The sequence below is a fragment of the Oryzias latipes genome, chromosome 6 (assembly GCF_053564925.1).
Source record: "Oryzias latipes strain Hd-rR chromosome 6, Olatipes_Hd-rR_3.1".
Classification (NCBI taxonomy): domain Eukaryota; kingdom Metazoa; phylum Chordata; class Actinopteri; order Beloniformes; family Adrianichthyidae; genus Oryzias; species Oryzias latipes.
The window spans coordinates 17,049,447-17,542,318 of record NC_136242.1 but is presented as its reverse complement, the minus strand read 5'-3'; the positions used below and the strand labels follow the sequence as shown (position 1 = coordinate 17,542,318).

Sequence of the window (492,872 nt, the reverse complement as noted above, 5' to 3'; positions counted from 1 at the left end):
AGTCACAATGATTCATGCACATGGACTAGGCATGTCCAAAGTGCGGCCAGAGGGTCAAATGCAGCCTGGATTCAAATTTCGACTGGCTGACAGGTTTCTGCTATCATATCATAATACGTGGACCTTTCTTGTGTTCAAATACAAAATGCCTTTAGATGTAATTCTGTTCTATGTGAAAAAATGAAAAATATCCCATTGGAAAAAAATATTTATTTAAATAGGTGATTTGCATTTAATGTTATTATAAGGGTTCAAAGATCATAAGCCGAATGGTTGGCCCTAACAAATTTTCACTTCCCCAAATGTGACCCTCTTTTATAAAAGTTTGGACACCCTGACAAAAACATTCACACACGCTCCAATGCCATCCAAGGTGCATTAACATTTTGCATCAATTGCCATTGAAGTTCAAAATCAATTTTCTATTTTTTGAACTAATAACTGTGGTTTTTCAACTTAAAACGAATCAGAATTTATTTAGAAAGCATTTTTCCACTGAAGTTAAACAACATAGTTTACAGAATTAAAATATATAAAAAAAACATTGAAGTTATAGTCAAAATTCCTAAAGGCTAGAAGCACTCAAAATCAGTAAGATATCAATTAATTTTAAACTGTTTCGTTTGAACTAGTACCTGAGTTGTAACATGGCCAAATTATGAGTTGTCTACTGATTTGACTATTTAAAATAACGTCCATTTTTCAGACCCTCTTTATTCTTTTCAGGGTCACATTGTTGCTGGAGCCTATCCCAGCCACTGATGGGCAAAGACAGGTTATACCCAGTTTACAATACCCAGACTGTAGAGGGAGACCAATTGAGAGAGAAAGACCAAGCTTTTTACCAAGAATTTGCAGACCATAATTAAAGAATCCAGGTTGCGCCTTACAGCGAGAAGGCCCTGGTTCCAATCCCAGCTGGGTACTTTCTGTGCTGAGTTTTTATGTTTACCCTGTGCATGCATGGGTTTTCTTCAGCCACTACACCTTCCCCACACAGTCCAAAAGCATGCTTTAGGTAGGTAATTTGGTTACTGTGAACTGCTCATACATGTGCAGGTGAGTGTGTGGCCATAAGACAGACTGGTATATTATTCAGGAAAGAAAAGTCAGGGTGCCCAACACTAGCTATGATGGAGGGATAATCAAAAATCCTACCTCCATGTGCTCAGTAAAAGTCAATGTAGAGGTTAGAATTGTGCAGGGTTTAAGGGAAACCAATGATAATCGGACTAAAACATGCTTCTGAATTGCATGACACTGCACCAGAATACTCTTTGTTTCTCATAAAAGCACGATACACAGCAACCAAGGAGGGAAATGCACCACGTTCAAATCCTAGAGATTTGGGGTCATGGTCTACAGAAGCAGTGGTGAATCGTGTTTCACAAACCCTTTGGATGTAAAGAGCTGGAAATTGGAATAGAATTAAAATAATCAAACAACTTTCTTATCTTTTTTTTTGGGACTTCAAAATAACGAATGTGTTTCCCAGACGCACATTTTTTTATGCAAAGAAAGAAACAATCCATCCAGGCATGAGAAAATTCTTTATCTTGACCAAAACATGCTCTGGTTCATATCATGATAACACACACTGGAACTCAAAATGAGCACCTAAAACATTTAAAAGCAAATAACTCTGGTTCTGCTTCCTAAAGATTTCAGTTTTGATAAGCTCCAGGATGTACACTTGTTTGAACTGCTATATTTTTCAAAAGTATAATTATTGCCCACAGCTTCTTTTTGCTGCTGACTATCACAGTTTGTATTAACATGTCTGTGGAATGTGGACAGTGTTGAGTCTTCAGTTTGAAAAATAAATGATGCTGCACGACAGATTAAAACCCTCGAGCTTTTAGACAGTTCGCTAAAAGAAATATTTATCGAAACACGGATTAATGTGTTATACAGTTTGACGTCGGGAGGAAGCAACAAACGCAAACATTCAAATTTCTGAACACCCAATTTGAGAACTGGTTGATCTTTTGCTGAAAGACCATATTAAACAGCAATAATCATTAACCATGGACATGTTTCATGTGAATGTCTGAGTGCTCCTAAATGTTGCTTAGGACGGTTTATTCTCATTTTTCCTTTATTAAAGTCTAAAAGCAATGCAAGATTACAGATGATCATTTTAAGATGTTAACAAACTACAAATGTTAAAAAATCTGTTTAAAAGGTCTTTATTTTTTTATCTATTTTAAATCTGCCTTTACAAACGCCTCGTATTGCTAACCAGGGGTTGACATAGCCCAGAAATTTGCACTGGCCCACAGGGCCAGTAGTTTTTGAAACTTACTGGCCCTGCCTGAAAGTTACTGGCCCGACACCGCGCATAGCGGGACCCGCCGCTCCGCAGGTGCTTGCAACTTTAGGGGGGTCCGGGGGCATGCCCCCCCGGAAACTTTTAATATGGTGCAATTTGGTGCATTCTGGTGACATCACTTATTTCTACACTTTTCAATGACTGAAAATAGACCATATCAAACTTAAATCTGCTCTAGTCTGTTTCAGATGTTTTGAAGAGAGCACTGCAGTGTAGTAGGAAACACTAGTTCAGAAGTTTTCATGCTGCTTCTAACGGCAAATATCGCAATAAATCATAAACCTTAAATGTGTTAAAACAATCTAATGGCAGCTTGAACCATTTAACGAATCAAATAAATCCCTTAATGCATTTGACCAATCGGATGGACGCCTTCACATTGTTGACCAATCAGATGGAGCCCTGTTATGTTAGATGTTTGTAACCTATGTCAACGTGGGTCATTTGGAGTATAATTTTTAAACTGGGAATGGTTATTTGGTTATTTTGCTGTTTGTTTATATACCCCAAATTATATCGTTATCGCAATTTTAATCTCTGATATCGCATATCGCGAGTTTTCCTCATATTGTGCAGGTCTCACTGAGATCATTCAGCTAACTAGAAATACTTACTGCTTACAGTGTTGTAAAGAAAAACAAAATTAAGTAGTTTAACATTCTACTGCATTTGAGTCTGAGATTCAGGTATTTGGAGTTGCCTTTAATTCTTTGACATTCAGCTTAAAGCTTAGTGGATACAGTTTCATCTTCAATGCATTCATTAAATATCTTGCTGTCCATACTACTAATTCCACCCGTCACTCCATCTAACATATTCCTATCTATTCCTGCCATGTCTTCCACATCTCTGACATGCTTCAGTCTCTCTTCAGTGACGGTGTTGGATTTATAATCAAATGTAATAATAACCCACTGGCTTGTGCCTTCGTTGTTGCTGTTTAACATTGTTTTGTATTGAATTGTTACGTTCAATAAAGTTTGGAAAAAAAAAGTAGTGAGCGCGTGCCGCGTGGTGCTCGGCAGTGAAAGCCTCGCGCGCGCAGGCGGGAGAGAAGGAGAAGTGATCAAAGGTTTCCCATAGAAACCCTTGAAGTCTGAACACAGGACTAGCAGAAAAACTAAATTATGAAGACGAGGTAAATCTACACGTTTTCGCAAAATTTACTTTATTGAAAAAGGTGAAGAATGTATAAACCGTTAGATATTTTAGTGGCCCGAGCGGACAAGTGAAAAGTAAAGTCTTGTGGTCCGCACTGCTCGAAAAACAGGACCGGGCCAGCGGACAAATGGCTATGTCGAGCCCTGCTAACCTTTTGGACTTCTTGAAAATGAGCATTTGTGTGGTAAATTTGTTTTGATACCCAAAGTAACTGGAACTGTAAAAGGAATTTATAACTTTAGATGGATGTTAAAAACTGGATTATGGCAACTGTTTAAAAGAAAAAAGAAAGGTAAGTCAAATATAAACAATTTGTTTTAACAATGATTCAAGTCATATCCTACTTTGTGGTTGACAACACGATTCACAGTACTTATTGGTTCACTTTGAACGATCCCATTCACTGACCTAAAATGGGTCCAGGACATCTTTAGCCAAAACTTCAACCAGTGTGACTCAGAGATAAATACCTGGTGCTGAATAGTGCAGGTGAAGTTTTCCCGATTCCTTGTATTTCTTGCAAGATAATAAAGTGTAAATTAAATATGTGTGCAAACAAAAAAGTAAACAAGAATTATTGTCAAGTTCATTTACATTTTTGTTTCATAAAGTTGCTTTTCAATCTGATTAACAACTTGCCTCAGACAGATTGATGTGGTTAGATTGTATGTATATAAATCGATTCATCGAATACCCGGTAGTCAATTAATCGTTACACCCTTAAGGGCCGTACACACCGGGACGAAAATCGGCGCACGTTATTCGCCAGCGTTTTTCAACACGTTTTTTGTGTTCGTACCCAGGCGATTTTCGCTGACGATGAGCCGAGTGAACATGCAATTTCATTCCCTGACATTAGATGGCGCTTAATGTAAAACAGAAATACTCCTGAACACAAGGTGGCGCTGCGCAACTTTACGCTTCTTAAAGTCGCTTTTCACTCAGAAGAAGAGAGCAAGTATTTACGCGCTTGTCAGAATCAAACAAAGAAAACATGAATATTTCCAGCACCAGTAGCTCCAGCTCCAGTTCCAGTGATGAAGAAATGATTGTTCTGTAGACTGATGAAAGACGCCGGAAAAGACACAGATTTTGGGTACATCCCACATTTACAAGAAGAGAAGAACATGGGGAGTTTTATCTGCTGGTACAAGAGCTGAAAATGTATCATGAGCGTTTTCGGGGATAATTTAGAATGTCCGTCATTATTTCTCCACGGCAGTGTAGATGCTACTTGGCGTCTATCTTCTTCGCTGGTAATTGTGTTCAGAAAGGCAGTTTTGTGTTTGAGCGCCCCCAAGTTGTGTTTTACTGTAACTTCAGATGCTCCAGACACGTGTGCAAAAGTGCGTTCTCATTGGTCGTATAGTTTTTGATGCGGCGCGTCAAACCAAAAAAAAGAACCAGAGGCATTTTTAAAAAAATTACGCTTTTACACGTGGCGTTTTTCGCGTCAGTGTGCACACTCACATTGGTGCCCTTTGTTTAGTCACGAGGCGTTAAACATCGGCGAATATCGCGCGCGAAATTCGTCCCGGTGTGTACTGGCCTTTAGTGTGTACTACATGTTTCAGTGCAACTATTCTATTTTTATTATCAAAGTAACCCTTGTGCTATCTTAGATGACCCCACCCTTACATTGATGTGTTCTTCCTACCATGACAAAGGTGGATAAAGGTGGAAAGATTTCATGTAATCCATGGACACCAGTGAAGATAACAAATCATTGAAGAAAAAAGGTTCAGAGCACTGTCTAGTGGGTCTAGATGACCCAACTCCCAATATTAAAGTGCCTAGGATAGCACAAGGGTTAAGAGAGTATCTTAATCTTTTGATTCATTCATTTTCTACCATTTTGTCCCTTTTTGGGGTCATGGGGCTGCCGGAGCCTATCCCAGCCACTTGTGGGCGAAGGCAGGGGACACCCTGAGCATGTCGCAAGGCCACAATCACACACACATTCACTCTCACACTCACACCTAGGGACAATTTAGAGTTTCCAATTGACCTATGAAGCATGTTTTTGGACAGTGGGAAGCTGGAGACCCCGGAGAAAACCCATGCATTGATGTGCTGTTGCAGGTCCCCCAGCTGGAACTTGAACCGGGGGGCCTCTTGCTATGAGGCAAGAGCACTAACCACTGTGCCACCATGCAGCCCTTTTGATTATTTTCTTATTAATTTATGAATTGATGTAATTGATTTTAGACACGTTTTTATTTTTATTTTGTATTTTTCCTTTGTTTTTATTGCTGAAAATGGCTAGAAATCAATCAAAAGTTTTATTTCCACCTAATAATTGCACGTCTTCTTCTTTAAATGAATATCAAGAATGACCTGTGTTATAGGATCAATGTTTGACCTTCAGTTACAAAAAAAAAGCTTACTGGACATCTACCGGAAAGCTTGTTGGTCCTTTCCATTCCACTCCGACGTCATGTACAGCCAAGATAGCACCAACTGTTAAAATGAAAAAACAAAAACAGACTTAAAATCATTACAGTGCATATCAATTGGTGATGTCACCAGACTCAATGTCCACACCTTTATCCACTCTTTCTGTTAAATGCAATACTTTTAACAATAAAAAAAAGAAAAATTCCATTCTGTTTTCTCATAAACCTCATGTTGACGAAGGGATCTTGAAATGCTGCTGCTGCAGGTTTGCTCTGCCCTTCCTTCCTTGAATTCTGATTCAACTAATACCAGGAGCTTGCTGTAATTGTGGCTATAGGTCTTAACGTCTACAGCTTCTATTTAATGATTTCTTCATTTTACTTCCTTAAATCATTAGACCTATTTTTTGTGTTTATTTGTGTGTTCTTTAACACCTGAATAATCTGGCAGACTTTTTTTTTCATTTTTATACACTAAAGTCACATTTCTTTGGTGTAGTGTTTTTTTACAACTCCCTATTTGGAGCAATTGCATTTGCTCGTCTCAAACCAGCATTACTGCAAACTTTGAGCAGAAATAGTTTCCCACCTAGAATAAAAACCCAGCTTGTAGTTGTTCTTTGATCATAACATATGAACCAGTCCCTGCAGCCTCCACTGACTTGAGCCCCTTGAGACCTAAAACTTTCCAGATTTACACCTCTTTGGATTAAAGCTGCAGATAAAGCGACTTCCTCTTTCCTTCAGAAAATATACCTCCATACGATGCTCGGTGACTCTGAATGTGTATGAGTGTATGTGGTAGTGTGTGTTTCTGTGTGGCCCTCTGATGGATGGACAAACTGTCTGTGGTGTTGCCCGCCTTTACCCAGCTGTCGTAAGCGAAGTGGTTATATTAGATTGAATGAATAAGGCAAAGTCTTTTTTTGAGTTGTGATTACTGTATGTGGATCTTATTTAGGTGAGCTTTCACATCTGCTCCAATAAAATGGACTACTCCAGGAGACAAACTCTGTTCTGGACCAAACATCCTTGGTGATAATGCTCCCGGTTTCTCATCAAATCAGTTTTACATAGTACATAGTCATCTTTTTGTTGCCACTTCATGGTTTGTTGACATATGTATGTTCCCTTTCGTCTTTAGTCAGTCTGTCTTGATGGTTTCCAGCCTTGACTGTAATTTTTGTTTTGTTTCTTGAGTTTATTTAAATAGACCATTTTCTTTTGTCGGTTTTCCTCAAGAAATCCTATTTTGGGAGCTTTCACCATAACCACAACGGTAACATAAATGTAAATAAACAAGCTTTACTTTCCTAAAAAGCAAAAGAGCTGTGTAAGCTCTTTGTGGAGGATTGCCTAAGAGAGGGAGCTGCAAGGAAAAAAAACTCCTCATTCATACATTAGACATCAACAGATGACTATACCAACTACTGCAATCACTTATTTCTGAGTTTGTTGAGCAATTGTTTTTTTCACTTCCTAAAACAGATAAATCAAATAATTTTGACAATAAGAATATGTTATTGTTGTTTATGGTATTTTATCCAAATTTTTTATGTCACTCACATATAGTATTTTCATTGTTTCAGTTGTTTTGTGTACCAACAGACAAAAATAGCAATGGGTTAAAAGTTTATAATGATTGAATAGTACCATTATAATGTAACATTTTTATAAAGTTATTAGACCATCAAAATGTTATTCCATCCCATTCATAACATTACGGTTTTGCAAACTTTTTTTTTTCCTGCAGTAACCAATAATAAGTCTGTAAAATCTGTAGTTTCTGCAAAGCAATGATAGATCCATGTGAGGCAACTCTGAACTGTCTGAGGATGAGTGATTTACATGTCACACAAGTAAAGAGATTTTAAGAGTTTGGGGGCGGCTTTGCCTTATTTTGACACGCCTCTTTCTCAAGACTTTTAGCGGGACACCAGCTTTTCATGGGACTAATTGGAGTGTGCAAGCCGTCACAGCTGAAGTGCTCCCGTGGGGCAACTTTTTCTTTATTTTTTTCTGCCACTTCTCCCCTCCTCCAACACTCAGGCCTTTATTATCGTTCGCCATAATAAGTAAACAACCTGTTGGAGGAAATTAGGGTCCAATGAGTGATGGAGCGACACATCCAACCCCTGTATCTCCACTGTCAGTGTTGTCCCCTCTCCCTTTTCATCATACTCAACCTATCCCTTTGAGGTTTTTTTTTTTTTTCTCTATTGTGACCCCACTGTCTGTAGTGACTTGTTTGGCACGCAGCCTTTTCAAAGACACTGGAAATGATGGTGGTGCTGGGTGGATGCATGGATGCAGGGGGGCTTGAAAAGATGATTGAAGCAGACAAAAAAGCCTCTGCACAACCTTGAGGTGGAAATTAATAATGATAAAAATAATTACGACCCCTCTCCACTCACCCATCTCTCCCTGACCTAGTTTTCATAATGGAGAATGATAGCCCCGAGTTGCACACTATGAGTGTGTGTTTTTAAAATGTGTATTGGTATTATGGGGCTGGAAAATGACCATGTGATGGAGGTATGTAGAGTAGAATAAATGTGTTTTTTTAAAGAAGAAACAGAGAGAGAGAGGTCACAGAGTACAGAGACAGTTCCACCCATCATTGATCTTCAATTGCAGGTAATACTTTTTCATAACTTCTTTAACTAAGGTTTCCATTGGCCAGTCATAGAGTTCAAAGAGAGATAGAGAGAATATTTGTTTTATGGATAAAAAACTTAGTGACAAAATCAAAATGATCATTACAGTAGCACCATTCTGGCCTTCATATTGTGTGAGCAACATATTGCCTAATGTTGGTTGTGCTCAGTGCACTAACTCAGCTCCAATGCCTAACATCCCACAAATGCACCATCCTTTAAAAACATTGCCACCAACAATAATTATATATTTAACAAAAACAATCCTTCTTTTTCTGCTAAGTGTAAATAAACAGGTTAAACTTTGCAAATATTATTGTAGTCTGTTTGTGTTAGAGGGGGAGTGGCCAACCTCTGATTGCAGGGATCGTGCTTCTGTCTGCTCGTGTGTGTTGAAGTGTCCTTGGACCTGACCTGACACCGAACCCCACAGGGGCCTAGTCAGCACCCCACCTCTGTACCCAAATTTAATCAAAGCCAAGAAGAAACTGATATTTGATTTTGAAAGTGCTTTTATCCTTGCAAGAAGGTAGAACACATTATACAAGTATTTGACATTAACCATTTTTGCTGTTTTTCTGGACAAAAGACTCTATATGGTCAGTGCTTCCCATACTTTTTTGTACCTCATTAATCTTATGTGTTTTACTGCTTCTTCACTAATGTATTCAAGAGCCCTTACAGGTTCTACTCAGATCATCATTTGATCTATTTAAAAGCATTTCCAGTGGTCTTTAATTATGATTTTAGGCTTAACCAAATAACCTGTGTCGTTTTTTAGGACATAGTTTCTGCTGAGCAGCCGTAGATCAGAAATTCACCTCCGAGTTGTGGGCGAGACCATTGGTGCAGAGCAATCCCTTCCTGTCTTCATCTACTTCATCTGAGCAGTCACCTGAGTTCAAATGACAGAAATTAAATAATAAAGCTTGCTTTTTCATCTTTCGTATTTCTGTTTTTATTTTTTGTCTGCTTAAAACTGTTAAATACACACCAAGTTGGTAAGTTATTAAATGCGCAGTTGAGTTGTCTCGGGCTTTCATGTGTGCAGAATTCGATGTACTTCATACCCGTGTACCTCTGGGTACTCATACTCCTGTTGGAAATCTTTGTTTTGCATCATCAATCCCTTAAGATGTAGGACTGCTATGAGCTCAGAAGATTGTGTCTTTTGGTAAGGCTGTTTTTAAAAATTGTGACCCACTATAAGAAAATGTATCCAGATTTTTCCAATGCCCCAGACGGAGTCGCATTTTCGGTCATATAAAAGTTCTTTTTTTTTTCTTTTAAACCCAAGTTTGTCTCTGAATCTGTTTTATTAAAATCCAAACAATTTTATAACATTTTACCAGCTCAAACAGTATCTACATGGAAGCAACATTTAGAGAAGAAAGCTGTCAGAGCTTCTAACTTAAGCCCTTTAAGAAATCTCGTGTGAGAGTTCCTGCTTTGAGTCTAATTAAAGGTGCTTAATTAAGTCAACACAAAGCTGTAGCTTTACCTCATAATGGGTGAGCAGAGAAATTAAAAGGAGCGATAACCTCAGACCCTGCTCCTCAGTCTCAGCAGGCCGATCCACCTGCCTGACCTCAAAAAGTTACTGGAGAGAGCACAAAGTTCATAAAAGTTTCTACGTTCTGTTTCTCAGTCTGTCTGCTTGTTTCCTTTATTGCTGATGTAATAGTTATGCTTTGATGTCTTAAATTAGAAATTGCATTCTTATGGCTGGAACTGATGTGCAGTTATGTATCTGAACTTAGTCTAACAAAATATGTGGAATTTGTCAGTCTGAAGCTACACATCAGGCATGAGATACATGTATAAGAACATGCTAAACGAGCTTTCTTGAAAACAGTTTTAGCACATGGTGTTCACACTGGACTGTCAATACCCGATACTATTGCATGTACGCACAGTTGGAAGAGGCCTGGTGCAAACTATCAAAGCAATGCAAATCTCATGGACCTTGCTTTTTCTTTCACAGCTCTATTCCGATATATAAAGACTTTGTAACATATACTGTAATTCCAGACGCGCTCAAACTTCAATTATTACTGTCTATTCCATGATCAATTTTCAAAAGGTTGGGACTTTTGTCTTTTGAAAAGGTCTCTACCCATACGTCACTACCAAACCCAAGTACCTGGTTGGTCAAAGTTTATTTGGTTTAATTTTTGACGAGCATTTCATGGCCGGGCGTTTTTTACGTAGAACCCATAAACAGTCTTAACATCTTCCGTAGTGACATTTAAACCTCAGAGTTTTACACACGGAAGCTCGAAATGCACGTTTACCTAGACTTTTCTTTGAAAGTGATCACTTGAATGCGCATTTCCCAACTCAGTATGAACGTAGCATATTGACACAACACAACTTATGTTAATTTTGGTCATGGTGTTTTACCTTGTTACTAAACAATAATAGCAACATATCAATGGGAGCAAAAAAATAAATTTCAAAATGTATTTCTTTTTTATCTGGAAAAAGCAACAAATGTGTAATGACAACTATTTTTGCTAACCCCTAGCAGTACAACAACAACAACAAATTGATTCCCAATATGGTTCAACACTTTTTGTCCTTTGTTAGGCCTTTAGTACCTTTGGTTAAAAAGTGTCTCTATTTTAGAGCACCCTCTCACTTTTAGGGTTATACTGACGGCTCCAAAAGTGACTTATATAAACCCAACTGCCCACCATAAAGCCACAAAGTAACTGAAGCTTCTCTTTTATCTTGCAGAATGTTTGCCTTCTATCCAGCCTTTTTTGGCATCCGAAGTGTTGTCTGTGTAAACATGCAGACTGGAGTTGGAAGCAGCGACTGCCCTGCTAGGTGAATTATCCCACTCTTGCCAAATATGAATCTATTAGAGAGAAACAAGAAATGAATACATCTGCTACACTTTGATTTGTTGTGTTTATACAAACATGGCTTTGGCGTTTTGCTTCATGTTTGAGAATGTGGTGGTGGATGTGTGTTTGTCCCATCTTGGGTTTAGGCAGTGGTCCACGCATGACTTGAGTGTGCTCCTGTTGTGGGTCAGTCAAGCTTTTTGGAGTGGTTTTGAGTGAGTGTGCAGTTTAATTTGGCTTGGGAGTGTTTATGTCTATAATAAGCACTCAACAAAAAACCAACAGCTAAAGAAGAACAACAGAGACTGATGTTAAAGACCCACTCCAATGGAAATCATATAAACATATAAAGAAAGTGAGCCCAAAATTGCATTTCTGAGTATATCTTTATTTAAATTGTGGTGGAGTATGAGCAGACCAAAAGCTAGTTTGAAAAGGCCTGTAACTGTTACGTAGAAGCTATAGTTGGCGAGCCATAAGCTCTAAGCTCCGCTCCATTCTGATGCATCCACTTGTAGACAAATAGATCCATGTACAACTCGTTTTCCTCGTCAGAGCTGGCATCTGGCTCAAAATGGTACATCTGGATGGTTCCAATATTTTTGTTGCCCCAGAAATGTTAGGTTGGGGGTGTGAGCAGCTGTAAGCTGTCAGGTGTAAACAGATAGATGATGGGTAATGAGGACAGGCTAACTCCGAGCCACAGTACGACCCACAACTCAAAGAAAAATTACGATTGAGCTCCTGCCACTCTGCAAAAAATGCCTTAGAAATTGACACAGGTTTTTAAAATTTAGCCTAAAAACAGCACAAACATAACTAAAAGACACCTTGGAAATGATTTTGATAATAGATCAAAAGAATATGGGAGTGGGACTTCAACAATTTTTTAAAACATTTTTTTTCTTTACGATGTTTTCTTGATTGCCTTGTTTCTCTTCAAATACCCCTTGGAAACGTCGTTGTGTCCTTGTGTTCTCCAAAAAAACCTTTTTTTAATATCATCTTGGTCTCCGGAGGGAAAATTGTTTGAAGGTTCAGTTGGGTGGGGGCCAAAGTAAATCATTTACAAACAAAGAGTGAAGACAAAATGTGGATGAAGAGGACAAGATAGAGATGAATGACAAGAATACTTCTCCGGGCCCCCAGAGAAAGCAGAAATTTAGCTGGTGTCTGCACCGAAGGGGCAGATTAATGTGGAGCCGAGTGCTGGCACATGCTGCTCTGAAGGGGGCAGAAAAAAGTTGGAGGGTCTTGTGGAAAATAATATTCCAATGGAAAGCCCGTGAAAAAGGCAAGTGAGAAGTAGAGAAAAAAGCAACAAATCCAAGGATTTTTGAGGATGAGAGGAGGGACGGATACGTACAGGGTTGAGAAAGGAGGGGAGGGCGACCAAACAGAAGAGCAGCACGTTGAGCAATAGATAGCTTAGGAGCTTAGGAGTGAGGGAGGAAGGAGGTGTGATAGTGGGTGGGAGAGGAGGAGACTGTCTGGTGGATGGGCAGAAAGACAAAGGAAAGAAAGAAGAGTAAAAGGGATCTGTTAGAGGGCTGGTTAGGGATGTAGAAACCAACAGATGCCCAGAGATAAGACGGCCGAGGTCTCAGGAGAGGGGTACATGAGTGCAACGTGGAGTAACACAATGTTTTAGTGAGAGGTAAAGGGAAGATAAGAGAAGGGACTGTGAGATTAAGGCGGAAAGGGAGAGTGATAGACTGGCAGGGAAAGGGAGGAGAAAGAAGTGGACTGGAAAGAGGAGGGAGGCCGTATAGTAGAGCTCATACAGCGCGTGGATCTGCTGTCAGAGCGTAAGAGGGAGGGAGGAGAAAAGGAAACAGAGGGAGGGGGGTGAGGTATTTAAACGCCAGAGCAGGACAGCACAGGCGAAGCTCTAAACTCCCCGAGAGTGGAGGTAGGACAGGCGGAGGGAACAGAAGAACAGTTTTCATGACGGCAAAGCCCACACACCCGCACACATAGACACTCACACACACACCCACTTTTTTGGACTTGGACTCATCTGTGGACTCACATTCTGCCCTCTGGAGCACCCACCCATCACCCTCTTCCACCTCCACCTCCCTCAGTGCCCCGCTTGTTGAGGGTTGATGGCCATGGCGTGGGCCTCTCTCGGGGGTCTTTTTGGCTGTGCCCTGTTGTCCCTAGTCCTCGGAAGCGGCAGTGTGGATTTCGGGGCACCCCCTGCAAGCTTTTATCCCCGTTTCAACCCATTCTTCTTCCTGTGCACCCATCATGGGGAGCTGGAGGGAGCTGGGGTAGCAGAGGGGGGAGGAGAGGTGTTGCTCACCCTCCAAATCACAGGCAACCCCACCGACTACACCCCTGGACAGGAGTACCAAGGTGAGCATGCCTCCTGTGGTCTCCACTTTTTTTAATTATATTACTGCAGCATGAAAAAAATGGGATGTATTGTCCATGAAAACTGGTAACACCAATACTAAGGACATTTTTTGATAAATATTCTGACTCTTTCATCACACTCTTAACATTTATTTTTTAATTTTAAGGTCCATGTTATAAATTCATGTAAGAAATGAAGAAAATACAACCAAAGATATATTTTAAAAAACATTTCTTGGTTAATAAAAAGATAAAGTTAATCAACAGAAATAGTTGGCGCTCATACAGGTGTTTGAAATGACATGTGAGTTGTTGTTTTGTGGTACTGGAAACCAGCATTGGTGTAACTGTAATAGCAGTGATGCTTAGTGGGACTTGGTTGTTGTTGCTGCTCCGTGTGTAGGTGGCTTCTCTACAGGACTAATGGCACAAACCTTCTAACTGAATGAGAGTGTGAAAGCTCAGCTTACAAATGGAGAATTGAAAGAGAAGCTTTTGCTTGTAGAGTTAAAAAAGATAGTTTTTCCTTAAAGCTACGACAAGGCAGAGATCATTCCTGATCTTGCAGACCCGCTGCTCATACCCTTAGTCTGGTAGAGAATGGATTCATTCATACCGCTATCATTTGCACTCATAAATTCCTTGAACATTGGGAAAGGGTCACCCAAACAGGTTAAAACAGTCTGTCAAAGCTCAAAATTTAATAACATTTTTTTAGTTTTAATATCCTTTTACTTTTGGATTATTTGTAACTAATCAAATAGAATTATTTTAGGATGAACTTGTTACCTTTTTTGATTTTGTTAATGTTGTAATACCTAATTTGATCTCCCAAACAGTGGATTTATTTCACTAATAACCGCATTCCACTATTAGAAGAAATAAACCCCCAACTTGCAAAATGACACATGTGCCAGAGTTTGTGTTTTTGTATACAGCAAGAAGAGGATAAAATAAGGTCAGGAAAAACAGAAGTGGAAAGAAGAGATGTGTGGAATAGGCAGTATTATTATCTTTATGAAAAATAACAGCCCAGATCGACCCTCCAGTCAAGCACCCTTTAACTGAGGAGAGCGGGTGGGGAGAGATTTGAGTAACTAGCGAGTGGATGGGAGGTTTACATAATTAGCATTAGAAATGTGGTGGACTGGAATTGTGTGTGTGTGTGTGTGGGGGGGGGGGGGTTAAATAGGGCCGCGGCTGGGATCGAATGGTGTTGGGGGAGATTTAAATGAGGATGAGGGGATTTAGCAGATACGATAGCGGCAGTGGGGCTTGCACTGGAAAATGACAGGGTATTAGGCTGCCCACTTTTTCTCTCTTTCATGTTTTGTCACATAACAGCAAGTCAGTATCACATTCTTAAAATTTTGAATGAGAGACCACTGACGCCAATAAAAAACAAGCAAGTTAGCTGGTAAAATGCTGAAGTGTGTTTTTTAATCTTTTTTTCAGGGTATATATCTGGGTAATTTCTTTCTGCTATTATAACGCTTCTTTAAGTCCCGTTCTACTCATCTTATGATCTATTTTAAAAGCGTTCTGAGTCATTTTTTTGATTGTGCCATTTTTAAGGCAAAATCAAAAAACCTGTGTTGTTCTCAAAGACTTAGTTTCTGCAGAGCGGCAGCAGTTCATCAGAAATTTACCTCTGAGTTGTGGGTGGGACTGTTGGTGTGGAGTGAGCCTTGCTTCATTTACCATCATCGCTATGTCTAAACTCTCTGCCGCTAACTTACCTCACACTCGCAACCTAACATTAGCTGTGCAACAAAACTGGGGAGCAATATCTGAGCTTTCCAGCCGTACAGTGTAGAGTCAGATGCCAGCTCGGACGAGAAAAACATAGATGTACATGGATCTTTTGTGGATGCATCGGAATAGAGTGGAGCAGAGAGCTTGTGGCCAACTCACTGGAGTACTTACGTCACTGCTAAAGGCTTTTTTTCCACCTGCATTTTTTTGTTTATTCCTGGTTCCCCATGATTTGTATAAAGAAATACTCAGAAACACAATTTTAATCTTAATTTTCTTCATAAATGTCCTCCATCATGAGAAAAATGCTACAAAAACACCAAAATATACTATTTTCATTGAAATGTGTCCATAAGTTAGTTGTTGGACACATGTTGGACATTCAGGGGTGTTTTGATAATACTCTCTCAGCTCTGATTAACGTAGAAAGACAAGATAATGTCCACGGTGAATATTTTACCTGTGATGTGATGGAATCAGCCCCCTAGTTGTATTTAGCATTTTATTATGACTCTTTTCAATGTCACAAGCTTTAATACTACATTATTTTTCAGTTTTATATTCTAATAGGGTGATATAATCACTAAAAAAGCTGCGTGCACAAATGGGGGTGGAAAACATCTGAGAGTTTGTTTGTGTGGTTGCTCTAGAGAACTAAAGTCAGCCAGTGTAGGGAAAATGTTTATTGAAGGAAAGAGGAAAAAGAGAGAGATGATCCTGTAAAAAGAAATCGCAGGTTGGGGTCTCGGAGAACCACCTCTGTCTTTAGTTAAGTGCATGAGGAAGGTTTGAAGTCTGTATGGTAATTGAGTTTTTGACCTGACCTCACAGCCTCATGCTTTTCTGTTGCTTTTTAGTGATAAGACCGTGTGTGGGCAGACCACTCTGTGTGTGTGTGTGTGTGTGTTGTAGACACGATTGCCGTGTTGGTCTATCAGAATGAAATGACCAGGAGAGCCTGTGTAACTCACAGGGAAATATTTGAGAGGGTGGGCGTTCAGAGGGTTCACCGTGGACAAAATGGAAACAGAAAAGCTGCGGAGACATTCCGAGCTGCTGGGAAACGGAAGGATGAGACATGAAAGGATTTGTGGGAGAATTTTCTGCCTGCATTCAATCTAAGGTCAAACTGTGCACCTAAGAAATAAATAAAAAATAAATGAAAAATAAAAAACAAGATTTGCTCAACCACCTATCCAGCTGCCCACCCATATTCTCAGATGAAAAGACAAAAAAGACAATAAACTATTTCAAAAACCCTTTATTTTTGTTATAAAGAAATAAACTCTTCATATAGAAAATGTAAATATTAAAGACCACCGTGGGAATAAGAGATGTTTTCTATAACTGAAAAGCAGGCCTCACTATTTAAACTGAACAAATCTTACTTCACTTTTCATTTTTGCTGTTGCTTGATTATGAAGTATGAACAATCTATTGCTTTTTCATGAACATTTTTTCCATATATCCATAAATCTCTTGAATGAAAGACAGAAAACTCGGCAATTATAGTTACAAAAATGCAAAAATCCACTAATACACACATTAAAACTGTAATCCAAATGAACCGTGTGCTTAATTGTGGCAGCAAAGGTCAGGTAAGGTTGATATTTGTTAGATATCATTTAATGCAATAATAAAAGAAGTACTACATTTGTATCTTGTGTTTGACAGATGTTAACTAACTGCTTGAGCAGCTTAAACACAAATAGAAAGATCAATATTTATGTATTTTCCATAGTAAGACAGACACTGTTTAACTCAGCTCTGTAGTAGTTATCTCTAAAGTTCAGATTTTGGAGATATTTTAAAGGTAACAAAGCATTTTCCCCATTGTGAGATCAAACAAAATCTATCAATCACAAGTTTTGCAACTCAGTGCTGACTTCTAAATTATTCAGTTGCAACATCTATACAAAGAGTATTAGTGACAGCATTTTTAATGATCATCAAAGGTTTAAGAGTGTAACTATGACTAGGGCACACAAGAATATGTGAAATTAGTCTTATGAATTTACTAGAGATGCATCTAATCATTTTCCCAAGGATTTGGTTCAAACCTCAATTTTTGGGTCATGGTTTTGTTCTCGTTTGATATATGATTTGTGAATCACAAAAGAAATAACCACGAAAAGAAACCTTCAAATTCAAAATAATCTTTTTTTTTTATTTCCTAATAAGCCATTAATGAAGAAAAACCTTTCAGTTGGTTCATGATAAGCTTGGTGTAGTGTAATAAAACAATAAGTTAAAACTCTTAGCACAAGGCGTTTGTCACCTCATTCAATGTAAACACACTGGTAGAGTAGAGATACACCATTTCACTTTCCCCCACGATTTGGTTCATGGTGTAACATATGGTTTGGTTTTAAACTAAGAATTGTAGCATCTCTAGTATTTACCTAAAATACAAAGAAAAACTATTTATTTATCTATTTATCTAATTATTTTTTTTTTCCGATTTAGCTAAAAACCTTGAATGTGGGTGTTTACATTTACACCTTGTGTTGCATATTTGCGCGTTTGGTAGGATTTTGAGTTCATTTCCATCTAAAAGTTTGTTGAAATCAATGCAACACAATGGGGGAAGTTTTTCCACCACCCTCTGATTACCCACATGTTAGCCATGTGCCCCATATGGTTAGCATGTGCTTAATATCAAACACAAGTTTATCTGGCAACACCATGCAACATCTAAACAACAAGCAGAAATGATGCTGGAAAAAAAAGTAATGAAGCAAAACTAGAGAGGCACTTCAAGGACTAGTTAAAGTCCAACCCTAATCTGTCAACTGTTAATACAGCAGCAACTGCTCTGCAGCCTTTTGTCATGATGCACATGATGGAAGAGGCCAAAGAAACAATCAACATTTCAAGGAGATTTGGACATTGCCACTAAATGGCATTTTTAATGGGAACTTGGAGATAAATTCACTCTCACAAAACACCATCTGCTCATCCCATGATAACCTATCAGATTAGACATGTGAATTATTTCGGCAGTTCTGCTGCCAGCCAACAGAAACAACTCAATGTGCCCTGCAAAGTGAGAAGCCATTATCTATCTGTAAGGTTGATTACTTGTCATGGTTGGGGATTTTTTGTCTCCTCTCTGTGCCGTTGACTGATGTCTGTAGTAGAGCAAACCAGTCACAGGTTTAAGTGAAGGTCACAGACTCATGGCCTAGTAGGACTGTAGCTGTGCAGCAAAACACTACGGTAACAGGCTGGACAGTCTGGAATTGAGTCTCTAAAAATTGAATAACAAACACCTTAAATTTGTTGTGACTACAGAAACATGTGTTTTCCTCTTCACCATTTAACCTCTGACAAGACTGTTGAGTCTCTGCATCCTGGCCTTTGACCACCCCATGTCAGACCTGCATTTTTGGGAGCTCTGTAACCAAGGAGATTAGATTTGGCTGGTGCAACTTTTTCTTTTTGTTCTGCTTATTTCTCCTTTCATCTAAAATGTGCAATTTTTACATTCTCTGCCTAAAGAGCCAAGAGAAGTCAAGTTTATTTTGTTATTGTACGAGAAAGACTGTTGGATAATAATTTAATATCTGAACACCTTTGACAAATGAAACTTTTCCTTGGTCTGAATCTATTCATTCATTACCATCTTCTCAACCTCTCACTGCTTTGTTGAATGGGTCACTTTGTAGAGCAGAGAGAAGTGTGTCAAGCATTTTGGTCTTTGTGTGGGCTCGCTGGGTGTTTGGGTGTCTTCTCATTGTGTTTGCTGAATGATGAACCATTTAAAGACTATTGTGTTCTCAGTTATATCCCAGTTTCCTTTCTGTCAAGGAGCAGATGGGCGAGAAATGAGAATGGAAATTCATTGAGAATCATCTCTTTGTCACACATGCACGCCTGGATGTGCGCACTCCTCTCAGCTATTAGTGGGTGATCCATCATGACATAAAGACAGGTCAGATGTTCCGCTGGCTAAACACAAATGTCCTGATCAGTGGGTGACTATAATTATTTGTGGCAGTGTTGAAGCAAAGTGTGACATGGTAACACGAGGACAAGGGTTGTACTTTCTTTCAAACATGCACTAAATGCCTCTGTTCTTCTTTGAGGTGCTACAAAACACTGAACAACTTTGTGACGCAAAACCAACCACGCAGTTCTGTAAGAAAATGGCAGCAGATCATTAGGAAAAAAAAGTCTTACAGTTGAGATGCCACCCGTCACCTGAATACTGTATTTTCAGGAAACAAATTGGCGGTTTCAGAGTTAGTCAAATTTCTTCAGGAAACTGGTACATTGTTCGCCTCTGCCTAGTTGGACCTGGGATGAAGCCAGCGTGGTGCCAGGTGTGCTTCAATGAATAGAAGATGAAGACAGTTCGCATATCGCTGCCAGGCAGAGGTGTGTGCTGGTGCCAGTCTTATCCGGGGAAATTACAATAGACAATTTTCACACTTTAAAATTTCACTTCTTCAACTTCTTTCCAGCAGGGGAAAAGAAGGAAACTAAGTGGCATATGAGTTGTGTTTTCTGTATCTTTTCAGAGTAGGCAGATGAGTTGCTGTGGCCCTTGCTAATTGCACAAGCAACTGAAAGGGCAGTTCTTTTATTTTCTTGCTTGGAGTCATTCCCTTCGGTCACATTTAGGTTTCATGACCTAAATTCAACACTAAAAATATTGCATGTCCTCTAAAAACTAAGGAGACACAGAAGGTAGATTTTTTTTCCACATTTGATCCATTAAATATAGCAAATACCAGAAGGATTGGCACTAATTGTTTTTAAAACTTGGATATAACTACTGCTTTTTTAAAGCATAATATTGAATCAAATTGTAAATGGATAACATGAAAATATATTTCTTAAGTGACAAACCAATCTCATGTTTTAGATGTTTTAAAGTTACCGGATTAAATAGGCTAAAAGGTTATTCTATTTAATGATGGCGTTTGGTGTTCATTACCAGTTCTGATGTCACAGATAACACATTTGATATTAGACTACCCAAAAACAACAGTGTTAGCAGTTGTTTGTTGTTGAAAGAATATAAAAAAGAAATTTGACTTGACCGAGATTTACCATTAATCAAATGACTGTGCTGCTTAAGACATGAAAACAAACAGGGTTTGGTTCATGCAACATGTTTAGATAAGGAAAAAGAAAAAATGAACAAACTTACTGAACTAAATAATCAACTTAAGGCTAGACATTTACTCAAAAAGCAGAAGGAACAAACCTTTCTGCACCTTATTATATATTTTTTACCAATATATTAAAATTATTATTAATAACAATGTCCACAATTTAATTTTGTCAACATATTATTTTATCACTTATTACTTTGTTTCCTCTGTGCTTGTTGTTTGTCGCACATCAGTGTCTTTATTTCTGTCTTTATTTCTCCTTGGCAGGTTGATGTTAAAATAAATAAAATAAAGCTTGAATCTTATGAAATTGTTGTTAGAAGAACATGGAGTAGACGGTGACAAAGTTCTTTGATAAAAGGGAAGAAGGCTGTCAGGGATTGGTGATGGACTCATTTCTATATTTTCTCATTTCAACATAACTTCTAATTAATATATTAGTCATTGACTGTCCAATTGTAAGTCCAGTTCAGAATCAAAGTAAACTTAAAGAAAAATGTTTAAAAAGGCTTGTAAGGCTTTCTGACCAAAAGAAAAAAGCTTAAAGACTTAAAGGACTAATTAGCAGAAGGAGAAACATATGTAGATGCTTGACCATTTAAACCTGGTGTGCTCATGGCACAGAAGGAGGACAAGGAACAAATATAAAACATAACTCGAATTCAACTAAATATTAAGCTTCAAGCACAAAACTGACAAAAATTAGACTATAGGCTCATATTGTGACATTTTTCCTCAAAAAATACACCTATGCAATGTAGACAGACTTACCCACACCCTAAAGGCCTTTGTTGAGATGAATACAATTAACATTTTCTAAATGAAGTTGAGAACAAAACTTTGGATCCACTTCAAAAAATCAAAACCAGCGATTTGTGCTGTCCTTCACAAGAATCCAGAAGAAAACAGAAATGGAGGGTTTCAAAATATTTACGACTAATCAAAAATGAATCGATGGATTAAACGATTGAACGTTTAAAGCTTAAACTTGAAAGTGATGGATATTCTAGCTCTCTTGGGGCCCTTTTTTTAAACTGACTACTGATTAACATTTCTGTTTGCTAATGGCCTTGTCCTTTTTGATAATAGCACTCCTGTTGGAGGACAGCATACCTCCTCCTCTTTTTTCCCCCCTGTGTTACAGATCCTCCTCCTGGCAGCTTCATTGAGAGAGCAGTAATCCCTGCTTGGGGGGCAGTGTGCCGTCTGTGCTGATAGCATTCAGAGGGACTTGTAGCTTCCCAGTGGACCCACTACAGAGGAGGCTCTGTGGTGCCGCTGGCTGGGTGCTGGGCACACAGCTCATGGCAGAGGCGGATTAGCAGCCGGCCTACCCCCCTCCAAGCAGCAGCATTCCTCAAACAACCAGCTCCTTTCTGCCCAGAAAGACGTAGCAGGTTGGCCAAGGCAGATTACACACGGGCTTAAACTCAAGATCACGCATATTTTTCCCGGGAACATTTTTAATTGCTCTGGTACCATGTGTCACACCTGAGACCTTGGGGTCATGTGTCTTCAGTGAGCTCTGAGTCAGGATTACGACCTCCACGAAGACTTTTTGTTTTATGTTCAACTTGTGTTGGTTAACAGCAGCATTTCAACTATTTAACTTAAAACAAACTAACTGCACTGTCTTTTGATCCATAAATTGAAAATAAATGGAAACTGAAGTATGCCTGTCAGAAGCACAGTTACACTCCCATTTTGCAAATGCTTAACTTGAAGTAGAGCTTACTAATTGGAGCTTCAAAAATGTAAATTTAGGAAATGAGAACAAGAGGCTGAACAAGGGGAGGCAGTGGCTCAGGCAGTTGAGCAGATCGGCCAATGATCAAAGGATTGACGGTTCCATCCCCGCTCCCCCCAGTCAACCATCGTTGTGTCCTTGGGCAAGGCACTACACCCTCACTGCCTCCAGTGTGGCTCCACTGGTGTGTGAATGTCCCGATGATGGTCAGAGGGGCTGTAGGTGCGTACTGGCAGCCACGCCTCTGACAGTTAACTCCAGGGAAGCCGTGGCTACATCAAGCTTACCATCACCAAGTATGAATGAGGAGTGAATAAATAACGGACACATTATAAGCGCTTTGAGCGTCTGGAAAAGGGCAGATAAAACCAATCTATTATAACACTTTCAGCAGACAATTTCTTTAAAACAATTTGACTGAAATGGGCTGTTCATCGTCTGATCAAAAGTCTAGTACCACAGCACAAAAAACAACCCTGTTACATCGTCAAAACAGAAACGAAAGGGTCCAAACATAACACTGAGCAATGAGTAGCTCTCCCATCCTTGTTGACCACCTCAAACGGTTTCACAAAGAGCATCTAATGTCTGGAACTGATGTTCATTTTTGTAAACTTGCATGAAAACATCCCCAAATGTTCTCAATTGCAGAATGATCCAAAAGAGTGAGGTTATTCTCCTGAAAAAAAGTCCTTTGTCAGGGTGGAGTTGTGAACTACAGCATTATCCTTTTGAAAAACCCAGTCATCACCACAAAGATGAGGACCCTCAGTCATTAGGGATGCCTCTTGCAATATCTCCTCATAGCCAGCTGCAGTTTGACGCCTTCACACAACCTGAGGCTCCTTTGTTTCATTAAAGGAAAAAGCAGCCCAGACCATGATAGCTACTCCACCACTGTGAGGCGTAGAAAACATTTCAGGTGGGATCTCTTTTCATGCCAGTAATGCTGGAAGCCATCGGGACCACCATGGTTACGTTTTTCACATCAGAGAAGAAACATTACTTACACTTTTGAATGTCCCATTTTTGGTGTTTTCTTGCAAAGTCTAATGTTGTGGCGTTGATGGAGACGTGGCCTTTGAAGATGCTCTTTGTTTTTCCATCCCTTCTCTTGCAGATGCCATCTGATCATTACTGGGCAACAGTTAGCCCCAATGATGGTCTTAATTTAGGTCAAGGACCGCCCTGTGTATTGGCAGAATGCCCTTTGGATCCCTCAGAGCCGGCAACAATTTTTGGGGTCTGCCACTTGATCTTTTTTTCTTCTGTAATCCTCGGGGTCTTTTAAAAAATTCAAAACTACTGTTTTACTGCATCCAACCTCAACTGCAATAGCACGTTGTGAGAGGCCTTGCTCATGCAGCTCCACAATCCTGCTACGATCAAAGAACTTGAGCTTTTTTGCCATTGCCTTCAAAGAGACCTATTAACAATTAGTTCTTTGAAAATACCATCAGATACAAGTTTGAGCACAATTTCTGGCTTTTAAAGGTTGCGGTCTTTAACTTTTGATCAGTTCTTTGCATTTAAATGTTTTTATTCAATAAATTGGCAGCAAATATTTCTCTTCTTGCTGCTGTTTCATCTTTTTGCATTTTGAAGCTCTATTTAGCTCTATTTTTTAAGGTCCAGCTCAGGAAAATGAAAGTTCTTGCATTTTCTTAACTAGTCTTAAGATTTTGATCAGAAGCATATTCCCATTTCTTTCTAAATGTGCATGAAGAAACCCGTTAACATTCACCACTTGTCTGTAGAGAACTGCACTCATTTGAATTTCTTTGTACTTTTTTTTTAATCTGTTGAGTGTCCAAAATAAAATTGAAAGATAAATGCATGTTGCAATTAACAAATTGGAAAACTGTATACCACAATCAGATAAAAAAAACCTTTTTTTTTTTTTTTTTATTAGATATTTTCTGTGTAGGCTTTAGGGTCATGGGGAATGGAGGATATGACAGACAGATTTTTCTGTGGCATCCTTAGAAGCAAAATTCTGAGGAAAACCTAAGGATAAGTGACAAAGGATGGTGTGAGGAAGCATTATTTACAACAATCAACACATTTTAGTTGAGCTGAACTCCCGTGAAGTATGTAGACCGGGCGTCAAGGGAGCTTTCATTGATTCTTTTGCCAATATGGACCAGCTAGGCTTTCATTATGACACCCAGCTTGTTAATTAGAAATCAATCTTTCTCCCTCTGTATATTCAGTGCTTTTCCCTTCCTCTTTGTCCCATCTGTACTTCAAACATTCATAGCCATAGACACTTTCGACTTTGATTGATTCCAGTTCTAGTTTTCTTAGTTGGCCATAATCTGGACTTCTCATGCCAAAAAAGAGGGGAAACACAGAGAAAAGAAGTAAGGCATTTCCTCTCCAAGTCCCAGGACATCTTTGTATTCTGAAATATCAACTGGCTGAAATGTAGCTGGAGAGCAGTTATCGGGCAGCGTTTCAACTATGTGCGTTGTGCAGCTATTTTTTGTGCACTGGCAGAACACCTGCTTGGTTAGAATAGAAGTTTTATTGATTCCACAATGGGAAAATTGGTTACATATGTGATGCTTGCAGAGTGTGGCTTACAATGAGTGACAGATGTCTCAGTCTGAACATGGAAAACAGTTTTCTTGCTCATTCAGCAACCTCAACATTGCCATTTTCTGAGCAATTTTTGTCAATATCTACATCAGAAATCTTTTTTCTTATTTGTCATGTTAATATAATGAAAAATAATAATAATGTAATGGCATGCAATTACTTTGAAAGCAGGGCAAAGAAGGGATGATGGGTATATAGAGAGGCTGTTAAGTAGGGGCACAGAGGCAGTGTAAGATGAGCCAATATTTAAATTGACAGCTCAATTATTTATAAAGGCACTATCAGGGAGTGTGGAATCATTGCTCTGACTGCTGTAAGCTGGAACGCCGAAGGCCTCTTGAGCTTACATGGTTGAGTGCGCCACTGCGCCACTGTGCATATGTATATAGTGCTTTCTGCTTTCTAGTTTTACAAGGATAGGCTATGTGATTTTCCATGGTAAACTTGGCAATGTTTTACGCCGGATGCCCTTCCTGACGCAACCCTCTCAAAGCAACCGGGCTTGGGACCGGCACAGAAGTAGAGAGGGGAATGGTACTGAGATAAGTAATGTAAAAAGAAACCTGTAATTTGATGTGTCAACTCACATAGACGGTGAGGACTAGGGCAGGTGTACCTTGTAGTTTCTTATTCTCTTTCATCCAGAGAATTAGTAAGTCCAGTTCAAACAGTTTAAAAAAGAAAAAGAAAAAAACAGGACAGAAAATTGGACAAATATAACACCAAACAGTTGGATGGCTTTGAAAAACATACTTTTTTGCTGAAAAGAATACAAACATGTTCAATTTTTAGGCTTTTTCATCTCAGTTGGAAGTAATTCAGTAGAAGCTGTGTGTGTGTCACTTTAATAAAACATGACCAAGTGGCCTCTAGACACTCACATTTATTAAGTTTGGTCTATTTCTCTCCTCGAAAGTGGGCTAAGGTTTCTTTTGTTTTCTGAGCAACAACCAGTCTAAAATAATAAAAAAGAAAAAACAGAAAATTGACTTTTGCCAGACTTCTTGTTATTAAAATTGCAGATACAATTCTTTTGTGTAATTGGTATACATTTTAAACAGATATATACTGTAGATAAACAAATTGTCTTGCTAAAATGCTGAAATGAGAGCCAAATATTAAAGAGGCTTTACATATGATTAAAAACTGCACCAGGATCTGTCAATCCTGCTGAGTGTTTGTTTGTTTGCCCTAATTCATATGGTGACCACTAAGGCCTTCCTTTGACATTATCCATCTCATCAGAGAATTTTGGGTTGGAGTTTGCTTGTTATTTGCTTGTGTTTTGCGGAAAAAGTGAATTTAGGAGAATGATTGAATGAGAAGAGAATTGAGGTTTCTCACTAAGACTTAACATCCTGGACCCTGAACTGTGAGTCAAGTTCAGTGTTTTGGGTCAACTCTCCATTTACTGGAAGGAATGGGAATGATTGTTGTTGGTTTGTGTCTTTTTCATCCACAATTATTATTGTATTAGTGCTTAAATCAACTCAGTTTTAATGTTGTCATTTATACCCATTAACCCTTGTGCTATCCTAGGCACTTTAACGTTGGGAGTTGGGTCATCTAGACCCACTAGACAGTGCGCTGAACCTTTTTTCTTCAATGATTTGTGATCTTCACTGGTGTCCATGGATTACATGAAATCTTTCCACCTTTATCCACCTTTGTCATGGTAGGAAGAACACGTCAAAGTAAGGGTGGGGTCATCTAAGATAGCTCAAGGGTTAAGACAGTATGTAAACACACCAAGAAAAAAAGTACACACTTGCTTTAGTGCTTTTACCTGGGCGGCGCAGGTTCAAACCCCAGTTTTGGAGAACTTCCTTAGAGTCCAAGGCTCCTTCCTGTCTATGTCATGCCTTACACAAAGATTCTGGAATGGTTGAAAATGTTCAACATCAACATCATACAGAGCCTCCATCAGAAATTCAATCGCCATGTGACAAACAACCCTAAAGCCATACTCCAAACCATCTGCACAAGTCAACATCAAGAGTGGTATCTACCAGTCTCAGCTGCTGTTCTACTGTACATAGACCTGAACCCCCTCAGCCAAGATCATCACAACTGGGTATAGAAATTGACAATGGAATGGAGCAACTGTCTGTGGACGGATGGCTTCAAACTGCTAGCTGGGAGAAATGGTGTCTTACTGAACACTTCAAGCAACAGAAACCCAAGGAGGAAGAAAGAATGGAAGGACCACTGTATGGCACATGCAGCAAATTAAAGCTGCGGCTGAAAAACAGCACAGAGGCATTGATCACGGCAGCACAGCATGTGAGGGATTTAAGTATGAGATCAAAAGAGGCCTGGATCTACCACACCTGGCAGAAATCCTGGTGCACATGCAATACAAAAATGTACCCTTGGGACAATCCAGCACACACTAACAGTGTGACAGACACTAGCAGGCAGGGGACACATTGAGCGCCACACTCAAGTGACCGACAAAGTGACAATCTCTGGATACTAACTTATGAACACAAATTCTACCTACCGGTAATCATAAGAAAATAGGCTTTTATTACATTTATTAATTCTAATTTCATTTTCTTCTTTGCATGTTCTTTTCATGCATGTTCTTTTCAACCAGAACATAATTTTCTTTGTCTCTGTATTTCGGCTGCTTAAACTGTGACTGGGCAAAACATATTTTTCTTCTGACACTTGCTTTAATGTTTGACCATAATTTTGATATTTAACCCTTAAAGATGTGGTGGAAATATGCAAATTTTATGCGGTCTAGTGTTCTTTGCCACCTGTCACCACCGGAGGGGACCCCAAATGTGAGTGTGTGCCTGTTTTTCTGTATGTAGCAATGTTACCTCTCCAGGGTATACCACACACATTTCTTTCCTTTAAATTTTCCTAGTTAGATTTTGTTATTAATCATTTGAAGCAATGTGACTGCTAATAATTTTCAATCTACAATTCACCCACAAAACACAAAATGATGGGCGTTTATAGCTGTACACACAGTTGTTAAATCCCGTACCCTGCAGGCCCACATTTGCGACAAAGAAGCAGAGAAGTTCTCTCTGTTGTAGTTAAACAATTTTCAACGATTACACACCTCTCATCCTGTGGGTAGAAGGATGAGGTGTCTCCAACAGTAGACAAGTTTTCCCCCGAAGGACATTCAATTGTTTATCACTTTGTTCTGCCTCAATTTTAGTTAAATAAACTTGCAGAAAGCAAAACAGATGGCAGTGCCAGCAGGCCAGGAAGGTGCCAGAAGGTTATGCAATGGAATGATGCTTTCAGGACCTGACTTGAACACCACATGACATGTATGTGGTGAAGCACACTTCCCACACACTCTGAAACCATGAAGTAACACAGAAAAAGAACTTAAGTCATTCTAATAAACAATATGGTCGTTGGCATGATACGATTTCCTTTTTCTTTCTCAACTGTAGAAAAGCTAGTCATCATGGAATTATCATCAGGTCTGTGTAAACCATTTCAGGAAGCTCAGAATCAAATGTCACCCCAACACTGGCTTTGCCACGGTAACAGATGGATTTATAGCTTCCCCATGGTCTGGCCTCCATTTCCTGGTCCTCTCTGGGGCACGAGTGTGTCTGCCAGTGGGATATGGGTCAGATGGTCACTTATCTATGTCCAGTTTGTTGCCAGGAAATTCTCCATCCGTTTGGACACAAATAAAGGGAACCCTCCTGAGGATTTCATTGATAATGTACACAATCTCTGTGGACATGTTGCGCACAGATGACTCTGTCCTTTCTGTAAACATTGCTGCACCAAATGTAATCTAAACTGCAAATTGTTCATTGAGAAATACACATTTTAGACTTCCATATGATTTGGAAAGTTTCTACCAATTAAGATAAGATGGTCAAGATTACATCAGGAGCTTGTGGTATAACTGACCATGTCCAACAAAGCAAGGGTCCAATAGGACCTTCAAACTGAAAATAAATATTTCGTAAATTGTCTGAAGATCTTTTACCAGAGGGACGATTACAGTACATACATCCAAAATACAGAAAACAAACCAGCTTTAATTTGTTCCTGTGGTGCAGAATGGTAGACCTGTGACTGGTGGGTTGCAGGTTCAGCCCCTGCCCTGCTTGTAAATGTGTCAAATAGTCCTTGTGCAAGACACTGAACCCCTCATTGCTCCTGGTGGTTATAGGTTGGCGTCTTACAGGGCAGCAGAGCCACCATATCTATGTGACTATGTGCATGGATGAATACTTAATATGTCACAGTCAGGCAAGCAGGTGAGAACCCAGATGCAGGGAAAACCCAAAAAGAAAGATGTAGCAAGAATTAAAAGGTTTACTAACAAAATTCCACAGAGTACATCACATGAACACAGGATGAGCCAACACTGAAGGTTGAAGAGGAGTCCCTTATAAGGCTGATTAACAAAGTGCAGGCAGCTGTAAGTGTTCCACAGGCTCCACCGGTGAATAGGTGCAGTCAAAGCAAGCCTGCGCAGAAACCCCCCCCAAAAAAAGAGAAAATTCAACAACCAAACAACATTCAAATAAGCAGAACATGACATAAGACTGTAAAGTGCTCTGGGCCATAACCCTTTAAGACTGGATATGTCATCAGCCACACCTAAACAACACGCTCTTTGACATACCGTAACTTTAAGAAGAAAAAGAGAAGATTTTCATATCTACTCTTTGAAAATATGACTTAATATTGACTCCCTTTACCTAAGTAAAGTTAAAGTAAGGTGCTAAGCCGCTTTTTCTCCACGACAGAATCAGCTGATTTATGTCAATTGTATAACAATTTCACTACTGTAAAGTGCTGAATATCACACAAAGGGTGCTTTTCACCGCTTCAGAATCCGTTGGAATTATGTTAATTGCGTAAAGTTAAATTGTGAAGACTTAAGGTAGTCGAAAGCTCCAGTGTTAAAGTGTTGATCAGAAACAATACAAAAAGCCTAAAGGTTAAATTAGCATACGCCATTTTGGTTATGGCAGGTAAAAGGTTTGCTTTCTTTTCTGTTTGTTTTGCTCATCTAATGACATAAAGAATATTTTTTACTTGTTTTAAATGTGAAACTACTGCCTCATGGTTTCCCATATTCTTCCCTCATGTTTAGATCTACTTGTATACAAAGAATAAAACTTGATTTATCAGGTTTTTTCAGGCTGTATTATCTTACTTGAACACTTATCAAGGACATAAATCAGGTTTTTAGTTAGAGCTTAAATGTTTTCTGTCTGGTTCTGGCTTTATCCCATAGTTTGCTCTTTCTTTTTTACTCAGAATGAGGTCACACTTAAGCCACACACAACCAAGCACTATGCTTAGAGAAAGGCACAGTTTTACAAAACAAACTACATATATCTCATCAACATTTTCAGCATGAATATTTGTTCTTTCAATTTATTTTATTAATGATTTGACCAAAAACACATGTTCTAATTCAAGGCAGCATTTCCATCCTTCCTTTTCAAAAGTCAGAAAGAAGCAGATCGCTGTCAAATGCTATATACACACTAAGCACCTTGAATGTCCTTTCAGCTGTTTTCACAACTGTCACTACCCAATATTAGCGTATATAGTCACAGTCAGAGAAGGTTTGGTGCGAAATGTCCAAGTGGTACAAATCTCGCAAATCTAGCTCCAAGCTTTTCTTTCACAGCTCGATTCCGATATATTATGATGATATAATTCCGGCCGGGCACAAAGCACAATGATTAATTTTCAAATGGTTGGTACTTCTTTAAATTAAAAAAGAATGCTACCTACAAGTCATTACTATGGTAAATCCAAGTCCCTGATTGGTCAAAGTTTGACTTGGTTTAATTTACTACTCGATGGACATGCATTTTGTACATAGCGACGCATGATCAAGAGAGTATTTTACATGGAAGCCCGAAATACGCATTTACGCAGGTTTACACAGACTTTTCAGTAGAAGTTGTCACTTGAAATATCGTTGCCGAGGCCCGTAGGAACGTAGCAAAAATGCACTTCCCCTCCTACAGAGGAAACCTCTTTGAAAAGGATTTATTGGAACATTCGAGTATATTAAAAGACTTTTCATTGATTGTTATAACATTTCAAAATAGTTAATAATTCTGTTCTTGATTACTATACGTCTCAGACATTTAGGAAGAAAGCAAAATATGAATTCGCAAATATAAGATGAAGGTCTTATGAGACACTGAACGTCGATTTTCTGCTCATTAATAAACCTCAATGGTTCATTGGTAAATGTTTCTTTTTTACAATTCTGCCGTTCATTGATAGAAAAGATTTGTTTTGCATTCCACTAGGACCCCCCCACACACACACACAGACTATGTGTTTTGCTATGCATGAGTGAGCCCTGGGAAACTTCCCTGCAAAGCCAGTATTGTGTTTGCGAATGTGTATTTTGTTGGGTTGTGTGGTGTTCTGATACTTTGTGCTTTAACATTACTCATGGCGGTTCCAGAAAAGTGTAGAAAGCCTCAGGTCCATCAATAGTTGAGTAGTAGCGCAGCTGTGTGTGTCTATAATGAGGCGTACTACACCGCTTCATCAATTTTACATGCTGGCTTTGAGCCAAGGGACGTGCCCTGTGGAGTGTTAAGAGGACGGAGCGTTAGTACGTGGGTATGAGCGCTGTGCATACAGTGTAATGAGGGTTTTGCAAGACCTGAGTCCCTACCAGGTGACACTAAAACACACAATTTGCTGCTGAGTATTTCAGGTTTAAAGCCCTGCTGGTTTTACTTTGACTAAAAGTGCACGAATGCCAGGCTGACTTCCTCATGGAAAGTCATCAGTCCCTGCTCCTTTCAGGAGCAGTCTTCCCATGTTTTGATGCATACAAACCAAAAAAGAAAGAGTTTAAAAAAAGAAACACTCAGAGACCCAGATCGCACCAATTTTCTTTAAATGAGTCTGTTTGCAATAAATTTCATTCCCGATCCCGCCCCATCGCCCTCAGCTGAGTGCGCAGCACAGAGAAATGAAGTATGGAGAGGAATGTTAAAGGCTACCATCAAAGGCCGTACTCTGGAGGTGTGTATGTGAGTGTAAAGTACCCCCACAGGTGATACGATCTGATTCCACCTCATCTGATTGGCTCATCTGTCCAACGCATTCCACAGGCAGGTGGGGGGAGGGGTGTTTGAGGGAGTCCTGCCTAAATAATTTAGACCTTGGATTTGTATTGATCAGGTGGTGCACCTTTCCGTGGGCCACTCCACCGCCCTTATCTCTCTGCATTGCTTTTCACCCCGTTCTTGATTTTTATTGTAACCTTGTGGTCCCTTGTTTCATCTGCCCCTCCCACCTCACATTCCCACTCTTCTCTCCCTAGCCTGCACAATAAACTGGTCTCTTGAAGGTGCAGAAGAAGCAAAAAGAAGGAAGTCATAGAAAATCACGGCTTTATCAAAGACATTTTATAATGGAAGCAGAAAAACAGTTTTTTTGTGTGTGCATTGTTGTTATACATGGGTAGCAGCGCAGGTCAATGGAAATACACTAATTTGTACGTCTTCTCTAACAAAGACTACATCATGGTGCAGCCACAGATCAATACAGCATGGTACAATGAAATGCCTCAGCACAACGTGGAATTGATTAGTTGAGTAAAATGCATTTGGAAGAAGATATGGCTTAAATGAGGAGCACATGCAAGTGTTGCGCGAATATGGCAATTACATGATTCCTTTTCCCTAATTGTGTGGATGTTGGAGCTGGATGGGTTGCATGAAATGCAGCAATGTCTCTGTTGCCAAGCAAAATATCCCCTTCTCGCAAACAGCTTCTTCATCTTTATTCTTACTTTGGTTTTGAGAAATCGCATTTATTTGGAAGAGTGTTGGTGATTTAAAAAAGAGAACATTTTGACTTTTTTATGGGTGTAGTAAAATAAGAAGAAAGGAGGAATTGTCTGGATACTAAACAGTGTTGTGGAATGAATTATTGAGGTTTTTTTTATGGCAGGAATCCAGGGAGTGAGGAGGAGAAGGCAGGGTTTAAGAACACACATGCAGACAAACGCAGAGAAAGCTGGAAGAATTGTGTAAGGTTTTGTTAATGGAGTCACCCAGACAGGCACACAGACAGACAGGCAGGCAGGCAGACAGACAGACAGAGCCACACAGGAGTCTGCTCTGCCCAGATTCTCACCACGAAACACAACAAGCCACAAAGAAACAACGCCCTGAGACTGACTGATTGTGCTGCTGTTCTTACTATAAACACATTAAAACTGCAACGGTCTCCTCCATTCCCCCTTTAGATTTCCGCCGTGGACATGGGGATTCCAAGGTCAGGAAATAACCTTGCTTTCACTGCTGCAAAGCATTTGATTCCCCAGTTCAGAACTGTTTGGGAATGTGTTCACCTGTAAGATCCAGGTTGCTCTGATCAGTCTAGCTGGAGACAGCCCAGTGGCTAAGCCTGGTTTCTCTGTGGGCCTGTCACTCAGGGCTGTTTTTTTACTGGGTAAATCAATAGTTAACTTGCTGCTGGATACATTCAGCAGATGTGTTTGGCTTGATAATAGACCTCAGGCAGTTTGCAAATCTCTTGCTGTCTGTAGTGACCTGTGATGAACACTGACTCAATGAGGCTATCAGGAACACAGCAAATTAGCTTATCAGTCTTATCTACTACAATTGTCAATAAGTGAAGGTCTTGTTTAGTGTAATTTACTCAGATTGGTACAAAGAAAAAATTCTAGATGATAACCATTCATTTCTGAACATGTTTTTCAGAACCACTCAGTCCTATATTTAGGTTTCCTTCATTGTGTATCTGCATTGTGTGCTTCTCTAAACTACGTTCACACCGTCCTTGGCATCGCGCATTCAAGCGGCCACGTCCAATAAAAAAAGTCCATGTAACATTTTGGGATCCGTGTTCAAAACTTGTAGTTACGTACGTTTCTTATAGAGTTATCAGGCTCTAAGTACAAACGTGCGGCCCTTGAGTGAACATTGCAAGTTAAATCATTATCTTTTAAATTAATATCTTGTGAAAAAATGCGGATTTGAACATTTCTGTTTTTTCTTTTTCTCAGTGACCATTTCCACTAGCGTTTCCTTTGATGGGCTTCTGGTGACTGGCCTTTACACCTCTACACCGGTTCAGTCAGCTCCTATTCCTGCTCCAGCTGCCTTTGGCTTTGGTAAGTCATTCTTTTGGGGTTTTTAATTCAGTACTTGTGTGTGATTTTCTGCACTGAGGAAACTTTATACTTCTCAGACTGCATATGGGGATCACAGGGTTTCAAAATGAAGGAGACAGATTAGGATCGATGTGCAGAATGAATTTAAAACCAGTCGTTTTTCCAAAATGCTGTGACAGATGAGAAGTGAGGATGATATTGTCATGGGATTTAGTAAATGGGTTTTCATTGATGTTTAAAAGAACAATAAATCTTATGAGAGAGGACTGTTGAAATTGTGAAAATTCCATTAATGTTTTTATGGACATGTTCTGCAAAACACATTTAAGATTATTCTGGCTTTATTGTTTAATTTATGGTTTAAAAAACAAATTCCTTTAAGGTTCTTTATCTGTTTTACTATTTACTATTTAAGAGATGCTATGTTCAGTCATATTTCGTCTAATTTGTACAACATAGAGACATCTTTGTTTTCTTAAATGCTAAAAGATTTCAAGCGTTTTTAAAAAAAAAAAAAAATTATAATGAGAGTGACATGAAGTGCACAAAGATGGAGCCCTGAGCTGAGCACATGGGTGGAGCTCTTAGGGCCCAGTAGCCCAAAGCTGCTGCCTGGTATGTTTGGTTATACTGACTAACTCTACTGTTCTTGAGACCCTGACTTCACCCAGGCTTGGTCAGCTCTTCTGTCTTGGCACTTCTGTTTACTAGGAAGGCATCCAACCATGGCTTACATCACCTTATCTCTTATTCCTAAGAAATTTTTAAAGAGCCTGTCTCCTTACCCCGATAGGTTGCAGCTCCAACAGTGACTTTCTGCACAAAGCTTGTGAAGCCTTATGTAACATGAGTGTAACCCACCAAGAAATAGTGACATTGTGCAGGACTCTTAAAGTCAATCTCTCACTAAGTCTTCAAACTTTTGCTCTTTGTGGCATCCCTGAAGCAACAAGTTCCCCCTATTTCTGCACAGTTCTGCAGCCTGGTCGGTTTGCAGACAACATCTGGAGACTGCAGCCTTGGGAAGACAGAAAGAAAGAAAGAAAATGGATTTCATACATGAGCTCATGGAAATTGTAATGCTTTGAAGATACAAAAGTGAAACATTAATGAAATGAGATGTTGCTTTGTGTACATAGATCATGTCAAATATTAAGGGAGCTTTGAAGCAAAGAGGGTCACGCAACTCCGCTGGGGAGTTTGACAAACATGATCTTTCTGTGAATCACTTAGGATGGGGTGTTGTTTTAATTCTTCTTAAGGAGGCCTGTTGGTCGACATGGTTACCAGATGCAAGCAGCATGCAGACACACAGAATGAGAAAAGGAAAATGAGTGACTCCCTTTTTAGGACAAATGCAGAGTTCTTCTTCAAATGTAGAGTTTCTGATGTTGTTGCTTTCTGGGGAGAACATGTGGTTTGCAGACGCGCCATAGGAGCCAATGAGAAATCTGGTTAGAGAAGAATAAAACTGAACTTGACTTCCAATGCAGATTCTGGAAGAGGGTCAGAGGTATATACATGAAAATACGTTAAAAGGTGTTCCACGGAAGAAAAACCAAACTTATAGTCCTTCTTGTTGTAGCCAATGATACCAAACTGTTGCTCCAGTGTTTACCAAAAAGCTGCAGTTACAGTTTTTCTCAGTCGCTTTAGTACAATTCTCAGATCAGAATTGAAGTTTGCAAATACGTGTGTGCATTTCTCAAAGCAATTTGTACAAACAGCAAAACACTATGGATTTCTTGCAAAAGCCTGTAACTTGCTCAAAATCTTTAGTTCATCTCTGAAAACTAAGTCTTTATGTCATTGAACATGTCAGTGCCATCAGAATGTCACGTCCTTCTGTCATTGTCTACGAACAAGACAGTCAAATGACTTAGTCATGTTGTCAATATAACTGTGTACTTTAGAGGGAGGTTCTGATGTAAACTATGGCTAAAGTTTGGATGACAATTATTGTAAAATGTAAGTTACACCTTTTTTGTTTGATTGCAAGAGACTGGACAAGATTCACATTTACACTTTTATTGTTCATATTGTAATTTGTTGACAGACCATGTCATACCAACATAGAAAAAAACCACTGCAAACAGTAACACAAAGGGGAAAAAAGATAGGACAATATTCTGCACAACAGTGCAGGCAGTGCAGTAGGAATTGGTGTGGTCTTCCTACACCTCTTGTCTTTCCTGTATGTTAGGCCACAAATTCTCATCCACATCACAGCGAATATCCTCTCTTGCAATGCAGCGAAATATGTTTGTCACATTATGACAACTTGGTCAACAATTTTGCCGTTAATGACTTATACGATGAACTAATGACTAGGTGTTTTGAGGAGTAAGACTATTGCACAGTGAACTATATAATACATTTTGATCAACATGACATAAACAATTGATAATGTAGCAAAGAGCAGAGAATTGTACATAATCATTTGCATGGATGTACCAAAGCAATTGCAACTTGTTCAAAGAAGTGAGAAACTGCTTATATGATGTGCACAAGTGACATCATGATGTGAAGATTGAACAAATAGTTTTGGGAATTTCATTCTGATCTGAGAATTGTACTAAAGCGACTGAGAAAAACTGTAAAGTTGTTAACCAGCTATAACGGATAGTTATTATAAAGTGTTACCAAAGTTTTTAATGATTTATTTGTCCCATTCCTTTCTAGCTTTGTATTGCATACCACTGATGTCACAACTTAATTAGAAGAAAAAATGCGATCACAATTCTGTGCAAACTTTCTAAACAGATCAAAGGATTTCCACAGTTTTGATTCACAAAAAAGGAAAAAACAGGAAACAGGGGAGGAGGAGAGATGTCAGATAATTACGTGTAGTATCTGACACAATATGCATAATGGCATACAGTCTGTGATATTTTCTGATTCATGTTTTTATGTATTGTTGCAGAGATTGTACAAAATTGCAATGCTTTGCAGTCTGTCTATAGATTTGATTAAACTTTTTTTTAGTTGCAAAAGCTGCTCTTCCTCTTCTTGAAGGAGTATTGAAGTTATTTTTTATTGTTAACTCAAAAACCTGTTGAATTGTCATAATATTTGCCACATACATTTTGAGCGGAAATTAATATTAAAGAAGGGAGGTGATATTCTCACTATACAGAATATCTCTATGAGATAATCTGTGTAAAACATTATGTTAACATTTATTTCCTGCCAGTGATAATGTTTCTAGTTAGCTACCTGCAATGTTCTCAGTATATAAAAAATCAATTCTAATGTTGAAGCATAAAACAATATAGATTTTCTTTTCTTTTTTGGAGAAAAGCTCTTGTGGTTGATATGTAAGGTCCTGCATCACATTTATTTGGGATTTTAACACCAAATGCATTCAGATTACTCTCCAGTACAACTAAAATACAAATATTAATATGTCACAAAAACCCACATCTGATGAAAAATATTTAAGGTGGTGAGGAAAATGTCTTGTTTTGGTTCCTGGGCTGAGCTGAGCCGTGGTCACACCTGCTCAAGGCTCATTCAGAATCAGAATCAGAATCCTTTTATTGTCATACGAACAGCTTTTACACTGACATACGATATTGTTCCAGTGCAACCCGAACAAGATCAGAACATACAGTTCAAGTTTTACCGAGGCAGCAGCAGCAAGTGCGCACCTTTTTCTTAGGATGGGTAAAGATGGTTACAATAGGTGGGTAGGGTGATAGACAAAAGCGGGGGGGGGGGGGGGGGGGGGGCTGATACAGGAGGAGCGAGAGGAAAAGCGTCCGTCCTCGACAAGAGCAGGAAGAATTCCTTTACAGACAAGATCCTAGCTGCAGCTGAGCGGTTAACCGCAGACCTTTATGAGTGTATCATTGTTCTGCTGTGGCTGGTGCAGACAAACTGGAGCTCAGAGCAATGTTTTGGACTCATGCCACCTTAAGAGAGGCAGAACACGAGTGTAAACTGAGTGTGGTTGTAAGAAATGTGCCTATTGGGGGCTTCAAGACATTTGGATAACGCATTTTGCAGAAATATTTGTTTTGTGGAGGTAGCAGTTTGCACAGAAGACGTGAGGTTATGATTTAGACGTCATGTAATCACAAAACAATTAATGAATGAAAAATGGTGTTTAAATGTTCACTTATGCAATATAAATGTTTGCAGGTAAAAAAAAAACTTGTGGAATATATTTTAAAAGCTAACTTTAAGTGTGTTAAAGGACTGTTTGCATGGAGCAACTTGCCCGTCTTCCCATCACCCAAGTATGAAACTTCAAAAACATATTGTAAGTTCTACCTCTTGGCTTCACAGAAGAAAATGGAACTCAATTTAAAGTAGGATGTCATTGATCTGGAGGTGAAAAAACTTACCATATAATAACGATTGGTTTGATATCACAAACAAAAGGTTTTTGTCATGTTTCCATTTGTAATTCCAGGACAAAGCCTCAGTGGGAAGAAACGTCACATTTGCTCTGATTTGTTTTGCTCTTCTAATGGCAAATCCCCCCCCCCCCCCCATCACACAATTGAATAAAAAAACACAAAGGCAGAAAAAGAGCTCATCCTAAATGTCTCCTATACTAACTGATAATTACATAGATGAACCAGCATTTAAAGGCGGGGGGGAGCTTTCAGTACAGACAGGAATGGAAGTTGATGAGCAAAACAGCCAACACGGAGCTGACAAAGTGCACAAGATTAAATGAATAAGTGCAAGAGCTGAGTGAGTGGCGAAAATTGCAGAAGGTGTGCGTGAAAAATGGCAGAAAGGGACCAATGAAAAGGAAGACAGCATGTGAATGATATAGAGAGGGGGAAGGAGAGGAAGAAGATGAGAGGATGGCGTTCCATCACTCGCTTTGACGGAGTGGCTGATTACTGTTGCCGTGCCGCTGCTGAGAAAGTGGTCATTGATGGATCGCTCATTTGTAGAACGATGTTTATTTTGTCATTAATTTGCATATCTGTATGAGTTTGTGGGGTGGTTGGCTCCTGCTTGTAAGGATCAGGATCAGGCCCCATCTCAGTATGATGAATTTGGCTGTCTGACAAAGCGGACAGCTTCGTGACAGGGACATCCAGCCGACACTCCTCTCCCCTGACGAATGGTCTCATGCTAACACCCTCGCCGATTAGAGATGAAATCCTGCTGCACCTTGACCTGTGGAGGAGGGGCGGGATTGGGTTTGCAGCCAGAAGTGTAATCATTCCATGCAGACATATTTAAATTTGGCAACATTAGTTTGGAAAAGATGACGTTACCGCCACTCTAAATCATTCTTTTTTCTTGAATTAAGCCTTCAGTTTTACAGTGTTCTTTTTAGCTTTTTTAAATAGGTTTTTTCAGGAAACCTGTGATGGAAAGTCCCAGTCTGATCACATTTTGAACTATTTTAAAGAAGTGTTCCCATTGGTCTTTTAAAAATAAGTATACTGTTTTTGACCAAAATGAAAAAAAAAACTGTGCTCTTTTCTAAGACAGAGTTTCTGCACAGCAGTGGTAGTTCAATAGAAATCTGCTTCTGAGCAACCCCGACCCCCCTTTCCATCACTCGAACTGAGTTCTCTGTTTACCGGTACATGCTCTCTCACTAGCTTACAGCCTTTTTAACCCCAACCTAACATTAGGGGTGCAATAAAAATGATTAGCAATATCGGAGCTATCAGCTGTTTACTTTTGAGTCAGATTCCAGCTCAAATGAGGAAAACAAGGACGTACAAGGGTTTAGTCGTCCACAAGTGGATGCATCAGGATGAAGCGAAGCAGGGAGCTTCTGTCTTGTCCATCGTGTTTTCTGCGTAACAAATATACGCTTTTTCCAACAGCATTTTTGCACCTGCTCCTAATTCACACCAATTGGAATAAAGAAATACTCTTTTTTTAATACAAGTCGTCCATCATCAGAAACAAGAACATGTTAGAACACTAAAAATCTAAATGGGTCTTTAAGAGATTCCCTTGCTTTTTCCATCCACTTTCTCTTATCACTGTTGAGCAGAGTTGCTGTAAATCAATGTCTGACAAGAAAGTTCTAGAAAACGTTCTGTCTTGTGTTTTCTTTTTGTTCTACATTTTAAACAAGCTTATGTTACCATTATTAATATTGACTTGAAATACTCTATTGAGAAAAATTGTGAGTGTTGTAGCTGTGTTTTCTTAGCATGACCAATGATGAGCCTGCATCCTGATAAGAGAGGGACAAAAACATTTTTGCCCACCAAATTTAAATGAGAAAACAGTTCATTTTAGAATTTAGACATTAATTCTAACCTCCTTTACTGTATTTCTAAAAGTGCATGCCTTTCTACACTAAAAAGCACTGCAAAAAAGATTAAATTAAAAACTGAATGATTCATGTCTAAGTGTAAGGAAACACACGATATTTCTAACACTTATTTAAGCTGATGGAGGCTATTTAGCTTAATCGGTCCTTTTATGTTTAATGAGAGCAATGCAATGCAACCCATGGTATAAAATTGTTCTGGGGAAAAAGCCATGCATTAGAAGCCAAAAATAAAAAGAATCGTCATTAAAAAAATGTAAAGAAGGATTTTTCCTTTAAATTATGTGCAACTCTGAAAAGGGATCCACATATGAAGTAACCCATCCATCTCTAGGCTGAAGGTTAGCTGTCTTCACCCTACACCCACCAAGCTAGATTGTCTGTCAGCCAAAATGTCAGACTATGAGAGATGGCAGCTCATCATGTCAGTATTTACAGAGACACTCTCTCAGGGTTGTTTCCCACAAAGCCTTGTTTTGAAATTTCCATGTGCCTCCTCATTCAGTCCCGGGAGATCGCAAGTGTGCTCCTACACACCCCCTCCCAATCAGTGGGATGAAGAGACAAACGGAGGAAATAGTGAGTGGGGAAAGATATAGAGGATGAAGAGAAACGATATAGGGAAAGGGTGGAGCACGGAGCAAAGAAGGGGTGAGAAAAGGGGCTCCCATGGGGAGAGAAGCTGTCAGTCCCTAAGAGACATCAAACGCGATGCAACCCTGTGATCAGCCTGCACCCTGGCTCTCTGCTGACAGCTCCCTGACTGCGCTGCTTAGACTCCTTCACGCACGCACACAAATACACACATATTCTGATGCTTGCAACTGTAAGAGCTCTAAAATTCTTATCCATTCACATTCAAATTCCACCGACATACTCCCACTTATGCTGACTCTCATGCAGAGGATGTAAAGCAAACCATCTATGACACCCACCCCAGTAATAACCTTGAATGTGACAAAGTTCCACTGTTGCAACTCTTCCAAGGACACTCCGCATTCCCAAACGGTTGCTGTACTTCAGTACGGCCCAAACAGAGCTGGGCCTTGCAGCTATGGAGACGCTGATAATGATGATGATGACTAATCTAAGCCATTACTCCCTCTACACGAGGAGTTGGGGCACCAAAGGCAGATCCCTCCAGATGATGAATTCATTAGCACAGAAGATGGAATGAGTTGTCAAGGGCAGGGTTATGTATGGGAGGTGATTTGTGTTCTCTGCGGCACGGTGTCAGCTCCGTCTCAACACCGGGCGGGTCGGCTGGTTGTAAATTTCCCTGCCTTCCTGGCACAGGACTTCCCCAGCCCGCTCGCCCAGACTGAGCCACCGTTCTGTCCCTCCGGTTGCTTAGCACCCCCTCCCCTTTCTGCAAGTCCTGGAGGCTGCTAACAGGTGGCTAAACATTTGTGCTCTCTCTGAGTCCAGAGGGATGCTCGGGTAATTATGCATCACAAGTCAAAAGTAGCCTCTTTACATGCAAAAAACAGAAAGTAAGCCAATTTGACAGAGAAGAACTCTATTTAAAGTAGCAATTTAAAGGGAGACATTTCTCAAAAGTATTGATCTTTTATTTTTTGAGGTGTTTTTGTGCATGAAAGTAAATTTGATTCCTAACATTTGCTGGTTTTTCTGATGAGTTCTTGGAAAGCAGTCTTTTCCTTGTGCTACAGTGGTTACTTACATTCATCCATGCTCGTGATATTCAGCCCAAATCGACTATTTACATGCCTATGTGTACATTCATATGCACGAGCTGACCTTTTTTTTTCCTCATGTATTTTATTTTTCTGCATGGTAAAGCAGTTCAGGGTAAAGGAAAGTGTTAAAACAGGTGAAGGCAGCAGCAGCACCCACTGATAGAGGTTTCAAAGTGGTGTGTGAGCTCTTGGGCAGTTTTTATTTTTATTTTTTATGCTGCAGGAGAAAGCAGCAGGCGTAGGTTGGTGCTCCCATGTGTGGTCTCTGTTGAACAGAGCAATGTTATTTTCTGCCATGCAGAGCGGGTGGTTATTATGCTACACAGAACGTGAGTGAAATAAAAACGGATGAAAGACAATGACTCAAATGGAGTTCGCTTGTTTTTTTTTTGAAGCACACTAGTGGGTTTGCATCATTTTGACATAGCTGTAAGTTTCCTTTGAAATATATCTTTCTTTTTTTGTGATGGGAAAAACTCTTTAAGATTTGTACCTCAACATGCACCTTGCAAGTCAGTGGTGTGTGGTTTTGGCGTGCTCTCTATAGTAGTGTGATTTTACGAGTCTTTTCCACAAAGTGCTTGCCAGCCTCTCAGCACTCTTAGGTCTATTCATTTTTAAAGTTTCCCCACAGAAACAGTGAAAGAGCTCCTTATGACTGTGAGCTGAAAAAGCTTAGTGTTTTCGCCTCTTCTTTTTCCTGGCGGACCCAGACTGGACCACTCTCTAAAAGCCTTAGTGCTGATCGAAAAGACCCTAACTTGTGACCAATTTCTTTTTCTGACAAATGCAGGTTTTGTAGGAACAACTCACCCGGAACCTCTGTGACCTACATTTTGGCAGTGAAAATAGTTACTGACCTTCTCAATATTTGCCCTCCTTATGAGAGCCAGTCTGTTGCTGTGATTTGTTCACTGCCTCCCAGCATCCCTTTGTCAGCTGAGACTTAGCTCTAGCCTCCCTCATAAACACATCTAGATGCACACACACACTTTCAGCATACACGCCCTTCAAGGCGTTGTGCCACGGTTTTCCACGTTTTTCCACTGGCTCCTCACCTGTCGCCCCAGGACTCAATCTTTCTAAGTCAACATGTGTGTCAGGAGAGGGCCTGTGAGAGCATGGCCTCACCCGTTTGTTTGTTTGTACATTGACTGGTAGGGGAAAGGGACATGGGTGGAAGAAATTAGCACAAGTCAAATCAGATTAATTAATCTCCGACTCAAACCATTAGACGAGAAGTCATGTTGAATTAAAAATCAAATTAGCCCCGGCGCCTGCCACTGAAGCTGTGGTGTGCGACTGCCAAGCTACAGTTACACACACCCGTAAGAGGCAGCTGGTCATGGGCTTTGCTCATGGTACATGGATGAAGAGTTGGGAGGAAGCTGTTGCGTTGGGACCAATAGATAGTAAAGAGGAGTTTGGTGACTTTGCCACCCTCTGTGAGAAACTGGGGGCACGAAGCTTGTTGTCATTTCTCTGTTCTCTACAGGCGTCAAACCAACACAGCTCTGTCTCTATACCATTAAAACTGTTGCTCAATGTGTCACCTTGACGTTTGATTAAAAAAAAGAAAAACTCAGGTCAGGACCAAACACAAGGAAAATCCTAGTCAATAATTTGATTTTGTTATAAATCAGAAACGTTTCTTGATAAATCTTAGTGTAAGCAATTGCAGTCAAACTCCAGCTCCCATTATTATTTGTTGTAAAGACATTCCCATTGGCAGTTTTTAGCTAAAATCAAAATACTTTTCTAGGACATAGTTTCTGCAGAGCAGCAGTAGTTGATCAGAAATTCACCTCTAAGTGGGTGGGACTATTGTTGAGGAGTAGCCTGCACACATTTCCAATTATCCCTATGTTTACACTTTTTCTTGTTAGCTTACAGCCCCTCACAATTCCAACCTAACATTACGAGTACAACAAAATTGGTCAGCAACATTTTTTCGTCAGCTCTTCACAATGATTTGAAAAAAGACTTTTGAACCAGGTTCTTGAACCAGGGCCTTCTCGCTGTAAGGTGAAAGCACTAATCACTGCATCACTGTGCAGCCCATGACAAAGTATAGTTATTACCAAAAAAAAGAAAAAAACAGCAAAAATAGCTCTAAGTAGAGCAAAGAGTCTCAGTGGCATTATTGACCTCAAGTGAGAAGAATGCATTAGGTAGAGCAATGACAGCTTTGAGGTTGAGATGGAGGAAGACTACATTTGGAGAAACTAAGGGCTGACATTGTATTGAAGGAAATAACTGAGAGATGCAGGGAACAGAAGGCCAAGACATTTTTAAGTTTGATCAAACCCCAACAGTTGGGATGGATGGATTGGTAATGGACACGTCTGATCTAAGTAGATTTTCATGTCCCTAACAATAAACAAAAGACAATCAAGCCTTCCAAAAGCCTTTGTCACAACTGCCCTTGTGGGCAGTCTGAGGGTGTAAACTGATCAAACCTGTATGTGGCACGCAGGTGGCCCACACAAAATATCAAGGTTGTAGACCACTCTGTGAGCCCGAAGAGCTATAGTGTTCATGCACATTTTCCCTACAGGCATGTTGTGAGTGACAGGTCATAGAGAACACTTATACAACATGTAAGGATAAAGTAAGGGTGAAAGAGGTGAGACTCAGGCGTGTTGTATGGATTTTTCATTTTTTTAATCAGTCAAAGTCCCACAGTCTTCACATGGAGCTCATTAGCGATGTTCACATACGGTAAGTGTGCACTCCTTGTGTGCAGCCTGGCTTTTCCAAATTAGAAAATTAAAAAGAGTGTGGGCATCCTACAGGCATCCTACTGGCACTTATGTGTCCAATGCACACCCCATACATCCCGCATTTGCGCCTGGTTAGTAAGGGTTTAGCCCTCGCACCTTACTAAAAACTTGATTGTGGTCGCTTCAACAGGGTCAACCATACGTCACTTTATCTTTACAAATTCTTGTTTAGACATCTTGATTTTAAACAGTCAATTTTTGTTGCATTTTTTTTCAAATGTAATCAATCAAATAACTTTTAGAGAACCTTTCATACAAAGTTATGGAAACGTATCGCATTTGTTTTATTTTTAAACACAAAAGAAATAAAAGGAAGATCACAGTTTGTTCTTTATTAAATCCAAAGTGCTTCCATACAAAGTAACTTAACGTACAATTTATCATTATTTAAATTTGTTTCAACTCACTGAGGCTTATGTTACTCAGTGTGAGACGCTGAGCTCTGAGAAGCTGCAACAATATTTTATTGTGAAAGGGTCTGAACCTTGACTGACTGACCAACATTTAGGAAAATAAATTTATCAGTAGACCAATTTTTTTGTTGACATTGAAAGTAGCCCAAATTGTCAATGCTTCACCAACAACATTGCCTTTTTTATACAGAGTTCAGTCTAGTAATACACTTATTGATGAATCCACATGGTGTAAAGTTGTTTTTTTGGTTATTTGTGTATTGATATGTGCATGAGATGGTATATGCATGTTTGTGGCTTCAGCTTTAACCCTGTTGTGTTGGATAACAAGTTGCATTAATATCTAAATAAAACCTCAACACAAGCTTCCGTTCATCTTTCATATCTCAGTCAGGGATCAACACATCTCAATTCAATTATACTTTAATAATCCCACAAGGGGAAATTTAAGGAATCTAATTTAAGATATTGTGTAAACTACAAAATCTGTTGGTTTGCACATGAGCTTTCTGTATGGAGTGACTCATACTCACGTTCAGTATTTGCGTCGACATCTACGTGCACACCGCTCATGACCAAAATCGTTCACCAAAACTCTTCATAAGATTTTCCCACAGACTATATAATGCTCCTTCCCAATTGAAGCTTTAGCCCCCCATATTTAACCCACAGCTTTATCCTGGCATCACTTTGCCAGACCCCTGCCCCCACTGCAATGCTGCCAACCCGTCCCCATGGAGATGTGATTGGCAGGTGCTGAGGTGGATCTCCTGATTGGCCAATGGCAGATCAGAGTGTAGTTGTCATGTGATCTGAAACCCCGCTGTTGTCGGCTGACCAACTGAGGATGGCGCTGAAAATGGGGTGAATACAACATAGCTGAGGCGCTTTGAGCTGCACAAAGCGCATGGGGTCCTTGCTGTGGCTGTCACCACTGTTGTGATGTATCATTTATGTCACCATTGTGTAGCCCTCTATTGAAACATGATGGCAGGGGCATTACTCTAGCTTTTGACAGATTCCCATACATTTGCTGCCTTTTAATAACACATGTTAATGGTCCAGTAGGTTTATGACAGGTATTAAGAATCGCCAGATGAAATATGACCGAATAATGGGCTTGTGTTGCAAATTATATAGGGTAGAGCACACTGGACTTCTCCATCTGAGCCAATAGAAGAAGGATGGCTTTTTGCAAGAGAATATTATGTAAAAGATCTAAAAATCATCATTCTTCATGAGCTTGAACAGATTCTAGAACTATTGATGCTCCTTTGCAAAAACTATCAAGTAATGTTTGCTGAATTAACTTTTAGTTTAGATAAGGCAACAAAAACACAGTTTTTTTCAAAGCTGGTTCCAGTTTATTTTAATCATCCTCTTAACTAAATGTTGATATGATGAAATTATTCCCAACGTGCAGGTTAGAAACTAAAGCTTATAGAACAGTTTTCCTTCTATACACTACCGTGGTCACCCCACAGTAAGGACGGGGGTTTAATTTGGACTTTCCAGGTTCTTCTGACAAACCAAAACTTATCCCTATTATTTTTATGTCATATCATTAATTTTGATTTCTGGTTGGTTTATTGAATTTTACTTTGAATTCTAAAATGAAATCTTCTTTTTCGGCTTCTCTCGTGAGGTCGCCATAGCGAATCAGCTTCTAGGTCGGATTTGCATAGACGATTTTACATCACGCGCCTTTCTTGACTCAACCCTCCGTATTTACCTGGGACCGGCACAATAAGACCTGGCTTGGGCTCCCTCATGGCCACATCAAACTGTAAAAAAACAAAACAAAACAAAAAAAAAACTTAATTAAAAAAAAGTTTAATGTAACGTTTTACATTTTAATGTTTTGATCTGTTTTCCCTTTTTAATTGTTGTTGTGATCTTTTTAAATGTCTTTGCGTCGACTGATTTGTAAGTCTTATTTGCCCTTCAGAGCCACCGTAGTTCCCCGCCTCCTGCCTGATAGCAGGTGGTATATGCTCCCACACCTCCCCATGACTGGCCTGTGCATGATGAAGTCCATTCAGAAAATGGTTCAATTCTTGTAAAGCCAGATGCAGCTGAAGGACAGTTGTGAAATCGATGCAAAATGCTTTGGTTTTTTCCTACTGACCAGATGCTAAACAGTGACTTTGGGTTTTGGTAAATGTGCACATCAGTTCCAGTGCTGCATATTGAATCCCTGCTCCACTGTAATAAAGTTTAACTATTAGCTGTAGTGCCAGCTAGAGCAGCTCCTGCCGTCCCTGTAGTGTGAGGTTGCTGGCAGGCTGTGCCATCGAGTACCCATCTGCTGCTTTGGGAGAAATTCTCACTTCATTTATTTGACTTGTTTTGAGCTTGGCTGAGAAAAACTCATTAGCTTTGGTAAGTAAGATATAGAGGGATGTTGAAAATGAAAGGAAATCTCACCTCTTTGCACACAGTTTATCTATGAAACCACACACTTTTTTTCCCCAAGAACAAGCCATGGTTCCCCATAAGAACATTTTTGTACCCCACCAATAATAGTATAAACCTAAATGCAAATCTGTCCAACACTTTTGTGTTTGTTCGTTATTCTGCTTTCATAAGGTAAGACAAAATGAACAAAAAAACTCTTATTTTAGGTGTATGGAGCTCTTTAAATGTGTTTCTTAAATAGCCAGCAGTTATTCATGCCGGGGTGATGCTCCTTCAGCCAACACCTGGTCCTTTAAACCATAACACACCTATTTCCTGTCTTATTTCTGTATTATTTGTGTGTGGGCGTATGGATTTGTGTGTGTGTGGTTCATATTTATGAAACAAGCCTTGTCCAGTCATACCGTGGGAGTTAGCAGGTCATCTTTCCATGTCATTAATCACTGCTGACAGCTCATAAGTGCCCAATCTGCATGAGAAAGATCTGCATGTGTTTGCATGGGTGCACATGCATGTGTTTGCATGTGTTGATGTAACGGAAGCCAGATCTCCTGTAGTTGTTTATTGAATTAGAATTGGCTTCTGTTGATTTTTTAAAAAAAAATATGCAGCAAGTGTGCAACTTTCAACACCTGTCATCACCTAATCAGTTAAATTGTGTTGACTGGACCTAATGTAGGTACAAAGTGTCTCATTAAAAATAAGAATAGAAAACTACAAAATATGCTATTATTTTCCACAAAGACATAATTTGGTGTCACTTGAGTAAAAAGAAGAATCGGTTGGTTTGACCCAAGTGCTAAAGGACGTATAGAAAGGGCATCCTCTGTATTTTAATTTCACACTGCTGCAATAGCCTATCTTTCCATTTCTCTGCTCCCTGGATACAACCAGGAATCTTTTTGCTTTGTCCGAGTTCACTATAGCTTGTTGCTTCAGTGGAACATTTGGGATTTGGATCCCATTGAATAAAACTAGTTTTTTTCTCTCCTTTTCTCCCACAACACTCAGACTTGAAAGGAATAAGGGATCGTTATTTGCATTTTTTATGCCTGAGTGTATTTTTCAAGTGGGAATAGAAATTCTATGAACAGTGTCAAGTCCCAGAGCTGCTATGTCCTGAAGTGCATCAGACTGCCTTTTCATCTTCACCCCAGCCCAACTGCTCTCTGCTTCCCCTCAGCCATACCTTCAGCTTGCCTCCAACTTTGGCTGCTATTTTTATTCTTTATTTAAAGCTGATTTACATATTTTTCTTTTGAGATTCATGTTTGAAAAACACATTTTTTTGTGTAAGTTTTCACAATTCCAATATTTGCCCATGAGTTATACAACAAGAGTCGTTCATCCAGAAAATGTAAGAACACTAACACTTGTTGCAGTTGCTCCAAAGCCTTCTTCATTGTAAAGAACGAATGAACAAATATAGAGCAAAACTTTTAAGAAACAAACCAGACGGAGCCAACATTTTTGTAATTTCTCTTTACTCTTCCTTTCAAGCAAATCATGTCCATTTGAAATAGTTTCTTTTTCATATTTTTGTGTCTTTCTAATACTATGTATTATAGCAGGGTGTGTTCTATGCACTTGCAGGTATTATTAAAACTGTGGCATGACAAAAGAGAAGATTTTTTTCTCAGATTCTTTTGTTGTTTTTCAAAAAATTTGATCTCTTTGTTCCAAAAACTTAAAAAATATGTAACATGTGGGAATGTTTTGCTTTACCATTTTGTCTTGGCAGATGGCGTGTACTTACTTATACTTACATAGCACATTTCTACCTAAAGAATAAAGTCAAAGACCATAAAGAAATAAAGTCAAGATGGTTCAAATAATTCAGACTTATCAGCCTAGATGGAATAAAACAAGTGGAAGGCTGCATATTTAATTTCCTTTCACACTTATAAAAAGTATATACATTTTTTGATAGATTTTCTTCTATTGTTGTTTATCTGGTGTTTCTGTAGAATTACATGAGTTTTATTTTGAACTTTAACTGCAAAGTTTGTAACTTAAGCACTAATGACAGGCAACTCATTAGTTTGTCAGAGGATTACAAGTATTTCAAATCTGATGTTTGACCTGTTACCATGATAAAAAAATATTTTTGCAATTTTTGGCTGCAATTCTATTTATGATTTTTTTTTTTCTTTTTAGACAATTCACTCCAAATGCGCACTTCAAACAATCATCAAGTCTCTGCCACCATGACTGTTTATAGTAGCACCCCATAAGAGAGATTGTAGGCAAGGGGACTGGGGAACAGCCACTCTATTAGAGGGCGATTACACTGTGCTGTGTTATTACACACTAAGACCTCGTTAGCATAGTTAAAGGCTGCCTTTCTTGACACCTCATAAATCTGAGACATGAGGACCCCACATTGCACATGCATAAAAAGCTGTAAAGCTTTGGTGATTATTCACTTTGAACCCAGGACAAACAAATCCATGTTTTTAAAGCATAAACAAAAAAGAAGAAAAAAGAGAAATATAGGAACTGTAAAGGTGAAGTTTTCCTGTATTTCTAACGTACCTTTGAAACAAAACATCAGCATACAAATGCATCCAGGCACAAAGCAGAACCCAGTGTAGAGGCACTGTGCATGCATTTTTATAGTTGCAATCTGAGAGTTACAAATAATTCAAATTTGAAAAATTGAGCAAAATTCTTCTTCTGGAAAAAGAGTCTTGTGGCTTTCACTTTAGCACGATCCCTCTATGTTAATTTGCATATTGATTTTGGGGGATCTTAAAGCTTCGGTGTTATTAATCACTGCTGATTGTAATATCAATGACAGAATATTTTATTAGGCAACAGTAGAGCAGGAATTGTGTTTGCAGGTTTTAGTGCAAACCCAAGCAAGAACAACACATTTTCATAAAAACACTGGTTTTGCTTTCATCTACAACATGCCGACATACTTTTGCCTTATACTCCTGTACGATATGCACAGCTTGGACTCCTCTTTGCTGATACCACAAAGTCATTTTGATGCAAAAAAAATTACAAAAATATTTTTAATGTCTGCAGAAGGATTGATGAGTCTGGTGGAGTCCTGCCCTTGCCCTCTGAGCTATAAAGAAAAGATTGTGTCATGAAGTCATTCCAGAGATGCAATCATAGCCGAGTAAAGATGCACATTAATAAAAGCTCCATATAAGAGTCGGCTCGAGGAAGGGGAGGACAGGCAAAGAAGATTAAAAGAAAAACAGTATGAAAATGACCAAATAGCAGAAGATTAAAAAGAGATCTAAGAACATATTTAAACAAATAAGTCGTGAAAAAAGTGCACAAAAGTCCAAAATACAAGTGGATGTAAAGGAGAGAAATATATTTTAATTCAGAATATTTGCAGTTTTTCTGTTCCATGCAGCAAATCATTATATGATTAATTTATTTAAATAATCTGAGTTTAGCTGTCAATAGTTGGTCCTTCACCTTTTGCCTCTGTCCTCCAGGTATGATGCCGGATCGCCAGTTTGCTGGAACCCAGTTTGTTTGCAGCGTGGTGGCTTCTCACGTGAGCCACCAGCCCTCCACCAGCTTCAGCTTTGTCTGGATCGCCCCCCCACCTGGAACTGGCTGTGTCAATTTCTTGTAAGTTATGTTGCTTGCGTGTAAAACTTGTAAAGACGTGTCAATGCCAAAGACAGATCAAGACAGAGAGTCTCCAGATGTCTGGCTTGGAAAGCCCAGCTGGGACCTTCACAGCTGACATTTGAGCCCCCCACACACAGATGTCATGCTCTTATCTGGTCATGTTGTTCATCACGGGCGGCATGCTCCCTCTTTGAGCCACACGTGGGTGTTAGAGGTTCATCTGGGGGGGGGGGGCTGAACTAGGGACAGTTAGTTTGGATTTTTACAACATAAGTGGCCTCATCAACATTGTAAAGATAGGATTTCTGTTTTTGCTTTTTGTGGGAGGAAGAGAAATGAAAGAACACCTGATATAAAAATATTGGCTACTGCTGTAAAGACTAATAAAGTTATTGTAAGCAAATATAGCTGTTTTAATTCTGTATAGTTAGAGAGTAAAACAAGCATGGCCACCATCATGGCAGGTGTGAATGTGTGAGCTGAGCCTGCTGAGGATTACCAGACATATCTCTATCCTCGTATTTAACTCATCGCCCTTCAAACGGAAAATGTGCGAGCTGTTGGTCAGATCCACCAATCCCTCGAGGACATGTGTGACACACAGCGACACACACAAGACACCTTTCTTTGCACCTAATGCAGGATAATTCTTTTCCCTTTAAATATGCTTTAAGAGGCTATGACTGTTTTTTTTATTCAGCATGTATGATGACATTTACATCTTAGACCAACTCCATGTTGTTACCTCATCTGTTAATTTATTGCCAGCTGTCAGTCAAACTAAACTATGCCACCAAAACAAGAGCATTGTTTGTTTGTTTTTTGACTTTCTTAACACTTTACCCATTTACGCAATTAACATTCATTCATTCATTCATTCATTCATTCATTCATTCATTCAATCATTCATTCATTCATTCATTCATTCATTCATCCATCTTCTTCTTCCGTTTATTCCCTTTCGGGGTCACTGGGCTGCCGAAGCCTATCCCGGCCACTTGTGGGCGAAGGCAGGTGACACCCTGGACAGGTCGCCAGTCTGTCGTAGGGTAGAGTGTCCACAATCACACACCCACGTACTCTCACATTCACACCTAGGGACAATTTAGAGTAATCAATCAACCTATAAAGCATGTTTTTGGATGGTGGGAGGAAGCCAGAGTCCCCGGAGAAAACCGATGCATGCATTTTACAACATTTTACATAAAAGCTGTGTCACTTACTTGTGGCGTTTACATCAAAGCACGGCAATAGAATAGCAATTGTTTAGTAATAAGAAAGTAAAATGGTAATACTGGGGAATTAACAAATTATTACTTTTCTTACTACACAATAAACTGGATTTTACCCTAATAACAGCAACATACAAATATACAAAACATACTTTATTTACTTTTTTACTAGTATTTAGCATTGTATTATTCTGGTATTTACATAATTAAACTAAATTATTATTAATATACTTACTACACAATTCCTATCTTTTTACTGGATTTTAATGTTAAGTGCTACCAAACTAGTTTGAAAGATTTTGAGGATGGAATGCATAAATTACATTTTCTATTTCTTGTTAATTTTGTTGAGTTTTCCTCTTGTAAAAAGTTGCTGGAAGTTTTATGCCATTGTTTCCCACAAACCAGAACTAAACGGAACATTTTGGCAGCATTCACAGAAATCCCATAATGAATTCCTGGAGAGACACAAAAGCCCATCCGATAGACTTTTATAGACTGACTGACAGAAAAAAGATTCAGTGGGGGGACTTTGCTGAAACTGAGACAATATCCACTGAGGCAAACGGATTTACTGGCTTTTTTGGCTGCCAGCAAACACATTTACTGTTGTGTGTGCGTGTGTTTTTTACACGTATTGTGTTGTGCGTCTGTGCTTGCATGTGCTGTGTTGTCTTGCGAGTGTAAAGCACAGGGCCGACGTGTGCCAATGCCAATGACAGTGCGGCTGGCGGGGGGCCACAGTGGTATTACAATGAGGGCCCCTGCGGCTGACCTTATCAAAGTCAGCCAGTCTTCCTCCAGCTGGCTTAAGACTCCTCTTCACACACAAACACACAGACATCTATACAAACATCCTAACTGGTGGCTGTTACAGCTCCCATCTCTATCATCCTCTTCAAGGGTCAGCGAAGGAATTCAACAGGCCTTGACCTCTGTGAGGTTAGGATTTGATTGAAGATCTTGGACTTCCACTACTTTTCAAATCTCCTTTTTTTAAATAATAAAATTAATTGATTCTAGTTTAAAATCAGCACTTTAAATTAATAAATAAAATGCAAAATGATCTAATTTACATTTGTTTGGCTTGTAAAACATGTTCTTTGTTGATTGATACAAGGACTCTTTTTTTAAGAGAGTGTGTTTAAATTAAAGCCACAGACATTTTCTGTCCTTCAGAAAACTGGAGCTGCGTTAATACAGGCCCAGAACGAAGTTTTATTGCCAGGGTTGTAGGAGTGTCCCTGGTAACACATCACCAGCAAAAGTGTGATGAAGTGATGTGACGTGTCATCCAGAAAAACTCATTCCCCGGTGAGCTGTAAATTGCCACCCAAAGAGATGGGAAGGCCTTGGAGAAAGGGAGTAGATGAGGTACTGGCGGAGTGGGGAGAGCACATGGACATGGTCAGAAGTTGTGACACTTTAACACCACACTGAATCAAGATCTGATCTTGCTGCAAAGGGCTGACATTTGTCATGATGTGTCTCTGCCAAGCCAGGTCGCCAGCTTTTAAACAGCCCAATATCAGAAAGTTGTAAAAAGCTCTTTTTACTTTTTGTAAAGAAAATTAAAGTACTACATTACATGAGTTTGTAAAGTGAAGTCATCTTTTTTGGATGGTTTCATTTTCTTGTAAAATGTAGATGTTATAGGAGAATCAAAATATAAATTAATGACATGCAAAATACAGATGCTTAATAATATTGGCACAAAATTTGTGCAAGACAGTTTTGGCATCTTAAGTGATGATAAACATGTTTGAGGTGCTCCATCAAGTTGCAAACTTTAAATTTTCCTCTCCTTTACTCATTTCACACACCACTGGAAGCCTAATGTTAGGATTGATGTCGCTTACAGTTCTTGGCAAATAGAATTACAGAAGAGATCTTCCACAGTTATCAGAGTGAACAGACATTTAGTGAACAGGAGTACTATAAGAAAGTCAGAAAACACATATTGGCTGTTAAAAACAAAACCCAGTTTGGTGAAATAGAAATTATCCAAGGGTAAGAATGTTCTGGGTAGAAACCTCAATATAAAACAGTTGTGAAGTAAAGCAAAGTTGGAGTCATAAGTCATATTATAATTGGTTTATTTTGAACTAAACTGCCATGTTTTGTGTTGATTTAGATTTTGGTAAACCCCAAAACATGAATTTTGGACTTTGTTTTTTATTTTATTTTTTATTTTAGTATTTTTAGTAGGTGGTGAAACATTTAAATATTACTTATTGGTTTTTGACACAATGTGTAAAATCCGATGTGGCAAATCAGATTGACAAAATCAAATGTTTTGCATCCTCTAATCTGCTTCACTTTTGGATGCAATATTGATGGATTTTGTGTCTGTTTTCTTCTCCAGAAACATGGATATAATGTGGAATTTTTTAAATAAAAATCTAGATTGTTTTTACATCTGTTTATGCATATCTTATCCAATGCAACATATTCTCACGGCGTGACAGTATAGGTCTATGTGGTGTTTGTACTCAATGAGCCTTTTTTTTAGACCTCAGTCACAACTGCTCACCTGTGGATAAGAGCTGTTTTTGGAGTTTTTTCCAAATTGTTGCAAATAGATAAAAAAAATTCAGAATTCAGAGCAACAGCACTGGCAAAATGATGGACAGCTTGTTGTGTTAATCACAGGTCAGAGTATTGACTTGAAGCTGAGAGTTGACCTATCTTACCCAGCTTCTGATTTCTCCTGGCATTGGTCTGCTCCATTGATTTTTGTTAGTATTCAAGTTCATGAATAAAGTATGTTTAAACATAAAATCGTTGGCTAATGAGCTACCATGTTTACTAAAGCATCACACTGGCTTATGGGCTTATGGTTCAAAGTCATCATGTATTGGCATTTTCACAGAAAACCAGGACAGGGATTCATGTATAAAGATGACTACACAGAGAAGCCAATTTCCAGTTAGACATTTACAAAAGACAATATTATTTTTTACAAATACATTTCTAGGCTTGATATTGTATAACAATTTTTTAATGTCTGTCCTGGCAGGATCCCTCCTTCATGTGGACATCCGTTAGGTTTCTTCTTTTTTCCCCTGGAACCTGTTTTTTCTTTTAGGAGTTTTTCCTAGGAGGGTCTAAGGGCAGGGATGCCCAGTTTAGTTTAGTCTGTTTAGTTTTGTTTAGCAATCAGCTATCGTATTTTATAGCTGATTTTATGTTTTGTTCAATTAGTGAAGCCCGTTGAGACAACTGTGTTGTAATAATGGGCTGTATAAATAAAACTGAATTGAATTAATTGAAAAAAAAATGTGTTTGAAATTATTGACAGCTTTCACACTAAGCTGTCAAGCTGTGAATCCTTTTTGGTATCCATCAAGTTAAGTGCATACATGATTCACCATAATAAATTAGCATTAGGTTGTTCAGGTCAGGAACATGAGCTGACTGTGTGTTGGAAGACATGAATAAAGCTCTTCATCCGTTCTTGTACATGTCAGCTTAATGGGAGCCCACAATTAACAGCTCAAGTGTTTAAAATCACAACTCATTTAAAGCCCCTTTCTGGTAGACCTGGCATCAGCGCCTCGAAAGAACAGAGCTTGGCTCAGCCTCTGGTATTTTGTTTTACATAGTCTTATGGCCTGTCTCTGAGTCCTAAAGCCTTAAACAGTCTAACAGTCTAACTTTTGCATGGTTAGAGTATTTTCTCCCAACCCTGGTCCTCAGGGAACACTGTACTGCAGTTTTTCAATTCTACCCTGCTCAAACACACCTGCTTTTGATAGATGCCAGTATCAAGCTTCTGAGAAGCTTGATGATAACTGTAGTAGGTATGCTCAATCAGGGCAACATGGAAAACATGCAGAATAGTGTATCCTGGGGTTAGGAAAAAGCAGCTGCGCTTTGATGGACAAAAGAAATCTGAAAGAACGCCTGATTGGAAGAAAAATGCGTCATGTAAACACGCCGTTCGGAATACTCTGCCCCGATCAGACTTGTCCGGATCAAAATTTCTTTCCGATCGAGATAGCTGGGTTATGCCGATTGTTGATCCGATCTTGTTGCATGTAAACTGTTCATTCCGATTGTGTGTCACTACTGCTCTGTTTTGCGTCACGCATAGACGGTGTTTCGCTCCAGAGAAAGCTTTGAATCGGCTGCTCCGTGCGAGTGAACCGTGTCTTTTGGCAGAGCAGCCGGAGTTATAGATTTGTGTTTGTGGACAGGGGGGTGGTGCTTTGTTACGTGTTTGTTACGATTGCTATGTTAGGCTTCCATCCCGTCGCTCTTAGAAACTGTTCAAACAATCACGTGGATTTGTGTTTCCAGTCGTGTCCCGACAAAATAAAGGCTGATGTTATTCCCAGATAGCGGCATTTCCCTCATGGATTTTGTGTTCATCAAACAAGGCTAATGTTGTTAGCGCGTGTTAGCCTTCTCCTAACCCTGGCTTCTTCCAGCTCCGTTCTTTCACAAGAAAAAGCACTGACCACATGGATTACAAACGATTTATTCCGATCGAAAGTGTGACCATGTGAACGTTTGTTACAATCGGAAAAAAAATTCTGGGCCCATTTACACGGTTGAACTCTTATCCGACCATTAATCCGATCAAGATATTTTGCCCATGTAACCGCGGCTACTGACTCAGAGCAAAGAACCACTGCTGATAGTTAATGCACCAGGCTGGGAGCGGAGTGACCTGATCATGGAAAGAGACTAAATTTACAGAGTGATGGAATGACTAAACTTCACATTTTCAAAACTGCAATTGCCAAACGATTGGGAAATCAACAGGTTTGGTCTGAAAGGAACAGTGCCATTGCTTTTGGGCAGTACCAACCAAAAAAGCCCAACAGTCAGTTTAGGACGTGATTACAGGCAGCTACAGCTGGACTGTTGACGAATTAAAGAAAAAAGGAGTTCCATGATCCACCGATGGCCTTGAAGTGCGGCAGACAGAGTTGAACCTACCAAAATCCACGTGTGGAATATTGATTACCTGTCACACTATGTATTCAGTTTTGTATTAGATGACAAAACAGGCATTACACCAATTCAACCGTGTAAATGTGCAAACACTCAGGGTTTTTTTTATAAGCTCTGGAGCTGAATCCACTGAGCACTTACTCTAAAACCAACACCAAGCCAGACTTTTGTTTTTTAAATTCTCTCATCCCATCATACTTAGTTTGATCTAGTTTTTGTACATAGATGCTAGCCAGAGGATTCCTTTTAAGGTTTATTTCAGTTTTTGTTTGAAAACCTTTACAGACCAACCCAATTTCTTGTTGCTGTTCACCATAAGGCGATCTCTCCTATTGATATTGCCTTATTTCCCCAGGGATGAACCATGACCCCTGTAATCATGCATTGAACTCTGTGTCCACATGAGGACTCATAGATGCACTTATGTTAGCGTGGTGCACATCAGGGCTGTGATCAATACTGTCAAACAGGGTCCACATTACAAACATCACACATTCTCATTTTCAGAAGGTCACTGTCCCACCTGCTGGAGCATGGTCAACAGTTTAAGATGAAACAATACAATGATGGGTGGCTGAAAATACATAGAATCTGGTCAGTGTCTGAGCATTTGAAAGCAGTGGCTTTTGTTAGACTCTCCACATTTTTCTTAATTTAAGCAGACGTGAACAGATGGGATGATCCTTTTTGTTGTACACTCTGATTGAACACAGCAATTTCTTCTCTCAATTTTTAGAATTTCTCTGATGTAGCCTTCCCTGTTATTATGCAACATAAAATTGGATTATTTTTATTTTCAATTTTTTAAATCACTGAAGTTATAGTTTTTTTTTAACTGGATAATTGATATCAAATGAATCTTTACATAGAAAATTTGTATTGATGAATCCATGAATTGAAGGAATATTTTTCATGTTTTTCATGCAAAAACATTTCCTCTGATTGTATAGCAAGAACTGATCATTTTGAAAGATTGAGATCAGCTTTATTGATTGAGATTGAGATCAATTTTATTAATGAAAGTTCCATATTTAGTTTGAAAGTTGTCTACAAACTGAATTTTAAAACCAAACCAATTGATCTGAGTTGTGAATTTAAGAATAAAAGTCAAGTTGATTAACTTGACTTTCATTTTTAAAGGTCAAATACCTTTAACAAATCAATGTCTTGACTTAAATTAACAATTTTTATCTACACCAATTTTTGTCTGGTTGTCCTCATATGTTTAATCCTAAACAGCTACTGTTTTTCTAATGATCACCCACTAACAGTAAACAAGGTCAATTGCTCTTCTCTTTAAAGCATATTCTGAGTAATAGCTGCACTTCCACTGGCTGTATTTGGGGCTATAACTCTCAATGACCCTGTGTTAACAAGCAGGTAATTTGCCAAACAACTCCCAAATCCCTCGTCTGAGGAGCTTCATTAAATTTGCATGTTCTTCAAGAGCCTTTTTCAATTAATGAATTCAGAAACGGATGGAGTGATGCAAATCTGTGAAGCAAGTTTTACTTTTGCCACAAAGAATGAAGAGAAGCTATTTTATGTTTAAACATAATTGAAAAGAGCTTTGGAATATTTCATTTCTCTGGCTTTGCCACCTGTCTGCCTCTCCGTTGTCCATGGATGCTGTGCCATAACCACAGCTGGTCCTCAGTATGGAAGATAAATCAACCAATTAGGGCACATTATTTTAAGGGCTAGGTCCAAATGTGCAGAACTGGGACTGGGACCTGCGAAAATACACCTACCTTTTTTATTACTGCCAAACGTTCAACGAGCTGGAGGAGAAAACAGGTTTTTGGATTTGGGGATAAAGGTATGGTAGTTTGTCAAGCAGGGAGCGAACAAAACCCATTTTGTGTGCTTTCAACCCAATTGTTGTTTAGCAGAAGTCTGTTGGTGGGAGACGATTCAATCTGTTAAAAAAAAAAAAATCAGTTTTTAACATCATTGTTCCTTTTGTGTTAACCAGCTCCTAGCTTATTGTCTGTATTTAATATTTAATATGTGTGTGTATGTGGTTAGCAGGCAGATGTCAAATCATCTCCTGCTACTTATGGCCAACAGCAACATGTAATGTAACATGCAGGACACGCATGGCAATTACCCACTCCCAGCCCTTTTGGGAGCTTTTTGAGTGACAGCCTGTCCATTTACATACATGTCAAAGCTCATTTGGGACTTCAAGAGTGCTTGTGTCTCTGCATTAATGCACCAGCCTTGTTTACTTGATGTCGTTTGAAAATCAAGGCCATCCAAGCCCCCAATCTGTATTTCCTCTGCCCAAATCCCAACCAATTTTTCTTTGATTTATGTATTTATTTTTGTTGTCTCGCTCCCTCTTTTTTTGTTTTTTTTTTTAATTAATGGCAGTAGAGAAGATGACATTTATTTTCGTGAGATGAATGACTCCATGTTTGAATCAGAGGAAAGAGGGAGTAGAACTCGGCAACGCCTTAAGGCTCTCATTTGCCCTAACTAGCATTCTCATCAGAGGAATTCAAATGAACCTTTAAATGCTTGACACATGTTCTTATGTTTATGCGTTTCATGTGTGTTTGAATGGCAATGAGAGATACAAGGGAGCTCCACTGAAGAACAGTGTTGCACTGGGCTGCTCAGGACCAGTGACTGTATGTAAAAACTGGACTGAGTGACCCCTCATGTTCCAAATAAGTGAGGTTCCGAGAAGCCAAAATCCCATAGACTTCTATGGAGAAAGACACTGCTGTTACTCAGTAATTCTTTTTGTCAGAATAACCATTCTTGCTCTGAACCTTTTTTTTATTGTTTATGCTAATCCTATGCTTTTTCATTGAATTTTTTTCTTTATTGCAAATATTCAAGATATAAACAGGCCAGTCAGAGGCCTCAATAAAGATATGTGGTCTCACGTCAAACGTTCGAAACATTTATTTGACAGATTCTCCCACTTTCAAGTCGTAAGGTTGTGGACTTCCTCTCACTCCTGATTGGCATGAGTAGTTGCCATAGAAACACAGATTCAGACCAACTCGGACATAATTTGGGTTAAAAATGGCAACATCTGTATCGTAACAAAAAGATGCACTGAAGTGACTTCATTTGATTGGAAGTGAGACATTTTCTATGGTTGATGTCACACTCACTCCGTCCAATTCTCATTTACAGTCAATACTCCAGACTTGCTATTTCTGCTGCTTTTTCCTTTAGTTTGGTGTGTGTTTTTGTTGGATGAGTACCCTGGTTTGTGAGTAAAACAACATGGGCTTACATTGGATACCATGAAGCACAACACTGATTAAGTTGGTCACAATTTATTGTTTACCCACCCAAAACTCACATGTGCAGAGCTAAGACTACACAAGGTGGGTGTATAATGGGAAATGCAATTTTTCAACCAAAAAAAAATCTACATGTGTTAATCTTACATCTCATTATAAATGGTCAGACTTCCCAATCAGATAATTTGACATTTGGTTTGCAGGTATTACAACTCAGTGTTTTATCAACATAGCTTGTGGCTTGCAGGCTTATGACCTGGAGCATGGTTTCAGGGCAGCTATGTTACCTCTTAGATATGAGAGCACCTCAAGATTGAAACTTACCAAGTAGTGAGAATAAATACCAAATGTATCTCTCTGTGTTTGTATAATATGTCTAAACAGGCCTCTCATGGTGTTAGAAGAGTATACTATGTGTGTTCCCTAAGCCCTCTGTCCCCTTAGATTCTATGTCTGTTAAATGAATTTAAGCAGTTTAGTAAATATTTCAGGACCTTGTTCCTACATCCCTACACACTGCTCGTTACGCTCCATTTTTTATTCATAAATACCAAACTCAAATTCTGACATATAAGTGTAATTAAGTTTGTTTTCTCCCCACTCCTGCACAGAAACAAGACGTGGTAATTAATTAAGAAACGGTCTGTTCATTATTCATGAGTTGAGATGAACTTGTAAATGCCTCCACACTTGGTAAAAAACAATTGCAAATTTTGCATCACTGAAAGTGTTTTGGGGCTGCAAAGCTAAACTTACACAAGTCTTAGGGAGCAAAGAAAAGTGATTCAAAAGTTGGAGAGCTTTGGAGCCTGACAGATGCAAGAAAACTCTCCATTGTCAGCAATTAAAATTGTAGAGCACACATATACAACTAATTTGACAGCCTCTATAGATTTTGAGACACACCTAAGGCCAAAAGGACAACTTAAGGGCCTCCAACTCACATCTACTTCGTATCAGATCTCGGTTTGCTCTTTTGTGTATTACAATGCACATTGACAACCAACAGCTGGCAATGCACAATCACACCTCGGAGTGTTGCTCCATTAAACTTTTTGAAAGTTTGAAGAACAAATGAAGTTTTGCAGCACTGAATTTAAGAATTCAAAAGTTCATTAGTCAAAAAAAGCCAAAAAAATAAAAGAAAACAAACAGTAAATAGGGAGAGATAGGAACTTCTCTATTTCAAAACAAGAGCTATTAAGGCAAAGGTCGTTACAATAAAAGAATATTAGGGGGAGTGTGTTAAAAAGGTCAAACACGGTTACCAACATAAAGCAAGAAGCAAAAAATGCTGAAGGCAAACATATTTTTCAAAGAAAACAAGAACAAAAAACAAGATCCATTTGAACCTTGCCAAACATATCACTGTCATCAGGTTCTTATGGACACATTACAAAAGATCAGTTATCTTTTTGATTGTTGAAGTGTAATATAGTCCACAGAGGGCAGCACTTTTTTTTGGGGGGGGGGTGGGGGGGGGGGGGGGGCATTGAGCATTGACTTAGGTGCTCTCATGTCTAAGAGGTAACATAGCTGCCCTGAAACCATGCTCCAGGTCATTTATTCTTTAAATTGACCGTCAGTGTTTTTTTGCTGTTGTGATTCATGTGATGCTACTGTTTTTTATTCCTGAATAACAAAAAAAAATGTTTTTAGGCTCTAAAAATGTTGATGTTTTTTTTGAATTCCATATAAATAACAATACTGAACTGATTACAAGTATTTATTCATTCAAAAAGGTAAATAATTTGAGAGCTTTTATACTTAGATCACAAAGTTGCTTTTTTTATGAACTTTAAAATATTTTGGTGTGTTGGAAATGTTACTAGTGTGACTAATCAAGAAAATATAATGTTAAAATGACATAAAGTTACTGCCATATTTTAATATTTTGCTTTTGTCTGTTATTTTCATTGCTTCCCTCAGAGCCACAGCAACTCACAGAGGACAGATCATTTTTAAGGATGCGCTAGCACAGCAGCTCTGTGAGCAAGGAGGTGGGTAATACACTCATGCTCTTCTTCCCTGTCTGTGACCTGACACGTGCATAACGAGTGCATGCTGTGAATTCATGTTTTTTTTTCCATATAGATCCATACCTGCACATTAACGCAAATATAAACACGTGCATGCGCAACGAAACCCTCTATTACCCACTGTCCCTGTCTGTCACAAAGCAGTCAACGTGCTGCTCACTCACCACTGTGCTGCTACAGCACTCCCTTAGCTTTCTTTCTGCCTAATGATGCAGCTAGAGTTCGACATATTTGGATGTCCTATATTGCCAGCTTAATTTCAGCTTATGCTAAACTCAGCTTTCTAGCCTCCCGTTCCCTCTCCCTCTCTGTCAGAGATTTACAATTTTTGGCCAACAGTTCTTACATCCACTTTCAGCGACAGCCTTAAGTAGCTATTGACAGACAGTGCAGTCGCACTCTGCTTGCTGAGGGTGTATAATTGCTTGTTTACAGGAGAGAGGCTTCCTTCCAAATCAGCAGCTCTTCCTTGTAGATCACAATTTGACTCTAATGCCAAAAGTACAGAAGTCGTCTAAATGCTGCTGCAGAAATCTTCTGGGAGCAAAATTGCAGAGTTCTTAGAAATGTTTTATGCAATAAGTAAATTAAATGTTGGTCTCCCCCAGTTGTGAGTGTCTGACGCCTGCATGAGTAGATAATTGGAGACTCTCCTCGGTGACAGATGCCAAGAAAGAGCTCAAACTCATGCCTTCCTGACGCTTGGAGCTGAGGAGAAGAGAAGAGTTGAGGCACAGAGCCCTGTCTGTCCTAAAAACAGTGACAAGAAGACATCATCTCTTCTCTCCTTTGTCTCCTTGCCCAAGCGCTCATCCTATCACCACCTCTGACACACTGGTTCAGTCTGCCCCTGCGGGTCAGGAAACATCTGCAGCCAACTACAATCACTCAGCTAAACCCCTAACGATAATCACCGTCAAACAGCTATCCACAGAGAACACGTGGAACATTTAAAGTCTCCCTCCAATCATCTTTTGATCTATTGTAAAAGTGTTCACAGTGGTCTTTTAATTCTGATTTTGACATTTTTAGCTAAAAAAAAAAAGTGTTGTTTTCTAAGACATAGATTCTGCAGATCGGCAGTTGTTCATTAGAAATTCGCCTCTGAGTTTATACTTCGTTGGTGCGGAGCAACCCTGCCCTCCTCCCTGTCATCTATAACTCAAAGATCTCTGCTTATACCCGTAAATCCTAACTCAACATTACCGGTGCAACAAAAAATGACAAGCAATTTTGGAGCTATCCAGCCGTACAGTCTTGAGCAAGATGCAAACTCGGACAAGGAAAGCAATGGCGTGCATGGATCTAATTGTCCGCAAATGGATGTATGGAGCGGAGCAGGGAGCTTGGCCTGCTCATTTAATTTTCTACTACTATGACTTTTTTGAAACTGCATTTTTTTGTCTGCTCCTAATTCACAACAATTTGAATAAAGAAATACTAAAAAAGGCAACATGCCCTCCATCATTAGGAAAAACACCACAGGAGCATGTTAAAAACACCAAAAGACTATTTTCAACACAGTGGGTCTTTAAGAAATACACTCATTTTTAGAAAAGAAAAACCCTACTAATTGTGTATATTTGTATCTGAGTAAAGTGGGATTTGGGAGGTGGTTGTGATATATTTTATTTGAATGGAGCAGGTAGGACAAGAATACTTACAGGAGCAATTAATGGCTGTTTCCTCTTCTTGGTGAAGGAGAATGGAAGGACAAATGTGACAGAGGAGATAGTGATGATGAGCAGCTTTTAACTCATACATTAATTGAATTATTAAACTCAAATCATAGTTTTTAAATCTTCATTGACATTCACCATTAGCAAAAAGAAGTGAAGGAAATGGGAGTAGGATGGTTCTGCTGGCCTTAATGACAAAGTTGATATAATGTAACCATCTTGGCTGTGTCGATCATGAAAGGTTTTTGAAATATCAGTTAGAAACATTGACTGTAGGTGGGAACTGGACCAAGTTCATCATTGCACTCCAATGTGTGGAACATTAAGACATAGACATACTGTATTTCTAAACTGTGTGGTAGAATGCTCTAATAATGCTCCATTTGTATTATTTAATGCCATATGTAAAGCTTAAACATGTTAGAATAAAAAAAAAAAGTTGCATGGAGGTCATTATGAATACATAAAGTAAAGGCAAAATACAAAAACAATGAGGTACATTTTAAAAAGCACATCACTGAAGATAATTTACATTTATACACTGGTTTATATTTCAAGGTCCGGTTACCAGTTAGTGAGGCACTGACCTGCTGACCCTTCCTTCTCCCTTTAAGCCAGTAATTTACCGTTTGGAACGTCATCCGCTCATGAGAAAGAAGTGGTTTAGGCTACTTTCAGCAAAGGTTTTTCTAATCTAGGTATTAGCATTCAAAGTGAACTAGTAGATATGGAAGCCATTTCAACTTTAGAAGTTTATATGCTTAAGACTCAAGCTTTGAAGAGCTGAGGAAAAGAAAGCTATCTAAAGCTGAGTTATGATCCATGCAGGAGATGAAGGAAAGGTCAAAAGAGGAATGAAGGATTGAGACAGAGAAGCTGAGGGTGATCAGCCCGAATGAAGACTTAAAGAACAAATGAATAGATTAACTAAAAAAATTGGAAAATGAAACAATTGCATGACTTAAGTTACGCAAAGATAAAGATCAACCCAGATTATTTTTAAAAATTCATGCAAGATTTGAGGGGAAAAATCCTGAAATGCAACACTTTCCTTTTCGGCAACATAAACTCCCTTAAAGGGCCTCAAATACACAAGCGGGGCTGTGAATGAAATGGTCTCAGATGCATTCCTCCCCCCATTTCCTCACAGCTCCTTTCTGCTGTGCCAGCACACTTTCAGCCCAATCCCTTCCATTTTCCTCCACTTTTAAAATCCTCTCCAGTTTATCATAATCCGCACCCCAACAAACTGTACTTCAAGTCAACGTTTTGTTTTTGCACAGCCTTAAAGGCAAAAATGACAAAGAGCCTTAAACTTGTACTATGATAGGACAAAAATACAAATGATCTCAATGTGTTTTTAAATAACTGAATCCTGCTGGTATTGAGAGGACATAAAAAAAACCATAAGCCAAGATGAGGAGAGCACAGACGATGATTGAAGACATTGGCAGGTCAGGAAAGGGTGCTAAAGGCTAAAGTCGTTGGGAGTGTTGAATGGCGCTGTAGACAGTCTATCAGCTCTATCTCCTGACAGCCGGGCCAGCGCTCCCTTCTTCCAGCCCCAGCATCACAGGTCCTCTCATTTCCAGCAGGAGAATAAATCAGACATTTATGGGCCTGGCCAAGTGTAGTGTACCCCAGATGGATTATTAAAGGGGCATATAACTCAGAGGCCATCGCTCCCTGAGGGATGCCTGCTCACAGCACGGTGGAGAAGGGATGGGTGGCCCACCCGCTCCCACCTCCTCACCACCCACCCAGTCTGCCAGCCAGCCTGCTTGGCTGGCCAAAAGCCATACCTCTTTACTCATGAGTAAGAAATCTTGACTTGTCCCTGTGTCTTCCCAACTTGAGTTCTTACCATTTGCAGCAGTCTTTTTCATTCCTTTAAATCTCTGTATCCAGGAATCTTTTTCACTTTTAAAGACCCACTCATGACATCTTAGTGCTTTTAACATGTTCCTGTGGCATTTGCTGATGAGGGAGGACATGTATAAAGAAATCTATCCTTAAAATTGCATTTATGAGTATTTCTAGATTCAAATTGTGGTGAATCAGGAGCAGACAAAACCATTTGAAAAAGAAGCGTATTTGTGATGTAAAACTGACGCTGGGCTTCCTGCTCTGCTCCATTCAGATGCATCCACTTAGATGATTAGATCCATGAATCTCTTCATATTCCCCGTCTGAGCTGGCATCTGGTTCAAAACTCTACAGCTTAATAGCTCCAATATCACTCTCCTGTTTTGTTGCACCGGTAATGTTGGGTTAGGGGTGTGAGGGGTTGTAAGCCAGTGGGAGAGTGTGTAAACAGAGAGCTCTCAGCAACGGGGAGCGGAAGGTCTGGCGGAGTTGCTTTGCGCCAACAGTCCCACCCACAATTCAGAGGCAAATTTCTAATGAACTACTGCAGAAACTATTTCCTGGAAAACAACAGTATATTTTGGCTGAAAATGATGTAATCGTAATCAAATACCTCTAGGAATGCTTTTACGAACAGAAGATGACTTGAGTGGTTCTCAAAGGCTTACTAGCTTGCTGAGATGTTGATAAAAGTTTGATTCTGCTTGAAGTTTGACTTTTTTTTCAAAAAGCTTCTCATAGAAATAGCATGGAAATTGAAAAATACCAACAAGTCTTGATGTCTTTCTGGCTTTCACTTACCCGTGTTTATTGTAATAATACCCATTAACGTTAGTACAAAGGCGTTGTATTTTGCCAGGAGGGGGGAAGTGCTTCCAGCCTGACATCGGAGAGCCATCTCTTTTAAGTCAGCGTAGATGAAAAACAACAGCGTCCTGCGCCCTGCAGAGGCAGTAATTGCAACCACCAGTTAGACAAGAGCAACTTGACTTCAAATGCAGTTCTCTTCATTGAGGATGTGAGTCAGACGGAGGGAAAAGTGGCAGACAAGTGGAGAACAAGGGGTATTCAAAAAGAGGGTGCGGTGAAAAGAGGACAGTGAAGAGATTAGAGCTGGAAGAGGGGAAGAAGATTTCAAATGACTTGTGCCCTGTTCTCTTTTGTGCCCAAATGTCTGAGTTTGCGCTCATCTGCTCGTCAAATCCCAGTCCTGCTCTCTTTCATCCATCTGATTTGAGGCCCGGTGTAGTTTACCCAAGCCTTTTCACATATTTGTTTATTTTACAACACACAAGTGCGAAGGCAAAGCTGCACATGAGTGCATTTCCACACACACAGTCATGCGTGTGTGTTTAAGCCCTGGCCAGGAAGATACAGGCATTAGTAGAGATGAGCTGCTAATAGACGAGGCAGTAATTGAAGTCTGTAAGTAAGTGAGAGGGGATTAATCCAAGTGAAACTAGCGCCTCTGTCTGCTCTTGATGCACAGAGGGTGAGGCTGGGGGAGGCGAAGAAGACCAAAGCAGAGACTGTGATCAAGCGTTGAGAAAGACGACTGTAAATGAGGCCTTTTTGGAAAAAGATTACTTTTAAAAGAAAGGAACAATAAAACTAGGCCTTTTTCCAGTCTACTGGCAATTTTTAAAACCAGAGAATACCGCGTAGAGAAGATTTAGCAGCAAACTAAGAATTCATGACTGTGCTGGAATTTGTGAGGGTGGATAATCCTGAAACTGGCTTTCATTTGAATATGTTAGATTAGCATTCTGAGTGAGAGACAGAGCTCTGTGTTGATGTTTTTTTATAATTTTATTTATTAAAAACTAAGTGATAATGTTAATTATGAGCATGAGAGATGGAGAGCTGCTCAAATATATTCTGAATCAGCAAGCATCAGAGGATAAGAGGGAGGGCAAAGGTTGATGATGATGGAGAAAGAAGGCTCTTTGCTTGGCTTTTAATGGGCTCCACCATCAAGCCAGGGCTGATCTTCATGGGCCATGACAACAGTGGCTGCCATCAAAACCTTTATAGTCAACATGGAAGTAGTTTGGGGGGAAACTGAAGCCTCACTCAAAGTATCTGATGGAGAAAAAACCTTTTTAAATAATCCACCCTTTCTTTATGAAGGATCTTTTGTTTACAAGGAGCTTTAGGTTTAGCTTTTAGGTCTCCCAAATATTTAAAAGGTGGTCTAAAATAAGCCAGAGTTAAACTTTTGACATCTCATCCTGGATTAAAATCACTGTGACAGATTATCCCTCTCCAGAGTTTGAACTACAGCTAAAATATAAAACTTTGCGAATGGAAAAAGATGATCACAGAAGCACGAAAGGCCACAGAGGTTACCAAAATTTGGGTTTTTACTGGAAAAAAATGTACAAACTGCAATAACTTCTAATAAACTTTTATATTGTGTTTATTTATTTATTTTTGTTAATTATTAGTTTCATAGACTAGATAATTCTGTTCCTTTTTTCATTCTCCTCCTCACTTTCACTGCCTGCTGCCACATTTTAGTTAAACCAAGGCTCCGGAGCCACATGCAGCCCTTTTAAAACTCCATTGTGGTTCTTTGGTTTTAAATGCCAACAATTTAGAAAAGAAATTGGTTTGTAGTTTTGGTTATTTTGTTTTAGTTAATTTAGATTTGTCATTTTGGTTAGATTGTTAACTTATTTGAAATAAAGAATTATGGAAAAATAGTTAAATTATTTTAGAGTTGTTCATTGTTGTTTCTTTTTATAATTTTTGGATTATGTTCATCATCTTGTTTATTTGGTTGCAACTGTTGTCCTGGTTATAATCAATAGCAAACTGAGAAACAGGATGAATTTTTACCAAAGAAGCATAGAAACAAACCATAGCAGCATTTGACTTGACTTTCTTACATTTAAGTTTAAAAAGAGTTTTATTTGAAAGGAACTTGCATGTGCCGATGTCAAACTTAAAGGAAGTTCCAATGATTAAATAAAGAAGAATAAATAATTCAATTACTATAATATTGAAAAGCTACATTTTGTAAATGTCTTAAAAGCCACAAAATAGCTTGTGGCTTTTCATCAGTAAGAAACTGATCCAAAAGGCCTCATTGCGTTAAAGCTTGCAAACCCCTGAGTTCAACACTTAAATGTTGACTCTATTCCTTATAGTACACTGAACATTAGAGTTAAGCACATTTCTTTTTTACATTATTACAATATTAATTTTTGCAGTGTTTCACCTGCCTCTGTTTTGCTCTGTTTTGTTTTTTTTCCCTCTTGGGAAAGACTGATGATTGAAAGTGTTTGCAAGACGGCTGCTATACAGATTATAGCATGCAGAGGCCTCTTGGGAGCATGGTTTTTGAGTGCCATAGAACATTAATTATAGACGTCTGACCTTTCATTACTGAGAAGATGGAACATTAGTAGACTACAACCGCGTCCAGTCAGGACATGGAGAAAATTTGTTTCACTTGGATATGACAGAATTGGTCCCTTTTGTAGACTTTTAAACAATAAAGCTCTCTCTGTAAAACTCTTCTAGAGTGAATGGTATTGCTAAATATGTCACCACGCAGCTCTTTTAACGTGAACTTTTCTAGCTTTTTATTGATTGCAGTCTATCTCAGGATGGACAGAAAGTTTTACTTGTTAAAGTAAAGTGTTTGTTTTTTCTAATTTTCTTTTTCCTTTTCAGCTCCAACAGAGTCACCACTGAGACCCAATCTTGGTACGTCTGCCCGATTTTTATGTGTTTCATATGCGGGATGACCCAATGACATCAATCATACATTATATTTTTCTGTCATGTTATGTTTGCAGTGGAACTCCATGGTAAACATGTTGTGCTTCGAGATGACTTTGACTCCAACCTCCAAGCAGAGTTGGACCCCAGCATTTGGTAGGTGCTCCTCTTGTAGTCACCACAGTTACATCTTCGCAGGAGTTCCTTTGTTCTGGTTGAAACTGGACTTCATTCCTCTCTGCTCTCCTGGCAGGTCTGAGTGCAGCAACTGTGAAGTCGGAGAGCAGTGTGGCGTGCTGATGCACGGCAGAGCGCTCACTTTCTGTGAGCCCTTTGGAGAGAGACGATTGGTAAATACCACCCTCAACCAAACACCACCCACTTTATGACCTAAAAAACCATAAACAAATATCCTGTAAGCACCATTTAATATAAATTTTAGTCATTTATGTGTTATAGACACATTTTATATTTACATGTAAGGCAACGGCTTTGTTAACACTAAGCCAACAATAAAAATATTAAATATGTTCTGAATATTGAATCAGTACTTAATTTGAAAATAGACAGAAGTTAGAACTAACAACTTTTTTAAAAATCTCAAATATGTTGTTGACATGGGTGGCTTAAAAGACCAGTTCAGGAAGCAAGGCGAACTAGTGAAACAGATTAGGTGGCTTGAAAACCAGGTTGACCAGCAAAGCAGTTTAAATGGGAGGCTGGACAAACAAGAGCCCTTGCAGAGTCTGTCAAGCAGCTGGTTTGACAGATGATCTCAGTCAACCAGGTTGCCAGCATGGCAGCCAATGACAGAACCCCGTGGCCATCAGCAGAACGGATGATGACTCAGATTGGCGGAGGAGCACTAGTCTCTGCCCTCCAATGCTCAGACCTTAGCCGTCAAGGCTGAAGATGAGGTAGAAACTTTTACCGTTGTGGTCTAGTGTGACTTTGGCCCTGCTGACACTTGTACAATGTGTCTTCTACTACTTTAAGCGTTGGAAGAAGTCACAGCCCAGGTACTGAAAATAGAAGGACCGGTGCTGGTGGCTGACTCCTCCCCTTCTTGAGCTTCTGTCATGGAAGTCTTTGCATTTACGCACACTTCCATGAAGTCAGTCAACTCCAGGACACCTTCTTTAACTTCCATTTACTGCAACCAAAGATGGAAGTCACTTTACTGTCTAAATATTAAATGGGATTTAACAAAAAGTAACAATAAATCACGTTGACAAAAGAAACTGAAGACAAGAGGAGATTTAAATATTAAAAATAATGAAAAAAATAGCTGTTGTATTGAAGTTCATTTTTAAAAAGACAGCATACATTGCATCCTTCCTACTGTCAACTATATTTACATAATGTTTAAAATCATCTATATATCTACTTTATTTCATAGAATTTCTGTTTGTTACTAGTGAGACATTTTTGACTGAGCAGTTAGTAGCTCTCTAGCGAGATTTAACAGAAAAGGTCAAGCCAGTGCTCAGCTAATCTGCTTCCCATGTAATCCGCCTCCATCTTCTGTAAATGTTTATTTGAAATTCATAATCTTATTTTATTTTAATGTGATACTGCCTTTACATTTTTATATTTCTTTAAATACAATGCGCTGTGGAAAACACCTCCTTTGTGATGCTGGTGCCTCTTCTGGCCTTCATGTTTTTATCCTTTCAGACAGAAGAATTACAAGCACATTGCCACTCTGTCTTTCATTTGTCTGGCAGTTATCTAATTTGCTTGAATGCTGAAATAGTTTGACCTTCATAAATCTGCGGTCTTTATCCATCATTTTCTGATGCAGCAGCAGAGCAAAGATGATCATGAAAGGCATGAATCATGTTAAATCTAAAGTGACAACTTCAATGAGCGTGCACATCTAAAAAATGTCATCGTGACAACAGCGAGGTACAGTGGTTTCATGCACAGTCATGCTCCCACTTTCACAGTTACTTGCCCTCTTTCTAACCCATCCAACTATTTATGATTCAGTTTACGTCTTTGGTCTAGCTTTTATTCTTCTTTCATACAGCCAAGTGTTTGATGTTGTTCCCTGCCAGCTTTTCAAATGCAACAAAAGAAACAGAGTAAAGACAAAAACAGGCATTTTAATGAAACAAAGGAGCATTATTGTCTTTTAAACTGTTGATTGTAAGTTGAAGTCATGTTATAGTATTTGTCCAGAGCCTCTTTAATCATTTATTTTTTCATTTGACTGTCAAAGAATCTGACTCAGAACAAGTACAGTAATATTTTCTAATGGTGTAACAATTATTCAACTTAATTGATGAATTGGTTTATATTCTCATGATCCAACCAGATTGATCTGTCTGAGGGAATTTGTTAATCAGATCAACCTATACCAGTATAAAATTGTTTAAAAATAATTAAATAAACTGAATATATTAATATTAGAAAATACCATTTGGACTAAGGTATGGTGGATTTATTTAACTATTGCGTAAAAATGATCAAATGTCATCACAGCGGACAACACACAAGTTCTAGCAAAATATGATCAGTCCATCATTACACAACCCAGTCTAATGTGTTTGGAAATACTTTGAATTTTGCAAAAAAAAAAACGTGACTATACAGTGTGGTAGAAAGTTCTAATAATGTTCCCTTTGGATTATTTTGATGTGGAAAAACAACAGTGGGCTGAACTTTATGGATCTAAAACATTAATGGATTTGCTATTAATTATTGTTTATTTGTTTTTTCTTTACATATTTAATTTACACTTGATTATCTTGCAAGAAATGAAAGAAATCTGGAAAACTTCACCTGCGCTGTTCAAAAAGATGTCCTGTATTGATTTTAGGCAGTGACGTGCGGTGAGGTTGATGGCTGGTGAGGCACTGACTCCTCTGGAGTCAGATTTACAATGAAAGAACTAAATATTTCACCATTCATCCAACGGCAGCTAACAGCTGATAAAATACACACCAGATCATATTTATCCTACAGAAAATATTTCTTTTATAGATGGATAGAACACTGTTCTCGTGTATAAATGATACTGTGAACAAATTGAAGTATACAGATGTGTTCAGCACACATTTGACCCTCAGTAACTATTTCTGGTATTTTTCCAACTTTAAATTCTGGTGCTTTAATCATTTCTCAAATGTTATCTCTGAAAATGATCATAAAAATAAAATAAATGATTTTACTTACATTTTTATCCACTTACTCCCATGTTATTTTTTAAAAACAAACATTGAAAAACATGTTTGGCCTTTCTTTTTGAGTCCGTGCGCCAATCCTTCTCCACAAAAAGCTCTATGATCTGTTGGAAAAGTCTTCCTTATTTTCCTTTATTTAATGAGTTTTTCCCTCTCAATGGAGAAAGACGTCCTTAGTCTGTTTCTACGGCACCAGTGTAGCTACAAAGCAGCTGTGAGCTCACGTCTGCTCCCTGCTGGTGAGGCTTGCCTCACCTAAAGCCTTTTCTACTGGCCTATAGCAAGGCTTTCACCGCACGTCTCTGACAACATTGAGTCCTGCCGTCAGACATGAGGCACAGCGCTTCAGAGCCTCACCCTGAGATTCATCTCCGTCTGTGATCGTGCAACACTCAAATTCTGCGATTTTGACCTCAGAAACTGTGGAAAACATGTTGAGTTGACTGAAAATTTATATTTAACTAAGATCAGTGGAAAATAATATTTACTTAATTTACCTTTTTCTATTTGATTACGATTCAGACAGGTGAGGCTCTGCCTCACTTGCCTCACCTGACCGCACGTCAGTGAAAATTTTTAGGTCAGATTAGTGGATTGTTCAAAATGAACCGATATCCTGTATGAATCGTATTGTCAACCACAAATGATGATTTGAATCAAATTGTTGTTAAAAAGAATCATTACACCCTTGATACTTTCAAATTAAAAGACTGACTTTCTTCAGTTTACTAAATTTACTGTTAGTCTAACAAGACTGGATGTTTCATATACAAAACGAAATTTTTAAATTTGTGTTTTATGAAGGAGGATCATGCCGAGACCTTCACCTGACTTATCTTTTCAATGAAATAAAAACGTTTTGGTTTTTTAATATGTTTAAAAATGTACTGTTCCTTGGAAGTCTTGTTTCAGACTGTGAGAATTGCAGAAAACGTCCTGTGTCTTGTGATTCTTCCTCAGACCACTGTAGCACTCAATACCAGCACAGCCTCAGTCCTGCAGTTCGCTCTGGGTAAGTTTGAAATCTCTACAGGCATTTCAAAAGAAAAGACATAACAAGCAGCTGACTAACACCTTACTACACCTTTTGAATACAATGACCATCACACTGACTATAATTAGTACACACATCTCCCTATTTAATGTCATCCGACACTATATTTTCAACTTTTTTCATATGATATTTTTACCCTGTACTACTGTAATAATAAAAGCATTTTTCCAAAAGAAAAAAAACAACAAATGGCCACAGTAGAGTTATTTATATGCATGTTTTAAGTTCTTATGGGACAGCAGGGAAAAAGTAAGAGTTTATATAATGCAAAAGGTAGCCCACCCCCCACTCTATTGTCTTTTCGTCTTCCTGTTTGAAGATCCTTACCACGAGTATTGCAGGGGCTTTATGTAGAGCCGTTAAGTTTAGTAATGCACCGTAATGTCATCAGGTTAATGCACACTATATTCGGTGGGGGTGGACCCTCCTCCACCATTAGCAGCCTTTGACCCCACCTGGTCCCACAGCACTGAAAGAACAGCACATCGTAACACAGGTGATTGCACACAAACTAAAGAATGCAGCTGCAGAATCCAGCCACGGCCAGCGACAGCGACTTCTGCTGCTGTCCCTCATCGTCAGCCATCCGTCCAACAAATTCTGCAAAAAGTCTGGATGTTGAGGCCTGTCGCCTCTGCAGCATGATACTGACAGCTGCCATGTTCCTGCTGTCTCCCTGTCATGTTGCTTTACACTTTAACAGATAAAGGAAATAAGGATGTCTCTGACTCAGTGGGCCTAGAAGTTCCTCGAATGTGAAGTGCTTTTCTTCAGCGCCAACTATTGCTTTATTCCAGATCTCCCAGCATCCACAGGAAAACCTCAACCTGTCCTGATGTGATGATTGCTTGACAAAAATACATTATTTTAAAACTCCAATGGCTACACGTTACCTCTCTTATTAGAATAAACATCACTATTTGGTGAGATCAGTGTCTGTATGTTGTTTTTGCTCTTAGGTTCATTTGGACCAGCTTTGTTTCTGTATTGTTTGGTCTATATCTATTTAGTGAATGGAACTGTACCTGCTGTAACACAGCAGTTATTTCCAACATTACCTTAACGTCCCACTCTAATCATCTTTTGATCTACTGTAAAAAAAAACTTACATGGATCTATTAGTCTGCATCAAGCAGTAAACTTGTGGCATGTTCAGCATATTTTCTACAATACAAATACAATCTACTTTAAACAGCACTTTTCTTCTGCCCCTGATTCTCAACGATTTGAATAAAGAAATACTCAGAAATAGTAATAATAATAATAATAGTGATAATACTAATGACAATTATTGATTGGTTTTATCTACACTTTCCAGGCCGCAAAAAGCGCTCTTGTGTCCATTATTCATTCACTCCTCATTCGTACTTGGTGAATGAGGTACTGATGTAGCTACTAACTTACTTGATGTAGTTACTTACTTTCTTTTTTACACTTAGTTTAACTGTGTTGCTCTGACCTGAACTGCTCTCCACTGGGAATGTGACTTTTCTTCATTTATTTTCAAAAAGCAACTCTTACTGAGCAACCTGCTGGACCTGACGTAAACCCTTGTGCCATACTAGGCACTTGGACGTTGGGTCATCTAGACCGCCTAGATGAACCTTTTTTCTTCAATGATTTGTGAACCTCACTGGTGTCCATGGATTACATGAAATCTTTCCACCTTTATCCACCTTTGTCATGGTAATGTGACATAATATTAAAAAAAAATTCAGCTGTATATGATCATCTGAGTGATATTCACGATATCATTATGACACCGATGGCAATAAATTTTCCACTTGGATGCAGGTGGCAGAGTGGGAGTCATGTTGGAAGAAGATACCATGTTGTGTCTGGCTTCTTCTCTGAATGTGTTCAAAAATATTTCTCCATTCTGATAGAAGTTTGAACTATTTTTTAAAGATCGTTCTGCAGTTAATGATTACTTTATCTAATTCTTTTTGTGTCTTCATTCTTCAGGCTCGGGCTCCTGCCGGTTTAGTTACTCAGACCCCAGCATCACAGTGTCATACAGTCTGATCAGTACCACCAACACCTCAGATGACTGGATCACACTGGGGCAGATCAGGTCTTTCTTTTTTCCTCTCCTTTCCTTCTCTTTGCTTCATTCTTCTATCCATCTGGAACATCCACCCTGCATTTTGCCTTAGTCTCACCTGCCCTTCTTAAGATCATCCATCTTCTGTTAAGGTCTTTGTGATCAACATTTTTTTTTTAACTTTTACTATAAATCCTATTTTTACCTGCAGAAAAGACAATATTTTTCTAGTTTGGTTCTAAACATTTATATCTTTGGATTCTTTGTAGTTTTCACATTTAACAAAATCCATGTCTCCTTTCTTCCAGAGCTCCTACCAACAGCAGCACTGTTGTTCACCTGCTTGCCCTCCCCGAGTCCTCTAAAGCGGATGCCGTGCGCCTCCGATGGTCCCAGGAAGCCCCCCATGGACCTGAAGGCTACGAGTCATGCTGGGGGCTGGACAACGTGCTGCTGGTCAATGCTGCTCACAGAGTCCCCTTGTTGGAGGACAACCTTGATCCTCTAGACACTGGGAACTGGCTCTTTTTCCCAGGAGCTACTGTGAAGGTACATCCTGTATTTATTTAGCATGTGCTTATCGTGTGTGGTTTTCAAAGCTACAAATATTGGACTTCCTAGCTTTTGTCATTCATAATAATTAATTTAAAACGTATATGAAAAAGAAGTAAAAATGCTCCAAAACATTTATTAGATTAGACAAAATACTTGACCTGCCTAAAAATAAAAACGGTATGAAAATATGGCATGTTAGTAAAAAATATGTTTTGTTTTGATTAAGAAGAGGTCATTGATGAGGGAAATATACTTCAACCTTAATGCTTATCCTCACATACCAAAACAAAAATCAGCATGTGTTGTTTTCCTTTCAAGAGGAGAAGGATGTGGGGTTTAAATAATAGTGTCAAATATGTTGTGACCAATCGAAAAACGGAAAAGGAACATTCGAATTTTCTCCACCAGCACGCCTGCCAGTCAGAAGGCAATGCTCTGTACTTCCATGGTGGTGAAGGTGCCGGTCACAGCTTTGCCTCTACCAGAGACATCGATCTTCACCGAGAAGAGGGAAGAAGCTACTGGGAGGAGGATTTCGAGAGCCCCCCTTCAAAGTAAGTGATGGGTAATTCTTTTCCTACAGAATTTCACATAAATTTGAGAACTACGACTTTTAACATTTGTGAAATTATAGAAAATATTTGAAAGGGAAAACTGTCAAAAACCTGGCAGTACTTTCGGGATATTAAAATGCAGGAAAAAAACATAAATTTCTGACATAATTTAAAAGGTTTGCAGTATAGTGAGAGCACCTTTATCTAAATTTTAAATCCTGGCACTTGCATGCTCTCCTTGTGATTAGGTGGGTGTTCTCCAGGCACTCTGGCTTCCTCATATAATCCACACAAAAAAAACGCTTCAAGATGGTCTCTCAGAAGTCAATGTGTGGCCTTGTGTGGACTGGCGACACGCCCAGTGTACCCCACCTTTATCCTAGAGTAGCTGGGATAGGCTCCAGCAACCCCATGATGGCACAGGATAGACAATAGGTGGATGAATGGTTAGAAGGAAACGTTTTTTGTGAAACACATTCTAAAAAGGTGTTTTTTTCAGAGCACATTTTCCTTTAGGTTTTATTAGTGGTCATACACAAAAATTCAAACACACTAGTGCCCCTAACATCATGTAGCAAAAAAAAAAAACATTGGCTGATGCATAAGTCAGGTATTAGTTGTGATGGAGGTGATTGCCATACCTCTGACTGCTTCAGAGATGGAGGTCCATCTGTTTAGACAACACACAAACACACACAATTACACACAGGCCAGTAAAAAGCAAAGACGTTGTATGTACTTCATGATAAGGAAAGATGATGAAAGAAAGGTGTTAAAACGAAACAGGTTTCAGGTTTGTCAATGTGCTTTTGGATTAGATTAAAATACTCTGAACAGCATGGATTTCAGCAAAACCACAAGCCGTCACACCTCCCTGTTGCACGCCAACATGTTGCTCTGCAGGCTAGCTCGCACCCATCAGGCTTCACGGACCGACACTTGGATGAATTTCAGTGGCAATGGTGCACTTCAGTAAGTGTCATTTAACTCAACACTGGCTGTGACACAGAAAACAGGAAGCAACAGGGGGAAGGGGAAAGAAAGACATACCGAAAGTTGGTTCTCAGGAGAGGGCTGACACCCTGGGCTAACTTCTGTCACGACTAATGAGAATCCTGTGTCTGCTGTGCAGAAATATATGTCTGCACGTGTGTGCGTCTTGTGTTTTCTGTCCAGGTGATTCATGCCACAATCCTGGCATATTGTTTGCTCATCAGCAAGGGATGATCAGAAATCCTGCGAAAGAAAATTATTATCTTACATCTTGGATGATAACATTTCTTACATTAAGATAAAACATTGAAGAAAAAAAAAGATTTTTAAAAATTTGCCCTTAGAAACAACCTAAAATAAGCCTATTTTTATTTAAAAATGCAGCATTTTTCTGTTGGACCCGCTTTACTTCAATTTTGATTTTTTGATTGATTTTCTGTTGTTGGGTTTAAATTACTTTTTTTCTTCCTTACGCTATTCCTTATAGGCTGGTTCCTTTTGAAAGGGGGAGTTTTATGGATGAAACCCAAATGGAGACATGTCTTTTTTTTAAATCAAATTTAATGTTTTTGTTTTTTTAACAGTCATGTGTAAGTGTGGAATATTTCTGTGAGTTGGAATTAGAAGTCATTTTCAACACATTTTAAAATTTTACATTGATCCCTTCTGTCATCGACAAGCAATTGTTAGATTTTGTCTGATAGTTGATCAGTCCCCATTTTAAATCATTGAAGCGCAAATGAGAAACTAGTAACAAGCAATATCTAATGTATTTTCCGTAAGACCTAAAAATAAAGATGAGGGAAGGGTTTGGTTGATTTTTTTTTATTCAGAAAAATGTGTAATTTCTGGTCACTTTTATTTTCTTGTTTTGTTTTTCCTTTCACAGTTGGGACGTAGAAGGAGCCGTCTATGGCATCAAGTGTGGAGAGATTGAATCAGGTGCATCATTAGTGTTTGAAAAGGAGGGACGGAGGAAAGTGTGCACTCCCTACATCGACACCACAACCTACGGAAACCTGCGCTTCCACTTCACCATGGGTATATGCCGTATATTTTTCTACTTATTGACTTAAAACATTTCTGCCAGAATGTCTGCATATCTTGTACGTTTGTGCAGGCGGAGGTGACTGCGATCCAGGAGAGTCACATGAGAATGATGTGATACTGTTTGGGAGGTCGGAGGGCAGGAGGGAGCGTGTGGTGCTCGACACTCTTCCATACTCCTCTTACAGGGTGAGATGATGTACAGCCCACTTTAGACCAGTAAGAGGAAACCACTCAATTATTAATTCCTTGCGTGGAAATGTGCTAAATCAAGACACAAAGCAAACATGTCAGTTATAGTTTCATTAGTTTTTTTGTTCTAATTAACAAATTAGGCAGATTAGTTGTACTGAATTTATAAAAGTATGACAGTTAGATCTTTGTTTGGTCTGTCTCTCAGGTCCCCGCAGTGGTATCAGTGGCCCTGCCATCAGAACTCCAAACACCTGCCACTCAGTTCTGTCTGGAGCAGCGCTCGCATGGTGGTGCTAACCGTCATGTGTGGGCTGTAGACTTCATGCAGCTGCTCCCTCTGCTGCCTGGCACCCTCACACATGTGGCCCAGTTCTCCATCAATCTTGGCTGTGGCTCCTACCAGCCAGCCAACAGGTATAAGCCATACCTATTTTTAGCTTTTATTTCTGGCTCTTTTCATCTTGGAGCTGCAATTATTTTGTTGAAGTGAATTCATTGTTTGAAACTAAAACAATAGAAAGGAACCTGTGTTCACATTTTTCAAAGTTTAACCTGATGAAATGCGATGGAATTCATGGCGTCTTTTCTTCCACCAGCGTAAGCCTGGAGTTCTCCACCAACCTTGGCCGCTCTTGGTCCCTGCTCCACACTGAGTGCCTGCCAGAGCTCTGCACCGGGCCACATCTGCCCCACAGCACCATCTACTCCTCTGACAACTACAGCGGGTACGACCAGTGAGCACAATTCTGCCTTTTTGTTTCTCTTTACAAACCCGCTTTACTCTTGCATATCATTCTCTAATATGTCACTTTAGTTGGACCAGAATCTCCATTCCTTTACCGAACGCTGCCCTGACAGAGACCACCCGCTTTCGCTGGAAGCAGTCTGGCACTAGAACTGGAAACATTTGGTCCATAGACAATGGTATTCACTTTGAGGTTGAAATAGAGGAATTAAGTGAAATAAAAAAAACACTCTTTAGAATTTGTCCTGAGTTTTTTTTTTCTGTCGCTAGTGTATGTTGGGCCAGCTTGTCTTCGTTTCTGTTCTGGGAGAGGACATTGTTCCCGCACAGGCTGCAAGTGAGAATTTATTATTATTAAATCAAATAAATCCAAAATGACATTTCCGTGCAAGGCAGTGTCCTAAAGCACTGATCATTAGTCAAAATATATCAAATTGAAATATCTTTATTATGTATTAATGGATTTTCATTATCTTTGTCTTTAACTCGTCCTTTTTCCTCCTCTCTATCAAACAGATGTGATCCAGGTTTTAGTGGCCCTGCTTGCGAGCTTGCGTCCCAAACATTTCCAGCGTTCCTGTCAGAGGGTTTCTCCAGCCCACGCCTCTCCTCCTACCACAGCTTCTCCTCACTTCGAGGGGCTGAGGTCAGTTTTGGCTGTGGGGTGCTTGCAAGTGGCAAAGCCTTGGTGTTCAACCGGGACAGCAGGAGGCATCTGATCACTGCCCCGCTAGACAGTTCCCAAGCCAGGTTAGTGCGGATTCCAAAAGCAAACCTCTCAGACGTAAGTTTTGTTTATGTATACGCTAACAAAGACTGCATGCAAAAGTTAGAATGCACTCAAGTGTATTTTCAGATTTAATGTCCATTTGGTGACCTGAATGTGACTTTATTTTGATTTGGACTGGGGTCATAACAAAAACTTCACCTAAACCGTGGTAGAGTGTCCGCCGGGAGATTGGTCGGGAGTTCAAATCCAGGCCCAGTCGTACAAAAGACTAAAAATGGGCCCAGTCCCTCCCTGCTTGACACTAAATGGCTCCCAAACGCGGCTGCGCCTGCAGCTAGCCGCTCTGCATCCCCCAGCGGATGGGTCAAATGCGGAGAACACATTTCTCACACCTAGTTGTGTGATAGTCAATGGGATTTCAGCAACAGTGCAATTTGTGGCATCTGGCTGTGTGTGTAATCTCACCAGGTTGCTAAACTTGTTGCTGATCTCCAGCCTTCCTGATACGGCTACTGCCGATAAAAGCTCAAACATGGACAGAGAGCTGTGGCAGGCCAACCCCTAGATGATTGAAAGCATATTCTGTAATACACAAATGTGATTTGACTGCAGGGTGTTGGTAAACATGAGAAGATGAAGATTCTTGCTTGGTCCAGAGTATTTATGTCTTTTTTAAACTCCTAATTGTGTCTTTGTTCCTTTAATCATCATTTCAATTCATCTTTTGTCTTCTTCCCACCTCTTTGATTTTCACCAAAGCCATTTTTTTGGACTCGTATCCCCTTTCTGCTCCATATTTTGAACATGCTTCTGATCAACTTACATTTCCGTCTTCTCATTTATCAACATGCCCTTTCCGTTTGACTGTGTCACTGGCACTCCATCTGTCTCTTCATTTTTTTCACCCTTTATCCACCAGTTCTAATCTCTCAATTGAACTAACTGTTTTTCCTACTTTATTGCTCCGCAGGTACCTGCAGTTCACCCTCCGTCTGGGCAGTCGTAGCATCCTGAGCTCATGTCCTGCTCCTGACAAGCCAGGAGAGGGTGTTCTGCTGCATTACTCCTCAGACAATGGCATCACCTGGACCCTGCTGCAGCACTACGCATACCAAGGTTTCCATGAGCCGAGGTACGGTCATGAGCATTGAGTCTGTTTGTGCCAAACTTTTGATCCCACCGATGATTGTATAGTTGGAGACAGAGTGGCCCTGGCTCCACTTGTAAGGACTTCTTATTAAATGAATAAGTTTAATTTTATTAATACATGTTGTAAATGCAGCCAAGAAACAGGAGCAAATTTAGCCACATTCTGCAAACTTTGTCTTACAGAATGTATTAAAAGTTTTATTTAAAGGCATGATTATTTGATATAGAATCCATTGTTATACTGTTTTTTACTGTATACTAATCACTTTTCCAGTGTTGCTTGGGTGTGCATGTTTTACTCCACAAACAGCATTATGTGATGCTGTTAAAAAGCATTTACAAGCAACTTCTGGAAGCACAGGTTATGACAAATTTAGTTAGCTTGTTTAGCTGTTTTTACATCTGCGCTATACAAGAGACCGGCGGCCTGACTTTACTTTGAACAACGGAAGCACAAGAGAGCAGAGCTGGGAAAATAAAATCTTGATTTTCCCAAAAATAAATCTTCTCGTCCTCTTTCGGCTTCTCCCATCAGGGGTCGCCACAGCGAACAAGTCGCATGGTAAACTTGGCAATGTTTTACGCCGGATGCCCTTCCTGACGCAACCTTCTCAAACCGGGCTTGGAACCGGCTGAGGTAGAGAAGGGAACAGGGAGCAGCCCGGAGTCGAACCCTGGTTTCACGGACGGAAGGCGCCGCAAACCAGCACGAGCTAAACCGGCTCCTTCTAAAACAACAAAATTGAATTCATCGATAAAATCGATTTATCCCCCACCCCTAATCCAAGCTATTTTGTTTTTTTATCACATTGCAAGTTTTATTTTTGAAAAGATGTTTGCCAGTTCTCAGGAGCTGTTTTTATCCTTTATTTGATAACCTAGCTGGTTTAGAAAATGTAATTTTCTGGGTTTTCACTTATACATTCTAAAGGCTCAAGTTTATTGTTTTTCTATTGGACAGGATCGTGTCGGTTGAACTCCCAGCAGGAGCCCGTAAGTTTGGTGTGCAGTTCCGCTGGTGGCAGCCTTACCACTCCGGACGTGGCCATGACGTGTGGGCCTTAGATGAAATCAGCATGACCTCTGTGCTCTTCAACACCATTAGTCTTGACTTTAGCAATGTCCTGGACGTCACCCAGAGTCTTGGCTTCTATCTTGGCCACGTTCAGCCCTACTGCCAACATGACTGGACTCTCAGGTACAACAAAAGCCAACCAGTTTATCTTCAAAAAATCCTCCTCCACAGAGGTATTTTGAAGGTGGTTGATTTTAAATGTGATGTCACTTCCTCCTTCCATGGTTTTCACCAGTTTCTCTGGCGAGCCCAGCCCTGGCTTTAGTATCCGCTATGTGGAGACTCAGTCAATGCAAATTGGAGCATCCTACAGCCTGCAGTTCTCACTGGTCATGGGCTGCGGACGTGAGCCCTCCCCTCACATTGACACCCAAGTCCGTCTGGAGTTTTCCACGAATCACGGCCTCACCTGGCACCTGGTCAAAGAGGTGAGACATTACCTCACGTTGTGCATTCAGCAGCTGGTTTACACCTTCAGTCAAGACTGGGATTGATTTTCATCCTGAACTTACAAATAAACAATCCTTGTCATGAAGTTTCTTTATCAATTTTATGTAAATTGAATGCATAAATCTGGTGTTTTTTATGATAAATGTTCACATTTAGCTGCACTGACTTCACCATCAGCAAATATGGGACTGTGTTTGTATCAGCAGATAAGCTACCCGTGATTTAAGAACGACTTTTTAAAATGTAATTGTCTCATGCATACTCAAATTGAGCCAAAGTATCAGTCAAATTTTTTTTTTAGATTTGAACCTAGATAAATAGTTATGAATCCTCCATCAGTGAGTGTTCCCTGAACCTGCCATTTGCATACAAATTCAGCAAGTGCTGATTGTAACTCACTGAATACTCTGTATTGTTAATCCTAGTTTATCTTTTAAAATGTTAAAGATCCTCTCAAACTATGTTTTTGCAAAAAGAAAAAAAGACATTCAGAACTAAACTCTGAAAAACAAATACATTTTACATATAAAGAGAGTATCTTTTTTCACTGACTGTATGTGTTTTTTTTTTATGTTTTTATTATTTATTTATTTTGTACCCAGGCCTGTCTTCCTGGCATGCCTAGCTGCTTTGAGTTTACAGCTCCCAGCGTCTACCACCCATCAGAGTTCAAAGACTGGAGACGCATCACTCTCTCTTTGCCTCAGAAGACATGGTAAGGAGCACATGCAAACAATAACAGCACACAAATGCAATTTGGGATGGACTGTTTCCTGGCCTCAGCTGCTTTTTCAGTTAACAAGCAAAACAAAAATGCTTGAACAGCAGCCAAACCTCTGACTTAAAAAGCATCTACCAGACCCACTCACCATCCTGAAAACAGACGTGCACTCTCCTCCATTAAACATGAACATCAGGACACGCTTTGCTCAAAGCAGTGTAAAAAAGTTACAGTATCTAGTTTTCCCCACTGAGCACCTCCCAATCCATTCTACTCCACCAGCTTCAAAATGGTCTGATTTTCAACCCACCCTGATATCAAAAACACTCCTGGGACAGCCTCACCTCTTTCCAATATGGCCCTCATGAGCCAAGTAGGTTCAGGTTTGGGTGGTTGTTTATTCAGTGATAGTAATATTACCAGAAACTGCATAAGATATTTTTGGTTTTCTAGAAGTAAAGCACTTGTTGCATTCCAGCAATAATATCACAAGGGGATAAAACTTTTCTTGGAACTAAGTGTTTCATTAATCTAAAACAGACTTCTCAACAAACAGGATGACCACCTGAAAGCTGGCAAAAATGTGCTCAGGGACCATTTATATGGTCATTTTACCAACCTTTTAGGACAGTGTTCAAAGTATTATCTGAAATTATTTAGGCTATTATATTTAATAATGTCTATATGTCTATTTGTCTATTTAGCAGATTATAAAACCTTTTTGAAAAATAATAGTGGCAGCAAACAAAGAAACCTTAACCAAGTGATGGCTTTGCAGAGTTCCTTCCACTGTTAGTCTGTTGACAGCTCCAATCAACAACAAGCACTGGATGGAGCAACCAACCTCTAACTTAAAGCTGCAAAAGTGGCAAGGGGATTGCAATCTGTAAAAAATTAAACATATGTTTTGTGCAGATGTTTCAGCTTAATATTATGGAATTGCATTTGCCAAAAACTTTTTTTCCATGCTGTTCTGATTGATTCATCAGTTTTTTATGATGTAAAAATGATATAGAATAAAAAGGGGAGGGGGAGTTTTAAAAATGGTCTAATCTCCTGCACAGTTGTAAGGTCAGAGGGCAGACATAGTTAATGGTAATAAAACTGTCGTCTGTGTGGTGGTTTGGGCTGATGTGGCTCCAGGGGAGCAGATCAGCAGACCTCTGTGGTATATAATCCCTGATGATCCTCACTATCCCAGTGAGGATCATCATTGTTTCCACAGTGCACAGCAGGCATATACACACACACACACACACACACACACACACAAGCACATTAAACCTTTAAAATACAGTGTGATGACATTGACCTTTCACTGTTATCATTTTCCACAACTGCACTTACATGCAATGAAGATAATCTTTATCTTCTAGAAAATTAAATCCTCAATAATCTGTTGCTGTAAGCAAAGCAACAGAGAGCTAAACCATGGGAGTGTGGCTTAGAAATTAGTCACATTGTCAAACTTTATCCTTTAAATTTTCACTGAGGGATGTTATTAAATTCTAGATTGTATAATTTGGAGATATTTCTTTAATATCTGTCGCCTTCTTCCTTCTTCTTTTTTTTTTTTTTTTTGCTTAGGTCTAGTGCAACCCGGTTTCGCTGGATCCAGAACTACTATGGGGAACAAGACGAATGGGCTTTGGATGACATCTACATTGGACAGCAGTGTCCTAACATGTGCCATGGACATGGCTGGTGTGACCATGGACACTGCAGGTCAGCACTGACAGAACTGAGGTTTTTCCATTGAAAAATACATGTATGATCTGTTACAAAACAGGAGGGGAAATAAAAAAACAAAACAAACTGAGCTCTCTTTTTCAGGTGTGATGATGGTTTCTCTGGAACAGACTGCCAGCCTTCCTCCCCGCTCTCTTCTAGCATTCTCTCTGACTTTGAGTCCCAGGATGCTTTGTTGGCGACATGGCAGGAGGTGATTGGTGGAGAGGTGGTTTCTCCTGACATGGGCTGTGGGGTGATCTCATCTGGGTCATCACTGTACTTCAGCAAGGTAAGAAATGAGAAAAGTTGTTTTTCTTTAAAAACATTCACAGATGTTTTAAATGTGTTTTTTTTAATTAAGTCCATCATGTGATTATTTATTTTTAGCAGTTATTATGACAAATAATTAATAATCTAATTAATCTTTGTTTAATCTAACCTAATAATTGCTGTAAAAAGCCTCATTTTGATGTATTTTATTTAAATGAGTAACATTGTGGGACAAAAAAAGATCAAAATATTACTAAAAAGGTGCCTTAATGAAGTTTTTCATTATACCAAACTTCCTTCACTTTTACACCACAAAGGGGATTTTTTTTCAATCTTTAAGAAAAATTAAAGCAAAACATGTGCTTTAATGTAACACATCAAAACACATAACACTTTTCTGAGCAATCCAAAATATATTGACCACAAACTTGTTATTAATAACAAGTTATTAATACCATGTTGACATACATTATTCCACAGTTTGTTACAAAATCTAGAAAATACATGAGTGATTTTATTGTTTCCTTTAGCCTGTTTGGTGAATTTGATCATGGGATGCAGCTGAGGAGAAGGGAGGATGAGATGAGACATGAGGCGGGGAAAACGGATAAATTGAACTACTTAGACTTTAGACTTTTTCTTTGTTGTGACTGGACAAAACCAAGCGGGAAGAGGTGAACTTACCCCCTGAAACGAGGCTTTGTTCAACATATCATGATGTTTAGAATATACCACATTCCTCCGCTGTTGCAGAGTGAGGTTGGCGTGGGCTCTGTAGCCGTTAGCACAGCAAAAGTACCAAATAGTCCACTATTTGGGGAAAAAAATTTAAAAACAAAAATAACAAGATTAAAGTGGACTTTACAGAAGTAACCTTCCAACCTGATCAGACCTCCTCTTCGTCCTTTAATTTATGGTAACGGACACCTCATCACTAATGATCCCTTACATGATAGATAATAGTTATAGATAAAAAATTAGGTGAACGTGATTTAAAAAAAAAAATGTACATTTGTCTGTAATTAATCAATCATGATTAACACAATCATTTGACACCCCTAGTTCCCCTATTTTCATACAATATGTGGTTTCATTGCCACTCCACTGAAAGTGCCACGGCTCTTCAGAGTTTATCATTTGTATTGGATTGAGAAAATGTTTGGCTTGTGAGCAGCTGCACATCTGTTGTCACATTTTGCTGCATCTCTGAAATTAGCAGTCACAGCTGCAAAAACATTTGTCCCAATTATTTTCTCATCTTTCCAGCTTTTCTCACATACATTTGGAAACATTTCCTCCTGAAAAAATATTTAAAAATAAAAGCAATCAGTGTTTTTTGGTATCACAGAATTTATTGTTCTTTCAGGAGCTCTCCCATACCTTCCGATGTAATGCACAGCTTTGTCTTGATTGTTCCTTTTTTGTGTGTAAATAACAGGCTGGGCTGCGGCAGCTCGTAAGCTGGGATCTGGACACTGAATGGGCGGAGTTTGTGCAGTTTTACCTGCGAGTGGGTGGAGACTGGGCAGAGTGCAATCAGGCGGACAGCAGGGAGGAGGGAGTTTTGCTGCAATACAGTAACGATGGAGGCATTAGCTGGGGCCTCATTGCTGAGATGTACTTCACAGACTTTACCAAGCCTCGGTAAGAAGGCTGCTAAGCCACAGGGCAGAAAACATGAATGCTTAATGTCTTTTATATACAGAAAATCCCACATTTTTTTGCACTGTTTATTGTTGCATTAAAATCATTATTACTTTTTGCAGTTTTGTCCATTATGAGCTTCCGTTGGCCTCCAAAACCCCTTCCACAAGGTTTCGTTGGTGGCAGCCTCTTCACTCTGGGGAGGGCTATGACCAGTGGGCGATTGATGATGTCATTATTTTATCAGAGAGGGAGAAACACATCATCCCTATGGCCAACCCAACTTTGCCACAGGTTAAGAATCCCAACATTTTTCATAAATCTTTCTATTATATTATACTAACTGCAGCTTTAGGATTTTGTTGTCACTACTATAGGAGAATCTCCAATTAAAACAAACTATAAACATACAAATAAAAAATGAAGTCAAAAACCCAAATTCTGTTGCTTTTCTCTGAATAGAATTTTTACGAGAAGCCAGCATTCGACTATCCCCTGAACCAGATGAGCGTCTGGCTGATGCTGGGAAATGAAGGTATGGAGAGGGAAAGCAACGACAGCTTCTGTTCACCGACTCCCTCTGCGATGGTGTTCGGCCGCTCTGATGGAGACCGGGTGGCTGTGACCAGAGACCTAGCCCTCCGCCCTGGCTACACGCTTCAGTTTAAGGTGGACGAATACAGAGCACCAGTAAACATTTGTTGACGTGTATAATTCTACTCAAACAAAAATCTTTTTTTTTTCCTTTCCCTTAGCTGAACATTGGCTGTGAGTCAGAGTTTAGAAGCTCTGCACCGGTCTTGTTGCAGTACTCGCATGATGCCGGTCGTACCTGGGCTCTGGTCAGAGAGGGCTGTTACCCAGGAACCCCTGGGTCAGGGGTGTGTGAAGGCAGCAGCCGTGAACTCAGAGAATCCACTGTGTATTACACAGGCGACTATGAGCAGTGGACCAGAGTAACCGTTGTCATCCCACGTAATGTTGCAGCCAGGTATCTATGGTAACATGCATGCAACCAAATCTGGAAGGATTTCCTTATTTTACAATTGAATCTGACATTTTTTAGGTGACTACTTTATTGCACTGGTAAAATCGTAACCTTTTTAATTTATTTTTGCTCTCATTTTTCTAGTAAAACAAGGTTCCGCTGGTTCCAAGAAAGCAGTGTCTACCGAGATGCCCCACCTTTTGCCCTGGATGGGGTCTACATCTCTGAGCCTTGTCCAAACCACTGTGGAGGACACGGTGACTGCATCTCTGGAGTCTGCTTCTGTGATATGGGATACACAGGTACTGTACAGTGAAGCAAGGAAAACCGACAAAATAACCAATGTGCCACTGCATATTAATAAGATCTTATTACTTATTTCATAGTGGAGCAGGATAGTTGTGTCCCAACCGTTGCAAGCCCAACTGAACTGACTGAGGGCTTTGAAGGAAAGTTGAGTCCTCTCTGGCAGAGCATAAGTGGCGGACAGGTTGGAGGCGGCTGCGGTATCATCGGTGAAGGCAAGGCTCTGTACTTCAGCAGTTCTGGGCGGAGGGAAGCGCGCACCGTGCCTCTGGACACTACAAACACACGGTGAGGAGATAATCTAAGTTTATTCCTGTGTATTTTCAGAGCTGTGTTAAAGTTGAGGAATTTTGGAATTCAGTTTTTGCTGCTCTCTGCACACAGGTTGGTTCAATTCTACATTCGGATTGGCAGCAAGAGTTTGGGACCCACTTGCACCAGGCCACGCTCCCGTAATGAAGGTAGTTTTCAAAGGGAACACCTTTTTCAGTATATCATTCCATTGTTGGATGATCCAAATTCATCATCTGTTTTCTTTAGGTGTCGTTGTCCAGTTTTCTACCAACAATGGAGTCCAGTGGCAGGTCCTTAGAGAACTGGACTTCAGTTCTTTGTTGGAACCTCAGGTAGTGACCATTGAGCTGCCCCCTCCGGCAAAAACCCCATATACAGTCTTTAGGTGGTGGCAACCACAGCAAGGTTTGTCAGCTACTCCTCAAAAAATTATGCAAACAATGTTTTTAAAGGCTGTAAAACTCACCACCAGGGTGTTTTCTTCTTTTTTCTTCCTTGCAGGGAAACATTCAGCCCAGTGGGCTCTGGACGATGTTCTGGTTGGTATGAACGACAGCTCCAGAACAGGTTTTCATGACAAGTTCGATGGCACAACCCCTCTGAGGCACAACTGGTACCGGATTCAGGGTGGGGAGGTTACCGTGGACTGTTTGTCTCTTGACACAGCTCTGACCTTCAACTCAGAAGCCATTGACAGTGAGTTACACTAACCTACTCAAAGACACATTGAATGGAGGAACACAAGGTTCGTGTCAAATACTGCATAAATAAAAAGGATGGAAGTGGGGGTAATCCTGCTCTGCTTGGAGTTTTAACACAGCGAAGGGGCAAGACTTCACTAAAAAACATCCAGATTCTAGCCCTCCCACACAGACTATGATATTTGCACTTCACACGCTAACAAAGACAAAGCATAGAATTAAAAGGCAGCAGCATTTGGTTGTATAATTCCCAGTTCAAATGCAAGCCATACGTTTGTCTTGTCCTGTGCAGAGGAAACTGTCTAAAAGCACTTTTTTAAGATGTATGCCGACTGAAAAAAGCCACTCACAAATGCAAAATCCTCATGAGTGGCTGCATAGGTGCATCCCACCACTAGAGTACAAACAACAGATTGAAATCGAATCAGCCATTGAATGTGGTTCCATGGATCATGCATTATTAATGAGAGCCATTCTGATTGAACATCTTGTCTGATGTTTATGTGTGCATCAAGCTGAGAGCAGATTAACTTTGTGCAAATAGTGGATCACACAGGGGCCATTCATTAAACAGCAACAGCAGTTTGGCAGCACATGTGTAAAGTCAGAGCTTGCACGTATGTAGTTGTTTCTGGGCATTTCAGCAGTACAGAAAGGTTTTAGTTTGCTTTATAGTATGTGGAGAGGATGTTAAGTGGGTATGGTAGATGTATGTGGTTCAAAGTTTTTGTATACATGCAAAAAAAACAAAGATCCTGATGTTATCTTCTATTTTTACAGAGAAGCCCAGATATGCAGAGAGCTGGGACTTTGAGGTGACTGGCTCATCGTTTCTGCAGTTTGAGTTGAGCATGGGCTGCAGCAAGTCCACTTCATTCTCCCATGGCGTGCGACTGGAATACTCCACTGACTGCGGACGGCACTGGTCTCTCATCACCCCGGAGTGCGTGCCGCCAGCCATCGGCTGCGCCGGTTATACTCAGAGCTCCATCTACACATCCACCCAATACAAACGCTGGAAGAGGATCACCGTCTACCTCCCCAGTGCAGCCAAGTATGTTATCATAAACATATAGAAAAATAAAAATAGTATTATTCTGATTCCAATTCTTTTAACAGCTTTCTTTTCAACCTTACAGTTCCCCTAGAACACGGTTCCGGTGGATTCAGACCCACTTCACCCCCGGAGCAGAAGGTTGGGCTCTAGATAACGTGTTGCTTGCCCCTGGTTGCCCCTGGATGTGTTCTGGTCATGGTTTGTGTGACAATGGACGCTGTGTGTACGTGTAACAATTTTTTCTGCATAAACAATAAATCCAGCTTAGATCATTTTTGTGTTTTGTGCTAATAAGTCTTAACCTTTTGATGTTTCAACCTCAGCTGTGATAAGGGTTATGGAGGTGCGCATTGTGTGCCTCTGGCTCCACTTCCCTCTCTGCTAAGAGAGGACTTCAACGAGAACTTGCAGCAAGAGACCTGGCCGGAAGTGTACGGGGCGGAAAGAGGAACTCTGAGTGGAGAGCCTCTCAAGTCTGGAACTGCCCTCATCTTCAAAGGGGTAAGAGTCTTATACAAATGCAGGAACCATTTGAAAGACGAATTATTGGTTAGCTGACATTTGTCTCTTTTCTGTCTTTATGAAGGATGGTCTAAGAATGATAGTGTCCTGTGATCTGGACTGCACAAACACACTCTACATTCAGTTCTCCTTTAAATTCATCACCAAAGGTACTTGAATGTCAGTTGATGATTGTGGCAAAAACTTTGTGCGCGTTTATCTTCAAGTGTAGAAGATCATCTTGTGGGCTTTTCCAGGTGTTCCGGAGCGCTCCCACTCAGTGCTGCTGCAGTACTCGGTGAACGGAGGAATCAGCTGGCTGCTTCTGGATGAGTTTTACTTCCCATCCTCTACAGACTCCCTGTTTCTACACCTGCCACTGCCAACCAGCGCTCAGACCAACGCAACCCGCTTCAGACTCTGGCAGCCCTATAACAGCGGTGATTTCACACATTATTTTTTATTCTTAATTTCCCCCAAACTTTGTTTATACTTTTATTTATTTTTTTACATACTGTTGTCCCACATGATATATTCTGTAGGTAAAAAGGAAGAGGTGTGGGTGATAGATGATCTCATCATTGATGGCAGCTCCACACACAATCCGCCTGTGCTGATCGACAGCTTTGAAGAAGGTCCCAATGAGTCCAACTGGCTGTTCTATCCTGGTGGAAATACTGGGCTTTACTGTCCATACCAGAAATCTGGCTTGTAAGAACATCTTCTCCATTGTCACCAGTGCTGAGTTTGTGTCATGTGGGAATGCTGAGTGAAGAAACCTAAAAAACCTGTCTTATCTTAGACTTTTCATTTTTCATGTGTGTGAATAATGCAGGGAGGAGGATGAGTCAGCCATGGTGTTCGTTTCCAGCGAGCTTGGAGAGCACTCCATTACCACCAGGGACGTTGATGTAAACGAGAACACCATTATCCAGTTTGAGGTACAGCGATTCCAAACCAAATGTAAAAAAATAAAACATAAATAAATCAAAAAATAAAAGTGTTTCAGCACAAGTTCTTTTTTTTCCTGTTTCGTCTACATAGATTAATGTGGGCTGCACAACTGAAAGCTCCTCTGCTCACCCAGTGCGCCTTGAATTTTCTCGGGACTTCGGGGCCACGTGGCACCTTTTGGTACCTATGTGTGCCGGTGGACCTCAGCCTTCCTCGCTTTGCTCCACAGAACTTCACCCTGCTAGCATTTATTTCCCTGGTACTACTCAGGGCTGGAGGAGGGAGGTCATTCACTTTGGCAAGCTTCGCCTCTGTGGGTAAGCACCACATGTGTCCTACACAAGAACTGGACAAAATAAAACAGTTTTTGAAATCACAATGCCATAACTGTTTCTAATGACTTTATCTTTGGCTCTCAGTTCAATTAGGTTCCGCTGGTATCAAGGTTTTTTCTCAGCTGGTTCTAATCCCCCAACCTGGGCAATAGACAACGTGTACATCGGGCCTCAGTGTCATGACATGTGCAATGGTCACGGGGCTTGTGTGGGGGGCTCTCACTGTGTGTGTGACCCTGGCTACTCGGGGCCTGACTGCTCTGCTCCTGAAACCCCTAACCCTGATTTCCTTAAAGACGACTTTGAAGGTAAAATTAACAGGTTTTGGTTGTTGAACTATTCAGACGGAGTATATAAATGATCTTAGACAACCTTTTATTTGATCCAATTACAATCCAAATCTTGCTTTTTAAGGCGGGGCAGTGGACACGGAGCATTTCAGACTCCTCAGTGGAGGCAAGCCATCCAGGAAATGTGGCATCATGTCAAGTGGGAACCACCTGTTCTTCAGTGAAGACGGCTTACGCATGTTAGTCACCAATGACTTGGACCTGTCCAATGCCAGGTAAGCCTGCATCAAGCAACACAAGACATCTATTTTTGATGTTCTTTTTCATGTATTTGTTGATTTTTATGTACTCTAAACACAAATAAATATTTTGTGCATCAAACACCTTTGGGCCCATCGTTCAAATATCATGGTTGTACACTGCAGGTTTGTCCAGTTTTTCCTGCGTTTGGGCTGCGGCAAAGCACCTCCGGACCCTCGTTCTCAGCCTGTTCTGCTGCAGTTCTCCGTGGACGGAGGCCTGACTTGGGGACTCTTGCAAGAGTTTCTTTTCAGTAACAGCAGTAATCAGGCTCGTCTGGTTGCCCTGGAGATCCCGCTTCGCGCCCGTACCTCATCAACTCGACTTCGCTGGTGGCAGCCTTCAGAGAACGGACACTTTTTCAGCCCTTGGGTCATAGATCAGGTACTTTAAAGGACAGAAACTCCATGAACCAGTCAACCATGACTGAATAAAAGCTGCACTTAATGTATTTTTGTGTGTGTAAATTATTTTCTTTTTTATTCCCACTGACAAATCCCATGGGATTCTGGTTCTGCTATTAGTGGATTCAAACAGTCCCCCTTTTCTCCACAGGTGGTGGTGGGTGGCAGTGCCAGTGGCTGGGGGCCACTAGAGGATGATTTCTCCTCAATTGATGGACGTTCTTGGCTCCTCCACCCTGGTGGCACCCGAATGCCAGTTTGTGGTTCTGATGGACCTGCTTTCGCGTTCATTGAGAAGTCCAACACACGCTATGCTGTTACCACTGACATCAGCTTGAGTCCAGACTCTTTTATCCAGTTTGACTTCTCTGCATCTTGTTCTGTCACAAACTCCTGCTACTGTAAGCATTCTGCCATCTTTTATGGTTTTTTTTTTCTCACATCAGAAAATCTGCCAAAAAACATGCAGAACAAAGGTGGTGTGAGATTTTTGAAGAAGTTTCTTGCTGTGTTTCTGCAGCGGTTGAGTTGGAGTACTCCCTGGATCTTGGCCTGAGCTGGCAGCCTCTGGTCAGAGAATGTTTGCCTACTAGTCCTGACTGCTCCTCTTACACTCTGCAGCGGCTGCTGCTTTCTGACACCTACAACAAATGGGGCCGTGTTACGCTGCCCATTTTCCCACATGCAAGGTCACTAGGATCAATCAAAAGACTTATCAATCATGTCAGGATGTCAGTCATTTCTGAAACTTTACTTTCAAACTGGTGTCATGTTTTCAGATCTCCTGCCACAAGGTTCAGATGGTTCCAGCAGGCTCCCTTTGACAAGCAGCAGACCTGGGCTCTGGATAATCTCTACATCGGGGACGGCTGCCCGGATATGTGCTCGGGACACGGACGGTGCCAGCAGAGTTCCTGCTTGTAAGGAACAACCTCGACACACCTGCTAACGATTTTATGGAAGAAGTCTTGGTTGTCAATTTAAAGTAACAATAAATTAGAAAAACCAATGTCTGGTGTCTTGTTACAAACACTGTTTTTAGTGTTGGAAACTTTTTAATTGAGTTTTCTTTGAGCCAGCTTTATTTTTGATTTGAACCTGTTTATTGTGTCCGAATCTGCTGTTCTTCCACAGGTGTGACCCTGAGTGGAGTGGAGAGTACTGTGATGAGCCAGTGGGTCCTCTGCCCTCACAGTTAAAGGACAGCTTCAGTCGAGCTCCCTCCCTCAGTCACTGGCAGACGCTCACTGGTGGTAAACTCAGCACTGTGTGTGGAGCTGTGGCCTCTGGAGCTGCCCTGCATTTCAGTGGTGTATGTATTTTTGCTTTATATTTTATTGCTTTTATAATTTTTTTCTTTTTCAACACTGACATAATTTTCAGGTGGTTTTATTTGCACCATTCCCAATAATGTAACTTATTTTTTACAGAATATTTACAGAATAAAAGGGTCCTTAAATTTACTGTAAGTTTAGATTTAATTTAAGACTCAGACGAAAACTTTTGGTGTTTTTGTAAGTGTTGTTTTGGCCTTTTTCTCAGGATGGAGGACATGAATAAATAAAATTAAACTTAAAATTGGATTTCTGAGTGTTTCTTTATTCAAATCATCAAATCAGGAGCAGACGATAAATGCAGTTTGATAAAGGTTGCAAGTGTGACATACAAGTTACTACGACGAGTCTCAAGCTCCTTGCTCCACTTTTGAAGGAGATCAAAAGATGATTGGAGTGGGACTTTTAGGCTTTGGAACAATGTTTTATGCAGATTTCATTGAAGTGCTTTGCCTCAGAAAGATGGTATCATGATATGTTTACATTTCTTTTTAAGCTTTTACGTCAACCTTTTTTGTGCAGGGCTGCAGCCGTCAGCTGGTGACAGTGGATTTAAACCTGACCAGCGCAGAGTTCATCCAGTTCTACTTCATGTACGGCTGCATGATCCCACCCAGCAACCGCAACCAGGGCGTCCTCCTGGAGTACAGTTTAAATGGTGGAATCAACTGGCATCTACTGACAGAGATCTTCTATGATTTGTACACCAAACCTGGGTGAGTTTCTTTGTCCTGTGTGCAGCAGGTTTTACCAGGTGAAGTAGGACATTTAAGAACCTTTGCTTTTTGTCTCCTCAGGTTTGTGAATGTGTTGCTGCCCCCTGCTGCCCGACAGGAAGGAGTGCGTGTCCGCTGGTGGCAGCCGCAGCACGACGGTGCAGACCACAGTGACTGGGCCATAGATAATGTCCTCATCGCAGGCTCAGAGCCTCGAGCTCAGATCTCTGACACATTCGGAGGAGTGGCTTTGCCAAATCATGAAAGAGCCCCCGCAGATGAGACTTCAGGAAAGATAGGTCAACCCAGTGAGCTGGAGGAAACCCCTTTAGGTGTTGTGTTATGAGAGTTAGTTTTCCAAGTCGAGTAGTTTCATCTGATGGGGTGTTATAGTTTTGTTTCTCTTGTTTCCAGTGAGTGATAACTGGTTGTTCTCGGAGGACTGCTCAGTGCAGCGGTTCTGCAACTCTCCTGATGGGGTGATGGTTTGTGGAAATGATGACGGGAGAGAGGTGTACGCTGTCACTCATGATATTATTCCGGGCAAGGGCTGGGCCATGCAGTTCAAGGTAAAATGTGGATATGATATAATCAGCTGTATTATCAGGAAGAAAAAAAAAGTATGTAAAGTCATGTGGAAAAAAACACATTGAGCACCAGTTCAAGAACCTCAGATGACCTGCAACTACTGACAAAAATTCTGAATTACTCAGGAAGAAATTTCAGAAATGAAATTTTAGAAACGTGACCTTCAAAAGCCTCTGGTTAATCATTAATATTAATTCAATACAGTTGCCGCCCAATACAAATAAAATTAAATTTGTGTTTTTGGTGTTTTTAACATGTTCTTGTGGCATTTTTCTAACGATGGAGGACAAGAAATTTAAGCTTAAAACTGCGTTCCTGAGTATTTCTTTATTCAAATCGTTAGGAGTCAGGAGCAGTGAAAAAAATGCAGTTTGAAAAAGAGCACATTTGTGACGTTGAAAGTCCCTGCTTTGCTCCATTCTGATGCGTCCGTTTGTTGACAAAAAGATCCATGTATGTATTTGTTTTCCTAGCTCCAACATTGTTTGCCATTTTGTTGCACCGGTAATGTTGGGTTGAGGGTGTGAGGGGCTGTGAGAGCTTTAACAGATAGCTCAGTTATGGGTGACAGGAAGGGGGGTGGGGGTACTCCATGCCAAAAGTTCCACTCACAACTCAGAAGTGAATAACAAATGAACTCCTGCAGAAACTTTCATGGAAAATGACACAAGTTTTTGATTTGGCTAAAAGGGGCATAATCATAAAGAAAGGATCTCTAGGAACAGCTTTAAAATAGATCAAAAGATGACCGGAGAGTGACTTTAATGACTAAATCTTAGTCTGATGTGTGAGTACTAATAAATCCAAAACCATAACACCTCCACTGACATGTTTGACAACTGTGGTGAGACTGCTGACATGCAGTAGGATTTTCAACAGGCCTGATGCTGTACTTAAAGACAAAATATCTCCACTTTGTAAGGATTTCTCCATGGAAAACAGAACCTTAGAGTATTTTGTTTTGTTGATTTGAGCTTAAATTAAAGTTTATCTCCCAAACAAGCCACTTGCTCTTTTCTATTATTGAATGTCCAGTCTTTAGCTTTAACTCTTTAACATGCCTTCTGAAATCTGTGGAGTCTGAGACACAAAACTTGAATAATTTCCAGTAAATCTATTCAAAATCTAGCATGTCTGTATCTATAATCAATATATCAAAATGCACTTATTGAAATGGATAACTTTTATTGGAATACATTTGCTGCTTTTGGCTGATCCCTTCACACCTGCTTTGTCTAGATTGCTGTGGGTTGCAGTGTTCCGGAGCGTCATGCAGATCGGCAGGTTCACGCTCAGTATTCAGTGGATTTTGGAGTTACCTGGAAGTACCTTGTTCCCCAGTGCCTCCCTGCTGACCCCCGCTGTGGTGGTCAGGTGTCCCAGCCGTCTGTCTTCTTCCCTGCTGAGGGCTGGAAGAGGGCTATCTATCCTCTACCCGACAGCCTGGCTGACAAGTGAGTCATCCTAGAAACGTTTGAAACAGGGTCTTGACTCGTGTAAAAAAGAAACTGCTTTTTCCTAATCCAATTTGATTGTTGTTTGTCGCTTAGGGCTGTGCGCTTCCGCTTTTACCAGCAGCAATCTGATATCCAGTGGGGAGTGGAGAACTTTTACATTGGGCCAGCCTGTGCCAGCCATTGTGGGGGGCATGGAGACTGTTTGGATCAGCACTGCCTCTGTGACCCTGGCTTCACTGGACCTAACTGCTATGCCAGCACTGCTCTTAAGGTGGCTTTCTATAAATATATCCTTTCTGCTAAATATTAGCAGACAGAACATTAAAAGTTGTTTTTTCAGGCTTCTCTGAAGGAGCGTTTTGACTGGGAGGGGCCGGCCGGCGCTCAGTGGGAGGTGCTTGAGGGCGGTAAGCCCTGCACAGACTGCGGTGTGCTTGTGGAAGGTACAGCCTTGTATTTTGGAGGAGCCGGTGCAAGACAAGCCGTCACTGCTGACCTGGACCTGCGAGGCGCCAAGTCAGTACTGATCTGCTTTTACCAGCTACAGGGAGGATTTCTGTTTATAATCATTTTTGGGGGGGGTTTCATTGATAGATTTGTGGAATACTGGGCAAGGATTGGAAGTGAAGACAACATGACCATGTGCCATCGTCCAACCTGCCGCAGGGAGGGGGTGCTTCTAGACTACTCTGTTGACGGAGGTGAAGCAAAAAGCATGCTCATACATTTTCGAGTATCTAAATTTTCCCTTCATGCGCTTCATGTCACTGCTCAGGCGTGTCCTGGACTCTCCTGCATGAGATGGACTATCTGAAGTATGTGTCAGTGAGGAGAGACTACATAGTTCTGCCAGAGGGAGCTCTGACTAACGCCACTCGCCTGCGCTGGTGGCAGCCCTTTACCATTTCCTCTGGGCTGGCCACCCCAAGCCTTGAAAGAGCCCAGTGGGCCATAGACAACATCTTGGTGGGGGGGTCAGACATCAACCCATCTGCACTGTTCGACACATTTGACGATGGTAGGCTGGTATATGTTTTTTTTTTTACTCAAGTTAATAGAAATTCTGGTTGCTAACTGTGAAATTTGTTCTCACCAGAGGGGGTTTCACATGAAGAGAGCTGGAGTTTCTACCCAAATGCAGTACGAACGGCCGGCTTCTGCGGGAACCCCTCATTCCACCTGTACTGGCCAAACAAAAACAAAGACAGGACACATAACATCCTTGCCACCCGAGAGCTTATAGTGCAACCTGGATATATTTTACAGTTCAAGGTGGAGAAATGGTTTGCTGCTGCAGCAGATTCTGTCTTTTACAGGCAAATTCAGAGCCTTGCATCTTTTTCTGCTGTAGATCGTCGTTGGCTGTGAAGCAGACACGTGCGAAGACCATCATTCTGTCCTGCTGCAGTACAGGAAGGATGCTAGGTGAGGAAAACAAGGAACTACCCAAAGCTGCAATGTTTTAACCCAATTGAACTATTGTTGGTATGATATTCTTCACACATAACACACATTTACCTCTCCCCTCAGGTCTGATTCGTGGCAGCTGGTGCAGTCAGAATGCCTCCCATCTTCAATAAACAATGTGGGCTGCTCTCCCTTCCAGTTCCACGAATCCACAATCTTTAGTCCAATTAACAGCTCAACATGGACCAGGGTCACTGTCCAGCTTCCAGACCACGTCTCCTCAGGGTAAGGACTCCCCACATCGAACCTAAGTGAACTCAAGCAAGTTGGTCGGGCAATGGTTGTCACCTATTTTCACGTTGTTGACTTTACCCAGAGCCACTCAGTTCCGCTGGATTCAAAAGGAGGGGACAGGAGAGAGGCTGAGCTGGGGAGTGGACCACGTTTACATCGGCGAGGCCTGTCCAGGACTGTGCAGCGGCCACGGCTATTGCACCACTGGACTAGTTTGCATATGCGATGAAGGCTATCATGGTGGGCCACAAACTAACCAACGGGCCCAATTCTGGTCCTGTTGAGCTACCACTCTGCATGTAATCTGTTGTGCATGCTGAACACCGGTTCACAACCATGCTAACCAAGCTAATCAGCAGGAAAATCTCTGTTGAACATGAGCAGAGTGATAAATCTTTGGGACAAGAATGAGGCTGTCCTGCTATAACCCAGTCATCTATATTTTAAGTTTGAGTGTTTTGATTATTATGTACAGAAGTTTATTGTATTCAATTAAAAAATGTAAAATGAAAAAATGGGTGTTTTTCGTTCAGATTTTCTGTATTTTCAGTTCTAATATTTTTTCTTTTCTTTTTCTTTTTCAAACTAATTTTTTGTGCTAATTTCTTTAAGAACTGTTTTGTTCCCCCTACTTTATCCACAATCTTTACAGAGCAACACTTTGAGGAAGTATTGAATATTTTCCAGTATGAACTATTTAATTTTTGTTTGTGAGTCACACCTGACAACAGCGTGGGGATATTATTTTTTTAAATGATTTTTAAGCTAATGTTTTTGTATTTAAGAAGTTAGAATGAAAAACACCCATTGTTTTTTTATTGAATATAAACAAAATGCTTCCATAATTATGTCCTCTTTCCATAAAAAAGATCACATCCTTTTATCTCGCTGTTTCACTCAACAGGAGATGACTGCTCCCTCTCCGGCACTGACCTACCCAGCTCTATCAAGGATAACTTTGAGTCCAGTAGCGTGTCTCAGGAGAGCTGGCAGCTGATCCAGGGTGGGGGAGTGGGTAGTGGTTGTGGGCAGCTGTCCCCTCACGCTCATGGAGACTCACTTTACTTCAATGGCTGTAAAATGAGGCAGGCAGTTACCAAACCGCTAGACCTCACTAGAGCCAGGTACAGGTAGTACCAGAAGATAAACCGATCTTGCAAAGTTTCTGTTTGTCTTTTTTGTGCCATAACAAAATTAAGGTTGCTATCATTTACTGTATGTGTCCAGTTTTTTGGTAATTCCTTTTTTCCCAATGCTTTCCTGTCTCCTTGCAGCAAAATCATGTTTGTGCTGCAGATTGGGAGCGTGGCACAAACAGACAGCTGTAACATAGCTTTGGATCAGGCTGACACTGTGGATCGAGCTGTCCTGCTCCAGTACACGGTCAACAATGGAGTCAGCTGGCACGTGATCGCCCAGCACCAGCCCAAAGACTTCATAAAGGCTCAGAGAGTTTCCTACAACATTCCACTGTGAGTAATGAAGACACCAACGTGTGGCTATGGTTCATTTTTCATTCTCATGCTGCTATCAACAGAGCTTATGACAGAATCATGTTAAGGGCTTATCCAGCCCTTCTTATGCTGTTATCATAGGATTTTCTTGGAAGTCCAGCTGTGATATTACTTCCTAAATAGTTTTTTGAGGCTTTACCAAAGGTAAATTGTCCTTAGTAATATATTTGAATACAGTCACAACTTCACGAATTCTCATATGTTCCACAGAGTATCAATATATCATGTTTCTTATTTTAAAATACTGTATCATTGGCTTGTAAAACATGTTATCAATCGAAAAGATGTAAAAACTGTTGCCACATTACAGAAAAACCAAATGAGTAAATCATTGCTTTCATTATGTTCCCATGATTTCCCCAGTGAAGCCAGGGTTAAAGGAGTGATGCTGCGATGGTGGCAGCCACGGCATGAAGGTGCAGGACATGACCAGTGGGCCTTGGACCATGTGGAAGTAGTTCTGTGAGTACCCAAGTACAAGTCGGTTCCCGGCTCCACAGACTGGCCACAACAGAGCCCTCAGCTACCAAAGTCTCTACCTCTGCCTGTCCTCAATCCCAATGGTTCCTTCCACAGGGGTACACACAAACACGATGGCACCAACTTAGTGGCCAAGTGCAAGAGTGCCCATCCTGGGACTTTAATAGATGCTAACATGCGACCTATAGTGCCCACTGGCACAACACTCTGGATTAACATCTTGAATTGTGGGGTTAATACTTCAAAATGGTTCCTTAGTGTGTCTGGAACACACCACTATCAGATAGGAGGGGTTAAATGAGGAGTTTACATTTTTCCAGACATAGAAGTGTGTGGCTAAAGTGGGACTTAAGCTCCCAGCGGACAAACTGTCAATTTTTATTTTGCTGCAGATCAACTCCTGCTGGTTGACAAAGCCTATGCTTCTAGTAGATTAACAGTTGACTTTGAATCAAGTAACCAAACATGTCTTTTTAAACACTTTAAGAAGAATTTAATAACATATTTTAAAAGCTTCGAGAAGAAGAATATTTTTTTTTTTATTCCTAAGAATCTTTTCTATATTGGTAGGTTATTTTTGAGTTATTTTGTTTTTTTCTTCTTCTTAATTTTCACTTATTCCATATTATGACCCTTTAAACCATCAAGTAACGGATGGGTGATGATATTTTAGCTTAGAGCTTACTCACACCAGATCATCTTTGAGGTGCCCAGTGTAAAGAAAAATAAGCAGAGTTTTGTCAGATTGAGTCAACTTTCCTAAAAGTTGCTGCATTTTATTACCTTTCTATCAGACTGATTCCCTTCAAGCCAATAAAACTGAAAGGGCTGCAATGGCAGGTGGACAGACTGCACCAAGGTGTTCTTTCAGTAAAGACTACTAAAGGATTTTGAGGGCATAAATAAAATGATCTCTATGATACAGTTATTTGTATGTTGGGCTGAGCTAAAATAAATGGCAACCAGTGATTTTAAAGATGTGTGTATTTAACTGTATAACAGTGTGATTTTTTATGACTTCTTTGATGGGTATGCTAAAATTAGCATACTTTCTAAACATTTCTTTGTAACATTTAATTTAGATTTAAAATATACATTTATACTTGTATTTGACAGTCATTTTTACTTCAATGATTATCATTTACATCGGTATGCTTTGAAATGACATATTACACATTTGTGTGGGGTAAATCTAGGCATAAAGGTAATTAAAATGCAGCAAATATTAGAAAAGTTAGCTAAATCTGACAGAGCTGTTAGAGATTTTTGCTTCCTGATCTTTTACATTCAGCGCCTCATACTAATCGGTACCATACCCGAGTACATTTGACTGTATATATGGTTCATTCGGCTAACAGTTCGCACTGCTCTGGAATGATGAAGCAAAGCATGCTGAGGCTAGATTGCAGATGCAGGCCATAGTTCTGCAGACTCTGATGCGGTTCAGTTCTGATGTAATAAAACTATGATGCCAATTACAAAACATTATGAAATACATGTTCAAAAATACCTGATATAAATATAAAATGGGAACCAATCTGCTGTTCTACATGGCAGGCTATTGTAAAATTTAACATATTGATTTTTATTTTTCTTTGTGCCATTAAGAACAAAAGTTGTTTATGTGTCATGTCAAACAATATAATGTGTTCTTCGTATTTGTGCACAACAAGACTAGGATTAGGTTGAAATGGGGAAACATACCAAAGGACTTCAGACTGATTTTTCACAAGGTGACCTGAGTTTCTGAGCAATGATAAAATCATTTGACTTTCTAGATAAAATAGTGTCTTTAGTTAAGCTTATGGCAAGTCAAACAGAAACTCAACCTTCCTTGCGCCTAACCTGAGCTGTCCCTGGCCAACATAGCCGTGACCTGTCGCACACCCTCCCTTGCATTTGCTCAGTTTTCAACAGTGTCTGCTGAAGCGTGATGTAACCCTCACACTTACTCTGTTGTTTATGTCTCTGTTCACCGCTCCTCCGCACATTGTCCTCTCACTGTCCCTCCTCGATCGTTTCTTTTGCTCCCGGCTGCTTAATGTTACTAACGTGGTTATGCTCACCCCTCTGCTTGTGCCTCATCCTTTTGTAACGTTCTCCATCCTCCTACTCCTCCTTGGCCTTTTAACTTTCCTCCTAAATCCCTCCTGACCTCCTAACTGTGCCCCTCTGGCACACAACGGATGGATAGCTGCTGTTTATCCCATTTTATCATTATTACATGTTTTTACTCTCTATTCTCCAACTTTCTTACTCTATTATTTTGTTCTTCCTCCTTTCCTCCTTCCAACTTTCATTTCTTCTATGACTTCTCTCCTTTATTCCCGCCCTGCTTCCCCAGGCTGGGGCTCCTGCCTCCCCAGACCTTTCTCCGAGACAGCAGTCCCCTCCTCCTCCTCCCGCCTCCCTCCTCTCGCGCTCTAACTTCTGCTCTCTTCTGTATTCTGCTCCCTCTGGCATGGCTGTAGCGTCAGGTAAGTCCTCCGCCTCTTCCTGAATGCGGCCCCACCCTCTTACATACCCCACCACCCCCTCCTTAACCTGTGACACCGCAAACGGCCTTCTTTTGATTTTTTTTTTTTTTTTTGCGCACACAGCCGTCTATTTTCACAACCATCCATCATCTCCATTTTTTTCACTTAAATTTGCACCCCGGGCAGGTCAAAGGGCAGATCAGCGGTTTACAGTGTTCAGGTGGAGGGTTACTGCATCAAAGTACAGACCTTAACGCGCAAAATAATTCATTAAAAACAATAAAAATACAGTCATAAAACTAAGAACAGGGAGTGCAAGTGTTTGTAAATGTTCTGAAATGGTTAAACATACAGATAAAATCCTTAGTATCAACGTTTATTTGGTGGTTTGCACATGAAAATGTACTTTTTCCGTGGATATTTTCCAAGCACAAATGTCGGTGCTTATGTGTTTGTGTACAAGTGTGATGTAACTCATCACTATATCTGTATTTGTTTGTGTTGTTCTGAATACTGCGTCAGCTGCCGCCCGCTGTGGGGGTTTTGCTGCTTTTCACAGCTGTTCTATCCTTCGATTCTACTTGAGAATCTCCATCCAGCAATTTGTCACTCGAGCCTCAGAAATGAATGGCTGTTTTTTTACTTGAATGTCAGCTTCAGTTGATATTCAGGGCATCTCATGTCATTCTTTTCAAACAAACTCCCATTTGACCTTTTTTTTTTTACCTCCTCTGCCTGCGCATGGTTCTAAGGGCAACTGCCGCAGCATCTCTTCATCCTTTCTCTACTCATGGCTGTGTGTTAGTCTTTCTCTGAGGACAGCATGTCTCTGGTCCAGGAGCCTCTTCTTCATCTCAAATGTCATAAACCTATGAGCACACTCATTTTTTTTAAACCATGCACTGCCACATCCCTAGCATCAACACACACATACGCAGCCATTTCCTGCCTTCCCCGAGCCCTTTTTGCCCCCCTCCCCTCATTTCACAGAGACCCCTGCCTGCCCTGGCTGCGCTCCTGGCTCACTGGCACCGCCCTGCTGGATGGAAAAGGCTATAAGCAGGCTAAGCAAGCGATCTTCTGCAGCTTTTCTCTGTCACTTAGTAAAAAACAAAACAAAAAAAACTTTCCTGCTCAGGAACCTGCACTTTTGTGGCCTTTTGTGTGTCTGTGTGTGTTATCTCTGTCCTCAAACACTCAGTCAGTTTAGTGTACCATTGTGTTTGTTTGTTTTTTTGTTTTGTACTGTGTGTAGTTTGTTGTATCCGTGAAGCTCACCGTGTTTGACATAGCTGCCAGTTTGTGCAGAATGCAAACAAACCAAAGTGTGTCCAATAGATCCAGTCGTTTATTATAGAGATTTGTGAAGCTGTTGAGTGTTTGAGGTTTCATTTAAACTCCAGCATGAACTTAGGTGTGACAGAGCTCCATTTCATTGGTCAGCCTGTGTGCATGTCTGGAGCGTGTGCGAACCTTCAGTGCTCTTTACCTTGCCACTCTAATTGCACATGTTCTCTTCCCCCTCCCCTTTTACTGTCTTTGCACACCTGCAGCACACGTAAGCAAAACTACATGATGAACTTTGCCAGACAGACCGGCATGCGTAACTACTACAGTCGCAAGAGGCGGGCACTGCAGCAGCAGCGGCGCGCGTGAACGAGCGGGGGATCCGCCAGTCACACATCAACATGCCTCGTACATCCTCGTCACCCTGTTGAGACCCGTCCATTGGTGAAATTCCAATCAGCCTCAGATGCCCCGTCACCCATCTCCGCCCATCACTTTTGCGCTCCAGCCAAACCACGCCTTCCCAACCACACAGATCAGTGGGAATGAAACTAAAGGAGAAAAGAGGCCATATTGTCCCAAAGGATGGTCAGGGCTTTTTGGGGGTTTATTTTGTAATCGTTGTTGTCGTTCCTCTGATTCCACCTTTTCCCATCTTTTTTCCTGCCACACTGTGAAACTGAAGAGATAACACATCATTGCTGCACTAACCAGCCAATTGAGGAGAAACCTCCCAGTTTCACTGAGCCACTGGGAGGGGAGGAGGAGGACTGTTCCAACACCGCCAAACCAGTACGCCAGGAGAGAGACACACAGTGATGATACTGGCTATTAAGAGGAATAACAGTGATGAAGATAAAAGAAAAAAGAAAAAAAAAAGTACTGTGTTCTTAGTGTTCTGTGTGTCTGTGGGTTCATTTTGTGATGAGTTGACTGTGGTGTTTTGTTTGTTTGTTTGTTCATTTTTCTACTAATTTTTATGCTTTTAAGGGGGGAGGCAGGGGGTTCGGTTTCCTTTCCCTCTTTTGTTGGATGAGGTGTGGGCAGGACATAAGAGGCCCAAACAACACACGGAGGAGGGACAAAGGAAAGATTTGCACGGGGACAGAAAAAGGGAAAATATATCTAAAGAAAAAAAAAGGACTGGTTAACGTTTTTTTTTAATCATTTTTTTATAAATGTGGTTCCTGAAAATACAGATATTTATGGTAAATGGTTCTTCACGTAACCTATTTAAGATGCACTGTGCGTGAAATCTGTATGTTTTTTTTTTGTTCTTTTTTTTTAGTGTTAAGTTATTAGACAGTTAAGTCGGGCTCTTGGACTGCATCATCTCCCCTCTTCTTTCACTCTCCCCCTCTCCTGTGCTGTTTCCCTTTCCCTCCATCCTCTCTGCTGATTTCTGAAACCTGGAGGTGAGGCTCTATTAGTGTTGTTTTTTGAAGTCTGTGTAATATGGACCCTCTGCCCTCAATGTAACTCCAGTATAGCAATCTCCTGTAAATATATATACACGTATATCCACTATGGGGAGACCCAGCAGCCTTATTCAAGGGAAATAAAGAACTGTCCAAACCTCAAACTGTGCACCATGTGTCACCTCCTCTTTTACTTCTTCTGAAGCTACGTTGACACGACCCTCTGCAAGACACCACTTCCAATGAAAAGACTATTTAGTCGCGCATAAATGTGTGTTTTAGGCTTCCGCATCCAGAACTTGCATGATCCTGCATCACCACACACATTTTTAAGGCAGTTTTCAGGCTCTATGTACAAAACGCAAAGCCATTGATTGCGTGTTAAGGGTTAAACCAGGTCAGACTGTGACTCAGATTTGGTGGCGTCACTTTTAACCCTTGTGCTATCTTAGATGACCCCACCCTTACATTGATGTGTTCTCCCTACCATGACAAAGGTGGATAAAGGTGGAAAGATTTCATGTAATCCATGGACACCAGTGAAGATCACAAATCATTGAAGAAAAAAGGTTCAGCGCTCTGTTTTTAAAAACATTGCATCCTGTATCAAATAAGATTCTGCTTCAGTGGATTTGCAATTACATTTTACAAACTTTAAGAACCCGTCTAAACAAAAGGTAAGAACATGAGTTTAGAATTATTCTAATTATGAACCGCTCTAACAATTGATGAAACCTTTTACCATTATTTGTTTAGTTATTTGACGTGCATTTTGTAGAAATGGTAAAGCTCTAGATTTAGTGTACAGTAAACCCTTGTTTTTCGCGGGGGTTACGTTCCAAAAAGAACCCGTGATAGGCAAAATCCGTGAAGTAAAAACCTCTATTTTTTTTTCTTTTTACAATTAATATACAATTAAATCCTCTATTATAGATTGAAAAGAAAGAACAAACCATTTTACAGGCTCAAACATTTGTTTCACCAATAAAAGTACCTTAGAAACGTTTTTTCAACAGATAACTTCTGTACTGTACTGACAAATAATAATTTAAATCATCAATGTGAACAGAAGGCTTCAAATTGCGGAGATTAGCCCCGCCCACCGCGACCCGAGTAATTGGATTAAACGGGAGAAAATTTCAAATGATGATTAAAAAAATACAAAGTACAGTCGGACAAATAGTGACTCAGGTTTATTTCACTGCTCTTCAGACTGAGCCGCTGCATCCTGACTCCGCTCTGCGGCGTTTTCTTCTTTTGAAGCCCGCGGTGCAGCTGTGTTTGTTCGGGAGAAGAACATAGTGATTGGCAGCTGTTGTTGCTCTTTTTTCTATGGGTTTTAGAGAAACTGCAAGATGATTTGCACGTACGTAATGTAAATTTGTCAAGCTGATTTACGTACATGTACATATTAAACTGCAACGTTATTGAAGCACAGGTAGAGAAGAAGGGGAGTGACTTTTTAGCCAATCAGAATACAGAACACAATGCACGATGCAAATCCGTGAAGTAGGGAAAACGTGAAAAGTAAACCGTGTTATAGCGAGGGATCCCTGTAATAAAATGTCAGCAGTGATTAAAAAAAAAGTAATATTACCTCTGTTTAAAAACCTTAAAATAAATGACAAAACCTAACCAACAAACTATTAAAAGCCACAGTATTTTTCTTCAAAGCCAAAGAATGAGAATGAAGGGATAAAAGAGTCATATGTGGCTCCAGGACCTCAGGCACAGACCTCTGGTGTAACCCTTGTGCTATCCTAGGCACTTTAACATTGGGAGTTGGGTCATCTAGACCCACAAAACAGTGTGCTGAACCTTTTTTCTTCAATGATTTGTTATCTTCACTGGTGTCCATGGATTACATGAAATCTTTACACCTTTATCATGGTAGGAAATAACACAATGTATGGGTGGGGTCATAGGATAGCACAAGGGTTAAAAGGAAAATCTTCAGAAACAGATGTCACAAAAGTTAAAATCCCACAACACCCTTACTGATACACAAGCTATCAGAGGTACAGGCTGCAGAGCAGAATTAAAGTCGCTTTTAATTTGAATATTTAGTTTTGTTTTACAAACGTGTTTAAACCAGCTCTTCTAAACAAGACACAATCAAATCGTGCTGTATGCAGTTTGGAGATCAGGATTTTATCTTTACCAGCATAGAGATTTATATTTTCAAACTCAGACTTAAAAATATCTTTTAAATATAAACTACAAGACCACTGTGGACAATGGGCAGAAGGAAAGTGTATATTGTCCTTGAAAGAAGTTTATCAGAAAAGCAACCTGACAAGGCCTTGGCTGAATTGGGTTTGGGAGGCTTTTCAAAGTATGACCTCCTGCTGCAGCATTCATCGAAAGAACATGCTAACAGATCCATGGATGACAAGAAACAGTATGCATTCCAATTATTATTTTAGCGTGTCCTACTAAATAGAATAAGGTTCACCGGCACAAAAAGAAAAACAAGAAAAGCACTTTATGAAGTGGCAGCTACTTATCATCCAGAAACAAGATTGTCTCAAATAATTTATTTACATTTAAAATAAAAATACACTGATTAAAATATTTTTAAAGTGTCTCTTCTACTATCCTGGTAATTTCCTCAGTCTGTTCAAACTGGGCATTTACCATTCATGTTAGACAAAAGCTGCAGGCCACCACAGCAGCAGCCACCAGCATAGCAGTGAGCGGCTCCAGGGCGACGGCCCGGTTACAGTACGGCCAGTCACAGCAGCTGTAGCTCATGGTGTAGACGGTGCCCAGGAGACGTAGGCTGTGAACCTGACTGCAGTCTTTCTCCAACATGCAGCCCCTGGCTGATAGGGCAGTGTAGTTGCCGTAGCGACCCAACCCCTTAAAGCACATCTCATTCGGAGGGCATTCTGTCACGACGAGTTCAAACGTTATTTCCTTCTCCAGGACGGGGCTGTAGTAGCAATGCAGGTTTTCACAGAGCAGCAGAGGAAGGGGAAGGCAAAGCCACAGCAAAGCAGCATGGAAGAGCTGCCTGCAAGAAAAGGAGATCAGCAGAGTCAATCCCTACTCAGATGCTTGTACTTAAAGATTTAGAAAGGATTGGCAACAGTTCTAGGATTTTTCCTTAGATTGTCTATTGTGATTTTTCTTCTTGATGTCAGATTGAAATATTAAACTTTTTGGCTCTAAAAGACCATTTAAAAATAAAAAGGTCCCGTTACCCTTCTTTGGTTTTATTTGTAATTAGTCACCTTTTGTACAATTTTTATTAAGAATCTCTAGCTATACCATAAAAGGGGGGCCCTTGTTCTCCCCTGAAAGAGGTCTACTTTTTTCTGCTCAATTTCCAAGGAAAAAGTTTGTCAAACTTTAAACTAGCCTAGACTTGGAGAAAAAAAAAAAAAAAAGAAATTGTAGTAAGTTTTATCATGTGATCGTGCACAGGTGCCAGTAGTTTGCCTAAAGTGTGTTATATATAAATGGGAGTTCAGTGTGAAAGAATAGGGGGGGGGGGGGGGGGGGGGGGGACTAAAATACAATTTAGTCATTTAAAGTTTTTAAAAATGTATGAACCTCCCTCAGGGAATAAAGTCTCATAATAAGAGAATCAAATGTTCTGAAGAGCTGAAGTGGCCACTCCTACACAACTGCAGTTAAATCACACAGACCAACTACACCACATAAGAGTTTAAACAGTGCTTTTAATTCAGTATCCATCAGTTACTGCAGACTAACAAAACCACTTTATAGCAGGAGGAAGGCTTACAAACCCACCTTATTCTCTCTGAACTACAAATATTTCACACCTTTTCTCCCCCCCACCCTCATTACAAACACAAGAGGAAAATCCCAAAGCATGCAAACATTTGACCAAATGAAAGTCCTTTTTTTGGGAGACTCAGAGGACTCTGTAGGTAAACAGGCCTCTAGCAGACAGACACTAATCTATGCCTTAACAGCAGGAGGAGCACTGGTTTCTATCAGTGTGTTGTTTGCACACACAGCCAAAGGCTTTTCCACAGCAGCCTCAGTGCCATTTGCTTTAGCTTGGATCATCTGCAGCAGCTCCTTCAGTGTGGTTTTGGATTCAGGCGCCTCGTTACATGTGTTTCCGCAGCAGCAAGCATAACGAAGTTTATATTTGATTCCTCTGTAAGTGACCATCTCATAGGAACCACAGAGGTCGGCACTGATGCAGCCCTGAGCGGAAAGGACGTGAAGGGCACCGTAGAAGCCTCTTGAGCTGGTGCAGCGCTCGCCGGGCCGACACTCGGTGGTGAAGTTTGGACACAACTCAGATTTTTCATGCAGGGGGCAGACGTTACACAATAGGTGTTCCAGGGTAGAGACAGGACTGAGGGGACCAGAAACCAACAGGATGGAGGCGAGGAGCAATTGAGGTTGGCCCAAAATTGTGCTGTTCATACAAGTGTGAACCCACAAATACATGTAAACATAACAAATACAGTAAAGAGTCTGCAATCAGAGTCAGTGTGTCATTCACCTGGTTCTCAGTGATCCCATCTTCCTGCCAGTGGAAGTTGCTCAACTCAAGAAGGTCTGTCCACATTATAAAGGCCTCTGATTGGCAGTTGGGAACAGGTGTGTGCAGTGAAAACTCAGGCTAGGAAAAGGAAAGCTTAGCAGAAGATTGAAGCTATGAGGTCCTTTTTTTGTATGTAGGTTGCATTTTCATTCACTTGTTCACTTGTTCACCTATCAGCACATTCCACCTTTAAGGTGGTTTGGCAGAATTTTTACACCTGATGCCATTTCTGACACAACCCTGTATTTAAACACAAAACAGCTGATAAACACAGCTGGGGAATAAAGTGGACTTTCAGTGCCCTCTAGTGTCTTATATTGAACATGAAGCAATTTTATGTAAATGAATGTTGTGAATGGACTTTTCTGTCTTGATGTCCAGCTCATTTTCTGTTGTCGGGGGTGAATGTGAGCTGTGAGGACTTGCAAAGTGGTTCCTGCAAAAACAAGGAGAAAAAAATGTCTTAGGCATACAGTTTGGGGCTAAATTGCACAATTGATATTGAGCACACGTTGCAAAACTTTCTCAAGTGTAATTCTGTTAACAGAAAAGCAAAAGCCTTAGAGAAATCGGATTTCAAGTCCTTTCTGTCACATCTTTCAAAGTACTTTCCGTCAGTCAGTTTTCTTTCCTCGCCTTTTGTCATATCTAGAAATAGGACGACTCTGACGTAGACTGTCGTAACATGTCAGGTATGTGTCAAACATAACCCGTGTCTCATAACAAAAGAACCAAGAAGTCAGTTAACCTTCCTCCTGTGTTAGCTTTTCATGTACATCTCTAATATTAACGGGTCAGTTTTGACCCGTGTCCTAAATCAGCTGTAAAATACACTAAAAGCAATTATCTCTAATATTTTTTTTAGTTATCTTGTTAGTTTTAATGCCTTTGGTGGGAGCCTCAGCTCTTTTTTTGTCAATATGTCCCTCTTTTTTAATAAGCAAAAATGGCAGAAGGAACTTCAAGATAATAATATAACTAAATAAAAGTATTTTTGTGTTACCTGATTGTAACTGAGGGGTGATAGACTCATCCCCAAAATAAATTTGGTTTGCTTATTTTTACATTTTTATGTTTTTAACTTTAGTAACGTATATGGTGTTACGGGTCAATTTCAACCGATATATATTTATACTTAGAAGGAGGCAAAAGTATATTTTTTTAAACAATAGAACTTTTACATAAACACAAAATCTAGCACAAAATATGAAATTGCAAGGTCACGCAATCAACAAAACATGAAAATCAACTAAAACCAATTACTACTTCATATGTGCAAGAACTCGTGTGTATTCAGATGCATGCGTGGCAAAATGTAACACATTTAGAGTGTTCCTTGCAGGTGAAGCATGGTGTATTTGTCTTTCTGTCCTTACTTCCTTCTTCCTTTTAGAGTCAGGAAGGAAGAGTCAGGGATACCACTTGCAGCTTTCCCTGTGTAAACCTGTAGACTCCAGGCATAGCTGGTTTTTGAATCACAGGCTGCCCATATTTTTATGCCATACTGCTTACTGGGCATGTATTGCCGAAAGGGGCATTTTCCTCGGAAAGAAACAAGACGCTCATCCACTGTCACCTCTGGCCCTGGGTTGAACATGAAGGAGCTGCACCCATTTCTCCCAGAGCTCAAAACACGTCTTGATTTCACTTACTCTGCTCACAGCAAATGTTGTGATTCCAGGAGTCTTTTTGATGACATTTTCAGCAGCTGCCCCACCCCACATATATCATGAGATTCTGAGCTTCAACAGATCTTAACATCTTTGGACTTAACAACTACAGATACTATCAACTTTATTGCACTACTATGTCTGGAAAAATTTGAGTACCGGTATTTCTTTTCTTTTTTACTAATTTAACATTGCTTCATCACAAATGCAAAACTTTGTGTACAATATAAGTTGAAGAAATAAAAAGTTTTGATTTGTACTAAATAAAAAAAAAACATTTTAACTTTAAAAGGTCCCCCTGTCAATTAACATCAATGACACAAACCACCATTATGTCAGAATTCCTTCCCTCTCTTAGTGCACTATAGTGTGTTCACCATTTTGTGGGGCTGTAGATCTTAGAATCTACAATTCTAAAATCCAGTGCCCTAGAAATTTCCCAGAAGTCTCTGCAAAAAGCCGGTGTGCATCAATGCTCACTAGATTGACGAATATAGACCACATTGAATTGCATTTGATAGAGTTTCCATGTATAAAAATAGGTTTTTATTTAAAGAAACTATTCAAGTTTTATCATCAGAACACAACAGATTCATGGTCTACGGATCCCTCAGAGGCCACAATTTTGTTTGGCTGGAAGGTCAAAGGTGAAAATGTTCCCTTTTGTTTATCTCAGGGCTTTAAGCACAGTTCCTCTCAGCTGGTGTGATCTTTAAACACAGTCAGTGAAGCTTTGCTTACTGTCAGCTCAGCATCCTCATCCTCCCTGCCAGCATCGCCCCACTCTTCCTGCTCCTCTGCGGGGTCGTAGCTGTACAGAGGAATCAGCCTGTGGCGCAGCTCCTCTAATCTGCATTGCAAAGGGATCAAATGAAACTTGTGTAAGAACATTTAAAAACTGCTTTAGCCAAAATAGTGACAGGTACAACCCTACCTTCCAAAATGCTGTTTTCTTTAATGGATAATGTCTTTCAACCCCGTAACAGTTTTCCCCCTCATTTTTATTCAGATGAGCACTGTAATTCTCTTCAATTATTCTTTAACCAGAAAATTATAGATATCCATCAGCATCTCCATTCCTCCACCTCTCCTCCCACCCCGTCTGACTCGTTTTCTGTAACTCATATATTCACTTCCTTTTTCCTCCCTGATCCCAGTGAAATTTCCCGCCTCATCCATAAGTCCAAACCATCCACATGTTTGCTAGATCCCCTACCAACATCCCTGGTTAAATCCTGCCTTCCTTCTCTTCTTCCTTTCATTTGTGCCATTATTCACTCCTCATTGACATCAGGTATTGTCCCCTCACTCCTCAAGATCGCTGCCGTCAGACCCATCCTAAAAAAACCCGGCTCAGACCCCAATTCCTTTCATAATCTTCGTCCTATTTCTAACCTCCCCTTCATTTCAAAAATTCTTGAAAAAATTGTCGCCTCCCAACTTTCCCATCATCTCACCCAAAATGATCTTTTTGAAGCCTTTCAATCTGGTTTCCGTCCCCTTCATAGCACAGAAACTGCCCTACTAAAAATCACCAATGACCTTCTCCTTGCAGCTGATTCTGGACTCTTCACCATCCTCATCCTCCTCGACTTGAGCGCAGCATTTGACACCATATCTCACTCCATCCTCCTCCACAGACTTTCAGCCCTCGGTATCGAGTCCACCCCCCTCCGCTGGTTTCATTCTTATTTTTCAAGCCGCACTCAGTTTATTCAACTGAATTCTTTCAAATCCCAACCCTCACTCATTTCATCTGGTGTTCCTCAAGGTTCTGTCCTCGGTCCCCTCCTCTTCATTACCTACCTGCTACCCCTTGGCAATATATTTCGTAAATTCAATATTGATTTTCATTGTTTCGCGGATGACACTCAGCTCTATCTGTCCAGTAAACCCAACTCTTGTATTCCACCTGCCTCCCTCTCCTCCTGCCTGTCTGAAATAAAAACCTGGTTCACCCTAAACTTCCTCAAACTTAACAGTGATAAAACTGAATTACTCCTCGTAGGTTCCAAATCCACCCTTTCCAAAATTCCTAATTTTAACCTTTCCATCGATTCCTCTCCAGTTTTCCCCTCCCCTCAAGTAAAGAGTCTGGGTGTCATCCTTGATAGTACATTATCATTTCAATCCCACATCAATAGCATTACTCGGTCAGCCTACTATCATTTACGTAATATTAATCGTCTCCGCCCCTCCCTCACCATCCACTCTGCCTCCATTTTAGTTCATAGTCTGGTCACTTCTCGTCTCGACTATTGTAATGCTCTTCTCTATGGTCTTCCCAACAAAACTCTAAATAAGCTTCAATTGGTCCAGAATTCAGCTGCCCGCATCATCACCAGAACCCCCTCCTTCCATCACATCACTCCCGTTCTCCAGCAGTTGCACTGGCTTCCAGTAGCCTTTAGGATTAAGTTCAAGCTCCTTCTCTACACTTTCAAAGCCCTCCATAGCCTGGCTCCCTCCTATCTCTCTAATCTCCTCCATATTAACACTCCCTCTCGCTCTCTTCGATCTTCTTCCTCCCTTCAGCTCTCTGTCCCTCCGGCCCGTATGGTTACCATGGGGAGCCGTGCCTTCAGTCGCTCTGCTCCCCAACTCTGGAACTCTCTCCCCCCAGACCTCCGTAACACTGACTCCTTTCTGATCTTCAAATCCAGACTCAAAACCTTTCTGTTCAAGCTTGCATTTCCGGAACACAGTTTCTCATTTTCTGTCAGCTGATTTTATTAATGAATCCAATTTATTTATTGTTTTTAACTTGTGATTTTATTGTGTTTTACCTCTAACTTTGTACAGTGACCTTGGGTGTTTTGAAAGGCGCTTTTAAATAAAATGTATTATTATTATTATTATTACCTTGATTTCTTTTTGACATAAATAACCTGAAAAAGATAACAGTATTAGAAATTTGAGCTAATCTGAAAGTTTAAACTTAAGGGAACTGAAAAAGACTCTTACCGCTGCCAGGATTGATCCAATCAGGGTTAAGAGGACAAGTGGAATGAGGGTGTAGTATCCAGGAAATCCAGGTTTTTGGTCTCCAGAGGGCATGAAGGCAGTTGTGTCGTTCTTGTTCACCTCCATCCTGATCAGTCCTCTCTTTCATGGAGGCCCCCGGTCCATGCACAGCTGACGCCTGTGTGACACATTCAGTGGAGAGCTGTCGCTGTCACTTCCACAGAGAGCTTCCCAAGAACTTCCTTCCCCCTCGCATAGCTCATAGCTTTGGAAAATGAAACGCACGCTGAGGCCTACAGTTCAAGAGGATGAGCCACAAATTAAATGTAAACTTACCTGGTATGTTAGATGCAGGGAACGGGGGGATTTATCGTGACATGAGAAATACTTACAGGAAAGCAGCCTCACATCTTAACCTGCTCCATGACATTCCTGAACAAGGAGTGGACTAAAAGAATCCTAGTCATGGTTAACCTGGGGATGTTTAATATATATGATGTAAAAAGATAAACCAAAATAATAATCTATGGTGGACTCGTTCAAATTTGTTGTTGATATATCTTGTTTTATGCTTGATTTACAAAAGTAAAAACTTGAAATGAATCCCAAGGTGTAATGTTCCCTTTTCTCCAGCAGAGGGGAGGTTTTGTGGGCGGGAAGGTTAAGTTTGTCAGAAGCTGGGCTGTACAGGTCTGACTTGTTCAGCCTGGGCTCATTGAAAGTTTCCCCTTCATACAGAATGGTGGTGTGGGGAGCAGAGCTGTGATGGTAAGCTTTAAACAAATATTTTTGGAAACTATTGATGCCAGAATTTAAGACTAATCTGTTGTCAGGAGTACATGCTTGTCTGTGAAAGGCTTTGGAGGCCAAACACGTTTGCTACATTTCTGTTAAGTTTGCACAGGTTGTGTAAAAAGTAAGCATTTTTAGCTGTAGTGCTGAGATAATAACAAAGATGAAGCTGCTTGTCACGTCCTTTTCAGAGGTAGAAGCACTTTGCTTTCATTTTGGTGGCAGTTGAAAGTTTGTTAATTATTAGACCATTGTAAACGACTGACATGCTCCAACACTGCAACTGAATCACTGCATTTCTTTCTTTTCATTCCATGGTCAAGTGCCTTCTATAAAGTGTTTTTGAAAAGACAGCGGTGGAGACTTCAGACCAGATGGTTTACTAAAAGCTCATGGATCCCTTCATGAGACACAATGGCGTCCTGCAGAGACAGAACACAACAGATTTTCCTGCTGCAGGTTACCAAGAGCAGCCTTTTGGCTATGCCGTGATGCCTCCAGATGAAGCTAACCCTCAAGGATATATTTGGAATACTGAACATCAGGGAAATGGCCCTCCACCACGTCCACCCAAAAATGTTAGGACTCGATTTCTCAGTGATCCCATGGGAGCAGAACCTGTGCCACCTCCCATTCCCCCCAGGACAAGACCGCAACAAATCCACAACAGGAGGATGTCTTTGGACACCGTCTCTACACCAGCAAACAGACTAATGCGTTCCCACACACAAGTGGAGAGTCAAGTGAGTACCAGTGCATGAAGTTTCTCACTGCAGACTGTTCAAGCGGTTATAATATTCCCTAATCCTAATCTTAGGATCCATGGGCCATCATCTTAAATAACTGTCCAGAGGGCAGCACTAAGGATCTGGCAGTGTTTTGCAGCACAACATCCCAGTAAGGCAAAGAACAAAACACATTGCAAAAACAAAATCTTTAAGTAAAAATTCTCTTATTTCAAGAATAACTTTCTTATTTTGCAAGAAAAACAATCATATCAAGAATGTTATACAAGAGCAAAAATATCTTATTTTAATGAAAAAGTCTTTTATCGACTGGAATATTTTTTCTTAAAATAAGATCATTTTTGTTAAGACCATTTTTCGTACTTCATGTAAATGAAATCTGCCAATGAATTAAGAAATTTAGATTTTTTTTTCTGAGGGAGCCTGTTTTTGCAGAACCTTTTTTTTTTTATTGTTTACATCTATTAAGTTTAAGTCAATGTGATGTAATCTTTCAAAATAACTCAGTTCCAGTTTTTGACAGGCATGTTTCTCGTAAATGAATTCTTGTTTTCTGGCCAGGCTGGTAATTTGTCATTCTTACAGGCTGAAGTCACAGTACAAGCACACAAACTTTGATCAGAACTCTGGTGTGGTGTGGGGCCGACTGGCACAAATCCACCCCTCCCTTCTCAACAAGGTGGAGGTGGAGGTCACTGTATCCAACGAGGAGGACAACCACCAGCTTCCCCTCCCCACAGAGGGTAAAAAAAACTTCAAAATAATCAGTGACTATGGAAAGCACTTTGCTTATCCTTTAAATTTCAAAACAATAAAAATGCCATTCAGTCTTGAATAAGCACATTATTTTAGTTTGCTCACACATCCTCCTAAAAAAAATTAAATGACTTCATAAAACCTTAAATATTAATGGTTAATTTTTTATACATTTTTTATACATTTACATTTTATATATTTTTTTACTTATTTTTACATTGATTTTAAAATTAATCAAAAATTATTTTAATAATTACTTTTCAATGGCTTTTGATTTTAAAATGTATTAATTCTAGTTAAATATTCACAATTCAACTAGGAAAATACGCATTAACAATAATGAACATAAATGGCTTTTAAAAAAAACTTCTGCTTTTTTTGTGTTTAAAAAATGTCACTAAATACACTATATGTGTGTGTATATATATATATATATATGTATATATATATATATACATATACTCTCATATATGTAAATATGTATAGTGTATGTATAATATACTTTTATTTTGTGAGTTTCTATTTTTAAGTGAGCAGTTGTAATAAATTAAAACAAAGTTGCCTGACTCTGATTTCTATTATTTTATTCAGCAAACAAGCCAGTACAGCAGCTAATTGATGAAATTTTGGAGCTGCTTGACCTTGACCCCAGCAGAGCCGGGGAATATGTTCTAAAGTTTTGCGACTCAGAGGAGTATCTGAAAAAGTGAGTGTGTCTTTCTTTCGTCACTGCTGCAGATCTTGAAATTCTGGATCCATTTTACTGTCAGTCGTGATCCTTGTTTCCGTCAGAGACACGCAGCTGAAGTTGCATCACAAATCTGTCTCCCTCTGCCTCCGCAGTGTTGAATTACTCTCTGTGCATGAGAAAGTACAGATGTGCCACAAGCTGAAACAGGTGATCCACCTGCGGCTCATCCATGGCGGCAGGCTGAAACGCCATCTGGTCAGAAATGTGAGTGGGTTCAAATTCCTCCAGGTCACCATACAGCAAACAGGGTTGGCCTTATCTCCACTCATGAAGCCCTGTTGTCACAAGCGGTGTTGTCAACATGAGGGATATTGTAGTTGTAAAAACACCCAGAGTCCTCGACTTTGTTCTGTTTACACTCACTGACGCAACTGCTGGCATTTAGCAAAGAGTTAACTGCATATGGAAAAACTGCACAAGAAAAGCTTTTTTCATCCTAAACCCTAGAGAGTAAAATTATTAAATACATGAGATGCTAATATATTTAGCAGCCTACGTTTTATTTTTATTTTTGTTTGTGTTGTAAGGCTGAAGATGACAGCACAGAATGTCACCTGTACCCATTCCTGAACTCTGTTACTGTCTACAACATCTCCAGGTAGGATTATGACTCACCCTCATGCTTGCCTATTGAATAGTCTCAGTTTACTTGGCATTGAGTTATAGGTAGAACTCATAACTCACTGGTTCACTTCCATGTGTTCATATGTGTTTAATCAGTCTGCGTTTTGCAGGGTCAACATGCAGGAGGTGCTCAACAGCTATAGCAAAGAAGTGGCAGAGCTCATGAAAAGTCAGGTTAGTGGACAAATCAAACTAATAAAAACTTCCTTCCCAAACGATTCTCATCTGGTCACGTCTGCAGTCTCAGCAGAAAATCAATGATGTTGTGACAAGAGTTCGTACAATCACGAATCTGCTGTTTGGACTCACAAGTCAAGAACTGGAAGAAGCCATTGGCCGGCTCAACCGAACCAACCTCAAAACTATGGTATGACATCACATCCTCCCTTTTTAGCTTTCTGCTGTTTTGCATTCATAAAAAAGTGTATTTTTTATTAAACAGAACTGTGGAAAAAAAGCAAAACAAAATCTGAACGCATTTCTCTCAGTTGTACTATTAGTGATTGAAAAGGCATAAAAAAGAAGAAAATAGTTCTTAACTGACACTATTTTACCAGAATTTTTTAATGCTTAAATTTTAAGAAAATACAAAATCAAAAAAGAGAGCAACTAAACAATTATATACTGACTCTTTCCCAAACAAAATGGGTATCATGGAAAAGTGTTTTCATTTTCATAATTTCACTCAGAAATTAAACTTTCATAGAATATAAACTCACAGCCCAATCTTAACTTGATTTATGTATGTATTGATTGAATTGATTTAAGTTTTCTTGTTGTTTTTTTAACATAAAGCTCATAAAACCCTCAAAAACAGGATTTTATAAAATTAGAATACTGTGGAGAAATCACCATTTACTTCTCAGAGCTAAGATTACATTAAATTCATTGATATAAAATATTTTTAAAATTATATGTCCATCTTTAATACTTGTTTGGGAATCCCTTTGCCTTAATAACTGCTTCAATACGCCACAGCATTGATTCAATCCGCTTGTGGCACTGTGTGGGAGTTTTGGATGCCCAGGTTTTCTCAATGCCAGCTCTTCGTTCTTTATGGTCTTGTGCCCCTCATTTTAAGGCCAGTCAAGCACCGTGATGACACGGGCATCAAACCAGGTTTTGGTGTTTCTGGAGGTATATGGGCAGGAGCCAGGTGAAATCTGCAGTCCATCCAGATCCTCAGCAGAATGAATCTGAGTCCTCCAGAACATTCTGGTAGAGAGCTGCAGTGACTTTGGATTGAAGAAAACAGTTAGCCAACACCGGCGCTGGACATGGCAGCCAAAATCATGACTGGCACTAAAGATTTCACTCTGGACCTCAAGCAAATGGATTATGCTCTTCACCAGTCTCCCTCTAATCCCTTGGACATTGACTCCCAAATGAAAGACAGACTTTCCTTTCATAAGAAAACAGGACCTTGGACCACTGGCCAAAAGCCCAGCCCTTCTTCTTCCTGGCCCAGTAGAGACCTTTCCTCCATTAGCCCAGACTCAGAAGCGGCTTGACCCAAGGAACCCGACAGTTGTGGCCTATCATCTCTTTTAAAGAATATGCTTGTTGTGTGTTTAAATTGCAATGAATTAGTAAACCTGTTTCTGTTTTGCAGAACAATGATGAGATGTTTGAGTGTCAGTCTGGTGAGTAGCAGTAAAAAACATTGTTTATAATGAAGTTTACATCATTTAAATTCTAGATTTTGGTTGGTTAGAATTTTGTTCCAGTTTTTTCTTTTTTTAATTTAAGGAGGCAGTCTCCCTGTCTAAGATAAATCCAAGTCTGCTCTCTTTGGTCAGTTTTTGCCAAATCAAGTCCCGTATCTCAGTTTACATCAAGGAAAGTTCAAAGTTGTGTGAGGTAAATAGCATGGAAGCGATTCAAATACAAAACCGAATCTTTAAAGTTAAAATTAATTTGCTTCTTTTCAAATTTTAGGTCAATTATTTTTTTTAATTGCGTCTTATTTTTCATTAATTTAATTTTTCATCTTATTTAAACAGCTTTAACTTCTAAGAGCAAAAGACATAAAAAGCAACCTGCCATTCTTAAAAAAACTTAGTTTTTTGATCACTATTACAGTTAGTGTTATATTGTTCTGGAGGAACCATCAGACCCCCCCCCACCCCCCCCCCCCATTTTTTTTATTTATTTTTGGCCACTGTTAATTGTGGCTACCCAAAATGAACAAACCAAAAAAAAAATGTTCTTGGGTTCTCCTGGTTTAAAATATTTCCTGTTACACAATGCATTTGTAGAATCCACACGTGTGTCAAGTCTCTAAGAGGAAATGCTTTGTTTGTCTAAACTGCATTTGTGTTTCAGTTACGGTCATGCTCCATGGGGTCCTTCTGAAACTGCTGCAGCTGTATTTTGACAACTTCCAGTCCAACTTTACGGTTCAGCGAATAATCAGCAGCCCGCAAACCTGTGACGTGGACAACAACCAAGAAATTCTGCAGTTCAACATTGTTTCTCTCTATAAGCTGCTCCCCGCCTGGCTGAGGTATGAGTACATTTAGATATTTGCATTCTCCTGTCTGCACTGATCCATGCACACGAACTAACAAGTGTGTGCTACGTGTTTTTATTTTTCCCCCCATGGATTTTAGTTATGACAGCTTTTCCCTTTCCTGTGATTTGCTATATGGAGGAGTTTCAATCTGTGACGCTGCCATCTCTGAAAATATCAGCACTGCTTTGTCATGCAGAAACAAGATCAACTGCAACCGAACGTAAGATTAACCGGGTGAACTAAAATGTATACATACACTAGACAATGCTTTGGTTTTTTACTTTTTTATCATGCAGTCATAGTCACATTAAATAAAGCACAAATAATGAAAACATAAGAGATTTTAAATAGGTAAGTTTAAAAGATCTATTCTGGTATGTGTCATTTCCAGGATGGTCTTTCCTGTTCCCATAAATCAGCTTCCGTATGAATGCATGCTGAGATTTCACGTAAAAGGAGCAAAGAAAGGAAAAACCATGGAGCTTTTAGCCTGGGTTGTTCTACCTCTGTACAGTCACAGGTTTGTTTCATCAGTTTTATCAAGGTAGTTGCTGAATAATTTGCTAAGCTTTTTCAGGTCTCTCTTTGGTTCCTAAGATGTTTTTCTATTCTTTTAGGACTCTTATAAGAGGAACTGTTCTCCTAAGTATGTGCATTTCCCCTGAGTTGCCTTTTTCTCCAAGTCCTGCACTGTCCGACCTCCACAAACAGGCTGAGGGGGTCATACTACAGGTCTGTAGCGCCACACAACTGGTTGACCCATAAACCCCAAATTCACACTCAATTATTTTTCTTCTGTCTTTAAGCTTGAATTTCCAGATCAGTACGAGTGGGTTTATCAGAGACCCGTGGCTCTGCCAGGGTCGATCGAGTTCTCTGAGCCTTGCAACGAAGTTCGAAAGAAAATGCTGCAGATATCAAAGAAGCATTGCCTCTGCTTGTGAGTAAAAGAAGTCTTTTCCAAAGGTTGGAGTTGTGTTGGAGAAAAGAGCTCAAGGTGTTTTCTCCGCTACCAGTCTGACAGAAAACGAGAAGGCTTTCCTGTGGAGCAAACACCACTTGAGTAACAAAGGAAGCACCTTCCTTCACCTGCTGCTGGGCGGTGTGCCCCACTGGCAGCCGAAAGACTTGACAGAAATCTACACGGTGGTTGACAACTGGCCCATCTACCTTCCTGAAGAGGCTCTTTTCCTGCTCACTGACAGGTGGGTCAATAAGTCGTGTGACAAAATCCCTAAAATCAATAAGTCATGTTATATAACATACATGCCATTGTTTTCATCTATTATGACTAAATGCCACGGTAGCTTTAGTTAGATTTATTGCATGTCATTGTTTTATGTGTTGAGACAAGTCTAGCAAAATGGACCAGGAAGTTGCATCATGTGACTTTTTTTATATGGAATATAGTTGGAATGATTTCACATTTGGCTTTGAAATCAGTGTAGCTTCTGATTTATTCACTGACGGCAACTGATCCTGTGATTCCAATATAAGCACGAATGATTGACCCTCCACCACCGTGCTTGATGGTTAAAATGTGAAGGTTTGTCAGGATGCCTATCAAAACACATCTTGTCTTAGAGTGTCCTCCCAGGTGTGTGACAACTGATAGGACTCTAACTTTTATGAAAACCTGTCAAAAAAGGTTTATTTGATCGTAGGTGTGAACTTTATATTATTTCACAAACTGAAACAAGTCCAAAAACGTCAGTTTAAGTGAATAAAAGCTTTGCTTCTCAAAGAAATGAAGCTTAAAATGACACATTTTGCTGTTCCATAAGTTTTATAACCGCAGCTGGACTCAAAAGCAGAGGTTTGTTTACTCCGAATGGTTTTCCAGGATACCTGATGAGACCGTCCGAAAGGCTGCAGTGCACTATTTTCAACAAATACCAGATGGAGAGCTGGAGCTGTTTCTCCCACAGCTGGTTCAGGTGAGAAAACCAAACACAGGGAAAACATTTCATTTGGTCTCAAAGACAAATTGGACTTGGGTCTAGACCACATGTGTCAAACTCAAGACCCGGGGATCAAATGTGGCCCGCCCGCTCGCCATGTAATTTTATGTGGCCCGCGAGAGCATAAAAGTTTTTAATTTCTTAAAATTCATTTTTTTGTAGTTGATGACATATTAATTATGTGTAGCTACTGTTGTAATTATTCAATGTTTGCAGGTATTATGTGTGTATGCAGACAAATTGTTGTTCGTCAAACTATCAGTTGGATGCAAGGCTGTGTGCAGCCCTTTTTTGTAAAATGTTACACCATAATACATGTTCTTTCTAGCTCAGTTTTATGTTATTTTTCTTTATTCACTTGGACAATTTGATCCTTCATTAATGGAGTTATGTGGGTTTTAATAAGTGGACACATTTTAAAAGGATTTATGCTAGAGTAACATCAAACATATGTTTTCAATGCAACTGTAATTGTCACTTAAAAAAGTTATAATTAATAAATATTGAGTAATTCAACATTAAGGAGTAGGTACATTTATTATTCATTACATTTAGTTACATGTATAAGTTACATCTGGCCCTTTGGGGATAACCACTATGATGATGTGGCCCTTGGTGAAAATGAGTTTGACACCCCTAGTCTAGACTGATCAGGGATTCTTAACCCAGGGCTCTAAGGTGCCGCACTTTCTGATAACATCCGTAGAATATGTGGCATGAACTGCAGTTCATCAAGAGGCTGAGTTTCCCTCTGTTCTACAGGCTCTGAAGAATGAGTGGAAGTTGAACTCACCTTTGGTGATGTTGCTCTTGGATAGATCTCTGAAGAACATCAGGATCAGTCATCAGCTTTATTGGTGAGTCGCACATAAAACGACAGCAGTGTAGTAGATTTAGTTTACTCTAAACGTGTTTAGTATGTACAGAATTGAAGCCATTTCTATTTATAAAAATGCTTATACCTTATAATGTTTCTATAAATATCGAACATTTGCTAGTTTTGGTTGTTTTAGAAAATGACTATTCAAAAAATGTAGAACATTTGAGTGTTTTTTTTCATGAATATGGAGTATAAACCTTTTCTGCTTTAATTTGCACAAAAGCTACATAATGCTTTCTGAAACATTTAACATGATGATCTGCAGAAATAATCTTGTGCAACAAAATCTACAAATTTAGGGATTTTCAAATTATTATTTTGAAATCCTAACTAAAACATCAACTGTTTATATGTGTGGACAGGCTCCTGGCAGACGCTCAACATGACCCATACTATCAAAGCTGGTTCAAGAAGATCCAGGCCGCGCTGCGATGCTGCTGTGGTCAGGCAATGAAGAAGGAGCTGGACAATGAAGCTCAGCTGGTCAAGGTGCTCGTACACATGGCTGAAGCAGTGCGCTCTGCTGACAAGACTCAAAGAAAGGTCTGGAATATTAAAATGTTTAGCCTTTATTGAGTCAAAACATATAGCTAAGACAGTTTCTTTGCCTCCAGGGTGTTTTGCACTCGTTAAAGGGGAACATTGACCAATTCTTCAAAGGAGGGATGAGCTGTTGTCTACCACTGGATCCTGCCGTTTGTGTAAAAGGAGTCAATCTGAATGTAAGAAATATCTGCACAGCACATAGTATCCAGAAAAACAGAGCTCATAATGATACGAGCAGCAGTACATGACACATTTTGTCAGTGTTTAGGAAAAACTCTGTCATAATGGATACATATAAACAATATGTTGTTTGACCTTTAAAAATGCACTTAAAAAACTATAATATCATGAAAATGTTCAATGCCTTGTGTTAATTCAAAAACTGAAGCTCACAATTTATATAGGTACACATACATATTGAAATAGGCCTAGCTTATTTTGTAATTTTTATGATTTTGGCTTTTGGGTAATAAAATGAAAAACTAAATTAGGTTTTTCTTAAATTTGAATTCTGGGGGATGTTGGAGTCGCATGGTTTCCATGCCCAATCAAATAATTCACTTATAAAAGCTGCAAAGGTTTCCTGAATCGTTCAATGATCTCTTGGTCTGGGTTTCAACATGTCTTATAAAAGATTGTTGCTGAACAAGTGGATTGTTCATAGAGTGCTGTCCCCAAGAATATTTACAGAAAACTGACAAGAAGGAAAAGACAAAAACTATTCAAGACTGACGGGGAATCATGACATCAAGAGTCACCACGCACATACGAATTCGAGGCATGGGCTAAACACCAGAGGCAATATTAGAAGTGACTCACCTGGACTACATCTTCACATATGAAACAGGTGGAAGTAAAAGGCAGATGCATAGAAACATGCTTCCCAACAGGATAACAGACAAAAAAAAGAACTAAACTGATGTTGAATGTTCCAAAATCGTCTTTTCAGATAAAAGCGTATTTGGCACTTCATTTGAAAATCAAGGTCAGAGGAAGTTTTTTCAGTATAATGTGGAAGTCCACAGTCATTAATGCCATTGCCAGAAAATTCAAGCTGTATACAGATGCTGCTTTTATTTTCTAAAGGTACCAAAGGCTGATTCATTGACTAGTATTACTTTTCTTGATTGGCCAGAAAATGTGCCTGACCTCAACCTGATAGAAAATCTATGGGCTGTTGTCAAGGAAAAGATGAGAAACACCAAACCCAACAATGAAGATGATCTGAAGGCAGCTATCAAAGCGACCTGTGCAGTTTCACAGTCTGATCACCGCCATGCCGCCACGCACTGGTGCTGTGACTCATGCAAAAGGAGTGTTGAGTACATAGAAGTGAACACAGTTTAAAGAAACTTCATTTGTGCTGGAAACCTCCTTTATGTTTGGTCTGATGCGACTTTTTGATGCACTAAACTTTAGATTTTCATCATCTATAGGCACCAAAATTAAAAGAAATAATGGCATAAAATATTAAAATCAGTTTGTAATGATTCTTCAAAAAAATTGAAAAAATAACTGACACAAGACGTTGAACTTTTTCACAAAACGTATTTATTTTTTTAAATTTGTGATTAGTCTGAAGAAAATATTATTATATTTTATCTTAGCTCAAAAGAGGAACGGACACTGTCTGTTCACTTTGTTTAAACATTCAAAATTCACAAGTTGAAAAAGATTTGTGAATGTTTTCCCCTTGTTTCTTTAAGGACTGTAAGTTCTACAGCTCCAATGCCGCTCCTTTGGGGATCTCCTTCATTTGTAATGACCCCCTGGCCAAACAATTCAGTGTCATCTGCAAGGTAAGCTTTTGTTCAGACCTGCTTGTTATCCTTAAGGGGAAATTAAACAACAAAATAGTACAAAGCCGGAGATCTTGTCAGTTTCACGTTTTGTTCAGACAGGAGATGACCTGAATCAGGACATGCTGGTGCTTCAGATAGTCCGTGTGATGGACTCAGTTTGGCTCCAGGAGGGGCTGGATTTGCAAATGATCACTTACAGATGCATCTCCATAGGAAAAGCTCAAGGTAACTGCACACCAACTGCTCACTAAAAAGTATTTTTACATATAGAATAAAATGTAAAAACTGTGGTCGTTAGGGCTGGTTGAAGTGGTTCCCGAAGCAGTGACACTGGCCAAGATTCATCAACAGTGGGGTGTGGGTGGAGCGCTTCGGTACGATTCACTGGAGAAATGGTTTCACATGTTGAACAAAACTCAAGACGGTTATGATGAGGTGAGATCCTCCCTCCTAACTTTTCTGTTTCCTCACATTGGTAAGCTTATCTCACAAACATGCTTGCTGTGTTTTTCCAGGCTGTGATGAACTTCATCCACTCCTGTGCAGGGTGGTGTGTAGCCACCTTCATCCTGGGGATCTGCGATCGCCACAATGACAACATCATGCTGAAAAGCACCGGACACATGTTCCACATTGACTTTGGCAAAATCATGGGAAATGCACAGATGTTTGCAGGATTCAAAAGGCAAATCCCTAAAAAAATACAATTCATTGTTTAATTAAATCCTAAATCAAAATAAAGATGACTCAGCAAAAATCTTCTGTTGTTTAATACCAGGGACCGAACCCCGTTCGTCTTCACATCTGAGATGCAGCACTTCATCACAGGTGGTGGGAAGACTCCTCAGCGGTTTCAGAACTTTGTGGAGCTCTGCTGTAGAGCTTATAACATCATCCGAGGGCGCTCTGCACTGATACTCAGCATGCTGGAGCTGGTAAGGCATTTCAACACCCCAACTGTGGTCTAGCTTCTATCAAAAAACAAGACACGAGTTTGAATTTCTGATTCCAGATGCTCCGGGCAGGAATGCCAGAGCTGAAGGACTCTAAGGATCTGGAGTACATCCAGAACAACCTCAGACCCCATGACACGGACTTGGAAGCCACTGTCTACTTTACAAAGTAGCCGTCACACAAACATGTACACAGTGTTTTGTTAGACTTTTCTTACATGTATTGTGCCCTTATACTGTAGGAAAATCAAGGAGAGTATGGGTTGTGTTGCTGCCAAGTTCAACTTTGTGACACATTTAATGGGACAAAAGAAGACACAAGGGTCGCAGTTCCGGGAGACCGTCTCTGCTCCCAGCAACAACATCCAGGAGGCTGTCATTCAGCGCTTCTCTGTCAAGGGAAAGGACGTGGTGAGGCTGCATGCTGCTCTTTGTGCTGGGGTGATTCCGAAAACGTGGGCCCTGTTGGGCGCTTTTTGTAGCAAGATGTACCTGAGAGACTGCCTGATGCACAGCACAGCTTTATGAAAGGCTCTAATGGCCTTGGGAGCTGACGAAATACTTGGAGATGACAGCACCTTCACACATTTCTGGTCTGTGGAATAACCTTTAAGCACTCAGCTATCACTTGTGGCCTCCAACTCTGCAGTGCTGAAAGTTTCCTGGTGCTGTGAGTTGGTGTTTCAGGTGCAGATTTCTCTGTCAGATCATGGGGATTTTCCTGGTATCCTTAAACCACTCTTGGATTTTCATGAATTGGATTTCATGTTTTCCTCAAACTTGAATACTTGTCAGCTTGTCCCGACCTCTCCCTTCTTTCATTCACTTTGCAACATATTCGTTTCGTGTGAACTGCAGATTTATGAACTGCAAATAAAAATTGACGATGGTTGTCTGACAAGAGAGAAGACATATGGGGATTTTGAGCAGATCCATAAAACCATGCAGAGGCACTTCATAGAATCCCAGCTACCTAAGTAAGTGAAAAAAAGTAACTCTTTCCTCTTAAATTACAGAAACCTAATTTCTTTGTTCTCTCTTTAGGTTTCCTGGATTTTTTCAGATGTCGTTCACTCCACAAAGAAAGATGTATGAGCTTAATAATTACCTAAAGGAGCTTTTTGAGGGACCAGGCAAAGGGGTAGGTGTCTTTCTCTTGTTGCTCCAGCCTGTTTTTATGTCACAGCGTCTCATGTTTTTGTACATTGAAAACCTGCAGGATGAGTACGTGTGCAGACTGTTCCTGGATGGTCCAAAACAGGCAAAGCAAGAGTTGCAAGAAGGTTAAACAGAGCTGGAGATTGATTACTGCAAACACTGAGATGGTTTTGGACTAATCCTGTAACTCTTTTCAGGAGACTGCTCTCAGATCCAGCTGTACATCACCTATGCAGAAAACACGCTGTCAGTGTTGGTGAAACACCTGAGAAACATTGTGAGTGTTATTGTATTGTCATCTTTTACAACAATCAGGGAGGAAAACAGGGTTCTGAAAAAACAGAAAAGCATTTTTAACCAACATCTGTTTACTTCTCTTTTTTTTTTATTTATGGCAGAGACAAACAAATGGCTCCAACCCTGATGTCTATGTGGTCATGCGTCTGAGACCCGACCCTCTGCAGACCTCCAAAAGGAAGACCAAGGTGGTTCGACATAATGACAACCCCACCTTCAATGAAATGGTAACTTTTAGCCCCCCTCCACACGCAACATGTGAATATGTTAAGTTACGCAAACAGGAGTCCAGGTGACTGCACAGATGATCATTTCACATTGCTGCAAAAACTGAATCCAATGCTACGGTCAGATATGCAACTTTAAGATTTTATGCTGCCGCCCAATGTTTTTTTTAAATCATTGGCGGGGTAATGAATGTTGATGGCGACAGTCAGGCATGGATAATGTGACGGGAATTGTGTGGTCGCCGTGAAATAATTTTTTCGAAAAATCTCAGCGGCCACTGCACGGCATGTGAAAATGCGACTGAGCTGCCACCTGCTGAATTTGCTGAAAAACTGGCATGTCGGTCTCATTTTGGGATATATGACCGTAGTCTTAACAAAGTCAAGAGATCCTTGTTTCAAGAAAAATTGTCTTATTTTCTGTCTTGCAAAAAAAGACAATCTTATCAAGAAAGATTTTAAATCACAAAATAATCTTAGTTTGAGAAAATTCGTCTTAGTGACTTTTTTTTCTTAAACTGAGAATTCTTGGCCAGACTATTTTTCATAGGACGATTATTTGCTTATTCAAAGAAAATCTGCCAATGGGGAAAGAATTTTTGGCTTATTTCTATGTGAGTTGTTTTGCAGTCATAACACATTTTGTACAGTACTAAATAAATTTGACAATGCAATCCCCACTAGTACACTTTTATTCCTAGTAGTGACAGCTTTTTTTTTACCTTATAAAATGCAGTAAGTTATATTTGTTTTGCTTTCTGTAAATGCGCATTAAAATAATAGTATTATAGTAGTATTAAGGCCAAATCCTTTCAATACAATGTGTAGTACGTGTATGCTTAAGTGGTCTCATGTCTGTCTTCTCCTCACAGCTGGTGTACAAAAATGTCCCGTTGATGTATGGGATGGTGCTTGATGTGAAGGTGAAGAATAAGAAGCAAAAGAATAGGAGGCTTCTGGCTGAAGCCATAATCAAACTTGAGAGGGAACTTCTCGACGAGGAAAGATGGTTTATTCTTGAGGATGGAGCAAATTGATCCTGGTGCACTGCAGGGATTCTGCCAGCAGGGGGAGCCACCACACTGAATGGACAGATCCATCCATACAGATGTGAACACAAGGTCAAAACAAGTCAGCCAACTAACTGTGCAAGTTCTCCAACTTATAAAGATGAAAGAGGCATATCATGGAAATCATAGATACGCTGAGACAAATTTAGAAAAAAGAAGTCCATAGTTATCACATTGTCTATTTTTTCTTAAAGAATTTAGCTGCAAATTATGGTGGAAAATCAGTATTTGGTCAATTTTCAAGATTTCGTCTTTATTACTTGAAGTGTTTCTTAAGTAACCACTTCTTCACAGTGTGTTCAGGATCATTGTCATGCTAAAAGTCTCAGCCATGTTTCATTATTAACGCCCTTGCTGATGGAAAGAGGTTTTCACTCAAAATCTCACGATACATGGCCCCATTCATTCTTTCCTTAACACAGATCAGTCATCCCAGCCCCCTTGCAGAAAACCAGCCCCAAAGCATGATGGGAGTTTAGAGTGTGGCTGTTTAAAGATGTGCACATGTGTCTTTTATACAGATGACATTAACACAGGTAACAAGGAGGGTAGAAGAGCTTCTTAAAGAAGAAGAATCAGGTCTGTTAGAGACAGAAATCTTGCTTGTTTGTTGGTGGCCAAATACTTAGTTTGCTGAGGAATGTAACAATTATATACATTTTTTAAAATCCTACATTTTGACTTTAGTCCTCTTTCATCATTTTAAGTAGGAGAACGTGCAAAATAAAAGGTTGACTGAATACCTTTTCACCCCAACGTAAATATCTACTTAACATTAGGAATTATGCACTTTACATAAAAATACAAACCTGTATTGTCTTCTTTTGACATTCAGTTTTCTGTCAGTGTACTGTAAAAAAACAATGTGTTTCTCATCTGACAGACACAAGTGTTTACTTTGTGAAGGAACTTTTAACCTTTGTTATTTAAATATCTTTTAAATGTAGATTTTATCTGGTGAGCATGAAGAAAAATGTTTGCACTTTGATTTGATCTCCAGCTGTAACCTTGAGCAGCAGACAGATATTTGATGTGACAGACTAGGGAGGAGGTGATGTTTTAGAGCTGCTTGCATGCTACCTGCAAAGCCTGGGTGTGTTTTTCCTTCAGGCTGTGTGAACTGAAGCTCCTTGACCAGTGGAATTAGAAAAAGAAACAGGGGCCAGAGTGTGCGAAGATAAGTCGGCGGCTCTGACCCGAGGGGCCGATTCGACGGTCCCCTCTTCATTTTGTCGTCTCATCCATCAGTGGCATTCAAACACAGTTGTGCTCAAGCATGCACAAACATGTAAAGACAGACAAGCAACATGAATTTAAAAAAATAAGGCATCTACACACGCTCACCGTTTCTAGGCCAAACCAAGTCTTCATGTTATCTTAATTCCAGAGCGCCCTGACAGGCCTGCTGACCCGTACTTTCCTTCTCCTCATTCAAAGGAATTTAGTGATGAACGAGGATAGAAATAGACTTCTCTGGACTGGATTTGGTTTAATAATGTATACCTCTCTAGAGGCTATTTTTGTTATTCCCTGATGGGGTTTATCCAGGGAAATGAGAATGGAAGCAAATCCTGGTCCGCATTTGATGACTGCATTCATCAGTTTTCAAGGCTCCACCTGAGATGATTGTGAAAGATTTTATTTGGTTGACCAACATTAAGTAAAAGCTTCAGGAATTGTGTCATTTATTAAACCTGTGATCCTGTTTTTTTTTTGCTCTTGGTCTCAGTTACTGAAGAACTGCAAGCAGAGAAATGTTTCAGTTTCTGGGTAATCTTTCCTCTGCACTTCAGGCAGTAAAACAACCAAAAAAATCCCAAACGTATGTCTATTTTTTGACAATAAAATGGTATTTATATCAGAGAAACTGGTTCTGTATGATTTATTTATCTGTGTTGCTGCTGGATCAGCCGCATTTCTCTATTGGGGAGCAGGGAGTTGATGTGTGTTTGTGTGTGCGAGACAGATATCGAGGGCCGTTTTCAGGAATACCAGACAAAGATGAAGAGGGAAGCTGGATCCAGGCTGCATCCGTCTCGAGACCGGAGAGGCACCCAGCGGTAGCCTAGAGGTGGAGAAGAAAGGGAGCCGTGATAAGAAATGCATACGTTTGCAGCACACAGAAGTATTGTATAGACAGAAAATATCGTTTTCTATGTCAAACAGCAGAAGAAGAAGTAACCTTCTGTTATGCTGACACTGTGAGTGGTTAGGGAAATTCAATGATGGTTCCACAGTGTTGTGTGATGAAATGTGACACCTCGTGCTGCCCTGTGGCTCACCTTTCATCATGCTGGTGAAGGGCAGCGTGTACTGGCCCACAAACTCGCTGCTAAGGAGGCCGGTCTGATCTCGGACACAGAAGCGGATGAGGCAGAGCTCAGGAACGCTAATGATGAAATTCATGTCACTGTCCCAGTGAGGACTCAGAGCTGTAACGGGAGTCGGAGGGTTTGCAAAATGTTAGACAAGTGTTTATCCAGGAAAATGTACACCAACCTGTTCCTTAAATTATTAACATAGTCTCATGCCTGGCTCTAACAAACTGCCTGTTTTGATACCTTGCCTAGCTTTGAATGCTGTATAAGTTGAACATGGCGTCACAGAAATACCATTCTGCTGGGTTTTCAATTTTCTTATAGACTTTTGTCCAAAGATCCCAATTTGTTGAAAGGTGAGTCCAAGAGCTTCCTCCAGATTCTCAACAAGGGCTAATTTTGGACTCTGAAGAGGCAAATCTCTGTAAAAAAATCATATTTTATGTCCCCTGATCCTCCCTTCCCTAATTTGAAGCTGATGTGCCCTGGCACTTTCATCTTGGAATACGGCTAAGCTATTAAGGAAGAAAATCCGCATCTATTGATGGAAGAACCTGGTTAGAATATGATGGTGGCCTCATGATTTCAGTTTTACAGATAAAACATGATGAACACCTTTTTTGATAACTTTTCATCTGGATTTTTTTATCTTTTAGATGAGTTTACTAATACTTAAAATTCTGCTTGAAAAAATTAAGAAACGTTTTGCCGTTCAGTTCTATTTGTGCAAAGATTGGAATGACGACTGAGGCCTGATATGTTTTAATAGCTGGAGGGTTTAGAAGATGTACTGTTACTTTGAGTAAACCGTTTACATACCAAATTCTGATTATCTGTAGGCTATAAACACAAATTCAAATTAAAAAGTTTTCAAATCTGTAAACACCTAAAATCTTCAGCTGCAAACATAAACCATATTTTGTTTTAAAACCAAAGAGTTTTCGGTCTGATCCGTGACCACATACGTTGTTTGGAACCTTGTAAGTTGGTATGTGACAGTGTGGTAAAATGTGCCAAAGATGCATGTCCACACATAAAAACTAACCCAAAAATACTTTATTAGTTCTTTACAACATGCCTCTCTTTGTTCTCATTATTATCAAAGTGTTATAAAATACATCTTTAACTGATCTGAGATTAAAAAAACAAATTCTGAGTGATTGTGTACTGCTCTTTCCAAAAAGTCTCTTTATCGCATTGTTTAAGTAGTGCATTAGTTTAGACGTAAAAATCTAAATGTGATAGAATTTTATTTTCATTCGTCTGAACTTTAATATACATTTAAATAAAGGAAACTTCAGGAAAAAGTTACTTTTATGTGTGTCCATGTAACTGACTGAAGTTATTAATTAAAAAATGTTTATAAAATGGCAGACAATCTTTCTTATTAAATGAATCTGATGCAGAAATCACATGTTTTGCCAAGGTTAACCCAATGGCTCATTTTAACTGTGGCACTCACAGTTGTTTTTGACAGTCTGGGTGTTTTTCTTGCGGGAGTCTGACGGTATCCCATGAATCTCCACTCTCACAAAGGGGTCCAGGCCTTTATTGCTCCTACTGACAGGAAGGTTGGATCCACTGATAACCTGATGGCACACAAATGCAAAATAGAGAGGTCTGGAAATGTGTAGAACAGAAGTGATGGGGCTGTAATTACAGCACTCTGGAGAAAAGCAGACTTATCTGCAGTCTTCTCACACCATGGGCTCCCCTTCACTGGCCTTGATCAAAGACAAACCTGCATGCACTTACCTCGACATGCCCCACTTGCCACTGATGAGGGTTTATAGTGTCCAGCCTGAAATTACAGTCATTTTTTCCTTTCCCAAAGTCGAGCCATAAAACACTTGTGGTCTTTTCTTGTTTGTCAATGGCAATTTAGAATTTAAGTCAGGCAAAGCTCTTTGCAAAGGCTGCTGGTGACAGTTTTAATCCAAATTTACATGAAAACAAGCAATGCCTTGTGGTAAACACACAAAATGCATGTTATAGTATTTAACCAGCACATTCAAACCATTTAATCAAATCAAAAATAACTGAGATGCTGAAGAAACAGAAAACTGGCCCATGTGAGGCAAATAAGCAACATAATTAAAAAAACAGGTCTGTTTACCCGTAGCCAAAAATACTACAGGTCAAGTTTATTTGTTCATTTAAACTTGAGTATTAGTAGAAGTAAAGCAAGTATACTGTACACTGTGTACATGTAGTGTAGGAAGTAAATTAATGGAATACTTCTTGAGACTAAATAGGAACATTTTAGGTTTAAAATTCACAGATGGAATATAAAAAGTAAACTTTTAGTATACTCCCTCACTTTTAGTATAAACTAAGTAAAGTTGTAGTACACTAAAATTGATTACTTTTTACTAAGGGTAGCTCCCTGGCATTAACACTAAATTGAAAAAGATATATTTACAAAAAAAAAACATTTACAAAAACAGGAGTGACAATAGCATTGAGTTTGATAAGTTGATCTAAATTATAGCAGTGCACAAAAAAGAAGTAAAGGTACTTTATTGTGAAGCAGCATATAGTGACAACAGCTAAGGTTTATTAGTTTAAAATGAAATTAATTAGTTGCCTTGTTTTGTCAGAAAATTTATGAAAAGCATTTAAGAAAAGAATAAGATTGAAGGCATGTTTTTTTGTTTTTGTTTTTTTTCAAAGTTTGGAACACCATATAGGGAAAACCGATTAAAACAGCTCATCCTAAAGATGTCGTTATTATATTTGACTGTTATTTTTATTGTTCACACAATTTACAGTCAAACATGTCACTAAAACCCCAATGTTTTGAAGGTTTTTGGTTTTATTTGGTGTTAGGCTTAAAGGGTCAACTTTCAGTTCTGGTATATGTGAGTGGATACAAACTGTGTAATTAAGAGATAGTTGTGCGGAAAATTGCAGAACAAGTTTCAAAAACTCAAAGCTTTTGAAACACAATTCTCAAGACAGCTTTATTACAGCCATAACATCTTCTATTTTAGTCCCCTTTCTATGCTTTTCAGTTTCATAGATAACTGTTGTTAGTTTGGCTGATCTGTATTTTTCAGGCTGTTTCCCGCTGGCACTACTTTCATAGATCAGCAGCATCTCTTTATAACTCACAGATAAAAAAAAAACCCTCACATTTCCATATCATATTTTGCATAAATAGAGCTGGTTTGACGCAAAACAGTGTTTGTGAGAGACATTGTCTTGCAGTCAATGGATCAGTAAACTCTCAGAAAAGCTTCAGCCCTCTGTGTGTGGGATGAGGGGCCAGGGCTCCACACAAAGCAGGAGATCCGGTCACTCTGGGATGAAGCAACAGCTTAAGCAGGATATTTAACCACAGCTCAGAGCTGAAACTACTTCTTTCAGAAGAGTAAATTTTTTTATGTGATCATACAAGACATTATACAAAAAAAAACTGGCCCCTGTAAATGACTAACAAGAGTAACTTTAATTCAATAATCTTGTTCTTCACAGCTTCTCAGCTTTGTTTGGCATTAGCAATGAAGCTCATGGTTAGCTTCTGAAGGTGCCTCCATAAACCTAAGATGCTTAAAATAATTGTATAGGATGATTTATTAATTGGACTTAGGCTCTGATTACATTAGATCTCCAGAGTGATTCTTTTCCCTATCATTTCAGAGTGAGATAATCTAATTAAGCAGACACTCTCTGGGAGTTTTGCATCATTGTTGGTTCACTGCATCTGGCAAGAGAGCTTTTATCTGGAGGCAAAGAATGAGCTCTGCTGAGCAGCGCCCTAGTTTGTGAGCCATAGACACACATACAAGCTTCAAAATAAAAGCAAAAGAAAGAAAAAACACTCCCACTGATAGTCCTGTAACATTACACCTTAATCCATGAAGCCAACATAAAGGGATTATTCTCGATTGTGAGAGTACCTTAAGCAGCAGGTGTGTGGGTTTGAGGCGGTGCCGGCTGCAGATGGGATCAAAGCTCCTATCACTGGGTAGTAGCACCGCTGGCTTCAGGACGTATCCGCAGCCCCCGTTGTCTTGGAAACGGCCGTCATTAAGGTCCATAGGCAAACCCAGAGATTGAAAATTGAGAGCCACTGCAAAACATGGTGAGATAATCTCAGCAACAATGACAATGAACATAACAGAGGGACAAAAACGGAGCGGCTCGAGATTATCCCTGCATTCCTACTCTAAAGCTCCTTTTTATTTTTATTTTTTCATTTTTCAAGATAGAGCTAAATAATACAGCAACTTGATTCTGCAACAAAGGCTGCCCCACAGGAAAACCTCTTTAAAGCAAGTCCACTGCGATTCACCGTGCCTTCAGTGGTCACACATTTGACACACACGAGTAAACTGCTGGATGAAGAGTGAGGCAGATGTGTTCCTGCAAGCGGATTTCCATTGTCCCTCTCTCTAACTGGTGAGTCTGTAATAAACACGATGAATATTGCAAAGAGAAATGTGTTGTTCTGAAGCAACGTGTTTACTGCCTGATCTTCTAGCCTGCTCTGCGCCCCTCATCTAACTGCAGCTGATCCATTTAAGCCTCTGCTTTGTTCCGCAGTCTCCCACAACGGTGCAATGCACAGATCCCCAGCTGCACAGCAGCCCCCACAGTGTGTACACAGTCTGCTCAGCGGGGCTGCCCTTCACAGACAGCGACTGACTGACTGACTGAGTAATAAAGATGGATAAAGAGGATGTGTAAAGGCAGACAGACGGATGCGGAAGAGGTAAATTACATCATTCATAGTCTATGAGTGTGGGATGGGATGATTTTTATCAATGCATAATCAAGATCATAACAAAAAAGGTACTTCTACCGTCAACGCATTTACGCTGATCGCGTAAATGGTTAAAAAGTTACAGAAGGTGAAAGAGCATCAACAATGGCGCTACAGCTCCAATGTTAATCTAACATAAGGAGATCCAATCTTACCATTTCAGCAACCCTTCGGACCCTGATTAATTAATTTGATTTGTGTGTCTAAAAGTCCTGAATTTACGTTTCCTGTGCCGGCACAACAGTTGTAAAGGATCGTTTTAATGTATTCTGGCATCTAACATACTGATTTTAGGGGTTTTAATATTGACTAAGCTAGAAGCACACATAGATTTTTTTTATCTCTCCCTTTTAAGATGACACTATTGATCTGATGAATATGTCCTGTAGATTGTTTTTAGTGATCTTTGTTATTGATCATGTAAATCCTAGTAAATTGTTAGTATTGATTTAACAATTAAAATTTTGTTGGATCTTTGAGAGTTTCCACTTTTGTGCCAAATGCACAGCACACTAGATAAATGTGCAGTTCAAATGGAAGGGAGTTAAAACATTTAACAAAGCATGTGAACATTTGGATGGGTTAATTCTTACATCTTGTTTCAGTTTTGAGGTTATTCTCTATTTTGGATGGTCCAGACTCACCGAGCTGTGAGCCAACGTTCCAGAACTCCTGGGGGTTGTAGTTGGAGGAGGACATCCTGGAGCCTGCTGGGTAAATCCTGGTGAGGAACCTCTGGTTATGCTGAACAAAATTCAGTCCTGAGTGGGAGGATGGATGCACAACATAGCAGCAGTTAGGAATGTATTTTACTGTGATGTGTTTTAGGATTCTATACTGCACGTTTAGATCTATTTGACAACATCGCAGAATAGTGATTAACAAATCTATAATAGTTCATACTTAATATTTGTTCATTTAAACATGAAAAAAAAGATGCTTCACGTTTTAACTTTATGATGTGTCGACAAAGGATTTCCAAAATGGTTTCCGAGCACCAGGACTGGATTTAGCAATACAACCTCACATCTTGAGCATAGATTGATAAAGATAAATTTCTGCAATGCCAGTCTGCCTACTCATAATGTCTATCCAGTGTCAATCTGTCAAAAGGAAGAGGTGTCATTTTGCTGCATCACTCCGTTTCTCAGGTAAATCTCTAGTCTTCGGGATGATGACAGTTCTACAGATCATTCATCCGCCGGAGCCTCACTGGGCTCTTAACTGTGAGACACACTTCAGAGATAGTGCAATTGTGTCTCTAAAGTGTTCCCCTCGTGTCATATGCGTGTCATATTTCATCTGCTTTCACTGTTAAACAAGTTTACAGCTGAAAACAACAGCACAAAATGCCTGTTGGGAAGCTATATCAAGTGGATCTGCTGGGATCACCAACATGACAATGGAGATTTGGCTGGAAAATCATCCTGAGCTTATTTTACCTGAGCCGCTGGCCAGTTTGCGAGCCTTCTTTTCTGCCATTGATGTGTTTTCAAAGTAGCTCTGATGATCCCTGGAGTGACTGAAGCCGATGAACTTGACGGATCTCGTGTATATCACCAGGTCAGACAAAGCCTCGGCTATCACCACCTTCTTCTCCTTATTCAGGTCAAAGAGGACAAACCGAAAGCCCGTCAGGAGCGAGACAACTAGATTTGGCAAGATGCAAACCCAGATAATACATTTTTTTTTGAATTAATATATATTTAATAGTGAAAATTAATAAAAGCTCACAACAGGCTCGGAAAAGCGCGTTCAAGCGACCACTTTCAATGTAAAGTATATGTAAATGCATGCATGTGTGTCTTTTGTGCTTTGGCGTTCCAAAACTCTTACTTTCACGCACGGCTGTGCAAGTTTTTAAGCCTTTTTTTGGGCTCTGTGTACAAAATGCATGAGCATTGAACCTGCGTTGAAAGTTGAACCAGTTGAACTTTGACCAATCAGGGACTTGGATTTTCTACTTATGTATGGGTAGTGTCTTTTTCAAAACAAGGAAATAATAACCGTTTGACAAGTGACCATGGAGGAGAAATTAATAATTGCGATTTGTGCCCACCGGAATTATGACACCAAGTCTTTCATATATCATATTAGAGCTGTGAAAGCAAAAGCCTGGAGCAATATTAGCGAGATTTGCACCGCTTCGACATTTCACACCAAGACTCTTCAAACTGTGAGTGCATGAGCTAGTATCGGGTAGCGACAGTTCTGTGTTCTTGAATGCACATTACATGCCCGGTGTGTACGTAAGCATACCAGTAACAGTTAAAATAGAAACCAATTCAAAACATGTACTGATAATTGATTTTAATTGATTTATCAATATTATTTATTTATTTATTTTAAACCTGTTGTACTATCTTTATTTTGATCAAGTAGTTTAAGGGACTTTTTACATAATAAGATCTAAATAATTTAAAAAAAGATCCTCTCCAAATTGTTTTTTCACCACTTTCCTGTGAGAAATCTTTCTTTTACGCTGACCTGAAAATCCTCACTTACTTCTTTCTTTGGCCCTGCCTTTCTGGGAGACCAGAACTTTGTTTTTGTTTGATGATCCTCATCGTCCTCCTCATCCTCCAGATCATCATAATCCTCCTCTCCCTCATCTGCACTCTCCTCTGTTGCCTGTTCTGTCTTAATCCTTGGCTTTTTCTTCTTATTCTTGATGAGAATCTTACACTTCAGGTCCTGACATTCCCACAAATAGCACAAAGATGTGTCACACATTTTCATCTGCGGAGCTGGTTTTGAATTCGCACACACAGAAAAAGCTAGGGCTTGGACAAAACAGCTATTCTATGATTTCCCACAAAGATGCTATTCTTCCACGAGTCACATCCATGTACATGAATAGCATTTGGAATGATAAGAACGAGGAAGAAAAAGAAGAGAAGCAGCAGCTTCTTCCTCTCTCGTTTCACTGCGTTGACTTCCAGCCTGTTTGTGTTCTAAATGCCTCTTAAAAGTGAAGTAGCAGCAACTTATTTACAGGAAAACCTCATTGGTGGGGGGGCAGCTCAGTGGTGAGCCTCGCCACAGGAAGTCAGATCTGTGTGCACAGGCATAATGCGCAAAAATAATTACAGAAAGGCCAAAGTAAACAACATTTTGAAACCCTACAGGATAAAAAATTGCAAGCCTTGTATCTTCACTTGGCACAGCTTCAATGCATGTTTTTGCTTTTTATCACTGTAACACAAAATTATACAGTTCACAGAGCTAAAATACGGGCTTTGCTTTTAGAGTTTTACCTCATTTTCACCATGAGCAATTACAATAAAATGGTGTAATTGTAGGCTAATTAGGAAAAGGTTGGTGTTTCTAATCTTACAATTACATTGGGTAATCACTGACTTTGGTAAACAGTCTTAAAACCTGTTAAAGAAACATGCAGTTTTTAATGTTGTTTGTCCACGTTTTTTCATGGTTTGGTTCAGAACGTGCGTGGATTTAAAAAGAATCAAACTGGTTAACGCAGCAAGAATCTCAAATCTTTTAGATGAAAACTGAAATGTGAGCTTTTCAGGGAGAAAAAATGATTTTTTTTTGGAATATGTGAACCCTGGGAAAAAAAAGAAAAAACCTTCATCCTTTTCTCCGTATTTAACAAGATGAGTAACTGAGTCAGTGTCTTTCATGGCTTCATGATGAGTTCAGACAGATCTACCACAGGCGATGTCGGAGCCCAAAGAGGGATTCTAAATGATTGTCTCATGTGCCTCAACATGCTTGAAGATTTTAAGATTCTTTTAATGGTTTATAAATGTTTTTATGGTCTTGGGCCTTCTTATTTAAATGATATTCTTTTAAAATATGAGCCCTCGCGGACTTTGAGGTCCTCCGGTGCTGGCCTCTTAGTTGTTCCCAAGGTGAGGACCAAAACTTATGGTGAGGCTTCGTTCTGCCATCACGGTCCTCGCCTGTGGAACGGCCTGCCGGAGAACCTCAGGGCCACAGAGACAGTAGAGGTTTTTAGGAAGAGGCTCAAGACCCACCTTTTTAATTTAGCTTTTAGTTGATTTTAACTGCTAATTTATTCTATTAGTTTTAGTATAGGCTATTTTATGTATTTATTTTAATTTTACGCATCTTATTTTCAATTTTATGTTTGTTTTTTTTTCTTTCTTTTTTATGTTTTTAATTTTAGCATCTTATGATTTTAGCCCCAGTGTTTCTTGAGGGGATCTTTTCCTCCAGGGATTTCCGGCTTGGTCAGCGGTTGTTGCTGCAGTTGTTGCCCTTGCTGGGGCGGCTGGGGTCTAATTTTACAACTTTTGGCTGTGAGGGGGACCCCGGTGTTGTCCCGGTCTGGGTGGGCACTGTGGCGATGTTCCGGTGGCCAGGCTGGCTCCTGGTATGAAAGGATTCCCAGATACTGTTTCCTCACAGCAGAGCCAAGCCTTACTTGTTTGTTTGTTTATTTATTTATTTATTCTTTTACAGTTACATAGTCATATTTCATTGTACGTGGGAGCCATGGGTCATGTGGTTTAATGGAGGGGAGTGGGAAGGGTGAAGGGTGGGTTGGGGTTTTTATTGTAATGTTGTGTGTTTACTGTTTTTAGTGTTAAAGCGCTTCGAGCTGCACAAAGTGCATGAAGCGCTATTTTATAAATAAAGTTTGATTTGATGATTTGATTTGATTTGAAGTGATGGGTACGTCTTATAATCGGCTGCATTGCATCACATTTTTGACCCTCTGAGAAAACCTTGAATCTATTTGACCCCATTTGTGTGTGTGTGTGGGGGCAACCTCTGAGAAAGACTGATGAGGGCTGTTCATGGTAACGAAAAAGTCTTGTTTTTGTTCATGTTTGCTCTGACAGCTGATGATAACATGTACATGCACTCTTCCATTGGCTCAACAAGCACAACACCACTCTGACATGAGCCTTACGTTTGGGCTTGGAAGCTCTCCACCGGCCAAGTGATCAAGAGGAGCTGTTAGCAGCATGTCACCCAGGATAGAGACGAGGTACTGAGCCATGACTTCCTGCTGCTGCTGGCTGCAGTGGTTTTCCAACGACAGAATCACTGGGTAAGGTGAAACCTGTTGCAAAAGAGGAAGAACAGAAAGTTAAAAAAAAAACTAGAATAAGTGAGCTTTTACGGCATGTCAGCCTAATGCATCCAAATCGGGAATGCTTGGAGCTACAGTGAGTTCAAATGCAACAAACTATTGGCTGTTACCTCAAAGGCGTGTTGTGCCACCGTGGTGATGACGTCTTTAAAAAGTATCTTGGTGGTCAGGGTGTAGCCATGGTAAACTATGGGCTCCATGTCCGGACCGTCCCAAGTGTCAATTTCCAAACAGCGACAGCCTTTCCTCAGAGCCCTGTTCCTCATATAAAGATGCACACACATCGCTGTCAGTAGCCACACTGATGCAAATCGAAAATGACACGGCTGCTTGTTAATTCAAATACAGTTGCACATTATTCCGTCATCAACTGCTTAAAGAATCCCACTTAACCATTCAAATCTGCAGTTTAGGGAGCTTACAGCAGCTTCTGTTCATGAGTGTTAGTAAAGTGGTGAGACATATTCAGATAAATTCAAGTTTGTTCCTCTTTTCTTTTTTTTCTTTTAAAGCAGTGCAGTGGACCAGTTGTTGCATGAATATTGCACAATGTGTTATCATTGTGGGCTCTCCACCAGAAACGTTCAGCCTGCCCTTCACCCTTCTTGGCTCTATAAAGTCCCAAAATAAATGTAAGAAAAAAAAATAATAATAAATTAAAAAAAGAGTGGTGCACACAAGAGGATATTTAACCAAGGCCAAAATAAACATAAAAAAGATATTCAAATTTAGACTCGTGTTTTAATAGAACTTGTGTTTTTTACATGCCTAAAGGACAAGTTTACTTTTTTTAGAATAAAAAAAAGCTTGTTTTAAACAAAAATAATTAGATAATCATATATTACTGTACTTGTGAATGGTACTAAACATTGTTTACTGTAAACCTTTGTTTTAATGCAGAGGTTTTCTTCACCAAATATCCTCTTTATTCTTGCATGGAGCAGGCAAACTTTGTCAAACTCAAAATTTAAATCAACAATCTATACATCTGTGATACCTTATAAAACAAAAAAAGGAAAAAATACACATGCTTTGCATGCTGACTTTGATCAAACTTTTTTTTCTTCTTTTTTTCAAAAAAGAAACTCTAATTGTTGAGTTTCTGTTCCATAAGAAAAGGAATTCAGGTTGTCTTAGACTCAGGGGACGACAGATTATTAAATACTATAGTAGCACTTTAAAATAGTTACTATGCAATTATTACTGATGATAATAAATACACATTTTACTTAATAAATCTGTTTTGCAACATTTATTTTAATGTTGTCGCATTCACCTGCCATAATACGGCTGTTAAAAAGGCATCTTTTTTGTTTTCAAAAATTAAACATTAATCTTTACTTCTATATCTTCTGTACTGGAACTGAGTTTCTCCTTGTTGGGATTAATAAAGTTTTCATTCATTCATTCATTCATTATTGCACCAAACCAGATCATAACCATTAAAAGAATTGCAAAAGAAAGAAAAAGAAACTGGTTCAGCTTTTACACTTTTCCAGGCAACTACATCAGTCTTGCCCTGACAGTTTTTTTTTGTTTTTGCCCTGGGGAGTCGTGCAAACATTAGCGCTGAGCCCTGTTTTAACTTGAATCAACTTCTTTAATGTGTTAGAAATGAATGGTAAAAGAGACAGATCTCAATTAAAAGCTGTAATAATGTTCCTGCTAACAGATACTTAATCATAAGTAGTTAAAGACTGAATAGTACTCACAAAGGGGAAATATCTGATTTTGAAAGCAGCATACAAGATACATTCTTGTGTCAATATACATTCATGCATTTAAATGCACATGTAAATTTAAAATGTGTTGAAAGGAAACTGTATCCTGCATCTATCTTCATTCATTGTTAGATCCAAACACAGGCCTAAAAAACCGCTACTGAAACCCAGAAAATTATTTAAATAAAAAAATAAGTTTATAAATTCCAGGAATAATAGGATAGATGGAAATAAAAATTTAAAATGTCCTTAAAATAGACTGTAATATGTTTATATTTGCTTTAAAATCAGTCATTTCAACATAAGAGGCAATGGAAAACTGCAGTCCTCTGCAAACTTCAGTGGTCTTTGGTGAAAGCGCAACATTTGGTCGCTTACTGGGTTTGTGTCAAATTCAGAACCAAAAATTGGGAATCAGAGTATTTCAAACTGAAAAAAGCCAAAACTTGAGGAATTAATCAAACAAAAAGAGCCAGAAACAACTCAAACACCAGGAAAAACTGGTTTAGGAATCATAGGCTAATCAACACATAAAATGAGAATAGTAGTAGAGAAAAATTTCTATTTTATCTTCATGCCCTGTTACTTATATTAGTATTTGCAGAATATTAATATGTTTTAATGTTTAAAGACATATAACATAATTGGTTGAAAAAATACGCCTATTAAAAGATACATTTCGGCTGAATTAACTCAGTCTTTTGGTTATTTAATTCTTTTTTTCCTCAGCATACAGACTTTATTGTCAGAGTAAAGCTGAGCTTTCAGCCGGATTGGTTTTGAGGGCTTCCCTCTGCTAGCTGACCAGAGCATTCAGCACCTTCATTGGATCCATAAATACTGAACTTCTGCTGCCATCAGCTTTTTTTGTAATCACAGCCATTGTCCCACAAAGGCACCACAGCAGTTTTGCTGTCTGCCTCAGCACATGAGCCGGTCAGTCAAATGAAAGCATTCAGCATCCCGATGATGAACGTGCATGTCTGTGGAGACAAGGCAGCTTTGTGCTACACAACAAACTCAATTTAAGCCAAATGCTTTACCCAATTGGTTTTATGGCGTGTTTATGTTTTTCACACGAACAGCAGATGGATGGATTACACAGGATTAGAATATTCTTGCTAATTTGCGGGAAGAATTTATCTGAATGTTCTTTTTGTGAGCTTTGAGGCTTTCTAAATGATTTGATTCTAATCTGTTCCACATTAATATCAAGGAGGCATTTGACTGGCATGCTAATGAGCCAAATCCACAACCAGAATCACAACATCCTCACAAAGTTGAACTATTCACACCTTTGGCACATCGTTTTGTCTAGTAAAGGCAAAGCCCGTTCCTACCAAACGTAGGCATCGAGGTGACTCTTTCCTATGAGCTGATCTCCAGTCAGGTAGGTGTTGTGTGATGAGGAGATGAAGTAACTGGTGAGAGGCTGGTCCATGTCTTGATACACAGATGTGTGAGCTTGGTTGAACACACAGCAGACTTTGGACTCCATGTATCTGAGGAAGCCTTCAAATGTCATGGATCTGTTTTCTCTGGCTGGAAGAGGAGGAAACAGGAAACGCACAACTGAAACTGACCGTTAACTATGAGGGAAATATTACTCAATAGGGCTCCTACAGCTCGCTTACAAAATGAAGTTTTAGCTGTATTAAATGGAACAGTGCACCTAAGAGTGTGATCTAACTGTGGCTCTGAATGTGGATTATCTAAATTGTGAACATTGACACTTTATGAGAACTGAACTGAGTGACTCCTCCTCCCACCTCCCTAGTTACTTTCAAACAGGAAGTTTGGAAAACAGCAAAAATAACCACTGGCTCCATGAAGCCAAAATCCCATAGACTTCATTTTATTTGTCAGAACAACCCTTCTGTCTATGCTACCTTTTTTTTAACATGTTCTTGCTAATTTTACATTTTTTTAATTTTTTTTTCTATAGTGCAAGTTATTCAAGTTATATGAACTGGCCAATCAGATGCCTCAATTGCATGTGGTCTCACGTCTAACGGTTGAAACATTTGATTGACAGATTCTCCCAAGTTCGCTTTCAAATGGTAGGGGTGTGGTTTTTCAACAAACTCACTCCTGGTTGGTGAGAGGTTGCCATAGAAATGTTGACTCAGAAATTTGACTCAGACTAAATTACTTACATCGTCGGACTCCAACAAGGTGATGTCCGTATTACAAAAAGGTGGCAACTGAAATGACTTCATTTGGTTAGAGCCAGAAGAAAGTCATTTCTTACGGGTGACATCACACTCACCTGGTCCAGTTCTCATACACAGGCAGTGATTGTAAATCATGCTTTGGAAACCATAAATCTTCAGTTTTACACAGCTTTTCCCCTGGATTTAGCGACATTGACGTGTTTGAGGTTTAGGTTTGAGTGTAGTGAGGTTTTGCAGAGGGCTGCACACTGCTTTCGTCTCTAAAGAGCCCAGTATGACATGAACACGAATTAAAGCTACTGCATTTTTTATCGTAAACAAATTTTTTTGTGGTTTAAACATTAACGTCTGAAACGTTTTATTGTATTTAACATCACATAACTTTATAAACACATTTTGATACTTTCTACTTCACTTCAGCCCTTTACTGTTTATTTTTTGTTGATACAATTTGGGGTATTGAGAAAAGGTTTTCTCTCTTTAATAATCACATGATAGCAACATCTCAAACTTTTACCCAAGGCAAACTATTCAACTGCTTCCGTCTTTATACTTTTCAGGTCTTTTTTTTTTAATCATAATTACCCATTCCAATGAAAATTTTGTTTTTGGTGTTTTTAATCTGTTCTTGTGGCCTTTTTTCCGATAGTGGAGGATTTATTTTTTAAATATTTATTTATATATATTTGGCTATATAAATGTATATAAAAAATTGCTCAAACAGCCTTTCTGGGTATTTCTCTATTCAATTTGTCATGAATTAGGAGCAGACGAAAAACTGACATTTGCAATAGATTGTATTTGTGATGTAAAAAATACACTGGGCCAGCCACACGCTCCCTGCTCCGCTCCGTTCTGAAACATCCACTTATAGATAAATAGATCCATGTATGTCCTTGTTTTCCTCATCTGAGCTGGCTTGTGGCTCAAAACTGTACGGCTCCAATATTATTTGAAATTATTTGAAATTTTTGTTGCAACGGTAATGTTTAGGTGGGGTTGCAAGAGTTCTTAAGGTGGCAGGAGAGCATGTAAACAGAGTGCTCTCAGTAACAGGAAGAAAACGGGGGGCGGGGCTGCTCCATGCCAACTGTCTTGCCAACAACTGAAGCCCATTGAGATGATTATTGTTGTAATATTGGGCTATGTAAATAAAATTGAATTGAATTAAATTGAACAACTTAGTGGTGAATTTCTGAGGAACTGCCACTCAGCAGAAAGTGTCATAGAAAACAAAAGCTCCTTTTGTATTTTGGCTAAAAACAAATATCGCATAACACATCATGATCAAAAGACCACTAAGAAGGCTTTTAAAATATCTCAAAAAATGATCGGAGTTGATCATTGAGTCTTAAAAAAGCAAATTTACAGAAATGCTGTTGGACTAAACTTGTGTTCCCTTTTGGTGCTTCCATTAGAACGTAATTGAGCCATTTTTATGTCTACAATGTTTTCAAATTTAGAATAGATTGTATACATATTATGGCCAATACAATCTTAAAACAGCAATCAAATCTTGAAACTTGATGCAAATTGTTGCATACTTTGTTTACACATTATGTCCGTAAAAAAAAATAAACCTGGTATAAACATGTTGTTTTGAGCAGCAGTCATTACTCATCTTCATCCCTGCTACATTTTTTTTTTTTGCACATTTAGAAAACAGTCAGATAAATCACAGATTATTTTCACAAACTTTGTTGTTGAAGCTAGTCAGGCCTTACAGTTTTTATGCTAACTAATCAGTAAGCAGTTTATGTTAAATTTAAAGTCTCAACTCTTATAGATTGAAGTCATTTTTAAGGCTGGTGATGTGGTGCTCTCTCTGCTCACCCGTCTCTTCGATCTCATATCTGTCAATCAGGCTCTCTGCAGTGTCTTCATCTGCGGTGAGCTCCATCTGCTCCTTGTGCAGAAATTTCAGGAGTGCAGAGGAAGGCAAAGAAGTCATGCCAGCAGAGTAGCATTGGTACAGCTGCTGGATCTCAGCTCTCCTGGTAGTGGGGGCTTTGCTTCTCTTCATTTTGACCAACTAAAAATAAAAAGACTTTCATTGTTAATACAGAAAACGTGTTGAAACATCAACTTGAACAGATTTAATTTTGTTTTCTTATCGAGACAAGCTTTAAAATATTTTTTTCAGATTTGAGGTTCAATTATTCTTTCAAAACATTTTTTGTAATTGATTATATTTGTCAATAGTAAATTAGTTAGATTTTGACTGTTTCCTCTTGTTTTCTAGAGGAAAAAAATTATTGAAATGTCAACTCAAAATGTATTTTCAGAGTGCTACAGATTCTCCTTCTCAGAATAAAAAAAGTTAAGACGTCTCGCCCTCCATTTCTTCATCCCTCCTCCTCCTCTCTTTCTTTCCTCCCACAGCCTGCATCTTTTTGGCTGTCTAGTGTCACCCCGTCTCTTCTTCCTGTCGTCTTTCTCACGCAGTAACACACACATTTCTGTGACTTTCTCTGATTTTTCATCCTTCTGTTTTACAGCCCTTCACAAAGTCAAGCATATGCCCTGATGCCATGTGTTGTTCTCTGAGCAAGCCACAGTGGGCCGATCTCTCATCTCATCTGTCCCCGCACTGTGAGCTTCCTTCATTAACTTTCCTCGCTATTGCATTAACTTTTATGCATCTGTTTGATTAATAACTTAACATGAACAGTCATCAATCATATATGAAGAGACCAAAAGGAAAAGCACTTATTTCACCGACAGTTATAGCTTGGATGCTGCTCCTTTAGGCCTAAGGTGTTTTTTTTTCTTAGACTTTCATGAAAACTTATTACAGAATGTAAACAACATCCTACCTCAGTCATGGATCTTCCCGAGTCTCTGCAGTGAAGTTATTTGTGGACCAAGGAGCAGAAAAATAAGAAGCGCTCAAACACAGAGACTTTCTCCTCCTGATTCTTTTAAAAGTATGCAAAGTTGTTGCCATGGTTACAAAACATTTAGATTCAAATAATACAATGACTTTTGTTGAGAGGATGTCTTTTTCGGCAAAATACTTTTGCCAGAGTGCGATGGAGAGGTTGATTCGCCTAGGTTTTATTTTTCTTTTTTTTCACAAACAAGTCTTACTTTTGGAGAGAAAAAAAGACATTTTCTGTGTTAAACTGTTGTAAACTAACAATTAGAACTAAAAATGCATAGCTTTCTAATAATCTAAAAGCATGTTAGGACATTTTTTAAAATTAAACTCTGTCACTTTTGTTAAGAATAAGTTCTTCAAAGACATAGGGGCAAAGATGGGTTTGAGTATTTTCAGTTTAAAAACACTCGTGTCTTTTATTTCTGCATAATGCAAGGAGAATTATTTTTAAACTTTAAAGCCAGAAGATTTTATTTTCACAAACATTGTTTTAACTGAATAATGATAAAGTTCTATAAAATTGCAGTTTATTATTAAAAAAGTTTACTTTTGAAAATAAAAACGTTTTAATAAAATAGAAGCCCAATGACACTTTGTTTTATCCCTTTAGTGAGCCAAGTATGATGCAGATGTTTGAAAAAAATCTGAAAGAATACCTGGCATGAAGAGTTGAATCAAAGCTGTTTTTTACACAAACTACAATCAAGTGCCAGACATATGAGCTCTCAAAAGAAAGAAAAGACCACAAAAGAGGACTCAAAAACAAAAAGTTTGTTATACAAAAACCAGATCTATAACAATAAAGAACGAGAATAGCAAGTTAAAATGTTAGAATACTTGCAAAAGATTAGGTTACCAAAAAACATCTGAGTTTAAATAATATCAATTTACTTGTTTAAAAATTACTTCTTTTTTTTCAGAAAAGAAGCATTTAGTAGAGTTTTAGATTTTAAATGATCGTGACTTTTCGGTTTTGGAAGCATTCAGAAAAAAACAACCTTTTTGGGTTGTTTGAATAGAGTGTCTGGTAAACATTAGAATGCTGGTACTGTCCCTGACATTTACACAAAGTACAGCTGTGTCAGAACATGTCTGTGAAGACAAATTTGCATCTTGGTTATTTCTTTTTTCAAATATTGCAATGTCTTCTTTTTAAATCTTTAATCACTCTGAGATTTAAATCACAATTTCCTTTAAATACCATGAGAAACAAAGTGCAGCTACTTTTAAAAAGTGGTTTCTTTTATTCAAATATTGCTGCTGGTGTGTGATAATTCTCTAATGTTTGCCCCTGGCAGATATAGTCTGTGCCTCACATTTTAATCTGGACCAAATGACTTCTTGCTTACAATTTCCTACAACGGCATGGTATATTAAAGCTCGGGCGTCTCCAGTGTGTCTTTTGACTTGTTGAGCCTTTGTATGAATATATCATGCAAATCTCTGTTGATAGTCACCAAGCCACCAAAGACCAATTTCAGCAAGCCTCTTTTTATGGAGTCAAGATCCCAGTATTAAAAATTCTCCAATCCCTAGAAACTAAAAGTCTGAAAACAATATGAAAAATCTATTTTGTGTTTGCCAATATTGCTTTCTGATCATTGCCACTGATGCGGATATTTCTTTTTTTTTAGGTGGAAACTGCTGCTGTGAAAGAGCAGTAGAATTACTTCTACCCACACTGGGATCCTAATGTTTTGGCCTTGAGCCTGTCAGAACCATCAGGCTCACTCATTTGATGCGATAATTCTTTGGCAGTGAACACAAAGTCCTGTGTGCGGCCCCTGCCTCTGCACCACTGCAGCTCCTTCACCACCCTCAGTTAGCTAAACTCATCTGAAGGCACAGAGAGCTGCCAGGTCTCATTTCTACTTTTAAATGCATCTGTGGACAAAGATGGTTAACAGCAGATCAATCTGTGTGCACCAGACGTCATATTATGAAATATGATTCTCATGGATCAAGTTTTCTCTTAAAACGGATCCTGAGGTCTTTAATAGGTCAATGAGTATCCATCAGATGCTTAAAGAGGGAGCACCAAAGGCTCATTCACCTTCCTGAAGGTGAATGAGCCTTCCTCACTGTGGCCTTAAAAGTAGAACTCCAGGCTGGATTTTCTCTAACCTATTATTTAGTATTTTGGGGCATTCAAGCTTGGAGTCAGACACCAGGATGTCGGTGGTGATCTCTAAGTAACTCTTGTCAGGAGATACTTAGGAGTAGAGCTGAGAGTGTGTGAAACACCTTAATGGGTAAAACCAGAGAAAAAAACAGACAGGGGATTGAAAAGAAAAAACAGAAAATGTGGTACTTTCTGCTTACCTCAATTCAGCGGGGCAAAAAAGTATTTTTCTATGTGCAATGTTCATCATAGATACACTTTGAGAGAGAATGAAAGTAAAGAAAAGAGTCCAGGGAATCAAATTGTATTATTTTTAAAGTTCTAATTTGTATGATGCTGCAGAAATAAGTATCAATGGTGCAAAATGTGTAATAATCTTCTACAAACAGGCAGGAATTGTGTCCCTCACAGATCTGTTACTTCTGCTTTAAAGGGCCTATACCACGTAAAATAAATGTTTTGAGCCTTATGATGTTCATTTCTCACGAAAAGGAACCCCAAAGCGGTGTTATTTTTGTCCCATAGGTAATATATCATCATGTACATTGATATTGTTTACTATAAAAGGCTTAAGAATACCATGATATAGGCCCTTACAAAGCTCTATTATCCTTTTTCATGTCAGCTGTTTGAACTGGTTTGAACCTGGAACTGTATAAAAGACAGCTGTCCACACCCTTACACAGTCAAGATCTTAACCTCTCCACCATGACCAAAGAGCTATCAATGGACACCAAGGACAAGACCTGAACTAGACTGGGATAAATAAACAAGCAGCTTAAGGAGAAGAGATCAACTGTTGGAACAACTATTAGAAAATAGAAGATGGCTAAGAATCTTTCTTCCCCTGCACCTCAATTCAAGGTCTCAGCTGGTGGAGTACCAATGATTTTGAAAAAGGTGTGGAAGAAGCCGAGACCTACACGGGGGGACAGACCTGGGATCACAGTAACAAAATAATAATAATAACAATAATAATGGATTGGATTTTTCTGCGCTTTTCCAGACGCTTAAAGCGCTTACATTGTGTCCATTATTCATTCACTCCTCATTCATACTTGGTGATGGTAAGCTACTGATGTAGCCACAGCTGCCCTGGGGCAGACTGACAGAGGTGTGGCTGCCATTTCACGTCTACGGCCCCTCTGACCATCACCGGGATTATTCATACACATTCACACACCAGTGGAGGCCACACTGGAGGCAAGGAGGGTGATGTGTCTTGCCCAAGGACACAACGACATTTGGCTGGTGGGAGCGGGGATCGAACCGCCGACCCTTCGATCATTGGACGACCCGCTCAACCGCCCAAAGGTTACAACAAAGGTTACTATTAGTAACACACTACGTTGTCATGAATTCAAATCCTGCAGAGCTCCCAATGATCCTCAACATGCCACCTGGATAACAAAGGAGTGGCAACATTAAAAGCATCTCAAAGTTCTGTAGTGGCCTAGCTTGTCTCCAGACCACAATTGAATAGAGATTCTGTGGAGGGAGTTGCCCAGTGACAGCCTAAAAAAAATTACATGCAACTGACTCAAACTAAACAGATAAGACAATAAAATCTGGATAGTTTTGTTTTTATAAGTGGGAGTAGAGAGTATATGAATATGGATATGACTAAAAAAGCTCACAGTCTTTTATGTAATATATCCTCCAATTACCAGTATTACAACAAAGTTGAAATTTGGAAAATCACCTCTTATCTTTGAGTTACTACTTTATATAACGTAATGCTCCGTCCGACAAAGCAGTTGTTTTTATGTGACTCTGACATAAAGTGGGTGGAAAGAAAAAGGAAAGTTAGAGGAAAAGGGAAATCTATTGTTTAGGAAAAAGGGATATATCTGTGTGAACAGGCAATACTTTTCAAACGTCAACACTCAATTTGGACTAAGGTTTGTTATGTCTTTAATTATAGATGAGATAGTAAGACAACATTTTAAAATTGTTGTTTTCTACTAAATTTGCTTCTTCAATTCAAAACTCAGTACTGTCATGGTTTGGGTTTCTTTGTATAGGTTTTTGCTTTCCGTTTTGGTCTCTGTCATGTTTGAGTTCTGTTTCCTGTTTTATTTTGAAAGGTTTCCTGTTTTGTCATGTTTTTGAGTTTTACTTCCTTGGTCCCAATCTGCCCTGATCATGTTCACCTGTGTCTTGTCTGTATATAAGTCTTGTCTCTGCCTTCCTCTTGTGCTGGTCCATTAATGTCATTAATGTCTCTCATGTAACGTCTCTAACGTCATTAACGTCTCTTCCCTGGCTGTCATGTCCATGTCTGTCTTCTGCCATGTTTTCAAGTTTTGCCCACAGTGAGTTTTGTTTTGTTACCCTGCTCTGCAGCGCCTTTTGTTAATTAAACCCCTTGCCCTGGAACCGTGTGCCTCCGTCTCTGCATTTTGGGTCCTTCACGCTCACCAGCCCCTCCCCACCTGACAAGTACTTGTTGGGCATTAACTATACCTTGTTTTTCTGTCAGTAATAAGAGCAAAGTCACCATATGTGCCTTACACTACTAACACACACATCAGTCATTCTGTAATGTGATGCACCATGCATATTATTTGTAGAATGTTTATAATTATGACCGTAAAGGAGAAAAAAAAGGGAGGGAGTCCGTGGATGAAGCAGCTGCTGCTTTATGAACACAGCTCTCAGATATGTTTTCCTTCTGCCTCTAGACACATCACGTTTTATCTTATTATATTTAATTTCTTCTTAGAAACCAGTTTCACAGTCTGGTCAAGATAGAAGACAGACACATTCTTCTGAAATGTAATCGTTTGAGGTTTTTACCGGAACAAAAGATAGGAAATTGGAAAACATTTTTTCTCAGAAAGAGAAAGGAATTTAGTTTTTGAAAGAAATTAGATTTTGCAGAAACTGGTTTGGTACAGTCTTTAATAGTTTTATTTTTTGAGTTACCACAATACCCAATGTGGTTATTTGACATTTTTCAGTGACAGGGTAATCTGACTAATAATGGTTTTCATTTTTACAAAGGTGTTACTGTTATTGAATGTTATTTAGAGTGTCCTACTATGAATTGATGTTATAAACTGTGCAAACCAAAGTTACTTATTTCCAGTGCTGTGCAATAAAGTGAAAACAGGTTTTCTCTTTGCTCATTTACCAGATTTAGGGCTGGTGGGTGCACCTGAATGTGTGTAGTTATTTGCTTCTGTGTGGCACGCAATGGTCTGGTAAGCTGTCCAGGGTGTATCCCACCTTTGCTAAGCAGTTGGTGGGTATGCTGCAGTAACTCCTGAACAGGAATAAGCAGGTAGAGAAAAGGGATGGATGAAAGGCTTCTTCTGGTGAGGATGTGTTCCGTAGGCCGTTGCCTACAAAGAAGTGTTGTGATAGAGAATGTGCTTCTGTAGGACCAAGGTTGTGCAGCTGGGCGACATATACTGTAGTTCCAAAGAGCAAAACGTGGCATGTTTAAACATCTGGTGGTTTATCAGTCAGATGGGGCCCATCCCAGACAACACTTGATAAAAGACAATCTATGCCATAAGAAACACTTAAGGGCGAATTCACTTATGGAAAATTCGTTGGTTTTGCTTTTCTGGTTAAAAATCTGAGTGGACTTTGTTTTTTATTTGTTTGGTTCTTACTTTTGTTGCACTTCTTGCAAATGGGAAGAAAATGTGTGTGACAATCGCTGCAACCATTGGCTAGAAATCTAAGTGGTGGGACAACACAACTTCAGCAAAACATAGGGATCTTCCAAGCTGAAATTCTTGCCATGAAATAATTCTCTTGTTTGGTTACAAATTTCGAAAAATCTTTTGTAATTTTAAGAGTAGCTGTTCAAAGACATTTTAACACACTCTGCCTGGTATTTTGCTGTGTCACGATAAAGTTTAATCTGTAGCATTGTTGATCTCAGCTGGCCTAATTCCGAGTATGTTATCAAGTTTATCGAATGATGGACTTTCGTCTTTGTTCATCCACATTTCCACTCTTGCTTAATGCATCTCCTACTTAAATAGATTTGGTGATGTGTTTTTTCTTTTCTTGAATGCAGCGTTGTTCAGGAGCTCAAAATTCTGCTTCTTCTGCTTTTTGCTTAAAATGAAAAACACCCCAGATTTGTTTGTATTTCATGTAGCTGCATTTTGTGTGCATCTGCCCGGTTATCAAGGGGGCACAATATTTTCAGGTTTGTCTGCAGCACACAGCTTTTAGAGTGACTCGGATATTTGTTTATTCCCCTAACACCAGGCTATGGAGACTTTTTAGTTCCAAAAAAGGCTTTGTGATGTTTGGAGGTATGCTGTGTCATAGTCGCTCAAACTGTGAACCAAAGAAAACCAAACCAGAGAGTCTGCAGAGAGTCAGGAGTTAATCAGATATTTGCCTCTGAGTTGTGGGCGGGACTGTTGGTGTAGAGTACGCCACTTCCATTTCCCATCATCCCTTAGTGTACACACTCTCCCGCTAGTTCACACCCCCTAACAACCCCAACCTAACATTACTGATACAACAAAAATGCCAAGCAATGTTGCAGCCATCCGGCCATACAGTTTTGAGCCAGATGCCAGCTCAGACTGGGAAAACATGTATCTATTTGTCTACAAGTGGGTCCATCAGCATGGAGTAGAGCAGGTAGCTTGTGGCCTGTTGATTGTCGATTATACTGAACAATTACAAACTTTTTCAAACGACATTATTCCTCCTGCTTCTGATTCACAATCGTTTGTATAAAGAAATACTCAGAAATACAATTTGAATCTTGATTTTCTTTATATATTCAAAGATTTTTATTGTCAGTGTATTTCTACAGCGAAATTCTGTTGGCACTCAGTCAAAAAGAAGTAAACATCAAAGAATAAATAAAAAACAATATAAGAATATAAAAAATCAGTAAAAATCGTTTAGAAGTTTTAAATAAGAATGTCGTGATAAATAAACAGCTTTATTGCACATATAGTACTGTGTTGTACTGAGGGGTGTCTGTGATGAATAAGATTTAAGTCAGTGGGGAGATGGAAAGCGGGGGGGGGGGGGGGGGTGATGGAGACTACAGCTCTGGGGAAGAAGCTGCGTCTCAGTCTATTTGTCCTTGTTTTTAAAAACCGGTACCTCTTGCCCGATTGCAGCTGCACAAACAGGGAATGTCCAGGATGGCTACTGTCCATGCTGATGGCCCGTGCTCTTCTCTGTACACAGTCTTTATAGACAGCGTCCAGGTCTGGGAGCTTGGCTCCCACAATCATCTGTGCTGTCTTCACCTCCCATGATTTTTATCGGAGTGGATCTTGTGTTTATAAGCAGATTTTGAATAACAAGTGCATGTTGTTCTTAATGAAAATCAATACAAGATAATCTAAAAAAATTAACTAACAATTTGACTTGTATATTTGTTACTAATAACTTGTATAAAGTTTTGCAGTAGTGTGACAGAATGCGTTGCGTCCTGTCTCCCCATTGACATAAATGTTATCAGAAAATGAATCAAATTCATATCTACTTGGTATTCTTGCAATTTTGTTTCAAAGATATTGCAGTGTCCCAGAACAAATGACCATCTGTTGGAGAGCAGCATCTTAATGCAGCATATGTGATGTGGAAACATTCAATTTAGTACTTTCTAATGGTGGAGTTGTTGTCATGCAAAGCCAGCAGTTGACTAAGAGGGTTAACTCATTCGAGAAGCAGTAATGTTTGTTAATTATTTATCCCGGAATCAATACACTGGTTCTCATCGCGATTTATCCCTAGAAAATATGTAATGGTTATAATTCATCTGTCCAGAAGCAAACCGACATGTAAGAACAGGGCAGCCCCACCCAGCTCACCCAGACTGAACAGCTTGTTTGACAAAACTGACAGCATTTCCTCGTTCTGAAAAAAACGGTGGAGTCAGTGCAGAGTTTCTGCAGAGTTTCGCCTGTAATAGTCTGTCTTCTATCTCGCACCAGATTTCAAAATATTTTGAAAATATACAAATATTTTCCTCTCATTGCTTGTTAAATGTAACACATAGTTGATGCAAAGGAGCTTGACATTAATTGCGGTTATTTGATTGGATTATGCCACAATTGTTAAACTTTTGCTGACTGTCTAATGCCAGATGGCTCCAGCCAATGAGTCTGTGATCCCCCTGCACAAAACATGTCCTTTTCCTGTCTCTGTGTGCTTTCCCAACCATTTTCGGAGCCAACTTACCCCATAATGATGGTTGGAGATTAATTGGTGTCTGTTAACCTCACTGGCTGCCAAGAAGTAATTTGAGAAAAGGGCGTTTATATGACAGGGAAAATTGGACAGTTTAACCCTCCATCGTGGTTCATATAGTTTCCTCCTTCCTACAGCTGGTTACTGAACCCTCATTAAAGTCCACGGAGAATATCAAAGATCATCAGTCATTTGCCATTTCTTTATAGTAACCCCATTCTGCCTGATTTTTCAAAGTTTATGATCTTCTGTTTGTCAACTTTGTAAATTTTGTCATGTGTGATATTCTTTTTAATAAAGTTGTATATGCTAAAGGAAAATCAAACATAAAACCAGTGCCAAAAAGCATCATTCCATCCAAAGCTCAATGTATTGTAAATGTTTTGACAAAATGCAGATTGTAACTTAAAATAGCAAATGCTATAACATTAATGACAGCTTTAAGATCTTTTTAAAAGGGGCCTATGCTGATTTTTTAAGCTATATTCTTATTCCAATCCAAATATAGAGTTCACAGCAAACCAAAACAGATGTTTATTTTGAAAATCTACTGTTCTCAGTGAATCACTTGTATGTTTATGTTAACACAGATTTTAAAAAGCTGGAATCCTTTTACTTGAAGCTACATAACAGTTCATTACTTTCCCCACCATTGTCTTTGAGCATTGAGTCACATATACTCATTGGATGGATAATATGATGTCATCCACTTAATTCTGTACAGTGGAAGTGGGACAGAACAGTTTGCTCCGTCCAACTCAACAATATTCCAAAAATAGTACTTAATCAGGACAAATTAAGGTTTGAAGCAACAGGCGGGTCCCCCTTAGACCCCCTTTCGCGGTAAGGAAAAACTCCTAAAAAAATACGGACTCCGGAAAAAATGAAGAAACCTCAGGGATGCCCACATGAAGGAGGGATCCTCCCCCAGGACGCACAGGTGATGTACCAGAACTCTTAGAGAAGAACTAACTTATCTAACTCTACAACTACATATTTAAAGTCCAGCAGACGAGTTTCATCCAGACGGAGTTGGGGGACAGCCGGGGGCGCGAGTTGAGCCGGAGACAGGATCCACAGCCAGGTGTAGGAGCAGTAGTAGAGGCGAGCCAGAGACGAGGTAAACGGTCCGGTACAGGAGCACGGATGAGCCAACTGGAATCTGGAAGCACTGGGGAGTGGGAAAAGAGGGACAATACATGAGTCGCACCGCACCAAACAAAGGCATGGAGAACTAAATGATGGATAATAATCAATAATAGAGAAGACAAGGAGAGTAGAAGTAGATGAGAAAAGAGGACAGAACCCCAGTGCACCATAGTTATCCCAGCTTCAAACTTCTAGCAGCCTTCTAACAACGAATTATTATTGTGATTAAGTTTAATTTAAACACATAAACATTAAGTTAAATAATCTCAGAATACTAGCTAGTCTGACAATAAGCCTGTCCAAAGAGGAATGTTTTCAGTATAACTTTGAATTTAGAAACTGTGTCTGCCTCTCTTACATAAGCTGGGAGCTTATTCCATAAAACAGGGGCTTGGTGATAACTAAAGGCTCTACCTCCAACGGTACTTTTACTAATTCTAGGAACCACAGGCAGTCCTGCATTTTGGGAGCGAAGTGTTCTATTTGGATGGTAAGGGACTATGAGGTCTTTGATATAGGATGGGGCCATTCCATGTAAGACCTTATAGGTAACAGGAGGATTTTGAACTTGATTCTGGAATCAACTGGGAGCCAACTAAGTGAAACTAACACAGGAGTGATGGGATCTCTTCTGCTAACAATCTAGCTGCTGCGTTCTGAACAAGCTGGAGACTTCTTAAGGAACTCTTAGGACACGCTGCTAACAAAGAGTTCCAGTAATTCAGTCTCAACGTAACTAATGCATGGATGAGTTTTTCAGCATCCCTCTTAGAAAGTACATTTCTGATCTTTGCTATATTCCGCAGGTGAAAAAAGGCAGTTCTACACGCCTGAGATATGTGAGCCTTAAATAATAAATCCTGGTCAAATAAAACCCCAAGGTTTCTAACTGTGGAATTGGAGGCTATACTTATGCCATCCAGGGAGACAATCTGAGCATCTCTGAGATTTTTAGGACCTAGTATCATGACCTCAGTTTTTTCTGGGTTCAAGAGGAGGTAATTAATTGTCAATCAGGTCTTGATGTCTCTGATTCAGGCATTTAGTTTCTCTATATTGTCATTCTGGTCAGGTTTCATGGATAAATACAACTGCGTATCGTCGGCATAACAATGAAAATTAATGCTGTGTTTCCTGATACGGGTAGTATAAAAGCATAAATAGGATGGGTCCTAAAACTGAGCCCTGTGGTACTCCATAGTTAACTCGAGTGCAATGAGAGACTGTCCATTTACATTAACGAACTGATACTTATCGGATCAATAGGATTTAAACCACTGGAGGGCAGATCCTCTGATCCTGATGTCATGCTCTAACCTTTGGAGTAAAATACGGTGGTCGATAGTCTCAAAGGCTGGACTGAGGTCTAACAGGACCGAGATAGAAAGTAGTCCCTTTTCTGAGGCCAATAACAAGTCATTAGAGACTAACTAGGGCAGTTTCCATGCTGTGGTGAGGTCTAAACCCCGACTGAAAGTCTTCAAAGTGGCTATTGTCCTGTACGTGGCAGTGAAGCTGCCTAACTACAACTCTTTCTAGGATTTTAGAAATAAAGGGGAGGTTTGATATTGGTCTATAGTTGCCCAAGTTGCTAGGATCTAAACTGGGCTTTTTCAGAAAAGGTTTAAAGAGTGAGTGAGGTTTAAACAAGTGAGCTTGTTGGAAGTTCACTTGAAAGCGGGCTTGGAAAATCAGTCAATCAACATTTTGAACATTCAATGTGGGCCCAGAAGACACCACATACTGTTATTGAGGCATCTGATTGGTCAGTTTATAACCTGAAGGACTTGCAATACAGAAAAAAATGTATGAAAAAAAAAAGGATTAGCAAAAACATTAAAAATGTAGTAGAGCAAGAATGGTTATCCTGACAAGACTAATGACTGAGTAATAGGTCATAACAGCATTGGTCATTCAATCCAGTTCTCATATACAAATAATGGTGGAACCTCAACATTTTATACTTCCTATTTTTGCATCAAACTGGGAATAGAGGGTGGGGGCTTAGCCAACGCTAAGCATAGTTCCTTTGAACTCATATCAATATAGTTAACCAATAAGATGAGGCATCTCAGTTAGACTGGTTATTATTAGCAGTGATTCACAATCACATCAACGCTCTGGAAAAGTTTGGGGCTTTAATGCCCATTCCAACCCTTGATGCTGATCATCAAACAGAAAAGGCATCCTGTCCTAATTCTAGAGTTTTTGGTATGACTAGACTAAGAATTTAGAACCACAAATTCTTAATGTCAAGGCAAATACTTTAATGCTAGACCACTGATTCCGTGTGTAAGCTTTAGATCCCACAAAGAAAAAAAAGTGCTGCACGTTTAAAGGTAAATATCATTGAGACTTGACAGAATTAGAGAACATTACCTGAGTAAATTTCGCATAACTCCTCCTCACTCATGCTGTGCCCTTATTTTTGACAAGCCCAACTCACCACCTTCTGAGTTCCCTGAAAAAAAATGTATTGAAATCAGAATAAAAAGGTGTCACATGTAGACACTGAGCGTTTATGTTCACTGACAGCCTGTCAAAAGAATCCAAAATGAGCAGAACCAAAACTCACTTGTCTGCTGTTGCTATCAGTCAGTTTCCGCTCTCTGCTTCCTCCTGTTCTGTCATGAGGAGTCTCAAAGCATCATGCATGAATAAAAGGCACAGCGCACCTCCTAGGACAATTCATATAGCGCAGGACAATTAAATACAACAAATAATGTACCAAATCTTGCTTTTTTGTGAGAAATACCAAACAAATGAACATGTTAGCTTCACCTGGAAAGGTAAGAAATGCTAAATCCTGTCCTACTTGAAGGCCTTGATAAATGAGTCTTGAACAATTCAAATGGAATAGATTGAAATATCGAAACACAGCGAGAATGCACCATTGGGCTGCATGGTGTTCTGGTGAATAAATCGTGGTTTCTGCTTGGATTGGATTGTTCCCAAAACAAGAAGGGTTTATTTAGCAAAGCTGGTTGTGTGATGCAGTTTTTCAGATGATGCTTCATAAAAGCTGCTTTTTGACAAGCAACCGAATGAGGCAGGATCAGTATGTCAGAAAGTGATGAAAAAATAGGATTTTCCTCTGATAAGTGTTGAAAACACACTCATCTCGTGATTATGGAGCCCATTCTCCAGTCCTCTGTACTGTTGCAGTGGGCTGCATGTTCTTTTATTTGTATTTCTGGACCTTTAAAGATCAAACAGAGATGGAAACATAATTTTCTAGCTCGCCTCCACTAATGATCCACAATGCAGTCCAGAGAAGACTCTAAATGGCATCTCGTAATAACTCTAAAAGGATATTAAATGTGTGTAGTTCATATTATCAGTCTGTTTCTAAAAATTATCTGCCGTTGTTTAATGGGTTTAGGTAAGTCAAACTAGTTGTCCCTCTGTTCTTGCCTTATAATGATCCTAAATATTTTCAAATGGTTTCCTTTTTCCTTAATTTCTTTTAAATTGAAATGTTATGAAATGAAGCCATGTTGCGAACAAAACACAGTCAGGAAAAACCATGTCATTTCTCCATGAAAGAGATTTTTAACCACAATTCCAATTGTATAATTAGGCAAAAGTGCTAACCTCCAGAACCGCCTTCTGTTAGTTATCAAAGGGTAAATACTCAAAGTAAACAAACCTTTGAGACAGTTTAAAGGATCTCAATGTATTTAAATACCTTTACAGAGGATTTTTAGCAATTTCTAAGTGGAAGAAAAAAAAACATGACTTTATATTTGAATTATAACTGGGAAGCAGCTCTTTCAAACATGTGTCATATTTTCTAGATATCTTTCTCATTGAATACTTTTTTTTTTATAGATTGTGAGCTAAAGATGGTACAATTTTTTTGCTAATCCTACTTTTTTGTTCTGTAAGATCTTAAATGACTGAAAACCCACAAGTGTTTTTGTAGGTACAAAGCAAACTGCCAAATGGTGTAGTTCCCCAAAAAATCACTGGAGGATGGTTTCATAAGGAAGCCATTTGTCTGCCGTCAAAAACCTTTAAGCACAGTTGAGTGATTTATTTACATAGATGTAACCATGAAAAAAATATGAAAACTTGGGACACAGTCAACCTTTGCAGATCAGGGCTGATTATGCTGAAAATCTATTAATTCTTTGAGCAATGGATTAATGCATTGAAAGTAATTGCAAAGTAAAGACAAACAAGAAAAACTCAAAAACAATTGGAAAAAAAGTATTTTATTTTGACACTAAAACTGTTGTTAATGAATGTTTAAATGTGTCTGCAGTAAAGTAACTAAACCAATAATTGTTAACATAATCAATTGATTTGCAACATGTGTCAAAGCCAGAAGAGTCTTAAAAAACAGTTTTACTGATAAAGGAAAAGTGGGGAAATGAATACTTTCCAAGTCCAACTAAAAGAACACAGTATTTAACAGATGCCTGGTTCTCTGGTGTGAGTTACCACAGTAGCAGAAAAGATATGCCAAGCAAAGTTTTATGTTGCTCATCAGATAACTCACAGCTTAGCAGTTGGAGCAGAAGTATGCAAAACAAATCTTAGTGCAGCCAAGATAAAATATGCCTCTGCAGCTTCTAAAATGTCCCCCCTGCTTTCTCATATTCAAACAAATCTTAGCATCAAAGATGAGATTTCCAGAGGGTTACTCTCATTTATTACACCTAGTAGTATCTTGGTTTTTACCACCACAACCTAAAGTAACTGCCGTGTACCTGCAGGGAATTGGCCGTCGTCCAGGGAATTCAGCTGTCTTGCCTTGCTGTGTTGCTGTGCTACTGTGCACTGCATTCCCTGTGCTCTAAAAAAGGCCCAAATATGGCACATACCATAATCTAATTCTTCACACGACACAGTATAAAAAAATATTCGGTCCTCTTTAGCCCTGTCTATTATTCTTACAAAGATATGTCCTAGCAGTCTTATTTAACTTTTCATAATTGCCAAACAAACTTTGTTTCCTTTTAGAGGACAGGATATCATCACTGTCTGGCACGGGGGTGAATCCTGTGATCTTGTTCACCATGGCTCACTAAATAAACAAGGGAACCCATTACTTGCTTTTCACTGCTGTAATCATCTGTTAATTGGAAATCAAGTTGTGTACTTTGCTGCAAAATTAATTGCTTGGTACTTAGTTATAAATGCAATTATCAGAGTCCCTTTTGGCTCCAATTCTGTACAAGTTTGCGCTTCTGTCTCTGGACGCATGCAATATAGTGTCATGCAAAAAGTTTTGTCTTGACACTTCTACAACAGGGAAGTTAGACTTTTTTGTGTTTTCATTTTGTAAGGGTTTCTGTCTGTGTGTGTGTGTGTGTGTGGGTGTGTGCGTGTCTGTGTTTGAATGTTTTTATGCTCATTTAGTAAAATATCCGTTTTTATTTATGTTCTTCCTGTATTTTTTGTCTGTATTTCCTTGGGTTTGGTTATATACTATCACAGTGTTTTCACCCAGTTATGCCTTCCGGTATATAGTTCCTCTGCTCAGCTCTCTTCAGCTTTAGTTCTTTTGACTTTATATTCTGATCTAATATGTCTTTTATTTTAGTTTTCAGACCTTTCTGCCTTGTTTGAATCACATAATTTAATGCATAATTATATTATAATATGTGAGGTGTCATTACAGTTGTGTTTCATCATCAAAAACATACAGTAGTTGAAAAAGAATTCCTATTTTTTCACTATTAAAAATGATTCAGACATGTACTTTTCACCTTTTGATAGAGGAATAAAGAGAATGGGTAAGGAGATGTAATATAAGTTTGGAAAGATAAGAAACAAGTTTAGTGATGAGAAAAGTACTTTCTAATGTGATGTCAATATGGTGACTGTGTGTGTGGCTCTGCCTTCCACTCTACATGAAATTGCGTCAAAATTCCATTCAAAAAAAGGCTTCTGTCAGAGATCACTTCTGGTTCCATCCATGTTAGCGTAGTCTCAAACAGATTCTTTGCTCCTTTTTTGTTTTACCTTTTTGCTGAGCACAGCAGCTACAGTGAATGAGAGCCATCCAGCCAACAAAGCACTGATTAATTGTCGGCCCGCTGTGAGTGAGAGGAGGTTTACAGCTGGACAGTAAAGAGAGCAGCATGGGAAAAACTGTCCGTCGCAGGTGATAACAAGTCCAGCTGGACAGAAAAGATGAGATTGTGTTCGGCTTCAGCTGCGTGAGGTCTATTTGTTTATCTTGTGTGTGGTACAGTATGCTGATGTGGTAACTCAAAAAGTGAAAACGGGCTGCAGTTGTTTTTGTTTTCTTTATGGAGAAACTCCATGAAGCCAAAGCAAAATCCTGTGTTCCTGTTCTTGCTGGAGGAGGCCAGAAGTGTGACTATGCTGGAGATTATTGAAGAATCAATACTGACTCCTGATTGATTAGGAGAGCTGCCACAGGAAACTCTTTTCTTTTCTTGTAGCTTTGCCTGAGCACTGAGCTACAAAAAGCAGATGGCCATTGCCCAGTGGTGCTCAGCACAGTGGAAATGTTCAGTGGCCCAGACACAGCCTCTCTGCAGGACTCAGCTGTGTCCTGCAATCCTTCCAACAGATCGGCAAATTTAGATTGTGACGTAGACGCGTGGACGCTGCGGCACTGTCAAGCACAAGAATTAGGGATTGAAATTCTGCCATCTCTCCTACCTTTGCCTCAACTATTTTTATTTTTTTTTCATCACACTAAGTGCATGTAAACCCTCCTTTACAGCCGTGTGATGTGCAGTAAAGGCCTGAGTGTTGATGTACAGCCCTTGTGTTTACTGGACCTTAACCAGGGAGGAAATGAGCTCAGATTTCCCGGAGTCCTCCCACTCATCGATTCAGGACCAATTTGCTGTCCCAGCTTTTTCGTGGTTGCTGACACTTGTCATCTTGCCACATGGCTTACCTACATTCAGTCGTGACTCTTCTTCAGCTCATTGATGGAATATTCCACTACCAGGAAACTCAGCCATTAAGGGAAAAAGGCCCATTCGTCACCTTAAGGAACCCCACTACCTGAACAGAAATAATAAACCAGCAAGAAGGAACAGGTATTATAACTGAAGCATAAAGTTGGGCAGAGCAGGAGATGGGGGCTTGACTTCATTCCACAGACATAACAGAGGCAGAGGAGATTTGAAACGGTGTGAAATACTGGATATTTTTATCAGATTTGAATGGAACGACACAGAAATGGAGTGTTTGAAACGGATGCTGGAAAATAAATTAAGTATGTGAAGCTAAATTAAATTTCCTCTGAGTCTTTTATCTTTGTTAGGTTTTCCTTTGAAGCTATGCGATGAAACTTTGAGGGGGATTTCATATACGTCTCATGGAGAATGACTTACAGTCCCCGTTGTGTTTGCTTTGTAAGAACTGCTAACTACCACCCTAATAAGTTCTCTGAGGACAGATATATCTAGAACAATGTCGATTTTGCGCTCAGTAAACAAAAGATAATGGCTTTTATGATAATTCACTTTTTTCTACATTAGGATTAAAATCATTTTCGTCAAAACTAGACAGACCTTTTATTTCGACGCACCTTTTTGCAGGAAAGAAAAGTTTCTTCGTCTCCTTTGCAAAATGCTGTAAAAAGTCGGTGTTAGTTGACACATGAAAAAATGTATTTGAGCTTTTCTTGTTGTTGTTTTGTGTGGGAGACGCAGCTCTGTCTGCGGTAGGTGGTTGATCTGCATCCACAAGCTGTGAAGCCCACCAGAGAAAGTGTTGCTTAGTTGCAGTTGGACACAGTTTGATGGGGATGTTCTACAGAACAAGACTGTGGTGTGAGCAAGAATATTTCAGCAATTTTCAAAGTACTCAATTTAAAATAGAAATCCTAACAACAAGCACGTTAGGACCAGAATTAAAGTGATATTTTCTCTCCAAAGTGAGTTTGGCCGTCGGGCTGTTTTTTTTTTTTTTTTATCACATTTTGAATTGTTTCTCTGTTCAGAATAAAGGAAGAATGGTTTCTTGTGCCGCATATCATCTCTTAAATCTCTTTCACACCGGAATTTTTTGCCTGCTCAATAATTTTGTTCCTTGGATGGTCTGTTTTGTTTGGCAAAGTGTTCCAGTTCACCTGAACTCTGCCTAAATCTGGTCCACCTGGAAATAGGGGTTTTGACAGGCTTGCAAGTGAACCATGTTGTGGTTCCGCAGATCAAAGAGTTAAAGTAAAGGAAACAAATAAATAACAAAACAAAATAAACATAGGCTACAAAATATCTCATCAGAAAATGTGTTGTTGTGAGGATGGCTTTCAGAACAATACATTTTGTTCTTTTTTTTTGCCTTCCTGGTTAGTGTTTGTTTAAAAAATACTGCCCCCCAAACGAGAAGCTGACACATGAGGTTTGAGATGGATTAGTTCTTTTTTTAACCCTTTTAACACCAGAACTGTCGTTGGCGGTGAGGAAATAACACACGCTCTCTGAATTACCATAACTGTTTGATCGTTTGTGCAATTAAATAACATAACGGTAGAAGAGTTACAGTAATTCTAGGAGTGACAATAGTTACGCAAATCAGACCAAAAAAATGTATTAAACTTTGCAGCATTTCTTGATTGCTTGACTGGCCCAGTGACTAATGAAAGCACCTTAAAAACAAAGGGGTAAACAAAACTCTGCAACAGTATACCTGCTAAAGAAAAATTCAAACAATATTTACATCTGGCTGAGTATGGTTTTAATTGGTTTTTATTTGAATGTATTTGGATGTCAGATAAACCGAAAACTTCATTTCCCATTCTCCCAATTAGATTCTCCAACAGCTGATCAGCACAACAAAAGCATGACAAAGCACTCCGCTTTCAAACAAGAGAAGCAGCTGGGTGAAAGTTGTGATCACGCCCATCTAAGAGATGGGAAAATCTGCTCACTGCTGTGCAATGCCACTTTAAAAGACAGGTTTAGCCCTTGTGCTATCTTAGATGACCCCACCCTTACATTGACGTGTTCTCCCTACCATGACAAAGTTGGAAAAAGGTGGAAAGATTTCATGTAATCCATGGACACCAGTGAAGATCACAAATCATTGAAGAAAAAAGGTTCAGAGCACTGTCTAGTGGGTCTAGATGACCCAACTCCCAATGTTAAAGTGCCTAGGATAAGGGTTAAAAATGAAGTGAAGCCAGATCAATTTACCAAATGGCCACTAGTTGTGCAAACAAGGTATTGCCTTCACCTTAAAATAGCTCAAATTTACAAAAAAAGTTGTAGGTAAAAGTACTTTTCAAAACAACCTTATTAGAAATAAGTTCATTTTTTTAGCTTCCTTTTACTATTGTACATTTGACATCAAAATAGAGCTTGCATCCCTTAAACCAGTTTTATTGAGTACATGTTAACACTTGTACGGAGACGACACGACAAAAACAATTTGAAGTTGCATGAATGTAACCATGTTGACCATCCATTGTCCTTTAAAATAAAGATACATGTTAACAATTTAGATATATTTTCCCCTTCCATTCACTACTGGTGTAGGTCTATAAAGATTGCTCCTTGACAGGTGAGAACTGGAATGATTGTAGTTCTTTGAATTTTAGAAATTTGAAAGCAACAAAGAATTGTACTAAGTGTTCGTTTGGCTTTTTTTTCTTCATGTTTAGGCAGAGCATTTGACGAGCCCGATCACACATCAATGCATAACGACAACAAAGGAGTCACAAAAAAAGAATTTCAGCTGATGATGGAAGATACTGCTCATTCTCAAGATGCTTTGCTTAAGAAAGTCAACAATTCTTGTTTGGCATCCTCAGAAAATGAAATGTATCCATTCCTGATGGTTATCTTGGAATTCACAGCTCTTTGAGAACATAATGAAAGAAATAGTGTGAGCTCTCCAAAAGCAAAAAAAAAAAAAAAAAAACTCCTAAAAAAGCTTAGTCCTTGGTTGCTACAAAGAAAATGACAGACCATTAGGAACTGCAACTCTCAAAAGGAAAAAAACTTAGTTGTTTTTTTTTATTTACCAAGGGACAACCCTTACTTTAAAAAAATACCACAGAGTAGTTTTTTTGACAGAATTTCACATTAAAAGTATTTTCTCAAAAATCCCAATCAAGTGAACCAACACAAGAATCACCATTGAGGAAATGTTTTTAGCAGACCAAAGAATTCAGTTACTAAATGCAAGAGTTCAGGATTTCACAATGACTTCCTGTTTGCATGGTAAGCACAAATCAAGACATTCCTCAGAAAGAAACTAATATTAACAAAATAGCCGCTCATGCAAAGCAAATAAGGAAGTCACTGAAGCAGTCGTGACGTTCTGATCACGAGAATGGTTTCGTGACAGTTGCAGATTCAGCCTGACCTTGAATTATAAGAACTCTAGGCTGAAAATAGCCCAAAGTGGAGCAGATGTTCATGCATAAATATAACCGGATGACAAAGACAACAGCAGATGAAATGCTTCCACCTTCTTCCTTGAATCATTTGGAGGCCAGGTCACATCAAGAGGACAGAAAACTCAATGACGTTCAAATATACGTAATTTACTGACTCGTCAAGACTTGTGACCTACCGTATTTTCTGCACTGTAGGATTTTCCTGGGTATGATCGATTGTCTGTTTTCAAGTTTATGTGATATCAATCGGAATGAATCCATACATAAGGAACTCTGGATTATAAGAAACATTGTAGTTTCTTTGTTTTTTATTAAATATTTAACAGAGCCTTATAGTGCAAAAATACATACGGTACTTCTTTTTATTATCATTTTGAAAAAATACTTTTTTTTTTGTACAAGAAGTTTATTTTGGGGGCACAAAGCCTTGTCCCTAGCTGAAGAACAACAACTGTGTTTAAGTTAAAAGTTTCTCTCTCAAGGACTGCAGTCCTTAGGGAATGTTTTGTTCTTTAGGAGCTCTTACTGCTCTTTTAAGAGTTTTTGCAGGAACGAGGCCCTTCTCAGAGACACTAACATGATTCCTGCTGCCCTGAGAAGAGACTCATGACCTGTTCATCCCAGAGCTCTGCTTTCCCATCAGACACAGGATATGCACGTCACCAAGGGAGGACAGCACAGAGCTTATCTCAACTACTGCAAGCCGCATTCTATGCTGTGCAAGTGGCACATCAGAAAAGCTTCTGTCATATTTTCCTAAATTAACACCATACATCACCTCAGACATTTAAATGCAGCTTCGTTCTTACCCCTAGAGCAATATAATAATGTCTTTAAAACACCAATTTACAGCAGCACTCTGGCCTAAAGTAGTCCTCCATCAACCCAATCTATAATCTGCTACTTAGGCATAAATACACTGCAGGGAGAAGGTACAGACATGCACTCATGAAGATGAAACCAGGAGGTTCTGCACATCAGACACACTGAAGTCAGCACATCTGATGGGGGTTAATGAGCAGTGCATGCTGAGGAATCACACCCATGTCAGGTTATTTATGCATTCCTGCAAAGTGGAGCTAAGTTCCTGATCAATGCAAAGTAGGTTTTCATCTTAACTAAAATATGCTCCATTACTTAAATGACACAGCAGGGTATTTAGAGTAATGGTACCATCTGTGATCAACACAAATCCTGTATTCATGGAGGCATTAGTGTATTTTTATTAGTCTATAGAATCATAAAAGAAAGAATAACGTGCTGCTTTTATTAAGTTTATGTTCATTTAGGTCCATCTATACTAGTAACGCTATAATGTAATTAATATTTAAGTATATTTATGATAACTACGTTTTATTAGAGACTTCTTAGATGTAAAACTGAAAGACGCAGACCAATGAAAACTGTTTTTTTTGGTGTTTTTAACATGTTCTTGTGTCATTTTGCTGATGATGGAGGACATCTTCAGAGTTTTCCTTCATTCAAATCGTTAATCAGGAGCAGATGATAAAATGTTGTTTAAAAAAAAAACATATTTGTTACTTGGGGTTCATTCAGACTGGAAAAATTCTTTGTTCCGGATCAAGTCTGCTTCATTTGTTCCGGATCGAGTCCTGAACCTTGCATTTGGTCTGTATTCAGAGGGGCATCAAGCGGCCCATTCTGTTGCAAGCTTGTAAGCTTGTAAACAAAACCATGTGACTAAAGATCACCAGTCATTGGCCAGGAGCTATGAGGGCCGGACAAAACAACAAGCAAAAGATGGACGTGCTGCGCTTTACAAGGAACAACACTTTATACTTGTAACTTTGGTACGGCGGAAACTATGAGGTTCCATTTGTGCCAAAAATATCAAAATGTGTTTTTGCGTCTACTGTTATGTCTTTGGTCCATTGTCTATGTCTACTGATCGTGTTTTTGCGTCCACTGTCTATGCTTTGGGCTCATTGTCTATGTCTATTGAACGAGTTCATTTTACATTGGTTCATGTCTATGTATTACTAAGCAATATCTTCTGCATGTCCATGATTCTTTGATTATTACTTTGTATTAACTTTGTGATGTATATGCTTGCTTTATCCTTAAACCTTATCTTTGTCATTGTCCTTATCCCATGTCGTCTAACTACGGCGTCAGGAAGATCCTTAGCAACCGTTGCTAGTGTCGTTTGCTACGTCGTCTCACCATGTCGTCAGGAAGATCCTTAGCAACCGTTGCTAATGTCGTCTGCTACGTCGTTTCACGTGTCGTCAGGAAGATCCTTAGCAACCGTTGCTAGTGTCGTTTGCTGCGTTCTTTCACCATGTCGTGTCCTTAGATCTTGCTGTATGTCAAATTTTGCAAAGGTCGTCAGAGAAGTCTTTTGTACGGTCGATAAATTGTTTCCCGTATTATCACGGAACAAAACACTTTAAAAAAAAAAAAAACCTTTATTGACAATCCTGCAAACGCGCACTGCCAGAAAGGGGGGGGGGGGGGGGGTGCAGCGTACAACGGTTTCACGTTCCCGTTTAAAGTTATTTAGAGTATGGCTTTAATTTAATCTTGTGATGAAACTGTTATTTCAAATTATTTTGAAAAATGACTGATCTTTATAAAATATGTTGTTACAAATCTGATGGATAAACGAGGATCAGACGGGCTAATAAGAGCCTTATGTGGTCCCGAGTGCGCCATCTCATGGTCACATAAATAGATTAAAAAGAAAAGCTCAAAAACCAGTCAGTTTTCGACTGTTATATTCATAATTAGTGACTCGACCCACAAAAATTTGAGAAGGTAACTCATCAAAGATATTTTAAAGGCCTCCTTGCAAGGCCCCCGTAAATCGTTCAGCGGCAAAAAAATAAATATTGCCATGGACTAATGACTTGAGGGTTTATTTCTGAACAAATACATTAAATCAACACCAATGTGTTTGTAATTTTATTATTAATAAATCAACCACGTTTTTCATGATCAGAACACAGCACATTCATAAATAGTCTTCGTAAAATGTTCATATTTATTATGTGTCATTCTCCGCGTTAAATAGAAGTAGTTCGCCTCCAGATCAGGTGGTGGCGGTAATGCGCCACTTTGTTTTCGTTTCAAGCGTTGTATGCATGCCCCCCCCCCCCCCCCCCCCCTTTCTGGCAATACGCGTTTGAGGGAATATCAAAATAAAGTTCAACTTAAAAACGTGTTGTCATGGTTAACCCTGACGTCTGCTTTGATAAACATTTCTTTTTCGTTCCGTGGTAGTACAGGAAAAAATTTACCGGCCTTACAAAGGACTTTTCTGACGACTTTGGCAAAATTTGAAAAACGAGAACATTTAACGACAAAACACGGGGAAACGTCGTAGCTAACGACAGTAGCAAACACCGTAGCTAACGACAGTAGCTAACGACAATAGCTATCGACAGTAGCTAACGACAGTAGCTATCGACAGTAGCTATCGACAGTAGCAACGGTTGCTAAGTCCTGACGACAAAGTGAGACGACCAAAGACATAGACAGTGGACACAAAAACAGATTTTTGGCACAAATGGAACCTCATAGGAAACATGTTGCAATGCGTTTAGTGGCAAGGAGACGTGCCGTGTGTGCTTTAAGTCAGAGGATGCTATCAACTGCACTGATGAGAAGAAGTCGGGTATGAAGATACGCTGCTAAGTTTTTATGACACATAGATTGTTGGGAAAACGGTGAGCGTGTTAAAAGTGTTTTCAGCAGCTTTAAAATAAACGTTCCAACAAGTAAACAGTTTTCTTTTTTCTCTTTGATAACATCCCAATGGTTGCTTTATATTTGTCTGTGGCCCATGTGATGCTTCATTCCTACTACGTTTACGTCGGCTATGGTGGCCATTTTGGTTCAGCTGTTCCGCTCAGAGGACGAATTTTATTCAGACTTAGGAATCTCAGAGCGACCTAAAGCTCAGTCCGATTGGAGACGAACCGAGACCACCTCCAAAGATTGGTCCGAGAGTGGTTCCTGGTCCCAGACCAAGGTTTGCTTGGGTGTATTCAGACTGAAAATTTGTTGCGTTTGTTTGTTTTAAGCAAACCAAATGTGTCCAGTCTGAAAACACCCATAGAAAATACACTGGGCAGGCCACAAGCTCCCTGCTCTGATCAATTATGATGACTAGATCCACATACGTCTTCATTTACCTCGTCTTAGCTGGCAACTGGCTCAAAACTGTACAGCTGGATAGCTCAGATATTGCTCGCCATTTTTGTTGCACAGGTAATGTTAAATTGGGGGTGTAAGTTAGCAAAAGAGCGTGTCAACAGCTCTCAGTAACAGGGAGGGGAAGGGCGTTGGGTGTCAAGCATCGACGGTCCTACTAACAAGTCAGAGGCGAACTACTGCTGCTCTGCAGTAACTATGTCCTAGAAAACAATACAGGTGTTTTGATTTTGGCTAAAAACTGCCCAATCATAATTAAAATACCACTGGGAAGACTTTCAAATAGCTCCAAAGATGATCGGAGTGGAACTTTTAAGTTGTTGCGTATTTTCCCCTAGTTCTGCTGTTTCCAGACCACATTCTGCAAAACCACAGGAAGAATCACAGTCAGCCTTTTCAGTTCTCACAGAATAAGTGTAATTCATGTGTGCAGATTTTTTTTTCTTACATAGAAGGGGGAAAAAAGACTCTTGGCTTGGGAGAAAGAAACTTTTCACTACTGCAGAAAATTCATTTACAAGAAGTTCTCATTACAAAAACTTAGAGTTAGTTTGTTTAGTTTAAATTACATTCATCATTCATGTAAATATCATAGGATTTGGAGGGGAAAACAAACTAGACGGCACCCAAGCATGCAATAATCATTAGTGAGTGATATCATCCCTGTGGTGAACAGAGACCTGTTTGTGGGCTGAGTTTGTGTCAGCCTGTGACTAACATTTGATTGAAGGTTTGGGTTAGACACTTAATGATTCAGAGATGAACCATAACTCCCTTGGGGAGCTTTTTTCCATAACATTTTGAAGTCTTCAGACCTTATTCTATAGTTCCAGTGAATTGGAAGCTATATGATATGCCTACATTTGTCTCTTGACCTGATTTACGTGGATGGGCTTAAAATAATATAGCAGTTTGTGGTTAAAATTCAGCCTACATTTCCACCTTTACAGTTTTAGTGAAAGTATAATAAATCCCCTGACAGATTATTATTGATTAGTTCTTGAAAACATGCTGCTGATGCCGAGAGATGGCTCCAACCGCGAAAACTTGTGATCTTAATCAATGTGAGCTCCGCACAGATGGTGGGCAATGCTCCTTATCAATAGACACAAGACTACTCCTGTCCTGGCACCAGAACAAAAGCCTCAAACAGCTGCTTGGTGAAGACGCAAGCCCCAGGGCAGGAGACTGACACTGAAAACCATTGCTTTGCTGAGCATGGAGTAATTATGTAAGAAGGTATTACACAATGTCAACCACACAAACCAGCCTGAGTAAACAGACCTTCTCTTACATTTATGAAGCCAAACCTGAGTCTCCTTTAGGATAAATGTTTGTGTGGATCTAAGTTCACACCGCCCTTGGCAATGCGGGTTCAACCAGCCACTTCCCTCAAAAAGTTTATGTAAAGTTTATTATGTAAATATCCGTTTCCGGCTTCCACATTCAAAACTCTTGCGTTCACGCATAGCTGTGCAAGTTTCTACAACCGTTTTCTAGCTCTACATACAACATGCAGCCATTGAACGCGCGTTGAAAGTTAAACTAGATCAACCTCTGACCAATCAGAGACCGGGATTTGGTAGTGACGTGTGGATTGCGTCCCTCCTAGTTCACAGAAGTGCCAACTGTTTGAAAACTGATCATGAAGAAAAACATTTATAACTGTGGTTTGTGCCCGGCCACAATGATATGACATCAAGTCTTTCATATATCGGGATAGAGCTATGAATGAAATGGCCTGGAGCAAGATTCAAGAGATCTGCACCACTTTAACATTACGCACCAAGGCTCCTCCAACTGTAGGCGTTTAACATGTGCTAGTGAACAGTGGCAAAAGAAGAAGAAGCTCATCCCTGCTTGTCAAGTGTGAACACTGTTGGCTAAACACGTGCATCACTTGTGTGTCTGTAGCTTAACCCAAACTAAAATTGGGCTTATGAGTGGCTTTTTTTGTGCTGTTTCTCAGCTGTTTTGTTGAAATACATTTTCTTTTAAGGCCCTCACTTCGGCTTAATGGTTTTAGGTTGTTTGAGTGCAGAAGATAAGCAACGCTCAACGCAGCATCCTTCACCCTGGCAACTGTAGGCTGCAGTTAAGTAATGTCTGCTGCTACCAGACGAAGAGCTGTGGACCCTCAGTGTGTTCAGCTATGTCAATACTGTCAGGCTTTAAATCGAGAATGCCGAGCACTCCTCAGCGTTGACTGGGGCAGCTGTAAAATTCCACCCCATGACCTGTAAAATATGCTATTTTCTGGAACTTTTGAAGCAATGCCCTTAATGTTAAGCATGAGGCTGGTCTGTCATTTTTAAAAAAATCCAACAGAAAGAGAGACTTCTTGTGCAGAAGGTTTCACTTTTCAGTTCCGAGTGGAAACAAAGTAGGACCTCTGAGCGAATTTTTGGCTGAGAACCATGGAAGTAAACACCCAAGACTCCCATGCGCAAACTCCCCACCAAATCCCACGGGTATACAAGCACACAGGTAGGTTTTAGAGAAGAAAACCAGTCAATTCCAGCTGAATGGATTTCATTCAGATTTCTAGAGAGAGAGTAATGTGATAAAAAAACAACTGAGCAGTTAAAGGATTTTTTAAGGTCATCTATTAAAAAAAATCTACTTCTTGGCTCCTCCCTATTTGATTACTTTGGAGGATTACGCTCAGAACGTTCCTGAGTAGAGAATTTTATTTTGATGTGATTGGGGGGAAAAAAGCAGCTTCTTAGTATGTCGTTTTTGCTCCAGGTAAGTAGAAAACAAATAGGCTCTTATTTGATGCTCATTCAGGTCAGGCGCCGGTGCCTAACGCCTTCCACTTCCTTCACATTTGCTCACCAAACAGATGACCCGGCAACTGGAAGATATGCCTGCTTCCCAGTGTTGCCGAAAGCTCGCCTGAAGCCAAACAATGGAGGAGGGTTTAACAACACACTGGGCACAGTGGTGTTCAGTAACTTGCTTTTGTAATGCTGTGAAAGGCTGATGCTGCAGTTTCAGTGGGCCACAACAGCAGGTGGAGACTCAGAAAACCTGAATGCAGAGTTAGAAAGCAGTGATTTGCTGGGGAACTCTTTGTCCTCAGGTTGAACGTTCAACCAACACGAAAGCTAACTGTGTAGCATTTTGTCATTACAAATGACTGCTATGTTCATTTTCTGATCACTAAAATGGAAAAGAGCACAAGATGTGCTTTTAAGGCACCACCATCCACCATCTACACCTACTTTATCCTATACAAAGTTAAATTGACTGGTGAACCCTATCGCAGTTTTCAAAGACCAGTACAGACAAAGTACCACATAATCACAGGGGTGATTTAAAATGACCAGCCAACCTTTGAACTGTGTTTTTGGGCTTTGAGTGCCCGGAGGGAACCTTTACACGCACCAAGAGACCATGCATCCTTACAGAAGGGGATGCAGTAAGTGATGCAAACCAAGACCTCCTTGCTGCGAGACAATGGTCCAACCACCACACCACTGTGTAGCCCCCACTTCCTGCAATTATATGATCAAACCTTTGTCTCCAGAGAGAACTGAAAGAACTGTCTCTGGCCCCATGTGTTTAGATCTCCTTTGGAGATTCTTTTTTTTAATGTTTAAAGTGAAAAAGGGCTTTTGGAGCCCAGCAGATCAATAATACCCTGGGGGCCTTCTTGCAGAATAATCCATTTCTTGTTTCTATATTTCTTTGTTATGAACTGAGGTGTTTCGTTACATGTTTTCTGTTACATTTTGTTCAGTAACTTTTGGTGTACAAAAATGTACTCCTAAGAGATTACAGCATTTTTTTATATTCTTATCATTATTCTGTGATTTTTTTTTTTTATTGAAGTTTAATTATTTTTTAAACATACTTGACTTAAGCAGCATCTCTTACATTTTGTGGTTATAACATTTGTACTATTTACTCTGAGGATCCAGGACAACACAGTGCTTGTAAAGAAGTGACAGCATGTGTATGTGGAGGGGTGGGGGCTAAAACAACATAAAAAGAAGGATCATAAATACCTTGAAGTCAGAAGGGACTTTACATTATATCTCCAATTATAATATAAGGATAATACGTTATTTCTGACATATAATTTCAACAGAAAGTTGGAAACAAGAAAGAAAAAAAATAAAGACATAAAAACGGAGTAAATTCTAGTCCCCATGTACACCCAGTCCATTCACTTTAATAGTCCTGTTCTCTCTCTAATGACAACACATTTAGTGTCAGACACCGATATACACATATATCTCAACATATAGATAAATATAAACATACAAAAAGTAATATTGGAAACATCCAACACACATTTGGCATGTATGAACGCACGTTTGGTTACATTTAAATCTTATTCCCTAACACACCCAAGTGCATCCCCACACGATCTATATTCATAATTATTTATTGATACATCACACTGTATTTATATTTACATATGTATATATCTGTCAATATTCACATTTCTACAGTCCAAAAGAGGAAAACATATGTTTAGGGATCAGATGCCAGTTTTTTTAAATCTGTTTTTTTGTATCCGTCAAAACTTGAAAACTTAAAAATGTGGCATAGTAGCAAAAAATAAAAAAGAAACAAAACTTACGTGTATGTCTTTTTCTCCAACACATCAGTTGAAGTCCCACTCCAATCATCTTCTGATCTTTCTTTTAACGTGCTCCCAGTGGTCTTTTATGCTGTTTTAAGGCAAAAAAATAAAATAAAAACTATGTTGTTTTCTAGGACATATAGTGTATGCAGGGCAAAAGGAGTTCATTAGAAATTCCCCTGAGTTGTGGCAGGACTGTTGGCGGAAGTAAGCCTGCCCACATTTCCCATGATCCCTTTGTTTACACACTCTCTCCCGCTAACTTACACCCCCTCTTATCTTAATCTATCATTACAGGTGAAACAAAAAAGGCGAGCAACGTTGGAGCTATCCAGCCGTACAGTTTTGAGCCAGATGACTGCTCAGACGAGGAAAACAAAGACATATATAGATCTATTTGTTTATCAATAGAGGCATCAGAATGGAGCAGAGCACGGAGCCTGTTGCTTGTAGCTCCTATGTCACAACTACAAGCTTTATCCAACTGCATTTTAATCTGCCCCTGATTCACAACGATTTGAATAAAGAAATACTACAAAATCCATTTTTAATCCTCGCTCATCAGAAAAATGTTGCAAGAACATGTTTTAAAACACATTTTTTAAAGCCCTACTGTTGCTAAAATAACTGTAAGTAGATTTTCTTTTACAATAAATCCAAACAATTTATTGAAATATCTTTTACTTTATTTGGTAGATTAAAAAAAATCGACAATAAATCTAAATCGTTTGTCATATTTACTTTCCTCACCTATTTTGAGTAAATATTTGGATGACTGTATTTCTTAACTTTTTTTCCTTACGTAAGTACTTTGTTTGGATGCTTTACCTGGTCAACTACTGCAATGGAAAACTGCGTGGAATTGGTGGCAGAAAAAGCAACTTTTGAGGTCGCCATAGGTGTTTCTACCTGCCTGACTGTCGTACACTAGGGGCTGCTCCTGCCCTCCTCCCAGACACCCGCCGTTGCCAAGGTTTCCGTGTACGCGCTGTCGGCGCGAGCGGAGCGACGCGGTTGTCATACATTAGTGCCAGACATGGCGGCGGAGCTGCAGCCCGAGTGGATTTCTGCTCTCCCGTCTTCCTGGAGTTATGGGGTTACTCGGGACGGACGCGTCTTTTTCCTCAAGTAAATATATCTGTCCTGGGAGGGGGTGGGCAAGACGACGAGCAAAGTGGCCGCTTTAGTTTTTCGTGTCTCAGTCTCACGCGGCTTTTTTTCCCCCTCTCTCAACAGCGAAGAGGCGAAGAGTACAACCTGGCTGCATCCCGAGAGCGGCGAGGCGGTCGTCACCGGGCACCGGAAAACTCCAGGTACTCACGTCCGCGCGCCGTTCTCCCAACTTTTTCTGCGCAAACGCACGTCTTTCCCGCGCCGGGAGGGCTGGAAACGCGTGTTGTGAAAAGTGAGCCCCCCTCACGGCCGGCTCTTTGAAGTTGACGCAGTGTATCACAAGTCAGGAGGAGTTCCTTCCATTTCAAGCCACTGTGCCCATGAGCACAACGTTAGGCGGGGGGTTTGAACCCACGACTAACCGACAGCTTCCGCCCACTTCCACCACAACAATAATTATTATTTACTCCACAGAGGTGTCGTTCTCCTGCATCTTTTGCTGCCTTGTCATTGAGTTCCTGCGTGACAGACAGACTGCCTGAGTGGGCTGATAAGCTGCCATATAGGAGATGAACTAATTGTGCTTCTGCATCCCTGCAAAGAGCTCCACAAATCTTTAAAAAACAAGGTACTTCATTCTAAAATTAGCTCCCCAGCCGTGAATGAAGCTGGCATCATGCAGCTTTACCATGCATATGGCTGCAGTCTGCTGCAGGAGTTCATGCTGCAAGCATCAGATCCTATGGTTGATTCATTTTTTTTAGTAGAGCTGCAGCTAGTTAATGTTTTAATAATAACTTAATCTAAATGAAATCTGATTCTGAACAGGGATCGGACTTAATAATTCAGTCGTGGTTAATAATAATTGTGGAGTTAGAAGCCCCCCCTTCTCCGTGAATATGTAAAAGCTTTGTCTTTATACAGTACGTGTTGAGTTATGGCTCACATTTCATTTTCTCTTAAAGAATTAAGGCAAACTGTAATTTATTCCGAATATATGAGGTGCCAAGTTACAATCCTACAAATCAGAATTCCGTTCATGAGGCGTATTTTTCATTTGGTCTTTAACTCTCCATCTGACTCACTGGATCACCATTGTTTTCCTAATATTCCCTATCAGTCTGGTCTAAGTCAGTGTTTCGGCATGCCATGGTATTTTCCCAGCTGTGGAAGATAATCAGCTCTGGCTTGACTCCGGTCACAGACAGCATTGTGATGCAGATTAAATGATCAGACAAATAATTCTTTCTTCCTAGTTTTGTGGCAACAGTGCGGAGTACCTTTTCTCCTCATCCTCTCTGTGGTTGAAATATCTCAACACAACTCAAGCTGCCAAACCACTTTTTTCACTACATTTTTGCTCATCCTAGCATGTTACATATAATATACAATGTCTTTTGAAAAAAAGCATACCGTATTATGGACCTTTAATCAGATCAACATGTATTTTTCTCATAGACTTGCTGTGAAAACCAGGAGTTTTCATAATGTAACCAACTACAAGTTATTGCATTACTTGATGAAGGAATTTGTTTGACATAGCACTTCTTGTAGTGGGATTTATATGCATTTAGTCAAATTCATATGGAAAATGTAAGCATAGTTTCCCTAAACTGAAAGAAACTAAATGCAAACATAGTAAAAAAAAAAAAAAAAAGGAGATTACCGGTACTGTATTTTTTAGACTATAAGTCACTCAGGAGTAAAAGTCACAGATGCAAAAAAGTATAATAAAGAAGAAAAAAATCAAGTTTAAGTCACACTGAAGAATAACACTTTTGGAAAGATTTTTTTGGGACAAAATATGGCACCGACATTTAATCTTGATAGGCAAATCATAATAATGAAATAGATAACAATAGTCGACTGAATGTATTCACGCTTCAGTACAGCATTTAGCTTGATAAAGCAAAGCAGGAATGGAAGAAGTGTCTGGTTATTATAAATTATATATATATATATATATATATATATAAATTACAGCAACATTTGATGGTAACAAGTCAACTAAACAGTCTATATCACTTCAAATCAGCAAATCCACTGAATTCTAACTCCGCTAAGGCTGGCGCTTCTTCTTCTGTTGCTGTCAGTGGAAAAAAATGGATACACACACCTAAAAGGGTCCTCTTGTGGTTGTTTGTGGGAAAATAACAAACACGTGAGCCTATTTATTTTATTTTTTTCAAATCACAAACAAATTGCAAAGGAGTATAAGTCACACCCCTGGCCAAACTATGCAAAAAATAATGACTTATACTCTGAAAAATATGCTAAAAGGTGTGTAGCTATCTTTTAGCAAAAAAGTTACATTTTTTTTCATCCTGGCAGCTTTGTTGCGATGACTTGTGTAAAAGTATTTTTAAAAATTCTATCACGTTTAAAGAAATATTTCCTTGAATATTTTCATATTTAACATATAAAGATATGATCTTGTAGTGACACGTGATTCATGTTTGAAGGCATTTGTATCAATTGAAGCAGCTAACAGCCCCCCCCACCCCCCCCCCCCCCCCAAAAAAAAAAAAAAAAAAACCCCACATTCTTACAGTTTTCTCAGAAAACCTTTGGTCAGCTTTTTAAATAGCTGTCATTGAAATGGTTTTGACAGAAATGTCATACCATAATGCTTTTTAGAGTTTTGTGATTTTGTCACTCTTCTTGATCAAATAGTTTGACTCAGTGTCTTTTTTCTCGTCGCAGACCTACCCACTGGATGGGAAGAAGGATTTACCTTTGAAGGAGCGCGCTGCTTTATCAAGTGAGTTCACCCTTACCCCGCCTAACACACCTGACCTCACACACATTAATAGCACCAGCATACAAAGGGCAGCAGAAGCAATGACTGAAAGACGTGGGTGTCATGATACCCTCACTCTAAAAGCAACACCAATTTTTTTTCTTTTTTGCTGATTTGGGATAGACGAATTGATTCAAAAGCTGTTCCTCCAGGAAAACATTGGTATGTTGTAAATTTGGAGGCATTACTCCCTTTTTTTCTGTGTTGTAAAAGGTTATCACACGAGTTAATGATTACACAACGACAGAGCAAATACCACACAGAGCCGGGCAAAGTGTGGCTGCTATTTGCGAGCTGTTTTTATTTATCCAGACATACCCTGCTGTAAACTTTGTCTACTTGGAGAGAAAAAAAACAGAGTTCAGCCAAGGTGTAATGTGTTCTCTCTTTCCTGACACGGATCTCACTGTTTGGATTCAGAAATGACACTCGTCTTGTGGCGCCCACAGATTGGGAGATGTCAGCGATCTTACAAGCTTACTGCAGACCGCATTGTGCAACATGGACCTAATAAACTGGAGTAAACATCCAGTTTGATGGATGCTCTATATATTCTACAGGCTGCTGATGTACAAACATGGCTTCTGCCCAGCTGAGAAACACTTTATCATTTGGTGGAATGTTTTCTCTTGCTCATTTAGTTTGTTTTAGTGGATCTGGTTTTGTTTCACTTTTTTACCTCTTTGTTTTTGCCCCACTGATCCACTTGTCATGGTTTACCACAATCCTATTGGTGAATTTAGAGATTGGTTGTATGTCTTTACACCAAAATAGCTTCAAGATATAACTCCTTTGTTTTGTCTTATCACCATTTGACTTCATTGCTTAAGACTGGCATTACAGCTTGATACAGGCTGTTTGCAGGACTAAAATGGGCAAACTTATGGGTCACGAAGGTGGGCCGCATGAAATAGCAAGGTCGTAGACTGCTTGGTGAGCCTGTAGAGTTAAAATGTTCATGCACATTTCTTTTTCTACAGGCATGCTAATAGCGATAGGTCATAACAAACACTTAAACAACATGCATGTGTAAAGTAAGGTTAAAGTAGGTTAGACTCAAGCGTGTCATAGCAATTTTTCAGTTTTTCAACATCTGCCCAAATCCTGTGAACTGAGCAAGGGGCCTGTGAGTTCAGCCTGAGTTTTACAAATGAGGAAATTATATCAGTACTTTGTGTATGCATCCTGCAAGAGACCTATGTGCACCCCCAGTGCATGCTGCATTCACACGGGGTCAGTTAGGACCCAGTGCTCACACCTTACTAAAGTGTGGCGTGAGGGCACTGTAGGACAGCATCACCCAAATGCCATAAGTGCATGACACAAATACTTCATGATACGCATGCGCTGCAATCGTACGTTCCATTTTCATGACGTCCCTTGAAGTGGCCATACTAACATAGAAAAAACTGCAAGACACATCTGGGCTCCTTTAAAGAGGTGAATTCTCCTCTGTATGTCCCTCCACGGGCCCGGACAACCCAAAAGCCCGCAGAGCCTGTATGGGTCAACCCCCAGACGGTTTTTAAGTATGGCTTTAAGAGTGTTACATGGTTCTGCTGTTTTGGACCAGAAGTGAAAGGTGCCCTGTTGATGACTGGTTATTTTTCTGATCCTTTGGGCCAAATTTTGGCGACTTCCTATTTCAAATATTGGTCAGTCGATGATGATGGTTATTTGTTGAGGTTGATGCTCCGTGCCTGTTAAATACCTTCACTCAGTTTTGTTCTCTATATGCATGAAATCCATATCCATCCCAAGTTGATACCCTGTTATTGCCGCTCTTGTCCACAGTTTCGTCCAGCTAAATCAAAAGATCAAAAGATGTGTCACACCCTGATTAATTTCCCGTCTAATAAAACCAGGCACCAAGTGAAATATTATGTCATTTGGTCTGTTCTTTCACCTGCAGTGGAGGGGGTATTTTGTAGGCGAACCTGCTGAAATCCAGTCATTTGGCTCCACTAAAGAAATTGCAGATGAGGGATATTAGCTTTATTATCCCTCTGGATCCGCTCTCCCTCTTTGACGTCCTCATGAATTTCATGGGGCTTCGCGTGGCAGCCTGCCAGGGGCTTCCTGACTTAACGGTGATAATTTTATATTCTACCATTTCATCAAAGCCGCAGAGTGCAAAACAGGCCTTGGTACCACGATCATTAGCTGATCTCTGCAAGGCATCCACACTTTTTGTTAGTTTGCGTGTATCCACCTGCTGAATGTGGAAGAAAAAAACTCTCAAGGAAAGCATTTGGATTCAAGGCAAGCCCGATGCTTACTGTTGAGCTGAAGAAAGACGAGTTAAGCTTCTTTCAGGTGAGCCTGATCCAGATCAAGCCCGTGAAGGAATACTAAAACAAAGTCCGCTCAACACACTGTATTTGTGTCGCTGTTACAGTGATAAGAATGGGCTTTTTTAGCGTGCAGATAATTTAGCTAGCACCCGGCGTAAAAATCCTCTCTGCGGTACAAATGACTACACTTCTTTATTCTTTTTTTACCGTCTCAGTGCTCTGGCACGTCCCTCTTCCTCAATTTCTTCACTTCTCCAGCCATTCAATTGTGCTTTATATTCTGTCACTGCCTATGTCTTTTTATTTATGCTCCAACAGCGCACACAAGGAACTAACAAAAGATCCAATCTTTTTGATTCCTACCACAGTTTAAAAGTGTACATTTTTCGGGTAAACGCACATACCAAGCCTGGATGTGACAGAGGTGCTGTGCTACAGTGGGCTGTACATCCGTCACATCTCTACAGCTTGTTTTCCTTTTGTTGTTTTTACTTAGAATTCCAGTCATGTGGTCACTAAAGCGAGACTCATAAAGATGTCTGTACTCCCTGGTAAATCTGTTCCTTTTGTAGCAATATTTGAGCATTTCACCATGATAATAACAGTTTATTAAGCTCCAGGTAATGAGGCCATCATTTCCTCATGACTATGTTTGGATGGTTTGTTTGCAGGTTTATGTGATGCCAACGCCCACAATTGGTACATTCTGAGGCTTTGTCTGTTTATAGAAGCTTCTGAAAACTCTTATGATATATGCTGCTGTTACTTTGAGATGCTATTTTATATTTTGTTGTTTGAGGCTAAAGCCATATTTAGCCATGAAAAAAAAAAAGATGTTCTTTTTTGAACCAAAATAATCAATAAAAGCAGGCATTAAACACAAGGCAGATCACAGAAAGGCTCCTGGGACTGTTGATGCTCAGAAAAAGACTTATCTGCTTCAGATGCTGGATGTGTGATTTGGCTGTTAACTTTGGGCTGCACAGTGAGAGCATCAAGCAGCAGATTGTGCTGACGCAGACTGTCCTCTGATGTGATGTGCTGGAAAGCGTGAGTTACAGGTTGTGGGTGTGACAGTGTGAATTATAGACCTGGTTCCTCCTGATATTTGATATTATTCAGCACTGTGAGTTTGAATGGGCAGAAACTGGCGGAGATGCTAATTAAATCAGTCATAGCTAACTGCTCTCCTCTATTATTGGGCTTCTGGATTGGATGTGGGTGGCCTAGTACAAACTGGCCACCACTTTCTGATAAGGAAGAAGCAGGTTTTGCTGAATGGATGTTTCTATGCAGGAACATTTAAAAGGAATCCTTTTAAAACTTAATTCATTTCAAATCTGCCACATTTCTGTTTGGATTTAGCTGTTATATATATATATTAACCTCATTCACAGATCATATAGAATGAGGCTGATGTAAAAGATTGCAAAGGCTCGGGAACCCTCATTTAGGTTTTCATGAAATAGGACTGGCATTATTGCCGAAAAGACTAAATGGATTGTTGTTTTTATTCTCCATTATGAATCAACGCGATTTGATTCTAACAAATCTTTGATCAAATTCCAATTCAAAAACCAAATTTAAGGGGTTGTGAAAAAACAGTTTTTCTAAAATTAGGGGTTTAAAGGTGCAACTTTTATTTATAATATGAAAGAAAGTATATTGAAACTAAGAGAAAAGCTATATTTTGTCCAAAAAATACAAGAAAGTATCAATTTCTTTCTTTGCTGAACTGCTTTTTCTAAATGAAGATCAATTGGGTAAAAAAAAATACATTTTTCAACCCTGATCTATTTAGAGAGGTCAGGTTCACATTTGCCTTAGAACCTGCAGGAGCTGAAACAAACACTATTCTTCTTATAGATGAACTTGACTGATACTTTACAAAGCATTGAAGGCTGGTGGCTCTGACGTGTTTTGCACATTGACCCTCACTTGTGTCCAGGTACCCACTGGGCTGTTTCATGCATTTAAAAACATGCAGGCATAGTAAAAGATAAAATTTCAAACCCCCTTTATATTCTTTTTTATATTCTGTCCTCTAAAAAAAGAAAATCTTTCACCGCAGCAAAAAACACATCATTTTGAAGGCTGATGTGGATATGTGTTTTCTTCTAATTCTCATGCCTCGCATACTAATGACAACTCCATGAATGAATGCTAAAGTGTTTATCAAAAGTAAATTGGTTGGAGTCAGTTTGACTGGTGCCAAAAAGCTTAATATTATAGCAAAACAGAGATAACTTCAATTAAGAGTTTGCTGCCGCTCGACTGACAGAAATGTTTATAGTAATTATGTTTGGAATAGGCAGGTGCAGATTCCTGCCAGTTCTCTGTCATCGTACTCCTCTATTCTTATTAATTCTGTCTGAGGAAGAAAGGGAAAAAAAAACCATGATTGCCAAAGCCTAAATTCATTGTTGTAGGCTGTTGAATGAGATGGCGACTATCTTCTTTGGAAATGACTAATGATTGGGTAATAAGTACATCTGACCTGCACAGGAAATCCAACTCCTGGTTGCTGTCCAGTTATTAATGTTTCACTTGATTCCATTTTGGAGGTGTCCTCTGAGGACACTTGCTGCTTCTGAGCGCTTATCATTATGACTTTCAACAAACGATATTCAAATTCCTCTGCTCTGCAACAAACACTTTAATTAGACTTTTTTCACTTACCACTGCATAATTAATCACTTGAAGCACAAAAGAGCATGTCAAATGAAAGTTTCTTTTGTGGATCAGTGTTTAGCTGTTAGCTTCTTTTCATCTTTAAAGGCCCTCATATTCACTGAACAATTAAAAGTGGAAGCATTGCATTAGTGTCAGATCGCTAGTTGCTTGTGGATATCTTCAAAAACCTATTTTAGAACCTTTTTAAAAATAATTTATTACACTGAAAGGACTGGATGAGTTGGTGTTCTTACATCTTAAATCAGATGTATTTTATGTAACATAACTAGTGTCAAAGGTGGTATACTTTTTGGATTTGTTGTTCTTGTTTTGTGGCTATGTTCAGTTTTTGGGGGAAAAATGTTGATTCAAAGTTTTGAACCGTTTTTTAGTGTCGATGCTCAATTTGCCAATCCTAACCGTCTGAAACATAAATCGAGAATGTCACCAGGACTACTTTATCCCTTTTTCTTTACAATTGTCATAAGTCAGTTTCTTTGTCATAAGTCAGTTTCTGCTCCTGTCTAAACTTGTTACGTAGCACTTGAAGAGGTCAACGCCAGAGACAAATAGGCCAGCCATGCATGCTCACAAACATGTGCTTATGTACTGGATGAAGAAAGTGAAGCAAAACTAGAATTAGAAAAAAAACTCAATCCAGGATTTAGACAGGTCCCTCCAAGGCAGATAAATTGGTAACACCATTCTTCTACCCCTTCTTACCCTTACCCCAAAAATGTCTTCATGCAAGCACCAGTTGCAGGTTATTCTTTGGACAGAAGTGTGACACTTCCATTGCAGTTGGTCATTTAACACTTTCTGCAGTTATCAGCTTGTCTCATCTGTTTCCAGAGTGGTTTGATCTTCAGACCCTGTGACCTCAGGCTAATGTAAAATCTCAGGGGGTCTGAAGAATAACATATCATATCTTAGTCTTCAAACATAAGGACTTCTCTGAATGACACCCATCGAGGTGGAAAAAATAATGATCAATGACCTATAAACTAGAGCTAGAGCAAACACAAAATCCCCCGGCGGCCGCATCGCAAATGAATCCAATTACAACGCAGTATTCTTTTTTAACAAATAACAGTAACAACTACCTATCTAACTAATAAACTAACTATATAGGAGTTGTAGAATGACTATGTGTATGTGTGTCAGCGCGCTGCGTGTGTAGGAGGAAGGAGCGCACACAGATTTGTTGGTGGTGCGTGTTAATTCTTCTGCAGCGGACCGTTCTGGAGCTGCATGCGAGTTTCACCTGTGCTCTCTGGTACAGACATCTTCTCAGAATATTATATATTGCCCAGTAATAAACAGACTGCAGACACTTTGTCACCTTTCCGGTAGCTATGAAGACTGATGCCCATGAAGAACACGGGGCAGGGTGTGAGAGGCGCGGCTCAGGGAGTGAAGGAGAACAGTAATAAAAGGTTTCCCCCAGAAACCCTTGAAGTCTGAACACAGGACTAGAAGAAAAAGTAAATTATCAGCAAAGATGAATGTGTTTAATGTGTTTATTATAGTTCCAATCACGCACCATATGCAGAACTTTCAACAAAGAAAAAACCTTCAAAAAAAAAAAGTGCGGTGATGAGGTCATCACCGCGGTGATGCGGTTATCGTCACACCCCTACTATAAACAATGAATACTGGTCCTAACTGACGATAGGGGTTTTTTGTCGTGTTTTTTGTGTGGACCATAATCCAAAATTGTATCAGTGAAAAAGTTTAGATTGTTTTTAAGTCACATGAATAAAAAATAGAAGACTCAAGTATCTTTACTTGAATAAAAGTTATATAAAATAAAAATGACAGTTTTTGATCTTGTATAAGAAAATAATGTGGTACACTTGGCATAAATGTAGTAAATGAATGAATGCAGCCAAATTGGTTTATTTTTTCAACTATAAAGGATATCAATGCTTATTTAGTTTTGTGTACTTATAAATCCAAGTTGTCCATTTGACAGACAAATACATTTTAGTCTCTGAAATAAAACAAATTGACCTTCGATAAACAGATCATTCAGGGTTCTCAGACCATTAGCGGACCAATATGTAAAAGAGTTATCAGTTATAGAAGGGATAACCATAATATTTTTCACAACTGGGGCATATATCGACGACAGACAAATAAATCTGACCAAAATTGTTGGCAAGAAATATTTCAGGGGATCCCACATGTATGGTCTCTGCTACATATCACAACACCTGATCACATTCTTTCTTGTTAAAAACCTGAAAATTGATGGACGTCATGTTGAATAAATTTTCCTAAGTAAACCACTGTCCTGTTTTCCTCCTGTTGTCATTGTCAAACCAATAAAAACTTTTTATTTTATTTTGCAACCTTCCAACCACCGGGCAGATCTGTCTTATGTGTCTGTGGCAATGTTGCCAAGTTAGTCAAGTTGTCACCACAACATTTTAAGCCTCACTGGGGGCTTGTTTTTGCAGAATGGACTAGGAATACTACTAGGAATTTTTTCTAGTGTTATTGTGGCCTTTTAGAGACAGCTGTGAAATACTTTTATCAAGAAGCAATAGGTGCTGCAATCAGTCCTTCTACATCCCAAAACATTCACAGCAATGACAAGAAATTTTTGTAAACAATAACAGCTGCTTTGGTCCTCTTTCTCTTCAAACTGGTTTAACTTACTTAGTGTTAACGCATAATATCAAACTCAGTTTCACCCATTTAAAGCTTAACTTTGAAGACAAACTGAATGATTTCACATAACACACCCTAAACTCTTTCATCACCAATAAAGTCCCTCTTACGAAATGCAGTCCAAATCTTATTAATCTTCTACTAAGCTGAGATTGAGAAGTTGTCTTGACACATTGTTATTGACACAAGTTTTTCCCTTATTTTTCTTTAATCTGTAACAATAGCCTACTGTTAAAGAAAACTCTCCCTTCCACCTGGTCTATACATCCTCAAAGTGAATCAAGAAGTTAATCATAAGGCCAACAAGTAAAGCCAGTTTCTGTTGTTTGGAATGCTGGAACTGTAGCCTGTTCATACATGCATTAAAGGAGAAGTTACTCCCTGGAGAGACTGATGTTGATGTTCACACCTATGCGTTAACTTATCGTCCAGGATTCTTGTATTTTTAAAGGAAACTTAAGTGAAAATCTTTGCACCCTCTTTCAACCCTAAGAGTCATCCATCTGGCAGGACACAGTGTCTTTGAAATTGAGGGGGCTGCAGTGACATTCGTGTGGATTTGCACATTTTTACAGAAGGAAAGCCTCTTCTGTGACACCACAAACAACTGATGCAAGAAGGGCTTTCTTTTATATGCGTCCCCTTTCATACGCTCTTCAAAGTTATAAGTTAGACGCATGAGGAATGCTGGACTGGAGCAACTTTATGCAGTCTTGAATACAGTCATTTTAATGAAGATCGTGCTGGTCGTTCAGTGATAAGCAGAGGAAGCACTATGATAATGTCCAACTCAAACTGCAAAGTGATGATAGAATTTATAATATCACTACCGTAGATGGGAGGGTGGATCTGTTGGCTGGAACTTGTGACTTACCAGTCCCCCCGACGCTCTGCACCCATGCATATGTGTGGTATGTGAAATGTGATTTGACAGGAAAGCCCAGCAGATCTGGACTCTTTGTAGATCATCTCCATCTCTGGCTGCTTAACTCTGTGACGTGGGGGGTGTCTATAGAAGCCTTAAGCTCGCACACATCTCGTATATTTGTGGGGTCTCCACCATCTGGTTTGCTCTGGAGAAAAGAAGTCTCAGTTTTTGCAACAATCCTGTGATGTTGGTAATTTCCCCAGGTGCTGATCAAGTCACTTTCAGAAGACCCACGCTTGATCACAAGTAATCTTTACACTTCTTGCACGTTGTTTCTTTATCCTTTAATTTTACCTATACTTGGCATTAACATCATGTCTAATTGTAGTCGAAACAAGATGACATTCTGTCTTAATAAAGGGGCTACAACTTAAAGGGTTTGTCATGGAATTTTCAGGCTATAGTAGATTCGTGCTTCTAAAGCCTCTTACTTACATGGAGTCTTTGATTTAATGCTGAGAGAGCTGTTAAAGTTGATTAATCCCTGTCTTTATCAGTGGTAAGCTATCTTTTGCTGATGTTGTTGGCAGGTTCAGTTGGAGGACAGCTCCCTATAGAGGGGTCATGCTGTTGGTCTGTGTAGGAACTGTTTGGAATATCATTTTTGGTTCTGTTTTATTCTCTGCATCAAATTTTGAAGACATAATGATTGTCTGGTTTGTATATGTGTAATCCTTATACAGTGTGGGGTTGTGAAATTTGTTGAGGACAAAATCTCTATAGCATTTGAGCTGATGTGTGTGGTATGGGTTTTTGATACATCACTGAGCTTGCCTGATGGTTTTCTGAAGTGCTTTTTTTTTCTTCAGAGAGACTCCTGAAAGCAGCATTTATTTGCCATGGAAACGATTGTGTTCCAGCAGTATGTGTGGGCATCTCCACGGTAGCAATATCTGTTCTTGTCTGGACCTTCTCTGCTTCCCTTGTCACTCTGCTTCAGGTGAGGTAACTTTAGGTTAAGAACTTAACCCCGGTTCTCTGAAACATGAGTGAGGTATCTCACTATGGGACACGCCCCCTGCGCTGTCCCCCAGAAGCTCTTTTTCATTACGCCAGTCTTGACTGGCAGACAGAAGGTGACGTCTGCTCTCAGGAGGCGGGACTTCCTCCTGCTATAAGAGCCGGACGCCATCTTCTCTCCTCAGTCTAAGTAAGCACACCTCTTCTCGCTCCAGGCAAGGAGGGTGATCTGGTGAGATACCTCACTCATGTTTCAGAGAACCGGGGTTAAGTTCTTAACCTAAAGTTCTCTTTCAACATTCGTTTCGGTATCTCACTATGGGATGTAGAGACTCCCGTATTGCCAGATAAGCTTACTCCGAAGACCAACAGAGAACAACCAGGCTGATCACACAGGTGAAGGTGTGGACCCCACACCTAGCACTGCGTGAGGCAGCCCTGGTCTAGTGACATCCAGTCTATAAAATCTGATGAAAGTGTGAGGCGTTGCCCAACTGGCAGCCGTGCACACATCATCCAGAGAGATGCCCTGAAAAACTGCCCATGATGATGCCATGCCGCGAGTGGAATGAGCGCGCAGGCCAGCCGGGGGTGTTAACCCCTTGCTGTTATAAGCCATGGTTATAGCGCCCACAACCCAGTGTGACAGGCGTTGTTTGGTTATAGGCTTTCCTGTGTGAGGAGAAGCCCACGACACAAACAGCTGCTCAGATTTTCTGAAGCCAGCCGTCCTCTCCACATACATGCGCAGCGCCCGCACAGGGCACAATGTGTGAAGCCTCTCTTGCTCCGTAGAGGAAAAAGGAGGCGGATTGAATTCCAAAAACTCAATGGGGTGGCAAGGTATGGTAGGGTTGAAAACCTTGGGCATAAATGCCGGATTCGGTCTCAACAAAACCTTAGAATCCCCTCTGGAGAACTGCAAACAGGACGGGTGAACTGACAACGCATGGATGTCGCTCACTCGTTTAGCAGAAGCTAGTGCAATAAGCAGAGCTGTTTTAAAAGAGAGCGCTTTGAGGCTGACTTGCCTCAGTGGCTCAAACGGTGCGCACGACAGTGCGTCCAGCACCACCGGTAAATCCCAAGGAGCAACAAGGCTTTTCGACACCGGTCGGAGCCGACGTGCGCCCCTCATAAACTGACAAATAAGCGGATGCTGGCCCACTGTTTTGTCATTAACACCTATGTGACAGGCGGATATGGCCGCCAGATACACTTTAATGGTGGAAAAGGACAAACCTTTTTCAATCAGTTCCTGAAGGAACGATAGAATGACTGGGACTGGGCTCTGGAAAGGCAATACGGCCATTTTTACGCACCAGTCCTCAAAAACGCGCCATTTGGCGCCATAGGCGGAGCGGGTGGACCGCGCTCTGGCACTCTGGATCGTGTCCACGACGTTCTGCGGGAGTCCCGCTGCCATGAGATTCAGCCTCTCACGGGCCAGGCCCACAGAGCCAGGCGCTCCGGATGAGGATGAAAAATTTCCCCGCGGGCCTGCGACAGGAGGTCCCTGCGTAAAGGCAGGGGCCACGGTTGGCTGTGCAGCATCTGAATGATGTCCGCTAGCCAGTGTTTCCCGGGCCACCGAGGGGCTACGAGGATGAGAGAGTGTTTCCCCTCCCGAACCCTGGTGAGGGTAGGGGCAATCAACTCCAATGGTGGGAACGCATACAGAAGTCGGCACGGCCACTCGTGCGCTAGAGCGTCCACCCCCAGGGGGGCGCTCTGGTCCGTCAGAGAGTAGAACATTTGACACTGGGCGTTCTCCGCTGACGCAAAGAGATCGACCTCTGCTTGACCGTAAATGCTCCACATCTGGGCTACCACCTGGCTGTGGAGCTTCCATTCCCTGTAACGCGGGTTCCCTCTGGAGAGCAGGTCGGCTCCCCAGTTCATTATCCCCGGTACATGGATGGCCCGCAGCGACAGAAGACGGGAGCTGCTCCACATAATCAGTCTGTGTGCTAGCGTGTGCAACTGAAATGAGCGCAGCCCTCCTTGTCTGTTGATATACGCCACCACTGTGGTATTGTCGGTCCTGACTAAAACATGGCGCCCTTTCAGAAAGGGTAAGAAATGTTTCAGTGCAAGAGACACCGCCAGGAGTTCCAAGCAGTTTATGTGAACTGATCGCATGTGGGAGCCCCACAGACCGTTCACTGTCCTGCCCTCGTGAGTGGCTCCCCAGCCTGTCAGCGAGGCGTCTGTGGTGATCACCTGTCTTGTTTGCACGGTTCCCATGACAACACCCGTGGTGAGGAAGGAGATGTCCCTCCACTTGTGTAGGGCGAGAATGCACGTAACCGAAGCAAGCACTCGTCGGTGACCATGGCAGGCGGGGCTTAGATTGAGCGACGCCACCCACCGCTGAAAAGGACGCATGTGTAAGCGGCCAAAAGGGATGACGGACAGCGCCGATGCCATCAGCCCGAGGAGTTTGAGGCACAGTCTGAATGTTATCCACGCCCCCCTGCGGAACTGTGACAGACACGCCCGGAAGGCTGTCACTCTCTCCGCTGAGAGTCGCGCTCTGAACTCGACCGAATTCAGGGATAAGCCGATGAAAGTGATCGTTTGAACTGGTGTCAATACGCACTTTCCCCAGTTTACTGTGAAGCCCAGTGCAGTTAGGTGCGATGTGAGCAACCCGGCCTGCCTCCTGAGTTCTTCGGGAGACTGCGCTGCGAGCAGCCAGTCGTCTATATACATGGCCAGCCGAACGCCCATCTGTCTCATGGGTGCGACGGCGGCCTCCGTGCATTTCACAAACACCCGCGGACTCAGTGAGAGGCCGAAGGGGAGCACTAGAAACTCGTAAACCTTCCCTCGAAAGGAAAATCTGAGATACTTTCTGTGAGGGGGGTATATTGGGACGTGAAAATATGCGTCTTTCAAATCTATGGAGACGAACCAGTCTCCTGGACGCACAAACCGTACCAGACCTGCGTGTGTTAGCATTCTGAATTTGTACTTCCTCAAGTATTTGTTCAGTGCTCGCAGGTCTAGAATCGGACGCAGGCCTCCACCCCGTTTTGGGACCAGGAAGTATCTGGAGTAGAACCCGCTGTGAGCTTGCTCCGGTGGCACTAGCTGAATGGCTCTTTTGCCCTGCAGTGTTTTGATCTCTTCCTGCAAAATTCGTGCATTCTGCCCCCTGGCCTGCGACTGCAGTATACCATTGAAAAGGGGAGGGGTAAATGCAAACTGGAGTCTGTAACCCTTGGTAACAGTGCTTATAACCCAGTCTGGCGCCCCGCAGTGCCGCCATTGCTGTGATTTGTCCGAGAGCGGGCCGAGCGGCATCCGCGCTGAGACACTGGTGGGCGTGGCCAACACGAGCTGCGCTGGCGCAGGGCTCGTTGGTACCACGGTGCTGGGCTGCTGTGCCACTGGCGGAGCAACAGCTCCCTCCTGTGGCCTCATGTGCAGCTGCGCAGCTCCCACTCGGCTTCCCGTCATTTGTATGTGTTTTGTTTTTTTTGTTTTGTCTTTTTGTGTTGAGGCTGCGCCCTTGGCTCGGGGCCTGGTTGCGCGCCTCGGGGATTTTTAATTTGTGTTGGTTTTAAAAACCTTTTCAAACACTTTCTGGGACCCAACTGTGGCTCCACTGAGCTCTCTGTGGGTCCCTCTTTTCTCCTTTTCAACTGGCTGTGAACAGTGAGGGCCACCTGTGCCTCTGCACGCCTTTTGGTCGGGCTGGAACATGCCCTGGAGAAAAACGACAGGAACGGAACGTGTCGTGGAAGGGGGGAAGCAGGCTTCTGGTTTTGCCCGCTCTCCATCCCTGTTGGTTGCGCCCTAGGTGGCACGCCTCTTTTTCTTTGCGCTCTGAGCGACAGGAGGCGCTGGCTGGGCTGACGTTGTCACGTTGGGAGCAGACGGTTTCTTGGCCCAGGCCCCTCTGGCCTCAGCAGGCTTTCCGTGGCTCCGGTCACCTGGCTGAGGCTGGCGTTTCGGAGTGCGGTAAGCTGGTCTAGCTACCGCTTGAGCGAAGGAAAGACGCGGTGCAGCTGGGGTAGGAGGGGGTACCTTCCTGGGCAGACACAGCTGCAGTGCTTCACCTTCCCGTTTCTTCTCCTCACAGCGCCTTTGCATTGTGGCCATTGCTGGCCCAAATAGGCTCTTTGGGTCCACCGGCACATCGAGGAGTTGAGTCTTCTCCTTCTGAGAGAGACTGGATAAGTTCAGCCACCGGGCTCTTTCCTGGACAACCATGAGGGCCATGGCTCGCCCAGAGGCTTGGACTGCGGACCTGTGGAGACGCAGACAAAGGTCTGTGACCACGCATAGCTCGTTCCACAGGTCTGGGGTTGGAGTGCTTGACATCTGTTCCTGCAGCTCTGCCTGGTAGGCTAGAAGCAGAGAAGATGCATTCAGGGCTTTCACCGATGCGGCAACTGCCTTGTAGCCCTTTTCGGTGAGAGTTGACTGGAAGCAGTCAGCTTTCGAGGGCAGGGCGGGGCCCGCGGAAGTCATGGTGGACTTCTGTGTTGGGTGCAGGTGGGAAGCCAGCAGCGGTTCGACTGGAGGGATCTGCGAGAATCCGTTCTCCTCCATGTTGGCCCAGTCCAAAGCCGAGCCTCCCAGGACGGGGCTTTTGGCTGAAAAGGGGGTGCTCCAGGTCCTGGTTGCTTCCTCCAAGCACTCAGGGAACACTGGCAGCAGCTGTCTGCTGGAAGACTTGGCTTTAGGCAGTCTTTTTCCCTCATAGCGAGACGTGGTGGCCTCGGTGAGGGCTTCAGGCCACTTAATGCCCAGCTTTTCAGCTGCTCTTCTGCAGACATCATGCAGGTCCATCGCGGCGGTCGGGTTTGGTAAGGCCGCCGCACGCGTCGCCCGCAGCCAGCGGCTTTGCAGCCGATGGCAGAAGGAAAGGCTCGCTGTCCTCCTCGTCCTCCTCAGAGCCGAGGCTGATGGACTCGTCTCCGGAGTCGGGCACAGTGTCCTGAAACTCCGGGGGCGCGGCCTCCTGCTCATCCATGCCCTCGAGTGGCGCGACCGTATCCAGTTGGTCGCCCCAGCTCATGCCTGCCAGCTCTCCCTGCGTAGACTCCTCTGGTAGTGGGGGGCTGGTTACCCCCAAGACCGGGTCCGCCTTGGACAGACTAGCTTGGCGCGCTAGTCTGCGTCTCAGGGTCTTGAGGGAGAGGCGCGCACAATGCTCGCAGCTAGCCGGAGATGCTAACGCGTCCTGGGCATGTTGCAGCCCCAGACATGCAGCACAGGCAGAATGGGTGTCTGCCCCGGCGATTTTGCTGCCGCATGAGCAGGCTCTAGGCAGAGGTCTGACCGTTTCCATGGCGAGGAAAGGTTCAGGCTCCATGACGACTTCGTCGACTCCGGTTGAGAGCGAAGCGCGAAAATTACTAGTATGGTGACTAGTTCTAACGGGTGCTGTTTGGAGACAGACCAACCGCGTGACCCAGACAAGCTATGTAACACCGACTAGCGTTCAGCGACCGAGTTGTTAGCTCGCTCTAGGAACAGTTAAGCTAGCTTCGGATACTACACCTGCCGTCTGAGGATGCTTCTGGGAGCGAGAAGAGGTGTTAGACTGAGGAGAGAAGATGGCGTCCGGCTCTTATAGCAGGAGGAAGTCCCGCCTCCTGAGAGCAGACGTCACCTTCTGTCTGCCAGTCAAGACTGGCGTAATGAAAAAGAGCTTCTGGGGGACAGCGCAGGGGGCGTGTCCCATAGTGAGATACCGAAACGAATGTTGAAAGAGAACATTGGATAGACAGATATATAATTTTTTACAAGTGACCTCTGATGATAAGAAAGCTCTTGGAAGTTGTCACTCTGCTAAGATGCTCTACAGCTGTGAGGTTTTGGGATAACAACTGTCCAAATCATAGATTCCTCTACATTTATCCTCATTTTCATCTAAAACAGAGCCAGCTGCCTTCTATTATTTCTTCATACAAGCCACAGACTGAAGACCCAAACTGCATTTGCGCTTTTCTGATGATTATCCAGAGAAATTTCCTTTCCACTGTTGTAGTCCCTCTTTGGTGTTGGGGACTTTGACAGCTGCACTAAAGGGATTAACGTTACTCACTGCTGGCGCCGTGGCTTTGGCTTGCTGAATCCCTGCTCTCTTCTTGGAAACAATTTCACCTGCCCACTTCCACCTGCAGACCTCACAAACCCAACAGTGGCCATTTTTATTAGCATAGGGTTCTCTCCATGTTACTACTTTCATGGTTTTTTAATCCTCCTACAAGTGTTTCGTATTTCTTGAGCCTAGCTTATAGCCCTTGGGAGGACGTCAGCTCTCAAGGATCCAATAGCAAGTGCTGTTAATTGATAGTTAAGTGGCTACCTGCCCACTCAGACCCCCCCCCCCCCAGTTTATCGATAATGATTTATTCTGTTGTAGGAAGTATTTCTACAGATCACTCTTGCTTGTAGACGCCATATATCCATAAAGTCCTCATCGAGCAACTGTGGGATCTTTCAGTTACTCTCAGTTACCATCGCTGTAAAGAGAAGCTGGTTTTTACAACCTCATCAAGCCTCTTGTATGCTGTGGATGCATTTTAGCGGAGACCCATCATGACTTAAGTGCACTCCTGCTCGATGAGGCACTCGACAGATAAAAATAGCCCTCAGGTCAGCGCAGCTTCCAAAAATGGGACAATTTTCTCATAGTTTTTTGCACTTTAGAGCTGTCAGAAAAGGCAAATTTATTTAAAATGTAGCAAAAAATAAAATAATAAGGTAACAGTATGTAGTGGTTGATCATTCCCTCTATGGGACAAACAGCATTGCATTGACATTTGATGTAATTACCGGTAAACTTTCTATATTGTCAAACTGGCTCCTCATTATAAGTCTCCCACACTGTCCAGAGCTGATCCTGCCTGAACAAATATTGGAACTCTGCGCTGAGTCTTCCTTTAGGTACACTGCACTCGCTGTGATTGATGGTGTACATTTGTTGCACAAGTTTAATGTCATCACCAGAGCTACAGCATGAAATGTGGCATGCCGTGGTGGAAGGAGAGGAAAAAAAACGATTTTCCACACAGAGCACCTTAGTCACTATTAGTGGCTTGAAGGGAAAATGTATTTCCTACATCCCAGCGATCAGTAGACGGTTTTTGAGGTTCTGGTGATGCAGATAAAGCTGAGGGGAAAAGCTAAGATGGAGACTTTAGATCAAAATATGCTAAATGGACACTTAAAATGATTGTCAGAGTGGACGCCTGTTGTCTAAATAGGGGAGTCTTATCTGTCACTCTGTTTGTCGGGAAAATTGTTTTTCAATTAGACATTTGTGACAATCGGTTGTTTTTTATAATTTGTTCACAGCTGTTTTCTGCTTTAAATACTTCTGTATCATTTGAAGTATTTACTCTACAGACGCGTACAACTTCTCACTTAAATGTTTTTATTATAGGAATAAATATAAAAGTACCAAAAAAAAAGGCACAGATACCAAAACATCAGACTTTGTTACCAGGTATTACATTTTGTTGGTAGTTATTTTGATCTAAGCTTTTTTTTTAAGGGGTGCCTGTTGACTCTCTACCTAATTCAAGAAGTTTAACCCGCCTCTCTACCAGAGGGATGGATCAGCCTGACAGCTCCAGTTTGTCGCTTATTTGCTGCAGTGGATCTATAAGTATGTCATTATTTGTCCTACGTTTTAGATTTGATGTCCAAACAATATAAAGTATCCTGGATACCTAAAGCTGAACTAATAATTTGTTGTTTTTCTACATGTATTGCTTTGTATTTTTGCATTTGAATGGACAACTGTGCTCCCCTGCACAGAACAGTTCTTTCTTTTCTTTGGTCTAGATTTCCGTCTAGTTTTTTTTGCCAGATGTCATCCATAAGGTCTCTGCACAGATGTTTCTGACACGAGGACACACAGCAGGAGAAAGGGCTCTCCTTCAGAGCTACTCTTGCTGGATGCGAGCTTGGTGTTGCACCAAGTCCAGCCTGTCCCTCGCAGCCTTTTTCCACTCGGAGTGTTCATGAGAGATGGGGCCAGAGTGGGAACAGAGCTGACAGTGGCTTCATAACTGCACTAATGGTTGCACCTCGCAGTGATCCGTCAGTCTAATCAGGCTTTGTCTCTCTCTGCGGCGGTGTGAATGAATGCCGCTCAATGGGAAGAGTCTGGCTTAAATATTAGCAGTCCTTGCTCAAGAACAAATGCAGCTTTCCCACCTTGGTGCTGCAATTCACAAACTAATGTGTGCAGGCATCCCCCACCACAACCACCACCTCCACCATCACCATCACCACCTCCACCATCACCTTGAATAAGACAAACTTCTGCATTTCTGCAGTAGGACCCCTACTGGAAATTCACCTAAACAAATCCTCGTGTATATGATTTTATTTTTGCTTTGTTTTTCCTGCTGGGTTGCTTCTGTAAAAGAGCAGGATTTTACCGTTTTCTTTCACAAGTCTTCAGGAGGCTGTTATAAGATGTCACATCACATACAGAGCATGCATGTCAAGAATTTTACTGAAGCTCACACGATAAAGACACTGAAGAAACTCTATACAGCAAAATAAATAAATAAATAAATAAAATATATATATATATATATATATATATATATATATATATATATATATATATATATATATATGTATATATATATATATATATATATATATATATATATATATATATATATATATATATATACCGTATTTTCCGGACTATAAGTCGCACCGGAGTATAAGTCGCACCAGCCCAAAAATGCATTATAAAGTAGAAAAAAACACAGATAAGTCGCACTGGACTATAAGTCGCATTTTAACTTTCACAACCTTATATGACACAATCATAGCAGACTGTTTATCTAATAATTTCACAGTAATTTTTTCTCAAACTTATTTATTTATTCTTTTCATGAAGCATCATTGGCCAATTAATACTATGTTTTCATCCTGTATTTGTAGAAACAGTTTTCACTTTTATTGCATTTCTGAATCTATGAAATCATTGGAAAATAGAATATTATGTTGTTAGCCTTCAAGATCTTAATGTAAAAAAAAGTTTGCTGATTTTCTGAGTCACTTAACATACTCTTAACACTTAACATACCTCATACATCAAATTGACCCAGGAACATCATCTCTGTTCCTCACAAATGAACATAACAGGAGGGTTAACAATGTATTTATTTCAATTTATTTCTAATATAAGTAGCTGCGGAGTATAAGTCGCACCCCTTGCCAAACTATGAAAAAAAGGGCGACTTATAGTCCGGAAAATACGGTATATATATTTATATGTTTTCTGGCACAAACGACTGTCATTTTAAAATTAATAGCTTTTTTGTTCACATATAAGAAGTTACAAATGTCAAATCCTTGTGCAGAAGCTGAATGAATATTATACTTTGTGTGTACTTTTCATTTGATAGAAGTGCTTAAACAGAACCTAATTAAAAATATGTAAAGCATTTTAAGGGAAATTTCATAATTTCATTTCAAATGGATGCATGCCTATGGATTTACTGCAGTACAGTTCTTCATGAATGAATTTTCAGCCTTTCTGATTTCTAAATTCCACAAGTACAAAACAGAAAATGTCACATCTCCTAGTGTTTAAATGAAGTGGAATGATTCTCTCAAGAATATTTACCGGTACTCCCACTCATCATTTTTCTGAACTCTTATATTTTTGAGTGAAAAAAATGCCAAACATCACGACTTTGAAATCCAACCAAAAAAACAAAACAAAAAAAGCAAAACATCTATGGCTACATTTTTTTAAGCATTAATGTTTTAAGTGGAGTGTTTTCTGAGCTGTCGTATGTCGCTTTATTTGTTTTTATTGTTTATATAAGGAAGAAAACAATCTCATTAGTCATTAAGTGTGACAGTGGAAATGTGTACACCAGATGCGAGCTCATCATTACCATGATATATCACAACGTTAAAACTGCACGCTGATAAGAGGAAGCAGACTTTACCCTCTGGCGAAATGAAAGAAAGCATAGAAAAAAATCTGTGACTGTAGTATTTTCTTAAAGTTGAAATCACATATTTAAAAAAAAAGATTAGAGAGAAAAAATAAAAGGTCCTACCAGGCTTTATCAAAGAAATATATGATTATTTTTTACTTCTAAAAATTGAGTTAATTCTAGTCTATAAATGGATTCCAAGACATGTTTTTATAAGTCCAGCTGCTTAGTTGTACCATCCTCAGATTTCAGAATGCAACAAGAAACTTCTCTGAATACTATTAAAAAAAGAAAAAAAATCTGGTAACATTGGAGTGATCTAAATGTTTGACCAGTAGTTTTCTGCTAATTATTTGGTCTAAAAGACCTTCTTCTCTCTGTTGACCCCTGCTGATTTAGTTGGTAGCAGCAGATTTTCAACCCAGGTATGCATCAAGGTGCTGCAGCGCTGAGGTCACAGTTTGCTGGCGCAATGACCGATGCATCCACTGCAATCAGCCTCTTTGAAAAGATGACCGAGAGAGTGTGCCAAGGGTGTTTTCTATGCTTGTAATTGGCCTTTGTTGGAGTTTGTTCTGTACATTCTTCCTGTGTTCTGCGCTCTGCTGCCTAAACAATTGAGTAAATTATATCGCAGTTGAAATTTTCCGCACTGATTGTGCTTCATTTACTCTTTTCAGCTTAAGCGTTAAATGGAGTATTAAATATCCTCAGCTGGAATTCAAATCCTGCTTAATGCACTTGCTATTGATGTGAGTCCGACTAAATATATCTGTGAGGAACAGTAATGTAAAACGCGACCGATGTTTGAAAGACAGAATGATGTCAGTTTACAGATTGATGAAACTATTAATGTTTCAGTCACTATGCATCAATAAAAGGGTTTTAGTCTGTTCCCATTTTCTGGTCAGAGCCCTTCTTGTGCTTAATTAGCCATGAAAGTTGGATTGTCATTTCAATGAAGAACAGCTGTGTTGAGAAAATGTTGTTTCTTTAGGCTTGTAAAGATGTTCACCAAAAAGGACACCGTGACTCATCTGTGACTCCAAATCAGTATTGTCATAAACAACAAATAACTATGTTGTTTTTCCTTTAACGTCAAGCTGGAACTCAAACTCCTGAATCCATTCAGGATGCAGTAAAATCCAATCCAATTCAAATTTGATTCATTATTTCATTAATCTTGATGAAACTGTGTCTTGTTTATGAAACCACAGAGACAAAACACATCTAAACTTTCATTTTAAAATAGTATTTTTTTAAATATAAAAGTCTTTAAAGAAATGGAATCCTGTAAGTGGAGATCAGTCTAAAGCAGGGGTGTCAAACTCATTTTCACTGAGGGCCACATCAGCATATTGGCTGTCCTCAAAGGGCCAGATATGACTTATACATGGAACTAAATGTAATAGAAAAAATATGTACTTACTCCTTAATGTTAAATAACTCATTGATTCTGTCAGGTTAGGTTATATGGACAGTGTTTAAGTCCTAATGGATAGTTTCCCAATCTGATATTTCAAGTCTGATTCCCCCTAGATATGAAGAAATACACACCGATTTTTATTTTTATTTTAAGAAATTAAATACTTTTATGCTCTCGCGGGCCACATAAAATGACACGGAGGGCCACCTTTGGCCCGCGGGCCTTGAGTTTGACACATGTGGTCTAAAGTGATTGATCATTTTTTAACCCAAATTTTGTTCATGTCATGTTCACAATAGCTTTAATATTTTTATTTTTTTCATACACTAGTGGCCCCAGACCATGTATTCAGGTTTAAATGATGGATTCATAGACCATAGTAACTTATTGGTTTTTACTGAAATTCATTCACGTTGGTTAAGAGATTAGCGAAGACGCAGGAATTTTACTTCAGGATTTGATGTACATCAGCAAGTTAACGGCAGCCTTAAGCTTGTTTCTACCTTAAACCCTAGCAGCGTCACATAAGTAACAGTCAAAGCAGCTTTTTGGTCTTTCGTGTTGTTACAACAGAACTCACAGTTTTCAAGCCTGCTGAAGTAAATCCAGGCTCATTGCATAAATGTTTTTGGAATCTGGCATATGTTGCTCTACCTCCAGTGTCAGTCTGTCGTATTGCTTATGTATAAACCAATGCTGCTGTAATTTTCAGTGCCTTTTCATAAAAAATAAGCAACATCTTTAGATACGGTAACCAAAACTAATTATGCTTCTTGGTCTGTTATGAGGGTTACAAATAAAAATACAGATTTCCAATCACTGATCTGTTTCTAACATGCTTCATTGCATTGTTATGACTATTTTTGTGTTTTTTTTCTAAAAATGTTGCATCCATATCAGTGGTGCAATGCATGAGAATAGGAGATCATGTGTTGTTGCAATTGGCAAGACTGCACCAGTTCAGAGTTTCACAATGCAACTAGTGTCAGAGTGCTCTGCTGACCAGCTTAATACCATAACACACTTGGACACATTTATTTTAGTAATACTAGAGTTTTCATCTTTGCAGTTTTCCTCAAATACTATGCAGCAAAGGATATTGGAGATCCTTGGAGAATATTCTGTGGGAAATCAACCTCTGTTTACCTGCTGAGAGATATTCAGCTGTTTTTTTCTAATATGACATGACAAGGTATTGTATTTTTAAAATGTTCAGCAGAGTGGAAAGCTTCTGTCTGTCTTTCTTACTTTAAAACTTGCTTTTTCAAAAGTTTTTTATCTATTTGTATATGCTTTTTGAAAAAGCTATAAAATGGAAACACTGGCAAACAAGGGCAAATCAAATGGGAATCTCTGGACAACACAGACATATAAAACCTAACGGATAATCTCACTAATGAAGAAGAGTTGGGAAAGAGATCAGTTTACTCTTCTAGACTCAACAGCATTGGTATTTAGGCGGGAAAAAGTCAAGTGTGAAGCTCTATTTGCCCATGCACGCACTCACCTGCCAATCACAAAAAATAAAAAAAAATAAAAAACATGCCCCAGAATGCTTCAATTTAGGTTCTGGTAGTACTTAAAGGGATGGAAAAAAATGTAGCCCCCCCCCAAAAAACCCATCAAATGTCATGAATAGGAAATAGAGCAATTTATATCAAAAAGATTATGGAGATAATTTTTACTTCGGGTTTAAAATCAGACTTTTCAGCTAGGAAGTCAATGAAGAATTACTGTCTCCTGGATCTAGCTTCTAGTGCTTTTTTTGTTGGACTGTCAACATTTGGTGCTTCCTGATTTCCTTGGGTAATGGAAGGTGGAGGCCCGGTTGGGAACCAGTTCTTGTTCTGGCTACAGAACTGACCCCTTTTTTCAGACAGAGCAATTTAACACTTTAACGTCAGAGCTGCCCCCAGCAACATGGGGTTTTGCGCGAGTTTGAACTACTGTACCTTACACTGTAAAGTTAATTTAGATCAGCGCAAAGCTGCTTTTCTCAGCTTCAGAAGTTGTTGGAATGACGTAAAACGTTTTGGTAATTCAAAGAACGTCAACAATAGAGCTATAGCTCTGGGTTTCAAGGGTTAAAGGTATTTATGAGGTTTTGTGAGGACTGGGAGCTCCCTGAAGGACAACTTCTATGGAAGGGCTTTTTCCCCTTGGCTGTGCTTGTATGACAGACAGGAGCACTAAAGGGAGGCAGCCTAATGCCAGCTGGTGGATGGAAATCAAATCAAAATTGTTTGCTGCATACGACTTCAGTAATTCCAAGGTTTTTTAATAGTTCTGTTGGTTTCGTTTAGCTTTTTTAAGTGGATGATTAAACTTCTTACCAAGTGCTGTAGGTTAGTTAAATACCTAAATGTGAATATCATGTATCAAAAAATCTATTATTTACTAGTAAAGATTTTCAGTTAAATTTCAGTATTTCACTACATAAATGCAAAATCCTAGTGATTGATTAAAAGCGTGTAAAAATGGACACAGCTATACTGTAGCTTCAATGGTCCAGTTCTGAACAAGAAAGTCAGCTTTAAGAAACCCTGAGGTCTGAAAGCCATTTGCTCTTGACTTACTGGCAGCGTGTCAGCGTGTCCTTTCTCTCTGTTTGTTTTTAAGGCACAGCTGAGGCCTGGAGAGCAGCAGCAGGGCTTCAACATCCCTCATCAAGTTATTGTGGCTTATTCTGACCGGCCTCCAACTGTCTTTGTTGTGGTTTTCTGATCAAAGAAGACAAATAATAAAAAGAGGACAGATTAGTTTAGCTACCACATGCTAATAGCCTATTAGCCTGTAAGTAGCTGTACTTTGACCATCCCACACACACAAGAGTTTGATAGAAGTTCAGTTTGTTATTCAGTGGAAAACTTTGCAGACTTAGTAGTCCTAGTAGGCTCTGCACACACTGATGCATCAGGCAATCACATTGGCTGTTTTCAATGATGTAGGGATGAAAATCACCCACCTTTACTATAGTTTTTATTCTAAATTTATTGTGAAGGTCTCAATGAAGTCATTAGCTTTGAAATTCTTGGTTTAACTATACGAGTTTAGACCTATAATTGTGATTTTGTTTTTAGGTAGTTTTCATCTTATCGTTGCTTTTTATTTATTTATATCTGTTTGATTTTCTTTTATAAAAGAAAAAAAACTGTTTCTTAAATTTTTTTGTAATTTTTGCATAAAAAAAGGCCAACTTTACTACTCTGAATTATTATTTTTCGTATAGTTTTAGGTCTATTACTGTGTATAAAAATATAAAATAAAGATAAATATTTGCAAAAAACAAAGAAGCTGGTATTAAACTGTAATCTGGGAATTACAAAAAAAAAAAAAAAACTGTTTTAAATATAATGTAAAGTAGTAAAAAATTCCCCAAAAGGCCATGCAGTTTGGTAGTTTGCAGATAAATAGAAGAGTTGTAACACACGTGAAGTGAGAAGCATTAGAGGAATAACTAATGCAGGAGTCCATGTTTTTGAATCTTCCCTGCAGATGTGCTCTAATGTGAAATAATGTATCTGTTTGTTTGTTCTGTGTTTTTTTCAGCACAGCTGTTTACCGAATGAGCTGCAGTTTAAAGGCACTTTGATCAGATTCATTTTGTGTGGTCTTCTCGTCTGATTGAAGCCAGCATCAATGATTCACTGTTGGCTGTTCTTTGATCGGAGTCTAATGTTTGACAATGAGATTTAAACATTTTGCTTGTCTTATTTTCCCGGTGTAAATAATCGCCGTGCATCTGCCTGCATTATGCATGCAAAACCATATCGCAGAGAAAAAGAGATAAAAGACTAAGAAGCTCCGAAGGCTTTTGATCGATGCTTCAACAACTTTATCAAAGCAAGTTCCTGAACAAACCAGTATTTCTTTATGTATTAGATCCAGTTTCATTTACCTAGTATAGTTTAAACAGTTACTGTATTTTAAAGAAACAGAAAAGGCCCCAAGAAAAACAGAAATATAACAAAAATCAATTAAACAAATACCAATTAAAAGTGTTAAAAGAGCCATAAGAAGAAAACGACAGTGATCTCAAAGCTAAGAGATATGCATGTGGCCTGTAGGAGTAGAATAGAAACAAACTTTATTGATCCCACAGGGGAAATAAGCATGTATGTATTTTTTATTTATTTATGTTTATCTTTGCTCAAACACGCTGGTTTGCGGCGCCTTCCGTCCGTGAAACCAGGGTTCGACTCCGGGCTGCTCCCTGTTCCCTTCTCTACTTCTGTGCCGGTCCCAAGCCCGGTTGCTTTGAGAAGGTTGCGTCAGGAAGGGCATCCGGCGTAAAACATTGCCAAGTTTACCATGCGACTTGTTCGCTGTGGCGACCCCTGATGGGAAAACCCGAATGAGAAAGAAGAAGTGCTTTTATTACCTTTAGTTTTTGTTGTAACCCACTAGAGGGCGTGATTGTTGCATACCCTCTTGTACAAACACATTTTTACTTACAAATGTAGGATTTTGTATTATTTTTTAGTTGAATCTCTTTTTATTTTCCTGTTGAGGCTTTTAATATTTCAAAGTGGCATTTAACCTCACACTGTCTTAGATCTTGTTGTTGCCAATATAAACCAAGAAACCTTGAAAAAAAATGTCGGCAACTTTTTTATCTGGATTGTTTTGGTCTGACTTTGCAATCATGTTGCCCATGCTCTTAGATTTTCTGTTTAAGGAAATTGTAACAGAGTAGTGTTTCCATTAGGGGGCAGTGTTGGGTTTTAGTTCTGACCTAAAGCACCTCTTTGCAGAAGTTTGAGCTGTGAAAGCAAAAGAGATAACTGTCTTTTCTCCACAGTTGTATCATGTCGATCCAGTTAAGTGATGGTAAAGAGTATATTTCACTTGGAAAAAGCATTCCTTTGCAGAGAGAAGGTTTTTAGAGGTGTAGTTTACCTTGAAGTGTTCTTAAGAGAGATGTTCCATCCTGGAACAATTCTTTCTGCTTTTTCACAGTGCAATAACACAGCCCCCAACTCAAGCTGTAATTTCCCCTCTCAATTCCAGTCGTTGTCTGCTCCTTAAAACCTTCGGGGTTGTCAGATGTTGAGTTATTGCCTCCGTGACCTCTTTCAACTTAACACCTGACTCATGCAGCTGCTAGAAGGCTGTAACTGGAGGGACTCGCAGCCCACAGATTCACTGGAGGTTATCGTGGTGATTGCTGAGCTCCAGTCAAACAATATCATGCTTCCACAATTGCCATTAAAAAAAAGCTGGACGTCACTCCTTGGTTGTAGGTGGGCTGAGAAAGAAAACACGTGTGTTGCCTTTTTTCTCTCTCAGAGGTTTAGAATAATGCAGCTGCACCTAGAAACACTCAGCGGGGGAACTAAGAGGAGACACTCCTTGTACAACAGATCAAAGTTTGACCTCTCCCTACCTCTATGTACTCTCTGTTTTGTTTTTTGTGGCTTTAAATATTTTGAAAACCATTTAACTCCTTGCAACTTCCTCCAGATTTGAAACTCTTGCACCAAACTTTTCAATTACTAACCACTAACCAAACTAGATACCCATGCAGAAAGCTGCCCCCAGTTACCCAGTGTTATTAGACGCATTGATTGGCCCCATTTCAAATATGGATCAGCACGGTTTGTGAAATCAATGTCCAAACCGGATGGCAAAACCTCCACAGTTTTACTTTGCCCCAAGCCAACGTATGGAATACCCAACAGAAGGACACGACAATGATTATTTTTTTGTGCTGACTTAAGGAGTTTACCGATGTAGATGCTGATGAGAGGGTGATGAAAAGTTTGGCTGATCCAGGACAAGGTGTTGCAGATGGTTGGAGGGAGTAGTGCTCCAGGCACAGAGGTAGAGAACGTGTTGGTTTATTTAAAGTTCGTCACCATTATACCAAAATTAGGAGCTGTCGGCTGTGGCATTAGGCCTGTACAATAATTGCAAACTTATCATTATTGCAATACGCATATTGCAAAAGATGCCGAAAATAGCGATAAATGGTTACCTTAAATGTGCTAAAACAATCTTATGTATATCTTTTCTCTCATGTTTACAATGCTGTCATTTGCTACAATAACGAACACATTTCCCACGTGTGGAATCACTAAAGTGATTCTGATTCTGGCAGCTTGAAGTATTCAATGAATCAAATAAATCCATTTATGAATTTGACCAATCGGATAGATCCTTCACGTTGTCTGGAGATTAATGTAAGTTATGTTGACTCTTATTTAAATCAAACTGTTGCAGTGAAATGGAAATTATGTTTTGGTTGTTTTGCTATTTGTTTATGTGTCACAAGTTACAGTATATTGTCATCGCAATAGTGATCACTAATAATTATAGTAATAGTAATGGATTAGATTTATCTGCGCTTTTCCAGACGCTCAAAGCACTTACAATGTGTCCATTATTCATTCACTCCTCATTCATACTTGGTGATGTCAGAGGCGTGGCTGCCAGTTCACACCCATTGGTCCTTCTGACCATCACTGGGACATTCACACACCAGTGGAGCCACTCTGGAGGCAGTGAGGGTGAAGTGCCTCGCCCAAGGACACAACGATGGTTGACTGGGGGGAGCGGGGATGGAACCGCTGACCCTTCCATCATTGGACGACCTGTTCAACCGCCTGAGCCACTAATAACACACGTTAAGTTTACCTCATATCGTGCAGCCCTATGTGGCATAAATACCAGTGAAGGACTTAGTTGTATGTCAGAGTAAACACACATTAGTGTTGTAATAAGCTGCTTCATGGTTGGGAGGTGAGCTTATGGAGCCTTCAGAGCTTAGTAAATGCAGTGTAATAAACATGCAAACATGCTATAATGAATTCAACAAATGGACACTGAAAGAAAAAAAAGCTAATAGGAGCTTTCTAAAACCATGAGAGTGAACTTTGTGTTTTAAGTTCAAGCTGTACGTCAGTGATGACCTAATCCACTCTGAACTTCTTTGACTCATGTACCCACCTACGTTTTACCGTGATGAAAACTTCATAACCACGCTTATTTTCCTTTTACTGACATGTTCAGATTTGTTGACACACAATGCTTGGTACACATGACTTTATATGATTGTGGAGCAATCGCGCTCTGAATCAGCATTCTTTTTCCCCGGTTTGCCTCTGCTTGTCTGTGATCCGTTTATCTACTGACTGAAGATGAAGCTTACAGATGAGACAGCAGTCAGGCCGAAGTTCTGGAGCTACAACCTCTTTAGCAATCAGCAGGATATCTGATGTGTCCGCCCTGCGATGGACTGGCAACCTGTCCAGAGTGTACCCCGCCTTTGCCCAACAGGAGCTGGGATAGGCTCCAGCAACCCTACAGTATAACCCCAAAAAGGATTCAGCAGGTTTGGAAAATGGATGGATAAATAAATAGATCGATCTGATGTCTTGTTAAGCATACACAGAGGTTTATGCTTACTTTAACCTAATATGGCATGCATCATAGATAAGAACTTGGTATGTGTTTGTGTTTAGTTTATCACTTCTTTTTCTGTGGAATCTAAAGATGGTATTTGGATTTTTTTCAGTGGAGTTTTATTTTTTGTTAGAAAACTCTGATCAGCAAATGTAATTATAAGGTACTTTGTTCCCTTAACAGTAAATGTGCATAGTCAGGTCAATGGGCAAGACAAGGAAGTTTACTGCAGATTTGTCTTTACGTTGACTTCCTCTTCTCCTTTCTTTCTCGGCCTGTCGCTCTTATGGATGACCCAGTTCCATTGGTCATCTTTTCTGTGATCTGCTCCACTGAAGTGGGTGAGGCTGCACTGCAGCCCCCCTCCCGTCTTTGCTCACATCTTTGCCTGCAGATGAGAGGAACTAGAGCTCAAGAGATCTTGCTCTGCAGTTTGTTATGTTGCCAGTTACAGGCCGTCTTTCCCTCCATCTTTCGGCTGATTTAAGATGACACGTCTTTTCTCCTCCGCTGCGCAGCTGGGCTTTTGTGGATTGCACGTCCAACTTGGCTGTTACATTATTGACAGACGCTAATACCCAGTAATTCCCACAATTATACCCAAGAGGAGGAACTATTTCTTAATAATCAAGTTGGAGATTTCATCTACAGTTGGAGCCACTCGGCTAAATAACACACTGACACACATTCATCCACCCTCTGCACAAAGAAACTTTCTATGACATTATTGGTTTTATCCGAAGTAGGCCAGAGAAAGAGCCTGGCCCTCTGGCAGGCTTACTGAGCATGCTCAGCAGCGCTGAAGGCTAGATAGTGGATCAAAACCTCATTTTATTCTACTGTACCACATTTTTCACCCTCTATGTGGGTCTGTCACAGGAAGAGCTCCATGAGTTAGAATCTGACTGTACCAGTTCTTGAGCACAGCAACACTATTGGGCTTTAACTCTGCCTCTGTGGCCTTCATGTCAGCTTATTGGATGAGAAGTAGCAGTTAAGCAATGAGATGAGATGTTCACGCAGCTATCCTTCATACTTGTGATACTGTCACCATTTAACTTCTGTCAATTAAGCTCGGAACATGTAAATGTTAGAACAATGAACTTTTATTAGAGGTCATCTTGTTTTTGCAGAGAATTTATTAGGATTATCTTCACCGCCTGTTAATAAATAAAATGGGACTTACTGATAAAGAAAAACTCAAATTTACAAATGCTTCTGCATATTTTACAGCCTTATTTTTAGGAATAGCTATGCTTAGTTGTGTAATGTGTTCAGTGTTAGTATGGAGAATTATGGATTTAAAATAGTCCAAAAACGATTTTTGTTAAACAATATACACATTTTATTTTATTTTTTTAATCTAATTTAAAGAAACCTAAAGTGCTTAACGACCCACTCTAAGCATCTTTTTAGTTATTTTAAAAGAATTCCTAGTGGCCATTTTATTACGATTATGTTGTTTCTAGGCAAAAATTCTGTCAATTTTTATTTTTTTTATTTTCTCTTTTTTTTAACTTGTTCTGTCCAACAGCTGAGCAAACAGATAAGAGCTGAATGCTTTTTGTGTTGGACAGGTTTTATTATTACAAAAAGGGTTATATATCTTTGAAAAACCACAGTGTAAATTTGTATAAACCCCTTTTTGGTTTTTATTATTTTTTATTTATTTGTTACATTTAGTGTGTGTGGGGAGGGAGAGGGGAAGAAGGGGGGGGGGTGTGGAAGAGAACAAAAGGAAGAGAGGTGGAGAAAGTGGGGGATACAAGCGCTGATTTGAATAAGTTATTATTTAAAGCTGTAACAATTATACCAGATCTGCTGGAAAGACAAATTTGACATCCAAAGGTGATAATTTGACACGAAGATGAGTGGAAGACATCTGTCCATCAATACTTGTGGGTTAGGAGGAGGAATGAAGCAGACAGGAAGCAGTGTAGTAAGGTGCACGTGCACGTGGGGGTGGAGATACATGCAAGTGAACCGTGTGTTCATGAGGGGAGCCAGATCCTCCCCAGCCCAATCAGTCAGACCAGGAGAGGGGGGGGGGGGGGGGAGAGCCATATATGGCTCTTTTGATGGTCACATGTGGCTCGCAGACAAATCTTTAATTATACTTTTTTTTTTTATTAGACCAGTCCTTCTCGGGCAAGATGCCAGAGGCGCGCAGTAGTAGCGGTGCTTGGAGAACAAAATCTACACCAGCACTATCAGTTACTATTATCTATAATTTCACAGAGTTTGTACCAGCCGGAAACCTGTGAATTGCCGTGCCTAAAACTGCGAGCTCCAGTCTCTGAGAAAGAGCGCGCAGTTGCGGGGACGGGATGTGTGAGGAAGAAAGCAGAGGGTGGGGGTGAGGGGTTGTGGGGACAGGCAGCAGGTGAATCGCGCAGGGATTGTAAAAACGTAAAACCCGCTGCCCGTCACTCACTGCAGCGTGTGAGTGTGTGTTTGGCTCCAGGTCTGCATGTGAGCAGTCTGTCTCACATCTACAAAACATTCAGACCTACGATCACGTTTAAAGTCTCAACGCCTGCATGAAGCAGAAACTCACCACGGATCAACCAGACTAGACCATCAGCAAAACTACCAGGAGAAATACCCATCATTTATTAGCAACAGCTTAACGATGTTATTAAAAAGAATCCACAGACTTATTGTACTTTAGAAGTGTTGAAATTACATCAAATACACACATTCATTTGTATATTTAGTTTTAAACATATTGTTGCGGACTGAGTTTAACGTGGCTGTTGGGCCGCGTTATAAGTTCTGGGGTTCATTAAACGCATCATGCAGAGATCTGATTGGCCCTCAGTTCTGTCGCTCAGCCTGTTGTTAGGTAATTTGGACCAATGGGGTTCAGCTATGGGCCGAACAAGGAAAATGGGAGGGCTGACGCGGCAGGAGCGAATATAAAGTTGGGAGAAGCGCTCTCGTCTCAGCGGGAGAGATTCAGGAGCTGAATTAATTGTACGGCGTTTGTTGCGGCCTGCAGTAACCAGAATAAAGAACCCTAAAAGAGGTTAGGTCGCCGTGCCTCAGTGTGGGAAAGGGACACTACATTATTGTATGGCTCTTTCGAAATTACATTTAAAAATATGTGGCGTTTATGGCTCTCTTGGCCAAAAAGGTTCCCGACCCCTGGCTTATGGCATACATAACATATATTTAGTTCATGCACATGTCTCAGCTGATTTGCAACAGAGCAGACTTTTGTGCAGCAAAGCCTCTTCCTGCATTTCAAGAATGAGACCATTTATTCTCCATTGATGCATGGACATGACTTTTGTTGTCAGTTCAGGAGGCTTGTGTGTATGCAGATGGGATTGTGATCACCAACTCTGTAAATCGGCTTGATAAATCTCACCTCACGAGACTAATTACACCCCAGCAGAAGAACTGATATCGTCATTAGGCTCATGATAAACTGTGCACAGCTTGCTTGTAGAAATGAGCCTGAAATCGACCCAGTACTGGCTTACAAATCATCTTACAAAGGGAACTGTGACTGGATTCGTCAGGGTAGTATTTTAGATAGTGCTGTATAGTTGTGTTGCATCCATACTTGTGTTTTATGAGGCAAAAAATCACACCAGATTTTTCATGGACACAATTTATTTGTAGAACATAAATTCTCACTAAACTTGTTTGTTAGACCATGTTAAGGTTCTGTTTTCACCTGTAAATCTGTCCTCATATATTGTTTACTGTTCCACTGCACATACACCCTCATAATGATATAGGTCATGTACTAAATGAAGCTGAAGATTTACTTCTTTCTCTATGCTTCTGCTTAGATGCTTCATTCTAATTTCCAATGAAAAGATCTCTCCATTAAAATTCCGTCTTTACAAACCTGCATTCAGAGTGAGGTGGTAGACACGGTCAGGTCCCTAACCCTATCGCTTATGAGGATTTCATACACAGCTTTGTATATATATATTGAATATATATTTTAAAAGGTTTCTAAGTAGTTAAAGAAACATTCACTTCAAAAAATGGAAAAAAAAATAAACATGCAGCCTTTTAAGAATACCAGAGCTGGTCTGGGTATGTGACTTTGAAGACACCTTGTTGGTCAGATCTAAAATCCTCTATCATATTGTATCATATTGCTATTGTGTAAGCTGAAAGTGTTTTAAAGTGTATCTTATTAATTACAAACATTTTTTCTGTTTTGCCCTTATGTAGATGATTAGTTAAGCATTTGGTTTTGTTGTTCAGGTTACTGTAAAGGAAACCTCCAGTTCTTCTTCTAGTCATTTCAAAACATCAAGGTTTTTTTTTCAACTGATGGGATTCTCATCTTAAAAAAACCTTAAAGCAGATGTGAGGCACAAGACATATAACATCTGTACCTTTTCTGTTTGCCTCAGGTTCAGGGGAAGGAGGTTCTCCAATGTCTGTATGAGATATGATCCCAGTGTTGTCACGTGAATCATTAGTTGGGTCAGCTTGAAGCCAGTTTTTCTTCTGTATGGCTGTGGCGATCTTGTGGTGATGATAAAGCTAAACCGGCAAATTGGAAGAACAAACATCCCTAAAAGCTGGTTAGCTGTAATTAAGTTGATGATTGTATTGTCAAACAAAGGCCACCTCTCCTATTTGATTAAAAATTCCTTTTTCTCCATCCTTCTCACTGTAAACCTTTCTTCTGTCAGCTCTTTTTCTTGTCCACTAATGGAAGTCATTGTTTTAAATTACGAAGATGCATCTCTCTTGTTATAACAGCGGTTCCAGTGTCTCTGTCTTGATATTTCCTGCTGTTATTTAATGTGTTGCTACTGTCTTACAACAGATGTATCATATGTTCCATTCTGCTATTGTCTGCTTCAGGTACTATCTTGACTTTGTCTTACGATAGATGAGCCAGTGATTCTGTACTTGCCTGCTTTATCTTCTCTTCCTTCTGCAATTGCAAATTTTGTCTTACAACAGATGTTCCAGTATTTATATGTTTGTCTCTTCTCTTTTTCCTGTCATCTCAAACCCAATCAATCATCGTCACTTTGTCTCTGGAAGTTTCTATTGATTCTTCTGTTCAGAGGGAGTTTTCCCCTCCTCTTTCCCTTTTCAAAGAAATATGATATGATGAACCGAATTATATTGACCTGAAATGTTTGGAATGGCTTGAATTAAAAATAATTGCTTTTTTGATAGGGATGCATGTTGTTCCTAATACATCTCTGGCAATGGGGAGCTTATGGTTTACAGTTATGTTCAATAATCAATAAATGGTCTGAATGTTTACAGATATATTTATATTAACGTTTCAAAGTGAAACTTGTTCCTATGAGATCCTTTGCTGTATGTTAAAAAGGTCAAGTACAATGTGAACGTCCAGTAATAGACAAGTTGTGCATTTCTAATACAGAAACAAAAAGGAAATCTAAAATTTGTGTTACTGTAGACACTTAAGTATTTGTATCGGCAAATATCTGCTATCGGCCACAGTTGCAGGAAAAATATTGGTGTAGGTCGGAATAAATTATATCGGCCCATCCCTACAGTAAACTCAATTAAATGTAATTTAAAAGTAACATAAAATGATGAGATATATTTATTCAGCCTTGTGACATTTGTCATTGACAAAAATTCTTTCCGCAGAAGCAAAATATAGTTTAAAATAATTTTACAGTTTGTATATTTCCTTCATGAAATTGGGCAGTTTTCCATTGGAAGTAATACGGATCGAAATGCTTGGTTAACAAGCATCATAAGGTTTACTTGGGGAACCAATTCCATTTGATAAATTTTACTTTTTAAATGTGCTTTAGTTCAAAAGTCAAAAGGTTTGGTCTTTCCATGATCTAAACATTACTCTGATCCTATGCCAAAGACAAAGGCAGGCTTTAAACACCTAAATGTTACTGTCGCCGTTATCCTTGCCTTGGTTATCGTACTCCATCTATACTGGTGCAGTCAGTTGTATCACAACTGAAAATAAATTCCTACCCTTATCCAGTGACACTGGTGTATCTTCCTACTCAGATCTCCAGCTAAAGCCTTCTCTGTAAAAGTACTTTCTTTCTGAAAAGCTTGATGTTTTCATCCTCTGACAGTGTGACAGTATTCACTTTCTCTCTTCTTGATTGTACTTTAAACACCACTCGTCCCCTTTCTGCAAAGTGTTTTAGAGCCACGGCTGTCCCCTTAGAAACAGTCAGTCCAGCCAGGATTTACTACAGCGAGACTGTCGCTCTGCTTGGGGTCAACAGTTTTGCTTTGGTTTTTAGCTCTTAGAGCTTAGAGTGAGATCATGTCTGCATATGAGGAAGAAATTCTGAATGTAATTTACCTCAGAAATGATATTTTGGATTCCCCAAATGCTTTTTACATAACACACTCTCATTTTTTTCTCACAGAAATGCAGAAGTTCTGTTTTAATTTACTGAACGTTATTGCAAATTTGCGGAATTCCAGTGACAGTTAACCAGAGTTACTCTGAAAATAGCTGTGCTTTATTGATTTTGTTCTACTTACTGTGTATACTGTGTATATGCATGCAATTCAGCATACTACAGACATACAAATGTGGTACTTTTGTGTTTTACCTGCTATGGTTTATACCCCTAAAACAAATAAAGGATCGGCACCAGATGCTTCCCAGTCTGATGCTGCTCTGAAACACTTGAATCATAAATTATTCATATCTGAATAATTACCTTTGAGTCCGGTTCCCTGAGTGCTGTGAACCCAAGTTAATTATCTTACACTGTCAATTTTGCGTTGATAGATGTACAAAAGCAGCTGTTTGTGTTTCTAGAACAATGAACATGAGAAAAAAAAAATCTAATAAAGACAACTGACCATTAAAATGACTAGAGCTCCACACACACACACACACACACACACACACACACACACACACACACACACACACACACACACACACACACACACACACACACACACATACACACACACTTCAGGTTGCAGTCATGACTTGTTTAGTTGTAAAGGAAGGGGGAGGCGTGGCCTCATGCTAGAACGCATCTCTACTGCTGTTTTGACTTGCAACCTTTGGAATTTGTGGTTTTGCTCTGCCAAATTTTACAAAGCTGAGCAATAATTATGGCTGTCCAATCCATTTAGTTAAATTGATGCACAGCTCTTCTGATCAAATTGATCTTAAAACAGTTGTTGTGCAATTATCCTCCTGCAAATACTTGACAACAGTTTCTTTAGCATTTACGTACTTTCAGCAGATGCATATTTCAGTGTTATTTAGAATATAAAACTTTGAGACCTGAAAAAAAGACTGTTTTGATGTGATTAAAGATGTTCGGTGGTAGGATTCCTCACGTGTCATCAGTTGATGAGAATAAATTTGTGGAAACATCTCAGTGGATCAGGCTTTGAACCTGAATTGAACATTCTACAGGATCTATCGTTACTGGTACTTCCTCTGGAACATGTGCCATGCTGTTGGTCTAAATTAGCAAGGAGTCTTCTGATTGTATTACATGCGATCTGATGGGTTTATCCGGAATTCCCTGTCTGTCTAAACCTGTCTCCTTTCTCAGCATTATGATTTGGTCAGGTTCACCGTTAACCCAAACCAAATTTCTTCATCACTTTGACAGTCTGCTAATTACAGTAGTGAGGCACTCGATGTATCCATACGCTCACACTCCAGTGCACAGGAGCCACTCCTGCCCGTTCTCTCGCTGCCTTCCTGAGCTCAGACTGAGAGTGGAACTGTTTATGCATCTGCTATTCCTTTGCTGTCTCCCAGTGGGTGCAGAAACCCCTGCAGGGTGCATGCTTTTCTGCACCAACAAACTCAGGCTACTGTTACTTGCAGACACTGCATGTAGCTGCACAGAATGCCAGCGGGTAATAATCTGCACCTGAGTGACAAAGGAAGAAGCGTGGGAGTGTAGATGGAAGAGTAAGACCCAGAGACAAGAGCAAGTGGGCAGGTAGAAAAGGCTCCGGTGAGAGTGGATGAACAAGCGAACACTCAGCACTTCCTGTCCCTGTCTGATTCTGAGTGGGCAGGTAATGAGTCTGAGAGTTTCTCCTCTGCACCTTTTAGCTGAGAAGTAGATGGAATGCAAGATGTAGTGGAAAGAAGCGGTTCATTTCTCATTCTCAAATGGTGCTGGTTATTGGAGGGCTTCTTTTGTGTGTGTGTGTGGGGGGGGCAGCTCTTTGACTTACCTTTTACTGCAGAAAAAAAAGATCAAGTGAAACTTTTTGGCTTTTCTCATATTAGAACCTGAACATGATGAGAGATTTCTTTAAATTGAGTCTAAACATATGTGAAATTTCTCTTTGTAAAAAACTCTGTCTAACAAGGAACAATAAAGGGCTTTGGGGTCTTGGATTAGGACTTTTTAGGACATAGAATTCTAAAAAAATAAACCGAAAAACCTCAAAACCTAGATGTTACTGTCGCCGTTACCCTTGCCTTTGGTTAATGTACCCCTCCACCCATACTATTGCAATCATAACTGAAAATTAAAGTCAGTAGTAAATTTTGATGAAATTATATCCATTTAGCATTTATAGATGTAGTGTGAATGAATATTAACTAACAAGGCAAAGTGATTCACTTTCAGGCAGTTGTTTGTTTCTTGTCTTTGTCTTTTTCCACAGCTTAGTTAATTTTGTGTTAGTTTTTCACACACAAAAAAAGACCAAACTAGTTTTTTAAAGTAAACTAATTAGATGTGCAATGGTTAACTAAGTTTTCTCATTTTTAAAAGCCTCTGAACATAGCATTCCAACCTTGCTTTAAAAAGCCTCTGGCAGGAGGAGCAGGAGCCAAACTGCTCTGTTATGATAACATCAACAGATCTGAGCTTGTCCACCAAGCTTACCTTTACTCTGTCAGAAAGCCAATGGTGTGCATCCTTCAAATGAAGTGAAGGGGGAGTTTTGGTTTGACATAAAACAGACTTTCGGCCTGGGTTTGGCCGTGCCCCCACTTAAACAGATCCTTGGAAGGAGCAGTTAGGACTCCCACTCCCACTGAAGCTACTGAACTGACTGTTTTGGATTTTTCCACTGTGAACTCTGATCTTGGCATGATTTCTAATTTTTACTGAGGAAATGAGGAAAAAAGTACACTTAAAATGACAGCAAATGCTCTCTCTGTTCCAAATAATTGATCCTAAATGTCTCTAATATTCCTTAAAGATAAAAAGAAAAGCTCTGCAGGGCATAAATTTAGAACTCCTCAAGCAGTTAAAAGTATGTGTGACTTTTTTAAAGGTACCCTGGAGAAGTAGTTAGGCTCCTAAAATACATTTGTGGCTGTGACATTAACCTGCAGATAGTTTGGAAAAATAATGCTGCTTTGAAACCTGGGTTGGTGGAAGAACCTAATCTGTTTAATGGCGTCTGTAAATCAGTAGCCTCAGACATGGATTTGGTCAGTCATTCCATTTTAACAGCATCAAAAATAACATACACAAACAGATGGCTGAACAGCTTGCTTTAACTTTACCCTTTGACTCTTCCTTTTTTTTTTTTTTTTTTTATTATTGGTGCATCTCTTTATTCACTATCTCCCAAGTAGTGGGTTATTACATACAATGCCACATGTCCTCCAGACACTCTCTATTCCACTTTCCCTCTTGGGAAATGGCATCTATTCTAAACCCCAGGTGGTAGCCATGTCTACTGTCTTCAAGCTCTTACATGCAAAGACCTCCCAGAGGACCAAGGATAGTTGAAGGACTGAATGTTGTCATGCAGACCCCCCCCCCCCCCCTTTGTAATGGCATACTTATGCATTATTTATGCAGGAGAGCTGGTAACATTCATGTCACACAAACTCTGTTTCCTCTTTTTGATCTCATAAAATATGTTTTTAGTATTTTAGCGTACTTGTGTTGAAGCTTTACTTTGGGAGTTAGTATAAACCCAAGAAATAATCAAGTGTCATTAAGGGAGAAGAGGGGGAGACAAATCCAATGCTAAGAGGGCATTGACCAGCTCTGAATGCTCCCAGCAGGTTGATGAGTGCAGGCGCTGTTTGCCTTCTTGGTTGGGGTTGAGGTCATTGTCCTGACTTTCATGTTCTCAAGAGCTGAAGGATCCCTGCTGGAACCACTTGATATTCACTTTTTTTCTTTCCCTCAATTCATCTTGTTGAAACTAATGATTCTCATCCTCTTTCCTGAGTTGGGATGACTACAGACAAATGGAGCTTTAGAGGTTTTTCTGTGCCTCTTTGGAATGTCTTTGGTAAATTTACCTCTAATTTTCACAAGGATCCTTCTTAATCATTTCATTATCAACCAGCTCAAAAGTTAGACTGTTAACATGAAACTGCATCTGTTTGGAGGACACAGTTTTGTTTTAGGACTCCAGAGGAAGTTTATAAAATAAGCAATATTTACAACTGATTTGTGATAAAAATAAAGTATTTCTAGGAGCAGGTAGAGTGCCAAGGAGCAGCATACACAGAATGAATGGCAGCGTGGGAGATGCTAACAATAACTTACATGATATGCAGACATATACACAGCAGCATAGAAAGCACTTGAATACCAAAAGATAAACAACAAATAATGAATAACTGAAAATGGTACGCATCCCTATTGGCGGCAGCAAAGACAGATTGCTTTGGGTGAGCATGAGTCACAGTAAAGTGTGTGACAGTAAAGTACAGTGTGACTGAATTATTTGTCAGTGGTGCAATCATGGTTATTTGGGATTTGTCTATTGACTGTATCTGAGCACTGGACTGATTAATCCCTCCTCCCTCTGTACTTCCTATTTAAAAGTACCGCTGGTTCCATGAAGCCAAAATCCCATTGACTTCTATTGAGAAATAAACTCTACTATCTGCTATTACTCAGTCATATTTGGCAATAACCATTCTCGCTCTGCTTTTTTTTCCTACATGTTCTTGCTAATTCTATTTTTTCATGATATATTTTCTATAGTGCAAATGATTTAAGTAATAAACTGGCCAATCAGATGCCTCAATAAAATGTGATCCCACGACAAAGACTTGAAGCGCTTGATTGACTGATTTTGTGTGGTAGGGGTTTGGACGTCCATCAAGCGACTTGAACCAATCACTGCTTACTGACGATTCCTCTAACATACCGACGTCCATATCATGAAAAAATGCTGACTGAATTGACTTCATTTTGTTGGATACAGAAGCAAGTCATTTTCTATAAGTGAGTCACACTCACTCGATCCAGTTCTCAAAAACTGTCAATGGAGCTGTCTGATAGTTTGGGGAAGCTCTAGAAGCTGGTGCTTTTGCACCAGATTGGACATCCTCGTTTTCTTTTTCTCCATTGGTTGACATGCTAAACAGCCTATGGTGGGGGTGAGGAATACCTAATGATGGTGTTAGTAATTTAGCGTCCTTTATGGAGAGGGGAGGAGGTGGATTTTCTCTGCACACCTCACAAATTCTCCTGAAAGATTTGCATTCAGAAGCATTAGCAGCCTCCCAAGGAGTGATGTAGCTGGTTAGCATGCAGTCTCTGTAGATGCAGGGCTGGAGGAGGCCGATGGGTTTTCTTCACCACAGTGCTGCTGCATACCTCACCAGCTTTAAGGTTGGTGCAGCCATGGTTGGTTCAATGTTGAGCATAGTTCTTTGTCAGAACCTGCTGAAAACTGAGCAGAGGGAGGTATGCCCATCTGAGGCTGAACATGCCAGAAAAACCAGAGCTCTGTGATAAAATAACATCTCAGTTTTATTTTGGTGACAAGTCTGAACAGAGTCTTACTGTGGAAAAACTAAGGAATAACATATTTAGATCTGCTCAGTGGTTTTCTTTTTCACTTTTTTCAGCTTTTTAAAACATTTTTAATGTAAATGTATTTACCACATTTATGTTTCCAGTCCCAGCTTGATGGTAGTCATACATTTTTTAATAGCTGTGAGGAAGTACGGCCTCAGTAGCCACTTTTGCCCACTTTACATCCGGTCTATGACGTCATCGCCTCTCGGCTTGTTTGTACTAGTGGCGCACGCGGCATAGTCAGCTCATCTGCCCCGCGAGCTCAGCAGCAGCAGCAGGAGCGAAGAGCGCGCGGACGAACGCTCCTGTTGAAACAACAATCTGCGCTCTTTATTTTCTTTTTCTTTTTTTTAAATTTAAATCCTCCTGTCACATCTGGATACGTCGACTGTTTCTCCGTCTGCTGTTATTTTTCTGCGCCTGCCCGGACCGCGCAAACCCGGGAGCTCTTCTTTGTAAGTACTGCAGACGCGGCCACAGCAGGCTTGATAATTGTATTGATTGTGGTGGTGGATGCAGCGCTGTGCTCGGCTCCAGGGTCCCGGGCGGCTTTTCTGGATGTCCCGTGGAGCTTCGTGTATATATATATAAAAAAAAAAAAAAACTGCACATGATTTATTTGTGCCTCTTCTGCCAGCAGAACTACATTTGTTGGTGATCCATCCATTATTTTTGTTTTTTTAGCTAGAGTGCTTCGTTGTATGCGATCATCTTAACAAATTTTAATCTTAACAAATAATTTTTTGTTGGTTTTTATCATTTTCCCCTAACAGAAAATTACAGTTGTGTGTTTTTTCCTGAATCCTCATTTATTCTTTCTTTGTGTTAGTTTCTTGCACATTTTTATCCATAAGTTGCTTTTTTTAACACAACTTCCAATCAGACTGATCTCGTAATAAAGATTTAGTACAATTGTAATAGTTTTATTTTTGTGTTGTCAGGTGCTTATATCTACATGTGATGTGAGTCGGTTTTTTGGTTGAACCTGACATTGTATCATAGTTTATAGAGGCTGGCTGAATGTGCTGCTCCTGAATACTTGTCTTTGCTACACTGTAAGTGAATCGGTCCTTCTCTTCTCATTCGGATCATCTGCATCCCCACATTTTTAATGACTTGCAGTACTGAGCTGCATCTGGACATCAATGTTGGCATTCTGACTTGACTTTGTAATTAATATATTCCAGAATTTTATCCTAAACATTTACAAACTCTCTTTATAGTATTTTCTTTTCTTCTTTATGCATGAGCCACAAAACTATTCATGGAATTACTGTTTCCTTAAACTGTATTTTTATTTTTATTTTTTTCCCCCTGGGTTTGGCATTAGTTTAACTTCCTAAAATTTAGGTGAAGGTTTGCCACCAAATACCAGAATGATGCTCCGTCACATTTTTTTCTCCTGAAAGAGAGAGATAGAAAAAAAAAAGAAATTCACAAGTGTCATTCAATACCTTGTTTCCCATCATGCCATTTCAAGCAACATTCTGTCGTCGTCGTGTTGGTATGTTTGTTTACCTTTGCCAAAATCGAACTGTGTTTTTTTAGATTATTTGTTAATGGAAGTATGAATGGTATTTCTGAGGAAACATAACCATAAGAAAAACAAAATCATGTTGACATCAAACCATCCTGGAATCCTGTTTGGCAGACAGTTGAGTTAATAGGAAAAGTCGAATAGTTAAAAAAGAAGACACAAACACAGTGGTAATAATGTATGAAAAAAGACCTTATGATTTTTGACTCTGTGCCTGCTTACAGACAAACCTCTAAACCAGGTCTGAAATCTGACTCAAACATTAAACCTGTAAGAAAAAAACATGCTTCTTTTTGCAGAGATTTTGTTGACCTTTGCCTGTGGCCGTTTGCGGGTCAACATTTTCAGTTCTGTGTGTGTTTTTTTAATTTGATCAGTTAAATCTACCAGTGTAGGCTGTAGAAAGAGGAATCATCACTTGAAAGTAAATGTTACTTCTCATTTGTTACCAGAAGTCTAGTTTCAAAATACACGAACACAGCAAAACGTAGGTTTTTACACGAAAACTTGGAAGTGCCACCCTCTGTGTTGCAGTTGTACTTTTATTGCCCCTTGGTATTTCTCCAAAAGAATTGACCTTAATGACAAGAGTCTAGACTTGATTTTATAGCTGCTTCTTTCCTGTTTAGCAAATCTGGAAAAGGTGTAGATATGCCCCCCCCCCCCGAAAAAAAAAAAAAAGGACTTGTTTTTGATGAAGCTACTTTGTATGCAAGCCTGCAGTTGTCTCTAAATGAACCTTGAAATTGAACAGTGAGTAGTTAACAAGGGGCTGAAAATCGAGGTGGAAACTTCATGTGACTCGATGTGAAAATAAATGTGATTCATTAAAGACGCTTTAGGACCTGCTATTTCAGTTTCACGAGGCAGCCTTGTTGCCATCTTGCAGGCAGCATGACAATACATATGTCTCTCTCTCTCTTTACATATATATATATATATATATATATATATATATATATATATATATATATATATATATATATATATATATATATATATATATATATATATATATATATATATATATATATATATATATATCTTAAGGTGAAGATGCCTTCCTTCATGATGGCCCTGATATCTTCTGGAGTTGCCTGATCAGCTGTTCCTGTGACCTTCTGTCACTCAGCCACGGCTATGATTCAATGAGCGAGATGCAAATCGAATCCATGCATCAGATGAGCAGCTGGATTCACTTGTTAAACATAAAGGTCTAAATGAACGTCAGACCTCATCAGGGTTCCAGCTGTAGCTAGTCTGAGTTTAATATGATTTGACTTTTTCTTCATTTGCTGTCAAACTTGTCAGAGATCAACATAGAGGGGATATGTTCCTAATATTCCTGAGTTATTCTGTTTATTAAATATCTTTTTTTAAAAACATTTTTATATACTTTGTTATGAGTCAAGAAGCCAAATTGATATTTTTCTCTCCTCAAAATATTTTGATCCTCCAAATGAAACCATAACCATGTGTTGTAAATATTTTATTAGGTATTTTGGGGATTCCCGTTTTTGACAGCATATTACTTCATGTCATGAAGCGTCAGTAGGTCTGAAAGCCCCCCTTAAGGCTTTTTTTCCCTTCCTTTTTTTAGTCCCTCGATGCCCTCCCATAAACATAAACTGCCCATTCTGCTTATTCAGCTCGACCTTTGTAAGGAAGCCTTTTCATTCCTTGAGTGAGCGTCTGTGTGGTGCTGAAAAGTGCCGCGGCAGTCCAACACTTTTCCATGCTTGTTAGGAGTGATAATATGGAAACCCGGAATCTGTTCTCAGCGGCCTTGTCAAAAGATCTGTTCAAGTCCTGTATAACAGGATTAGCTTTGTATGCATTAATAATAGACCTTGGTTACACCAAAAGACCGTGTTGTGTGATTGTAGCCGGGGTCGTTTAAGGGATCGTCAAGTTCCTCCTTGCAGATCTGGTCTAGGTTTTATATTGCTCAGGTATGTATGTGTACATGTATCTAAAAATGTTACTCTTGAAAATGTTAAAACATTGTGATCAAACCTGCTTTATTGATAATCCAATCTCTATTGTTATTCTTTGTAAAAATATTCAATATTTTGCTGTTAAGAAGAACAGTTAAACACTAAACCATTTTTATAAGAAACAGAAAATCACAGCCTAACAGGACCCATGAGTTTTATGTCAATCAAAAATGTGACTTTTGCATTCTATACAGCAATGACCTATTTCTTCAAAGACCCACTCTGATGATGAAAATCATGCTGTTTTTAACATGTTCTTGTGGCATTTTTCTCCTAATGGAGGAAATATGTCAAGAAAATTAAGCTTTACATTGCATTTCTGAGTATTTTGTTATATTCAAACTGTGTGAATCCGGAGCAGCTGCAAAAATGCAGCTGGAAAAAGATTGTAGGTTTGATGTAGAAGCTACTATGGCACACCACAAGCTCCCTGCTCTGCTCCATTCTAATGCATCTACTTGCAGACAAATACATCTATGTACATATTTGTTTTCCTCGTCTGAGCTGCCATCTGGCTCCAAACTGTACAGCTGGAAATCTACAACATTGCTCGCCATTGTTGTTGCACCAATAATTTTAAGTTGGTTTTGTGAGGGGCTGAAAGCTAGTTGGAGAGAGTGTAAATAGATAAATGTATGGAAGTAGGAGCAGGCTTACTCCTCGCCAACAGCCCCACCCACAACTCAGAGCTGAATTTTATAATGAATTCGTGCCTTTTGCAGAAATTTGGTCTCAAAAAGCGACAGATTTTTCTTCTTCATTTTTTTCATTTTTGCACAAAATAATCATAGTTAAAAGACCACTGGGAGTGCTTTTAAATTGATCAAAAGATGATCTGAGTGGGACTTTAATGTGTCATAGATGCAAATGGGATTTGCTTCTTCTTCTCAATTTTCCGGATTTAAAATAGTCCCAACAGTTAGGACTTCGATGTGACTAAAACTATTGTTTCAAGTAAAATAAAATAAGGTCATAATATGTGGTAAGGTCATGTATTTTATATTGCCTATCTAGTATTTGATCACATTTTTTTCAGATGACAGATTCTAACTAAAGAGATTAGATTGGTTCAACATCGGCTAAACCTCAGCAGTTTTTCACAAGCTTACTAAACTCAGGAAACAAGATACACACGTTTTCCTGAAGTCTCTCCGCTTTGTCTTTATTATATGGGCCTTTCTTAGAGTCTTTTGGTTTTTGTCTTAGCCTTAGAAGGGTTGCACCGGATCAAAGACCCACTCCACGTAATAAAAGCTTAGCTAGTGGAGCACTGGAGTGACCCCAAGACCTTAAGCTCTTTATTACTGCAGCTCACTGCTAATTATTGTGGACAAGGCCAGAAAAGTGCCCAACCCCAACACGTTGATGGGTGGTCAAGCCATTATTCCTAGTCTTTGTTGGCACTGCTGCCCATCTGAGGACAAGGAACCTTTTGCAAAATACACTAGGTCCTCCTCATAAACTATGGAAGCGATTTTGTAGCATAATTAAAAATAGAAGTCGAAACCAGAAATGCTTTTTCAATTTCAAAATGGAAATGAATTTTTGACTCAAAATTAAAATGAAAAAGCAATCCTTCAAAATGCTTTTTCATTTTCTACTTCAACACCGCTTATTCTGTCACTTAGCATTATGCTAATGCATGCTAAAAATATTAGCCATGGAGGAACAGAACTCCAGGCGGCCAATCCAGCAATGACCAGCTTGGATGTAAATATGTGGGAATAACATCAGCCTTTATTTTGTCTGGACACCACCGGAAACACAAATTCATATGATGGTTGAGAGTTTCTAAGGTCTTTGAGCAGCATTTCCTCCTGCGTTTCGAAGCTACCCCGGACAAGCTTTCTCTCCGGGCTAGCGGGCCAGTTTAGCGCCGTTCAAAGAGCAAGTCCAAGGGAGAAGCTTCGAACCGCGCGGCAGCGGGACTTCTGAAGGACGCTGTGCTTCCAAACTCCGGACCGCATAAGGCGGAAATGCTGCTATGTAGTCCTAGAAGAAGAAGCTGTGTACAATCATCTGGGGAGAACAACCATCACAAAGCCCTCTCCCCTGCCACTAACACAAAGCTGCTCCTAGACATGTCTGTGTCTCTTAGCAGCCGGACACACGGACTTAGCCATGACGTCATCGCCCCGCCTCCCCTCTGGAAATGCTAAGTTGAATTGAATTATGATACTATTCGCAGGGTGGATGTGAAAACGCAAATGCTATCTCCTCATTTGATGCAGTTACATTTTGAAAATTAAAAAGCATTTCTGTTAATCCATTTTAATTGTCAAGTTAGACATTTCTAAATGAATTTCTCACCCTGCTGTTCTTTTTTGCCAGCCTGTGACTTTACCACCTACTTGCTGTGCTTCCAAAACTCTTTCCATCTTTCTTGGAAAATGTTGGAAAAGTTTGAATTATTTCCACCCACAAAAATAAACCGCATATACACTGTCAGGTGCCAGGTGGTGTGCCTGCATGAGAATTTAACGTTTTTTTAAATAATTCTGTATAATTTCTTTTTAAAAGGTGTTGTTGCAGATTTTTTGTATTCCTACAATTATATGTATCATAATAAAAATCTTTAATGTCATTGGTTGCATAGGTGTTGCGTTGAAAGAAAGAGTGGCATCCCTGCCCTGAAAAACATGTAAATAATAAAAATATTGTCTGTTTTGTATGAAGCAATAACTAACATATTTTTGAACATTAACTTTTATATGTAAAAGTTAATTGTCTTTTTTATGTAAAACTCTTTTAGCTAAAATTATGCATTAAGTAAATGTAAGGCCTAAGTTTTTTTTTAGCTTTGATTTAAAAAAAGAAAAGAAGTCATTTATTTCAGCCTTCCTGTGCAGTTTTAATATCTCCAAGCATTTTAGATTCTAGGCTTTTTGTTTTATATTGTTGTGTGTGGTGCTGGTTTTAACACTCTTTCATACTGTATGTTGCAGAAGAAGAGAGGATGAAAAGATGAGCTAAGAAATTTTCCCACAAAGACTGAATGTTTGGTAGGCAATAGCTTTAGAGAGGAACAGTTCCCTGGAAACTGGTTTTAGTGTTCGACTGTGAAATTGTCCCATTGTGGTTAAAACCAGCACAAAAAGGCTTACTTTGTAAAAGAGTTTAAGCCACATAGACAAAATAGTTTTATTATACTGAGCTGTGACATGTTCACAGGGTGGATGGCATGGTTGCACAACAAAAATGGCCACAGACAGACCCAAATGTCAATTGTGCCAGGACCTGTCAAATCTAATGTTAAGTTTGTTCCTTTGAGTTTATTCTTCTTGTATTTTTTCCTTTTTTTACAGTAGGATCTGTAACGTTTGTCATTTTATTTCACTTGTGGAAGTTGGAGTGTATAGTCTGTACCTCGAGCCCTAGTCACATGCACTCATACTTGGGTTGACCCATACAGGTGCTGTGGGTTTTTGGGTTGTCCAGGCCTGTGAAAGGTCCTAGACAGGAGGGGAGTGCAGGTGTGTCTCGAAGGTCCCTTGAGAGTTTTACGGCTACTTTAAGGGGTGTCATAAATATGGAATGTATGAGTATTGTAAGTGTATCGTGCCCAACCCCGACCCTGTGGTGAGGCTGTTGTATGGATTTCTAAATGTCATTAGGAAATTGTGAATATTGGCCTCTTACTGACCCAGCATGAATGCCACATGCAAGGGGCGTGCACTTGAAATGAAAGTGTCTGTAGGACACTTGTAGGATGCCCACACAAGCTATGCTTTGTCTAATTTCCTATTTTGTAACAGTCAGGCTGCAAGCATGGTGCCCACACTTATCTCATGAGGAGCACTTATCTGCCCCTTGCACAGTCCGCAGGATTTTGGGTAGGGTCTAATAAAATGAGAAATCTGTACCCCACACCTTAAGGATCCTTGCGTGTTGTACAAGAATTGTTGTACCTGTCCCCCACAGCATGCTCATAGGAAAATAATGTGTGAACAGTTTTGCTTTAGGGGCTCACTGAGCGGTTTAAAACCTTGCTGTTTTGTGCGGCGCCCTGCATTCCCATACAGGTTTTTTTGCTTGCAGACAGCACAAATCTACGGTAGTTGTGACTAAGGCTTTAATACAGAGCTTTGGCTCAACAACAGCAGTGATACAACTAAGGGAAGCTGTAATAACAATTAGCTCATGGTATTTAGAGCTCAAATTCAAAGTTAGATTGGCTTTACTGATAACAGAGTTTTTGTTCTTGTTCACTTTTCATACAAAAATATTGCCTCATCGTTTGGTGGGTATTTTCTTTTTGTTGGTGATCCATTCTGGCATCTCCAGATCACTAAAAAACACATGAACAAAAGCCTTAGGAACATTTGCATATGTGAATAAAGTGATTACTTCTGCTAAGTTTGAAGTCAAGTCATAAATAAAACATTTCCTGAAAGAGTTTCGGTCATGAATACGTTTAAGAGTAACCCCATTTCCTTTAGTAATGAAAAGCTCTGAAGATTTCCAACTCTGTTCATCTCAAAGCAAAACATTAAAACAAACATGAAGTGTAAATTTATTTATGAAGAATAAGCAGTAGTTTCAAAACTAGGACTTCAAGAAAAAGAAGTGATAGTAGTGACAAAATTGCCATTTGAAAATGGTAACTGAGACTTGTAGGTACTGCCCTAAAGAATATCCCACAATCTTGTACCCAAGAAGCAAATCCAGGCCTTTTTCGTTCCCCCTTTTTAAATCTGTACCCAGTCTGTGTGGAAGCTGTACTCACATATGTGAAGGATACCAGAGAAGCACAGTGCCACTGGTCTGTGCAATACCACATCGTGAGCTCTGCTGCCAACAGTGTCTCTAGTAATTATAGAGCAGAGCTGTGGAGACCGCTACTTTCCAAGCTAAACTGAAACTAAAACCCTCATTTCATTCGTGGTATTCGCTCTTTTCAGTGCACGAGTAGCCCGTGTTTAAAAACTGTTATTTTTGGGTTGAAACCCGACTCTCTTCTGTTTATGGCTGAAATGGGGAGCAGCTATCCAGCACGTGAAGCCAGCAGGAGCCTCAAAAGAAGAGTGGACTCACACTGGACTCGTGTGTCAAGATTGCATAAAAACTGACGAAAGAACAATTTTTAAAGCAATATTGACTTGTGAGATTAAACACCAATAAAAGTCATTTTTGTTGCTGGAGAGATGGCAGATCCCTCTGAGCAACAATTCTGACTTTATCCGTACCGGAAAGCTGCTGACTCCAGTTTTCTAAAGTCTGTGGGTCTTTGTACTGCTGTTGAAGGGAGTGTGGACTGCTGGAACTGGCTAAAGGGATGAGTGGGTCACATCTGTGCCACTACTATTACACCAGGGATGATGGCTCAGGAGCTTGAAGGTTGTTAATTAGAGGTCTACGTTTCATGAATTTCTTTGTATATTTAGTTTTGGTTTTAATTTCATTAAGGTATCAGTTCATGGTTTTCCAAGTATTTCTAATTTCTAATAATCCTTTTTTTTTGTTTTGTTTTCAATAGCCACAATGAAAGGAAAGTGACCTGCAAGCATCCTGTCTCAGGCCTGCCCTCACAAGACAACTGTATCTTTGTCATCAACGAACAGTAAGTCTCTTGTTTTTACTGTTAGAAAGTCACTGGGATGCATGTTTTGGCTGTACAGTATTACAGTCTAAAATTGTTCGTTTGTAACCTCCATGGAACGTGTTTTTAATTCTCAGTTATGCAGCTTCTGCATTTCAATGCCCTCTCTGTTATGTTCATGATCCAATGTTTCAGTCTTTAACAGTTCTTCATAATCGTTCTCTGTATGTTAACAAAAACTAGCTATTAATCCTAATTTATTCCTAATAATGTGTTGAAGACCCACTCCGATCATCTTTTTATCTATTTTTAAGGCATTCCAAGTGGTCTTTTAATTATGATTATCCTGTTTGTTGGTGCAGAGTAGCACCGCCCCCACTTCCTGTCACCCATCTGTTAACACACTCACACATTACCTTACAGCCCCTCATATCCCCAATCGAACATTTCCAACAGTAGTTTTTCATCTTCTCCTAATTCACAAAAATTGGAATAAAAATAAATTCAGAAATGCAATTTTAAGCTTAATTTTCTTTATATATGCCCTCTATAATGTGAAAACTGCTACAAGAACATGTTAAAAATACTAAAAACACTATTTTCTTTGCAGTGGGTCTTTCAGTAATTAATTGGAGTGCAGTGGCTCACATTTTCCCTACATTAAGGCAAATTAAAATGTTCATCATCTGCAGTGTTTGTAAATTAATATTCAATAGACATCTTTTCTCATTTATCAGGCTCTACTTAGTTCAGTGAAGGCACTGTCAGGAAGTATATGATTGTTTTGAGCAGCAAAATCAAGTTCAATTTCAAAGAATTCCTGATAAACACAGACATGCTGAACTTAATCTGTCTGCCGCCCTCACAAGCCCTCCTCACAGCCCACAAAGTGACAGTAACACCATCTTTGAAGATTCACTCAGAGGCAGAGCTCAGTGTTGAGCAACACGTATCAGCTCTTCTTCTGTTCTGTGGATTTGTGTCGGCCTGCCGACGGCTTTAGACCCCAGATGCAGCTTAAGCTACAGCAAAAGCTGAAGCACACCTCTCTGAAACTTTGATTAAGGACTGAAACAATGCTGATTGGGCTTCTTGATAACATTGCAATTACATTTTACCTTTTTCCTTTCTTGTATCTATCACTACATTTCAATGTCCAAAGCAACTAGAGTCCACATTGACTCAAAACCCAACCATAAAATTCAAAATGTAATCTCTTTCGTGCATAAAAAGCCTTTTTTGAAGACACAAAAACCTCTCTGTGTATGAGGACATGTATGTTTATATATTCATGGCCCATCAGGATTTTCTCAACATTTCCACAGAAGTTCTCTGTAATGTGTTAAACCCCTGTCCCCCCTTCTAGATCCTATTGGGTGGCATTTTCTTCCAGAAGAGATGTAGTAATCAGGAGACGGGTTAGAAGAAGCTTGTCATGCCAGAAATGTCACACTGCACTTTCTTGTGACATTCCTCTCCCTCCTTGTGTAACTCTCATATTGCTGCAGTTTTTCACACCACAAAGCATCACCTGCCAGTGTAAGATGATATCTGAGTCATAAATTAAGGCCTTTATCGTCCAGATATTTCTGCCAATGTGCTGCGTCTGTACAGAAGGTTGATTTGGGGAACATAACAGCCAAGTGGTGGACCAGCTGCTTGATTGATAGTTATTTTAGGTTTATTATGGTGTATATCAGCCAACTGCTGGCCGGGTTCTTGCAAAAAAGTAATGGGTGGGTGGGGGGTGGTCCTGAGTAATAAAAGGCAAAGACGGATTTAAGCTGCCACAGGGATAAGGAGGTCTGGCTGGAAATCTCTGTCTAATCTCCTCTGCACTTTAAATAAATCCAAAACACAAATCTTTGCCTCAGTTTGGGGCTGTCATCAAAAGTTTCAGTTCAACATCACAAAATAGTACTTTGTTTTATCTTAAAAAAAATGGGGGGTAAGTGATGGAAAATATGAAGGATATAACCATGAAACAAGCGTGTGTAATTGAATATGACTCCAGATTTGTTCAATTAGCAGTTCTGTCCAAGTCTGAGAAAGAAAAGCGGTCTTCTTTCCTTGGGACATTTTTCTGCTTTTCTGCACCAAATCCATATGGTGATATGTAATAATGAGATGCAGGATGGCTTCCTGTGCACAGTCGACACAGTTCTGCAGTTAGGATGCATTATTGAGCTGGCTATTAACAGTAAATATGACTTTTTATTTCATTTGTAAAATTGGAAACAGACTTAACCAAATCTATTATCCCTGCATTTGTCTTCCTAATTACAAGACCTGTTGTAATTTTCTTTTATTTGTTTGAATTTCAAAAAAATCAAGGGTTTTATTTTTGCCGCCCAGAAGCTCTGATCTATTTGACATAAACTCTTGTGTATACATTACATAAGGATTATATATAACTCTGCTATATTCTGATGTGTGAGTTACAGCTGAGGTTATGTGAGGGCATGACGTCCCCCGCCTCATCAGTGCTATATGTCCATTCCTGTCTTAAGTGGTCCACGCAGTTATGCTGTACCCAGTCGGCTAAAAGGCATCTGTGTGGAATCTTTGTGGCCTGCACAATATACCACAAATTTATCGTTATCGTAATATCCAGCTCTGCAATACGCATATCGCAAAAGACAGTGAAAATCGCAATAAATCGTAAACCTTAAATGTGTTAATACAACCTTAAGGCAGCTTGAAGCATTTAACGAATCAAATAAATCCCTTTATGCATTTGATCAATCGGATGGACGCCTTCACCTTGTTGACCAATCAGATGGAGGCCTATTATGTTAGATGTTTGTCTCCTATGTCAACGAGGGTCATTTGGAGTATAATTTTTTAACTTTTGCAATGAAATGGGAATGATGTTTTGTTTATTTTGTTATTTGTTTGTATACCGCAAATTATACCGTTATCGCAATATTAATCTCTAATATCGCAAATCGCGAGTTTTCCTCATATCGTGCAGCCCTAACTTAGAGTATTCAAAAACACTTTAAAGTTGTAGTTTTTAGATTTAGGATTCTTTGCAACAGCGTGTAAATGTTTTATTGTTTTTAGTGATAGTATTTAGGTAGCAGGGGGTGAAAGATTAAAATAAGGCCTTGGTAAATCAATATTTTATGAATGGCAGAATTCTAGAACAATCAGTTGTCACTAGGGATGGGCCGATAAATCCTTTTCCGGCCAATACCGATAACAGATATCTCCCCTGCAACTGTGGCCGATAGCCAGTATTTGCCGATACTGATACTTAAGTGTCTACAGGAGGGCTGCTCAATCTCGATCGACCGGTAGATCTTCAAGGACATGAGGGTAGATTGCAGGCTGGCAAAGATTAATAACCAAAAAAATCAAAATGTACTTCTAAAAAATCTGTAAGCGAATCAAAATCCTTACCAAGAAGTACGGGACTTGATTGACATGCAGAACGGCCAATCAGTGAAACATACGTCACTGCACATGCGTGTTTAAATTCACTGAGCACAAATTCTGTTTGTCATCAGAAAGTCGCTTTCTGCCATGCGGCACGTCAAGTCCCCGGCAGAAGACCACTCCTGACAGCTGGAGTGTTTATTGAAGCCCGGGCCGCCGTGTCTCCTCCTGCTATCGACTCTGCAGTTCTCGCCCGATAATTACGAGCCAGCAGCACCTTTGAAATGCCATACTCCCGGCATTGCACGGTTTACAACAGAATATGACATATGATAGTCGCTGCTTTCTGTCTTTGTATGTATATGTGTAGATCTTCAAGACATTGTTGATTCAAAAGTAGCTCGCATGCAAGAAAAGTGTGAGCACCCCTGGTCTACAGTAACACAAAGTTTAGATTTCTTTTTTGTTTTTTTATTAGAAATGCACAACTTTTCTTTTACTGGACAATCACATTGTATTTGACCTTTTAACATACAACAATTGTATTGTGTTATTCTATAAAAAAAGGAAAAGGAAATTAAGTTTTCTGCTAAAACTTACTTAATGTTTGTATGATGACTGAAAACTGACTTGAGGTTATCCTGTGGTGGAACTCATTTAAGGAACTGTTTTTTTTATCCTTCTTTCTTTGTGTCTTTCATTGGGAACCGCCTCATATTTAAATAAGAAATAAAAAAAATGATCTGAAACTGCACAGACATGATCAGCTCTGCCCTCTGTCAGCAGGATCTGAGATGACTGAGACACATTGACGACCAAAAGCGATATGTCATCTTGTTTTAGTTAGTTTGTTCAACTATGTAAGCCAGATTTTGTTTATCTCCACACATGTGGCACACCCATCGCAAGCCTGAAACCACAGGGCTCCAACACCAGACAACAGACCATAATTCAGCAACAATCTCAACATTTGACTCGCGTTGTTCAAAGTTTAGTGATTTTAGAAACCAGGCAAAGTGGTTCACCCGTTGACTCAGAATTTTGAAGAAAGCTATTTTACAGAAGCAGTTTAGAATAAATTGGAGCTTTTCAATGAACATCCAAGAGAAGACAATCATTGGTGTTTCAGAGCTTTTGATTTTTGAAGAGACAAACATTTTGATGAATGTTTGGAGTCAAATTAGATTTTTTTATTAGTTATTTGTTTCTTAGTTAGGCACTAAGTTTCAAGAATGGCTCCCTGACTCAATTAAAGTTTGGCTTTTAAAACTCTTAGGGTTTTATGGAAACATTTTCTAAAAGACACAAAATAAATTTTTAAAGGTGGAGTGTACTTAAAATGCTTAAATTTTAGAATGACTTTTGTTTATATGCAACTTCTGTTGAACTAGTGACACGTGTCACATCCTGGATCTGCTCAGTCCAACGGGTTCTTGGAAAGCTACATAATCCATCTTCAGTGTTTTTGCACTGAAATGAAAAATACAGAAAGCCCAATGAGCGAGTTTAATCCGATTTCATTGACAAAATGAAACTTTTGTTTCATCCATTACGTTTTAGTGGCACTGACCTTTTTTAAGATGGTGGCTGTGGTATTTTGGTGATTTGCATCAGGATTTGGCACATATGTATTCTCTCTGAAGCTGACTAAGGCCAAAAGGACTACCAGTAGTAGAAAATCTCCCACTCATGAAGTGAAAAAATAAATCTTGAAACTTTTTAGGAGGGTTTCAACTTTAAGAGGTATTCGAACAGATCTGTTTACTCCTCACCCTGAAGTTCAAGAGGGATTAAATAATTAAATGAATCTGGAAGAAGTTAAATGTGTAAAAAGCAAAATGTCAAGTCTTAAATTGGCATCTGTGATCTGAAGTTCTTAGAAATAGAGCTGCATCAAGAACAGGCATCCATCAGCAATCCTGTTTGGGATCCATCAACAAATCAGCTTCGCAAATCCAAAACAGCTTTCATATTTCCCATCTTGCCACAGACAGAGCTTGTAGAGAGCACTATACTGTAAAGTGTGCTGCAAACTAAAGGCTAATATTTACAAACTAGAGTATTAAGTCTTCTAAAAAGGATCCATTCATTTTTCAGCAAATTTGTAAGAATACAGGTGCTGGTTTGTAGCTCCCCACAGACTGCAAGTCTCATTTACCTAGTTCTGTTAAAAATGAAAAAGGAAAAATAATCAGGAGCTTCATTTATTTTGACAGAAAAAAAAACCATAATAAACTTGTCATGAGGCTGTAGACAGACTGGTTGCCTCTTAAACCAAACAACTGCCTGTGGAAGCTTTTGAGAAAAAAAAATGCAGTTATTGAAGGGAGTGCATCACATGGCCTGTGCAGCTTCTCTTAAAGGTTCATTGACTTTGCAGATGACCCAAGAGTAAGGTAAACAAAACCCCTGTAGTCCTGCAATACAATCATTAGCACTGTGGAGCTGTGCTGTCAGGAGACGAGCACCAGTCTGAACCAGAAATCCTCATTTAAAGCAGACAGACCTACAAAACATATTACAGATAAGAATAGAAGGATAGTCCATGTGTGTCTGCTTATCTACAAGTTTACAGTAGAGGCTTAACTTGGGACCATTCTGTAATTGAATAATATTTTAATAAAGAAAATGTATTTATTTTTTTTACTTTGTCATAAAGACTAAATATATTTTCCTTTTTTAGTTTGTACCTATTGACCTTCATTAACAATTAAATATGTTATTATTTGCTTGCTTTGATGAGATATATAACATTGGGCTGCTGTTGAAATTGAATATCAAACATTGGAGAAGTAGAGCTAGCATGAAAGCTGCACTACTCTTTAACGATTTGAGCTCTTACTGCAACATTTTGCTTTTTTTTGGGTGTTTTAAAGCTTGAAACCTGATAGGATACATTACCTTTTTTTACATTAAACAAAGCAAGACAGGTTTATTTGTAGAGTCCATTTAATGTAGAATGACGATTTAAAGTGTTCTCATAAAACAATTAAAGAAACACTTAAATGGAATAATAAAGGAATTAAATAAAAAATTCTATAGTTTCATTTGTTATCCTAAGCTTATTACCCACAGGAAATCTAATATAGATAATTAATGCATGAGAGCTTTTTTAGCCTTTTACACTGAAGCTTTAGCTCAAGTGTTTACATTCGACTTTGGTCTTTCAACCAACGGAACTCTTCAACAGTTTATGCAAAGATCATGGATTGTAAAGTAGAGAAAAGCAGTCTTGTGCTGATGTGCAACACTTTCCAGTAGTGAAGTGCTTACACAATCAACGTAAGGCAGATAATTGTGACGCGGAGGAAAGCGGCTTTGCGCTGTTCTGCGGATAACGGTGCAAAGCCAACATTCAAAACTGTTTTTTTTTGCATCAGAATCAGCTGTTTCACGTTGATCATGTAGACATCAGACAACGAGTTACGGTGTGTCAAAGAGTGTGTTAATTGCAAGCGACAACTCCACTGTTAAATGGTAAAGCTAAAGCTTGTCCTGACTATTTATAGCTTAAAAAGCAGTTATTCAGTAATTCAAATATGCAAGCACAGTACAGTGCTTGATCCTGAAATCCCACTGTATTGCATCAGTCTTTGGTTATCAGCCTCTTTGTACACCCAAACCACTTTCACTTTGTCTGCATGCAGATTGATTATTAGGTCCAAGCTAATTATCTCCAGCTCACAGGCCAGACGCAGCCCTGCACTGTAAAAAGCATCACAAAGAGCTAAACCTCCATCAACTGCAGAGCCACTTTACTGGCCACTTCACTGAACCTTCATGTTTGACAGCCAGTCGACGAGCCATTGATTATGTTCCAGTGTGGATTCTCTCCGTCACTTAGGTGTTTAAAAGCTCATTTACTGTAACAAGCTCATTAAATGAAAATAAGTTGAGCTTCAGCGACTACTCTGCACAAGCACTCATTCATGATTAGTGATGCAAAATTATGTGCATTAGTCAAACTATGTCTGCTCTGCCCATAAGCCTCTCTGATTATGCTGTCAGATTCATGTAAATGCCACTGAACCCCGCAGTGTGCCTGTATTCACCTACACAGGCAATCAATGTAAAAATGAGGGAGTCATCTTTCCTGAGTAAAATCAATGCCAAGCAATAATAATGTCATGCAGCTGCTTCATCCCACTACTTATAAGAAATAAAATGGGAGCTTCGATGATTTGTCTGCAGCTGGGATCAGTTCTGTCACCGTTATTCACCACCTGTAGATCAAGTCTGTAACTTTTTGTAAACCCCTTTTTTTTAAATCAAATCAAATCCAACTTTATTTATGAAGCACTTTTCATGCAACAGTAACACAAAGTACTCCACCGGCTTAAAACAATTGAAAATGAAATTATAAAACACACAGAATGCCTTCAACCCTCCCTACCCCACATTCAACATAGTATATGTTATAGTATATTCATACTATAAGTATGAATAGAAGTAGAAACAAGCTACTCTCATCAGCTTGATGCTGATATTGTATTTTGGAGAATATTTAAGGGTAACAACATTAAGTTATAAAACCAATTTTAGTGAAACTCCTAATTTTCTCAAGACCCGCTTGGAGTTGTGGGTGTGAATATTGACGCAGAGCAGGCCCCGCCCCCTTTCCCCTCCCCATTGCTGAGAGCTTGGAGGACGGAAGCTTGTGGCCCACCCAGTGTATTTTCTACCTCACAAATAAGCTCTTTTTCCAATTGCATTTTTTATTGTTTCCCCCTGATTTAACTTTAAATAAAGAAATACTCAGTAATGCAATTTTGAGGTGAATTTTCTTTGTGTATGTCCTCCATCATCAGAAAAATGCTACAAGAACATGTTAAAACACCAAAACTGCAGTTTTCATCGGGGGGGGGGGGTCTTTAAGGTTGGAAATGGGGAGTTTGTAGGATGTGGTTGGGCGTTCTTCAGCGCAGTGGAAATTCTCTGAAAGGCTTTTTGTTTCAGTCTGTTCAGGACCCAGCTTGTTCCCTGTAGACAACAACAGATGAAATTTAGGACATCTCTGGTAGCCACTTTCAGAAGCTGTTCCAGTATATAGAACATCTATTTGTCTTGCTCTCCGCTTTTGTTTCAGCTGCAGCCCAAAACGCCAGACCAACTTCAGACTATTTCTCTGGAAACTGGAACCTCATATGCCATCGTATTGTTAGAGTAATTGGCCTATTTAAAAGTTCATGTTGAGGGAACAAATGCTGCATAGTTCTTTTTGTTCTTATTTTATGAACGTCAATGGACATATTGGACATGTCATGCTGTTTTATCTTTTGTTTAGATCTGCCTCTAAAGTGCCAGCAAATGAGAAGAAAGACCGACCGCAGAGCATCATGAGTGAGGCCTCCAACTACACAGGCAGCTCCGACTGCACCACCAACGCCAACAGTCCAGCAGGACGGGTGCATTTCTCACACCATCTCAACATGCTCCACACATGTAATCATTGGAAAGTATCAGTAGTTTTACCAATTATTTTTATTATTTCTAGCCCTCAAGATCTTCTAAGAAGATCCATAACTTTGGAAAGAGATCCAACTCCATAAGACGAAATCCCACGGCTCCAGTAATCAAGAAGAACTGGCTTTACAAGCAGGTAAGACACACTACATGAAATAATAATAAAATAAACATTTATCTTTTTGTAAAAATTGAAGTCATCACATTAATATTATTTTAATCAGAGCAATTTACATTTGTAGGTGTTACGTTTTTTCCTATATTACAACTGTTTATGGATGTTAAATCAAGCCAAATTTTTTTATATTTTCCGTACAATCTAGGACTTGAAAGCCTTTTTTCCCCCAAAAAGAGACAGCTCTCTTTATGATCTGAAACGTCTTAAATATGGATTAGTATAAAAGGATTGTTTATTACATATATGTATAAAAATTTGTTTTGGTGATATTACGAAAATGATGATGTACAGCTGTGTCGGACAGCTTATTTTGTTTTTATGTGTTGTTTACAAAGTTGGGAGTTACTAGTATTGTTAATACACTAATGGGGCCAACGCCTCTAATGAAATGTGTAGTATGTTATAAAAAGGTTCTACAGTTAATATAAAGTCTGACTCTAAATGCATATAATGCATATAAAAATGTTACAGAACAAACTTCCTAGTATTTACTGGCACACTGACCTGGCTTAGGTTTCTTTCGTTTCCAAATGTGCTTCAATCTGGAAGTCAAGTGGCCCTTTGTTAAAACCCATGTTTCCATAAGAGTTTAGAATGAAACTCAGTTATGGTTGCATGAGGTGCTTTTTTGACCCACTCATTAGAAGTTAGTTTACATTTTTTTATTTCATCTCACCGAAATTCTGTCTTATAAATGCCTTTTCCTGCAGAATCATTCATAAGTATTTAAAGCATTGGAGCTATCAGTTTGCCTCCTTGCTGTCTGACATTTTTTATATCTAGAAGAGAACAAAATGCAGACAACACTTTTTAAAGGTCCATTTAAGAACTGAATCCTGCTGTCCAGTGTTTCTGTGTGGAAAGTACTTGAACACATTGGTTCTGGGCTCCCTAAAGGGGGGCAGCTTGAAACAGACTCAACTTGTACTTTCCAACTAAGAGATCAGTTGTGATTGTAGGGCTCGGGTTGCAGTTTTTTGAACATGCAATGGTTTCCTCTGCTGCAGCTGCCAGCTGCTTTTCTTTGGAGACCTAAATCAGGATGATGCAGATCAAGCAACAGACTCACAAATGTGCTAGCCTGAATAAAAGCTGGATTTGCACTTTTATTTCCCTGCCTCATTGAAACTTGGGGCCTATTGAAGTGTCTGGCTGAAGAAAAGTGGCAGCTTTGCACTTGATCCCGTGGGAAATCAACATGCCAAGGTGATTGATGTGATCCTTGGTGCATCCACACAGAAAAAAATGAACTGATAAAACTTTTGATAAAGTTTATTCATGAACTGATTAAGGAGCTTTGATTGGTTTAGGGAGGACTGAGAATGAATGGGTAGAACGCTCTTTATGTATGTCTTGTTACACTTCACTTCTGCCTCCCTCATAAACAGGCTCAGCTACATCTCCTAATGTGGATCTTTTTTTAAACTAATTTGTAAAGCATTCTGGTTTGTGGGAGGAAAATTTTCATTTAGAGCAAAATGCAGCCCTCATGCTGTGTGACCATAATGATAGACTTGTTTAGGTCCCTCCCTCCACCCACTTTTTTCCCTGGAAAGAATCTCGGATTAAGAAATCTGCTCATTTTTTCCAGTAAATCCCTTCGACAAAGCCAATACTCCCTCTTTGTCTTTTTCATTTAGACACGTCTAAGTGACTTAAGTGGACGTTAAACGCTCTTCAGAGGAAGTTAACACTTAAATCCAATCACAAATCAAAATTTGGTGGAAATATTTTAGTGCACAATGCATTAACCCTAAATTTGAAGTACGTAACGTCACACTTCATTTGTAGCACATCTCAAGTTGGCCCATAAAGTTTAGATCGTGTCATGCAAATAAGGTTTAACATGTTAAAAATAATCACCAGTTACAATAGTAAGCATGCATCATGAATTTCAAGTGTTGAATTTATAAAGTTCAAGCAGTTTGTTACACATCCGAAATGACCAAAGTGTGTGAATGTTTCATTCAGTACTAGTGTAGTAAAGCTCGTCTGTTCTCTGGTGCATTTGCAGGACAGTTCAGGCATGAAACTGTGGAAAAAGAGGTGGTTCGTCCTGTCTGACCTGTGCCTCTTCTACTACAGAGGTGAGTCCTGCCATTGCACAACTAACGTATACAGTGATTGTTAATTACTAGTTTAGGTAAATTTGTGGCCTTCCAGGGCGTTTTGTAAGCAGCCTGTCAACACCAACTGAAAAGACGTGGTTCCTTAGAAAGTTTTAGACATCATTTTTTTCCAAGGAAAAGCTCAAAACAGCCTGAATGACAAGAAAGAAAACAGAACAGGACATCATCTGGAATGATTTTGCTCTTTTTGTTTTAAAGGTATTTTTCTGTAAAACAATTGAAATTACACCTAAAAGAAGCTATACTAAACCATGCGACGAAATAATAATTAAAGTAGACATCTTAATCTAGGAAATGGGGCCTTTTATTGATTGTCCAATACAAGGAACACATTTTTTTTGAGCAGTTTCCTGTTTTTCTTATGCAAGAAACACTTTTCTTTTAGTTTTTTATGCAATATTGATTTTTTTAAATGAAATTTTCACCTTCATCAAGTTGAAATCATTATTTAAAAAATCATAACCAAACAGTGATGTCAACAGGAATCTACATAAAGTCGAACTGTAAATCAAATGAAGTTTGGAGTTAGGCAGTGGGACCCTGTCTAATAAAAATGTACATTTTAAGTGTTGTTTTTCTTTTTTTTATGAGAGATAAATATGTTATCTCATTTGTTTCTTCAAGTTTTACAAACCTACCTAAATTTAGACTTTCCCAATACTTTCTTCTAATGGTAGAACGAATAAAAGTACTGGATTTGAATCTACTTTGATTATTTCCCAATATTTTATTTTTTACTGTGCAGCTGACTTTTTATACCTGGAGACATGACTCACACTGTCTCATTTCATGCTGTTCTTTATCCACGCCCCTTTTTCTGCACTTAAGGTTTCAATGATTGATGGAGAATGTTAAGACAAGCCTATTGTGTAGAACTGATGTCTGGTTAAAAGCCAAAGAGGTAAAAAAAAAAAAAGAAGAAGAAGAAAAAATGGAAATAAATCATGTCAGTTCAGAGCTATGAATGACCTTCCTTGTAAGAAGCAAGGTGATCTTAAAGTGCTAACCTCATTTAGCCTCGTCAGACACTGGACATGAAAACAAATAAACCTAAGATGACAGTTTTTATAAACTGTACAAATGGCAAGTAAACTGTAAAAGTAGAGAATGGTCAGTCTTTTAGGGATGAAAGTTAGTCATAACAAAAGAGGGGCACATGTGAGTTAATGAGAGGTACTCCAGTGGAATGATGATGGGAAAGAATAAAGATGTAAGAGTAAAGATGTGTGAGCAGATTGGAAGAGGTGGAGGAATATGTCAGGCGTGATCACAAGAGTGTTCACAAAAATGGTGTGGAAAACAGTGATGACATCAGAGCTGCTGTGTGATTCAGAAGAGCCTGAGAGTTCTCTGTAAGAGTAATGAGAATGGAGGGGATTGTGAGCCAGCACAGCAGAAGGGAAGCTCATGTGAGATGTTTTGAAGGTGAATTCAAAGAAGGCAGAACATCTTGGATCCTGAGGTTTGAGCTGTCAGATGCAAGCCTTGGAGAAGGACTGAAGAGAAGATTGGTGGATGTGTTTGTCGAAGACATGAAGGTGGAGAATATGGGGTTAAACTGAGGCAGAGTCTTGTCCATATCTGTATAAGGTTTTAAGTCCAAAATGTGGGAACAAATACTATTTAAAAAAAAAAAAAGGTTAAAAAAAACCTGCTCCTATCATTTATTTTTTGAGTGTTGCTTTTCTTTCTTTTTTTTCGCCTCTAAAAGTTTTCCCAGTGGTCTTTTAATTATCATTATGCCATATTTAGGCAATATATAAAAAAAATGTTTTTTTCTATGACAGTTTCTGCAGAGCTGCATTAGTACATTAGAAATTTACCTTTGACTTGTGAACAGGACCATTGGCGCAGACAACACCCATTTTCCTGTTGCTGAGAGCTCTCTGTTTACAAGCTCTCTCTAGCTTACAGCCCCTCAAACCCCAAACCTAACATTGCAGAGGCAATATTGGAGCTATCCAGCCATTTTGAGCCAGATGCCAGCTCAGACCAGGAAATCACAGATGTACACGGATCTAGTCGTCTACAAGCAGTGCATCAGAATGGAGCGGAGCAGGGAGCTTATGGCCCATCCAGCTTATTTTCTGTCACAAATACTCTCTATCGCAAACAACTATTTTTTTGTCTGCAGACTCACAGCTATTTGAAAAAAGAAATACTCAGAAATGCAATTTTATTCTTTATTTTCTCTATATATGTCCTTCATCGTCAGACAAATGCCACCAGAACATGTTAAGAACACCATAAAGACAGTTTTCATTGGAGAGGGTCTATAAGTTCTTGAATTAGGAACCGCTAAGCTTCATCAGTTTTGGAGGTGAATGCTGGTCGTATGTATTCACGCTTCATTAAATGCAGTTTAAAAGATCTCTTTGACAAGTTTCAGAACCATCTCTGCAGAAAACCTAATCACATTTTGACTGAATATTTATAATTTATAGCACAGGACTTTATTTCCTTCTGATTTTGCAATAAATAACAATGGCACTGGACTCCCAATAACCTGCACACAAAGATTTACTCCTCTCACCATTGTGTTTTCCTTAAACACACTCTTAACTTTTAATAGGAGCTTTTTAGACTTTAAATTTTATTTAAAGTCTATTAATTTATAGACTATAAACTTTATTTCCTCTAGTAGACTGACAAAGTTTCCCATAAGTCAGCTGTTGTGCTGAAAACAAACACAGAAACAACTGCTCATTTGGTTTAAGCCAGACTTTTTCAGCCGTGCTGCTTGATACAGATATAATCATCATTTGTGCTGATCAGAAAAGCATTTAGTCTGTTATTTTTAGCACTGGTCATTTGTGTCGTGTTCTTTCCGCCCACTGCCTGACAAAAGCCACAGACGGCGGCGGAGCCAAAGGCTTTATGCAGATAGATACGCTGAGGAAATCGTATCCATCAGCACAAAGTGGGCAGAGAGGTCACGAACCGTGCTCCCTCTTCTAAACTCAGCTGCCATCCCCTGCAGCGATCAGATTATTATAAAGCACCCAGGATCTCCCACAATGCTTTTAGCTTTTGGAAGCTGAATTTGTGGCTTTTCATCAGGAAACACGCAGGATGAGCAATTAAATCTTGAACCTGCAACTACAGCAAATACTGTACAGCTTTAGTAGTTTCCATGTGGTGTTGCAGGTCAGAACTGCAGTTTGCTTGTATCAAAACGGAGAGGGTGAGCTAATCTCTTTTTAGAACACTAATCCCCTGTGTATAGTGCTCAATTATCGGCATGGGCCCCGTTAACTTTTAGAGGGTTGGAAGATTTCAGCAGGATAGGACACACAATCACTTCTCATCTTTTCCACTGGTTGGATTCAGATGTTGGACCCTCCTTATGAATGCATATGCTAACAAATGGATGTTTCTCTCTGCAGATGAAAAAGAGGAGGGGATTCTTGGCAGCATCCTTCTACCGAGCTTTCATATATCCAAATGCGCGGAGGATGACCACATTAATAGAAAATATGCGTTCAAGGTCAGTGTGTGTTTTTTCTTTCTCTTAACCTCGTAAGTCTTCTTACTGTGTTATTGAGAAACTATAAAAACAAGAAAAGAAAAGGATTTTCTGTCCAAACAGTTTAGGTCGGTGTATAGTTTATGTACATTTTTACTTTTTTCTTTTTCTTTTTGATCACAAAGGTAAAAGTTTATCATCAGCGTTCAGCACACACACCTAAACAAATATGGTGGTACTTGTAGAACTAATAATGCAGTCTTAAAAATCCTGAAAATACATCAATGAAAGTTAGGTGTTGGTTTGGAGCTAAAACATGCCATCTGGAGAAAGTCCCCTGTAACAGTGGGAGCCGTTAGGTTATGAAGAGTGGGCCAAAATACCTGCTGAAAAGGGAAAAAAGTATTTTCCTTTAATAGTCATGCAACAAAAAGTTATCAAAATGTACCATCATGTGTTGGCTGCTTTATTATGATTCTTTTAAACAGCAATTTAAAAGCAATGCCTGGTTTTTATTGATATTTCTTTTATTTAGTCTGTTTCAAGTAAAATTAATGACCAATGTGGGTTTTTTTTCCTTAACAGAGGGGTTTGAAACATTTCAATCGTGTCTTTTTTTAAATGCACATTGAATCACACCAACAGTAAAAGGTAAAACAAGCTTTTTAACTTCCTGTTCAAAATATTTAAATGGAAGAAAAAAAAGTGCCTGTGGGACTGGACCACTGGCAGCAGTTAAGGAACTCTGCAACAATCTTAAAAAACCCAAATCCCCTGAAAGTGGCATATTTTCTGAGTTGGTTGTGTTGTGTATGGAGTTGCTGCATTCTACATGAACCCAAAGAAACAACAATGTTGTGCTGCCAAATACAGCCAAACCCAGACACCCAGGAGTCTGTTAAAGGTCTGTGTAACCACAAAGCTTGCTCTTTTTCCAGCTTAGATCCTGGCTGAAAGAGAGAGTTTAGTGAAACAGGAGAGCAGGGCAAAACCTCTTCAGTTCCACTTTCTAATGGGAGGATTTTTTTCTTTTCTTGTTTTAATAATGCCCTGTCTGTGTTATTCAAAGTAGAATAAGGAAAATTGAAGTTGGCAAAGCTTTTCTGGACTTTGATAAGCAGAATTTTCAGCTGAGATCGTCAATGATTTCTCTTTTTTTGGGTTCTACTTTGACAATTTGTGGATTTGTTCTCAACGAGGGAATAGAGCCACAACGGAGCAATGAGTTTCCCTCGCGGCAAACAGCACAGTAAGTCCTACAGTACTTCAGCCAACAGATTTAGTTCCTTGATCTGATGAAATGTGGTGACTTAAGGATTTGATTTAACTGTTTAGTGCAGTTGACCAGTGTAAGAAATCAAAATTAAATGCATAAAAACTCAAAATAGTCAAATAAGAGATGTATTGAAACAATCCATTCCACCTTTCCTTGAATTGTCTAATTTCTTTCCTGTCTTTCAGGTGAATTTTCTCTTTGCATCTTTCTTGCTGCCCTTCATCCCATCAGGCCACACATCCGAACATGCGGACGTACTATTTTTGCACTGACACGGCCAAAGAGACGGAGTCCTGGATGAGAGTAATGACGGATGCTGCGCTGGTGCATTCAGGGCCAGTCAAAAGGTTAGTGAGATCTTTACAAGTTTGGGCATTTTCCGTGAAGCTTGCTTCGATTTTGAATAGCGAAAAAGACATTTGAAAGCTGATGATGCTGCATGTCTGGCTCAATCAGTTTACAGAGATGTTTTTTTCATCTGGAAATGAGGTTTTTTTTAATCCTTTCTGTGAGTTTGTTAAAAGCATCCACTTTTGACATTTCTGTTCTCTGGATTTGTTTAAGAAGCTGCAGCTTTCTCTCATGTTATGCAACGACTCGTATGTTACAGAGCATCAAACACAAGCATGCCATGCGCATGTGGCATGTCTCTGAAGGTTTAGGGGAATGCGGCTCTGACTGATCAGAGTGAAGCATCCCCACAAGCTTTTAATTCATTTCTATTAGCATCATCACACAGAGACATGAAGTTATAGAGCAAGGGTTTATGGGATTCATTTAACCTCAGATGACTTGTGTTGGTTTTTTTTCTTGATGACAGATTTGTATCAAAAAAGCTTTAAATCTCCTGTCCTTATTTTTTCTGTCTCCAGTACAGCCACTCAAGAACAAATGGGACTAAATGCACAAAGGCTTTCCACAGGGATGGGTGTGTGCTCCTCGGGGTGAGTGGATTCACAGAAAGCTGGAGAAAACATTAGATGACGAGGGCTGCTATTCAAAAATACACAAGTGGAAACTGCAAGGGATGGCTTTGGCTGCTTTCATTCTGCTGTCTCAGCTAGCATTGCTGCTGAGGAGAATGTCCTGAACTTTGGAGTTTTGATCTCAGGCCCGTCCCAGGGCACGGAGTAGAGGTGCCGATTACCTCCCATTACTTCCCCAGAGACCAGAGAAGCAGACGGGCTCTCAGGAGAGGACGTGTTTGGGAAGCACACATGGATTTTGGGCTCTGAGCGCAAGAATGGCTTCAGCACAGGCAGTTTTATTGGACATATCGGATTTTCTTTTACACGCCTGCCTTTCCCCACCAGCTGGAAAAGATATTATACACTTCACTCATTTACTGTGCACCTTTAGTTTAGCTTTAGTATTCTTGTTTAAAATCCAATGGATTTCAGTGGCTGCACAGATATTCTTGGGCTCTTCGGTTCTTTCGAAGACCCTCTTCGATCATCTTTTGATCTATTCCAAGTGTTCCCAGTGGTCTTTTAATTATGACTGTGCTGGTTTTATCCAAAATAAAAATAAAAAAAACTGTCATTTTTGTAGTACATAGTTTCTGCAGAACGCCAGTAGTTTGTTAGAAATTCGTCTCTAAGTTTTGGGCGGGACCTTTGGTGAGGAGTAAGTCCGGCCCTGCTCCTCCTCATCCCTCTGTGTTTACATGTTCTCCAGCTGGCTTACAGTCCCTCACACCCCAAACCTAACACTACAGGTACAACAAAAATGGCGAGCAATATTGGAGCTGTCCGTCCGTTAAGTATTTAGCGAGATTCCAGCTATATGGCAAAGAGTTTCCTAAATGTCACAAAAAGTTCTCTATTTTGGTTTTTCAGTTTCAGGGTCTCATGTCTTTGAAATACAAAGCAAAAGGAGCCTAAAACATTTTGCATGGTTCACAAACTTCACTTACATAAGTTTGATTAATCTTTGGCCTATTATTTAGGAATTTATTCTCATAAAAATTTATTTTTTTTAAATATGCAAACATTTTATTGAGAGTCCAACAATAATTGAATTATTTTAACACTGATTCAGTTGAATTGTAATTTACAGTTAAAATTGATTAATTGCATTGTTTCTCAGCAATTTATTATTTCCAAATAGTGGTAAACAGTCGCAGTCCCATAAGATGGATTTCTTTGCTTCACGAGGTTTTTGTGAGGATTTTTTTGTTTGTTTTTATTTAAAGTTGAACTTTTTCTCATTCAGGGTAGATCAGCTAAAAGTGGGCCAGTGTGGACCACAAGAGACTCACCATGTTGCCAACCACAAACCACCGCTCACGCAGCCTGAAATCCAGAACAACCAACGCAACAAGGAGTCTGCCTGTGAGCATATTGTCCCCGTCCCCTCCAGCACAGACGAAGAGGAGAGGAAGCAGCGTGACGCTGAGCGCTACGGCTTCCATAAGGATGGGTCACAGCGGGAGCGGCCACTCACCAAGATCAGCAGCATCAAACTGCCGCCAGTCCAGGCAGAGACCGTCAAGTCCAACGTGACCTCGCCGCAGCCGCTCACAGAGGTGGACAGACCGTATCAGGCTCCTCAGGTGAACGGATCAGAAGAGCTGCGTCCTCCTGAAGGGACCGGCTTCCCTCAACAGCAAAGCTCCACCGGCGATCCGGTCCGCAGCCTGAGCAGAACCAACTCCATGCAGCAGCTGGAGCAGTGGGTGCGGACACAAAGAGGACGTAATCAGGATGAGGACACCAGGAGGTTGGTTTAATTACTTAACCCTGTGATGTCCAGAGTATAATTGTCCGTTTCGTCTGTCTTTTGAGTTCAATTTTATAATTTCACCTTAAAATTGTTCGATTGGGTTTTGATTTTTTTAAAATAACGTTGCCATACTATAATAAGACACTCACATCAAACATCCAACCATCCTCTTAACCTGCCGAATCCCTTTCAGGATCACGAGGTTGCTTTAGCCAATGCAGGTACTGTTGGGCAGGGTACAGCCCCCAACAGGCCACCGGTCTGTTGCCGTACCCTCCAATCACTCTCCAATGCACACCTAGAGGCAACTTTGAGACTCCAGTTAACCAGTGAAGCATGGTTTTGGACAATGGGAGGATGCCGGAGTGCCCGGAGAAAACCTACGGATGCACATGGAGTCGTGTAGAATATTTTTAATGCATTTTATGTGAAAATTACAAAAATACTTAACAAACCTTTTCTTTTAACTTAAAAAGAACATGTAAAGCGTAACTTTGAAAAAGCTATGTTGAAATTTTCCAAACTAAGATAAATGCAACCTTTTACGTTAAAATGTAGCTGGTGTTTTTGCACTGTGGATTTCAAAATACACCTCCACGCCGTTTCTTTTATGGTTTTTTCCACCCAAAAACTGCGTTTTTATCTGTTTGTTCAGAGTTCTTGTTTGGCATTTTAAAAACAAATATGCCATGGGTCAACGGCAAACAGGTACATCTTTGGAAAAATATCACAAGTCTTGGAGGTGAAACAATTCAAGTAAAATCTCATCTGGTAAATGCAGTGTTGCCTCACTATATCAGGTTTTTGTGGTCTAATGCATGCTTTTTTTCACAGCGCACTGGCCTCTGCATCCTAATTGACTGTGGAGCTTGTCAATCAATTTCCTTCATTCCTTGTCTCCATTACAGAATGCGTCCTGCTGGCCACATTTCCAAAAATTCTCGATCACGTTTCATTCTATAATCCTGGTTTGAACTTTGAGAGTTTTAACAAGGGTTAGTGTGAAAACGTTCATGTCTTTCTGAGAAGAGTGTATAAAGTGTGTAGTGAGGGGTTTACAGCTGTCAAACATCTTCTTCATGGATTACAACTATCCCGGGTTATTATTTTAAAACTAAACTTCCAAAATAAACAAGGGAACACTTTAGTTTATGCTTCCACTAAAATAACCAATCAGCACATCCTTAATTAGCTAGAAATACCCCCCAAAATATGGTCATCTCATCTCTGTCGACTCTTCAGAGGTATAACTAATTATCATTGAATTCTAAATTTGGACAATTCTTGTAACAGGGTTAAATTAATACAGAAGATTCTTAACATTTAGTTTTAGCTTGATGTAAACCCTGTCAACATGCACTAGCGCGTAAACAGAAGTGGCACACAAACCATTGTCTACTCCATTAAGCAGCACCACTGTCTGCTGCTGACCCCACTGGAAGAATATCAATTTTAATCGGGTGATATCTGAGCGTCAATGTTTCCACTTGTCGAGCGCACAGGCTGCCAGCTGCCTTTCTCTCAGTCCGTTCATTCAGCCGTATATTCACTGTCACCAGACTTGGCTCCGGCTCGTTGCAGCTGCACCGTTTTTTCTCGCCCCCAAATCACGTTTATTTTTAAAAATGGTTGTATGCACTCGACTTGATTAAGCTCTGGGTTCAAGAGTTACTAAGTGAGGCTTTAGGCCATGCTGTTTTTGCGTTGACATTTGATTTGCTTTCTGCACATCTCTGTTGTCTTTACATGCACCTCCTTTCCACTGACGGTTGGGTTTCCAGGCATTCATGTGTCTTCTGGTGATGCTGCTGTTTTGGGGTGTTTCAGACTAGTGAACACTCTAGCCTGGTTCTGTCAAAGAGTCTGAATATGAAGTTGTTTTTTGTCCACAGGACATTCTGTTTTGTCTCAGCGAGAGCCCTGCTTGTCACTGTTCTGTTAGAACCGAGTGTCATAGAAAATGACTTGCTTCCAGCTCCAAATATCCAACCAATCCATCATGTCGCCATTTTTTTGCAAGATGGATCCATTGTGCTGGAACCAGAAATTCTCAGTAAGCAGTGATTGGTTCGAGTCAGTCGGAGTCAACATTTCTATGGCAACCACTCTAGCTAATCAGGAGTTAGCTTGTTGGAAGTCCACATCTCTACCAGCAGTAAGCAGGCTCAGATCTGTCAATCAAACATTTTGAATGATTGACGTGGGACCACATACTTTTATTGAGGCACCTGATTGGTCAGTATATAATTTCAATAACCTGCACTGCAGATACAAATGTTATTCTGACAAATAGAATGACTGAGTAACAGCTGTTGATTTCTCTATAGAAGTCTAAGGGATTTTGGTTTCTTGGAACCAGCTGGTACTTCCTGTTTAGAATGTGAGAGAGTAGGAGTCACTCAATCCAGTTCTCATATACAGTCTACGATTAGGACACACAGATAACACTATATCTAGAAGTGTTGACATGCACATGCTAAATAATTACCATAACTTTGTGTATAATGAGTAATGTAAAATAAATTAGATGTGACCTGCCAGAATAAGAGTTACAATATTTTGTTGATGGGATCCAATGATTCATGAATCTTCTTCTTTAGAAAAAATCTTCTTCTTTTTGACAAACTACAGGTGCAATAAATGTCTAAAAGCTCCTTAATTTCAACATTCTTCTTTTATTCTTTGAGTGTAATCGTTCAACTCATCTGCTTCTTCAGCATCACGTCCTACCAGACTCTGCCCAGAAACATGCCAAGTCACCGGGTACCTTACATGCCTGCTTATGGAGATGGCTACCGCAGTATGCCCAGGAACAGCATGGCGCAGCGGGACAGCATCTGCAGCATGTCGCCATCTCTGTACGACCAAGCCCTGGGCCCCTGTGCTGCTGAGAAGCGGCGCTCCATGCGAGACGACACCATGTGGCAGCTGTACGAGTGGCAGCAGAGGCAGGCCTACACCAGGCAGTCGGGGCTTTACAGCGGCATGCCCAGTCCCAAAACTATGGTCAACTTGTCAGAGCATGCGGCACCGAACCACTCCATCCCGCCATCGCCATCCCACGGCTCCCTGTCCATGTACGGCGGCTATTCTCCGATGCGATCCTACAGCATGGCAAGCGCTCGTTCAGAAGTATCTTCTCCCGTCTACAGAAGAGACATGAGCATCGACAGAAGACACAGGCCACCGATTAACAAGGTCAGTTATCTTCTTTTTTCTTTCTTCTTCAGAGCAGAAAGTTACTTCCAAAGCTGGAGGAAACTTCCTTTAGAGATGAGTTTTTCTAAAGACAAGTTCTGCAAAAATCTGGCATGAAGGTTTTTCAAGGAATATTTTTAAATCCAAGAATACAGTTTGGCAAAAAGTTTTTCTTTTTTTTTTAGTTGGTTTGATTTTTGCCGTTTACTTAAAGGAAGTAATAACTAAAACTCATCTTCATCTACTCTGTAAATATATAAATGTTGTTTTTATGACAAGCATTTTAACTTCCCACTCCCCCGCAGTACATCTACCCACCTGATAGGAGGTCCATGCCTGCAGGGATCCCAGTCCAGACCATCACTGCCCAGTCTCTCCAAGGCAAAACTGTAAGTATGCATTGCAGTTTAGATGCAGTTTTTTTGTTTATGTGCTCAGTTTTTGGCCACAGTGCCATGCAGCTTCCTGCTAGGGTTAAAGAGTTTGGGTCCATTTTATCCTCCCTTTGTCCCTCTGCCACTTTTCTGCCCTTCATTTCCTTCCAAGACGTAAGACTTAAGAGAGACAGATTTAAGAAAGAACTCAGCTGTATGCGCCAAGTGTTTGGATTTACAGTAAATTCATTTTAGAAACCCGTAGACCCGCTGTACATTAGGAGAGACTTAAAAATCCTGTCACAGCTCTCTAAGCCAGATTAGAGGGTTTGGGTCAAAACCGAGTAATCTCCTGATAGAATGGGCCCTATATTGTTCAAGAAATAGCCTTCTGTTTTTGCAGGCTTTGAAGAACCTGCATGCAGCTGAGAGGAATAGCATCTTCAGCAATCTCATAAAGTGCTTGAAGACCCAAGCCGTAGCAAAACTCCGCTACCCAGATTGTGATGCCTGATGTGCTTTCTTTTCTTTTCTCCGCACATATTTGCGGTGCGCTCCTGTGTTACGGTGGCTGTGTCTCCCACCCTGCAGCCCGAAGAATTGACTCTGCTGCTGATAAAGCTGCGGCGGCAGCAGGCAGAGCTAAACAGTATCCGGGAGCACACTGTAGCGCAGCTTATGCAACTTAACATGGATGGCGACAACCCAAAGGTCAGGCTCTTAGGGACATCTCAGCAGGCGTGTCTGGTGGCGTGTTGCATGTTGGCCATCTACCACTTTCATTATGAGCATCATTCCAAATGCCACGGTTCATTTTCACGCAGAAATGTCTTAAGGCCTGTATTTTCTGTAAAAATAAACGTTTGCTTAAGGCAAACACCAACTTTTTAACCTCTTCTAAACTAATGCGGGCCATCAGATTATTGATTCGGGTAATTTTCTAGGCACAAAAGCTCCATTAAGTCATTTTGCACCATAAGAGTCCACACGGATAAAAGCTAATTCCACGGACAAGCATGCTGAATGAGGATGTCTTCCCATTACTGATGTGGGTCAGCTGAGCTCTAGATGGAGGGATTTGTGCAGCGTAGACACTTTTACCAAGTTTTTTAATCAACTGCAATTCACGAAAGTCTCCATGAATAACAATCATGGTTGTCTGTTGTTTTTTCTGTTATTATTGCATCTTTTTTCATTACGAGATTGCATTTATTCATGTGCATGGGGACATTAAATGAAAACACAGCAACACTCCTGTCCTGTACAACACAAAAGGCCTTTTTTTTTACTTTACAGTGTGCTCATCCTTACTTTTTTGTCCACATCTTGTAACTGACCTGCTTTTTCCTTCACCTTGTCCTGCTTCCTTTTCTCTCTGGTTATATTTGGGTACCTGACATGGTTGAATGATGTGTATGTACGACAGAGAGGCATGCAGAGAGAGTGAGCTTCATGGAAATACAAGACTTTCCTTTCTTTTCTTTTTTTTTGGTCTCACGTTCTTGCTTCCTCTTTTCTCTCCTCTTCTGCTTCCCTCTACGACTCAGAACGACATTCTCTCCCATCACCTCCAAAGGAACCTCATGTATTTGGACAATCAGGTGGGGCAATGCATGGCTGCATGCCCTTTATCCGCACACGTTTAATGCCTTGTACTTTTTTTTTACCTTAACGTTTTATCTTACCTTTTACTATTTCTAGCTTATTATTTATAACTTATAAGGTTAAAAAACAAATTCAGTGTAATACTACATTAGATTTAAATTAGTTGAAGTTTTATTTATTGGTATTTTAAATTTGTTATAAAAGAGCCTTTTTCATGCAGCTTCGTTGATCATTTGAGCCCTCACAAAGGAAAAATAAACATGTACGTATATAAATACACACAGTAAAGCTGAATCATCAGTTGACATCCCTCCCTGTTCTTTAAGACTTTTGTTTACCATATTCTCCCTGCAACAACACTCAATCAGCCCGTCAGCTCTGCAGAGGCTTGACAGTGTCTCAACGCCATTCGAACATGATGTTTTGGTGCTGCTCAAACGAAGTTTCAGCTCAGTATTGAGAGACATCCGTCTACTCGACCCGCTTAAAAAGTGCACTGAGGGATTTTTACCACAGGCTGCTTGTTGGTTCGATTATTTATTAAACAGCTGATCTGCTGACTTTTTCATGCACAGTCTTCTAAAAGGTAATCCAGCTGGTGGCAATTCTGAATATAAAATGACGGGTAAAAATAACTTTTTGAAACGACAGGAAAGATTCAGTGCAGCAGCAGAAAAAAACACTTCAAACGCCAAGGTTACATCTTACACAAGCCTACCAATAAAACACGGGAGAAACTGATTGGTAAATATTAATGCTATTATGATGCAGGAATAATTTTGTGGCTGTATTTTGTGAATTTTTCACCTAAAATTGTTAAAGACCCACTCTGCTTATAAAAGGGGTTTTTGTGGCCTTTTTCTCATGAATGAGGACATAAATTAACAAACTTAAACGTAAAATTGCATTTCTTAGTATTTATTCAAATCGTTGTAAATCAAGAGCAGAAGAAAAAATGCTGTTGGAAAAAGAGATGATTTTTGACGTTAAAAAAGAAAAGACCGGCGAGCCACAAGCTATTAGCCACTGGGAGAGGAAGAGGGGCGGGGTCGCCCTGCACCCACAGTCCCTGCCCACAACTCAGAGGCAAATTTCTATTGAACTACTGCTGCTCTGTAGAAACCCTGTCCTTTTTTAATTTTGGCTAACATCAGCATAATCATAAGTAGTTGTTTTGTAGTTGTTGCATAAGAGTGGGTCTTTAGAGTGCTCAAAACTGCTGTATTTCACTGCCCCTGAAGGCCACAGTTAATGTTTTCAACACTATGGAACATTTTGAACGTCTCAGACTGGTATCTTGAATGTGGCAATGAAATCACCTCACTTGCAAACTCTTTACTGACTCAAAACAAAAAAAGGGGGCAAATATTAGATTAGCTGAGCTGCATGAAAAAAAGAAACACCTCATAAGTGCAAACTCTAAGTCATGTTTATTTAATTGTTAGTTTTTCAATAGTCAAAGATAAAATAAGAGGTGTTAATTATCCTGAATTCATTACTCCTTTGTTGAGCGTTCATCACTGGTTTTCTAGCTGTCACACAAAGCTTTGTGACAGCTATTTCAATGATCCAACAGGCTGATTATGTGTGTGAGAGACGCATTTAGTTGAATTAGCCTTATCTAACAAATGCACAAACAGCAGTGTGGCTAAAATGTGTGTTGATATTCTGTATATTTTGTCCTGGTTTGCTTTAACTGTTCTCACACAGCTCTAACATGAAAACACCACCTAAATTCATTGTTTCTCGCTTCCAAAAAGTAGCTAATTAGTCATTATGGAGAAAGTAACACAATATGTTTAGAATCAAATTTTCACACTATGGAAGTAACTTGGGATATATTGATGGATTTCAACTTTCATCTTCAGCTTTGTTTGTTGCTCTGAAGTTTTTAGTCCAGCTATTAAAATGATAGGCAGCTTTTTTTTAAATTAGAACCACAATGTTCATTTTTATATTCTTTCAAATACAGCGAAGCACAATTGTTTTCTATATTAGTACAATTATTTATAGCTTTTTGACTGAAAATGCTGGGAAGGCAGCGTGTTTTGGGGCTGTGTGCTGTTCTTTGTCCTGTTTGTAAGTGTCTCTCCTTTGCTTCTGGGAGCTGTATCCTTCGCTGTCCTATCTGGACGCACATGCTAATGTCTGCTTCATTAGAGAGAGTGAGTGAGGTGTAATAACATATGAGGGGCCGTATAAGACATTATTTATTCTGAACCATTCACATTCATACATTCTTGCTCTCACAGTCATATATACTCTCTTTCGCATACATATATTCTCTTACGCATCCAAATATTCTCTCTCTCACATTCATACATTCTTGCTCTCACAGTCATATATACTCTCTTTCGCATACATATATTCTCACTTGCACATCCATATATTCTCTCTCTCACATGCATATATATTCTCTTACGCATTCATATATTCTCACTTGCACATCCATATATTCTCTCTCTCGCATGCATATATATTACTTTACACATACATACATTCTCACTCTCATTGTCACTCTTAAAAAAGAATGTATGTATGTGAAAGACAAGTATATATGAACGTGTGAGGAAGAGTTTATATGTGTGTGTGAGAGAGGAGTATGCATGAAACGGAAGTTACTTTGCATGAAAAGGAAGGCACTTTGAATGAAACGGAAGGCAGATGATTTCTCGTGCTCTGATTGGACGAGAGGCCGCCGCCTCCCATTTTGAACAGACGCTAACACGAACCAATAAGAAGGCCATCGGAACCTTAAGAAATATTTTATCTTCACCTCAAGTGGTCACAAATCTGTCTGCATCTCTAGAGACACAAAGGAATGTCTCAAATACCAATAATGGTGATAGAAGTGCCACCGAAACAGAAAATCCGTATCCACCTCATTCCTAGCCCCCATGAGCCTTTGCGTGAATTATGGGCGACACTTCCTGTAGACGCTGGAACACGCATTTACATTAAAACAAATTCCTCTTGTTTTCGATCCATAACTACATATAAATGTGGGAAAACCAGCTGTCATTTCTTAAAAAAGGCAACGGTGAGGTGGAGATGAAATATTTGTTAAGGTTCCGATGGCTGCAGGACCCCCGTGGCTACTTCTTGCCGGTTCGTTTTTTTAAAAAAATAAACTTTATTAACAATATCTTGCACATACAAAATACCAAACACAAAACTCCACTGTGTGCAAAATACAATCTTCACGTTCGCCATGAGAATGAACAAAAAAACATAATGATAACCATGTAAAACAGGTTATGCAAAAAGAAAACAAAAATAATAAGGCAAAGGAATCTGTTAAAGTTTCAGGAGAAACCATGTTTCAACTGTTCTGACAGCTTTTTTGTTAGTGGAAGATTTAATACTGTTCACATACAAAACCATTTCTTTCTGAAAAACATAAAACACGGTTTTTTTGTTGGCATATTTACACTTGTGTATAAAGTATTTAGCCATAATTATAAGTAAATTAACTACATATATTTTTTCTGCATTAAGTCTTTCTTGTGTAAAATATCCAAAAATAATATGCTCGTAAAATAATCTATAATCTTCACATAGATGAGTTCTTATAAAATGTATCACATCTTTCCAAAATAGTTGAGTGAAAGAGCAAAACCAAAAAAGATGAGGCACAGTTTCTGGTGAGGAACGACAGAATGAACAGTTTATGTCCAGATCTTTTTTAAACTTAGTAAAGAAATGTTTCACTGGATAAAATTTGTGAAGAATTTTGAAAGAAATTTCTCTGATTTTATTGGTGATGAAATACTTTTGTGGCAGGGTCCAAACCTTTTCCCACTGAATTCTACATCCAAAGCTGTTCCAGTATGAGATAACATACGGTTTTGTGGCAATCTCATTTTGAAACAGAGAACGGATACTTTGATTATTCCTGCTAGCTGAAAAACATACCTTTCCACAACACAAGTCTGTTAATTTGGGATTTCTTGCTTGTTCATGTTAGCGTCTGCACTGTAATCCCTAGCGAGTTGACTGAACTTAAAAATTATTTTGTAACAGATTACGCAACAGTTAAATTATATTATTAAAACTTTTAAGTTAACATTTATTAAAATTCATATTGTCAGTTGGCTTACATTTGTATTATTTCATATAAAAAATATTAAGATTCCTCAACTTATAAAAGAGAGATTATTTACTTAAAGTTTTTAATATTTTCCAACTAAAAAACGCTTTAACTAACTATATTTTTATATTACTCAACTCATAAAATATGTAAAATTCACTCAAATGCTTTATAAATTCTTTAACTCATTAAATGTGTAGCATTGAAAATATTTAAAATTCTTCAGCTTAAAATGTATTCTAAACAGAGATATTGATACTGCCCCACTACATTTTAAAGGCTAACATTGATAAAAACCAACAAACGTGAAGGCCACACAATAGTGATTGCTTAATACACTTTTTTTAATTGCTCTTTAAAAAAAAGCACAAATATCAAGAGGATGAAGAAACAATAAGTGCAATAAAACTGCATTATAAGAGTGCCACACAACATATTGACAAAAAGAGTTGGTTTTGTATTTTACGGCAGAAAAAGCAAATGATCACAACAAAACACATTAGTTACATAACACTTAAACCAACAAATAGTCCATTCTGGAAGACTCACTCAACGAAACATTCTTCAGCGTCAATAAATGTCCTTTCAGTGGTTTGCTGTCCTCACGGCTCATGACAGCATTCTGAATAAATATGAAGGCAAGTTCAAGTTTTTTGGGGTGCTGTAGGTCCAGAGCATAGATGTCCCCGAAGAGTTAGAAGAGATTAGTCAGCCAGATCTGTGGGACCACTGACGGCAGCATCCGGAGCGTCACCACGACAACTGAGAAGATACCCACAGCAGTGTCTGTGAGGTCTGGTATTCTGGAAAATACAAAACAAAAAACACAGATGAGTTCAGACCCTCAAAGATATTCATCACACTAATGTCCAAAACTGACATTCCTGCCATCTGTCAATAGGAATCTTTTCATGCTAACATTCTGTTAGCTTTTAATCAACTGGCTATGATGTTTTAAGGACCAACTCCAATTAAAATTGTGTTTTTAAAAAGTTCTTTAGCATTTTTCTGAAGGAGGACATTTATAAAATAATATAAGACTAAAGCTTCATTTTTCTTTATTCAAATAATGATGGATCAGGAGCAGAAAAGGTAAACGAAACTCCACTCCTTCCAATCAGGAGTCCCTGATGTTCGCCTTTCATCTTCCGTCTCAGTTTTAAAACCATTTAAAAATATCACTCAGTTTACAAACTACAAACAATTGCCCTATTTATTATGTCACTCAATAAAATCTCAATCAATATTAAAGGATTAGTGAAAACCATTGACAGGGAGTCGTGTGCACTTACTGTACAGGTCTTGAAGAAGTTGGAGGCATCTTCATGCAGATAAACAGGAAGTGCAAGGAGAACAAGTGCCCGTCTCATGTTCACGTCACGCTGGTCCTAAAAGAATATAAAGAAATATCCATTACCTTTGAAGCAAATGCAGAGCAAACACTTCAAATATTTATTTAAGGAACTTTAAGAAATAATAAAATGATACCTTTTCTAGATGTCTATTTCTAGTAAGAGTACAATACAGTGTTCATGGCATGATCCACTTCAGGTCAAAGACCCAAAGTCATTTGAAGGCAAGTTACACCGTGGCTTCTTACAGCTGTTTACAAATGATTTGTTATCCGTTTTTGAATTATGCACATTAGAAATTCACCTGGAGGTCATAAATCCTAACCAAGCTGGCCAGTTCCTGTCTGTTTTGGTGGACTTAGTCTCAGAAAAGGGCAGCTTTAAGTTACACAAACATGTAAAAACTGCACAATTTCCTCTGACTGCATCTACTCTACATAAATCCATTTCAGATCTTGACAGATGAGTTTTCATGGTTTCAAATGATGGAATGGTGCTAATGCAACATCATTTTATTATTGTAATATACTGTCATAAAGACATGACAATATTCCAAAGTGTCTCCACATACATGGCAGTGGAAACACTTTGGAATATTGGCTATGTAGTACTGCAGTATTATATGTAGTACTGCATAGTGCCAAAGTAACAGAACACAACTTGCACCTCCATTCCATTGTGCCACCTTCAGCCTGCAATCTAAATATGTCTAGTTAAATTGTAAATAATTTCAGCTCTATTTAGACCTTTGGCTAGTTAAAATGTGCATAAATGTTTCCATGCTGCCGTATAAATCTAATAATGGTAATAGTTCAGGATGAATGTATTAAATAAGTATAAAACTCACCCACTTACACCTCTTTTCTGGTGAAATGGTGACTTTCTGGTGAACTTTCTGAAGTTCAGTATCTGAAAAAGTCCAAAAGAGATTTTTCAATGTTAAAAAATGTTTCAATTATATTCTGATCAAAAAACATTTATTGCACTACACAACCTATTGCATTTTTTGTTTTTTTAAAATAGCTCTAGACAAATAACTGAGACAAGTTACCTCGCTGGCCTTGGCGTCTACCTGGAGGTGAAACACTGAACACTCTGTAGTTCGGTACCTGAACACAACACGAGCACATTGATTAATTTATTTTTACAAAAACCTTTTTTATAACGGAGATCAGTGATTTATAAAAGCTTAAAGCTGCATTCAAAACCCAATGCTTCCATGTAGCAACCAGGCTTAAAACTGTTGGCGGTAGCTCCTCCCACACAACCGTTAGAGGCTTTGAGTGACATTTTTGGACAAATGTCCAGCAGCAAACTTTAGCCACAGACAGAGGCCTCCAACGCGAATTTCACACGCGGATCATGTTTAGTGTGATTGCAGCATAACAGATCATTTCTACCTCTTCTTTCTCTTTCGGCTTTTCCCATCAGGGGTCGCCACAGCGAATCATCCTTTTCCACCTCACTCTATCATGAACATCTTCTACCCTAACGTTAGCCAACTTCATGTCCTCTGTTAAGACATCCATATATCTCCTCTTTGGCCGTCCTCTTGCCCTCCGGCCAGGCAGCTCCATCTCCAACATCCTTCTACCAATATATCCACTATCCCTCCTCTGAACATGTCCAAACCATCTCAGTCTGGCTTCTCTGACTTTGTCGCTAACACAGGCAACATGAGCCGTCCCTCTGATGTACTCGTTCCTTATCCTGTCTAACCTGGTCACTCCTAAGGAGAACCTCAACATCTTCATCTCTGCTACCTCCATCTCAGCCTCTTGTCTCTGTCTCACTGCTACCGTCTCTAACCCATAGAGCAGAGCTGGTCTCACCACTGTCTTGTACACCTTTCCTTTGAGTCTTGCTGGCACTCTTCTGTCACACAACACTCCTGACACTTTCCTCCAACCGCTCCAACCTGCCTGCACTCGCCTCTTCACCTCTTTTCCACAATCCCCATCACACTGAACTGTTGACCCCAAGTACTTAAACTCCTGCACCTTCTTCACCTCAGCCCCCTGTAACCTAACGCTTCTACCTTGATCCCTCTCGTTCAGACACATGTATTCTGTCTTACTACGACTGACCTTCATGCCTCTTCTTTCCAGAGCAAACCTCCACCTCTCTAGCTGTTCCTCCACCTGCTCTCTACTCTCACTGCAAATTACAATGTCATCCGCAAACATCATTGTCCAGGGAGATTCCTGTCTTACCTCGTCTGTCAGCCTGTCCATCAGCATAGCAAACAAAAAAGGACTCAAAGCTGATCCTTGGTGTAGTCCCACCTCCACCTTGAACTCCTCTGTCTGACCTACAGCACATCTCACCACCGTCATACTTCTCTCATACATGTCCTGAACTACTCTGACATACTTCTCTGCCACTCCAGACGACCTCATACAGTACCACAGCTCCTCCCTCGGCACCCTGTCATACGCCTTCTCTAAATCTACGAACACACAATGCAGCTCCTTCTGACCTTCTCTGTACTTTTCCATCAACATTCTCAAAGCAAAAATGGCATCAGTGGTGCTCTTACGGGGCATGAAACCATACTGCTGCTCACAGATCTCCACCTTCTTCCTAAGCCTGGCTTCCACTACTCTTTCCCACAGCTTCATTGTGTGGCTCATCAACTTTATTCCTCTATAGTTGCTGCAGTTCTGCGTGTCACCCTTGTTCTTAAAGATCGGAAGCAGAACGCTTCTCCTCCATTCCTCAGGCATCTTCTCACTCTCTAAAATCCTATTGAACAACCTTGTTAGAAATTCCACTGCTGTCTCTCCTAGGCACTTCCATACCTCCACAGGTACGTCATCAGGACCAACGGCCTTTCCGCTCTTCATCCTTTTCAGAGCCTTCCTAACCTCATCCTTTCCAATCTCTGCTACTTCCTGCTCCACAACAACCACATCTTCCTCCCTTCTTTCCCTGTCATTTTCCTCGTTCATCAGCTCCTCAAAATACTCCTTCCATCTTTTCTGTACACTCTCTTGGGTTGTTAGCACCTTTCCATCTCTGTCCTTAATCACCCTTATCTGTTGCACGTCCTTCCCATCTCTGTCTCTCTGTCTGGCTAGCCTGTACAAGTCCTTCTCTCCTTCCTTTGTGTCTAACCTGTCATAAAGCTCATCGTAAGCTATCTGTTTGGCCTTTGCCACCTCTCTCTTCACTCTACGCTGCGCTTCCTTGTACTCCTGTCTACCTTCCTCAGTCCTTTCTACATCCCACTTCCTTTTAGCCAACCTCTTCCTCTGGACGCAGTCCTGTACTTCCTCATTCCACCACCAAGTCTCTTTACCGTCTTTCCTCTTTCCATTTCTACCTCTGAAAAAAAAAAAAACCTCATCACTGTCGTAACTTACGGGCAGAAATGCATTTTGGGTTTGGCTCGCCATACGTCTGCTATGACAAACTAATCATGTATACATTTCCACATTAATCTCTAAAAAAATCATAACACACATATGTTTAAACAACAGTAAACCACATTTACGGTAGTATAAGAGCATTTTTAAAGCATTCATTCATAAACCATGAACGATACTTACCAAATTAAATCAGGGCTGAAGACAAGACGGCACCATCAGCGATGAGGCGGATGAAAAAAAAACCCGAGGTTGGGGCGTCTTGAAGCGGGACGAAATCGCAACGCTTTGCAGAAAAATAAAATGCTCGACTTTCAATTTCAAACGTCGCATACTCGCATTCGGCAAATCCAACATGGCCACCTGAGCTAACGTAGAGAAAACGAAAGACCCTCCCACCAGTACGTGATGACGTCATAACGCTACTTCACGGATCTTAAAATTTTTGAGTGCCAGATACAAATAAGCTTTAAAATATTTAGCACTGTTAAGTTAAATTTGAAAAAATCTTGATAGAGCTTAATACTTTATAGTTGAATCAACTACAAAATGACATTTAAGTTGTGTAACCTTAATAGTTATGAGTCAGTACAAGTGATAGGGTTTAGAGTGTGTTCAAAATGGGAGGTGGCGGCCTCTCGTCCAATCAGAGCACGAGAAATCATCTGCCTTCCCTTTCATTCAAAGTGCCTTCCTTTTCATTCAAAGTGCCTTCCTTTTCATGCAAAGTAACTTCCGTTTCATGCATACTCCTCTCTCACACACACATATAAACTCTTCCTCACACGTTCATATATACTTGTCTTTCACATACATACATTCTTTTTTAAGAGTGACAATGAGAGTGAGAATGTATGTATGTGTAAAGTAATATATATGCATGCGAGAGAGAGAATATATGGATGTGCAAGTGAGAATATATGTATGCGAAAGAGAGTATATATGACTGTGAGAGCAAGAATGTATGAATGTGAGAGAGAGAATATATGGATGCGTAAGAGAATATATGTATGCGAAAGAGAGTATATATGACTGTGAGAGCAAGAATGTATGAATGTGAATGGTTCAGAATAAATAATGTCTTATACGGCCCCTCATAATAACACTGTGGTTTTCGTCTCAGACGTGAAGCCCTGCTCTAAACTTTCTGACACTTGCTCCTCTCCACACTGGACTAGATCAAGGAAAATGACCCTTTAATCGTCATGACTCACTCTTTGATTGAGAACTCAGCCCCACGGCCACAACTTTATCAGCAAGTAAGGCCAGCCTAAGGCTTTGCTCCGCCTCCTCCCCACCCTCACCAGTCGCTGTTGTTTTTTTGTTTTGTTTTGTTTTGTTTTTGCAATGCTGCTCCTTTCGATGTCTACAGTCTCCACGGCATCCTGAGACCGGTCTCCTGTATCCGTCTGTTATGCAAGCCCCTCCCATCCATTGCTTTTGACTGCTCGCCTTTTGATAAAGAAGTCATGCACACGTGGACATGACTTTTGAAAGACAACTCTTGTCGTGCAGTTAAGTCTCCACTCCATGCAGCGGTTTGTATGTCGGGGCTGTTGGCAGCGACGCCGAAAGATTTTTCCCTGTTGAGTCAGATTCACCTGACACTGAAAAGCGCCAGCAGCTTGTAGAAACACCCACCTTGTCCCTGTGATGAAGCATTCAGGCCTTAGTCCTCAAGTGGGATTTCATAGAAGTGTGCAAAATGCCTTCATTCTTATTACCTGAACCGAACACACATTTGTTCCTATATGCATTTTAGATGGTTAAACCAAGCAATTGTTTCATTTTTAGATGTGATTGGTTTATTTATTTATGAAGCAATTCAACATCACTATTAAATTGGGTTTGATTTCATTTGTTTACTAATTATAGTCAATACAATAACCAAATTACACAAATTTATCAAACTCATTATTGAAATGATTAAATACATAGATTTAAAAAAACAAAGACACTAAAGTCACATTTGATTAATTTACTATAATGATCACTAACTTAAGTCAAGTAGAGCTTGTTTATTGCTTGAAAAGGAGCGGGAAGCAGTGAGTTGATATAATCCCACCCCTACTGACTTCATTCATTTTATAGTTTTTCATAGTTTTCCTAATCCGGTCAACTGTTTTTTTGTTTTTAATCCTCTTCTCTGCAAGTCAGTCAAACTCTATCAAAACGCAGGTTGTAGAGTTTAAAATCTGAAAACTGCAGGCTGTAAAGCAGTTATTCCCAACATTTATCAGGCCACAGACCAGTTTAATGTCAGACAATATTTTTTTACGGACCGGCCTCTACAAGCCTGAAGTGGGCGTTTGATTTTTTATTTATTTACTTTAGCTTCCAGTCTCCCTTACCTTCTGAGGGTAAGTTTATCTTCATCCTCTGCAAAATATTTACAGCTGGTTTAAAGTTTATCTGTACACTAGATTTTTTGTAGGAAACAATAATATGTGATATCAATTTTCCCTTAAACCATAAATGGAAAAGTTAAAAGGTAAAAAGAAATAGGACACCAACTACAGCCTCTAGTGTATCGTTTGATGTGCCACAAATAAACAAAAAATAAGGTAAACGAAATTGGTATTTTTTAGATAAAATTAACAAATGTGAATCCACTGTTTGAGCTACTTTATGAGCAGCATCCTTGTAACATTAGACAGTAGGTGGTTGCTGGATATAATGCAGAGCAGGCGCAGTGTGTGAGAACAACTGTTGCAATAAATCGATAATTCAGGTAAAGAGTTTCCAAAGGCATTTGTTTTTTGATAAATTTGCTAGCATTAGGCCTTAATTTAGCAATAAGCACAGTCGCTTTAGGGAATTAGCGGATGTGTTTTCGACCGAACGACTTGATGTGTCAAGAAGGACTTGGATGTGGTGAGGAATCCAGTAGTTTTTCAAAATAAAACTTCTTTCAGAATCAGATTAGAATTTTAAAAAAAAGTAGGTTATTAAACTAACTGTCCCACGGACAACTTCTTGGGTTGGGGATCAACCCATTAAGCTGAACAAAAACACTGTTCTTGTTTTTACCCGTCTTCATTCCCTCACTTGCGTTGCCTTCGTCATTCTTAGTGGCCCAAATGGTTTGTTTGTGTTTTCTTTCTTCTTGTAACTCAGTTTTTCATGTTTGTGTTGGAGCCGTAAAGTGGTGCCAAAGAGCTTAGCCCGTCACCCATCATCTACACACCTGCTCTCTTTACAGCTGCTTCACCACCTGTTTCTCTACTGGAAGAGTGTGTCCCCCTCCTCCTTTTTCCCCCACGTCACATGTAGTCCCCACCACAGTGAGGCTCCTCAGGCTGTGGCAGAGTCTGCATGATCTGTGTTGAATGCCATGTGGTTCTCGCTGCTTTCTTTGTACCGTGTGGTTCCATGAGGATGTGTGACAGAGAAACAGGGACATGGACTCTCAAAGTATTTGGGCAGAGATTCATATGATTTATGTTCACTCTGAATTCAAAATAAAATAAAAGCAATTTCCTAACTTTTGTCTTCAGCTGAAGCAGAGGATAATTTCTTCTTTCCATGTAGGATGTACCATGTCACATGTTTAAATGTTCTCCTGTTAAAGAACAAATTTAAACAAACAAAACATGTATCCTCTTCAATCAGGTTTAAGTGTGTGCTTCGGTTCTTTCAAATTACAGTTCTGGATCCCCGTCCTAATATTTGAGAGCTGTACTGTTTGGGATGTAAGTGTGAGTGAGCTGTTTGTTCTCCTGCAAACATGGGATCCAATGCAGCTGAAACTAAAGCCTTTGTTCAGGGGGGACTTTAAAGGAAACTAGTTTGGGTTCTTTATTTTTCATCACATTAATAGTTAATATGCAGTACAGTGGCCCCTCACTATAAAGCAGTTCACCTTTTGTGGTCTTAGTGTCTCTATGCCTTGTCTCCTACAGTAAGCTAGAGAATGTGTCCAACTTGACAAATAACACAAATCTTTGATCACTTTCAGATCTTCATTTTTTAATTTGGTTAGGTAAGGTTTGAACTTTTGAGTTTAAACAAGAAAGAAAAGTGTGACAACGTTAATGTTTGTCTGAGAAAAGTATATAAAGTGTGTGGTGAGGGGTTTTCCTGCCTCACAACATCTATGAATATATAAAATAAAAGTGCTGCAGAGTTTAAATCACGGTTTATTTTTAGAATGTAACTGCCACAATAAATGAGGGACCACTGTAGTTGTTGCGATGCTACAAACTAATGTTTAATGACTTAAGCCTAAAAGCAAAACTTCCATTTGTGATTTTTTTTAGCATGACTACATCCCTAAAATGACCTATTATCATGTTGTTATATTTGGAGAATACTTAAATATTGTTTTGACTTGATGCAGCACGCACACATCCTTCTTAGAGCAATTCGCGTCTGAGCATGTGCTGGAGAAATTAGAGTCTGGGGGACACTGCTTCTGGGCTGACTCTGGAGTTTAGTCATTAGGACTACTTGCACATGCCTTCACTTTATGTGTCAGTGACACATGAGGTGCAAAAACCATCGGTAGGTCGCATTTAGGTGGTCTGCATTGCCACTGCAGGTTTGGGTAATGCAGATTCTCTGTCTTAGAGAGATATGAGTTCCCGTCAGCATAAATCCTACGGCTCAGTCTGAGAGCCTCCTAATGGCACTGCATTAGATCTCCAGATCCAAACGTGTATGTGCAGATTTGGTGTCTCTGCCTAATGGTGTCTGTCTTCACAGTTGAGTCCAGAAGACTACAGGGAACAAGCCTATACATGTGTGCCAGAGGAAGTGGATACTGACGTAAGTTCAGTGCCGCATGCCGCAATGCCACACTCAGGTACACAAAGCAGTTAAAGGCTTTCTTTTTCTTTTTTTTCCCTCCTTTTCTTCTCCAGACTAAACTTAGCAGGTTATGTGAGCAAGATAAAGTGGTGAGAGCGCAGGAGGACAAACTTCAGCAGCTGTACAGAGAGAAGGTGACCCAGCACACATCTGCCAGCATTGTTCTATGACTCAAAACATTAAAGAAAAATGTCTTAGATATGTAATCTGTACGTCCTTTCGTCAGCCTGAACAAATCGTTGGTGTTACATGGCTGTCCAACTGCACAGGAATAGTTTTATTAAGGCACACCAGTGGATTTAAAGAACAACCGACATCCTCAGTCACCAGCCCAGACCAGTGGTGGTCCATGTGTGGTTTAGTTTCACGCTGAATGAGAATAATATAGCAGCTGCCTGCGTCATACAGATGCTAATGACGTGTTGGAGCAGGTGACACTGACACCTAATCAACGCGCCTGAACTTGTGAGCATGTGAGATTCTTCCAGGAATCCTCCGAGGATGATAAACTGTCACATGAGGTCTGTCAGCGTACACACGAAGCATGCTCGTGTCCTATGCACCGCACCAGCAGAGGAGGCTTATTCACAGGCTCACACTTCAGAAAATCTGCAGATTCATTGAACAGGCTGGAGTGAGGGACTCAGAACTGACAAACAGGAAGGTGGTACCTTAACGTGACACTAAAAACTAGGGGGTACCGATTCATTTAAACAACGATTCAATTCGTATCATAATTTGTGGTTGACGATATGGTTCATGGCTGATATGTGTTCATTTTGTACGGTCCCATTTATTCCAATTCACTGAGCTGAAATCAGTGTAGGACATCTACAAGACATGATTACATAAAACAATGAAAATATCAAAACAAAGGTATTAAATACGTACTTCTGTACAAAGTACAAAGTGGCCATTTGAGGCTGGTTACAAAAAAAAAAGCACCTTTCTTTTGACCTATGTTAAATATAATCAAACTTGACTCCAGAAATAAAGGGATGTAAAGCCTGATTTCAAAAATGGTTTGATTTTTTATTCATAACAATTGCCATATTTTCGAATGGAGCAAATTCGGCTTCATTTAGGCTTCATTTTTGCTGTTCAGAATTCTTTGGGTGACTTTAGAGGTTGTCTGTCTAGTGTGTATAAGTCTATGTTCTGAATCGCAAAAAGAAACAATATTTTTCAGCACATTTGTAGAAGTTAAACATGATTACTATATATTTAACTAAAGACAACAGAAACAGAAGAGTGGAATGCAGTTTAGCTAAACTTTGCTGCTGGAAATTCTAAATGTTACAATGGCTTATAACGCTTGAAAATGACTAATCTGACTAATCCGTCTAGAAATGGCTGATGGAGAGAACTGTGTGACGAGCGTTCGATACGTTGTGCGTTCTTGCAGCACACGCTGGAGACAGCACTTCTGTCAGCCAGTCAGGAAATAGAGCTGGGCCCTGAGAACCCAGCCACCTTGCAGAGTGTGATCCAGCAGAGAGACCTGCTGCAGAGTGGCCTCCTCAGCACCTGCAGGGAGCTGACCAGAGTAACTTCTGTGAGTACCGCACTGCATGCATGCGCTTATTTATGCCAGCACTTACACCCTCTTACTGTCTGCAGGGTTTTAAAAGCAAAATGCATTTGAAATGTTTCAAAGCTCTTTGTAAAGAAATTAAAAATCTCAGAATTTGGATTTCTTGGTTGTACTTGACTTCTAAAATTTAAATGTTTTAGTATCTGGGTCTTTTTTTGGAGAAGTTTCAAAGAAATGATTCTTTCAGATTTGAATAAATGCTCCATCTAACATTCAAAGAGGGTTTTTCTTGGAATCAAGTTCAAGAAAATATCTTTTTTGATACGAGCTCACACAGCAGTAACTAGTCCGTAATGAAAAGAGTGTAAATACTAAAGACTGGCTTAAAGTCCTCCAAGACATAACGCTGGAAGACAGCCCTCCCTGAGACTTGCATGAAGCACAATGCAGATGGTGTCATTTCAACACCTCCCAGACCATTTCTTCCTGCAGTGTGCGGTCAGTGTGCCGGAACAGCCTTTTGTTCTCCCACCTTGGTCTTGTTTCACTATGAACCGTTTCCTACTCAATTTTCTGCTACAGTTATCTTGGCTTTGCTGAACGCATTCTCCCAGAGACTCTCTGCTCTACTTTAACGTGCGTATGGATAAACTGTGCCCTTAAATCACTGAACCACTCAAACTCCTGCATGTCTGGCTAACCCTTCTTTTTTTCTGCACCAAACTAAGATCGGCGGAAACAGAAGGACAAAGATTCTCAGACTCTATTGAGCTAACACTTTCTTCATTCACCACTGGTATCAATGAAGCAAAATCTCCTTGTGCGAATGCCAGTTTTAGCAAGACCCCTCACCCCCATCAACTCTCTTTACCTTCAGCTTGCTGTTGAACTCTCACTCCTCTTCAGCAGACAGGAATTTGTTGACTGATTCATGTGCTGCCATTGCACTGACCAGGTGGAATCTGTCAGTAGCCAGTAGAAAGTAGAAAACGCTCCACTGCCATCTGGCACATTTCCTCCTCCCTTCAAATAGGCTTAAAAAGCGCCGTCTTGCTGAACTTGAGCGTTACAGGCTCCTCTCTCAGCTCTTATTCCAGTTCAAGGATCGTGACAAGTGATTTTTTGAAACATACCTTAAAATGTCTCGCTGCAGCTGGAGAGCATCTGCAGAAAGAACTGCTGTCTGTGTTAGGAGCTTTGAGAGCAGAAAGGCTGCTCCTCAGAGCTCATTAACTAAAACTCTGCTACCCTAAAGAATGGGCATGCCAATAGAAGGGGGTGAAAAACTTTATTCTCGGATGTACAATGATGACAAAAGGTATTCAAGTTTCAACACTATCTTGAATGTTAACTCAGCTAGATTGTGCCAAAGCTACAAAGAAGAGTAGGCGAGGATTGACTCGTTTTTAAAGGCAATCACTTTGCTAAAAGCAACTGTAATGCTGGAAGATTCTTGTTTTTGCAGGTAATGCATGTCTGAGCCAAATGTATAGAAAAGTGCACCCTGTAGCCAGTTAGTATTCAATCTAAAGAGCATGCACATTTATTTGTCATTCAGCAAACCTCTTTTTTACACTAAAAATAAACAGGAGGTGGAGCGATCGTGGAGGGAATACGACAAGTTGGAAGCAGATGTGATTTTAGCCAAAAACAACTTGCTGGAGCAGCTGGAAGCCTTGGGAAGCCCACAGGTAAGAGCATATATGAGTGAAACTGCACCAGTTGGCTTGAAACATAAATATATTTAGACAGAGTGCAGAAACTAAGTATGAAAGCAGCCTAGTTAGACGCTTTTGGACCCGGTCAAAAAAAACAACGCTTTCTGCTCCACGGCCCTCAGCCTGCAGGAGGAGAGGGATCAAAGTGATTGATGGCTGAAGTGATTACAATGCAGATCCTCATTAAAACAGCCTTTTATCTTGTGGGACCAGAGTACAAGCTCGGAAAAAAACGGTTGCAACAAGTTTTGGTGGTATGTCAGCCCCAGCTTTTATTTAGACCAAAGTCAAGAGCCTTCAGCGTGAACATCCTCTGCTTCTCACTAACCTGTAATCAGGGGTAATTACTTTCTTTTTGTACTTACCACCTGATTTCTAGTTTGCCCAGTCGAGCACAACTGTCTACTCATGGTCTTCTGAAGGAGTCTGAGCAAACTAGTTACTTTCCTGACCAAGAACTCAGACATCATTATTGTTTGCCTCCTGTTCAGACTCGCAGGTTTTGGCTTAATTCAGCTACAACTACAGAGAGAGAGAGATGCAGGGTGTTTAAGAAATTGCACCCTTCCATTGCATGTGGTTCTCACTTTGCATGCAAGATGTTCACTAGAAGAAGTAAAGAAGCATGCTGCTTTTCTGTGTGCTTTCAGACCGAGCCTCCCAGCCAGGAGCATGTCCGCATCCAGAAAGACTTATGGAGGATTCAGGATGTGATGGATGTTCTGAATAAACACAAGGAGCAGAGAAACGCCTTTGATGAGATGGGCTTCGGTGGACCTAAGGCTAACTTCAGTAAACACAAAAATGAGGTGAGGCCTTATAATAACAGGAACAGTACAGATATCAGCTGATGAAATGGTTTTCTCCAAATGTTTTATTAAACTTTTTAGTCATACTCTGCTTTAAAAGCAGTTCCTTTTACCCCTTTCACCCACTCGTTTGACTGATTTGATGGACTCAGACAGACTATTGTGTGTAAGGATAGTATCTTCAAGAATCCTGATTTCCGTTAAAGCCTTAGTCACCTGCACCCATACGGGGGGTTGACCTGCGTGGGTGCTGTGGGTTTTTGGGTTGTACAGGCCCATGGAGGCCCGTAGAGAGGAGCTGCTGTAACACAAGTGTGTCTTGAGGCTCGTGCATCCACCTTAAGGGACGTCAAGAAAATGGAACGTACTATTGTTGTGCGTGTGGTAAGTGTATCATGGAGGAATCGTAGGGCTAAATGAAGTTGCGTATGCTTTAGACGTACAAGTGATGCTTTTGTACGGGGCCCTTATGGTGCAGGTACCGGCTCATTACTGGCTGCATGCAAATGCTGCACTCAAGGGTGTTCAGGTGCCCGTAGGATGTTCACACGAACTATGCTCCGATTGTCTAATTCCCTAATTCCTAACAGTCAGGCTGCACGCCAATGGGCGCACACTTATTACCAACGCTAACGGGTTCCTTAAGCTGTGTGCAGGTTTTGGGGAGGTTGCTGGGAAAAAAGGAAAAATCTGTACAACATGCCTGCCTCTTTAAGCCTTAATTGTGTTGTTTAAGCTCACTACGATCTTTCACTCCCTGCAGATCTGTAGAAAACAAGCGCATGCAAATCTTTGCTCTACGGAAGACTTTGCTACAGTATGTTTTGCAGGCAACCTGGGTGCCCTATACAGGTTTGCCCATTTTTTGGCCACATATAGCCTGTGTCCTCCCGTAAGGGCAGTTGTGACTAAAGCTTAAGTAGAAGCAACATCCTGTCTGTCCGTCCAGTGGGACAAAGCTGCTCGGGGGGCCGATGTTTGTTCCCCTTGGCCTCCACTGTGGCACTGTTTGCCACTGTGCTTCCTGTCCTGTAATGCCCTGTATGATCTCCAGGCAGAGGATTTGGTACCCCCAAGACCACCCCTACCCCAGTCTTATGAGCCCAACTCCCCCATCGCGCCCCCTTTGCCCTCTCATGCTGGCGTGCGCCCTTCGTCCCTCCACAGGCCAGAGGACAGAAAGGCCAATCAGAGGAATGGCACGCACAGCGTAAGCCCGTTGACCTCTTGACCCTCATGGTTCAGCTGTGTCATCGTGTCATAACTCCCTTTCATGTTTCGACTGATGTCCATTTTATTTCTCATACCGTCATCCACCTTTTTTGTTCAGTGTGAATTAACATTTTGTCATTTGCATTAAACTGCCTCATGCCTTCATTTTCTGTCCTGCATTTTTTAAAGTAGTGTTTTTTTTTTTATTTCTGTCTAAGTTTTTTCATATTTTAGTTCAAACATGTTTGCTTGTTGCTCTTATTTTTATTGTCCCAAAAAGTGTCTGTGCCTTCATGTTTTAGGACTCGATGTTAAAAAATAGCAAACCTGTGCATGAATAGAAGTTCACTTTGATTGTTGTGTGTTGACTGGCTTCTGGCCTGCAGGGTCCTGACTACAGGCTTTACAAGAGTGAACCAGAGCTCACCACAGTGACCGAGGTGGACGAGAACAAGGACGAGGACAGATCTGAAAGCACAGACAGAGAGCATGCTGCAGGCAAAGGTGTGTGTGTGTGACAGGAAAAGGCCGTTACACTTTCTGGTGCTTTTGTCGTGGAGTTTACATGTGTACTTCTTCGATTAAGTCTTGCATTTTGAAAGGACTTTCACTAAAAGTGGACTTTTTGATATTATTTTCAAGATTTTAAAGGCAGCATTTAGTGCAGCTCCTAAAAGTGGTTGAATATATAAATACAAAGTCAGTGATTTAAAAAAAAAAAAGTCCTTGAAAGAAACCCAGATTTATGTTACTATGGTTACTGCTGTGGCATTTGAGGTGCACTGGCAGCTCTTTGTTGGGTCATGTTGGTTTTTTTGTTTTGTTTTTTCTTTGGCATATCACAAACTCACTAAAGCAACATTGTGTTTATTGCCCAACAGTTACCATGGATACAGCAGTTTTAGTACTGGCATAGCTATACTTCTTAAATATTTTAATTTCTTTTTTGTTATAATTTTGTTCTTCACGTCACATATTTATAAATAAAAAATAATTAAATATTCTGTTGATATTCATCAGTCCTGCACAAAAAAAGATCAGATTTACATCTTTTAACTTTAAATTGATCTTAAATCCGGTATTTTCCTTATTTTTGGAATATAAGTCTCTAACTGGTCTTCTGTCTGTTGGGTTTGGGTTAGGAATGTCTTACCCAGTCGGCATTGTCCCACCCAGAACCAGATCTCCAGTGCCGGAGTCTTCCTCTATAGCATCCTATGTCACACTGAGGAAGAGCAAGAAACCTGATCCCAGGACGGTGAGTGGCTTAATTGTGATAAATTGTGTCTCCTGCTGTAGCGGGTCATCTCAGCATGTCCATTATGGTCAGTCAGCAGGACCAGGTCTGGATTGTTCTCCTAAAGCAGGTCTTTATAAAATACATGCCGGTTGTTATCTTACATTTAATAACAGTCATGAGCAGTTGGCTCTGCCTTTTTGTGTCTGAGCTTTGCTTGAAAAAAATATGGATCATATCTATTTAGTCGTAGAGCTAAAGATGTTTGTAAAGTTTAGTTTAGGCTTTTGGGCAGAAGCTCTTGAGCTCTGTACCCGATCTGGAGCATGTGAGTGCCCAGCAGTCAGAGTGTTCACAAACCATTCACAAACCATTAAACACTTAAGGAAGCAGAATGCTCTTTTTGTGTGCGTAGGCCATTTCCACAGAACATTCTGCTCACTAAAGTTTCGACTTTTAACAATGCACACTACTCAGTGAATGCTGAATCGTGAGATCTGCCCCACTGAGAACAACAGAAGATTTGTGGAGGAAAAACTCACTTTGAGAATCCTGCTACTTCATTTTAAATGTGCTGAAATCATCAGGCACAGCATTCTGGATTTTAGCTTCATGAAATAAGTATTGAATCCTGCTGGAGTTCCTGTCTGATTTCTTTTTTTTTTTAACTTATCTCAATGAAGATGTTGTCTGTGCTCTTGTGTGGTTAGGAGCGTCCATACAGTGCAATGGAGCAGCAGCTTAGTGCTGTAGAGGGCAACCGGCCCAGGATGAGCGTGGAGGAGCAGCTGGAGAGGATCCGCCGCCACCAGCAGGGCACCCTTAGGGAGAAGAAAAAGGGAGCTCGCATCCGCAGTAGCAGCCAGGACAACACACCTTCTCGCAGTCACTCCTTCGCTGGTTACAATCACTTCCACAGCACGCAGGTTTTTCCATAACACACTTATCTTCCTAAAGAACGGTCAAGTAAGAATACATTTGGCTTTGTTTAATTTTTTATACTAATACTGGTTATGTCTCCATAGTCTCACATGAGACGCAGAGATCAGATGATGAGCAGCAACATTCAGGAGCTGGAGGCCTCTCTGAGGCAGCAGGAGGTGGTGAGGAGGCAGGAGACGCCGTCTGAGGAAATAGCCCGTCTCAAGGAGTCCTTACAGGCCGAGGACTTTAATGTGGACCGAGAAGTAAGCCAGGTTTAGATGAGTCTGTGGTGTTACTCATCATTATAGAAGGAGTCCGCACACAAATGATATATAGATTTCTTTTATTTTAAATCTATATTTTTTTAATAAACTTTCATATTAATTTAGTTTGCCCTGTTTGTACAGCTGTCTGTGCCTGATAAAGTGCTGATTCCTGAGCGTTACATCGAGTCAGATCCTGAGGAAGCTCCGAGTCCTGAACAGGAGGCTGACAAGCAGAGGAAAGTCGATCGCATCAAAGCCCTTATTGCCAAAAACAGGTCATTCCACTGTCAAGATTTCTCACGTGATTTTGTCAAAAATGATGAACTCGGTGAATATATTTCAAGTTTACTCCAGCATTTAATTAAGTGTTGTGTATTTCCTCCCAGCATGCAGAATGTTTTACCCAGTTTGGCTCTAAGCCCAGAAGAAGACCATGAAGAGGAGGTGACCATTCTGGAGAAAGAGAAGATGATTAATATTTCCTATGAGCTGGCTGCAGAGGCTTCCAAACGCAGCAAGTTGGTAGCAGGTACATCTCTAGAGAGGCAGCAGGGACACATCGCGGGCTTAGATCAAGGAAATGCATGTGCTAACACAAAAAACTGCTGACAACGTGTTCTTCTGTGACAAATTAGCTGCTTTCACGCTGCATCTGCTCAGTCATTTCCCATCACCATTTCAATCATATCTCCAGTCGTTTCTTTGACTTTTTGTATTAATTTCTGTTGTTTGGCTTTTTGGTAGCAATTGTAGTTGTTGTTTTTTTTTTATTTTTGCTGTTTGTTTATTTATCAATCTAAATTGTAATGCCTGTGTGTTGGTGTTGTTGCTGTTTCATTGCAGTGAAAAGCCTATCATCATCCTCTTCCCCACCCTTTCCACAGTCTCCAAACACAGCCTCTCAACTCACTGATGGCTCTCACTTCATGTGTGTGTAGTTGCACCAGTAAGGGCTTCCATCATCCTGTTCAGACTAAACTCATACTGCTGTTGTGTTTTCATGGGTCTCACTTGAGTAACAACAAAAACAAACATATTTTCCACACTATAAGGCTCACCGGGTTATAACGCACAGCGTCGATGAATGGTCTTTTTAGACCTTATATCATATATAAGGCGCACCGAACCATGAGGTGCATTACAACAAGTCAAAAGAGTCAGCGACAAGTCTGTCAGTCAGACTTTTTTAACTTGTTTGTAACACGCTACACGTTAACCTTGATAGAAGTGTTACCCGTGTTAGCAGATTCACATTAACTCCTAACCTGATACCGCAGAAACTAACATTCATTTGACTACGTTAACTTCCTTTCTTTTCAGTTACACATACAGAAACACCGCTACATGTTAGCTGCGTTAGCGTGTTTACAATACTACCCAACCAAACATTTGGATGGAGCGTTGTGTACGTCTTAAAATCACTTCGACATCAGTAAACACAACCAGAATGAATCCATATATAAGGCGATCTGGATTATGAGAAAAAAACAAAACAAAAAAGCTTCTAAATGCGCCTTATGGTGCGGGAAATATGGTAACTATGTTTTATTGCTGAGGTTATTTGCACTCTTTTACTCTGCGCTAGACATGATTTCCTTGTGATTTTTAAAATGTTTGAATACAAATTCTGTTGCATAGTAGAAGGTTTAGTGTTGGAAGTCCTGCTAAAATGCTATGTCTTGTCCTCCAGCACAGGCTCTGGCCTCAGTAAAGACCTACACATGAAGGAAACGGCGGCAGAGGTGTGTGAAAAAGGCAGATTTGCTCCTGCGGACCTTCTTCCAACAAATCAGCACAATAGCTTGACCTACAAACAGTGAAACTGCCTATTTCATCCTCACAGGGCATAACTTCTGACTTGTGTGTGCTCACTGTGACATTTAAACCTATGCCATTCGAATATTTCTTTTATGATCTCACCTAGGCAACAACTTCCTGCAGTTTTTATGCTTTCAATGGTTGTATTTTATTTGACTATTTTTACCTATTTGTGTTGTTTTTTTGTTTTCTTTTGCTGGTAAGTGAGCCAGTGTACATCTGTATAAATGGGATGCTAAAAGACTGAGCTATGTTGAGTCTAATAATCTCTGACAGTATATTCCAGGCTATGTGCTCTACAACCTGTTAAACACACAAAGATATGCATTTATTTAGTTTTTCCTTAATAAATTATATAGCTGTTATTTTTAGACCCAGACAGTTAGCTAATGAGTCATATTTATTCATTTACTGTAAAGAACATTTGCCTATGCTAAAAAGTCATGTAGAACATATTAGATTCCTCTATTATAATAAACAGAGGAGCCACTTTAACTGCTGATGAAGATTCTTTTTGTAATTTTTAAAGTGTTTGTGGTTCCCGGATAATAATTTAAGGATGGGATCTATATAGGTACATGGTTGCCTATACATATATATGTGTGTGACATGTGTGAATGTTTTGACATGACATCCTTCATGTCCTTTTTATGACAGATCTATTTAACTAAGGAGAAGGATAAATGTCACAGGGTGATTCTATTTTATGAAACGTTGGTTTCAAGTCCTTGAGCTTTAACAAAACAGATTCGCTTGTGCAAAAAGCAATAAAAGCAGCCTTTCTGTGAACTGAATTTAAGATGTTTGTTTTTCTGTTTGTACAAAGTGTAATTATCAGAGGTTTACTGTGTATATAATGTACATGGTACATCTGGATAGGAGGACATGCCCAGCAAAGGTTACATACCTGATTTGATTTGCATATGTTCATATCCCATCTGTTTTATATCATGTTAAATAAACATGGATGTTCTTAAATATCTGTTTGTGTGTACATTGTTTGACAACATTTTTAATAACGTTTATAATTTCCTAATAAAATACCTCTGTGTTTAACAAGGTTCCAACAGAGGACAGTGGCACCCTCTGGTGGTCTGTAACGGCAACAGCATTTTTAATGTATTTAATTTTTATTTGTTTGTTTTCAAAAGCATTCCAACCCAGTTAAGGGTAGATTTTTACATTTTGAGTAAAATATTTTATTTATTGCTTTATTTGAAACATTAAAAAATAATAATACTGCATTATAAAATTACAAAATAAATTAAACCCATTTCAGATATCAATACATTAATTCTAATAAAAAGAAGTGAATGAAGTTATATGATGCAATCTTCTTGACAGTGTAATCGCTCATAATCGTAGACTTTTTTTTGTTGAAGTAATGCATACAGAACACACACATTTGACATTAGACTCATTAAATACATGATTACCAATTAAAGTTACATGGAGTTTGATTGTATGCTTAAAAGGGAGTGGGAAGAAGCAAAAATACAGCCACTATTCGTTATTCCTTCATAGATGTTTTTTGTGTAGTTGCCATAATCGGGTTCTTATCAGATAAATTGCAAATTATCAAATAACAAAACAGAGTGCTTATTGATTATCCTAAGGAAACATTCTTACATCACACTCCATGTAACAGATATTTATTACCCATTGATTATCGTCAGAGTACATTATCACATCAATTCAATAATCATTGCAGCACATTGCTGATCAAGTGAAGAAAATCAATAAAAAAATGTCAATTAGACCTAAGAATTCGATTTCTATTACGTTCATAATTATGACATTTTAATTAGCAACTTTGCATTAGCACTATAACAAAAAACATTTGATTTATTTTGTCTGTTTTCAAAGATAATTTTTTGTGATCCATCCACGTTTTTTTTATTTCACTCTTCTTTGTAATTGTATGTTGAATAAAATATATTTGTATCATCAACAAATTCTGAGATTTAACCATATTTAAACCACTTGTTTAAACATTGAATGTCAGTGGGCCAAGAACTAATTCTTTTGAGACAACACATGTCCTTAGCATCTGATTTAAATTATTCAGTGTTGTCAAATTGTTTTCTGTCAGTTAAATAACTTTTGACCAAACTTGGAGCAAATTCTAATACCGTATGCTTCCAATTGTCAAGTAGAATGCCATGATTGAGAGTGCAGGTCTTGAATAAGTTAGTAAAAATATACCCATTAAAGTACTACCTATTAAGAACGCAGTAGTCTTAGAACTGTTTGCTTCTTTGATTGAAGATCTCAATTTTCTTTACATTTGTTTTATTTATGTGTAAGACTCATCGGTGTTTCGTTGTAAATAATTACGACTTCCTGACTGGTTGAAAATACTGCCAATCACAGAAAACGACCAATTGGAATCGCGTTTAAGTTTCGATGGACCAATAAGAAGGCAGAAAGGTGATACGCCTTTGATTTTTCCCACTGAGTTATATATATATATATATATATATATATATATATATATATATATATATATATATATATATATATATATATTTCTGTGTGTGTGTGTATATATTTTTAAAAGTTAGCAAAACCTCCTAAGGTATATAACTTTAGCTGTATAATTCCATAGTAATGACTAAATTATTTACAGTTAAACTTTTCAATTAATTTGAGGGATTTTCCTTAATAATAAAATACAATAAATAAATAGTTTAATAATACCAATATAAAAAAATAATCAATAAAATGTACACAATATAATACTATTATTTAAAAATATATGCAATAAATAAAAAGAGAATATGAAGAAAGTTATGCGTAAATATATATATATATTTAAAATATGAACCTTGAAAACATTTTAGTGCATTAATAATAAACGAAACATTTTACCGGTAATATTTATTTAAAAAGTGAACATTTAAGAACATTCACTTAAGTAAACATAAAAAAGGCTTTTGTTGTTGGAGCGTCTTGACCGTACTTTTTAAACGTGACGTCACCGATTCGTGTCTCGCGCTGCGTTCAGCCAATCAGAGAGCAGACATTGTGATTAGGCTCACTTCTGCAGCAGTAAAGCATTTGACCAAAATTTTAAGACGAAAACGGCCCTCCGTTACCTTCTGCGGTTGCCATGTCTGCTGTGACTTTTGGAGAAGAAGCCGTGGAGACCACTTCAAACGATGTACCGTCCGACGGGGAGAGCGGCGAAAAGAAAGAAAACGGCCTTACTGAGCCGGAAACGGGGCAACATAACAGCAGCTCAGAGCCAAAGATGGAAGAGGTGGCCGCAGAGTCCGGCGAGGACAAACCCGTGGAAGCTGCAAACAAGGCCGCGGGGGAGGCGGCAGCCGACGACGCCGCCTCAGCAGCGACCAAGGAGACAACTGCAACTACCGAAGACTCTGAGACACAGAATCGCACAGAGGATCATGGCAACAACGAAAACACAATGAAAGATACTAAGGTGGAACCCGAGGAGGACAGCCGGAGTTCGGGCATGGACTGCGAGAAGAGCATAACTGTCTGTGAAGATGGTGAGAAACCCAGCAATGGAGGCGGGGAATTGGGCGACAAGCGGCGGCCGAGTGAGGAGATGTCCTCCTCTGATGGTGAGCCGTTGAGCCGCATGGACTCAGAAGACAGGTAGGTCAGTGGACGTGCGGTGATTCTGGTATTATTACTGTGGCTGAATTGTTTGTGTTTGTGGAGTGCAGCGGGGCAAGTGCGCTGCTGCTGCTGCTGTGTGTATCCCAGCTATTAGCACTTGGTCGAACTCTTATAAGTTAGCGGCTGCTATGCCTATAGTGTCTCGCGCGGTTTGTTACCTGCTAGCTTTTCCCTTTGGCTAGCCAAAGTTGCTGTTAAGCTAATTCACAAACAAAGCTATGCGCTTTTATCTGAAATAACCGTGGAGCTAAATTAGATGGGGGGGGGGGGGTGAACATGGTGGGAATGAGCATTGGACGTGCTAGCAGCATAATAATTAATATTCATATGGCGTCACTGGAAGTGCATGCGTGGAAAATCAGTTGAATTTTATGCATGGCGGCTGTGCAATATGCCAAGCAATATCTTCTGCACCTGTTCTTCTTCGAGGCCTGATGAGTGCTTGCGTAGTAACAGCACTTTTGTGGTGTCCGTCACGCACGCCCCACGCCCCGCTCTGCTGTCTAACAGTATCAGCAGCACCCTGATGGAGATGGAGAGCACGGCCTCGAGTGGACGCTCCACCCCAGCGATGATGAACGGACAGGGCAGTGCCAGATCTTCAGGGAACAAGACGATGGCGTACACCTGTTGTTGGGACCTCTGTCCACAGTGCTTCAACTCCAGCCCCGATCTGGCTGAGCACATCAGGGGCATTCATGTGGACGGGCAGAGAGGAGGGGTCGGTGCATTTCAAATTTGTGGACAAGCTTTATGTTGATCCTTTGATTCTTTTTGGCAGATTTCCTAGAAAAGCAAAAGTCCCATTTAGCTGTGGCGTATCGCTATTGATCAGTTACTGTATGACAGTGAAACGTTTTGTTGAAGTCTTCTCTTTTTATAGGTGCATCAAAGAGAAAAAAAGTCATTATGAGACTCAAACCTTTTCTTAATCTATCTCCGATCATCTTTTTCAAAGTGTTCCAAGAGGTCTTTTAATCATGATTATGCCGAGTTTAGAAAAGAAAAGAAAAAAGTAGTTATCAAGCCGGATAGTTACAGTTCTGAGCCAGATACCAGCTCAGATGAGGAAAGTAAAGATGTACATGGATCTGTTCGTCCACGACGCAGTGAGCTTGTTGACCACTTATTGTATTTTCTAAGTTATAAATATATATTTTTTCCAACTACTTTTTTTCAATTCTGAACAAAGAAATACTCTGAAATGTAAATTTGGGCTCAATTTTCCCTATACGTGTCCTTCATCATCAGAAGAAAAACACACGAACATGTTAAAAACACAATTTCCATCAGAGTGGGTCTTTAAAAATGGAAGAAAGCATTTTGTTTATTGTACTTCAATTCTTTTCATTTTGCACAAATGTCAAGTGATGTGTAATGTCTTTAAAAAGCAAGAACATGTCTTTAAAATATTTTTATATCAAGTCAATTAGCTTGAAAGGTAAAACTGTCAATTAAGTTAACTACAATATAATATATAGGGACTGAATCTTTTTTTTTTTTAATTTTTTTGTATAAAATCTGCCACAAAGTATGTCCTTTTTTATCAACTCATTTTTTTGCTAATTCTGTATTTACCTTTAAATGTTGCGTGACTTTGTAATCAGTAGTTTTTATTACAGATGTTTTTTTTCTGTCTTTTCTGTTTTGGCGATTAAATTGTTTTTTTTTGTAAAGTTAACTGGTTTGTGTTCCACAGGTGTTTGTGTGTCTGTGGAAAGGCTGTAAAGTCTACAACACACCGTCAACTAGTCAGAGCTGGCTCCAAAGACACATGCTGACCCACAGTGGAGACAAACCCTTCAAGGTAAAACGCAGACGTACTCTGCATTTGCTCCCGCTCTGTTTTTAACTTCCTGGATAGAAGTCTAGGGTCTTCATAGGCCCTATTAAACATTTTTTCCCGTTGTCTGTGTTGTAGTGTGTTGTTGGGGGCTGCAACGCCAGCTTTGCTTCCCAGGGAGGGCTGGCTCGCCATGTTCCTAGCCACTTCAGCCAACAAAGCTCCTCTAAAATGTCCAGCCAGGCCAAACTTAAGGAGGAGTCTCCCTCCAAAGCTGGGTTGAATAAGAGAAAGAAGCTCAAGAACAAGCGCAGGTGCACATTACGTATGTATCCAATGGGTACACAGAGTTCCTCAGTGTTTGATTTGTGAGCCACTGCACTGCTGAAAGGGCCTATATCATGCTTTTCTTCAGCCTTTCAGAGTAAACCATATCTCTGAGACTTTTAGTCCATGAGGGTGTTGCCCTACCTTCCGTGTCTCCGATGCTCCCACAAAAACAAACGACATCCAAAATTTTGCAAGGATGGATGTGCGTATAAAGTAAAAGCCTTTTGGTGATCACTCCGCTGAGAAAGTTGGTGTTTGTGATAGCCTGGGGTAGGGCTGTAAAATATGAGGAAAACTCACGTTGTGCGATATTAGTGATCAATATTGCAATGACGATATAATATGCAATACATGAACAAATGGCAAAACAACCAAATACATCAGATCCATTTCACTGCAACAGTTTAAATAAGAGTCAACATAACTTAAATTACACTCCCAATGACTCCAGCCTACATAGGAGCCGAGCATCCAACGTAAATGGGCTCCATCCGATTGGTTAAAAGGATGTATTTGATTCACTAAATACTTCAAGCTCCCAGAAGATTGTTTTAGCACATTTAAGGTTACCATTTATCGCAGTTTTTGCTGTCTTTTACAAATACGTATGGTACAATTTGATATCGCGATAAAGATAAATTGGCAAATTTGTTTTTTGTTTTGTTTTTGTGTACAGACCTAGCCTGGGGGTGGTGCTGGCATCACAGAGTCTTTTCCTGGAAGGGGCTGTTCTTTATTTTGTGAAGTCACAATGTGAAGACCCAGACGTTTTCAGGGCTTAGGAGGGGCTGGTGCTCAGAGTGCAGGGTTTTAAAGGAATGCTCAGAGATGAATGAATGGTTTAAAATACTGGGTTGTTTTTTGTGAGGAATTAACATTAAATTACACTTAAAACCTCAAAAAGTTTGTGCTGTACCCTTTAAGGGTGCACCACAAATTAGTAACTGGAAAACATGTCAGTCTTCCGGAGAACAAAAAGTTGGGTCAGAAAAATGAACACAAACATACGTTTTGCTCCCTTAATGCTCCTGTTCTCACTGATGAGTTGAAATGTATTTCTGACTGTTAATGAAAACTTGACAGCAGATATTTCAACTAAAACATTGGCAAGAAATTAAAACGAATGTTTTGAATGTGAGTTTTCATTACAATTCAAACATTTGATTATTTCTATAGTTGCAGAATAAGAAGTTCTAGTGATATTTTGATTAATTTATGTTTGAGTTTTCCCTTTTGACATCACATATCTGTTTAAGAAAAACGGTGTGTGACCGAAGCAGCCAGGATCTCCTAGAATAAATGCCTAAATAAATCTGACAAAGAACAAAAAACTGCATCCAAAAGAAAAGGGGCTGATGCTGGTCTTATAGACAAATGTGGAGAACCACAATAGTCGGAATGCTTTGCTTGTTAATCTAATTCTTCAAGTTCATTCAGTCATAAAGGGATCATCTGATGGCTCTGTTTAAAATGTTTCATAAAAAAGTTACTGTTCAGAATACATTCATGTGAAGTGGTCAGTGTATAGAGAGAAAATGTTGAATGTTTGGTGTTGTCACTTTTGCACAAAGGAATGCTAGTGTGTTCAACTTTTTGGTGTCGGCTACAGCAGTGTGGGTCTGTGAATTTTACTATTAGTTGTTGATTGCTGATAAATCCTGGAATCCCTAATGTTTATTTTTAAACTTTTGGTTCCTGTCTGTTTGTCTCAACAGCGAGGCCGCATGACTTCTTTGATGTCCAAACCATGGACGCTATTCGCCACAGGGCCATCTGTCTCAACCTCTCCACCCACATTGAAAGTGGTGGTAATGGCCACAGCGTCGTCTTTCACAGCACGGTATGTGTTTTACCATTATGTATTAACCCTTGGTCCAGACTGTTTCCATTGTTATCATTTTAAACCGAACGGGGGGAGCAGAAAACGATTTTAAAATTATTTTAAGTATTTTCTCGTTTTGGCGATAAGTGACCTGGCAGACAGCCGCTGTGGGATGGAGAGGCAGCCAGGCAGTGGGGCATCAGAATGGACGTATGACCCATGGTCACAATTACAAAAGCTTATCTTAATGTCAGTATTTCATTTTGGATGCAACATTTGTCTTTCTAGCAGATCTAGCATAAATGTTTTGAAGCTTAAAATCGTAACCTACTCAAATTAGAAGCTTGGCACATGTATTCCCCCCCCCCCCCCCCCCCCCGCACACACACACACACTTTTATTCTATTTCACCCCCCCCCCCCTTTTTTCTCTACACTCTTCTCCTCTCACTTTCCTCTGTACAAAAAAGAAAAACATAAGATTTAATTAATATATAAAGAATAAAAGGGGTTTATATAAATATACACCTTGGCTCTCAGAAGATTCACAACCCCCCATTGCAATAGTAAAATTGTCCAACACGAGGGCTTCAGCTCTTATGTTTGCTCAGCTGTTGGACAAGACAAGTTTATAAATAAAGTGTTTCCATTGCAGTTTTGCTCAATATGTCCATTTCGATATGACTCAAAATCCACCTCCTCCAAGAGTAAAACGTATTTGATCGTTTTTTCGAAATTGACGTCTTTCCATTAAGTGAATTTAATATCTCAAATCCAATTCTTTCATAAAGCTGTTATACAACACAACACAGAAAGAAGCTTTCATATAAAGCTAGAAAACCATAACTGTGGTCCACCTTAACCCTTGTGCTATCTTAGATAACCCCACCCTGACGTGTCCTCCCTACCATGACAAAGATGGATAAAGGTGGACAGATTTCATGTAATCCATGGACACCAGTGAGGTTCCCAAATCATTGAAGAAAAAAGGTTCAGAGCACTGTCTAGTGGGTCTAGATGACCCAACTCCCAATGTTAAAGTGCCTAGGATAGCACAAGGGTTACATAGTCAGAGCATACTTCCCTAAAGATTTTTTTAAATCGTTCTGTCTTGCATGCTCATTCCATATTTTGGTCCTTTGCATTTACGTGCACAGTTTTCTGTGTAGAAGGGGGGTGCTCTCTTTGCATGCTTCATTGTATCGCCCAGCCCTGTTAGAAAACTCTCCTCATAGCACATCGGTTTTCGGTCTCACTTTCCCTCCTTCCTGTCTCTCTGCCCTTTTGCTGAACCTTTAGAAATGCCTCAAGGCTTCATACTGGTTTCTCTTCTTCTGAATCACTAGAAAAACAATTGGATCTTATTTCACATTCGTGTTCCTTTTTGAGACTGTGCAGCATCATGAATAATGATTTGTAAAGTGCCGGAGCTCCTGCACATTCACTATGCATATGAACTTTTCTGAGGGATTCTCACCGGTCTGGGCTAAGAGAGTCTCAATAGTGAAATAATAGTCATTATAGATGAAGGTTAACCGTGGAGATATTTGGATGTTAAAGGCCTACATGATCTTTTTTTCCCCCTTTTTGTAAAGGGACTGCTATTCATATTTAGAGCCACTAGAGAGCACTCTGTTCCCTCTTTTAAACTCTAGCATAAAATGATAGTTCAATAAAAAAAATGATACGACCATCTTCTATGGTCACACTCTCAACTTGTCCACATGCTTCTTTTACATAGTAAAAAGCCATATTTCTCAGTTAATGCTGATCATTCTGTTCCCAGTGACTGTCTTGAAGATAAATGTGCTGTTGGGTTTCCAGTTTCTCACTTTCTGCTGAGACTTTTGTCATCTCTGTATGTAAATGCATTCTAGTGCAGGTTTGCTCATTTGATGAAGGAAATTCTTCAAATTATTACTAAAGATTGAATGAAAATAGACTTGTATTTCTGATCAATGTTACAAATTAAAAATGCACAAGACACTTCTAGACTTATTTATTTAAATGGATAAATGCCCAATTAATACTAATTGCCAGTGCTTTGGCTTATGTTAAAAATAAACTAGTGTTTGCATCAGTTTTATTTTTGCCACTGTTTAAAAAGAAAAAGAAAAACTTCTGCTGTCCCATTCATCTCATCACTACCCTGTTGGTACAACACTCAGCTACTTAGCAACAGCAGTCGTTTGTAGCAACAAGAGCAAAGATAACTTAGCTAAAGGTCAAGAGAGGTAACTGCTTTTCTGGGAGAAAATTATAAAGGAAAAGAACTCTGTTCGGGGAGTTATAAATAGAGAGCAAAAAGGGAAAGCGGGTTAAGCGAGGGTTGTGGTCATGGAATCGGAAAGAAATCTGACCAGTTGGGCATCCGTTCTGTTTCTCTTCAACCTCTGGAGGGTTGTGGTGACGGGGCTGGAGGGCTGCGCCAGACCCCCTGTCCCAGAGGACCCCACTCCCTGAGGCCGGGGGTGATGGAGCAAAGTCGTGAGGGTTCTGTGTAGTTTGGCCAGTCTGATCCATCAGAGCGACTTAGTCATGTTTATGATGGGATATTTTTGTTTTTGTGCCGATCTGCGTCATCCAAAGCTCGACCCCCTGACTCTAGACAGGCACCCAGTTTTAGCAGGCCTCCCTCTGCCTTGGCTCTGATCCTGCATTTTTCACTGCCTTGTTCTGGAGCCACACTAATATCCACTGTTAACTCCCCTTGTACTCCCACAGCCTCCTTTTATTTTACTTCCCTCCTTTGGGTTTAGGAAGAATGAAGCATCTAATGCTATCTCCAAACCTTTTGGCTCATTCATCTTTTTATTTTTACAGTAGTCAGTCTTTTGTTTATTAGCATCTTTTCAGATTTTAAAGACCGTCATATCCAGTTCAGCCTTAGTTAGTGCTTTTTAACCAGTGCTTTATGGAGCCTGAGGGCACTAAACAAGGGCTATGCATTTTTAATTAAAAGGGCAGTCAAGCAACTAGTTGGTGTACAGACTTTTTCTGGCAGGGCAGCATGCACACGCAGTTTACTTTTTAATCCCGTACCCTGTAATTGTCTCTGCATAAAGGACAAACATAAACACACAAAGCAGAGAATTTGCAGGTAAAAATAAAAATCTTAGTAGCTGAAGTTGAGACTAAATGTTGAAAATGTCAAAGGAAATCTGTGAGAGCACTTCAAGTTGACATTTGCAAGAGGTTTTTGTTCCGAGGTGGAAAAAGTTTCATTAATCTTGAGTGGAGAAATGTAAAATAATCGTTAAAACAGAGAACAAATATTAGTTCACAAATGAATTGTTGTTTAGCAACTTTAAAAAACAAGAATATATTCCACTAAACAAGTTTTTACAAAATAATGTTAAGTTCTGGGTTTCACTGCCAAAAAACTCAGTTGATTCCATTTTGACTCGAAAGTTTACCTTTGATTCTTGTTTTGAAAAGACACAGATTTAATTCGTCAAGTTTCTGTTCAGAAGCACATTTGTTTGGTAATGATTACAGTTTAAATCTAACTAGTGATAAACTGAACTAAATAAAGCTTCAACAGAATTTACATTTCTTACATTTAAAACTAAATAAAAACATTTTTTCATTCAAAGTGAAGGCTCAATATCAATTAACAGTTTTCTGGATGTTTTTCTTTTTTTTTTAACCCAGGCAAAGTGATGATAGCAAAACTGTAATAAAATCTTAAATTTCTTGTAGTGTTTATTGTAGAATATCTTGTAGTCCTCATAATCACCTTATAGACAGCATAACTTAATTTGTCACCCTTTAACTCTCCTGTCAGTGTGTTCTATCATGTGAATGCATTGTCTCAAATTTTAGAGCAACAGCTTGTTTTTTGGCTGCCAATTTTAACAACATTTGTTTAAAAAGCCACTCATCTAACCCTATTATATATAATTATATAACCCTATTATATATATAATCCAGTTGTTAAAAGACGACCTTAATTCTGATGTTCTCATTAAAAAAAAAATCACCTGATAAAGTCTGGGGGGAAAAGTTGGACCCTTAAGCTCTCTGCAAAGGTATTTTCCCTTATCCTGTTGGGATTTTATTTAAAAAAAAACTTCAATAAAGTTCTTTCTCTCTGGTGAGCACAAAGTAATTTCAGTTGTCGCTGCGGTCCGTCCCCGGAGTCACAAAAATATGTTAAGATACTGAAGTGCGTAAGAGAAGTTCTTCACATGTGAGCTCATTTACTATCCTAAAAACAGACACTCTGGAAAAAAAGGAAAGGGACAATTGACGCAAAAGTTTCTATCTGCAGCTATTTTTGGCAGCCCTGGTTATTTTTCTAGGCTCTCTTTCGCCCTTTGACAGTATTTGTGAATTCCAGACCACTTCTACTATAAACCAACACAGCTTGATAGATTAAATAATACACATAAAAAGGAGCAGCCATTCAGGAAGTCTGGCTTTGTCTCAACTGTATCTTCACCAGGAGTAGAGCCTTAAAGTATGGAAAAGGGTTTTTGGTTTGAGAGGTGAGTCAATGCTTTAAAAGAGACCACTGCTTTTATCACAATGTCAGAAGTTATCGGAATAATATATGAACATATTTTACATACAAACTGAAAATAAACTCTTAGATGTCTACTGGATTGAGGAAAGAAATATTCAGGGTATTGATGACAAATTACATATAGTTTGCATATTTGTACATATCAGTAAAGGTTAAATAAATTAGTTTGGGTGTAAGCTAATGAATTATGTGAAGTTTGCATAAATTACAACTCATAAATCTTCACAATCATCTTAGAACACAATTTGAATTATTTGGTGCAGAGGTAGAGCGGTCGATGTTTGATTGGAGGATTGCTGGTTTGGTTCTGGCCTTGTCCGCCCATTTATCAAAGTGTCTTTAGGCAAGACACTGAACCCAACATCACTCCTGGAGGTTATAGGTCATCAGTGTGTGTGCACGGTTGAATGGGAGTGTGAAAACAAAGCACTTTGTGCCTTGGAAAAGCAGTGTGTCATTTACCAAGTACTTTAAAAAAACACATCTGCATATCTGTGTAAGATTTTTCAAGCGCAGAGTAAAATTTTCATGGGTATAAGTCTGCATTTATCCTTCTAGGTGTTGGCTAGACGAAAAGAGGGATCCGGCAAGGTCAAGGTACTGCTACACTGGACGCCTGAGGACATGTGAGTACTTCAGTTGGCAAACCTTTAATGTATTGTTAAAATTGGACTTAAAAATATCCTAAACACGTCAGTTAGGAAGCTCCAACAAAAACATGTCAGACTTTACCAGTATTTGTCGGTCCTGGTCCTCGTGAATCGCTACCTTGTATGTTGGATTTGCTTCCCTGTTTTGGAAAGGTCAAGTTCAGGTCGTGAACTCAGAACAGGTCAGAATGGAAGTTTTAACCAGCAAATATGATAGAATATTATGCAAACTGTTTTGTTGTACTGCAAAAAATGAAATAAATCACTAAAAACAAAACATCATTTAGCATAAAGGTGCTCTGCTTTGTTGACTGATATGATGGCAGGAGGTGGAAATAACCAACCCTTGGTATCTTGACTTGTGTGGTGGTGATTGGTGTTGTCCAAACATGAACACACCTCCTTTACCTCCGTTTGAGCTACTCTATGCAAGCATATCTATTGTTTCAACATGCTCTCACTCGCCAACCTTTTAGCACTTTTTCTTTGTGTTAGATTTTCAAGTACAGAAAAAATCTCCCAAATGGTCAGCTTTGTTCTTTTGCAGAAAAAAGAAACGTTGGATGATCCATGTTCTTTGTCCATTATTTGGTTCTGTCTGTCTAAATATTTCTCACTTGGATGATCTACTAGATGTTGTTCTTAATGGTTGAGATCTCAGACCCCCGTAGTCTATATCGTAATAACTTTTTGTTTGAAGGCACTCATCTTCTTCAAAGGGAGCGGAGTGCATTAGCTAACTGTTTGTAATGTTTTTCAGGGTCTAGTCCTGCCTTGACTCCTTCTTGGCATTGTGTGAATAAACATTGGAAGTGTCATTCCATGTGTTTTTAAACTGGAGAAGAATTTGAGGTATCAGGATCTGCTCATTTTGAGCAAATATTTTCTTTCCCCCCCTTTTTTGTCGCTTTCCTAACTTTGTAGTTTTATAAAATGATCTCTGGACAAGCTTCCTTCCTGTCCATATCTGCTCTTTATACCTACATACTTCCCTTGGATTCAGCCCCCCGGAGTGAACATTGGAATAAGTAAAGCTGGTGGTTTCAAAAGCAACCAGCTCAGTTTCTGTGTTCCCATAAAGTGAGTTTGACAGGACACTGTGATGCTCAGCAGGTTTCCTTCTCCAGACGAGCTTCCAACATACTCTCTACTCCCCCATTAAAGAGTTTCAGCTTCTGAAGATGATCAGAAGGACGGAAAAGAAATAATGAAAGAGAAAAGAAAGAAGGCACAAGGAGTTCACGGAAATGAAAAGGTGGCAGAAAGAGTGAAGAGACGCAAAAAGACAAAAGATTTGGGAGTGGTTGTGGGCATAAACCCAAAAAAAAAAGAAAAAACTGAACAAAAAATGGCGTTTCTTCAGCGTGGAATGTTCCTAACATACAGACTTCTGCTGTTGATGCTTTAAATGTTGCACAAACACCACGTGGGCGCGGCCACAGTCACCAGCTGTTTATGGCAACAAAAAAGGTTAAAGGTTTTTTCTTTGGGTCCAGTTGTCCAGCCCACCTTGACCTCATGACCTTTTTGATCACGGTAAAGAAAAGGCATCAGGAAAACTACTGTTCCATCACAACCTCTGTAGAATCTTATCTGGCACTTAAGTAATGCTCATTTGGTTAGCCATTAAGTGTTGCAACCTTTGTCAGTGTTGTCAATATTCAGTGCTGCGCTGTTTGTGGGAGATTTACTTGGTGTTTTTCAGCCACCAAGTCAATGATTAGCTGTGCAAATGTGGGAAGCCATGTCTGTTAATGCTGAAGGAGGAGCCCACTAGCAGTCTGACGGCCACTCATTAACGCCATTTAGGTAAATGGGTAACTGATAAACATGAGCCATTCGGAACACGATTCACCTGCACTCATTGAGGAGCAGTGGAAGGGCTGGGAAACGGGCAGAGCCAAAATGCTAGCTAATCTGTGGCAGATTCTCCTGCATGCTGCAGATTGTTGTAGAATGGCAACTAACCCACAGCATTGAATGTTGGTTTTGATAAGACAGACCCTTTATTCCACTGCAAAGGGGTCTTAGGGTTAATTATTGTTGTTGTTTTCAGGATTTATCAACATTATTGGTCACAAGATTGACCAAGATTTTATCACAGCAGATTTAAAGCTCTGTATCTGAAGTTATCAGTTATAAAAAGAATCCTTATAATCAAATTGAATGCAGAGGTTTGTCATGGCAAACCCCTTCAAACGATAAAGGGATTCTGAGTGTGAGGAACATGAGGCCAATAGGAGTGAACGCTGCCCCCTACTGTATCAGTGTATGTCTTAGAAGGAAACATTTCCTCCAAAGAAGGGGCTGCGAGTGAGCGATCGTCCTCCTCTGGCCCTGCCGCCGCGGCTCAGCTGATATGCCGGGATTTGGACCCAGTTAGAAGTAGAGCCAAAATACTGAACCGATTCCATTTTGAATCAAGAGATCATGACTGCATTCCATTTTTCATTTTAAAATTTCAACTGAAATTCTTTTTGGTTTCTTACCCCAAACCAGTTGTATGTGATTATGGATATTTTTTTCACATTGTGACTTAAACTGAACAAATATGAAACTTTCATTGATACTGTAAGATAAAAGATCACAATTGTAAAAAAAAATAAAAAAAAATAATAAAAAAAATACAATTAATTGTCGTACAAAAATGCAAGAAATCTTTTTAAATAAAATTGTATTTTTGGAGTTTTTAATATGGTCTTGTGGCGTTTTTCTGATGATAGAAGACATGTACTTACAGAAAATTTAGCTCAAAATTGCATTTAAGAATATTTCTCTGTTCAAATGGTTGCGAATCAGCAGCAGACACAAATGCATTTGGAAAAGAGCTTATTTGTGATGTAGAAAATACGATGGGCGGGGCCACAAGCTCCCTGCTCTGCTATGCTGTGGGTAGGGGAAGGGGGTGGGTTTTTCTGCACCAACAGTTCAGCCCACAACTCAGGAATTTCTGATGCTGAACTATAGCCACTCTGCAGAATCCACTCAAGGTTTTTAAATTTTGCCTAAAAACGGCATAAATATAATTAAAGACCACTGGGAAGGACTTTAATGTATCAGGATTGTATATTATTGTATATTATTGGAAAAATGAAGGCAATCAAAAATACAAAAAAATTGAAACTGTACAAAATTTTAATAGTTTAACAGTACGAGGTGTGACATTGAAAGTTGAATAAAAAGGTGAACTGTGTGATAATTTTTATAGTAAAGGCACTGAACACGTGGAAAGTTAGCTGTATATTATACTTACACACATGCAACTGTTTTGAGACCTATTTCTCTCCATCTTAGATGTTTTTCAGCCGATAAATGGGGTGGGGGCCTGTTTTCTTTTTGCACCATAAACATTTACTAGGGTTGGTTGATGCTGTTTTCGCCCGTATTTTAGTGCAGTTGAAGTTATGGTCAACTGTTTGAAGTTTTGAAGCGTAGTTCAGTTGTGAGGGAGGTTTATTTTTTCTGTTTTGATCAGAGCATTGAACTCCCCCCTCCTTCAGCCTTCTAACACTTCAGAAATGTGATCTACACGGTGCTGCTTTATGATGAACATGTTAGGGTTGTCAACAGCGCGGCTCGGAGCCAGTCATCAATTCAGGGTGAAAAACCCGGCCTCAGGGAGCCGGGCACCCCCAGTAGCTCTTCCAGCAAAGGTTCCTTTACATTAGACATCTCTGGTTTCTAAACAACAGTTTCCTGTGGAAAATAAAATGACGGATCCATTTTTCTTTGCTTTTGACCGATGATAAATCTTGGCCCTTCAGCTTTGCATGTGCAGTGTTTCCAACTCTTTTGTGTGTGAGAAGCTGAGCGACTCCCCAGCTCCAGCGCAGGCCTCCCTTGTTTCTCATACCACAACGCGGCATTTGTGACATGTTTATGGCGACTCTGAGGTGGAACATGCATGAAAGGCTGCACACAAATCCATGTCATGTGTAACACTCTGCAGGTCACCCACTGTCACCTGAGGTTTGCTCTGGAGTGGAGGCTCCCCTCTGCTATGGAGCTGCTCTCAAAGGGGGCTTTTCTTCTCGTGTTTTTGCCTCCTTTGCTTTTCTGACTTCTGTTTTGAGCAGCACAGGGTAAACGCACTACAGAGGAACAAAGGAATAGATCTAAGTGAAATATTTAACTTAAATATTCAAAATAATGTTACTGCTTTTAACTGGTCTTTTTACTTCCCCAATATATTTAGCTACATTTTTTTTGGTAAGCATGTTTTCTTAAACAAGTTATTTAAGGTTTTTCACACCAGTAAAATTCTTTGCTTTCCAATTTCCAGACAAAAGCTAATTTTATAGACATTATTTTTGTGACAACAGCAGATTAAATTTTGCCTCACTGTCACTTCAAGGTTCCTTTGTTTTGCCATATCATATTATGACGCATATTTGCCTTTTTTTGGCCTCAACAGAGGTCATTTTTTCCTTTGCCATCTGTCTTTTATCTTCCTTTATGTGGCCTTTCTCTATTCTTGCTTTGCACCTCTGACTTCTGCGGAGCTAAACCTGAAGCATTACCTGCACACGACTCCCTAAATGGCTTGACCAAGCTTACGACTGAGTTTTTTTTCTTTTTGGGCTGTGCAACTGCCTGCTTGATTTTCTGCAGCACGATATGTGCATGCGTATGTGTGCACATCTCTGGGGGCTCCTGCAATGACGCACGTCGTGACGGGGGAATGCTGGGGGTGCAGACATGGAGGGGGGGCCGGAGGAAGGAGGGAAGGCGGTGAAGTTGTTAAGCTCTTTTGTTTCTTTTTCTTCTGCACCTTGAATTGCTACAGCAGGGCTTGCATAATCCTACCTTTCACAAAAGGGATCACGTTGCTTTGGGTACTGTAAAGTGTAGCTGAGATGCACAGTGCGCCTCCTCACTTATTTGTTATAAATATATAATGCTTCAAACTCCCTTAAATAGCAAAAATCGTATTTTTTTAAGTATGGGTCAGTATTAGGCATTGTTTAATTTTAACTATTGCTTTAAATAATTTTTTTTTGCTTGGGATCTGCAGAACACCACATGCATGCTGGGAAATCTGAACCCAAATGAGCTGTAAGGGGAAACCTTTTGTGATGTAAGAATTAAGCTAAATCCAAGCCAAAGACAAAAAAACTTCCTACTCAATCTGACACTTTTTAGCAACCTCTGCTGTTATTTTAAAGGAAACTCACAGACCAATCAGCTGCTGGTTCCCTCAGGAGAAGTAGTAAAGTTAAATACAAATATGATTTGACTTTGATTTGCATGCAGATTAAACTGATCGTTTCTCTTCCATCCGAGTTTGACCTTTGACCACACCCTCTGTGCATGTGTGCAGACTGCCTGATGTGTGGGTGAATGAAACGGAGCGATCTCAGCTGAAGACCAAAGTGGTCCACTTATCCCAGTTACCACAGGACACAGCCATGCTATTAGACCCAAACATCTACCGGTGAGTGTTAACTTAGAGGATCTTTGTTCACAGGGGCACAAGCAGCAGACGTTTAGTTTAAGGGTTTTCTGTGTAACAATTCTATATTTATTAGCAAGTGTTAAAGTGACAGAAGTGCTGTCGAAGCTTTTATACGGTTCACACCTTAACGTTGGTTTAAACAGCTCTTTTTCGCTTTCTGCATCTGTCTGTTCTCATGTTCCTTAAAGGGGTACAGACGTCTTCCAGCAGGGGGCACTAGTTCTAGATTTACAGCAGTAGTTTTACCTGAGCATTTCAGTTCCACAAAATCTATTTCAAAGGTAACAAATCTGTAAATGACATTTCCTGACACTCTTTTTAACACTATATTACATCTACATTATTATTATGCTGCAACAAAGATTTAGAAAAACAAGTACAGGTTTTTATTTTCTTTCAAATTAAGCAGTAAGTTGGTAGGGATGCACAGCGTAAATAAAAAAGGGACACGCCTTGCCATAGACTGATTTTGTGTTTACTGTGCTGTCACATTCATGTATTTATATAGAGATCCCTCTCAGCAGTTTGGATCATTACCATTGCCTTTTTTTCTTGAAATGTGAACATATACACAATACTTTAAAAACATTAAAGTGTCCCCGAAGTTAAATCTTTGACATTTCATTGATATGAGAAACTGAGGTTCACTTTTCTGGCATCTAAAGCCAAAAAATGAGCTACAATGTGCCTGAAACGGGAGCGCTCACTTCTCCTGAGACATCAGGAACTGCAGGGCATGCTGGACTCGGCTTTCATAGCTGAATATAACCATCAGCACCCAGCCAATTTATGTCAAGGTTGTCCGAGCGCACGAAATTCCTTAACAAATGCGGTTGGTGTCTGCGGCAGTAACTACATCCCTGAGCATGTAGACAGGATTATCAGGAACGGATACAAAGTTGAGGCTTGTATTATTTCTGAGGCTCATATTGTACTGAAGTCGACTGAAATGAATGTTTTCTAAACCAAAGAGAACCTTATAAATGTTCTTCTTCTTTTTCAGAGCTCTTCCTCAAAAACGGCTGAAGCGCAGGTAAGCTGAACTCTGTCAACATACAGCACAGCTGCATCAGCAGGGTCTCTTCCAGACACATCTTAAAACAGGGGTTAAGCTCTTTTGTAGAAGCACAAAAAAAACTGCAAACGTTTAGGATGGTGGACACAGCGGTCGCCCAGTGGAGTTTTGGTCTGGATTAATAATGTTGTCAATGCTGAGAAAAACATTCAGATACTTTTGCATCATGTCATATACACATGGAGGTGTCTTACTGGCCCCAAACTAAATCTTCAGCCTGATAGGAACCATAAAGAACTATCTTAAGGGTGAAGAACAACAAAAAGTACTATAAGTGATGATATGGCCGCAACAGAGACCTGATCTCAACATTTGTGCATTCACTGCATTTTGTTGATTGATGAAAATAAATGCTCATCACTTCCATTGTTGACTGCATTCCTTGTTTACAGTATTTTTCTCAAACGGTGCAGTACTTTGTTTCTTGACTGCATTTAAAGTATATCTCTTTACACTGAAATACTTATAGAAAATTGTTTACATGTGTGTTCACTTTTTCATCAGCTAAACATCTTAAACGTGGCTGATTGTGTTCACTATTTAAAATACCATCTTGTTTTACCAGATTTATGAGTTTTCTATTGCATTTAAACTTAAACGTTTCTCGTAAACGTGACTGTTGGTGTCTGCAAGGAGAAAGCCGTTTGAAATCAAAGTCTCTGATTTCCTTGTCTCTCTCTGACATCAAGTGATGTTTGTTCAGAGTTTATTATTCCATTCTGACATAAGTGGTCCGTCCAGTGCAGCCAAAGCTCTGAAACAATGTCTGTGGAGGAAGTCCTCTAAGGATAACCTAACTCTTATCTATCTTATGTCAACCCAGAACAACTTCTTCTTTCTCTGCTGTCTTTATGCTCAGCCTATAAGAAGTCCTCTGTGGCCTCGGCGCTTAAAGGAAAACGCTTGTTGATGGAGGACTGGGATGCATGGACCGGTGATATAAGAAGTGAAACCCTTTTATCATTTCCCTCTCGTTATCACATTCTTTTTTCATTCAAAACTTCAATGAATGTTCCCTTTTTTTTTGATCATTTTTTATAGTTGTTTACATGTTCTAAGAGCCTAAACCCCCACAGTTAAACCTGTTTTGTGTGTTTGCCAAATAACATATTTTTTAAGTGTTTTGTGTAGAATATTTATCCAGATTTGTAACTTATTTTTATATAAAAGAAAATACTGGTGTTATGTGGCTTTTTGTGAAGGTTTAAGTAGAACCACTATAATAATAAGTAAACTGCTTCTTGTTTTATTAAAGTATCTAGAACCTAACTGATGTAATAATGCTGTACATTAGCTGCGTATCCCGTTTATACTTTGTGTTTAACAAAGTAGTGTAAGTTCATTTGTAGTCACTGTTGTTTATGTGTTTACAGTAGAAACATTTTACAAACTGTTTCCAGATGCTTCCACCTGCTCTCACCATGTTTACTGAATTATGTAAGAGCTGCAAATGTAAAGGATCTTCATCACCGCTGAAAAAAAGCTGACTTTTGTTATTTCATGTTGTCACTTTCAAATTAAAAGTTGTTTTTTCTAATGCGTACAAAAATCCAAATGAGTTATTGGCAAATTTTATTTTAGTGAAGCTGAAATCCTGGAGGGAGAAGCTATGCGGAGAAACCATTTTGGAGGTGATGCAGATGAGATGGCAAAGTCACTGCCAGCAGAGAGGAAACACAAAGTTCACAGAGAGTTCAGTTTTTGAACGTAGCAAACGCCTTCATTTTTACACTTGGAGGAACAATGGAAGGCTCCAGAGTGCGATATAATGAGGCTTTCAGGTGCTGCTCTGCTGTTTCAAGAAGAAAGCACAGAAGATCAGTCAACCCCCACCAAGCGTTGTTTTTGTGTGTTTTCTTTAATGGCTCTGCAAGCTATGCAGAGGCTGCAGGCAAAGCATTACAGCTATTTTTCTAAAAGGCTTTTTAATTCCACCACTGGTTAGGTTGAATGAAGAGAGTTACTATATAGCAAGTGTAGGTATCGTTTATTCTGATTTTCATGTACCGTACTTTTATGAGGAAATAAGGCCTTAAAAAGCATTTTGAAAAGTCTTATATTTTGATATATTGGTCTTAAAAACAGTGCCATTTAAAAACTTTCCTTATGACTTTCCTCGTCTTAAGCTTTATTTTCCAACGACTATGCAAGTAAAGGACGTTACGCACCTTCACGCTGGATTCTAACTGCGGACAAAGAAAATATATAAATAAAAAAGAAGGTGGGGGGAAAAAAAAAAGAAGCAACTGCTCCAGCTAGTTGTGACCAGGGCTGAAAGGAAGCTGGTACGGTCCTGTACTGTGTGCCGGTATAAGTTTTGGTGGAGGTCCGCAGGGCTGTGTGTTTGGTCTTTGCTGCTTTAACAATCGTACAAAAGCAGCTGCAGGCTGATGCGGATCAAACTGAACCAGGCAGCCCTTTATCATCATTTTAGCGTCTCTGTGGTTTTTAGTGTTTAATGTCCCTCTTTCCTCTCACGTTATCCGCCAATTCTGTCGCTTCTCTAAACAAACACATTGAGCATAAACGAGGTACGTTTGATTTGCTGTGCGGGTACATTCAGTTCATTCAGTCAAGTTGGCATTTTCTATGCCAGCTGTAGGTTGGTTAGTTTGCGACGGTACAGAAAAACAAATGATTTCCACAGTTTTCTGAACACTGTTGTGACTGATCGTTTAAGATGAAACCTAATGCAATGGTAGACGTGAAGAAAAGAAATAATTTGTTTGAAAAACTCATTGAAAAACGAACAATGCAGGGAAGATTGTTCAGGAGGAAGATTGCAAGTGAGGATGAAGATGTACGGACTAAAATTAGTAGAGGAAAGGAAGAAAATGATCAGAGGTGCGTTTTCTGCATTTATCAAGTTCTTTAGTAGAATAATTAAAATATTTTTTCCACAAACCCCCATTTACATTTTTATTTATTTATTTTATTCATCTGCATTAGGGGTCTAACAATTCATTTGAACTTAATTTACAGTCAGGACCATAAATATTTGGACAGAGACACATGTTTTCTAATTTAGTTTCTGTACATTACCACAGTGAACTTTAAATAAAACAACTCAGATGCCATTGAACTGCAGACTTTCAGCTTTTATTCCATGGATTGAACAAAAAGATTGTATAAAAATGTGAAAAACTAAAGCATTTTTTAAACACAATCCCTTCATTTCATGGGCTCGTAAGTAACTGGACAAATGACTAAAATGCTATTGCATGGGCATGTGTGGGCAATTGTTATGTCATGAGTGAAGCAGATAAAAGGCCTGGAGTTGATTAGAGGACTCGTGCTTGCATTTTGAAGATTATGCTGTGAACAGACATGTGGTCAAAGGAGCTCTCCATGCAGGTGAAAGAGCCATCATTAAGCTGAGAAAACAGAAAAAAAACCATGCCAGAAATTGCTACGGTATTAGGAGTGGCAAAATCAACAGTGTGGTACATCCTGAGAAAGAAAGAAAGAAAGCACTGGTGAACTCAGCAACACAAAAAGACCTGGACATCCACGAAAGACAACAGTGGTGGATAATTGCAGAATAATTTCCATGGTGAAGAGGAACCCGTTCACAACAGCCAACCAAGTGAACAACACTCTCCAGGAGGTAGGCGTATCAATATCCAAGTCTACCATAAAAAGAAGACTGCATGAAAGTAGATACAGAGGGAACACTGTAAGATGCAAGCCACTCATAAGCCTCAAGAATAGGAAGGCTAGATTGGACTTTGCTAAAAAAGCATCTAAAAAAGCCAGCACAGTTCTGGAAAAACATTCTTTGGACAGACGAAACCAAAATCAACCTCTACCAGAATGATGGCGAGAGAAAAGTATGGAGAAGGCGTGGAGATGCTCCTGATCCAAAGCACACTTCATCATTAGTAAAACACTGTGGAGGCAGTGTGATGGTCTGGGCGTGCATGGCTGCTAGTGGCACTGGGACACTAGTGTTTAATGATGACGTGACACAGGACAGAAGCAGCCCAATGAATTCTGAGGTGTTCAGAGACAAACTGTCTGCCCAGATCCAGGTGAATGCAGCCAAACTGATTGGGCGGTGTTTCATAATACAGATGGACAACGACCCAAAACATACAGCCAAAGCAACTCAGGAGTTTCTTCAAGCAAAGAAGTGGAATATTCTTGAATGGCCAAGTTATTAACCTGATCTTAACCCAAATGAGCAGCATTTCACTTGTTGAAGACTAAACTTTAGACAGGCCTACAAACAAACAGCATCTGAAAGCCGCTGCAGTAAAGGCCTGATAGAGCATTTAGAAGGAGAAGACCCAGCATCTGGTGATGTCCATGAGTTCAAGACTTCAGGCTGTCATTGCCAACAAAGCATTTTGAACCAAATATTAGTAATGACCATTTTGTTTTCAGTTATTTCATTTGTCCAATTACTTACGAGCGAATGAAATGAAGGGATTTTGTTTTAAAATGCTTTAGTTTTTCACATTTTTATACAATCTTTTTGTTCAACCCATGGAATAAAAGCTGAAAGTCTGCACTTCTATGGCATCTGAGTTGTTTGATTTAAAATTCACTGTGGTAATGTACAGAAACTGAATTAGAATGAATATTTATGGTCTTGACTATATATCATAATTTGTGGTTTCCTGATACGAATCATAGTCATCCTAAAATGGATCCAGGACATCTTTAGCCAAAACTTTAACCACTGTGACTCAGATATAAATGCCTGATAACTGAACAGTGCAGGTGAAGTTTTCCAGATTCCTGGTATTTTTTGCAAGATAATCAAGTGTAAATTACAAATAAACAAGTGATGCCCAATTTCAAAAGTAATTCACTACTCATTGCTTTTTTTCCACTTGTATACAAATTCTCAAGGGAATAAAGCTAGCACAAACAAGATAGCCTTCAAATTAAATGTATAGGCTACATAAGGGCACTCAGTTTTTATAGAACCACCTAATTCATTTCCCCACATGAACATGAAAAAGTATAGCATATCATAATATAGTAGCCTGCATAGTGTATAGACAGGTTGCTCATTGACACTTCGGCAGTGGGAAACAGTTCATCTCCAGGACATATCTTGCTCTTAACTGAAATGTTCTTTCCTTTGTTTTCAACAAATTGGAAAAAATGTAAATATGGTGGCCGGATGACTATACGTATTTGTCCATGTCCACATTCCTGCTCTCTTCATCTTACTTTGACCAATGTCCAACTCTGCATCAGCACACATGCATCAGGGGAAAAAAGGGAGAGTAAAATGTTTTGATGGACGCCAATCTCATAGTTGTTGATTTTTTATTTTTTTATCTGATATTCTGTTGAGTGGCTGTTCTCTTTTCTTTTTGTAGATCTTTGTTTTGACACAACTGTCAATCCACCAAGTTGTATTATTTATTAAAGTCTGTTGTTCTTTCAAAGATCTCAAATGCGTTTTGACAGCTTTGGTTCACTGCTGTCATCCAGGGAGAAGGTGCAGGTAACACTTGGACCGGAGCTTCTTCCACCTGAGGGCAGAGATTAGGTCATTCCCAGTGGAAGGTCCTGTTTTGACATCTAAAATGTGGGGGTGGGGGGTTGACTGATTTTCAAGATGGTGATGTGATCAAAATAAGCTTTTCTGAAATTTTAAAATGGACAGAAGTCAAACTGTAAGTGCAAGTTACAGAAGCAAAATTACATATATTTTAAATAAAAATGTAAGATCTAATTTGGTTAGGAGAAAGGTTTACCTTCATGTGCAGGAGATGACGTATTTATTAACAGATATATCAATTTTAGACCTGTGATAGATCCAGACATCAACCCTCTTGTGCTAACAATTCTGTTCCGTTTAAGTACCTGATGAAGCGTTTTTGACGTTTTGCACTTTAACAAAACTCAACTTAAAACTACCGGTAGTAGAAAGAATGTACAGTAAAAAAAATAGATATCTTAAGATGAGAACAAATTTAATATCCTGATTTCTACTGGTTCTAATTAAGGATTTTGACATTTGTTTTACCAAAGTAATATCAAATCATGACATAAAATATAAGATTATCATAATTTTATTCATCAGTGCAGGTCTAATTGCATTTTTGCAAATGGATGAACTTAACAAACCTTTGCTTTTCCCAAAATATAGACTTACATAATGTTCTGTATATCTGTGGTAAAAAGAACCTACCTTACTACTTCTTGGATCCAATCTCAGATGGAAGCATCAAAACTAGGCCTCTTTAAAGCAAGAGGAATCAAAAGAGCAGGATTGCATAAGTCATCATTGCAGTTGACCTGTAAGCAAAGAAAGGGGCTGCGTCAATGACTTGATGTTAAGTCCCGTCTTTGTGATTGACCACGACTCGCTGCTGTTGAGTGGACCTTCAGGCGTTTATGCAGCATTGACCTCCTTCTCTATGTTTCCATCTGACATTCGGAGGCAAACGGGGACAATTTTAGTTTATTCATACTTGGCTTTGAATCATGAGAGACGGTGTGCCATTGTCCCCGGAATAAAGTGGAGGTTGAAGAAGCTCATTTCCTGCTTTTTTTTTTTGATTTGTTGCAAAGACATGAAACTATATGATCCCAACAGTCAGAAGTTGATCTTTCATTCACGTCTTTTTTATCTGAGAGGACACTTAACACGCCATAGTGTTGAGAGCACGCCTTAACTGTGGGAAATGGATGAACTCGGTCATGATGGGCAGCCATAGCGATTATAGACCGTTGTACAAAAATGGCTACCGGTAAATAAATGGCCTGTTTTCTGCTCTGTGAACTCAGGCTCTTGGGAGAACTAATCAGTGAGGCTTCATTACCTCCACTTCTTTCCTAATATCAGCCTCAGCTTCAGAGGATGAATGCTACTTTCAATATGAAAAGAAAATCTACATACAAAAATATCCTCCATTTCTATCATGTTTTCCTTGCCCGTGTTAACTGGAGTAACTGTGGCTCAACTATTCATCTTGAGTTCCTTTTTCCTTCATAGCTCCTGTCCTTTGATTATTAAATACATTTGTCTTTGAAACACAATTGCTCTGCTCTTCTCTACCCAGCAGCCTCCAGTTTTCAGAGCTTCAGTTACCTGTCAAAACTGCTGGCAGACTTTTTTCTGTGGTCTCTTTTTCTTTTCTATATTTAATATGTTGGCACTCTCCTCTACTTTTCTTTATTATCCCAACATAAAAGCTTGAGGTTCTGTTTCTTTCCTTCTTATATTGAGAAAAGTCTAAGATGAAAGTCCCATCAGTCCCAGGATGCTCTGAAAAATGCTTAGAATAATGTTTTTTTGATGAGACATTTTTTTTACACATCAGCCTTTAGGTTTAAATATTTTCACAATGTAAAAATTATCTTCTACAAAGAATGCTCCACAAACTACACTTAGAATGACTGACAGAATCACGTATGTATACACTATATTACCAAAAGTATTTGCTCACCTACCTTAATTCACATGTGAACTGAAGTGCCATCCCATTCCTAACCAATATGATGTCGGTCCACCATTTGCAGCTTGGACAGCTTCAGCTCTTCTCTGTAGAAGGCTGTCTACAAGGTTGTGGAGTGTGTTTTTAGGAATTTTTTATCGTTCTTCCAAAAGCGCATTGGTGAGGTCACACACTGATGTTGGTGGAGAAGGCCTGGCTCTCAGTCTCTGCTCTGATTCATCCCAAAGGTGTTCTATTGGGTTCTGGTCAGGACTCTGTGCAGACCAGTCAAGTTCATCCACACCAGACTCTGTCATCCATGTCTTTATGGACCTTGCTTTGTGCACTGGTGCACAGAAGAGGAAGGGGCTCGCTCCAAACTGTTCCTATAAGGTTGGGAGCATGGAATTGTCCAAAATGATTTGGTATCTTGAAGCATTCAGAGTTCCTTTTACTGGAACTAAGGGGCGAAGCCCACGTCCTGAAAGACAACCCCACACCATAACTCTTCCACCAAATTTCACACTTGGCACAGTGTAGTCTGAAATTTACCTTTCTCCTGGCAACCTCCAAACCCAGACTTATCCATCAGATTGCCAGATGGAAAAGCGTGATCCATCATTCCAGAGAAAGCGTCTCCACTGCTCTAGAGTCCAGTAGCAACCTGCTTTACACAACGTCATCTGTCGCTTTGCACTGGACTTGGTGATGTGAGGCTTGGATGCAGCTGCTCTGCCATGGAAACCCATTCCATGAAGCTCTCTGCATAATGTACTGCGCACGGTGACCTCTTTGCACTTTACACTTCAGCATCTGCTGACCCCTCTCCATCAGTTTATGTAGTGTACCACTTCATTACTGACTTGCTGTTGTTTCCAAACTCTTTCATTTTGTTCTGATAGAGCTGACAGTTGACTGTGGAATATTAAGGAGCGAGGAAATTTCACAGCTGACTTTGTTGCAAAGGTGGCGTCCCATGACAGTTCCACGCTGGAATTCTCTGAGCTCCTGATAGCGGCCCATTCTTTCACAAATGTTGGTGAAAACAGTCTGTATGCCTGAGTGCTTGATTTTATACACCTGTGGCCAGGCCGAGTGATTAGAACACCTGATTCTGATCATTTGGATGGGTGAGCCAATAATATAGTGTATGAACCTAAACTTTAAATTACTGGCACCTTTCTTGGTACGAGTTGCTTTCTTATTACATTTAAGGCAGGAGAAGTCAATAAATAGCTCATTTGTTTTTATTTTATCCAAAAAATGTCACCAACTGAACACTTTCAGCCCATAGCATTGCAATAAACCAGCACTATAAATTGGGCTGTTTGCAAAGAAATACATTATTGAATTCCCAAAAAAGCATTTTAGCTATCAAAAGCCAAAATCTAAAACACGTCTATTTTATTCCTCTTTCAAACGTCATGATTTTATAAAATCAAACTAACATGATTTGATCATTTCATTGAAACTTCCCATAAATACCTCTGTGGTTGTTGTAAGGCCAGGGTTGAACAACAAAGCAGCTGACAGAGATGAAATGAGTCAATCGATGTATGACAATTATCTAAAATTCATCAGTCAGAAGGCTAAAAAGGTTAAATCTGAATATCTCTCTACATGTATGTGCATTTATCCAAGGTTTAAGTCACCAAAGAAACATAAATTGGAAAATCCAGTTGATCATGTTAACTTGGAAGCAAGGAAAACTAAAAAAATGCAGAAAAGGGCTGAAAATGAAAAGTGCTGCAGTCAATCAGGCTAAGTTGAGCTCATGACTGTAGCTTTTCTTGGTGGAATGCCAGAGACAGCAACACAATAAGGACATCTTTAGTAGGGATCTTCTTTAAAAGCCTGTCAAATTACACAGCCTGGAGGCTGGGGGGGGGAGTAATTTTAAATGGATCAAAATAGGGGATCCTTGTGCTGCAGGTAAAACCTGCCGTGTTAGGTATACAGTACTTGCGTCAAACATCAAAGGAGTGGCCAAAAAGAGAAACCTCATGTCCATTATACACACTGAACATGGTTCAGTCATAGCTGACAAGAAATTCATACCATGTGTGTCAATGAAGCTGTCAGTGAGTTATAGAGACAGAGATCTCAGCTGGAAGAGAACAGCTGCAACACTTAAACCATTTGACCTGCAGCCGAGCATCATACTCTACGTCACAGTGACAGTAGCGAGGGTCGTTTCTAAAATCTTATCGCCACTTTACCTTTTTGAAGAGATTTTCCAGAAAAACCCTCTGCATTCTTTCATGGAAAGCTTGCTAGTGATCAGTGGAACAGGCTTTTTTTTCTTTTTTAACAGATTATGGACACCCAGAAAATATGAGAGCCGCTCGAATGCCAACATAAAATCTATACAAGAACAGCAGGGGCAGATTGGAACCCGGCAGTTTTTACACTCAGTTAATGGCTGAAATGGCCATTAGCCTCTGTTCTGTTTTGCTTAACGTGACCACTTGACGACTAATTCATCCAGATAATATTATAAACTCTGCTTACGTTTCCCATGTTTCCTTGAGCACAGCTTCAAAAGATTTCTTATCTCAAATAAAAAAAATAATCGATATATTTATTAGACTTTTTCGCTGACATTTTGTTGATACAAGCCTGACATAAAGCTTTTAATGGCCTGACTTGTCAGTTAAATGTTGCTCTTCCTTTCTAAATCCTTTTTCCAGCAGTGTATATCATATTTGTTGGTTGTTACTGGTCCCATTTAGGCTGTAAATCACTGTTAGGGAAATAGCGGTTCAGCCTGCAGAGATAAAATTGAGGACTAAAGAGCAATTATTAATGTTGGGTATTCATCCATTTTTATTTTCATTTAAAAACAGGACAAATTACAATTTTTTTTGTTTTTGACATATATGGACAAATGAACAACATCTTTTTAACCGTGCAGCAAAATCTCTTGCAGAAAAATAGTAGATTAAATAGCTTTTACTCCACGTCTAATGCTATATACACATCGGGCATGTGATCATATTCCTGAATGCAGGCTATAGAACGCGCTATAAGCATACCCTGTTCACATTTGACTGTCACTACTCAATACTGTTGGAAGAGGCTTAGTGTGAAATGTCAAAGAGGTGCAAACCTCATAAATCTTTCCCCAGGCTTTTTCTGCACAGCTCTATTCCGATACATGAAGGACTTGGGGTCATATAATTCCAGCTGGGCACGAACAGCAATTATTAATTTTACCTTCATGATCGACAGTTGGCACTTTCATGAATTAAAAAGGACGCAACCCATGAATCTCTACCAAATCACTCCCTGATTGGTCAAAGTTCAACTCGTTTAACTTTCAATGTGCATTCAATAGCAGTGGATTTTGTACATAGAGGCTCAAAACCGACTTAAAAACTGGAGTAGTGATGCGTTAATTTGATCTGAAAGCCACAAAAAACTCTTGTCAAGCTGACACGATTGGTTCTAGAAGAGTTTTACCATTGGAGCCTTAACCATGAGATAAAAACGACTTCTATGATCAAATGAGGCATGGCTATTTCCAAGATGTAGTACGTTTCCCAAGATATGTTATTTTAAAAACGATGAATTGCTTTTTGTTAGATAACAAAATTCAAATGTGTGTTCTAACCTGTGCTTCACACTAATTTATGACATTTGCACATCAAAGCAATTGTTAAAGGCCTTATGACACAGTTCCTGCCCTCGGAGAGACTGTGGGACAGCAGAAGACACGACAATGGGAAACAAATTTGCTCTGCACTTAGGCATGACACGTGGAGAGGGGGCATCTCTTCGCTCCCAGTACTCCTTTGGCCTGTGTATAATATATGGGTCAAGCGAATAAGGGATGAGTTTGTGACTGCCAGCCAGCCTGATGGGGATGGACAGAGCTCAAGTTTGGCTCTCCTCATCTGGCTGATGATGACAATGACGATGACGACGATGCCCATTGCCTTCATGACTGTCCTGCGCTCTGCATCATCCTTATCATCACTGCTATGTCCTCTGGACTGCAACACATAAACAGAGGAGTGCTCAAGAAAACAAAAGACGTAACAGATAAATACAAGCAATCAGGGTAGAAGATTAAGGAAGGAAGAAAAGAGGATGGAAGGATGGGAAGAGCCTTTTTGACAAAATCAGCCCAAGTCAGCAGGGTTTGGTTTAGCCATAATTCTTTAAAACCAAAGTTCAATGAAACAGAAAATGCAGTCTTTGTACTTTTGGTAAATTTGAAGCATCTAGATCACAACAAAGATCTTTTTTCCCTTTACAAGGATTTACTCAAAAACATTGTGAACAATATTAAGTACCATTTTATTCCACATGTTTTAGATCCAAGTCCTTCACGGAGTTCAGTTGAGGATTTGACAAACCTTCATTTTTTAACTGTTTTTCATTCTCAGCTTTAGTACTGTACATTGTCATGAATTTATCAATATAGAAGACTGGAAACAGGAAAACAGAGACCTATAGAGGCAAACGAATGACCTGCAGAAACAAAAACATGAAGACTAAAATTCAAAAGAGACAACAGAGTAGTAAAACAAAAAGCCTAAAAACAGCAAATGACGGGACTACATGCAACACAGGTTACTGTGAAAAACCAAAACTAAAAGAACTAATCTATAAAGACACAGATACTCAATGTTCTTCAGGTTTTATTTCCTAATATTTTTTTCTCTTTGTAGCAACCTTTTATTTCAACTTCTTATTTGCTCTCAATTATGTTTGATTCACAGAACATAGCATTTTGTCGACTTAATGCCAGGATTCAAGTTCTTTAAAACTTTATTAGTATTGTGTTGCATATTATTGAAAAGTGGATATGAAAAGTCGCTTTTCTCATTGTCAGAATCAGCTGATTCACGTTGGTCGCGTGATCGGTCAAAGAGGCTTTTATTAAGGGATCACCGGCAGCAGAGTTAAACAGAAGCGATCAGCTTTTGCATGACACTGCATGTTTAATTTACAGGTTCTTCCTCCATCTGGGCTGCACGGTGACGCATTGGTTAGCGCTCTTGCCTCACAGCAAGAAGGCTGGGGGACCTGTGCAAACACAGAAACACCTTTCTGTGTTTGCATCTTCTTCCCGTGCATGCGTGGGTTTTCTACGGGGACTCCGGCTTCCTCCCACCATCCAAAAACATGCTTCATAGGTTAATTGGTTACTCTAAATTAGCCCTAGGTGTGCATGGGTGTGTGATTTGGGACCCTGTGACAGACTGGGATGTCCCCTGCCTTCGCCCACGAGTGGACAGGATAGGCTCCAGTAGCCCCATGGCTCCAAAGGGGACAATATGGGTTTAGAAGATGAAGGATAATCTATTTTATATGGTCAAAAATTGCATTGGTATGGGCCCCTTTGTTAAAGTAGCTGATTCCATAGTTTTCTGAACAGGCAAAACATACCTGCTATTCTTTTTGTAAAAGTTTTATTGATAAAGGGCTGCCTCACCATTTTCAGATGAGAAAAGTAACTGATTACAAATGAAAAAAAACACTCTTTCATTTTATGGGATTAAGATGACAGTATCTGATGGATTAAGATGACAGTATCTGATGGATTAAGATGACAGTATCTGCTGATCTGAAGCTCTCAGCATAAGTTAGTCATGCCCCTGAATTTGCCACTATAAAATGAAAAAAAGCCTTGGCACATTAATAAAGCTCAAACGTTGACTGTACTCATTCAGATTTGATGAATGATTCAAAAACCCTGCAGGCTGGTTCTTCGTGAACTCAGGAACATCTCATGAACATGATGTATCATCTTACATCATGTTGAGCTCTTCTGGGTCACCACTAGGAAGGTCTCTGGTGCAGTCTTTCCACAGTGGAAATGTATTTTTCTGTGAGTCAGCAGTGCTGGACACTGTCCCAACATGAATGTTGAACTCAGTTCATGTGAGTTCACCACAGCTGAGACATGGCTTCATTTTATGAGTAATCCATGATCTAGAAAAAAACAAAAACAGAAAGGCTTTTACAGCAGAGGATTTGTTTTTGGTCTTAAACAACACATTTATTCATAAATATTAACACAAAACCTAAAAATATCTGAATTTTTTAAGAGGATTTAGGCTTTGTAACGTCAGTGACCTAACAGAATATCAAGAAAGTCTTTTTTTCTACCTGTCAAAAGGGCTTTATAGTTTTTAGAGGTGGTCCAAAAAGACAGCTCGTTGGGTTTTTTTATGACCCAAACAAGTTTTACAGCCAGTGTAAAAGCTTTAACTGTCACGTCTGCCTTTTTCTGCATTGTTTAACTGGAAGCTCTTAGTGTCTTCAGTGCATTAGTCTGCACTGCTCCCAACAATGTTGGATTATTTCTGTAACCTTTGAGGGAACAACACTGCTGACTGTAAGATCCTTCGCAGTAATTGTTGAGGATGGCGCTGATCCTCAGAGGGGATGTGAGCTTCTTTAAAGCTTTCATGCTTCATGAAAAAGGCTCCTAGCTGTTGTGTAAAGACTCACAGTCCTTTGTGGATGAGATCTGAACTTTTTTTGATAGCTAACTGTTTCTTTCCACATCTTCTGTAGACCAACAGTTTGTGGTTTTTTGATGCTGTCATTACAAGTCGACTGCATAGATCCTCTATAGCTGTTTGATTCCACTTGGAGAAGAAATGTAAATATGCTTTATGACCTGCTGGTTTTGTGAACAGCTGTGCCACTGTGCAGGAGAAAGAAAATCTGCCCTTTTCACAAGCCCTGGGACTGGCTGACTGACATTTCTGCAAATGCCATCACATGAATCGTGCCATTTTGGTGAAAACCCAGATGGATGCCCCTCTGGACTCACAGCACCCTGACCAAGCAGGAAGCACCATGTCTGTTTCTGAAGTGAAACAGGCATGAAGTTGTTAAATTATTCAAAAAAGTCCAGGTGATCACACACATGTAGGGGGAACACTTACAGTATCAACACTGCTCTGCCTGAACACAACAGGCAGACAATAGTTTGTTTGTTTTTTGACTGGTTTATGGTTAACATTTCTGAATGCATTGACTTCAGCAGAGCTGCTGCAATTTGTTGACAGTAGTAATCGTATCAGACTAGTAAACATTTCAGCCTTTATGTATCATAATGTAAAATCCCTTTTGTACAAATAAGTCAAATAATAGATTTTTCTGATGTTTTTAGAAGAATGAAGTGCATTGCTTTTCATACAAAATTCACCAGCAGAAACAATACAACACGGAATGTAAAAAAGCAATACCGCAAAACAAGAAGCTGCATGAATTTAGAGCCGGACAATATAAATAGATAAGCTGCTTGATTTGAATTGCCCTTTTCTTTAACCATTACTCACTTTGTAAATCAAGATCAGTTGTTGCACTGTAAGTACTGTGGACAATTTAATGAAGGAGGTCATTTTCTCCCTGGTCTACTTGCTTTAAGTAAGTAGACTCTACTTAGTAGAGTAAGAACGACTTCTTATGAGCCTGCTTAAACTGTGTGTGGAAGGGGCAGAGTCACTGGCTGTAGATAGATAGATAGATAGATAGATAGATAGATAGATAGATAGATAGATAGATAGATAGATAGATAGATAGATAGATAGATAGATAGATAGATAGATAGATAGATAGATAGATAGATAGATAGATAGATAGATAGATAGATAGATAGATAGATAGATAGATAGATAGATAGATAGATAGATAGATAGATAGATAGATAGATAGATAGATAGATAGATAGATAGATAGACAACTTTATTTATCCATTTGGGAGGTTCCCGCATGGAAATTGACATCTCCATCGCATACAGCACTGCTTGACATACCACAAACTGACTGGTGTTAGCAGTAAAAACTATGTGTACACCAGACTCTCTCACCAGTTTTTTGTTGTATCTCTACAAATATATTTGAAAACCAGCTCTTTAATTAGTATCTCAATAAGGAAATTTCGTGGGATTGCGAGCAAAATTTTAATTGTAAAACAGAAAGATAAAAGAAGTTCACAATCTTTGAGGCTCTAAGCAGAGGACGTCTTGCGTCTTGGTATAAGCTCGGACCAAAGATGAATAAACCCTGTAGCCTAAACGCTGATGGTGGTTAAGGGCCAGACGATGCCAAAGAATCTTTCCTGGTGGGGAATGGGTGGAGGAGGACTGGGGAACCATCTAGAATGCAATCATCCTTGAATTTAAAGACTAAAATATGGTTGTGATTGGCTGAGAAGAAAAGGCGGCTAGTGTATCCGAGTGAAAGTTTGTTTGATGATTGGTGTGTAGTATGAAATAATACACCAGTGTAACTGGAGTTGAGGTAGTTCTTCCAAATAAAACTTGAGCCAAAGCTTAGTTTGTTAGTTTTTCTTGTTTTTAGGTTGTTTGGCATCTGTTCATATCTTGTTTAACCCTTGTGCTATCTTACATGATCCAACCCTTACATTGACGTGTTCTCCCTACCATGACAAAGGTGGATAAAGGTGGAAAGATTTCATCCATGGACACCAGTGAAGATCACAAATCATTGAAGAAAAAAGGTTCAGCACACTGTGTAATCTAGTGGGTCTAGATGACCCAACTCCCAACGTTAAAGTGCACAAGGGTTATTTCAATTTTGCGGTTCATGCTTCTTTATTGCTGAGTTAGACAACAATCATCTCAGCTATTCACAGATTTTAATTGGTCAATATCAGATCCTGTTTGGTCACCATGTTGTGTTCCCTTGCTGCTTGTTGTTTTTTTTCTTGTTAAATTCATATTTAAGGTTGTCATGTATAGGTTCCTTAGGTGTTGTTTTTTTTCATATTCATCTGTTGTATTACTTAGATTTCTGTTACCAACACATCAGTTTTCTTCATTTGCATCCTCCAAAACACTCTCTTACTGACATTTCCTCAATGTTTTTCTCCTTCTGAACAAAAAACCATACAAAAGTTTAAAAGTAAAAATATTCCGAATGTGCAGATGTGCTCACTGTTCAGCTATACTATGAGAAAAAGCCTCGTTTAAAAACCAAAAGAAAAATCAGCAAAATAGATAAACCAAATAGATGGTTTTGTTCTACTAAAGAAGCTATAATTAAAAATATAACTAAGGTCCATATCTTAAAGCAGAGTTATGGCATCTAGATTTAAAATCATCTTTCTTGAAATGTTTCTGATAACTATTGAAGTCACTTGAATGAGTAGTGAAGCCTTTCATTAAAGAAGATTTGAAGTCCAGATGCCACGACTCATCCTAAAGACGTTACCTGGATAGATGAGAAACTTCATCAAAAGACCATTACTTTTTTCAAAAATCAAATGTTGTTTTTGACCACTACAAAATATTTTTGTTTTGCAGCAAAATAGGCATCTTAATTCCCGGAATAATTGTGTCCAATTATAAAAATTCATTAAATAGTGGAAAAACTAAGATGTTAGGTGCAGCTCATTTTGTAAGACGAAAATCTCCTTTCTGCTCCCAGATAATCTGCATTTCTGTCTGTTGAGGGAAGGTGGGATGTGAAGCAGGCGAGCAGTGAAGCGAATTCTAGCTGAGTGCAGCGTTTTTCTCTCTCCGCTCCCTGATGGCTCCCAGATGTTTTACAAAGCCGGCGTTTCCCCCAGCCAGCGTTTTCGGTGCATTTCCCCCACCCCTCGTTTCAGTCCCTCCTTACGCTGGTTTGTCATTCACCTTCCGTATATCCTTTCAGACCTTCTGCCCCCTTTACCTGATTGCTGGCCTCACCTGGCCTGGTTGTGATCCCCCACCATCAAATAAAAGGCTCCTCTCCACACTGGTTCACTTTATTTCTCCTTGGCAAAACCCCCCAACCCCCACCATCCCACTCTCATTTTTCTGTTTTTTCTCTTCTCTCATCTTTCCTTATTTATCATTCTTTAGGTCAAATCTCACACGGTTTCGCATCCAATGCCAAAGACCTTGATTATGTTTTTTGCAGCTTGGGCAAAACCATCTTAACTAAAAAAAAAAAAAAAATAAAAAAAAAGAGCTTGCTCCTGCCGTTAAACAATTCATGCTAAAATGATGGAGTGCCCACATTTCCAAAATGTTTCATCCCCAATTGGAGTCATTCAGGATTCTTTTTCTCAGAAGTTCCATATTCCTGACACACATCATTGAATCTTTCCAGTTCCTTCCGTGTAAGTTGAAATACCTCACAGATCTTATTTAAGAAGTTAGACCTTCAGTGAGTCTGAACTATAATTAGATATTTGCTGATTTAAGATGGAAATCTGATGGCCACCAGAAAATCCAGGTCTACATGGAAGGCCATTATTCAGTATAAGTAAATATGAAACAATCTGCAAGGTTTGAATTCCAGCTGGTCCTTACTGTGTGTAAAGTTTGCAAAGTTTCTCTAGGCTCTCTAGCGTCCTCCCACAATCCACAAACATGCTTTGTATGGTATATTAGCTGATGATTCTAAATTGTCCTTAGATCTGAATGTGGGAGTGTGTGTGAGTACATGGCCCTGCAACAAACAGGCAACGGACCCAGGGTGGACCCTGTTTTCCAAACAGTATCTAGGATAGGCTCCAGCAGCCCTCGGACCCTGAAAGACATTCATGAAGATGAATGCATAGTAAATTTCAAACCTTCTGTTGGTCTTAAAGCCTCCACTTGCCTGTACTTGATACAAAATTGCGGCACTTGTGTTTTCTGTTTATTGCTTTGCTGTCAAAAAAAGTGTTTTTCTGCTTTCCACTGCTGTCTCCTCTCTATGTTTGCTATTAACACATTCGTCTTAACAGGTCCCGTGTCTGCAGCATATGAGGGACATGCATCTTCCTCCGTTTCCCGCTCTTGGCATCTCCATACAGGTATCACAAGAGTGTTCGGTGACAGAGGCGAGTTGACTGTTAGCAGAAGGATGTATTTAGATGAAGCGAGACAAGAGGGGAGCAGCTGGCCCGCGAGCCGCAGAAGGAAAACTCAGGAAAACTGCAGTGAATTTGATCCCAGAAGCATAAATGGTTAAAAACCTCCTTCTTCCCATCCCACACAACTCTTTTTCTTTCTATCTTTGTGACTTAACCTATATAAAGGAAGAATGGAATAAAACAAATCTACAGGGAGAAGTCCTCCTCTTCAGAGGACTTGGGTATTAATCTAGCTGTCGCACTATACTACCTAATTAGCAGGAGTGCAGGCTGCAATCCATGTAGATTCATTGAATTTGTGCTGATTTTTTATTTTTCATTCTTTCTGCATCTCCACTGTGTTCTTTGGAGTATAAGTCATGTTTTTATTTTTTTATTTTTTTTTTGCATAGTTTTGAAAGGGGTGGCACTTATCCTTAGGAGTGACTTATTTGGGATTTTTTTTAAACCCAAAAAGGCTCATATATTTTTTGCTTTTCCACTAACAACTGGTTATCCTTTAGAAGATTTTTATCCCACTAACAGCCACTAGAGGGCACTGTAGGTGTGTGTAACTGTATTTGCTACTGAGAGCAATGGCGAAGAAGAAGCACCGTCCAAAAACAAACATGGAATAGAATTGATCGTTCTCCTCCAGGGAGGTATTCCAGAAAGCAGGTTATGCTAGTTACCACGGTTAGTTTGAGGCTAAGGAAGCAGATAACCTCAGCTTTCGGTTCCGAAAATGGAGGTATGTTTCAGGGTATGTCACGTTACCATAGCAACTTATGCTCTGAACATAACCTGGTCTGGAGCAGGTTTAGTTGAAGGTTAGTTTGTTTTCAGAGAGGTGAAGCAGCATGGCGTGTCCATTTGAAGATGATTTAGTGGATGAAGAAGCTCAGATAATACTTTTTTCACAATGAGAGGCTGATAAGACCACGTATGGATGTTGGAAAGATAAACTTTTTTACTTTGATCTAACTTAATTATTTGCTTTAGTTAAGAAAAATCAATTCTTTTTAGTTAAGTCAACTTAAAAATAACACGGAATTAACAGACAGTTATTTTACTTTCAATCAAATTAATTCAATTAAGTAGGTGTAACTTTGGTGCTGCTATTAGATCGGCACCGCAAGGAATTGTGGGATACCATTCCCTTTGCCTGTCTGGAGGGATTTAGGTTTAAGTGTGGGTTTTTGGCCAAATGTGTTAATTGTTTGGCTGTTTTATTGTGTATTGTCTAGTTATTTGTCCTGTTTTGTTTAATTCTTTCAGCACCATGAGTGAGAGGGAGGGAGAGGAAGATGAGTTTATTTAGCACCACTAACAATCTGATGATGAAGTTGGAGAAGTGGTATATGACACCATGTTTATGTTATGAAACTGTAATGTTCTATTAATTTTATTGTTATAAAAATGAATATATCTGCCGGCTCTAACTTAGACATAAGAGAGTTCAAGAAGTACAATAAATTAAGATAGAAAAAAAATTAATTGATTTGGGGTAAAATGACATTTAGTTAGATAAATATGTAAATTTGAGTTGTAAAAAAATATTGATTTGGATAGACGTAAGAAATTATGTTGAATAAATTTAACTCAATTACTTGTTAACAATTGAATCAATTCATTTAAGTTGGATAATTTATATATATATGCGTCACAATGAAAATAGAAAATAAATAGAAACTTGTTTACTCTGTCCGTTCTTTTTCTCCAAGCAGAAACTCTTTCTTTTGCTGATGATGCAGCCGTATTACTTTTTTGATGGACGTATAATCTTCATACGCCGTCATTAAAATCTCCGAGCTCCGTCTCACTGAAGTATAAAAGCTCTCTTTTTTTGTCCACGCGTTTCCATGGTGACTCCAGAAATCGGCGATCCATTGAGAATGTTTTTATGTACTTGCCGTGCACGTGCATTAACCCAGGGTTACCAAGTCGAGCGTAATTACGCTAACTCATGTCCGGTCTTTTGGAACCGACATACCCAGAGTAAGCAAGTTCAGGCGGATTTCAGCCAGAGTTCAGGATTAAAGTCAGGCTAGTTTAAACATGCTTCCTGGAATACCCCCCTGAGCTTTATATTTTGTTGTTTGCATTGAGAAATTATGATTATTATTGTTTTACTTCTTTTCTCTTCTGGGGGGGTATTCCAGGATCGCCAAATTTGAGTGTTGTGCGATGACAGACGGAGCGGAAATTCCGGGTGAGGCTCTGAAGCGCTGTGCCTCATGTCTGACGGCAGAGCTCAATGTTAACAGAGACGTACGCTGAAACATGCCTTTTCTGTAGGCCAATAGAAAAGGCTTCAGCTGATGCATGCCTTACCAGCAGGGGGCAGGCGTGAGCTGACAGCTGCTTTGTAGCTACACTGCTGCAGTAGAAACAGACTAAGGACGTCTGTCTCCACTGAGAGGGAGAAACTCATATAAATTTGAATTTGACATGTGTCAAAGAAAAAGGCAGCAGATGCAAATTCTTGGTGTGAATCACGTTCGATGTGAACACAGGATTAAGACAGGCTTGCCGGATTTGATCAGAAGCGTTGCACTTTTCTCCCAAAAGTGCGACTTATACTCCGGAAAATATGGTAATTACTTCTTGTATTCCTCAGAAGTACTCTGCTGGTTTTGTGTCCTATAATAATGCCTTAGATTGACTCCCTCTTACTGTTCTCCACCACCCTTTCTCCTTCACCTGTCCCTCCCTATTGTCATTAAACTCTCTTTAGTGGTGGCTTGGCACAGGCTCCACTCAGCTTCCACTTATAGATTGAGGCACACTCAGCCACACAGAAGGCTGTCCATCCATCCCTTCTCCCCGTCCCACTTCTCTGCTTCCTGCTCCTCCCCTCCCCAGTTTGGCAGAGGCTGAATGACGCACTGAGCTGCTGTTCAGAAGCGATAGTGACGCCACCAGGTTATTCCAGAGACACTCTTACAGTATTTGTATCTGCCTGAACACGCCTGCAAAACCCCAAACTCCTGCTCCATTGTATCCCTGACACGCTCAGTGCACACATCTGGATCAATTATTAAGAGACTCACAGGATTAATTATTCTCTGCAGCCGAGCAGCTCTTTCGTTCAGTTCAGTTATTATGTCAAGATCAGACATGCTGCATATGCAAAAATGACAAGGTGTCCTACTTCCTGTTACAGCCTATCTAATAATTCATGAGATCTTGGAGGCTGAATCAGGATGTATTGTGTAAGCAGGGCCCATCTCTCTGAACGCCGTCGTATTTTAGGCTGTATTTGTTTCCCACAAAGACCTTTTGACTAATTACTTTGCATTTTAAATCAAAATCAAATCAAACAGATGTTGTTTATTTAATTACAGATTGAAGCAAATTATTTCTCTAAACTAAATTTTACTGAATGACCGAACAGACTTTTATTTTTTTATTAACACAATAAACATGAAAGCAATGAATGCTCAAACACTTTTCTCTGGTTAATGAGGCTATGAACCATTGTTGAAGCACAAGTTAGTGATGTTCTGCCACACAGGCAGAAGATAAAGAAATATCCAGGCTGTCACACCACGGCACTGCCGGTGCTGCTTTGGAATCAGTGGGATTCACTGCTGCAGTACCTCTGCTAATGAGAGCCCAGATCTGCAGTGCTGGGATGTATTTTTGCATGGAAGCCCAGCTCGTGCAGGATGAATGAAAAAAGAGGTGCCAACCTCTGGACATTTGTTTGATCACCACTCTCAGCTTGCATTTTCATCTTTATCTGCCTCTCATTTAGTCATCTGTGTTTTATATGTTTCTAGTTCTAGTTTAAGCTAAATCTTTTTCATTCAGAATCAGTTGCTAAATAATTTGTAATTATGATAAAAGAGTAAATTTTAGGCTTTTTTTTTCACATCCACAGGCAGCATAAATTTAATTCTTCCCTCTCAGAAATAAATCCAACTTTATTGGAGCACTTGTGATCAAGCAGTAAAGGTAATCCCCCTTTGAAGTCCTTTCAGAGACCCCACAGAAGTTCATCAATTTTAGAAGGAATGACTCAAATAAAACCAGACAGACTCCTTTCCCTCCTCCTTCCCATTGAATTTAGATGAGGCTGGCTCTCACCTGCCGTCACTGATGGAGGCAGAGACAGATGTACTTAATGTCTCACCAATAAAAAGCTCAAGCACCCAGAACACTTTTTCTCCTTCATCAAGGATTCTTCCTCTTCTTCTTCACATTCCACTCTCATTTCTTTGAAGAAGAAACTCCCCTCCTTCCTCTCTGGGCTGAATGGATCACGGTGGGCAGATGTTTGGAGAGTGACAGGAAAAACAAACATGAGTGTGTGAAGCTCTGGAATGGATGCAGACCCTGTGATTTCCTTTGTGCACCCTGGCTTACATCAGCCAGCTGTGACGCAACATTGTAAGGAGAGGAAGGTCGCAACAGATATCACAAAGCAGCAGAAAAACCCTTTGAGTATGAATGTTGCGTGAGCAAGATGTGACATTTGTAGCTTTTCAGGAGAGCTTGGGCTCTGTGGTAAAAGAGCTCTGCACCCTGGAAGGATTTGACCATCCTTCACCACTTCTTATGCTCAAATCCAGGAGATATTTTTGGAATTTATTTTTTGGCCATATTTGCCCACACCAAAATGAGAAAAATGTCAGGCAGAAATTTATGCTGCAGTATTTTACATGCATCTATTGCAGTTGAGTCAGTGAAGTTTTTTTCTTGTATCTATCTATCTATCTATCTATCTATCTATCTATCTATCTATCTATCTATCTATCTATCTATCTATCTATCTATCTATCTATCTATCTATCTATCTATCTATCTATCTATCTATCTATCTATCTATCTATCTATCTATCTATCTATCTATCTATCTATCTATCTATCAATCTATCTATCTATCTATCTATCTATCTATCTATCTATCTATCTATCTATCTATCTATCTATCTATCTATCTATCTATCTATCTATCTATCTATCTATCTATCTATCTATCTATCTATCTATCTATCTATCTATCTATCTATCTATCTATCTATCTATCTATCTATCTATCTATCTGTCTGTCTGTCTGTCTGTCTGTCTGTCTGTCTGTCTGTCTGTCTGTCTGTCTGTCTGTCTGTCTGTCTGTCTGTCTGTCTGTCTGTCTGTCTGTCTGTCTGTCTGTCTGTCCGTCCGTCCGTCCGTCCGTCCGTCCGTCCGTCCGTCCGTCCGTCCGTCCGTCCGTCCGTCCGTCCGTCCGTCCGTCCGTCCGTCCGTCCGTCCGTCCGTCCGTCCGTCCGTCCGTCCGTCCGTCCGTCCGTCCGTCCGTCCGTCCGTCCGTCCGTCCGTCCGTCCGTCCGTCCGTCCGTCCGTCCGTCCGTCCGTCCGTCCGTCCGTCCGTCCGTCCAGCTCTCTTTTGTTTTAAACCCCTCTCACTGGAAACAATGAAACACCATGCTTTCTTTTTTCTTTCATTATTTTAAGCTTGTTTTAGCTACACAAAAAACTATGGCTTTCCAATTATTTAGAGGTAAATATTTTTACACATATTACACTTAAAAAATATTTATTTATAAATGTAAAGTATTTTCAGAAAAAACAAGGATTTGGATGAAATACTCATGACTAAAGTGTTTTTTTTCCCTTGTTTCTGTCAGTTTCTTTTGGTGTCATTATCAGCACTGTTGCCGATGTAACTGTGTGCTCCATCTGTAAAAAAAAAATCCTCAAAAGAACTTTATTATTAACCGGTGTGGACGGTGCAGCAGGCCACAGGAACAGCAGTCAATCCTCAAGTTCACTGAAAAAAGTGGTTCCCACCATTTCATTAGTTTAAAAGATTCATGTTTTGGAGTTAAATAACACAACAACTGGAAGTCCAGTTTAGGGATTTTGACACTTCAAGTGTCTAAAGAAAATATATGAACATGGTTCAGAAACGCTCTTATTTATTACAGGTTTTGTTTGTAGTCTAACAACAGATTTGTGTAAGCAGTGTGTTATTTTTTCCAATAGTGGGGTCATGGATTTACTTGTGTTCAACACACCACCTACAGGTTACCTGGTGAACTGCCTGGTTTTGGAATTTCCATTTTTAGGTATGCTTTAACCAAGGAGCCAGTTTAGCTCGTGCTGGTTTGCGGCACCTTCCGTCCGTCCGTGAAACCAGGGTTCAAATCCAGCCTGCTCCCTGTTCCCTTCTCTGCTTCTGTGCCAGTCCCATGACCGGTTAAATTGAGAAGGTTGCGCCAGGAAGGGCATCCGGCGTTAAACATTGCCAAGTTTACCATGTGACTCGTCCTCGAAGGAGAGGTTGTGTCGACTCCTGATGGGAAAAGCCGAAGGAGAAAAGGAGGTATGCTTTAACCTAGAAATCAAAAGGTTGGGCTTTTACTTTGAAAATGCTTTTTGTGGTGATCTGGTTTAATGCTAGCCAATGCATACAAACCCAGAAAGATGAAACTATGCATTTTCTTACTTAACATTGAAATTAAAAATACAAAAAATAAACCGAACTTTGTATATTGGGATCCATGCCAAATTCTGGTCCCTTTATGTGCATAAAGAAGAGTTTTTTGGAGAATACTGACATCTCATTTCTTTTCATTGTGTCATATTTAGCTTTATTTGGCACAATTGAACATTTTAATGACCCGCTGAGGATAATATTTGTCCTTTTGATTTGAGGACAAATATTATCCAAAAATTAATAAATGCATTCACATAAGCAGCAGTGTGTTTCTTTAAAAAAAACAAAGTAAGAAAGAAAATGTAAAAGTGCATAGATTTAATCTGCATGAAGCTGTAATATGGACACCACGAGCTGCAGAATCACTTGGTGTGAGGATGAGACTTTTCTCTTTTTTGGACCTAACCATGATTTACCACTCATGTTCATCAAATGACGCAGAGACCAGGAATGGGGGCAGCGACCATGGTCCCTCTGCGGGCTCAGATGCGCCTGCAGGTCTTGAATTTCCTTCATTCCAGTGATAAGTGAGAAATGAGAAATTTGAGCCACTCTCCTGGGTTCTGGGCTTTTACTCTGACCAAAAGAGAACAGAGGGAAACTGTTTTTTTTCCATCATCTAAGAACTACCACAGGAATAGGTCCATTTTTTTAAATAGTTAGTTTAAAGATATGAAGCATATTTTCAAAACACCCCTTTGTGTTTGGTTTTAGAATGAGATATTTGTATCCAGAGCAGGTTAAATTTAAAAAAAAAGTTGAGCTCTCAGTGATAGTTGAGGCAATATTTGATTCTGCTGCATTTTTAACAAATAAATGGCTTTGGAAAATGCCGCTTACTCTAGTCCAAATTCAGACCCAACATGCAACATCATTGATAGAAATTAATAGAACCCATTGAGCTCTTGACATTTAAGAAATGGTGCCGTAATCTCAAAGGGTTTGATTGCAAACCCAGAGAGAAATTGTTGTGTGGTGGGGCTTCATAAATGTACATGCAGCAGTGAGTTGGAAAGCCTGTATGCTACAAATTTCTCTGTTTCATCAACATTCCCCACCCCTCGCACTTTTTATTGTTCGCTTAGCAGCTTAGCTGGCATTTTATGTGAACCCTGCCCGGTGCAAAAAACAAACAAACAAAAAAATTGCTTATTCTTTTTATGGTTTTCCAAACCACTACTACCTCAGGTTTTGGTCAGATGGGCTGAAATGAGGCAGGTGGAAAGCCTGCTGTCACAGAGAGACCAGTCCTTCAGTACTCTGTATACTTCCTTAGCTATTGTTGATGTTGTTAATCCACAAAAGTGGCGCATTTTTGATGTTCTTTTGCACCTTTCATAACAGTCTCATTAGTTTCTGCCAGTAATTGCAGCAGCTTCAAACCCTATTACTTTATTTATTAAACACCTGTTTAAATCATTCAAACATCTTTTTAGCTGCAACCATTTGGTCATTTTACATTGTTGGACTTAAAGCATCAAATTAACTCAAGGGCCCAAAAAATGCGTTCACTTTGGTGCAACTGTGAATTGCAAATCAACTCAAAATAAAGAGGAAGTGTCACATTTGTTGGTATTGGTGGACACTTTTTAACAAAAGGGTGAGACTGTTGCAACCTTTGATGGCAGGTTGAAAAATGAAAAGGAACTGGAGGGGCAGCAGCTCTGACTTATGCTATGTTCACATTAAGTATGTAATGAGCGTTAAAAAAAAGAGCGCTAAATGGGCATTCTTAAAGGCGATTTTAACACTGGTATGTCGCTACCCGATACTAGTGCATTTACTCACAGTTAGAAGAGGCTTAGTGCCAAACGTTGAAGTGGTGCGAATTTCATGAATCTTCCTCCAGGGTTTTTCTTTCACAGCTCTATTCTGAAATATGAAAGACTTGGTGTCATATAGTCCCACCTGAACTCAAACTACAATAATGAATTCCTCTTTCATAATCAATGTTAAGACGAAGAGCCCATCCCTACATCAACTACCAAATCCAAGTCCCTGATTGGTCAGCTGGTTCATCGCTCAAAAACAGGCTTATACTTGATAACAATGCTTGAGTGCAAGAGTTTTGTTCATGGAAGCCAGAAACCGGCATGTACGCATGTTTAGATAGGCTTTTCATTGGAAATGGCCGCTTGAACTCGCATTGTGAACGTAGCATTGGAGCAACAAGCCGGTGGTCTGTCACTACAAAATAAAAACGGCGAGGTCCAGATGACAAGCTGCATATTCATACAATGGTTCCAGATAGGTTTCATTACATCTGTACCACGATTTATTATCACTGAACACCATTTATATTGCAAGAGGATATTTTTTGTACAACATTGGTTCAAATCGTGTTTAATTTTGAAACACAAAGTTTTTCAAAATAAGCGCAAAGATTCCCATGTGACTGTCAAAAGTAAGCTTTTGAGCAACAAACAGTAGTTTGCACATACATTTAGTTAATAAAAAAACAATTTTTTTCCCATATTTAAATCTAACATTAATTGGTGATTCTAATGTTTTTTTAGGTGTCACTGTGTGTGGTTGTATGTCTTTTTGTGGGCCTGAAAAAGATTGGTAAACCATCCAGGGTGTATCCCACCTTCACCCCTTAGTGGTTTGGATAGGCTCCAGCAACCCCTTCACTCTAATTTTGATTGAGCAGGAAAATCAATGGATGATGGTGTTCAGTATCTTCAGTATAGGTGGTGCAAATAAAGAGCTACCTATCTATATACAGTACAGGTCCCCACAAAAATATCATTATTATTTTTTTCTTCAATTAAAAAAGAGACACAAATATTTATTTATTTTATTGAAAGTTAAGTTTCATGCTAACAGCATGTTAACAGCCTTTAATTTTTTTGTACCTGAACCTTTTCTTGGCCTTCTATCCTTCAGGTTATTCAGGTAATGATGAGGTTAACTTTCCTCTGTTCTCACGCTTCTTTAAAACGTTCCTTTCTTTATATGACTGACATTTAGAGATAACAGACGGAAACACACACACACACGCAACAGGCTGGGGAGCTGCAGGAATGAAGAAGATGGACAGAAAGATCGAGAGAAAAATAGGGAGAGCAGAGAATGTTGAACCCCGATAACCTAAAGTCCGCTCTGATGACACATGCTTCCATCTCTGACTGGGCTGATTGTGGTGACAGCAACCTTTGCTTATCGGAGCCCGGCCTGTGCACTGCATTCCTCTGTCAACTCTTTAAATAAGAACAGAAGAAGCGGGTTCTAATTAAAAAAAAAAAAAAAACGCAGGGGTTATAACACACAGCCTGTAAAAGTTTTTGTGAAAAACTTCACCTCCTCGTTTAAATTTCTAGTATAAAAATAGTAAAAAAGCATTATATGTCTTAAAAAAGTGCTGATATATAAAGATGGCCTATTTTTGAGATTACAGTGCTTTAAAAATAGATGCATAAATATAGATAGACAGGAAACCTATTTTTCAACGGAAGTTATGCTTCTACACTCTAATGTTCAACATAATAGGTAAGTTTGTCAGTCAACTGATAGGATCACAGTGATCTTTGTGAATGATGTTCAGCCTTGCCTTGTTTGAGGCCACAGTTTCAATTCTCAGGGCTGTAAAGGCTACTATAGCTGCAACATTTTAAATCAAAATGAAGAAAAGGCGAAGTAATCTTCTGCAACACGAATGACCTCTACGGACTCTGACGTCAGTTTGGTTTGCAGACTTTTCCAAAGTAGCTGTTCACAAAAATAAAAAGAGCATTGCACACGAGGTGCAGCTGAATGATTTTGCATGCGTTCTAAACTGCAAAACATTTCCAGAACTTTCTGCGCACATTTTTTAGTTGTTCTGCTTAATCAGGGAATCTAACCCACGCACCTTCAGCTGCAGACAAAAAACAGCGGCAGAATACTCCAGACGGACCACAGCCACCGCTGCCTTTACCATCCATACCACAAGCTGTAGAAGTAAAGCATCTCCTCCCAATATTGGGTTATATAACCTTTAAGCAACTCCAGATTTCTCTTTATGGCCAATTTTTAGAAGACACAGGACCACAAACATGCCTGGAGGCCAGATGCAGTTGATGGTCTGACAGTTTGCGGACTCACATTCAGGCTATCATGATGAAGTTTACGCTGGAAGAATGTCTGCAGCGCTCCCTCTCAACCATTTTTCCAGCCTCAGCTGGAGCAGCAAAGGCGAACTCTTCCCTGCAGAATGTGGACTCTAGTGAAGGACTGCTGGTACAGTAGGTTTGCTAAACCACAGGGCATGAGCTTTTTTTCTTTTTTATATAATGCATGCAGCTTATGGAATTCTTTACATGGTACAACAAACAGTGCAGGCAACTCAATTGTCACCCTTTGGAAAAATTGCAATGAAATACTTTGGATGTAAATTGTTGCTACAAAGCCACGTTTTGATCTGGTGCATGTAGCAGGAGTAACTCCTGACAGCATTCAAGTCATATCAGGAATCGCAAATGAGGACAGATGAAAAGAGGTCTTCCCTCTGGATCCGTTCACGACCTCAAAGAGGTCAAGCTCTCCTCTGTGGCTCAGTCTCACCTCTGGATTTAGGTCTTTCTATCGCTGACCTTTTTTTGTGCGATAAAAGTATTCACCCGAGATTTTCATAAAAGAAACATTTAGACGGATCAAGCTGGAGCTAGTGCTTTGAAGCGTTCTGCGGTGGTGTTGACGGCAGCCTCTGCAGAGGCTAATTAGGCTGCAGAGACTGCACCTCTCTGAGAGAGAGCTTGTCTGATGCAAAGCAGAGGGAACCCAGTTTAACGCCACCACACTGCTGAGATAAAGCCTTTGAAAAAGCTGATTACTGTTTACACTTACATCTCCAGCATGGATTTCTGCTCAAAATGCACCTGCACCACACTTTGGAGAGCAACTGAATGAAGCTGTTAAGCTCTTAGTGAAAATGATCAGAGGTCTGATCCCTTGGTGCAAGCTTCATATTTGAGCTACACCTTCCAAACATTAATTATTCCCAACTTGCTGTGATGTCTTGATAAATATCTGAGAAAAAACAGGGGAAGGACAGCTTCCCGCTCAAAGTTTAGTTCTGCAGGCCTGAATGAATTAACCCATGTACTATCTTGTGGGGTCAATATGACCCCACCCTTACATCAACGTGTTCTCCCTACCATGACAAAGGTGGGTAAAGGTGGACAGGATTTCATGTAATCCATGGACACCAGTGAAGATCACAAATCATTGAAGAAAAAAGGTTTAACGGACTGTCTAGTGGGTCTAGATGACCCCACTCCCAACGTTAACGTGCCTTGGATAGCACAAGGGTTAAACACAAAGCATGGCTGTTCTAAAAGTCCGGTCAGGACGGCAAAATTGGGATGTTGAAGAAACAATAAGACCAGCAGAAATGCTCCCTGCAGCCAGCTCAATGGAAATTGTTGAGCGTCAGCAGCTACAAGGCTGCTGCCGACTCTAAAAAACTGAAATTCCAAAGTCTTTGATGGAGCCACAGGGGCGCAGTAACACAACATTATGGGATGTGCTGTGTTAAATTGTAACATTGAGTTTACATATTGAAGCTTTTTTCAATTTTTTTCTCCCACCAAACCACAGTTTGTTGGGGTTTTTTGTTGCTGCAATTATTTAAATTCAAATTAATTTTTTTTCTAAAGCACATTTCATGTAAAGAAAACAGCTCAAGGTGCATAAAAACAAACAAGGATGCAAAAAAACCAATGCAAAAAGTCCCTCATAATAAAATACACAAAAACAAGCACAAGTAAAAGAGAAATGACTTAAGAATAAAAAAACTTAAGAGGAGAGAACCAATTTAGTTTGATAATGAAAAAATCATATTGGCATCATAAAATTCCAGCAGGGCATAAAGCACAATTATTAATTTCTCCGTCAAACGGTGAATTCAAAAGGAAGCTACCCAGACTTCACCACCAAATCCGAGTCCCTGATTGGTCAAAGTTAGACTGGTTTAACTTTCAATGGCTGCACATTTTGTATGTAGAGCCCAAAAAGGGACTTTAAAATTTGCGTAGCGACGCGTTAACTTTGGCAGAACTTATAGTTTTTTTTAAATCAACTTTCTAAAGTCAAAAATACTTGAAAAAGATTTATAAAAGTCTATTAGAAATTGATTTTTTTAAATAGTATTCTATGAGTGAACTTTAAAAATAATAAAAAAAAATCTATGGGTGGTGCTGCGAGGTCAAGCTCATAGACTGAGCCTCTCTGGCTAAAAGATCAAGGATTTGAAATGATGCCTGATAACGTCAAATCTGGCAACACCCAATGTCTGAACTCACAACGTTGTTTTACATCAAAATGTGCATCTTCTCCACTGTTGATCTGACAACATCACTTGCATTCCTGGTTGCCAGATGCCCTCCAGTGTGATCTGAAAAGGTAAACAGGACCCAAGGGGCCTCTGGAAGCTGTAGTATGCACTCACTCCTCGATATCGCAGTTAAGTGTTGGCTAATGGAGCCTGTCAAAATCCCTGCAGAGTTAAAAACCACCTGACTTGGTTGGTGTCGATGACAACTCAGTGTAGCAACACCCCCACAGCCCTGCAGCTAGACTCAGAGCTGGACTGTCACACTTGATTAATACACTAAGTGGGAAGGAATAAATGCTACAATTAATCTTAATTACGCCTCAGTAAATCTGACAGAGCTCTGTTAGAGGCAACTAAATGGACCTCTACATTAAAAAATGCTGTGTGGACATTGTTGCCATGGCAACTCACATGCCAGAGTTTCAACTCTAAGTATGTGTCTGATGTTGATGACAGACAGGGAGCCCTAAGAGTTTAAAGTTGATGTTGCTATTGGAGTTTATAAGGAGCATGACAGGGAAGGAAAACGTTTTGGTAGAGCCAACTATGTTGATATGATGTTCAACATTAGCTGCAGAGTTGTTAAGAAAAGTTAAATAGACAAAATGTTGTAAATCATCATCTGTTTTGCAATCTTTTTCAGACATGAACTTAATATTGTGCACAAAAAACAATTTTCAATTAACATTACACGGCTTTGTCGGATTTCATCAGTCCCTTCATTCAGACAGATACATGTGTCAGTGCTTTGTTCTGATTACAGTCAGATTTCTGTAGCCTTTCCTGGGTAAAGGCAGGCTATGCCTGGACAGGTGGCTATCTTAGGGCTACACACACCAATTAGTTAATTTAAAAAGAAATGAGATATGTTCTTCTGTCTGACTCTATTGTTCACAGCTTGTTTTATTATGTAATAAATTGCATGCATAATGTTAGCATGAATAATGAACAATGGAAAAAAATAAATGTTTGTGCCATCAGGGGTTTGCAAATCAGCTTTCACTGATTCTCTAAAGTGTTTTGGCACAGATTTCTACACTGGATGCTCTTCCCGACACAAACCTGTAGTGTATCCAGGCTGGGGACCGGCAAAGGGGGACCCTGGCGTGTGGCTACATAAATAAAAACAGATAAATACAATTTTAAAAAACTGAGCACATTGCTTTATGGCATGACGGAGTTTCAGGGCCACCAAAAGAAAAAAAAAAGGAATATTATGAGATTTTAAGTCGTAAATTTACGAGAAAAATCTTGTAAATATACGAGAAAAAAACTCTTGCATTTACAAGATTAAGGTCGAAGTGAGCATATAGTGCAGCAGCAAGTGAACGCAGTGCAGAACGCAGCAGAGCAGAACAACTAAACTCAACTGAACAGGTGAGCTGACTGTTTATTAATAACGTTCAAAATGTCTGGAAGCTCATTTGTTTGATTTACGATGTATTAATGTTTTATTTAATGACGGGTGGTTTGCAGGATCTCTGCAGCCCCTTGATGAATACATCTGTATCCCTGCAGCTCTCCACTTGAATCCTTTCTTCCTCCACCAAAGACAAGAATCTTTACGTCTGTGTGACGCTTCCGTCTGAGGAGGAGCACTTTTTGGCATTTTCAACGTTCTAATGCTAATATAACAGACTATTTTCATTCCTCTTTATTGTTTTATGTTGAAACGGGACGTTTCATCTGGAGGAGGGGGCGTATGTAACACTGTTTACTTCCGCATTTATGTTCCGATGACAGGTTCATGACGTAAGGTGACAAATGAACTTCAGGGAATGTGAATGAAAAGGAAAATAAAGGCTGCAGCGGTTCTCTACACCCAAACGTGTCTCTGAGCTCCTTATTTTACATATGAAACTCTGCTTTACCGACACAGAACCCCGGAAAGACGGCTCCACTAAAAATAATCTGATTCTGAGTCGCCAAAAGGTTCAGAATCACTTTGTTTTTTTAAACCAATCCGGAAATAAAGCTTCACAAAAGGCTCCACATATTTCATCTTCAAGCTAGGCTCCGATAAACGGAAAACTTTGGTGTTTTTTTCCTCGTAATCTGTGACTTCTTTCTCGTAAATTATGAGAAAAACTTAAAATCTCATAATCTAACAGTTATGATTTTCTTTCTCATAAATTTACGAATTAAAAGTCGTAATTAAAATTATTTTTTTCTGTAAACTGGCCCTAAAACTCCGTCGTATTATGGCACATGAACCTTAATAGCAGCAAGTGTTTTGGAGTGAGCGATTTTGTTATGTTTGTTTGTCTCTCTCTTAAGCCAGTGACTCTGCCCCTTCCACACACACAGCTAAACATCTTACATGAAGATTTCTGTGACACAGTTACGCTTAAAGTAAAGTTTACTCTTGAAATGAAGTTTATTTATTTTGTTTGCGAGTCAGTCCCAACGACAATATCAGGCACAAAGCAGCAAAATCCATGGGTGACCTGCTGGATGCTCACGTTGTGGGTGTGGTCAACTTTATCAACTTTGTTATAATATTTTCAGAATTCACTATATTTGTTTCGGAACTTGCCTATAATTCTTTAGGACTACAGTTGTAATAGAAAGACTAACGCTATTAGAAATTTCTGTGGAGTTTGTTTTACCAATAATGAGTACTTGTGATGTTTTTTAGATTATTTTGGATGACTTACTGAGAAACTGCTATCGTTTGTCTGAGGTGTTTTGGTGTACTTTATTGACGGTCCCTGCCTGCCTCTGCAGCTTCACATCAAGGCAAACTCGCTGTAACTCGTTTTCTGCATCACCACAGACAAAACTAAACAGTTCCTCCTGGTCAATAGAACTACCTCCAATGTTTTGTACTGTAATGTTAGTGAATAAAGTAAGTAGGAAGAACAAAACAGACTGGTGATATCGTGATGAGCACATAATCATAACAGATCATGAAACGGACACTGTGTGGGTTTTTGACTTTTATTTGCAGCTCATTGTATAGTATTTAATGAGCAGATGAGGTTAGAATCCAGCCTGTTTGGAGTTCTTTTTTTATGTAATTCTTGAAAATATAAGAATGATAATCACAGATCACAGAAAGGATTTAAATGAAGATCACCCATACTGTTGCAATTTACTTTAAAAAAAATATTTGTACAGAAATTGTAAATACACTTCAGCTTTAAATTCACATTTTCCCTGCCTACAGGCATCTGATGACAAGTTTATTGGTTTATTTATTTAAATACATATTTTCATCAACAGGTCGAAGCCCATTAACAGGCAAATTCACTCAGTTTCAAGTTTTATGATTTCACAGCCCGCACACCAAATGAAGGGCAACCAATCAGGAAGAAGTTCAACATCTCATTGGTAAGTGGATTGTTATTATAATCAGAGAGTCAGTAGAACTGTTCAGTTTTTTACTTCGTGCGCATTTTTTCCTGGACAGTGCTTGTTTGAAGGAATGCGTCTTACTACTGTATGTGACACTTCCAGACAGTTAAGCTCTAAATCAATCTCGCTAGTTTCCAAATGAACTTTATCTTAATTAACTGCATCAATCTAATGAGTCAGACTGCAAGTTTCAAAGTGTTTTAGAGTCATTATATACAAGAATAGAAACGTAAAAACTGTAAGAAAACTTTTTAAATTTTTCAGAGGCAATGCTTTTGGCTCCTAGCTGCTAGCAGTGATGTTCAGGCCTGGTGAGGTGAGGCACTGGTTTCTCTTAAGTCTGATTTTAGTTTATTTCACTTTTATTATCATTGCTGCTTTTTTTTTTCTTTCATACAGCAGCCGTGGTGCAGTGGTAAAATTAGAAGGAGACCTCTGATTGGAGGTTTGATTCCCGCTTTGCCCGCCCATGTGCCGAGGTGTCCTTGGGCAAGACACTGAACTCCACAATACTCTTGGTCGTTATAGGTTGGTGCCAGCGTGTGAATGTGCATGGGTGAATGGGACTGTGACTGTAAAAGGCTTTGGACCTAAAAACAAGGTAGAAAAGCGCTGTTTGTGTGTGACGGCGTTACTTCAACAGTAAAAAAATAAAAAGACCAAGCCAAAAAATTTGAAGGAAAAAACAATGGGATTTTATTGTTCCCAAACAACACAAAGAAAGAATACAACTGTTTCTGGGAGAACTTGTTTCCACCAACACTGCTATATTTCTAACTTGAAAATGTCCTTACCTCTAATAAAGGCCTAGCCCCTCAAGTAGGCCAAATAATCAATCATTTCTTCAAAACAAACTTCTACCTTATAACTCAAACAAATTCCTGAACATAAACCAAAAACCTGACAAATGAAGTCACTTCCTGTTTCCTGTTGTAGATGGATATGTATGATGATGTGTACAATGCTCTGCTTTGAATGTTTGTGGTGGGAAACCTGGATGGTGAGTACAATTCTATTCAAAACTAAGTGTGCACTCTTGGAATTAAACAAAATTGGACTATTGTGTTGTGGTAAAATGTAAGTCTTTTATTTAGTTGAGTGCATGTGAGAGGTGGATGTGTCAGATGCAAATTGTAGAGACTGCTGATGGACTGCAGGAAAAAAAAATGTAGGCTGGTGTTCAGGGGCTGTCCTGCAACCCGTGGCGCCTCGTCACAGTGTGCATACGCCATTTACAAATAAATTCAAGTTAATAGGTTCATGGGGGTCTGTGTCTGTGTCTGTGAATTTCACATTAAATCAGGATATGCACAAATTCTACACGTTCCATCAAGAAAATGTTAAGCATTATTACAACCATGCAGAAAAACGTCCATAACGCATCAATAGACATATACTATACTTGATTATTTTCATGGTTGCATGGTGGTTTACACTCTCACCTCATGGCAAGGTGGCAGTGGGTCCTTTCTGCGTGGAGTTCTTGTGCAGAAGTAGGTTTTCTCTGAGCACTCCAGCACAGTCCCATAGTCCAAAAACATACTTTGTGGCTTAATTGGTGATTGTAAAATTGTTCTTTAGGTGTAAATGTGATTGTGTGTTAGGTCTTTGTGTAGCCCAAACTGTCCAGGGAATACCCCGCCTTTGTCCAACAGGTGTTCTGAGGGTTCTAGCAGACTCGTGACCCTGATCAGGAATAAGCAGGTCTAGAAAATGGAAGGATGGACGCATTAGCGTCTTCACAACACCGGTAACTCCCAGCCTTGTTTGCAACATGTAAAAAAAAAGAGACTGATACTGCTGAAACAAACATTACTGTGACTACTCTAACTTCCAACCTTTTTAGTAATGCAAAAAATCAAAAAAACAAAAAACAATGCAACAGAGCTACACATTAGCTGTGTTAATATATGAACTTCATTTAACTTGTTTGCAACTCGTGAAAAAAAAGCATCCTGACATTTTGATAGAGGGCTGTGTACCTCTCAAAATCCCTTCAACACAACCAGAATTAATCCATATAGGCACTCGGGATTATAAGGCTGTGTGCACTTTGAAAAAAATGAAGGGTTTAAGTCTGCCTTGTAGTGAAGAAAACATGGTAGCTTGGCCACTTGCCCTTTTGGAGTTTGGTTCCAAACGATCGCAACAAATATTCACTTGTTTTCATGCAATTCTGTTCATAGTTGTTCCATGTACTTGCGTTAAAAATCCTACAAAATACACAAACTCATTTTCAAACCTAACAGCAATGTTTCCCTTCATCTGTTTCCAACTTGCGTTACCAAACAGCTGCAGTGAGTTGTGAAGTTTGTCCTGATAATCTTTGATAAAAGCTTTCACTTTTTACTCCACAGCTCCATTAAGTCATGGAGCTTTGAAATACTCCAAAAAGATTCCTCATTGATGGACAGAAATACCGACCTCCTGCTAGCCTTTGGAGCTCATTAGATATCAGATCTGAGTTTAGCATGAATGTGTCCATTTATCCCTTCAGTGTTTGTTTTTAAGGGCTCACTTTGGGCAATTCCATGGTCGATGAAATCACATGATGTCAGTTCCTCTGGAGAACACAGAACACGCTTTCATAATCCTCACAAATGGAAAGTTCATGCAACTTCTCAGCCAGTCAACATGGGTTTGCAAAGTGTTGATTTAATGAAACATGAAAATACTATGTCCTTTCCAGATGCTGTTACTGCTGTCAAAGGCAAATATGATGTCCATGCACTATGTGCTGCAAGGAGAAGAAAACATGAAACCCTCTCCTGCACCTTTAAATATGGTTGTATGCTTGCCACGCACCCTTCACCTATAGCTACACCCCAAAAGATACATTTGTTGGCTCTTTTAAAAAATTTGAACTTTGGTTTCTTTAATGCTTAGTTTGTCTGAACAATTATCCAGAGTCACGGGGAGACGATGTAAAGGTGGGAGGACTGTCTTTGTGCTAATAACAAATTTGTTGGGTTTTCTAAATACCACTGATCAAGTCTTTATACGTTTTCTATAAATTGCCTATATTGCTGCTGCTTTTTTTTTTTTTTTTTTTTTTTTGCCTGAACAAATCAACGCTGAATTAAGGGTTTAAAACTAGCACTTTGTTTGGCAGTTTAACCTTTACAGACCGGAGATGTCATCACAGACACGGGCGGGCGGCCTTGGTGCAGAGGCAGGGTGGTTGACCTCTGATCGGAAGATTGCAGGTTTGATTCCTGCCTTGCCCGCACATGTGTCGAAGAGTCTTTGTCCAAGACACTGAACCCCACCTTGCCTCCGGTGGAAGGTTGGCACCAGTGTTTGCCATTTTGAAAAACCGCAACTCCTCAACTGTTTATGCTATCAACGTGAATCACCTGATTCTGAGATGCAGATAAGCAGGTTTTTGTCACAGCTTTGCACCGATATGCTAATGCAAAGTGTTTCATTATAGCACACAGCTGCTTTTCTCCACGACTGAATCAGCTGGTTTATGTTGATTGTGTAACTACTTCACTACTGTAAGTGTTGGATATCAGTACAAAGCTGCTTTTCTCCACTTCAGAATCAGCTAGAATTACATTAGTTACGTCAACGGTTGGAAAGTTAGAGCGGTTGAAACAATGTCATCACTTGAGCCAAAGATCCATTGTTTGGCAACTTAAGGGGGTACTTGGCCATATAGACATATTAAGACTGAATGATTATTACATTGCATATTCTATGAGATGTTATCCAATTTTTAAAATTGTTTTTCGGGGGAGAATTTGAGTGTTTGTTTCCCCACAGTCATGATCCATTGCACTTCCATAATTAATTCTCTTTGGTTTACTTTCACTTTTTGTCTGCAAGATAGTGAACTGTTATGCTGGGATGTGGGAATTTCCATACTAAGGGATAAATAAAGGGTTATCCTATCCTTTATCTTATCTCAGTTAGTGTGTATTCACCATGCAGTGAACCGCACCAGGAGTCCCTTGCAAGTTGCTTTTACTTTGACACTGGAGTATTTTGAGCATCAGTTTTAAGAACTATCACTCTTGCTTCCTAAAAATGTAAATGTCATTTATTTTTTTAGTTTTTTACTTGAGGTTTTCAGAGGTCCTATGCTTAAGAAACTGTTGTGCTAAGTGAAGAGGACAGATACTAGGAAGCCCAATACACATTGTTATACGCACAGACAGAGAAAAGCCTGGGTCTCTGATATCACATCAAAGATTCCATTACAGCTCCACAGAGTATTTTACTTTGTGACTTTTCTCTCTGCCACTCGAGTTTCACTTTTCATTTGATTAGATTCTTGGCGATGGCTAAACTAAATAATTAAACCCATGAATGTTGTTTACCTTGAATATTTTAAAATCAAAGATGAATCATTATGGTGCACAAGTCAGATTAATATTGTAATGTTTACAGTTTTCCCTTTATGATGTAGCTTTGAACTGTTTTCCACAGAGGGTCAAAATGACAGATTCTTTAACTTTCTGCCAAAAAAACTGTTTTTTGCTCTGTATTTTAGCCTTTTTGTTCCTAAATGCACCAGAAACCACATTAGAATGACTCTGAAGCTGATGAACTGCATCAAACTGAAATGACAGGAGGAAGAACAGAGCAAACCAGAAGTCTGGCAAAAAGGACTGTTTAATAATTAAAACATTGCCATTTTTGCACTTTAATTATTGAACACCCACAGTGAACCTTGAATAGGTTATGCATAATTCAGACACTAAAAAACGTCTTTGCTCTGCCCCCTATGCCTCCGTGTTGTATCCATGCCCAAAACAAACAAATAAATAATAGAGTATTTTGACAATTTAATGCCAGAATATTTTGTCATCATTGTAAAAACAACTGTAATGCAAAACTGACTTTTAAATATAAATATAAACATTTCCTACATATATATATATATATTATTATTATATTAATATTTTATCAGGAAGTCCCTTGAGATAAAATCTCTTTTTCGAAAAAGACCTGGACAAGAGGCATTGGCTCACACACACAAACAAATGGACATAAAACATGAAAATTAAACACATTTAAAATCAGCTCAAAAATAACATGTACACTATTTGGTCACAGACTCAGAAAGCTTTGTTTTAAAGCAAGCTAGTGAATTATGTTCCTGCAGTCGCAGAGAGTTTTGAGCACTATTCCACGAGAGAGGAGCAGCAGAGGAAAAGGAAGTTTTCCCAGGCTCTGTGTGTATCCTGTGAATGAAGAAGAGAAGCTGGTGTGAGGAGCGGGAGTTGTGTCCACTGTTAGCAGGAGACAGGAGATGGCATAAGTATGATGGTAGCTTTTCAAGAATGGCCTTGTAGAGGAAATATAGCCAGTGTCTTTGTCGTCTGAGGTTGAGTGAAGGCCATGAAAGCAGAGAGTACAGTTCAGGCAGATTTGATAATGAAGTGGAGGGCACTGTGATAAAGTGAGTCTTGAAGAGGCAGCATTCGTTTACAGAATGTCCCTGTAATCCAGAACCGGGAGGAAGGTGGTCTGAACACTTACAGCAGTGTTCAGACAGGGTTTGTATCTATAATAAAAGCCCAGCAAAGCCTTAAGATTTTTCAGCAGATGATTAATGTAAGATGTAAAATACAGTTGATCATCAATCCATACACAGATATTTATGAGACTTTTTCAATTACCACTCCTACCAGAGTTTGAATACCAGCCTGTAATACATTTTGCACTCACATTCCCTCTACATCAACATCCGTTATTCCAGTACACATCAGAGATTGCAAACGTCCACATTCAAAGTCACACATTCCTTCTGTTAGATGTGTCCATTCAATGCACAAAGCATCAAATACTGAAACAAAATTAAATGCAAAATCAGTATTGGATTTACCTGCTACACTGAACATGGCTCTTTTAAACATAAAATATCTTTCAAATAAGTCTTTCTAATTTATTGATCTGATTGTTGATCGTGATTTGAATTTAATCACTGAGGCCTCTCCACCTGATTTTAATTTTTTACGGAGCCCCTGTCCTGACATTAAGATATTAAAATATATCTTGTTCCCTCAGATTAATATCTCGTTTGTACGAAATACTATTGCGTTCCCACAAGATACTATTGCGTTCCCTCGAAATACTATCCCGTTCCCTCGAAATGATTAACTCGTGCGAACGCAATAATTATTTCGTTCGAACGCAATAATTAATCCGTTCGAACGCAATAATTATTCACGTCATAAGTCATTCAGGCGGACATGCTCTCTGTACGCCGGCAAAAGCCGCTTTCAGTGGTAACTTCCGTGTCTCTGTGACCCACATTCGTTCAAAAAAGGAACATGAAAAACAAAAATGATCACTTTATTACTGTCTCAATGAATATAAGAAAAATATGAAAAGATTTATGATAACTAGGCTGCTTTGTCATAGATAGCTCCTGCTATGCTACTACTAGCTCCGCCGCAGAGCTCTTTGATGTATGCCGGCATTTGGGCAACTGGCTGGTCGGTTGACAGACAGACAGCTGATATTGTAGTTTAGGGTCGAATAGGAATAATAATATTCAGGACTTGTGTTTTATTAACTTTAGCAGTCAGTCGCTTTACATTCGAAGGCTATTAGGCTACATGCTAACTAACTAGCCGATCATTTATCCTGTTGTTAATTCACGTCATAGATTTACAGCAGATGCCTTCACATTTCTGTCTGTGTGTGTCTCATTAAATTGCATTGAAGACACGGAGGATGTTTAGAAAACAGATTTATTTATTTTAAAAAGCACAAAAGCATCCATCGTATTCACGTTCATTCACATCATCATCTTGTACGCCCTCCGTCATCTTGCTGCAAAAGCCGCTTCCTGCCGCTACTTCCGTGTTTCTGTGAGCATTCAATAGGGGTAAAAATAAAAGCAAGAATGGTCGATCTGTTATTGTCTCAATGAAAATCTGAAAAATATCATATTAAACTGGCTGCTTCGCCTAATGCACTTACCATTAGCTCGTAGCATAACAACAATAGCAGTACGTCACGTTTCCCAGCATGCTTTGCGGCCAATCATTGGCCAATCACCGTGTCCCTGTAACCAAGGTGTAACAACAAGACCAATGATGCGCTAGATATTTTTCTTATATTCATTGAGACAGTAATAAAGTGATCATTTTGTTTTTCATGTTCCTTTTTTCAGCGAATGTGGGTCAGTATAGTATTTCGTACGAACGAGATATTAATCTGAGGGAACAAGATATTAATCTGTGGGAACAAGATATATTTTAGTATCGTAATGTCTGGACAAGGGCTCCGTAGGAAGGTAAGAAAGGTGGTGAAACAGCATCAATTACTCAACAAGATATAAAAACTCAAGCCATTACTGTAACTATGATTCTTCATTTGAGCATCATTCATTCCTGTTGGACTACCCACCTATTCAAGCAGTCACTGTTTACAGACCACCAAATCCTCCCTCCTGTTTTTTTTACAAGATTTTTCTGAGGTTTTATCTTTCATTCTCTCAAGGCATAATAGGATTCTTATACGTGGAGATTATAATCATCATCTTGACAACCTGGATGATCCTTTTGCCTCTGACTTTTTAAATAATTTAAACAGTATGGATTTTATCCAGCATGTGGTACAGCCCACTCACAACAGGACACACCCTGGACTTGGTCAGGGTGTGTCCTCTATTGATGACCTGGTCAGATCATTATTGTGTGTTTTTTAACGTGACTTTTTTTTATCCATCAGGAGGCCTCAGTGAGAACTGTGATAAAACAAGATATGACTCCTGAAGAGGTAGAAAGTTTTATTGACATTTTAAAACAACCTCCTGCTCAGATTTCGCCTTTGTCCTGCAATTCTCGGATTAATCATTTTAACCACAGACTGAAGTCTACAGTCGATTCAGTTGCTCAGTGTAGATGATTGTATCATCTGCATATAGATGGAACTTAACATTTGGCAATTGATTAGTTTTTTATAAAAATAGTGAAAGCACAGGGGCCAAATTGAACACTTGCAGAAATCCTCTGCTGATGTTCAAGAAGTCTGATTTCACACCTTCAGCAAACACAATTTGGATTCCTTCTGAGAGATGGTCACTAAACCACTCAATGGCAGAATCACCCACACCAATGCTACTTCATCTGTGTAGTAGTAACTGACGATCAACAGTGTCAAAGGCCTTGGATCAGGGGTGTCAGAATCCAGACCTCGAGGGCCCATGTCCAACATGTTTTTCAATCAACCTGTCATTAAAGCTTCTTATTGGCTAAACACATCTGATCAAAGTAATCAGCGGCAGATAAATCAGGTTTTTTGGAAAACCAGCAGGAGGCTGGCCCTCGAGGCCTGGAGTCTGACACCCCTGCCTTAGATAGATCAACAAAGAGAGCAGCACAATGCAGTTTTCTATCCAAGGCATTGGAATTCGAACAATACTACCACTCAGTGAGGTCATCAATAGTTACCGGTGACCTATGTTAGCACTTGGCGGTGGGTGCTCAGAAAATAACTAACACTGGTTTTATTACTTTGAAAAGTCGTGCAAAAACACTTACATTTAAATCTGTGCTTCAGAGCAAACCCACATGAAGAAATCTGCTTCTCTTCCAAGACACAGCACGACGCAGATCCCTCTACTGACCAAGGGATAGCCAGCCCTAAGTTGCTACGCCTCCTCTTTAACCCTTGTGCTATCCTAGGCACTTTAACATTGGGAGTGCCACAAGACAGTGCACTAAACCTTTTTCCTTCATTAATTTGTGATCTTCACTGGTGTCCATGGACTACATGAAATCTTCTTCACCTTTATCCACCTTTGTCATGGTAGGGAGAACACATCAATGTAAGGATCGGGTCATCTGGACCCCATAGGAGAGCAGAAAGGTAAAAAAAAAAAACACTTTCGGACACCACTACACCTTTAAATACCCCTACAATTGGAGCAAAAGGGAGAAGGGTAGGGAAGAAATTCAGATTTGGCCTTTGAGGTTTATCAAAGACAAAACATTTTTCAAGGTTATTTCTTCAGTGCTGCATGGTCCGATTTTTGTTTATGTCTTCTCCAAACCCCAATAATCTTCACATACTCTTAGTGTTTTGTAATATATATTTGAAATTGTAGGTCATAATTCTCATATGAATTGGGAAAATAAGATAACTAGTCCCCACTCAGGGTTTTAATACCACTTTGCAAGCTAAAATCTGTTATTTATTTTTGTTGTTTGATAAATTAAATTAAGGCAGTGAACTGATACAAAATATCTTGGTTCTCTTGCCTTTAAAGGATTCCACAGCCTTGCTGGTACAAAGTGTCTCATTGTGCAGCGGGCTCTAATAAACATTTCTGACATGGATGGTGTTCAGTCTGTCCACGCAGCCCAGGATGAAACAAAGCAAACTTCCTTTGCTTGAATTTAAAGCAGCCTGTAACAAAAGAGGAAACAACTTTATATTATGAAATTTCATGGAGTCCAGAGATGAAATCCAGACTTTTCTGTATGTCATTTCCGGCTCTTAAGCTTTGCTTAAACAACATCAATCAGAACACCACCACAAGGAAAACACAACGTCCAATATTTTAGGTAAACATATTGAGAGTTTAAGTCATGAGGGGCGCTGAGGAAAATGTCAAAGGAAAAATAAAAATTGTAGATTAAAAGATTGCCAGCAAAGATAGTTCACATTTTCTTAGTAAGGTTTTTGAATAGCTGTTGTAGTTTTTTTTGTAGAGTTTCTGGTCTATGAACAGTTCTGGGACAAACCAACTATGAAAACACAGTTATGAGAACTGCTAACCTGTCAGAACACAGAGTCCCAGAAGCTTCCAAAAGAACTTCCCTGTAGCTTTTCAGAAAGTAAGATTTGGGCCATGGTGCAGAAAATTCTCTCAAGTTTTATTTTCTTTTGAAGAGCACTCCACTTTACTCAGACCTACACTTTCTGCCCAAAACTACTTTAACACCTCTCTCAGCAACGCACGCCCAAGCCACCACTTCCAGTGAAGTCTATGCAAACACGTGTAAATATGCGTTTAGGGTGTCCGAGTTCAAAACTCACACATTCACACAGGTTTTTTCAACCGTTGGGAAAAAATAAATCCAGTTTTAGGCTCTATGTACAAAACACACGGCCATTAAACGCACGTTGAAAGTTAAACAAGTTTGAAATATGACCAATCAGGGACTCGGATTTGGTAGTGATGTGTGGATTGCGTCCCTTTTAATTCACAGAAGTAACAAATTAATTGTGAATTCCAACAGTCTGAAAAATTGATCATGGAGGAGAAATAAGTACGGTTTTTGCCCGGCTGGAATTCTATGACACCAAGTCTGTCATGACTAGAAGACAAGACAAGACAAGACAAGACAAGACAAGACAAGACAAGACAAGACAAGACAAGACAAGACAAGACAAGACAAGACAAGACAAGACAAGACAAGGTTAACTTAGTACAGAGGCAAGGGGGCCAGACGTAGAGCTTCAGGAGACTAGGCACCATCAGGGTTAACGGACTGGCGATGATTGCTGGAGCTGGGTCTCCTTAAGAAGAGCAGAGGCTTGATGAGGTGAGTAGTCACAGCTGAGTGAGATGAGCAGCAGCTGCTGGAGGGGGAGGAGTCTGACAGGCCACCATGACAAAGTCTTTCATTTTTTGGAATGTAGCTATGAAAAGGAAAGCCTGGACCAGGATTAATGAGATTTGCACCACTTTTGTGTTTTGCACCAAGCCTTTTCCAACTGCAGCTGGCGGACATGCGCTAGTAAACAGTAGAAGAAGAAGACACAGCCCCTCCCTGCTTGTCCAGTGTGAACACCATGGGCTAAATACATGTACTTGAATCTAAGTCACATGCACAGTGTGTCCGTAACTGCCTTTGTGGCTGGATATGGACTGTGGTTGAAAAATGGGTAATACTGTATGAGGCACGCAGGTGGCCCACAGGAAATATTAGCCGTAGATCGCTCGGTGAGCCAGCAGAGTGAAAGTGTTAATGCTTACTTTTTTCTACAGGCATGCTCCGGTCATAGCTGGAGTTCATAGTGAACACCTAAACAACACATAAGGGTAAGTAAGGGGGAAGAAGGTGAAACGTAGGCACGTCGTCAGATTTATGTTTTTTCAACCCCCTGAACCCAGCGCACCACACAAGGAGCCTGTTAATACTGTTCAAGTTAAAAGTGTAAACTTCTTGTGTGTCCCTTGTTCACAGCCTGGCTGTTAGAAATAAGGAAATTAGACAACTAGATAGTACTTTGGGTTGGATCCTATCAGCATTCTATTGGCACTTGCATAGATGCTCATACAGCATTAGCGTGTGGTCAGTATGAGCACCTTAATAATGACTGGAGTGCTGAGCAAAGGGTGCAGTACAACAGCATTCCCCATATGTCCTAAACACAGCCTTTACAGTTTTTGCATATGTTTTTTTCTTTTCAAGTTACTTGTTTTCATTTTTTAGATTGCCAGTTTTTGCTACCATTTAAGTAGAACATAGAATAGAATAGAATTTAGAGCAACTCTACCTGCCTTTGGTCACAAACATCAGTGTGTCGTTTTAGATTCTAAAATGTTTACATCTTGCAAAGATGTAGATTCTTGGCAACTTTTGCTTTTCTTTTTTTAAAATTAGCATAAAAAAGAATTAGAGTTACCATAGCAACACAGCATTAATTTAATGAAATAAAAAAAAATTGTCAAAACAGACAGGATGAAAAAAGCTTATTTAATTGTTGTTACTAAAAAAAAGGTTACACACACAGGGCCTATTACAAAAAAATTGTTGTTACTTTAGTGCAGGCATCACAAAATGTGTCATAACTAATTTACGCAGAATTTAGAAAAAGTATGAGACTTTTTAAGTTTTTGTGATTAGTTTAAAGAAAAAATTGATTACAAGTCAAACAGTGGTAACTTGTGCTGCTTTGTTAAATTAGCATGTTTCAAGTTAAATTAACTCAATATAAATTAAATTTGTAAAAAAAGTTCAAAAATTTGCATGTAAACCTAATCAAAACTAATATCCTTTGGTTACCGAAGGAAAAACCCACGAATGTCCCTTATATTAGATTAAACAAAAAAGTAGCTGTAAATGTACTTAAAAAACAGAAATTAATCATTTTCTTGTGAAAATACTTTGTTTTTAGGATTTTTTTAAAGTTGCAATATGGAAAAATGAGCTGTTAACTACAGTAAAGTTAAAACAGACATTTGAATGGCTGAGAACAATACAGTGAGATTTTTCTCTGACAGTTATAATTCCTTGTCCTCTGTATCAACTTTTTCCATTAAACCTTTTTTCCAGTTTACCATAAAAAAATCTTCTCTCCATTAAATTATGTCAAACAGATGCTACAATAACTAAGTGTGGCTTTTAAAAGTCTTTTGTCCATCTACACACGTTTCCTCACACTGTTCCTAATTGGAGCTTTAAGTCTTTCGTGCTCAAACATTAAACGAAAAAAAAAAGTGAAGGTTAGATGTGCTTTATATCCTGCATTTAGGAGCTACAACTGTTTCCTTAAAAGTCTCTGTTTGGGGTATCAGCCATGCTGGTGTTTCTCATAAAATTTATTGATAGAACAGAGTGAACAAGGGTGCAGAGTTTGTTAATGGAGGCCTCAGTCAGTCTGCTTCCTCTTAAGGGACCACACACTTTATGGATTACTTCCTCTTGCTCTCTGGTCCAAGAACGGCATAAAGTGGGCCGGCACCGCTCTGTGATGGCAACCAGGATAAAGGAAACAAAAAACAGGGATACACGGCACCTTTAAAGTCTGTGTCCCGAATAAAACATTGAGAAGAAAAAGAAAAATGGGGGTGGGGCTGTTAGAATTAGGAGATGAAGACCAGTCGTGCGACAGAAAGTGAGTAGACAGAGATGGGACACTGCTGTGGATTCTGCCTCTGTCTTTGAGGCAGAGTCCTGTCTCCTCTCTGCTTCTCCTTCTGTTTTCACGCCAGTTAGCTTTACAGTTATCCTTAAATGTTTTTTTAAAAGAGAGGCGGTTCTCATTAAGTCATAATGAAATATCAATTTCACCCTTTTTATCACAGGACGATGTCGTGTTTTACAGTAAACTGCCTGGCAGGCAATCAAGTAAAACAAACTTTTGTGCAGCTCTGTTGAAATTCAAAGGATTTGGCCGGAGAGGAGGAAAGTTGACTCGCATGCTTCACTGAAAGCCCACAGCTGTTGGCTTATTCTGAGTGGTGCCCTAAAATGTTCCGTAGGTTTTCATCCCTGATGATTGTTTGTGTCTGTTCAGATTCCTCTGTGCATGCGGTCCTCCTTACGCAGCGAGACACATTTTCCTTCAGCATATTTACACTCCAGAAGAACAGAGCCGTTTGCCAGGCTAGACAATGTGTGCATATTATTGTGGCTTAGAACCTGACCTTCTCCGCACACTTTGACGTCCTGATTTTTAAATAATCAAGAGGCTGTAAACTGTAAATGTAGTATTTTTTGGACTAAGAGATTCGAAATGTTAGTTTAAAATCATTACATTTAGATATCTGCAGTATTGCTACAATGCTGGGCTGCTGCATCTCTTTACTTTTTTACAGTTTTGTTAAATATTTAAATAGAATGCAAACTGCTTTAAAAGTACAAATGGGAAACTTTAGGTTCTAAAATATCATTAAAAATCCTGTGTATTCACTAAAACGAGTTAAAGATGAACTGTTAGTATGTTGTTAATCCCATATACCCTTGATTTGACTTAAAACATGTATATCTGAGATCCTTATCTTATTAGCATGATCCAAACTTTCCTTAAAAACTCATTGTAAATAACTTGGTCCATGTTTTCTGCTCTGTAGTTCATCATTATTCCACCAGGGGCAGTAAAAGGGTTTTCCTGCTTTTTTCAAAATCGTGAAATCTTAAAAAATACTTTGAGCGGGAATACGTTTTGCTAATTTCAAAACTTTTTGGTGAGAATTACTGATCTGTTGGCATTCTTTTTGTTAAATGGTTGTATTGAAAGAAACTACAATTAGTGCTTTATTAAATATTCTTCATAATACAGTTAGACCAGGTTAAATATGTGTGGATATTTGAGTCAATGGGTAGCCTAAATAAGCCGCTCTTTACCTGAACACCTATGTCAATATTTTTGCATCTTAAACTTGAGGAAAAATGTACTAAATCACCCAACAAATCATAATTGATACTACATCTATCTCACAAAAAATGATATTTCAATATTTGGTTTTTGGGTTTCATCAACGGGTTTAAAAAACATCTTAATTCCAAAAAACAAAAAGTGTTTTTTTTATTTTTTTTTTTTTTATTAATTCTTTACTGTTGTCGGTTATACAGGGTTAAATTTAAACCTATTGAGCAAGATGCAAGTACACAGCAGTAGTTAGTTTCCCCCCCAAATTTCAGTCATTTTTTGATTGAAAAATAACCTCAAATCTCTTTCACTAGGTTTCCCTAACAAATAAATAAAGTCCAAGGGTGTGTTTTTGGACCTCGCCCCCTAACGGCATTCCTCACATTTGCAAAAACATTTAAAGTGATGTTTAAAAAAATACAACTGAGAAATCACCTCTCTTTGGCTTCCTCACACAATTTGTATGTTCTGTATGAAAGCTGACTTTTGTATGGCTGACAGTTTTCACACAAGGTGGACAGCCTGTGTTTTTCCTGGCATACATCAGGCAAATACAGACCAATTACACTGGGCAGCCTGATGTGTCGAGCTGTGATCTACTGTTTTATTTTGGATTGCTTGCAAAAGTTAGTAAGTAATGTTTGGACTTTTGGAGAACAAGAGAAGCAGAGGTTCAAGCAGATTATGGACCACATCTAACACCGGGCCATCAGCTCATGCAACAACAGCTTTGAAAGGCGGAAATATTTAAGACTCGCACGTCAGCTTTCCTGCTTCTCTCTGCACGTAAATGCAATTAAATATGTTCTGCACCAACCTTAGGGTGCATTATTCATCGAAGGACTGTTTGAGCTTTTGTCCCCAGTACAAAAATCTCTCATTTGTGTTCAAGCCCGAACATTTAACTCGGTATAAGTTTTGTGCCTGTTATTATGAAAAAAAAATTATTTTAAAAAGCTTTTTTTTGTCTCCTCTTTCTTTGGTCTGAGACACACAAAGTTTCTCTTGTAAGTTGAGTAAACATTTTAAACTGTCTTTAACAACTTTAAAGTCCCACTCAGATCATCTTTTTTCATCTATTTTCAAAGCAAAAATAAAGTTTCAAGTGGAATTTTAATTAGGATTTCACCAAACTCAAAAAACCTGTTGTTTTTTAGGACATGGTTTCTGCAGAGCGGCAGAAGTTCATTAGAAAGTTGTGGGCGGGACCGTCAGTATTAGAGCAACTCCGCCCCCCTTCCCCCCCAGAATATTTAAAAAACATCAGTTCTGTCCTAATTCCCACCCTAACCCCAAACTACTAAAAAACTATATAGTGTGGACCTATATGTATAGTGCCCTGAATTTTGAAAGCAATTCGGACTCCATGCTCACTACTTTTTTTTTCTTTTTTAACGGTAGGTTGGACGTCATCGATTTCACGAAGTTAAAATCTAATTAAAATTAGCATTTTGCAATGATTATTTATGAGTCCACTGTCTTCTGAGGATAAAAATGTTGATGGTGTATTGAAATAAATACATTTAAATAAATTTTTTTGGCAAAAGTTGTTCCAATGCAATGCATTGTGGTCTATATTTGCCGATCTAATGAGCATCAATGCACACTGGTTTTTCTCAGATACTTCAGGGACATTTACAGGGCAATTTTGGAATTGTAGAGCCAGACAGCCCTACAAAATGGCGAACGCCCTGTATAGGGCACTATATAGGGGTTAGGGTTGTAATTTGGACACAGGGATCATCTGCTCCTAATTCACAACGATTTGAATAACGAAATACTCAGAAATGCTATTTTAAGCTTAATTTTCTTCATATGTCCTCCGTCATAAGAAAGATGCCACAAGAACATATTAAAAACACCATAATTTTCATCCGAGTCAATCTTTGAAGTCTTGGTGTGTCTGTGTGTAGGTCCCACCTCTGCACAGGTGGCCAATAATAACACTGCTTACACAAAAAAGGAGAGATAAGTGTGAAAATGGCGCAGTTTAAATTTGCAGTTTAAATGCTAGTGAACAACAAAAGCAGAGTTCTCAACAATCATAGCTATGTTGTGCTTTTGCAATTGACAAAAACAGTAAAAAAAAAGAATAAGGCTGGGAACTTTTAAATATACCTTCCTGTTATTTTCCTTTGAACGATTTTTCAGTTAAATGAGATGTCATCTTCCCAAGTAATTTAACCCAAACTGGGTCATATGAAAGGGGTGGGTTTAAGTCAAAGTCCACATTTTAACTCATAGGTTTAGTTGAGACCTTAAGTAAGTAAAAGCATTCCTGCTAACCTTAATGAACTGGAAAAAAACCCTTGGAACCCAGTTAACAGAATGAGTGAAAAAGTAGGTCATGGTGTTGTGGTGTGAAAGAAAACCAGGAAGCTTTGACTTCTTATTTTAAATGGTCACATTTTTTCACACACTGTTTTTGCTTATTTGTTTTCATTAGGAAATAATAGAATATGCTGATATGTTTTCATCTGGGGCTAATAACTAAACTATGGCATGCTAAGGACTAGATATTTTTTCACTTTTATGCAATTATAAGCAAAAACCTTTTTATGGATTGATTAAAGATTGACACAAAATAATCCTAAAAGCAGCTGTCATTAGAGTTTCACTAACAACTGGATAGTGTAAAGAAAAGCTGTCCTACATGGTGTGATGGCAGATGAATATCTAAAGTAAAACAAGCTTGTGTTGTGTAACCAGTGGCCTGTAAATTTCCTTCTAAACCTGAGTGTCTGCCCTTTTGACAGTTGGCATGCTTTTATTTCAAACACTAAGGTGAGCAAAGTCTTCTTTCTCATGGGATGCGAAATGTCCATTATATTTGTAGATCTGCGTAGTTAAAACTTGATCTGTACAACAAAATTGGGTGGATGTAGTTTGATTTCTAAACTTTAACGGCTTCACCAGTTGTTGCAGCTTCAAATCAAATGGATATTTCATTTCTAGCTCAGATAAATCTTACAAGACCGTGATAATATTGTTTTTTCATTTGCTCATATCCAGGATGTGTTACATCTTCAGCGGTTCATCCAGTAAAATCTTGAGTTTGAATGCATCTTGGAAAGCTCACAAAAACATCTGGACTCTTGTTTTACTCGCAGGTTTTTAGTTGAGGGAGGCCTGCGACTGTAAATGTTTCAGACTCTAATGATCTGGCTTCTGTTTCCGTTTGATAATTGCTGACTTTGGGCTGCCGTGCAGCAATCTGGATGTGTTAAGTTTGACGTTTAATTGGCAAAGCTGAAGACTTTGACTTTTAAGGCGGATCAGTGCTGAAGTTAACTGTGTGTCTATAGTCTGAGCACTGATACATTTTTGTAGGTGCGAACGCCGCCTTTCTTGCTGCATAACACCAAACAACACAAGCTTATTCTGGTTTGCTTAACAACAAGCATGTTTCTAGAGAGGAAGGATGTGTTTATGCCTCTGAAGCCCTGCCTAGAAGGCTCATGGTTTGCAGGCGCTGTGTAATCACACAGACACGTGCGTGTCTGTGTACATGATGGCAGTGGCATTTATGTGTGTGTGTGTGTGTGTGTTTGTGTGTGTGTGCACAAATGGATGTCCATCCGCAGCACCTCAATGGAAACTTGGCAACAAACCAACTGCCTGCCCATGAGGGCTGGTAAACACTCTGCGATGGATCTCCATCTCTGCACTAAAGTGCCAAACACAATGTAAACTTGTTTTCATCACTCCATTCACCTGCTCACCCTTCTTTTCCCTTCCTTCTGATCCTGTTTCTTTTTACTCTGAGTCATGCTAATTCTGAGTTGGTTATGTCTCCATGTGACTGCAGGAACTGCATTTGAGGCGTGAAATCTTGCATCCTAGTCGTTTGTTAACCAATCAAGGAGGATCTACAGGGTGGAACTCTAAAATGTGTGCTTGTGTGTCTACTAGAAACCAAACTTTGCACTGAGCCCTTATTTAATCCTCCAGCAGCCACCCCAGAAGCCAGCACAGGTCACCCATGACAACTGCCCCCCCTGTCCAACATCAAAACCAGATGTCTGATGAACTGCTCCTCATAAAGGATTCCTGTTTCACAATGGACCATGGCATTGCCTAATAGGGTAAGATGGTTACGTGCACATTACCTAGTCGTTAAAATTCCTATGGGTAATTCAGGATGGCCTCTGGACCTGTTTTAACAGAGAAATTTCACAATGGGCTTGTGCTGAGTTGCTGGGTGCACAGGTGGGTACGCTGCAACTGACCAGCTGACTAGCTTACAGCCCCTCACCTATCTAACATTACCGTGTGCAGCAAAAATGGCAAGCAAATACTGTAGCTATCCAGCCGTACAGCTCAGACGAGGAAAACAAAGAGATTGCATCGGAATGGAAAATTTCTTTATATATGTCCTCCATCATGAGACAAATGCCACAATAAAAAGCAAAAAAACACCAAAAATTCCATTTTTATCAGAGTGGGTCTTTAGTAGCTCATTTTCACCTATATTCACCACACGCAGACTTTCATGGTGACATGCTGTTCTGCAGCTCCTCTTTCAGTCTCTAGGTTCTTATCTTTGCGAAGAGGGAATGTTTTTGTTCTTGTCACACGCAAAATAAACCGCTCAGATAAAACAACTTTGTTTCAACTCTTCCGGGGGAAAATAAGGTACCTTCGTGCTCCGATGAAGTGGAAAAAAATATGTTTGTGACAGAAAATCTGCTTGCACTTGGAGCCGGCAGCTGTCCTTTTTGATACTCGGCACTCAGACGGCTGTCAGACTCTCGGTAAACATGTGCTGAGAGGTGATGGACGGGGCCTGGCCTCCTCCTGCTCCTATCGCTCCCTGTTAGCACTTCTCCTCCTACCCTGTTTCTCGGTAATCACAGCTGACAAGGGAAAGGCAGCGTCTCGTATATGCCATAGAGTCACGCTGACCTGTGTCGGTTCAGGAGAGCGAACACGGGAGAGAGGATGGAGGGGGGGGGGGGGTAAAGACGACGTGTAGGGCTGCAGCATTACAGGCCACTTTTCTAAAACAATATTCTATCTTCATGTGAGAAGACCAGGTGTTGGGGAACAGGTTTTAGAACATGGATTGATGCAGGTCTGCAGCAACAAATGGAACTGGAATTGCATGAAATTTATTTGAAATGAAACAACATGGATGTAGTATCTACCTTATTAAGGTGTTTGTATTCCCAAGGGGGACTCACATGTGCCACACATGTACTAATCCACTAATCCACCCTGACAACCTGCAGTGCTAAAACATTAATGCAAACCTCCCAACATGATGTAATCCATCATCAGTGACACTGAATGTGGGATGATGGATGAATATTTCAACTTAACCTGGGGGTGAAGAAACCCTAAGGGTCAAGTTGAGGGATGAACCCTTTAGAATTCAGCAATTTTCAACAAAAGAATGGTTTGGATGCGACTAGAAAATTAAATGTTTCCTTTGGTGTTTTCCATTAAGTTAGTTAGTTTGCTTTTGAACTATTTAGTATCCATTTTTAAAATATATGGGAGGAAGTATGATAACAAATTTCAAAAAACAATCTTGATCAGTGAGGACGATGCCTGCAGGGTTGGCTGAGGGGGATTTGGGGGGTTTTCTGCTGCTTCCCTGTGTGTAGCAGGAACTCGGGGGTGTGAATGAGCTGAGGCGCAGGGCTGGTCAGAGAGCTGGTGACAAACTGCTTGGATTTACCCTTGAAAACCTCGCGTAGAGTCACTCCGATCCCACCGCTGCTTTCATTCTGGGAAGTACTGGAGGAACCGAGAAGCGGACGGACAAATTGTTTATGTCCTAATGGTAACTCAGACAGAGCGGGGCGTTTTTTTTTCCCTTCTGGAAGGTGAGCTGTTGTTGCACAGAGCGGACCGTGGAGGAGCCACAAAGCCAAAAGAATGACAGAAGTGAAGGAAACAGCGCGCTACAAGGATCGACGAAGCGTTGCGCGTGAGCACAAAGAAGCAGTGCCCTAGATCTGCAAAGCATCCAGTCGTCCAAGCTCCTTTCAATGCAGTCAGTTCCTCACCCAGCATTGGCAAGATAACAACAATAACGCACCCACTGGATGTATGTGTTTGTGCGTAAATGGGGACAAATGCGCGCTCTGGTCGCGTTTTTTTGGTTCAATAAACCATGTTTTTTCTGTCACTAACTCTTGTCCTGTCCCACACTGCTATATCCTTCAAAGACTTCCTCATACTTCAAATCTACCATGAGTGATGGCGCTGCCGACAGAGTCCTACAGTACCGGTGCGCAGAGCAGCTCGTGTGAGAAAGGCTTTAGCGCACCGGATTGCAATGGTTATGTGAAAACACGTGCTGTCCCACTGAGCCGTAACCGCCACCATGAGACGTGGGTGAGGCCAATGTGCACGAGGATATGGAGCTCTCGGAGACTTGCGAGCGCAGTGTGCGTGGGGACGCTCTCCGTGTTTGTCGCCGCGCTGGTCAAACGCGCAGAGTGGAGAGCTGAGGCCAGCAGCGGCGCTGACGGCGCACTCTCCCAGGCTCTGTCCCCCTTGCTCTTAGTTGCAGGCTGCGCGGCAGAGCTGCTGCAAACTTGCTGGAGCGCGGTCTCGCTGCTGTTCACTCTTGTTTGTGCCTTCTTCTGGGTCGGTGTGTACTTCATCCGCTGCGGGGTGCTAATCCAGACCGCCCTCTCCCTGCTGACCTTGTGCCACCTGGGCGAGGTGGCGGCGTGGTCTTTGCTGGATGGGACAGATGAGCATCTGTTTTCTTTCACCACAGCGGCCGCGCTTGTGCTCGTCTGCCTGGCCGCGGGCGCACTCATGGTAGCGCGGCTGAACCAGGGCATCTCGGTGATCGTTTTCATCAGTGTCGTTCGGACCATCTCACTGCTCTCGCTGCAGAAAGTGCGGGCCACTTGGAGACCATACGTAGCGTACCTGGTTGGAGTGCTGGGCATCCTGCTGGCGAGGTATGCTGACAAGCTCCTTCCTAACCAAGGGAGACACAAGGAGGGCTGCACCCCCGTGACTGGATCCAGGGAAGAGGTCCCTGTATTTAAAAGGCGCAGGAGGTCCAGTTCTGTGATCGCCTCAGACATGGCACACAGTCAGCCCAACAGTAAGTCCCATCGCAGGACATCTCTGCCGTGCATCCAGAGGGACCAGGTAAGAGGCTTTTGCCCCACTCGGGCTCCTTGTTTGTGTTTTGTTGAGTTTCTGCGGGATAAACTTGTAGATTATGGAAAAGAAAAAGGCAACAGGCTGAGGGGAAAACGGTAGAATGAATCCTGTTCAGGACTTATTCTGAACAACTTTGATTGTGTAGAAGTTGATGAAAAACGTGACAAATGTATAGAAAGAAATGCAGAAAATTTGTTTAAAAAAGTTGCACCTAAACATTTCTGCATTTGTCCTAAAAACCAATAAAAGTAAAGCAACATTTAAACATTGTAATAACCAGTAAAAACATTTGCTGTACATTTTAACTATACATATATATCTAATACAAAATATGTTTTCTAAATAATAAATGATTTTTTTCAGCGCAACAATTTTTTTTAGATCTCTGCTGCTTTTTTATTTTTGGAATAAATTTTTGGTCTTTTTCATATCTTTAAAAATAGCTTTCATGTAGATGGTAAATTAAGGTAATGTTGATGCCGATATGGTTTGATACATATTTGCACTACTAGGCAGTGGCACCAAACTCTAATAAAAGTGTTTCTTTGCAAACAATAAATATGATTTATTTTCTCAATAAAAAACACCTTTCAGATTGTGGTTTCACAATCACAGATTAGTCCACATTTGACCCTTTTTTCCTCATAAACTAATTAAGTTTTGCTGCTGGGTGACAGTTCTAAAATGGGGCTTTCAGGTGCTGATGACAATAAATGTAGGGCTTGGGATTCATCTTACTTCCTAATTATTTAGATCAGACATTTTTTTCTCCTCAGAGGATTTCAGAGTTACTTTTCTTCTGGGTTTTCTTTTCCACTTAAATGCGTGCCCGCTTCATACCACCTGTCAGGGGCTTTCTGCCCTCTAAAACCCCTGGAATGTTGGAGGAGTTGCTTTAAATTTACCCAAATGCATGCGCGGGTTTAAAGAAAACAGAATCTATGAGCTTGCTGTGCAAAGAAATGGGAAGTGGACTTTTTGGAGAGATCAAAGTTCTCACGGTGGCTTGTATGTGTAGTTGGCTTGCAGGATGAGAGACTGCACTGTTGGTCTGGCCCCTTGAAAGATGCCCTCAGGTGTTACGATTAGTTTGAGCAAACACCCATCTCAAAAAATTGGATATGAAATGACATACATCTTTTACTTTTCAATGATTTTCTCATGCTAAAGTGTAATGCTGCAGATCAGTGAGGTACTCTAACTATATGGCTGCAGTGTTTTAATGAGACTGCATTACAAAAAGTGGCTTGGAATGCCAGGAACATAGACATGAATGCAAAGTTGTTGAAGGGCATCTGCACTTTTATTACAAATGGTGAGAAATACAGACTTTTTTTCTTTAAAAAATATTATTCCAATATTTTCCTTATTGATTACACTGGTTAAGTGGATTCAGAGAAAGTTCCTTTTGGTTGCCTTTATAACTTTTTGCTTCTTTTATTTTCCAATATTAGCAAAAATAATAGTAGAGGATGTAAACAAAGATCTTCCAAAAAGACTTTTTTGCCAATAAGTTTTCAGAAACTCCCCCAAAAAACATTGATTGAACTTCTTAACGTTAAAGACATTAACATGCTTTACGAACATTATTAAAAAACATCTATAAAATGAAAACAGAAAATGCACATTTCTGTTTCTGCTTCAGTTAACAAACTTAGACGAATCAAATTTAACAACATCATGCAAACATTCAGACATCTTCAGCATCTGTGACTCTCCTCACCCTGGCCAGCAGCCAGAAGCCCTCTGCTGAAGATGATCTCAATTACAGCTTTTTGTTGTAGGACATAAAGACGGCAGAGCGGGGACTGTAAAGTAAAGAATATATTAGTGTTTCCATGACAAAGCCTGAGTGATCCACCATTCCCTTTCATCTCTGAAGACTCTGCTCAGCAGCTGACCGGTCGCGGCCGGGCTGCAACCGAGACTCACACATGGTGTTCAGATGTCGTCTCTTGTCTGTGTGGTCTGCAGTGTGTAAACAAGCTGTGCAGATCCAGTCATCACCCAGCTCACGGTGGGTTCTGGCTTCCCCAAAGAGGGCAGGACACACTTTTTTGGGGTTACAGTGCAGCTGCCACATGGTAGCAGGAGTGGAGTTACCTGACCCCATCCAGGAAAACAAAAACAGCTATGTATGCATACTTTAAAATGTTAAAAATCAAATTCCTTTTGCTATTACAACAAAAAGTGCTTCTTGAAAAACACACACAACATAGCAGAGAAGAAAAATTAATATATAAACAGCACCACAGGAAAAAAATAGACATTGTTCAATCCCAAAATGCCCTGAACATATTTTTAAAAAGTTTAAATTTATAGCTTATCTTTTTTTTTATATTTTCTGGATTTTCCCCCCAACTTTTTTCCAAACAGCATATTTAAACAAATTTTCCACTCAGTGCACTGTGAGCACTAGATCAGTGTAGAAAAAAATGAACAATGAAAACTTTCTGCATATTTTGGAAGAATCTGTAGATAAGTTGGTTTTTGCACACCAAGAAATATTTTTTAATAAGAACTGGCTGAGGTTTGAGATGCAACAACTGTGCGAGAACCTTAAGGCATGAAAAAGGCATGAAAAACTCTATATTCAGCATTAAATGCATTAAATCTCTTGAAAAGATTTCTAGGATTATCCTTGGTAGATTTCTTATTTAGGTTGGTTGATGGATTACGTGCTGACTTTTACTTTACTTGTTACTTTCATAGTGTTCACAAAAGCAAAATTCAACAAATACAGTTGTTTTAAATACTCTGCTCTGTTTGTCTTTTGGACATGTCATCAAAGAACACCCATTCAGATTGATAGCTGTTAAATGTGCTTAAACCTGAAAATCTACACTTTAAGCCTTTTCCCTGATTGCAATGACAATTTAGCTCCCAGCATTCATCATTTCTTCTAATTGGTGCATTGTGCACAGCCGGAGTTGTCCTCCCCTTTAGGAAAGTCATCATGAGCTGAAATGATGATGTTAGCGGGGGGGGGCTCTGTTGGATGGTTTTCCTTCTTGGGTTAATCCAAAATTGTGGGTTGGTCTTCTGCTGTGCAGCCAAGTATTGAACTTGAGGCTGAGATGCGGAATCGTGGCGTGGATTGCGTTTTGCAGCATGAAAGGAAATTTGAGTCGTTGCTGTTGCAGACATCAGCAACGTCACAGAGCTTCCTCCGCTCACAAAAGAGGGGGCAACTGTGTGTTTTCATTGTAACCCACCAGAGTTTCTGTGTTGCAGAAAAACTTGTACTTTTCTCCAGATATTTACAATGTGTATTTTACATGCAATCATATATGAGATGTCTTCATCCGTTGCAACATGAAATTAGTAACAGTGTGTTGTTAAATGTCTTCCCCAAGGAAACATTGTCTATCAAGGCCAGATATTGAGTCAAAAACCTCACCAATCAGCAGAAGCTCTTCTTCTCTCCTAGCCACTAATTCTCTTAACCCCTTGACGCCTGAGTTTTCTTTCCAGCTATGAAAAACAAAAAAACATTTCTGCAGCACCATGCTGTGCACAGCAGCAGGGGCAATTTTGGCCTTAACTTGGATGATAGAGATATTCTTGAAATATATGCTAATGACTTCCAGTGGAATCAGATCTAAAAGCAATTACAGTTGCTGTTGTAAAAGCTTCCTCTATTTTGGCTGCACCATCCATAATTGAATTGTGTTAGGGATGGAGGAGGTTGTTGATAGCCTGTAGGGCAGTGATTTACCACTGCATGCTCTCATCCTGAACTCTTTGCTTGCATTCTAAACATGCAGGCTTCCGATGTGAAGGCTTTTTTTGACACGCCTCTGTGTCCGAAATATTGAAATCCTCCCTGCACACTTTGAAAGGAAGGAGATAACAGCATGGGGTGGTGTGTCTTATGACTGTGCAATCAACTTCACACTTTCAATCCCCATTCAGCCCCAGAGTATTAGCTGTGTGTGTGTGTGTGTGTGTGTGTGTGTGTGTGTGTGTGTGTGTGTGTGTGTGTGGAGGAGGAGAGCAGCAGAGGAATTGAGGAATGAAAGCAGGTTATTCAAGGTTCTGTTTAGTTGCCAGGCTAAACGAGAGGCTTATTCTCACCATCTGACAATCAGCTTTATAACTGATACGGCTTTGCTACTTTTAGAGCAACTCTCCAGAACTGTTCGGGTCATAAGTCACAATAACAATAAAGAAAGGCTTTTGGGTTTTAACACAATTACAAAAGCCAAAGCAAGAGCAAAACAAAAAACAAATTACACCAACTGTTTCGCTAAGATTTAGGATGATAAGTAGCCAGGCGCTCCTATTAACTGCACTTGGTTGTTTGAGCAACATAATCAGCGCACTAAAAGCAGAAGTTTGGGCAGTTTGCTGGTCTGGAACAAAAAGACATCAGCTTTCGGTCATAAAGAAGCAAACGCTTCTGGGAAGAGCTGAAAGCCCATTTTCAAGCAAAACAAGAAGTACTGTTTACAATGAGTAAAACTTTTAAGACAGTTAAATATTGTTCCAGGAGTGAACTTCCCAGAACGTTTAGCCCAAGGTCAGGCTGCAAAGTTCCCAGAGAAAGTGGAAAAAAAACAAACATGGACAAAAAAAAAAAGCCCCAAACAAAAACAAAAGGACAAATATAACCCGTGTCGTCCATTCTGGACTTGTTCGGAAACAAAGCAGTGAAAAGTTTGAGCACATTATTGGCAGGTGTAAACTTCTCAATTGATGTTTTTGTGATATAGTTCATCTTAAAAATCCTGCTGTTTTAGGACAATTTAATTGAATTCTTACACCACTTTTATGTTTTATGTTTGGTCTAACCATCACATTCAGTGTCAACCTTTTTGATCGTCTCACTTCAAACTTTTTTCTGTTGTAAACTGTTCTAGACTCTTTCATGCTCCCCTCCATCTCCGTGTCTCTTCTGATTGATTAACTTGTCTGGACTGCACTGCTGCCTATTTTGGACTATTTGTTTAGAGACCCATTGTCCTCTCAGTGCTAAAACAGGGCATTGTTAAAAAAAAAAAACCAAAAAAAACACGGGGAAACAGGTTTTGTGATAACCGCAGACCTTTAAACCCCCCCAAATGTTTTTTCCAACTCTAGAACAATGTTTAAGCAAAGTGAACCTTTTGACAAAAACACTTTCATTATATTTCAAATCATTCTCATACAGTTTAGTATGAAAATACACAGATTTGCTTTTCAGCACAACAAATTCCTGGACATTTAAAATCTGTTTTTTCAATTTTGATTTAAAAGACTACTTTTAAAGCAAGAAAATAGAATTTTCACACCCGTGCGTCTCTTCCAGAAAAAATAAACTGCATCCACTGCAGCCTTTAAGAATCAACTCAAATCACAGCTCTGGCTGTGAGAATCAACTCTCTCAGCTGAAGCTATCTTCACACCACCGTGAAAATGCTTTCAAGCGGCCACTTCCTTTAAAAAGTCTATGTAAACCCGCAAAGATATGTGTTTTTGGCTTAAAACTCATGTTCACACGTAACACTAGTTTTTACAACTTACAAAATGTGTGGTCATTGAACGCAGATTGCAAATTAAACCAGGTCAAATTTTGACCAATCAGAGACCCAGATTTGATAGTGCTATGTTGATGACTTACTTTTGAACTGTTTGAAAATTGTTTAAGGAGAAAAAAATACTAAATGCCAGAATTCTATGACACCAATAGAGCTGTGAAAGAAAAAGCCTGGAGCAAAATTTAGGAGTTCATCACTGCTTCAACATTTCTCACAAAATCTCTTCCAACTGTGGGTGGTAGGCGTGTTGTAGTAAACGGTAGAATAAGATCTACTCCCTGTTTGTCTTTGGGCTAAATAGGCATTCAAAAATGTACGTTCAGCACGTTGTTAAAGGCGCATCACATGCCTGGTGTGTCTGTAGCGTCAGAAGTGATGGTGTTGTTTATTATGCCGCGTAACAGTGAAGGTTATACATTTTGTCAAGTTAAAGCTAAGACGACCAACCCTGTTTAGGGATTCTGTGATGCTCATGACCTGCTTTGCTTATTATAGGATAGGCTTTCCTGGCATCAGGATAAGAACAATTTCAGAAGAAATGCTAAGAAAAAAAAATAGCCTTTCAAGCAGATGGGGGAAAAACACAGTGAAGTCATTCAGAACAACATTTAAACATAAGAGAAAGTTTTATTTACATTGTTTAATATCCATCCATCTATTGTGCTGCATCAGCTAAAAAATGTACAGGGAAGGCAGACATAGAGATGTAAAGGAAGTGTAAAATTACTCCTTGCTGTTTGTACGATGTAGAAAACATTTGTTGTAAACATTGGTGACAAATTTCAAACTTTGGGTCTCTTGTGGATGAGTCTGTATGAGCCTCATATTCAACTTAAGTCAATGTCCTTCTTTTTAAATGGTTTAATGTATTTGAAGACAGTTAATTCTTATTTTGTTATTATGTTGTTTCATTTTGCCAGACACGCTATTTTAGAAAAAAATCAGCTAATTGACTCTGACTGATTGATCTTTTCTGCTAGTTTTAAATATAAGAATTCCTAGTTTTAATAATAATTGTGCTTACTACTGTTGAGTTTAACCCTTTAACGCCAGAGCTGTCACTGGCAACATGTGCTCTTTGAGGTAGTGTGACTTTTCGACCAGTTAAGCGATCAGCATAAATCATCTCACTCTTACATGGAGAAACCTGACTTTTCATATCAGATTTGCACGGATATGCAACAAAATACTAACGTTAAGGCCTGTTCACACCGGGACGAATTTCGCCGGCGATTTTCGCCGACGTTTAACGCCTCGTGACTAAACAAAGGGCACCAACGAGAGTGTGCACACCGACGCGAAAAAACGCCAGGCGTTAAAGCGTCAAAAAAAAAAACGCCTCGGGTTCGTTTTTTTTTTTCGACGCGTCGCGTCGAAATCTACTCGACCAATGAGAACGGCGCTTTTGCTCACGTGTCTGGAGCTTCTGAAGTTACAGTAAAACACAACTTGGGGGCGCTCAAACACAAAACTGCCTTGCTGAGCACACATACCAGCGAAGAAGATAGACGCCAAGTAGCGTCTACACAGCCGCGAAGCAATAATGACGGACATTCTAAAATATCCCTGAACCAAGCACCAGTTGGAGCTACTGGTGCTTGAAATATTCATGTTTTCTTTGTTTGATTCTGACAAGCGTGTAAATACTTGCTCTCTTCTTCTGAGTGAAAAGCGACTTTAAGAAGCGTAAAGTTGCGCAGCGCCACCTTGTGTACAGGAGTATTTCTGTTTTACATTAAGCGCCATCTAATGTCAGGGAATGAAATTGCATGTTCGCTCGGCTCATCGTCAGCGAAAATCGCCTGGGTGTGAACACAAAAAACGTGGCGAAAAACGCTGGCGAATAACGCCTGGCGAATATTCGTCCCGGTGTGTACGGGCCTTTAAGTGTTGGATAATGAAGCAAAGCCGCTTTTCTCCACGACAGAATCTGCTGGAATTATGGTAATTGTGTAAACCAGGAGTCCCCAAATTCAGGCCTCAAAGGTCGGTGTCCTACATGTTTTCCCGGTGTCTTTTATTTTTTTTTCAACCAACCTGCCATTGAAGCTCCTTATTGGCTAAACAGGCCTGATACTGGTAATCAACAGCAATCAAGGAAGGGTTTCTGGAAAACCAGCAGGACACCGGCCCTCAAGGCTTAGATTTGGGGACCCCCTGACGTAAACGATTGCAGAGCTACTGTAGTCGAAAGAATGTCAACACTAGGAGCTAAAGCTTTAGTGTTAAAAGGGTTAAATAATTAGAGTAAAAGCTAGGTAATGAAACAAAATTTGTTTTAGAACAAAATTTCAAAATGAATGATTATTTTACCTTAGTGGGTCTAATTGTTAATCACTCTTCTATATAAATCAATTTGATTTATTAGTTTTGGCATTGATAACAACCATATCCACTTAAATCCATCCACGATTTAAAAAAAAAAAAAAAACAGTCACAATTTACCCTACATCCCTCTTTTGGTGGTAAATAGAAGTCTGTTCACATTCCTGTTAGTTGTTTTCACATTCATAATAAAAATCAAACCTCATTTTTGACAGAAATTATGGCCAAAACTGCAACAACAGGAGCCACGTTGCAATGCGGAAGAATTATCCTTCAAACCCGACATTTGACGGCTCCCCCATCTATGTCAATGCTATCATTACCTTCATTTAAAGGCTACAAGCAAGGCTTGTATTCTCTCCCTACATGACTGATCACATAAGCTAACCAAAGTGGAGGTTCAGGACTGAATTGAACACCCTTTTCCCCTCTCTTTTCAACCCCTGGTACGACGGCGCTCTGGTTTCCGACTGATTACCATGGAAATTGCGGACGTCTGTGTGTGAAGAGCAAGTGTCTTGATAGCTGAGGGGCTTAAACTGCTCTGAGAAACATGGAGGGCCTCAAACCACAGGCGAAACCTTGTGCTACTGAAACTGCTAAACAGGCACAAAGAGCTGGTCCATTACAGACGTAATGCATATTGTCATTTCAGCAGAAGTGCTCACCACTGAATTAAATAGAGCAACCTGCAGTTAATGATGTGTTTTTTTTGTTGTTTTTTTTCTTTTTTTTTGCATGTGTTGAAGGGTAGGTTATGTGCTGGACTTGCATCTACTCTATTCTAGACTATATGTCACACAGAGTTTTCAGCATACTGTATGGGTTTGACTATTTCAATGAAAACAGAGAACAGAATGTTCTTGGCACTGACGTGAATATGAGCAGGGTGAGTGTCTATGTTCATGCTGGAGTGTGTTTAACCCTTGTGCTATCCTAGGCACTTTAACATTGGGAGTTGGGTCATCTAGACCCACTAGACAGTGCTCTGAACCTTTTTTCTTCAATGATTTGTGAACCTCACTGGTGTCCATGGATTACGGTACATGAAATCTTTCCACCTTAATCCACCTTTATTATGGTAGGGAGAACACATCAATGTAAGGGTGGGGTCATCTAAGATAGCACAAGGGTTACGACAAAAAGATTGACTACTAAATCGACTACCGTGTAGACTGGTGGTTGCATTTCTATGGTCACTTTGCATAAATTGGATCACTAAGTTAACTTATTTTTGGATGTAAATTGGATGTTTATGCGCTTGGACAAACAAGTAGTGATGTCAGCAATGAGTTTGTTTTGGACTAATTAGAAAGTCAGTTTTTAGCTACTTGAACCAGGGCTGTTCCAAAAATGGAAAAAAAGGCAGCAGAACCCTTTTTATTGGACATGCTACTTTTTAAGATAAATCCACAATAATCAGCAACAAATCAAACATTGGTGCCTGTTTGTCAGTAGTTTTTTTCTCAAATAGAATGAAAGGACGAGTTGAGTTGTCTTGAGTTTCTAATCAATGTGCAGATAAAAGTTGAGCTTTTTAAAATTTGCTTAAATTTTGCTAACCTGGCTCCATTCTCTTTCCTTTTATACCAGCCTCCAACAAAAACTGACATCCAAAGCACGTCTACCCTTGTACTGGGGGGTGGGTGGTTGGATTAGGGGTTAAACCAATGAATGCCAATGACACCAGTTCATTGCTTCCTCAGGGGTTGGCTCAAAGCCAGAGAATATATTTCACACACTCAGGTGTGTGACTAGTTATTTTTTACACACAATTTTAATTCAAAGTGTAATTTAAAGGTTTCGATTTAGTGTTTCAAGTTTAGTGTTACCATCTGTTTTTTAATGTAATAAAATTACTGTTGTTCTGTCTTGCTGGTGATACATTTATCTTATTATCAGAGTGTGACTGGGTCTACCTGTTCATTGACAGTAATCACCAATGATTACTTTCTTTAGGGTCAATTATTTCCTATATAGCGGCACCATATTACTGTAAGCCATCTCAGTAATAAGAGGAATTCAACCCGAGGCCTAGTTTGAGTACTGATAATGGCTCGATAATGTGGTTAATTTTTTACTTTGAAAACTTAAGTATTGTTTTCTGTTGTGTTCAGTCGACACAGGTTAGGAAACATGAGTGGGTCTGTGTATTAGAAGTTTAGGAAAATCAAAGTCTGTTTATAGATACTTTCAGATTTTGATTGCTTTATCCAAGCATGTTTTTCCTCTTCAAAGAAGCTGAGGTTTGATAGGATTCCCCTGAATCCAGATTCACTTCCAGTTTACACTCTGAGGGTCTTTTTAATCACACCAAGACACCACCTTTAGGGCAATAATCTCCCACATGAAGGGACATTCCTGTGCTTGCCCCGCTGCCACATGAGTTGGAATGTGCAGGTTGAGTGGGATCCTGAAAGACAGGCCTGTGGGCTCATTCACCTCTCAGCCCCCACCCCGTCGACTCCGTGACCTGAGCAAGCACCACCATCCGGGTTATCACCAGGTGTGCAGCTGCCCTCTGTCTAATAAATAAATGCTCTCACATAGCTGCAGCAGGAAGTGTTGCGCTGACGTATATGCACGCCAAGTGTTTGGGAAAGTGCGGTCCTATCTGTGAAACTATACAGATATAGTGAAAACAACAAGAAGAGAAGAATAGTTGGTGTCCTCTCCCACAGTGTGCACATTTGGGACAGCAGTGTCCCAAAAATTGATCTCATGGCCTTTCATCTGTGTCTGGGTTCAGAGCGGAAGTTCAGCAGCTCCCTCAGGTCCAGAGTGGCCATTGTGTCTGTGGTAGAAACGCTGCAGGCTGCAGCTACAGCTGCAGCTGCTGCTATGATTCATTAAACATGCGGGAACATTTTGAACCACTCTGACGGGGGCTGTCCACTAAATCAAAACATAGTCTGCTATTAATTGATTATATTTTTCAAGAGCATGACAAGGGAGCGTATGATAGATGAGTCCGGTTATTATTGTGCTGTCTGATCGGATTAACATGGTTGCACCTCGAATGTCTATGAAAGATGTTCTTTATGCAACTTTAAATTTGATGTAAACAACCTTATTGATGACTGTTTCTTCAACTCTGTGTTCACATTACCAGCAAATGTTAAACTGCGAGTAAATATGATTTTAATGTTTCTTTAAAACCTTAATGAATACTGGGGTCAATGTTTAACAAGAATAACAAACTCAAAAACATACAGTTCTTTATGGTGTTGCGTTCTGAAAGGATTGCATCTCTGATAAAACTCACTTGTAAGGGAGTTTTCTTTCTTTTCTCTTAAACTTGATTCAAAGTTTTCTTTTGTGAATTATGTAAAACAACTAAGTTGACATGGCGAGCTGTGAAACAAAATGTTTCAACATTTTCATGCAAGATTGTCAAGTTTTCATTTATATTGTACTTGGAGTGTTTGTGTTTTTCAATTCAGCATGTTTCTGTGTTAATCTTTTTATAGTGTTGACTTTTTTTTTTTTAAACTAGTGTAGCTCTTCAATCATTGAAGGAATTAACTTAATTCCAACGGAGTCTGATGAGGCGAAAAGAGGCTTTGCACTGATATGCAGCACTTGACGCCGCTAAGAAAAGCTACTTTCCCCGCATCTGAATCAGCTGATTGATTGATTGATTGATTGATTGATTGATTGATTGATCATGTTAATGGTCAAAGACTTATGGAATGCCTAAGAGCCTGTGTGACTTAGGTGCTGCCGGCGACAGCGCCTGTATTTAAGGGTGTACACTTTCCTAATTAAACCATCAATTAACATTTTTTGACTTTGTACCTCCAACTAGTTAGAGATGTGTCTAAACAAGTTACTATTTTATGGGAATTGCATTTATCTAAAGCATAATTTGTAAACTATCCATCAACTTTTTCCCAAACCTGATTCATTCCTATTGGGGTCATGGGGTGGTTGGAGCCTATCCTAGCCACTGTCAGGCAAAGGTGGGGTACACCCTGGATGGTTTGCCAGCCCATCGCAGAACCACACAGAGACACACAGAGTGTGTTAATCATAAACTATTAAAATACAAAAATATTGGATTTAAACTACCGGTCTATAAAGCAACAGGTTGACTGTAATTTTCTTTCCTTTTTTAAGAAAAAGAAGATCAAGCGAAAGTAGTCGAAAAAAGACAAACAATAAGTGTTTACAATCACTTACAAGTTACTTTAAATTCAAATTATAGTTGTGTGTGTGTATGGCTCCTGTGAAGTTTTGAGGGGCTAAGCACCCCTATAGATGTAATCCTAGATTAGCCACTGGTCTAAAGCTTTGAACACAAAACAGCGACAAGATGAAGAAGCTGCTCAAAAAAATAAGTTCTTTGGGCATGAGCTCCTCCACAGATGATCAGATAAACCAACATTTTTGTTTCATTGACGAGGTTGTACATGTTATAGATGAGGAAAGGGTCTTATCTGCAACTGGCCCCAAATCTGTGTTTGTGTGATGCATTAAAGCTCATTGGCTGGTGTGCAGAAATCTGATTCTTTTCAGCAGGATGATAGCATTCAGTGATGTAACCTTACACTCAAAAAGATGCATGCGATTACCTGACCTACACGTCTGCAATCCATACCTGTCTCCTTCTGAAAATGCATGGACAATAGAACCAGACAACAAGAGCACAGACTGTTTAACCGCTCTACTCTGATATTCATCAAGAATGGAGCCAACCTGTTGATGCAAAAAAGCTTCATAAATTCCCAAAGAATTTTTAAGTTCTAATAAAGAAAATATTGTGAAATGTGTTGCAATCACAATAATGATTTTTATCCATATTTTAATTGTTAATATCATTTTGCTATTATGACTTTTTGTCTCTTGAAGTGCACCCCTTACTATAGTGTCTATGATCTGTAAATTTCAAAAATAAGAACCTTTTAGCCTGACATTTTTATAGACAAAAAATGTTTTTGATTAAATGGTTGTATAAACGAATATAATACGGAAAACGAGACCCTTTGAAGCTAAGTGTTTAGCAGTTTGCACAACATTTTTTGCGTTCGGTGTGAGAAAATCTGTTATTGTAACCTCTGCCTGTTGGGCCCTTCCTGCCCCTCCAGGCCGCTGCCTCTCTGACCCAACACGTCTGTCCCTGTAGCAAACAAGGCTTCTCTGTTCCCGCTCAATGCTGCATTTTAATCTCCAAATACACTTTAGCCGCCACATGTGGCTGTCATTTGGGTTCTTTTCGTCCCTACGCAGGGGAGACAGTCTCGAGGTTTAAATCAGGCGGGGTCTGCCTTTGCTCACACTCACTTAAACTGATATTAAACACGCAATATGCGGTTGTAATCGTGCGCTGAATTTATTTGAAGGTAAATATTGTTTATATGATTTTGGGTTTGAGGGACACACCATGTGTAAACACCATCCAATGTGGGAATGCATGTTTTGATGTTCAGTTTAGCGGCAAAACATGAAACATTTTTCAGGATATATTTGCCCCTACAGAGGCCTGGAAATGTCAGCTCAATGAAAATTATTTTTATACTCACTTGAATTGACTATAAATAATAGAAAAGACATTTGGGACACTTTTTTCTTCTACTGTGAGCTTTGTGAGCAATTCGCGGTGATCCACGTGTGCCTTAGCAAAGCACATTGATTAGTTTCTGCTTTGCCCCGCACTGCCTAGAGACAGTACACGATGTCATGGCTGACGTTGTGTTGGTTAAATCCTTTTTTTTTTTCTACTTAGTCACAATCGATGGCTACGAACAGCAGGCTCCCCTGCCTGTGTGTAGACCAGATAAAGTGCCGCTTGGATTGCCCGCTGGTTTTAGCCCCCCCGCCTCCCACTTCCAACTTCACAATCGTTTGAGGGCGCAGAAGTCAACCTGAAAGGCAATGTTGAGTCACGCCGTTGCTCGGAAAGCAGTACAATTTCATCTTTAGTCTTTAGTGTATAATTTAAATAGATATGGACTCCTGATAATCTGAGTGACCCTTTATCTTTATGTTTTCAGTTTTCATCCCTGTGGTGTTTTTTTATGAGACACAGTTCCTTTAATAGTCTCTGTGGTCACAGCGTCCTGCCGGGCTGGACAGCTGGAATGAAATCCCCATACCTCCTTTCTTCTTTTTTTTTTGTGTTTCTCTGATCTTTCCCAGTGGGAAAAGATAAGTGTCTGATCTGAAACATATCAGCTGCCTCAGATATTACCCAAAATCTTGACTCCTGCGATGGTTTCAGAAAGATTACTGGATAGTGACAATTAGCTTAGTTTCGCTTCTTTCTTGCTGACATGATTAGAGGGGTGTCAAAATGAGCGTCCACGAGCGGTGATAGACGGCCAGTGATTCATCCAGACTTCAGAGAGCATTTCCATTGTAAGCATGGGGTGGTTTTGGCAGAGCTCCACAAACTGGAGCGGCAGAAGGACTTTTGACGTCATCTGGAAACGTGACCCACTTCTCATGAGGAGAGGAGCCTTGGGCTGGTGGAGCAGATGTTGCACAGATGAGCTTGTGCGCACACACACACACATAGCATCTACTTTGTATGCACACTCTTAGCTCCATCTTTATGTTCCATTAAAATACCCACAGAAAATGAATTAACGGCACTGGAACTTTAGCTGAGTCTCATTTGGGTTTGCGGTGGTGCGCAGGCGTGAACTGATGTGGTTGCCTCCTTCTGCCTTGGCAGAAGAGGTAGAGCATGATGAACAGGAGGCTGTTACTGGGTCATTCAGGTCATATTTGGCTGGTTTTCTCATCAGGGGGTAGAAAAAAAGGCTGAATGTGGTTCCACAGAATGTTTCTATGCAACATTGCTCTTGTTATGTAAGGTAGAAGTCCATCTGTCTATCATCAATCATCTCCTCCCCCCATTTTCCGTCATTTCTGATGTTACATGAAAACTTTTTCCCTCTGCTGTGTCAGCTAGTAAAATGTTAAACAAGCTTTCTTTGATTTTCTGCGGCATGCACTATTTACTGAAAATGCAAACAATGTTACTGTTTTACTAGAACTCCATGATGCATCTTTCTGCTGTGGAATTCTACTACTGCAAGTCATGAAAGAGACTTTTATTGTTGAAGAAAAACCTCTCACAAACCCCTTTGAATGAGACTGCATCGCAATCAAACAGGAGACTTTCAATACCTTTATGAAAATTGTGTTTTTGATGTTTTTAACATGTTCATGTGGCATATTTCTCATAATGGAGGACATGCACAAAGATAAAGATAAAAAATTAATCTTAAATGTGTATTTCTGAGAATGTTTTATTCAAATTGTTGTGAATCAGGAGCGGACAAACTTCTTATGAACTCCTGTGCCTCATCACAAACCATGTCCTACAAAACAACACAGGTTTTTCGATTTTGACTGAAAACTGCATAATTATAATAACGAGACCACTGGGAACACTTTGAAAATGGATCAAAAGATGTTCGGAAGAAAATAAACATGTCTAAACTGAACTGTTAATTATAAATGTTCATTTAAATGTAGGCAATATGAATTTAAAGGCTATGAATGTTGATAAAATTTAGTTAAATATCTAAATTTTTGATGTTACGACAGATTATTGCATTTTGGGGGTTGACTGTGATGCAGAGGTAGAGCAGTCAACCTCTGATTAGAAGGTCTCTGGTTCAGTTACCACCTCTTTTTCAATGTGACAAAGTGTCCTTGGGCAAGACACTGAACCCCACATTGCTTCTGGTCTGGTTAGCACCTTGCATGGGAGCTCTGCCACCATCAGTGTGTGAATAATAGGACCTGTGACAGTAAAGCACCTTGGAGCTTAATGAGGGTCACAAGGTAGAAAAATACTTTTTTAAGTACCATGTGCATTGTACCATCGGTCACTTCCAATGTCACCACGTGCATCTACTTTACTGCAATACATTTCTATTATCTGAGATTTATTTTGAAGCTTTTTTTAAACAAGTAAATAATTCTAAAACTGCCATATGTTCATTTATTTTGAATTTTTCTGCATTAAGATAAAACAACTAGCCACTTTTACTGAAAAGACACATGTGCAGGTGCTCTTTGTGAACTGGTCAAAGAACACAAAACAAAACGACTGTATCAAAAATCTGGAGATGAGGACAGACATGACTCTGAAGTCAGGGCTCAGCAGAAGAAGGTAGTGTTTCATATAATCTTGTTTCTCCGCTAAACCTGATACATTCATCACAGCTTGGGAGGTAACTGATCTGTGCTGTCATTTGTGCTTGTGCCTGCATTAAAGTCTGTTAAATCAAATCAAACACAGACACTGTTTATAACAGTTAAGCAGTTCCGTGTTGAATAACCAAAATGGGTTAAATAGAATGATTTGTCATATCAGAAATACATGGAAAAAACATTTCAATGCACAGTTTTGTCGTGATCAGCATTGCACTCTGCTTTTTAGTGACCTTAGTAAATTTTCCGTTTATTCTAAATGATGGGAGTGTGAACAACTGAAAGACACCCAGAACATAAATGTTTAGTATTTACAACACATTTTACACATCATTCTACAGTTTCTATTCTGTTAAATAATGTGCATTTAATATTTAAAATTACTGGAAACATTCCACTGAGAGTTTGGTCCATTCAAAAAGGTCTCTATTGGGTTGAGATCTGATAACTGTGGAGGACATTTCAGTCCAGTAAACTCATTGTCATGTTCCAGAAACCAGTCTGAGATGAATCCAGCTTTATGACATGGCACCTTATCCTGGTTATGTGTAGCCATGAGAAGATGGTACACTGTGGTCATAAAGGGAGGAACATTGTCAAGAACGATACTCAGGTAGGCTGTTGCATTAAAACCCTCCTGAATTGGTACTAAGATGGCTAAAGTGTTCCATGAAAATATCCCCCATACCATTACACCACCACCACCAGCCTGAACCGTTGATACAAGCCAGAATGGATCCATGCTTTCATGTTTTGACCCTACCATCCGCCTAAGCTAATCCAGGGCATTTCCACCCTCTTGATATCTTCTCTTTTTTGGATCATTCTATGTAAATCCTAGAGATGGTTGTGGATGAAAATCCCTGTAGATTAGCAGTTTCTGAAAAACTCAGACCAGCCCTTTTGGCACCAACAACCATGCCATGTCCAAAATCCCTTCAATCACCTTTTCCCCATTCTAAAATGCAGCAGATCGTCTTGACCGTGTCTACATGCCTTGTGTTGCTACCATGTTGATTAGAAATTTGCATTAACGAGCAGTTGGACAAGTGCGCCTAAAAAAGTGGCCAGTGACTGTATATTTTTACAACAATAAAAAAATATTTAGCATCTTTTTAAAATGGTAAATGGCGTATGCAGTCCCAGTCCCAGTCACCCATCCACCCATTGAATGCTGCAAGAATCAAACCTGCAATCATCGATCGGAGGGTGACCGCCACCTCAGTACTTTACATTTGCCTTTAATGAATCATAGGAGCTTTGTGACGGTGTAGCACCATCAGCTGGTGGCTGCACTCACACATGCACACTCACCCACGTGCACATTGACGCGCACACGCGGACTTGCAATCACGCCATTCATTTGCTTTACCTTACCTTTTTTTCTCCGTCTCTGTTCCTCTACAGGTATTTCTTGGGTGCACAAGGGTTTGCCGACTGTTAATCCCCACGCATACACTTACACAAAGCTCACGCGACGTCATCTTTAGATTCGTTTGTTTACCCGGATGTAGTCACCGACACACCAGGTCATGTGACGCATCGGTTGTTGTTTTTATTTTATTTTTAACCCTTGAGCTATCTTAAATGACCCCACCTTTTTCTTTGACGTGTTATTCCTACCATGACAAAGGTGGATAAAGGTGGAAAGATTTCATGTAATCCATGGACACCAGTGAAGATCACAAATCATTGAAGAAAAAAGGTTCAGAGCACTGTCTAGTGGGTCTAGATGACCCAACTCCCAATGGTAGGATAGCAAAAGGGTTACAAGAGATTAATGGGATTTCTCTGTACATAACATAGACTGTTTCTCTGAGTGAATTGTTTATTTTTGTATGTTTATTTATGTTTTTGCTAAACAATGTAAAACTGTGGTTGTTGGACTAATGAAGAGCAACGCCCAGTAGGAGGGGCTTATGGTTTAAAAGGAAGGGTGTCATATGGTGATGTGGCCTTATGTGGAGCAGTTGATGTGCTCTGGTACTTGAAATCAAACAAGAAAACTCTCACCTTTGCTCCTCTGCCTTTATTTCCCTGAAAAACCCACGACAAGCTTGAACAAGATTTTTTATCTAAAAATTATAAAAATACAAGGAAATCTGCAAAACTTTGATCATTTATTGATCTTGAAGGGTCACTTCTGTGTCCTGCACTCAGGCTGACAGTCACAAGAAGTAACAAATACTTTCTAAACCGGTGCACTGATGTTTTCTGCTCCTCCTCACACATGGTGGCTCAAAACACAAAGACTCGTCCGCTGGACTTTCCAGATTGAGAAGTCAGCATCAGAGGCTGATTGGTTAGTTTCGATTACAACAGGGATACTAAAAGTTTTCGTATGAGTACTGGAAACAGTACACATACATATACTTGTGAAAGCGAAAAGTAACTCGTAACTTCTTTTATAATTGATATTTAGTCACTTTCCAACCTTACATAACCTTAAACGTAAGACATTTTGTTGCTCCTGTTACTTGCTAAAGATGTTTCCTCAGTTTTTCCCCTTTTCAGAGACAGAGAAGAGACAGAAAAACAGAGGAAAGCTAAAGGGAGGGGCAAAAAATGGTAACTGACAACATGTCTTTATTTTCTTTTTTCATTAACACCTCTTCATAGTGCACTGTTTTGTTCCATCATGCCTGTAAAATTGTTTGTTTTGGTTAAATTGAAGAAAAGACAGAAAACAGTCATTTGTTCCTAATAGGAGGTGAGTGAGTAAAAAAGGGGTATATTCAATACCAGAGGGTACCATGTTATTGTTCACATGGGCCCCCAAACTGCTAAGTCCACTATTGGTTAGTACATGAATTACTACTGACATATAGCTGTAAATTTACATAGGGCTGCACTTGGTAAATATTTTGTTTTCTTTTAATGGCACTTTCCATATTTTTGATCACTTTTAGACATTGCAGGTGTTCTATACTCCATAAACTGAATATTAGGGTCTCTTTGAGAAGAATCGTGTATAACTTTTCATGGATGTTCAGCCACATACAGGGAAAACCCAACTTTAATCTGATGTAGACTTTTCCTGCTTCGTTTTCACACGTGCACCAGTGCCACATGCACATACACACTCTTGTGACGGAGGCAAAACCCTGTGATGTTGCAACAGATGTAATAAGCACCCATTCATATCCACCCTGGTGGAATGTTAACACAGATTTAGGGGCTACTGGATGAAAAAGGTCAGCGGGCTTGTTTTGAGTGAGTGTAAGATTTCCATCATCACACCTCACGCTCTAGATGGCACAGTCCAAACTACACAAACGGTGTCTGTGAAGCCTTGATTTTGCCATTAGATCAACAATCACGCTTTACTCCCTCCTTCCTCTCTCGCCTTTACAAGTGACCTGCTGTTAGTTTACGTACTTCCCTTTTTACTTATCCTCACCAACTCTTATCCAAACAGTGACACAACTTTCCACAGTCTGCCTTTCCTTTTCCGTGTTTCCAACAATTCTGCACGCTTCTTCTCCTTCCACACGATTGGGACTTCTGTCGTTTCCAGACGGTGGTGAAACACATCGAGGGGAATGTGTGGAACGTCAAAGTCTGTTTGCACGCTAAAAGATGAAGACACACATGGACTATGCACACACACACACACACACACACAAGGATCTGTTCCAGGAAAGCAGCATCTGTGCGGCCCATTAGACAGGGATTCTGTGGACTCATGCAGCCCTTTTACATATGGCAGTCATCCGCCGAAAGGGAAATGGAAACGGGTCACATTTTAGAGAAGCAGGCACGACACACGTTGGACATTCAAACGCACACATTCTCGTCACTGACGTGCTGACCAAGTTTATTCATGTCAGGATGACCAATTAAGCAGCCATCTTGTGAGCTGGAGGAAAACTCGAGCACTGTCAAACATTTGGAAGACGCCGCAGCATTACACGCATTAGCAGCTCTGACAACTTGGCCATGTGTTCTTAGGAAGTCCACACGGCACAGTAACAGCACAGTTCGTTCTTGTTGTCCTTCCTGCTTTGAAGGCTCACCTAATTAGGACTCATATTTTTGACCAAATTAAAAAGGTTTGATCAAAAAACCTTCCTTTACAAAATCGTTATTTTGGGGGTTTGTTTTGGGGATGGCGTGCTCATGCAGCAGCAGCAGCTTATTACTAAGACATCAGCTAACTTTTTTTTTTTTATATTAGCGAATATAGACCACATATGCACTGTGTTTGAACGTATTTTTATGTAAACAAATGTGTTTACCTCTATTTTTTATAAACCATCCAAGTTTTTATCATCAGAATGCAGAGGATTCATATCTAGTCTTTGTAAAATGTTAAATTTTATTAGGTTTTTTACATAATTTAGAGGTAGTAAAGCACTAAACAAGTATACGCCCATTTGCCATTAATTATTGACGTCTTATTTGGCGTTTTAAAAAAAACGGAAGTACTAAGAATTGTGTCTGAAAGCTTTTAAAATCCACGGCACTAGATAGACCCGGACTATAGGGCTTTTTAGGGAGCATGGAGGGAATTCGGACATAGCCTAATATGCATTGAGGATCATTAACACAATGCAAGTGGGCTGTTGATGATCAACCTAAACCTGGTGAGACTGACGTGGGTTTTAAAAATTAACAGCACATGACAGGAAATAAGGAAATGTAACTAGAAATCCAAATCAAAGTGCACAATTCTTTTTTTTGTTAGACTGAAGCCTTGAAGCTGCAATAGTTTTTTTTTAAACAAAGTTAGAACAGTTAAAGGACTCCCATCCCAGTTTCAACTTTCCTGTGTTTTTAAGTTTTTATGACACAATGTTGCCTCTTATTATTATTGACATAATTTCTAACTCCAATGCTGCGGTTCGCGGCTACTCTTACTGCACTTTTAGTTTCCCCTATACTAGCCTCAGAGCTAATTAGAAAAACTTGTTGATTGTACTGTTTTGATCATGTTTGCGTCACATAAAAAAAAATCCTGTAAATCAACGTTGTTTTTAAATATACCCTGATCATTGATTAGGTAAATAAAAGTCCTTGTAGCCTTAAGCATGATTCTGGTTGAGGCTTTTTTTCCTTTGTTACTAGTTAGGGAAATGTTTACGTCACTAACTTATACAAGGAGGGTTTTTGCTGATAGTCAGAAAATAGAACTAAAGCCACTTGGCATATGTTTAAAAACACATCAAACTGAATATTTTAAAAGGGAGGTGGGTTTTCAGTTTTTCCACTTCAGCACCTCAAAGCCAATGTTGCCTTTGTCTATACATTAGAAGTACTAGGCTGCATTGCAATTCACACCAGAAATGTGTGACTCAACCTTAATGCTTCTAAATAGAAGAACACTCCCTTATCATCATATCTTTATCACTTCCCAATACACAAGTTTACCCATATTATTATTTGGACTTTGTTCTTGTTTCATGTTAAAGATAACAGAGGTGTATATTAGGCTTGCAGCGATCCTTTGGAAGTTTGGAAAAAACCTGCACAACAGCCTGTTATCATGTTTTCCAAAAAGTATGTCATGCTTTCTCCAGAAAAGCATTCTCATGCATGTCAATAATCGGGAAAGGAGCCCACTTCAAGGCCCTTATGAAAGGGATTGATTCACTCCTGCAGAGGGTCCTGATATGACTAGGCCAGGACTTTATAACATTATAATTGAACACAAATTGTCTGTCAATTTGATTTAAACAGAAACTTATTTACATGAAAGTTCTTTAAAAACCACAACCTTTTTTGTTTTATTTACTTTTATAGTACACTACTAGTTTACACCTCAAAAATAAAAATGTAATTTCTTTCTATCAATATTTTTTTCCCCATGAATCATTGATTTTCACAACGCTTAAAAAGATGATTTGTAAGATTGCTTCTGTTAAGACTTCAAATCAAAAAAGGATGTAAAAAGTGACCTGTTCCCTATTATAACACCAAAAAACAACATTTTAATATGTTTATTTTCTCTTCTGTGCGACACATGATAACACACTCATGAACACTGAACAAACCATTCAAGCGACTTCATGGATTTTGTTTTGAGAGCTCTCACAGGGACTGTCTGAGTTCTGCAATGGCTGAAACTGAAACACTGCCCAAAACATTCCTCTGTAACTAAAGTATTCTTTCTACATGAAAATTTGCCTCCATGTAAACCAAAGTCTTGGTGAACAACCTGTTTTTGTAAACATACTGTTGTAGAATTGATTGGTGATTTGAAGATACACAAGAGGCAACAATCACAAGTATTTGTGTAACCTTTCACCACAAAGCAGACAGTTTTCAAGTTTCTTTTTACAATATGTTGCACTAATTTTGTTTTGTACCAAGTCACGCAGCTAGAAATGATTTAAGTGATGCAGACTAAATTGCTTAGACGCACACTAATAACTTTTATTTGATATTAAAGACTCCTAAAACAATTGTGTTTTTGGTGCTTCTAATATGTTTTTGTAACATTTCTCTGATGATAGCATATCTGGAGAAAATTAGGCTTAAAATTCAGTTTCCGAGTATTTATTTTTTCAAATCGTTGTGAATCAGGAGCAGATGAACAAATATCGTTTGAAAAAGACTGTATTTGGCCTGTAGAAACTACAATGGGGAGGCCAAAAACTCCCTGCTCCGCTCCATTCGGATGCATCCGCCTGTAACCGGCTTCATTTTCCTCATCTGATCTGGCATCTGTCTTAAAACTGTACTACTGGGTAGCTCCAATATTTCTTCGCCAAATTTGTTGCACCAGCTAGGGTGTGAGGGGTTGTAAGGTAGCAGGAGAGCGAATGAACAGATGGGTGATGGGAAGTAAGGGTGTGGTTACTCAGCAGCAGTGGTCCCTGCCACAACTCAGAAACACATTTCTAATGAACTACTGCCGCTCTGCAGAAACTATGACTGAACAAACGACTTTGATTTTTTTGCTAAGGCTAAAAACGGCGTAAACATAATTAAAAGACCACTGGGAGTCAAGATGATTGGAGTGGGACTTTGTTGACCACGTCAAAAAGCAAGAACAATTTTTTGTACAAACTGAATGGTCTCCAGTGAATTGTTTTATGCATATGCTAATGCATATTTCTAATTTGGGCAAGTTATGGTTTGTGCAATATTATGGTGCTTTTAAGTGATCAAAAATGTGTAAAGAACAGTGAATGCCTCAAAGTTTAGGCTTCGGGGAGATAAGAAACCTCAGCATATATTCTTTTTTGCAGACATCCCTGACAAATTGCATAAATGTGTGTTTGTCTCCTCTGAACAGCTTCAATTCAGTAAAATTGAAGTAGATTTAACTCAATATCCTGGAGTCAGCGGTATTAATGGGGAGATTCAGAGAAGACTTGAGCCTCCCAGAGGTGCAGAGTTGTTGCAGGAAACACACGCACTCTTGTGGGCAGATCCAGCTCATGTCGTTAGATGTGTTTTGTCAGTACACCTGGTCAGAGCCTGCGGATGTTGCTGCGCATGTTGGCTGAATACAACACTCATTAGGTTCACCGGCCGGCCAGATGGACTGCAGCACACACACAGGCACAACACACAAACACGTGGGTTTCATATGCTCGCAATGTGAGGCATGGATGTGCGCTCGCTGATCGACATACAAATAAGACACATTTACAGTGACATACAGAAGGTGGTGGTGAGGCAGCGGGCTGTGTGGGGGGGTCACTGGGCTTGTGAGCCACTAATAGCATCATCTCAGATATGGTATCGGTGTAACCAAATTAGTGATAATGCAGCCGAGAGTATATCAGGTTTTGGAAGGAGCTCAGTCACATTTGTGGCAGAGCAGTGGCACGGAGCACTTGTCCTAAATGCAATAACTGCACTTGCGTCATGAACATTAAGGGTAGTTAAAAATACAGATCCAGACTGAACCTGACTGACAAACATGTAACGTCATTTCCAATCACACACAGAGTCAAAGGTGATCAATTACAACAGCCATGCTCACAAACTCCAGATCTACTTCTGGATAAATAAAATCGAAAACCCTCAAGTCAAAATATTTGGTGCTTACTCTACCAAGTTACAGAAAAGTAAGGCTTTACCGGGAAGCTGATGTTTAAAAAATTGTTTTATATGAGACTGCAGAGGTACATAAATCAACGTGAATGCCTATTAAAGCCTACTTACTCCATTTATAAGTTTTGGTTGGAACGACTCTAGACAGTGCAGCCAATGTGTCACAGATCCTTGTGTGACACATTTGGGAAGATTCACTGGACATTTTTGGGAGCTTTTAATCTCTGATTTTATTTCCTTTTGGTTGGAATCGCATGACAACAAGGCAGTTAGTGTTTTCAGCTTTTTTTTGAAGTAGTTTCCATCTAAAGATAGAACAGGTCTGCTGCATTCCTTCGCCTTGTTGCTCTTGTGCTTGTAATGGGACAGAGTCCAGGTGGTTTTACAGCTAGTGCAGGTCTATAGCAGTGCTGGTGTTGTGTTAACCAGAGGATGCGTGTGTGCGTTGTGTTCTCTGGCTGACCACCAGTTCAACAAATACAGTTTTCAATCAGCATTTATGGCTGACATTTGTCTCTTTGACTTGGTAGGATTTCAAGTCTGTCAGAAAAATTCCATGTGATCAGTCTGCTTAACTTCAGGGTAGGAAATGAGAAAAAAAAACTGTGATTTTTTTTTAGATGTTTTGTCCCTCAATATTTTTCAGAGTATTTTGAAATTTCAAGGAAAAAAAAAAATCAGTGCAATGGCGATAAAACCATAAAACTGCTGAGTGATTTGACTGAATAAAACAACTCTTCTATCAGGAATACTTTTTTTGATTGGTGTCTTCAAAGGTTTGTTGTCTTCTGGGATGTTTTACAATCGCCATTACTCTAAAAGAGTTCTTTGTTCTATAATTTAATCTAGATCCTTTTTTAGGTCTCAAAAGGCATCATTTCTAACCATATGAGAACAATGATCTGTCTCAGCAGCTTTAAGAAAGCAAGTACGTTAATACTACAACAAAATATCAACAACCCATAAACATGATTGAGAAGGTATAGAATATGGAATGATGGATCTAAATAAATTAACATGTTTAAATTCAAGAAAATGAATTGCTTTTTTGGAATAAGCCTTCTTCCTTCACCCTGGAGACCCATCCAATTTAGCCGCTGTTTAAAAAAAAATTTTTTTTTTTTAAATTAATTTATTTATTCTTAGTCTTATTCCTATTTTTTGGCTGATGTTAATTGCTGTGACCTAAAATGAACAAAAGAAAAGGTCACAGTAGGGATGCAACGATTAACTTTACCAAGAATTTGGTTTAATGCTGTCATATACGAATTGTGGCAATACTGGTTAGCTATCATATCTGTTGATGCTGACGATGTGATGCTCTGTTGGGGCACCAGACTTTTGTTACATGTCAGCTATTTTTTTCTTTTTTTTAATGTTTTTCAATTTTACAACATATAAAAAAACTTGTAATGTTTTAATGGGTTTTCCTGTCATTGCACTGCCTGGAATTTGTACTCTTCTTTTAACCGTAGTGGTATCCTAGGCACTTTGACATTGGGAGTGGGGTCATCTGGACCCCACAAGACAGTGCGCTGAACTTTTTTCTTCAATGATTTGTGATCTTCACTGCTGTCCATGGATTACATGAAATCCTCTTCACCTTTATCCACCTCTGTCATGGTAGGGATAGCATGTCAATGGTCATCTTGACCCCATAGGATAGCACAAGGGCTGCCTTTTCACGAATGCCACCTTGTTATGTATTTCAGCCACTGTGACGTCAGTGGTGCAGAGTTTCCATACAGGGACATAATGAGCAACAAACGTACTGTGAGGAGAGTTAAAGTAGCTCAGTCGAACACATTAACTTTCAGCCTAATAGTCTTATTTGTTTTGATCACCCCTAACTAGAGGGATGGGTTTAAAAAATTAAAATCTTAAAAGGAGGTGAGTTAACTTTTGGAGACAAGTTAAGTTGATTATAAAGTTGTATTTGACAGTTAAAGAATAAAACCTACAGTTAAGCTGTGGTGTTTTATTTATTTTTTGTAAAATTAGGCAGTTTTATTGTTTATGTTTTTGCGTTGGTACTGTCTCACCCAGTCACCCATTGTCATCACCCAGTGGTGCCTGTGTTGGGAACATATATGGCTATTTTTCTTTTTTCTGGATCACATATTTGTCTGCACATACTCCTCTCTGATAGGTTGGAACTTCTCAATTACTAGAATGACTGTTTATACACTTTGTTTGCCTGGATCTTTATCAGCCCTAACAGTGTTTTAACTCCCAAAGGAGAATGTGTGGGAGATGGTGAGAGGAAGTGTGCACGCATGCATACGTGTGTGTGCGTATGTGTGTGTGCTGTGACGCACAATAGCGTACATGTCAGCATCGGTGTTTGATGTTCTTTGTCAGACATGGGTCAGAGTGTGTGGAATGCAGAACATGCAGATTCGATCAGCGATATCCTGGTTGTGGCTGTGCTGAGGAGGCCGTGTTTGTGCTTCTTTTGGTGTAGATGGAGAGGCAGATTACCGGTTTGGTGCTCTGTGTAGACTGTTTCTGCTCTGGCGTCATTCTTCAACATGTAGACAATTAAACCAAGCGTGAATTAGCAGGTTTTCCAGTCCATATTGAAAGGCCTCTTAAAAGTGTAATGATTTTATTGAGTGTGAATTGTAAAACGCTCAGTGGAGGCTTAGCCTACGTTTTATTTAAGAACAGCCGGAGTGAGGTGTGTTCCTGTGTGCTTATGATTCAGTTTGTGCCCCTAAAGTACGTGTGTGTGCATATTAAAGTATATGTGTAACCTGAGCTCAGGCCATCTCTCTGTGTGTGAGTAATGGTCCCCTGTTTTATTGGCTCCTTAACAGACTCTATGAGTAATCACATAATGCGTGCTCTGACGTCAGGGCTGTTTCCATGGTAACGCAGTGCTCTCCTCTCTGGGGAAGTGTGTTCATTTTTTATTTTTTTTCCCCCTACATGTCTTTCTAAAGACTTCAAAGCTCAGAATCGAGATGGAGACATTAGTCCTGTAGCTAAAATCACCTCCTTCTAACTTGTAGTTTCACGAAGCGCCGGTGTGATTAGCGCCACAGACTTTGGCCTCCTCTGCCGTCCTCTCGTTCTTTCCGTTCGCCTCCTGCCCTGCTTTTCATCTCATTCAGGATTAACCCCCCATTTTTCTTTCTGTCCTCTCATTGCCCACTACAAAGTCTTCCCAAAGCCCCCTCTCCTGTTTCCATGCCACAGAAATTCATTTTTCTCTCTGACTTTCACGCGCTGTTGGGTTCTGCTTAGCACCAGACCCCTCTCATTTCTGCAGGCTCTCCGCTGTCACCGTTTATGCCCTTTTCTTTTTCCTCCTCCATCTGGTGAATAAGACAGGTACGCATGAAAAGGAAATGCACTCCCTCATGTATTCTTTCCAGCATGAGATTAACGCAGCTCCAGCCATGCAAGTGGCGCCACAGGACAATAAAGCAAGCTCCTGTTTCATTTGTAAAGTTCTGGTTAATTGGCGTCTACAAAATTCTATTTCCATATGCACCAGTGTTAAAGCCCATCATCAGCGTTGTTAGCAAATTGTATATATATATATAGCATACTGACTTTTTTTGTTCCAATCCAAAACAATCAAAATGTCAATAATCAGCCAAGCCTCGATCTGTAGATAGCAGCCAGTCTGTCTGGCTAGCCAAACACTCATGGTGAAGCCGTTAATGGCTCTGTGTTGTGTCTGTTGTCAGAGCTCAGAAAGGACATGGCTGAAAGCACTACCCTGACCATTTACAACCCATTTCCTTCCGCAAGTGCTGTTTTGCTGTGAAAAAAAGGGGTGCCTGTGTCTCTCAGACCTGGCAGTGACTCACCTCTAGCATTGTGTGCTGAGGACATTCGACTGCATCCCATCAATCAGTCAGGGGTGTGATGGTCGACAGTGAGCAAAGATCGTCTGGGTGACTAGTTCTGGTAGCCGTCATCGACTGCTTCACCCTTTATGAACCTAACCATTTAGTCTCTGGGTTTTAAAACGCATATAGATGCATGTGTTGCAAACAAAGAGTTTGCAGTTGTTATGGAGGCCATACTTCCTGGTAACACCTCTAACGACACTTTTTTTAACTTACAAGAATTAAGTCAAAGCAAGGTTAGTAGCTGACTCAGTCCAGACTTGTAGGTTGGGGTAAGCAGAGCAGTGGCCATCAGCTGAATTCAGAGCGATTGAACAGCAGACCAATGAGTCAAAGAGTAGGACAAATGTGCCTGAATCTGCCAATCTGGGTCCCCCGTTTGTCCACCGCAGAGCGTGGCACTGCTAGCTCAGCAGAGCGATTGAACCCAGTGAAGGACAAGGACAAGGTGAGCATTAGAGTCACACAGGCTGGAGTTATTCACGGCTAAAATGAAGCTAAAAATGTCAACTGATGCTCAAAAGTTTGGAATTTTGTGTAAGTGCCACCACTGATGTGACCTTTCATGTGTTTCAATATTTTCATAACCCTTTTTTCTTCTCCTTTTTTATAGAATTTCTGACATAATTTGGACATAGATGGAATGAGTTTGCAGGAATGACATTCAAGCTTCCCCTTTTCACGATAAGCCCCACTGGTAACAGATCCATTTGTTTCAGGCTGGTTCCTTTACTAATTGGACTATAAAAATAAAAATTCTGACTCTGGTTTCCATTATATTATTATTCGCCACAATATTAAAACTCCAAGGGTGGCCATTTTGTATTTACAAGTCCTTCACAGTGCAGCCTTCACAACAGTGCAGCTGGAGCTGTTTATGGCTCCGTTTTATGAGACCCCTCTTCTGGTCTGCCTCTGTAATTAATTGAACTACTTCCCATTAAAGTGAATTGTCTTTTCAAATGGAAGATTGTTAAGCCAGGATTGTTTTGACAATGGTTTTCATTGCAGCAGGAGCTGCTGCAGACATTTCTTTCTGCCTTGACACGGTCCATGGAAAGTGCAATTAAAGGAAATAAGAAGAGAAAAAGCTAGTCACACCAGCTTCAGGCTACAATCTAGGTTTGTTGAAGTTATATAAGATCCTAAACTTGGTCCTAAACTTTTACCATTCTTTCTTTTCAGTGTTTCATTAATTTTCTTGTCATTGTTACTGTTTGGACAATGAATACAATAACAAATATTTGGACATGGCTGTGCTGCAGCTTCCCTCACACCATGTCCACTCCCTTCTTCAAATAGTAGCAAGCCAAGCTGCTGGTCTGTGGCGTCTTTGGAGCATGGCGTGGGGAGCAAAATGTAAAAGTCATAGGTCCTCGGAAATTGTTTCCTCAGCTGGACTGTTGCAGGACGGGCTGAGAATGTAGGAGCCCTGGAAGAGCTTGAACTTGCTCTGCAACTTCCTCTGCTAGAGTTTTGATTAGCTGCATCAACATGATCACAAAAAACATGTTGACAAGGTACTGTTACGAACTTTACGTAAATGCTGAAAAATCTATAATAATGAGAGAGATGTAAAAAAAACAACAACAAAAAAGACTTTTAGGAGCATCACCCAGGTTGATGAAGCTGTGGAGGGATAGATGCCTCCAGCAATAATATTAAAAGCAAAAATATGTAAAAAAAAAAATAAACATAAAAAAGTTTATATTAAATTTTGCACCAATGGCCAAACACTAGAAAGCACTTGAGGTTGTTTAAACCAAAGTTTATTCTTCCAATTATCTGGTGATCATTTCATTCAGAAAATGTTTTGACTAGTTTTATGTTTTTTTTGGCTTCTAATTATAAGTGAATGATTCTTTACAGATGGAAGAACTTGGAGAAAAAAATCATTCACTTCACATTTACTCACTGTAACATGCACAGTGGCGCAGTGGTTAGCGCTCTTGCCTCACAGCAAGAAGGCCCCCGGTTCAAGTCCCGGCTGGGGGACATGATAAACACAACATCAACAGGGGACCTTTCTTTGTGGAGTTTGCATGTTCTCCCTGTGCATGCGTGGGTTTTCTCCGGGATCTCCAGCTTCCTCCCACCGTCCAAAAACATGCTACATAGGTTAATTGGCAACTCTAAATTGTCCATAGGTGTGAGTGAGAGTGTGAATGAATGTGTGATTGAGGATATTCTACCCTGTGACAGACTGGCGACCAGTCCAGGGTATCCCTTGCCTCCGGCAACCCCGTGACCCCGAAAGGGAACAAACGGTTAAGAAGATGAGATGAGAACATAAAAATGAATAATATGTCACTTGATACCATTTTATTTAATTTCACTTAAACTAATGCGGTTTAAGCAAAGATTGTAAGATCACTCAGTATCAGTCAAACATGGGCAAGCATCTTTTTATATTACAGATGTCATTTCATAGCTATCTATTGTTTTTTTTTATTTCTTTTAAAAACAACTTAATGACTTTTATTAGTAAAAATTAGTAGAAATTAGTATAGGCTACTTCCAGTTCACATGAGGTAATTAATAAAGACTGGAAATAGACTTAAAGAAATAGACTTAAAATATTAATTATATATATGTATATATGTGTGTGTGTGTTTAATTATTATTTTTTAAGTCTATTCTTTTAAGTCTTTTTCCAGTCTTTATTGATTAAACAAAAAGAATACAAACTAAAGACAGTTCAAGATCATCAGAAAAAGTTTTCCTTCTAAAACTTTTTGGGTGTTAAAAGATTCTGTGAAAGACATTCTTTTCTGCAAGCTTTTCCCTTTATTTATTTATTTAATTGTTTTTTTATTAGATGGCTCAGTTGGCTGCATGCTTCATCCAGTGGGTCTTTGGGCAAGACCCTTAACAGTACTGCCTAACCATGTAGCCACAAGGGGGACCAAGTCTGAGTTCCCCCTGTGCCGGTCCCCAGCCCGGATAAAATACAGGTTTGTGTCAGGAAGGACATCCGGAGTAAAAAATCTCTGTCGCAGTGATATATTTCTGACCGAATTAGAGAAAGCTGATTCGCTGTGGCGACTTATGATGGGATATGCCAAAAGGTGAAAAAACCATTTATTTATTTGTTTATTGTTTTATTACATAAACCCTCTTTCAGCTGACTAACATTCTGCCATGGATCTTTGGCTTTAGCTGCTTTATAGAATACAATAAAAGATCTGCATAAAAAAAGATGTTTGTTAGATTGCTAGCTTGAAAGCATCTGCTTAAGAAAAAAAAATGCTTCCATTTAAGTTGGAGCTACAGCATGAAACAACAAGGAGAGCTAAAGAAACAGAGCTTTTGAAGACCAGTCCTGCTAAAACCGTCCTGAGTTCTGTAGGATTTTTGAGTAGAACCTGCTGTGGTTTGGATTTCAACTACTGTTCTACCGGCTGACAAGTAATTGTTTCACAGAAAGCTTGTTTTTGGTGTTTATATATATTTATAATGGGCCTTTGTCTGATTTGTCTTAATCAAAACCAGCTCTTAGTGTTGACCTAATCCATTGCTTTGTCTTTGTCTCATTTATGATTTATAACAACTGAAAAAAGTGTCTTTTCTAAATGCAGGATAATTTAAGATGACCATATCTGCTTTTTTCCAAAAATAAATCCAGAAGTGACTTTTTTTCTATGTCACTTTTTTTCAAAATTACATTTTATCCTAAACTTTTTTTTTAACATGGGGCACATGTATGTACTATATCACTCAGTATATCTGGGTAATTTATAAGATTGAAAAATTTCTAACAATGTCACATTAAAATACATTCAGTGGTTTTGATTTGATATACTCTTCATTTATAACCTTAGACTGTAAAAATGTTTCATGGTTGTGTACATATTTTCATATTGTGCAGGATTAAAATGAAGCTCTAGAACTAAAAATATCCTTAAATTAGTCCAAGTTCTCATTGTATTGTATTTTGAATTATTTTAGTGTGTCCGTAATGAGTCAATGCTTTGAATCAGTCATTACAGACCAACATGACTACTTTTTAAAAGGGTGAACTCTACTGGGTTTAAAAACTTCTTTTTTTTTAACCCAGAATGTATCTTTTTTTATTGTAATGCAAATGTCAACAATTCTCCAAATTATTTGCCTGGTGTCCCACATGTTGTATTACACGAACAAATTAATTTCTAATGATATACACATAGTGGTAAAAAAAGTGTTTACGAAGATCCTCCATGTTTTGAGAGTAGCAGCAGGACTGTTTCAGGCCGTATCTGTTCATGAGTGCTCAACTGTTTATGAAAACAGATGGCAGAGTGCAGCTTATTTATTTTTAAGAAGAATAGATAAATAAAGGAAGCAGAGGCCCAGTGAATGATTGTTGCTTTCAAAATGTATGATCTTTGCTCTCTCTGTCTCGCCATATTTGAGACATAATCAGTGAGAACTGAGGCTGATGAATGTGAGGAATGCAGGCTGACGTCAGTGGACGTGCCGCGGCTTCAGTCACATGGCTAGGTAAACACAAGTGGTCGCTTGGCCCGGTGTGGGAGGCACCAGTGGCTCTGATCAAGAAGATCCAGAAGCAAAGTTTTCCTTCCAGTGAGTTTTTCTCCATGTTTTCAAGTGTGAAGAAACAAAAACAAATGCTTTGTGTATTTTTGCAGGGATTCCTTCCATGTTTAAACAGCCGTCCAGCAGCATTTTTGCCAGTGTTTTCATACTTTGCGGTTGGCTTTTTGTTCCTTAAGACCCAGAGTGTACATGCTTACATGAACACTTTATTCCATCTGTACACACAAACACGTTTCTGGACACGTGCGTCTTATAAATAAATAAGAAAAATAAATACACCTAAATAAACGGACACATATGCTGCTCATTCACATGGTAAAACTGGCGGTTTGTCGTAAACAAACATTTATGTGAATAAGCAAACATACAGCTAAGCTCCCTCACCACATCACTGGTAGAATTGGTGCAATAGCAGATAATCTTCATTTTTTGCTTTAAACTTCCGCCTAATCAGATTTTACAGAAGCTGTTACTGATATTTTTACTACATTTTTATTTTTACTAGATTTCAGATAAGTTTCATTTTCTTTTGCATGTGTGCTGGGTCAGTTGGTGAATGGGTAGTGGGGTTTTTTCCCTATCAGCACTGGCGATCGACTCTAGGCCTACCTCGCTTGAGCTGGAAAAAATCCCAACCCCCTCCTACCCTAAAAAGGTTAAAGCAGTCATAAAAATTGAAAAAAGAATAGTGGACGATTTGTCTTTTTTTTTGTTCTTTTTTTTGTGCAAGTATTCAGAAGACTGACAAACATCTTTGATCCAATGATAACGCACCATGTTTTGGTCGGGACATGTAGCCTCAGCTGAAGAGTTACACAATGCCACTCAGTGAACGTAAAGGCCTCTGAGTCACTTTTAGTTAACAAAAACAAAAAAAAACAGATTAAAAAATGTTTGTCTGGTTTTTATACCATCTATTTTCTAAATTCCCCTTCATAAGGTAAAAATTGAAAGCCAAGCCCAAAGTAAATTATTGAGAGGTTGAGAAAATATGTGCCTGCATGCATGTTGGTGAATGGCTAACGCAGCACTTCTGTGGCCACCTAAGCAGCTGCTCTACATGACCACTTAAGTAATGTAGTAATGTGGCAGAACTCGCTCTTAACCAAACTTTACTGATTAAAATGTTACCCAAAACCAGGATGGTTAATGTTGTAGTGAATATTAGTAGAGTTTTACTTGACCCCGCTGTTTAATGCCCCAGAATGGTTCAGGTACACTGCTTTCCTGAACCTTGATTACAACTTAAGCTCTGTTTACACCGCCCTCGGCAACGCACATCATGGCTTCCACGTTTAAAACTTTCATGTGTAGCTACATGACATTCATGCAACCGTTTTTAGGCTCTACATACATTGACCGCACATTGCAAGTTAAACCAGATTGATCTTTGACCAATTAGGGACTCTAAATTTGCTAATGAAATATGGATGACCTCTCTTTTAATTCATGGAAGTGCCAAGCTTTTGAAAATTGATAATGGAGGAGAAATTAATAATTGGGGTTTGTGCCCAGTTGGAATTCTATGACACCAAGTCTTTCATTTATCAGAATAGAACTGTGAAAAAAAAAATCCTGAAACGAGATTCACGAGATTTGCACCGCTTTGACATTTTGCACCAAGACTCTTCCAACTGTAGGTGGCAGACATACGCTTGGAAACAGTAGAAAAAGATAAAGAAGGAGAAACCCCTCCCTGCTTGTCTGGTTTGAACACCATTGGCTAAATCTCAATTCAAGAACTTATGTTTAGCTCCTTCTTGAATGTGCATCACACGCCCAGTGTGTCCATAGCAGCACGACAACTGGTTTGTGTGCCTCTCAAACTAAAATAAACGCTTGCTAAAATTTTGAGCAATGTAGATAAAACAGAAGACCTTCATGGTTCATTTCTTTGCCTAGGTTCCTGTAATGTTTACACATTACATTGTTTACACTTTTTACAGTTTTTTTTTTGTTGAATAACGATTTATGCTTCTTTTTTGTTGTTTTTTATTTTATTTCTGCAACTCGCTTTCCAAATTCTTTTGACATTACGTGCCGCACCACAGGAACCAGGAGAAAATTTCAACCCTTTTACACAATGCTCTTGATGTGTGCTACAGTTGTCACTCAACAAATTCCCAGCAGACCTTGAGGCAAAGCTGACATCTCACAGTGCTTTGTTGCACAAATAAAAATCTAAACACAGTGAAAGGCGTGTGTTCCCTCCAAGAGTTACAGTTAAAATACATATCGTGGAACAATCGCTCGGGGAGGTCCAGTCAAAGAGCGGCTGTCACTTCAGCTTTGGAGCTCAAAGATAATCACACGCATAAGTGCTGCATAACAAGATGACAATATATTATTGCTACTCTTTCTTTGGCTATTATAACATCATATATCAAACAGGAGAGCAAGACTGGGAGTTTAAAGATTGTTTATTGCTCAGTTAGGCCCTGTGAGCTCTGGTGAGGGTGTTGCCAATAAAGATAGTTTTCAGTCACTTGGTCTGCAGCCTTTTTTTTCCCCCCTGAGGAGAAACCAGCTCTCCCCTATCTCATCCTGCTGTTTGCTTTTCCTTAAGTCCAGTTTTCCAGCACGCCTGTAACCAGCCTCACAGGCTTTTCTTGATGGCCCTGTTATGTGTCACAGTGAGACCAGTTCACCAGCGCAGGCCGTCTCTTTGCTTGGCTGCACCTGCACAGTCCCAATCTTTACGGTGAATGAAATCCCATTGGGAATTCTGACTTCAAAACAAACGTTTTGCAGTTTAATGTGGGGTATCTGGCCCTCAGGGCTGACCGGAGCCTCTTTTATGTGACCGTGCTTTGCCATGTAAATCCTTTCACCTGCAAAAAGAGGAAGCAAAGGTTTATGCCCCCTCACAGATACCCATGCTGTTTATGTGAGGCTTACTGCACATTTATGTTTGTATGTCAGTGATTTATGAAGAATGAAGTGATGTGATTTAAAGGCATACGCCTCAGTGAGCAATTACTGTCTTTTTGTTTACTGGAGTCCTGTGGGAATCTTGATAGGATTGTACATGCTGACATAGTGGGGGGGGGGGGGGGGGGGGTGCTTGTGTGTGTGTATGGTGCCCCCTCTGATGGGACAAAAAAAAAAAAAAAACAGACAAAACTCTCCTCGAGTCAATTCAGAAAATAAAGTATGAAATAACAAATATTCAGTCTTTTTCTTGTAACTTGATAGAGTCATCACAAAGGCCAGTCCTCCAGCTAGAATGAGGTCATTTTAGAGAGTATATACATTATTTGGTAAAACAAAAGAAATGTATTCTTTCCAGCAGTTTAGTGGCTTTTTCTCTATATTAATGTTGAGGTCAGGTGAGAATTGTTTCGTTTTTCTACTTTTCATCTTCTTTCAAACTCCTGCTTGACATAAATTGGCTTTTTGAAGGAAATATTCCCTTCTTTCCCAGGCAGACTTATGGATTCATAAAATGATTTTACAGCCAGAGTGTAACTACCGATTTATATTGTTGTTTGAGGCCTTTATTCTCCACTTTCTTGTTTGATTTCTTAAATATATCCTGTTTTTTTTTCTTTTTTAGTAAAGTGTAGTTAGTAGGTAAAATGTCAAAAACAAAGATACAAAAATCAGTTCTTTAGATTTCAGGGAAAATCTAAAGAAGTGGAAGGAAAAATGACAATATGTTATAGGAGAAATTCAGACATAAATCCTCATCATAGTTTTGAAGTTCACATAAATTTATTTGATTCTTAAAGACCCACTGATGAAGATGATATTTTTGTGTTAAAGATGTTCTTGTGGCCCTTTTCCGATGATGGAGGACATATATGAAAGAAAACTAGCCTCAAATTTGCATTTCTCAGTAGTTCTTTTTTCAAATCAGGGGCAGACAAAAAATGTTATGTAGAAAATACGGTAAACGCTGGTTGAGCTACAAGGTCCTTGCTCCGAGGTCTCAGCAGCATGGGAGGGGAAGGGGGGAAGGGATAGCTCACTGTTTAATGGTCCCGCCCACAATTTAGAGGAAAATTTCTAATGAACTAAATGGCGTATACTTATATAGCGCCTTTCTTCCTACAAGGACAAAGCGCTTTACAGTCACAGACCCATTCACCCAGTCACACACACATTCACTCACACATTCAGACACTGGTGGCGGCTCCGCTGCCAAACACAGGCGCCCGCCCACCACCAGAGGCAAGGTGGGGCTCAGTGTCTTGCCCAAGGACACTTCGACTCATGGGCGTGCAAGGCAACCCATGATCGTAAGGTTGAACCTGCAACCTTACGATCATGGGTTGACCGCCCTACCGCTGCACCACGGCCGCCCAACTACTGCTGCTCTGCAGAAGCTATGTCCTAGAAAACAACACTTAAAAATAATTTCGGCTAAAAATGGCATAAAGGACCACTGGGAACACTTGGAAAATAGATGAAAAGACTATTGGATTCAGGTTTGAATTGATTCTTATAGTCAAGTGGCAGCAGTCAGTGGTGAAACCAAAGGAGACAAAAACTGCATCAGTAGGATCTGTCAGTATTTTAGGATAATTGTGGCTCGAGTCAACTGAATGACTTGTACTGTCACAACTCATTTACTTTGGCATAACTCTTGCAAAGAAGTGTGTTGCAGCCTGGGAGTAGCCACCATTGTTGACACGCTGCTTGCTGTTCGAATTGTTGACACGCTGCTTGCTGTTTGACTTAAGTGGGAATTAAATAATACAAAGCCCACTGGCACCTTGCAAACTGAGCAGAAACTTGTAAAACAAACAAACAAGCAAACAAACGAGGGCTATGTTCCCTCTGCAGCTCTCCAGCGGTCCTGACTGGGCTCACCCTCGAACTTCAGGTGGAGATTTTCCCAGGTGGGTCAGAACACCTCCGGGGAATATCATTTTCACCTAAACCATGACCCACTAACATTTCCAGTGTTTGGTGTGATCCTGACAGGAAAGACAGTCAGTCTGTCTGTGACACATTTCACGGAGCTGTAATTGATCGCTTTTTGAGGTCAGAATATGGGGTACTCCCACTGAGGATTTCTCTGGGTCACAGCAGGGTGTTTTTTTTTTTTTTTACAGAAACCTTTTCTTCTTTTTTACAATCATGTGAAATCAAAAACACATGCTCTTCCAGTTTTAAAGTTTGACAGACCAAAGCAGAAAAAACTTTCAGCATCAATTCCTGCAGAATACTTTGTGGAAGAGAAGACTGCAGGTTTTTTGTTAAAACAGATTCAAAGTGACAGTGAAAAGACAATAGAATTTAAAGTAAATACACAACAGAAAAAAACAAGTGGCTTGTTGAACCACTTTTAGCTGCAATAATGTTTATCCGCAATGAATGGTTAATCTCTAAAGATGCCGCAACAAATCTTCTTGTCAGGTTGAGGATCATACTTTGACTGCATTTTCGGATTTTTCCTTTTCAGTCTCATCATCAACCTACCACCTCTGTTCTTTTCAATAAAGTGTAATTCATTAAAGTATAACACTTCCAGTCAAACGTCCTTCTAAATCATTCAAAAATGATCAGGCCATGTGGAGATTTCCATCACCTGATATGAACAAGGTTAACTTTCAAAGGCCATATGTGGTCAAACAGTCCACTTTTTTTTGCCAGAACCAGTCAAGTCCCTCTGAAGTCTGCAAATCCATTTAGTCACACTTCAGCAATCAGAAGCATCTAATAGGAACGTTTGTAGTCAACAAGAAGTAAACAAGTTGTGTGTGCATCTGTGTGATGATCGTTGGGCTTGTGCGCTCTTTCAATGTGTGATATTGTTCACAACATATGTGCGTCGCTGGTTGCTGAAAAAGTAATAAATAGGGTGTGAAAGTGTGGGTGAGGCTTTCCGGGGGTGCGAGCGCTAATTTTTGAGTACGCACAAGCGTGTTCCTCATTCCCTGCGCACAGCCCCCCCCCCCTCCCTCGCCCTTGGCAGCCCACCGCAACAGTTCCCTTCCCCTTTGGCAATGACGCAAATGGCCTGCGATTACTGACCCCCACAGTAAAACCTGTAAAACATTAGCCAGCATTAATAGGAATGATTCTCCGTACTCCCTCCCCAGCAGGCATGCGAAGAAGGATTTATGGGACCTTAACTGGCTGCTGCAGCCTGGGTAGATGTGGTAGAAAGTTTTTGGAGTCACCTGGAAAAGGAACCTCACAGAATAGGTGCAACTTACTGTCCTCCGCCCTTTAGTTTCTGTGTTTTGCTTGTGTTTGTTTTATGAGTTTGTGGTGAAAAATCAAAAAAAAAAGAAAAGATCTATAAGTCCAACCGAGAAAAGGACCTTGAAAAAAAAAGAAAATGTGTTGTGAATTATCTTTCTGTTTTGCAATAAGATGGTGCATTTTCATCCACTTGGGAGCTTCTTTTTTTTAAACCAAAAAACAAATAAAGGATCCCAGGAGATCCTTGTTTCTATAATCAAAGCTGCTGGCATTCAAAAAGCAATTTGCTTAAAGGAATGCAAACAAATGTTGCCTTTTTTTCTGTTTGTTTGATTTGTCGTAGATTGAAATGCTATTATCATAAAAGCAAAAAAAAAAAAACAACTATAGAAGAGAAAATTCAATTATAAAACTACTGGAAAACCCTACTAATGAGAATACCCCCACCTACAGGTGTGAAATAAGATGACAGCCTCCTGTCAGAGTTAATATCAGGACGGTTGGTTGGTTTTGGTCAGGAAATGTCAACAAAGATCACTAATTGATGCTGTTATGGCATCCTTCTGGCACTCCAGCTGCCATTTCTTAGGATTCCTCAAGCGGAACTCAGAGGAATATGACCTACTTTCTCTTTGTGGAGCAAAACCATGTGTAGAGATGCTTTTTTTAAAGCACTATAGACATCAGTACAGAAAGCAGTGATCAAAGACTGAAAGAAAATGAGAAAACATTCCTCAAAATGACCACAATATCTATGACTTTTCGGTCAGAGCCCTTTATGCTTCAGTCAAAACATTTAAAACTGCTGCGTCAAGACATTTACTCATCCTGCAGCCTGATCTCCATAGTCCTCAGCAACATTTTAATTAACCCAGCTACACTGTAAGATGAGCATGCAGCTCTTCCCTCCTCCCCTCTTTAAATGGAAGGTGATCTTTAGCAGTAGCTTGTTACTGACACCCTGCGTCCTTAGTGGACACTGACTTTGAATCATCCATAACTCTGGGCACTAACGAGTTGGCTTAGCCGCTGAAAACCCAAAATAAACTGACTTTAATGTTATTCTAATATAAAGCCAAATAGGACAGCATGAGAAAAATAAGGGAAAGGAAAAGGGAGGGTTGATTGAGGGATTTACTACGATCTTGCAGTTATCACGCTGTGACATTCTGAGTTTTGATTATTTTACGTCTGCAAATGTAAAAAGTTGATGACATCGGGCTTGGTTTATGAGAAGGCTTTTGGCAGATGTGTATGAAAGTGGACATTCACCACCTTACAACCACTAAGAAGTGCTTCTGAACTGGATATTGGCAGGACCAAGTTAAACAACAAACACCTTCCTGTACCCTGTATGTGCTTTGTGGTGTTTACATTTGGACTCAGAGGTACGGCAGCACGCCATAGTAGTGGACAGGGCATCATGGCTGCCCACCAGCACTCTCACCACCACTTTAGAACTCTCAGTGGAAGGAAGACGGGGTTTCCCTTGGCTACTCCTCTTTAGAACAAAAAGAGTGTAGCCCACATTCGTGTGAATGTTCTTCAGTTTGTGACTGAGCCTTTATAGCCACTTGTTTTATTGAACCTTAAAAATTTAAAGACCCACTCCGACCCTCTTTTGTTATGGTTTAAAACGTTCCCAGTGGTCTTTAAATTATTATTATGCCGTTTTTAGTCAAAATAAAAAACCTGTCATTTTCTAGGACATAGTTTCTGCAGAGTGACAGTAGTTCATTAGTAATTCACATCATAAGTATGGGTGGGACTGTTGGCACAGAGCAAGCCCACCCCCACTTCCCGTTACCCATCTGTTAACATACTCTTCTGCTAGCTTACAGCCCCTCACACCCTCAACCTAACATTACCAGTGCAGCTAAGATGACCGGAATCATTCATAGAAAACATTTGGTATAATATATATATATATATATATGAATAAGTATCACAGTTTGTGGGGGTAGAAAATCCCACATTTTTTACCACATAATAGTCTAAAGTACTGGTCTAATTCTACTTCAGTTTCACTGAAATAACAATACTTAAGAGGTAAAAAAAAAATTGTAAATCCCCTCTGTTCTTGAGAAGCCTTAAGATAGTGGAGTGCTAACAAACACTGATGCAAATGACAGGAAATTTTATAAAAACAATTTTCTTCGCTCTTTTTTCTTCCTTAAGCTTAAAGAACTAATGTTGTTTGTTTCCTGGCAAAACGGCATGAACAATATACAATTCATTCATTCATTCATTCAAAGAATTTCACTGAGTTCTTTAGATTCTTCCTGTAATTATGTTCAATAACCAACCCAAAAATAAAAGTCTGACTTGACGTGATGATGTTCAGAGCTCAAATCTCTACCATTGACTGGAAAAGGCAGAAGTGTGGTTAATGTGCATACCACTTTAAACGTAAAGTGAAAATGCTTGAACAGTGACTGCACTTTCAAATTAAATTGGCTCAGAATTGTGTCATGTTTTAAGTGTCAAATAACTGCATTCTCCTGAATGTCTTAGATAAAATTATGTTTCTCTAATTGTGTGTTTCTGTCTACCGCTGGAAAAAGATTCTAAGCTTTAGCACAAAACAGTAAATTATGCTTATTATAAATATTTTATGCTTTGCTCTAAAACTAGGTTACAGGGATATACTTAATATAACAATTTTGTTCACTAGTTGACTACACTTTTACAGCATTTTTGAAAATATTATAAAAAAATCATATTATTCCTTATAATCCTATAATATACTTTAAACATTTAGGTACAAACAACACAGAAATGGAAGTTAATGTGAGAAAATTGTAAAACTACAGCTATAAATCTGAACATGCAGTCACCAAAAGTTTGGTCACTTAGAGTAAAAACACACATCTCCTCAGACTTTGAACTAGGAATACCAACGGCTCTGATTTCTTTTCTTCCTGCTGTTGCATTTGCAGAGGATAATCATATGTTTTGGAAAACAGGTCAAATGTGGATTTTCATATTATTAGAACTATGCGATTCTCATGAATTAAAATTATTCTACAGTGATTGCACTGATCTATGCGGAGCTGTTCAGGTAAGGCAGATTGGGGATTCAACCAACAATTTCTTAATTGTCTTTTTCCTTCATCTTCTCCTGTTTGTTCCCTGTTGGGGTTACGGGGCTGCCGGAGCTCATCCCGGCAACTTATGGGCGAAGGCAGGGGACACCCTGAGCAGGTCGCCCGTCTGTCACAGGGTCACAATCACACATCCATTCACACTCACATGCACACAGACAATTTAGAGTTGCCAATCAACTTATGAAGCATGTTTTTGGACAGTGGCAGGAAGCCGGAGACCCTGGAGAGAACCCACACTCGCACGGGGAGAACATGCAAACTCCACACAGATTGATGTTCTGTTTCAGGTCCCCCAGCCGGGACTTGAACCTTGCTGTGAGGCAAGAGCGCTAACTACTGCGCCACCGTGCAGCCCAAGCCTCTTAATTGTCCTTCAATCTCAAAAGTATTGTTTTAATCATTTATTAGGCAGAATTTTGTTGCTGTTGTTGCTGCAATATCTCGTTTAGCTTTTTTCTGAGGTTAAGCAAAAACACACATTACAGTGTTGATCCAAACATTGTTAGTGTGGGTGCAGCAGAAAGAATCCATGGCCGAAAGTTTAAATCCAGCTTTTATAATAAAGCTTTCTTTAAAAACCTCGCCTATCTTTACCTGTTGTATTTCATGACTAAGACGTTTATATACATCAATATGGAAACGGTTTTTGCTTGCTAGTGAATGTGTCTGTATGTTTGGGTTTATTTTTATTTTACATCAAACATTTGCGTTTAATGAAAATTCAGCTGTTCTGTAACTTTTTATAAAGAAAAGCAAACAATAAGCAATATTTACTTAAATGAACAGACTCATAATGACTACACTGCCTATTTGAACTTCTTTGTGACTTTTTGAGCTAACTTGAAGTTAAAACTGCCTTTGACTTTTTTGGGAGCCTTAAGCCTTCAGCTGGCCACTAGATGTCCCCCTTTTTTTTGTCAGACTGAAATCTGGGATATTTGATGGAAAAAAAATGTGGTAAGACTATAAGAGAATTTTTTTTAATCATTGCTTGTATTTCTTTGGGAACGTTTTCATTTTAAACAACTGTTAGTCTCACTTTTTTGTGTTTTTCATTTGCGTTCTTCTATTCCTTCGGCTATTGCCTCTACCTCGGCGCTTCCGTGTTTTTCTTATGCATATGACGGGCATATGAGGCGCGTTCAAGAACATGCATTTGCTCATGGTGTTCACTCTGGACAAGGAGAGACGGGCTTATTTTGCTTTTTCTACTAGTGCATGTCCGCCACCTACAGTTGAAAGAGGCTAGTAGCAATATGTCCCAAATCTGAATCCCTGATTGGACAAAGTTCACTTGGTTCGATGGCCTGTCTTTTTGTACTTAGAGCCTGAAAACAGTCTTAAATCTTGTGTATCTGGAGTTTTTAATGTGATAGCCCAAAACGCGCATTAACGCACGTTTACACAGACTTTTACTGAAATTGGCCTCTTGGATCCCCTTTGATTCACTTTGGTCAAACTTTTTCAATTATCTTTTAACAAACATTTTTCAATACTAGGGTTGGTCTTATAGTACAAAATAAAAACAACCTTAAATTTCAGTTCAGATGGTTTACTAACATTATTTTTTATCGCTAATGTTGTTGACTAGTCCTTGCTGGGATGGTGTGGACTGTATGGATTCCCAAAAATGTCCTTCAGGTTAAACCTTTTTTGACATTTAGCTGAAACAAACTGTTATCTCGTTGTTGTCTTTGCTACATTGTTTCTTATCACAGTGAGTAACAAAGGATGAGTTTGCATCCTCATTCAGTCGGTCAGAACCTCAAGAAAATGCCTCAGCTCTCACCTATAGCATCATGCTACACTGTTATCACGGTAGCCAGGAGACCGTTCTCTTTTCAAAAAGACAAACTAGTTTTTTCTCCTCTCCCAGTCTCTTTTCAGTCTCCAGTGAGTAGCGTGAGTATTACATTAAGTGTTAGAAAGTCACTGTTAGACCTGACTTATTTGGAGCTATGGCCAAGCGTAATGAATCAAGCAGAGGGTGAAACAAAGGGCACGACTTCTACAAAGCTGTTATATTTCTCAGTAGGCGCGCTGCAGCTTCAGGACAAAAACAAATCCATTTGGAAAGTTTACAGCTTCAGCTGCGCTGTGCTGCCTGGAGGATGTCCATGTAAAAACGGGAGACATCTAAGGAATCATTCTGGTTTCGTTTGACTTTTTCAGACATAGCACTGGCAGCAACTTGTCTTGTGTTTTAAACATGGTCTTTATGACTGCGCCTGTGTTCTCAAGAAAAACACAGTTATAAAGCATTCTAAGCTTTGTTCTCAATGTTCTTTTTGTTTTCTGGCTGATTAATAAGCAGATGATGACCGACTGCGTTGTTTTGTACAAAAGACTTCATGAGAAGGGAAAGTTAACCTCTGTTTTCTGTAAAAAAATAAAAAACAATCACTTGTCTTTAAATTGTTGTCTTCAGCTTTGATGCAGAGTTCCTTATTTTTAGCTTACTGAAGAGGTTCCTAAAAACCTCAGCGTCGTCTGGGTCTGTTTCCCAGAACATGTAGATGAAAGATGTTTTTGTACATGAGACTGGAAAGCTTCTCAGATACCAAAACACTCTTATCATAGTGGGCCTTTGCTGCAGCTATAAAGAATTCTGATGCCAGCTCATGTCAGAGTAAAAGCCAGTCATCAGAGTAGTATGAAAAAAATTAGCTTTTATTACTACTAATGTTTTTTACAGTGCTTCACATTACAAACACTACAAACCCGTGTTGTTTTCTAGGACATAGTTTCTGCAGAGCGGAAGTAGTTCATTAGAAACTGTGAAAGCTTGATTGATTTCTCCTTGTGGCCTGCCCTGTGTCACAAATATTACCTCTTTCAAATTGTATTTTTTTCGTCTGCTACTGATTCACAATGATCTGAATAAAGAAATACCCAAAAATGCAATTTTAATCTTAGATTTCCTTTATATATTTTCCCTAAAAATGCCACAAGAACATATTAAAAACACCAAAAAAGGCATTTTTATTGAAGTGGATCAAAGACCTGCAACCAAGCTTTTTAGAAATTGCTGTTTACATTACCAAACTTTTGTAAAAGTATGAGGTTAACAAGTCTCAAATGTTAATTTAATGAACTATTATAGGCGTTAACCCTTGGGCTATCTTAGATGACCCCACCCTACCATGACAAAGGTGGATAAAGGTGGAAAGATTTCATGTAATCCATGGACACCAGTGAAGATCACAAATCATTGAAGAAAAAAGGTTCAGCGCACTGTCTAGTGGGTCTAGATGACCCAACTCCCAATGTTAAAGTGCTTAGGATAGTACAAGGGTTAAAAAACAAAAAAGTCAACCTAAAGTTTTTACTTTGTTTTTTTTTAATACCTTTTTTCCTCAGAACTGTTGCATTTGTTCTCCGTTGCCAATGTTGCCAGATCCTTGACCAAAGAACAAGCTGTTCAACAATTTCCCAACAAAGACGCTAAGAGATTGCTCAGATAAATATATCAAAAGCAAAAAAAAAAAAAAAAAACCTTACGCACAAGGCTTCAACTTGCAGCAACTCCCAACTTTGTGAGCTGTACAGATCCTTAAATGCCTTGAAATGTTTTTTTGTTGTTGTCCTACTCCCTATCATGAGTGATGGGTCCTTTGTGGCGCACTCCCAAGTTGGGAACAGTTTGGGTTTACTTCACATGAAGAGTTTCTCTCTGCGGTTTGTTTTTTTCCACTTTGAAGGGGGCAAAGTTGGGTAAAGAGGCATGGGAGATTTATCAATATTTTATCAATATGGGAGATCAATTGCACTGACGGCTGAGACGTTTTCTTTTGTTTATGTTGGCTACTGTCACCCAGCTGTTATTAATCCCTGTTTACACAGAAGACCGTTAGCTGAGGATGTGAGCCTTACAGACATCCAGACAATCTATTCAAAGTTTTTAAGGATTAATCAGAAGGAAGTCAATTTCCTTCTGTGAAACACCTATAGGTTTGCTAACAGTGTGGTTTTGCAAACAAACTAAAGAGGCAGACATTTAGCTGATTACACATAGTTTTCATTTTCTGCTTTTGAACTTTTTCCACTGTTGGGAGAGGGCTGAAAGGGAAGTTTGTGACCTAAGTGTGGAGGATTAAAAAAAGGTCAAGCATAGCAGCATGTTTTAGCATCACAAATGCTGTGTTGTATGTTAACATAAAACATCCTAGACTATGTCGTGCCCCTTCAAAAAAAAATTTGAAAGATAATTATGGTAAATGAGATGAAATACATTTGTCTTTTTCTAATAAATTCTCTAAATACTCCCTATGTGTGAATGTGAGTGTAAGTGGCCCTGCAATACTGGCGACCTGTTCAGGGTGTACCCTCCATTCACCAAATAAGAGTTGGCTCCAGCAGTCCAGTGATACCGAAAAAGATACAAGGATGGATAATCTAATGAGAAACTATTTTTATTTTAAAATGCCTAAAATGTATATTGATAAAGTAATCTACTTACAGTGAGCCTGGTTGGACAGGAATTAAAAAAAGGCTCCCTAACTAGACCTTGAGTGTGAAAGTTATTTTACACTGGCCTGTTTGGGCCTGGATTGTTATCTTTGTCTAGGGAAGTGCTAAAGTTCAACTGAACTCTGGTACTGACTGGTTGTACCAACCAGTGCAAACTCTGGTGCTAATCTCCCAAATGAGTCGTTAACTCTGTAAGGTGACCTGCCTGTCTGGTCCTTGTTCTTTCTCAAAAGTGCATTGTGAAAGCAGACAAAATCAAATCAGAATCAGAATACTTTATTTATCCCAAGAGGAAATTACATATGCAATTGCAAATGAAGATCTCCCAAACGTGAAATATACCCAAGACCTTACATTTTTAAATGCATTTTGTAAAAACAAACTAAACAGTTTTACATTTGGATCAAGACAATAATCCATGGAATACTTTAATACTGTAGACCAGGGCTGCCCAACCTCGGTCTTCAAGATCCACCACCCTGCCTGCCTTACAGTTGCTGTTTACTGCTTTCTGTTGATTTGCTAACTGTAGTGTCTCGTCATTCTGTTTGATCCTGATCCAGGTATTCAGCCTCAAGAAGTGCGGGGAGAGCTGGAAAACAGGCAGGGTGGTAGATCTTAAGGACCAGGCTTAAAAAGTCCTGTTTAGACACACAGATAAGACTGGACTGATTCCTCAGTGTCATTATGCACAACACGTCAGAGAAGGGCTGCACGGTGGCACAGTGGTTAGCGCTCTTGCCTCACAGCAAGAAGGCCCCCGGTTCAAGTCCCGGCTGGGGGACCTGAAAAACACATCAATGGGGGACCTTTCTGTATGGAGTTTGCATGTTCTCCCCGTGCATGCGTGGGTTTTCTCCGGGATCTCCGGCTTCCTCCCACCGTCTAAAAACATGCTTCATAGGTTGATTGGCAACTCTAAATTGTCCATAGGTGTGAGTGTGAGAGTGAATGGATGTGTGATTGAGGATATTCCACCCTGCGACAGACTGGCGACCAGTCCAGGGCATTCCTTGCCTACGCCCAAGTGGCCGGGATAGGCTCCGGCAACCCCGTGACCCCGAAAGGGAATAAACGGTAAAAGAAGATGAAAAAAAAAAACATCAGAGAAGGTCATTGAGTTATAACCTCCTCGGACGCAGTCAATTTCACCAGAAATATCATAGCAGCATAAATGCACTGCAAAAAGAGGCACCTTAGAAACAAGTCAAAAATTCCCACCCCATTGTCAGATTTTCTTAAAATAAGCAACAAAGAAATTCTCACAATGGGGAAAGAAAAAAAAAATCGTATTTTAAGAAAAAAAAATCCATACTCTAAGAGATATTTTCTCAAACTAAGATTATTTTGTTGTTGAAAAAACAGTTTTTCTTAAAAAAAGGATGCTTTTCCTTTCTTAGGATTTAGTTTCTGCAGTACTTGCCCTCTTACCTTTGTAAAGCTGTCATTTTTCAACCTGCTGGTTTGTTTTTCTATTTCTGAGCACAGAAAACTCTGCCGAGGTTTGAAGGGTTAGAGTTAAATGTTGACTCTACTCGCCATGTGTTCATCAAAATATCTGTCACAGCCATGCAGAAAATCTGAAAAAAGGGAAAAGTGATTTACAAAGCCGTTGGGAGGACACATTAGCTGGTAATTAGACAGCATAAACATCTTCAGCTTTCATGAACCCCTGAGGCAGAAGCTGAGCAAAGGCAAATCAAACTTGACTGTGAAATTGCGTTAAACTTCTGCGCTCAATGGACAGAAAAAAATAACAATTATATTGTTTCTGTTTCCTCTCTTTTCCACCATAATGCCGTCTCTGCCCCCGATAACACAGAAAGAGATGGTGAAAGATTTAGCTTGAACATGTTTTCATGTTTTTTCCTGCAGATGCTGTCCCGCTCAGACTGGGACCACAAGAGGGGCTCCCGAGGATCCCAGGTTGGCTGTTTTTTTCTCCTCTCATTATTAAGAAAGGATGAGGAAGTCTGACACTCTTACATTAAATTACACTAAAAGTGAATTTAACCTGGCATCCAAAGCATGGAAAGAGTCCTTGCTGTAATCCTGAAGGACAGTGATTTGGCTAAAGTGCTGCACCAAGAGAATGGACCTGCTGGAAAAGTCCAGTCTCCAGAGGACCGACTCACACAGTCACATCCTTCAAATAACCTTCCTTGTCTTTAGTGAATAGGGAAATTTGTGGATGTGTCTATACCTGGAAATTGATGTATTCAGTTGCCACAGAGCTACAGGTCAGGATGTGAACAAACAATGCCCTTGGCATTGGCATTGTCACATGCAGTATGAGCGTGTCCTGTTCTGCACGTTCTCCTATCAGGAGGAAATCCTCAGAAAATAAATTATGTCTCTTTGCTCCACGATATACCTGTTTTTTTCTATATGCAGCAAAGTTGACGCTAGGAAGTACCCACACAGTTTTCTCCCCACATTTAAGGTTTCATGCAGTGCCTGGGGACCCTCCCTCAAAATAAATATATTTGCTTTTATTTTGAAATATTCCTTTTTTAATGCAGTTGTGGACAAGCATGTGAGGTTATTTTTTGAGCTTCTGGTGAAGTTACACTAAACAGTTTAATCTTTTAGAAGGAAAGCATTTATCAAGGATATTTTGTAATAAAGAGTGACAGATATTAGAACATCTCCATCTTTTTGCAACTTTTCTTCTTTTTTGGGGGGGATCAAATTGCAGAAGTTGGTTGCTCCTCATTAATCTTTTGTAATATCCACAGAGAAAGAGCATAAGGCTTGATTGATCTCCTTTGTTTCATATTTGCCAACAGGAACATATTAGTGGGCTCATTTTCCAGCCCACGTCTTATTCCCCTTATTTTTAGGCTTGTGGTGGGTGCTTTCACTCTTCAACTGACGTTGATGTTGCGTCCGAAAAGAGTTATTCAAATATTTACATTCAGCTTTAGCTTGGTACCCACAAAGATTATCTGAGAGAAAAAAGTGCATGTAGGGCCTAGATTGTAACTCGTTTTAAATGAAGAAAAAGCTAAAAATGTCGTTTGTGAGGTAGACTGCAAACCCTAAAGCCTTTAAATTGTTCATAATTACCATAGAACATTAGTTGTATGGTAATTTTGGACTCCAAAAACAGTTTCTCTTTTGTCCCAAAGTAGCTGAGATGGAAAAATGTTTACATTATAGGTTGACAAAAAAGTGGCCTTAAAGTTAATGTTGGTGAGAGCAGAGCAAGAGCCAGCAATCAGGAAAAATGCTGTTATACATTTCCACAATACCCTTATTTGTCTGCAAAGCATAAAGTGTTGGCACGAACCTCATTTCTCATTGCGCCCTTGCATCTTAAGTGCGATAGAGGGCCTTACAAAACAAGAACACTAGACTCGAGCAGCCGTGGTGCAGAGGTGGAGTGGTCAAGTGCTGAATGGAAGATCGCACGTTTGTTTCCTGCCTGGCCATGTGGTCCTTGACACTGAACCGCACATTGTTCCTGGTGAATATAGGTTGGTTCCAGTGCTTGGCAGTGGAGCTGCCTTCAGTGTGCAAGTATGTGTGCATGAGTGAATGGAACTGTGACTGCACAGTCCTTTGGGCCTTCAAGGAAGCTAGTAAAGTGCTATCTAGGTATATGCCATTTACTATTTTACCATTTAAACTAGGCCTGCACAATATACCGCAAATTTATCGTTATCGCAATATCAAGCTGTGCAATATGCAAATCGCAAAAGACAGCAAATTTGCAGTAAATGGTTACCTTAGATGTGGCCAAACAATCTCACAGCAGCTTAAAGTGTTTAATGGATTGAAAGAATCCCTTTCTGCATTTGACCAATCAGATGGACCCCTTCACGTTGTTAACTAATCGATGGCGCCCTAATATGTTGTATGTTCGCCTCCTACGTCAACAAGGGTCATTTGTAGTATAATTTTTAAGCTGTTGTAATGGAATGGGAATAATATTTTTGGTTGTTTTGCTAATGTCATGATGATCAGAACACGAAGCGGACCCAAGTGCTGGAACCCAGAAGGAAAAAAACAGGTGAATGGTTGGTAAGTAGGATTTATTTTACTGATCCAGACAGGGCAGTGAGCAGACGTGATAGTAGATGTGGAGGGTAGCTGGCGTAACTGACGAGGAGCGTGGCATAGGCTCTTGAGGGAGGCGAGGCTGGAGCTCTTGACGAGTGGCGTGGCTGGAGTTCTTGAGGAGGCTGAGACTGTGGATCTTGAGACAGGAAGGCGTCAGCCTGGAGATAGAGACAGCCGCTGCTCTAGGTGGTGTTGATTCAGGACTCTCGTGGCTTGAGATTAACCTGAGGCAGAGGAGACAAGGTTCAATTAGCATGGTACAAGATTAGGGGAGCCAGACGTGAATCACAACGTGACTAAGCACCATCAGGTTTAACGGACTGGCGATGAATGCTGGAGCTGGGTCTCCTTATGAAGAGCAGAGGCTTGATGAGAAGATAGGTTGCAGCGGAGAGTCAGGAGCAGAGCAGAGCGGGGAGGGGGAGGAGTCAGGCCGAGGCACCATGACAGTACCCCCCCCTCAACGACCGCCTCCAGGCGGTCCCGGACGCCGATCAGGGTGGGCACGATAGAAGTCCGTGATGAGGGAAGGGTCGAGGATGAGGGAACGGGAGACCCAGGAGCGTTCCTCGGGACCGTACCCTTCCCAATCCACCAGATACTGGTGACCTCGGCCACGACGACGAACATCCAAGATGCGAGACACATCGAACGCCGGAGCACCACCGATGATACGGGCGGGCGGAGGGGAGACGGATGGCGGGCACAACGGGCTGTCCAGAACAGGCTTAAGATGAGAAACATGGAACGTGGGGTATACCTTGAGGGCCGGAGGGAGGCGAAGACGGACGCAGGAAGGATTGATGATGCGGTCGATGACGTAAGGACCGATAAATCTGGGAGCCAGCTTGCGAGAAGTAGCCTGTAGAGGAATGTTTTTAGAGGAAAGCCACACCTTCTGTCCAACCTGATACGTGGGCCCCACAACCCTGTGGCGATTGGCAGCACGGCAGTTGCTCTCCTTAGTTCGAAGTAGAGCAGCCCTGGTCTGGGTCCACACGCGTTGGCAGCGCTGGAGATGGTGTTGCACCGAGGGCACTGCCAAATCCAGCTCTTGAGAAGGGAATAGAGGCGGAGAGTAACCAAGAGAGGCTTCAAAAGGGGAGATCCCCGTGGCAGATGAAGTGTGGGAGTTATGTGCATATTCAATCCAAACTAGATACTTGGCCCAGTCAGCAGGGTTCTGAGCTGCCAGGCAGCGAAGAGCCGCCTCAAGCTCCTGATTTACCCGTTCTGCTTGGCCATTAGATTGGGGGTGGTAACCGGAGGAAAGGCTGGCAGTGGCGCCCAGAGCTGAACAGAAAGCCTTCCATACTTGGGATACGAACTGAAGGCCCCTGTTCGAGACTATGTCGGCGGGTATCCCATGGTGACGAAAAACATGGTGGACTAGGATGTCAGCGGTCTCGGTGGCAGTAGGTAGCTGAGGAAGTGGCACAAACTGAGCCGCTTTTGAGAACCGATCGATGATAGTAAAAATAACTGTATTGCCTAGAGAGGGGGGTAAACCGGTAACAAAATCCACAGCAATGTGGGACCAGGGTCTGTGAGGAGTGGGCAATGGGTGAAGTAGGCCTGAAGGAGGAGAGTTAGATGATTTGGACCTAGCACAAGTGGTGCAAGCGGCAACGTACTCACGCACATCCCTCTCCATGGTGGGCCAGCAGAATCTTTTCCGGATTATATTGAGTGTGCGGAAAAACCCTCCATGGCAGGCGATACGAGAGTTGTGACCCCATGAGAGAACGTCGGATCTGAGAGAGGTGGGAACGTAGAGGACACCGTCAGGACAGGGATCATGGTTAGGCTCCTCACCTTGGGCATTCTTGACGCGGTTCTCAATGTCCCAAATGAGATTCCCCACGATGCAGGTAGGAGGGATGATCATGGTAGCAGCAGAGGCGTTGTCAGGGCTGAATTTCCGGGAAAGTGCGTCAGGTTTGGTGTTTCGGCTGCCTGGTCTGTAAGTAATGGTAAAATCGAACCTGTCAAAGAATAGACACCACCGAGCTTGACGAGAATTTAACCTCTTGGCAGATCTTAAGTAGGCCAGGTTTTTGTGATCGGTCCACACAATGAAAGGTTGGCTAGCTCCCTCCAGCCAATGACGCCACTCCTCCAGCGCCAACTTTATTACCAGCAGCTCGCGGTTTCCTACGTCATAGTTACGTTCTGCTGGAGAAAGTTTCCGGGAGAAGAAGGCGCAGGGTTTGAGTTTTCCTGAAGTGTTTTCTCTTTGTGAGAGAACCGCACCAACACCAGTGTCCGAAGCATCAACCTCAACAATAAATTGTCTTGAGGGGTCAGGTTGGATGAGAATAGGAGCCGTGACAAACAGAGACTTGAGAGAATCAAAAGCGGTCTGGGCCTCAGAACTCCATTTATAGGGCTTGGAGATGGAGGTTAATTGAGTGAGGGGTGCCGCAATGCTGCTGTAGTTTATGAATCTGCGATAAAAGTTGGCAAAACCCAGAAATTGTTGTAACTTTTTGCGGGTTTCAGGAGGTTCCCACTGAGAGACCGCTTCGAGTTTAGCTGGGTCTGGACGGATACTGCCTGACTCAAGAATATACCCGAGGAACTGGATAGAGGAGGCATGGAACTGACATTTCTCAGCCTTAACAAAAAGCTGGTTTTCAAGGAGTCGGGAAAGGACTTTGCGAACGTGGTTTTCATGCTGAATGGGGTCCTGAGAGAAAATCAAAATATCGTCGAGATAAACGAAGACGAACCGGTTAATGAAATCCCGGAGGACGTCGTTGACGAGCCTCTGGAAAACCGCGGGGGCGTTAGTGAGGCCGAAGGGCATGACCAGGTATTCGTAGTGGCCCAGGGGAGTATTAAATGCGGTTTTCCACTCATCGCCCTCCTTCACGCGGACTAGGTGGTAGGCGTTGCGAAGGTCGAGTTTGGAGAAGATGTGAGCGCCTTGAACGGAGTCGAATACAGAACTAATAAGAGGGAGGGAGTATTTATCTTTGATAGTAATTTGGTTGAGCTCACGATAATCGATACAAGGTCGTAAGGTTTTGTCCTTTTTCTCAACGAAGAAAAAACCTGCACCAACCGGAGAGGAAGACGGGCGAATATGACCGAACGAAAGTGCCTCATGGATGTAAGACTCCATGGCAGCTTTCTCTGGACCTGATAGGTTGAACAAGTGACCTTTGGGCAAGGTCGCCCCCTGGAGGAGTTCTATGGCGCAATCATAAGGCCTATGAGGTGGCAGGGAATTAGCCTTAGACTTGCTAAAGACCGCTTTGAAATCATGATAACAGGCGGGTACTGACGTGAGGTCAGTGTTTTCCGAAATTATGGTGGCAGCGGGCGGCATAGCAGGAATAGCGGACTGGAGGCAGTTAGCAAGACAGAAAGCACTCCAAGTTATAACACGCTGGTGCACCCAGTCAAACTGGGGATTGTGGGTTTTAAGCCAGGAGTAGCCTAATATTCAATTCAATTCAATTCAATTTTATTTGTATAGCCCAAAATCACAACAACAGTCGTCTCGATGGGCTTCGAAGTAAAACATGAAATCAAAAGGATCACGAATACAAAGAGTTCAATAGAAAAATACTAAAATGAACTAACAAACTGACTAAGCTATACTGGCATCCCTGCCCTTAGACCCCCCTTCGCGGTAAGGAAAAACTCCCAAAAAAACCGGATTCCGGAAAAAACGAAGAAACCTCAGGGGTGCCCACATGAAGGAGGGATCCTCCCCCAGGACGGACAGGCGATTTACCAGAAATCTTAGAGAAGAATTAACTTATCTAAATCTACAACTACATATATAAAAGTCCAGCAGACGAGCTTCATCCAGCCGTGGTTATCGGGACAGTCAAAGGCACGAGTCGAGACGGAGACAGGAACCACAGCCAGGTGTAGGAGCAGGAGCAGAGACGAGGTACTCGGTCAGGTACAGAGCAGAGACGAGCCAGAGATGAGCCAGAGGCAGGATCCACAGCCAGGTGTAGGAGCAGGAGCAAAGGCGAGGTAAACGGTCAGGAACTGGAGCACGGATGAGCCAACTGGAGTCTGGAAGCACTCCCACTCCCCAGGAGGGGAGAGGAAAAGAGGGACAATACATGAATCGCACTGCACCAAACAGAGGCATGGAGAACTAAATGATAAATTATGATCAAGAATAGAGGAGAGGAAGGGTAGAAGTAAAAAAGGAAAGAGGACAGAACCCCAGTGTACCATAGTTACCCCAGCTTCAACTTCTAATACTACAGGATTTTGCGGAGCGTGAGTAACAAAAAATTGGATGTACTCGTGGTGATTACCAGACGAAATGAGTTGAAGGGGCTTAGTACGATGGGTGATAAACGAGAGGTGTTGACCCCCCAAACCGGCAGCTTTTATGGGGGTGTCTAAGGGTTCCGTGGGCAACGAGAGGGATTTAACCAGATCAAGATCAATAAGGCTTTGTTCGGCCCCCGAATCAACCAGAGCATGAGTTTCAGTAACAACGGTTCCAAAACATAACTTGACAGGGATGTAAAAAAAATCCTTAGAAGTGGGAGCGACAAACTTACCCGCCCGCGGCCTGTCATCTAGCGGGGGGTTCGGGAGTTTAAACGGAGCGGACACTGGGAAACCTGATGGCCGTGATTACCGCAGTAGAAACACAACCCCTCATCTCTACGTTTCTGCCGCTCTTCTGCAGACAGCTTGGAATGGCCGACCTGCATAGGCTCCACTGGGGGTTCGCGTGGTCTGAGTGGAGAAAAATCAGCAAGGTGGACTGGGAACTGAGACAGATTAGCGGATGGCTGTTTACGAGGTAACAAGTTACGTTCATGATTACGTTCTCTGAGACGGGTGTCGGAACGTAAAGCGGCGGAAACTAGCTCTTCAAATGATGAAGCTTCAGGCTGTGAGCACAAATGATCTTTTATGTTTTCATTTAAGGACTGATAAAAAATACCTCTAAGCGCCGGGTCAGACCATCCAGCCTCCACTGCTAGGATCCGGAAATCAATCACATGGTCGCTGACAGATCGATTGCGTTGCTTGAGGCTCAGCAACCGTCTGGTGGCTTCTTCCTGCTTTCTAGGCTGATCAAAAACGAGTCGAAACTCACCAATGAATCTTTCGAAGGGCAGGTGGGAGATGGGATTGGCCGCCAGGAAGGCTTGGGCCCACTGCAGCGCTTTACTCCTGAGGGCATTGACAATGAGCGTAATTTTGCAGTGGTCCGAGTGGTAGAAACGGGGGGCCTGCTGGAAGAGGAGTTGACACTGCAATAAGAAACCCCCGCATGCCTCTACATCACCATGAAATGGCTCAGGCTGTAATCTGTAGTTTTCCGGGGCCGAGGCGGAAACAGAAGCAGTCAGGTCGGTGGGAGACGGAAGTGGTGCTGGGGCTGCAGAGCTGGATTGTTGTCTAGATAATTCTAACAGGGTCTGTGTCATGCTATCCAGACGCCGAAATAAATCCTGCTGGGCGGAGGCCATTTGGGTCAATGTGTCGGCTTGACGTCCTAGCATGATGCCCTGCTGGTGAACTGCCAGACGGAGTCCTTCTGGGTCAGCTGGGTCGGGGTGATGGCCAGTCCGTTCTGTCATGATGATCAGAACACGAAGCGGACCCAAGTGCTGGAACCCAGAAGGAAAAAAACAGGTGAATGGTTGGTAAGTAGGATTTATTTTACTGATCCAGACAGGGCAGTGAGCAGACGTGATAGTAGATGTGGAGGGTAGCTGGCGTAACTGACGAGGAGCGTGGCATAGGCTATTGAGGGAGGCGAGGCTGGAGCTCTTGACGAGTGGCGTGGCTGGAGTTCTTGAGGAGGCTGAGACTGTGGATCTTGAGACAGGAAGGCGTCAGCCTGGAGATAGAGACAGCCGCTGCTCTAGGTGGTGTTGATTCAGGACTCTCGTGGCTTGAGATTAACCTGAGGCAGAGGAGACAAGGTTCAATTAGCAAGGTACAAGATTAGGGGAGCCAGTCGTGAATCACAACGTGACTAAGCACCATCAGGTTTAACGGACTGGCGATGAATGCTGGAGCTGGGTCTCCTTATGAAGAGCAGAGACTTGATGAGAAGATAGGTTGCAGCTGAGAGTCAGGAGCAGAGCAGAGCTGGGAGGGGGAGGAGTCAGGCCGAGGCACCATGACAGCTAATTGTTTATATATCGCAGATTATATCGTTATCGCAATATTAATCACTGAAATCACATATCGCGAGTTTTCTTCATATCCTGCAGCCCTAATTTAAACTAGACTTTACTGATTCAGGGAAATGTTTGTGTTTCCATTAGAGCTAGAACATGTACTAACTTTTTTTGCTTTGTTTCTCAAGCATGTAATTTCAGCAGAAACATAACTTATTTGATAATTGCTCCTTTTTTTCAAAATGAAACATGTTATTATTTTTGAGAATTCAGTCCAGAATGTTAAGGTGTGACATGACAATGAACTCCAGAAATGTACTATTCAGAACTGGAGCAACAGCATTTAATAAAAAGTTACTGAAGGCCCTCAATAGAGATGCTATGCACATCATATGCATGTCCAGAAACTGTGAAATGAGATTTTAAATGTTTCCAAGCATCCCAGACAGGAACCTCTTCCAGGAGTCACCAGACAGATGACAGTAGGGACAAGAAGACAGAAAAAAAAGATCAAAACACAGTGGTAGGCATGGATCTGTGATCAAGACTGTAACGTCATGGAACACAAACAAATCCTTAGCAATGGAGAGGATTCTTTGGCAAAGACCTGAGTTGAGGGAAGGCTGCTTTAAAAAAGCTTTAAAAAAGCTTAAAAAGCAGCAGAGATTTGAAAGTTGCTCCGATCTGACATGATCTGTATGCAGTATTCTTCAGCTGTTACCAAAGGGAATGTGGAAAAAGGATCAAGTCAACTCAGAGTGAGACTGCGTCATGTGTGATCTTTGATAATAAATGTTTAGTATTTGAAGGTGGAAAGTACACACGTGTTCTGGGTTTCGTGGATAACTTTAGCAAACGATTGAGCTGATTGGGCTCCATCACTCCGAGGACATGTTGGCCCTTGAGCACAGTGAATCTGTATGGAGTGTTGATCCGTTGCATGTCAGCTACCACTTTTGCTGTTCACAGTGACATTTATAAGAAAAAAAGATTGCCAGATAGTCCAAAAGAAGAAAAAAAAAAACAACGTTGTGATTATCAGTTTCTAGAGTCACAACAACAGATTGTAAAATAGAATATTCCAGGCGATAATGTGAAGGATGTCAGATTAGGGAGATCAGATTGAAGTATTAGGAGAATATCAAGCTTTGGTTTTATAAACATCTCTTCTCCTGCCAGTAAAAGTCTTCCGAAGGCTGGCTAGCCAGACAAGTGCTCCAAGCAGGAATGATTTTTTTTTGGAAAGGATGAAGTAACATCATCTAATCAACAGAAGCAGTTGTTCCTTGGAAGAATATTTAACTGCCAAGACACATAAATGTTTGCTACATCCACCGGTGTATTTTAATTCGCATCCACTGGAAAATGTCTGTTTCAGTTTGCAACACTGTGCAAAGATGTCAAAGCATTATTTTGTAACCGCTGAACTGTTATAAAGTTGGACATTCATTCTGGTTTTTAGGATTGCATCCAAAATATGTCATAATATCTACAATCTCATGATCTTTCAATAAAGTGGTTCATTGGAGCTGAGCCTGAACTTGTCTGGTTGGAACTTTTCCAGCATGACGTTTTGAAGCTGTTGGCATCATTGCGAGTTATATAGTCATCAGATCAAAAACAAGCAGCTTACAGGTTATTTTTTTGAAACAAAATGGCTAATTTTGTCTCATTCTGACCATTTCTGACCATGGAAGCATTTTCCTTTGATTTTAAGATAAAATTGCAAAACTTCAACAAAAGGAGTGAGCTATTTGTTCGTATGACCAAGTTGTGTTTTAATTTTTCACTGACGGAGTGAATTTGAACAAAATTATCAAAATGAGAGAAATAAAAGGATTTTGTTGAGACTAAATAAAAACAGAAACATAAAACTCATAAAAATATCCCCATATTGTTGATATTATGCCATTAAACAATAATAAATATCTGTTTTTGGACATTTCTGTCCAACTTTACTTTCAAATTCAGTTTATATGTTTATAAGAAACTGATTTATAGGGTATAGTTTACAGGAAGAGCCACAAATAAAAAGTTACACTCCTGTAAAGATAGAAGCCTGTTCCAATCTCATGACACCATACATGATACATTTACCCAGCATATTTTTATTAGTACACAAAAACAAGTTGAAAAAATTAAAACATTTGCTAGGTCATCATTGTAAAAAAGAAGCTGATCCTAATCCTCCTGTAGAAATAAGGTTAAATGAATAAAAAATAAAATAAAAATGTAACATGGAATTTTTAGAGAGTTTTTTTTTAATGTTTCTTGTAATATTGACTTTTTGGACCAAATATGTGATCTATCAAGTAGCAACGACCAAATGGAGCATATTATTTATCATGACAGTGCTTGTGTAACCTTATTATGTAACTTGAACTAGATATGGTTTTAGCTGTCAAAGGACTTATTGACTTTACATATCGCATCAGGTCCTTTTTCTTGGAATTTAAGTTCAAGTTCCACTATTGTCACACATAACTGAGTGTGGTGAAATTTGTTCTTTCTTTTTTTACCCCTCATAATGCACAGAGCTGCATTCATAGCCACATGCAGGGACCATTTTGAAGGTTTAACCCCCCCAATTCAACCCCTTAACAGAGAGTGCCAAGCAGGGAGGCATCCACTCCTGTTCTCAGAGGATTTTGAATGACCCGACCGAGGACTCAAACCCACAATCTGGCTTTCTCAGTTGGACAATAATCCAACTGCCCTTGACTGTTTAAGACAATACAGGCCCATTCATGAATTCTTAATGGTGCAACTGCATCTTCCTTTAACAAGTTGTTTGTCGGGATGCACTTGCGTCATTCTGCTATTGTCTATGAGAATTTGCATGAATTCAGGATTTTTTTTCCTGTGTTCTTTTGTTTTTTTGGAGTAGGGGAGTTGCTGGTGTGTGTGTGTATGAGTGGGATGTGTGTGTGTACACTTCTGTCCACATTATACAAATCTGTTGTCTTTGTCTTCATTTAACATCTGCTTTTTTTCATATCAGGTGTAAAGGAGTTTGGAGGACATGTTCTCCTCATAATGCAGAGGACATCATGAAAAGATGCAGGGAAAGAGAATTTAAGTCCCACTCCGATCTTCCTTTGATCTATTTTAAAAGTATTCCCAGTGGTCTTTTTATTATGATTATGTTGTTTTTAGCCAAAAAAAAAAAAACTGTCTGACATAAGGTCAAAAGTTCATTAGAAATTCACCTCCGAGTTGTAGGTGGAACTGCTGGCAGAGAGTACACCCTCCGATTTATCAATATGTGGCCTTCCATGTGAATTACTTTCTCTCAGTGTTCATACTATGTGAGCATTCTCCACATTTTGCTTACCAGGTGGAAAAAAATTCTCCTAAATGCATAATCAGAAGACTTATCTGATGATCCACTAGAAAAATAAAATGGGGAACCTTCTCTCGTTCCCACAGATGAAAACGAAGGAAAAGGTGTTCACACGAGGGTTGTTCAGGTCAACCATTTGCTGCTCAGCCAGTGTAAACAGAATAATTTAAGGTGCTTGGCAGCTGGTGTCAAAGTGAATGTGACTTTTGGGGAGTCAAAATCTGATAACATTCTCTCAAAAAGGGAAAAAAAGGAACTTGTGTGCTTATTAGATAAAATAACTGGCAGCCAAAAATGAGCCTGTTCTTAGTTGCGCTCGTTCAGCAGCTCAAGGCACACCAATTAGGAGCAGGTTGTGAACTTTTCAGCTTGCCCTGCAAAAGCGAGACATCCTCACACATCGTTGATGACTTCAAAGCAGCGCGGCACACAGTCAGAATCAGGCCATGGCTGTCTGCCAACTGTGAGGTCAAAGGTGGCAATGTCAGGGGGTCAGATTCCATCCAACACCATAATAATCATTCCATTCATTAGGCATGCAGTAATACAGGGCTCTGCTGAACTTGCTTTAATCTAAAGTTGTTGTGTAGATGCGTAACAGGCCCAATGGCACCGCAGCATTAACTGAGCCGCCTTTTGCTGAGCCTCACGTTTTTGCTTCTTTGTGCAAAAAATATCCATATAAGGCATAAAATAAAGTCTTTGATGTGTGAGCAAACTGAAGACAGTGGACATGTAAGGTACACAGCCGTGCAGCTGAGTGTGAAACCGTGGCTGTAAAACCTTTCAAAAAGCTTTGGAGGAATTATGATCTTAGGACTGATATATTAATTTATTTTAAACTGGTTGTCTTTTTTTTTTTATTTACTTACTTATCCAGGGTTGTAAGGTTTAAGATTGATGATCGTTTTAATGTTAGAATTGACACCTTACATTAATTCATCTTGCAGCTTCTCTTTGTTTTAAGAGTTGTCTTGTTTAAACAACATTAGTAAAAATAATAATAATTAAAAGATAAAGCCCGACCTGGCACTCCACTACAGAAAAATATGGCAATGCCATCTCCTGTGCTTGAACTTGAAATAAACAAGAGGTACCAACATTTGCTGTTCCTAGAAAAGAGCAAAAGTGTAGCACCTGTAGGATCGTTAAAACTCAAAATGATCTCTCCAGCTTAAAGTGCCTTAAAGTTAATAGTTTTATATTTATTTGTACAAAGATTTTGAAGAACTTGGAGCTTTTATCGTTGATGTTCAATGAGCTTCAAACAGCATAATATACAAAGAAAAAAGATTGAGTAATGTTCAAGTGGGTTTGTTCCAAAGGAGTTGAATGTGGATTTGAGAAGAGCTAAAAGCTGAAATCCTGCTGAACATTTAATGTGTTAATTGGAAGTACAGAAAAATATGGATCTCAGTTGTCTAAAAGTTAATTATCAAACGATTATTGGGAAAACCTTATCAAGGAGCAATGGGCTTAGCTACCAGTTTGCCATGTAGTTATTAAAATGTCAAAGTACACTTCTTCTGCAACAATGCATGTAATGGATGATCCCAATTCAAGTAGTTCAAATAGAACAAAACAGTTCATTTAAAATGTTCAAAGCTAATTGCAAGTAACCATGAAGTAAAGGATTTGAATAAAACAAAAGAACCTGCAACAGAGAGCATATCAGAAAGAAAAAATAGGAAATAATGATGATGATCTGTACAAACACAACACAGGTGCTTATTAACGATCTACAAAGATGAGAAGATGTGCAATAAAGCAACTGATGATACAAAAAGAGTTCAAGTTAGATTTTTTTTAAAAACCACTAACACTGAGAAAGATTTTTTTTAAAAACTTTGACTTCCAGAATGAAACAATTTTAAAAGCAAAGCCAATGTGGTTCTAAGTGCAGCTTACCAAGCAACTGTCAATAAATTGCTTTACACTTCATGCAATATAAAGTCCATCCCCAGTGTGTACAGATAGCTAACATAGATATAGGTTAGTTCATCAAGAAAAAGATTTCTTTATATCTTTTAATGAAGAGTTGAGTTTCAAAGATGCAAAATGATGTCGTGCTTAGCGCTCTCCCCTCACAGTGAGAAGGCTGTGGTTCAAATCCCGGATGGGACCTTTCTGTATGAAGTTTACATGTTCTCCTCATGTCTGTGTGGGTTTCTCTTCCTCCCAGAGTCCTAAAACATGCTACATAGGTTTGTTGGTGATTCTGAATTACCCCATAAGTGTGAATGGGAGTGTCTGTGTCTCTGTGTGGCCCTGCGATGGACTTTCAAGGGTGTATCCCACTGTAGCATTCCTGTGTGGCTAAAAAAAACTATGTGGTCTAAAAGAATGGATGGATGGATGGAGCTCAGATGTAAATCGAAGCTACAAATTTATTAGTCAATTTGTGTTCTTAAAATATTGGCCGGATTGCCTTCCTGGTTAGGCATTATGAGCATTTCCGAACAGAGAGAAGGACCCCAGATTGTGTTTCTTAGTGAGCCTTGAAACACATAGGTCTTCTCCAGTTAGAGCCGAAAGAGATGGTTTGACACGAGGTCACTGCATCCAGACCATATCTGCACTGGACCAATTATCTTTCAAATCAACCACAGGATTTTGAACTTTGAAAATGAAGCTTGAAGTGATTTTGATCCTTTTTAAACGTGTTCCCGTGTTAAGACATAGTTTCTACAGCATGGCAGAAATTCACCTCTGAGCTGTGGGCAGGACTCTTAGCACGGAAGTAACCCTCCGCTGATGTCCCATCATGCCTTTGTTTACACACTCTCCCGCCAACTCACAGCCCCTCACAACCCAAAGCTACCATTAGTGCAGCAATAAAAACAGCAAGCAATATCAGAGCTATCCAGTCGGACAGTTTTGAGCCAGATGTCAGCTTGAACAAAGAAAACAAAGACATACATGGATTTGTTAGTCTGCAAGTGGATGCATGAGAATGGAGCGGAGCAGGGAGACTTTAGCCCACCCATTTCATTTGCTGCGTCACAAATCTGAGCTTTTTAAAACGGCGGCCCTTTATCTGCTCCTGATCCTTAACCATTTGAATAAAGAAATACTCAGAAAGGCAGTTTAAATCTTTTCTTCTTTTACATATGTTCTCCATCATGAGAAAATGCTTAAGAACACGTTAAAAATACCAAAAACAGTCAGTTAGGTGGGAAGAGTCAGAGTTTTTTTGAGTTCACCCATCAAAGAAGCAGGTTCCTATTAATGCAAAAAGTTGAGCTCTAAAAAAAGTTAAAACAAATTTGAGACTGAGGGGAAAAAACCCAAACCAAGATATCAGAGACCCAAGATCAAACAAAAAAAGCTAAGCTATACAGCACAAACAAAACCCAGTGTCCCAGAGAGCTTCTAGGTTACATGCACAAAAATAAATATGTTTGTCTCTATATCACACATCATGTCTTTTTATGCAGCTGCCTATTTCTTGAAAATTAAGTATGGAGTACTTCTATCATGCAAAAACATTGATGAAGAAAACAATGTTTCTGTATAGAAGTCTTCCCAAGCCTGATTCTCTATTCTACTGTAGGTAGCGATGAAAACTGGGTATGACATTTATACAGTATCTAAACAATGTTTTTTTTTTTTTCAAATCAAGATCAGGTAACTGACTAACACTGCTTGTCCAAGTAATCACTTGGGCTGAGCTAGCTGGAACACAAGCAGGGTGGTAGATCTGAAAGACCTGGTTAAGTTAGGACAAGTATTCTGAGTTCCTCACCTCAAAGGTCAATGTCCTGCTAGTTTTTCCAATAACCCTGACCTACTCGCCACTGATTACCTGAATCAGGTGTGTTTTGGCAATAAGAAGCTAGAAGGGCAGGGTTAATTGGTAAACAAGTAGAGAGGCCCTTTAGGACTACGTTTTGAAACCAGTACTGTAGACGAAAAAACATTATGGAGAACATCTTTAAAATAAAAGGAAACTTGCTATTATTGCTTTAATCCACTTCACACTTTATGTTTTTTGTGCAAACACTTTGCTTTGGAAAATGTTGTGTATCAGCGTAATGCTGCTTTTTTCCGCTTCAGAATCCTTTGTATTGACGTTAATTGTGTAAATGGTTGAAAAGTTATGGTGGCCAAAAGACTGCCAACATTGGAACTAAAGCTCCACTGTTAAAGGGTTAAAGCCCACACCAAACGTAAATTAAAATCTTTACATATGTTATTAAAATTTTCACCCTGCGTGGACTTTTCTACACACACACGCATAAGTTCCCAGTACTATCAGCAGTCTGACATCCACTTGCAGCTATTGGATTAAGAAAGAAAGTCATGTTAGTGTCACATTTAACCACATCATATTCTCACTGGGGAACTACTGACATAGTTTTTGCCACCAAGTAGCTCCACTCAGTCGCTACCAAGCTCAGCCTTTAATTAGCATCAACTCATCTTGGCTGCAGCAGCGGGGTTGTTTACGTCTCACCCCTCTTGTTTTCTCGTCAACCTGCAGTCATCAGGCACGACGGTCATGGTGGACATAGCAGTGATGGGGGAGGCTCATGGACTGATCACAGACCTGCTGGCTGATCCCTCTCTGCCACCCAACACCTGTACCTCCCTGCGGGCCGTCAGCAACCTGCTAACCACCCAGCTCACCTTCCAGCCACTGCACCGACCACGCCCTGCCCCTCTGCTGAACCCGAACGATGCCTACACCTGCTCTGACTCAGAGGAGGGGCCTGAGAAGGGAGAGAAAACATCCATTCACAAGGTAAGAAAATGAACGACCTTCCTGATTTACACTTTGCCCAAAAATCTATTTGTGAAACCAGGATGAAAGCAAAGATACTTCAAACAAATATTGAAAGTCAAAGCTGTAAATCAAAAGTAGCCAGGAGGCAGACATAAAGCTATTTTCTTTGGAAATAGCTGAAATAATCCTTACATGGCAATGCAGTCCACCTTATTAGAGCCAAATGATTTATCCACTACATAGCGCTCCCCACATGTGCTAATCTTTGAGCCCATGTTTCAGTTAATTAGTGCTTCCTGCTCTCTGAGCATTGAGCATCAAATAAAGGAGGGTATTTTCATAGAGCTGGGTGAAGAAAAATAGAGCACGTCTACTGCTCGGAGCACTGTTCTCCCTTTCATAGCCGCAGCTGTGTCAACATGACAGATGTGCCGAGGCAGACAGTTTGTGCAAATGTGAGTGAAGTCGCAGGGAAGACTCAACATCTATGAATGCAATAAAAAAAGTTTCAAAGACTGACGAGGGTTTGACAACAAAGCTGAACTTCAGAAACCCTTTTTGAATCTTTCGTATAAAGCTTTGTTCACAGCGTGCATGTGAAGCATGTACGCTTTCAGCACATGGTGTTCACACTCGACAAGCAGGGAGGGGCTTATTTTTCTCTGAATACTCTTTGCTCATACATGTCTGCCAAATACAGTGGGAAGAGAAAAAAATGGTTGCACAAAAACAGTCACAGAAACTTGCCTAGCGATGTGTGAACATTAAGTTTTGGGAGTCTTTAACATGAAAGCCCGAAATATGCGTTTACGTCCATTTACATTGATTTTTGATTGGAAGTGGTTGCTTGAACATGTGTTTGCAGAGGCCGGTGTGAGCTTCACAGATCGATAGCTGGATTCACGATTTCCTCCCTTGAAGTTCATGAGCAGCCAAAGACTTCTTTGCTGTGGCCCATGAGGCTGTTGTTATTAAGAATATCCTGCGTGAAAGTGCCTGGGTTTAACTGACACTGATGGATTGTGCTTTGGAAAACTTAAATAATTTCTGTCAAGGAGAACAACTTTAGGCAAGATGGCAATAGATGAATAAAGAAGTCTGTTTTCTCTCTGTTGGCTGTTTTTATTTCTAATTGTAGCATGTGCCTTTTAAATGTTTGAACCTTCCTACTTGTAATTAAAAAGGATCAATTACAGATCAAAAGGCGAGAATGGCAAAAGTGTTAAAGTTCTTTATACTTCCTCTTGTCTCAGTCTACCTTCTTAAATAGTACATAGATAACACCATTTTTAGAATAACGTTAGCAGCTGGCATCCATTTTTTTGTTGCTTTTTTGGGAAGATGACCCGGTTTTTGCAGTATTGATGGTGTTCTGTGTGTATCCAGTCCATGTGTGTGTTTCTGTGTTTTCTCTATTTCTGCAGAGATTTCCGACCCCAGACTAAACACACTGATTACAGTTTTTGGAGAAACCTGATGTGTGGCTTTAATACCTATGTTTTTAGCAACATGTTTTAGCAAAGCAAGCCTCCAGGGTAAATTAAAGCGGTGAGAGGGGGCTGAAATGATGCACCATGGATGAGTGAGCCAGTGCGAGTTTTTGAGCGTGACAACGTGTTGTAAAGGGGTTTCATTGAGAATTCTGAGACCAATGTTTTTTAGGTCACGCTACTCCGAAGTTGGAGGAAAAGAAGCAGACGGGTTTGAAGAATTGTGCCAAACTGTCAAGCTGATAAAGGCATTGCAAGGGCAAGGACCTCTGGGAATTTAGGGGAAGAACAGGATAGATGAAAACTAAGCAAGTCAGACAGAAAAGACCGTACAAAGAAAAAAAATTACAAATTTGTACTTACAATATTTTTTTATTGTCTTTGGATTTTGTGGATGGTCTACTTTATCACCATAACAATTTGTTTTAAACAAGACAACTTGATGAGGAACTAGTCTCATTTAGTTGATAAATCTGACAAGAGTCTGAGCGGAACATTAACTTTATCTCACAGGTGGGAGTGCATTTTGAAATTTCTATCTAAGCAAAAAACCAATTACTGTTTTGTACACCAGCAAGCATTCTTCACTTCTGAGGCATAATCTACAACACGTTAGTGATGCCAAGTCAATCCTCTTTGTGTGTGTGTGCAGCGTCTCAGGCGAAGTCTCCACCCGGGTCTTTTGAGGAGGATCTCCTCCACCTGGACGACCACCACTTCAGCCACAGGACTGCCCACCATTGAGCCTGGGCCGGTCCGGAGAGACCGCAGCGCCAGCATCAAACCTTACCACGAATCCCTCACCTGCAGGTAAACAGCCCACCTATTGGTTGCTCAATTTATTACACTACAACCTGCAAATTAAACAGAAATTTTTGTGTGACAGATCTGGAGAAACATTCATGTTTATATTTATATTAATACACAAAAGGAAATACTAGTCAAAAACAGCAGAATAAACTCTGTAATCCGTCTTTTTTAGAAAGGACAGACTGTCAAAATTCCGACAAGGCACAGAGGGCATTAATCAGGGAAGTATCAAAGAGGCCACAGTTTACCCAGCAGAGACTGGGCCCATTTCAAGTCAAAATAGGAAAAAAATCCTCATGGAAAATTGGCCATTGCTATAAGAAGAAAGCAAAAAGAACCACTACCCCAACATGAAGAAGATACTTGGGTTAAATGTTAAGTTCTTACTGTGTTTTTATGATTTAAAAAAAAAAAAAAAACGACACAAAAACTTTTAATTCAAGAAAAGCAAGGATCAAAAGTCATCAAACATCATATTAGGGTCTCTGTTGTCAGCCAGAAGGCAGAATTTCAAAAGTTCTGGATTCTGGAAAATATAGTCAGTTTTCCAGATATTTGACTTAACTAGGACAGAGGTTTTCCCTGTAAAATGATGATGACCTTAATAGCTGCTGTTTTGGCACATCTTATGTGTGTATGTTCCATTAGACTCAAAGGGACTCGCAGCTGTTGCAGCCACTAAATGGTGCTCTGGAAAGTGTTTCATTTGTTAAATTATTATAAGCTTCTGCCTTAGCAGAAGGGATACTGTACTGAACTTGCTACTGTAGTTCAAGCCCAGACTCAGAAAGGGTATCTCATATAATGAGAGGGATTATTGATTACCCACTGACCCCCATCATCGGGGTCAGCAGAAAACCAAGGTAAATTCATTTCTACTTGAGTATCAAATATATTTTTCATATTTTTCTCACAGAAGGTTGGGCAATTTAGGGTGACATTTAACAAAATTTATTTAAAAAAAATGTAGTCGTTCAAGGCAATGATTTTTTTGTTGTTGTCTTTTTACTTGTGAGGGATTGTTTTTGTATCTGTGATCATTTTCATCTTCTTTAAATACTTCATAAAAACATTGATTAAGTTGTTATTTTACTTACAGTTTTTTGTGTAGTTTTTTTACTCTTCCACTGACTGAAAAGCAGACTATGATGCTCCCACCACCGTTTTTAAAAAAAGAGTGATACATCAGATAATGTCATACTTTAAAGGTGATTTTAAAAAGTGCTAAATCAGTGAAACTTAAATTCAATCCAAATGTTTGGCTATCAATGTTCATATTTGAGCTCTGCTTTAAGAGTCGTTTTTTTTTTTTTTTTTTTTTACAAGATGAGAACTCAGTACTGTTAAACATTTTTTTAAAAGAAAGTGTACTAATAAGCAAGCTAATATGATTCTTTCATAGCTACTGGGTTCTTCAACAGTAACCAGACAAACTTAAACTAAGGTTCTATAGCAAGACTTGAAATCATGTCTGCATCTTATGATGGTTCCATGCAGCCACAGTATTTTTCATGAAAACACTATACTGTTTCCATGTTTTCTGTTTCCTACCTGATTGTCTACTTTTTCAAAAAGGCAACGTTCTCTGACTCACACATGTGATTTTAGTACACACATGGTCTATTTATGTTTAGTTAGTATTTTTCTGCTATGTTTTCTTTGTTTTTTTGCGTTTTCACTTTTGCAGCCATGCTCATGTTGCATTGGCCATTCTACTTCACATCATCTTGGTTGGGATCAGGTTGGTTGCTGTGGAATTATCTGTTGGGGGATCATCTTGAATTTTTTGACACGTTTAAATACTGCTTTTCCCTACTCTTTGCTATGCAGAGAAGAAGAACAAGAAAAGCTCAAAAGTCTTTGAAGCTCTCACACTGTCCGATGTATGATGACCATTTTAGGCCACGATCAAAGATATCGCAATTCTTTCATGCTGGTTGTCTTTCATCTGGGACAGCCCAAAATCAGCCAGTTTACAGCCGCCTAGAGACACGTGGCTTTGAAGCTTATTGGGTTTTCCCAGCAGTGTGGCTGCAGTCATACCAGAGAAATCAGTGTGAGTGAGCAGTAATGGCACAGCAGTTGGGAAAACGATGTGTATGCAGCGGGAGCCAGAATGGAAATATGCCCCAGAGGCAAATGCATTAACCTGAATAGCTAAGACGTACATCAGCCGCGCACAGGGTAATGCTAAAGACAGCACAGGACTCATGCTGCACACATTCACTATGGTTCACATGCAGATCTATGTGCCATGATATAATGGACGGAGATTTAAAAAAAAAAAAAAACTTTTACAGAAATGTATTGAATACTGGTGAAAGCTGGAGGTTGACCAGTGTTTAAAAGACAGAAATAGCACAGAAGCAGTGAATGTGCAGTCAATGCAACGCTGTTTTCCTCCCATGAGTCACACCAATAAAGTCTGTTGAATAAACACAGGCTTAATTTATTACAGGAGTTTTGATTGCTAAATGCACTATTGAAGCCCAGTTTTTTTCGCGATCGGAGCTGAAGTTATATTAATTACCTCAAGATTACTGTGACATTATGTTTGGAAAATGTTGTCAAAGTCGTCTGACTTTTAGCGTTTGTGCTTTTCAAAAGAGCACTGAATAGAGCTTCATCTGGAATTACTTGTGCTGCGCCTGCATGATCCTGCATGTAGTGTTTTCCAAGTGTAAGAAAGTGCATAAGACAGTGTTTTTTTATTTTTTTCATAATAAATATTAATAACGCCTCACAAGAAGAAAGTTTCTGTCTGTTTCATCTCCAGCACCTTCTTGAGTGTCTCCCCTGTCGAGTTTGTGTCACAGTGTTCCAGTTGGAGGCCAGCTCTCATCCACAAACACAGACACTTCTGGGCGTCTGTGTGCTATGAAGTTACGCCTCTGATGCCTGTGTTTTGAGCAGAGCAGAGGGGAGTTCTGAGGCTGCACAGGTTTTTGTTTGAGCGTGTAAATTTCAGTTGCTGCACAAAGGCTTTTGTGTGACTTCTAAACTAAAACTGCATCCTATTTATTAATGGGTTGATGAACTTCAAAAAGTCTGACGTCTCCATCAAAGAACTAGAGAAGTAGCCTGGAAGGATTTAACCTACAAAGGGTTTTTTTTTTCAGTCTTCAAGGATCTGTTCACAAGGAAAAACAAAGTGATCCGTATATTTTTTTTATTACACGTTGTGTTTTAATAATCATTTCCTGTTTAAATGTGGTATTTGGGTAGCCCTTAATTGGCTTAGTTAATCTCTTTTTTTGTGTTTTGTAATTGATACGTAAGTTTTTTTCAAGCAAAAAAAAACGAAATAAGAAAAATATTAATTAATTTAAAAAGATTTTATAAGCGATTTGAATCAGACTTCCTGGTCTTACAGCAAATTTTTTAGAGAAATCATTTGAAAACTATGAAAAGTTTTATTTACAGACGTAAAATGAGGCATGACTCTGGTGTATTTCCGACCACAGAATAATTTAAAGACTAATGCTGGGAGAATAATGGAATGAGTATTTACTTGAAAGAACTTTTGCCTTTAAACTTCTGCAGTTAAAATGTGCAACAGTAAACATCCTTAACCCTGTGAAGCCCACTACATCAAAGAATTGACAGAAAAGTCAAATTGTTTGGAATGAAGAGGTTTTTTAAACCCTTTGAAGAAATCTACAAAAAAAAGAATATCTATTTTTTGTGAGATTTTAATAGTATCAATAATAATAAGTTAGTTTAAGATACAAAAATATTGACATGAATAACAGGACAAAATCACTGTATTTAGGCTACCCGCTATCGCAAATTTGATCTACAGATTTTTAACACGGTTTAACGATATTATAAAGAATGAACTATTTCAATACAGATTAAATACATTAAAACAAAAGAATAACAATTGATGAGTTTTTCTTACCATGAAGTTTTGAAAATAAGCAAAACCTTTTTATGGAAGCGTATTGCATTAAATAAAAAAAAAGTCAAAAAGCGGCCACCTTCATTCTAAGTTTTTTTTGTTTTAAAGTGCCTATACCATGCTATTCTTGAGCCTTTTGTTGTAAACGATATCCATGTGATAATATTTTACCTTTGGTACAAAAGAACACTTTTTTTTTTATTAAAATTTTTTCCCTGAGCTCTTTTTTCAAGCTGGAATAAGACGACTCGATCTCTGACACTCCGGCTTTCGCTCCATGTGGTTGCCGCCCATTTCATGACATCAACCTAGAGTCGGCCTCAGCAGCGTGTCTGCGTCCCACCCACGAAAACTTTTGCAAAGATGGATGTGCAAATTGTGCGTATAAATGGAAAGTGTTATTGCGAAACACCACTAGTTTACAACTGTCTGAACAGAGATTGTTGTAGAACATTTGAGGCCAAAGAATGTTTTATGGTTGGCAAAAAGGGGATTATTGTTCATTGAAGATGAAAAAGGAAAAAAAAAATGTAAAAATGTAATGGTTTTTTTAATCTATTTTTTACTTTTTTGTTTTGACTAAATTTACCCACTTCCTACTCTCTGCCATCTTTTATCCACCTGGGACCCATTAGCAGCTATTTCCATCTCTCAGAAATGGAAAGAAGTTCATCTGTAACTTATTGGACAAGCAATAAAAATAAATTAGGAAGTGTCTTTTATTGGTCATTGCTCAGTGTTTTCTCATGGATTCTTTGTCCTTTGTACACTGTGGCTGCAACCTTTTATTTTTTTATTTTTTTAGAAGCCATGCCTCTTTGGTTCTGGTCCCTTCGGATTTACTGTGGAATATTTTTTCCTTTTTCTAGTTTAGGCCAGAGAACAGAAACAATTCTGAAAAGTGTAGTTTTTTTCTCTTTCCCTGCTCAGAAAATGATGTAAGGGACCAGATCATACTCATGAAATCTAAAGCTATTACGTCACAAATGCAAGATGCTTTTGGAAAAGTGTCACTGTGTGGCATGCATGGTTTCTGAACTGAATATACTAAACTTCATCGAGATCTTGCTGCAGTATTTTGTTTATTTATCAGCTTTGAACATTCTGTTTTTACATTTACAGTGCAATTTTTTTTCTATATTAACAATTTATATTTGTTCCTCTTTAAACATCTTTATTTTTTGGATTACACTGCAGTCCAAAAAAGCTGCTTTGTTATAGAAGAGCTCAATTTTCTTTCAGTTAAGGGTTGCAATGTTTAGAAAAATGCATTTTTACTGGAGGAGGTACATTTTAATATTCCTTACAGTAACTTTCACTCAGTTCAAATTTATTTTACACTCTCTCTGCACGTGTGTCTTACTTGATTTAACCAGATTATTGTGTTAATATGTTAGTCAAAGTTTAATTGTTAGTTTGAAAAATTGAAGCATTTGTAAAATTGTGTTAAAGTGTAAGTCCCAATGGGCAACAAAGCATTACTATTTGTGTTGTTTCACTGAACTTCATGCTGTATTCTGCTTTGCTTGTGTGCCTCCAAGGAACTGTGCCTCTGCTAACTTGTTTAGGTCTGTTTGCACAATGACAGTGTGATACTTGAGCAAGTTCTGCAAAATGTAAGCACGCCTGGGCCGCCTCTGTACACAAAGACGTGCCGCCTGGTCTCATAGCGTCATCCCGCCAGGCAGCAGGCCCCAGCTTTTACCACTTATGGTGGTAGGAGTGTAAACAAACACCTGGTCTTCTTCCCAGTTGCCAGAGCCTCACAAGTAGGAGGCACGCACATGCTTGGATACTCTGTCACAGCTGCTTCTTTTGGCACAGGTTAAGCAGAGGCATCTGAAGTGCACAGAGTGGGTTTTGGTTTAGTTCAGCTTTAGTGAAATTTGGTTGCAGTAATCTGGCTTCAGTCTAGGAACCTGTGAAGCTCCTTTAACAAATCTGCAAACTGCAGTTCCTAAGGCTTTACAAGAACCTTTGGGGACAGTAATGTATGCACAGCGACTTATGCATGATATTATTTAATGTTGGGGGATTAAAGAAAACGGCAGACATCTTCGCTGACATGTAATTAGTCCTACAAGAAACAAAAGGGAAGGCAAGAGAGAATGCACAAAGAGGAGTTTGAAAGAAAATCAACACATGGCTTCAATTCCCTTCTCTCCACTCCCTCATCAAATCAGTACAATCTTAATTAGGACATTAGGCTTCTCTTTTCCTCCCCAGTTTTTCCATTATGTCAGCCTTTAATGACGTACAGTGTCAAGAAAAAATAACACAGACTACAAAGCTACAATATCGGCTTGTTTTAGTCAGAGTTGGTTAAACAGGCACAATTGATACTTTCCATTTCCATCAGCCACCATTCCGTTATCTTCTCTGCATCATCTGGCTCAAAAGAAGGTACTGTGCATTACTGGAAGCAGAAATAATGGCGGCTGTGTTTATCGTGTCTTGGACTCTGTCCGTTTGGGCTCTGGACCAAAGATAATCTGTCGTCCTGCTGCTGAGTGGTTGACTCTGAAATCTGGGAGTGAAATGCAACACAGAAGAGAGAGGGGGGCAATCAAGCTCAAACATTGAATTTCTAGATTTATTTTTTAACAGTCTTGTAAAACACTAACAAGATCAAGTGATACTGTTAAGACGAGCTCTGACTCTAGAAGTAAATGTGAAAATACTGTAATTTCTGTAAAGTACACTCATTTAGTTTTATATTCATTTTTCTTTGTCTGACATTCTTTCCAAAGACAAAAAAACAACATTCCCATATAGAGGATAAATGTTATTCCTTCCAGACAGGGTTGAAGCATTGGCACACTTGGAACGTGTATGTTGTTTTCATAATGCATATGCAGATCTCGCTGGGACAGTTAAATTACTGTAACTACACGTCTAACCGCTGCATCTACACTGTTTTCACTATGATAAAGCAGAGACACTCGATACACGGCTGACAGATTCCTTCAGTGAAAATGACCAACCCTCCTTATTTACATTCTGCGCAGGAGGCTCTGTGTCAGTAGTCGAGGTTATTCTGCTGCATCAGCAAAATAGCCAAAGTCTTTGCCAGTCCTTCACCTTCACTGAAAAACTAAACCTTGTAAGCCAAATGCTGCTGGCTGCTTGGACCCCCCTGACAATACTAACTGTTCACCCGTCATTAAACTATTTTATATTCCACACCTGCTTGGCATTAGATGCAGCGCTCCGACCTGGCCATGCAAACACAACAGAGCGCCCTTTGTTTGGGCTCCCGAACCATTATGTTGGGTGGGTTAGGGTTCGAGAGAGTTCCAGAAACGCTTTATCAGAAGGAGATAGACACAGTGCAGGCCTTTGTGCTCCCTGTGACACCATGTGCTAACGGCAGGCATTTCCTGCCCTAGAAGGCAGGTTTTACAACATTTAAGGAGTGGTATTTTAATTGGAACCACCTACTGGCTGACACTAGCCTCTGTGGTGAAACCTGGAAAAGCTGTGGAGAGCAGATCTGGAGCCTCCCTGCAGTGTCACACACCTAACTATCCCCTCCTGTAAAATTAAGATGACGTGCTTTTTAGTTTATGAAAGGGTCACTAAATGTGCACCTTTTTTTCTGCTCCCTGTATGTGGCTTGCAGAAGGTTGTCTATGTGGCTGGCACTGCTCCGTCATAAGGGGTAGACATATTTGTTAATGTATCATTACTGTAACACGACATACCACGAAAATACCAATAGTTCAGATTAGTTTTGTTCTGTAATTCATGATGTTTGCATCTAGTAGGTCGTTAATGAGTATTTTCTTGTTACATCTGTGGACTGCACAGTAGGCATGGCCTTTTTTTTTTAACTTTTGACCACTTTTGCAGACCAGTAAGTTATCAATGACAGATGTAAGGAATAGCATCAGTTCCAGTTTATTGTTGCAAAAACAGACAGCAAAGGATTACACTTTTTTTTACACATGTGCCTGACAGTCTGTGTTTCTTCTCCTCCCTTAGAGTGACCTGATATTTTTTATACATATTGGAATATGAATCACTAGGATATAAATGGACCCAATAACCTATTTTTCTCCCTAAGTTTCAGAGAAGCAACATGAAGCTATTTTTAATCTAATATGTTTGATCTTTACAATAACAGTATATTGAATTAACTTTCAAAATGCTAAAAGAAAAACAGAAGAAAAAAGGTCAAAATCTCCAAAAGACTTGATAGGAAAGTTGAGGGTTTTTCTTAGACTTTTGTTTTTTTTCCAATTATGAATTATATTTTATATTTAATTATATTTTATATTAAATTCCGAGGGAATGTGACCCTGTTCCATTTCTGGTGTACTGCCCTCAAAAAAATGTTGATTATTTTTAGTTAATTTCATGGTCATTTATATATATATGTATGTGTGTATATGGAAGGATGGATGGATGGATGGATGTATAGAAAGATAGATAGATAGATAGATAGATAGATAGATAGATAGATAGATAGATAGATAGATAGATAGACAGACAGACAGACAGACAGACAGACAGACAGACAGACAGGGTAATGTGGGCTTGCTGCTTTTTATTTGGCTAACTGCTTAGAGATGTCACTTGCAGTTGTCTTTGTGCAAGTAGTTCTGATGTTGAACAAAAGGCAAACACTTCAGACTTGTACTGAATTAAATGTCAAGTGACATTTCCGTGAACTCTGCAAGCATATTTATGCATAAACAGTTGACCCGTTGCAGACACAGACAGACCTGTGGGATTTTTTCAGCAGACTCCTGGATAGTTTAAATAATAACTCAGCTTTGCTGCAATTCAGTTTTACAATTAGTTTCATTCACATGCACTGGAACAAACAAAGATTCCTCAGTTCACTGCTGCTGAGTGTAAATATATTTTGGAAATGAATAACACAATGAGAAACCAAACATGGGACCCATCTTGTAAATCTTAAAAAAACATGGTGCTGCACTACAGAGAGAATTAAGTTCTTTTAGCAGAGGGCCAAATTAAGAACTCGACATTAGACTGGGGGCCAATTTTGTTGAAAAGAAGCAAGCAATGAGCAAGTGTCATTTGTTCTATTAACCAGATGTTTTCCCAGTTGCTGTCTGAGGTTGCTGCCCAGATCTTCTAGTGGTCTAGTAATTGTATCATTTGACAGACTTAATTCTTCAAACTTTTTCTTTTGCTCTGGACAAACAATGTCAGCTACTTATAATCTTTTTACAAACTCCCCGTCACTTAAGGGGTTGATACTCCGGGCCATTTCCAAGCTTCTGTCACAGCTTCACTGGATTTAGCCATTTTTGTAAACATCTGCTGTGCTGCATAGCCTTGTTTTATGATTTGTAACATAGTGAGGATTTATATTGAATTCTTTAAGCATTGCATTTACCTACTTGCAAAAAAGGCACAGGACTTTATCCATATTATGATACGTTGTTTTGATTAATTTCCTTTTTTCTGTGACTAATCAAAAAATGTCTTCCTTATAGTTGTGGGAGACCATATATCAGACTGAGCCATGGAGAGGGGTCTGTCGATAAGGGAGACAGAATACCACGGTCAGGTACGCCCTCTGACTCACTCCTACCTCCTAAAAGTTTCCCATGGCTGCATGCATAAGTAGAAATGTTACACACTGACAATAAAGACACATATTTTAGCATTATTAGCTTTTAAATTGCTTTAAAGGTATACACATTTTCTACTTCAAGTATATATACATATTGATAATTATACTTTTATCTGAACACACCACTGATCGTCTTCGTGACTTTTATCCACTGAAAATGTATTGTGCATAATTTTCTTTTTAAAATGTTTGGGAAAAGAGTATGTTTTGAATACCTCGCACTAAAGTGTTTTGGGGTTATCTTCGCCAACAGAGGACCAAGTGGTTGTATCTTCAGACTACGACAGCGCGCACGAAGCCAACCATAGTGACAGCAGTGATGTAGCACATACAGAGGAGGACACAGAGGAAGGGAAAAACTCCCAAAATGTCATCCTCCATACATTAATACCTTCTGAGGTAAATTAAGACAAGTGTCCCATTTCAGTCTCCTCAAAGAAAAAGCAAAAACATATCAAATACATTTAAATTCTATAACTTCTTTATGTTTATTATTTAGCTATGAACATTTGATTGATTGACATTTGTTCAGGACAAACCAATTCTGGCCCCAGAGCCATTATTGATGGAGGGCCTGGATCCTTTGCTTGATCAGCTGAACAGTTGGAACTTCCCTATTTTTACCATGATGGAGAAAACGAATGGAAAACGTGGACAAATCCTCAGCCAGGTGAGAATGTCAGAGGGCTTCACTGAGTCACCTAAAAAACTCTTTATGTCAAATTCTAACAGAAAAAAAGCCAAAAACACTGAAAGCAACAAACTTTTTTGTTTGCTTGTTTTAAAAAAAATAAATAGATCATGATACAAGACTAAATGTAATTTGATTAGACCTGTAAAATTAAAAGTGATTAAGATTTTATAACTAAGTTTAGTCGGTCTGCTCTGCTGCTGCGCGGCGTTCACTTGCTCCTGCTTTGTTATGCTCAATTCAACTTCAATCTCGTAAATTTACGACTTAAAATTTCGTAATTTTACGTTTTTTTTTTTTTTTTTTTTGGTGGCCCTAAAACTCCGTTGTACTTCTGAATTAAATACAGTTGATAATGATTACCAGTTATGAAACACAAATATGTGGCTGCTTTACCCCAGCACTATTGTTAAAACTATTTTTTTTAAGCCATACATGGTAGGGGAACGATATGATGTCAGTCTGTGCGGGTAATTTAGAAAATCTTCATAAAACTTTGCTGAAAAATAATTAAAAGGAAATTTCTTAACAAGATAAAACCATGTGTATGTTTGAATAATCACAGCAAGAGAAAACCACATATGTTAATGTACAAAACACAGGACAATGTTATGATGATGACACATGCCAGAGAAATTTGTAGACAAACTGGCAGACCAGATGAGTCAGGGAGAAAATCTCAACAAGAGAATGACACAAAAACACGCCTGAAAACACAAAACACAAGTGACAGAAAAAATAACAAAAACCCTCATTCCTCAACAATTACAAAATAAGAACATGTGAAAAAAAAAAAGTTAAACACATGTAATAAAAAGTGGTGTAGTCACCATGATAAATTAATTATTTAGTTCTAAAACATTTCTCATCTCTGAATATGATATATCATAAACATTTATATGATTTTATTTGATTATTTATTTTAATAAATCTAAAACTTGATGCTCGACTTTCTGTGTTGCAGGTTTCTTACAAGCTTTTTGAAGACACCGGCCTGTTTGAGACCTTCAAGATCCCAGTGAAGGAGTTCATGAACTACTTCCATGCCCTGGAGAGTGGTTATAGAGACATACCATGTAAGTGTCACTACTCTTGGTTTAATTTTTACTCTTTATTTGACCAATTGAACTCTGTTAGATGTAAAGAGATAGAAAACTCATACAGGCAGTCCAACAGCACACTCTGCTGGAAATGTTCACAATTGAAGTCCCCCCCCCCCTTGGCTTTGACCCAGATCACAACAGAGTCCACGCCACAGACGTGCTCCATGCGGTCTGGTACCTCACCACGCAGGCTGTGCCCGGGCTGCCCAGCCTCCTCACAGATCACGGCTCTGCCAGCGACTCAGGTGTGGCCACCATCACTCATTCTCTGAAAGATAGACGCAAGAGTCGTTATGCATTCAAAGTCGAGATAAAACAAAATAAATATGTTGTTCTTTTTATATGGTTTATGAGAGTTTACTGTAAAAACTAAACTTGTGCATGATCTCTTCTGCTGCAGTCAGCTATCTCAGTGTTCAGATCATCTTGCCCCTTAGATGTGTAATCTTATCCAACCTTATGCTACTCGTGCTTTTGGTACTTGCATTTAGATACAAAGTACTATTTAAAGTATAGCACAGTGTGTAATTAAGGGGGGATTTGGATCCTCATTTGTATCTCTTACCAGGCCCACCCCTTTGATCCACTTGAAAGTGGATTCAAAAGTTGAAGATATCCCTGAAATGACAGTGTCTGCACACTCTGCATCTAAACCTCCTCACTGTGTCTGCTAGACTCTGACAGTGGAATAACACACAGTCACATGGGCTTCCTGGTTTCTAAGACCTACACTGTGTCAGAGGATGGTTACGGCTGCCTGTCCAGCCTCATACCCGCTCTGGAGCTCATGGCCCTTTACGTGGCGGCTGCAATGCACGACTATGATCATCCAGGGCGGACGAACGCTTTCCTCGTGGCGACCAGCGCCCCTCAGGTACTCAGCAGCATCAAACCACACCTGATTTGGATAAAAGAAGACAGATATTTGTTCTCTTAGTTTGGTGTTGGATACTACAGTTGGACCTTCTAAGAGCACAGCTTCTTGAATTTGAAATTTTAATTTTAAGCTGTTTCAGAATAGCTAATGGTGATGATTTTGATATGAGAGTTTATTTAGACAATGTTCTCCCCTAAAAAAAATGATAAAAGTTATATGATAAGTATTTTATTTTCTGTCAAGTCTTCTTTTAAACCAATGTCTTACTTTTCTACACATTTTTTAAACCTAAATACTTCTAAAGACTTCTACTAATTTTTTTCATTTAAAAGGCATTATTATTTATCCTGAAAACATTTTATAATATAAAACCTTGATACTTTTTTGTCATCAATTTTTGATTTTTTGTTGTTGAAATAAGGCGAAAAGTTTAATTTACAAATATTGTTTAGTATAAACTAACATGTTAGACATCCATAGGTTCCTCACCGTAAACTCAATGGGGAAAGATATTTAGACCAAGTCAACTTTGAGAACTCCATTCATTACAAAAACATATTTGAAATGCTGCAATTTTAAAAAAGCTAACTAATGTTTTTTTGCCAAAATCCTTGTGAAGACGTGAGGGTGTCTGGCTCCAGCACAGAGTTTTTAATGTGAGCCTGCATCTTCAATAACTAGAGCAGGTACAGTAACAAGGAAATGAATCAGTTTTCTCTTTGATTTGACTTAATCTGCAAAAAATTCTTCTCTATTTTAAGTCTAGTGTATTTTATATCCCTCTGCAATGGACTGGCAACCCGTTCAGGTTTTACCTCGCAATTGCTCCAGCAAACCCGTGACCCCTGAAAGGATTCAGCAGCTTCAGAAAATGGATGGATGGATATTTTTTTATCTTAAACTTAAAAATTAGAAAGCCAGAAGATTTGTTTATGTACTTTGAGTTTTATTGAGTTTGACTGGCCCTAAAGAAGCTGCCCATTTTGCTTGCTTACAATGTGATCAGTCATTCTCTGAATGTCTTAAAAAACACACATAAATCCTATACATGTGTTTCTAAATATCATTTAACAGCTGCATTTTAAAAGAAAAACTTTTAGAAGTTTACTTAACGGGTTATTCTAAGGTGGATAAAATAACAGCTGGCGGACACTGTTTTTCATTCTAAACACTTTTCATATATATTATAGCCTCCATCCTTTTTAGTTAATCTTTCATCTTTTGAGAATTTCTCCATGAAATGTTTTTTCTAACTGTGTTTGCAGGCGGTGCTCTACAACGACCGCTCGGTTCTGGAAAACCACCACGCTGCTTCAGCCTGGAACCTCTTCATGTCACATCCTGAGTACAACTTTCTCGTCAACCTTGACCATGTGGAGTTCAAGCGTTTCCGTTTCCTGGTCATAGAGGCCATTCTGGCCACCGACCTAAAGAAGCACTTTGACTTCCTCGCTGAATTCAATGCCAAGGTGATCCAAAATGACCATCTATGATTTTGAATAGAGAAACTTTATAACAAGGAAACAGTGTCTTTGTTTCAGCTGTCCTTACATAGAGGCTGCTCCTTTTGGGGAAGTAAAAAGTAATTCTGAAGAATGAAGAAGCTGCTCAGATGAGGATTAAAATGTCCTTTCAATGAAAATGCAAGGTGTAGTTGGCCTGAAGAACAGAAATGCTGTGAGAACATGACCTGGATGATGGAGATTCCCCACAGAAATACTCCTAAAAGCAAAAGTTACTGGTCAAAAATCTGTTTAGCTTTTAAATGGTCATATTCCATAGTTTCTCTAGATGTTTATGCTGTGCATTTTACTGGATAAATGTTGATCATGTATAATTAAGACCAAAATTATAAGTGTGACCAGTCTGTGCTTTAACCCTAGTGCCATCCTAGGCACTTTGACATTGGGAGTGAGGTCATCTAGACCCCACAAGACAGTGTACTGAACTTTTATCTTCAATGATTTGTGATCTTCAGTGGTTTCCATGGATTACATGAAATCCTCTCCACCTTTATCCACCTTTGTCATGGTAGGGAGAACATATCAATGGTCATCTTGACCCCATAGGATAGCACAAGGGTTAAATGGTACAGTTAACCACAAATAAAAAATATTCTTCAACGTTTATTCTGCTCAAGTTGATACTAAATTAGGAGGAGTTTTGGATTCAGTGGTACGTTCCAAATTAGCGACATATGGGATGAAAGAGTTATGATAACAAGCCCAAATGAAATTATTCACCTGGAAAACAACAACTGCTGCGATGCATCTATAAATTCTCCCTAGATATAAAAAAAAAAATCATTTTTGCTTGATTTTATTAGACAGAGAAAATTCTTGTCCTTACTTCTTGACCTAATGATGATAGATGTTCCAGCTAATCATTAGCTTACCTTTTATATGCTATGCACGTGTTTTTCATGTAAAACAAGACCACTGTGTTTCCACTCTCTTCAGGTGGGAGATGATCCAACAAACGGCATTGATTGGTCCAATGAAAATGACAGGTTACTGGTCTGCCAGATGTGCATTAAACTTGCAGACATCAACGGCCCTCTGAAGTGCAAGGACCTGCACCTGCAGTGGACGGAGGGCATTGTTAACGAGTTCTATGAGCAGGTATGAAGTACCTCTATGAGGAACTGAAGCCATGTTTTTCCCTTAAACTAAACAGATGAAGCATCAGTGTTTGCATGATGACAAAGTAATATGGACAGCAAAAAATAAAAAAAAACTGAGGGTTTGGAAAAATGGGACCTCTAAAGACAGCACAATGCACTCCAAAAAAAAATGAAACAATATTTTCTTCCAAAAAGCTCAATCCAGGGATTTTTCGGATGTGTCAGAATTTAAATTGAGTTTACGATAAATGAAACAGTCAAACAAAATAACTCAAACAATCAAAGGATTGCTTCCACCCCTGTGGTGCTCGCTCAGAAATCACCTGTTTCTCAAAAAGAAAAGAAAAGCTGAGATTTGAAGAGTTGACAACTGCAGCTTCTCCATTTAAGCAGAAAAACCTCCAACCATTTTTGAGCTGTTTCTTTTTTTAAATTGCTATCAGATTAAGAATACATGAAAATCTGATAGTAATTGGCAAAGAGTACTCAAATATCAACTAAAACGGTTTATAATTTAAAGTTTGTGTCTTATCCTTTGCTTAGGACTCAAACTAGTTTTTTTAGGATGTTATCCAAGAAAACATTTTAAAACACCTCATGGATGGGTTTATATTGCATGACAAATTAAATACTGTTCAAATGTCCAAATATAACTGGGTACATTTTTGAACATTTCACAATAAATTGTGATGCGCTAAGAAAATCGTGCCTTAAAGCATAAATGCTTCATTGTATTACAATACTTAGTCATTCTGGACAAAATAAACTGTTTAAGGTAAAACTATTTTCCGTTTTGGACTCAAACTTAGAAAAAGTTTGGGTCAAGGACACAAATTTACATGAAATAATTTCTTTTAATTGACTCTGTTTTGTCTAAAACCCCCTTGTACTCATTTATAGTTTTGGACTATTCTTCTTTATTGGATTTGTTGGCTTAATATGCTTACTTTTCCGCAGCAATATTTCAGGTCATTGAGGTATTAACATAGTCCTCCTGTCTCAAAGTTTTATTTCAAGAACCAGACTCTTCCATGGAAGAAAATCTTTCGTAGATCTGCCAGTGCTCCTGTGGTAGTTGTTATTTTTTAATCTTTTTTTTTTAACTCAGTTTACCTAAATTTGAACTCTTATACAGATAGGTCTACTTCATTTTACCAACTTTTGAATTTACCTGGTGCTCTCTCTCCTGAGTTTCTCTTGAGGCCTCTATAAAAAAAGAAATTTAAAAGGTTTTTGTGTTTATATATATATATAAATGTGTTTTCCTTTCTTCCATTGTTTGGGTTGGATGTCATCACACACCTTAATGCACCAGCAAACTGCAAGGACCTGTGGTCACACTCGATGATGATCAATTATTGGAGGGGATTTGATTAGCAGCACATGCAGTTTAATCTTTTAATTCCTGTAAAGCTGTTAGGATGTAAATGAGTTTTTCACGCACTGTTAGTGCAGTTTAGCTTAGTTCATCTTAATTAAATAACGATAACATGCACAGTGCTTGCATAGATTCAAGAGCTGATATAGACTAGAAACAATAAAAGACAATTATTTTGCAGTTATTGCAGTTATGACTGACATAGCTGTGCTTACAGTAATTATAACTTCTGTCTGATGTACAGTTCTCATACTATTCACATCCGCAATGATCATTCCTTCGAATTAGCCCTGAATTATGGCTGTGATCAGCTAATTCTAAAAGTGGGAGTAAATCACTAATGTGCAAGTTGCATACAGGTCTCAAATCTTGCCCTTTAAATATTAACCAAGTTGCAAGTGGTTGTTAAAAGATCAAAATAATTCAAGTCATCTTTCAGGACAGGCAAATCACATGTTACGGCCAACAAACAGGTCAAAATCAGTTTATTTGTGCAGCAAATTCAAAGCAATTTAAGCTCCCTGAAAGCGATTATTAAAAAGCAAAAAACAAAAACAAAACAGAATTCAAAATCTAGTGAAAAAGTTTAGGCTTTCAGTGATGCACACCTCTGAACAGCTTTAAGTTGTAGAGGAGGAACTAAAAAAGACTTGATATTTTAACCCATAATAAAGCATCTACAGAAGTATAGAACACCAGGAGGGTATTTAAAATAATAAAAAAAGCAGAAAGAAATTGTGAACTACATTTAAATGTGACCAAATTTGATTTCAAAAACAGTAACATATTTAGACAGAAACTTAGTACTGCAGTGTTTTGTTTTTAAATTGCATAATGAAACAAGAGTTGCACAAATCTTTAATAAATCAAAAATGGTATAGTACAAATACTGTAATTCCCTTGTGTATTTACAAATTTATTTATTTGTAACATTTTCTGAAAGAGTAACACTTATCACAGATGTTAATAATTGGCATAAATCTAAAAACAGTTTGGTGCATTTTGCCTGTTTTCTAAAGACACAGCTAGCCTGACCACATTTTTCATGGTAAATGGCGTATACTTCGAAGGCCCAAAGCGCTTTACAGTCACACTCACATTCACCCATGCACACACACATTCACACACTGATGGCGGCTCTGCTGCCGAACAGTGGTGCCAACCTCCCACCAGAGGCAAGGTGGGGTTCAGTGTCTTGCCCAAGGACACTTTGACACATGGGCGTGCAAGGCGGGAATCGAACCTGCAATATTACGATCATGGGTCGACCGCCTTACCGCTGCACCACGGCCTTTTTTATGCAGTGATTCTTCACCATGTTTTTTATTTGTCTATTTAGGGCGATGAAGAGTCGAGCTTGGGCCTTCCTGTCAGCCCGTTCATGGATAGAAAAGCACCGCAGCTGGCCAAACTTCAGGAATCCTTCATCACACACATTGTTGGACCCCTTTGTAACTCCTACGACTCAGCTGGACTCATTCCTGGAAAGTGGGTGGAGCCCAACCCAGATGAAGAAGATACTGAAGCTGCAGAGAATGATGAGGATGAGGAGGATACCGTAGAGGAAGATGCATCCTCCAGCTCAGAAGTTTCAGGTAAGTATCATAAACCAAAAAAATAGGGTGATTCCTGCCTGATAAAGAATGTTTTAAATTAACCTTTTTTGGTCTCTGTTTCCAGAAAAAGCAACTCTAAAGAAGAGGAGGAAAGTATTCTGCCAGATCACCCAGCATCTTCTAGAGAACCATGAGATGTGGAAAAAGGTGATCGAAAAGGAGGAAGAGGAGGCCCAGAATGCGGGCCAAGGGACCGATTCTGTCCATTTAAACAATGTATCTGAACCTATTCTGGTTATTGATGAGGAGGAGGAAGAATCAGGAAGCAAAGAGGAGCAGGTGGAAGGAGAGCGACCAGAGGAAGAGGTAGAGGAACCTGGATTGGCCGTGTAAGGGATTGGCCGAGAAAACTCAAAACCTCAAGAGGAACTGAACGAGGGAGATCCACAGTGAAAGAGCAACAGACAGAAAACGATGTGAAAAAGTATTACTTTTGTTTCTTTTTTTGTTTTGTTTTTTCAAACCAGTCAACTGACTCCTATTTCTGCCAGTACGTTACTTAGACACAACACTGTAGATGTTTGGAAAATGCGTGCCTATACAGAAAAACAAGAAGACAGGGTCGGATTTCTTGTGCTTTACACATTTAATCGAATTATACAGATTCATAAGAGACTTTCTTTACTGCAATAATGAATTATTTATGGTCTTTGGGATGAAGATGTTGTAATACAAGCCTGCATACATTTGCTGCCAATTCACAGATCATTTTATTTGATTGAGGATATACATAGAAATCACAGTTATTTGTGTTCAAATTTAATGTTTTTTTAAGGCTAAAGCGGGCCTGAGTGTACTTTTGTTTCTCCATTTCCCTTTTGGGGCTATAAAGGGAGTTAATTAGCTGAGGAACAATCTTCTTTCAACCTGTGACAAAAATTACACAGGTGGGCTAAAAGCATCCAAAATTAAACATTTAGTCAAATTTTAATATATGGTGTCAGTGGTGAATTAAGACCTTCCGTCCATTGAGCCATTTATTCTAATCACATGTAGTAAGTCTCCTCACATGTTTTTTTATGTTTACTCCATCATGTTGCAACAGAAAAAGAAGTTACCATAAATAGGACATAAAAAAGTTGTTTCTATGAGATTTAGATTTAAATATGTATCCTGAAGTTTCAAATCCAGTGGAATATTATCCCAAATTACTTAAATCGTGAAAAGTCTAATTTATGAGTCTACTCAAACACTAGAATTTTGATCCCAAAATGATAATCCATTTGAAAAAAGTACCAAGTTTTTCGATGTTAAAAACCTGCCTCAAATCATAAATAAGCATACAATCACTTTGAATTTTGTTTAATAACGTTGAAATTTAGTGTATAACCAACAAACAAAAGGTTCAAGTAGAGAGTGAGTACAGCAAAAATTAAGGGATACCAATCATCCTATAGTTTAGTTAGTGTTTTTCAACCAGTGTGCCGCGGCACACTAGTGTGCCATGGGAGATGGTCAGGTGTGCCGTGAGAAATTACCCATTTTTGCTGATCTAAAAAAATTTACCATCTCCAGGATATCAGCTCTTTGTTCATCCCAACAGGCCCTGATAAAACATTGAGTAGTTAGGAATATGAAATATCGTAAAATACTTTTTTCTTTCTGTTTATTTGATTCTATTAAAGACATTTTATTGAGAATGACAGTACCGCGATTTAGCTGCAGCTATAACTGTTTTCTAAAAAGTCCCGCCCCTTTAACTGTCTCCACCAATCATTCTTGGAGGCTCAATCACAAGTCATCAGTCTGACCAATCAGAAGTGGTTAAAGTCTTCACTTCCTTGTTCCGATTCTGCTCATAAAGTCGCTCTTTCCAACAAAAATACCAGCTAAAGCTTGTCTTAAGCGGTGTAGCTTTCCACAGAATCCGGTATCAGACTGTGGAAAAAGTGAAAAAAACAATGAAGCTTAGAGACGCTAGTCTTTCTGCGTTCAGCAGCTGTTTGCACTACATCTCCCATGAGGCATTGGGTTAAAGTGACAGCGTCTCAGCACACAATGAGTCCTCCTTGTTAAACGTCTTGAAACCACAACGAACACACGTAACAGTTTTTAAATCTTTTAACTTAACTTTTATTACATCTTTTGGAAAAAACAACTCCAACTTCGAGCTTTTTCTACCACAATTATCACAAAAATCCATGTGAGATTGCGAAGGGGCTGTAGATCAATTCAGACGGAGTTTCTCCTTTTTTTTTTTTTTTTGGATCCTCATGTGCCGCGGGATTTTTGTCAAGGTTAAAGTGTGCCGTGGCTCAAAAAAGGTTGAAAAACACTGGTTTAGTTCATGGTTTTATAAGAGAAGTTGACAGTTTTCAAGTTTGAAATTAAATGGTAAATGGCATATACTTATACAGCGCTTTAATACCTTCTTAGAAGGCCCAAAGTGCTTTACAGTCACATTCACTCATGCACACACACATTCACACACTGATGGCGGCTCTGCTGGCATTGGCACCAACCTATAACCACCAGGAGCAACGTGGGGTTCAGAATCTTGCCCAAAGACACTTCGTCACATCGGCGGGTAAGGCAGGAACCGAACCTCCAATCTTCTAATCAGAGGCCGACCACCCATCTGCATCATGGCCACCCATAAATAAACAAATTGCATAGTAAATTTGATAAAAACATCAATAAGAAATACAAAATTACCTTAAAGAAATGTGTTGCCGATTTCTCCTCTCAGGCTCTTTAACATTGTCCATCTTTTATGCATATTGTATTAGTAGACTCAGGATATTGCATTACACTCCTGCGTGATCCCATCATCCATCTGCATTTTTTTTTACCTTAAACCCTCAGGAAAACCACAAGTGTTAAGATCTGGTATGACTAATAAATTAGAGATAAATTAGACAGCGTCACAGGAAAGTGACTCCTTAGATTTGCGCACATTTTCTATGAACATGAAAGTTACAACTCCCGAGTTTTTTTCTCCGATCCAACCATTAATACAACTGTTTTGTATGTGAATACCCCTGTGTCAACCATTTCATAACTCTCTCTGAACTTTTTCACGATACTTGTACTTGTAACAGCTTCCAGTACACATGAACAAACTTTAAAGGAAATAATCACTTTTCTGTATAGACAGCCATGGGGTGAACAATGTTGGCGATTTTCAGGCAGTAGGTACAAGACCAAACCACTGTGAGACATAGAGTGGTGGAGCTCAGTTTTCAGATCTTCAAAATGTTGATTTTTTGTTTTTCAAAGATTCCTATGAGTCCCATTGGCATGTGCTTCCTTTGTATATAATCTAATTAATCTATTTTTATGTGAAAAATTTGGAATTGCTTTCCATTTGATCGGTTTCTGCCTATTTTTGCCAAATCCCCATGTCCATCCCTAATAGACTAAACTTATCCCTCTTTTAGTACTTTTAGTTACGTTTTTAAGGAAAACTGTACAGATGTGAGGCTGTGCATGGAGAGAAAATTGCTTCACTATTAAAGACTGAAAAATTAACCATTTCTCTAATCGCATAATGGGAACACAATGTTCACAAGGGCCTCTTTACTGGTGTGCTGATTCAGCAAAGGTGTGCATTAGATGAGGAGGAACCCTAACAGAGTCTCGTTAATTAGGTGACCCACTGATTAGTCTGGCTTTGTACACACGTTTAATCCAAACACAAGATCAGATTGGAATTGTTCGGAGCCACTGAATCATTCCGTGTTTGCCTTCCTTTCCTTTTGTGCCGTGTTTACCCTGCGAAGGCTCCTCTCTGTGTTGATTCATTTTGTGCTAAACAAGCTGTAACCATCTGTTCTTGCACAATGGACCCATTTTATGTGGCTTTTGAAAAACCTGATAGTACAAATGTTATCTAGGCTACTCAGTAAGGCGCGACACATTCACTCCAAGGATGATCCATCTTCAGAAATCCATCCAAACTCCCAGAACTGTTTTTCTTTCAATCTCTCTCCTGCTTTCGGAATGTTTATAAAGTTTGTCTTCATGTGTTTTAATATTTTTCTCTAACCAATCTGTTCTATATAATGTCATGACAAGGAAAAATTCTACTTTTCGAAAAAGTAAAGAGGATTGACAGTAGAAGGGCAAAGAGATGGAGTGAGTGGTTCCTTAATTCCTCACACGTGCTCGACAGAATTATTATTCTTTGAAGGTCCTGTTGCGTTTTTCTCCTAGTGCTTCCTTTTTGATCTGCATACTGCTTAGCCTTGCTGGTAAGAGTGGTTCAGCACAAAACGTCACTCATATTTAATGCATTTGGATTCCGTCCATCCTAATAACAATCACACGTTTTCTTTAGAGTGTAAAAGTGTTGATTCCTTTTTTAATCAAAACTCATACTCAAAACTGATGCATTAAATCAGTGTTTTTTTTAATGATTTAATTTGTTATTTTTCTTGTCACTTGTTCATTTGTGTTAAAAAATGTAACCATGGACACCAAACAAGCTTTACAACTATGTAAACAAAAGGAGATGAGTATTTTTATAGTCAACACATGATTAAATAATGAATTGCTTTCTTCTCACTAGTACCTTGCACTTACCACACGTACTAAAGGAAGAATATGTCCAAATACACAGTATTTGTGAAATAATAAATTTCCTTGCAGGTTAATGCTCCAGTTTTGTACAATAAACATATATGCTGTACAGTAAAGACATTTTAAAACTACAAAACTCTTTTAGATATACCTTATTTATTTTTAACATTTTGTAATTTAGACACTATACTGTAGCTTCAATATTGCCAGACTTACTGGAAGTGCCTATATTGGTATTATGTATCATACAGTGAATATATTTGAAGATCATTAGACTTTGTCACAAACTGAAACATGTGGATGTTGTAATGTGAATACAATGAATTACAAAATTACAATCCCTGTCGTATCCTGTGTTGTCGATGCATCACTTTTGGTTGAAGGCATTATGTGTTACATTCATGAAGGCATGACGGGATGATAGATTTATTCAGATCAACACTGCAGTGTATGTGAAAGGTTGCATGTATGATCAAGTAAGTCCTGCTTTTCCAAAAAATGTGATTCCATTTAAAAAAAAAAAAAAAGAGAGACCAAAACCAAAATAAGAGAAAAATAATAAAAAATCTCAAGAAAACATTTTATATAATCACATGTCATGCAGACACTTCAGAATGCTTTGATTAAAAAACATTGTAAATGCACAATATATATGAGCCACAAGGGAGAGGTAAAATGTAAAAGAGCCACATGTGACTCTGGAGCCATAAGTTGCAGACCCTGATTTAGACATTTAGCCATTCAAGGTGATCCAAGTGTAGTTTCTTTACCTTTCATTTAGTTTAGTTATTTATTTATTTTTACACAACATTTAATAAATGTATTAAGAGAAAAGGCTAAACTTCTACCATCTGAGATTTAAAAATGCACATGAAAAGGCTCTGTAATGTGCAGCATTCCTAAGATTGTACGGTTCTTTAAGAGTCTTAACACAGGATTAAAATTCCCTCTTGACAAACAAGCACTCCATATCCTTGGGTGTACTGGGGTCATAGGAAAATAGGATCTATTTCTTTGTTATTTATAAGATGTATAATGAAAACAGTACAGAAGTGATCTTGTGGATAACGGTTGACTGCATTGTGGTCATTATACTAGGCTTTCCCAATGAATTTTACAGGTGTTTTACAGTGTGTAAAACGATCAAAATGGCTTGCCATACAATCTACGTCACCCATGCTACAGGTTCTCAAAGTGTTTTAAATTAAGTTGCTGAATGTTGCAGCGACTGACCGACACCAATGACTTCCCACAGAGTCGGGGTTTCGCCATTTTCCATATACTGTAAAACATTAGGTGCGCTTGTTCCTGCAAGGTGAACGGTATCCGGTCTGTCGCCTCTGTCAGTGCAGACGAGCAGCCTACAGGACATTTATGAAGAGCATTTCGTTTTTTATGGCTGTTTTTTTTTCGACTGAAAACGGGATTTCATTCGGTGTAAATGTGCAGACGCTTCTATTCGAGAGAAAGATTTGAACGTTGCTTAAGTTCGGTAAGTGTTTGTTGTGTTTGTGGTATATTTGACGCCAATTTCGCGTGTATATATTTGGGGATAATTTTGTAAAATTAATTCACTATTACCCAATTAAGACATTTGACGCGGTTTTTAAGTGATGTAAGATACCTTTCTGGATGTTTATTCTTTCAAGAGCATGAGTCGTTGACATTATTTTATGGCGGAGTAGTAGTTATAATACACAATTTGGCGTTCATTAGATTCTGTCTTTAAATTAAATCTTTGCACTGTGGAAATTTCAGATAATTTTTAAAGTTAGCCTACCAATTCACTGTATTACTTTTATCTCAAGTAACACTCTGAAACCTCAGGGAGATAAAAAAAAAACACACATTACTATCGCGTAATATTAATTATAATACTCAAAACTACTTCACAATGACCCTTTAGGTGGCTGCCTTGCACATAATAATAAAAAATGGTGGAAGCATGTGGATGTGCTCTTGTGTATCAGTAGAAGAATGTTAGTTCAAAGCATGATCGACCAATGATTTAATAACAACTCCTGGGTTACTATATATCTCTAAATTATTCTTTTTTTACTCGTATAACATTCGAAAGTTTGAATTCTAAGCTAACTTTATTTGTCTACCATCAAACCACCTTGTAGCCATGCACTTCACTTTCTGTACTCTATCACACCAAGGATGTCACATCCTGGCAGGTGGTTTTGTTCAGTAAAATGAACGCAGGTATGTTTTGCAGTTCTTTTGAAAATCGTGAGATTACCTTAAATGGAACGGAACGTGCGATTATTGTCTACGGTAAGTGGGATATGCTAAAATCTCAATTCGGTTCTAGTCAGAATTTCATAGGGCTCGGTTTGGTACATTTCGGTTCGGTACTGCTGTTAACAAATCTGCCTGATATGAACTGCAATTTTATTAACAATAATTTTATTGTAATTTATTGTGTGTGTTTTGCTGCCAGACACCTTAATTTCTCCCTTGGGAGCTTAATAAAGTTTAAATTTCTCCCTTGGGAGATTAATAAAGTTTCTTTCTATCTATCTATCTATCTATCTATCTATCTATCTATCTATCTATCTATCTATCTATCTATCTATCTATCTATCTATCTATCTATCTATCTATCTATCTATCTATCTATCTATCTATCTATCTATCTATCTATCTATCTATCTCTCTCTCTCTCTTTCTCTCTCTCTCTCCATCCATCCTCACTATTTTTTCGGTACAAAAATCTGAGGCAGAAAAAACTTACTTACAAAATGTAATTATTGGTTTAACATAACATTAATTACAACTGACCTATGTAGGTGATATGCTTAATAAAATAAAAAAAAATATATTGACATGCTTACTGTCCGTCACCTAAAAGCGTCTCGGAGGAAACTCATTACTTTCGCCTCGGCGCAAATTTACAGTTTTTCTCAGTCGCTTTAGTACAATTCTCAGATCAGAATTGAAGTTTGCAAATACGTGTGTGCATTTCTCAAAGCAATTTGTACAAACAGCAAAACACTATGGATTTCTTGCAAAAGCCTGTAACTTGCTCAAAATCTTTAGTTCATCTCTGAAAACTAAGTCTTTATGTCATTGAACATGTCAGTGCCATCAGAATGTCACGTCCTTCTGTCATTGTCTACGAACAAGACAGTCAAATGACTTAGTCATGTTGTCAATATAACTGTACTTTAGAGGGAGGTTCTGATGTAAACTATGGCTAAAGTTTTGATGACAATTACATTTTTTCTCAGTCGCTTTAGTACAATTCTCAGATCAGAATGAAATTCCCAAAACTATTTGTTCAATCTTCACATCATGATGTCACTTGTGCACATCATATAAGCAGTTTCTCACTTCTTTGAACAAGTTGCAATTGCTTTGGTACATCCATGCAAATGATTATGTACAATTCTCTGCTCTTTGCTACATTATCAATTGTTTATGTCAAGTTGATCAAAATGTATTATAGAGTTCACTGTGCAATAGTCTTACTCCTCAAAACACCTAGTCATTAGTTCATCGTATAAGTCATTAACGGCAAAATGGTTGACCAAGTTGTCATAATGTGACAAACATATTTCGCTGCATTGCAAGAGAGGATATTCGCTGTGATGTGGATGAGAATTTGTGGCCTAACATACAGGAACGACAAGAGGTGTAGGAAGACCACACCAATTCCTACTGCACTGCCTGTACTGTTGTACAGAATATTGTCCTATCTTTTTTTCCCTTTGTGTTACTGTTTGGAGTGGGTTTTTTCTATGTTGGTATGACATGGTCTGTCAACAAATTACAATATGAACAATAAAAGTGTAAATGTGAATCTTGTCCAGTCTCTTGCAATCAAATAGAAAAGGTGTAACTTGCATTTTACAATAATTGTCATCAAAACTTTAGCCATAGTTTACATCAGAACCTCCCTCTAAAGTACACAGTTATATTGACAACATGACTAAGTCATTTGACTGTCTTGTTCGTAGACAATGACAGAAGGACGTGACATTCTGATGGCACTGACATGTTCAATGACATAAAGACTTAGTTTTCAGAGATGAACTAAAGATTTTGAGCAAGTTACAGGCTTTTGCAAGAAATCCATAGTTTTTTGCTGTTTGTACAAATTGTTTTGAGAAATGCACACACGTATTTGCAAACTTCAATTCTGATCTGAGAATTGTACTAAAGCGACTGAGAAAAACTGTAAGTCAAATAGCAGCTCGGCTCTCGTTTCCCCCCTACTACTGAAAAAGCAGCTTTGTCGTTACAATGCATATGCGGGGGAAAAAAGAAAAAACGTACCGAAACGGTACAGAAGTGAACCGAACCGAAACTGTCGTACCGAAACGGTTTGATTCAACTACGTGTATCGTTACTCCCCTAGTAAGTGGATTGTAAAAGTATTTGCAAGGCTAATGTTGATTACACTCACTTGTGATCTACGGGTAATGCTATGGTACTGTGTCCTTAAATCACCCTCTAGCCATAAGTGAGGAGCAGGAATCTGACCCATACATGTTGCTTAAGTGGTCACTACAACCTTTCACCTGCAGCATGCACGTAGAAAAATATTGTATGAACATTTTCACCTCAGGGGCTCGCCACAATCTTAAAATTTCCTGCGGGGAACATAGGTGGCCCGCACACATTTGCCCATTTTTCAATCATTTTGGGGCCACAAGCAAGTACCGTGTTTTTTGGATTAAAAAGAAGACTTTGTGTTTTTCAAAAATTGACAGTGTGCTTTATGATTTGGTGCGCCATTTGTATGGACTTTGGTTGTACTTGCTGACCTCCAACCTGGTTTATGTATACAGTGCTCAGAAATGTTTCGGTACAACTTTAGTAAACTATGGCGCAACACCCCTTGATGAGTTATTGGCGCGTTACCACTACCGTACGAGCTTGGCGGAGGTATACGTATTGTTCTTTGACATAATGAACTGAAAAAGTGAGTGTATCGGTTTGTATTTTATTTGTTACAAGTTGTTGAGTTATTTGAACTTATCTGTCATGTTACACTCTCTGGTACTTGATAAAAGATCAGGATACTGTAGCCTATTGTAGTCCAAATGAATTTGGACTTATTTTAAACAATATATTATATTGTTCTGAGTGTGTCATTTCAGAAGCTGCCTTATCTTCCTATTCATTTTCATATAGTTTCATTTGTAGAGATAAGATAAAACAACAGTACATTTTAATTTTCAGTCATTTATTGTTTAAAATACACAACAAGAATTAAAGCACTAAAAAAACGAACAAAGCAACACAGGGTTTCTTCACATTTAATATAGAGCAGTTCCGTGTCCTCCTCCTTTTCTCCGATTGTGCTTTTGGTGCTCAGGTGCTTATCTCTTTCCACTTTATGCTTGAGACCCCTGTATTAGGGGCTTTAGTTATAAAGTTAGTTGTGTGGTCTTTGCATTAATTTTAGCAAATTTAGCTTAGCTTCCTCGCATGCTCTTTTATGCCATCTTAGCACATCAGGTTGACTGACGTAAACGATTTTTGGCACTATAGTATTATCTGATGGGAATATAATAAAGCCAGAGCAGGTTTAAGTAGAGCAGCAATCTTATAAAACCGAAATGAACCTATGATTAAGATGACAAAAAGTACCTCCAGCTTTGTAGTAAATGTTTTCTTCCAACCAACCGGAACCACGAAACCATATTTGCTTACAAAAACTGAAATACACATGCACCAAATGTATGCGCTGTCTCAGCCAATCAGAGTTGGGTTTTCTGTTTGGGTTCAACCGTGGTTCAGACAAGCAGAGTGCTGTTGACTTGTAAGTGAAGCATAAATGACTGAGATCCATGACTTGTATGAAGTGGAAATAGAAATACTTATCTGAGCCTAATCAAACAAACAAATAAATGTATTTCTGAGCCCTTCCCTCAAAGTGCATTTTCAAATAAGTAAATCAACACATTGTAAAAAGATAAAACAAACAGTTCATTAAAATGTAAAATAAACAAAAAATTCGAATCCTGCTCCGGTTCTAGACGTTACTATAATGTCTCATCAAAATGTCTATTAAATGTTCAAATGTTGAACTAAAATTGACGTTGGATTGAGGTTATTATTAGAAGTCAAATAGTGGACAAATATGCCTGTTGTATACATGTCCAGAACTGGCTTCCGAGGGACAGACTCAATTTAGACTGAATCTGCACATCCATATGACGTCGCATGTTTAGTGGGAGGCCTTAAAATCTTAGAATTGTTGGCACTAATTTTTAGTGCAACATTGTTTATTTATTTATTTTAACTGGTAATGTAGACAACCTAAATCTTTGTGTTCTTAGGTGCATACGGCCTAAAAAATTCAATATCTGTTTCACATCACTAGATTTTTTTTTAACCCGTGAGCCATCCTATGGGGTCAAGATGACCATTGATGTGTTCTTCCTACCATGACAAAGTTGAATAAAGGTGGAGATTTCATGTAATCCATGGAAACCAGTAAAGATCAAGAATCATTGAAGAAAAAAGATTCAGAGCACTGTCTAGTCTAGTCGGTCTGGGTGACCCCTGGTCTAGTGGGTCTGGATGACCCAATTCTTAATGTTAAAATGCCTAGGATAGCACAAGGGTTAAGAAAGGATGCTATATTTATAAATACATATATCTTTTCTTTCTGTCAGGTGTGGAAAAGGCATTGAAACCAACATTGCTAAGGAAGCAAAAACTAGGAGGTTACCATGACAAAAACAGACCGAACACCCACAACAGGATGGACTCTGGACCACAAACCTGCTTATTCACCTATGATGAACCCCAATCTGAAGGTACTGTGCTTCTAATTACATTTTAGTTGAACGTACCTAAGGTGTGTTAGCCGTGCTGTAGAAGATAAACACACACATGAGTTTTCTGAAAGATTAAACACAACTACAAAAGTCTAAAAATACGGTGGCCCAGAAGGGTCACAAAAAATTTACTTACCACACAACACAATAACTCACAACACAACACATTAACTCACAACACAACACATTTTGATATTGTGATGTAATTGATATACTGAGAATTCCATTTTATTATTGTAAAATGAAATCTGCTTTAGCAGATGTGAGCATAGTTTTTAGCCCTGCAGCACACACCACACACTTGGACATTAAAAAATAATCAGTGGCAAAAAAAAAATGTTTCCTTACAGTTGTGGTTTAGTATTATAGGTGTTTTTGCAGATTTTTGAAACTGAAAACAAATCAAAAAACTGCTTACTCAAAACAGCAAGGAATTCCATACTTCTTGAACTTTTACCCTTCACTTTTAGTTTTTCGACTGAGGTAATTGGGCTCAGTAGCTACTTGCTAATCAATCAGCGGTTGGCATAATTTTTTGCTGTGAAAGCTGATTATACTTTTAAAGAGACAGCCTGACAATATCTTCCCCACAAAAAACAACTGTGGGAAATTTTGTAAATGTCTATAATTAGCTAGGACACCCCTGGAGTTTAGTATGTCATTAAAAAAAACAAGTGTGCGTGAGAATCAAACTATGGAAGTGTATTGTATTCAATTCATTTTTTTCGTTTATTAAGAAAACCAAAAAGAAAACAGGTGATCTTCGTTCAAATCTTTTTTTGTGATTTTCGTTCTGAGAGCTACAAAAGCAAAGAACTACAAACAGGCTGGGCTTTAACCTCATCTGCTCATGAAAATTTTAAAAAGTTGACAATCCACAGTGTCCATTTCATTAACTGTTTTGACTATGTAGTCGTCACGATATCACCAGTCTGTTTTTTTTCTTCTAACTTACATTATTCACTAACATTGCAGTACAAAACATTGGATGTAGTTCTACTGACCAGGAGGTGTCCTAGGTTATGCAGAAAATGAGTTACAGCGAGTTTGCTGCAGAGTACACCAAAACACCTCAGACAAACGATAGCAGCTTCTCAGTAACTCATCCGAAATAATCTAAAAAACATCACAAGTACTCATTATTGGTAAAACAAACTCCACAGAAATCCCTCATAGCATTACTCTTTCTGGGGGGGGGGGGTTAATTCTGAAAACATTATGGCAAATTTTGAAAAAAATTATAGCAAATTAAAAAATATTAAAGCAAATTCAGAAAATATTATAGCAAAGTTGATCACACCCACAACGTGAGCATCCAGCAGGTCACTCACGGACTTCACTGCTTTGTGCCTGATATTGTCGTTGGGATTGACGCACAAATAGAACTACATCCAACGTTTTGCTCTGTAATGTTAGTGTTAAAGTAAGTTGGAAGAACAAAACAGTGAGGAGCACATTAACCGAACAGATCATGTCTATGACACGGACACATTGTGGGTTGTCAACTTTTCATTGCAGCTCATCTTATAGTTTTTATGACTGCTGCTGATGCTGCAGAGGTCTTGGTGTGGAGATAAAAGGGCACTCTCCCTCTTTCTACATTTCCTCAACCACCAGAGTAGAACATGACCTAAACACTCACCTGAGCACAGCTGTCAGCTCACCTTTTCACAAATAATATGCGGGACAGAATGAAATGCTTTACATGTGTGTTTTTATGCCTAAGTTATGTGCGTATGAGCTGTAGTTGTATTCTGCCTAAAGACTCTCGGATCTTTCGCGGTTTGTTATCAGACTAATCCAGTGTTTTTCAACCAGTGTGCCGCAGCACACTAGTGTGCCGTGGGAGATGGTCAAGTGCGCCGTGGGAAATTGCCCTCATTAATCATTAACTGCTCTAACAACATTTTCCATCTCCAGGAGATCAGCTCTTTGTTCATCCAAACAGGCCCTGATAAAACACTGAGTAATTAGGAATATAAAAGATCTTAAAATTACTTTTTCTTTGTGTTTATTTAATTCTATTAAAGACATTTTGATAAGAATGACGGTAGTGCGGTTTACCTGCAGCTATAGCAGTTTGCGGAAAAGTCCCGCCCCTTTAACTGTCTCCGCCGATCATTCTTGAAGGCTTAATCACATGTCATCAGTCTGACCAATCAGAAGTGGTTAAAGTCTTCACTTCCTTGTTCTCAATTCTGCTGATAAAGTCGCTCAGTTCCTACAAAAATACCAGCTAAAGCTCGTCTTTAGCGGTGTAGCTTTCTACAGAGTCCGCTGTCAGACCGTGGAACAAGTGAACAAAACAATGAAGCTCAGGGACACTAGTCTATCTGCCCTTTTTCGGCCGTTTTCACACTACATCTCCCATGATGCATTGGCTTAAAGGGACAGCGCATAATGAGTCGACCTTGTGATACGTCTTGAAACCACAACAAAGAAACAGTTTCTAAATTTTCTAATTTAACTTTTATTTCATCTCTTAGAAAAAACAGCTGCAACTTCCTGCTTTTTCTGCCACAATTATCACAAAAATCCACATGAGATTGTGGCAGGGGGGGGGGGGGGGCTGTCGATCAATACAGACCATGAATTTCTGCTTTTTTTGGGGGGGGGGATGCTGGTGTGCCGCGGGATTTTTGTCATGGTTAAAGTGTGCCGTGGCTCAATAAAGGTTGAAAAACACTGGACTAATCAACAATAATGGGCAATATAAAGGTTTCTGCCGAGTGGGACCATTTTGGAAAATAAAATATTTGTTTTAATGTCCTTGTTGCTTCATCCTGTTCATCTTAGAGTTCCCACTTGATCTATCTGATTTCAAATAATTTCAGAGTGGCTCTTAGTTTACTATTCATATTATTTTCTGCAAGTTAAATGTCCCATTTGTTCAACAGAAATTTCTTAGTTGAAAAAATCCACCTCCTCCATGTCGATATGACACAATACCAAATAAAAAGATGCATCATGTCATGAGTACACAGTATCAATACTGTTTAGCAATATGTAGAAATGCTTCATGATGCGTCATCTATCCATCATCCCCCACCCTCTAAAGAGACCATGTTATGATTTGACACATTAATTTCAGAGGATGTTCAAAGTCCTGCTGTCAAAATACATTAGATTGGGAAAAACAGAGCAATCTACAGGCGACCAATGACATTTGTAGATCTTTTCTTTTCCACTAACAAGGAATCCACAACTTCTTGTATTTCTCACAAAGCTCTGTAGGTGTGCATTTGGTTGTGAAAAATATCTGTGTAATTTCTTGGTCACAAAGGATATTTATGTCAGGAAGTAGTTTTTCAGAAAGAAAAATGACTGTGAATGTTGTGTTTTGTTTCTTTGTTTTGTGCTAAATTGGAAAAAACCTCATGATTTGATTTTTGTGATGAAAAGATCCATAACAAGGATAGAAGTTCCTACAGTTTTGTCTTATTGCTTGTGTTGGATAGGAGTAAGGAAGGCAGGCCGAAAAATATTCCTTTTAAAATTGTATTATGATTTTTTAAGTCAGTGAGGGTGTGAACATAAGAAACACCCAACATTCCTGCATTTCTGATTTTGGTCCTGTTTATTGCTTTTTTGACTTGTCGTTTTAATCACGTTGTTTTAGAAAACTTAAATGACGATTTATCGTATTTCGGGCAGATACTCGCTGCAGTGTTTTACAGGTAAATACCCTAGGGCGGTTCAATCAATTAACTCACCTGCTCAGCGTCCTATTTAAGCCCAGGTGCGCAGTCGTTCATTCTCTTTCTTACCTTCAGCGCTTATTCTTCGCCCCACCCTCCTCCCCGGCTTCCACCTGTGGGCTCCGTAAAGGGGGGGTTTTGTTACCCGAAAGTGTTATGGAAATTTCTCATGGAATTGAACGGAGCCTTATGCCAAACGAAAATATGTGAATGCCAACTTAAAGAATGTGGAAAATGTCAAATAAATATTTCTTACTGCAAGAGTTGTCTGACTGAAATATTCTAATATTTTGAATGTTGGATACACATCACAAAATCTTTCAAAAACATCACTAAGATTTTAACAATTTGGTAGCTTTACACATTTGCAGGAAATGCATTGAGATATGTTATAAAATAATTCTTTGCAATGTTATGTTTGTCACAGTCTGAATAATCATTCAGGTCTTTTTTGGCTGTATTATTATTATCTTCTCTGACTCGTTTCCTTTTTTCTAATTATTATAACCAACAAAACGTTTGGGGATTCATTTTTTTTCTCTGTTTGACCTGTTTTTTTTAATCATAAGATCAGCTGATGAATATAATTTTCCTAAATCTTTAAATGTGATGGTGTCTCAAATTGACGGTATTTTTTTTATTCTATTGAGCATCGAAAATGTTACCCATTAACAGTGATGCAGTCAGGTCAGACTGCTATTTTTGTGCCTATCCTTTTTTATACTTTGGGTTCCTAAATTTACCTTTAGGTTCATGTAGGTCATCACTGTGCATTTGCAAATAGCAAAAAGAAAGAAACCTCTCACAGTTTGACACAATTACAATGGCACTTCTATTAGCACATGCACTATTACTACATTTGACCCAGAAACCCACATATATTTAACTGCATAGAAAGTAAGGATCATTTGTAAAACAAGCAAAAAGAAAATTTTAATTGACAATAAGTGTATTTCAGCGTTTTGATTCACACTGACCTGTTCTTCCTTCTTTTTGTTTTTGTAGATGTTTCTTGCAGCTTTGTCCTTCGCTTACTTTGCCAAAGCTTTATGTGGCAGCTACATGAAAAGCACAATAACACAACTAGAGAGGAGATTTGACATCCCCAGCTCTCTGATTGGTGTCTTAGATGGCAGCTTTGAAATCGGTGAGTTTTTTACTTTCATGTTTATGTGTTTACTGGCAAATATGATATAGGTTTAAATGGTAGGAGTCTTCACATAGATCAAATAAAAATGTGGATATTAACAAGGGTCTTTATATCCACCCATCCAAGGCTTACCCGACCTTTGCCCGACAGCTGCTGGGATAGGCTCCAGCAACAAAATGACCCTGAAAGTTATATAGTGAGTTTGAAAAAAGGATAAAGGGGAGAAAAGCAGAAATCCTGACACCCAAAGATTATGAATATTCCCATAATAATAAGAATTATATTAATAGAAGCTTTAATTCAATTCAATTCAATTCCATTTTATTTCTATAGCCCAAATTCACGACAACAGTCGTCTTAGTGGGCTTCGTAAGTCTTGTAAGGTAAACATACAATCAAAAAAGATCATAAATGCATAGATTTCAATACTAAAACTTTAAATAAACAGACTAAACTAAACTGGACATCCCTGCCCTTAGACCCTTCTTCGCGGTAAGGAAAAACTCTTTAAAAAAGACGGAATCTGGAAAAAACGAAGAAACCTCAGGGGTGCCCACATGAAGGAGGGATCCTCCCCCAGGACAGACAACTACATATTTAAAGTCCAGCAAATGATCTTCATCCAGTTGAAGTTGGGGGACGGCTGAGGGCGTGAGACGAGCCGGAGACAGGACCCACAGCCAGATGTAGAAGCAGTAGTAGAGGCGAGCCAGAGACGAGGTACACAGGCAGGTACAGGAGCACGGATAAGCCAACTGGAATCTCCTGGGGAGTGGGAAAGAGGGACAGTACATGAATCGCACTGCACCAAACAGAGGCATGGAGAACAAAATGATAAATCTTGGTCAAATAGAAAAGTGTGGATTGGAGGCTATACTTATACTTACATTTTCCAGGGAGACCATCTTAGCAGACAGAGCATCTCTGAGGTTACGTATTTTGGATAATTTATATTGCCAACACGTTACCCAACTACTTGCATTTCTTGCAAAATCTGTCCCAAACATTACTAAATCTTTACAGTGCACGTGGTGCTAATACCCGTTGATGTGGTCATTGCTAAACCTTTGCTCTTGCTTGTACACAAACAAAAACTGACAAGCAAATCAAATTATAAACATTACAGGAAATTAATATGATTTAGAATAATTGTTTTTTCATATCTTTAATTTCTTCATCTATACATTCACAAAAACATAGTTTTCTCAATTTGCCCAAATGTATATAGGCCAAAATAGCCACACAGTGCTACAGGTGAGCCAAGAATTTATCTTCAGCATGTCCTTATACTGTCAGCATACATACACTTAAGCTTTGCATGGCCATCTGTTTCATGTTTACTAGAAAAAAAAATGTTTACAGTTAGAGTATATAATAAGTCCAAACTTGTAGGTTTTTAAAGAGCTAAAAGATTTAGACATAGGAAAGAAAAAGTGTGTTTACTTGCATTTCAGGTAAAATAAATGTGTATTAGTGTTTACCCTAGTGTACCAGATAACTGACCTGCTCCTTTTGTTCTCTTACAGTGTATAAAAGTTTAAAATGATCATATTCTTCACAGCATGTTTAATGGGCTCTTACTCTTTTTCGTGTATCTTTCTCAATGCTGCAGGTAATTTGCTGGTAATTGCTTTTGTAAGTTATTTTGGGGCAAAACTTCACCGGCCCAAGATCATAGCAGTCGGCTGTATTCTGATGTCTTTAGGCACATTCTTAATCGCCATGCCTCATTTCATTACAGGCCGGTAAGTCTGCTGCCAAAATGTGTCAGTTCACGCCATCCACATATTTCTTTCATCACACTTGTGTTAGTGTACTGGAATGTAGTGACCTTGAGAAGTGTAATCACTGATTGCTGCTGTATATGTTAAATATCTAACACAACCTGGTGCTTTCTCCCTTCCCTTGTTTAACAGTCACATTGGTGTTTTATATGCAGCTATACGATCGAAACAACCATTAGATCGCCAGTGAATTCAACAAATACCTTGACTCCATGTCCAGTGAGAACCTCAGCAGAATCCTCTTGGAAGTATGAAGAACCCTCCTTACTGCCTACTAGGGGTACGCTAAAAAGAGTGGCCTTTGCTTATGCTTTTATGACATATATCATTTTTTTTATTCTTATATTCACTTGATTAAGATAAATTGCCTTTTTCTTGTTTCACTTAATGTTTTTCCTTTGATTTGTCATTTACAATACTGTATACTATATCATTCCAACAGATTTTTAGTAAGTATAATAATTTGTCATTAATTCTGCAAAAAATATTTTGTAGATTAAGTGTTACTGTTTTCCAAGTACTGAAGTGTTTGGATCAGAGTCTAGATGATGACGTTTGTTGCCCGAAAGGAACTTTGATTAATTAACAGAAATGTTTGTGTAAATAGATCATAAGTTTCTAGCAGCAGAAACATTCGAACGCACTAGTATCTTAGAACAACTCAAAGATGTTGACAATAATCTATCCCAATGAAACATACGTGGCAACTTCTGATGTAATTTATGATAATTATAATTGATTTACCGTTAAGTCTCATAACCCAAAAAGTCCAAAAGAACCATGGTTAACAGCAACCATGGAAACCATAAAATGTTCAGTGACCACACCATGACTAGACAGAGCTTTTTGACTCTTCAATTTTGGACCTTCTTAGTTGTATGGAGGTGTTCATATTTCTTACGTTGGTAGATCATGTTGACTGATGACACTGCACTTCACAGATGCATGGCAAAATAACGTTTAAAGTAATGGACTCAGTGAAGCAACATAAGCTACAACTGTCTTGCAGTATTTAATGTATGACCAGACAGACACTATGACTGTAGCCCAGCCGTCAAGAGATAGACATTCATCAGATTCTTTAAATTCTGTCTAGACAAAAAAACCTTTGATTCACTGTATTTAAAAGAGGTGGTAACAAGTAGCATTACCTGTGGCATTTAAGTGAGCGGAAACTTGTACTTTATTGGGAGTATCGGGTCCGGGGCGACTTACTGAGGGCTGTCCGGTCTCTGTATGACCGGAGCAAGAGCTTGGTATACATAGCCGGCAGTAAGTCAGACCTGTTCCCCGGTGCATGTTGGACTCTGGCAAAGCTGCCCTTTATCATCAGTTCTATTCATAGTTTCTATGGACAGAATTTCTAGGTGCAGCCAGGCGCCGGAGGGGATCTGGTTTGGGGACCACAGGCTTTACTCTCTGCTCTTTGCAGATGATGTTGTCTTGTTGGCTTCATCGGCAGATTGAGAAAGGTAGTTTGCCATCTCTCGGTGGGTGGAGTGCTCCTGCCCCAGGTGGAGGAGTTTAAATATCTAGGGGTTTTGTTCACGAGTGAGGGAAGATCGGAGCGTGAGAGTGACAGGCAGATCGTAGCAGCGTCTGTAGTTTTGCGATCGCTGTACCGGTCTGTTGTGGTGAAGAGAGCTGAGCCAGAAAGCAAAGCTCTTAATTTACCGTCGATCTTCGTTCCAATGATGTCTACATAAGTGATACAAAACATTCTCTTGTTGGTGGTTGTGTAAAGGTCGTTCAACACTTTAGGACTGATTGAATCTACAAATTCTTTTTTTTTTTTTGTATACTTGCAATAAAGTACAAACCCAGGTGTATTGTCTTTGCAATCCATCTATTTATATGACTTAAGTCAAATAATTATTAATTACTAATTCATTATTAATTAATGAACTGTGTAAAAACATACTCATGATACCTAGCTTGTGATTTGCTCCTATAGCAGGGTCAGGTATAGCAAGTGCCATTTCTGTGTGACTTTCTTTGGCCTTCTTTGCACTTATTAAATCATTAAATACATATGAAGAGGACTTAATGGGAAAATATAGAAAAATATTTCTGATTTCATGTCAAAGTTTCTTTATTCTTGTCTAACCATAAACTGCAGGCTGTGAACAAGAGTCAAGTGTTTCAATGTGGATATACGTTTTACTGGGAAACATCCTGCGAGGCATTGGAGAGACACCTGTACAGCCCTTGGGGATCTCTTACATTGATGATTATGCCCAGTCTGAGAATGCCGCTCTCTATATTGGTAACTAACTTTTCATAATATTTATTGTTTTCTTTTGGGGTTGAAGGTTGTAAACAATAATAACATTTTTGCCGTGCTTTTTAAGTTCCCCAGACCAGAGCAAGGCATGTCCCGTAACTGATCACAGTATAAATGATTGAATAATGTTAAAAAAAGGCACTTGGGACAAAACTGATGCAACCACGATTGGTGAATTAATAGTAAATGGCAATGTTGTTCCATGATGGGGTCTTTTTTTGTTCTGTGTTTCAGGTTGTGTGCAAACCATAGCAATTATTGGTCCTGTTTTTGGGTACTTGCTGGGGTCACTGTGTGCTAAAATCTATGTTGACATCGGCTACGTGGATATGGGTGAGTTAACTACCCCAACCGAGGAGCCATCTTCATTTCTCAATGTGTTTAGGACATTTGTCTCCGCACACAACTTCAGAAATACAAAAGTCAATAAACTTATAACTGGTATTTGGAATGCACAGTGCAATGTGTAGCTTTAATATTATGTCTTGATAAAAATAAGGTGGGCACCAGTAAGATTTATGTGATTAATTTACTGGCACATAATATAACCCCTTTCACTCACCACGACAAACCATGGTCTGAGTATGTGAAGAAACTGGATTTTCTAGAAAGGACTGTATTAAATTTTAGGTTCGTACCCGTCAGTTTCTTGCACAAAATTTAGAAGTCCAGTCCAAGGTTATAATAGTTTCGGATTTTTTATTAGTTTTAGTTTTTATTTCGTTTTGAATTTTTGTTTTTAAATTTATTTAGTTTTAATTAGTTTTTAGAGACAGCTTTACTAGTTTTTATTTTTTGAAATTGCTTTGTTTTAGTTTAGTTTTTATTAGTTTTAGTGTTAGTTTTAGTTTTTTCATTTTTTTTTTGTAAATTAGGATATTTGTCAGGTGCATGATTCAAAATCACCAGAATAAGTATTGTATGATAAAAAATCAATCAAAGATACATTTTGAAACACTTATTATTCAGAGGACACAAGTACAACCATCCTTAAATTAAAATACAACAGCCGATAACAGCATTACGTTACCTGCTCTTGCTTCTTTTTCGGGGGAGGGCGGGCGACAGGCTAGCTTGTAGGTAGTGTTGATTTGCGTTTTTGTGTGCGCTTTTTAAATGTACTTTTCGTAGGGTTTTTTCCCTTGAGGAGCGTTCCACAAATTTTGTCTCCTGCTTCGACTACAAGGCACTTACTTTAGTTTTCTACGCTGTTATATTCAAAAAAGTCCCAAATAGGACTCTCCCGCTTTCTCCCAACTTTTAATGCAGCCATCACGCTCATGTAAATCTCTATGACCACGCTAGCCGGCAGTGTCTGACAGACATCGTGTGACATCACAGACAACGTGATGCCGTAGGGGTCAAATACACAGTAAAACTAGCAGCGTGAAGTAAATAGATTTTATTTCAACCCAAAAGACTTATGTATTAACAAAGACGAAAACGAAGTATTTTTTGGGGTTAATATTATTTAGTTTCAGTTCGTTTTATACACACAACAAACAGTTTTAGTTAGTTTTCGTTTTTTTTAAAACTCTCGTTTTTATTTTTATTTCAGTTAACGAAAATGTTTTTTCAGTTCTAGTTTTAGTTTTTTCGTTCGTTTTCGTTAACTATAATAACCTTGGTCCAGTCACCAGTAGCTGTTGTTCCATTGCCTATGAAATTGTGCAAATTGGATTTGTGATAAAAAAAATAAAAACATCAACCAAACGGAAACACCACAATTTTGGGGCATTTCTAGAATTTCCATAAAGTTTTGCATATATGTGTAATGGAAACACCGCTTCTGGTGTGTTGTTGTCACATGTTTTAGAACATTCTCAGTGTTTCCAGATTTTTTTTTTTAATTCAGTGAAGTGTCTTGTTGCACTCTAAATGGATAGGATAGTACACTTTGTTTGCCAACATCATTAAAAAACCACTGGGAACGATTTACAATAGAGAAAAACGTGAATAGAGTTACTTTAAATGTATCCAAACAGCCACCTTGAACAGATGCAGATGTGCTCTTTCTACAATAGAAAGTATACACTTTTTAGCAAGTACTTTTAACAAATCTGTCCAGGATGTCCCCTGCCTTTGCCCATGAGTGGTCGGGAGAGGCTCCGGCAGCCCTGTGACCCCGAAAGAGACAAAAACTGGTTTAGAAGATGAATGAATGATATTTGTGATTGATAAGGGAATGCTGTCTTTTTGTAAACAACAACAGATATGGTCACAATTACCTCCAGTGATGCACGCTGGGTAGGGGCATGGTGGCTGGGCTACCTTATCGCTGGTGTGATCACCCTCATGTCAGCTGTCCCTTTCTGGTTCCTGCCAAAATCCCTGCCTATACCTGTGGACAAACATGACAGGAGCTGCTCTCCAGATCAAACCAGGTTCATCAAAGATTCTCCAATTATGACCCACAAGATCAGACAAGAGGAGCCAGCAAATTTATATCTGATGGCCAGTGGTATGCTCATTTTTTACCCTTTTCGTAAAAATTAAATGTTATCTTTTTACTTGTACTTGTTATAATGCCGATAATTGTCAGTTGTGTCTATTGAATCCAGTCTTCTGTGAAGTAATGACTTTATCTTGCATTTTTTTATGCTAAAAACACATTCTGCAGAGGAGATGGGAGCAGGTTCATTGAAAACTAAAAATAATAAAATAATTGGTCAAATAAAACCAAAGCATAAAAAATATTTTTTTAACTCTACATAGGAGGACTTAAGCCTGAAAAAAATAGAAATAAAACCAAAAAATGCAACCTAAAATTGAGTCCAAGAAAGGGTGTGACGATAACAGCATCTGCGCATCAGCGCACTTTTATTTTATATTTTTTTTTACGTTTTTTTTTTTTTTTTTTTAAAGTTCTTTATATGGTGCTTGATTGGAACTATAATCAACACATTAAACACATTCATCTTTGCTGATAATTTACATTTTCTGCTAGTCCTGTGTTCAGACTTCAAGGGCTTCTGGGGGAAACCTTTTATTACTGTTCTCCTTCTTTCCCTGCACCGCGCCTCTCACTCCCTCTTGCGCTGCATGCGGTCCCTTTTCTCACACACACGAGCAGTTTTAGCAGCACATACACATCCTCATTCTACAACAGAAGTTTCCGTCTTGCGTGGAAATACGACAAATATAATGCGTTCTAATTAATATATTAGTCATTCTACAACACCGATGTAGTTAGTTCATTAGTTAGACAGGTAGTTGTTACTGTTATTTGTTAAGGAAGAATACTGCGTTGTAATTGTATTAATTTGCGATGCGGCCGCCGGGGGATTTTGTGTTTGGGGGGGGGCTGTTAACTGCGACACCGTGCCCCCTGCTGGTTCATCACCGTCGTGATAAAAAATCCCACACCGTCACAGCTCTAGTCCAAAGATCATAAAACTTAACCTGAACAAAGAGTGCTTAACATGGCGTTCTATACTATCAGACAGATAATCAGTAAAGTGGTCATTACAGATGAAAATTAGGTGTGTATGTGACAAACTCTAAAACAAATCCAGGCCTCGAGGGCCGGTGTCCTACATGTTTTCCAACAAAGCTTCCATCGAAGCTCCCTATTGACCAAACACACCTGATCCAGGTAATCAGCAGCAGATAAGGCAGGGATTCTAAGAAAAAAAGGCAGGACACCGGCCCTCGAGGCCTGGATTTGGGGACCCCTGCTCTAAAAGAAAACAAAATTTAAAATTAAAAACAAATTGAAGAAAAAACATTCAGGTATGGAACCAAGATACGAACCACTAGAACACCTAGTATGTTGTTTGTCATTTTTTTCCAGACAGTTTTAATGCTAAACATCATTTACATAATCAGCAGCATTTAACTGCAATCTTGTCTTTTGATTGTAGAGATTTATTTCAATACAATATCAAACCCCATTCTGCACATGCTGCTGTGTTTTATCCCTTAAGTAAATATACATCTGAATGGTATACTAAACAGGTTACAGCCCAAAATTACACACAAAAACCCCACTTTTTTATGCTTTATCCAATATTTCTTCACTCTAATAATGGTATAAAAGCATATATAGATGAATTTGCTCTAGTAATATTCTAAAACATTCCTTCACAGAATTTGTTCCGACACTGAAGACTCTGTTTGGAAATCCTGTCTACACCATCTACCTTTGTGTCACAATCCTTCAGTTCAACTCTCTCATTGGTATGGTCACCTACAAACCTAAATACATTGAGCAGCATTATGGTCAGTCAGCATCAAAAGCCAATTTTTTCATGGGTGAGTAGACTTTTGGGAGTTTTTTTTTAATCAATATTTGGAATACTTTTTTACCCTGTCCTAAAAGAAAATGCAGCTGTTCCAAAATGCAACATAGGTTTGTTTAATGACAATAAGCATCCATTTTTAATGATAGTCAGGCACATTTTGTGATCAATGTTAAATAGATTAGAAACCGCAAAGAAACTTTCATTGAATTCACGACTTAGAAAAAGTTTTTTTATTAATGACTAGATGATACCTTTTTTTAAAGCAAAAATACATAAATATGGTTTCTCTGGTTCTTGTAGGCATGGTGAACATCCCAGCTGTAGCTGTTGGGATGTTCTCTGGCGGGGTGGTCATGAAAAGGTTCAAGATGGGTGTCATGGGAGCAGCTAAATTTGCCTTTGGGACATCCTTGCTTGGTTTCTTTCTGTCACTTCTTTTTTTAGCTATGGGATGTGAGAACTCAAAGGTAGCTGGCCTCACAGTTTCATATACGGGGTATGTAAGAAAATAAATGCTTTAACTACCTTGATTTCTAAAAAAAAGTGTTTACACTAAAGAAAATAATTATTGAATTTGATTGTAACTTGTTTAAGACATTTTTTTGTTTTGCCGGTGTTTCTACTTCATGCTAAAATGCGCTGGTTCCATCTGCTGCCCCTTGTGCCCAACTGAAAAGACCATTAGATTGAAGCTAATGATCACTTGGTGCAGTTTACCAAGTGACCTCTAGATAGCTTTTCTACATCCAGATGTATACCGGAACCTTAAATGTAAGCCAGCCCAAGATCACAAAAAGTTCTACAACCTTATTTAAATAAAATAATAATAATTTACATTTACATAACTATATTGAGGGACGTTTTATTGATCTTGCCTTTTATTTATTCTTTACATTTACTTTGAAATAGCTCAAACTGGATTGTGATCTCTTGATTGTTAGGTAACAGCTAAATGCTCAGATCTTCCTAGACAGACTCCTTTTTTGTCCTTACTTTGGAATTTGGCACGGCAAAGGGAGATTCAGATCGAAAGTCGAGAACGTCTGTCACAGTCATTTGTTCTGTTGTTTAAAGGTTTCCACGGAGGAGCAATAGTTATTCACTGGGACAGTAGTTTACGGTCCTGGTCACAGCTGCCCTTACGTCATTACTGGCTGTCTGCAGGCTTACATCGTGCAAAGTTTTACAGGGCTGTAGGTGGCAAAATAGCAAGATTATAGACCGCTCGGTTAGTCTGTAGATTAAAAAAACAGTTCATGCACATTTTTTACAGGCATGCTGCAAGCCACAGGTTGTAGGGAACACTTATACAACACCCAAGGGTAAAGTAACGGGGAAGTAGGTGAGACGGTGATATGTCATACAGATTTTTCATTTAATTGACCCCTCTCTCCCCCAATTCCTGTGAACTGCACAAGAGGCCAACGAATGTGACACAACCGAAACAATAGAAATAACCATAACTATAGTTTTATCCCCTTTTCTTTACTTCTGTGGGTAGATTTATTGTTACCCAAAACAATTGAACTGGTCTGTAGTTTTTTTTATTTAATGAACAAATCTTCATATTTGGGATTGAAAATTAGCCCTTTTGCTGTTACCGTGAAAAATGACAATAAAAGAATCTAGAACAGTTTAAAAAATGATGTAATTTTCTGGCTGCCATTGATTTAAAGTATCCATGAGAATTTAAAAAATGAATGCAAGGTTTGCTAGATTTTAGGTTAATCAATCTTACATCTAAGATATTGCTTACCTTTCTTTTGAATGGTGTTGTCCTTATCATTACTTTTGTTCTATAAACTATAAGCAGTTTTTCTTAAATTGTTGCTCTTTTTCAGAAGTATGAACTTTCAGTAAGTGTATTTTTTTATTTTTTTATTTTACATTGTCACCTTCAGAGTTCAAGGTTTATCCCACCAGGAACAGTCCCTCTTTTCAGACTGTAACTCCGGTTGCTTTTGCTCAAGCAAAGGTTGGGATCCAGTGTGTGGAGAGAATGGGATCACCTATGTATCCCCTTGTTTGGCTGGATGCACTTCAGCCTCTGGCTCTGGAATAAACATCGTAAGACTTTTCCCTTTGCCTTCATCTGACTCACTTATTGTGAAGTATTGCCATGAATTTTAGTCATAATTCCAGTCATGCAATACTTTCATGCTTCAAACATCATCTGACATACATGGAGCAGGTTTCTAGATGTAATCCTGCAAAAATGTTTGCCACTATTTTACCCCCCCCCCCTCCCCTCCCTCTTAGACGTTTGACAATTGCAGGTGTGTAGGAGTGTCTTACATCAAGTCGGGCAACTTAACGGCCATTCTGGGCAAGTGTCCACACAGAGAGAGCTGCGACAAAGTCTTTCCATATTTCATGGCTTTATCCGTCCTCAGTTCCTTCGTCATTTCTCTCGGAGGAACACCTGGTTTTATGCTGCTCGTCAGGTCAGTCAATAATTCCAGTGAATACTGAAGGAAATAGCTAGAATAGAAAATGCCCCAGCTGTGATTCATAATGGGGTAAAATTGGTTTCTCTTTTCCCAGGTGCATTAAACCTGAGTTGAAATCCCTCGCTCTTGGAATCCACACGTTGGCCACTCGTACTCTGGGTAAGAACTAACTTTGGTCTTCTTCATTCCAGTCTCCTTACTGTGAATGGCAGGCACAATATAAGCAGACATTCAAAAAGCTCTGCGGAGAGATTTAACGTTTGAAGTTATTAAAAAAAAAGTCATCACTTAAAGATTGTCATGAACTGCAAACTATGAATAAGCTGTATTTTGCTCTTGCACTGTTGCTGTTGTTGCCCGACAGCTGGAATACCAGCTCCCATATACTTTGGGGCTATCATCGATACGACCTGCCTCCAGTGGGGATACAAAATGTGTGGAGGAAAAGGCGCTTGTAGAATATATGATACATCAGCTTACAGGTAATTGATTGAGTCTTTTAGAAACATCAAATAGGCTTTGCAACATTTTTTTTCTCCTGGATAAGCCGTCTTTTAAACCCTTAGGTACAAAAATGCAAGGTGGTGATGTTTGATGACAAAAGTGTTAGGATTGTGAAACACTGTGTTACATTTAAGTTCCTCCAGTATTATTTAACTTAAAGTCACACTTCGTTCATCTTCTGATCTATTTTCAAAGCTTTCCCGGTTGTTTTTTGATTATGAATATGCAGTTTTTAGCCAAAATCAAAAAACCTGTGTTGATTCTAGGACATAGTTTCTGCAGAGCGGTAGGAGTTTATCAGAAATTTGCCTTTAAGATGTATACGGGAACATTGGTGCGGAGCAGCCCCACCCCCTTCCCCTTCTCGTTGGGAAGTAGAGTAGAGCAGGGAGCTTGTTGCCCCCAGCATATTTTCTACATCACAAATAATCTCTTTTTCAACTGCATTTTTTGCTCCTGAAGCACAATGATTTATATAAAGGAAAACTCGGAAATGCTTAATGTACTTTATGTATGCTGGCAATGAGACAAAAATCCAGCTGCCTATCTGGGTCTCCCCATTTCAGGAAGGGCATCCGGCGTAAAAACCCATTTGAACAAGTCTGATGGTTTCAGTCCTCGTCACTCCCAAAGACAATCTCTTCCGCTCTTAAAAGTACAGTGTGATGTAGTGGATAAAAAAAGGCCGCCTGTGTTCTGTGTGTATAACTTTAGAGGAACTTCAAGCTGAATGAAGTCAATATTTATGACAGGCGATTTTTTTAAAGCAGGCTGCAAATGTCTTAAAAAATGTAAAAGTTCTAGTAATTTAAAATGTTCATTATTTATGTTAAAGCATATTTGGAAGCTAAGGAAGTTGAGTAAATGATAATTTGGGTTAAATAAAAATGTTTACCCTTGATGAACTATTGGTATTTACAAAGCAATTCTGTTTTTGTTTTTTTTCCCCACAGGGTAGTGTATTTGGGCCTCACACTGGGCTTGAGAACTCTTTCTTTTATATTTTGCATTTGGGGCTTTGCTTTGCTCAAGAAGCACCTCAGCAGGGAGGAGAAGAAGGCTCTGACCAATGGGAGTGCTGAGATGGAGCTGCTGAGGAAAGAGGAGAACAGCTGTGTGCACGGTGAACCGTTCATGTTGGGCTTAGACTGCGATGTGGATCGAGAAACTGACTTGTGAGCCCTCGTCTGACCCAACTCCCATGGCACCTCATACTATGGAGCGTGGCCACACCTGACAGTTTTTATAGCACAAAGGTTGTATTTGTACATGAACGGAGTACACACGACATCTACAAATTGTAAGTTTTTGTGTGTTTTGAACAAATTGAAGACTTTTGTTACAAAAACAGGAAAGTATGCAGTTTTTTAATACTGGATTATTGATCCATGCTGGTAATAGTTCAATAGCTACCATTATGTCAGTTTTGTGCTTGTGGATTGGCTTTTCTGACCCTGTTATAACACAGATGCATGACAATGACATTTAGAGTAGATCAAGGGCCTTTGTCCTTTAGACACGAAGTCATAACTTCTTGTTAATTACACTTTTTTTAGCTGAAAACCCCCCACTTTTGTAGGAATTCTAATGTGAACTGTTGTGCCTTGAGTATTACAGTGTTGTGTTTTGTCGCTTCAGTAATGCGAAACAGAGATATGAAACCACATTAATGCACATTTAGTTTTATTAAATGATCCAGACAAACAAAACATAATGATATTTTTGTGACAATCATTTATTAAGCATTCATCGTATTTCAACATAGAACCATATTAGTTGTCCTGAGCATTTATAAAAAGTTTTTGTACTTTTTCACAGCTGCTGTGTTGCCTCATCAAGGTGAAAAATTGATGTCATTCATGACATTCAAACAACTGTGTTTCATTTACCTGACTGAAGAATTTTTTGATAAGTTTATTTACCATCTCTAGATTTTCATCATTTAATATACTAAAATATTTGCCACAAACAAATAATAAAGACAGGTTGGTTATTCAAATGAGTGAAAAAAGTTTTATAATCTCAATCTTTGAAAATGACAATTGTTGGAATTTATAAGTGATAATTAGTTGGTTTTGAAAAGGTAAGCAATTCTAAGATTTTAAACTTTAATATGGTCTCACTGTCTACAATTTCTGCCATCATAAATTCTATGAAATTTTGCCCTCATCCCAACATAAAAGCCCACCCTGACAGTAATCGTGTTTTATGTGTTTTAACACCTGTTGGCATTTTTGATGATGGAGGACATATTTAAAGACAATTAAGCTTAAAATGTGCACTTTTAAACATTTATTCAAAATTTTGTAAATGAGAAGCAGATGAAAAAATGACTTTGTAATAGAGATGATTTATTATGAGAGAAAAAAGGGAGAAGGCAGGGTTGAGGCTCCTGAGGATCAGGATTGGCCAGCCCTGAAATAGCATATCTTTTTATTTTTTTCATCTGAGCTGGCGTTTGGCTCAAAACTGAATGTCTTGAGAGCTCCAATATTTGCCCCGCTAATGTTAGGTTGGGGGTGTGAGGGGCTGTAAGGTACTGGAAGAGTGTGTAAACAGAGAGCTCTCAGTAACGGGGAGTGAAGGGGGCGCAGTTGCAGACAGGAGCAGCGTTCCTGCCCACAGCTGCCACTGCTGCTGAAAGTCTGCAGCTTTGCAGAACCTTTGTCCTGGAAAACGACACAGGTTTTTGGATTTTGGCTAAAAGCTGCATAATCGTAATGAAAAGCCCATCGGAAATGCTTTTCCAATAGATCAAAAGATGATCGGAGTTGGACTTTAAAAGCTAAGGGCTGCTGTTGCTTCATGAACTACTGTGACAAACTTAAAGTATCTTTTCATAGTCTTCAGACAGGAGCATAGAGTTTTCTGATTCATTGATCCTTTTTATCTTCGGGTCTTTGATTCTGTGGAAAGGCACATCATTGAGAAGTGAAGATGAGTTGGTCAAAAGGAAAGTGTTCTGAAGTTTGGAAAGCATTTACCTGAAGCTGATGATGTTCTCTTAAGAGTCTGTCGTACTCCAGGGCCAAACCTTTGGCCTGCCTCTTCATGGCTTCAACTTCAGCGTTTGACTTCCGTCTATCTGTAGATACAAACAACTGTTGCACAGAAAAGTCCTCTTTATGTCCAAAAATCCTCTTTTTGCATACAGGATGTCACTTATTGCCCTGCCTCTTTTAGTCTTTATTGGATTCCTATACTCTAGCTATTCAGAAGTGATGACTACAAACCCTCCTCAGCAGCTTTCAGTTGGCTGCTCAGCTTTTCCAGCTCCAGCTTGAGTTGCTCTTTTGTTGCCGCCATGGATTTTTCTCCTTCCGAGATTACCTGAACACAACACCTAAATTAATACAGTCTCAGTCATTTCACACAGAAAAAAAAAAGTGATGAGTCGTTTTTTTTTAAAATAAAAATCACTTTTTTGAACATTTGCTCCTTTTCCTGATGCTGTTTGGCCTCTTTCAAAGCTGCATCGACCTGCGCCTGAAGCTCCGCGCTGTTTTCTAGAGTGATGGCAGTTTTGTTTAGCAGGGTCACAACCCTGCACATAGTGCTGAGGTAAAGAAGAAATAAGAACTGAGTGGTTCATCGGTCTCTGTATAGACTTTTGTCTTTATTGAATAATGGGCAGATATAAACCAACAGCCACAGGAAGAGGGAAAAGCCACTGATGTAGAGGTTCCTCTGGGCCCTGAACAACTTCATGTGAACGTTGTCATACAAGTTTGGGTTCACTGTAGCATCCTGTGTAGACTGTGGAGCTGAATATTTCTGCACCTCGCGGACAGCATCTGAAGGTCGGCAAGAGGACAGAAGGACAGGAGGGAGCCTTACGTAACCACAGAATTAATTTTTGTTTTTATCTGACTCTTGTTTTAATGCTTACCAATAAAGAGAACAACCAGTACTGTGATCATGGCAAAGAAGGCTTTGTTCCAATATGAAGAGAGCCAGCCCCATATTCTCCATCTGAAAACCACACGCCATCTGCAGGAAACAGCTTTTAGAATTCTTCCACAAACATTAGTTCTGTTCAAGAACATGATTTCCCTCTGCTGGTCTTTGTGTGAATTGCATGTTTTTAATCTTTTTTTTCTGTCATTGTTCAGAATAATTTCTTTTGTCTAGCAAAACAACTTTTGTGTCTTATTTGTTGAGAGATTTTGTCCCTACCTGTGTGCAGATATAAAAGGAATACACAGGATGAGGTTGACAACTATTTCAGCGTAGAGGAAGAACGCCACAGCTGTCCACTGGAGAGACATTGTAGTTTTCTGTATAGATCAAGCAGGACAGTTCAGAAAAAAACACTTAGAATACTAATATATTACATAAAACTGATACAGACATCTACATGGGTTTGATTTATATATAGATCAGCTCATTATATTGGTCTTTATAAAATCACTAAATTGTAGTTTGGTGTAAAAATTGTTCCCAAAAAAATAAAAATAGATTCATTAAAAAATAAAAGGAAAATATTAGTTCATATTTTCCATCAAATGTTCAGCTGAATGTTTGCACATTAATACAAAGAAATAAGCACTATAACAACTAATCATTTGAAGTTCTGTTTTTTAAATTAATTAATTAGTGAAACAACCGTCAAAGCTGATGTTTCTACGAGTGAATATTCCATTAAGTTTTCTCCACAGTCACAGTAAACCACTGATAAAAATGCTGAAAGTCCAAGGAGTTTTAATCTTAAACGATTTCCACAAGCTAAATGTTAAAATCATTGTCACCACAAATAGAAAAGGATTAGCTGCACTGTGTTTGGAGGGGTTACCAGAACAAAGCCTCAGCTCTGTATAAACAATATTAAATCAAGACTTTTTTCCAAATAAACCTTTAGTCCTCCAGAACGATGTTAAATACTCAGATGAAACCAAAATAAAACTGCTATTTATGAATCCTGTCTTTAGAGTTATTCTGAGGGCTGTACCTTGTACCAGAAATGGGGACTTGGACTCTGGACTCTTAGACTTTGACTTGAGTTGTCAGAGTTTATTCTCACACACAGACTTTTTACTTTAGATTTTACCTTAATAACTTCAGTTTTGCTTAAAGATTTTATGATGTTTTAAAAAAGTTAATTTTTAAATGTTTGCTTTATTTCCCCGTCAAATCTGACCATTTTCTTGCAATTGTGATGTGTTGTTGCACAAACACATTTACTGTGTACACTGGTTCCAATAGTGACCATGATAGAAAAATAAAAGGCGTAATTAGTGACATTAAAGTTGTTTGACCCTTCGATCTAAAACTTGTAAGTTAACTAGTTTTTTTCCCCCATTCAACTTGATTAGGAGTTGCTAAGGTAAGCACTATAACATCCACAGAAGTGGAGAGATGATGATCTGGGCTTGTTTTGCACCCGCATGAGTTTTTTTAGAGTATTCCAAGAATAAAATTTCCTTTTTAAGAGTTTATGTTTATCTTTAACTGGATCCTGCACCATAAACGATGATCCTACGTATCTGAGAGGCCCTACAAGAGACAAATGGGTAAATTCTCACACAAACACCATGTATTCCAACAGATATTCACACACAGACAGCGCTACATCAAACATATGACTCCCTTTACAAAAAGTCAAATACTTTAAGTTTACTTTATTAAGTATACTTGAGTATAACTAAAGCATTTAAACTATAGAATGTGTATGTGAAGTGTAGAAAGTATACTAACTGAAAACCTCTTCAGACTAAATTGGAACATTTTTAGTTTTAAATATATGGATTGTATATCAAAAGTAAATTTAAAGTACCGATATACTGCCTGACTTTTTTTACATACACTATGTGTACGTGTAGTACACGTAGACTTTTATAAGGGCTACTATTAGTAGTATTAGACAAACGCGGTCATACTTCTAAATGAATACCATTTCAGTGTCTCACAAACAATTTTACAAGTCAGTTTTCCCCTCAGAGCTTTACATTTAACTCCTGTTTAAATGTTAATTCATTATAATTAACAGCAAGGGAGAGTACGTTAAAAAATCTCGTATTCTGGTTGGCTAATTTTGATACAGAACCAAACAAACCGGGATTTTATTGATAAGCCCCGCCTCCTAAAAGATACGGCCTAAAAGTGGACCTTTTCGATGCAGTCCTACAGGCTGTTGTCTCTGAAATGTTGGATCAAAGACAACAGACACCGATGGAAGCCTCCTAACTGCAGTTAAGAAGACATTCCGCGGGTTTTCAGATCGGCTTCTGGGATTGCTAGCTTACCGAAGCTATTCTGCATGTACGTGAAATGGCGCTGTCCACGGGCTTCAAATTCCAGAAAGAGGTGTGTAAAAAAACCACAACTCTCAAAATAATAATCTTGAGGTTACGTTATCTGGACTTAATGTCTTCTAAAAAGTTTCACCACTCAGCCAAGTAGCATAATGAATCCATCATTTATTATTTAATTTAAGAAGATGTATATATAGCCTATATACTCAAACACAAACTCTTTTATACTCATATTAGAGAGTATATTAATATAGGTCTAAAGTATAGTAGTACTCACATATGACGATGACATTACCTGTGCAAGACTACAGTCAAGTTTGTCTGAGTCGCAGGGCCTCTCATTAAACTTCTGTATCAGAGCTACTGCTCTACATGGGAATGTCTGTATAGAGATTGAACAAATCATTAAATTACAATTTCGTTATGCTTGACTCAAAGTTCAACAGATTAAATGTTCACATGTTTTTTACAAACTTAGTGTTATACTTTTAAAAAGTATGGGGAAAATGTCCTTAAATTTAAATTACTGCTGTCACAACTGGGTTTTAGTGCCACTGAATTGATGGTGTAAGGAAGTCACATGTATCTTATGTCTGAGATTGCATTTCCTTTAAAACAAAACAGAAACCAGCTAGCAGATAATGGTTTGAAATAAAATTTTGAAAATTGCAATAAAAAAAATCGACTTTTTAGGTAGTGTGGCACAAGTCAGTTTTCTTTATAAAAAATGATATACACTACTTAAGACACAAGTAAAAGATTTACGCACACACACTGCAATATGGAAAACAACACATTTAAAAGATAAATAAATATGAAGATGTGAAATGGGAACATGTGAAACAATTCAACAACAAAAGATAAAGTAAAGATCCAAACATATAATATTTCTGTCATTGTAAGAAATACAATCAAGGATAGGAATTTGCTTTTGTTTATTTTTTTTCCTTGTTTGAGTTTTCTTCTGTGGCACAAGAAAACAGTACTGTAGTGTACCCACACCACGCCATGCAATAAAAAACTGTTGCCTTACCAAACAAAGTCGATTAAAGCCAAAGTGAATTCACACGCCCACATACTGGAAGGGAGTCGTGCCAGCAGCTGAAGAACATCAGAAGATCCAGAGACCTAAATAAAACTGGGCTAGTTTGAAACTAGCTTTAGATTAAAATTGTCCAGAAACTGGTTTGTATTCTACAAAATGTGTACCAATTTCTACTTAGACATAAGTCACCTTCTACCAAGTGTTTGTGTCTGTTACGGCTTTAGTTCTGAGGCCATCTCACATTACATGTACTGATACAAAAATAGCTGGGTGTGATCTGCTCAGCTGTTCAAATACAATTATGATGAAGGGTGTTTTGCTTAAATAATCTACAAGAAATAAACCACGCTGTTTTTAGTTTTTTTGAATGTGTAGACATTGAAGCAAAAATGACCCACATATTACAATTATACAGTATGGTACAATAAAAAAAATGCATTTTTTTTCTATCCCTCGCAATTTTTTTTTATTATTTTGTTTTAATCAAATACAATGAAAACTTTCATGATCTATTTTACCATTTCTGATGTGTGAGTGTCTGTCAGCCCACTGTGTCATCACGAACTCGCATCAGATTTTTAGAATGTCGTCCAGAATAAATGGGTCAGAATTAAAATGGCATCATTCACCAACTGATTAAAAAGTCAGATTTTAAACCATTTATTTTTAACCGTAGACAACAAGACTTTTTTAAGTTAAATCAACCCATTTTTTTGTTTGATTGTTAGTGCATTTTGTGTAGCAGCAGGTAAAAGCGTCCAAAAATTAAAATAAAAGAGCATCAAGTTAAGAAAAGATACCAAAAACAAATTAGAAAAAGAGAAAAAAAAAACAGTTTAAAAAAATTGCAAAATCTGACTCCATGGGTTTTCTTGTGTTAAATATAAAATACAATACCATTTTTTTTTCTTCACAAAATGTGCCTTTACAGTAAATCTTCTTTGAAACCACTCCAATCATCTTTTGATCTATTGTAAAAGGGTTCCTAGTGGTATATTAATAATGATTATCCTGTTTTAGCCAAAATCCAAATATCTGTGTCATTGACTTGGACATAGTTTTGCTGAGTAGTTCATTAGAAAATTCTTTTCTGATTTGTGGGTTAGACCGTTGGTACGGAGCAACCCCTTGCCCCTTTCCCATCCCCACTGCGGAGAGCTATCTGTTTTACCTCCTCTCCCACTACCTCACCACCCCTCACATCCCCAACCTAATGCTACACTAACAGCAGCCTCGGACACGCGTATTTAAGTGACCACTTCAAATGAAAAGCCTTTGGAAATGCGCATTTACATGATTCAGGCTTCTGCGTTCCAAAATTTCGCCCTCTCTTGCGGGCTCCATGTACAAATCGTGTGTCTATTAAACATCGGGTAGTGACAGTCCAGTGTGAACACCATTAAAGGCACAACACATGCCCAGTGTGAATGCAACAGAAGATTAGCTGTGCAACCCAAATGGCGCGCAATATTAGATTTATCCAGCCGTACAGTTTTGAGCCAGATGGCAGCTCGCTCAGATGAGAAAAATTGAGACGTAGATGAATCTAGTTGTCTAGAAGTGGATGCATCAGAATGGATCGAAGCAAATAGCTTGTGGTCCGCCCAGCTTGTCTACATCACAATTAAGCTCTTTCTTAAATGACTTTTTTTTTTAATCTGCTCATAATTTACATTGATTTTAATAAAGAAATACTCAGAAATGCAACTGTGACCTTCATTTTATTTTCTTTGGACTGGGTCTTTTTATGTGGTCTGTTTTTACCACACCATCTTAATAAAGGATTCTTGAACGTCTAACAATGTGACGGGGCCCCGCCGAGAAAAGATGCCGGGGTAGCCAAGGTGAGGAGGATCTGTCTTTATTTCCGACACTGTGAGCACCGCGCAGGGCCACGCAGCACATAGCACTCTGTCATTCCTCTCTCGAGTTGCTTCACTCGACTTGCTTCAAAAGTCTTGGGAGGACTCTGCTATCAAAACCAAGGAAGAAGGAAGGAGTGTCGTGCAGTACATACTGGAGATGAGGGAGCGACTGCAAAACTACAGAGACGAAGCTGAGCTGCATTTGCAGAAAGCTCAGAAAATGCAGAAAACCTGGTATGACCAACATGCACGCCATCGTGAGTACCAACCAGGTCAGAAAGTTCTTCTTCTGTTACCGTCCTCTACCAGTAAAATACTAACCAAATGGCAAGGACCATACACGGTGACCAGAAAAATAAGTCCAGTCACATATGAAATAGAACATCCTGAAAGGAAGAAGAAAAAGCAAATTTATCATGTGAACCTTCTTAAAGAATGGAAAGAGCAAGTCACTCAGCCAGTAAAAGCTACACTTGTAGTAGGACAACCAGAGAAGGAGGCTGTAAATGAGGAAGTGCTGAAAGAAACTTTGACACTGGGATTAGAACATCTTACTCGTGAGCAAATCACACAACTCTCCCAGGTTTTCCAGGAGGTGCCTTCCCTGTTCAGCAACAACCCAGGAAGAACAACGCTCGCAGAGCATACTATCAGGCTGAAGGAGGCAAAACCTGTTCGTCAGCAGCCTTACAGAGTTCCTCAGCAGCTGATTGGAAAACTTCATGAAGAGGTGGACGCCATGTTATCTTCAGGGGTGATTGAACCATCTAACTCAGAGTGGTGCAGCCCAGTGGTACTCGTTACGAAGAAAGATGGCTCATTGAGGATCTGCATTGACTTCCGCAAACTTAATTCTGTTTCAGAGTTTGACGCTTACCCTATGCCAAGGATTGATGACTTGTTGGAGAAGATCGGGTCTGCTGCATACATTACGACACTGGACATGTGGAAGGGATACTGGCAGGTACCATTAGCAGCATCCAGTAGACCTTACACTGCTTTCCAAACACCCTCGGGTCTCTTCCAGTTCACTGTGATGCCTTTTGGATTGCATGGAACACCTGCAACATTCCAAAGACTCATGAATAAGGTACTCCAGGGGTGTGAGGGGTTCAGTGCAGCATACCTGGATGATGTTGTGATCTTCAGGGAGGAACATCTCCAACACCTGAAAAGGGTCCTGGGGAAACTCAAAGACTCGGGGCTGACCCTCAACATCTCTAAATGTGAGTGGGCAAAGCAAGAAACCCAGTACCTGGGATACCAGCTTGGAAAAGGTGAGGTGCGACCACAGTTGGACAAGGTGGAAGCTGTCCGAAATTGCCCTCGGCCTAAAACCAAGAAGGAGATCCGGTCTTTTCTTGGGCTAGCTGGTTGGTACCGTCGGTTTGTGGCAGATTTTGCTACAATTGCAGCACCACTCACTGCATTAACAGCTAAAGGCCAGAAAAATCCACTTTGTTGGACTGAGGAATGTGAGAGAGCCTTCAATGCATTAAAAGCCTGTTTATGCTCTACTCCAGTCCTCATAAGCCCAGACTTCAACAAGCGATTCCTGGTTCAGGTGGATGCCTCTGCAGTGGGTTTTGGAGCTGTCTTGGTACAAGGGGATCCAGGTCAAGAACATCCTGTCCTGTACCTAAGCCGGAAACTGCTTCCAAGGGAAACAAGGTATTCTGTAGTGGAGAAAGAAGCTCTTGCCATCAAGTGGGCATTGGAACGTCTGCGGTATTACCTTTTGGGAAGAGAGTTTGACCTAGAGACTGATCACAGAGCGCTGACATGGATCAACTCTATGAAGGACCACAACAGTCGAATCACCCGATGGTACCTGTCCCTGCAACCATTTAGGTTCGATGTTCGTCATCGATCTGACAAGATGAACCTGGTGGCTGATTATCTTTCCAGGTTGCCATACAGCGCCAACCTTGGAGAGGAGGGGGATGATGTGACGAAGTAGCGTCACAGGTTGCAGGACAGAGCCTGAACATGAGCCTTAGTTGTTTGTTTGTTTTTTCTTTTCTCCCAGCCCAGTAACAGTTTATAGTTTTGTGGGACAAATCATTCACATTTCATGTTTTGTTTAATTATAAGGGTGCACACTTGGTTTTAAACAGAATCTCACTCACCATCAAAGTTTTCCTCCACCAACAGCCAAACCAGAGCCATGGACACATCAGCATTTATATCCACAGGAAACAGGAAGTGACTTCACATGTCAGAATTATTTTTTTGCTTTGTTCCCCTTCTTGTCTAATTGATTTTGTTTCAAACCTATTTCTGTATTTCAACTGTTGTTGTTTTTTCTGTTAAATATCTGTAAGTTTGGAATTATGTGGATGAATCTTCTAGTAAGTTGTTTTAAGGAATTGTTTGGATAATTGGCCTGTGGGAGGGGCTAGGTCTTTATAAGGGGTGAACTTTTTTCAGTTGGAAGAGAGCAGTCTTGGTTGCAGTGATGGCAACAAGCTCTCCCAGAATCAGCTGAATTGTTTGTCTGATTGTTTTTTTTTTGTTTTTTTTTTGTGGGGATCAATAAAATCCCATTTTTGAAATTTTGAGTCTGCTTGCTTGGCCATCTTATTTCCGAGTTATTTATTTTTTTGCTGCTGAGAAGAACCCCGTCACAAACAATAACCATATTTTATAAAAATCATAAAGTAGGAGATATTTTGAAGTAATACTGCTGCAGTAAACAAAGCCATGGTGGGCCCCTTTTGTGTCATAGCACTTTGCTGCAAACGGGTTTATTAAAATTCTATGAGATGGCTTCTGTTGACCTCTCCCACTGTTTGCATGTAAATCAGCTATTTAGGATTTTATCTGACTGCGACATGGATTCATGTCTCCACATTCAATTGAACAAGGAAGTCATATAAATATATCCAGTAGGGGGCAATGTGACCTAATAGCTTAAAAAAAACGCTTTTCCATGGAGACGTCTACAAGACAGTCTAATCAAATATTCTTTATGTAATAATTTGGCATTTTGGTTCAACAGCAGCATAAACACTTGTCACAAAAGCTGTAAATATAAGCTTATTCTAGAAGGTCTTGCAGCATCTGCTGAAAGGGGGTGCTACTTTAGTTGCACAAACCAGCTTTCTTCATTCTCATAAATATGAATAACATTTTGTATTTTTTCATATCTCGTCTGAATTATTTGCCTGTAGCAGCTCTGTGTATATTTATCCCCTCGCCAGTGCATTCAGCGCAAGAGTTGTATTCACATGGGCTTCTTCTGTGAAAGAGCCTGATAGCTGCTATCCTCTTTTCGAGTGCGTGTCTCAGGAGTGCTCGGCGGCAAAATGTTTACAGCTGCACACTGTTGCAGCTCTTTTGAGAGCGGATAAATGACTTGATGTGCCCCGCTCTGCTCTCTCTTCGTTTGAAAGGCTGCATCTGACTTTACTCAGCAGAGCTTCCGCGGAAAGCCAGCTGTAATGACTTTCACCAAGGACCACCTGTACACCTGCGCGCTCACATTACCGTTCAATCAGCCAATCATCCAACAACGGGCAACACAGGAAATATCATGTGGATCCTGGTGAGAACATTTCACTGCACAAGCAAGAAAGTGAAAACTAGAAGAAAAAAGAACATCTTTTCTGGTTAGATTTATTTTTTCCTGTCAATGCTCTTCTTTTGCCAGAAGCTTCAAAATGATGTAATGACAGAGGATGCAACGGTTCTGCAGAGGGGAAATTTGCTTGTTTGATCTGTCAGATGCTGATGATAACCATTCTAGCTGAGCAGGAGGGCTGCATCCCAGAATACATAAAGCCAACCTTGAGGTTGATAGGTTATACCAGCTCACAGCGACATTGCAGCACGTCCACAAACCCGACAGATCTGCTAAAATAATGGCCAGATGACACTGCGGCAACAAGTCCCTTAAGGGATTTTTATGTGAAAACGAAATGTTACTTCTCTGCTGGGGACCTGGCCTCTACGACAATTCCCTTATGGATTCATAGATACGACCATATATTTATTGTGTCCTTGATATTATATTTTCTTTATGATCATAAACCTCAGTTTGTAGTTTTCCTTCCAGGCTGTTATAAAACATTTCTGTTGTTTTAGAATAAAGTTGATATTTGATCATTTTGGTTTAAGAGACAAATGTAAAGCTTTTTCTTTTTTCTTTTATTTTAACCTAAGCCAAACGCAATAACCTTCTTGCCTCAAGAGCATTCCACTGAACTCCTAAAAGATTTATAGCTTCAGAAACAAAGCCCTGAGAAAGCCCAGTTTATGTCAGAACGCTAAAACTGTCTCAAATCACTTCTAGACGTTTTAACCGACCCGCGTCAGAGACATCATTCTTCCCTGAAAAATTGAGGTCAGCAGTATAAATTTGACTTGGTCTTTTTAGCAAGTTATTAAATTTGTCTTTCACACGTCCTTGACCAGGATTTGAAAGACCCCAGAGAAGCTGAATTCAAAGGATGAAGACATTTTCAATGCACAAAAAAAAAAAAAAGAGGGAGAGAACGGCTCAGTTAGATCCTTAAAGAAATATTACAGTTTTCGTCTAGTATAGTATAGTTTTCGTCAACATTTTGATTAACATTGCTCACTGATTTAGTGGTACAGTAAATTAGTGGTATGACATCCTCTTGAAGTTAATAATACATGAGATCTGATACTTTTTAAGGTAAAATTCAAACCTTATTACTTGTTACACACCTGCATTTGTAAAATTTTTCTTAGGATTTGGCCTATAGCTTGAGGCAGCGGGGAAGTGGAGTCTCCGCCACACTGCGAAACAATTTGGTAGTTTAACCCAGAAGACATCTTTTAATGCTGAGAGTCCAGCTAGGAGGTATGGGGTTACCTTTTTAGTTGGTCTTCAGACTCAAACCCGCAATCACTGACCTGAAACGGAAACTGAAACTGAGATTGATATGAATAAAGAATACTCATAAATGAAGTTTTTAGCTTAACTTCTTCTTTTAATGTCCTTCATCATCATAAAAAATGTATATTGCATATGAAAAGCAATAATGGTTATTTTGACAAATTGACTAACGGATACATATATATATATTTTACGCAACTGGTTTTTTTTTTCAGTCAAAAATTGTAACAAAAGGTAATACAAATGTAAAATAATCTCTTGGAAAATTTGTTTTTTTCTTTTGATGTTAAATTCTTTATTTTGTTCTAAACTCTTCATTTCAAGGAAAGTGTTGTGATAGCTTAGTGTTTTTGGCACTGAGAAAGGAGTGTGGTTAAAAATCAGGAAACACAAGTCATCACTGTGAGGAGAACTGAAGGGCAGAGATGTTTTCCCTGCAGTCTCTCTGCTCTCACACACAGTGGTTAACATTCTGTCATTGACTGATAAAACAACTGGACAGGCTTATGTTTGCGTGAACACAATGAGTGAAGAAAGCTGCTTGTGCTGTAGTACACGCTGAATTACAGGTACAGTACCCACACAAAAACGCACACATCAACATGCTTTCCTGGCCATAAAGTCATGTTCGCTCCAAACCTAATTATTCCTGTCAGCTTTTATGTTTGAAAAAGATTTTCCTAATGAGGATCAGATTTTTCATTGTTTCATGTTTGGAATTGATTTACTATTATTGCACACCAAAATAGACATGTCATTTTTTTCTGCTCGCCAGACAAAAAAAAGATGCTCATACTGTAATTTTTCTTTTCTCTTTTTTGTTTGGGTTAAAAAATGTTTTTATGTCTTTAAGTGTTTGCATGCTGCTGGTGACAACAATGTTGTAAAATGATTTTAAAGAAAACTGATTAATCCACACACCAATGTGATTAAGTTCATAGCAGGTGGAGGTCACACTCCATCGTGTCTTTGGTTCCTGGTTGGTGTCCCTGCCAAAGGTTTTCTTGCACAGAAATTAGAGGATTTTATTTTATCAAGGACATACATCTTCCAAGTCTATAAGATGTCCTTCTATCACTTTATATGTGGTTTAGAGAGCCTTACATTTGGAAAATGACCACAAGCAACAATTTGTCAAGCCGTGCTGTCTGGTGGGTTCAATCCACTTTCTTCTTTCTCTACAGTAGCAGAATTACAGTTGAGTGTTCGCTGACCTAATGCAATAGAGGCTCCGTACAGACAGAGTAATGTGATTTCCCAGGCTTTTATTCTGTGTCTGTGGCTAGATGGAGAGGAGACCTGAGAAGCTGGCAACTGAATTGGGGGTGGCTTTCTATGAGGGGTAACTATTGAAAGACAGGCAGAAGGACACAATGATAATAATGTATGTGAGTGGGACAGTGGGAATTCTTAACTGTAGTGAGAACTAAAGGGGAAAAGGACAGAGGGGAAATAAACTACCAGAGAAAAATAATTTCTAAATCTCAGGATTTTTAAGCTTCTAAAATTAACTTGTGAAAAATATTAAAATGTATTTCTTAACAAATATGCTTTATAATAGTTGTTATTTCATTGCACTGTTAATCTGATTATATTTTCTATGACAACAACGGTTAATTATAGAGTTATAGAGTTTTGGGGTAAAACATTGATCGTGTGAAATGTTGAATGATGTTATGCCAGGTTATAGCAAATTTCGCTAATTGTATCCTGTAGTCAAATGTCAGTTCTACTGTTGATCTGAAAACCAAGATTTCAAAATCTTAGATGATAATTGGACTATTTTTTGCATTGTCTAGTTTGTTGTTTGATGCACTTTTCATTCTGGTGTTCATTGTAAATATTATGTTTATGCTGTGCCTCTTCCTGTTAGGGTTTGATCAAGCTGTGGGAAGCATTACTGTGAAAGTCATCAATGACTAAATCCCATTCACTTTTGATTTATGGAGCTATGAATGGCATGTTTCATGTCTGAAAGGGGCTTTACTGTGCCAAAGCTAAAATTCAATCAAAACATTGCAACAAATAATGAATTGAAATCAAGTGGCAAAAACAATAAATTGAACTCTCTTAGTTTCTCCACACAATTTGTCTCCAAGAAGGAAATAATTGGAAAAATAAATGAAAACAGATATCTTTTAGTGCAATTATATGTTTCCGTCCTAATCTTCACATAGCTTCTGTGTGACTGAAAGTAACATCAAAGCATTGGACACCCAGAACATCAGACAAACTTGGTTGTGCCTGGGAAACATTTTGGGCCTATTGCCTTTGGCTTTGTAGCTTCGCCCCGACACTGAAAACAAACTGTGGCCTCATAGTCGACTCAGTTTAAAAAATAAATAGATAAATAAAATAAAAACCTTCTTCCGGATGTCCTTTTGGTAGGCAGTCAGTTAATACTGTCTTTTCAAGAGCCGTGGTTAAGATGGTGCTGTACTATTAAGCAGCGATCTAATTAACTGCTGGTGGTCATTAGGACCTAAATCATTTCCAGTTGGTTGGTAGAAATAACGGTAAGTTTTTTTTTCTCATAAAACTCATCTATTACCTTTTTCTCTTATATTATTTCCTCAGACATTCAAAAAAGCATTTATGTCAAAGTACCCTCAAGTTAAACATGTCATCTCATAGGTCAGCTCTCTGCCCTGTCAGCTTATCTGTTGTTGGCTGTGATCCCATCTTTACTCTCAATCAGATGTGCCCTCAAGCCACCGACACACTCAGTCCCTGTTTAAAACAGGCTCATAAAGAACCTTGGCTGCATCAATATTCCCGTATCAATTCTCCATGCTGTGCTACAAACCAGATGCCGGCAGCAAGAAAAGCTTTTGATTGAGGTTGTGTAATAGCTGTGCTAGCCAACAGGCTTGTGTTCCCCACATTTAAAGAGCTCTCCACCACATGTGAGACAGCGGAGACGCTACTGCATTAAGTTTGAGATGTAGCGCGTGTGTACTCGCATGTACGCATGACAAATCACTCGGTGTATCCACTTAACAGACTGAAATATCCTCCTTGATGTGAGGGCTTAAATGAAGCACTCACCCTTGTTAGTGATAAGCCCGGAGTTTCTGTCACTGAAGCCAGACTTGACGTTTAAGCGCAGACTGAATAAATTAGACTGACATTTCTCATTTCTCCTGCACAGGCTTACTTCTGGAATTGTTCTGTGGCTGTGTGAATAAATTATTCCCTTTTTATTTAGGGCAAACTTGATGATGAGACAAGGGGAAGCCAAAATATACAGCTGTGCTATAACTTAAAAGCCACAGCCTCTCAGGAATACTCACTTTTACTGCCATTTTCCGACAATGAAAAGAAAGCACAGAAATGGAACTGTGATGCAAAGAGAATTGGGGAAAATGTAATGTGGTTTGACATATTGTAAATATAATCTTATTTGTTTATAATTTTGCAGGAAATTTGCCGCCATGTTTTTGTCACATTTCTTGGTGTGATTATTTTGACAACGGGAAATCTGTGCCACTTGTTTGTACTTAAGCTTCACTAAATACCCTCCAAATGAAAGCATACTACATCTGTGCTTTTACAAGATTAGGAAAATATTTATTATTTAATCAGCTGCCATATTTCTGTACTGAGCGTTCACTGGGCTCCAGGAGGCAGTCGAAAGCAGGCTGGAGTTTGATTACATCTGGTTTATATCAAACAGGATGATGAGAACCATGGTGTTCTGTTGTGTTTGTGGAATGTGTGTGTGTGATTGTTGAACTCTAAGAAATTACTTCCTGTTTAATTTTTTTTTCCTTCTAAATTTCACCATAGCAACATTACGTTCACTACTTTCCATTCCCATGTTTCTATGTAGGATCTGTCATTGCCGTCTTTTCACACCTCTCACCCCGTTTCATTGTCTTCCCCTTCCAGAGATCTCGTATAGTTAGTGGTCACAAGGGATATTTGGGGTGAAAGAACATTATAAAAAAAAAAGCTAAATGATTGTGGATTTGCAAATATTCTTACATTAAGACAGGGACTGTTACATAAGTCACCACAAGTTTTATTTATAAATATATGCTTACATCACACTTACTACCTCTGTCTCTATTAAAGAACTTATTCACCCTTTTTACATGTATTTTATACAATGTGCTGTGTATCACTACTGTTACAAAAGGCCATGCAATATCTACAATATATAAGATACCTATGAAACTACATTGTTCTCAATAAATAATTATAATAAATTATTGAACTTCTATCTATGTACATTCTATTGCACTTTTTACATGAATGCTTTGGATTACCATGTTCCCTTTTTAATCATCCCCTGATGTCACTGTTAGCTGCTTTGACTGGATTATTTTTGTTTTAGCCCAGCATAGGTAGTTCCTTCACTCCACATCTACAGAAGATAGACACTTCAATCGAGCATCTTTGTCCTCAAAAGTAACCTTTTTGTTCCTCTTTGGGTCAATCCAAGAGTTGTGAATGATGGCATTGTTGGGGGTGGGATCTGCCTCAATGATTGAGACCACTCGTTTCTTCATTTTGCTTTTTAAGACTTTCTGGAACTTCTGCCGTGTGAAGGCGTAGAGTAAAGGGTGAAAAACAGTAGTCCCATAGGCCATAACCAGGAAACCCAGTCTTAACTTGACCATTAAGTCACTGGGACCCGTGCTCAAGATGACTGTGTTCAGTACAGTGATGGGAGTCCAGCACAAAAGAAAGGTAGAAACAATCAAAAGGGACATCCTGAAAACCCTCTTTTGGCGTTCTCGTCTCTCTCTGTGGCGCTTGACAGCCCTGCGCAGAGCAATTATGACAGACACAGAGGTGCGCATACCAAGTGTGGGATTGCGGCTGCCGCTGCTTTGAGAGCCATCCGTGGCCTCCTGCTGTGTCGTCATGGCCGTCATGGAGGGACGCTTTTTCCTTCGAGCCTTCTTCTTTTGTGAATTGTGGAAACGTGTTCCAATACGAATGTTCAGTGCCTGCAGGATCTTTGAGTAAGTAATAAGCATCACAATGGCAGTGAAGAAGAAAATAGGAATCTGAGCCAGCAAGTGGTAATACAGTCCATGTTCATTGTAAAATTGGTTTGTTTCAGACATATTTTCCACGACCGTCTGATTCAGTTCTGCTTGACCTTGGGCAAAGAATCCCACCTCAATAAAGGGTACAAGGAAGCTAAGAAAGGATAGCACCCAAATAGTAGCCAGCAGGGCCAGAGCCCTGCCCATTGTCAGCACTCGGTTTGCAGGTTTAACTGAGATGTCATAGCGATCAAGGGTGATGGCAAGCACGTTTGCAGCGGTGGCGATACTAGCAAAGGAGACGCAGGCTTCATGGAAACAGCAGACTAGGGCAGTGTCTCCTTCCAGGGAAAGCAGCACCACCACAATGGTGAGAGGGATACAGCAAACACAAACTAGTACATCCAACACATGGAGATTCATTGTGACGATGTTACTGACGGAGCTTACAAGATTCGACTTCATACAGTAGAGGGCGAGCACAGTAATGTTTGAGCTCAGGCCCAGCAGGATCTCCAGCATGAGGAAGCCTGTGAGGGAGACTTGGAAACTCACAGGGTAAGGGTGGGGGCTGGTTATTGCCGGGCTCATGATGCGGCTGATGGATTCAGTGTTGTCGGTTACTGTAACGTTGCTCATGATGGCTTGTTTTTCTGGGCAGAGAAGAATATGCATTATCCTGTAGAAAAAAGAGAAAGAATAGCATCATTTAATGTTATATTGACATTTATATAATAGTAAGGTGTAATCAACATTTTCACCAGGCAGTGATTGTTTGAAATTAGCTGAGGACATAGATGTCATTGGGCTAAAATTTTACATGGGACCATTTCCACCCATTAATGTGAGATTCTCATGCTTGTTTTAAAACAAACCAAAGAAGTAGTAGGCAAGTGTGTATAACGCCCAAAAAAAACCCCGCCTCCAACTGGATACATTTGCTTTCTCAAAAATGGACCAAACCACACAGACACACTGGCAAGTTACAGCAGATGCCTTTTTAACAGTACCAGGAAAAACAACCACAAATTAGAAAAAGCACAAAATAAAAATGATTTTAGGTTTTTTACCAAGTAAGAAATATTTGGTGCTTACGTTGTGACTTTTTTTTTGTTAACTTCAAGCATTTATTCCACGTGTAGTTGAGTTTTGTTTTCATTATAATACACATGTAAAGTGTTGTAAAAAGTAATTGTAAGTCACTATCAGCAAGTTGCTCCATCTAAAAAGATAAGAGGTCTGTAATGTGCACTTCAACTGCGATAGTGAAAATGTGCAAAAAAAAAAGAATGCAGAAAATCATATTGTATGATTTTTAAAGAGTTTATAGTGCAGAAAATAAGCTCCATTAAACAAGCAGGAATTCTGTCCCTCACACACCCATTACTTCTTTAAGATGATCTTCTATTCTCCACACACTTTGAAACAGTCAGACTGCAACCTTTCTACCATGAACAAGACAAAAGAGTTGTCAAAGGACACCAGGAACAAGATTGGTTCATCCCAGTCTTGTTCAGGTGTTCAATCTACAATAAGACAACAGCTTGGTGAGAAGAGATCAACTGTTGGAGCAATTATTGGAAAAAGAAAGAAGTACAAGATCACTGATGATCTCACTCCACCTGGAGCTCCGTACAACATCTCACTTGTTTGGGTACAAATTATCTTTAACTGCGCTGGGGAACTGTTCAATGACTTGAATTGAGCTGTGACCACTAAAACAAAGGACACTTTTAGTAACGCACAACGTTGTCTGGATTTAAAACTGGCAGTGCTCAATAGATCCCCCTGCCTATGCCAGAACATCTCCAGAACAATCTAAACTTTGCCAGAATACATCTAGTTGATCCAGAGTAGGACTGGTAGAACAGTTTGTGATCTAAGCAGAGCTAAATGGAACTCCTTGGTATAAACCCCACTGGCCGTGTTTAAAGGGGAAATAATGCTGAGCTGCTTCCCAGAGACACCAAGCCAACTGTGAAGCAGGGATGAATAGCATGCTTTGACGCTGTTTAACTGGTAACTCTTGTGCTATCCTATGTGGTCAAGATGACCAGTGACGTGTTATCCCTACCATGACAAAGGTTGAAATAACTGAAGAGGATTTCATGTAATTCATGGAAACCAGTGAAGATCACAAATCATTGAAGAAAAAAGTTCAGCGCACTATCTTGTGGGGTCTAGATGACCTCTCTCCCAATGTCAAAGTGCCTAGGATAGCACAAGGATTATATGGACAAAACAACTGACCTGGATTAAGGAAAGGATAAATGGGACTCAGTATGGTGAAAGTTTGGGCAAAAACCTCCTTCCATCAGTGAGAGTATTTAGGAAGAAATTTCACTAGATCTTACATTGTGACAATAATCCCAAACACGTCACCCGTGGAACAAAGAAGTAGCTGTGAAAAGCATTTCAAGGCTCTGAGGTGGCCCAGCCAACGTCCAGACGTCAATCCAATAGAGAATCTTTGAAGGGAGTTGAAATTCTGTGTTGCCCAGCCACACCCCCGAAATCTCACAGTTCTTGAGAAATATTTATCCACTTCCCAGGTCTTTATTGTAAATAAGAACATGTTCTTAATAGCTTACCAGGTTAAATAAAGGGGAAAGATCTGCATGAAAGAAAGGATCCAAAATGGCACTTACAGTGTTTGCAAATCTGGTTTGTTTCCCACAATTGAAGTCTGCTTATGATGAACATTATAGACCTAATTTTTTTCACGTTAGACCAGTTGTAGAATTGGTGACTGAAAAATACTTTTTTGCCCTCACTATATGTCGTGGACTGATTCCCATATAATTTGTGACCCTTGTGCTATCCTAGAGACTTTAACATTGGGAGTTGGGTCATCTAGACCCACTAGACAGTGCGCTGAACCTTTTTTCTTCAATGATTTGTAATCTTCACTGGTGTCCATGAATTACATGAAATCCTCTTCACCTTTATCCACCTTTATTATGGTAGGGTTAACATGTCAATGTAAGGGTGGGATCATAGGATAGCACAAGGGTTAAAAGTGATAAAGAATTCTGAATTAGGTATTAGTTGGAATTTTCTCCACCCCGCCTACAACATTCTAATAATAGTTGATTTGGTGGGACATGGTAAAGTGAGTTGTTCGGAAATAAGAAATAAATAAAAAATTATTAAAGATGTTAACAACATAAGGCTAAGGTTGTACATGCTTATTTTGGGGTTAAAGTTCTACTTCTCAACATATGAGTGAATAAAAAACTTTTTTTTTCTGACCAGCCTTTAGTGGTCTTTAAAAGGAATTACAACATCTCAATTTACCTCAAACCTAGTAATGGAAAGTGGGGGCTAGTTAATGAACCCCAACAAGGTTTGTTAGAAAGCAAACAAGGCCCCCACAATTTTATGCTGGATAAAGAACACTTGAACAACTTGGCTTCGTCCTCACACAACCTGTTATGTGAACTTTCCAGTACATAAATGCCAGTGCAGACATTTCATGTGATCCACCTTTAGACTTTATGTGGTTTTATTAATCCAGAATGTCACAGAAAAATGCGAGATTTTTTTTTTTTGATTTACGTAGAAACTTAAACAAAAATGACAAATAAGATAACAGCCAAGACAACAAAACCTCCCAACTGCAATGTGACTAATTTTCAAGAAAAACTGTGGCTCGAATCCTTTGCTGATGTTCAATATTCTAATATCTTGTTCATATGGACTAAAAGCCCCTGCAAAGTCTTAATTTACTGAGTGTTTGTCAAGTATGGATGAAATGCTTAGCAGAATAATTGCTGCTTGCAATCCCAACAATATCACCTCTCCTCCGCCACTTCCTACTTCCTGTTTGTCACTGTTAAGCTGATATAAATTTCTAAAACGGTGGACTGGTTAAGAAAATTTACATTTTTTACAGATACACAATAATTTTTTGGCTAAATTCACAAAGTGTTGCGCAGAAATATGCCAACCAGTCTCACCCCCTGGACGTCGTCTTTAAGAAGTAATTTGTGCCATTAATTCAGAAGGGTTATACATGAGTTTGAGATACTCTTCACCAATTTGTTACTTTTTAAAATTAGATTATTTTTCAGAGTAGGCAACATAGAGATGTGACAATTTACTTTCGGAAATTAAAAACTATATAAACATTTTGGGACATTTCATGAACTTCCTTAGGTTAATATGAGTGAGACATAACTCCTAAAGAGTATACAATTAAAAATTAGATCTGACTTTTTTTCTTTTGTGACTTACAGGTTCTTTCATGTTGCAACTATCTAAAATCTTGTTTGTTATCCAATAGAATATATCTATGGGAAATATCTAAATACAAATTAAGGCTCTTTGTGTGTTTTTGACTTCCTGTGCTATTCACATTATTTAAGAGTACAGTTAAGATGAAAACTGTTTCGTCAATCATCTTCCTAAAATGGAGTATTTTTTTAGAAGAAATGTGGACTGTGGTTTTTATTTGGTGGTAACCATAGACTGTACAAGAGAACTGGACTGAATGATTGAGACAACCCATATAACTTACTTCAGGTAATAGCTGTTTATTTCTCACTAGAAGTCCATCAGACTTTTGGGACCAGCAAGTACTTCCTTTTTAAAACCCCAAGGTGGAGGTGATGCTCAGTCCAGTTCTCCTATAAAGTCAATGGTGGTAACTAACCTTGTGATTTCAAATTTATTTTATGTTATGAACTTACAATAAGTCATAACCTTTAGAGATGGGCTGAAATACTGGATATTTCTGAAGACACTAAAATTCCTCAAGCTTTTACCATGACAGAAAAAATAACCAAATAAAATAAATCTATTGCACACAAACTATGGAAGAAACTTCAATAAACACATCACTTGAATTGTTTTAACAGTTCCCCAATTCCAGACAACTTAGAGTAAAGTATGACGTATTTACCCTTCCCTCCAGAATTATCTGAATACCAGGGCTATGTAATCAGGGCACGGAGTCCACGTTAGGTCCTCGGAGACGAGCATCACATCCAAACATAGCCTGTGGAAAAGTGTTTCCGCTCCACCAGAGCCCCCCAGCGATGCTTTTCCTTTCACTGCAAGTCCATCTCAGAGAGGCTGACAGCAGCACAAGCTCCTGGCTGTTGGGCGCAAGCTTTTTTCAGTGACCTCAATGGCGTGGAACCTTGGGAATTCACCATCTGCACCGCTGGACGTTAGAGAATATGCACAATTGTAGTCTACGAAAGATTTCTCAGGTGTATTTTTGCTTCGGTGAGCATTGAGAGGCAATTGGAAAAGGGATACAACTTTGGAGACATTGCCTGTTTATAATTCCACGACGTTCTGAGCCAGGAAAGGTTTGAGCCAACAAAGAAAAATAAAGAAACACAGACGCTCCACTGCACAGTGCTTCTCAAAATGTCATCCAAATCCCTGCTTTTTGTTATGTTTTTTTAGTTCACAGTGTAAAGATAGATATGTAAATATTAAAATTTTGTTACATCCATCGGCACGTACTCCAACAAGCAGAGCTGTCAGTAAACCATGAAGATTCTCCAGCAGTAGAATAAAACAAGCAGTGTCCAGGATTTGTTAGGGATAGGTCAGTGGGCTGGGGAAGCATCCAGACCCATGTCTCCCCCTGGGAGCACTAATGGAACAAACCTTCACTCTCCACTTTTCTCATCAGCCTCTGTTCTTCTGGATCCCACTGTCATTAACTTTTAAACTGGGTTTTTGGCTCATATCGAACCTTGGATCACCAGAGATGGCGTAAGTGCACGCGTATCCAGCCACCATGGCATATGCAATCACCAGGAAGAGCATGTGCTAGAGGGTAGTCCAGCAGACAGTTTAAAGGTCACTATCACAAGGTAGTGGAAGATGGTTTCACAACACAGAAAGCCCCACACTTTAGACAAATGCTAGAACACGGGCTGCATCTTCTGCGGTTTCTTAGTCCCAGGTGTTTGGTGCGGAATGACCTGGAGGGAAAAGCGAAAAAGGGAGAGTATTAGGTGATGGAGGGAGTGAGAGAAAACAGAGTGCATAGAGAAGTGTGGGGGATGTGTTTGTGAAAACAAAACATATTCTCAGCAGAGAGGTGACAAGGAAAATCATATTAACATAGCAACAAGCCTGTGATGTCTTATCTTGTTCCTTTTTTTGCATTTACATAACAGTAACACAAAAGAAGCTCACACACAAGCGACCGGTATTTTACATAAACCATAGTGACTACATAAACCACAGAGACATTTTGACATTCTTGTTTACTGTATTATAAACTAAAGTCCAAGCAGCAAAGTGCAAAAAAGTATTGCATGGTTTTGGACACAACAATAGAAGGGATCATCAAATTTGCACAAACGGGACACCTTCAGTGAAGGGATGACTACTGTGTTCCCCTTTTTGGTAACTCATCTTGACAACATGGGTGCACCCTTGTGTGTGAGGCCATGGAGACTGTCCCTCTCCAATGATGTTTCCCTAGACTAGTGATATCCCTAGACTTAACGTTTTTTCGCCAATCTTTTAGGAACAAAGGATTGTGAGTACCTTACCTGTTTAGCTTTTATTTTATATTAACACAAGTTGTTTTATAATCTGACATTCATGCATGTGCGTTGCTGGGAAACAAAATTATGCGTAGAAGTGAGAAAAAACAGAAAGCCTTTGAAGTCTGATGTTTGCAGCTCATCATAGACGATCTATCCGTTACGATGGATGACATTCAGAATTTATTAATTTTTTTTTTTTTTAGTTTTCCCATTTAAATATGTACAAATGTTTTATAATTACAGTTTTCAAGAAATCATGGTAAACACAGTGCTAGTCTTTGGTGTTGGGCTTCTTTTGGTGTCATAAGCAAGCCGCTTTATTTGAGATCACTAAAAATAATCCCTGAAAACGCAGCCAAGCAGCCAAGCTCACCGTCAACAAGAGAATGTGAGCTGCTCCGTTCACCGGGATGTCCCCTGTCCTTTGGCGTCCGCAACAGTTTTAGCCGAGTGTTGATGTAACTGCTGCTTTACCTCCTGCTTTTTGCAAGAGTCAGACAGGAAAATTCAACCAGGTTTTTAATTTAGGAGTCACTCTTTTCCACACAAGTATCCATCAGAAGAATAGAAGCTTGCTGACAAAGACTCAAAGATGAAATTAAAGATGATTCCCCCGTCATGTTGTCTCATTTTTGCTCCTCGGCATCCAGTTAAACTGTTTTTGTGAGTGCTCCCGATTTAAGCAACTCCGTAATGCTCCTCTCCTGTCTAACTGCCTGGATGGAAGTGCAAACCATCACACTCCTGGTATCTCTCTGCTCTCCTCCTCTCTCCCTCTCTCTCACTGCGGAGGTTTGCAGTGCTCCCCCAATCCTGATTGGTTTGCAGTAATAGGCTTAACCATTTCCTCCCCACCAAGGGGAAGTATTTCCTTTATTTCTGCTTGTGTCCTCTCTTCCCTGTCACCGTCTGCATGAGGCTATAGAGTTTTGCTCAGGGACTTGAACACCCAAACTGCTGCAAAGGGACATCAGCAAACCCTTTGAAGGAAAACGAAATGGAAAGTGTGGCAACGATTTATTAATTAGCTCTGTCACAATGTAATGAACAAGTAATGTGTTTGTGCACCAAGGGGGCAACAATGAGGATGAGAAAAGCACCAAGGGGAAGCAATTTTTTTTATTGATTTTTGCTCATATATATGTCCTACTATACTTGTGCGTGTGAGCAGAAGAGGCAACAAGTCTGTCAGAGGGCTGATAAATTCATGTAGCTTTGAAAGGGAGAAATGGATAATCTGGGGTAGAATGAAATCTAATCAGAAAAGAGCCTCAGTTCTGATTGATAGTTTCAATTAAGTTGCTCTATCAGATTGGTAACAGGCTGGCCAACTTCTGTTGTGTTTTTTTTCCCCCGTGCAATTATTGCCAGAAGCTATCCAACAATACCTGACGCCTTCCCAGAAGGAACACTGCTCCAACTCATCGTAGCAGTTTAGAGGGAAAAAAAGGAACATTCTTAAACACCTGTCATTTGTGAAGTTGCTCCATCGAAAGGCTGCAG

At 39.5% G+C, this 492,872-nt stretch overlaps 10 protein-coding genes and 5 long non-coding RNA genes across 55 annotated transcripts; 7 read left to right on the top strand and 8 right to left on the bottom strand.

Annotated features, from left to right (window-relative positions):
- Positions 1–13,269: 13,269 nt before the first annotated feature.
- reln (reelin) lies at positions 13,270–107,487 on the top strand. 2 transcript variants are annotated; one of them, XM_078949336.1, is made up of 65 exons: positions 13,270–13,759; positions 34,014–34,121; positions 51,162–51,300; positions 62,693–62,763; positions 70,029–70,061; positions 70,154–70,232; positions 70,330–70,426; positions 74,225–74,276; positions 76,284–76,392; positions 76,671–76,911; positions 77,326–77,471; positions 79,354–79,505; positions 79,585–79,700; positions 79,912–80,120; positions 80,303–80,431; positions 80,521–80,630; positions 80,722–80,788; positions 80,968–81,201; positions 82,152–82,313; positions 83,292–83,528; positions 83,641–83,833; positions 84,458–84,570; positions 86,164–86,301; positions 86,410–86,596; positions 88,016–88,221; positions 88,344–88,515; positions 88,684–88,890; positions 88,977–89,212; positions 89,354–89,511; positions 89,596–89,803; positions 89,900–89,976; positions 90,056–90,214; positions 90,311–90,505; positions 91,291–91,564; positions 91,650–91,790; positions 91,891–92,068; positions 92,154–92,238; positions 92,326–92,508; positions 92,611–92,779; positions 92,904–93,009; positions 93,113–93,339; positions 93,442–93,665; positions 93,772–93,922; positions 94,073–94,331; positions 94,503–94,752; positions 94,872–95,040; positions 95,131–95,271; positions 95,486–95,663; positions 96,208–96,401; positions 96,483–96,733; positions 96,816–96,970; positions 98,229–98,443; positions 98,540–98,717; positions 98,787–98,962; positions 99,041–99,147; positions 99,222–99,464; positions 99,543–99,718; positions 99,798–99,871; positions 99,977–100,138; positions 100,230–100,387; positions 101,052–101,271; positions 101,422–101,619; positions 102,025–102,123; positions 104,486–104,618; positions 106,172–107,018. In XM_078949336.1, the coding sequence occupies exons 1-64, from the start codon at positions 13,507–13,509 to the stop codon at positions 104,610–104,612; spliced, it is 10,461 nt and encodes a 3,486-aa protein (XP_078805462.1). In that variant the 5' UTR covers positions 13,270–13,506; the 3' UTR covers positions 104,613–104,618; positions 106,172–107,018. The 2 variants fall into 2 exon arrangements, with proteins under 2 accessions (XP_078805462.1, XP_078805463.1); XM_078949337.1 differs by lacking the exon at positions 104,486–104,618 and having other exon boundaries at positions 106,172–107,487.
- Positions 107,488–109,845: 2,358 nt separating this feature from the next.
- On the bottom strand, positions 109,846–116,956 carry bncr (bouncer). 2 transcript variants are annotated; one of them, XM_011475968.3, is made up of 6 exons: positions 116,825–116,956; positions 116,489–116,666; positions 116,387–116,412; positions 114,266–114,374; positions 111,813–112,290; positions 109,846–110,339 (listed from the first exon to the last, which is right to left on the bottom strand). In XM_011475968.3, the coding sequence occupies exons 5-6, from the start codon at positions 111,830–111,832 to the stop codon at positions 109,964–109,966; spliced, it is 396 nt and encodes a 131-aa protein (XP_011474270.2). In that variant the 5' UTR covers positions 111,833–112,290; positions 114,266–114,374; positions 116,387–116,412; positions 116,489–116,666; positions 116,825–116,956; the 3' UTR covers positions 109,846–109,963. The 2 variants fall into 2 exon arrangements, with proteins under 2 accessions (XP_011474270.2, XP_078805460.1); XM_078949334.1 differs by lacking the exon at positions 109,846–110,339 and having other exon boundaries at positions 111,914–112,290.
- Positions 116,957–117,136: 180 nt separating this feature from the next.
- pik3c2g (phosphatidylinositol-4-phosphate 3-kinase catalytic subunit type 2 gamma) lies at positions 117,137–133,433 on the top strand. 2 transcript variants are annotated; one of them, XM_011475965.4, is made up of 33 exons: positions 117,137–117,256; positions 117,604–118,023; positions 118,098–118,177; positions 118,612–118,769; positions 119,374–119,488; positions 119,626–119,737; positions 120,061–120,131; positions 120,268–120,331; positions 120,399–120,524; positions 121,770–121,800; positions 122,483–122,663; positions 122,770–122,892; positions 123,064–123,192; positions 123,290–123,404; positions 123,479–123,612; positions 123,689–123,877; positions 124,516–124,609; positions 125,396–125,490; positions 125,876–126,056; positions 126,128–126,235; positions 127,766–127,858; positions 127,957–128,086; positions 128,160–128,296; positions 128,377–128,546; positions 128,640–128,796; positions 128,874–128,983; positions 129,057–129,225; positions 129,673–129,791; positions 129,859–129,955; positions 130,034–130,097; positions 130,170–130,249; positions 130,371–130,496; positions 131,369–133,433. In XM_011475965.4, the coding sequence occupies exons 2-33, from the start codon at positions 117,673–117,675 to the stop codon at positions 131,531–131,533; spliced, it is 4,074 nt and encodes a 1,357-aa protein (XP_011474267.1). In that variant the 5' UTR covers positions 117,137–117,256; positions 117,604–117,672; the 3' UTR covers positions 131,534–133,433. The 2 variants fall into 2 exon arrangements, 1 of the variants encoding a protein (XP_011474267.1); XR_908881.3 differs by lacking the exons at positions 130,371–130,496; positions 131,369–133,433 and having other exon boundaries at positions 129,717–129,791; positions 130,170–130,195.
- Positions 127,594–130,061, bottom strand: LOC144992558 (uncharacterized). The gene is made up of 2 exons (XR_013656610.1): positions 129,923–130,061; positions 127,594–129,708 (listed from the first exon to the last, which is right to left on the bottom strand). It is a non-coding gene; the product is annotated as an uncharacterized LOC144992558 (long non-coding RNA).
- On the bottom strand, positions 133,425–150,578 carry LOC101167285 (1-phosphatidylinositol 4,5-bisphosphate phosphodiesterase zeta-1). The gene is made up of 12 exons (XM_020703925.3): positions 150,450–150,578; positions 149,467–149,665; positions 146,800–147,001; positions 143,849–143,993; positions 143,556–143,708; positions 141,158–141,346; positions 140,095–140,251; positions 139,297–139,413; positions 137,787–137,959; positions 135,347–135,473; positions 133,849–133,998; positions 133,425–133,631 (listed from the first exon to the last, which is right to left on the bottom strand). The coding sequence occupies exons 1-12, from the start codon at positions 150,456–150,458 to the stop codon at positions 133,549–133,551; spliced, it is 1,704 nt and encodes a 567-aa protein (XP_020559584.2). The 5' UTR covers positions 150,459–150,578; the 3' UTR covers positions 133,425–133,548.
- Positions 137,978–139,389, top strand: LOC144992557 (uncharacterized). Its single transcript, XR_013656609.1, has 3 exons — positions 137,978–138,288; positions 138,433–138,601; positions 139,258–139,389. It is a non-coding gene; the product is annotated as an uncharacterized LOC144992557 (long non-coding RNA).
- Positions 150,579–154,824: 4,246 nt separating the features above from the next.
- On the top strand, positions 154,825–280,021 carry plekha5 (pleckstrin homology domain containing, family A member 5). 26 transcript variants are annotated; one of them, XM_020703912.2, is made up of 30 exons: positions 180,022–180,217; positions 180,326–180,402; positions 182,906–182,963; positions 232,050–232,133; positions 240,778–240,898; positions 240,988–241,092; positions 243,149–243,221; positions 246,650–246,750; positions 248,237–248,352; positions 248,878–248,949; positions 250,220–250,726; positions 253,447–253,927; positions 254,233–254,316; positions 254,893–255,012; positions 255,849–255,902; positions 265,895–265,975; positions 269,421–269,483; positions 269,579–269,659; positions 270,931–271,080; positions 272,649–272,750; positions 273,428–273,586; positions 274,641–274,796; positions 275,185–275,302; positions 275,941–276,056; positions 276,746–276,961; positions 277,061–277,222; positions 277,367–277,500; positions 277,612–277,754; positions 278,069–278,171; positions 278,916–280,021. In XM_020703912.2, the coding sequence occupies exons 1-29, from the start codon at positions 180,126–180,128 to the stop codon at positions 278,161–278,163; spliced, it is 3,921 nt and encodes a 1,306-aa protein (XP_020559571.1). In that variant the 5' UTR covers positions 180,022–180,125; the 3' UTR covers positions 278,164–278,171; positions 278,916–280,021. The 26 variants fall into 26 exon arrangements, with proteins under 26 accessions (XP_078805450.1, XP_078805454.1, XP_020559571.1 ...); XM_078949311.1 differs by lacking the exon at positions 254,893–255,012 and having other exon boundaries at positions 180,023–180,217; XM_078949310.1 differs by lacking the exon at positions 265,895–265,975 and having other exon boundaries at positions 180,023–180,217.
- On the bottom strand, positions 159,858–180,550 carry LOC105354204 (uncharacterized). 8 transcript variants are annotated; one of them, XR_013656607.1, is made up of 6 exons: positions 180,411–180,550; positions 179,087–179,177; positions 166,861–166,970; positions 162,550–162,652; positions 162,354–162,435; positions 159,858–159,996 (listed from the first exon to the last, which is right to left on the bottom strand). It is a non-coding gene; the product is annotated as an uncharacterized LOC105354204 (long non-coding RNA). The 8 variants fall into 8 exon arrangements; XR_013656603.1 differs by having other exon boundaries at positions 180,347–180,483; XR_013656605.1 differs by lacking the exon at positions 180,411–180,550 and adding an exon at positions 179,999–180,135.
- On the bottom strand, positions 260,673–262,283 carry LOC144992556 (uncharacterized). The gene is made up of 3 exons (XR_013656602.1): positions 262,196–262,283; positions 261,289–261,384; positions 260,673–260,799 (listed from the first exon to the last, which is right to left on the bottom strand). It is a non-coding gene; the product is annotated as an uncharacterized LOC144992556 (long non-coding RNA).
- A 2,016-nt stretch (positions 280,022–282,037) lies between the features above and the next one.
- Positions 282,038–299,882, top strand: aebp2 (AE binding protein 2). 4 transcript variants are annotated; one of them, XM_023955701.2, is made up of 9 exons: positions 282,038–282,667; positions 283,202–283,412; positions 284,391–284,498; positions 284,613–284,799; positions 286,520–286,644; positions 291,712–291,779; positions 297,124–297,237; positions 298,262–298,291; positions 299,193–299,882. In XM_023955701.2, exons 1-9 carry the CDS (start codon positions 282,156–282,158, stop codon positions 299,197–299,199), a joined length of 1,362 nt encoding a protein of 453 aa, XP_023811469.1. In that variant the 5' UTR covers positions 282,038–282,155; the 3' UTR covers positions 299,200–299,882. The 4 variants fall into 4 exon arrangements, with proteins under 4 accessions (XP_023811469.1, XP_023811467.1, XP_023811471.1 ...); XM_023955699.2 differs by having other exon boundaries at positions 299,157–299,882; XM_023955703.2 differs by lacking the exon at positions 297,124–297,237.
- Positions 299,883–303,695: 3,813 nt separating this feature from the next.
- LOC144992559 (uncharacterized) lies at positions 303,696–305,886 on the bottom strand. The gene is made up of 3 exons (XR_013656611.1): positions 305,753–305,886; positions 304,488–304,594; positions 303,696–303,825 (listed from the first exon to the last, which is right to left on the bottom strand). It is a non-coding gene; the product is annotated as an uncharacterized LOC144992559 (long non-coding RNA).
- A 46,477-nt stretch (positions 305,887–352,363) lies between these two features.
- On the top strand, positions 352,364–443,251 carry LOC101156572 (cGMP-inhibited 3',5'-cyclic phosphodiesterase 3A). The gene is made up of 14 exons (XM_020703908.3): positions 352,364–353,859; positions 401,905–401,955; positions 418,046–418,306; positions 420,431–420,588; positions 429,961–430,034; positions 430,354–430,499; positions 430,633–430,770; positions 431,756–431,867; positions 432,026–432,139; positions 432,569–432,768; positions 434,037–434,240; positions 435,231–435,392; positions 438,112–438,367; positions 438,453–443,251. Exons 1-14 carry the CDS (start codon positions 352,945–352,947, stop codon positions 438,719–438,721), a joined length of 3,060 nt encoding a protein of 1,019 aa, XP_020559567.1. The 5' UTR covers positions 352,364–352,944; the 3' UTR covers positions 438,722–443,251.
- Positions 443,252–444,263: 1,012 nt separating this feature from the next.
- Positions 444,264–467,515, top strand: LOC101156322 (solute carrier organic anion transporter family member 1C1). The gene is made up of 15 exons (XM_004069930.5): positions 444,264–444,401; positions 449,545–449,688; positions 454,413–454,554; positions 456,170–456,302; positions 456,497–456,621; positions 458,461–458,607; positions 458,860–458,958; positions 460,838–461,086; positions 462,715–462,879; positions 463,170–463,365; positions 464,771–464,936; positions 465,129–465,313; positions 465,414–465,478; positions 465,684–465,801; positions 466,777–467,515. The coding sequence occupies exons 2-15, from the start codon at positions 449,602–449,604 to the stop codon at positions 467,000–467,002; spliced, it is 2,103 nt and encodes a 700-aa protein (XP_004069978.2). The 5' UTR covers positions 444,264–444,401; positions 449,545–449,601; the 3' UTR covers positions 467,003–467,515.
- Positions 467,490–473,373, bottom strand: LOC101167034 (B-cell receptor-associated protein 29). Of its 2 annotated transcripts, XM_011475960.4 has the most exons (9): positions 473,108–473,373; positions 472,370–472,456; positions 470,000–470,100; positions 469,713–469,813; positions 469,470–469,617; positions 469,244–469,379; positions 469,057–469,153; positions 468,808–468,908; positions 467,490–468,729 (listed from the first exon to the last, which is right to left on the bottom strand). In XM_011475960.4, exons 3-9 carry the CDS (start codon positions 470,089–470,091, stop codon positions 468,697–468,699), a joined length of 708 nt encoding a protein of 235 aa, XP_011474262.1. In that variant the 5' UTR covers positions 470,092–470,100; positions 472,370–472,456; positions 473,108–473,373; the 3' UTR covers positions 467,490–468,696. The 2 variants fall into 2 exon arrangements, with proteins under 2 accessions (XP_011474262.1, XP_011474263.1); XM_011475961.4 differs by lacking the exon at positions 472,370–472,456 and having other exon boundaries at positions 473,108–473,372.
- Positions 473,374–483,851: 10,478 nt separating this feature from the next.
- Positions 483,852–492,152, bottom strand: LOC101156084 (G-protein coupled receptor 22). Of its 2 annotated transcripts, XM_011475959.4 has the most exons (3): positions 491,743–492,152; positions 489,752–490,793; positions 483,852–485,527 (listed from the first exon to the last, which is right to left on the bottom strand). In XM_011475959.4, the coding sequence occupies exon 3, from the start codon at positions 485,521–485,523 to the stop codon at positions 484,207–484,209; it is 1,317 nt and encodes a 438-aa protein (XP_011474261.1). In that variant the 5' UTR covers positions 485,524–485,527; positions 489,752–490,793; positions 491,743–492,152; the 3' UTR covers positions 483,852–484,206. The 2 variants fall into 2 exon arrangements, with proteins under 2 accessions (XP_011474261.1, XP_078804694.1); XM_078948568.1 differs by lacking the exon at positions 491,743–492,152 and having other exon boundaries at positions 490,474–490,647.
- Between the last annotated feature and the right edge of the window lie 720 nt (positions 492,153–492,872).

What these genes read in the sequence shown, in the direction of transcription:
- reln (XM_078949336.1), top strand. Translation starts at nt 13,507, where the DNA reads ATGGCCATGGCGTGGGCCTCTCTCGGGGGTCTTTTTGGCTGTGCCCTG. An exon ending in CTGTGATATGGGATACACAG is followed by an intron (nt 89,512 to 89,595) that starts GTACTGTACAGT and finishes CTTATTTCATAG; the next exon opens with TGGAGCAGGATAGTTGTGTC. An exon ending in CAGTACAGGAAGGATGCTAG is followed by an intron (nt 99,872 to 99,976) that starts GTGAGGAAAACA and finishes CTCTCCCCTCAG; the next exon opens with GTCTGATTCGTGGCAGCTGG.
- bncr (XM_011475968.3), bottom strand. Translation starts at nt 111,832, where the DNA reads ATGGGATCACTGAGAACCAG. An exon ending in ATGGGATCACTGAGAACCAG is followed by an intron (nt 110,340 to 111,812) that starts GTGAATGACACA and finishes CTTTTCTTGCAG; the next exon opens with GCAGCTCTTCCATGCTGCTT.
- pik3c2g (XM_011475965.4), top strand. Translation starts at nt 117,673, where the DNA reads ATGGATCCCTTCATGAGACACAATGGCGTCCTGCAGAGACAGAACACA. An exon ending in AATTCAGTGTCATCTGCAAG is followed by an intron (nt 127,859 to 127,956) that starts GTAAGCTTTTGT and finishes CGTTTTGTTCAG; the next exon opens with ACAGGAGATGACCTGAATCA. An exon ending in ACCCCACCTTCAATGAAATG is followed by an intron (nt 130,497 to 131,368) that starts GTAACTTTTAGC and finishes TTCTCCTCACAG; the next exon opens with CTGGTGTACAAAAATGTCCC.
- LOC101167285 (XM_020703925.3), bottom strand. An exon ending in GAACGTTGGCTCACAGCTCG is followed by an intron (nt 137,960 to 139,296) that starts GTGAGTCTGGAC and finishes CATGTTTTGCAG; the next exon opens with TGGCTCTCAATTTTCAATCT. An exon ending in CTTCACCAGCATGATGAAAG is followed by an intron (nt 133,632 to 133,848) that starts GTGAGCCACAGG and finishes CTCCACCTCTAG; the next exon opens with GCTACCGCTGGGTGCCTCTC.
- plekha5 (XM_020703912.2), top strand. Translation starts at nt 180,126, where the DNA reads ATGGCGGCGGAGCTGCAGCCCGAGTGGATTTCTGCTCTCCCGTCTTCC. An exon ending in GGAGCGCGCTGCTTTATCAA is followed by an intron (nt 182,964 to 232,049) that starts GTGAGTTCACCC and finishes TGTTTTCAATAG; the next exon opens with CCACAATGAAAGGAAAGTGA. An exon ending in GGCCACAACTTTATCAGCAA is followed by an intron (nt 265,976 to 269,420) that starts GTAAGGCCAGCC and finishes CTGTCTTCACAG; the next exon opens with TTGAGTCCAGAAGACTACAG.
- aebp2 (XM_023955699.2), top strand. Translation starts at nt 282,156, where the DNA reads ATGTCTGCTGTGACTTTTGGAGAAGAAGCCGTGGAGACCACTTCAAAC. An exon ending in CAAGCGCAGGTGCACATTAC is followed by an intron (nt 284,800 to 286,519) that starts GTATGTATCCAA and finishes TTGTCTCAACAG; the next exon opens with CGAGGCCGCATGACTTCTTT. An exon ending in GCGTCGTCTTTCACAGCACG is followed by an intron (nt 286,645 to 291,711) that starts GTATGTGTTTTA and finishes TTATCCTTCTAG; the next exon opens with GTGTTGGCTAGACGAAAAGA.
- LOC101156572 (XM_020703908.3), top strand. Translation starts at nt 352,945, where the DNA reads ATGGCGCTGCCGACAGAGTCCTACAGTACCGGTGCGCAGAGCAGCTCG. An exon ending in GTGGACAAATCCTCAGCCAG is followed by an intron (nt 430,771 to 431,755) that starts GTGAGAATGTCA and finishes TCTGTGTTGCAG; the next exon opens with GTTTCTTACAAGCTTTTTGA. An exon ending in TGGCGACCAGCGCCCCTCAG is followed by an intron (nt 432,769 to 434,036) that starts GTACTCAGCAGC and finishes CTGTGTTTGCAG; the next exon opens with GCGGTGCTCTACAACGACCG.
- LOC101156322 (XM_004069930.5), top strand. Translation starts at nt 449,602, where the DNA reads ATGACAAAAACAGACCGAACACCCACAACAGGATGGACTCTGGACCAC. An exon ending in GAATGCCGCTCTCTATATTG is followed by an intron (nt 458,608 to 458,859) that starts GTAACTAACTTT and finishes TCTGTGTTTCAG; the next exon opens with GTTGTGTGCAAACCATAGCA. An exon ending in CATCGGCTACGTGGATATGG is followed by an intron (nt 458,959 to 460,837) that starts GTGAGTTAACTA and finishes AAACAACAACAG; the next exon opens with ATATGGTCACAATTACCTCC.
- LOC101167034 (XM_011475960.4), bottom strand. Translation starts at nt 470,091, where the DNA reads ATGTCTCTCCAGTGGACAGCTGTGGCGTTCTTCCTCTACGCTGAAATA. An exon ending in CCTTTTATATCTGCACACAG is followed by an intron (nt 469,814 to 469,999) that starts GTAGGGACAAAA and finishes TGTTTCCTGCAG; the next exon opens with ATGGCGTGTGGTTTTCAGAT. An exon ending in AGGAGCAAATGTTCAAAAAA is followed by an intron (nt 469,154 to 469,243) that starts GTGATTTTTATT and finishes TGTTGTGTTCAG; the next exon opens with GTAATCTCGGAAGGAGAAAA.
- LOC101156084 (XM_011475959.4), bottom strand. Translation starts at nt 485,523, where the DNA reads ATGCATATTCTTCTCTGCCCAGAAAAACAAGCCATCATGAGCAACGTT.